This window comes from Pseudophryne corroboree, chromosome 2, assembly GCF_028390025.1.
Source record: "Pseudophryne corroboree isolate aPseCor3 chromosome 2, aPseCor3.hap2, whole genome shotgun sequence".
Classification (NCBI taxonomy): Eukaryota; Metazoa; Chordata; class Amphibia; order Anura; family Myobatrachidae; genus Pseudophryne; species Pseudophryne corroboree.
The window spans coordinates 1,045,225,730-1,045,663,824 of record NC_086445.1 but is presented as its reverse complement, the minus strand read 5'-3'; the positions used below and the strand labels follow the sequence as shown (position 1 = coordinate 1,045,663,824).

At 49.8% G+C, this 438,095-nt stretch overlaps 3 protein-coding genes across 8 annotated transcripts; 1 reads left to right on the top strand and 2 right to left on the bottom strand.

The window, feature by feature from the left end:
• Positions 1-3,034: 3,034 nt before the first annotated feature.
• POPDC2 (popeye domain containing 2) lies at positions 3,035-50,225 on the bottom strand. 5 transcript variants are annotated; one of them, XM_063956868.1, is made up of 5 exons: positions 16,662-16,951; positions 12,440-12,953; positions 10,284-10,392; positions 6,304-6,676; positions 3,035-3,557 (listed from the first exon to the last, which is right to left on the bottom strand). In XM_063956868.1, the coding sequence occupies exons 2-5, from the start codon at positions 12,925-12,927 to the stop codon at positions 3,472-3,474; spliced, it is 1,056 nt and encodes a 351-aa protein (XP_063812938.1). In that variant the 5' UTR covers positions 12,928-12,953; positions 16,662-16,951; the 3' UTR covers positions 3,035-3,471. The 5 variants fall into 5 exon arrangements, with proteins under 5 accessions (XP_063812938.1, XP_063812937.1, XP_063812935.1 ...); XM_063956867.1 differs by lacking the exon at positions 16,662-16,951 and adding an exon at positions 50,165-50,225 and having other exon boundaries at positions 3,468-3,557; positions 6,179-6,676; XM_063956865.1 differs by lacking the exon at positions 16,662-16,951 and adding an exon at positions 25,139-25,240 and having other exon boundaries at positions 3,468-3,557; positions 6,179-6,676.
• Positions 50,226-54,934: 4,709 nt separating this feature from the next.
• On the bottom strand, positions 54,935-124,802 carry LOC135050388 (cytochrome c oxidase copper chaperone). Of its 2 annotated transcripts, none has more exons than XM_063956863.1 (5): positions 124,708-124,802; positions 122,087-122,227; positions 119,436-119,592; positions 57,789-57,898; positions 54,935-55,106 (listed from the first exon to the last, which is right to left on the bottom strand). In XM_063956863.1, the coding sequence occupies exons 2-4, from the start codon at positions 122,196-122,198 to the stop codon at positions 57,814-57,816; spliced, it is 354 nt and encodes a 117-aa protein (XP_063812933.1). In that variant the 5' UTR covers positions 122,199-122,227; positions 124,708-124,802; the 3' UTR covers positions 54,935-55,106; positions 57,789-57,813. The 2 variants fall into 2 exon arrangements, with proteins under 2 accessions (XP_063812933.1, XP_063812932.1); XM_063956862.1 differs by lacking the exon at positions 124,708-124,802 and adding an exon at positions 124,658-124,678.
• A 7-nt stretch (positions 124,803-124,809) lies between these two features.
• CFAP91 (cilia and flagella associated protein 91) lies at positions 124,810-295,707 on the top strand. Its single transcript, XM_063956861.1, has 17 exons — positions 124,810-124,942; positions 140,465-140,541; positions 149,518-149,675; positions 151,638-151,724; positions 230,010-230,066; positions 236,906-237,075; positions 240,828-241,005; positions 244,171-244,328; positions 244,871-245,053; positions 246,608-246,747; positions 246,884-247,000; positions 247,092-247,163; positions 247,477-247,623; positions 256,331-256,552; positions 279,656-279,804; positions 294,066-294,157; positions 295,437-295,707. Exons 1-17 carry the CDS (start codon positions 124,825-124,827, stop codon positions 295,544-295,546), a joined length of 2,235 nt encoding a protein of 744 aa, XP_063812931.1. The 5' UTR covers positions 124,810-124,824; the 3' UTR covers positions 295,547-295,707.
• Positions 295,708-438,095: the final 142,388 nt, after the last annotated feature.

Here is a 438,095-nt window from a genome sequence, read left to right as displayed (position 1 = left end):
AGAGTTGTGGTAAATGGAGTGCATTCACAGGAGGGAAATGTTACCAGTGGAGTACCCCAGGGATCTGTACTTGGACCAGTGCTTTTTAATATCTTTATTGGTGACATTGCAAATGGCATTAAATGGAAAGTATGCCTTTTTGCAGATGACACAAAGGTATGCAACAGGGTAGACACACCAGGTGGGGTAAAACAAATGATTGAGGATCTAGGTAGACTAGAGGAATGGTCAAGAGTCTGGCAATTACAGTTTAATGCCAAAAAATGCAAAATCATGCACTTGGGTCTCAAAAATCCTAAAGCTAAATACAGTATTAATGGCACTATACTGGAAACTACTGAGGAGGAAGGTGACATAAAGGATAAATATAGTATTAATGGCACTATACTGGAAGCTACTGAGGAGGAAAGGGATCTAGGAGTCACTATTTCAGGTGACATAAAGGATAAATATAGTATTAATGGCACTATACTGGAAACTACTGAGGAGGAAAGGGATCTAGGAGTCACTATTTCAGGTGACAAAGGATAAATGTAGTATTAATGGCACTATACTGGAAACTACTGAGGAGGAAAGGGATCTAGGAGTCACTATTACAGGTGACATAAAGGATAAATATAGTATTAATGGCACTATACTGGAAACTACTGAGGAGGAAAGGGATCTAGGAGTCACTATTACAGGTGACATAAAGGATAAATATAGTATTAATGGCACTATACTGGAAACTACTGAGGAGGAAAGGGATCTAGGAGTCACTATCTCAGGTGACATAAAGGATAAATATAGTATTAATGGCACTATACTGGAAACTACTGAGGAGGAAAGGGATCTAGGAGTCACTATTTCAGGTGACATAAAGGATAAATGTAGTATTAATGGCACTATACTGGAAACTACTGAGGAGGAAAGGGATCTAGGAGTCACTATTACAGGTGACATAAAGGATAAATATAGTATTAATGGCACTATACTGGAAACTACTGAGGAGGAAAGGGATCTAGGAGTCACTATTACAGGTGACATAAAGGATAAATATAGTATTAATGGCACTATACTGGAAACTACTGAGGAGGAAAGGGATCTAGGAGTCACTATCTCAGGTGACATAAAGGATAAATATAGTATTAATGGCACTATACTGGAAACTACTGAGGAGGAAAGGGATCTAGGAGTCACTATTTCAGATGACTTAAAGGCAGGTAAGCAATATAACAAGGCAATGAGGAAGGCTAGTCAGATGCTTGGCTGCATTGGGAGAGGAATCAGCAGCAGAAAGAAAGAAGTAATAATGCCACTGTATAGGTCATTGGTACGGCCTCATCTAGAATACTGTATTCAGTTCTGGAGGCCATATCTTCAAAAGGATATTAATACATTAGAAACTGTACAAAGGAGGGCAACTAAAATGGTGCATGGCCTACATCACAAAACATACCCAGAAAGACTAAGAAATCTCAATATCTATAGTTTGGAGCAGAGAAGGGAAAGGGGGGACATGATAGAAACTTTCAAATATATCAAGGGTTTTAACAAAGTCCAGGAGGGAAACATTCTCCAAATGAAGAGAAGCAATAGGACACGAGGACATGCACTGAGACTGGAGGGGGGGAGGTTCAGGGGAAATTTGCGAAAAAATTATTTCACAGAAAGGGTAGTGGACAAGTGGAATAGCCTCCCATCAGAGGTGGCAGAGGCTAAGACAGTAGAGCAATTTAAACATGCATGGGATAGACATAAGGATCCTTACACAGAAATAAGGATCAAATAAGGTTAGAGATAAAAATAATATTTAAAAAAAAAAAAAAATAAGGGGCAGACTAGATGGGCCAAGTGGTTCTTATCTGCCGACAAATTCTATGTTTCTATGTTTCTATAGCACAATATTCATTTACTAAGCGCGGGTTTTGGGTTTTGGGCGGATTTTCAGTCAGTTTTGCAAAGAGCATTTAATGAGGGCAAAACCAAAAAAAGTGTTTCCCCCCCAAAATCCATAACAAGCCCCACACCTCTCAGCCTGGACTGGTATGGGAAAATAGAGGGGAAAAATGGCGTCCAGTTTCCCCTATTATCCTGTTAGCAGGGAGACACAGAGCGTGGGGTCCCTCTGCAATAACAGCAACCAGACCTGGATTTCCATGGAAAGTTGGGCCCCCCAAAAATAGGTTCCTCCCTCCCGAGGAACAACCATCCCTTGATGAAAGCCCGGGGCTATTCCCCACACCCCTAGTGGTGGAGATTGCAGGCTTAATGGTTAAAGAATAGATAGTATTGTATATTACAGGCACACTATAGGTCCCAGCAAGCCTGCCCCGACATGCTGGCACTTGTGGAACAACAAGTGTCAGCATGTCAGGGCATTAAGGGCCAACTGGCACCTGTAGTCCACCTGTAAAGAAAATATTAAAATAACCACAGGTATAGGACACCGGATGGGGTCGTATTTTGATAAAAATAATAAAAAAAAAACAAAATAACACGGTCACTCGCAGGCACTACCCTGGGAATAGACGGGCAATCGCTGATCAGCTGACAGTGTGGGAGTGGTTGCTATGGTAGTGACCGCTCTTAGCCAATCAGAGCTCCCCCGTTCATTTCAAAGACAGTATCCGCGAGTGAGCCGTCATTTCAGTTAGGCGTTGTATACGGTGTACAGTGCTGTCCGCCGGCTCGTTTGTGGTTTGTTGTTTTACCGAGACCATAGGAAGACAACTTGGACTTTTTTTATTTAGTTAAGATACTACACAGCTGACGGACATGTCCTGTGGATATTTTAATATTTTGTTTACCAGTGGACTACCTGTGTAGCATCATGCAGGAGCAGGCTTGCTGAGACCTGTAGTCCACCTGTAACAAACAATATATATTCTTGTGTTGGTGGGTGCGGGCTTGATGGTTAAAGAATAGATTATATTGTTTGTTACAGGTGCGGACCCTCCGTTTCTGACAGCAGCCCCCCTAGTTTGTAATGAGGATTTGATGCAATAAGACTGATAATGTGATTGTGCAAATGACTCTGAGGCATTGACAGGAATAAATGGAATCACACGCCTTTATTTTCCTTATCCAAAGAGGTTTCTTGTATTAATGGTGAACAGAGAACAAAACACTATACATGAACTCGCTGCCCGGTGCGTCCCGCGGTGACGCAGAGACCCTCGTAGCGATGGGATGTTGTGACAAATGTTTAGTATTAGGAAGATGTGCGGAGGTGACAATATGTGACCCTAGGCTGGCACCGCCAACTATACCACAAAATGTTTCTCTAAAGAGTAGACATCCTGAGGGTGCAGAGCATAGGGCGGTGGGATCCCACTGCTGGCAGTGCCGGCGCATGGGGCGGAGCCAGCAGCGACTGAGCTCACGCATCGTCCATCTCTCCCAAGGCCGTGTCACGCCGGCCATTGTGCCCGTGTGAGTGGATTCACACCTAGTGGGGTGGTGCTCGGAGCAGAGGGGTGGCATTGTTCCTTAAAGTTCTGGAGTTTGAGTTGGGGCCAGAGGAGCTCGCCCGTATGACAGGAGCCGCGGGTGACCCTTCTGAAGAACGGTGGAGGCTGGAAGATAAAGCAGAGGGGTCACATTAGTGCACAGATAAACAGGCGGGGGAAGGGCACTTACCTCTCAGTGGACCTATTGCCCCAGTCATGTGATAAGGGCTCATTTATTTTATACACCCCAAAAAGTATTGCATTTTGCAAACGTCTCTGAAGGTGGCAAATTCCTTATGTGGGGAGGAAGATGCCGCCCCCCATACCCCATAGTTCTAAGGGCGCTACTCGCTCATTAAATAATCCCATGATGCCCACTGATTGCCAATTTATGAAATGAAAACTTGCGGTCAACCCTCCATGGGTCTTATTATTCTATAGCCGAGATACCTGCTGTGGATCCCCCCTTACCAGTCACATAGCAGTTTAGGGCATACTGTGGTAATACCCCATCCAGCAAGCTATGAAGGGCTTGGCGTTTTGGAGCTGCCACATGTGTTTGTCCTCAAGCAAGCCTTGTCGGAGCCCAGAATTAAAGGGGTAGTGTTGGCCATACTAAGGGGTCTAGTGGAGAAGTTGCCCATGGCAACCAATCAGCATTGAAGTAATATTTATAATTTGCGTACTATACAATTGTACGGAACAGCTGATTGGTTGCCATGGGCAACTTCTCCACAGGCTCACTTCTCCACTCTTTTCACTGCTTCATGAATGGACCCCTAAATATCCCCCCCCCCCCCATATATAGACTGCCCCCGATCCACCCACCTTCCATCGGCTACAGGCTCAGCACAGACACCCCTATGTGTTTCCCAAAAGCACTCGCACTATGAATGTTACGGGGACACTTCTGACACCCTATTTAGTGGTGCACCCGGCAGCGGGTAACAACTAGACGTCAGTTCCACAACAAGTTACGTGTGACTAGATTCTGCATCATCGCCAGTCAATTACAATCGATGGGAATTGTGACCACCCACGGGATCGCATTGCACAGATCTGGTTGTTCGGGAACCAGATGGAACTGGAATATTTATGGAAAAGTAGAAAATTTTCCATTTCAATAATCAGTATCGTAATTAATGTGATTTTAATGGTACATAGGGGTACAATCACGTTTGGCGCGTGGAACCAACGTGGTCAAGAACTACCCGACCTGATCTGCGCACTGGTGCTGAGTGGTGAAATCTTATTGGCTGCTGATTTCCCCAGGCGCCTTTACTGAGGTCTCTAGCCACAATGGGGCGGATGCAGAGAGGAGCGTGTTTACCGTAGCAGCCGCGCCAGCCCCGACCTTGGTGCAAGAGCTGTGTATAATAAACAGGAGCACCCGTACGTATGTGCGTCACTGCACAGCCCGGTCTTGCGTGGGCACACCCTTGCTAAATTTATCCCATGTGTGAGCGCCCTGTTACACCCTTCAGCCACAAGTGGAGATGCGACCGAGTTACATGCGACTCCCCATCACCCGTAGATGTGTGCGCTCACCCCCGGGACATGCGCAGTGCGAATCCCTGCAAGATCCATCCCCAATACTGGCATGCGTTCAGCTCTGTTCTGCCCCAGTGACTTGAGACCCTGCGGGTGGGGGAAGCTTGTATACTTGTACAGCATTATCAGTATATAGCTACTGTTACTGTACGGGGTTGAGGTCACCGATACAGAACGCTGCTGATGGCGGGAACTGAGGCGGACAGTATTATCTATAGAAGACAATTATATATAATATCCCATGTTACCAGGCACAGAGAAACAATGCAGCGCAAGTCCAAACCAAGCACACCAGCCGCCACCACCCAATAACTACATCTCTGTCTCCCTGCTGGCGACATGCACAATAGCCCCTCATGCCAGGGCAGATACACACAGCCATGCCATCATGCAGCACTGTCACCTGGTGTCCTGGGCGACGCCTCTCACTGGTGCGGACGAACCGTGATCACATGGTATATAGGACTACAGGGCCTCTTACTCTAATACTTTACCCCTATACTCATTACTGCCCCGTATTACCCTTTCCCGCCTTATCTTGCTGTATGTCATCTGCTTCTAATAACGTACATCAGTATATAAGCCGTGACCGTGTCTCCTATCACAAATAATATATATATATATATATATATATATATATATATATATACTGTGTGTGTATATATATATATATATATATATATATAAAGTGCATCTTGCTGGATTCATATAAAACATGTAAAAGATCACATACACTGAAGCAGGCCCGGCCGACCTGCGGCTCAGCAGCTGTTGTCAAACTACAGGTCCCAGCATGCCATACCACAGTTTTGCTACTAGGGAATGCGAACACCGTGTCAGGGCATGCTGGGACTTGTAGTCTCAAAATAGCTGCTGAGCTGCAGGTTGGCCGGGCCCTGCGCTAAGGGAACGGAGATGCCCTGAGTCATATTGATGATGTCATAGTGATGATGTCATATTGATGAGTTGCTGAGCGCTTCAACGGGCAGTCTGGCATGCATAGGGAAAAAATGTTGACCCCCGCAATCAAATGTAAATATAATATATAGTGTTCGATCTCTGGCAATTGTCCCTCGGGGATTCTAGCTGTAAGTAACCTATTGGATGTGTGGTAACGCCAGGCGGATTCCCACTGCATTCTCAGCCACTACAAACACACACGCTGCCCCAGAATGGGCAGGCAGGGTGGTACTTACAGTGTCCTCCCATACCAGTTGCCTGGCCCCCTCTCACTTCATATACTCCCCCTCGCTCACATAATCCATAAAGGAACCAGGAAGCTCAGCAAAGTCGTCTAGTATGAGACTGCTGGAGTCCTCACCCAGATTGCCACTCTCGGGGCGAGAGCCTCTGTTAGCAAAGGACTGGTGAGGGAGGGTCGGAGCTGCCTTCTGCAGGGGTGGAGGATCCAGTGGAAGGAGTGAGGCCAGGGGCTCAGCGACTGGTCCTATGAGGTGCCCTGCGGACTCTGAGGACGGGCCCAGCACGTGGTAGAGGCTGGGGAGACGGATGTCGAAGCGGAGGCCGAACTTGGCAAAGAGCTTGTCGTTGAGGGCGTAGAGCTTCTGGCAGATGTCGTAGCCGAGAAGCGCTGAGAAGAGGCGGGAGATGTACTTCTCCCGTGCCAGGAGGAGGTAGAGCTTCTTCCGGGGCCAGCTGATGTAGGTGCTGTCCGTCTCCGCTGTCAGTGTGACCTGTGGGGAGACAGGATGATAAGGCCAAGAACACACCGGGATGCACTACAACTCTCAGCACCGTGGCAGGCACTGTTACCGGAACTCTTCAAGGGGCATTTGCTGGGTGGGTGGCCACCCTGGCTCACCCCCCTGAGGACCCCAGCTTTGCTCTTCTAAACATATATGGGGTTGTGTACATGCACAATGAGTCCCAAAGGGTCTTCTCTGTACATGAACCCATCCCCTCCCTTCGCACATGCTCAGACAAGCAATGAAGGGTCCTCGGGGGCGTGTACTGGAATTGCCGGCTCGTCCTCATTGGCTGACCCTGTAGGAGCTGCCTGAGTGTATTGATAACTGGCACTCACAGTCACATGTAGGTTTCCTGATACTTGAACATGATTGCAGCCAAGTAATCCCGTCACATACACCCAGAAGGACGCCCTATTGTGGGCCACATATTCATGACAATACAACCCGCCAGTTCACAAGTATCATGAGGCTCCTGGGATGTCACTTGTACCTGAAAGAATCATCCCAACAGTCCCGGCAAGATTGTGAACCCTAAAGAGGGGAGGAGTTAACTTACAAATGGGCTGTTCTTTGCCCAAAATGGTAATATTATATGTGTGGTACATAGGTGCCAACTTTATGGCTCTTGCCTTGGAGAGAGGGTCATTCAGCTGTCAGGTGTGGGGGGGCGTGGAGCAGGCAGGAGAAAGGTGCTTGAGGCATGGCACAGGCAGGAGAGAGGTGCTGGGGGTGTGGCACAGGCAGGAGAGAGGTGCTGAGGGGTGTGGCACAGGCAGGAGAGAGGTGCTGGGGGTGTGGCACAGGCAGGAGAGAGGTGCTGAGGGGTGTGGCACAGGCAGGAGAGAGGTGCTGAGGGGTGTGGCACAGGCAGGAGAGAGGTGCTGGGGGTGTGGCACAGGCAGGAGATAGGTGCTGAGGGGCGTGGCACAGGCAGGAGAGAGGTGCTGAGGGGTGTGGCACAGGCAGGAGAGAGGTGCTGAGGGGTGTGGCACAGGCAGGAGAGAGGTGCTGGGGGTGTGGCACAGGCAGGAGAGAGGTGCTGAGGGGTGTGGCACAGGCAGGAGAGAGGTGCTGGGGGTGTGGCACAGGCAGGAGATAGGTGCTGAGGGGCGTGGCACAGGCAGGAGATAGGTGCTGAGGGGCGTGGCACAGGCAGGAGATAGGTGCTGAGGGGCATGGCACAGGCAGGAGAGAGGTGCGCGGGGTCGTGGCACAGGCAGGAGGAAGGTGCTGGGGGCGTGGCACAGGTAGGAGAGAGGTGCTCGGTGGGCGTGGCACAGGCAGGAGGAAGGTGCTGGGGGCATGGCACAGGTAGGAGAGAGGAGCTGGGGGCATGGCACAGGCTGGTGGAAGGTGCTGGAGGCATGGCACAGCCCTGAGAGAGGTACTGGGGGAATACAGGCAGGAGAGGTGTTGGGAGTAGGGCACAGGCAGGAGAGAGGTGCTGGGGGTGTGGCACAGGCAGGAGAGAGGTGCTGAGCGGCGTGGCACAGGCAGGAGAGAGGTGCTGGGGGTGTGGCACAGGCAGGAGATAGGTGCTGAGGGGCGTGGCACAGGCAGGAGATAGGTGCTGAGGGGCATGGCACAGGTAGGAGAGAGGTGCGCGGGGGCGTGGCACAGGCAGGAGGAAGGTGCTGGGGGCGTGGCACAGGCAGGAGGAAGGTGCTGGGGGCGTGGCACAGATAGGAGAGAGGTGAGCGGCGGGCGTGGCACAGGTAGGAGGAAGGTGCTGGGGGCATGGCACAGGTAGGAGAGAGGAGCTGAGGGGTGTGGCACAGGCAGGAGAGAGGTGCGCGGGGGCGTGGCACAGGCAGGAGAGAGGTGCGCGGGGGCGTGGCACAGGCAGGAGGAAGGTGCTGGGGGCGTGGCACAGGCAGGAGGAAGGTGCTGGGGGCGTGGCACAGGTAGGAGAGAGGTGCGCGGGGGCGTGGCACAGGCAGGAGGAAGGTGCTGGGGGCATGGCACAGGTAGGAGAGAGGAGCTGGGGGCATGGCACAGGCTGGTGGAAGGTGCTGGAGGCATGGCACAGCCCTGAGAGAGGTACTGGGGGCATACAGGCAGGAGAGGTGTTGGGAGTAGGGCACAGGCAGGAGAGAGGTGCTGGGGGCATGGCATAGACAGGAGAGAGGTGCTGGGGGTGTGGCACAGGCAGGAGAGGTGCTGGGAGTGGGGCACAGACAGGAGAGAGGTGCTGGGGGCATGGCACAGGAAGGAGGAAGGTGCTGGGGGCGTGGCACAGGCAGGAGGAAGATACTGGGGGCATGGCACAGGCAGGAGGAAGGTACTAGGGTGGGGCACAGGCAGGAGAGAGGTGCTGGGGGTGTGGCACAGGCAGGACAGAGGTGCTTGGGGCATGGCACAGGCAGGAAGAAGATACTGGGGGCGTGGCACAGGCAGGAGAGAGGTGCTGGGTGCGTGGCACAAGGAGAAGGAAGGTGCTATGGGTGTGGCACAGGCAGGAGGAAGGTGCTAAGGTGGGCACAGGCAGGAGAGCGGTGCTGGGGGTGTGGCACAGGCAGGACAGAGGTGCTTGGGGCATGGCACGTGCAGGAAGAAGATACTGGGGGCGTGGCACAGGCAGGAGAGAGGTGCTGGGGGCGTGGCACAAGGAGGAGGAAGGTGCTGGGGTGGGGCACAGGCAGGAGAGAGGTGCTGGGGACGTGGCACAAGTGGAGGAAGGTGCTGGGGGCGTGGCACAGGCAGGACAGAGGTGCTTGGGGCATGGCACGAGCAGGAAGAAGATACCTGGGGCGTGGCACAGGCAGGAGAGAGGTGCTGGGGGTGTATTTTAAGCAAAAATAGGGACGCTACTTGTTCATTCCTACAATATGGAGATTTATAACTACTAAAGGAGCAAAATATTTTCCAAATAACTGTAATAGGGGCATTACTGTTTTTATTTTTATAGGGGCTTTATTAATTCTTATACAGTAAACGAGATAAATAAGTAGTAATGTACTAATGTATCATTACTCTGTTAAAGTGTGTGGTGTGGTGTGGTGTGGGGTGTGTGTGTGTGTGTGTGTGTGTGTGTGTGTGTGTGTGTGTGTGTGTGTGTGTGTGTGAAGACCCTGTCCTGCCGAGTACTGAAGACCCTGTCCTCCTGTGCCCTGGAGACCCTGTCCTGCCCAGTCCTGGAGACCCTGTCCTGCCCAGTCCTGAAGACCCTGTCCTGCCCAGTCCTGATGAGTCCTCAACACCCTGCCATTGCCTTGTCTGTATCCAGCCTGAATTAAGACTCTGCAGACTGTTTCCTATACTGCAATATTGTCCCTGCTTGTGATGTTACCTGCTTCAGCATTTACCCTGTGGTTGTATCAGCGAGTTACTTGTTGTATGTTACCTGTTATATGTTACTTGTTATATGTTACCAGTTATATGTAGCATGTTGTATATTACCTGTTATATGTTGCATGTTATATGTTACCTGTTATATGTTGCATGTTATATGTTACCTATTATATGTTGCATGTGGAATCTTTGCAATATACAGTGTTATGTGGAATAAAGCATCCTGGTATTGTTCCTGCTACTCCAGTGTATATTCCTGCTTTTCAGCTGCCGGTCATTGTTGTGAAATCATAACACTCACCTGGAAAGTTCCTTCTTCTGAGGGCCGCAGAGATTCCCACTCCGGAGAGTCCAGGAACTGATAGGGAAAAATGTAATGCAGGAACTGGCCGTCCAGACTCACAATCACCCTAATACAGAAACAAAGGCCCAGGTCAGCGGGAACGGAAACTTACCCCTCAGAAATTCCAGAATCAGAAATCTATGCGGTTACTGGGCCTGATACAAGTCTGTTAGCAAAGCCAAAAAGCTGACAACTGGACAAAACCATGTGCACTGCAAGCGGGGCAGATGTAACATGTGCAGAGAGCGTTAGATTTGGGTGGGTTATTTTGTTTCTGTGCAGGGTAAATACTGGCTGCTTTATTTGTACACTGCAATTTAGATTTCAGTTTGAACACACCCCACCCAAATCTAACTCTCTCTGCACATGTTACATCTGCCCCCCCTGCAGTGCAGCATGGCATTGTCCAGTTGTGAGCTAATTTGCTTTACTTACAAACAACATAAATCAGGCCCACTGTTCTACCACAGATATAATGAATATATATATATATATACAGGGTCGGACTGGCCCACAGGGGCAACCCCTGGTGGGCCCCACAGCCTGTGGGACCCACTCCCTCATTTAGGGATCGAGTTCCAGATTATGCACTTGAATTATACATTTTACATATGTTACATTATATTGTTGCACAGGACTATGGTGTATTTTATACAGTGCATTAATCTGGTAAATTTATTATGCAGTGAATATATTTATAAAGGGGCCCAGACCATACACTCTCTAATGGTTAGCCAAGCTTCACTGTTGGCTAGCCACACCCCCTCTGGATGCTGGTCACACCCCTAAGCATGGGCCCCTACTGCTGCAATCCCCCGGTGTGCCTTTTTGCCCCAGTCCGACACTATATATATATATATATATATATATATAGTACATCATACAGTGGATAGAAATGAGGAGTAGATAGAAAGTGGTAGATACTGTAGAACAGAGCAATGATCTGCAGAGCACTAGTGGGGGCCGGTTATGTGATAATCTGCAGAATATATTAATATGTATCTGTCAGGGGGTAGATGTAACAGAGCAATGCTCTGCAGATCACTAGAGAGGTCAGTAATGCAGTAGTCTGCAGAATACAACACTATCCGTCAGGGGGTAGATGGGACAGTGCAATGTTCTGCAGAGCTCTAGAGATGTCAGTAATGTAATAATCTGCAGGATATATCACTATGTATCTGCCAGGGGGTAGATGGGCTGGGGCGGATCTAGATGTTTCTTATAGGGGTGGAGGTTTCAAAATTAACCCTGACCCCTCCCCCTCCTAGTAGTGACTCCTCCCATATATATATATATATATATATATATATATATATATCTATCTCAATCATGTCGGTGTGAGCTTCCGGGCACGGAGGAGGCTGCTACTGCTGCTGCCGGTGATGATCGCAGGCTGAGCCTGGCAGTGTGGACGGTGTGCCCTTTGGCACTGCCGGTGCTGACAATGCAGTGGTGTAGTACCTGTCCCTGGCTGGGAAGCACTACTGGCAGGACACAGATTTATTCTGGCAGTCCACGTACTGCTCGGTCTGCGAATGTGCAGATGAGCCGTGCGATTGGGCGGCCAACAGGCACTTCTCCTGCAAGGACGGGCTGGGACACCGTGATGGAGAAAGAGCTACCGGACAGTCATAATCACTTGGTCCGGGTTAATGTTTATAACTATGTTAGGGGGGCGTTCGCCCCGCTCGCCCCCCACTGAATCCAGCCCTGTAGATGGGATAGAGCAATGTTCTGCAGATCACTAGAGAGGTCAGTAATGTAATAATCTGCAGAATATATCACTATGTCTCTGTCGGGGGTAGATGGGACAGGGCAATGGTCTGCAGATCACTAGAGAGGTCAGTATATAGAAAATAAAGGAAGTAGTGCAACAGTGAAATGTTACATACTATCTCACATATGGACAATTTAGTCAGTATATGATTATGAATACCCCCCACCCTGTGTATCTTTGTGTTCACCATAGAGCCGCCCATACACCGAGATCCGAGGGCCACGTACTCCTATGCAGTGTATCACCCATCCGTGGCGCACTACAAGTGGGCCCAGAATCTTATGCGCTATTGAAAAGAACGCCCCACCAGCCGCCACCCTGTGTAAGCAGCACCCACCTCCCAGAGATGAGCAGAGACAGGCGGTCTATGGGGGTCTTCCCCTCCAGTGCGTAGTTCTGGTCGGCGGTCAGAGCCTGGACCTCCATCCCGCTGCAGTGAGCAATCTCCTTGAAGACATGTAACGGAACCTGTAGAGGTCGGTAGACGGTGCGATACAGAAGGTCGTAGTCCTCGCCGTAAGATTCCCTGCGCAGTCGGCAGAGCAGGTGTGTGACCTGTGCCAGGCAGACCGCCAGCAGCAGCATGTTCCAGGTGACTATGTCCACGCCACAGGCAAACAGCCAGCCCCACAGGGTCATACACAGGAAGGAGAGGGCCATCAGCGCGAAGATGTAGATACAGCCCTTGACACCACTGCCACCCATGTGGGCCAGCAAGAGAACGATACAGGCCAGGTGGTACGGTCCCCGCTCCATGTACGAGTTCCAGTCCGCACATACGGGGGCGTGAAAGAGCTGCTGGATGACTGTCCTGTTACTTGCCATCGCTCCTCCTGGGCCACCTCCGATACCTGCAAAACAAGAGAAGACATCAGGGTGACGGCTCCCGTCTGATGAAGCTCCTGAGTGAGGCTGAAACGTTGGCGGCACTGATGCATGTTTTATTCTCTATATAGTTCCACTAAAGTAAATTTAAAAGCCCAAATCATGCCCTGTAAATGATTGCCACTTTAAAAAACATCCCAGATCATCCAGCATTCCGCAACTCTGGCAAACTCGGACCCTGTTACATATGCCCCCATGGGCCTGACGCACAGGTGGACGCACTGCTGATGCGGCACATACTTGAGCAATTTGTTGCTACTGCACGTGTCCCAATTGTGTCCGCACAGAGTGGCAGCTGCAATTTCATGTGCCAAGAAGTGTTCCTGGGAGGTGACCAGGGCCGACGGCCCATCTGGCAAATGCCAGAAGGGCCCATGGACTGATGGGACAGCCACACAGAGAGACGGCGCTCTGCTCGGCCGCCCAGCATACAGAGATATACGTGGGGTGTGCAGTGAGGCCACGCCCCCATGAGCTGTGACCGCGCCCCCTTTCTACAACATGTGTCTTCACATCAATGCCAGGGCTGTAATACAGCCCTAGTCCATCCCTGGCAGTGGCAGAGAGGGGTCTTAGCACGTGGAGACGGCCCGTCTTTGGGCGTGTCAGTGAAAGTAGCTGCGTACAGACGCTTGGCGCCATACTCAGACGCAGACTCTGCACCTGCCGAAGGACTGGTGCAAGCTCTGAGGGTGCGAGCTATGGCGGCGTCTCAGTTCTTGCACTTTCGGCTGCATGGATGTGCACCAGGGGAGTCTGTAGTAGACGGGCGCCTGTTTGCGTCCTCCCCATAATCAGGCGCTGACTCCTTCCTCGCCATGGGTGAGTTCTGTGCGCTATATGGATGGGGTCTGACACACGGGAATTATAGCCCTGAGCACGTCTGGTACAGGCAGTGTAGGGGGGCGGGGGTTTGCGCTAAGGCTGTCTGTGATATATGACTTAGGGGGATATGTACTAAGTAGTGATAAAAGTGGAGAAGTGAGCCAGTGGAGAAGCTGCTCATGGCAACCACTGTCTGTCACTGACCACAGTTACTGTAGTATTTGTTAATGCTTTCTGCCGGCTGTCCCTAGGCTGCGGTGTGAGTACTGGGACCCTATTCAGTAAGGATTGCAGATTACGCTTTTTAGCAGAATTTGCAATCCTTTTTTTTGCATGCTACCCACCCACTGCGATCACGCTCTAATCACGATTGCGCTGCAATTAGATCTTAATCGCAGAATCTGTGGATGCCTCCTGCCGGCGCAGCGACTAATGATGCGACCTAAATAACCAACTGTGTCTGCAATAGTCTGAGCCACAAATGCAGTCATTATAGTATAAATCAGTAATGAGATGTATAGTAACCCACCCACTCAGCGAGGTCTCTGCCGTCACTCCAGGTATACTGCTGTCTGCACCTCGTGCCTCCTGTAGGTGAGGGGTAACCATAGCGCTCAGTGGTGGAAAAGAAAATACAAAGGCCCAGATTTATCAAGTGATAAATAGCAGGGTGATAAAGTACCAGCCAATCAGCTCCTAACTGTCAAGTTACAGGCTGTGTTTTCAAAATGACAGTTAGAAGCTGATTGGCTGGTGCTTTGTCTCGGCGCAATGTAACGCTCTCCAAGGCTTGATAAATCTGGGCCGTAGTATGTCTGATAATGAGTTGGCTGTAATTACGCTCTAAACAAAGGTGCAAAATAAACAAATTCAGGAAGCTGCAACTGCTGCAGGACGTGCACTGGCCGGCACCAGTAACGTGCGGTTACTCCAGACATACATCATACGCACCCGTATCTCTAACCGTGATTTGCTCGCACAATATGCATTCGCTATTATACATCATTAAAACGTGGAAACACTCTGTGATATCTCTGATAAAGCTCTGTCCTGCGTATAATGGTGGTCATTCCGAGTTGATCGCTCGCTAGCTACTTTTAGCAGCCGTGCAAACGCATAGTCGCCGCCCACAGGAGAGTGTTTTTTCGCTTTGCAGGAGTGCGAACGCCTGTGCAGCCGAGCGCAGCAAAAATATTTTGTGCAGTTTCTGAGTAGCTCTGGAATTACTCAGCCGCTGCGATCACTTCGGCCTGTCCGGGACCGGAATTGACGTCAGACACCCGCCCTGGACACGCCTGCGTTTTCCCTACCACTCCCAGAAACCGGTCAGTTGACACCCACAAACGCCCTCTTCCTGTCAATCTCCTTGCAATCGGCTGTGCGAATGGATTCTTCGCTAAATCCATCACACAGCAACGAACCGCTTTGTACCCGTGCGACGCGCCTGCGCATTGCGGTGCATACACATGCGCAGTTTTGCCATTTTTTTACCTGATCGCTGAGCTGCGAGTGACCCCTAATGACTGAAACACTCACACAGAACCGTCATGCATGAAATGCAGGAAGCACCTGTCAGCGCTGCGTTCACAGCCATCCAATCAGACGCGGGTCACTAGCGCTGGCGACACCATCATGGTATACTGACACCTGCCCTCAGACACCAGCGAGAGACCTGAGCTATACAGGGGTGTATGTGGCAGGGTGCCGGGCTGCATCTGTTTACATTTATGCCAGCACAGCCGTACCGTAGCAGCCTACGGGCCAGGGTAGTGTGGGAAGTCAACATTCAGAATATCGACAGGTTCGGAATATCGACATGGAGATTAGATCGTCATTCGTGATTGCTGACATAGTTGTTTGCATATTTTAGCTTAACTCTAACATAATAATGTACTGTCGGCATCCTGGCGTCAACATGCTAAGTATCGACATTACGAACATGTCAGCATTCTAACCATGACATATTACTTGCCGACTTTATGTCCATGTTGACAGTTTGGCGTTGACATTCTGACAGGATACCCCAGCCTACATTTCCCGCCCCTCCCTTCCTATGCCCCGCCTCTGCAGACACAGGTGGGCGTGTCATATCCATGCAAATCTGCCATGTAGCGCATTTTACACTACGCAATCTAGGTCTGGCGATGCAGGAGGCTCTATAACACTAGACACTCGCTGTGTCCTGCGACAAGTCTTCTGCGCCAGCCCTAACCCCCTCCATTGCCCGAGGAATACTGAGAGATCAGAAACGGGTGCAATCTGCCCCTTTTACACCCACATTCTGCCCATTTCCCATTTACTGCGATGACTGCGCTGTGACCCGTCCAGTTACACCCGCAGGACACCCCACTAAGGCTGGATCCTCCTGTGTACACACCGGTGTTGTCCTATAGTCAGTAAATAACTGTGTGCGTCGCGTGTGCCACATACCGCATGCACAGCGCTTACTACGTGCTCCGTGTCCCAGCGCCGGGAACTACACGTGCAGTGATATGTGCAGGCCGCAGGCACGGTTGTGTACGTGTGGTTGTGTTATCGGTGTGTACGGCAGTGGCTGAATTATGTCTCCGATTTGTAGCTGCGAATTTGTACGCAGCGGCTGTGTGGAAATATGCAAATTACGCTCTGCGAATAAATCCTCACAGCGACCGCCATCGCGGCACATACGCAGTGCGCCTCCGACGCATTCACAGACTGCCGATAACTGCAGAAAAACCTGGTTTGCGTACATATCTGAATCAGGCCCGGCGTCGCACAACTCGCAGTATTAGCACGCAGCGCGGTTCCGCCATTTCTCTCCAGCATTATGACAACGGTGACGGATACAGGTTTGGGTACATAAACCTTACCTCTAATGTACGTGTTGGCTCGGGCCCTTCGTTACTCCAGCCTCAGGGGGAAATGTCCTGAGCCCACTGGTGTCGGATAAGGAAGGCTGGTGACTGTGGCCGGCGTTAGTCCATGGGGGCTCCAGTCTCCAGGTCTTCTCCCCCACCCCTGCCCGGTTATATCATACTATGGGCTGTGTGGCGTGTGGGTCACTCTCTGTGTGTGTCTCATAGTGCGACGCCCTGGGAGCAGTGAGTGACACCACTACACACACACAGGGAACGAGGGCTGAGGAATGTCTGTCCTGCCGACAGCCTGAAGTGAGACCCCAGCTGTATAGCCATGTTTGGAGTTGTAACCCAAGGAGGGTTACGCAGGGAGATAGAGAGCAGCACTGAGCATTGCAGAGCTCCCAGTCACACAGCACAAAGCACGCCACGCAGATCAGGGTGCAGAGAGCTGTCACCCAGCACCCAGACAGGACAGGCCACCGCAGGGGCCCCCATACTAGGAGGGCCACAGTAGCAGATTTCACACACAGTGGGCCTGATACGCAGCGTCCATACTGCATGTCGCTGGCCGATGTTTTATGTCTGAGTCGCAGCGCCATAGAAACATAGAATGTGACGGCAGATAAGAAGCACTCGGCCCATCTAGTCTGCCCCTTTTTTTTAACCATATTTTTTATCTCAAACCTTATTTGATCCTTATTTCTGTGTAAGGATATCCTTATGTCTATCCCATGCATGTTTACATTGCTCTACTGTCTTACCCTCTACCACCTCTGATGGGAGGCTATTCCACTTGTCCACTACCCTTTCTGTGAAGTCATTTTTCCTCATATTCCCCGTGAACCTCCCCCCCTCCAGTCTCAGTGCATGTCCTCGTGTCCTATTGCTTCTTTTCCTGTGAGGAATGTTTCCCTCCTGTACCGTGGTGATACCCCTGATATATGTGACAGTCTCTATCATGACCCCCCTTTCCCTTCTCTGCTCCACACTATACATACTATAGTGAGATTTCTAGGTCTTTCTGGGTAAGTTTTGTGATGTAGGCCATGCACCATTTTAGTTACCCTTCTTTGTACAGTCTCTAATGTATTTATATCCTTCTGGAGATATGGGGGTAATTCTGAGTTGATCGCAGCAGGAATTTTGTTAGCAGTTGGGCAAAACCATGTGCACTGCAGGGGGGGGGGGGGGGGGGCAGATATAACATGTGCAGCATACTTGCCTACCTGCCCCTCTCCATGAGGGAGAAAATGCTCCTGGTAATGTAATGTATGATTGCCATCACCTGTGGTGAAACACCATTCTTATCAATTACCTAGCTCACCACAGGTGATGGCAATCATACATTACCAGGAAAGTCCAGGAACAGAGCATTTTCTCCCTCATGGAGAGGGGCAGGTAGGCACGTATGATGTGCAGAGAGTTAGATTTGGGTGGGGTGTGTTCAATCTGCAATCTAAATTGCAGTGTAGAAATAAAGCAGCCAGTATATTTATCCTGCACAGAAACAAAATAACCCACCCAAATCTACCTCTGCACATGTTACATCTGCCCCACCTGCAGTGCACATGGTTTTGCTCAACTGCTAACAAAGTTCCTGCTGCGATCAACTTAGAATTACCCCCTATGGCCTCCAGAATTGAACAAGTATTCTAGATGAGGCCGCACTAATGACCTATACAGTGACATTATTACTTCTTTCTTTCTGCTGCTGATTCCTCTCCCAATGCACCAAGCATCTGACTAGCCTTCCTCATTGCTTTTTTTCATACCTCCCAACTTTCTGGCCGGCAAGGAGGGACATCTGCGCGTGCCCAAAAAGGAGGCGTGGCATCTCAGGAGGGTCCGCAATCACGAGCCACGCCCCGTTTTCGTCACTGAGGGGGCATGCCCAGCGCTCTGTGGGCTACCGGCATGCCACCTCTCCTTCTATCTCCACTGAATAGACACTGTGCGGCGTGCACACAGCGTCTATTCACCACTGCAGGAGCCTCCCAACTGCCCCCCACCCCCACCCCCACCCCCCCACCACGGACACTGCAACCCGCAGGTGGGACAGCGGGACAGTCCCAAAAAACGGGCCAGTCCTACGAAAATCGGAACAGTTGGGAGGTATGCTTTGTCACACTGCCTACCTGCCTTTATGTCACCTGAAATAGTGACTCCTAGATCCCTTTCCTCCTCAGTAGTTCCCAGTATAGTGCCATTAATACTATATTTATCCTTTATGTCACCTGAAATAGTGACTCCTAGATCCCTTTCCTCCTCAGTAGTTTCCAGTATAGTGTCATTAATACTATATTTATCCTTTATGTCACCTGAAATAGTGACTCCTAGATCCCTTTCCTCCTCAGTAGTTCCAGTATAGTGCCATTAATACTATATTTATCCTTTATATCACCTGAAATAGTGACTCCTAGATCCCTTTCCTCCTCAGTAGTTTCCAGTATAGTGCCATTAATACTATATTTATCCTTTATGTCACCTGAGATAGTGACTCCTAGATCCCTTTCCTCCTCAGTAGTTCCCAGTATAGTGCCATTAATACTATATTTATCCTTTATGTCACCTGTAATAGTGACTCCTAGATCCCTTTCCTCCTCAGTAGTTCCCAGTATAGTGCCATTAATACTATATTTATCCTTTATATCACCTGAGATAGTGACTCCTAGATCCCTTTCCTCCTCAGTAGTTTCCAGTATAGTGTCATTAATACTATATTTATCCTTTATGTCACCTGAAATAGTGACTCCTAGATCCCTTTCCTCCTCAGTAGTTCCAGTATAGCGCCATTAATACTATATTTATCCTTTATGTCACCTGAAATAGTGACTCCTAGATCCCTTTCCTCCTCAGTAGTTTCCAGTATAGTGCCATTAATACTGTATTTATCCTTTATGTCATCTGTAATAGTGACTCCTAGATCCCTTTCCTCCTCAGTAGTTCCCAGTATAGTGCCATTAATACTATATTTATCCTTTATATCACCTGAGATAGTGACTCCTAGATCCCTTTCCTCCTCAGTAGTTTCCAGTATAGTGTCATTAATACTATATTTATCCTTTATGTCACCTGAAATAGTGACTCCTAGATCCCTTTCCTCCTCAGTAGTTCCAGTATAGCGCCATTAATACTATATTTATCCTTTATGTCACCTGAAATAGTGACTCCTAGATCCCTTTCCTCCTCAGTAGTTTCCAGTATAGTGCCATTAATACTGTATTTATCCTTTATGTCATCTGTAATAGTGACTCCTAGATCCCTTTCCTCCTCAGTAGTTCCCAGTATAGTGTCATTAATACTATATTTATCCTTTATGTCACCTGAAATAGTGACTCCTAGATCCCTTTCCTCCTCAGTAGTTTCCAGTATAGTGCCATTAATACTATATTTAGCCTTTATGTCACCTGAAATAGTGACTCCTAGATCTCTTTCCTCCTCAGTAGTTCCCAGTATAGTGCCATTAATACTATATTTATCCTTTATGTCACCTGAAATAGTGACTCCTAGATCCCTTTCCTCCTCAGTAGTTTCCAGTATAGAGCCATTAATACTATATTTATCCTTTATGACACCTGAAATAGTGACTCCTAGATCCCTTTCCTCCTCAGTAGTTTCCAGTATAGTGCCATTAATATTATATTTATCCTTTATGTCACCTGAGATAGTGACTCCTAGATCCCTTTCCTCCTCAGTAGTTCCCAGTATAGTGCCATTATACTATATTTATCCTTTATGTCACCTGAAATAGTGACTCCTAGATCCCTTTCCTCCTCAGTAGTTCCAGTATAGTGCCATTAATATTATATTTATCCTTTATGTCACCTGAGATAGTGACTCCTAGATCCCTTTCCTCCTCAGTAGTTTCCAGTATAGTGCCATTAATACTATATTTATCCTTTATGTCACCTGAGATAGTGACTCCTAGATCCCTTTCCTCCTCAGTAGTTCCCAGTATAGTGCCATTAATACTATATTTATCCTTTATGTCACCTGAAATAGTGACTCCTAGATCCCTTTCCTCCTCAGTAGTTTCCAGTATAGAGCCATTAATACTATATTTATCCTTTATGACACCTGAAATAGTGACTCCTAGATCCCTCTCCTCCTCAGTAGTTTCCAGTATAGTGCCATTAATACTATATTTATCCTTTATGTCACCTGAAATAGTGACTCCTAGATCCCTTTCCTCCTCAGTAGTTTCCAGTATAGTGCCATTATACTATATTTATCCTTTATGTCACCTGAAATAGTGACTCCTAGATCCCTTTCCTCCTCAGTAGTTTCCAGTATAGTGCCATTAATACTATATTTATCCTTTATGTCACCTGAAATAGTGACTCCTAGATCCCTTTCCTCCTCAGTAGTTTCCAGTATAGTGCCATTAATACTATATTTATCCTTTATGTCACCTGAAATAGTGACTCCTAGATCCCTCTCCTCCTCAGTAGTACCCAGTATAGTGCCATTAATACTATAGTTATCCTTTATGTCACCTGAAATAGTGACTCCTAGATCCCTCTCCTCCTCAGTAGTTTCCAGTATAGTGCCATTGATACTATATTTATCCTTTATGTCACCTGAAATAGTGACTCCTAGATCCCTTTCCTCCTCAGTAGTTCCCAGTATAGTGCCATTAATACTATATCCTTTATGTCACCTGAAATAGTGACTCCTAAATCTCTTTCCTCCTCAGTAGTCCCCAGTATAGTGCCATTAATACTATATTTACCCTTTATGTCACCTGAGACTGTGACTCCTAGATCCCTTTCCTCCTCAGTAGTGTCCAGTATAGTGCCATTAATACTATATTTATCCTGTCACCTGAAATAGTGACTCCTAGATCCCTTTCCTCCTCAGTAGTTTCCAGTATAGTGCCATTATTACTATATTTATCCTTTATGTCACCTGAAATAGTGACTCCTAGATCCATTTCCTCCTCAGTAGTTCCCAGTATAGTGTCATTAATACTATATTTATCCTTTATGTCACCTGAAATAGTGGCTCCTAGATCCCTTTCCTCCTCAGTAGTTTCTAGTATAGCGCCATTAATACTATATTTATCCTTTATGTCACCTGAGATAGTGACTCCTAGATCCTTTTCCTTCTTAGTAGTTTCCAGTATAGTGTCATTAATACTATATTTATCCTTTATGTCACCTGAAATAGTGACTCCTAGATCCCTTTCCTCCTCAGTAGTCCCCAGTATAGTGCCATTAATGCTATATTTATCCTTTATGTCACCTGAGATAGTGACTCCTAGATCCCTTTCCTCCTCAGTAGTTCCCAGTATAGTGCCATTAATACTATATTTATCCTTTATGTCACCTGAAATGGTGACTCCTAGATCCCTCTCCTCCTCAGTAGTACCCAGTATAGTGCCATTAATACTATATTTATCCTTTATGTCACCTGAAATAGTGACTCCTAGATCCCTTTCCACCTCAGTAGTTCCAGTATAGTGCCATTAATACTATATTTATCCTTTATGTCACCTGAAATAGTGACTCCTAGATCCCTTTCCTCCTCAGTAGTTCCAGTATAGTGCCATTAATACTATATTTATCCTTTATGTCACCTGAAATAGTGACTCCTAGATCCCTTTCCTCCTCAGTAGTTCCCAGTATAGTGCCATTAATACTATATCCTTTATGTCACCTGAAATAGTGACTCCTAGATCCCTTTCCTCCTCAGTAGTTTCCAGTATAGTGCCATTATTACTATATTTATCCTTTATGTCACCTGAAATAGTGACTCCTAGATCCATTTCCTCCTCAGTAGTTCCCAGTATAGTGTCATTAATACTATATTTATCCTTTATGTCACATGTAATAGTGACTCCTAGATCCCTTTCCTCCTCAGTAGTTTCTAGTATAGCGCCATTAATACTATATTTATCCTTTATGTCACCTGAAATAGTGACTCCTAGATCCCTTTCCTCCTCAGTAGTTTCCAGTATAGTGCCATTAATACTATATTTATCCTTTATGTCACCTGAGATAGTGACTCCTAGATCCCTTTCCACCTCAGTAGTTTCCAGTATAGTGTCATTAATACTATATTTATCCTTTATGTCACCTGAAATAGTGACTCCTAGATCCCTTTCCTCCTCAGTAGTCCCCAGTATAGTGCCATTAATACTATATTTATCCTTTATGTCATCTGAGATAGTGACTCCTAGATCCCTTTCCTCCTCAGTAGTTCCCAGTATAGTGCCATTAATACTATATTTATCCTTTATGTCACCTGAAATAGTGGCTCCTAGATCCCTTTCCTCCTCAGTAGTTCCCAGTATAGTGCCATTAATACTATATCCTTTATGTCACCTGAAATAGTGACTCCTAGATCCCTTTCCTCCTCAGTAGTTTCCAGTATAGTGCCATTATTACTATATTTATCCTTTATGTCACCTGAAATAGTGACTCCTAGATCCATTTCCTCCTCAGTAGTTCCCAGTATAGTGTCATTAATACTATATTTATCCTTTATGTCACATGTAATAGTGACTCCTAGATCCCTTTCCTCCTCAGTAGTTTCTAGTATAGCGCCATTAATACTATATTTATCCTTTATGTCACCTGAGATAGTGACTCCTAGATCCTTTTCCTTCTTAGTAGTTTCCAGTATAGTGTCATTAATACTATATTTATCCTTTATGTCACCTGAAATAGTGACTCCTAGATCCCTTTCCTCCTCAGTAGTCCCCAGTATAGTGCCATTAATCAGTGGCGTAAGTTCGTCCTAGTCGCCCGGAGGCATGATACATTTTGGTGCCCCCCTACACATACACACACATACCATATGTAGCTATCCGGCACCCAGGGTGAACAGTAGCAGCGTGCTCAGGTACCTTTCCCAATAGTAATATAGATACACATAGAAAGTGGACGCACTCCAAGTCAGTCATTACAATAAAACAGACACCAGCATACCATTATAGTACACCTACAGTGCTCCCTCACCCGCCAGGTCTCCATGGAGATGCTTTGGCGCAGCGGTGTGCCAATATAATTAGTGTTCACTGTGGTATTTTTTTTTAGGGCAGGGTGCTGATCACGGGGAGGGCACATTTTTCATTCGGGAGGGCACATTTTTAAGTTAGATGGGCAAACTTAGGTACATACTATAATGCTTGGTGCTCCCATTCCTATGGCCAAAACATGGACAGTGCGCACCGAAGGTGCGCAGCAAAAATCTAGGGGCGTTGTTTCGTGGGGAAGGTAGTGCCCCTAATACACATTGCACCAGTTAGAACCTCCTATACACACTGCGCCAGGTAGAGCACGTTATACATATTGCGCCAGATAGAGCACATTATACACATTGCGTCAGATAGAGCACATTATACACATTGCGTCAGGTAGGGAGCACTGAGGCACATTGCACCAGGTAGAGAGCACTGAGACACATTGCACCAGGTAAAGAGCACTGAGGCACAATGCACCAGGTAGAGAGCACTGAGATACATTGCACCAGGTAGAGAGCACTGAGACACATTGCACCAGGTAGAGAGCACTGAGGCACACTGCACCAGGTAGAGAGCACTGAGGCACACTGCACCAGGTAGAGAGCACTGAGGCACACTGCACCAGGTAAAGAGCACTGAGGCACACTGCACCAGGTAGAGAGCACTGAGGCACACTGCACCAGGTAGAGAGCACTGAGGCACACTGCACCAGGTAGAGAGCACTGAGGCACACTGCACCAGGTAGAGAGCACTGAGGCACACTGCACCAGGCAGAGAGCACTGAGGCACACTGCACCAGGTAAAGAGCACTGAGGCACACTGCACCAGGTAAAGAGCACTGAGGCACACTGCACCAGGTAGAGAGCACTGAGGCACACTGCACCAGGTAGAGAGCACTGAGGCACACTGCACCAGGTAGAGAGCACTGAGGCACACTGCACCAGGTAGGGAGCACTGAGGCACACTGCACCAGGTAGGGAGCACTGAGGCACACTGCACCAGGTAGAGAGCACTGAGGCACACTGCACCAGGTAGAGAGCACTGAGGCACACTACACCAGGTAGAGAGCACTGAGGCACACTGCACCAGGTAGAGAGCACTGAGGCACACTGCACCAGGTAGGGAGCACTGAGGCACACTGCACCAGGTAGGGAGCACTGAGGCACACTGCACCAGGTAGGGAGCACTGAGGCACACTGCACCAGGTAGAGAGCACTGAGGCACACTGCACCAGGTAGAGAGCACTGAGGCACACTACACCAGGTAGAGAGCACTGAGGCACACTACACCAGGTAGGGAGCACTGAGGCACACTGCACCAGGTAGGGAGCACTGAGGCACACTGCACCAGGTAGGGAGCACTGAGGCACACTGCACCAGGTAGAGAGCACTGAGGCACACTGCACCAGGTAGAGAGCACTGAGATACATTGCACCAGGTAGAGAGCACTGAGATTAATGTTTACAGCTGCAAAATACTTACAAGGTTAATTTAGCCCAGGGGGACTCTCATGTACGTACCGGGTCTGGCGGCGCACGGCTGGCCGACGTGGAGGGGTCCGGCAGGCAGCAAACGGCGGAGCGGCAGGGCGCACAAAAACTGGCAGGGCGGGATTCAGCTGTCTAAAAAAGGGGCAGACACCTAGCGTGAACACTAGATATATATTAAAAAAAACACAAACGCCTCATTCACTTAAACACTCACACACGTCTCACTTAAACACACACGCCTCTCACTTACATACACATGCCTCTCACTTACACACACCTCTCACACACGTGCCTCTCACTTACACACACCTCTCACACAAGTGCCTCTCACATACACGTGCCTCTCATATACACATGCCTCTCACTTACATACACATGCGTCTCACTTATAGGCCCTACACACATAGCGATTTCACTGCACGATATGAACGATCTTGTTCATTAATGAACGAGATATCGTTCATATCGTGCAGTGTGGAGTCCCCAGCGATGAACGATGTGCGGCCCCGCGCTCGTTCATCGCTGGGGCCATGTCGGCTGTGCATGCAGGCCAATATGGACGAGATCGTCCATATTTGCCTGCAAGTCTACGGAGCCGAGTGACGGGGGGAGTGAAGAAACTTCACTCCCCCCGTCACTGCCCCCCCGCCGCCGGGTCGCTCGTCGGCCGTATCGGCCGTCGGGCACCTTGGTGGCGCATCGCCTAGTGTGTAGGGCCCCTTACATACACATGCCTCTCACACACACACACACACACACACACACACACATGCCTCTCACTTACATACACATGCCTCCCACTTACATACACATGCCTCACACACACACACACACACACACACACACACACACACACACACACACACACACACACACACATATGCCTCTCACTTACATACACATACATGCCTCTCACACACATGCCACTCTCACACACACATCACACATGCCTCTTTTACTTGAATGTACAACTTTCCTTAAAAACACACACACCTCACTTAAAAACAAGCACACACAAAACACAGTACTTCCCCCCCAAATACACCTCTCCCCCACCCCCCACACAGTGCCTACCTTTGGCTATCATCCAGAGCATGGAGGAGCAGAGAGTTCTGAGCTTCCCTCGGCTGGCTTACTAAGGGCCCGGGAGGAGCTGTGCTCTGGAGCTCCCCCTAGCTGCAGCCAGTGCCATCTCTCTCTACAGGAGGCAGCTTCCGTGTCACTGACACAGCTCCTCCATCTGCAATAGCAGCGCAGTTCTCAGGCTGCGGGAGACAGTGGAGGAGATGCGCCCCCTTGTGGCCAGGAGCCCGGCGGCAGCCGACTCCACTGCCTCCCACAGTTCCGCCCCTGCCATTAATACTATATTTATCCTTTATGTCACCTGAGATAGTGACTCCTAGATCCCTTTCCTCCTCAGTAGTTCCCAGTATAGTGCCATTAATACTATATTTATCCATTATGTCACCTGAAATAGTGACTCCTAGATCCCTCTCCTCCTCGGTAGTACCCAGTATAGTGCCATTAATACTATATTTATCCTTTATGTCACCTGAAATAGTGACTCCTAGATCCCTTTCCACCTCAGTAGTTCCAGTATAGTGCCATTAATACTATATTTATCCTTTATGTCACCTGAAATAGTGACTCCTAGATCCCTTTCCTCCTCAGTAGTTCCAGTATAGTGCCATTAATACTATATTTATCCTTTATGTCACCTGAAATAGTGACTCCTAGATCCCTTTCCTCCTCAGTAGTACCCAGTATAGTGCCATTAATACTATATTTATCCTTTATGTCACCTGAAATAGTGACTCCTAGATCCCTTTCCACCTCAGTAGTTCCAGTATAGTGCCATTAATACTATATTTATCCTTTATGTCACCTGGAATAGTGACTCCTAGATCCCTTTCCTCCTCAGTAGTTCCCAGTATAGTGCCATTAATACTATATTTATCCTTTATGCCACCTGGAATAGTGACTCCTAGATCCCTTTCCTCCTCAGTAGTTCCCAGTATAGTGCCATTAATACTATATTTATCCTTTATGTCACCTGGAATAGTGACTCCTAGATCCCTTTCCTCCTCAGTAGTTCCCAGTATAGCGCCATTAATACTATATTTATCCTTTATGTCACCTGAAATAGTGACTCCTAGATCCCTTTCCTCCTCAGTAGTTTCCAGTATAGTGCCATTAATACTATATTTATCCTTTATGTCACCTGAGATAGTGACTCCTAGATCCCTTTCCACCTCAGTAGTTCCCAGTATAGTGCCATTAATACTATATTTATCCTTTATGTCACCTGGAATAGTGACTCCTAGATCCCTTTCCTCCTCAGTAGTTCCCAGTATAGTGCCATTAATACTATATTTATCCTTTATGTCACCTGGAATAGTGACTCCTAGATCCCTTTCCTCCTCAGTAGTTCCCAGTATAGTGCCATTAATACTATATTTATCCTTTATGTCACCTGGAATAGTGACTCCTAGATCCCTTTCCTCCTCAGTAGTTCCCAGTATAGCGCCATTAATACTATTTTTATCCTTTATGTCACCTGAAATAGTGACTCCTAGATCCCTTTCCTCCTCAGTAGTCCCCAGTATAGTGCCATTAATACTATATTTATCCTTTATGTCACCTGAGATAGTGACTCCTAGATCCCTTTCCTCCTCAGTAGTTCCCAGTATAGTGCCATTAATACTATATTTATCCTTTATGTCACCTGAAATAGTGACTCCTAGATCCCTTTCCACCTCAGTAGTTCCAGTATAGTGCCATTAATACTATATTTATCTTTTATGTCACCTGAAATAGTGACTCCTAGATCCCTTTCCTCCTCAGTAGTTCCAGTATAGTGCCATTAATACTATATTTATCCTTTATGTCACCTGAAATAGTGACTCCTAGATCCCTTTCCTCCTCAGTAGTTCCCAGTATAGTGCCATTAATACTATATTTATCCTTTATGTCACCTGGAATAGTGACTCCTAGATCCCTTTCCTCCTCAGTAGTTCCCAGTATAGCGCCATTAATACTATATTTATCCTTTATGTCACCTGGAATAGTGACTCCTAGATCCCTTTCCTCCTCAGTAGTTCCCAGTATAGTGCCATTAATACTATATTTATCCTTTATGTCACCTGAGATAGTGACTCCTAGATCCCTTTCCTCCTCAGTAGTTCCCAGTATAGTGCCATTAATACTATATTTATCCTTTATGTCACCTGAAATAGTGACTCCTAGATCCCTCTCCTCCTCAGTAGTACCCAGTATAGTGCCATTAATACTATATTTATCCTTTATGTCACCTGAAATAGTGACTCCTAGATCCCTTTCCACCTCAGTAGTTCCAATATAGTGCCATTAATACTATATTTATCCTTTATGTCACCTGAAATAGTGACTCCTAGATCCCTTTCCTCCTCAGTAGTACCCAGTATAGTGCCATTAATACTATACTTATCCTTTATGTCACCTGAAATAGTGACTCCTAGATCCCTTTCCACCTCAGTAGTTCCAGTATAGTGCCATTAATACTATATTTATCCTTTATGTCACCTGGAATAGTGACTCCTAGATCCCTTTCCTCCTCAGTAGTTCCCAGTATAGTGCCATTAATACTATATTTATCCTTTATGTCACCTGGAATAGTGACTCCTAGATCCCTTTCCTCCTCAGTAGTTCCCAGTATAGTGCCATTAATACTATATTTATCCTTTATGTCACCTGGAATAGTGACTCCTAGATCCCTTTCCTCCTCAGTAGTTCCCAGTATAGCGCCATTAATACTATATTTATCCTTTATGTCACCTGGAATAGTGACTCCTAGATCCCTTTCCTCCTCAGTAGTTCCCAGTATAGTGCCATTAATACTATATTTATCCTTTATGTCACCTGGAATAGTGACTCCTAGATCCCTTTCCTCCTCAGTAGTTTCCAGTATAGTGCTATTAATACTATATTTATCCTTTATGTCACCTGAAATAGTGACTCCTAGATCCCTTTCCTCCTCAGTAGTTTCCAGTATAGTGTCATTAATACTATATTTATCCTTTATGTCACCTGAAATAGTGACTCCTAGATCCCTTTCCTCCTCAGTAGTTTCCAGTATAGTACCATTAATACTATATTTATCCTTTATGTCACCTGGAATAGTGACTCCTAGATCCCTTTCCTCCTCAGTAGTTTCCAGTATAGTGCCATTAATACTATATTTAGCCTTTATGTCACCTGAAATAGTGACTCCTAGATCCCTCTCCCCCTCAGTAGTTTCCAGTATAGTGCCATTAATACTATATTTATCCTTTATGTGACCTGGAATAGTGACTCCTAGATCCCTTTCCTCCTCAGTAGTTTCCAGTATAGTGCCATTAATACTATATTTATCCTTTATGTCACCTGGAATAGTGACTCCTAGATCCCTTTCCTCCTCAGTAGTTCCCAGTATAGTGCCATTAATACTATATTTATCCTTTATGTCACCTGGAATAGTGACTCCTAGATCCCTTTCCTCCTCAGTAGTTCCCAGTATAGTGCCATTAATACTATATTTATCCTTTATGTCACCTGGAATAGTGACTCCTAGATCCCTTTCCTCCTCAGTAGTTCCCAGTATAGCGCCATTAATACTATATTTATCCTTTATGTCACCTGGAATAGTGACTCCTAGATCCCTTTCCTCCTCAGTAGTTCCCAGTATAGTGCCATTAATACTATATTTATCCTTTATGTCACCTGAAATAGTGACTCCTAGATCCCTTTCCTCCTCAGTAGTTTCCAGTATAGTGTCATTAATACTATATTTATCCTTTATGTCACCTGAAATAGTGACTCCTAGATCCCTTTCCTCCTCAGTAGTTTCCAGTATAGTACCATTAATACTATATTTATCCTTTATGTCACCTGGAATAGTGACTCCTAGATCCCTTTCCTCCTCAGTAGTTTCCAGCATAGTGCCATTAATACTATATTTAGCCTTTATGTCACCTGAAATAGTGACTCCTAGATCCCTCTCCCCCTCAGTAGTTTCCAGTATAGTGCCATTAATACTATATTTATCCTTTATGTGACCTGGAATAGTGACTCCTAGATCCCTTTCCTCCTCAGTAGTTTCCAGTATAGTGCCATTAATACTATATTTATCCTTTATGTCACCTGGAATAGTGACTCCTAGATCCCTTTCCTCCTCAGTAGTTTCCAGTATAGTGCTATTAATACTATATTTATCCTTTATGTCACCTGAAATAGTGACTCCTAGATCCCTTTCCTCCTCAGTAGTTTCCAGTATAGTGTCATTAATACTATATTTATCCTTTATGTCACCTGAAATAGTGACTCCTAGATCCCTTTCCTCCTCAGTAGTTTCCAGTATAGTACCATTAATACTATATTTATCCTTTATGTCACCTGGAATAGTGACTCCTAGATCCCTTTCCTCCTCAGTAGTTTCCAGTATAGTGCCATTAATACTATATTTAGCCTTTATGTCACCTGAAATAGTGACTCCTAGATCCCTCTCCCCCTCAGTAGTTTCCAGTATAGTGCCATTAATACTATATTTATCCTTTATGTGACCTGGAATAGTGACTCCTAGATCCCTTTCCTCCTCAGTAGTTTCCAGTATAGTGCCATTAATACTATATTTATCCTTTATGTCACCTGGAATAGTGACTCCTAGATCCCTTTCCTCCTCAGTAGTTCCCAGTATAGTGCCATTAATACTATATTTATCCTTTATGTCACCTGGAATAGTGACTCCTAGATCCCTTTCCTCCTCAGTAGTTCCCAGTATAGTGCCATTAATACTATATTTATCCTTTATGTCACCTGGAATAGTGACTCCTAGATCCCTTTCCTCCTCAGTAGTTCCCAGTATAGCGCCATTAATACTATATTTATCCTTTATGTCACCTGGAATAGTGACTCCTAGATCCCTTTCCTCCTCAGTAGTTCCCAGTATAGTGCCATTAATACTATATTTATCCTTTATGTCACCTGAAATAGTGACTCCTAGATCCCTTTCCTCCTCAGTAGTTTCCAGTATAGTGTCATTAATACTATATTTATCCTTTATGTCACCTGAAATAGTGACTCCTAGATCCCTTTCCTCCTCAGTAGTTTCCAGTATAGTACCATTAATACTATATTTATCCTTTATGTCACCTGGAATAGTGACTCCTAGATCCCTTTCCTCCTCAGTAGTTTCCAGCATAGTGCCATTAATACTATATTTAGCCTTTATGTCACCTGAAATAGTGACTCCTAGATCCCTCTCCCCCTCAGTAGTTTCCAGTATAGTGCCATTAATACTATATTTATCCTTTATGTGACCTGGAATAGTGACTCCTAGATCCCTTTCCTCCTCAGTAGTTTCCAGTATAGTGCCATTAATACTATATTTATCCTTTATGTCACCTGGAATAGTGACTCCTAGATCCCTTTCCTCCTCAGTAGTTTCCAGTATAGTGCCATTAATACTATATTTATCCTTTATGTCACCTGAAATAGTGACTCCTAGATCCCTCTCCCCCTCAGTAGTTTCCAGTATAGTGCCATTAATACTATATTTATCCTTTATGTCACCTGAGATAGTGACTCCTAGATCCCTTTCCTCCTCAGTAGTTCCCAGTATATTGCCATTAATACTATATTTATCCTTTATGTCACCTGAAATAGTGACTCCTAGATCCCTTTCCTCCTCAGTAATTCCCAGTATAGTGCCATTAATACTATATTTATCCTTTATGTCACCTGAGATAGTGACTCCTAGATCCCTTTCCTCCTCAGTAGTTCCCAGTATAGCGCCATTAATACTATATTTATCCTTTATGTCATCTGAAATAGTGACTCCTAGATCCCTCTCCTCCTCAGTAGTTCCAGTATATTGCCATTAATACTATATTTATCCTTTATGTCACCTGAAATAGTGACTCCCAGATCCCTTTCCTCCTCAGTAATTCCCAGTATAGCGCCATTAATACTATATTTATCCTTTATGTCACCTGAAATAGTGACTCCTAGATCCCTCTCCCCCTCAGTAGTTTCCAGTATAGCGCCATTAATACTATATTTATCCTTTATGTCACCTGAAATAGTGACTCCTAGATCCCTCTCCCCCTCAGTAGTTTCCAGTATAGTGCCATTAATACTATATTTATCCTTTATGTCACCTGAGATAGTGACTCCTAGATCCCTTTCCTCCTCAGTAGTTCCCAGTATATTGCCATTAATACTATATTTATCCTTTATGTCACCTGAAATAGTGACTCCTAGATCCCTTTCCTCCTCAGTAATTCCCAGTATAGTGCCATTAATACTATATTTATCCTTTATGTCACCTGAGATAGTGACTCCTAGATCCCTTTCCTCCTCAGTAGTTCCCAGTATAGCGCCATTAATACTATATTTATCCTTTATGTCATCTGAAATAGTGACTCCTAGATCCCTTTCCTCCTCAGTAATTCCCAGTATAGTGCCATTAATACTATATTTATCCTTTATGTCATCTGAAATAGTGACTCCTAGATCCCTCTCCTCCTCAGTAGTTCCAGTATAGTGCCATTAATACTATATTTATCCTTTATGTCACCTGAGATAGTGACTCCTAGATCCCTTTCCTCCTCAGTAGTTTCCAGTATAGTGCCATTAATACTATATTTATCCTTTATGTCACCTGAAATAGTGACTCCTAGATCCTTTTCCTCCTCAGTAGTTTCCAGTATAGCGCCATTAATACTATATTTATCCTTTATGTCACCTGAAATAGTGACTCCTAGATCCCTTTCCTCCTCAGTAGTTCCAGTATAGTGCCATTAATACTCTATTTATCCTTTATGTCACCTGAGATAGTGACTCCTAGATCCCTCTCCTCCTCAGTAGTTTCCAGTATAGTGCCATTAATACTATATTTATCCTTTATGTCACCTGAGATAGTGACTCCTAGATCCCTTTCCTCCTCAGTAGTACCCAGTATAGTGCCATTAATACTATATTTATCCTTTATGTCACCTGAAATAGTGACTCCTATATCCCTTTCCTCCTCAGTAGTTTCCAGTATAGTGCCATTAATACTATATTTATCCTTTATGTCACCTGAAATAGCGACTCCTAGATCCTTTTCCTCCTCAGTAGTTTCCAGTATAGCGCCATTAATACTATATTTATCCTTTATGTCACCTGAAATAGTGACTCCTAGATCCCTTTCCTACTCAGTAGTTTCCAGTATAGCGGTATTAATACTATATTTATCCTTTATGTCACCTGAAATAGTGACTCCTAGATCCCTTTCCTCCTCAGTAGTTTCCAGTATATTGCCATTAATACTATATTCATCCTTTATGTCACCTGAGATAGTGACTCCTAGATCCCTTTCCTCCTCAGTAGTTCCCAGTATAGCGCCATTAATACTATATTTATCCTTTATGTCACCTGAAATAGTGACTCCTAGATCCCTTTCCTCCTCAGTAGTTTCCAGTATAGTGCCATTAATACTATATTTATCCTTTATGTCACCTGAAATAGTGACTCCTAGATCCCTTTCCTCCTCAGTAGTTCCCAGTATAGCGCCATTAATACTATATTTATCCTTTATGTCACCTGAAATAGTGACTCCTAGATCCCTCTCCTCCTCAGTAGTTTCCAGTATAGCGCCATTAATACTATATTTAGCCTTTATGTCACCTGAAATAGTGACTCCTAGATCCCTTTCATCCTCAGTAGTTTCCAGTATAGTGCCATTAATACTATATTTATCCTTTATGTCACCTGAGATAGTGACTCCTAGATCCCTTTCCTCATCAGTAGTTTCCAGTATAGTGCCATTAATACTATATTTATCCTTTATGTCATCTGAGATAGTGACTCCTAGATCCCTTTCCTCCTCAGTAGTTCCAGTATAGTGCCATTAATACTATATTTATCCTTTATGTCACCTGAAATAGTGACTCCTAGATCCCTTTCCTCCTCAGTAGTTTCCAGTATAGTGCCATTAATACTATATTTAGCCTTTATGTCACCTGAAATAGTGACTCCTAGATCCCTTTCCTCCTCAGTAGTTTCCAGTATAGTGCCATTAATACTATATCTATCCTTTATGTCACCTGAGATAGTGACTCCTAGATCCCTTTCCTCCTCAGTAGTTTCCAGTATAGCGCCATTAATACTATATTTATCCTTTATGTCATCTGAGATAGTGACTCCTAGATCCCTTTCCTCCTCAGTAGTTTCCAGTATAGTGCCATTAATACTATATTTATCCTTTATGTCATCTGAGATAGTGACTCCTAGATCCCTTTCCTCCTCAGTAGTTTCCAGTATAGTGCCATTAATACTATATTAATCCTTTATGTCACCTGAAATAGTGACTCCTAGATCCTTTTCCTCCTCAGTAGTTTCCAGTATAGCGCCATTAATACTATATTTATCCTTTATGTCATCTGAGATAGTGACTCCTAGATCCCTTTCCTCCTCAGTAGTTTCCAGTATAGTGCCATTAATACTATATTTATCCTTTATGTCATCTGAGATAGTGACTCCTAGATCCCTTTCCTCCTCAGTAGTTTCCAGTATAGTGCCATTAATACTATATTTATCCTTTATGTCACCTGAGATAGTGACTCCTAGATCCCTTTCCTCCTCAGTAGTTTCCAGTATAGCGCCATTAATACTATATTTATCCTTTATGTCATCTGAGATAGTGACTCATAGATCCCTTTCCTCCTCAGTAGTTTCCAATATAGCGCCATTAATACTATATTTATCCTTTATGTCATCTGAGATAGTGACTCCTAGATCCCTTTCCTCCTCAGTAGTTTCCAGTATAGCGCCATTAATACTATATTTATCCTTTATGTCATCTGAGATAGTGACTCCTAGATCCCTTTCCTCCTCAGTAGTTTCCAGTATAGTGCCATTAATACTATATTAATCCTTTATGTCACCTGAAATAGTGACTCCTAGATCCTTTTCCTCCTCAGTAGTTTCCAGTATAGCGCCATTAATACTATATTTATCCTTTATGTCATCTGAGATAGTGACTCCTAGATCCCTTTCCCCCTCAGTAGTTTCCAGTATAGTGCCATTAATACTATATTAATCCTTTATGTCACCTGAAATAGTGACTCCTAGATCCCTCTCCCCCTCAGTAGTTCCAGTATATTGCCATTAATACTATATTTATCCTTTATGTCATCTGAGATAGTGACTCCTAGATCCCTCTCCTCCTCAGTAGTTTCCAGTATAGTGCCATTAATACTATATTTATCCTTTATGTCACCTGAAATAGTGACTCCTAGATCCCTCTCCTCCTCAGTAGGTTCCAGTATAGCGCCATTAAAGGGATCTAGGAGTCACTATTTCAGGTGACATAAAGGATAAATATAGTATTAATGGTGCTATACTGGAAACCTTTAAGCCTTTTGATCTCTGTAATGCCGCGATCACTGGCACTGGAAACCTTTAAGCCTTTTGATCTCTGTAATGCCGCGATCACCGGCATTACAATACAGGGGGCGTGGCTATGATGACGCGATTCCGCAAGAATTGCGTCATCGTCTGCCCGGACCGCCCACTTTACACACAAAGTGGGCGGACGGGCAGGGGGGACCCCGTCAAATCGGGAGACTTGCCTGCTCTTCCGGGGGGCCGGGAGGGTCACCCGATTTTCGGGAGCCTCCCGGCCATTCCGGGAGAGTAGGCAAGTATGGTTGGGAGGTATGAAGAAGGGCAGTGGTAGATGGTATGCAAAATGTGCACCATGCAGGAAGTCAGTGGGAGATGACTTACTGATGAGCCATAGTGAGTGACGTAAGGGAGAACAGTGGTAGATGGCATGCAGGAAGGGCCTTGGTTAGTGACATGTAGGGAGGGCAGTGAGAGGTGCCGTGCAGGCTGGATGATGGTTAGTGCAGGGAAGGCAGTGGTACATGGCATGCAGGAAGGGCCTTGGTTAGTGACATGTAGGGAGGGCAGTGAGAGGTGCCGTGCTGGCTGGATGATGGTTAGTGCAGGGAAAGTAGTGGGAGATGGCATGCAGGGAAGGGCCTTGTTTAGTGACATGTAGGGAGGGCAGTGAGAGGTGCCGTGCAGGCTGGATGATGGTTAGTGCAGGGAAGGCAGTGGTAGATGGCATGCAGGGAAGGGCCTTGTTTAGTGACATGTAGGGAGGACAGTGAGAGGTGCCGTGCAGGATGGATGATTGTTAGTGCAGGGAAAGTAGTGGGAGATGGCATGCAGGAAGAGCCTTGCCTAGAGACATGTAGGGAGGGCAGTGAGAGGTGGCGTGCAGGATGGATGATGGTTAGTGCAGGGATAGTAGTGGTAGATGGCATGCAGGAAGCGCCTTGGTTAGTGACATGTAGGGAGGGCAGTGAGAGGTGCCTTGCAGCCTGGATGATGGTTAGTGCAGGGAAGGCAGTGGGAGATGGCATGCAGGAAGGGCCTTGGTTAGTGACATGTAGGTAGGGCAGTGAGAGGTGCCGTGCAGGATGGATGATGGTTAGTGCAGGGAAGGCAGTGGTAGATGGCATGCAGGAAGGGCCTTGGTTAGTGACATGTAGGGAGGGCAGTGAGAGGTGGCGTGCAGGATGGATGATGGTTAGTGCAGGGAAAGTAGTGGGAGATGGCATGCAGGAAGGACCTTGGTTAGTGACATGTAGGGAGGGCAGTGAGAGGTGACGTGCAGGATGGATGATGGTTAGTGCAGGGAAAGTAGTGGTAGATGGCATGCAGGAAGGACCTTGGTTAGTGACATGTAGGGAGGGCAGTGAGAGGTGCCTTGCAGGATGGATGATGGTTAGTGCAGGGAAGGCAGTGGTAGATGGCCTGCAGGAAGGACCTTGGTTAGTGACATGTAGGGAGGGCAGTGAGAGGTGCCGTGCAGGATGGATGATGGTTAGTGGAGGGAAGGCAATGGTAGATGGCATGCAGGAAAAGCCTTGGTTAGTGACATGTAGGGAGGGCAGAGAGAGGTGCCGTGCAGCCTGGATGATGGTTAGTGCAGGGAAAGTAGTGGGAGATGGCATGCAGGAAGGGCCTTGGTTAGTGACATGTCGGGAGGACAGTGAGAGGTGCTGTGCAGGATGGATGATGGTTAGTGCAGGGAAAGTAGTGGGAGATGGCATGCAGGAAGGACCTTGGTTAGTGACATGTAGGGAGGGCAGTGAGAGGTGCATGCAGGCTGGATAATGGTTAGTGCAGGGAAAGTAGTGGTAGATGCCATGCAGGAAGAGCCTTGGTTAGTGACATGTAGGGAGGGCAGTGAGAGGTGGCATGCAGGCTGGATGATGGTTAGTGCAGGGAAGGCAACGGTAGATGGCATGCAGGAAGCGCCTTGGTTAGTGACATGTAGGGAGGGCAGTGAGAGGTGCCGTGCAGGATGGATGATGGTTAGTGCAGGGAAAGCAGTGGTAGATGGCATGCAGGAAGGGCCTTAGTTAGTGACATGTCGGGAGGACAGTGAGAGGTGCTGTGCAGGATGGATGATGGTTAGTGCAGGGAAAGTAGTGGGAGATGGCATGCAGGAAGGACCTTGGTTAGTGACATGTAGGGAGGGCAGTGAGAGGTGCCGTGCAGGATGGATGATGGTTAGTTCAGGGAAAGTAGTGGTAGATGGTATGCAGGAAGGGCCTTGGTTAGTGACATGTAGGGAGGGCAGTGAGAGGTGCCGTGCAGGATGGATGATGGTTAGTGCAGGGAAACTAGTGGGAGATGGCATGCAGGAAGGGCCTTGATTAGTGACATGTAGGGAGGGCAGTGAGAGGTGGCATGCAGGATGGATGATGGTTAGTGCAGGGAAGGCAGTGGTAGATGGCATGCAGGAAGGGCCTTGGTTAGTAACATGTAGGGAGGATATGCGTTTAAAATACCGCCTGTCAGGATCCCGGCGATCACAATACTGACGCCGCAATCCTGACAGGGGTACAATCCCGTCGGCGGAATACCGGCGATGTAGTTGATTCTCCCCGACACCCATAGAGGGAGAATAGAACCTGTGGAGAGCGAAGCGAGCCACCGTGCCTGCAAGGGGCCTCGATGCGCTCACCCCACTGCTGGCATCCTGGCGGGAGGGCGGGATGCCGCAGTCGGTCTATGCCGGGATCCCATACCGATCCCTGTTGCCCGGCGTACTTTCTACCCAAACCACAACAGACAGGCCCCGGCTCTCTCCCCAGCGGCATCTCCCAACCATTAGGGCACAGGGGATCATCCTGCCTTGTGGTGGTTCTCGGCAAAGACCAGAGGGTCCTGTAGACCCTGCCCGTGCCAATCCTGGTTTGACGACACCTCATAAGCCCTGAATGTGAGAAAGGACAGGACCTGGCCGCACATGAATAGCTGGGATGGGCGTCATGTCAGCTCCAATCCACTGGAGAGGGATCAGAATATCCCCCTCCTGCTGCTTCTTAGAGGTAACAGTATAATGTCATCTGAAGATGGCGTTATCTGACCGATACAACTGTAATAAGGAATTTCCAGATGTTTTAAAGGACAGAATTGATTTGATAGGCTCCTGAAAGTAAATGGCAATACCCAATCTCTGACAGCACCGGGAGCTCGCCCTACCGAGGCAGAGAGGGTCAGTCACAGCAAGTAACCACCATCTCATTACGGTGATCTCGCCCGCCTGACAGTGGTGGGAGTCTAGGTGCAGAGCAGCGGGCAGGCATAGCTGCATCTGTGCTCTGTAAGTAACCTCCAGTGTGTGCTGCGTCCAGCAGGCGACAGAGGGGAAACGTTCTGCAAATAGCCGTCCTATCTGCTGCCGGCCACATCAGGTGTGAGAGACACAGCGCAGAGCTGTCACACACAGAGCAGCCCGATAGGGTAATCTCTTGTGTGACAAGGGCAGCGCTGCAAGGTGTGCGAGCTGCAGGCGCTAAACGTACAACCACCACAAATAAGAGATCATTCCCGGGAAAACAACCCGCAGGCTGCACAGAGAAGTGAGCAGTACGCAGAGGGAGTAGCGTACATAATATATTGCGTGCATCTGGACTGCGCACGCCCAGACTGCGTACATATGTCAGAGTAGGCCTCATTCTGCACGTATCAAACCTACGACCGGAGAGGTGTAACGGCGCTGGGAAGGAGCGCTGTCATCTACTACAGCTATGCAGAGGAATTATGCGCACCTGTCTGTGGGGCTTATTGATCAATTATCAGGTCCTAGACCCCGTCTTTATCATTTCTGAACATCCCGACAGCGGCATCCTGACCGCCAGAATACCGGCAGCGGGACAAGAGCAAAGGGTCCCATAGCGGGACAAGCTGCGCTCGTCACAGGATCTATTCCCACACTTTGGGTGTCGTGGACACTCATGAGTGGGAGTAACCCCTGTGTGCCAGGATTCCGGCTGTCAGCATTTTCAGCGGCCAGGATTCCAGCGTCGGTATCCTGACCGCCAGCAATGAACTGCATCCCCTATTTACAGCAATCAGAAATGAAGATCCGGGAGGATGTATTAATAATCTCATGCAGGGACAGGAAAGTGCAGTAATCGCTACTGCAAGCACTTTACATTTCTTTCAGGAAGTTGCAGCGCTACACCGCACGTGCGGCCACTACAGATCCCTCTCCTGGTATATAAGCTACAGCGCACGTGCGGCCACTACAGATCCCTCTCCCGGTCTATAAGCTACAGCGCACGTGCGGCCACTAAAGATCCCTCTCCCGGTCTATAGGCTACAGCGCACGTGCGGCCACTACAGATCCCTCTCCCGGTCTATAAGCTACAGCGCACGTGCGGCCACTACAGATCCCTCTCCCGGTCTATAGGTTACAGCGCACGTGCGGCCACTACTGATACCTCTCCCGGTCTATAAGCTACAGCGCACGTGCGGCCACTACAGATCCCTCTCCCGGTCTATAGGTTACAGCGCACGTGCGGCCACTACAGATCCCTCTCCCGGTCTATAGGTTACAGCGCACGTGCGGCCACTACAGATCCCTCTCCCGGTCTATAAGCTACAGCGCACGTGCGGCCACTACAGATCCCTCTCCCGGTCTATAGGTTACAGCGCACGTGCGGCCACTACTGATACCTCTCCCGGTCTATAAGCTACAGCGCACGTGCGGCCACTACAGATCCCTCTCCCGGTCTATAAGCTACAGCGCACGTGCGGCCACTACAGATCCCTCTCCCGGTCTATAGGTTACAGCGCACGTGCGGCCACTACTGATACCTCTCCCGGTCTATAAGCTACAGCGCACGTGCGGCCACTACAGATCCCTCTCCCGGTCTATAGGTTACAGCGCACGTGCGGCCACTACAGATCCCTCTCCCGGTCTATAGGTTACAGCGCACGTGCGGCTACTACAGATCCCTCTCCCGGTCTATAAGCTACAGCGCAAGTGCGGCCACTACAGATCCCTCTCCCGGTCTATAAGCTACAGCGCACGTGCGGCCACTACAGATCCCTCTCCCGGTCTATAGGTTACAGCGCACGTGCGGCCACTACTGATACCTCTCCCGGTCTATAAGCTACAGCGCACGTGCGGCCACTACAGATCCCTCTCCCGGTCTATAGGTTACAGCGCACGTGCGGCCACTACAGATCCCTCTCCCGGTCTATAGGTTACAGCGCACGTGCGGCCACTACAGATCCCTCTCCCAGTCTATAAGCTACAGCGCACGTGTGGCCACTACAGATCCCTCTCCCGGTCTATAGGTTACAGCGCACGTGCGGCCACTACAGATCCCTCTCCCGGTCTATAGGTTACAGCGCACGTGCGGCCACTACAGATCCCTCTCCCAGTCTATAAGCTACAGCGCACGTGCGGCCACTACAGATCCCTCTCCCGGTCTATAGGTTACAGCGCACGTGCGGCCACTACAGATACCTCTCCCAGTCTATAAGCTACAGCGCACGTGCGGCCACTACAGATCCCTCTCCCGGTCTACAGGTTACAGCGCACGTGCGGCCACTACAGATCCCTCTCTTGGTCTATAGGCTACAGCGCACGTGCGGCCACTACAGATCCCTCTCCCGGTCTATAGGCTACAGCAGACGTGCGGCCACTACAGATCCATCTCCCGGTCTATAGGTTACAGCGCACGTGCGGCCACTACAGATCCCTCTCCCGGTCTATAGGCTACAGCGCACGTGCGGCCACTACAGATCCCTCTCCCGGTCTATAGGCTACAGCGCACGTGCGGCCACTACAGATCCCTCTCCCGGTCTATAGGTTACAGCGCACGTGCGGCCACTACAGATCCCTCTCCCGGTCTATAGGTTACAGCGCACGTGCGGCCACTACAGATCCCTCTCCCGGTCTATAGGTTACAGCGCACGTGCGGCCACTACAGATCCCTCTCCCGGTCTATAGGCTACACCGCACGTGCAGCCACTACAGATCCCTCTCCAGGTCTATAGGCTACATCACACGTGTGGCCACTACAGATCCCTCTCCCGGTATGTAGGTTACACCGCACGTGCGGCCACTACAGATCCCTCTCCCGGTCTATAACTACAGCGCACGTGTGGCCACTACAGATCCCTCTCCCGGTCTATAGGTTACAGCGCATGTGCGGACACTACAGATCCCTCTCCCAGTCTATAGGTTACTGCACACGATGCGGCTACTACAGATCCCTCTCCTGGTACATAGGTTACAGCGCACGTGCGGCCACTACAGATCCCTCTCCCGGTCTATAGGTTACTGCACACGATGCGGCTACTACAGATCCCTCTCCCGGTCTATAGGTTACAGCGCATGTGCGGCTACTACAGATCCCTCTCCTGGTCTATAGGCTACAGCGCACGTGTGGCCACTACAGATCCCTCTCCCGGTCTATAACTACAGCGCACGTGTGGCCACTACAGATCCCTCTCCCGGTCTATAGGCTACAGCGCACGTGTGGCCACTACAGATCCCTCTCCCGGTCTATAACTACAGCGCACGTGTGGCCACTACAGATCCCTCTCCCGGTCTATAGGCTACAGCGCACGTGTGGCCACTACAGATCCCTCTCCCGGTCTATAACTACAGCGCACGTGTGGCCACTACAGATCCCTCTCCCGGTCTATAGGCTACAGCGCACGTGTGGCCACTACAGATCCCTCTCCCGGTCTATAACTACAGCGCACGTGCGGCCCCTACAGATCCCTCTCCCGGTCTATAGGCTACAGCGCACGTGTGGCCACTACAGATCCCTCTCCCGGTCTATAGGCTACAGCGCACGTGTGGCCACTACAGATCCCTCTCCCGGTCTATAGGCTACAGCGCACGTGTGGCCACTACAGATCCCTCTCCCGGTCTATAACTACAGCGCACGTGCGGCCCCTACAGATCCCTCTCCTGGTATATAGGTTACAGCGCACGTGTGGCCACTACAGATCCCTCTCCCGGTCTATAGGCTACAGCGCACGTGCGGCTACTACAGATCCCTCTCCTGGTCTATAGGCTACAGCGCACGTGCAGCCACTACAGATCCCTCTCCCGGTCTATAACTACAGCGCACGTGCGGCCACTACAGATCCCTCTCCTGGAATATAGGTTACAGCGCACGTGTGGCCACTGCAGATCCCTCTCCCGGTATATAGGTTACAGCGCATGTGCGGACACTACAGATCCCTCTCCCGGTCTATAGGTTACTGCACACGATGCGGCTACTACAGATCCCTCTCCTGGTCTATAGGTTACAGCGCACGTGCGGCTACTACAGATCCCTCTCCCGGTCTATAGGCTACAGCGCACGTGCGGCCACTACAGATCCCTCTCCCGGTCTATAGGCTACAGCGCACGTGCGGCCACTACAGATCCCTCTCCCGGTCTATAAGCTACAGCGCACGTGCGGCCACTACAGATCCCTCTCCCGGTATGTAGGTTAATGCACACGTGCGGCCACTACAGATCCCTCTCCCGGTCTATAAGCTACAGCGCACGTGCGGCCACTACAGATCCCTCTCCCGGTATGTAGGTTAATGCACACGTGCGGCCACTACAGATCCCTCTCCTGGTCTATAGGCTACAGCGCACGTGCGGCCACTACAGATCCTTCTCCTGGTATATAGGCTACAGCGCACGAGCGGCCACTACAGATCCCTCTCCCGGTCTATAGGCTACAGCGCACGTGCGGCCACTACAGATCCCTCTCCCGGTCTATAGGCTACAGCGCACGTGCGGCCACTACAGATCCATCTCCCGGTCTATAGGTTACAGCGCACGTGCGGCCACTACAGATCCCTCTCCCGGTCTATAGGCTACAGCGCACGTGCGACCACTACAGATCCCTCTCCCGGTCTATAGGCTACAGCGCAAGTGTGGCCACTACAGATCCCTCTCCCGGTCTATAGGCTACAGCACACGTGTGGCCACTACAGATCCCTCTCCTGGTCTATAACTACAGCGCACGTGCAACCACTACAGATCCCTCTCCCGGTCTATAGGCTACAACGCATGGGCGGCCACTACAGATCCCTCTCCCGGTCTATAACTACAGCGCACGTGCAGCCACTACAGATCCCTCTCCCGGTCTATAGGCTACAGCGCATGGGTGGCCACTACAGATCCCTCTCCCGGTCTATAACTACAGCGCACGTGCAGCCACTACAGATCCCTCTCCCGGTCTATAGGCTACAATGCATGGGTGGCCACTACAGATCCCTCTCCCGGTCTATAACTACAGCGCACGTGCAGCCACTACAGATCCCTCTCCCGGTATATAGGCTACAGCGCACGTGCGGCCACTACAGATCCCTCTCCTGGTATATAGGTTACAGCGCACGTGTGGCCACTACAGATCCCTCTCCCGGTATATAGGTTACTGCACACGATGCGGCTACTACAGATCCCTCTCCCGGTCTATAGGTTACAGCGCACGTACGGCTACTACAGATCCCTCTCCTGGTCTATAGGCTACAGCGCACGTGCGGCTACTACAGATCCCTCTCCCGGTCTATAGGCTACAGCACACGTGCAGCCACTACAGATCCCTCTCCAGGTCTATAGGCTACATCGCACGTGCGGCCACTACAGATCCCTCTCCCGGTCTATAACTACAGCGCACGTGCGGCCACTACAGATCCCTCTCCCAGTATATAGGCTACAGCGCACGTGCAGCTACTACAGATCCCTCTCCCGGTCTATAACTACAGCGCACGTGCAGCCACTACAGATCCTTCTCCCGGTCTATAAGCTACAGCGCACGTGCGGCCACTACAGATCCCTCTCCCGGTATGTAGGTTAATGCACACGTGCGGCCACTACAGATCCCTCTCCTGGTCTATAGGCTACAGCGCACGTGCGGCCACTACAGATCCCTCTCCCGGTATATAGGCTACAGCGCACGAGCGGCCACTACAGATCCCTCTCCCGGTCTATAGGCTACAGCGCACGTGCGGCCACTACAGATCCCTCTCCCGGTCTATAGGCTACAGCGCACGTGCGGCCACTACAGATCCATCTCCCGGTCTATAGGTTACAGCGCACGTGCGGCCACTACAGATCCCTCTCCCGGTCTATAGGCTACAGCGCACGTGTGGCCACTACAGATCCCTCTCCCGGTCTATAGGCTACAGCGCACGTGTGGCCACTACAGATCCCTCTCCCGGTCTATAGGCTACAGCGCACGTGTGGCCACTACAGATCCCTCTCCCGGTCTATAGGCTACAGCGCACGTGTGGCCACTACAGATCCCTCTCCCGGTCTATAGGCTACAGCACACGTGTGGCCACTACAGATCCCTCTCCTGGTCTATAACTACAGCGCACGTGCAGCCACTACAGATCCCTCTCCCGGTCTATAGGCTACAGCGCATGGGTGACCACTACAGATCCCTCTCCCGGTCTGTAGGCTACAGCGCACGTGCGGCCACTACAGATCCCTCTCCCGGTATATAGGCTACAGCGCACGTGCGGCCACTACAGATCCCTCTCCTGGTATATAGGTTACAGCGCACGTGTGGCCACTACAGATCCCTCTCCCGGTATATAGGTTACTGCACACAATGCGGCTACTACAGATCCCTCTCCCGGTCTATAGGTTACAGCGCACGTACGGCTACTACAGATCCCTCTCCTGGTCTATAGGCTACATCGCACGTGCGGCCACTACAGATCCCTCTCCCGGTCTATAACTACAGCGCACGTGCGGCCACTACAGATCCCTCTTCCGGTCTATAGGCTACAGCACACATGCAGCTACTACAGATCCCTCTCCCGGTCTATAAGCTACAGCGCACGTGCAGCCACTACAGATCCTTCTCCCGGTCTATAGGCTACATTGCACGTGCGACCACTACAGATCCCTCTCCTGGTATATAGGCTACAGCACACATGCAGCTACTACAGATCCCTCTCCCGGTCTATAGGCTACATTGCACGTGCGACCACTACAGATCCCTCTCCTGGTATATAGGCTACAGCACACATGCAGCTACTACAGATCCCTCTTCCGGTCTATAGGCTACAGCACACATGCAGCTACTACAGATCCCTCTCCCGGTCTATAACTACAGCGCACGTGCAGCCACTACAGATCCTTCTCCCGGTCTATAGGCTACATTGCACGTGCGACCACTACAGATCCCTCTCCTGGTATATAGGCTACAGCACACATGCAGCTACTACAGATCCCTCTCCCGGTCTATAGGCTACATTGCACGTGCGACCACTACAGATCCCTCTCCTGGTATATAGGCTACAGCGCACGTGCAGCCACTACAGATCCTTCTCCCGGTCTATAGGCTACATTGCACGTGCGACCACTACAGATCCCTCTCCTGGTATATAGGCTACAGCACACATGCGGCCACTACAGATCCCTCTCCCGGTCTATAGGTTACAGCGCACGTACGGCTACTACAGATCCCTCTCCTGGTCTATAGGCTACAGCGCACGTGCAGCCACTACAGATCCCTCTCCTGGTCTATAGGCTACAGCGCACGTGCGGCTACTACAGATCCCTCTCCCGGTCTATAGGCTACAGCGCACGTGCAGCCACTACAGATCCCTCTCCCGGTCTATAGGCCACAGCACACGTGCAGCCACTACAGATCCCTCTCCAGGTCTATAGGCTACATCGCACGTGCGGCCACTACAGATCCCTCTCCCGGTCTATAACTACAGCGCACGTGCGGCCACTACAGATCCCTCTCCCAGTATATAGGCTACAGCGCACGTGCAGCCACTGCAGATCCCTCTCCCAGTCTATAGGCTACAGCGCATGTGCAGCCACTACAGATCCCTCTCCCGGTCTATAGGCTACAGCACACATGCAGCTACTACAGATCCTTCTCCCGGTCTATAACTACAGCGCACGTGCGGCCACTACAGATCCCTCTCCCGGTATATAGGCTACAGCGCACGTGCAGCTACTACAGATCCCTCTCCCGGTCTATAGGCTACAGCACACATGCAGCTACTACAGATCCCTCTCCCGGTCTATAGGCTACAGCGCACGTGCGGCCCCTACAGATCCTTCTCCCGGTCTATAGGCTACAGCGCACGTGCAGCCACTACAGATCCTTCTCCCGGTCTATAGGCTACATTGCACGTGCGACCACTACAGATCCCTCTCCTGGTATATAGGCTACAGCACACATGCGGCCACTACAGATCCCTCTCCCGGTCTATAGGTTACAGCGCACGTACGGCTACTACAGATCCCTCTCCTGGTCTATAGGCTACAGCGCACGTGCAGCCACTACAGATCCCTCTCCCGGTCTATAGGTTACAGCGCACGTACGGCTACTACAGATCCCTCTCCCGGTCTATAGGCTACAGCGCACGTGCAGCCACTACAGATCCCTCTCCCGGTCTATAGGCCACAGCACACGTGCAGCCACTACAGATCCCTCTCCAGGTCTATAGGCTACATCGCACGTGCGGCCACTACAGATCCCTCTCCCGGTCTATAACTACAGCGCACGTGCGGCCACTACAGATCCCTCTCCCAGTATATAGGCTACAGCGCACGTGCAGCCACTGCAGATCCCTCTCCCAGTCTATAGGCTACAGCGCATGTGCAGCCACTACAGATCCCTCTCCCGGTCTATAGGCTACAGCACACATGCAGCTACTACAGATCCTTCTCCCGGTCTATAACTACAGCGCACGTGCGGCCACTACAGATCCCTCTCCCGGTATATAGGCTACAGCGCACGTGCAGCTACTACAGATCCCTCTCCCGGTCTATAGGCTACAGCACACATGCAGCTACTACAGATCCCTCTCCCGGTCTATAGGCTACAGCGCACGTGCGGCCCCTACAGATCCTTCTCCCGGTCTATAGGCTACATCGCACGTGCGACCACTACAGATCCCTCTCCTGGTATATAGGCTACAGCGCACGTGCGGCCCCTACAGATCCTTCTCCCGGTCTATAGGCTACAGCGCACGTGCGCCCCCTACAGATCCCTCTCCCGCTATATAGGCTACTTTGCACGCGTACTTCCTACGGGTCCCTGGGGGTGATTCAGATCTGATTGCTGGGCTGCTAATTTTGCTGTCCTGCGATCAGATAGTCGCCGCCCCAGGGGGAGTGTCATTTCGCTGTGCAAGTGTGCGATCCTATGTGTACGCTGTGCAAGTGTGCGATCCTATGTGTACGCTGTGCAAGTGTGCGATCCTATGTGTATGCTGTGCAAGTGTGCGATCCTATGTGTATGCTGTGCAAGTGTGCGATCCTATGTGTATGCTGTGCAAGTGTGCGATCCTATGTGTATGCTGTGCAAGTGTGCGATCCTATGTGTATGCTGTGCAAGTGTGCGATCCTATGTGTATGCTGTGCAAGTGTGCGATCCTATGTGTATGCTGTGCAAGTGTGCGATCCTATGTGTATGCTGTGCAAGTGTGCGATCCTATGTGTATGCTGTGCAAGTGTGCGATCCTATGTGTATGCTGTGCTAAAATATACCTCAGTCAGCGGTCAGCTGCAAAACCGTCCGCAACTCACTCACCATCGAATGATGTTTCCAGTGTGTGCGCAGCCCAGGACTTACTCCTACAGTGTGATGAGAACAGGCTCATCGGGGCCGGAGCCGACGTCACACACCCGCCCTGACAACGCCTGGACACGCCTGCGTTGTTCCGGACATTCCCTGAAAACGGTCAGTTACCTCCCCCAAACGCCCGCTTCCTGTCAATCACCTTGCGAACAGACGTGTGATCTAAATTTTCGCACCAGTCCGTCGCTGTTTGGCGACGCGCCTGCGCATTGTGGTGCATGCGCAGTCGTTCGATAATGGCGTGCTGTGTGAAAACGCACAGCAGCGATCAGGTCTGAATCGGTCCCCATATCCTAGTATATTGGCTACTGTGCACGCACGGTTCCTACGGATCACTCTCCCGGTAACCTCCGACCCATAGGCTACAGCGGCTGGCACCATCTGAGGTTGGAGTTCGATGCTGGGGCCGAGCTTCACATTCCGGAAGCTTGGTAAATTCGCCAATGGAGCGGCTGGAAATGGAGGGACTGCAGCCAAAACCTCCGATATCTGCTGCGGCCCCTGGTACATACATGCTGAGGACACATATTAACTGCGGGTACATTACAAATATTAATTGGTAAATAGACCCCTGTATCTATTGCACCTGCCATCGGCAGCTTGATAGATTGCCCCCTATGGGCCTGTTTCGGAGCAGTTGGCCGATGCTAGGCAGACGCAGGCGTGTTACGGACAGCGACTGCATCCCATGACGCACAACCGCACACAGTACGCCGCACTCAGACGGAGAAACTGTACCTGTCACAAGGTGGTGCCCAAAGACTCACAGACATGGATTTGCACCTCCGCAAGACGCTGCAAGTGGACGTCTCACTATTCACTAAATCATCCGCGGCATTAGTATAAAGACGCAGCGGCGGCACAAGACGAAACCACGTGCGACGCAGAATCAGGCCCTATACATGGTGGTTACTGCAAGGAGCCGTCTCATGATCTCAGGAATCCACAGGTGGGACACTGAGAACAAAACACTATTGCTACAATGAATCCTATTTCTCCTTGAATGAATCGCACATCTCACTGCCCTCCCGCAGAATAAATAGATTATATCTACCACTTTATATTTGTTCTTATTTGTGCAATAGGATAATAACTGGCAGCATAGAGCAGCCTTCCAGTGCCACACATGCGCCAGGCCCCGCGCCAAGCAGGGCAGACAGGGGGCCTGCGCAGCAACACCCTGAATAGCTTTCGCCGCTGGGGCAGAATAGCGCTCGCTGCCATGGTGATCACGTGTTGTTAAACGACAGTGAAATGTTCCTTTCACTTCTACTAAGAGTTCCTGTAATAAATAGGCCCCTGGATATATACTGGATATATACTGTATCACACGCAGTACCGCTGGTAGGAAGGGGGGGGGGGGGGGGGAGTCTGATGCTTCAGCATGTAATATATAATACAGGGAGGTGCGATCTGTGCTCCAGCCCCTATCAGTCATTTCCCACACAGGGCGTATAGATGTGGGACAGGAGAGGGGCCGGTGTGGATAATATTTCCTGGGGGTAGCAGCTCCGTGACCCCCATCCTGCCAACAATGAGATTTACACTGGATGCCAGGATCCCTGGCACCCAGCCCACAGCTAATGGAGTAACAGATTAACCGTTTGCTGCCAGGCGTCTTTACCCCAGAGTAGGAAATCAGCCTGGCATTTCCGACACAGTGCAAGGATATTAGATTGTAAGCTCACGGGTCTCAAACCCTATAAAGTTAGACACTGGCTGCCCTGGACGAAGGCTAAAAATACTCGGATATACAAGTGACATCAGCTGCGTCTCACTTACACACATGGCAGCGAGATGACAGACTGTAACCGAGAGTGTTCATCAGCAGAGGGGAACAATAGGTGCCGCCAGCCATTGTGCAGCGTTCTGAGCCGCTCAGTGACTATATAAACACTCGTAGAACACACTATAATAACATGCTCAGGTGCACGGTAAGTCAGCGGCACTCCTGCTGGAGGGGGGGGGCATTGTCCCTGGTGGGGAACGGCGACATCCCCAAGAGCTGAGCTCCAACTTTTCATAACTTTATGCCAACATGGAAATGTTCAGATGCCAAGTGCAGGAGAGAAGACTGCAATTACCCACAGCAGGTCTGACCACTTACCTGGGGAAGGTGGGTGGCCGAGGGGGTCTACAGGCACATTCCGGGGTTCCTCTGCACACTTACTGTCCGTCTCCTGAACATTTTACTCTCTACAGGAGCGGCGGCGAGAGGCGTGTGTATCACTGCCTGAAACACAGGCTGGGGTTTATTTACACTGTGTAATAAATAATTCAAGTGCCCCGTAGGGACACAGACTATAAACAGAGGATCTGTGGGAGGCAGGTGCTGGCTGAAAGCACTCCGAAAGCAGTAATGTGCCATCCGGCAGGTGAGAGGCTCCACAGGAAGGTAGGTGTACTCTATGGGGGGGGGGGGTTCAGTGCCAGGACATGGGAGGAGTACACACTGGTGTCAGGATCAGATTTACTGCAGTTTGAAAATTTCAATGGACGTCATCAACGATATGGCTAGAGAGAGGCTTGTGGGGGCCAATGCAGTATGGCTGAGGTACAGGTGTTATGCTATGGCGGAGGACCAGTGACAGGTGCTGGAATATGGATGATGTAGTGGACCAGTAGCACGTACAGGTAGGTAGGGGTTCAAAGGACTGTAGGTGGGAGTAGTGTGGGAAAACAGGGTATAAGGATGAGCTGTAGGTGGGATCGAGGCAGGTGGGAACCACGAGGTGGTGCAGAGGAAGCAGTGCAGGCAGATGACCCTGAGGAGATGCAGGAGGAACAGGCAGGGGACCACAAAGTGATGCAGGAGGATTCAGTACAGCCAAGGGACCACGAGGTGATGCGGGTGGAAGCAGTACAGATAGGGGACCACAAACTGATGCACAAACTGATGCAGGAGGAACAGGCAGGAGACCACAAAGTTATGCAGTTAGCAGTACATATGCAGGAGGAAGCAGTACAGGCAGAGGACCACAAAGTGACGCCAGAAGCAGTACAGGCAGGAGACCATAAGGTGATGCAGGAGGAAGCAGTACAGGCAGAGGACCGCAAAGTGATGCCAGAAGCAGTACAGGCAGGAGACCATGAGGTGATGCAGGAGGAAGCAGTACAGGCAGAGGACCGCGAAGTGATGCCAGAAGCGGTACAGGCAGGAGACCATAAGGTGATGCAGGAGGAAGCAGTACAGGCAGAGGCCCACGGAGTGATGCCAGAAGCGGTACAGGCAGGAGACCATGAGGTGATGCAGGAGGAAGCAGTACAGGCAGAGGCCCACGGAGTGATGCCAGAAGCGGTACAGGCAGGAGACCATGAGGTGATGCAGGAGGAAGCAGTACAGGCAGAGGACCGCGAAGTGATGCCAGAAGCAGTACAGGCAGGAGACCATGAGGTGATGCAGGAGGAAGCAGTACAGGCAGAGGCCCACGGAGTGATGCCAGAAGCGGTACAGGCAGGAGACCATGAGGTGATGCAGGAGGAAGCAGTACAGGCAGAGGCCCACGGAGTGATGCCAGAAGCGGTACAGGCAGGAGACCATGAGGTGATGCAGGAGGAAGCAGTACAGGCAGAGGCCCACGGAGTGATGCCAGAAGCGGTACAGGCAGGAGACCATGAGGTGATGCAGGAGGAAGCAGTACAGGCAGAGGCCCACGGAGTGATGCCAGAAGCGGTACAGGCAGGAGACCATGAGGTGATGCAGGAGGAAGCAGTACAGGCAGAGGACCACAAAGTGACGCCAGAAGCAGTACAGGCAGGAGACCATAAGGTGATGCAGAAGGAAGCAGTACAGGCAGAGGACCGCAAAGTGATGCCAGAAGCAGTACAGGCAGGAGACCATGAGGTGATGCAGGAGGAAGCAGTACAGGCAGAGGACCGCGAAGTGATGCCAGAAGCGGTACAGGCAGGAGACCATAAGGTGATGCAGGAGGAAGCAGTACAGGCAGAGGCCCACGGAGTGATGCCAGAAGCGGTACAGGCAGGAGACCATGAGGTGATGCAGGAGGAAGCAGTACAGGCAGAGGCCCACGGAGTGATGCCAGAAGCGGTACAGGCAGGAGACCATGAGGTGATGCAGGAGGAAGCAGTACAGGCAGAGGACCGCGAAGTGATGCCAGAAGCAGTACAGGCAGGAGACCATGAGGTGATGCAGGAGGAAGCAGTACAGGCAGAGGCCCACGGAGTGATGCCAGAAGCGGTACAGGCAGGAGACCATGAGGTGATGCAGGAGGAAGCAGTACAGGCAGAGGCCCACGGAGTGATGCCAGAAGCGGTACAGGCAGGAGACCATGAGGTGATGCAGGAGGAAGCAGTACAGGCAGAGGCCCACGGAGTGATGCCAGAAGCGGTACAGGCAGGAGACCATGAGGTGATGCAGGGGGAAGCAGTACAGGCAGAGGCCCACGGAGTGATGCCAGAAGCGTTACAGGCAGGAGACCATGAGGTGATGCAGGAGGAAGCAGTACAGGCAGAGGACCGCGAAGTGATGCCAGAAGCGGTACAGGCAGGAGACCATAAGGTGATGCAGGAGGAAGCAGTACAGGCAGAGGCCCACGGAGTGATGCCAGAAGCGGTACAGGCAGGAGACCATGAGGTGATGCAGGAGGAAGCAGTACAGGCAGAGGACCGCGAAGTGATGCCAGAAGTGGTACAGGCAGGAGACCATGAAGTGATGCAGGAGGAAGCAGTACAGGCAGAGGACCGCGAAGTGATGCCAGAAGCGGTACAGGCAGGAGACCATAAGGTGATGCAGGAGGAAGCAGTACAGGCAGAGGCCCACAGAGTGATGCCAGAAGCGGTACAGGCAGGAGACCATGAGGTGATGCAGGAGGAAGCAGTACAGGCAGAGGACCGCGAAGTGATGCCAGAAGCAGTACAGGCAGGAGACCATGAGGTGATGCAGGAGGAAGCAGTACAGGCAGAGGCCCACGGAGTGATGCCAGAAGCGGTACAGGCAGGAGACCATGAGGTGATGCAGGAGGAAGCAGTACAGGCAGAGGCCCACGGAGTGATGCCAGAAGCGGTACAGGCAGGAGACCATGAGGTGATGCAGGAGGAAGCAGTACAGGCAGAGGCCCACGGAGTGATGCCAGAAGCGGTACAGGCAGGAGACCATGAGGTGATGCAGGAGGAAGCAGTACAGGCAGAGGCCCACGGAGTGATGCCAGAAGCGGTACAGGCAGGAGACCATGAGGTGATGCAGGAGGAAGCAGTACAGGCAGAGGCCCACGGAGTGATGCCAGAAGCGGTACAGGCAGGAGACCATGAGGTGATGCAGGGGGAAGCAGTACAGGCAGAGGCCCACGGAGTGATGCCAGAAGCGTTACAGGCAGGAGACCATGAGGTGATGCAGGAGGAAGCAGTACAGGCAGAGGACCGCGAAGTGATGCCAGAAGCGGTACAGGCAGGAGACCATAAGGTGATGCAGGAGGAAGCAGTACAGGCAGAGGCCCACGGAGTGATGCCAGAAGCGGTACAGGCAGGAGACCATGAGGTGATGCAGGAGGAAGCAGTACAGGCAGAGGACCGCGAAGTGATGCCAGAAGTGGTACAGGCAGGAGACCATGAAGTGATGCAGGAGGAAGCAGTACAGGCAGAGGACCGCGAAGTGATGCCAGAAGCAGTACAGGCAGGAGACCATGAAGTGATGCCGGAGGAAGCAGTACAGGCAGAAGACCACGAAGTGATGCCAGAAGCGGTACAGCAGGAGACAATAAGGTGATGCAGGAAGAGTACAGGCAGGAGACCACAATGTGATGCAGGAGGAATCAGTACAGACAGAGGACCATGAGGTGATGCAGGAGGAAGCAGTACAGGCAGAGGACCATGAGGTGATGCAGGAGGAATCAGTACAGACAGAGGACCATGAGGTGATGCAGGAGGAATCAGTACAGACAGAGGACCATGAGGTGATGCAGGAGGAAGCAGTACAGACAGAGGACCATGAGGTGATGCAGGAGGAAGCAGTACAGGCAGAGGACCATGAGGTGATGCAGGAAGAGTACAGGCAGAGGACCATGAGGTGATGCAGGTGGAAGCAGTACAGGCAAAGGACCAGATGGTGATGCAGGATGAAGCAGTACAGGCAGGAGACCATGAGTGATGCATGAGGAAGCAGTACAGACAGAGAAGCACGAGGTGATGTAGGATGAGTACAGGCAGAGGACCACGAGGTGGTGCAGGATGAAGCAGTACAGATAAAGGACCAGATGGTGATGCAGGATGAAGCAGTACAGGCAGAGGACCACGAGGTGGTGCAGGATGAAGCAGTACAGATAAAGGACCAGATGGTGATGCAGGAGGAAGCAGTACAGGCAGAGGACCACGAGGTGATGCAGGAGGAAGCAGTACAGGCAGAGGACCATGAGGTGATGCAGGAGGAAGCAGTACAGGCAGAGGACCATGAGGTGATGCAGGAAGAGTACAGGCAGAGGACCATGAGGTGATGCAGGTGGAAGCAGTACAGGCAAAGGACCAGATGGTGATGCAGGATGAAGCAGTACAGGCAGGAGACCATGAGTGATGCATGAGGAAGCAGTACAGACAGAGAAGCACGAGGTGATGTAGGATGAGTACAGGCAGAGGACCACGAGGTGGTGCAGGATGAAGCAGTACAGATAAAGGACCAGATGGTGATGCAGGAGGAAGCAGTACAGGCAGAGGACCACGAAGTGATGCAGGATGAAGCAGTACAGGTAAAGGAACAGATGGTGATGCAGGAGGTCAGAGATGCAGAGTTACTATAGGGAACCAGACTCCCAGCAGGGATTCCCAGTGAAGCTCTGCACACAGGAGGTAAAGGGGTCAGTGTTAGGTGCAATTATAAAGTGACCAGTTTCACCTTTTCCCCGACAGTCACAATCTCTAAACAAAACACTTATCTCTTATAGTAGATTTTTATTCTTCAATAAAATTCAAAAAGTACACTTTGTATCGGACAATCGGGGAAGCAGAATCTGATCCTCTTCTCATTTCCTCTTCTCCATCTATAGATCTTGTTCCATTAGAGAAATACGTTATTTCGCCAAAGCAGCGCACAAGTCACATCCCTGAAAGAGATAAAGGAGTTCCTGTCACTTCTGTACACACACAGGGGCTGATACATAGTTACATGCAATCAGTGCTCAGGACACATTACGGCTCTGCACCTGTCTCAGAGTTGGCTGCATCTGCACGTCCGCGCCTCCTCTATCCATGTAGCCGCCATCGCTATCCAGGCGCATTTACACCGGCCCTATGCTTGGTGCGAGAGGTCCTTCTGCAATCAGCTAAATCTCTGTGGAGCTCAGCTCTGAATAGCCGGCAGTGTCATCTACACGACCAGGGGGCACAGGTTCTCACACTCCACCCCACACAGGGCAGGTTTTCCAGGTCTCCTCACAGAATCACAAGTTTAATCATCAGCGCCACCTGTGGGTCTTTTCAAGTGTGTCAGTGGGTAATGACTGCACCTGTGCACCTGCTGGGTGACCTGGGAAACGTGACCTGTTGAGGGTCCTGAGGAGCGAGTGTGTGAACCGCTGTGCTAGAGTCAAACACCTTGTGCCACCCACTTACACCCTTTCAGCCGCAAGTAACTGCGATGTGGGCGACTCTGAATCAGCTGTATTTGCTGCAGGTTCCTACATGTGTGCAGCTGCTAAGACACGTGGCACAAAGCAGATGTATGGGCAATTCTGTACCGAGATCATAGCATACACACAGTCATCAACACACCGCTCCCTGCTGGTCTGTGTCATAGCATACACACAGTCATCAACACACCGCTCCCTGCTGGTCTGTGTGTCGTAGCATACACACAGTCATCAACACACCGCTCCCTGCTGGTCTGTGTCATAGCATACACACAGTCATCAACACACCGCTCCCTGCTGGTCTGTGTGTCGTAGCATACACACAGTCATCAACACACCGCTCCCTGCTGGTCTGTGTCATAGCATACACACAGTCATCAACACACCGCTCCCTGCTGGTCTGTGTGTCATAGCATACACACAGTCATCAACACACCGCTCCCTACTGGTCTGTGTGTCGTAGCATACACACAGTCATCAACACACTGCTCCCTGCTGGTCTGTGTCATAGCATACACACAGTCATCAACACACCACTCCCTGCTGGTCTGTGTGTCATAGCATACACACAGTCATCAACACACCGCTCCCTACTGGTCTGTGTGTCATAGCATACACACAGTCATCAACACACCACTCCCTTCTGGTCTGCGTGTGTCATAGCATACACACAGTCATCAACACACCGCTCCCTACTGGTCTGTGTGTCGTAGCATACACACAGTCATCAACACACCGCTCCCTACTGGTCTGTGTGTCGTAGCATACACACAGTCATCAACACACCGCTCCCTACTGGTCTGTGTGTCGTAGCATACACACAGTCATCAACACACTGCTCCCTGCTGGTCTGTGTCATAGCATACACACAGTCATCAACACACCGCTCCCTGCTGGTCTGTGTGTCATAGCATACACACAGTCATCAACACACCGCTCCCTACTGGTCTGTGTGTCATAGCATACACACAGTCATCAACACACCACTCCCTTCTGGTCTGCGTGTGTCATAGCATACACACAGTCATCAACACACCGCTCCCTACTGGTCTGTGTGTCGAAGCATACACACAGTCATCAACACACCGCTCCCTACTGGTCTGTGTGTCGTAGCATACACACAGTCATCAACACACCGCTCCCTACTGGTCTGTGTGTCGTAGCATACACACAGTCATCAACACACTGCTCCCTGCTGGTCTGTGTCATAGCATACACACAGTCATCAACACACCGCTCCCTGCTGGTCTGTGTCATAGCATACACACAGTCATCAACACACTGCTCCCTGCTGGTCTGTGTGTCATAGCATACACACAGTCATCAACACACCGCTCCCTACTGCTCTGTGTGTCGTAGCATACACACAGTCATCAACACACTGCTCCCTGCTGGTCTGTGTCATAGCATACACACAGTCATCAACACACCGCTCCCTGCTGGTCTGTGTGTCATAGCATACACACAGTCATCAACACACCGCTCCCTACTGGTCTGTGTGTCATAGCATACACACAGTCATCAACACACCACTCCCTTCTGGTCTGCGTGTGTCATAGCATACACACAGTCATCAACACACCGCTCCCTACTGGTCTGTGTGTCGTAGCATACACACAGTCATCAACACACCGCTCCCTACTGGTCTGTGTGTCGTAGCATACACACAGTCATCAACACACCGCTCCCTGCTGGTCTGTGTGTCATAGCATACACACAGTCATCAACACACCACTCCCTTCTGGTCTGTGTGTGTCATAGCATACACACAGTCATCAACACACCGCTCCCTACTGGTCTGTGTGTCATAGCATACACACAGTCATCAACACACCGCTCCCTACTGGTCTGTGTGTCGTAGCATACACACAGTCATCAACACACCGCTCCCTGCTGGTCTGTGTCGTAGCATACACACAGTCATCAACACACCGCTCCCTACTGGTCTGTGTGTCGTAGTATACACACAGTTATCTCAACACACCGCTCCCTACTGGTCTGTGTGTGTCATAGCATACACACAGTCATCAACACACCGCTCCCTACTGGTCTGTGTGTGTCATAGCATACACACAATCATCAACAACTGAACTAGTAATATAAGCTAGTAGACTGTAGCTCTCAGCTTTATCACTAAGTAGAAGAGAGCGTCCTTACCACACACGTCGTCTTGCAGGCGCAGTCACACCTTGAACCCCAGGGATCTCATACATTTCTTATGAGCCTCGATCATCTCCCGGCAGCGCTCCTCGCCCTTCTGAATGATGCTGGGAAGAGAGCGCACGATGAGCAGCGATTACACAGATCACAGCACCCAGTGATCATTACAGGACTAATCACAGAACTATGTAAACAAAAACAAGTGTTTCCGCACCGGTGTATGACCTAATCCCCGTGCAGAATATAAATTCTAAATTCTATATGTATTAATCGGGGATGTGCTACCTGCTACCTGAAGTATCTATGTTGCTATCAAGAAAGAAAAAGAAAAACAAAAAGAGGTAGCATTGTGGTGCACATGGTCAATTAGTTGCGACAATTATTGAATCATCAATTAAAACATAACTTTTATTGAAGTATTATAAACTCCCCACCTATCTAAAAAGCGAAATATTTAAAAACAGTAAAGAATAGTAGGAAATAAGGTATTAAAATCTAGCGCCGAGGCACCTGATATAACTCCTATCGTTGCTCAATTAGTGATCCAAATATCAATAGCAATAATGTGTCGTGATGTGTGAATTGTAACCACTATATAGACTATGTAGTGGTCCACTGGTTAATACCAGCTGTAGCAACAGTGGGGGGCACTCCTCATATGCTTAATCCAAATTATCCTTTCATTTGGGAGTAATTCTTAGGTAGCAGTAGATTTATCAAATATTTATAATTATAAATCCCTAGCTAGTGGAGTAGATTGTATATCTCTCTCAAACACTGTTGCAAATGACTGTCATGTAACAGACTGGGTTATCCCCTATCAGGGACTGATAGACCAAATATCTGTAACTAGTGTAACAAATGTAACAGGTGGGCTGTGTGCTTCGTTTCTCTGTAAGCTGATGTGGTATAGAGCATCACATGCATTTGTAATTATTCCTAATATTTGGATAATTATGTTCATTGATCATCCGGCAGAGTGAACCAATGTGAAGTTCTAATGATTAAATTCATGAACTGGGACACAGAAATAATATAATGATGTTCACAAAGTTAGTGTGTTTCCTTCTTTTTGTACCGTTTGACACAAGTCATGAAATGCTCTTGATTTCTTTCAGAGGTGTGTAGTGAGCTGTCTGATTCATTCACTATTAAGACATGCTTTTATTTCTACTACACATCAATCGTTAAATCGAGTAGGCAGTAATAGCTGTTCCCCTTATACCTGGGGTAAATTAGGTTCACATTAATGCTGGTGGACAAGACTGTCTGATATTCCAAGTACCGGTTTATTCACAGTCAGCAATGGTCTCACAATAAGAATATAAACGCATTAAGAATATAAGCGCATGCACTTGTCCTAAAGCTGTATCTCTTTATAAGTGAGATTGATAGCAGTCAGCTGGATTCACAGAAGCCACACTAAATAAACGGCATTTAATAGTCACGATCTGGTCTAAATCAGTTTCTCCTGCTAGACGAGGTTAAAGAAATCTTATGTCTCGTATTCAGGGAGACAGTATGATTTTTCCTGCACATTTGCCCGGTCATTTAAATATACACAATCACGTATTATTGACACATTAATCGGAGCATATCAATGTCTACAGCGCATTACTCCAATGCGCATTTCGCCCGTGGCTTAATCATGGAGCCATCAGCCCAGGGGAACCGGGGTGCCCACCATCACCACCAGCCCAGGGGAACCAGGGTGCGGTATTATAGATCTACAGGTTCCTGCCATAACCATCAGCCCATGATTAAGCCACGGGCGAAATGCGCATTGGAGTAATGCGCTGTAGACATTGATATGCTCCGATTAATGTGTCAATAATACGTGATTGTGTATATTTAAATGACCGGGCAAATGTGCAGGAAAAATCATACTGTCTCCCTGAATACGAGACATAAGATTTCTTTAACCTCGTCTAGCAGGAGAAACTGATTTAGACCAGATCGTGACTATTAAATGCCGTTTATTTAGTGTGGCTTCTGTGAATCCAGCTGACTGCTATCAATCTCACTTATAAAGAGATACAGCTTTAGGACAAGTGCATGCGCTTATATTCTTAATGCGTTTATATTCTTATTGTGAGACCATTGCTGACTGTGAATAAACCGGTACTTGGAATATCAGACAGTCTTGTCCACCAGCATTAATGTGAACCTAATTTACCCCAGGTATAAGGGGAACAGCTATTACTGCCTACTCGATTTAACGATTGATGTGTAGTAGAAATAAAAGCATGTCTTAATAGTGAATGAATCAGACAGCTCACTACACACCTCTGAAAGAAATCAAGAGCATTTCATGACTTGTGTCAAACGGTACAAAAAGAAGGAAACACACTAACTTTGTGAACATCATTATATTATTTCTGTGTCCCAGTTCATGAATTTAATCATTAGAACTTCACATTGGTTCACTCTGCCGGATGATCAATGAACATAATTATCCAAATATTAGGAATAATTACAAATGCATGTGATGCTCTATACCACATCAGCTTACAGAGAAACGAAGCACACAGCCCACCTGTTACATTTGTTACACTAGTTACAGATATTTGGTCTATCAGTCCCTGATAGGGGATAACCCAGTCTGTTACATGACAGTCATTTGCAACAGTGTTTGAGAGAGATATACAATCTACTCCACTAGCTAGGGATTTATAATTATAAATATTTGATAAATCTACTGCTACCTAAGAATTACTCCCAAATGAAAGGATAATTTGGATTAAGCATATGAGGAGTGCCCCCCACTGTTGCTACAGCTGGTATTAACCAGTGGACCACTACATAGTCTATATAGTGGTTACAATTCACACATCACGACACATTATTGCTATTGATATTTGGATCACTAATTGAGCAACGATAGGAGTTATATCAGGTGCCTCGGCGCTAGATTTTAATACCTTATTTCCTACTATTCTTTACTGTTTTTAAATATTTCGCTTTTTAGATAGGTGGGGAGTTTATAATACTTCAATAAAAGTTATGTTTTAATTGATGATTCAATAATTGTCGCAACTAATTGACCATGTGCACCACAATGCTACCTCTTTTTGTTTTTCTTTTTCTTTCTTGATAGCAACATAATCACAGAACTACACAGGTTCCTGCCATCACCATCAGCCCAGGGGAACCGGGGTGCCCACCATCACCATCAGCCCAGGGGAACCGGGGTGCTATAATAGTTCTACAGGTTCCTGCCATCACCATCAGCCCAGGGGAACCGGGGTGCGGTATTACAGATCTACAGGTTCCTGCCATCATCATCATCCCAGGGGAACCGGGGTGCGGTATTACAGATCTACAGGTTCCTGCCGTCACCATCAGCCCAGGGGAACTGGGGTGCTATAATAGTTCTACAGGTTCCTGCCATCACCATTTGCCCAGGGGAACCGGGGTGCGGTATTACAGATCTACAGGTTCCTGCCATCACCATCAGCCCAGGGGAACCGGGGTGCGGTATTACAGATCTACAGGTTCCTGCCATCACCATCATCCCAGGGGAACCGGGGTGCGGTATTACAGATCTACAGGTTCCTGCCATCACCATCAGCCCAGGGGAACCGGGGTGCCCACCATCACCACCAGCCCAGGGGAACCAGGGTGCGGTATTATAGATCTACAGGTTCCTGCCATAACCATCAGCCCAGGGGAACCGGGGTGCGGTATTACAGATCTACAGGTTCCTGCCATCACCATCATCCCAGGGGAACCGGGGTGCGGTATTACAGATCTACAGGTTCCCGCCATCACCATCAGTCCAGGGGAACCGGGGTGCTATAATAGTTCTACAGGTTCCTGCCATCACCATCAGCCCAGGGGAACCGGGGTGCGGTATTACAGATCTACAAGTTCCTGCCATCACCATCATCCCAGGGGAACCGGGGTGCGGTATTACAGATCTACAGGTTCCTGCCATCACCATCAGCCCAGGGGAACCAGGGTGCTGTATTACAGATCTACAGGTTCCTGCCATCACCATCAGCCCAGGGGAACCGGGGTGCCCACCATCACCACCAGCCCAGGGGAACCAGGGTGCGGTATTATAGATCTACAGGTTCCTGCCATAACCATCAGCCCAGGGGAACCGGGGTGCGGTATTACAGATCTACAGGTTCCTGCCATCACCATCATCCCAGGGGATCCGGGGTGCGGTATTACAGACCTACAGGTTCCTGCCATCACCATCAGTCCAGGGGAACCGGGGTGCTATAATAGTTCTACAGGTTCCTGCCATCACCATCAGCCCAGGGGAACCGGGGTGCGGTATTACAGATCTACAAGTTCCTGCCATCACCATCATCCCAGGGGAACCGGGGTGCGGTATTACAGATCTACAGGTTCCTGCCATCACCATCAGCCCAGGGGAACCAGGGTGCTGTATTACAGATCTACAGGTTCCTGCCATCACCATCAGCCCAGGGGAACCGGGGTGCCCACCATCACCACCAGCCCAGGGGAACCAGGGTGCGGTATTATAGATCTACAGGTTCCTGCCATAACCATCAGCCCAGGGGAAACGGGGTGCGGTATTACAGATCTACATGTTCCTGCCATCACCATCATCCCAGGGGAACCGGGGTGCGGTATTACAGATCTACAGGTTCCTGCCATCACCATCAGTCCAGGGGAACCGGGGTGCTATAATAGTTCTACAGGTTCCTGCCATCACCATCAGCCCAGGGGAACTGGGGTGCGGTATTACAGATCTATAGGTTCCTGTCATCACCATCATCCCAGGGGAACTGGGGTGCGGTATTACAGATCTACAGGTTCCTGCCATCACCATCAGTCCAGGGGAACCGGGGTGCAGTATTACAGATCTACAGGTTCCTGCCATCACCATCAGCCCAGGGGAACCGGGGTGCTATAATAGTTCTACAGGTTCCTGCCATCACCATCAGCCCAGGGGAACCGGGGTGCGGTATTACAGATCTACAGGTTCCTGCCATCACCATCAGCCCAGGGGAACCGGGGTGCGGTATTACAGATCTACAGGTTCCTGCCATCATCATCATCCCAGGGGAACCGGGGTGCGGTATTACAGATCTACAGGTTCCTGCCGTCACCATCAACCCTGGGGAACTGGGGTGCTATAATAGTTCTACAGGTTCCTGCCGTCAGCATCAGCCCAGGGGAACCGGGGTGCTATAATAGTTCTACAGGTTCCTGCCATCACCATTAGTCCAGGGGAACTGGGGGGTGCTATAATAGTTCTACAGGTTCCTGCCATCACCATTTGCCCAGGGGAACCGGGGTGCGGTATTACAGATCTACAGGTTCCTGCCATCACCATCAGCCCAGGGGAACTGGAGTGCGGTATTACAGATCTACAGGTTCCTGCCATCACCATCAACCCAGGGGAACCGGGGTGCGGTATTACAGATCTACAAGTTCCTGCCATCACCATCATCCCAGGGGAACCGGGGTGCAGTATTACAGATCTACAGGTTCATGCCATCACCATCAGCCTAGGGGAACTGGGGTGCCCACCATCACCATAAGCCCAGGGGAACCAGGGTGCGGTATTATAGATCTACAGGTTCCTGCCATCACCATCAGTCCAGGGGAACCGGGGTGCGGTATTACAGATCTACAGGTTCCTGCCATCACCATCAGCCCAGGGGAACCGGGGTGCCCACCATCACCACCAGCCCAGGGGAACCAGGGTGCGGTATTATAGATCTACAGGTTCCTGCCATAACCATCAGCCCAGGGGAACCGGGGTGCGGTATTACAGATCTACAGGTTCCTGCCATCACCATCATCCCAGGGGAACCGGGGTGCTATAATAGTTCTACAGGTTCCTGCCATCACCATCAGCCCAGGGGAACCGGGGTGCGGTATTACAGATCTACAGGTTCCTGCCATCACCATCAGTCCAGGGAAACCGGGGTGCAGTATTACAGATCTACAGGTTCCTGCCATCACCATCAGCCCAGGGGAACCGGGGTGCGGTATTACAGATCTACAGGTTCCTGCCATCACCATCAGCCCAGGGGAACCGGGGTGCGGTATTACAGATCTACAGGTTCCTGCCATCACCATCAGTCCAGGGGAACCGGGGTGCCCACCATCACCATTAGCCCAGGGGAACCAGGGTGCGGTATTACAGATCTACAGGTTCCTGCCATCACCATCAGCCCAGGGGAACCGGGGTGCGGTATTACAGATCTACAGGTTCCTGCCATCACCATCAGTCCAGGGGAACCGGGGTGCAGTATTACAGATCTACAGGTTCCTGCCATCACCATCAGCCCAGGGGAACCGGGGTGCGGTATTACAGATCTACAGGTTCCTGCCATCACCATCAGCCCAGGGGAACCGGGGTGCGGTATTACAGATCTACAGGTTCCTGCCATCACCATCAGCCCAGGGGAACCGGGGTGCGGTATTACAGATCTACAGGTTCCTGCCATCACCATCAGTCCAGGGGAACCGGGGTGCCCACCATCACCATTAGCCCAGGGGAACCGGGGTGAGGTATTACAGATCTACAGGTTCCTGCCATCACCATCAGCCCAGGGGTACCGGGGTGCGGTATTACAGATCTACAGGTTCCTGCCATCACCATCAGCCCAGGGGAACCGGGGTGCGGTATTACAGATCTACAATATGACGATTGCTCTTCGTTCTCTGCAGGTAACCTACACTCATTTGCAGTTTGGATCTGCTCAGAATATACATGCAGCAGTGGTACTGATATTACACTAGGTAACCTACACTGTCAATTTGTATATTATAAGCTATATTGTATTCTAGGATTATACTTTATTGCAACTTTGAAATAGTTGGTAACTCATAGTTGCCTACGCTCCCTCATTCTGCAGGAGACTCCCTGAAATAGCAGCGATCTCCCTCACTCCCTGACTAGACCAGCAATCTCCCTGATTGCACCTTACCCCCATTATGCTGCTATTACATTCTTGGGGGGAAAAAAGAAAAAAAAGAAACACATTCAAATGGGTTCATCAGCACCATTTCCCTGCATTGGTTATAAGGTACAGTGGCCCCTCTGGCAACATTCATTTTAACTACGGTTTCTTGTGGCCACTTACAGTATATTGAAGCTCTTGTAATACACAATACACTAACAAATCCTGCAAAATATCAGCGCCTTTTCGTCAACAAATAGATATTACTGACTTTGGGGCTCATTTACATTTGGATGTCAGTCATTTTCATGACACGCCTCTCAGATGTAGCGGTGTGCGTCCGCGCTGATAGGTGTTACTTTCACAATCTCCCTGAATTGCTTTTTCAAAAGTAGGCAAGTATGTGGTAACTGCTATCTCAGAGTCTGTTTTAGTTGAGTTTTATGGCATTTATTATTATTTATTTATTAGCAGTTTCTTATATAGCGCAGCATATTCCGTTGCGCTTTACAATTAGAACAACAGTAATAGAACAAAACTGGGCAAAGACAGACAGTCATAGAGGTAGGAGGGCCCTGCTCGCAAGCTTACAATCTTTAGGGAAATAGGCATTGATACACAAGGATAGATGCTACCTGTTACATAATGGTTCCCAGATTTCTAGGTTCTTAGTGGGTTGTATGATATGATCACCCAGCAATGTTGGAAGACAAAATGTGAGGTTATGTGGACTGTACAGAGGGGATGTAACTGGATAGGGGAGCATTGAAGGTTATGTGGGTGGGTCTGGAATTTGATTCGCTTGTCTGAAGAGGTGAGTTTTCAGGGAACGTTTAAAGGTTTGGAGACTGGAGGAAAGTCTTATTGTGCGTGGGAGGGCATTCCACAGAGTGGGTGAAGCCCGGGTAAAGTCCTGTAATTTTGAGTAGTAACAGGTAATACATGTGGATGAGAGACGCAGATCTTGTGCAGAGCGGAGAGGTCTGGTAGGGAGATATTTTGAGATGAGTGAGGAGATGTATGATGGTGCAGTTTGGTTAAGAGCCTTGTATGTAAGTAAAAGTATTTTATATTTGACACGGTAGAATACCGGTAACCAATGGAGGGACTGACAGAGTGGATCAGCAGATGAAGAACGTCTGGCGAGGAAGATTAACCTCGCAGCTGCATTTAAAATGGATTGAAGTGGTGAGAGCCTATGTTTGGGAAGACCAGTAAGGAGACTATTACAATAATCAATGCGGGAGATGATGAGTGCATGGATTAGAGTTTTTGTAGTGTCTTGTGTAAGATAAGGGCGTATTTTGGATATGTTTTTAAGGTGCATGTAACATGATTTAGAGACAGATTGAATGTGTGGAACAAAGGACAGTTCAGAGTCAAGGGTGACACCTAGGCAGCGAGCTTGTGGGGTAGGGTGGATAGTTGCATTGTCAACAGTTATGGCGATATCAGGTTGGTAACTACTCTTAGCTGGTGGGAAAATAATTAATTCTGTTTTGGAAATGTTGAGTTTGAGGTGGCGAGAAGACATCCAAGATGAAATGGCAGACAGGCATCCAGTGACATGGTGACAAATCAGGGGAGGATAGGTGGATGTGAGTATCATCAGCGTACAAATGATAATGAAATCCGAAGGAGCTGATTAGTTTACCAAGAGAGGAGGTATAGATTGAGAAAAGCAGAGGACCTAAGACTGAGCCTTGCGGTACTCCAACTGATAGAGGTAGAGAAGAGGAGGTAGAATCAGAGAAGTGAACACTGAAAGATCGATTAGATAGGTAGGATGAGAACCAAGTAAGGGCTGTGTCCTGGAGACCTAGGGACTCTAGTGTTTGTATGAGAAGAGAGTGGTCAACAGTGTCAAAAGCAGCAGAGAGATCTAGAAGAATAAGTAGTGTGTAATGGCCTTTTGATCTAGCAGTGACTAGATCAGTCACTACTTTGGTCAGTGCCGTCTCTGTGGAGTGTTAGGCACGAAAGCCTGACTGAAGTGGGTCCAATAAGTTGTGGGAGTTAAGAAAGTGTGTAAGGCGAGTGTAGGCAAGTCTCTCAAGTAGCTTGGAGGGACTGGGTAGCTGGGAAATGGGACGGTAGTTAGAGAGTGTGTTTGGGTCAGAATTGTGTTTTTTTAGAATGGGAGTAATCACTGCATGTTTAAACAAAGATGGAAAGATGCCAGTAGAGAGAGAGAGATTACAGATTTTAGTTAAGGTTGGGATAAGCACAGGAGACAAAGTTTTACTGACCTGTGAGGGTATAGGATCAAGAGGAGAGGTAGTGGAGTAGGAGGATGAAAAGAGTGTTGATACTTCATCTTCACTTGTGGGATCAAATGAAGAGAAAGTGCCAGAGGGTTCAGGTAGGGAATTGAGCAGGTCACTGGCCGAGTTAGAGCATACCATTTCATCTCGGATTTTATCAATCTTATCCTTGAAGTAGGAAGCAAGTTCTTGTGCACGGATAGTAGCTAGTGGGGGAGGTGAGGGAGGGTAAAGAAGTGATTTAAATGTATTAAAAAGTCGCTTGGGGTTGGTGGCATGATAAGAGAGATTAGAGATTGGAAATATGTTTGTTTGGCAGTGTCCAGGGCCTGACGATAGGAGTGGTAGGTGGTCTTATATGTGAGAAAGTCACTTGGATTCTGAGATTTCCGCCACTGACGTTCTACTTTACGTGACAATTTTTGTAGGTGTCTTGTTGATTTAGAGTGCCATGGTTGGCATCTAAGCCTATGTGGAGTGTGATGGGTAGCTGGAGCAACTTCATGAAGGGCACTCTCTAGGGTCTGGTGCAGATGGGATACAGCAGTGTCAGGTGTGGTGAATGTAGAGATTGGTGTAAGAAATTGTTGCAGAGAAGTGGAAAGTTGTTGAAAATTTATATTGTTAGTATTTCTGCAGGTTAGAGGAGGCTTGCTTGGTTTTAGTGTCCTAGAATTTAAAGTAATAGAAGAGATTGTGAAGGTGATCAGGTTGTGATCAGAGAGAGGGAAAGGAGTGTTAATGAATTGGGAAACTGAGCAGAGCCTGGTGAACACAAGATCAAGGCAGTGGCCCTCCTGGTGAGTAGAGGAGTCGGACCATTGGATTACGCCAAGAGAGGAGGTTAGAGAGAGGAGTTTGGATGCATGAACAGATTGTGGACTGTCAAGAGCTATATTGAAATCGCCCATAATGATGGTGGAGATGTCAGAGGATAAGAAGTGTGGGAGCCAGGCAGAAAAATCTTCTAGAAATTGTTGTTTAGGTTGCCCAGGAGGGCGATAGATAGCTGCAACATGCAGAGAGAAGGGGGTGAAAATCCTGATAGAGTGAACTTCAAATGATGTGAATGTGAGTGATGGAACCTGAGGTAGAACAGTGTATGTGAAAAACTGTGACAGTAAGATTCCAACCCCACCACCTTTACTATTATTAGGCCTGGATGTGTGTGTGAAGTGGAAACTACGGTGTGATAGTGCTGCAGGGGAGGCCGTGTTTGATTGTGTGAGCCATGTTTCTGTTATATCCAGCGGATTAAAGTTGTGAGATATGAAGAGGTCATGGATGGATGTTAATTTGTTGCAAACAGAGCATACATTCAATAAGGCACATTTTAGTGACTTGGAGGGGGATGGGAGACACGTGATATTTATGAGGTTAGATGGATTTCTATGTTGTTTTGAGACAGCAGAGTGTGAGAGGGACCGGTGGTTGGGGCCTGGATTTGGTGATATGTCACCAGCTAATAAAAGCAGAAGAGTGAGATAAATATTGGTGGATGTTTGCGAGTGTTTATTCTGGTGGCCAATTGTGGTTGTCAAAGTACTTGCAGAGAAGTAAGTATAAAGCTCATGAGTGGTTAGAAGAGGGGAGTGGAGAATAGAAGCTGTAATGTGCACAGAGGGGTGAGTTTTAGGGTGAGTGTAGAATGTGTTAAATTTGGTGAGAATTCCATGAATTGAAATAAGAAACAGTAGTTTGATGAACATGCTGAGGTTGTTTGTGTTTTATGGGTTAAGTGGAGTTGGAGTAAGTTGTAAAAGTAAGTTACCTTTCCTTGTTGTTGGTCAATGTTTTTTCAACTGTTTTTTTTAACTGTTCGGATAACACACTTCTTAATTCCACACTTATTAAAGTCCACACAAGCTATCCCCAGCAAGCTGACCCCTCAACTGAATCTAAAGAAATACTGGGGTAAATTTACTAACATTCGTAATTTTCGGAAAAAGGTCAAAGTTCAATCACGAATGACATCGAAAGTGTAAAACTGCAACTTTTTGAATTTATTACGCCTAATTTACTAAGCTGTCGTATTCGGATTTTTTCTAAGTGGGTTTCTTCAGCCAATCAGGGAGCGCCACGTTGTAGCACCCTCCTGATCGGCTGTGTGCTCCTGTAGTGTCTGACAGGCGGCACACGGCAGTGTTACAATGTAGCGCCTATGCGCTCCATTGTAACCAATGGTGGGAACTTTGTAGTCAGCGGTTGACCGAAAGTGACCTCACCGCTGACCTGAAAGTTCCCACCATTGGTTACAATGGAGCGCATAGGCGCTACATTGTAACACTGCCGTGTGCCGCCTGTCAGACAGTACAGGAGCACACAGCCGATCAGGAGGGTGCTACAACGTGGCGCTCCCTGATTGGCTGAAGAAACCCACTTAGACAGAAGTCAGAGTGGGTTTCTGGCATTCGGGGAAAGGAGTCCCATGTGAAAACATGGGGCCCCTTTCAGTTCGTGGCTCGGGTATCCGTTTTGTTATTTTATTCAAGTACCTGGATTACAAATGGTTGCCCCGCGGACCCTGGATCTGGTGAGTAGAATTTATTCAACAGGTACCCCTTGGATTCTACTGGAGAAGAGGACCGACCTGCGTGTGAACATAAGGTAAGTATGTATGTATGTTTGTGTGCATGTATGTAATAAATCTTTACTTTCACTTTGTGTCTTGTCTTTTTTTGGGTATTTTTTTTAGTAATAGTACTACAGGTACCAGCGGGCCCGTTTTTCCGCCGCATGCTGGTACTTGTGGTTCTCCAAGTACCAGCATGCGGGGGAGGCTTGCTGGGCCTTGTAGTACTGCTACTAAAAACAATATCTTTTCATTTTCAAAAAAGGCTATCAGCCCCCCATCCGCAGCCAATTGGATGGGGGGGACAGCCTCGGGCTTCACCCCTGGCCCTTGGGTGGCTGGGGGGGGGGGACCCCTTGATTGAAGGGGTCCCCACTCCCCCAGGGTACCCCGGCCAGGGGTGACTAGTTGGATTTTTGATGCCACGGCCGCAGGGCACTATATAAAAGTGACCCCCGGCTGTGGCATTATCTGTCCAGCTAGTGGAGCCCGGTGCTGGTTTTAAAAATACGGGGGACCCCTACTCTTTTTGTCCCCCGTATTTTTGGAACCAGGACCAGGCGCAGAGCCCGATGCTGGTTGCTTAAATATGGGGGAACCCCTGTCAATTTTTTCCCCATATTTCTGCAACCAGGATCGGCTCAAAGAGCCCGAGGCTGGTTATGCTTAGGAGGGGGGACCCCCCGCAGTTTTTTGTGAGAAAATAATCACTTTCCCACCCCTTCCCACTGATATACATGCACGGATCTCATGGATCCGTGCATGCCTATCCAATCACGGGGAAAAAAAGCAGGTCTGTTTTTTTTAAGCACTTTTTTACGAGTTGTAATTTTTCACAGCAGTGTTTTGTTTTTTTTTGCTTTGCACTTCTTAGTAAATGACCGAGATTCATACTTAAACAGCCGCGTTTTGACCGATGGTGTATTCATTCGTGATTTTTTCCTAGGACTTCCAAATATTACGAATGCCCTCATCACTGCCGTGATTTGAGTTTAGTAAATTACAGAGATGACACTTTGATGAAAAAACGGCATCTCGGTCAAAATCGGGACCTTAGTAAATTTACCCCACTGTCTCTGATTAAGAACAGGCCTACCTCAGAACATTTGGTCACCTGATTGAAATGCTAATTGATCAAAGAACAAATTGCACAGGATGGGTAAACAGACAACTCCTCTACCTATCCAGAAATAAATTCAATCACATACATAGGAAATGGCAAAAAAAACACATCACATACATTCAAATATATTATGTGGATTGCTAGCAGCATGTGTGTCAATCTGAGCCTGGTAGCGTAATAGCAATGATTTGACATACATTCAAATATATGATGTGGATTGCAAGCAGCATGTGTGTCAATCTGAGCCTGGTAGCGTAATAGCAATGATTTGACATACATTCAAATATATGATGTGGATTGCAAGCAGCATGTGTGTCAATCTGCTCTGTAACTGGGGGTGGGGTGTTAGGCCTTGATTGCAATTACCAGACACACATGGATCCTTACCATTCATAAGGAAAGATGCTAGGCTGATCTGGGTTGTATTAGAAGGGTTGTTTTAAGGAGGGGCATGGCCTAGCGGGACATGGTGTAGCAGCTCGGTGCGGGCGCTCTCCACCCTAACCATCCGAACTGCCTATCCTGTGGTGTCCCCCCGAGCCCACTCTACCTCATCTGGTGGGGGAAGGAGCCGAGCCGCCGTGGAGCTGCAGGGGTCCGCCGGACGAGCGCTGGATTCTGTGACACTGGGCGCCGCATCTCCTCACCCCAGGGCAGCCAAGATGGCGCCCTCCAGCGCGCCTTTACAGACAGTGCCACGCGGGACCCGCACTCACGGGGACAGCTTTATCACCCTGCCGGAGCCTGCATATTTCTCTCCTGAGCCAGCTGTGGGCAGTGGTGAGTGCGACCCCCCCCCCCCCCCCTGTGCTGCCTGTGTGCAACAGAGCCTGGGGCAGCCTGGGTGAATTTGCCTGTACTAGGGGTCGTGCCCTTGCCCTTTCAGACCCTGCTTTATAATCTCTTGGGCCTGCTCTGGGCTGATCTATATTACTGTTGGGCGCTGTGATTTTGGGACCCCCTGATTCAAGTGTGTGCGGGTAGAGCTGGGGGGCTGTTTGCCTGAGTGACACTGCATTCCTGGCCTCGTTCTCTCCCCTGCAAGGAGTGTCATCAGTCTCTTTGGATCTTTCTCTGCTCCTGGAGCTATAACCCTGAACCCACCTTATTTTATCCTACCCTCCTCTTCACATTAATATCAGTCTATTGCCCAGCTGTGGATCCTACAAATTCTGTGCTGCTGCCTGCTATTGCTGTGTCTTCTTTCAGCTGCCGAGCCTGATTTGCTTTCATATATCTAAAAATGGTGAGGAACCACCATAAATCTGCTGCAGCCCGGCTTGCACAGTACTCGCATACCCCTGGAAGGCATGCGGCGACGCCGGATGGGGGTGGGGATACCCCCTCCTCCCCCGGTCTCCCCCAGTTCAATCCTCCTCCTCTGGTGAAGCTACTAATGATGTGCTGCAGAAAGTGTTGGAAGCCCTGGCGGCTAGCGAATCCCGTCTCTCTGACAAGATAGGCCAGGTACAGGCTGACCTGACCATACTTCATCACGATATTCAAAAAGTTAGAGAACGGGTTGGGGAAGTAGAGACCCGTACCTCTACGTTGGAGGATAACATCTCACCGCTTAGTTCCCGTGTTACCGATGGTCAGCTGTCCGATATAAAAGGCAAAATGCTAAATATGGAAGGCAGACTAAGGAGGAATAATGTCCGCTTTGTGGGGCTTCCGGAAAAAGAGGAGTCTTGGCTGAAAAATTCCCTTGGTGCTGACTCCTTTACGCCTTTCTTCACAGTTGAACGGGCTCACAGAATCCCTTTCAGATCGCTGCCACCGGGTGCGCACACTGATAGCGAAATTTCTCTATTACCGAGAACGGAACACTGTATTATCTCTGGTGCGCACTAAGGGCCCCCTGTTATGGAACGGTTCCAAAATTTCTGTGTTTCCCGACTTTGCGCTGGAGGTGCAAAAAGACCGTGCACAATTTATTCCGATTAAAAGACGTCTCAGGGAACTTAATCTACAGTATGCAATGCTTTTTCCTTCTAGGCTTAGGGTGGTGGCAGACGGAGAAACAAAATTCTTTGTTACACCTCGAGACGCTGCCCTATGGCTGGACCGCTGGGCCCCGGCTAGACAGGCACTTGCAGCTGATCCATAATGTCTGTTTTGTTCTTTATATATATGATAATGTTTATTGCTGATATCCATGCTGCAGTATGTTACCCGTCTGACGCTACGTTGACTCTGTTACTGTTTATCATCTCACTCCACTGATGTTTCAGTAATTTGTGTTTTCTATATTTAGGGCTCGGGGTAGTGTCTCCACACTTTTCTCATGTGAGGGTGGGAGACCTATGCCTTTGTCTTTAGGTCATTTCATTCATTGCCTTTTTATGTTGGTATAGTTTTCTTTTTCTTTGCTAGGGGGAACAGTTTATTGGGACAAGGTATGCCTCAGTTTGGGTGGGTATACAGGGAGGGGGGGGCAGGATGGGAGGGACTGTATTTTGTTATTTGTTTTCTTTTTTTCTTTTCTTGTCTGTGTTGCAAACGCTGAGGTTCTTTGGATTTTTTTCAATTATGTCTAGTGCTGGTGTTGGTGGCCTGTCGGGGATACGCTGGACCGATCAGATATTTTGTCTTGTCTTGACTTATGGCCTCTACTCAACTTAAAATTCTATCCTGGAACGTCCGGGGGCTGAACGACAAGGTCAAATGTTCGTTAGTGCTCCATCACTTTAAACAATATGGTGCGGACATTATTTGCCTCATGGCGACCCATCTGGTGGGGGCAAAAGCCCTAGTTCTTAAGAAACCGTGGGTGAGCTGGGCTTACCACTCCACTCATACGTCTCATTCGCGGGGTGTGTCAATTTTGGTTCGAAGATGGGTCCCGTTTGTCCATGATCAGGTCCAATTAGACATGTCTTTGCTTGTCCTGGCTGTCTATATACCACCCCCTTACTCTCCAGAGGTTCTCAAGAAGGCAGCCGAGTTTATCACACTATATCCTAATGTTGCTATTGTTTGTCTTGGCGACTTTAATAACGTCCTCGACCATGCTTTGGATAGAACTAGAATATCACCTGATGCTCCTATGGTGCGCAGGAGGGACTTTGCGCTACTGGTGGAAAGTCTGGGTTTAGTCGATGTGTGGAGGGTCCGCCATCCTGGCGCGTGACAGTATTCTTGCTTTTCTCCTACCTACTTATCCTTCTCCAGGATAGACCTGGCCCTCACCTCTAAAGGCTTGCTGCCAAGGCTGGTTGATGTTTAGTATGCTACCAGGGGCATCTCAGATCATTCCCCGGTAATTCTATGTTTGGACATGGGAGACGTTAGGGATACACAGTTTTGGAGGTTTAATTCCTTTTGGCTGACTCAGATGGGCACCGGGGAGGAGTTGGTGGAGATGTGGGAGGCCTTTTTACTGGAAAATCAGGGCTCAGTGTCTGACAGTTTTCTGGGATGCCTTTAAGGCGTATGTCCGTGGTGTCACAATCATGACTGTAATTCTCGTATTTGGTGACTTACCCCTGCCATCTGTCCCGGATCCTGTGTCTTTCTCTCACTGAGTTAAACAGCTCGTCAGCACTATGAGTTTTCCTGAGTTCTCTGCCTGAGAGGTAATGGTTAATTAGCTCCACCTGTGTTGATCTCCTGTGTGAGGCTGAATTCAGTGGTCTGAGGTTTGGGCCTAAAAGCCAGCATCCCATGTTTTGCAGAAGTTCAGGCTTCAGTGTTCTCTCGGCCTGCTAGGTCTCATTCTACATCACAGCCTTGGCTAGAGTAGTCACATGACAGTGACTGTTCACCTGACCCAGAGTTGTCCAATCCTCTGCCAGCCTGAGACTGTCTGCATCACCTAATCCTGCTCACCAATCATCAAGGACCTGGAAGTATAAATCAGGAGGGTGAGTTAGAAACTGGGCCAGTTCCTTCTGTCACACACAGCTATGTGTGAGTATTCTAGCTGAGCTCCCTAAGGTTGTGATCTCCAGAGCTCCCGTATCCCAGTACCTCCGTACCTCAGTGCTTCCAGCACCTCCGTGCCTCCGTGCCTCAGCACCTCCGTGCCTCTGCACCTCCGTGCCTCAGCACCACCGTGCTTCCAGCACCTCCGTGCCTCTGCACCTCCGTGCCTCTGCACCTCCGTGCCTCTGCACCTCCGTGCCTCTGCACCTCCGTGCTTGCACATCCGTGCTTCTGCACCTCCGTGCCTCTGCACCTCCGTGCCTCTGCACCTCCGTGCTTCCAGCACCTCCGTGCCTCCGTGCCTCAGCACATCCGTGCCTCTGCACCTCCGTGCCTCAGCACCTCCGTGCTTCCAGCACCTCCGTGCCTCCGTGCCTCTGCACCTCCGTGCTTCCAGCACCTCCGTGCCTCCATGCCTCAGCACCTCCGTGCCTCTGCACCTCCGTGCCTCAGCACCTCCGTGCTTCCAGCACCTCCGTGCCTCAGCACCTCCGTGCCTCAGTACCTCCGTGCTTCCAGCACCTCCGTGCCTCTGCACCTCAGCATCTCTGTGCTTCCAGCACCTCCGTGCCTCAGCATCTCCGTGCTTTCAGCACCTCCGTGCCTCAGTACCTCCGTGCTTCCAGCACCTCCGTGCCTCAGCATCTCCGTGCTTCCAGCACCTCCGTGCCTCAGCATCTCCGTACTTCCAGCACCTCCGTGCCTCAGCACCCCAGTGTCTCTACGCACCCCAGTGTCTCTACGCACCCCAGTGTCTCTACGCACCCCAGTGTCTCCAATCACCTCAGTGCCTCCACGCACATCAGTGTCTCTACGCCCCTCAGTGTCTCTACGCACCTCAGTGTCTCCACGCACCTCAGTGCCTCCACGCACCTCAGTGCCTCCACGCACCTCAGTGCCTCCAAGCATCTGTGTCTCCAAGCACCTCAGTGTCTCCAAGCACCTCAGTGTCTCCAAGCACCTCAGTGTCTCCAAGCACCTCAGTGTCTCCAAGCATCTCAGTGTCTCCAAGCACCTCAGTGTCTCCAAGCATCTCAGTGTCCCCAAGCACCCCGTGCCCTTTAGCACAGTTGTACCTGTTATTCTTCACTGATTCATCAGCGCCTTTCCAGTTCTGTCTTTCAGGAGACCTTCAGCGCCCACACGTGCTTCCTGTCTGCCGACCTCATCCTGCATGAGGAGAACCTGGATTCGGCCATCTCTGCCGCGGTTCCTCTTCCCAGTCACCGGAAGAGACCCCGAGTCCACAACACTTCCAAACCAGGTCAGTGGTGGTATTCGTGTAGTCCTCCAGTCGCCCGCGCAGACTTCGCTAGCACCGGGTTCACAAAACCTTAGTCATGACAGTAGGAACTGGCCACATGGACCCGGCCGAAAGTGTTTGTCTGACGCAGGACCTCCTAAGCAATATTGCAGGACGCTTGGAAGGTCTGGAGTCGACTCAGCATCAATTGGCACAGTATCTGCAGCGGAATTCTTTCTCCAGAGATTCCCTGACCTTCTGCACTAGGACTCCTGACCAACTGCAGATTTTCTACCAGATGTTACTACAGTTACAAGAACTTTTGTCTAGTATTCTTTCTGTGATGCCTGATCTCTTCAGGAATACTACCAACGTTGTTGATCCTGTTTTGTCCCAACCAGTTAATAGAGTCTCTTCCTCTGTGCAAGGAAAAGTTGTTCATCAGAGCTATCCACGGCCCAAGCTCTCTGAAGCTGAACGTCAGCGGCGTAGGGAGCTACACCTCTGTCTTTACTGTGGTAATTCCAGTCATTTTGTTAAAGACTGCATTCTTCGTAAGCCAGGGAATGGTGACAAATCTCAGTATCACAGTGCTCATGTCTTCAAGTCATCCACAGTAGCCGATCCTGCTACTGCTGACGGGGGTATCAAAATGGCTACTCTGAAAGAGACTCAAATTTATGACTGGGGTCCGGTGATTAAAAGACCTTATCCCAAGTTGGGTGTCCAGAGAAGAATATTCAAGCCATTTAGAGTCACAGAGGAGTCCGAGTGTCCAGCCCCAGGAGGGGCGTCTTTAGAGTGTCCAGCCCCAGGAGGGGCGTCTTCAGAGTGTCCAGCCCCAGGAGGGGCGTCTTCAGAGTGTCCAGCCCCAGGAGAGGCGTCTTCAGAGTGTCCAGCCCCAGGAGGGGCGTCTTCAGAGTATCTAGCCCCAGGATGGGCGTCTTCAGAGTGTCCAGCCCCAGGGAGGGGTTCAGAGCGTCCAGCCCAAGGGAGGGGTTCACAGAGTGCTGCCCAGCCAGAGAGTCTACAAAGTGCTGCCCAGCCAGAGAGTCTACAGAGTGCTGCCCAGCCAGAGAGTCTACAGAGTGCTGCCCAGCCAGAGAGTCTACAGAGTGCTGCCCAGCCCCGAGAAGTGGGGGCTCTTGCCTCAGCCCAGCCCGGTGAAGTGGGGGCTCTTGCCTCAGCCCAGCCCCGTGAAGTGGGGGCTCTTGCCTCAGCCCAGCCCCGTGAAGTGGGGGCTCTTGCCTCAGCCCAGCCCCGTGAAGAGGGGGCTCTTGCCTCAGCCCAGCCCCGTGAAGAGGGGGCTCTTGCCTCAGCCCAGCCCCGTGAAGAGGGGGCTCTTGCCTCAGCCCAGCCCCGTGAAGAGGGGGCTCTTGCCTTAGCCCAGCCCCGTGAAGAGGGGGCTCCTGCCTTAGTTCAGCCCCGTGAAGAAAGGGCTCAGCCTGTCCCGGTTCCAGCCGGTCCAGCAATACTCCAGGCCCAGCCTGGTCAGTCCGTCCCGGTTCCAGCCGGTCCAGCAATACTCCAGGCTCCGCCTGGTCAGTCCGTCCCGGTTCCAGCCGGTCCAGCGATACTCCAGGACCAGCCTGGTCAGTCTCCTTTGGTTCCAGCCAATTCAAGTATCCTCGGATCCAATCCAGTCCTACTCGTCCAGTCAAAGATTTCTCCAGTTTCAGCCTCTAAGCTTTCGTCTGATGGTTTACCACCTATTTACTTCGATGGAGATTTACTGCAATACGCCGCTCTGGTTGAACAATTTCTCTCTCGGATGGAGTCTGATCCTTCAGGTGCAGTAACTCCTTCCAACGTTACTCGATATCTGTTCCTGGCATTCAGAGGAAGAGCTTTGGAGTGGGCCAACATGCTTTTTGAGAGTAATGATCCTGTGTTCCATGACTTACAGACTTTTAGTAATGCTGTGGTTAAAGAATTTGGTCCTAAACCTATGGAATCTGACTCTGTAAAGAAATCATGCTCTAAAGGGAATGCAGAAGGAAGTTTGTGCTGTCCTCCCAGGGATAATCTAAGAATCTCCTTCGGTAAGAAGCCGACCATTAAAATTGCTCATGTTGGAGTCTCTCCTAGCCCAGAGAATTTAAAACTCCAGTGCACCTCCTTTTCATCTGCAAACTGTGTATCTATGGGAGATTCATATCTTCCATTAGACTTGGACTCAGACTCTGGATTTGATCCAGTTCATGATGCTACTCCTTTCTTGGGAGGCCCCATGTTTTCTAAGGAAGGTTTTTCTTTACAGGAGATCCCGCTGTCCTTGGTCAAAACCAAACGTTCCCGTAAGAAGAAGAGGCATCAACGAAGGTCCTAAATTCTTCTGTATGAATTTCTCAAGTTCCTCTAAGATTCAAGATGGGTGTCCGGAGTCCACCCTTGAAGAGGGGGATACTGTCACAATCCTGACTGTAATTCTCGTATTTGGTGACTTACCCCTGCCATCTGTCCCGGATCCTGTGTCTTTCTCTCACTGAGTTAAACAGCTCGTCAGCACTATGAGTTTTCCTGAGTTCTCTGCCTGAGAGGTAATGGTTAATTAGCTCCACCTGTGCTGATCTCCTGTGTGAGGCTGAATTCAGTGGTCTGAGGTTTGGGCCTAAAAGCCAGCATCCTATGTCTTGCAGAAGTTCAGGCTTCAGTGTTCTCTCGGCCTGCTAGGTCTCATTCTACATCACAGCCTTGGCTAGAGTAGTCACATGACAGTGACTGTTCACCTGACCCAGAGTTGTCCAATCCTCTGCCAGCCTGAGACTGTCTGCATCACCTAATCCTGCTCACCAATCATCAAGGACCTGGAAGTATAAATCAGGAGGGTGAGTTAGAAACTGGGCCAGTTCCTTGTGTCACACACAGCTATGTGTGAGCATTCTAGCTGAGCTCCCTAAGGTTGTGATCTCCAGAGCTCCCGTATCCCAGTACCTCCGTACCTCAGTACCTCCGTGCTTCCAGCACCTCCGTGCCTCAGCACCTCCGTGCCTCTGCACCTCCGTGCCTCTGCACCTCCGTGCCTCAGCACCTCCGTGCCTCAGCACCTCCGTGCCTCTGCACCACCGTGCTTCCAGCACCTCCGTGCCTCAGCACCTCCGTGCCTCTGCACCTCCGTGCTTCCAGCACCTCCGTGCCTCAGCACATCCGTGCCTCTGCACCTCCGTGCCTCAGCACATCCGTGCCTCTGCACCTCCGTGCTTCCAGCACCTCCGTGCCTCAGCACCTCCGTGCCTCTGCACCTCCATGCCTCAGCACCTCCGTGCTTCCAGCACCTCCGTGCCTCAGCACCTCCGTGCTTCCTGCACCTCCGTGCCTCAGCATCTCTGTGCTTCCAGCACCTCCGTGCCTCAGCATCTCCGTGCTTTCAGCACCTCCGTGCCTCAGTACCTCCGTGCTTCCAGCACCTCTGTGCCTCAGCATCTCCGTGCTTCCAGCACCTCCGTGCCTCAGCATCTCCGTGCTTCCAGCACCTCCGTGCCTCAGCACCCCAGTGTCTCTACGCACCCCAGTGTCTCTACGCACCCCAGTATCTCTACGCACCCCAGTGTCTCCAATCACCTCAGTGCCTCCACGCACCTCAGTGCCTCCACGCACCTTAGTGTCTCCACGCACCTCAGTGTCTCCACGCACCTCAGTGTCTCTACGCACCTCAGTGCCTCCACGCTCCTCAGTGCCTCCACGCACCTCAGTGCCTCTACGCACCTCAGTGTCTCCAAGCATCTGTGTCTCCAAGCACCTCAGTGTCTCCAAGTACCTCAGTGTCTCCAAGCATCTCAGTGTCTCCAAGCATCTCAGTGTCTCCAAGCACCTCAGTGTCTCGAAGCACCTCAGTGTCTCGAAGCACCTCAGTGTCTCCAAGCATCTCAGTGTCCCCAAGCACCCCGTGCCCTTTAGCACAGTTGTACCTGTTATTCTTCACTGATTCATCAGCGCCTTTCCAGTTCTGTCTTTCAGGAGACCTTCAGCGCCCACACGTGCTTCCTGTCTGCCGACCTCATCCTGCATGAGGAGAACCTGGATTCGGCCATCTCTGCCGCGGTTCCTCTTCCCAGTCACCGGAAGAGACCCCGAGTCCACAACACTTCCAAACCAGGTCAGTGGTGGTATTCGTGTAGTCCTCCAGTCGCCTGCGCAGACTTCGCTAGCACCGGGTTCACAAAACCTTAGTCATGACACGTGGCACCCTGATTAAATCGGTAGCTGTTTTAAAATCTGGTTATGCACAGGGGAAGCGTGACCTAGAGGCAGGATATAGGAGGCTGGAGCTTTAGTATATTGCTGACGGTCTTGACACCACTAGGGAGAGGTGGTTGCTTGCGCAGGCTGAATGGCGCGAGTACTTGGCTGATAAAGCTAAGTACCGTCTACTTTACAACCAACACACGTATTATGCAACGGGTGATAGGCCTGGTAGCTTTATGGCAACATTGGCGGGTGCGGACAGGGCATCTACTACGGTGCCTGCTGTCTGTACTAGTGATAATGTGACTCATTTTAAGACTCCCGATATTGTAGGGGACTTTGTAGATTACTATAGACGGCTGTATAGTTCTAGGCTAACTCACACTGTGACGGAAATAGAGATGTATTTGGCTGATATTACGCTACCCACGTTGTCCCTGGACGCTAAAGAACTTTTAGACTCCCCCTTAACGCTGACTGAGTAGGAATCCGCTGCCAATTCTTTTCCTGGAGGGAAGACCCCAGGTCTAGATGGGATACCCCTGGAACTTTATAAAAAGCACTTACCTTTTATGGCCCTAAACTTCTTGATATATATAATAATTTATTTGTACAAGGAAGGTTGCCTAACTCTATGGCAGAGGCCCTAATCATAGTTCTCCTGAAGCCGGATAAAGACCCAACACGGGTCGAATCTTATCGCCCAATTTCCTTATCAACGACTGACGTTAAAATTCTGGCTAAAATACTGGCGACAAGGCTAAGTGCTGTGATTCTACTATTGATTCATGAGGACCAATCAGGGTTCATGCCGGGCCGGTCCACTTTACCTAATCTACGTAGACTCTAGACGCACCTCCAGGCCCCTCATGAGGGGTTCCGCTCCTCAGTTATAGTTTCTTTGGATGCTGCTAAGGCATTTGATTCAGTGGAGTGGGGCTTCTTGTGGGGGACCTTGGACCGATTTGGTATTGGACCTAACTTTAAAAAGTGGGTCCAGCTGCTTTATTCTGCTCCCACGGCTAGGGTTAGTGTTAACGGCCACATATCCTCCAGTTTTTCTCTACAGAGAGGGACGAGACAGGGTTGTCCGTTGTCCCCGATCCTTTTTGCTCTGGCCATACAGCCTTTGGCCTGTATTGTTAGATCTTCCTCGCGGGTGGCGGGCTTCCGGCTGGGTGGCAGGACAGACAAAATTGCTCTTTATACAGATGATATTCTGTTATTTGTATCTGACTATTTTACCACTATGCCTCATATCTTCGAAATAATTGACACTTTTGGGGGATTCTCTGGTTTGTCCATTAACTGGGACAAATCCTGTGTCCTTCCGCTTAGAGGCCCCTGTCCTGTTTGCCCCCCCGGGGACCTGCCGATTCGCTGGGTGGACTCTTTTAAATACCTGGGGGTATGGATTACCAACCGGTCCTCACAATTCATTGATCTAAATATACGTCCACAAATGGACTATCTACGGTCTCGTATTAGGGTGTGGAGTAAATTGCCACTTACTGTTACAGGTAGGATCAACCTCATTAAAATGATCATATTACCTAAAATGCTGTATGTTCTCCAACATTCCCCTGTCTATCTCCACCAGAGATTATTTGGCATCATAGATGGTCTCTTGTCCTCACTGGTTTGGTCCAACCGTAGAGCTCGGATTAAATTAGACCCTGTGACTCGGGTGGTCTGGCCCTTCCTAAATTTAGATTTTATTACTTAGCGGCTCAGCTATTCCATCTAATCCCTTGGGTCTTCGACTCCTCTGGGGATTTATTAATCTCCAGTGTATTATTAGTATCTAGAATCAATCTGTCACCTCTGCAGCTCCTACTAAGTGATAATGTTGCTCTCCTTACAATGCCGCTGGTTAAACAAGCAATTATGGTATGGAGACAGGTACATTCTATGTTGAGGGGGGAGGGTTGGGACCCTGACACTAGACTGACATACACTCGTGCTCTTCCTCATTTCACTTCCTTACAAATGGGATCGGTATGGGGACGTTGGGGTATTTGTTCCCTCAATCATTTGCACTCCTCGGGCACACTTAAATATTTTGGACAACTACAAATTGAATTTAATATACCCATGTCCTACTATTATAGATATTTCCAGCTTCGTCACGCATGCGCATCTCAGTTTAGTGTGGCTCCACCTCTCCTTCAGACGTCACCAGTTCACCTGCTCTTGGCTGATACTTTAGGCTCCGGGACTGTCTCTGCTCTCTATTCCGCTCTGCTCGGTGGCCATCACTCTGACAGTCTCTCTCACCTTAAATCTAAATGGGAAGTTGATTTGGGACCTGTTTCCTTAGACATATGGGAGGAGGCTTTGGAGACCTCACGTACAGCTACCACTTCGGCTCGCTTTCAACAGATACACTTATTTATACTTCACCGAGTCTACATTACCCCCATCCGTCTCGCTAGCATAGAGGGACGGGGTGACTCTAGGTGCCCAAAGTATGCCTCTCCGGATGGCACCTTCTGGCATCTATTGTGGGCTTGTCAGGTGGTACAGTCCTTCTGGCAAGCGGTGATTCGGATAATAACCTTTATGGGAATCCCCTTTGACGTGTTCACCCCCCTTGTGTGTATCCTTGGAGTCATAGCTGAGGAGATATTGAATGCACATTCTAGAAGATATGTTCTTAATTTATGCGCCTTGGCCAAAGTATTGATAGCACGCTCATGGATGGCGACTACGGGCCCTGATATTAATCAATGGATCCCGTTGGTGAATTCAGTTGTGTCCCATGAAAAATGTGTCTATATTTCTAGGAAAGCCCCAGATAAATTTTACAAGATATGGGATAGGTGGTTATGGTCTCCACTCAATCAGTGTACTCGTGTTTCTGCTTCATACTGACATCTGGTCACCACATGTGGCACTACCTTATTAATGATAAGAATGATAAGAAATTACGCCACTCCTTGTGTATACTCTGTAGCTGTTTGCAATTGTATTTAGTATTGACTGTTTATGCATACATTCGTAGTTCTTAACGTAGAAACATAGTGCATACATTGTTATTGCATGTTATGTTAGTTTGTCTGAAAAATCAATAAAAACATATTGAATAAAAAAAAGAAAAAAAGGGTTGTTTTAAAAGGGTTAAGAAAATAATACAATATAGACTTACCCAAGACTTCCCAGGACGAAAACAGACGGAAACATCCTACCGACGTTGCAGAAAAACAACCACCCTTCCTTTCATTCCCAACTTAAATCATCTGTGCATTTCAGCGTATGTATATATTTTACCAACTATCCTCATGACCTCTAAGAACTAAAATGCAACCAATTTTGTATAAAACCAGTTACATTGTGATTTACATGTGATTGTACATACCTGTTTGTCACTTTGTGCACAGCTAACATACAGCGGAACAACACCAGTAAATAGGCACCTGAACTTTTAACTCTAACAAGTGAAACCGTACACTCTCAGCCTAGATAACTCTGGTTTAATCTCAAACAAACTATGTACCACAAATTGATTTTCTGCATTGCTCTTCATCAGAATCAGAATCAGAATCAGCTTTATTGGCCAGGTATACTTACGTATACTAGGAATTTGTCTTCGGTTTGCTATACAACAGCAAATTGGAGTATTCATGGAGTATTCATAAAGGCCATTACATCATTCAGTCTCCCAGCAATTCCCCCCTGTGTACATGTTGCCCCCTCAATTCTACACTCCCCTCTTATTAGCACTCATGAGCTTTTTACTTCCCTATACTCACTGACAATAACATCTACAACCTCTCACCATAAAAAAACTTTCACAAAACCTCTGACACCCACATTTATCTCTCACTTCTGCTTCTAATAGCTGGTGACATTTCACCAAATCCAGGACCCAGCCACTTGCAGCGCTCACATTCACCTGATTCACAGCAACATAGAAATCCAGCTAACTTAATAAACATCACATGTCTTCCATCACCCTCCAGATCACTAAAATGTGCCTTATGGAATGCATACTCTGTTTGTAACAAATTAACATCCATCCATGACCTCTTCATGTCTAACAACATCAATCTGCTGGCTATAACAGAAACCTGGCTCACACAATCTGACACAGCCTCCCCTGCAGCACTGGCACATGGTGGTCTCCACTTTACACACACCTCCAGGCCTGGTAACCATAAAGGAGGAGGAGTTGGACTTTTACTTTCCCAATCTTTTGCATACACTGTTCTACCACAGGTTCCATCACTCACATTTACATCATTTGAAGTACATTCCATTAGGGTTTACTCTTCTTTCTCTCTCTCTCTCTGCATGTTGCAGCTATCTACCGCCCACCTGGGCATCCCAAACAATTTCTGGAAGACTTTTCTGCCTGGCTCCCTCACTTCCTATCCTCTGACATCTCCACCATTATCATGGGTGATTTCAATATTACTATTGATTGTCCAAAATCTCCTGCTCACACCTCCAAATTACTATCTCTAACCTCCTCTCCTTGGCCTCTCCCAATGGACTGACTCCTCTACTCATCAGGAGGGCCACTGCCTTGATCTAGTATTCACCAGACTATGCTCCATCTCTGAACTAACACTCCTTTCCCCCTCTCAGATCACAACCTTATCACCTGCATGCTCTCCTCCGTTAATTCAAACCCTGTGTTGCTGAAGTCCTCCAATCTTCCTCAAACCCGCAGAAATATTAACACAATTAATCTTCAAGAACTTTCCACTTCACTCCAACGACTGCTTTTACCTATTTCTGCATTCACCTCTCTTGAGATGGCTGCATCACACCTGAACGAGACTCTAGAAGTAGCCCTGATGAAATGGCTCCAGCTACCCATCACACTCCACGTAGGCCTAGATGTCAACCATGGCACTCTAAATTAACAAGACAACTACAAACACACGAAAACTTGAATGTCAGTGGCGTAAATCTCGTATTTCAAGTTACTTCCTCACATATAAGACTGTCTACCATTCTTATAGAAATGACCTGGACACTGCCAAACAAACATATTTCCAAACTCTTATCTCTGCTCAAGCCTCTAACCCCAAACGACTCTTTAATACATTTAAATCGCTTCTGAATCCTCCCTCACCTACCCCACCAGCACAGGATCTTGCTTCCTACTTCAAGGAGAAGATTGATAAGATCCGAGATGAAATGGTATGCTCTTCGGCAGCCAGTGACCTCCTCCGTTCTTTACCTGAACACTCTGGCACTCTCTCTTCATTTGATCCCACAAATGAAGATGAAGTATCATCACTCCTCTCATCCTGCTTCTCTACTAACTCTCCTCTTGATCCTTTACCCTCACAAATAAGTAAAGCTCTGTCTCTGGTGCTCATCTCTACCTTAACTAACATCTGTAATCTCTCTCTCACTACTGGTATTTTTCCTTCACTCTTCAAGCATGCAGTGATTACTCCCATTTTGAAAAAACAAAATTCTGACCCTAACACTCTCTCAAACTACCGTCCTATCTCTCAGCTGCCATGCCTCTCTAAGCTACTTGAGAGACTTGCCTACACTCGACTCACACACTTTCTTAACTCATACACTTTGTTGGACCCACTTCAGTCAGGCTTCCATTCCCAACATTCCACAGACACAGCACTGACTAAAGTGGTTAATGATTTGGTCACTACGAAGTCTAGAGGCCATTATTCACTACTTATTCTTCTAGATCTATCTGCTGCATTTGACACTGTAGACCACTCTCTTCTCATACAGACACTACAATCCCTAGGTCTTCAGGACACAGCCCTTACTTGGTTCTCATCATACCTATCTAATCGCTCCTTCAGTGTTCGCTTCTCTGATTCCACCTCCTCTTCTCTACCTCTTTCAGTTGGAGTACCGCAAGGCTCAGTCTTAGGTCCTCTGCTTTTCTCTATCTATATCACATCTCTTGGTAAACTAATCAGATATTTTGGATTTTAGTATCATCTGTACGCAGATGATACTCAAATCTACCTGTCCTCCCCTGACTTGTCCCTATCTGTACTGGACCGTGTCACTGAATGCCTTTCTGCCATCTCATCCTGGATGACATCTCGCCACCTCAAACTGAATATTTCAAAGACAGAGTTAATTATATTTCCACCTGCCAATAGTAGGTACCAACCTGATATCGCTATCACTGTTGAAAACTCGACTATCTACCCTATCCCACAAGCTCGCTGCCTAGGTGTCATCCTGACCAATGGCGTAAGTTCATCCCAGTTGCCCGGAGGCAAGATAAATATTGGTGCCCCCCCTATTTCCTATATTAAGATAAATAAGTGTGTGTGTGTGTGTGTGTGTGTGTGTGTGTGTGTGTGTGTGTGTGTGTGTGTGTGTGGTGTTCTGAAAAAAATTATATACTGTATTTATACATTTAATTGTCTTTTATTTTAAATCACACAATTCTTAGCAGTCATACCCAGGATTAGAACCCATGACCTGTTACACTAACAGCAGACACTTTACTGATGGAGTTATTTGCTCCTGTAGAGGAAGCATGAGAATTCCAACTATATGAAGTTACATGTAATTGTCAGAGAAGTATCTTCATATAGTTAAAATTCTCATATTTCCTATACAGGAGCAAACAGCTTCATCAGTAAGGTGTCTGCTTCCAGTGTAATAGGTCGTGGTTTCTAATACTGGGTGTGACCCTTGTAAAATGTGTATATTCAGGATAATAAAGAGGGTGTGATTTGTAAGGTGTAGGGACCAGTGAGGAAGTCGGCCACTGAAGAGATAGCGACAAATATCAATTAACTTAATTCAATGGTGTCACAGAATGGGAGGAGAGGTGCCCCCCTTCAGAGCTGGAGCCCGGCGGCAGATGACTCCATTGCCTCCCAGAGTTCTGCCTCTGATCCTGACTCTGATCTGTCCTTTGTTCCCCACATTCAATCTGTCTCTAAATCATGTTACATACATCTGAGAAACATATCCAAAATACGACCATATCTTACACAAGACACAGCTAACACTCTAATCCACGCTCTCATTATCTCCCGCATTGATTATTGTAATAGTCTCCTGACCGGTCTTCCCAAACATAGGCTGCAGATCCGCTCTGTCAGTCCCTCCATTGGTTACCTGTACTCTACCGCATTCAATATAAAATACTTTTACTCACACACAAGGCCATTAACCAAACTACACCAACGTACATCACTTCACTCATCTCATAATATCTCCCAACCCGACCTCTCCGCTCTGCACAAGATCTGCGTCTCTCATCCACACTCATTAATTACTACAGTACGTTGAATCTCCCGTAATTCATCTGTTGGTCGAGCTTTTAGTCATCCGGCTCCGACTCTATGGAACTCACTTCCCCGCACAGTGCGAGAGGCCCCAACTATAGAATCCTTCAAAACTAGTAGACTCAAGACTTTCCTTTTTATTCAAGCATTCCCATAAATGTCCCTTTAGTATCTCCATGCTTCTGTATTTTATGAAAAGCTGTTCTGTACCTCATTGTTTCTTAACTATATTATGCTATGTATCTGTTAAGCGCCTTGAGTCCTATTGGAGAAAATAGGATTTTAATACCTACCGGTAAATCCTTTTCTCTTAGTCCGTAGAGGATGCTGGGGACACCATAAGAACCATGGGGTATAGACGGGATCCGCAGGAGACATGGGCACTTTAAGACTTTGAATGGATGTGAACTGGCTCCTCCTCTATGCCCCTCCTCCAGACTCCAGTTATAGGAACTGTGCCCAGGTAGACGGACATTTTTCGTGGAAAGGAATTATTGTTAAACTAAGGTGAGATACATACCAGCTCACACCACAAACACGCCGTACAACAGGGAATTCAACAGAACTCCAGTCAACGGCATGAACAACGTCAGCAACAGGCTGACTATAACATAACACAACCCGTGTGTAAACATAACTAATAACTGCAGATAGAGTCCGCACTGGGACGGGCGCCCAGCATCCTCTACGGACTAAGAGAAAAGGATTTACCGGTAGGTATTAAAATCCTATTTTCTCATACGTCCTAGAGGATACTGGGGACACCATAAGAACCATGGGGTGTATACCAAAGCTCTAGAACGGGCGGGAGAGTGCGGATGACTCTGCAGCACCGATTGACCAAACATGAGGTCCTCATCAGCCAGGGTATCAAACTTGTAAAATTTTGCAAAAGTGTTTGAACCCGACCAAGTAGCTGCTAGGCAGAGTTGTAATGCCGAGACTCCACGGGCAGCCGCCCAGGATGAGCCCACTTTTCTGGTAGAGTGGGCCTTCACTGATTTCGGTAATGGCAATCCAGCCGTAGAATGAGCATGCTGAATCGTATTACAGATCCAGCGTGCAATAGTCTGCTTGGAAGCAGGCGTTCCAATCTTGTTGGCAGCATACAGGATAAACAGAGCTTCCGTTTTCCTAAATTGAGCCGTTCTGGCGATATAAATCTTCAAGGCCCTGACAACATTGAGAGATTTCGACTCCGCGAAGGCGTCAGTAGCCACTGGTACCACAATAGGCTGGTTCATGTGGAACGATGAAAACACCTTCGGCAGAAATTGTTGATGAGTCCTCAACTCCGCTGTATCTTCAGGGAAGATTAAATAAGGACTCTTGTGAGACAAAGCCGCTAACTCAGACACCCGCCTTGCGGATGCTAAGGCCAATAGCATGACCACTTTCCAAGTGAGAAATTTCAACTCAACCTTCTGTACAGGTTCAAACCAATGTGATTGAAGGAAATGCAACACCACGTTAAGATCCCATGGTGCCACTGGGGGCACAAATGGAGGTTGGATGTGCAAAACTCCTTTCACGAAAGTCTGAACTTCTGGAAAGGAGGCCAATTGTTTTTGAAAGAAAACAGATAAGGCCGAAATTTGTACTTTAATCGAGCCTAACTTTAGGCCCGCATCCACACCTGCCTGCAGGAAATGGAGAAAACGCCCTAGCTGAAATTCTTCCGTAGGAGCCTTCTTGGATTCACACCAAAACACATATTTTCTCCAAATACGGTGATAATGTTTAGACGTTACTCCTTTTCTAGCCTGAAGAAGTGTGGGAATAACTTCACTGGGAATACCCTTTCGGGCTAGGATCCGGCGGTCAACCGCCAAGCCGTCAAATGTAGCTGCGGTAAGTCGTGGTACACGCACGGCCCCTGCTGTAACAGATCCTCTCGTAGAGGAAGAGGCCAGGGATCTCTTATGAGTAATTCCTGAAGATCTGGATACCAAGCCCTCCTTGGCCAGTCCGGAGCAATGAGGATCACCGGAACCTTTGTTCTTCTTATGATCTTTAGCACCTTTGGAATGAGTGGAAGCGGAGGGAACACATACACTGACTCTAAAACACCCATGGTGTTACCAGCGCGTTCACCGCTATTGCTTGAGGGTCCCTCGACCTGGAACAATATCTCTGAAGTTTCTTGTTGAGGGGAGACGCTATCATGTCTATTTGAGGAATTCCCCAAAGACTTGTCACTTCTGTAAAGACCTCTTGATGAAGACCCCACTCTCCTGGATGGAAATCGTGTCTGCTGAGGAAGTCTGCTTCCCAGTTGTCCACTCCTGGAATGAAGATTGCTGACAGAGCGCTTGTATGTCTTTCCGCCCAGCGGAGAACTTTTGTGGCCTCTGCCTTTGTCCGATTGTATTAGGACGGGCAGGTTGCGAAGAAGACGTTCCGCTTGAAGAAGGCCGTTGTAAATGGCCCTTAACTCCAGAATGTTTATGTGTAGACAAACTTCCTGGCTTGACCATTTTCCCTGGAAGGTTTCCCCCTGTGTGACTGCTCCCCAGCCTCGGAGACTCGCATTCGTGGTTACTAGGATCCAGTCCTGGATCCCAAACCTGCATCCCTCTAGGAGGTGAGAGCTGTGCAGGCACCACAGGAGTGAGATTCTGGTCTTGGAGGATAGGATTATTTTACGGTGTATGTGCAGATGGGATCCGGACCACTTGTCCAATAGGTCCCACTGAAACACTCTGGCATGGAATCTGCCAAACTGAATGGCCTCGTAGGCCACCACCATCCTCCCCAGCAACCGAGTGCATTGATGAATTGATACTCTCGCTGGTTTCAGAATTTGTTTGACCAAACTCTGAATTTCCAGAGCCATCTCTTCTGGAAGAAAAACTCTCTGTAATTCCGTGTCCAGAATCATTCCCAAAAACAGCCGCTTCGTCGGATTCAACTGTGACTTTGGCAGGTTTAGGAGCCAACCATGTTGTTGCAGAACTGTCAGGGAGAGCGCAATGTCCTGCTCCAGCTTGTCTTTGGATCTCGCCTTTATCAGGAGATCGTCCAGGTAAGGGATAATTGTGACTCCTTGCTTGCGAAGGAGAACCATCATTTCCGCCATTACCTTGGTGAAAATCCTCGGAGCCGTGGACAGACCGAACGGCAACGTCTGAAATTGGTAATGACAATCCTGAGTAGCAAACCTCAGGTAAGCCTGATGCGGAGGATATATGGGGATGTGTAAGTAGGCTGTGTATTTACATACACAATAGAAGGCCAGAAACCCCTTCTGCCTGGTGGTAGCACCCACGCCCACCTGTCCTATATATTGGTTTTAATTAGGTTCCTGACATTTCTTAGACTGCATGCAGAGCAAGGCGAGTCCTGCACAAATGTATATTGGATTATCAGATGGGGGTGCATTTCCGGGGTGTGGGTCCCCCTGGACTGTTGTGGCTGTTTTGCCACAGGAGCAACACATATTAACACTTATTTTCATATTTACTTTCATCCCTATCGTGTTTTGTTTCAATGTAATTAATTTCCTTCCTTCACTTTTCACTACTTTACCTCTCACTACTTTATCTCTCACTTCATTACCTCTCACTAATTTACCCCTGCTCTTTTCAGCTGCCTCCCTCACTAACCTATTTTCACTTTTTCACTATGTATTTTTTCACTTTTGTGTTGCCCTGTGATCACTCAGCTGCTTCATTTTTGGGGGGTCCGCACCCTAGATTTGTACCCCCCAAAATGTTAGGGACTTACCCGACTAATGAGGTCACCTGGACGCGGTGGGCAAGCCGTTACTTATGGCCATAACTATGCGAAGAACCTCGCTTAAAATGCAAAATTTTATTGCAATGATTATTATTAATAAATTGGTAATGTTTGAATTGTGCACCTGCAACCTTTTTCTTTGTATGCAGTTCTACTGAAAGGTCTCCGCAGGGTCGCACCTCTCAATACCGGTGAGCACCCCAGGACCCCTCCCCTATATGGGGATGTGTAAGTAGGCATCCTTTATGTCGACACACACCATGAAATCCCCTTCCTCCATACTGGAGATCACTGCTCGTAGAGATTCCATCTTGAATTTGAATGTTCTTAGGTAAAGATTGAGGGACTTTAGGTTCAGAATTGGTCTGACCGAGCCGCCCGGCTTCGGGACCACAAACAGGCTTGAATAAAAGCCTTCTCCCTGTTGTGCCGGGGGAACCCTGACAATGACTTGATTCAGACACAACTTTTGTATTGCATCGCATAATACCTCCCTGTTCGGAAGAGAAGCTGGTAAGGCCGATTTGAAAAAACGTAGAGGAGGAACGTCTTGAAACTCCAGTTTGTACCCCTGGGACACTATTTCTAAAATCCATGGGTCTTGGGCCGAACGGGCCCAGAAATGACTGAAGAGCTTGAGACGTGCCCCCACCGGTGCGGACTCCCGCAGAGGAGCCCCAGCGTCATGCGGTGGATTTGGCAGAAGCCGTGGAGGACTTCTGCTCCTGGGAACCTGCCACGGCCGTAGATCTTTTACCTTTTCCTCTTCCTCTATTAGCAAGGAAGGAATAACCTAGGCCTTTTTTGTATTTATTCGGCTGAAAGGACTGCATCTGATAGTGGTGAGCCTTCTTTTGCTGTGGAGGAACATAAGGCAAAAATTACGACTTACCCGCCGTAGCCGTAGATACTGTACCAAATCAGCGAGACCTTCACCAAACAATACACTACCTTTATATGGTAGAGACTCCATAGCTTTCTTAGAGTCAGCATCAGCATTCCATTGATGGATCCATAATGCTCTTCTAGCTGAGACCGCCATGGCATTGGCCCTTGATCCCAAAAGGCCAATATCCCTCTCCGCCTCCTTTAGGTAGGCTGCAGCGTCCCTGATATAACCCAGCGTTAAAAGGATGTTATCCCTATCTAGGGTATCTGTGGCCGGAGAGACTAACCAGCCACACGTGTAATGGCGGCAGCAGCACTGAAGGGGTTAACCCCTAGTGCCTGGCGCCATTAGGAAGACAATGGGCGCTTGGCGACACTTTTAAACTGTGCACTGGTGCTAGTCGCCATCTTTAAATGTTTTGTGGGTGCTAGGCACCAGGTATTTAAAATATGTTTAATACCGTGTCATATGTTATATCGCTGCGCAGTGCGCAGTTGGAGAATGATGGACTGCATGGACAGGGCACTTATGGGGAAAGTACAAGGTATTTTGTTTCTAAAAAGGCCTTGAAAATAGTTTGTGAGACACTTTTTGCATAGGAAGTCGTATGGTAATTGTCCTAGCTCCAGACTTGCTATGTACAAGTAAGTGTCAATTAGCCGGCCTCTTGGTGGCCAAACATCTTTGACATGCAAACGAAGGTGGAAGGAAGACTTTCTGTTGTGTTACAGCCTTTCCTGTTGTAATCCTAAACACTGGGATTGCATGGAGATGTGAATGAGACAGAAACATTTGTATTTTGAAGCTATGTGATAGGAATTGGAGTTTAAATTATACAAAACTTTGTGTGTGCCAGGAAAGAGGAAATTGTTTTATTTATTTATTTGTATTTTGTAAGATTTCCTGATTGGATGGAAATAACTCAGGGGGGGGACATGACCCCCTGTGGTACTGTGTGGAAAATTGACATAAAAAGGAGGCCTGCATGCCTCCAGAGTGTATTGTACCATCTTCATTCTGCTGGAACATCTTGCTGTATTGCTGTTGCCCCTAGCAATAGGGAAGAGTCTTTCTTAAGACTATTATTGAGCAAATAAACATCATCTGCCTCAAGAAGATTGCTTCATCTTGTGACCTACAGGGTTATGCCAAACATAGCCCCGTCCTCCGGCTGTCCAGGGAAGCACCTAACGTCTCCAAGTTCCGTTTTCCGCCAGTTACTGGTAGCGGCCTAGTCAGGTGACTAGTGGGGATTCGTCAACACCACACAGGTGTGGTAAGGCAGTGTGTCGGCACATACAGAGCAGAACCGTGGTTCCAAATGCCACAGCAGGTTAGGAGTTTGGTGGTGGCAGCATAAACCCGCCCACAGCGCAGTGGGTGGAGTCAGTAACAGGCGGTTACTGACGGTAAGCGTGAATCCCCTATGTGGTCAGGTCCCATGTGACCTAACCTTCCATTCTGTGCACTGGGGACGAGCCCGTCGCGAAAGCGGTGAGTGCTTTCGTACGAAAGGCGTCCGGTCACAGTATCTATATCAGATAACAAGTTATCTGCCCACTTTTCGACAGCACTACTCACCCACGCAGATGCAATAGCTGGTCTGAGTAGTGTACCTGTGGTGACGTAAATGGATTTTAACGTATTTTCCTGTCTACGATCCGCAGGACGCTGCCGTGTCAGGAGACGGTAAAGCCACCTTTTTAGACAACCGTGACAGCGCCTTGTCCACAATGGGAGGTGACTCCCACTTTTCTCTATCCCCAGAGGGGCACAGATACGCCATTTGAATCCTTTTGGGAATCAGAAACTTTTTGTCAGGATTTTCCCACATTTTTTCAAAAAGGGTATTCAGTTCATGAGAGGGAGTAAACGTTACCTCAGGCTTCTTTCCCTTATACATACAGACCCTAGTATCAGGAACAGCAGGGTCCTCAGTGATATTTAACACGTCTTTTATTGCAACAATCATGTACTGAATGCTCTTTGCCAATTTTGGGTCTAATCTGGTATCACTATAGTCGACACTGGAGTCAGTGTCCGTGTCGGTATCTGTGTCTGCCAACTGAGCGAACAAACGTTTGTGTGACCCCGAGGGGGTCTGGACCTGAGACAACACATCCTCCACAGACTTCTTCCATACCTGGTTCTGAGGCTCAGATTTATCTAATCTCTTATTTACCCAGTCAGGAGTCGGTGGTGCCGACAGGGTGACTCCCACAGCCGTTTCTGACCCTAACACAGTCTCCTCCTGGGAAGAGCCTCAGACATGCCGACACACGTGTACCGACACCCACAGACACACTGGGCCAACAGGAGACAGACCCACAGTAAAGCCTGTCAGAGAAACACAGAGGGAGTTTGCCAGCTCACAACCCAGCGCTTATCCCGGTTCTGAAACCTTAATAAAATGCTTCAGACCCTACAGCGCTTTTATAATAGCTAATTTCAGCACCAAATTTACTGTGCCCCCCCCCCCGTTTTGCACCCTGTTACTTGTACAGCAGTGCTGAGGAAGGACCAGCGCCTCTGCAGCTCTGTGAACAGAAAATGGCGCTGATGAGAGCTGTGAGGGCTAAGCCCCGTCCCCTTCATGGCACGCTTCAGCCCGCTATATTTCAACCTAATTATACTGGCGGGGGTAAGAATTTAGTGCCTAGGCACTCTAATTGCACTTTGCCAGACTCAAAAGAGGTTTTTAATGCTGCCCAGGGCGCCCCCCCCCCGCGCCCTGAACCCTGTAGTGCCGCTGTGTGTGGGAGCATGGCGCGCAGCGCGATCGCTGTGCGGTACCTCAGAAGCTGTCACTGATGTCTTCTTTTCTTCTTCTACTCACCTGTCTTCTGACTTCTAGCTCTGCAAGGAGGGTGACGGCGGGCTCTGGGAATGAACCCCTAGGCATACCTAGTGATCAAACCCTCAGGAGCTAATGGTGTCCTGTAGCCAAGAAGCAGAGCCTTTAAACTCACTAGAAGTAGGTCTGACTTCTCTCCCCTCAGTCCCACGAAGCAGGGAGACCGTTGCCAGCAGTTCTCCCTGAACATAAAAAACCTAACATAAAGTATTTTCAGAGAAACTCAGTAGAGCTCCCCTGTAGTGCATCCAGTCTGCCTGGGCACAGATTCTAAACTGGAGTCTGGAGGAGGGGCATAGAGGGAGGAGCCAGTTCACACCCAAAGTCTTAAAGTGCCCATGTCTCCTGCGGATCCCGTCTATACCCCATGGTTATTATATTGTCCCCAGCATCCTCTAGGACAGGCATGTCCAAACTGCAGCCCTCCAGCTGTTGTGAAACTACATATCCCAGCATGCCCTGACTCAGTTTTGCTGTCAGAGAATGCTAAAGCTGTGTCAGGGCATGTTGGGATGTGTAGTTTCTCAACAGCTGGAGGGCCACAGTTTGGACATGCCTGCTCTAGGACGTATGAGAAAGAGCACTATACAAATAAAATAATAATAATTATTATTACTCGCTCCCACTCACGATTGCAGGACTTTCATCGGGCTGCACCCACTCTGTGGAATGCCCTACCACGCACAATAAGACTCTCCTCTAGTCTCCAAACTTTCAAGCATTCCCTCAAAACTCACCTCTTTAGGCAGCTTATCACATTCCAGAACCTCCCACATAACTTTCATAAACCTTCCTATCAAATTACATCCACTCTGTACAGTCCACACATATCCTCACATGTCTTCTCATTCTATGCAATAGATAGGCATGTATACACAAGGAAAGGTGCTATTTCCCTATAGATTGTAAGCTTGCGAGCAGGGCCTTCCTACCTCTATGACTGTTTGTTATCACCCAGTTTGTTATTATTATTTGAAATTGTAAAGCGCAACGGAATTTGCTGCGCTATATAAGAAACTGTTAATAAATAAATAATAATAAGATTTTACTCACCGGTAAATCTATTTCTCGTAGTCCGTAGTGGATGCTGGGGACTCCGTAAGGACCATGGGGAATAGACGGGCTCCGCAGGAGACTGGGCACTCTAAGAAAGATTTAGTACTACTGGTGTGCACTGGCTCCTCCCTCTATGCCCCTCCTCCAGACCTCAGTTAAGGAAACTGTGCCCGGAAGAGCAGACATTACAAGGAAAGGATTTTGGAATCCAGGGTAAGACTCATACCAGCCACACCAATCACACCGTATAACTTGTGATAAACTTACCCAGTCAACAGTATGAACAACAACAGAGCATCAAACAATGGATGCCAACATAACATAACCCTTTATTAAGCAATAACTATATACACGTATTGTAGAAAGTCCGCACTTGGGATGGGCGCCCAGCATCCACTACGGACTACGAGAAATAGATTTACCGGTGAGTAAAATCTTATTTTCTCTAACGTCCTAGTGGATGCTGGGAACTCCGTAAGGACCATGGGGATTATACCAAAGCTCCCAAACGGGCGGGAGAGTGCGGATGACTCTGCAGCACCGAATGGGCAAACACAAGGTCCTCCTCAGCCAGGGTATCAAACTTGTAGAACTTAGCAAATGTGTTTGTACCCGACCAAGTAGCTGCTCGACAAAGCTGTAATGTAGAGACCCCTCGGGCAGCCGAGAAGAGCCCACTTTCCTTGTGGAATGGGCTTTCACTGATTTTGGATGCGGCAAACCAGCCGCAGAATGAGCCTGATGAATCGTGTTACAGATCCAGCGAGCAATGGTTTGCTTTGAAGCAGGAGCACCCAGCTTGTTGGATGCATACAGGATAAACAGCGAGTCAGTCTTCCTGACTCCAGCCGTCCTGGCTACATAGATCTTCAAAGCCCTGACTACATCGAGCAACTTGGAATCCTCCAAGTCACGAGTAGACGCAGGCACCACAATAGGTTGGTTCAAATGAAAAGATGACACCACCTTCGGCAGAAATTGCGGACGAATCCGTAATTCTGCCCTGTCCATATGGAAAACCAGATAGGGGCTTTTACATGACAAAGCCGCCAATTCTGACACACGCCTAGCCGAAGCTAAGGCCAATAGCATGACCACCTTCCACGTGAGATACTTTAGCTCCACGGTCTTAAGTGGCTCAAACCAGTGGGATTTCAGGAAACCCAACACCACGTTGAGATCCCAAGGTGCCACTGGTGGCACAAAAGGGGGCTGAATATGCAGCACTCCCTTAACAAACGTCTGAACTTCAGGAAGAGAAGCCAGTTCCTTTTGAAAGAAAATGGATAGGGCCGAAATCTGGACCTTTATGGACCCCAACTTCAGGCCCATAGTCACTCCAGACTGTAGGAAGTGCAGGAACCGGCCCAGCTGGAATTCCTCTGTAGGGGCCTTCCTGGCCTCACACCAGGCAACATATTTTCGCCATATACGGCGATAGTGTCTTGCTGTCACGTCCTTCCTAGCCTTTATCAGCGTAGGAATAACTTCCTCCGGAATGCCTTTTTCCGCTAGGATCCTGCGTTCAACCGCCATGCCGTCAAACGCAGCCGCGGTAAGTCTTGGAACAGACAGGGCCCTTGTTGCAACAGGTCCTGTCTGAGAGGCAGAGGCCATGGGTCCTCTGTGAGCATTTCTTGCAGTTCCGGGTACCAAGTCCTTCTTGGCCAATCCGGAACAATGAGTATTGTTCTCACTCCTCTTTTTCTTACGATTCTCAGCACCTTGGGTATGAGAGGAAGAGGAGGAAACACATAGACCGACTGGAACACCCACGGTGTTACCAGTGCGTCCACAGCTATCGCCTGAGGGTCTCTTGACCTGGCGCAATACCTTTGTAGCTTTTTGTTGAGACGGGACGCCATCATGTTTACCTGTGGCAGTTCCCATCGATTTGTAATCTGAGTGAAGACTTCGTGATAAAGTCCACACTCTCCCGGGTGGAGGTCGTGCCTGCTGAGGAAGTCTGCTTCCCAGTTGTCCACTCCCGGAATGAACACTGCTGACAGTGCTTGCACGTGATTCTCCGCCCAACGAAGAATCCTGGTGGCTTCCGCCATCGCCACTCTGCTTCTTGTGCCGCCCTGGCGGTTTACATGAGCCACTGCGGTGATGTTGTCTGACTGAATCAGCACCGGATGGTTGCGAAGCAGAGGCTCCGCTTGACTCAGGGCGTTGTATATGGCCCTTAGTTCCAGGATATTAATGTGCAGACAAGCCTCCTGACTTGACCACAACCCTTGGAAGTTTCTTCCCTGAGTGACTGCCCCCCACCCTCGGAGGCTCGCATCCGTGGTCACCAGGACCCAGTCCTGTATGCCGAACCTGCGGCCCTCGAGAAGGTGAGCACTCTGTAGCCACCACAGAAGAGACACCCTGGCCCTCGGGGACAGGGTGATCAGCCGATGCATCTGAAGATGCGATCCGGACCACTTGTCCAACAGATCCCACTGAAAGATCCTCGCATGGAACCTGCCGAAGGGAATGGCTTCGTATGATGCCACCATCTTTCCCAGGACTCGCGTGCAGCGATGCACCGACACCTGTTTCGGTTTTAAGAGGTCTCTGACTAGAGTCACGAGCTCCTGAGCCTTCTCTGCCGGGAAAAACACCGTCTTCTGGTCCGTGTCCAGAAACATGCCCAGAAAAGGCAGACGCGTTGTAGGAATCAGCTGCGACTTTGGGATATTCAGAATCCAGCCGTGCTGTTGCAACACTTCCTGAGAGTGTGCTACGCTAATCAGCAACTGCTCTCTGGACCTCGCCTTTATGAGGAGATCGTCCAAGTATGGGATAATTGTGACTCCTTGCTTTCGAAGGAGCACCATCATTTCTGCCATTACCTTGGTAAATATTCTCGGTGCCGTGGAGAGCCCAAACGGCAACGTCTGGAATTGGTAATGACAGTCCTGTACCACAAATCTGAGGTACTCCTGATGAGGTGGATAAATGGGCATTGATGTCCAGAGACACCATAAAATCCCCCTCTTCCAGGCTTGCAATGACCGCTCTGAGCGATTCCATTTTGAACTTGAATCTTTTCAGATAAATGTTCAGGGACTTTAAATTCAATATGGGTCTGACCGAACCGTACGGTTTCGGTACCACAAACATTGTGGAATAGTATCCTCTTCCTTGTTGAAGGAGGGGAACCTTTACCACCACCTGCTGGAGACATAACTTGTGAATTGCCGCTAACACTACTTCCCGTTCCATGGGGGAAGCTGGCAGGGCCGATTTGAGGTAACGGTGAGGGGGCATCACTTCGAATTCCAGCTTGTATCCCTGAGACACAATCTGTATAGCACAGGGATCCACCTGTGAGCGAACCCACTGGTGGCAGAAATTTCGGAGACGCGCCCCCACCTGTGGAGCCCCAGCGTCATGCGGTGGATTTAGTGGAAGCCGGGGAGGACTTCTGTTCCTGGGAACTAGCTGTATGGTGCAGCTTCTTTCCTCTACCCCTGCCTCTGGCAAGAAAGGAAGCACCTCTGACCTTCTTGCTTCTTTGTGATCGAAAGGACTGCATTTGGTAAACGGTGCTTTCTTAGGCTGTGAGGGAATATATGGCAAAAAATTTGACTTCCCAGCCGTAGCTGTGGAAACTAGGTCCGAGAGGCCGTCCCCAAACAATTCCTCACCCTTATAAGGTAACACCTCCATGTGCTTTTTGGAGTCGGCATCACCTGTCCATTGCCGAGTCCACAGGACCCTTCTGGCAGAAATTGACATTGCATTTATTCTAGAGCCCAGTAGGCAAATGTCCCTCTGGGCATCCCTCATATATAGGACAGTGTCTTTTATATGCCCCAGGGTCAGTAAAATGGTATCCTTGTCTAAGGTATCCATTTCCTCAGACAGATTATCTGTCCACGCTGCTACAGCACTACACATCCACGCCGACGCAATTGCCGGCCTCAGTAGAGTCCCTGAATGTGTATAAACAGACCTCAGGATACTTTCCTGCTTCCTATCCGCAGGATCCTTTAGGGAGGCCGTATCCTGTGACGGCAGGGCCACCTTCTTAGATAAGCGTGTCAGAGCTTTATCTACCCTAGGGGAGGATTCCCAGCGCATCCTATCCGTTGGCAGGAAAGGGTACGCCATAAGTAACCTTTTGGAAATCAGCACTTTCCTATCGGGGGAATCCCACGCTCTTTCACATAATTCCTTTAACTCATGTGAAGGGGTAAAAGTCACCTCTTGCTTTTTCTCCCCATACATATAAACCCTCTTGTCAGGGACAGGGTTTCCTCTGTGATGTGCAATATATCCTTCATTGCTATAATCATGTAGCGGATGGCTTTAGCCATTTTAGGCTGCAACTTTGCATCATCGCCATCGACACTGGAGTCAGAATTCGTGTCGATATCTGTGTCAACAATTTTGGATAGTGGGCGCTTCTGAGACCCTGACGGCCTCTGCGCTGTAGGATCAGGCATAGGCTGAGACCCCGACTGTCCCAAGGCATCAGCTTTATCCAACCTTTTATGCAAGGAGTTTACATTATCATTTAACACCTTCCACATATCCATCCAATCAGGTGTCGGCGCCGTCCGCGGAGACACGTCATTCATCTGCACTTGCTCTGCCTCCACATAGCCCTCTTCGTCAAACATGTCGACACACGCGTACCGACACACCACACACACAGGGGATGCTCTATATGAGGACAGGACCCCCACAAGGCCTTTTGGAGAGACAGAGAGAGAGTATGCCAGCACACACCCCAGCGCTATATGACCCAGGAATCACACAGTAACTTAGTGTTTACCCAGTAGCTGCTGTATATATGATTAATGCGCTAAATTTATGTGCCCCCTCTCTCTTTTTACCCTTTCTACCGTGAGTCTGCAGGGGAGAGCCTGGGGAGCTTCCTCTCAGCGGAGCTGTGGAGAGAAAATGGCGTTGGTGAGTGCTGAGGAAGAAGGCCCCGCCTCCTCAGCAGCGGGCTTCTGTCACGCGATTTTGTGTAAACTTAATGGCGGGGGCTCATGCATATAACAGTGACCGGAGTGTGTGGGTTAGTGTGGGCGCAATGGCGCACAGCTGCAGTGCTGTGCGCTACCTCATATGAAGACAGGAGTCTTCTGCCGCCGATTTTGACGTCTTCTTGCTTCTACCCGCCGGCTTCTGTCTTCTGGCTCTGCGAGGGGGACGGCGGCGCGGCTCCGGGAACGGACGACCAAGGTTAGGTTCCTGTGTTCGATCCCTCTGGAGCTAATGGTGTCCAGTAGCCTAAGAAGCGCAACCTAGCCGCAGTTAGTAGGTTTGCTTCTCTCCCCTCAGTCCCACGTAGCAGAGAGTCTGTTGCCAGCAGAAGCTCTCTGAAAATAAAAAAACCTAACTAAAATACTTTCTTATTAGCAAGCTCAGGAGAGCTCACTAAAATGCACCCAGCTCTGTCCGGGCACAGATTCTAACTGAGGTCTGGAGGAGGGGCATAGAGGGAGGAGCCAGTGCACACCAGTAGTACTATATCTTTTGACAATGCTAAATTCCTTTGCCTTATAACAACCCTTTATGAAGCTAAGAACACTGTACGCTGTTTACTTAAGAAGTACCGTAATGGTACGCTAGTTGCGTAACGATCGCTCAGCCGTAGGCGAGACGCTCAAGCGTCACGTTCGCTCACGGCCCAGCGATCACAGGACACGTTATTGGTTATGTCTAGGGTAATGATTCGCTATGGCGTAGCTTACGCTCGAGACCACGAGGAGGTCACCAGCGATGCAGACGCTCACAACACTATACCTTTATGATAAAACCTTATACCAATGAAATACACTGAATACCTTAATGTGAGTACAGGGTGTAAGTGCAACCTTGTGTAACCTGACTAACTACAAAGCTGCTTGAGCGTCACCGACGCTCAAGTGAACACTTAACACTATAGGAAATACACAGATGCTGGTTTAGGTTCCAAGGCCTATTAACTGTATTATATCTAATATACTTGTAAAAGGGGAAAACAGTACAATTGATACACTACAATATAACAGAGACTTCCTAACCACAGAACTAAACAATAAATACAAAAAGACAATACTACACTGACCTAAATGCAATACAATACAATACTATCTAATACAATACAATACTAGCCTAGTCTAGGGGAGATATGAGAGAACAGATCAGAGAGAGAGAGAGAGAGAGAGAGAGAGAGAGAGAGAGAGAGAGAGAGATATTGGCTCACAGAAAGACAATGATAACGGAGAGAAACTTACGCACAAAGGGTATGATCGCCTGCGCCTCGATATCCAGCTCCCGGCTATCAGCAGATAACCGTTGATGAGAGAGTGAGTGCTGGATGTGGTCGGCCTGCCTATTTATGCCCCACACACAATGCAATCTCCTGGTCCTACAATCCCATTGTCCATTGGCCGAAGGAATTCGGCCCTGTATCATAACAAAAGGTCATAGGGTGATTCATACAGGTGGGCTGTGACGATTTCCAACAGCTCAGGTGGGTGGGAAACTGGGTTTCCCGCCGCATACCTGAGTATGTGTAATTAATAGAAATGGACATAAACTTCTTATGTCCATAACTATTCGCACGAGCGATTAATACGCTCCAAACCAACACCGGAATATTGCTAATTAAATACTCTTCCGATGGGTACCAAACACTGCTGTATGATTCCTGTTAGACCCTTCGTACGATATAAAGAGGGATTCCTCAGCTCTGGGACATTGTATTTTAACCAAACTTTCAGAATCTATCAAAGGGACCATGATCTATAAACTACATTAATTGTGAACATTTGTAACGAATGAGTCGCACGCTACGACTACATAAACTCTACCGTAAATACGCATACCGCGCCTGCGAGTGCACGTTATTGCGGGTATGCGAATCCACGGGAGAGCGCATGCACGCGCAGCGCGGACCAGTGTGCGGTGCAAATATGGCAACGTGCATTGAGACATTTTTCTGACTTTGACAGTCCACCCTTTGGCAGTCAATAATAACTGCCACAAAACATGTAAGTCAGGGGTTAATTGATTTCCATGGTTGGGTAGGGGAGGAGAGAGGAGAAGGTGTGAAGAGGGTATGACCTAGTGAGATAGCAGAAGCATGTGTGTATGAATCCATGTTTGGGGGGTCATGTATCATCGTGCCGTACGTGTTGTAAATCAAGCTTCGAGGTATTGCGAAGTATACATTTGAATTCCTTCTTATCCTGTGGTACAGGTCTGTGGATGGGCTGTCAAACTCTACCGAGCTCATTTCGGCTGTGGTTGTAACAAAATGGGGATGCACATTTTAGTTGATGATACATGAATGGGGGAGGTATGTGGTTGCTGATATCTGTGCCTGTATTCCCTATCGTCTATGTGTGTCGTTACCTGAGGGTTGTAGAGATGAAGATAAAGAACACTTACGAAAAATGCAATGATATTCTATGTCAGGGAAATGTACATCTGTTGTTGAAGTTGTGTTCGGTATCTGTTGAGAGTCGTCTTCTTTGCGCTGTTTTGCTCCTTAGGCATGAGCAACAAGCTTTGTCAGTGCCATCAGATTTACAAAAATGTTGGGCTAGCGTGAGTTTAAAAATACTAGGGAAACTGGGGATCCATGGCAAAGTTCATCAAGTGTCCATATTTAAAGTTGTCAAATCTTCTTCTTTGGTGCTTGTCTGTTGTCTGTATACATCTCGTCTCGTCAGCTTCCTCGTCCAAGGGGGTCTTTGTATCTTGGAGAAAAAGCAGAAAAACAGGTGAAAGAAACGGACCGTATAATCGCATTTTCATCACATTCTGGTTTCTATCATTGGGTCATAAATCAAATCCAGGTTAATTACAGTTTCCTCACTCCTCAAGCTCATCACTTTTGTACTTTGTTTGCACCTCATTAAAGCCTGCCCGCATCTAAATATCAATCCAATCGATATAACGACACCCAAGATACATAGTAGAAACTTTCCAACATCCATTATGACTCCTTGAGCCCAGTCTCCTAAACCGGAGAACCAATTTCGCGGGTTCAACCATGACACCCAACCAGTCAGCTCACTACCTACAGCAGCAAGGGTGAGATTGTGTTTTCGACGAAATTCCCACTTCAATTGGAGAATATCGTCCATCTTTTGGTCTATGACCTCTACCGGATCCTCGGTGCTATTTGTGATATACGTGCAACACTTTATGCCGTACTGTGTTGCCAATGTAACACAATATCCGCCTGTTACTGCTGTAAGATAATTAAGAACCATCCTATGCTGAACTAGTTCTGTTTTGTAAGCTTGAAGTTCTCTTCCAGTGTATCTAAACGTGTCATCATACATTTCAGTGATATTATCTAACAAATTGGCGAGTGCGGAAATGTATCTATAATTCATCACTCCTCGAGCGGTACGAGTGAAATCTAACGCTACCAGAACCTGAATCCCGGTGGATTCATGGATAAGATCAGAGGCCGGATGCTCTAACCTTTCTGACAGTTGTCTTTTAACTCGGTGCTCGTAATGAGTGTGAGTATAAGGAGCTTGGGCACCACGGTGTATGTCTTTCATTTTGTCATGTGTAACAGTCATCACTTCAGGCAATACTTTTCCAATATAACACAATCCTTCAGAGTTTGGGGCAAGCCATTTGTACGCCTTTCTCCCGCATATGAAATATGCATCATCGGGGAGAACATAAGGGACGGAGAAGGACATGACCATGTTACAAACCTTCCAGGTGAAATCTCCTGACCCTAATTCTTCCAACTGCTTAATGCACGTATCGCTTTGTACGATATGTGCACAGTATCCTGGTGATACCTCTCCAACTCTAGTAATCCTATTTCCTAAGGTATATCGATACCGGAAAGATTTTCCTCTACTGGCTATGTGGCGTACGAGCTCTGTATCTGTAGGCATTCTATCTGCTCTGTGTGAAAAGGTCATGGTAAGGTTGCTCCATGACACTTCCCAATTTCCCGGTTTTCTGGGATTGGAGATGTTAAAACATAAGAGGGACCTATCCACATGGTATTGGTGGAGCTTCAAACTAGGAGGGCTGGAGATGTTAAACCTCCGGTCCACCGGTCTCCCACCACTTAGCTCAAGTACCTCCCCTAACGTTAAAGGAAATGGTACTAGCCCTGATTTGCTGTGACCCTGAGGTACTTGAGAGCATACCCAACAATCTGTTTGGTTTAACACGTTACCCACTAAGGAGTGATAGTCACTCAATGGATGTCGGTCTATATGGATATTAAAACTAGATTGGCATTTCTTTATGCATCCATCTTCAACCAGATTATCACAGAGCCTACAGATACAATTTTCTTCAGCTAACAATCCATCACAATTTCTTCTATCGGATCGTTTTCTGATACTCGCCTTTGCTTGTTGGTTTGGTTGATCTTGGAAAACTACGCCTCCATCATCATAATCGGAACCCATTCCAGAACCTCTTTCGACCTCTATGGTACTCTCGCCGGAACAGACTGCTCTGGTCAACATCATGGTTAACATCAAAATCCGGATCACAGTCTCTTGGGGCAAGTCCATCTTTGAGGAGGAAATAGAGAAGAATGAGGAGGGGGAAAAAGAAATTTTAAGGGAGAGGGGCTGGGAAGTGGAGAAAAACAATAAAAGGGAGAAGGGAGTCGACAACTGCTTTCGGTCTTCAAGGCTCAGGTGCCGCCTCAATCCTCCTGGAACAGACACTCCAGTGATACAACCTCTACCGTCTGTTCCTTATCACGGGACTTCTCTGGATCAGCAACCTTTTTGCAGTGGGATGAATGGACCCAAGTCTCTCTCTCAGCAACCTTCAATGCTGTGGTGCTAGTCAATAAGACCTGGTATGGTCCTTCCCATCTATCAATAAGACAACCTGAGCGTAGAAAATTTCGTATCATTACATAATCCCCAGGTTCAATGTCATGACAATTACTATCTGGTAAATCAGGAATCACCAACTTCAGATTATCATTTTGATTCCTCAACTGTTTACTCATGTTAATCAAGTACTTTACAGTTACTTCATTGTTACATTTCAAATCATCCTGAGGGTTAATCATGACATGCGGTTGTCGACCAAACAAGATTTCAAAAGGAGACAGATTAAGAGGGGACCTGGGAGTGGTTCTGATGCTATACAAAACAATGGGTAAAGCTTCTGGCCACGTCAATCCTGTCTCTGCCATTACTTTACTCAATTTATTTTTAATAGTGCTGTTCACTCTTTCGACCTTCGCACTCGCCTGTGGACGGTACGGAGTGTGCAGCTTGCTATCAATACCCATCAATTTACACATTCCTTGAAAGACATCACCTGTAAAATGGGTACCCCTATCACTTTCAATGATTCTAGGGATACCATATCTACATACAAATTCCTGCACAATTTTCTTAGCTGTAAACATAGCGGTATTTGTAGCTGCTGGAAAAGCCTCGACCCAATTCGAGAAAACATCTATACAGACAAGTACATATTTCAAATTTCGACATGGGGGTAATTGAATGAAGTCAATTTGTATTACCTGGAAAGGGCCGCCGGCAGGTGGGATATGGGATGGTTCTGTAGGTATTGCTTTTCCAATATTCTTTCTCAGACAGGTAAGGCATGACATTGCTCTTTTACTCGCATGAGAGGAGAATCCTGGGGCGCACCAGTATGCTCTTACCAATTTGCACATCCCCTCCTTGCCTAGATGAGTCAGCCCGTGAGCTGCTTCAGCCAGACATGGAAGGTATGTCCTGGGGGCCACTGGTTTACCATGTCCATCCGTCCAGAGCCCTGAGGACTCCTGGCCATATCCCTTTGCCTTCCAGACTGCTCTTTCCTGTGTGGAACACAAATTCTGCATCTCACACAACTTCTGTGTGTTGATGGTATTAAATACCATCAACTGTGTGGTGTTTGTCCGTGTGGGGGTAGCAGCTGCAAGCTTTGCGGCTTCGTCTGCTCGGCTGTTACCAAGGGATACTGGGTCTTGGCTATATGTATGTGCTTTACATTTGATAACAGCCACTCTGTCGGGTTCCTGTATTGCTGTTAGAAGCCTTTTTATATGAGCTGCATGCGCTATCGGTGTACCAGCCGCCGTCATGAAATTTCTGAGCCGCCATAGCGCTCCGAAATCATGGACTACCCCGAACGCGTATCTGGAATCGGTGTAGATATTGGCTGACTTACCCTTAGCCAATTCACATGCTCTGGTTAGGGCGACCAGTTCAGCAACCTGGGCTGAGTGAGGTGGGCCTAGCGGTTCCGCTTCTATGGTGTCTTGGTCATCTACGACTGCGTATCCAGTACACAAGTCTCCCAAGTCTGACTGTCTGTGACAACTACCGTCCGTGTAGAACGTGAGTTCTGCATCTTCCAGTGGATTGTCACTGATGTCAGGCCTTGCGGTAAAATTTTGGGTCAAATATTCCATACAATCATGTGTATCTTCCTTTGCATTAAATCCTCCTTCCCCATCACTCTCACCTTCCACCCTTTGTGTCTGACCAGGCACGCCTGGGAGAAATGTTGCAGGATTTAATGCGCTGCATCTCCTTATGGTGATGTTTACGGGGGCCATTAATGCCAATTCCCATCTTGTAAACCTTGCAGATGAGACGTGTCTGGTTTGGGCAGAATTCAATAAGGCAGATACCGCATGCGGTGTATGGATTGTGAGGTTGTGGCCTAGCACGACATCTTCGCTTTTTGTCACTAGCAATGCTATTGCCGCAACGCTACGCAAGCATGTGGGGAGGGATCGCGCTACCGTATCTAGCTGGGCGCTGTAGTATGCAATTGGCCTGCTGGCATCACCGTGTTTTTGTGTTAGTACACCTGCTGCGCACCCAGCACTTTCTGTTCCGTATAGTTCAAAGGGTTTCCCATAGTCTGGCATACCTAGTGCTGGTGCCTGCGTTAGGCACTGTTTGAGTCTCTCAAATGCTGTTTCAGATTCGTCTGTATGCGAAATCCGATCAGGTTTGTTTGAAGAGACCATTTCCTGCAAAGGTAGCGCCAATATGGAAAACCCTGGGATCCAATTACGGCAATACCCACACATTCCTAAAAACGTCCTGATCTGTTGCTGGGTTTGTGGCAGTGTCATGTCTCTAATGGCTTGGATTCTATCAGCGGTCAGGTGTCTCAGTCCTTGTGTTAGACAGTGTCCCAAATATTTTACCTTAGTTTGGCATAATTGTAACTTGTCTTTGGAAACCTTGTGACCTGTGTCTGAAAGATGAAACAGGAGCTGTTTCGTATCCTTCAGAGATGCTTCCAGTGAATCTGAACACAGTAATAAATCGTCCACATACTGTATCAATACTGATCCACTGTCTGGTTGGAAAGACTGTAAACAATCATGCAAAGCCTGAGAAAATATACTTGGACTATCTATGAAACCTTGGGGTAACCGAGTCCACGTGTATTGGACTCCTCTGTATGTGAATGCAAACAAATATTGGCTGTCAGGGTGCAGAGGTACCGAAAAGAAAGCGGAGCAGAGGTCAATAACAGTGAAAAATTTGGCAATGGGAGGAATTTGCATTAGGATGACAGCTGGATTAGGCACTACGGGGAACTGACTCTCAACTATTTTGTTAATCCCCCTTAGATCCTGCACTAGCCTGTAACCCCTCCCCCCACTCTTTTTAACAGGGAAGATGGGACTATTTGCGGTGCTGGACGTTCTTACTAGAATGCCCTGTTGTAGCAAGCGCTCTATTACGGGAAAAACTCCTAGCTCCACCTCTGGCTTCAGAGGATACTGTGGGATTTTTGGAGCTATCCTACCATCTTTTACTTGCACAACTACTGGAGCTACGTTTGCCATTAATCCAGTGTCCTGTCCATCTTTTGTCCAAAGTGACTCTGGTATCTGAGATATCATCTCTTCTACTTGGGATGGATTCCTATTTGTCATAATGGAATGTGACATTAATTTTGATGGGGAGTCTAACATGTCTCGTACTTCCTGAGCGTGATTCTCAGGGATGTCCAAGAATACACCTTCAGGAGTACAATAAATGACGCAACCCATTTTACATAGTAAGTCTCTTCCCAGGAGATTAGTTGGTGCAGATGCAGCCAGCAAAAAGGAATGCTTGGTATGCAAAGGCCCTATTGTAATCTCGGCTGGTTTGCTAACAGGGTAGTGCTGGACTACTCCTGTTACTCCCATGGCTGGAATTGTCCTACCAGTGGTTCTCATGCCCACTGTCGAATTTATCACTGACTTGGCCGCCCCTGTGTCTACAAGAAAGTTTAAAGTTTTACCAGCTACATTGATTGCAATTTCTGGTTCGTTTCCAAGACTAGCAATCAACTTAACTGGCTGCAGATTACAGGTATGGCCACACCCCTATTGGGTATGCTGACCTCCCAGAATCCCGCTGGCAGCAACTACTTGTGAGGGAGTTAGCTGGGAACTACCAGAGGCATGCCAATCTCTGTTTGGGGGATATCTTTTTGTTTCCCCTGTATGTGGCTCAAAACTCCGCCTCTGTGGACCCTGCTCCCAATGTCGTGTGTTGTGTTGTTGTCTAGGGGGTTGAAAAGATCTTTGTACATTCTTTGTTCTACATTCTCGTGCAAAGTGTCCCGGTCTGTTACAAGAAAAACATGTTATTACACTTGCCTTACCCACAGGATTCGGTGGTACATACGCAGGCTGCCTTGTGGTCAGCGCCTGTATACTTACGGACATCAACTTATCACTTTGCGATTCCCTGTGCCTAGTGATGTTTCTGTCGTGATCAATAGCAGCCTCTCTCAAGCCGGACACTGACAGACCTCGCCAGCACGGTTGCGTGGTCTGAACCCTAGTCTTTAATGTTTCCTTTAAACCATCCATCAGTACGGATACTGCTACTTCTCGATGGTTTGGGTTGGTCTTAATGTCTTCTATACCAGTGTACTTTGCCATTTCTAATAGTGCCCGGTGAAAATATTCTGTTGCCGTTTCGGACTCCTTTTGCTTAATGGAAAATATTTTATTCCATTTAACAACGGCTGGGAAATACTCCTTTAGCTGTAAATTTATCCTTTTTACATTATCCTTGTTGTACACGTCTGTAAGCGGTACATCTTTATCCAATGCACAATCAGCTAAAAACTGAGTTGCATCAACATTGGAAGGTAAACAAGCTCTTAGCAGTATCTGCCAATCCTTGTTGTTGGGTTCTACAGTGTTACCTAGATCCCTGATGTATTTTTGGCTAGCAACTAAATCCTTCCTGGGGTCAGGAAATTCGGACACTATTGTTCTTAATTCCATTCTGGAAAATGGAGTGTACATGGCAATGTTCCTTATGGGAGTGGCTCCAGACACATCTGTTTTTCCATTGGGAACTGCTATTACCCTTACAGGAGCAATTCTAACAGCCTCTTCCTGTGTAGATTCTACAGCTTGTTGTGGTACAATTGTTTCAGTGTAGTGCATGGTGCCGTACTTACCCGTTGACACGACCTCACCTATCCCTCCGCTAGGGGCTTTCACTAATCTCGTGGGTGTCGCTGTGCCTACTGTGGTCTCTGCTATGGTGGCTGCAAGAGAGAGAGCTGAAATTGTTGCTGAATCGTCTTCTTGATCACACTCCTGAGGAAGGTTCAAAACAGGGTACATCTTGCACGGGTTAATACTTGCATGAGTTATTTGGTTAACATCATTAACATTTACAGGGTTACTAAGAGTTTGTGTTTTACAACCCAGTGCGTTTCTCTCCGCAATCAACTTCTCTCCTGCAATGTATGGTGGAGGAGGAGCTGTGGCAATCAACTTCCTGACTGCCCCAGATCCTGCCGCCAGAGCCAAACCTCTCTGTATCTCACCTTCCTGGTGCCATAACTGTAAACAATCATGATGTTGAATTCGTCTCTTTGTTGATTTTACGAGACATATCCTCCTCCTTAAATTTTGTAACACTTCTGGACTAAAGCTACCTATTCTTGGGAACTTGTCCCTGTCTTGTACAGTCATTCTCTCCCATTCATCACATAAAGATTCGGTGTGAATTCCATATTTTTCACACATTACATATCGTGCCGACCCAACTGGTCGGTTCACAGAATCAACCTGAACCAGGGTTGATCGCCCCCTACCTGAACAAATGGCCCCCATAATCTGCAGGCGTTGCTTATTCCTCCTTGAATATCAAGGCTTTCAGCGAACCCTTACAAACAAACCAAGATGTCCTTGGGCAGGCCGGCGGTGGTGGTTTATCAAGTACCCCACTTACTTCTCGCCCACGTTGGCCTGTGCTGCAATCACTGTAGCCAGAGCTGCTGGACCCAACCTAGGGCCCCTGTGAACCTTTAGTTTACTGGAACATATGAGGGTTACCCGCAGGACACTTACTCTTTCCAGTAAAGTTGGGGTTGTTAGATAGTTCCTGAGTGACCAGCGAACTTCCCTTCCAAAAATAAAAAATTACACAAATCACGTCAGAATGTACAGATAGCGTTTGTGACCACTTTACTCTAATGGTATTAGGTCAGATTACTAACTACTGCACACAATAACGTGCGGTCCAATCGTTCAGTATACGAGCACTACTTGTCATGTACTGAAAGATCAATGGAATCTATGTTTCCGGCTGCGATTCCTTCAGCCAGAGCTTGTATGGCCTATATGGGTTCTGCACCAACACCCCAGGCGTTGTGCCACTGGACTTTTATAGCGGACCTTTTACCTTACGACCTCCTGGTCTTGTTACCTTATGACCTCCTGGTCTTGTTACCTTATGACCTCCTGGTCTCGTTACCTTATGGTCCGCTATACTCTAATGCTCAAATATTATTTAACCAGGGATGCCTCCCTAGCCACCGTATATGTCACTTACACGTATGTCCCTTGACGAGTACCCGGCTTTCCTTTTGGTTCCACCTTAAAGTTATATAAACTTTTGTATACAAAACACACTCACTCAACACATGTACACTTTTGTTTCTATATCTATTTCTGCGCAGAAATTGTCTTTAGGCCAAAAGTGTTACCAATTAGGAGCAGGATCTGTTAAACTAAATTTCCGATTTTCCAAAAATAGATTTGCGTTATTTACCGCTTCGCGTTATTTACCGCTGTGCGTTACTTATCGCCTTGCGCTAATTCAACTTTTTCGTGACTTGAGCTACGTGAGCGTAACCGGACGCTACGTTGCGTAATGAACGCTGCGTGCGTCTGCCTTTTGGATTGCGTACGCTAGTCTTTGTTAGCGACACGTGTACGCAATGCAAAGGATCCACCGTAACACAATATATTTTTATCAATGTAAATGATCCCTGATCATCTACCGCAATCCACACTGACTGCCTTGTATCTCAGACAAACCGTGTGTTTGTTCTATACTTTAACTATCACCTCTACTATTAAATAACAGCAAATCTCTTTTTAGCACTTTCTATCAACTATAAAATTTGGCAAACAGGAATAGTGATATACGAAAAATGAAATACACAAGTGAAAAGAAATGCAGGTATGTATGCGTACGCAAGACAAAAGAAAAATAAACAGTTTTAAAAAGACACAAGCGTTTTGTTCTTACTTCCGGTTACCGGGTTCCTTCAGCACCCTTTATCTAAGCGAAGCAGACGCTTATCCCGTCAGCACTGTGAGACAACCTCCCACCCTTTGCTGGAGGGATAATGTCTGCTGATCTACCTAGTGCAGATGTGAGAAGTATAGGACGAGCCCGCAATTGACAATGCTAAATTCCTTTGCCTTATAACAACCCTTTATGAAGCTAAGAACACTGTACGCTGTTTACTTAAGAAGTACCGTAATGGTACGCTAGTTGCGTAACGATCGCTCAGCCGTAGGCGAGACGCTCAAGCGTCACGTTCGCTCACGGCCCAGCGATCACAGGACACGTTATTGGTTATGTCTAGGGTAATGATTCGCTATGGCGTAGCTTACGCTCGAGACCACGAGGAGGTCACCAGCGATGCAGACGCTCACAACACTATACCTTTATGATAAAACCTTATACCAATGAAATACACTGAATACCTTAATGTGAGTACAGGGTGTAAGTGCAACCTTGTGTAACCTGACTAACTACAAAGCTGCTTGAGCGTCACCGACGCTCAAGTGAACACTTAACACTATAGGAAATACACAGATGCTGGTTTAGGTTCCAAGGCCTATTAACTGTATTATATCTAATATACTTGTAAAAGGGGAAAACAGTACAATTGATACACTACAATATAACAGAGACTTCCTAACCACAGAACTAAACAATAAATACAAAAAGACAATACTACACTGACCTAAATGCAATACAATACAATACTATCTAATACAATACAATACTAGCCTAGTCTAGGGGAGATATGAGAGAACAGATCAGAGAGAGAGAGAGAGAGAGAGAGAGAGAGAGAGAGAGAGAGAGAGAGATATTGGCTCACAGAAAGACAATGATAACGGAGAGAAACTTACGCACAAAGGGTATGATCGCCTGCGCCTCGATATCCAGCTCCCGGCTATCAGCAGATAACCGTTGATGAGAGAGTGAGTGCTGGATGTGGTCGGCCTGCCTATTTATGCCCCACACACAATGCAATCTCCTGGTCCTACAATCCCATTGTCCATTGGCCGAAGGAATTCGGCCCTGTATCATAACAAAAGGTCATAGGGTGATTCATACAGGTGGGCTGTGACGATTTCCAACAGCTCAGGTGGGTGGGAAACTGGGTTTCCCGCCGCATACCTGAGTATGTGTAATTAATAGAAATGGACATAAACTTATGTCCATAACTATTCGCACGAGCGATTAATACGCTCCAAACCAACACCGGAATATTGCTAATTAAATACTCTTCCGATGGGTACCAAACACTGCTGTATGATTCCTGTTAGACCCTTCGTACGATATAAAGAGGGATTCCTCAGCTCTGGGACATTGTATTTTAACCAAACTTTCAGAATCTATCAAAGGGACCATGATCTATAAACTACATTAATTGTGAACATTTGTAACGAATGAGTCGCACGCTACGACTACATAAACTCTACCGTAAATACGCATACCGCGCCTGCGAGTGCACGTTATTGCGGGTATGCGAATCCACGGGAGAGCGCATGCACGCGCAGCGCGGACCAGTGTGCGGTGCAAATATGGCAACGTGCATTGAGACATTTTTCTGACTTTGACACTTTCTTAGAGTGCCCAGTCTCCTGCGGAGCCCGTCTATTCCCCATGGTCCTTACAGAGTCCCCAGCATCCACTAGGACGTTAGAGAAAAATAAATAAATCTGATGGCTTGTGTGTATGGCAGGGCTTCCCATCTGATGGCGGTGTGTATAGTAGGGCTTCCCATCTGATGGCGGTGTGTACAGCAGGGCTTCCCATCTGATGGTGGTGTGTACGGCAGGGCTTCCCATCTGATGGCGGTGTGTATAGCAGGGCTTCCCATCTGATGGCGGTGTGTATGGCAGGGCTTCCCATCTGATGGTGGTGTGTACGGCAGGGCTTCCCATCTGATGGCGGTGTGTATAGCAGGGCTTCCCATCTGATGGCGGTGTGTATGGCAGGGCTTCCCATCTGATGGCGGTGTGTATAGCAGGGCTTCCCATCTGATGGCGGTGTGTATGGCAGGGCTTCCCATCTGATGGCGGTGTGTACAGCAGGGCTTCCCATCTGATGGCGGTGTGTATGGCAGGGCTTCCCATCTGATGGTGGTGTGTATGGCAGGGCTTCCCATCTGATGGTGGTGTGTATGGCAGGGCTTCCCATCTGATGGCGGTGTGTATAGCAGGGCTTCCCATCTGATGGCGGTGTGTATGGCAGGGCTTCCCATCTGATGGCGGTGTGTATGGCAGGGCTTCCCATCTGATGGCGGTGTGTATGGCAGGGCTTCCCATCTGATGGCGGTGTGTATGGCAGGGCTTCCCATCTGATGGCGGTGTGTATGGCAGGGCTTCCCATCTGATGGCCGGTGTGTACGGCAGGGCTTCCCATCTGATGGCGGTGTGTATAGCAGGGCTTCCCATCTGATGGCGGTGTGTACAGCAGAATTAAAAAATGTGTAAAAAGTAACTTGCGCCCTAGCTTCAACTCGGCAGATCACCAAAAAGGAGCACCACTCCTCTTACAGACACAATAGAAACACAGAGGTGATCTCCCAGCGATGCTATAATATGTTCCAAATCCGTGTGTATTCCTGTTCCTCAAACAGAGAACATAATATATGACATGTCCATTAGTAGATATCAAATATTTCCACAGATGACTTTCCAAGGTCACTATCATTCAGTGACTGACCTGTACTAAATGAGATGCATTCCCATAAAGGTTTCTTTCACACTTCATATACCAACAGCCTTCTAGCACACGATCTATTAGTACCAGGCTTACCTTTATGGCATGCCCTATATACACTGAGAGGTATCTTTTTCCAGTCCTGGTTGACGTCTGGACTTCCGTCACCTCCACAGAAATGGCTCCAAATGACAGCAAGTGGTGAAAAAAGTATTTTTATTCCAAAAAAGAATTCTCCCACAACAATGCAGGATTAAAAGAATTAAAAACAACAAATAATAAAATACAAGAGGCACCCAATATTAGGAATAGCAGGGCCACTTCCAATGATACCAGGGGATGGACTGGGCAAAATGTTCCCAAATATGGGAGATTCAAAAAAGGGGGAGAAAAACAGATTACCCACAAAGTGTTGCCAACCACCATGGAAGAATATGGCCCTGGAGTCCTCCTTAAAATACCAACGCGTTTCGGATAAAATCCTTCCTCAGGGTATTTTAAGGAGGACTCCAGGGCCATATTCTTCCATGGTGGTTGGCAACACTTTGTGGGTAATCTGTTTTTCTCCCCCTTTTTTGAATCTCCCATATTTGGGAACATTTTGCCCAGTCCATCCCCTGGTATCATTGGAAGTGGCCCTGCTATTCCTAATATTGGGTGCCTCTTGTATTTTATTATTTGTTGTTTTTAATTCTTTTAATCCTGCATTGTTGTGGGAGAATTCTTTTTTGGAATAAAAATACTTTTTTCACCACTTGCTGTCATTTGGAGCCATTTCTGTGGAGGTGACGGAAGTCCAGACGTCAACCAGGACTGGAAAAAGATACCTCTCAGTGTATATAGGGCATGCCATAAAGGTAAGCCTGGTACTAATAGATCGTGTGCTAGAAGGCTGTTGGTATATGAAGTGTGAAAGAAACCTTTATGGGAATGCATCTCATTTAGTACAGGTCAGTCACTGAATGATAGTGACCTTGGAAAGTCATCTGTGGAAATATTTGATATCTACTAATGGACATGTCATATATTATGTTCTCTGTTTGAGGAACAGGAATACACACGGATTTGGAACATATTATAGCATCGCTGGGAGATCGCCTCGGTGTGTACAGCAGGGCTTCCCATCTGATGGCGGTGTGTATGGCAGGGCTTCCCATCTGATGGCGGTGTGTATAGCAGGGCTTCCCAACTGATGGCGGTGTGTATAGCAGGGCTTCCCATCTGATGGTGGTGTGTATGGCAGGGCTTCCCATCTGATGGCGGTGTGTATGGCAGGGCTTCCCATCTGATGGCGGTTTGTATGGCAGGGCTTCCCATCTGATGGCGGTGTGTATAGCAGAGCTTCCCATCTGATGGCGGTGTGTATAGCAGAGATTCCCATCTGATGGTGGTGTGTACGGCAGGGCTTCCCATCTGATGGCGGTGTGTATAGCAGGGCTTCCCATCTGATGGCCGGTGTGTATGGCAGGCTCCAGGTGTGGTAGCTAGTGCATATGGCAGGCTCCAGGTGTGGTAGCTAGTGCATATGGCAGGGCTCCAGGTGTGGTAACTAGTGCATATGGCAGGGCTCCAGGTGTGGTAGCTAGTGCATATGGCAGGCTCCAGGTGTGGTAGCTAGTGCATATGGCAGGCTCCAGGTGTGGTAGCTAGTGCATATGGCAGGCTCCAGGTGTGGTAGCTAGTGCATATGGCAGGCTCCAGGTGTGGTAGCTAGTGCATATGACAGGCTCCAGGTGTGGTAACTAGTGCATATGGCAGGGCTCCAGGTGTGGTAGCTAGTGCATATGGCAGGCTCCAGGTGTGGTAGCTAGTGCATATGGCAGGCTCCAGGTGTGGTAACTAGTGCATATGGCAGGCTGCAGGTGTGGTAGCTAGTGCATATGGCAGGCTCCAGGTGTGGTAGCTAGTGCATATGGCAGGCTCCAGGTGTGGTAGCTAGTGCATATGGCAGGGCTCCAGGTGTGGTAGCTAGTGCATATGGCAGGGCTCCAGGTGTGGTAGCTAGTGCATATGGCAGGCTCCAGGTGTGGTAGCTAGTGCATATGACAGGCTCCAGGTGTGGTAACTAGTGCATATGGCAGGCTGCAGGTGTGGTAGCTAGTGCATATGGCAGGCTCCAGGTGTGGTAGCTAGTGCATATGGCAGGCTCCAAGGTGTGGTAGCTAGTGCATATGGCAGGCTCCAGGTGCGGTAGCTAGTGCATATGGCAGGCTCCAGGTGCGGTAGCTAGTGCATATGGCAGGCTGTAGGTGCGGTAGCTAGTGCATATGGCAGGCTCCAGGTGCGGTAGCTAGTGCATATGGCAGGCTCCAGGTGCGGTAGCTAGTGCATATGGCAGGCTGTAGGTGCGGTAGCTAGTGCATATGGCAGGCTCCAGGTGTGGTAGCTAGTGCATATGGCAGGCTCCAGGTGTGGTAGCTAGTGTATATGGCAGGCTCCAGGGTGTGGTAGCTAGTGCATATGGCAGGCTCCAGGGTGTGGTAGCTAGTGCATATGGCAGGCTGCAGGTGTGGTAACTAGTGCATATGGCAGGCTCCAGGTGTGGTAGCTAGTGCATATGGCAGGCTCCAGGTGTGGTAGCTAGTGCATATGGCAGGCTGCAGGTGTGGTAGCTAGTGCATATGGCAGGCTCCAGGGTGCGGTAGCTAGTGCATATGGCAGGCTCTAGGTGTGGTAGCTAGTGCATATGGCAGGCTCCAGGTGTGGTAGCTAGTGCATATGGCAGGCTCCAGGGTGTGGTAGCTAGTGCATATGGCAGGCTGCAGGTGTGGTAACTAGTGCATATGGCAGGCTCCAGGTGTGGTAGCTAGTGCATATGGCAGGCTCCAGGTGTGGTAGCTAGTGTATATGGAAGGCTCCAGGTTTGGTAGCTAGTGCATATGGCAGGCTCCAGGTGTGGTAGCTAGTGCATATGACAGGCTGCAGGTGTGGTAGCTAGTGCATATGGCAGGGCTCCAGGTGTGGTAGCTAGTGCATATGGCAGGGCTCCAGGTGTGGTAGCTAGTGCATATGGCAGGCTCCAGGTGTGATAGCTAGTGCATATGGCAGGCTGCAGGTGTGGTAGCTAGTGCATATGGCAAGCTGCAGGTGTGGTAGCTAGTGCATATGGCAGGCTGCAGGTGCGGTAACTAGTGCATATGGCAGGGCTCCAGGGTGTGGTAGCTAGTGCATATGGCAGGCTGCAGGTGTGGTAGCTAGTGCATATGGCAGGGCTCCAGGGTGTGGTAGCTAGTGCATATGGCAGGCTCCAGGGTGTGGTAACTAGTGCATATGGCAGGCTCCAGGTGTGGTAGCTAGTGCATATGGCAGGCTCCAGGTGTGGTAGCTAGTGCATATGGCAGGCTCCAGGTTTGGTAGCTAGTGCATATGGCAGGCTCCAGGTGTGGTAGCTAGTGCATATGGCAGGCTCCAGGTGTGGTAGCTAGTGCATATGGCAGGCTCCAGGGTGTGGTAGCTAGTGCATATGGCAGGCTCCAGGTGTGGTAGCTAGTGCATATGGCAGGGCTCCAGGTGTGGTAGCTAGTGCATATGGCAGGCTCCAGGGTGTGGTAGCTAGTGCATATGGCAAGGCTCCAGGTGTGGTTGCTAGTGCATATGGCAGGCTCCAGGGTGTGGTAGCTACTGTATATGGCAGGCTCCAGGGTGTGGTAGCTAGTGCATATGGCAGGCTCCATCTGTCATGGCTCCAGTACACTACGCTACAACGTTCATTATTTCAGGTTGGTAACTTTACAGTGAAACAATATATATGAATATAATAACAACATGCAGAATCTGGTAAATGTGTTTTTCCTTCTGTAAATGTTTTTCTTCGTTGTGGTCAGAAGACGCAGCCTCCCAGCACTACCCTGCAACACGCAGCTAAGTACAGCAATCAGAACACTTGCACACAAGCAGAGCACACAGGACCACCCTACATTAACCCAGGCCCTGATTCATGATTGAAAGGAATTCACAGCCGCGTCCAATTCCGTGTCATTAAAGAGATAGACACCTCCTATTTGCATCAGCGTCTGAGGTCGCAGTTTCGGATCACCATCGGTCACAATCCGCAATGGTTTTAGGCACTGGCCAGCCTGCGTACGATGAAGCCTAAAGGCTGGCAGCTGAAAGCCGACAGTTGGACCTGGACACCGGGTCCAGGAAGTCTACGTTCAACGCTGGACACATCACACCTTCAAAACTGGGGCGACACCCCCCCCTTCAAAACTATGTCAATCGTGCTGCAGCTGACAAGCGTCAGCGAGTGATATCGCAAGACCGGTGCAGACCCCCGTACTAAATAAAAGCTGGGTTTGTGTTTGTTTACAAACATGGATGAGGCCATTAGAACGAAGCTGGACACACTCTAAGCTGTGAGACGCTCTGCAGGACTGTCCATAGGCACACAGGTCACCGCGGCAGTCCAGGGTCCCAGAGCTACAGCGGTCAGTACACGGACTCACCAGGCATCCCGAGCTTTCTTCGTCTCTGGACACGCGCAGCACGGCCGTAACGGCTTCTTCTCATGGTTCTGTGAGCTCACAGGCGCCGACTCGCAACTGGCAGCCGTCAAAGAGGACATAGTGGGACCGTACGGCTTCCCCGCACACAGGACACGGACTACCTGCAGGACACACAGACCCTTCATATAGAAATGCACAATGTTACTATAGTTCCCGCATCCTAAATGCCCAGGGCCTCAGGGCTGGCTACAAAATGGAGGCCGAACATACGCACATCTATATGGCTGCAAAATCGCGGTTATATGTGGGCAATGTGAGTTACATAGATTTTAATACACGTACAACTTTAAAACTAGTGTATATACACGGTGGAGTCACATTATTACACCGCTAGCTAATGGCCAGAGTAACCGCCGTGTGCAGCACGGACAGCGGCTAGATGGGGTGTACTGTCGTATTAGACACACGTCTGGTGGCCCCCAGGGTCATTGTGACGGTGAGCTGCTCCTCTGTAGTGTGTCGGTCGCCCCTCGCGCAACTTCGTAACCGACGTTCACCTCTCACATCAATGGCACGCGGTGCTGCGCAGTTTCCATGTCGGTTATTGGCAATGGTGCCATTTGTCCAGTCACGATACACCTTCACCGCAGCAGCACGCGGACAGGTCACACACTGCGCTGTGTCAGAAATACCGCCACCCTTGGCCCGAAAGCCGATAATTACCCCTTTCTGCAACTAGGATAAATCACCCCTTTTACCCATGACAGCAACGAGTGATATGTGTGCAGACGGCCTATCACACCCCTTTTATACCCACCAAGCCAGCAACGAGTGATATGTGTGCAGACGGCCTATCACACACCTCATATACCCACCAAGCCAGCAACGTGTGATATGTGTGCAGACGGCCTATCACACCCCTTATATACCCACCAAGCCAGCAACGAGTGATATGTGTGCAGACGGCCTATCACACCCCTTATATACCCACCAAGCCAGCAACGAGTGATATATGTGCAGACGGCCTATCACACACCTTATATACCCACCAAGCCGGCAACGAGTGATATGTGTGCAGACGACCTATCACACACCTTATATACCCACCAAGCCAGCAACGTGTGATATGTGTGCAGACGGCCTATCACACCCCTTATATACCCACCAAGCCAGCAACGAGTGATATGTGTGCAGACGGCCTATCACACACCTTATATACCCACCAAGCCAGCAACGTGTGATATGTGTGCAGACGGCCTATCACACCCCTTATATACCCACCAAGCCAGCAACGAGTGATATGTGTGCAGACGGCCTATCACACACCTTATATACCCACCAAGCCAGCAACGTGTGATATGTGTGCAGACGGCCTATCACACCCCTTATATACCCACCAAGCCAGCAACGAGTGATATGTGTGCAGACGGCCTATCACACACCTTATATACCCACCAAGCCAGCAACGAGTGATATATGTGCAGACGGCCTATCACACACCTTATATACCCACCAAGCCAGCAACGAGTGATATGTGTGCAGACGGCCTATCGCACCCCTTATATACCCACCAAGCCAGCAACGTGTGATATGTGTGCAGACGGCCTATCACACACCTTATATACCCACCAAGCCAGCGCACCACATGACGTACTTCATGGGCTATGCGCTGCCGACGTCACATGTAGGAGGTGGTCATAATAACGTGACTCGACCGTGTATCTGTAAATAGCAACGATGTGGCAGTAGTCATCATCATCATCATGGAACGTTACATGAGGTCTATGGGTCACGTAGAGACTCGCATCCTAAACGGCGTACGGCACGGACACGTGTATGACTAAATCAGTCGTACCGCTAAGGGATGTGGTCAACTCACACGTGCACTCCGTTGTTCTCGATGAACACGTGAATGTGTGACATGTTAAATTACAAGGGGACATATGTCTCACATACAGTCTGCTCCAAGCATGGACGTGGCATGGTACACACATGCAGTGCGGGATTGTCTATGTGTACACGCCACTAATGCACGTATGAATGCACCCACCTTATACACAGACAACAGGAGGCACTGAGCCTATAATACAGGCTGCGGCACAATATATATATATATATATATATATATATATATATATATATATATATATAATATATATATGGGATGCTGCTGTCCCGGCACTCACTCACCCACCCACAAAGCTCTTGCTGCGGTGCCTTCCTAGAGGACCAAGGCTGATCCTCAATAAATACTGTAGAAGGCGGCGGCACTCAAGCAGGCTCACAACTTGTATTGAAAAAGAGCGGTAAGTTTTATTCCGACATGTTTCGGGGAACTCCCCGTCCTCAGGGCTTAACAAGCAAAACTAAACCACTGATGGTTTAGTTTTGCTTGTTAAGCCCTGAGGACGGGGAGTTCCCCGAAACATGTCGGAATAAAACTAACCGCTCTTTTTCAATACAAGTTGTGAGCCTGCTTGAGTGCCGCCGCCTTCTACAGTATATATATATATATATATATATATATATATATATTCCTCACCAGCGGCACACAGGACACAATCACAGAGACATTGGATGAATATCAACGTTTCAAACCTTTACTGGTTTTTCGTCAGGGTACAGATAAAAAACAAACACAGGTGACTTACCTATATACCCGCCACCATACACGTGTGGGTCCCGCTCACCGGCGCCGGATGCAGCTTCCGGGGTCGGGCGCCCGCCCATGACGTCATCGCACGTCCGTGCGTTTGTTGTCATGGCAATACATACACCACTGTGACAATACACTGAAATAAAGCATAGAAATATACATAAACAGACCGAGACATCGATCACTTAATCCAAAGGCACAGATTTATACAAAGCTCCTGAATGGATTCATCATAAAGGCTGAAATGATTATATTAACCTCTATTTTATTCATGAGACAAATATAATATATATATTTATCCTATATTTGACAGGTCAAATTATATGATCATTCGTGTTAACCCCTTCATGTACTGAATATCAAGAATGGATCAAAGCTACATTTACATGATAAATCATTTATAACGATCTTGTATTACAAGTGCATCAATAATGGGATAGATTTTAATTAATCAGATAAAGCAAGACAGCGGGAGCATCTCAGTTAGACCCCTTGGTGCTATTACATCTAGTTTGTTAATCCAAAAGGATTCTCTCCTAAGGAGTAATTTACCACGGTCACCCCCTCTGCGTAGAGGAGGGACATGATCAATCATGCGGTATTTCAGACTAGTCAGGCTATGCTTAGCCTCAACAAAATGCCTCGCCACTGGTTGATCTTTTGTACCGCCTGCCAATGCCGCCCTAATTGCCGACCGATGAAAGGTCATGCGTTCCTTGAATTTTCTTATTGTCTTGCCTATGTATGATAGTCCACAGGGACAAATCAATTGATATATTACATAGGTACTCTCACATGTCAAACGGTGTCTAAAAGTATTTTTTACCGGAATGTGGGTGAAAAAACGAATCACCTGATAACAAGAATCCACATGTAGTGCAGGAGCATTTGAAACAGCCATATTTGGCCTGGGGTAAGAATGTTTTTACAGTGGTTGGAACTAAACCAGGTAGATCTGTTTTAACAAGAATATCCCTAAGGTCAGTGGTTCCCAAACTTTTTTGAATCACGGCGCCCTAGAGTATCAGAATTTTTTTCACGGCACCCCTAGGCCAATAATTTCTTATTGAGAAATTTAGAAAGAAATATTAAATTAAGTAGACTGTGTTTATAGGTCATCCTTAGGGTCAGTTGTGTGGTGAGGGACAAGATTTGCTTCTGTTTGTCCCCATATTTTATGACTGACGGCCACCAGCACTAGTTTTGCCTTTTATATTGACCATAAATAATTTGAATTGGTCCTGGACCACCAACCCAGGGCACCCCTGCAAGTGTCCCGAGGCACCCCAGGGAGCCACGGCACACAGTTTGGGAACCACTGCCTAAGGTTATTGCCACGAGAATAACAATGCATAAGAGAGTGATCAGGGATCCCCACTTCACGATCACTCTTGACTATGGGCCATAATTTTCTAGAGACCTGGTTAGTGATAGATGATCCTACATTACATTTATTAACCCATGTCAACTTATTAGATTTAGTTACGGTCTCTTTCTTTTTAAGAAGATCTTCTCTATTTAACAAGAGGATTTTATTTTTTGTATCTACTAGTTGTTTACGTTTGTACCATCGTGCTGTGAATTTATCAATAAGTAGATCAATCTGAGACATAGCTATCTCAGGGTTAGAGTGAATTCTGTAGATGCGTATCATTTGGGAGTAGGGTAGTCCCATTTTTAATGACCTAGGGTGGCAGCTACTGAAATGTAGCATTGAATTCCGGTCAGTGTCTTTTACATACACTGTGGTGGAAATTTTTCCACCCTGTTTACCAATGGATACATCAAGGAAATTGACACTGGTTTGGCTCATGGTGCAAGTAAATTTTACTGGGGAATCAGAATTATTGTGATCCTCCACAACCCTCATGAACTCATCTCTAGTGCCACTCCAGAAAATCAATTATAGATGATTTGTTTGAAAGCACCGCCAGCTTTCAAAAGTGACCAAAACATCAGCCAGAAAGCATAGGAGCTGGGAAGTGGTCTGTGGTCACCACCTGCAGAACAACTCCTTTATTGGGGGTGTCTTGCTAATTGCCACCTGTTGTCTATTCCATTTGCACAACAGCATGTGAAATTGATTGTCAATCAGTGTTGCTTCCCAAGTGGACAGTTTGATTTCACAGAAGTGTGATTTACTTGGAGTTACATTGTATTGTTTAAGTGTTCCCAATATATATATATATATATATACACACACACACACACACACACAGGGAAACGCAGGAGATCAGGCAGTAACACCCCGAGGCGTCTCAGGGGTAATCTGAGGATGAAGAGGGGACACGCGGAGGTTACCACCAGGTATACACACACTGGGTGCCATATGGAGGGACACGAATGGCAGTCTCTATATACCGTGTGTGGTAACAGGGCTCTCTCAGGCGGTGTCCCCCTCACAGTGTTACAGGAACATGCATGCAAACCTCCACACATGCAACATACATGTAACACACACACATGCCACAGTGATAATACCCCAAACACACCATGCTACAGACATGTGATGACATGACACACTACAGACATGTGATGACACATACTACAGACAGGCTACACACACATAGTCCTATGTCCTCCCTGTGGCCTCCATCACTGTGACACCGCTCTCACCTCTCAGCAGCAGCAGGGACCGGGCGGGCAGTGCGCAGGCGCGGAGCGGGGGATGCCGGGAAATGTAGTCTCTGCGGTAAACTTCCGTCACGTGATGCCGTGTCCGTGGTAACCGGTATGCCGCGGCCGGTCTCCATAGCGACTCATCACTCTGCCAGCATGAGCCGGACTCTGACCCAGCGAGCGGGCCCCGGGGGACACTACCGAGCCGGCCGCAGCTACGACTTCCTCTACGGTACCCGCCTCACCCGACACCCCCGGAGCCTGTGCCCACCTCCTGCCCTGATCCCGGAGCCTGTGCCCACCTCCTGCCCTGACCCCGGAGTCTGTGCCCACCTCCTGCCCTGACCCCGGAGCCTGTGCACACCTCCTGCCCTGATCCCGGAGCCTGTGCCCACCTCCTGCCCTGACCCCGGAGTCTGTGCCCACCTCCTGCCCTGACCCCGGAGCCTGTGCTCACCTCCTGCCCTGACCCCGGAGTCTGTGCCCACCTCCTGCCCAGACCCCGGAGCCTGTGCCCACCTCCTGCCCAGACGACGGAGCCTGTGCCCACATCCTGCGCTGACCCCGGAGCCTGTGCCCACCTCCTGCCCTGATCCCGGAGCCTGTGCCCACCTCCTGCCCTGACCCCGGAGTCTGTGCCCACCTCCTGCCCTGACCCCGGAGCCTGTGCACACCTCCTGCCCTGATCCCGGAGCCTGTGCCCACCTCCTGCCCTGACCCCGGAGCCTGTGCACACCTCCTGCCCTGATCCCGGAGCCTGTGCCCACCTCCTGCCCTGACCCCGGAGTCTGTGCCCACCTCCTGCCCAGACCCCGGAGCCTGTGCCCACCTCCTGCCCAGACGCCGGAGCCTGTGCCCACATCCTGCGCTGACCCCGGAGCCTGTGCTCACCTCCAGCCCTGACCCCGGAGCCTGTGCCCACCTCCTGCCCTGACCCCGGAGCCTGTGCCCACCTCCAGCCCTGACCCCGGAGCCTGTGCCCACCTCCTGTCCTGACCCCGGAGCCTGTGCCCACCTCCTTCCCTGACCCCGGAGCCTGTGCCCACCTCCAGCCCTGACCCCGGAGCCTGTGCTCACCTCCTGCCCTGACCCCGGAGCCTGTGCCCACCTCCTTCCCTGACCCCGGAGCCTGTGCCCACCTCCAGCCCTGACCCCGGAGCCTGTGCTCACCTCCTGCCCTGACCCCGGAGCCTGGACGTTGTGGCCACCTCGTGCTCTGACCCCGGACCGTAGCCTGTGCCCACCTCCTGCCCTGACCCCAGAGCCTGTGCCCACCTCCTGCCCTGACCCCAGAGCCTGTGCCCACCTCCTGCCCTGATCCCGGAGCCTGTGCCCACCTCCTGCCCTGACCCTGGAGCCTGTGCCCACCTCCTGACCTGACCCCGGAGCCTGTGCCCACCTTCTGCTTTGACTTCGGACCGTAGCTTGTGCCCACCTCCTGCCCTGACCCCGGAACCTGTGCCCACCTCCTGCCCTGACCCCGGAGCCTGTGCCCACCTCCTGCCCAGACCCCAGAGTCTGTGCCCACCTCGTGCTCTGACCCCGGACCGTAGCCTGTGCCCACCTCCTGCCCTGACCCCAGAGCCTGTGCCCACCTCCTGCCCAGACCCCAGAGTCTGTGCCCACCTCGTGCTCTGACCCCGGACCGTAGCCTGTGCCCACCTCCTGCCCTGACCCCAGAGCCTGTGCCCACCTCCTGCCCTGATCCCGGAGCCTGTGCCCACCTCCTGCCCTGACCCTGGAGCCTGTGCCCACCTCCTGACCTGACCCCGGAGCCTGTGCCCACCTACTGCTTTGACTTCGGACCGTAGCTTGTGCCCATCTCCTGCCCTGACCCCGAAGCCTGTGCCCACCTCCTGCCCTGACCCCAGAGCCTGTGCCCACCTCCTGCCCTGATCCCGGAGCCTGTGCCCACCTCCTGCCCAGACCCCAGAGCCTGTGACCACCTTCTGCCCTGACTCCGTACCGCAGCCTGTGCCCACCTCCTGCCCAGACCCCGGTGCCTGTGCCCACCACCTGCCCTGACCCCGGAGCCTGTGCCCATCTCCTGCCCTTACCCTGGAGCCTGTGCCCACCTCCTGACCCTGGAGCCTGTGCCCACCCCCTGCCCTGACCCCGGAGCCTGTGCCCACCTCCTGTCCTGACCACGGAGCCTGTGCTCACCTCCAGCCCTGACCCCAGGGCCTGTGCCCACCTCCAGCCCTGACCCCGGAGCCTGTGCCCACCTCCTGCCCTGACCCCGGAGCCTGTGCCCACCCCCTGTCCTGACCCCGGAGCCTGTGCCCACCTCCAGCCCTGACCCCGGAGCCTGTGCTCACCTCCTGCCCTGACCCCGGAGCTTGTGCCCACCTCGTGCTCTGACCCCGGACCGTAGCCTGTGCCCACCTCCTGCCCTGACCCCAGAGCCTGTGCCCACCTCCTGCCCTGACCCTGGAGCCTGTGCCCACCTCCTGACCTGACCCCGGAGCCTGTGCCCACCTTCTGCTTTGACTTCGGACCGTAGCTTGTGCCCACCTCCTGCCCTGACCCCGGAACCTGTGCCCACCTCCTGCCCTGACCCTGGAGCCTGTGCCCACCTCCTGCCCTGACCCCAGAGCCTGTGCCCACCTCCTGCCCTGATCCCGGAGCCTGTGCCCACCTCCTGCCCAGATTCCAGAGTCTGTGCCCACCTCGTGCTCTGACCCCGGACCGTAGCCTGTGCCCACCTCCTGCCCTGACCCCAGAGCCTGTGCCCACCTCCTGCCCTGATCCCGGAGCCTGTGCCCACCTCCTGCCCTGACCCTGGAGCCTGTGCCCACCTTCTGCTTTGACTTCGGACCGTAGCTTGTGCCCATCTCCTGCCCTGACCCCAAAGCCTGTGCCCACCTCCTGCCCTGACCCAGAGCCTGTGCCCACCTCCTGCCCTGATCCCGGAACCTGTGCCCACCTCCTGCCCAGACCCCAGAGCCTGTGACCACCTTCTGCCCTGACTCCGTACCGTAACCTGTGCCCACCTCCTGCCCAGACCCCGGTGCCTGTGCCCACCTCCTGCCCTGACCCCGGAGCCTGTGCCCATCTCCTGCCCTTACCCTGGAGCCTGTGCCCACCTCCTGACCCTGGAGCCTGTGCCCGCCTCCTGTCCTGACCCCGGAGCCTGTGCCCACCTCCTGTCCTGACCCCGGAGCCTGTGCCCACCTCCTGCCCTGACCCCGTAGCCTGTGCCCACCTCCTGCCCTGACCCCGGAGCCTGTGCTCACCTCCTGCCCTGATCCTGGAGCTTGTGCCCACCTCGTGCCCTGACCCCGGACCGTAGCCTGTGCCCACCTCCTGACCTGACTGCAGAGCCTGTGCCCACCTCCTGACCTGACCCCGGAGCCTGTGCCCACCTCCTGCCCTGACCCCGGAGCCTGTGCCCACCGCCTGCCCTGATCCCGGAGCCTGTGCCCACCTCCTGCCCAGACCCCGGAGCCTGTGCCCACCTTCTGCCCTAACTCCGTACCGTAGCCTGTGCCCACCTCCTGCCCTGACCCCTGAGCCTGTGCCCACCTCGTGCCCTGACCCCGGAGCCTGTGCCCACCTCCTGCCCTGATCCCGGAGCCTGTGCCCACCTCCTGCCCAGACCCCGGAGACTGTGCCCACCTCCTGACCTGACCCCGGAGCCTGTGCCCACCTCCTGACCTGACCCCGGACACTGCCAATCTGTGTGCCCTGTACTTGTGCCCAGCACCCGCCCCTAGCCCTGACCCTGGAGCCTGTGCCCACCTCCTGCCCTGACCCCGGAGCCTGTGCCCACCTCCTGCCCTGATCCCGGAGCCTGTGCCCACCTTCTGCCCTGACCCTGGAGCCTGTGCCCACCTCGTGCCCTGACCCCGGAGCCTGTGCCCACCTCCTGCCCTGACCTCAGAGCCTGTGCCCACCTCCTGACCTGACCCTGGAGCCTGTGCCCACCTCCTGACCTGACCCCGGACACTGCCAATCTGTGTGCCCTCTACCTGTGCCCCAGCACCCACCCCCTAGCCCTGACCCCAGAGCCTGTGCCCACCTCCTGCCCTGACCCCGGAGCCTGTGCCCACCTCTTGCCCTGACCGCGGACCCTGACAATCTGTGTGCTCTCTACTTGTGCCCCAACACCCACCTCCTGCCCTGACCCCGGAGCCAGTGCCCGCCTCCTGCCCTGACCTCGGAGCCTGTCCCTCCATATACCCCTCCCCTTGTGCCCCGGCAGTGCGCCCACCTCCAGCCCTGTCCCGGACACTGTCCCAACATGTGCCCTGACCCTGGACCCTGCCAATTTATGTGTCCTCCTCTTGTGCCCCCGCACCCACCTCCAGCCCTGTCCCAGATACATGTGCCGTTCCCATGTGCCCCCCTCCAGCCCTGTCCCGGAGACTGGCCTACATGTACCGTTCCCGTGTCCCCTCCTGTGCCCCCCACCAGCCCTGTCTCAGAGCCTGGCCTACATGTACCGTTCCCATGTCCCCTCCTGTGCCTCCCCTCCAGCCCTGACCCGGAGCCTGTCCTACATGTACCCTTCCCGTGTCCCCCTCCAGCCCTGAACCGGAGCCTGTCCTACATGTACCTTTCCCGTGTCCCCTCCTGGACCCGGAGCCTGTCCTACATGTACCGTTCCTCTGCCCCCCTCCAGCCCTGACCTGGAGCCTGGCCTACATGTACCCTTCCTGTGTCCCCTCTTGTGCCCCCCTTCAGGCCCTGACCCAGAGCCTGTCCTACATGTACCCTTCCCGTGTCCCCCTCCAGCCCTGAACCGGAGCCTGTCCTACATGTACCTTTCCCGTGTCCCCTCCTGGACCCGGAGCCTGTCCTACATGTACCGTTCCTGTGCCCCCCTCCAGCCCTGACCTGGAGCCTGGCCTACATGTACCCTTCCTGTGTCCCCTCCTGTGCCCCCCTCCAGGCCCTGACCCGGAGCCTGTCCTACAAGTACCCTTCCCATGTCCCCTTCTGGATCCGGAGCCTGTCCTACATGTACGCTTCCCGTGTCCCCTCCTGTGCCCCCCTCCAGGCCCTGACCCGGAGCCTGTCCTACAAGTACCCTTCCCATGTCCCCTTCTGGATCCGGAGCCTGTCCTACATGTAGCCTTCCCATGTCCCCTCCTATGCCCCCCTCCAGCCCTGTCACGGAGCCTGTCCTACATGTACCGTTACTGGGTCCCCTCCTGTTCCCCCCTCCAGGCCCTGACTCGGAGCCTGTCCTACATGTCCCCTCCTGTGCCCCCCTCCTGACCCGGAGCCTGTCCTACATGTAGCCTTCCCGTGTCCTCTACTCTGCCCCCCTCCAGCCCTGACCTGGAGCCTGGCCTACATGTACCCTTCCTGTGTCCCCTCCTGTGCCCCCCTCCAGGCCCTGACCCGGAGCCTGTCCTACAAGTACCCTTCCCATGTCCCCTTCTGGATCCGGAGCCTGTCCTACATGTACGCTTCCCGTGTCCCCTCCTGTGCCCCCCTCCAGGCCCTGACCCGGAGCCTGTCCTACATGTACCCTTCCCATGTCCCCTTCTGGATCCGGAGCCTGTCCTACATGTAGCCTTCCCATGTCCCCTCCTATGCCCCCCTCCAGCCCTGTCCCGGAGCCTGTCCTACATGTACCGTTACCGGGTCCCCTCCTGTTCCCCCCTCCAGGCCCTGACTCTGAGCCTGTCCTACATGTCCCCTCCTGTGCCCCCCTCCTGACCCGGAGCCTGTCCTACATGTAGCCTTCCCGTGTCCTCTACTCTGCCCCGCTCTAGCCCTGACCCGGAGCCTGTCCTACATGTAGCCTTCCCGTGTCCTCTACTCTGCCCCGCTCTAGCCCTGACCCGGAGCCTGTCCTACATGTAGCCTTCCCTTGTCCCCTCCTGTGCCCCCCTCCAGCCCTGACCCAGAGCCTGTCCTACATGTATCCTTCCCGTGTCCCCTCCTGTGCCCCCCTCCAGCCCTGACCCAGAGCCTGTCCTACATGTACCCTTCCCGTGTCCCCTCCTGTGCCCCCCTCCAGCCCTGACCCTGAGACTGTCCTACATGTACCCTTCCCGTGTCCCCTCCTGTGCCCCCCTCCATCCCTGACCCGGAGCCTGTCCTATATGTACCCTTCCCATGTCTCCTCCTGTGCCCGCCTCCAGCCCTGACCCCAAACCCTCTTCTTCCCTATACCCCTTCCTGTGCCCCAGATACCCACCTCCAGACCTGACTCTAGTACTCTGTTCCTTTGTGCCCCAGCACCCACCTTCAGCCGTGGCCCGCAGCCTGTCCCGACATGTGCCCTGACCAAAGACCTTTTCAATCTATGTACCCTCCTCTTGTGCCCAGCACCCACCACCAGCCCTAACTCAGACATATGTCGTTCCCGTGTGCCTCCCTCCAGCCATGACCTGGAGCCTGTCCTACATGTACCCTTCCTGTGTCCTCTCCTGTGCCCTCCTCCAGTCCTGACCCCAGAAACTCTACGTCCGTATACCCCTTACTGTGTGTCCCTCCTGTTCCCCAGCACCCACCTCCAGACCTGACCCTGGTCCTCTGTTCCTTTGTTCCCCTTCCCGCCTCCAGCCTGACCCTGGACCCTGTCCATCTGTCTGCTCTTCTGTGCCCAAGCACCCACCTCCAGCCCTGACCCTACTACCCTGTTCCTTAGTTCCCCAGCTCCCTCCATCAACCCTGACTCCAGACCAAGTCCCTCTGTGTGCCCCTCCTGTGCCCCAGCACCTGCCTTCAGCCCAGACCCCGGACCCTGTGTGTGCCCCTCCTGTGCCCCAGTGCTTGCCTCCAGCACTTACCCTGAACCCGGTCCCTCTGTGCCACAGTGCCCACCTTATCCCTCAGTGCCCTCTCTTGTGCCCACCTCGAGCACTGATGCTGGAACCTGTTTCTGTGCCCCAGCGCCTCTCTCCAGCCCTGACCCCTGATCCTGTCCCTCTCTGCCCCAGCGCCTCTCTCCAGCCCTGACCCCCGGATCCTGTCCCTCTCTTGCCCCAACGCCTCTCTCCAGCCCTGATCCCAGACCTTGTCTATATGTGCTCCAGCGCCTCTCTCCAGCCCTGGCCCCTGGATCCTGTCCCTCTCTGCCTCAACACCTCCTCCAGCCCTGACCCCAGACCTTGTCTCTCTGTGCTCCAGCGCCTCTCTCCAGCCCTGACCCCGGATCCTGTCCCTCTCTGCCCCAGCGCCTCTCTCCAGCCCTGGCCCCTGGATCCTGTCCCTCTCTTGCCCCAACGCCTCTCTCCAGCCCTGACCCCAGACCTTGTCTCTCTGTGCTCCAGCGCCTCTCTCCAGCCCTGACCCCGGATCCTGTCCCTCTCTGCCCCAGCGCCTCTCTCCAGCCCTGCCCCCGGATCCTGTCCCTCTCTGCCCCAGTGCCCCTCTCCAGCCCTGACCCCGGATCCTGTCCCTCTCTTGCCCCAACGCCTCTCTCCACCCCTGATCCCAGACCTTGTCTCTCTGTGCTCCAGCGCCTCTCTCCAGCCCTGACCCCGGATCCTGTCCCTCTCTGCCCCAACACCTCTCTCCAGCCCTGACCCCAGACCTTGTCTATCTGTGCTCCAGCGCCTCTCTCCAGCCCTGGCCCCTGGATCCTGTCCCTCTCTGCCCCAACACCTCTCTCCAGCCCTGACCCCAGACCTTGTCTCTCTGTGCTCCAGCACCTCTCTCCAGCCCTGGCCCCTGGATCCTGTCCCTCTCTTGCCCCAACACCTCTCTCCAGCCCTGACCCCAGACCTTGTCTCTCTGTGCTCCAGCGCCTCTCTCCAGCCCTGACCCCGGATCCTGTCCCTCTCTTGCCCCAACGCCTCTCTCCAGCCCTGACCCCAGACCTTGTCTCTCTGTGCTCCAGCGCCTCTCTCCAGCCCTGACCCCAGATCCTGTCCCTCTCTGCCCCAGCGCCTCTCTCCAGCCCTGCCTCCGGATCCTGTCCCTCTCTGCCCCTGTGCCCCTCTCCAGCCCTGACCCCGGATCCTGTCCCTCTCTTGCCCCAACGCCTCTCTCCACCCCTGATCCCAGACCTTGTCTCTCTGTGCTCCAGCGCCTCTCTCCAGCGCTGACCCCGGATCCTGTCCCTCTCTGCCCCAACACCTCTCTCCAGCCCTGACCCCAGACCTTGTCTATCTGTGCTCCAGCGCCTCTCTCCAGCCCTGGCCCCTGGATCCTGTCCCTTTCTGCCCCAACACCTCTCTCCAGCCCTGACCCCAGACCTTGTCTCTCTGTGCTCCAGCACCTCTCTCCAGCCCTGGCCCCTGGATCCTGTCCCTCTCTTGCCCCAACACCTCTCTCCAGCCCTGACCCCAGACCTTGTCTCTCTGTGCTCCAGCGCCTCTCTCCAGCCCTGACCCCGGATCCTGTCCCTCTCTTGCCCCAACGCCTCTCTCCAGCCCTGACCCCAGACCTTGTCTCTCTGTGCTCCAGCGCCTCTCTCCAGCCCTGACCCCGGATCCTGTCCCTCTCTTGCCCCAACGCCTCTCTCCAGCCCTGACCCCAGACCTTGTCTCTCTGTGCTCCAGCGCCTCTCTCCAGCCCTGACCCCGGATCCTGTCCCTCTCTGCCCCAGCGCCTCTCTCCAGCCCTGACCCCAGACCTTGTCTCTCTGTGCTCCAGCGCCTCTCTCCAGCCCTGACCCCGGATCCTGTCCCTCTCTTGCCCCAACACCTCTCTCCAGCCCTGACCCCAGACCTTGTCTCTCTGTGCTCCAGCGCCTCTCTCCAGCCCTGACCCCGGATCCTGTCCCTCTCTTGCCCCAACGCCTCTCTCCAGCCCTGACCCCAGACCTTGTCTCTCTGTGCTCCAGCGCCTCTCTCCAGCCCTGACCCCGGATCCTGTCCCTCTCTGCCCCAGCGCCTCTCTCCAGCCCTGCCCCCGGATCCTGTCCCTCTCTGCCCCAGTGCCCCTCTCCAGCCCTGACCCCGGATCCTGTCCCTCTCTTGCCCCAACGCCTCTCTCCACCCCTGATCCCAGACCTTGTCTCTCTGTGCTCCAGCGCCTCTCTCCAGCCCTGACCCCGGATCCTGTCCCTCTCTGCCCCAGCGCCTCTCTCCAGCCCTGCCCCCGGATCCTGTCCCTCTCTGCCCCAGTGCCCCTCTCCAGCCCTGACCCCGGATCCTGTCCCTCTCTTGCCCCAACGCCTCTCTCCACCCCTGATCCCAGACCTTGTCTCTCTGTGCTCCAGCGCCTCTCTCCAGCCCTGACCCCGGATCCTGTCCCTCTCTGCCCCAGCGCCTCTCTCCAGCCCTGCCCCCGGATCCTGTCCCTCTCTGCCCCAGTGCCCCTCTCCAGCCCTGACCCCGGATCCTGTCCCTCTCTGCCCCAACACCTCTTTCCAGCCCTGACCCCAGACCTTGTCTCTCTGTGCTCCAGCACCTCTCTCCAGCCCTGACCCAGGATCTTGTCCCTCTCTTGCCCCAACGCCTCTCTCCAGCCCTGACCCCAGACCTTGTCTCTCTGTGCTCCAGCGCCTCTCTCCAGCCCTGACCCCGGATCCTGTCCCTCTCTGCCCCAGCGCCTCTCTCCAGCCCTGACCCCCGGATCCTGTCCCTCTCTTGCCCCAACGCCTCTCTCCAGCCCTGATCCCAGACCTTGTCTATATGTGCTCCAGCGCCTCTCTCCAGCCCTGGCCCCTGGATCCTGTCCCTCTCTGCCTCAACACCTCCTCCAGCCCTGACCCCAGACCTTGTCTCTCTGTGCTCCAGCGCCTCTCTCCAGCCCTGACCCCGGATCCTGTCCCTCTCTGCCCCAGCGCCTCTCTCCAGCCCTGGCCCCTGGATCCTGTCCCTCTTTTGCCCCAACGCCTCTCTCCAGCCCTGACCCCAGACCTTGTCTATCTGTGCTCCAGCGCCTCTCTCCAGCCCTGACCCCGGATCCTGTCCCTCACTGCCCTAGCGCCTCTCTCCAGCCCTGCCCCCGGATCCTGTCCCTCTCTGCCCCAGTGCCCCTCTCCAGCCCTGACCCCGAATCCTGTCCCTCTCTTGCCCCAACGCCTCTCTCCACCCCTGATCCCAGACCTTGTCTCTCTGTGCTCCAGCGCCTCTCTCCAGCCCTGACCCCGGATCCTGTCCCTCTCTGCCCCAACACCTCTCTCCAGCCCTGACCCCAGACCTTGTCTATCTGTGCTCCAGCGCCTCTCTCCAGCCCTGGCCCCTGGATCCTGTCCCTCTCTGCCCCAACACCTCTCTCCAGCCCTGACCCCAGACCTTGTCTCTCTGTGCTCCAGCACCTCTCTCCAGCCCTGGCCCCTGGATCCTGTCCCTCTCTTGCCCCAACACCTCTCTCCAGCCCTGACCCCAGACCTTGTCTCTCTGTGCTCCAGCGCCTCTCTCCAGCCCTGACCCCGGATCCTGTCCCTCTCTTGCCCCAACGCCTCTCTCCAGCCCTGACCCCAGACCTTGTCTCTCTGTGCTCCAGCGCCTCTCTCCAGCCCTGACCCCGGATCCTGTCCCTCTCTGCCCCAGCGCCTCTCTCCAGCCCTGCCCCCGGATCCTGTCCCTCTCTGCCCCAGTGCCCCTCTCCAGCCCTGACCCCGGATCCTGTCCCTCTCTTGCCCCAACGCCTCTCTCCACCCCTGATCCCAGACCTTGTCTCTCTGTGCTCCAGCGCCTCTCTCCAGCCCTGACCCCGGATCCTGTCCCTCTCTGCCCCAACACCTCTCTCCAGCCCTGACCCCAGACCTTGTCTATCTGTGCTCCAGCGCCTCTCTCCAGCCCTGGCCCCTGGATCCTGTCCCTTTCTGCCCCAACACCTCTCTCCAGCCCTGACCCCAGACCTTGTCTCTCTGTGCTCCAGCACCTCTCTCCAGCCCTGGCCCCTGGATCCTGTCCCTCTCTTGCCCCAACACCTCTCTCCAGCCCTGACCCCAGACCTTGTCTCTCTGTGCTCCAGCGCCTCTCTCCAGCCCTGACCACGGATCCTGTCCCTCTCTTGCCCCAACGCCTCTCTCCAGCCCTGACCCCAGACCTTGTCTCTCTGTGCTCCAGCGCCTCTCTCCAGCCCTGACCCCGGATCCTGTCCCTCTCTGCCCCAGCGCCTCTCTCCAGCCCTGCCCCCGGATCCTGTCCCTCTCTGCCCCAGTGCCCCTCTCCAGCCCTGACCCCGGATCCTGTCCCTCTCTTGCCCCAACGCCTCTCTCCACCCCTGATCCCAGACCTTGTCTCTCTGTGCTCCAGCGCCTCTCTCCAGCCCTGACCACGGATCCTGTCCCTCTCTTGCCCCAACGCCTCTCTCCAGCCCTGACCCCAGACCTTGTCTCTCTGTGCTCCAGCGCCTCTCTCCAGCCCTGACCACGGATCCTGTCCCTCTCTTGCCCCAACGCCTCTCTCCAGCCCTGACCCCAGACCTTGTCTCTCTGTGCTCCAGCGCCTCTCTCCAGCCCTGACCCCAGATCCTGTCCCTCTCTGCCCCAGCGCCTCTCTCCAGCCCTGCCTCCGGATCCTGTCCCTCTCTGCCCCAGTGCCCCTCTCCAGCCCTGACCCCGGATCCTGTCCCTCTCTTGCCCCAACGCCTCTCTCCACCCCTGATCCCAGACCTTGTCTCTCTGTGCTCCAGCACCTCTCTCCAGCCCTGACCCCGGATCCTGTCCCTCTCTGCCCCAACACCTCTCTCCAGCCCTGACCCCAGACCTTGTCTATCTGTGCTCCAGCACCTCTCTCCAGCCCTGGCCCCTGGATCCTGTCCCTCTCTTGCCCCAACACCTCTCTCCAGCCCTGACCCCAGACCTTGTCTCTCTGTGCTCCAACGCCTCTCTCCAGCCCTGACCCCAGACCTTGTCTCTCTGTGCTCCAACGCCTCTCTTCAGCCCTGACCCCAGACCCTGTGCCCCAGCGCCTCTCTCCAGCCCTGACCCCAGACCTTGTCTCTCTGTGCTCCAACGCCTCTCTCCAGCCCTGACCCCAGACCTTGTCTCTCTGTGCTCCAGCGCCTCTCTCCAGCCCTGACCCCGGATCCTGTCCCTCTCTGCCCCAGCGCCTCTCTCCAGCCCTGACCCCAGACCTTGTCTCTCTGTGCTCCAGCGCCTCTCTCCAGCCCTGACCCCGGATCCTGTCCCTCTCTTGCCCCAACACCTCTCTCCAGCCCTGACCCCAGACCTTGTCTCTCTGTGCTCCAGCGCCTCTCTCCAGCCCTGACCCCGGATCCTGTCCCTCTCTTGCCCCAACGCCTCTCTCCAGCCCTGACCCCAGACCTTGTCTCTCTGTGCTCCAGCGCCTCTCTCCAGCCCTGACCCCGGATCCTGTCCCTCTCTGCCCCAGCGCCTCTCTCCAGCCCTGCCCCCGGATCCTGTCCCTCTCTGCCCCAGTGCCCCTCTCCAGCCCTGACCCCGGATCCTGTCCCTCTCTTGCCCCAACGCCTCTCTCCACCCCTGATCCCAGACCTTGTCTCTCTGTGCTCCAGCGCCTCTCTCCAGCCCTGACCCCGGATCCTGTCCCTCTCTGCCCCAGCGCCTCTCTCCAGCCCTGCCCCCGGATCCTGTCCCTCTCTGCCCCAGTGCCCCTCTCCAGCCCTGACCCCGGATCCTGTCCCTCTCTTGCCCCAACGCCTCTCTCCACCCCTGATCCCAGACCTTGTCTCTCTGTGCTCCAGCGCCTCTCTCCAGCCCTGACCCCGGATCCTGTCCCTCTCTGCCCCAGCGCCTCTCTCCAGCCCTGCCCCCGGATCCTGTCCCTCTCTGCCCCAGTGCCCCTCTCCAGCCCTGACCCCGGATCCTGTCCCTCTCTGCCCCAACACCTCTTTCCAGTACTGACCCCAGACCTTGTCTCTCTGTGCTCCAGCACCTCTCTCCAGCCCTGACCCAGGATCTTGTCCCTCTCTTGCCCCAACGCCTCTCTCCAGCCCTGACCCCAGACCTTGTCTCTCTGTGCTCCAGCGCCTCTCTCCAGCCCTGACCCCGGATCCTGTCCCTCTCTGCCCCAGCGCCTCTCTCCAGCCCTGACCCCCGGATCCTGTCCCTCTCTTGCCCCAACGCCTCTCTCCAGCCCTGATCCCAGACCTTGTCTATATGTGCTCCAGCGCCTCTCTCCAGCCCTGGCCCCTGGATCCTGTCCCTCTCTGCCTCAACACCTCCTCCAGCCCTGACCCCAGACCTTGTCTCTCTGTGCTCCAGCGCCTCTCTCCAGCCCTGACCCCGGATCCTGTCCCTCTCTGCCCCAGCGCCTCTCTCCAGCCCTGGCCCCTGGATCCTGTCCCTCTTTTGCCCCAACGCCTCTCTCCAGCCCTGACCCCAGACCTTGTCTATCTGTGCTCCAGCGCCTCTCTCCAGCCCTGACCCCGGATCCTGTCCCTCACTGCCCTAGCGCCTCTCTCCAGCCCTGCCCCCGGATCCTGTCCCTCTCTGCCCCAGTGCCCCTCTCCAGCCCTGACCCCGGATCCTGTCCCTCTCTTGCCCCAACGCCTCTCTCCACCCCTGATCCCAGACCTTGTCTCTCTGTGCTCCAGCGCCTCTCTCCAGCCCTGACCCCGGATCCTGTCCCTCTCTGCCCCAACACCTCTCTCCAGCCCTGACCCCAGACCTTGTCTATCTGTGCTCCAGCGCCTCTCTCCAGCCCTGGCCCCTGGATCCTGTCCCTTTCTGCCCCAACACCTCTCTCCAGCCCTGACCCCAGACCTTGTCTCTCTGTGCTCCAGCACCTCTCTCCAGCCCTGGCCCCTGGATCCTGTCCCTCTCTTGCCCCAACACCTCTCTCCAGCCCTGACCCCAGACCTTGTCTCTCTGTGCTCCAGCGCCTCTCTCCAGCCCTGACCACGGATCCTGTCCCTCTCTTGCCCCAACGCCTCTCTCCAGCCCTGACCCCAGACCTTGTCTCTCTGTGCTCCAGCGCCTCTCTCCAGCCCTGACCCCGGATCCTGTCCCTCTCTGCCCCAGCGCCTCTCTCCAGCCCTGCCCCCGGATCCTGTCCCTCTCTGCCCCAGTGCCCCTCTCCAGCCCTGACCCCGGATCCTGTCCCTCTCTTGCCCCAACGCCTCTCTCCACCCCTGATCCCAGACCTTGTCTCTCTGTGCTCCAGCGCCTCTCTCCAGCCCTGACCCCGGATCCTGTCCCTCTCTGCCCCAACACCTCTCTCCAGCCCTGACCCCAGACCTTGTCTATCTGTGCTCCAGCGCCTCTCTCCAGCCCTGGCCCCTGGATCCTGTCCCTTTCTGCCCCAACACCTCTCTCCAGCCCTGACCCCAGACCTTGTCTCTCTGTGCTCCAGCACCTCTCTCCAGCCCTGGCCCCTGGATCCTGTCCCTCTCTTGCCCCAACACCTCTCTCCAGCCCTGACCCCAGACCTTGTCTCTCTGTGCTCCAGCGCCTCTCTCCAGCCCTGACCACGGATCCTGTCCCTCTCTTGCCCCAACGCCTCTCTCCAGCCCTGACCCCAGACCTTGTCTCTCTGTGCTCCAGCGCCTCTCTCCAGCCCTGACCCCGGATCCTGTCCCTCTCTGCCCCAGCGCCTCTCTCCAGCCCTGCCCCCGGATCCTGTCCCTCTCTGCCCCAGTGCCCCTCTCCAGCCCTGACCCCGGATCCTGTCCCTCTCTTGCCCCAACGCCTCTCTCCACCCCTGATCCCAGACCTTGTCTCTCTGTGCTCCAGCGCCTCTCTCCAGCCCTGACCACGGATCCTGTCCCTCTCTTGCCCCAACGCCTCTCTCCAGCCCTGACCCCAGACCTTGTCTCTCTGTGCTCCAGCGCCTCTCTCCAGCCCTGACCCCGGATCCTGTCCCTCTCTGCCCCAGCGCCTCTCTCCAGCCCTGCCCCCGGATCCTGTCCCTCTCTGCCCCAGTGCCCCTCTCCAGCCCTGACCCCGGATCCTGTCCCTCTCTTGCCCCAACGCCTCTCTCCACCCCTGATCCCAGACCTTGTCTCTCTGTGCTCCAGCGCCTCTCTCCAGCCCTGACCACGGATCCTGTCCCTCTCTTGCCCCAACGCCTCTCTCCAGCCCTGACCCCAGACCTTGTCTCTCTGTGCTCCAGCGCCTCTCTCCAGCCCTGACCACGGATCCTGTCCCTCTCTTGCCCCAACGCCTCTCTCCAGCCCTGACCCCAGACCTTGTCTCTCTGTGCTCCAGCGCCTCTCTCCAGCCCTGACCCCAGATCCTGTCCCTCTCCAGCCCTGCCTCCGGATCCTGTCCCTCTCTGCCCCAGTGCCCCTCTCCAGCCCTGACCCCGGATCCTGTCCCTCTCTTGCCCCAACGCCTCTCTCCACCCCTGATCCCAGACCTTGTCTCTCTGTGCTCCAGCACCTCTCTCCAGCCCTGACCCCGGATCCTGTCCCTCTCTTGCCCCAACACCTCTCTCCAGCCCTGACCCCAGACCTTGTCTCTCTGTGCTCCAACGCCTCTCTCCAGCCCTGACCCCAGACCTTGTCTCTCTGTGCTCCAACGCCTCTCTTCAGCCCTGACCCCAGACCCTGTGCCCCAGCGCCTCTCTCCAGCCCTGACCCCAGACCCTGTCCTCCTGTGCCCCAGCGCCTCTCTCCAGCCCTGACCCCAGACCCTGTGCCCCAGCGCCCGCCTCCGGCATTAACCCTAAACCCTGTGCCGCAGCGCCCACCTCCTGCATTAACCCCAGACCTTGTCCCTCTGTGTGCCCTTCCTGTGCGCTGAGCTCACTATAGTCAGCCAGGTGTGGGAGGCGATACAGGTGTCGCACTATTCTTTATACTAGTGATCTGGGGACAGTACATTATGCAGAGGCCGGAGGGGTCACAGTCAGCAGATATATGATGAATTACATCTAATAGTAAAATAAAATAATTGCAGATGCTGTGGAAAATGATGAGATATCTGTGAATGGAGAATGTTCCTGATGATGTGTAATGTTTCTTGTAGATCCGGTATACACGTTATCCAGTGAGAGGGATCATGCCCAGGCTACATTCCAGGCCCACATGTGCTATGACAGGGTGGTGAGTATCACTGGCTCATGTAGCTCTGTGTATAGCGCTGTGTATAGCTGTGTATAGCTCTGTGTATAGCTCTGTGTATAGCTCTGTGTATAGCTCTGTGTATAGCGCTGTGTATAGCTCTGTGTATAGCGCTGTGTATAGCTCTGTGTATAGCTGTGTATAGCTCTGTGTATAGCTCTGTGTATAGCTGTGTGTATAGCGCTGTGTATAGCTCTGTGTATAGCGCTGTGTATAGCTCTGTGTATAGCTGTGTGTAGCTCTGTGTATAGCGCTGTGTATAGCTGTGTATAGCTCTGTGTATAGCTCTGTGTATAGCTCTGTGTATAGCTCTGTGTATAGCGCTGTGTATAGCTCTGTGTATAGCTCTGTGTATAGCGCTGTGTATAGCGCTGTGTATAGCTCTGTGTATAGCTGTGTATAGCTCTGTGTATAGCTCTGTGTATAGCTGTGTATAGCTCTGTGTATAGCTTTGTGTATAGCGCTGTGTATAGCTCTGTGTATAGCTCTGTGTATAGCTGTGTGTATAGCTCTGTGTATAGCTGTGTATAGCTCTGTGTATAGCTCTGTGTATAGCTCTGTGTATAGCTGTGTGTATAGCGCTGTGTATAGCTGTGTGTATAGCGCTGTGTATAGCTGTGTATAGCTCTGTGTATAGCTCTGTGTATAGCGCTGTGTATAGCGCTGTGTATAGCTCTGTGTATAGCGCTGTGTATAGCGCTGTGTATAGCTCTGTGTATAGCTCTGTGTATAGCGCTGTGTATAGCTCTGTGTATAGCGCTGTGTATAGCTCTGTGTATAGCGCTGTGTATAGCTGTGTATAGCTCTGTGTATAGCTCTGTGTATAGCGCTGTGTATAGCGCTGTGTATAGCTCTGTGTATAGCGCTGTGTATAGCGCTGTGTATAGCTCTGTGTATAGCTCTGTGTTCTCCAGCCGCGTAGATAGAATTTTATGGGCCCCATAGCAAAATTTTGAAAGGGCCCCCACCCAATGTTGACAGAAACGGTAGGAAAATTGTATTCCGACGGGTATTTCCATTTTTAATCAAAATATCTCCACTATGTACCCACAGTGACCTGTTTTATACGCTCGTCATACAGGTATATCACTGTACAGTTCCCTTTCCCCTATGTAATAATACAACATATAAGTGTGTGCCGGGAGCTGTGTTATTCCCCCTCATATATCACTGTACAGTTCCCTTTCCCCTATGTAATAATACAACATATAAGTGTGTGCCGGGAGCTGTGTTATTCCCCCTCATATATCACTGTACAGTTCCCTTTCCCCTATATAATAATACAACATATAAGTGTGTGTCAGGAGCTGTGTTATTCCCCCTCATATATCACTATACAGTTCCCTTTCCCCTATGTAATAATACAACATATAAGTGTGTGTCGGGAGCTGTGTTATTCCCCCTCATATATCACTGTACGGTCCCCTTTCCCCTATGTAATAATACAACATATAAGTGTGTGTCGGGAGCTGTGTTATTCCCCCTCATATATCACTGTACAGTCCCCTTTCCCCTATGTAATAATACAACATATAAGTGTGTGCCGGGAGCTGTGTTATTCCCCCTCATATATCACTGTACGGTCCCCTTTCCCCTATGTAATAATACAACATATAAGTGTGTGCCGGGAGCTGTGTTATTCCCCCTCATATATCACTGTACAGTCCCCTTTCCCCTATGTAATAATACAACATATAAGTGTGTGCCGGGAGCTGTGTTATTCCCCCTCATATATCACTGTACAGTTCCCTTTCCCCTATGTAATAATACAACATATAAGTGTGTGCCGGGAGCTGTGTTATTCCCCCTCATATATCACTGTACAGTTCCCTTTCCCCTATGTAATAATACAACATATAAGTGTGTGCCGGGAGCTGTGTTATTCCCCCTCATATATCACTGTACAGTTCCCTTTCCCCTATATAATAATACAACATATAAGTGTGTGTCAGGAGCTGTGTTATTCCCCCTCATATATCACTATACAGTTCCCTTTCCCCTATGTAATAATACAACATATAAGTGTGTGTCGGGAGCTGTGTTATTCCCCCTCATATATCACTGTACGGTCCCCTTTCCCCTATGTAATAATACAACATATAAGTGTGTGTCGGGAGCTGTGTTATTCCCCCTCATATATCACTGTACAGTCCCCTTTCCCCTATGTAATAATACAACATATAAGTGTGTGCCGGGAGCTGTGTTATTCCCCCTCATATATCACTGTACGGTCCCCTTTCCCCTATGTAATAATACAACATATAAGTGTGTGCCGGGAGCTGTGTTATTCCCCCTCATATATCACTGTACAGTCCCCTTTCCCCTATGTAATAATACAACATATAAGTGTGTGCCGGGAGCTGTGTTATTCCCCCTCATATATCACTGTACAGTTCCCTTTCCCCTATGTAATAATACAACATATAAGTGTGTGCCGGGAGCTGTGTTATTCCCCCTCATATATCACTGTACAGTTCCCTTTCCCCTATGTAATAATACAACATATAAGTGTGTGTCGGGAGCTGTGTTATTCCCCCTCATATATCACTGTACAGTCCCCTTTCCCCTATGTAATAATACAACATATAAGTGTGTGCCGGGAGCTGTGTTATTACCCTTCTTATATCACTGTACAGTTCCCTTTCCCCTATGTAATAATACAACATATAAGGGTGTGCCGGGAGCGGTGTTATTCCCCCTCATATATCACTGTACGGTCCCTTCTCCACTGTATAATAATAATAATACCACATATCAGCGTGTGCCGGGAGATGTGTTATTCCCCCTCATATATCACTGTACGGTCCCCTCTCCCCTATATAGTAATAATACCACATATCAGTATGTGCCGGGAGCTGTGTTATTCCTCCTCATATATCACTGTACAGTCCCCTCTCCCCTATGTAATAATATAACATATAAGGGTGTGCCGGGAGCGGTGTTATTCCCCCTCATATATCACTGTACGGTCCCCTCTCCCCTATATAATAATAATACCACATATCAGTGTGTGCCGGGAGCTGTATTATTCCCCCTCATATATCACTGTACAGTCCCCTTTCCCCTATGTAATAATTAGTGATGAGCGGGTTCGGTTTTACTCGGTTCTCAAAACGGCATGTTATTGGCTCACGGATGTCACGTGTTTTGGATAGCCAATAAGATGGCGTTTTGAGAATCGAGTAAAAGCGAACCCGCTCATCACTAGTAATAATACAACATATAAGTGTGTGCCGGGAGCTGTGTTATTCCTCCTCATATATCACTGTACGGTCCCCTCTCCCCTATATAATAATAATACCACATATCAGTGTGTGCCGGGAGCTGTGTTATTCCCCCTCATATATCACTGTATGGTCCTCTCTCCCCTATATGATAATAATACCACATATAAGTGTGTGCCGGGAGCTGTGTTATTACCCTTCTTATATCACTGTACAGTTCCCTTTCCCCTATGTAATAATACAACATATAAGGGTGTGCCGGGAGCGGTGTTATTCCCCCTCATATATCACTGTACGGTCCCTTCTCCACTGTATAATAATAATAATACCACATATCAGCGTGTGCCGGGAGATGTGTTATTCCCCCTCATATATCACTGTACGGTCCCCTCTCCCCTATATAGTAATAATACCACATATCAGTATGTGCCGGGAGCTGTGTTATTCCTCCTCATATATCACTGTACAGTCCCCTCTCCCCTATGTAATAATATAACATATAAGGGTGTGCCGGGAGCGGTGTTATTCCCCCTCATATATCACTGTACGGTCCCCTCTCCCCTATATAATAATAATACCACATATCAGTGTGTGCCGGGAGCTGTATTATTCCCCCTCATATATCACTGTACAGTCCCCTTTCCCCTATGTAATAATTAGTGATGAGCGGGTTCGGTTTTACTCGGTTCTAAAAACGGCATGTTATTGGCTCACGGATGTCACGTGTTTTGGATAGCCAATAAGATGGCGTTTTGAGAATCGAGTAAAAGCGAACCCGCTCATCACTAGTAATAATACAACATATAAGTGTGTGCCGGGAGCTGTGTTATTCCTCCTCATATATCACTGTACGGTCCCCTCTCCCCTATATAATAATAATACCACATATCAGTGTGTGCCGGGAGCTGTGTTATTCCCCCTCATATATCACTGTATGGTCCTCTCTCCCCTATATGATAATAATACCACATATCAGTGTGTGCCGGGAGCTGTGTTATTCCCCCTCATATATCACTGTACAGTCCCCTCTCCCCTATATGATAATAATATCACATATCAGTGTGTGCCGGGGGCTGTACTATAACCTCCTCATATATCACTGTACGGTCCCCTCTCCTCTATATAATAATAATACCACACATCAGCATGTGCCGGGAGCTGTGTTATTCTCCCTCATATATCACTGTACGGCCCATTCTCCACTGTATAATAATAATACCACATATCAACGTGTGCCGGGAGCTGTGTTATTCCTCCTCATATATCATTGTACAGTCCCCTCTCCCCTATATAATAATAATACCACATATCAGTGTGTGCCGGGAGCTGTGTTATTCCCCCTCATATATCACTGTACGGTCTCCTCTCCCCTATATAATAATAATAATACCACATATCAGTGTGTGCCGGGAGCTGTGTTATTCCCCCTCATATATCACTGTACGGTCCCCTCTCCTCTATCTCCTATATAATAGCCCTGTGATTCTGTGCCTGGGTCTCTAACGCTGGGCGTGACTAGGAGCTCTCATTGGGTTAGCAGCAGGTCTATCACACCCAGTCCACAGCTGATTGGGTGAGAAACGCCCTCCCACACAGGTTACATCCAATGGGAGGCTTTGCCCTTTGCCTGCTGTGTTTTCACAGAGCAGGATTAGCAATGGGGCTGATGGAGCTGCAGCTCCAGGTCCACACCCCAAAATAGTCCCCCTGCATCTGCAGCAACACACCCTCCAACACTTTACACATAAACATTGATACACATTCGAAAAGGGGGCGTGGTCACGGACACAACGCCGTGGCCACGCCCCTTTTCCTATACTTTCAATGGAAGCTTGGAGAGTCAATAATCGGTACAGACCATAAAAAAAAGGGAATGTACCTGCCAAAAAGGTGCAGCTGGAGGGTATGTCACTGTATCTGCAGCAAGTCTCTGCGCTGTACATAGGGGAAAACATCCTTTTACTGCAGCGTCCTATGGGGGTCATTCTGAGTTGTTCGCTAGCTGCATTCGTTCGCTGAGCAGCGATCAGACAAAAACTCTGCACTTCTGCGCAAGCGTATGCAGCGCAATGCGCACGTGCGGCTTACTATTACTACGAATGATGTCGTTTTACACAGGGTCTAGCGATGCTTTTCAGTCGCATAGGCAGCCGCACAGTGATTGACAGGAAAAGGGCATTTATGGGTGTCAACTGAAAGCAGGGCATGTTCATGACGTCAAATCAGGAACTGAATGGTCTGAAGTGATCGCAAGCACCGAGTAGGTCTGAAGCTACTGTGAAACTGCACAAAATTTTTTTGTACCCGCTCTCCTATCCCTTCGTTCCCACTTCTGCTAAGCTAAAATACACTCCCAGTGGGCGGCGGCATAGCATTTGCACTGCTGCTAAAAACTGCTAGTGAGCGATCAACTCTGAATGACCACCAATGTCTTGCTGCCAGTCCGCCTGCCCCCTCCGGCATCAACAATCCCCACTCCCTAGCCGCGCCGCAGGTGGAACAAAAGTTGCTGCGGCCACCGGCATAGAAGTGTATGAAAGCGGCGCAGCGGAAGGCTTTCATAGCCCTCCCTGCGCCGCATACTCTCTGAGCCCCGGAGCCTGCTCTGCGCGTGATGTCACAGAAGTGCCTCCCCGCCACAGCCACGCCCAGATCCCCAGAGGCCCTGACTCCGCAACACAGCACCTGGGCTGCCGGCCTGGAAGCCTCGGGATGGCTAATGTAACGGATGGAGTGGGTGATATCGCGGAGGGTAATGTATGGACGCTGAATCAATGTAAGAGGTGACAGTGCTGTGCAGTGCAGTGGGTGTGCAGTCAGGGCCGTTGCTAGAGTGTTCGCCGGCCCCCTGCAAACTATAAATTTGCACCCTCGCATACTTTACAAACGCACAGCGCACATAATGACCCCTGTAGTAGAGACACTTACACATGTAATGCCCCCTGTACCAGAGACACTTACACATGTAATGCCCCCTGAACCAATGACGCTTACACATGTCACGCCCCCCCTGTACCAGTGACGCTTACACAAATAACACCCCCTAGAGCAGTGAGGCTTACACAAGTAACACCCCCTGTAGCAGTGACGCTTACACACGTAACGCCCCCTGTACCAGTGCCGCTTAGACACGTAACGCCCCCTGTACCAGTGCCGCTTACACACGTAACACCCCCTGTACCAGTGACACTTACACACGTAATGCCCCCTGTACCAGTGACGCTTACACACGTAACGCCCCCTGTACCAGTGACGATTACACACGTAATGCCCCCCCTGTACCAGTGACGCTTACACACGTAACACCCCTCTGTACCAGTGACACTTACACACGTAATGCCCCCCCTGTACCAGTGACGCTTACACACGTAACGCCCCCCTGTACCAGTGACGCTTACACACGTAACGCCCCCCTGTACCAGTGACGCTTACACACGTAACGCCCCCCTGTACCAGTGACGCTTACACACGTAACGCCCCCCTGTACCAGTGACGCTTACACACGTAACGCCCCCCTGTACCAGTGCCGCTTACACATATAACGCCCTCTGTACCAGTGACGCTTACACACGTAACACCCCTCTGTACCAGTGCCGCTTACACACGTAATGCCCCCCTGTACCAGTGTCGCTTACACACGTAACACCCCCCGTACCAGTGACGCTTACACACATTATGCAGCACTCACACATACACATACACACACAACAGACACATATATATACAAACACACACACATACGTACTGTACATACATTACACACATACACAATCACACATATATACAGTATACACAGACACTGTATATATACACACACTCACTCTCTTTCCAGACACTTATCTAATGAAGTCTGGCTGCCGAAGCTGTAGCAGCTCATCCTCCTGCTGCAGCATGGTCCCGTGTAGCTCCGCCCCTTACTCCCATCTAGCCCCACCCCCTTTGCCTCCCTCCCGGCCACTGAATGTCACACAGGGGAGGGGAGAGGAGGCTTTGTGCTGCCGGCGGCGAGGGGGAGAAAAGGTTTTGTGCTGCCGGCGCCGCTGCATGTGTGACAGCAGCCGGCAGCAGCAGCAGGGATAGCAGCAGCAGCTCAGCACAGGGATGCAGAGCAGGGAGAACGCCTCTCCTTCCTGGTGCCTCCCTTCATTGCATCCCTTTGCTGAGCGGCTAGCGCCGGACCTGTGTGCAGTGTCACTGACGCACTAAATAAACGCACTAAATAAACTACAGCTCCCAGCAGCCCTTAGCACCGAAGCATTCCCGCCCTTAGGGCTGCTGGGAGCTGTAGTTTATTGAGGTCATCTAATTCCCTGTAATGCGGCGCGTTAGGACACCGGCGCTAACAATAGTGACTGGCTGCTGTGCGAGTCTCCGGGAGAGCCACTGCCAAAGGGAGGACAGCAGCTTAGCTGCTGACAGGAGAAGAAGCAGGATAAGCATTACTCACCCCTCCCCGACTCACAGTACCTCTGGCCCTATCCGTGGCACCCCCACACACCCCCTCCAGCACCCGCGGTAGCTCCGGGCCCCCTCCCCCCCCACCTGCAGCAACCCCGCACACGCCCCTCCCGCCGCACCACCGCATCCGCCCCTCCCCCACCCGGGGCACCCCCGCAACTGCTCCTCCCCCACCCGCAGTGGCTCCGGACCACCACCCGTGGCACCCACGCACCAGACCCTCCCCCACCTGCATCACCACCGCAACCGCCCCTCCCGCGGCACTCTAGGGTCCCATCCGCATCTTCCCCGCACCCGCCACTCCCCCAACCACAGCACCTACTAGGTGATTTACCAGACCCTGCGTGCGCTGTTCATGCCGTTGCAAGGGGCTTCGACCCCGTAACCATCACACGCCCTTTGTCTGTGCAATATTTAACCACTCACACAATTATGATTGGATGTAATACTCCATATAATAAAAATATTGCACGCCACAAGGGTGTGCAAGGGTTAAGGGGGCGTAGCCCCTTACGACGGTGTGAAGAGCGCCCGTAGGGCGCGATGAATCACCTAGTATATATATATATATATATATATATATATATATGATATTCATTGCTCTGTTTGATTGTCCAATGCGGGATGGCCCAGTTGGACCCTGGACGGGTTTTAGTGGAGTTAGAGTCCAGGTCGGTCCTCACGGCGGAATGCGCTGGGAAGAACTTTGACCCAGGGAGTCTGTTCTGGGCCTTCCCACTGAATGGATTTGGAAGAAAGCTTCACAGAGTGGTCACATTGGAGTCCAGAAGATATACTAGGGGATTGGGTCCCGGGAGGTCCTCAGGGCTACTGGCAACACGCCAAGAACAAAAACGACACTGGGCAGCCACCACCCGGGTGTATTGGAAGAGCCGCTAAGCTGCTAATTATTTATAATATGTTGCACAAGTGATGCGGTTGCAGACAGGCGGTTCTATGTCTCCGTGTGGGTCTGCACCTTTTCCCAGTGGCTGTCCCTCCACTTCACATCTGCCGGGGGGAAACCTGCGTCTTAATGGGCGTAGCTTGCTTTGTGCACCGTACGAGTCTGCGGGATTTACACTGAGCACACAGGTCTACGTCAGGCTCCGCAGCAGGCACAGTCTGGGGTATAGAGATGTACGTATTATGAGTCAGCGTGGAGGATCCGTGTTTGCTCTGGCTATGAACCATGCGCTATGGAAGGTAGAGTGGTGGAAATATAGCACAGGGGAATTTATCTAACAATATTTACTCTGTGTCCCTCTTCTCTCAGCAAAGAGTTCCCGAATACCCCACAATGTTCAGCGAGTTGGTCCACCAGCCCCGCTTTACTCTGCGTCTGCAACTTAAAGATCCCGTCCCTCAGTTCATCGACCGTCAGTGGAGAGGAAGAGGGGAACAGAGACTGAGCACTCTCAAGCAGACGGCTGTGTAAGTGATATCCCACAGTGACCACTAGAGGGCAGTCCATGCAATCTGACAGGCAGCCAGCGTGTGTTGCATTGTCAGCCCAAGAATAAGTCACCTTCAGGGGCAAATGCAGGAGTTCCAGAGAGGCAGGAGGGTAATTCTTTTTTAGAGCGAGAGTGGACAGCCCATGAAGAGGGCATAATTAGCACTTCACAAGCTAGTTTTAGGACCAGCGATTGTAAGACGTACTGCTATGGTTCCCTGAAGACCGTTGCCCTTATTTATCAACAAGTGATACATTTCACTGTGAGTGATCAATCAGTTCCTAACTTCCATGTCACAGGTTGTGATTGAAAAATGACAGTTAGGAGCTGATTGGCTGGTGCAATTTATCACTCACAGTGAAATTTATCACTCATTAATAAATAAGGGCACAAGTTTGGGAAACGATGTTCAGTCTATAGTATAGGCTGAAGGGAAGAGAGTATAAAAATCTAATTTTCTTTTTGAAACGTACAGTATACAGTTTATCTCATTCAATAACATAAGTAGTCAGTAAAAGTATAGACATCCCATAATATATTTACATACATAACATAATCAGTAGGTCAGAACTGAGCTTTCTGAGCACATATCCCACTACCTCATGGTTAGACGCCTGTCTCTCCTAGCTCAGGGCTGCTCTCTGTTCTCTCTAATTGAGTGCTCAGCTCCGCACACACAGGAGAAGCTGCTGCCACTTGTCATATTCAGCAGCTCTTTTCAGTCCCTTTTAATGCATGTTTTAACCACATCTATAGCATAATGATATTATATACTACTGCTATCATAGTCATGATTCTAGCCACTAGCTGAACTCAGAGGGGGGTTTCCAGGTAACTGGAAACCCCCCTCTACATTTGCCTATGATGTTATTTACATATTTTGACATTACTGATGTATAGTTACACAAATACATAGTTATACAGTATCCGTATAGTACAGGAACTCTTCCTATGCTTTATCCTCAACTAATGACCCCTCTCTGTCTTTTTATTTATTCTCTTTTTGTAATGTAAGTATTGTTCACCTCTAATACTCACAGGTTTTCCTAATTCTCTCTTACAGTGAGGTCAGAACTGTTCCCCATAACTAACTAGTACAAACTCAGTACATAGGCCCTCATTCCGAGTTGATCGCTCGCTAGCTACGTTTTGCAGCCGTGCAAACGCATAGTCGCCTCCCACGGGGGAGTGTATTTTCGCTTTGCAAGTGTGCGATTGCCTGTGCAGCCGAGCGGTACAAAAACATTTTGTGCAAAACAAGACCAGCCCTGTAGTTACTTACCCTGTGCAATGATCCTAGCAACGGAGGTCCCGGAATTGACGTCAGACACCCGCCCTGCAAATGGTTGGACACGCCTGCGTTTTTCCAAACACTCCCAGAAAACGGTCAGTTGACACCCATAAACTCCTTCTTCCTGTCAATCTCGTTGCATTCGGCTGTGTGAATGGAATCGTCGCTAGAAGCATTGCACAGCAACGATGCTGTTTGTACTCGTACGACGCGCGTGCGCTTTGTGGTGCATACGCATGCGCAATTTTGCCATTTTTTTACCTGATCGCAGCGCTGCGAAAATCGCCAGCAAATGATCAACTCGGAATGACCCCCCTTAGTATGCAATTAGGCAGAGGAACGTCACTTGGTACACTCCCCCCTTTTATCCTTCTCATATCCTATGCTGGGCATACACAGTCAGACAATATGCCAGTCACACCCACAGCCTGACACCCAATGTATATAGGATCTCCTCTTATATCACTGTGCGCTGTTGCTATTTGCACGCAGTTTCCCTGTTATCGGACCTATTACAGGACGCGTACTACACATCTTAGCACGCAGTGCAGCTACAGACATCATGTGACTGACGTCCTGCGCCTGTGTGGGGGCGGGGAGTAGGTGGCAATGGGCTGATTACTCATTTTTCATCTGTGTGTGTTTCAGATCTCAGCCTTCATTATCGCTACCCCGGAGCAGCGCTAATGAGAACGCAGACGTGACCGGACGCAACCGATACAAGTACTCAGAGAGGTAATTCTGTATACACAGTGCAGAGTACACTGCAGATAGATCAGGCTGCTGTACACATAGGCCCACGTGCTGCAGATGATGCTATATACACAGTGCAGAGTACACTGCAGATAGATCAGGGTGTTGTACACATAGGCACACGTGCTGCAGATGGTGCTGTATACACAGTACAGAGTACACTGCAGATAGATCAGGGTGCTGTACACATAGGCACACGTGCTGCAGATGGAGCTTTATACACAGTACAGAGTACACTGCAGATAGATCAGGGTGCTGTACACATAGGCACACGTGCTGCAGATGGTGCTGTATACACAGTACAGAGTATACTGCAGATAGATCAGGGTGCTGTACACATAGAGACACGTGCTGCAGATGGTGCTGTATACACAGTGCAGAGTACACTGCAGATAGATCAGGGTGCTGTACACATAGGCACACGTGCTGCAGATGGTGCTGTATACACAGTGCAGAGTACACTGCAGATAGATCAGGGTGCTGTACACATAGGTACACGTGCTGCAGATGGTGCTGTATACACAGTGCAGAGTACACTGCAGATAGATCAGGCTGCTGTACACATAGGCACACGTGCTGCAGATGGTGCTGTATACACAGTGCAGAGTACACTGCAGATAGATCAGGGTGCTGTACACATAGGCACACGTGCTGCAGATGATGCTATATACACAGTACAGAGTACACTGCAGATAGATCAGGCTGCTGTACACATAGGTACACGTGCTGCAGATGATGATATATACACAGTGCAGAGTACACTGCAGATAGATCAGGCTGCTGTACACATAGGTACACGTGCTGCAGATGATGCTATATACACAGTGCAGAGTACACTGCAGATAGATCAGGCTGCTGTACACATAGGCACACGTGCTGCAGATGATGCTGTATACACAGTACAGAGTACACTGCAGATAGATCAGGGTGCTGTACACATAGGCACACGTGCTGCAGATGATGCTATATACACAGTACAGAGTACACTGCAGATAGATCAGGCTGCTGTACACATAGGCACACGTACTGCAGATGATGCTGTATACACAGTGCAGAGTACACTGCAGATAGATCAGGCTGCTGTACACATAGGCACACGTGCTGCAGATGATGCTGTATACACAGTACAGAGTACACTGCAGATAGATCAGGCTGCTGTACACATACGCACACGTGCTGCAGATGGTGCTGTATACACAGTGCAGAGTACACTGCAGATAGATCAGGCTGCTGTACACATAGGTACACGTGCTGCAGATGGTGCTGTATACACAGTGCAGAGTACACTGCAGATAGATCAGGCTGCTGTACACATAGGTACACGTGCTGCAGATGATGCTGTATACACAGTGCAGAGTACACTGCAGATAGATCAGGGTGCTGTACACATAGGCACACGTACTGCAGATGGTGCTGTATACACAGTGCAGAGTATACTGCAGATAGATCAGGGTGCTGTACACATAGGCACACGTGCTGCAGATGGTGCTGTATACACAGTGCAGAGTACACTGCAGATAGATCAGGGTGCTGTACACATAGGTACACGTACTGCAGATGGTGCTATATACACAGTGCAGAGTATACTGCAGATAGATCAGACTGCTGTACACATAGGCACACGTGCTGCAGATGGTGCTGTATACACAGTGCAGAGTACACTGCAGATAGATCAGGCTGCTGTACACATAGGCACACGTGCTGCAGATGGTGCTGTATACACAGTGCAGAGTACACTGCAGATAGATCAGGCTGCTGTATACATAGGCACACGTGCTGCAGATGGTGCTGTATACACAGTGCAGAGTACACTGCAGATAGATCAGGGTGCTGTACACATAGGCACACGTGCTGCAGATGATGCTGTATACACAGTACAGAGTACACTGCAGATAGATCAGGGTGCTGTACACATAGGTACATGTGCTGCAGATGATGCTGTATACACAGTGCAGAGTACACTGCAGATAGATCAGGCTGCTGTACACATAGGTACACGTGCTGCAGATGATGCTGTATACACAGTACAGAGTACACTGCAGATAGATCAGGGTGCTGTACACATAGGCACACGTGCTGCAGATGATGCTGTATACACAGTGCAGAGTACACTGCAGATAGATCAGGCTGCTGTACACATAGGTACACGTGCTGCAGATGATGCTGTATACACAGTGCAGAGTATACTGCAGATAGATCAGGCTGCTGTACACATAGGTACACGTGCTGCAGATGATGCTGTATACACAGTGCAGAGTACACTGCAGATAGATCAGGATGCTGTACACATAGGTACACGTGCTGCAGATGATGCTGTATACACAGTGCAGAGTACACTGCAGATAGATCAGGCTGCTGTACACATAGGTACACGTGCTGCAGATGATGCTGTATACACAGTGCAGAGTATACTGCAGATAGATCAGGCTGCTGTACACATAGGTACACGTGCTGCAGATGATGCTGTATACACAGTGCAGAGTACACTGCAGATAGATCAGGCTGCTGTACACATAGGTACACGTGCTGCAGATGATGCTGTATACACAGTGCAGAGTATACTGCAGATAGATCAGGCTGCTGTACACATAGGTACACGTGCTGCAGATGATGCTGTATACACAGTGCAGAGTACACTGCAGATAGATCAGGCTGCTGTACACATAGGTACACGTGCTGCAGATGATGCTGTATACACAGTGCAGAGTACACTGCAGATAGATCAGGGTGCTGTACACATAGGTACACGTGCTGCAGATGATGCTGTATACACAGTACAGAGTACACTACAGATAGATCAGGCTGCTGTACACATAGGTACACGTGCTGCAGATGATGCTATATACACAGTGCAGAGTACACTGCAGATAGATCAGGCTGCTGTACACATAGGTACACGTGCTGCAGATGATGCTGTATACACAGTGCAGAGTACACTGCAGATAGATCAGGGTGCTGTACACATAGGCACACGTGCTGCAGATGATGCTGTATACACAGTGCAGAGTATACTGCAGATAGATCAGGCTGCTGTACACATAGGCACACGTGCTGCAGATGGTGCTGTATACACAGTGCAGAGTACACTGCAGATAGATCAGGGTGCTGTACACATAGGTACACGTGCTGCAGATGATGCTGTATACACAGTACAGAGTACACTGCAGATAGATCAGGCTGCTGTACACATAGGTACACGTGCTGCAGATGGTGCTGTATACACAGTGCAGAGTACACTGCAGATAGATCAGGCTGCTGTACACATAGGTACACGTACTGCAGATGGTGCTGTATACACAGTACAGAGTACACTGCAGATAGATCAGGGTGCTGTACACATAGGCACACGTGCTGCAGATGATGCTGTATACACAGTGCAGAGTATACTGCAGATAGATCAGGCTGCTGTACACATAGGTACACGTGCTGCAGATGGTGCTGTATACACAGTGCAGAGTACACTGCAGATAGATCAGGGTGCTGTACACATAGGCACACGTGCTGCAGATGGTGCTGTATACACAGTACAGAGTACACTGCAGATAGATCAGGGTGCTGTACACATAGGCACACGTGCTGCAGATGATGCTGTATACACAGTGCAGAGTACACTGCAGATAGATCAGGGTGCTGTACACATAGGCACACGTGCTGCAGATGGTGCTGTATACACAGTGCAGAGTACACTGCAGATAGATCAGGGTGCTGTACACATAGGTACACGTGCTGCAGATGATGCTGTATACACAGTGCAGAGTACACTGCAGATAGATCAGGCTGCTGTACACATAGGCACACGTGCTGCAGATGGTGCTGTATATACAGTGCAGAGTACACTGCAGATAGATCAGGCTGCTGTACACATAGGTACAGGTGCTGCAGATGATGCTGTATACACAGTACAGAGTACACTGCAGATAGATCAGGCTGCTGTACACATAGGCACACGTGCTGCAGATGGTGCTGTATACACAGTACAGAGTACACTGCAGATAGATCAGGCTGCTGTACACATAGACACACGTACTGCAGATGGTGCTGTATACACATTGCAGAGTACACTGCAGATAGATCAGGCTGCTGTACACATAGGCCCACGTGCTGCAGATGGTGCTGTATACACAGTGCAGAGTACACTGCAGATAGATCAGGCTGCTGTACACATAGGCACACGTACTGCAGATGGTGCTGTATACACAGTGCAGAGTACACTGCAGATAGATCAGGGTGCTGTACACATAAGCCCACGTGCTGCAGATGATGCTGTATACACAGTGCAGAGTACACTGCAGATAGATCAGGGTGCTGTACACATAGGCACACGTGATGCAGATGGTGCTGTATACACAGTACAGAGTACACTGCAGATAGATCAGGGTGCTGTACACATAGGCACACGTGCTGCAGATGGTGCTGTATACACAGTGCAGAGAACACTGCAGATAGATCAGGGTGCTGTACACATAGGCACACGTGCTGCAGATGATGCTGTATACACAGTGCAGAGTACACTGCAGATAGATCAGGCTGCTGTACACATAGGCACACGTGCTGCAGATGGTGCTGTATACACACTGCAGAGTACACTGCAGATAGATCAGGCTGCTGTACACATAGGTACACGTACTGCAGATGGTGCTGTATACACAGTGCAGAGTACACTGCAGATAGATCAGGCTGCTGTACACATAGGCACACGTGCTGCAGATGGTGCTGTATACACAGTGCAGAGTACACTGCAGATAGATCAGGGTGCAGTACACATAGGTACATGTGCTACAGATGGTGCTGTATACACAGTACAGGGTACACTGCAGATAGATCAGGGTGCTGTACACATAGGCACACGTGCTGCAGATGGTGCTGTGTACACAGAGCAGAGTACACTGCAGATAGATCAGGCTGCTGTACACATAGGCACACGTGCTGCAGATGGTGCTGTATACACAGTGCAGAGTATACTGCAGATAGATCAGGGTGCTGTACACATAGACACACGTGCTGCAGATGATGCTGTATACACAGTGCAGAGTACACTGCAGATAGATCAGGGTGCTGTACACATAGACACACGTGCTGCAGATGATGCTGTATACACAGTGCAGAGTACACTGCAGATAGATCAGGGTGCTGTACACATAGGTACACGTGCTGCAGATGGTGCTGTATACACAGTACAGAGTACACTGCAGATAGATCAGGCTGCTGTACACATAGGCACACGTGCTGCAGATGGTGCTGTATACACAGTGCAGAGTATACTGCAGATAGATCAGGCTGCTGTACACATAGGCACACGTGCTGCAGATGGTGCTGTATACACAGTGCAGAGTACACTGCAGATAGATCAGGGTGCTGTACACATAGGTACACGTGCTGCAGATGGTGCTGTATACACAGTGCAGAGTACACTGCAGATAGATCAGGCTGCTGTACACATAGACACACGTGCTGCAGATGGTGCTATATACACAGTGCAGAGTACACTGCAGATAGATCAGGGTGCTGTACACATAGGTACACGTACTGCAGATGGTGCTGTATACACAGTGCAGAGTACACTGCAGATAGATCAGGCTGCTGTACACATAGGTACACGTGCTGCAGATGGTGCTGTATACACAGTACAGAGTACACTGCAGATAGATCAGGCTGCTGTACACATAGGTACACGTACTGCAGATGATGCTGTATACACAGTACAGAGTACACTGCAGATAGATCAGGGTGCTGTACACATAGGTACACGTGCTGCAGATGATGCTGTATACACAGTGCAGAGTACACTGCAGATAGATCAGGCTGCTGTACACATAGGTACACGTGCTGCAGATGATGCTGTATACACAGTGCAGAGTACACTGCAGATAGATCAGGATGCTGTACACATAGACACACGTGATGCAGATGGTGCTGTATACACAGAGCAGAGTACACTGCAGATAGATCAGGGTGCTGTGCACATAGGCCCACGTGCTGCAGATGATGCTGTATACACAGTACAGAGTACACTGCAGATAGATCAGGGTGCTGTACACATAGGTACACGTGCTGCAGATGGTGCTGTATACACAGTGCAGAGTACACTGCAGATAGATCAGGCTGCTGTACACATAGGCACACGTGCTGCAGATGATGCTATATACACAGTACAGAGTACACTGCAGATAGATCAGGGTGCTGTACACATAGACACGTGCTGCAGATGGTGCTGTATACACAGTGCAGAGTACACTGCAGATAGATCAGGCTGCTGTACACATAGGTACACGTGCTGCAGATGGTGCTGTATACACAGTGCAGAGTACACTGCAGATAGATCAGGCTGCTGTACACATAGGTACACGTACTGCAGATGATGCTATATACACAGTACAGAGTACACTGCAGATAGATCAGGGTGCTGTACACATAGGTACACGTGCTGCAGATGGTGCTGTATACACAGTGCAGAGTACACTGCAGATAGATCAGGCTGCTGTAAACATAGACACACGTGCTGCAGATGGTGCTATATACACAGTGCAGAGTACACTGCAGATAGATCAGGGTGCTGTACACATAGGTACACGTACTGCAGATGGTGCTGTATACACAGTGCAGAGTACACTGCAGATAGATCAGGCTGCTGTACACATAGGTACACGTGCTGCAGATGGTGCTGTATACACAGTACAGAGTACACTGCAGATAGATCAGGCTGCTGTACACATAGGTACACGTACTGCAGATGATGCTGTATACACAGTACAGAGTACACTGCAGATAGATCAGGGTGCTGTACACATAGGTACACGTGCTGCAGATGATGCTGTATACACAGTGCAGAGTACACTGCAGATAGATCAGGCTGCTGTACACATAGGTACACGTGCTGCAGATGATGCTGTATACACAGTGCAGAGTACACTGCAGATAGATCAGGATGCTGTACACATAGACACACGTGATGCAGATGGTGCTGTATACACAGAGCAGAGTACACTGCAGATAGATCAGGGTGCTGTGCACATAGGCCCACGTGCTGCAGATGATGCTGTATACACAGTACAGAGTACACTGCAGATAGATCAGGGTGCTGTACACATAGGTACACGTGCTGCAGATGGTGCTGTATACACAGTGCAGAGTACACTGCAGATAGATCAGGCTGCTGTACACATAGGCACACGTGCTGCAGATGATGCTATATACACAGTACAGAGTACACTGCAGATAGATCAGGGTGCTGTACACATAGACACACGTGCTGCAGATGGTGCTGTATACACAGTGCAGAGTACACTGCAGATAGATCAGGGTGCTGTACACATAGGTACACGTGCTGCAGATGATGCTGTATACACAGTACAGAGTACACTGCAGATAGATCAGGCTGCTGTACACATAGGTACACGTGCTGCAGATGGTGCTGTATACACAGTGCAGAGTACACTGCAGAAAGATCAGGCTGCTGTACACATAGGTACACGTACTGCAGATGGTGCTGTATACACAGTACAGAGTACACTGCAGATAGATCAGGGTGCTGTACACATAGGCACACGTGCTGCAGATGATGCTGTATACACAGTGCAGAGTATACTGCAGATAGATCAGGCTGCTGTACACATAGGTACACGTGCTGCAGATGGTGCTGTATACACAGTGCAGAGTACACTGCAGATAGATCAGGGTGCTGTACACATAGGCACACGTGCTGCAGATGGTGCTGTATACACAGTACAGAGTACACTGCAGATAGATCAGGGTGCTGTACACATAGGCACACGTGCTGCAGATGATGCTGTATACACAGTGCAGAGTACACTGCAGATAGATCAGGGTGCTGTACACATAGGCACACGTGCTGCAGATGATGCTGTATACACAGTACAGAGTACACTGCAGATAGATCAGGGTGCTGTACACATAGACACACGTGCTGCAGATGATGCTGTATACACAGTGCAGAGTATACTGCAGATAGATCAGGGTGCTGTACACATAGACACACGTGCTGCAGATGGTGCTGTATACACAGTACAGAGTACACTGCAGATAGATCAGGCTGCTGTACTCATAGGTACACGTGCTGCAGATGATGCTGTATACACAGTGCAGAGTACACTGCAGATAGATCAGGCTGCTGTACACATAGGTACACGTGCTGCAGATGATGCTGTATACACAGTGCAGAGTACACTGCAGATAGATCAGGGTGCTGTACACATAGGCCCACGTGCTGCAGATGATGCTATATACACAGTGCAGAGTACACTGCAGATAGATCAGGGTGCTGTACACATAGGCACACGTGCTGCAGATGGTGCTGTATACACAGTGCAGAGTACACTGCAGATAGCTCAGGCTGCTGTACACATAGGCACACGTGCTGCAGATGGTGCTGTATACACAGTACAGAGTACACTGCAGATAGATCAGACTGCTGTACACATAGGTACACGTGCTGCAGATGGTGCTGTATACACAGTGCAGAGTACACTACAGATAGATCAGGGTGCTGTACACATAGGCACATGTGATGCAGATGGTGCTGTATACACAGTACAGAGTACACTGCAGATAGATCAGGGTGCTGTACACATAGGCACACGTGCTGCAGATGGTGCTGTATACACAGTGCAGAGTACACTGCAGATAGATCAGGGTGCTGTACACATAGGTACACGTGCTGCAGATGATGCTGTATACACAGTGCAGAGTACACTGCAGATAGATCAGGCTGCTGTACACATAGGCACACGTGCTGCAGATGGTGCTGTATACACAGTGCAGAGTACACTGCAGATAGATCAGGCTGCTGTACACATAGGTACAGGTGCTGCAGATGATGCTGTATACACAGTACAGAGTACACTGCAGATAGATCAGGCTGCTGTACACATAGGCACACGTGCTGCAGATGGTGCTGTATACACAGTACAGAGTACACTGCAGATAGATCAGGCTGCTGTACACATAGACACACGTACTGCAGATGGTGCTGTATACACAGTGCAGAGTACACTGCAGATAGATCAGGCTGCTGTACACATAGGCCCACGTGCTGCAGATGGTGCTGTATACACAGTGCAGAGTACACTGCAGATAGATCAGGCTGCTGTACACATAGGCACACGTACTGCAGATGGTGCTGTATACACAGTGCAGAGTACACTGCAGATAGATCAGGGTGCTGTACACATAAGCCCACGTACTGCAGATGATGCTGTATACACAGTGCAGAGTACACTGCAGATAGATCAGGGTGCTGTACACATAGGCACACGTGATGCAGATGGTGCTGTATACACAGTACAGAGTACACTGCAGATAGATCAGGGTGCTGTACACATAGGCACACGTGCTGCAGATGGTGCTGTATACACAGTGCAGAGTACACTGCAGATAGATCAGGCTGCTGTACACATAGGCACACGTGCTGCAGATGATGCTGTATACACAGTGCAGAGTACACTGCAGATAGATCAGGCTGCTGTACACATAGGCACACGTGCTGCAGATGGTGCTGTATACACAGTGCAGAGTACACTGCAGATAGATCAGGCTGCTGTACACATAGGCACACGTACTGCAGATGGTGCTGTATACACAGTGCAGAGTACACTGCAGATAGATCAGGGTGCTGTACACATAGGCACACGTGCTGCAGATGGTGCTGTATACACAGTGCAGAGAACACTGCAGATAGATCAGGGTGCTGTACACATAGGCACACGTGCTGCAGATGATGCTGTATACACAGTGCAGAGTACACTGCAGATAGATCAGGCTGCTGTACACATAGGCACACGTGCTGCAGATGGTGCTGTATACACACTGCAGAGTACACTGCAGATAGATCAGGCTGCTGTACACATAGGTACACGTACTGCAGATGGTGCTGTATACACAGTGCAGAGTACACTGCAGATAGATCAGGCTGCTGTACACATAGGCACACGTGCTGCAGATGGTGCTGTATACACAGTGCAGAGTACACTGCAGATAGATCAGGGTGCAGTACACATAGGTACATGTGCTACAGATGGTGCTGTATACACAGTACAGGGTACACTGCAGATAGATCAGGGTGCTGTACACATAGGCACACGTGCTGCAGATGGTGCTGTGTACACAGAGCAGAGTACACTGCAGATAGATCAGGCTGCTGTACACATAGGCACACGTGCTGCAGATGGTGCTGTATACACAGTGCAGAGTATACTGCAGATAGATCAGGGTGCTGTACACATAGACACACGTGCTGCAGATGATGCTGTATACACAGTGCAGAGTACACTGCAGATAGATCAGGGTGCTGTACACATAGACACACGTGCTGCAGATGATGCTGTATACACAGTGCAGAGTACACTGCAGATAGATCAGGGTGCTGTACACATAGGTACACGTGCTGCAGATGGTGCTGTATACACAGTACAGAGTACACTGCAGATAGATCAGGCTGCTGTACACATAGGCACACGTGCTGCAGATGGTGCTGTATACACAGTGCAGAGTATACTGCAGATAGATCAGGCTGCTGTACACATAGGCACACGTGCTGCAGATGGTGCTGTATACACAGTGCAGAGTACACTGCAGATAGATCAGGGTGCTGTACACATAGGTACACGTGCTGCAGATGGTGCTGTATACACAGTGCAGAGTACACTGCAGATAGATCAGGCTGCTGTACACATAGACACACGTGCTGCAGATGGTGCTATATACACAGTGCAGAGTACACTGCAGATAGATCAGGGTGCTGTACACATAGGTACACGTACTGCAGATGGTGCTGTATACACAGTGCAGAGTACACTGCAGATAGATCAGGCTGCTGTACACATAGGTACACGTGCTGCAGATGGTGCTGTATACACAGTGCAGAGTACACTGCAGATAGATCAGGCTGCTGTACACATAGGTACACGTGCTGCAGATGATGCTGTATACACAGTGCAGAGTACACTGCAGATAGATCAGGGTGCTGTACACATAGGCACACGTGCTGCAGATGATGCTGTATACACAGAGCAGAGTACACTGCAGATAGATCAGGCTGCTGTACACATAGGCACACGTGCTGCAGATGGTGCTGTATACACAGTGCAGAGTATACTGCAGATAGATCAGGGTGCTGTACACATAGACACACGTGCTGCAGATGATGCTGTATACACAGTGCAGAGTACACTGCAGATAGATCAGGGTGCTGTACACATAGACACACGTGCTGCAGATGATGCTGTATACACAGTGCAGAGTACACTGCAGATAGATCAGGGTGCTGTACACATAGGTACACGTGCTGCAGATGGTGCTGTATACACAGTACAGAGTACACTGCAGATAGATCAGGCTGCTGTACACATAGGCACACGTGCTGCAGATGGTGCTGTATACACAGTGCAGAGTATACTGCAGATAGATCAGGCTGCTGTACACATAGGCACACGTGCTGCAGATGATGCTGTATACACAGTGCAGAGTACACTGCAGATAGATCAGGATGCTGTACACATAGACACACGTGATGCAGATGGTGCTGTATACACAGAGCAGAGTACACTGCAGATAGATCAGGGTGCTGTGCACATAGGCCCACGTGCTGCAGATGATGCTGTATACACAGTACAGAGTACACTGCAGATAGATCAGGGTGCTGTACACATAGGTACACGTGCTGCAGATGGTGCTGTATACACAGTGCAGAGTATACTGCAGATAGATCAGGCTGCTGTACACATAGGCACACGTGCTGCAGATGATGCTGTATACACAGTGCAGAGTACACTGCAGATAGATCAGGATGCTGTACACATAGACACACGTGATGCAGATGGTGCTGTATACACAGAGCAGAGTACACTGCAGATAGATCAGGGTGCTGTGCACATAGGCCCACGTGCTGCAGATGATGCTGTATACACAGTACAGAGTACACTGCAGATAGATCAGGCTGCTGTACACATAGGCACACGTGCTGCAGATGGTGCTGTATACACAGTGCAGAGTATACTGCAGATAGATCAGGCTGCTGTACACATAGGCACACGTGCTGCAGATGGTGCTGTATACACAGTGCAGAGTACACTGCAGATAGATCAGGCTGCTGTACACATAGGCACACGTACTGCAGATGGTGCTGTATACACAGTGCAGAGTACACTGCAGATAGATCAGGGTGCTGTACACATAAGCCCACGTACTGCAGATGATGCTGTATACACAGTGCAGAGTACACTGCAGATAGATCAGGGTGCTGTACACATAGGCACACGTGATGCAGATGGTGCTGTATACACAGTACAGAGTACACTGCAGATAGATCAGGGTGCTGTACACATAGGCACACGTGCTGCAGATGGTGCTGTATACACAGTGCAGAGTACACTGCAGATAGATCAGGCTGCTGTACACATAGGCACACGTGCTGCAGATGATGCTGTATACACAGTGCAGAGTACACTGCAGATAGATCAGGCTGCTGTACACATAGGCACACGTGCTGCAGATGGTGCTGTATACACAGTGCAGAGTACACTGCAGATAGATCAGGCTGCTGTACACATAGGTACACGTACTGCAGATGGTGCTGTATACACAGTGCAGAGTACACTGCAGATAGATCAGGCTGCTGTACACATAGGCACACGTGCTGCAGATGGTGCTGTATACACAGTGCAGAGTACACTGCAGATAGATCAGGGTGCAGTACACATAGGTACATGTGCTACAGATGGTGCTGTATACACAGTACAGGGTACACTGCAGATAGATCAGGGTGCTGTACACATAGGCACACGTGCTGCAGATGATGCTGTATACACAGAGCAGAGTACACTGCAGATAGATCAGGCTGCTGTACACATAGGCACACGTGCTGCAGATGGTGCTGTATACACAGTGCAGAGTATACTGCAGATAGATCAGGGTGCTGTACACATAGACACACGTGCTGCAGATGATGCTGTATACACAGTGCAGAGTACACTGCAGATAGATCAGGGTGCTGTACACATAGACACACGTGCTGCAGATGATGCTGTATACACAGTGCAGAGTACACTGCAGATAGATCAGGGTGCTGTACACATAGGTACACGTGCTGCAGATGGTGCTGTATACACAGTACAGAGTACACTGCAGATAGATCAGGCTGCTGTACACATAGGCACACGTGCTGCAGATGGTGCTGTATACACAGTGCAGAGTATACTGCAGATAGATCAGGCTGCTGTACACATAGGCACACGTGCTGCAGATGATGCTGTATACACAGTGCAGAGTACACTGCAGATAGATCAGGATGCTGTACACATAGACACACGTGATGCAGATGGTGCTGTATACACAGAGCAGAGTACACTGCAGATAGATCAGGGTGCTGTGCACATAGGCCCACGTGCTGCAGATGATGCTGTATACACAGTACAGAGTACACTGCAGATAGATCAGGGTGCTGTACACATAGGTACACGTGCTGCAGATGGTGCTGTATACACAGTGCAGAGTACACTGCAGATAGATCAGGCTGCTGTACACATAGGCACACGTGCTGCAGATGATGCTATATACACAGTACAGAGTACACTGCAGATAGATCAGGGTGCTGTACACATAGACACACGTGCTGCAGATGGTGCTGTATACACAGTGCAGAGTACACTGCAGATAGATCAGGGTGCTGTACACATAGGTACACGTGCTGCAGATGATGCTGTATACACAGTACAGAGTACACTGCAGATAGATCAGGCTGCTGTACACATAGGTACACGTGCTGCAGATGGTGCTGTATACACAGTGCAGAGTACACTGCAGAAAGATCAGGCTGCTGTACACATAGGTACACGTACTGCAGATGGTGCTGTATACACAGTACAGAGTACACTGCAGATAGATCAGGGTGCTGTACACATAGGCACACGTGCTGCAGATGATGCTGTATACACAGTGCAGAGTATACTGCAGATAGATCAGGCTGCTGTACACATAGGTACACGTGCTGCAGATGGTGCTGTATACACAGTGCAGAGTACACTGCAGATAGATCAGGGTGCTGTACACATAGGCACACGTGCTGCAGATGGTGCTGTATACACAGTACAGAGTACACTGCAGATAGATCAGGGTGCTGTACACATAGGCACACGTGCTGCAGATGATGCTGTATACACAGTGCAGAGTACACTGCAGATAGATCAGGGTGCTGTACACATAGGCACACGTGCTGCAGATGATGCTGTATACACAGTACAGAGTACACTGCAGATAGATCAGGGTGCTGTACACATAGACACACGTGCTGCAGATGATGCTGTATACACAGTGCAGAGTATACTGCAGATAGATCAGGGTGCTGTACACATAGACACACGTGCTGCAGATGGTGCTGTATACACAGTACAGAGTACACTGCAGATAGATCAGGCTGCTGTACTCATAGGTACACGTGCTGCAGATGATGCTGTATACACAGTGCAGAGTACACTGCAGATAGATCAGGCTGCTGTACACATAGGTACACGTGCTGCAGATGATGCTGTATACACAGTGCAGAGTACACTGCAGATAGATCAGGGTGCTGTACACATAGGCCCACGTGCTGCAGATGATGCTGTATACACAGTGCAGAGTACACTGCAGATAGATCAGGGTGCTGTACACATAGGCACACGTGCTGCAGATGGTGCTGTATACACAGTGCAGAGTACACTGCAGATAGCTCAGGCTGCTGTACACATAGGCACACGTGCTGCAGATGGTGCTGTATACACAGTACAGAGTACACTGCAGATAGATCAGACTGCTGTACACATAGGTACACGTGCTGCAGATGGTGCTGTATACACAGTGCAGAGTACACTACAGATAGATCAGGGTGCTGTACACATAGGCACACGTGATGCAGATGGTGCTGTATACACAGTACAGAGTACACTGCAGATAGATCAGGGTGCTGTACACATAGGTACACGTGCTGCAGATGATGCTGTATACACAGTGCAGAGTACACTGCAGATAGATCAGGCTGCTGTACACATAGGCACACGTGCTGCAGATGGTGCTGTATACACAGTGCAGAGTACACTGCAGATAGATCAGGCTGCTGTACACATAGGTACAGGTGCTGCAGATGATGCTGTATACACAGTACAGAGTACACTGCAGATAGATCAGGCTGCTGTACACATAGGCACACGTGCTGCAGATGGTGCTGTATACACAGTACAGAGTACACTGCAGATAGATCAGGCTGCTGTACACATAGACACACGTACTGCAGATGGTGCTGTATACACAGTGCAGAGTACACTGCAGATAGATCAGGCTGCTGTACACATAGGCCCACGTGCTGCAGATGGTGCTGTATACACAGTGCAGAGTACACTGCAGATAGATCAGGCTGCTGTACACATAGGCACACGTACTGCAGATGGTGCTGTATACACAGTGCAGAGTACACTGCAGATAGATCAGGGTGCTGTACACATAAGCCCACGTACTGCAGATGATGCTGTATACACAGTGCAGAGTACACTGCAGATAGATCAGGGTGCTGTACACATAGGCACACGTGATGCAGATGGTGCTGTATACACAGTACAGAGTACACTGCAGATAGATCAGGGTGCTGTACACATAGGCACACGTGCTGCAGATGGTGCTGTATACACAGTGCAGAGTACACTGCAGATAGATCAGGCTGCTGTACACATAGGCACACGTGCTGCAGATGATGCTGTATACACAGTGCAGAGTACACTGCAGATAGATCAGGCTGCTGTACACATAGGCACACGTGCTGCAGATGGTGCTGTATACACAGTGCAGAGTACACTGCAGATAGATCAGGCTGCTGTACACATAGGTACACGTACTGCAGATGGTGCTGTATACACAGTGCAGAGTACACTGCAGATAGATCAGGCTGCTGTACACATAGGCACACGTGCTGCAGATGGTGCTGTATACACAGTGCAGAGTACACTGCAGATAGATCAGGGTGCAGTACACATAGGTACATGTGCTACAGATGGTGCTGTATACACAGTACAGGGTACACTGCAGATAGATCAGGGTGCTGTACACATAGGCACACGTGCTGCAGATGATGCTGTATACACAGAGCAGAGTACACTGCAGATAGATCAGGCTGCTGTACACATAGGCACACGTGCTGCAGATGGTGCTGTATACACAGTGCAGAGTATACTGCAGATAGATCAGGGTGCTGTACACATAGACACACGTGCTGCAGATGATGCTGTATACACAGTGCAGAGTACACTGCAGATAGATCAGGGTGCTGTACACATAGACACACGTGCTGCAGATGATGCTGTATACACAGTGCAGAGTACACTGCAGATAGATCAGGGTGCTGTACACATAGGTACACGTGCTGCAGATGGTGCTGTATACACAGTACAGAGTACACTGCAGATAGATCAGGCTGCTGTACACATAGGCACACGTGCTGCAGATGATGCTGTATACACAGTGCAGAGTACACTGCAGATAGATCAGGCTGCTGTACACATAGACACACGTGCTGCAGATGGTGCTGTATACACAGTGCAGAGTACACTGCAGATAGATCAGGCTGCTGTACACATAGACACACGTGCTGCAGATGGTGCTATATACACAGTGCAGAGTACACTGCAGATAGATCAGGGTGCTGTACACATAGGTACACGTACTGCAGATGGTGCTGTATACACAGTGCAGAGTACACTGCAGATAGATCAGGCTGCTGTACACATAGGTACACGTGCTGCAGATGGTGCTGTATACACAGTACAGAGTACACTGCAGATAGATCAGGCTGCTGTACACATAGGTACACGAACTGCAGATGATGCTGTATACACAGTACAGAGTACACTGCAGATAGATCAGGGTGCTGTACACATAGGTACACGTGCTGCAGATGATGCTGTATACACAGTGCAGAGTACACTGCAGATAGATCAGGATGCTGTACACATAGACACACGTGATGCAGATGGTGCTGTATACACAGAGCAGAGTACACTGCAGATAGATCAGGGTGCTGTGCACATAGGCCCACGAGCTGCAGATGATGCTGTATACACAGTACAGAGTACACTGCAGATAGATCAGGGTGCTGTACACATAGGTACACGTGCTGCAGATGGTGCTGTATACACAGTGCAGAGTACACTGCAGATAGATCAGGCTGCTGTACACATAGGCACACGTGCTGCAGATGATGCTATATACACAGTACAGAGTACACTGCAGATAGATCAGGGTGCTGTACACATAGACACGTGCTGCAGATGGTGCTGTATACACAGTGCAGAGTACACTGCAGATAGATCAGGCTGCTGTACACATAGGTACACGTGCTGCAGATGGTGCTGTATACACAGTGCAGAGTACACTGCAGATAGATCAGGCTGCTGTACACATAGGTACACGTACTGCAGATGATGCTATATACACAGTACAGAGTACACTGCAGATAGATCAGGGTGCTGTACACATAGGTACACGTGCTGCAGATGGTGCTGTATACACAGTGCAGAGTACACTGCAGATAGATCAGGCTGCTGTACACATAGACACACGTGCTGCAGATGGTGCTATATACACAGTGCAGAGTACACTGCAGATAGATCAGGGTGCTGTACACATAGGTACACGTACTGCAGATGGTGCTGTATACACAGTGCAGAGTACACTGCAGATAGATCAGGCTGCTGTACACATAGGTACACGTGCTGCAGATGGTGCTGTATACACAGTGCATACTACACTGCAGATAGATCAGGCTGCTGTACACATAGGTACACGTACTGCAGATGATGCTATATACACAGTACAGAGTACACTGCAGATAGATCAGGGTGCTGTACACATAGGTACACGTACTGCAGATGATGCTATATACACAGTACAGAGTACACTGCAGATAGATCAGGCTGCTGTACACATAGGTACACGTACTGCAGATGATGCTATATACACAGTACAGAGTACACTGCAGATAGATCAGGCTGCTGTACACATAGGTACACGTGCTGCAGATGATGCTATATACACAGTACAGAGTACACTGCAGATAGATCAGGGTGCTGTACACATAGGCACACGTGCTGCAGATGGTGCTGTATACACAGTGCAGAGTACACTGTAGATAGATCAGGCTGCTGTACACATAGGCCCACGTGCTGCAGATGATGCTATATACACAGTGCAGAGTACACTGCAGATAGATCAGGGTGCTGTACACATAGGCACACGTGCTGCAGATGGTGCTATATACACAGTGCAGAGTACACTGCAGATAGATCAGGGTGTTGTACACATAGGCACACGTGCTGCAGATGGTGCTGTATACACAGTGCAGAGTATACTGCAGATAGATCAGGGTGCTGTACACATAGGTACACGTGCTGCAGATGGTGCTGTATACACAGTGCAGAGTACACTGCAGATAGATCAGGCTGCTGTACACATAGGCACACGTGCTGCAGATGGTGCTATATACACAGTGCAGAGTACACTGCAGATAGATCAGGGTGCTGTACACATAGGCACACGTGCTGCAGATGGTGCTGTATACACAGTGCAGAGTACACTGCAGATAGATCAGGCTGCTGTACACATAGGCACACGTGCTGCAGATGATGCTGTATACACAGTGTAGAGTACACTGCAGATAGATCAGGCTGCTGTACACATAGGCACACGTGCTGCAGATGATGCTATATACACAGTGCAGAGTATACTGCAGATAGATCAGGCTGCTGTACACATAGGCACACGTACTGCAGATGATGCTGTATACACAGTGCAGAGTACACTGCAGATAGATCAGGCTGCTGTACACATAGGCACACGTGCTGCAGATGGTGCTGTATACACAGTACAGAGTACACTGCAGATAGATCAGGGTGCTGTACACATAGGCACACGTGCTGCAGATGATGCTGTATACACAGTGCAGAGTACACTGCAGATAGATCAGGGTGCTGTACACATAGGCACACGTGCTGCAGATGATGCTGTATACACAGTGCAGAGTACACTGCAGATAGATCAGGGTGCTGTACACATAGGTACACGTGCTGCAGATGATGCTATATACACAGTACAGAGTACACTGCAGATAGATCAGGCTGCTGTACACATAGGCACACGTGCTGCAGATGGTGCTGTATACACAGTGCAGAGTACACTGCAGATAGATCAGGGTGCTGTACACATAGACACACGTGCTGCAGATGGTGCTGTATACACAGTGCAGAGTACACTGCAGATAGATCAGGGTGCTGTACACATAGGCACACGTGCTGCAGATGGTGCTGTATACACAGTGCAGAGTACACTGCAGATAGATCAGGCTGCTGTACACATAGGCACACGTGCTGCAGATGGTGCTGTATACACAGTGCAGAGTACACTGCAGATAGATCAGGCTGCTGTACACATAGGTACACGTGCTGCAGATGATGCTGTATACACAGTGCAGAGTACACTGCAGATAGATCAGGCTGCTGTACACATAGGTACACGTGCTGCAGATGGTGCTGTATACACAGTACAGAGTACACTGCAGATAGATCAGGCTGCTGTACACATAGGCACACGTACTGCAGATGGTGCTGTATACACAGTGCAGAGTACACTGCAGATAGATCAGGCTGCTGTACACATAGGTACACGTGCTGCAGATGGTGCTGTATACACAGTACAGAGTACACTGCAGATAGATCAGGCTGCTGTACACATAGGCACACGTGCTGCAGATGGTGCTGTATACACAGTGCAGAGTACACTGCAGATAGATCAGGGTGCAGTACACATAGACACACGTGCTGCAGATGGAGCTTTATACACAGTACAGAGTACACTGCAGATAGATCAGGCTGCTGTACACATAGACACACGTGCTGCAGATGGTGCTGTATACACAGTACAGAGTACACTGCAGATAGATCAGGCTGCTGTACACATAGGCACACGTGCTGCAGATGGTGCTGTATACACAGTGCAGAGTATACTGCAGATAGATCAGGCTGCTGTACACATAGGCACACGTGCTGCAGATGGTGCTGTATACACAGTGCAGAGTACACTGCAGATTGATCAGGCTGCTGTACACATAGGCACACGTACTGCAGATGGTGCTGTATACACAGTGCAGAGTACACTGCAGATAGATCAGGGTGCTGTACACATAGGCACACGTGCTGCAGATGGTGCTGTATACACAGTGCAGAGTACACTGCAGATAGATCAGGGTGCTGTACACATAGGCACACGTGCTGCAGATGGTGCTGTATACACAGTGCAGAGTATACTGCAGATAGATCAGACTGCTGTACACATAGGTACAGCTGCTGCAGATGGTGCTGTATACACAGTGCAGAGTACACTGCAGATAGATCAGGCTGCTGTACACATAGGCACACGTGCTGCAGATGATGCTGTATACACAGTGCAGAGTACACTGCAGATAGATCAGACTGCTGTACACATAGGTACAGGTGCTGCAGATGGTGCTGTATACACAGTGCAGAGTACACTGCAGATAGATCAGGCTGCTGTACACATAGGCACACGTGCTGCAGATGATGCTGTATACACAGTGCAGAGTACACTGCAGATAGATCAGGGTGCTGTACACATAGGCACACGTGCTGCAAATGGTGCTGTATACACAGTGCAGAGTACACTGCAAATAGATCAGGCTGCTGTACACATAGGCACACGTGCTGCAGATGGTGCTGTATACACAGTGCAGAGTACACTGCAGATAGATCAGGCTGCTGTACACATAGGTACACGTGCTGCAGATGGTGCTGTATACACAGTGCAGAGTACACTGCAGATAGATCAGGCTGCTGTACACATAGGCACACGTACTGCAGATGGTGCTGTATACACAGTGCAGAGTACACTGCAGATAGATCAGGGTGCTGTACACATAGGCACACGTGCTGCAGATGATGCTGTATACACAGTGCAGAGTACACTGCAGATAGATCAGGCTGCTGTACACATAGGCACACGTGCTGCAGATGGTGCTGTATACACAGTGCAGAGTACACTGCAGATAGATCAGGGTGCTGTACACATAGGCACACGTGCTGCAGATGGTGCTGTATACACAGTGCAGAGTATACTGCAGATAGATCAGGCTGCTGTACACATAGGCACACGTACTGCAGATGATGCTGTATACACAGTGCAGAGTACACTGCAGATAGATCAGGCTGCTGTACACATAGGCACACGTGCTGCAGATGGTGCTGTATACACAGTACAGAGTACACTGCAGATAGATCAGGGTGCTGTACACATAGGCACACGTGCTGCAGATGATGCTGTATACACAGTGCAGAGTACACTGCAGATAGATCAGGGTGCTGTACACATAGGCACACGTGCTGCAGATGATGCTGTATACACAGTGCAGAGTACACTGCAGATAGATCAGGGTGCTGTACACATAGGTACACGTGCTGCAGATGATGCTATATACACAGTACAGAGTACACTGCAGATAGATCAGGCTGCTGTACACATAAGCACACGTGCTGCAGATGGTGCTGTATACACAGTGCAGAGTATACTGCAGATAGATCAGGGTGCTGTACACATAGACACACGTGCTGCAGATGGTGCTGTATACACAGTGCAGAGTACACTGCAGATAGATCAGGGTGCTGTACACATAGGCACACGTGCTGCAGATGGTGCTGTATACACAGTGCAGAGTACACTGCAGATAGATCAGGCTGCTGTACACATAGGCACACGTGCTGCAGATGGTGCTGTATACACAGTGCAGAGTACACTGCAGATAGATCAGGCTGCTGTACACATAGGTACACGTGCTGCAGATGATGCTGTATACACAGTGCAGAGTACACTGCAGATAGATCAGGCTGCTGTACACATAGGTACACGTGCTGCAGATGGTGCTGTATACACAGTACAGAGTACACTGCAGATAGATCAGGCTGCTGTACACATAGACACACGTGCTGCAGATGGTGCTGTATACACCGTGCAGAGTACACTGCAGATAGATCAGGGTGCTGTACACATAGGCACACGTGCTGCAGATAGTGCTGTATACACAGTACAGAGTACACTGCAGATAGATCAGGCTGCTGTACACATAGGCACACGTGCTGCAGATGGTGCTGTATACACAGTGCAGAGTATACTGCAGATAGATCAGGCTGCTGTACACATAGGCACACGTGCTGCAGATGGTGCTGTATACACAGTGCAGAGTACACTGCAGATAGATCAGGCTGCTGTACACATAGGCACACGTACTGCAGATGGTGCTGTATACACAGTGCAGAGTACACTGCAGATAGATCAGGGTGCTGTACACATAGGCACACGTGCTGCAGATGGTGCTGTATACACAGTACAGAGTACACTGCAGACAGATCAGGCTGCTGTACACATAGGCACACGTGCTGCAGATGGTGCTGTATACACAGTGCAGAGTACACTGCAGATAGATCAGGGTGCTGTACACATAGGTACACGTGCTGCAGATGGTGCTGTATACACAGTGCAGAGTACACTGCAGATAGATCAGACTGCTGTACACATAGGTACAGGTGCTGCAGATGGTGCTGTATACACAGTGCAGAGTACACTGCAGATAGATCAGGCTGCTGTACACATAGGCACACGTGCTGCAGATGATGCTGTATACACAGTGCAGAGTACACTGCAGATAGATCAGACTGCTGTACACATAGGTACACGTGCTGCAGATGGTGCTGTATACACAGTGCAGAGTACACTGCAGATAGATCAGGCTGCTGTACACATAGGTACACGTACTGCAGATGATGCTATATACACAGTACAGAGTACACTGCAGATAGATCAGGGTGCTGTACACATAGGTACACGTACTGCAGATGATACTATATACACAGTACAGAGTACACTGCAGATAGATCAGGCTGCTGTACACATAGGTACACGTGCTGCAGATGATGCTATATACACAGTACAGAGTACACTGCAGATAGATCAGGGTGCTGTACACATAGGCACACGTGCTGCAGATGGTGCTGTATACACAGTGCAGAGTACACTGTAGATAGATCAGGCTGCTGTACACATAGGCCCACGTGCTGCAGATGATGCTATATACACAGTGCAGAGTACACTGCAGATAGATCAGGGTGCTGTACACATAGGCACACGTGCTGCAGATGGTGCTATATACACAGTGCAGAGTACACTGCAGATAGATCAGGGTGTTGTACACATAGGCACACGTGCTGCAGATGGTGCTGTATACACAGTGCAGAGTATACTGCAGATAGATCAGGGTGCTGTACACATAGGTACACGTGCTGCAGATGGTGCTGTATACACAGTGCAGAGTACACTGCAGATAGATCAGGCTGCTGTACACATAGGCACACGTGCTGCAGATGGTGCTGTATACACAGAGCAGAGTACACTGCAGATAGATCAGGGTGCTGTGCACATAGGCCCACGTGCTGCAGATGATGCTGTATACACAGTACAGAGTACACTGCAGATAGATCAGGGTGCTGTACACATAGGTACACGTGCTGCAGATGGTGCTGTATACACAGTGCAGAGTACACTGCAGATAGATCAGGCTGCTGTACACATAGGCACACGTGCTGCAGATGATGCTATATACACAGTACAGAGTACACTGCAGATAGATCAGGGTGCTGTACACATAGACACGTGCTGCAGATGGTGCTGTATACACAGTGCAGAGTACACTGCAGATAGATCAGGCTGCTGTACACATAGGTACACGTGCTGCAGATGGTGCTGTATACACAGTGCAGAGTACACTGCAGATAGATCAGGCTGCTGTACACATAGGTACACGTACTGCAGATGATGCTATATACACAGTACAGAGTACACTGCAGATAGATCAGGGTGCTGTACACATAGGTACACGTGCTGCAGATGGTGCTGTATACACAGTGCAGAGTACACTGCAGATAGATCAGGCTGCTGTACACATAGACACACGTGCTGCAGATGGTGCTATATACACAGTGCAGAGTACACTGCAGATAGATCAGGGTGCTGTACACATAGGTACACGTACTGCAGATGGTGCTGTATACACAGTGCAGAGTACACTGCAGATAGATCAGGCTGCTGTACACATAGGTACACGTGCTGCAGATGGTGCTGTATACACAGTACAGAGTACACTGCAGATAGATCAGGCTGCTGTACACATAGGTACACGTACTGCAGATGATGCTGTATACACAGTACAGAGTACACTGCAGATAGATCAGGGTGCTGTACACATAGGTACACGTGCTGCAGATGATGCTGTATACACAGTGCAGAGTACACTGCAGATAGATCAGGCTGCTGTACACATAGGTACACGTGCTGCAGATGATGCTGTATACAGAGTGCAGAGTACACTGCAGATAGATCAGGATGCTGTACACATAGACACACGTGATGCAGATGGTGCTGTATACACAGAGCAGAGTACACTGCAGATAGATCAGGGTGCTGTGCACATAGGCCCACGTGCTGCAGATGATGCTGTATACACAGTACAGAGTACACTGCAGATAGATCAGGGTGCTGTACACATAGGTACACGTGCTGCAGATGGTGCTGTATACACAGTGCAGAGTACACTGCAGATAGATCAGGCTGCTGTACACATAGGCACACGTGCTGCAGATGATGCTATATACACAGTACAGAGTACACTGCAGATAGATCAGGGTGCTGTACACATAGACACACGTGCTGCAGATGGTGCTGTATACACAGTGCAGAGTACACTGCAGATAGATCAGGCTGCAGTACACATAGGTACACGTGCTGCAGATGGTGCTGTATACACAGTGCAGAGTACACTGCAGATAGATCAGGCTGCTGTACACATAGGTACACGTACTGCAGATGATGCTATATACACAGTACAGAGTACACTGCAGATAGATCAGGGTGCTGTACACATAGGTACACGTACTGCAGATGATGCTATATACACAGTACAGAGTACACTGCAGATAGATCAGGCTGCTGTACACATAGGTACACGTACTGCAGATGATGCTATATACACAGTACAGAGTACACTGCAGATAGATCAGGCTGCTGTACACATAGGTACACGTGCTGCAGATGATGCTATATACACAGTACAGAGTACACTGCAGATAGATCAGGGTGCTGTACACATAGGCACACGTGCTGCAGATGGTGCTGTATACACAGTGCAGAGTACACTGTAGATAGATCAGGCTGCTGTACACATAGGCCCACGTGCTGCAGATGATGCTATATACACAGTGCAGAGTACACTGCAGATAGATCAGGGTGCTGTACACATAGGCACACGTGCTGCAGATGGTGCTATATACACAGTGCAGAGTACACTGCAGATAGATCAGGGTGTTGTACACATAGGCACACGTGCTGCAGATGGTGCTGTATACACAGTGCAGAGTATACTGCAGATAGATCAGGGTGCTGTACACATAGGTACACGTGCTGCAGATGGTGCTGTATACACAGTGCAGAGTACACTGCAGATAGATCAGGCTGCTGTACACATAGGCACACGTGCTGCAGATGGTGCTATATACACAGTGCAGAGTACACTGCAGATAGATCAGGGTGCTGTACACATAGGCACACGTGCTGCAGATGGTGCTGTATACACAGTGCAGAGTACACTGCAGATAGATCAGGCTGCTGTACACATAGGCACACGTGCTGCAGATGATGCTGTATACACAGTGTAGAGTACACTGCAGATAGATCAGGCTGCTGTACACATAGGCACACGTGCTGCAGATGATGCTATATACACAGTGCAGAGTATACTGCAGATAGATCAGGCTGCTGTACACATAGGCACACGTACTGCAGATGATGCTGTATACACAGTGCAGAGTACACTGCAGATAGATCAGGCTGCTGTACACATAGGCACACGTGCTGCAGATGGTGCTGTATACACAGTACAGAGTACACTGCAGAAAGATCAGGGTGCTGTACACATAGGCACACGTGCTGCAGATGATGCTGTATACACAGTGCAGAGTACACTGCAGATAGATCAGGGTGCTGTACACATAGGCACACGTGCTGCAGATGATGCTGTATACACAGTGCAGAGTACACTGCAGATAGATCAGGGTGCTGTACACATAGGTACACGTGCTGCAGATGATGCTATATACACAGTACAGAGTACACTGCAGATAGATCAGGCTGCTGTACACATAGGCACACGTGCTGCAGATGGTGCTGTATACACAGTGCAGAGTACACTGCAGATAGATCAGGGTGCTGTACACATAGACACACGTGCTGCAGATGGTGCTGTATACACAGTGCAGAGTACACTGCAGATAGATCAGGGTGCTGTACACATAGGCACACGTGCTGCAGATGGTGCTGTATACACAGTGCAGAGTACACTGCAGATAGATCAGGCTGCTGTACACATAGGCACACGTGCTGCAGATGGTGCTGTATACACAGTGCAGAGTACACTGCAGATAGATCAGGCTGCTGTACACATAGGTACACGTGCTGCAGATGATGCTGTATACACAGTGCAGAGTACACTGCAGATAGATCAGGCTGCTGTACACATAGGTACACGTGCTGCAGATGGTGCTGTATACACAGTACAGAGTACACTGCAGATAGATCAGGCTGCTGTACACATAGGCACACGTACTGCAGATGGTGCTGTATACACAGTGCAGAGTACACTGCAGATAGATCAGGCTGCTGTACACATAGGTACACGTGCTGCAGATGGTGCTGTATACACAGTACAGAGTACACTGCAGATAGATCAGGCTGCTGTACACATAGGCACACGTGCTGCAGATGGTGCTGTATACACAGTGCAGAGTACACTGCAGATAGATCAGGGTGCAGTACACATAGACACACGTGCTGCAGATGGAGCTTTATACACAGTACAGAGTACACTGCAGATAGATCAGGCTGCTGTACACATAGACACACGTGCTGCAGATGGTGCTGTATACACAGTACAGAGTACACTGCAGATAGATCAGGCTGCTGTACACATAGGCACACGTGCTGCAGATGGTGCTGTATACACAGTGCAGAGTATACTGCAGATAGATCAGGCTGCTGTACACATAGGCACACGTGCTGCAGATGGTGCTGTATACACAGTGCAGAGTACACTGCAGATTGATCAGGCTGCTGTACACATAGGCACACGTACTGCAGATGGTGCTGTATACACAGTGCAGAGTACACTGCAGATAGATCAGGGTGCTGTACACATAGGCACACGTGCTGCAGATGGTGCTGTATACACAGTGCAGAGTACACTGCAGATAGATCAGGGTGCTGTACACATAGGCACACGTGCTGCAGATGGTGCTGTATACACAGTGCAGAGTATACTGCAGATAGATCAGACTGCTGTACACATAGGTACAGCTGCTGCAGATGGTGCTGTATACACAGTGCAGAGTACACTGCAGATAGATCAGGCTGCTGTACACATAGGCACACGTGCTGCAGATGATGCTGTATACACAGTGCAGAGTACACTGCAGATAGATCAGACTGCTGTACACATAGGTACAGGTGCTGCAGATGGTGCTGTATACACAGTGCAGAGTACACTGCAGATAGATCAGGCTGCTGTACACATAGGCACACGTGCTGCAGATGATGCTGTATACACAGTGCAGAGTACACTGCAGATAGATCAGGGTGCTGTACACATAGGCACACGTGCTGCAAATGGTGCTGTATACACAGTGCAGAGTACACTGCAGATAGATCAGGCTGCTGTACACATAGGCACACGTGCTGCAGATGGTGCTGTATACACAGTGCAGAGTACACTGCAGATAGATCAGGCTGCTGTACACATAGGTACACGTGCTGCAGATGGTGCTGTATACACAGTGCAGAGTACACTGCAGAAAGATCAGGGTGCTGTACACATAGGCACACGTGCTGCAGATGGTGCTGTATACACAGTGCAGAGTATACTGCAGATAGATCAGGCTGCTGTACACATAGGCACACGTACTGCAGATGATGCTGTATCACAGTGCAGAGTACACTGCAGATAGATCAGGCTGCTGTACACATAGGCACACGTGCTGCAGATGGTGCTGTATACACAGTACAGAATACACTGCAGATAGATCAGGGTGCTGTACACATAGGCACACGTGCTGCAGATGATGCTGTATACACAGTGCAGAGTACACTGCAGATAGATCAGGGTGCTGTACACATAGGCACACGTGCTGCAGATGATGCTGTATACACAGTGCAGAGTACACTGCAGATAGATCAGGGTGCTGTACACATAGGTACACGTGCTGCAGATGATGCTATATACACAGTACAGAGTACACTGCAGATAGATCAGGCTGCTGTACACATAAGCACACGTGCTGCAGATGGTGCTGTATACACAGTGCAGAGTATACTGCAGATAGATCAGGGTGCTGTACACATAGACACACGTGCTGCAGATGGTGCTGTATACACAGTGCAGAGTACACTGCAGATAGATCAGGGTGCTGTACACATAGGTACACGTGCTGCAGATGATGCTGTATACACAGTGCAGAGTACACTGCAGATAGATCAGGCTGCTGTACACATAGGCACACGTGCTGCAGATGATGCTGTATACACAGTGCAGAGTACACTGCAGATAGATCAGGGTGCTGTACACATAGGCACACGTGCTGCAAATGGTGCTGTATACACAGTGCAGAGTACACTGCAGATAGATCAGGCTGCTGTACACATAGGCACACGTGCTGCAGATGGTGCTGTATACACAGTGCAGAGTACACTGCAGATAGATCAGGCTGCTGTACACATAGGTACACGTGCTGCAGATGGTGCTGTATACACAGTGCAGAGTACACTGCAGATAGATCAGGCTGCTGTACACATAGGCACACGTACTGCAGATGGTGCTGTATACACAGTGCAGAGTACACTGCAGATAGATCAGGGTGCTGTACACATAGGCACACGTGCTGCAGATGATGCTGTATACACAGTGCAGAGTACACTGCAGATAGATCAGGCTGCTGTACACATAGGCACACGTGCTGCAGATGGTGCTGTATACACAGTACAGAGTACACTGCAGATAGATCAGGGTGCTGTACACATAGGCACACGTGCTGCAGATGATGCTGTATACACAGTGCAGAGTACACTGCAGATAGATCAGGGTGCTGTACACATAGGCACACGTGCTGCAGATGATGCTGTATACACAGTACAGAGTACACTGCAGATAGATCAGGGTGCTGTACACATAGACACACGTGCTGCAGATGATGCTGTATACACAGTACAGAGTACACTGCAGATAGATCAGGGTGCTGTACACATAGACACACGTGCTGCAGATGATGCTGTATACACAGTGCAGAGTATACTGCAGATAGATCAGGGTGCTGTACACATAGACACACGTGCTGCAGATGGTGCTGTATACACAGTACAGAGTACACTGCAGATAGATCAGGCTGCTGTACTCATAGGTACACGTGCTGCAGATGATGCTGTATACACAGTGCAGAGTACACTGCAGATAGATCAGGCTGCTGTACACATAGGTACACGTGCTGCAGATGATGCTGTATACACAGTGCAGAGTACACTGCAGATAGATCAGGGTGCTGTACACATAGGCCCACGTGCTGCAGATGATGCTGTATACACAGTGCAGAGTACACTGCAGATAGATCAGGGTGCTGTACACATAGGCACACGTGCTGCAGATGGTGCTGTATACACAGTGCAGAGTACACTGCAGATAGCTCAGGCTGCTGTACACATAGGCACACGTGCTGCAGATGGTGCTGTATACACAGTACAGAGTACACTGCAGATAGATCAGACTGCTGTACACATAGGTACACGTGCTGCAGATGGTGCTGTATACACAGTGCAGAGTACACTACAGATAGATCAGGGTGCTGTACACATAGGCACACGTGATGCAGATGGTGCTGTATACACAGTACAGAGTACACTGCAGATAGATCAGGGTGCTGTACACATAGGTACACGTGCTGCAGATGATGCTGTATACACAGTGCAGAGTACACTGCAGATAGATCAGGCTGCTGTACACATAGGCACACGTGCTGCAGATGGTGCTGTATACACAGTGCAGAGTACACTGCAGATAGATCAGGCTGCTGTACACATAGGTACAGGTGCTGCAGATGATGCTGTATACACAGTACAGAGTACACTGCAGATAGATCAGGCTGCTGTACACATAGGCACACGTGCTGCAGATGGTGCTGTATACACAGTACAGAGTACACTGCAGATAGATCAGGCTGCTGTACACATAGACACACGTACTGCAGATGGTGCTGTATACACAGTGCAGAGTACACTGCAGATAGATCAGGCTGCTGTACACATAGGCCCACGTGCTGCAGATGGTGCTGTATACACAGTGCAGAGTACACTGCAGATAGATCAGGCTGCTGTACACATAGGCACACGTACTGCAGATGGTGCTGTATACACAGTGCAGAGTACACTGCAGATAGATCAGGGTGCTGTACACATAAGCCCACGTACTGCAGATGATGCTGTATACACAGTGCAGAGTACACTGCAGATAGATCAGGGTGCTGTACACATAGGCACACGTGATGCAGATGGTGCTGTATACACAGTACAGAGTACACTGCAGATAGATCAGGGTGCTGTACACATAGGCACACGTGCTGCAGATGGTGCTGTATACACAGTGCAGAGTACACTGCAGATAGATCAGGCTGCTGTACACATAGGCACACGTGCTGCAGATGATGCTGTATACACAGTGCAGAGTACACTGCAGATAGATCAGGCTGCTGTACACATAGGCACACGTGCTGCAGATGGTGCTGTATACACAGTGCAGAGTACACTGCAGATAGATCAGGCTGCTGTACACATAGGTACACGTACTGCAGATGGTGCTGTATACACAGTGCAGAGTACACTGCAGATAGATCAGGCTGCTGTACACATAGGCACACGTGCTGCAGATGGTGCTGTATACACAGTGCAGAGTACACTGCAGATAGATCAGGGTGCAGTACACATAGGTACATGTGCTACAGATGGTGCTGTATACACAGTACAGGGTACACTGCAGATAGATCAGGGTGCTGTACACATAGGCACACGTGCTGCAGATGATGCTGTATACACAGAGCAGAGTACACTGCAGATAGATCAGGCTGCTGTACACATAGGCACACGTGCTGCAGATGGTGCTGTATACACAGTGCAGAGTATACTGCAGATAGATCAGGGTGCTGTACACATAGACACACGTGCTGCAGATGATGCTGTATACACAGTGCAGAGTACACTGCAGATAGATCAGGGTGCTGTACACATAGACACACGTGCTGCAGATGATGCTGTATACACAGTGCAGAGTACACTGCAGATAGATCAGGGTGCTGTACACATAGGTACACGTGCTGCAGATGGTGCTGTATACACAGTACAGAGTACACTGCAGATAGATCAGGCTGCTGTACACATAGGCACACGTGCTGCAGATGATGCTGTATACACAGTGCAGAGTACACTGCAGATAGATCAGGCTGCTGTACACATAGACACACGTGCTGCAGATGGTGCTGTATACACAGTGCAGAGTACACTGCAGATAGATCAGGCTGCTGTACACATAGACACACGTGCTGCAGATGGTGCTATATACACAGTGCAGAGTACACTGCAGATAGATCAGGGTGCTGTACACATAGGTACACGTACTGCAGATGGTGCTGTATACACAGTGCAGAGTACACTGCAGATAGATCAGGCTGCTGTACACATAGGTACACGTGCTGCAGATGGTGCTGTATACACAGTACAGAGTACACTGCAGATAGATCAGGCTGCTGTACACATAGGTACACGAACTGCAGATGATGCTGTATACACAGTACAGAGTACACTGCAGATAGATCAGGGTGCTGTACACATAGGTACACGTGCTGCAGATGATGCTGTATACACAGTGCAGAGTACACTGCAGATAGATCAGGATGCTGTACACATAGACACACGTGATGCAGATGGTGCTGTATACACAGAGCAGAGTACACTGCAGATAGATCAGGGTGCTGTGCACATAGGCCCACGAGCTGCAGATGATGCTGTATACACAGTACAGAGTACACTGCAGATAGATCAGGGTGCTGTACACATAGGTACACGTGCTGCAGATGGTGCTGTATACACAGTGCAGAGTACACTGCAGATAGATCAGGCTGCTGTACACATAGGCACACGTGCTGCAGATGATGCTATATACACAGTACAGAGTACACTGCAGATAGATCAGGGTGCTGTACACATAGACACGTGCTGCAGATGGTGCTGTATACACAGTGCAGAGTACACTGCAGATAGATCAGGCTGCTGTACACATAGGTACACGTGCTGCAGATGGTGCTGTATACACAGTGCAGAGTACACTGCAGATAGATCAGGCTGCTGTACACATAGGTACACGTACTGCAGATGATGCTATATACACAGTACAGAGTACACTGCAGATAGATCAGGGTGCTGTACACATAGGTACACGTGCTGCAGATGGTGCTGTATACACAGTGCAGAGTACACTGCAGATAGATCAGGCTGCTGTACACATAGACACACGTGCTGCAGATGGTGCTATATACACAGTGCAGAGTACACTGCAGATAGATCAGGGTGCTGTACACATAGGTACACGTACTGCAGATGGTGCTGTATACACAGTGCAGAGTACACTGCAGATAGATCAGGCTGCTGTACACATAGGTACACGTGCTGCAGATGGTGCTGTATACACAGTGCATACTACACTGCAGATAGATCAGGCTGCTGTACACATAGGTACACGTACTGCAGATGATGCTATATACACAGTACAGAGTACACTGCAGATAGATCAGGGTGCTGTACACATAGGTACACGTACTGCAGATGATGCTATATACACAGTACAGAGTACACTGCAGATAGATCAGGCTGCTGTACACATAGGTACACGTACTGCAGATGATGCTATATACACAGTACAGAGTACACTGCAGATAGATCAGGCTGCTGTACACATAGGTACACGTGCTGCAGATGATGCTATATACACAGTACAGAGTACACTGCAGATAGATCAGGGTGCTGTACACATAGGCACACGTGCTGCAGATGGTGCTGTATACACAGTGCAGAGTACACTGTAGATAGATCAGGCTGCTGTACACATAGGCCCACGTGCTGCAGATGATGCTATATACACAGTGCAGAGTACACTGCAGATAGATCAGGGTGCTGTACACATAGGCACACGTGCTGCAGATGGTGCTATATACACAGTGCAGAGTACACTGCAGATAGATCAGGGTGTTGTACACATAGGCACACGTGCTGCAGATGGTGCTGTATACACAGTGCAGAGTATACTGCAGATAGATCAGGGTGCTGTACACATAGGTACACGTGCTGCAGATGGTGCTGTATACACAGTGCAGAGTACACTGCAGATAGATCAGGCTGCTGTACACATAGGCACACGTGCTGCAGATGGTGCTATATACACAGTGCAGAGTACACTGCAGATAGATCAGGGTGCTGTACACATAGGCACACGTGCTGCAGATGGTGCTGTATACACAGTGCAGAGTACACTGCAGATAGATCAGGCTGCTGTACACATAGGCACACGTGCTGCAGATGATGCTGTATACACAGTGTAGAGTACACTGCAGATAGATCAGGCTGCTGTACACATAGGCACACGTGCTGCAGATGATGCTATATACACAGTGCAGAGTATACTGCAGATAGATCAGGCTGCTGTACACATAGGCACACGTACTGCAGATGATGCTGTATACACAGTGCAGAGTACACTGCAGATAGATCAGGCTGCTGTACACATAGGCACACGTGCTGCAGATGGTGCTGTATACACAGTACAGAGTACACTGCAGATAGATCAGGGTGCTGTACACATAGGCACACGTGCTGCAGATGATGCTGTATACACAGTGCAGAGTACACTGCAGATAGATCAGGGTGCTGTACACATAGGCACACGTGCTGCAGATGATGCTGTATACACAGTGCAGAGTACACTGCAGATAGATCAGGGTGCTGTACACATAGGTACACGTGCTGCAGATGATGCTATATACACAGTACAGAGTACACTGCAGATAGATCAGGCTGCTGTACACATAGGCACACGTGCTGCAGATGGTGCTGTATACACAGTGCAGAGTACACTGCAGATAGATCAGGGTGCTGTACACATAGACACACGTGCTGCAGATGGTGCTGTATACACAGTGCAGAGTACACTGCAGATAGATCAGGGTGCTGTACACATAGGCACACGTGCTGCAGATGGTGCTGTATACACAGTGCAGAGTACACTGCAGATAGATCAGGCTGCTGTACACATAGGCACACGTGCTGCAGATGGTGCTGTATACACAGTGCAGAGTACACTGCAGATAGATCAGGCTGCTGTACACATAGGTACACGTGCTGCAGATGATGCTGTATACACAGTGCAGAGTACACTGCAGATAGATCAGGCTGCTGTACACATAGGTACACGTGCTGCAGATGGTGCTGTATACACAGTACAGAGTACACTGCAGATAGATCAGGCTGCTGTACACATAGGCACACGTACTGCAGATGGTGCTGTATACACAGTGCAGAGTACACTGCAGATAGATCAGGCTGCTGTACACATAGGTACACGTGCTGCAGATGGTGCTGTATACACAGTACAGAGTACACTGCAGATAGATCAGGCTGCTGTACACATAGGCACACGTGCTGCAGATGGTGCTGTATACACAGTGCAGAGTACACTGCAGATAGATCAGGGTGCAGTACACATAGACACACGTGCTGCAGATGGAGCTTTATACACAGTACAGAGTACACTGCAGATAGATCAGGCTGCTGTACACATAGACACACGTGCTGCAGATGGTGCTGTATACACAGTACAGAGTACACTGCAGATAGATCAGGCTGCTGTACACATAGGCACACGTGCTGCAGATGGTGCTGTATACACAGTGCAGAGTATACTGCAGATAGATCAGGCTGCTGTACACATAGGCACACGTGCTGCAGATGGTGCTGTATACACAGTGCAGAGTACACTGCAGATTGATCAGGCTGCTGTACACATAGGCACACGTACTGCAGATGGTGCTGTATACACAGTGCAGAGTACACTGCAGATAGATCAGGGTGCTGTACACATAGGCACACGTGCTGCAGATGGTGCTGTATACACAGTGCAGAGTACACTGCAGATAGATCAGGGTGCTGTACACATAGGCACACGTGCTGCAGATGGTGCTGTATACACAGTGCAGAGTATACTGCAGATAGATCAGACTGCTGTACACATAGGTACAGCTGCTGCAGATGGTGCTGTATACACAGTGCAGAGTACACTGCAGATAGATCAGGCTGCTGTACACATAGGCACACGTGCTGCAGATGATGCTGTATACACAGTGCAGAGTACACTGCAGATAGATCAGACTGCTGTACACATAGGTACAGGTGCTGCAGATGGTGCTGTATACACAGTGCAGAGTACACTGCAGATAGATCAGGCTGCTGTACACATAGGCACACGTGCTGCAGATGATGCTGTATACACAGTGCAGAGTACACTGCAGATAGATCAGGGTGCTGTACACATAGGCACACGTGCTGCAAATGGTGCTGTATACACAGTGCAGAGTACACTGCAAATAGATCAGGCTGCTGTACACATAGGCACACGTGCTGCAGATGGTGCTGTATACACAGTGCAGAGTACACTGCAGATAGATCAGGCTGCTGTACACATAGGTACACGTGCTGCAGATGGTGCTGTATACACAGTGCAGAGTACACTGCAGATAGATCAGGCTGCTGTACACATAGGCACACGTACTGCAGATGGTGCTGTATACACAGTGCAGAGTACACTGCAGATAGATCAGGGTGCTGTACACATAGGCACACGTGCTGCAGATGATGCTGTATACACAGTGCAGAGTACACTGCAGATAGATCAGGCTGCTGTACACATAGGCACACGTGCTGCAGATGGTGCTGTATACACAGTGCAGAGTACACTGCAGATAGATCAGGGTGCTGTACACATAGGCACACGTGCTGCAGATGGTGCTGTATACACAGTGCAGAGTATACTGCAGATAGATCAGGCTGCTGTACACATAGGCACACGTACTGCAGATGATGCTGTATACACAGTGCAGAGTACACTGCAGATAGATCAGGCTGCTGTACACATAGGCACACGTGCTGCAGATGGTGCTGTATACACAGTACAGAGTACACTGCAGATAGATCAGGGTGCTGTACACATAGGCACACGTGCTGCAGATGATGCTGTATACACAGTGCAGAGTACACTGCAGATAGATCAGGGTGCTGTACACATAGGCACACGTGCTGCAGATGATGCTGTATACACAGTGCAGAGTACACTGCAGATAGATCAGGGTGCTGTACACATAGGTACACGTGCTGCAGATGATGCTATATACACAGTACAGAGTACACTGCAGATAGATCAGGCTGCTGTACACATAAGCACACGTGCTGCAGATGGTGCTGTATACACAGTGCAGAGTATACTGCAGATAGATCAGGGTGCTGTACACATAGACACACGTGCTGCAGATGGTGCTGTATACACAGTGCAGAGTACACTGCAGATAGATCAGGGTGCTGTACACATAGGCACACGTGCTGCAGATGGTGCTGTATACACAGTGCAGAGTACACTGCAGATAGATCAGGCTGCTGTACACATAGGCACACGTGCTGCAGATGGTGCTGTATACACAGTGCAGAGTACACTGCAGATAGATCAGGCTGCTGTACACATAGGTACACGTGCTGCAGATGATGCTGTATACACAGTGCAGAGTACACTGCAGATAGATCAGGCTGCTGTACACATAGGTACACGTGCTGCAGATGGTGCTGTATACACAGTACAGAGTACACTGCAGATAGATCAGGCTGCTGTACACATAGACACACGTGCTGCAGATGGTGCTGTATACACCGTGCAGAGTACACTGCAGATAGATCAGGGTGCTGTACACATAGGCACACGTGCTGCAGATAGTGCTGTATACACAGTACAGAGTACACTGCAGATAGATCAGGCTGCTGTACACATAGGCACACGTGCTGCAGATGGTGCTGTATACACAGTGCAGAGTATACTGCAGATAGATCAGGCTGCTGTACACATAGGCACACGTGCTGCAGATGGTGCTGTATACACAGTGCAGAGTACACTGCAGATAGATCAGGCTGCTGTACACATAGGCACACGTACTGCAGATGGTGCTGTATACACAGTGCAGAGTACACTGCAGATAGATCAGGGTGCTGTACACATAGGCACACGTGCTGCAGATGGTGCTGTATACACAGTACAGAGTACACTGCAGACAGATCAGGCTGCTGTACACATAGGCACACGTGCTGCAGATGGTGCTGTATACACAGTGCAGAGTACACTGCAGATAGATCAGGGTGCTGTACACATAGGTACACGTGCTGCAGATGGTGCTGTATACACAGTGCAGAGTACACTGCAGATAGATCAGACTGCTGTACACATAGGTACAGGTGCTGCAGATGGTGCTGTATACACAGTGCAGAGTACACTGCAGATAGATCAGGCTGCTGTACACATAGGCACACGTGCTGCAGATGATGCTGTATACACAGTGCAGAGTACACTGCAGATAGATCAGACTGCTGTACACATAGGTACACGTGCTGCAGATGGTGCTGTATACACAGTGCAGAGTACACTGCAGATAGATCAGGCTGCTGTACACATAGGTACACGTACTGCAGATGATGCTATATACACAGTACAGAGTACACTGCAGATAGATCAGGGTGCTGTACACATAGGTACACGTACTGCAGATGATACTATATACACAGTACAGAGTACACTGCAGATAGATCAGGCTGCTGTACACATAGGTACACGTGCTGCAGATGATGCTATATACACAGTACAGAGTACACTGCAGATAGATCAGGGTGCTGTACACATAGGCACACGTGCTGCAGATGGTGCTGTATACACAGTGCAGAGTACACTGTAGATAGATCAGGCTGCTGTACACATAGGCCCACGTGCTGCAGATGATGCTATATACACAGTGCAGAGTACACTGCAGATAGATCAGGGTGCTGTACACATAGGCACACGTGCTGCAGATGGTGCTATATACACAGTGCAGAGTACACTGCAGATAGATCAGGGTGTTGTACACATAGGCACACGTGCTGCAGATGGTGCTGTATACACAGTGCAGAGTATACTGCAGATAGATCAGGGTGCTGTACACATAGGTACACGTGCTGCAGATGGTGCTGTATACACAGTGCAGAGTACACTGCAGATAGATCAGGCTGCTGTACACATAGGCACACGTGCTGCAGATGGTGCTGTATACACAGAGCAGAGTACACTGCAGATAGATCAGGGTGCTGTGCACATAGGCCCACGTGCTGCAGATGATGCTGTATACACAGTACAGAGTACACTGCAGATAGATCAGGGTGCTGTACACATAGGTACACGTGCTGCAGATGGTGCTGTATACACAGTGCAGAGTACACTGCAGATAGATCAGGCTGCTGTACACATAGGCACACGTGCTGCAGATGATGCTATATACACAGTACAGAGTACACTGCAGATAGATCAGGGTGCTGTACACATAGACACGTGCTGCAGATGGTGCTGTATACACAGTGCAGAGTACACTGCAGATAGATCAGGCTGCTGTACACATAGGTACACGTGCTGCAGATGGTGCTGTATACACAGTGCAGAGTACACTGCAGATAGATCAGGCTGCTGTACACATAGGTACACGTACTGCAGATGATGCTATATACACAGTACAGAGTACACTGCAGATAGATCAGGGTGCTGTACACATAGGTACACGTGCTGCAGATGGTGCTGTATACACAGTGCAGAGTACACTGCAGATAGATCAGGCTGCTGTACACATAGACACACGTGCTGCAGATGGTGCTATATACACAGTGCAGAGTACACTGCAGATAGATCAGGGTGCTGTACACATAGGTACACGTACTGCAGATGGTGCTGTATACACAGTGCAGAGTACACTGCAGATAGATCAGGCTGCTGTACACATAGGTACACGTGCTGCAGATGGTGCTGTATACACAGTACAGAGTACACTGCAGATAGATCAGGCTGCTGTACACATAGGTACACGTACTGCAGATGATGCTGTATACACAGTACAGAGTACACTGCAGATAGATCAGGGTGCTGTACACATAGGTACACGTGCTGCAGATGATGCTGTATACACAGTGCAGAGTACACTGCAGATAGATCAGGCTGCTGTACACATAGGTACACGTGCTGCAGATGATGCTGTATACAGAGTGCAGAGTACACTGCAGATAGATCAGGATGCTGTACACATAGACACACGTGATGCAGATGGTGCTGTATACACAGAGCAGAGTACACTGCAGATAGATCAGGGTGCTGTGCACATAGGCCCACGTGCTGCAGATGATGCTGTATACACAGTACAGAGTACACTGCAGATAGATCAGGGTGCTGTACACATAGGTACACGTGCTGCAGATGGTGCTGTATACACAGTGCAGAGTACACTGCAGATAGATCAGGCTGCTGTACACATAGGCACACGTGCTGCAGATGATGCTATATACACAGTACAGAGTACACTGCAGATAGATCAGGGTGCTGTACACATAGACACACGTGCTGCAGATGGTGCTGTATACACAGTGCAGAGTACACTGCAGATAGATCAGGCTGCAGTACACATAGGTACACGTGCTGCAGATGGTGCTGTATACACAGTGCAGAGTACACTGCAGATAGATCAGGCTGCTGTACACATAGGTACACGTACTGCAGATGATGCTATATACACAGTACAGAGTACACTGCAGATAGATCAGGGTGCTGTACACATAGGTACACGTACTGCAGATGATGCTATATACACAGTACAGAGTACACTGCAGATAGATCAGGCTGCTGTACACATAGGTACACGTACTGCAGATGATGCTATATACACAGTACAGAGTACACTGCAGATAGATCAGGCTGCTGTACACATAGGTACACGTGCTGCAGATGATGCTATATACACAGTACAGAGTACACTGCAGATAGATCAGGGTGCTGTACACATAGGCACACGTGCTGCAGATGGTGCTGTATACACAGTGCAGAGTACACTGTAGATAGATCAGGCTGCTGTACACATAGGCCCACGTGCTGCAGATGATGCTATATACACAGTGCAGAGTACACTGCAGATAGATCAGGGTGCTGTACACATAGGCACACGTGCTGCAGATGGTGCTATATACACAGTGCAGAGTACACTGCAGATAGATCAGGGTGTTGTACACATAGGCACACGTGCTGCAGATGGTGCTGTATACACAGTGCAGAGTATACTGCAGATAGATCAGGGTGCTGTACACATAGGTACACGTGCTGCAGATGGTGCTGTATACACAGTGCAGAGTACACTGCAGATAGATCAGGCTGCTGTACACATAGGCACACGTGCTGCAGATGGTGCTATATACACAGTGCAGAGTACACTGCAGATAGATCAGGGTGCTGTACACATAGGCACACGTGCTGCAGATGGTGCTGTATACACAGTGCAGAGTACACTGCAGATAGATCAGGCTGCTGTACACATAGGCACACGTGCTGCAGATGATGCTGTATACACAGTGTAGAGTACACTGCAGATAGATCAGGCTGCTGTACACATAGGCACACGTGCTGCAGATGATGCTATATACACAGTGCAGAGTATACTGCAGATAGATCAGGCTGCTGTACACATAGGCACACGTACTGCAGATGATGCTGTATACACAGTGCAGAGTACACTGCAGATAGATCAGGCTGCTGTACACATAGGCACACGTGCTGCAGATGGTGCTGTATACACAGTACAGAGTACACTGCAGAAAGATCAGGGTGCTGTACACATAGGCACACGTGCTGCAGATGATGCTGTATACACAGTGCAGAGTACACTGCAGATAGATCAGGGTGCTGTACACATAGGCACACGTGCTGCAGATGATGCTGTATACACAGTGCAGAGTACACTGCAGATAGATCAGGGTGCTGTACACATAGGTACACGTGCTGCAGATGATGCTATATACACAGTACAGAGTACACTGCAGATAGATCAGGCTGCTGTACACATAGGCACACGTGCTGCAGATGGTGCTGTATACACAGTGCAGAGTACACTGCAGATAGATCAGGGTGCTGTACACATAGACACACGTGCTGCAGATGGTGCTGTATACACAGTGCAGAGTACACTGCAGATAGATCAGGGTGCTGTACACATAGGCACACGTGCTGCAGATGGTGCTGTATACACAGTGCAGAGTACACTGCAGATAGATCAGGCTGCTGTACACATAGGCACACGTGCTGCAGATGGTGCTGTATACACAGTGCAGAGTACACTGCAGATAGATCAGGCTGCTGTACACATAGGTACACGTGCTGCAGATGATGCTGTATACACAGTGCAGAGTACACTGCAGATAGATCAGGCTGCTGTACACATAGGTACACGTGCTGCAGATGGTGCTGTATACACAGTACAGAGTACACTGCAGATAGATCAGGCTGCTGTACACATAGGCACACGTACTGCAGATGGTGCTGTATACACAGTGCAGAGTACACTGCAGATAGATCAGGCTGCTGTACACATAGGTACACGTGCTGCAGATGGTGCTGTATACACAGTACAGAGTACACTGCAGATAGATCAGGCTGCTGTACACATAGGCACACGTGCTGCAGATGGTGCTGTATACACAGTGCAGAGTACACTGCAGATAGATCAGGGTGCAGTACACATAGACACACGTGCTGCAGATGGAGCTTTATACACAGTACAGAGTACACTGCAGATAGATCAGGCTGCTGTACACATAGACACACGTGCTGCAGATGGTGCTGTATACACAGTACAGAGTACACTGCAGATAGATCAGGCTGCTGTACACATAGGCACACGTGCTGCAGATGGTGCTGTATACACAGTGCAGAGTATACTGCAGATAGATCAGGCTGCTGTACACATAGGCACACGTGCTGCAGATGGTGCTGTATACACAGTGCAGAGTACACTGCAGATTGATCAGGCTGCTGTACACATAGGCACACGTACTGCAGATGGTGCTGTATACACAGTGCAGAGTACACTGCAGATAGATCAGGGTGCTGTACACATAGGCACACGTGCTGCAGATGGTGCTGTATACACAGTGCAGAGTACACTGCAGATAGATCAGGGTGCTGTACACATAGGCACACGTGCTGCAGATGGTGCTGTATACACAGTGCAGAGTATACTGCAGATAGATCAGACTGCTGTACACATAGGTACAGCTGCTGCAGATGGTGCTGTATACACAGTGCAGAGTACACTGCAGATAGATCAGGCTGCTGTACACATAGGCACACGTGCTGCAGATGATGCTGTATACACAGTGCAGAGTACACTGCAGATAGATCAGACTGCTGTACACATAGGTACAGGTGCTGCAGATGGTGCTGTATACACAGTGCAGAGTACACTGCAGATAGATCAGGCTGCTGTACACATAGGCACACGTGCTGCAGATGATGCTGTATACACAGTGCAGAGTACACTGCAGATAGATCAGGGTGCTGTACACATAGGCACACGTGCTGCAAATGGTGCTGTATACACAGTGCAGAGTACACTGCAGATAGATCAGGCTGCTGTACACATAGGCACACGTGCTGCAGATGGTGCTGTATACACAGTGCAGAGTACACTGCAGATAGATCAGGCTGCTGTACACATAGGTACACGTGCTGCAGATGGTGCTGTATACACAGTGCAGAGTACACTGCAGAAAGATCAGGGTGCTGTACACATAGGCACACGTGCTGCAGATGGTGCTGTATACACAGTGCAGAGTATACTGCAGATAGATCAGGCTGCTGTACACATAGGCACACGTACTGCAGATGATGCTGTATCACAGTGCAGAGTACACTGCAGATAGATCAGGCTGCTGTACACATAGGCACACGTGCTGCAGATGGTGCTGTATACACAGTACAGAATACACTGCAGATAGATCAGGGTGCTGTACACATAGGCACACGTGCTGCAGATGATGCTGTATACACAGTGCAGAGTACACTGCAGATAGATCAGGGTGCTGTACACATAGGCACACGTGCTGCAGATGATGCTGTATACACAGTGCAGAGTACACTGCAGATAGATCAGGGTGCTGTACACATAGGTACACGTGCTGCAGATGATGCTATATACACAGTACAGAGTACACTGCAGATAGATCAGGCTGCTGTACACATAAGCACACGTGCTGCAGATGGTGCTGTATACACAGTGCAGAGTATACTGCAGATAGATCAGGGTGCTGTACACATAGACACACGTGCTGCAGATGGTGCTGTATACACAGTGCAGAGTACACTGCAGATAGATCAGGGTGCTGTACACATAGGTACACGTGCTGCAGATGATGCTGTATACACAGTGCAGAGTACACTGCAGATAGATCAGGCTGCTGTACACATAGGCACACGTGCTGCAGATGATGCTGTATACACAGTGCAGAGTACACTGCAGATAGATCAGGGTGCTGTACACATAGGCACACGTGCTGCAAATGGTGCTGTATACACAGTGCAGAGTACACTGCAGATAGATCAGGCTGCTGTACACATAGGCACACGTGCTGCAGATGGTGCTGTATACACAGTGCAGAGTACACTGCAGATAGATCAGGCTGCTGTACACATAGGTACACGTGCTGCAGATGGTGCTGTATACACAGTGCAGAGTACACTGCAGATAGATCAGGCTGCTGTACACATAGGCACACGTACTGCAGATGGTGCTGTATACACAGTGCAGAGTACACTGCAGATAGATCAGGGTGCTGTACACATAGGCACACGTGCTGCAGATGATGCTGTATACACAGTGCAGAGTACACTGCAGATAGATCAGGCTGCTGTACACATAGGCACAAGTGCTGCAGATGGTGCTGTATACACAGTGCAGAGTACACTGCAGATAGATCAGGGTGCTGTACACATAGGCACACGTGCTGCAGATGGTGCTGTATACACAGTGCAGAGTATACTGCAGATAGATCAGGCTGCTGTACACATAGGCACACGTACTGCAGATGATGCTGTATACACAGTGCAGAGTACACTGCAGATAGATCAGGCTGCTGTACACATAGGCACACGTGCTGCAGATGGTGCTGTATACACAGTACAGAGTACACTGCAGATAGATCAGGGTGCTGTACACATAGGCACACGTGCTGCAGATGATGCTGTATACACAGTGCAGAGTACACTGCAGATAGATCAGGGTGCTGTACACATAGGCACACGTGCTGCAGATGATGCTGTATACACAGTGCAGAGTACACTGCAGATAGATCAGGGTGCTGTACACATAGGTACACGTGCTGCAGATGATGCTATATACACAGTACAGAGTACACTGCAGATAGATCAGGCTGCTGTACACATAGGCACACGTGCTGCAGATGGTGCTGTATACACAGTGCAGAGTATACTGCAGATAGATCAGGGTGCTGTACACATAGACACACGTGCTGCAGATGGTGCTGTATACACAGTGCAGAGTACACTGCAGATAGATCAGGGTGCTGTACACATAGGCACACGTGCTGCAGATGGTGCTGTATACACAGTGCAGAGTACACTGCAGATAGATCAGGCTGCTGTACACATAGGCACACGTGCTGCAGATGGTGCTGTATACACAGTGCAGAGTACAGTGCAGATAGATCAGGCTGCTGTACACATAGGTACACGTGCTGCAGATGATGCTGTATACACAGTGCAGAGTACACTGCAGATAGATCAGGCTGCTGTACACATAGGTACACGTGCTGCAGATGGTGCTGTATACACAGTACAGAGTACACTGCAGATAGATCAGGCTGCTGTACACATAGGCACACGTACTGCAGATGGTGCTGTATACACAGTGCAGAGTACACTGCAGATAGATCAGGCTGCTGTACACATAGGTACACGTGCTGCAGATGGTGCTGTATACACAGTACAGAGTACACTGCAGATAGATCAGGCTGCTGTACACATAGGCACACGTACTGCAGATGGTGCTGTATACACAGTGCAGAGTACACTGCAGATAGATCAGGGTGCTGTACACATAGACACACGTGCTGCAGATGGAGCTTTATACACAGTACAGAGTACACTGCAGATAGATCAGGCTGCTGTACACATAGACACACGTGCTGCAGATGGTGCTGTATACACCGTGCAGAGTACACTGCAGATAGATCAGGGTGCTGTACACATAGGCACACGTGCTGCAGATAGTGCTGTATACACAGTACAGAGTACACTGCAGATAGATCAGGCTGCTGTACACATAGGCACACGTGCTGCAGATGGTGCTGTATACACAGTGCAGAGTATACTGCAGATAGATCAGGCTGCTGTACACATAGGCACACGTGCTGCAGATGGTGCTGTATACACAGTGCAGAGTACACTGCAGATAGATCAGGCTGCTGTACACATAGGCACACGTACTGCAGATGGTGCTGTATACACAGTGCAGAATACACTGCAGATAGATCAGGGTGCTGTACACATAGGCACACGTGCTGCAGATGGTGCTGTATACACAGTACAGAGTACACTGCAGACAGATCAGGCTGCTGTACACATAGGCACACGTGCTGCAGATGGTGCTGTATACACAGTGCAGAGTACACTGCAGATAGATCAGGGTGCTGTACACATAGGTACACGTGCTGCAGATGGTGCTGTATACACAGTGCAGAGTACACTGCAGATAGATCAGACTGCTGTACACATAGGTACAGGTGCTGCAGATGGTGCTGTATACACAGTGCAGAGTACACTGCAGATAGATCAGGCTGCTGTACACATAGGCACACGTGCTGCAGATGATGCTGTATACACAGTGCAGAGTACACTGCAGATAGATCAGACTGCTGTACACATAGGTACAGGTGCTGCAGATGGTGCTGTATACACAGTGCAGAGTACACTGCAGATAGATCAGGCTGCTGTACACATAGGCACACGTACTGCAGATGGTGCTGTATACACAGTGCAGAGTACACTGCAGATAGATCAGGGTGCTGTACACATAGGCACACGTGCTGCAGATGATGCTGTATACACAGTGCAGAGTACACTGCAGATAGATCAGGCTGCTGTACACATAGGCACACGTGCTGCAGATGGTGCTGTATACACAGTGCAGAGTATACTGCAGATAGATCAGGCTGCTGTACACATAGGCCCACGTGCTGCAGATGATGCTATATACACAGTGCAGAGTACACTGCAGATAGATCAGGGTGCTGTACACATAGACACACGTGCTGCAGATGGTGCTATATACACAGTGCAGAGTACACTGCAGATAGATCAGGGTGTTGTACACATAGGCACACGTGCTGCAGATGGTGCTGTATACACAGTGCAGAGTATACTGCAGATAGATCAGGCTGCTGTACACATAGGCACACGTGCTGCAGATGGTGCTATATACACAGTGCAGAGTACACTGCAGATAGATCAGGGTGCTGTACACATAGGTACACGTGCTGCAGATGGTGCTGTATACACAGTGCAGAGTACACTGCAGATAGATCTGGCTGCTGTACACATAGACACACGTGCTGCAGATGGTGCTGTATACACAGTGCAGAGTACACTGCAGATAGATCAGGGTGCTATACACATAGGTACACGTGCTGCAGATGATGCTTTATACACAGTGCAGAGTACACTGCAGATAGATCAGGGTGCTGTACACATAGGCACACGTGCTGCAGATGATGCTGTATACACAGTGTAGAGTACACTGCAGACAGATCAGGCTGCTGTACACATAGGCACACGTGCTGCAGATGATGCTATATACACAGTGCAGAGTATACTGCAGATAGATCAGGCTGCTGTACACATAGGCACACGTACTGCAGATGATGCTGTATACACAGTGCAGAGTACACTGCAGATAGATCAGGCTGCTGTACACATAGGCACACGTGCTGCAGATGGTGCTGTATACACAGTGCAGAGTACACTGCAGATAGATCAGGGTGCTGTACACATAGGTACACGTGCTGCAGATGATGCTATATACACAGTACAGAGTACACTGCAGATAGATCAGGCTGCTGTACACATAGGCACACGTGCTGCAGATGGTGCTGTATACACAGTGCAGAGTATACTGCAGATAGATCAGGGTGCTGTACACATAGACACACGTGCTGCAGATGGTGCTGTATACACAGTGCAGAGTACACTGCAGATAGATCAGGGTGCTGTACACATAGGCACACGTGCTGCAGATGGTGCTGTATACACAGTGCAGAGTACACTGCAGATAGATCAGGCTGCTGTACACATAGGCACACGTGCTGCAGATGGTGCTGTATACACAGTGCAGAGTACACTGCAGATAGATCAGGCTGCTGTACACATAGGTACACGTGCTGCAGATGATGCTGTATACACAGTGCAGAGTACACTGCAGATAGATCAGGATGCTGTACACATAGGTACACGTGCTGCAGATGGTGCTGTATACACAGTACAGAGTACACTGCAGATAGATCAGGCTGCTGTACACATAGGCACACGTACTGCAGATGGTGCTGTATACACAGTGCAGAGTACACTGCAGATAGATCAGGCTGCTGTACACATAGGTACACGTGCTGCAGATGGTGCTGTATACACAGTACAGAGTACACTGCAGATAGATCAGGCTGCTGTACGCATAGGCACACGTACTGCAGATGGTGCTGTATACACAGTGCAGAGTACACTGCAGATAGATCAGGGTGCTGTACACATAGACACACGTGCTGCAGATGGAGCTTTATACACAGTACAGAGTACACTGCAGATAGATCAGGCTGCTGTACACATAGACACACGTGCTGCAGATGGTGCTGTATACACCGTGCAGAGTACACTGCAGATAGATCAGGGTGCTGTACACATAGGCACACGTGCTGCAGATAGTGCTGTATACACAGTACAGAGTACACTGCAGATAGATCAGGCTGCTGTACACATAGGCACACGTGCTGCAGATGGTGCTGTATACACAGTGCAGAGTATACTGCAGATAGATCAGGCTGCTGTACACATAGGCACACGTGCTGCAGATGGTGCTGTATACACAGTGCAGAGTACACTGCAGATAGATCAGGCTGCTGTACACATAGGCACACGTACTGCAGATGGTGCTGTATACACAGTGCAGAGTACACTGCAGATAGATCAGGGTGCTGTACACATAGGCACACGTGCTGCAGATGGTGCTGTATACACAGTACAGAGTACACTGCAGACAGATCAGGCTGCTGTACACATAGGCACACGTGCTGCAGATGGTGCTGTATACACAGTGCAGAGTACACTGCAGATAGATCAGGGTGCTGTACACATAGGTACACGTGCTGCAGATGGTGCTGTATACACAGTGCAGAGTACACTGCAGATAGATCAGACTGCTGTACACATAGGTACAGGTGCTGCAGATGGTGCTGTATACACAGTGCAGAGTACACTGCAGATAGATCAGGCTGCTGTACACATAGGCACACGTGCTGCAGATGATGCTGTATACACAGTGCAGAGTACACTGCAGATAGATCAGACTGCTGTACACATAGGTACAGGTGCTGCAGATGGTGCTGTATACACAGTGCAGAGTACACTGCAGATAGATCAGGCTGCTGTACACATAGGCACACGTACTGCAGATGGTGCTGTATACACAGTGCAGAGTACACTGCAGATAGATCAGGGTGCTGTACACATAGGCACACGTGCTGCAGATGATGCTGTATACACAGTGCAGAGTACACTGCAGATAGATCAGGCTGCTGTACACATAGGCACACGTGCTGCAGATGGTGCTGTATACACAGTGCAGAGTATACTGCAGATAGATCAGGCTGCTGTACACATAGGCCCACGTGCTGCAGATGATGCTATATACACAGTGCAGAGTACACTGCAGATAGATCAGGGTGCTGTACACATAGACACACGTGCTGCAGATGGTGCTATATACACAGTGCAGAGTACACTGCAGATAGATCAGGGTGTTGTACACATAGGCACACGTGCTGCAGATGGTGCTGTATACACAGTGCAGAGTATACTGCAGATAGATCAGGCTGCTGTACACATAGGCACACGTGCTGCAGATGGTGCTATATACACAGTGCAGAGTACACTGCAGATAGATCAGGGTGCTGTACACATAGGTACACGTGCTGCAGATGGTGCTGTATACACAGTGCAGAGTACACTTCAGATAGATCAGGCTGTTGTACACATAGACACACGTGCTGCAGATGGTGCTGTATACACAGTGCATAGTACACTGCAGATAGATCAGGGTGCTATACACATAGGTACACGTGCTGCAGATGATGCTTTATACACAGTGCAGAGTACACTGCAGATAGATCAGGGTGCTGTACACATAGGCACACGTGCTGCAGATGATGCTGTATACACAGTGTAGAGTACACTGCAGATAGATCAGGCTGCTGTACACATAGGCACACGTGCTGCAGATGATGCTATATACACAGTGCAGAGTATACTGCAGATAGATCAGGCTGCTGTACACATAGGCACACGTACTGCAGATGATGCTGTATACACAGTGCAGAGTACACTGCAGATAGATCAGGCTGCTGTACACATAGGCACACGTGCTGCAGATGGTGCTGTATACACAGTACAGAGTACACTGCAGATAGATCAGGGTGCTGTACACATAGGCACACGTGCTGCAGATGGTGCTGTATACACAGTACAGAGTACACTGCAGATAGATCAGGGTGCTGTACACATAGGCACACGTGCTGCAGATGATGCTGTATACACAGTGCAGAGTACACTGCAGATAGATCAGGCTGCTGTACACATAGGCACACGTGCTGCAGATGGTGCTGTATACACAGTGCAGAGTACACTGCAGATAGATCAGGCTGCTGTACACATAGGCACACGTGCTGCAGATGGTGCTGTATACACAGTGCAGAGTACACTGCAGATAGATCAGGGTGCTGTACACATAGGCACACGTGCTGCAGATGATGCTGTATACACAGTGTAGAGTACACTGCAGATAGATCAGGCTGCTTTACACATAGGCACACGTGCTGCAGATGATGCTGTATACACAGTGCAGAGTACACTGCAGATAGATCAGGGTGCTGTACACATAGGCACACGTGCTGCAGATGATGCTGTATACACAGTACAGAGTACACTGCAGATAGATCAGACTGCTGTACACATAGGTACACGTGCTGCAGATGGTGCTGTATACACAGTACAGAGTACACTGCAGATAGATCAGGCTGCTGTACACATAGGCACACGTGCTGCAGATGATGCTGTATACACAGTGCAGAGTACACTGCAGATAGATCAGGGTGCTGTACACATAGGTACACGTGCTGCAGATGATGCTGTATACACAGTACAGAGTATACTGCAGATAGATCAGGCTGCTGTACACATAGGCACACGTGCTGCAGATGGTGCTGTATACACAGTGCAGAGTACACTGCAGATAGATCAGGCTGCTGTACACATAGGCACACGTGCTGCAGATGGTGCTGTATACACAGTACAGAGTACACTGCAGATAGATCAGACTGCTGTACACATAGACACACGTGCTGCAGATGGTGCTGTATACACAGTGCAGAGTACACTGCAGATAGATCAGGGTGCTGTACACATAGGCACACGTGCTGCAGATGATGCTGTATACACAGTGCAGAGTACACTGCAGATAGATCAGGGTGCTGTACACATAGGTACACGTGCTGCAGATGATGCTATATACACAGTACAGAGTACACTGCAGATAGATCAGGCTGCTGTACACATAGGCACACGTGCTGCAGATGGTGCTGTATACACAGTGCAGAGTACACTGCAGATAGATCAGGGTGCTGTACACATAGGCACACGTGCTGCAGATGGTGCTGTATACACAGTGCAGAGTACACTGCAGATAGATCAGGGTGCTGTACACATAGGCACACATACTGCAGATGGTGCTGTATACACAGTGCAGAGCACACTGCAGATAGATCAGGGTGCTGTACACATAGGTACACGTGCTGCAGATGGTGCTGTATACACAGTGCAGAGTACACTGCAGATAGATCAGACTGCTGTACACATAGGTACAGGTGCTGCAGATGGTGCTGTATACACAGTGCAGTGTACACTGCAGATAGATCAGGCTGCTGTACACATAGGCACACGTGCTGCAGATGATGCTGTATACACAGTGCAGAGTACACTGCAGATAGATCAGGCTGCTGTACACATAGGCACACGTGCTGCAGATGGTGCTGTATACACAGTGCAGAGTACACTGCAGATAGATCAGGCTGCTGTACACATAGGCACACGTGCTGCAGATGGTGCTGTATACACAGTGCAGAGTACACTGCAGATAGATAAGGGTGCTGTACACATAGGTACACGTGCTGCAGATGATGCTGTATACACAGTGCAGAGCACACTGCAGATAGATCAGGGTGTTGTACACATAGGCACACGTGCTACAGATGATGCTGTATACACAGTGCAGAGTACACTGCAGATAGATCAGGCTGCTGTACACATAGGCACACGTGCTGCAGATGGTGCTGTATACACAGTGCAGAGTACACTGCAGATAGATCAGGCTGCTGTACACATAGGCACACGTGCTGCAGATGGTGCTGTATACACAGAGCAGAGTACACTGCAGATAGATCAGAGTGCTGTACACATAGGCACACGTACTGCAGATGGTGCTGTATACACAGTGCAGAGTACACTGCAGATAGATCAGGCTGCTGTACACATAGGCACACGTGCTGCAGATGGTGCTGTATACACAGTGCAGAGTACACTGCAGATAGATCAGGCTGCTGTACACATAGGCACACGTGCTGCAGATGGTGCTGTATACACAGTACAGAGTACACTGCAGATAGATCAGACTGCTGTACACATAGACACACGTGCTGCAGATGGTGCTGTATACACAGTGCAGAGTACACTGCAGATAGATCAGGGTGCTGTACACATAGGCACACGTGCTGCAGATGATGCTGTATACACAGTGCAGAGTACACTGCACATAGATCAGGGTGCTGTACACATAGGTACACGTGCTGCAGATGATGCTATATACACAGTACAGAGTACACTGCAGATAGATCAGGCTGCTGTACACATAGGCACACGTGCTGCAGATGGTGCTGTATACACAGTGCAGAGTACACTGCAGATAGATCAGGGTGCTGTACACATAGGCACACGTGCTGCAGATGGTGCTGTATACACAGTGCAGAGTACACTGCAGATAGATCAGGGTGCTGTACACATAGGCACACGTACTGCAGATGGTGCTGTATACACAGTGCAGAGCACACTGCAGATAGATCAGGGTGCTGTACACATAGGCACACGTGCTGCAGATGGTGCTGTATACACAGTGCAGAGTACACTGCAGATAGATCAGACTGCTGTACACATAGGTACAGGTGCTGCAGATGGTGCTGTATACACAGTGCAGTGTACACTGCAGGTAGATCAGGCTGCTGTACACATAGGCACACGTGCTGCAGATGATGCTGTATACACAGTGCAGAGTACACTGCAGATAGATCAGGGTGCTGTACACATAGGTACACGTGCTGCAGATGGTGCTGTATACACAGTGCAGAGTACACTGCAGATAGATCAGGCTGCTGTACACATAGGCACACGTGCTGCAGATGGTGCTGTATACACAGTGCAGAGTACACTGCAGATAGATCAGGCTGCTGTACACATAGGTACACGTGCTGCAGATGGTGCTGTATACACAGTGCAGAGTAAACTGCAGATAGATCAGGCTGCTGTACACATAGGCACACGTGCTGCAGATGATGCTGTATACACAGTGCAGAGTACACTGCAGATAGATCAGGCTGCTGTACACATAGGCACACGTGCTGCAGATGGTGCTGTATACACAGAGCAGAGTACACTGCAGATAGATCAGAGTGCTGTACACATAGGCACACGTACTGCAGATGGTGCTGTATACACAGTGCAGAGTACACTGCAGATAGATCAGGGTGCTGTACACATAGGCACACGTGCTGCAGATGGTGCTGTATACACAGTGCAGAGTACACTGCAGATAGATCAGGGTGCTGTACACATAGGCACACGTGCTGCAGATGGTGCTGTATACACAGTGCAGAGTACACTGCAGATAGATCAGGGTGCTGTACACATAGGCACACGTACTGCAGATGGTGCTGTATACACAGTGCAGAGCACACTGCAGATAGATCAGGGTGCTGTACACATAGGCACACGTGCTGCAGATGATGCTGTATACACAGTGCAGAGTACACTGCAGATAGATCAGGCTGCTGTACACATAGGCACACGTGCTGCAGATGGTGCTGTATACACAGTACAGAGTACACTGCAGATAGATCAGGGTGCTGTACACATAGGCACACGTGCTGCAGATGATGCTGTATACACAGTACAGAGTACACTGCAGATAGATCAGGGTGCTGTACACATAGGCACACGTGCTGCAGATGATGCTGTATACACAGTGCAGAGTACACTGCAGATAGATCAGGGTGCTGTACACATAGGTACATGTACTGCAGATGGTGCTGTATACACAGTGCAGAGTACACTGCAGATAGATCAGGCTGCTGTACACATAGGCACACGTGCTGCAGATGGTGCTGTATACACAGTGCAGAGTACACTGCAGATAGATCAGGGTGCTGTACACATAGGTACACGTGCTGCAGATGATGCTGTATACACAGTGCAGAGCACACTGCAGATAGATCAGGGTGTTGTACACATAGGCACACGTGCTACAGATGATGCTGTATACACAGTGCAGAGTACACTGCAGATAGATCAGGCTGCTGTACACATAGGCACACGTGCTGCAGATGGTGCTGTATACACAGTGCAGAGTACACTGCAGATAGATCAGGGTGCTGTACACATAGGCACACGTGCTGCAGATGGTGCTGTATACACAGTGCAGAGTACACTGCAGATAGATCAGGGTGCTGTACACATAGGTACACGTACTGCAGATGGTGCTGTATACACAGTGCAGAGTACACTGCAGATAGATCAGGGTGCTGTACACATAGGCACACGTACTGCAGATGGTGCTGTATACACAGTGCAGAGCACACTGCAGATAGATCAGGGTGCTGTACACATAGGTGGTCATTCCGAGTTGTTCGCTCGTTGCTATTTCTCTAACGTCCTAGTGGATGCTGGGGACTCCGTCAGGACCATGGGGAATAGCGGCTCCGCAGGAGACAGGGCACAAAAGCAAGCTTTTAGGATCACATGGTGTGTACTGGCTCCTCCCCCTATGACCCTCCTCCAAGCCTCAGTTAGGTTTTTGTGCCCGTACGAGAAGGGTGCAATCTAGGTGGCTCTCTTAAAGAGTTGCTTAGAAAAAGTTTTTAGGTTCTTTATTTTCAGTGAGTCCTGCTGGCAACAGGCTCACTGCATCGAGGGACTTAGGGGAGAGAATTTCAACTCACCTGCGTGCAGGATGGATTGGATTCTTAGGCTACTGGACACCATTAGCTTCAGAGGGAGTCGGAACACAGGTCTCGCCCTGGGGTTCGTCCCGGAGCCGCGCCGCCGACCCCCTTGCAGATGCTGAAGATTGAAGAGATCCGGAACCAGGCGGCAGAAGACTTTTCAGTCTTCCTCAGGTAGCGCACAGCACTGCAGCTGTGCGCCATTGTCTGTCAGCACACTTCCCACAGCGATCACGGAGGGTGCAGGGCGCGGGGGGGGGCGCCCTGGCAGCAATGTAGAATACCTGTATGGCGAAAAATACATCACATATAGCCCTTGAGGCTATATGGATGTATTTAACCCCTGCCAGACTTCACAATCTCCGGAGAAGAAGCCCGCCGAAAAGGGGGCGGGGCCTATTCTCCTCAGCACACAGCGCCATTTTCCCTCACAGAAAGGCTGAGGGGAAGGCTCCCAGGCTCTCCCCTGCACTGCACTACAGAAACAGGGTTAAAACAGAGAGGGGGGGGCACTGATTTGGCGATATACATATATATTAAATGCTATATGGGAGGAACACTTATATAAGGGTTGTCCCTGTATAATTATAGCATTTTGGTGTGTGCTGGCAAACTCTCCCTCTGTCTCCCCAAAGGGCTAGTGGGGTCCTGTCCTCTATCAGAGCATTCCCTGTGTGTGTGCTGTGTGTCGGTACGTGTGTGTCGACATGTATGAGGACGATGTTGGTGAGGAGGCGGAGCAATTGCCTGAAATGGTGATGTCACTCTCTAGGGAGTCGACACCGGAATGGATGGCTTACTTATGGAATTACGTGATAATGTCAACACGCTGCAAGTGGGTTGACGACATGAGACGGCCGGCGAACAAATTAGTACCGGTCCAGGCGTCTCAGACACCGTCAGGGGCTTGTAAAAACGCCCATTTACCTCAGTCGGTCGACATAGACCCAGACACGGACACTGATTTCAGTGTCGACGGTGAAGAAACAAACGTATTTTCCTTTAGGGCCACACGTTAAGGGCAATGAAGGAGGTGTTACATATTTCTGATACTCCAAGTACCACAAAAAAGGGTATTATGTGTGAGGTGAAAAAACTACCTGTAGTTTTTCCTGAATCAGATAAATTAAATGAAGTGTGTGATGATGCGTGGGTTTCCCCCGATAGAAAATTATTGGCGGTATACCCTTTCCCGCCAGAAGTTAAGGCGCATTGGGAAACACCCCTCAGGGTGGATAAGGCGCTCACTGTCACAACTGAGGGCCTGAGCTGACGGGAGGCAGCCTCAGTTGTAGGGGCTGAGATGTACCGGAACCTGGGAGGTTGTATCAGACCCCTGGACATGTAAGTAACATGAATAATAACTGCCCGAAGGCGTGACCACGACAACTTAGATAAAAGTCAATGATGTTTATTATGACAACTCCGCATCACAGCAGCAATAAAAGAAAACGTAAAAGTCAGCAAAGAATAAATACAGTTCCTGAGTACTACAGCATGGCAGGAGCCACAGGGCACTGGTAGTGTGAGATAGTTCTTATGATCTTCTAGATGGAAAGTCCTTACCAGGCCCGGCTGTAGCAATGGAGATAACCCAGGATTATACCAGCTGGTGTTCCAGGAAGAGCTGGGTTGCTGAAGGTAAAACAGCTGCTGTGGATACTGGCTGGAACCAGACTGTTGTTAGCACGGAGTGGATACTGGCTGGAACCAGTTAAATAATAAATGAACTTTGGGAGCGATGAAATGTGAACTGAAATGTAGAACTTGAGAGCGGAGAAATAATAATTCCGGTGGAGAGTGGTAAAGTGTAGAAAGGACACCGGCCCTTTAAGGGAAGCTGTACTCTGCTGGAAGCTGAGGCTGGAAGCAGGTAGTGTTGTAGCTGGAAACAGATGAATCCACAATGGATTGGAGAGTCAGGCTACACCGCAGGTGGAATGCTGGTGCGGGTCTCTATGGTGGAAGTCTTGAGACAGGAGCTGGAACCTGGAAGACAATCATAGAAGAGAGACAAACAGGAACTAGGTTTGACAACCAAAGCACTGACGTCTTCCTTGCTCAGGTACAGCTTACTTATACCTGCAGCAAGGAAGGGGTTGGCTAGGCAATTATGCAAATCAACAACACAGACAGCAGATTGGTGGAAATGATCAGATGACAGAATCCAAGATGGCTGCGCCCATGCAGACACTTGGAGGGAAGTTTGGTTTGTAATCCATGTGGTCTGGGAAACAGTAATGGCGGCGCCGGCCACCGGAGACAGGAGACGCCAGGCTGATAGATGCACATTTAACCACGCGGGCACAGCGGAGGCCGCGGCTGATGAAAAGACCACTCTGTATGTGGAAACTCAGGAACAGCGGAATCCGGTCCTGGAACGCTGAGCCCGCCTTAGGAGGCATCTGAAGGGTAAGTAATGGCGTCCAGATACCCGGATCGTGACAGCACCCCCCCCTTTAGGAGTGGCCCCAGGACACTTCTTAGGCTTTAAAGGAAACTTTGCATGGAAATTTCGGACCAAGGCAGGAGCATGGACGTCAGAGGCATTGGTCCAAGAGCGTTCTTCAGGACCATAGCCCTTCCAGTCAATGAGATACTGAAGTTGACCGTAACGGTGACGTGAGTCCAGGATCTTGGCCACTTCATACTCAACGCCTCGTTGAGTTTGGACTTTCGGAGTTGGTGGAAGTGAGGAATGAAACCGATTCAAGATTAGCGGTTTCAACAGGGAAACATGGAATGTCCTGGGTATTTTTAAGAAGGGAGGTAACTGGAGTCTGTAAGCAACAGGATTGATGACTTGATCAATTTTGAAAGGACCGATGTAGCGAGGTGCAAACTTCATACTGGGAACTCTTAACCTCAAATTCTTCGTGGATAACCATACCCGATCACCCACCTTGAGAGCAGGAACTGCTCGACGCTTCTTATCCGCAAACTTCTTGTACCTGAACGATGCCTTGAGCAGAGCTGATCGTACGCTCTTCCAGATATTGGCAAACTGATGCAAGGTGATATCCACTGCGGGAACAGAAGTTGCTGGAAGAGGTTGGAACTCAGGGACTTTAGGGTGGAATCCAAAGTTGGTGAAGAATGGTGTTGAAGAAGATGAAGAATGATACTGGTTGTTATGACAGAACTCGGCCCAGGGAAGTAATTGAACCCAGTCATCTTGAGAGGAGGACACATAGATGCGGAGGAAGGCCTCCAAGTCCTGATTCACCCTCTCAGTTTGACCATTGGTCTGAGGATGGTAAGCCGTGGAAAACTTTAACTTGACTTGGAGGACTTGACATAAACTTCGCCAGAATTTGGCTGTGAATTGAACTCCTCGATCTGAGATAATTTCTTCTGGAAGACCGTGGAGTCGGAAGATCTCTTGTATGAATACTTGAGCCAACTTGGAAGCTGACGGAAGACCGGTGAGAGGAATGAAGTGTGCCATCTTGGTGAACCGGTCAACTACCACCCAGATGGTATTGAACTTGTTGCACATGGGCAAATCTGTAATAAAATCCATCGACAAATGGGTCCATGGTCGACGGGGAACAGATAGTGGAACCAGTTGCCCCGCAGGCGACTGGCGGGATACTTTATGTTGAGCACACTTTGGGCAAGATGCAATAAACTCCAAAACGTCCTTTTTCAGAGTTGGCCACCAATAGGACCTAGAGATAAACTCCAGGGTTTTTTGGATACCTGTATGTCCGGCAAAACGGGAAGCATGGGCCCAATGCATGAGCTTCTTCCTTAGTGTCGGCTTCACAAAACTTTTCCCTGATGGGGGCGTAGAGTCCATCCCTACCGTGGAGAATGCCAACGGATTTATAATAGGATGCTTGTCTGAAGACTCTGACTCATTTTCTTGCTCCCATGAGCGGGAAAGGGCATCGGCCTTGCGATTCTGAGAGCCCGGACAGAACTGGAGTTTAAAGTCGAACCTGGAAAAGAAAAGTGCCCATCTGGCCTGACGAGGGTTGAGACATTGTGCGCCTTTTAGATATAGAAGGTTCTTGTGGTCTGTAAGGATGGTGATTGAATGAGAAGCTCCCTCCAACAGATATCTCCACTCCTCTAGAGCGAGCTTGATGGCTAGCAACTCCTGGTCGCCAATGGCATAGTTGCGCTCCGCTGGGGAGAACTTCCGTGAGAAGAAACTGCAAGGATGTAAATGACCATCTTTAGCCCTCTGAGATAACACCGCTCCTACTCCAACGGAGGAGGCATCCACCTCTAAGATGAAAGGAGAGTCGATGTCAGGCTGTTTCAGGACAGGTGCAGAGATGAACCTCTGTTTTAAAAGATGAAAAGCTTGCATGGCTTCTTCAGACCACTTGGACGGGTTAGCACCCTTCTTGGTGAAAGCAGTAATAGGCGCCACAATGGTGGAAAAGTCTCGTATAAACTTTCGGTAATAATTGGCGAACCCTAAGAACCTCTGGACCCCTTTGAGGGTTAAGGGTACCGGCCAATTCTGGATTGCTTGTAGTTTCTCAGGATCCATCTCTAGTCCGGAACCGGACACAATGTACCCTAGAAACGGAATGGACTTGACTTCAAAGACGCATTTCTCTAATTTGCAGTAGAGATGATTGACACGGAGACGGGACAGAACCTCCTTTACCCAGAAACGATGTTCCTCTAAATCGTTGGCAAAAATGAGGATATCATCTAGATAGACCACGACATGACGGTATAGAATGTCTCTGAAGATCTCATTGACGAAATGCTGGAAGACAGCTGGAGCATTGCTCAATCCGAAGGGCATGACGAGGTACTCATAATGTCCGTCACGGGTGTTAAATGCGGTCTTCCACTCGTCACCCTCACGGATCCGGATGAGATTGTATGCACCTCTCAGGTCCAGCTTTGTAAAGATGGTAGCTCCGCTAACTCTGTCAAAGAGCTCAGTAATCAGGGGTAAAGGATAGCGGTTCTTGATGGTAATGTCGTTCAAACCTCTGTAGTCGATGCACGGCCGCAGACCACCATCTTTCTTCTTTACAAAAAAGAAGCCTGCGCCGGCTGGAGAAGAAGAAGGTCGAATGAACCCCTTTGCTAGGTTCTCTTTAATGTATTCCTCCATAGAATGTGTCTCGGGGAGAGACAACGGATAAGTTCGGCCTCGAGGTGGAACCTTCCCTGGAACGAGATCAATCGGGCAGTCCCATTCTCTATGAGGAGGAAGGATATCAGCAGAAGCTTTACTGAACACATCCGTGAAATCTTGATATGGAGGAGGTGGAACATCAGACGACCTGGGGGAGGAAGAACAGACAGGCAACACTTTAAACAAACATGTTTTAGTACAGGAGGAACCCCATGCCAGGATTTGCGTAGTCGTCCAATCAATTGTAGGATTGTGAAGACGGAGCCATGGAAGGCCCAGGACCACAGGATGTGTGGCTCTTGGAATCACTAAAAATGAAATAAGTTCGGAATGAAGAACTCCCACTCTCAGACGAACTGGTAGAGTCCTTAGAGAAATAACTGTATCAAAAATTTTACTGCCATCCACAGCAGTTAAGGAAAAGGACGAAGGAAGTCTCTCGGTGGGTAGGGACCACCGTTTAACATAGGCTTCAGTAATAAAGTTCCCAGCTGCTCCGGAATCCAGGAGGGCAATGACGTTCTGATAACGTTGAGCAACTTGAAGCGAGACTGGGAGGTTACAATCTTGAGGAGATGGAGAGGAGATCATTACTCCTAGCCGGCCCTCTCCTTGGCGAGCTAGGATTTGGAGTTTCCCGGACGTTTGGGACAGGCATTAATGGTGTGAGACGGAGCTGCACAATACAGACAGAGAAACTCGGAGAGACGTCTTCGGCGCTCAGCAGGAGTTAAACGGGAACGACCAATTTGCATGGGTTCATCTGTAGTTGGTGACAGTTGGCGAGGAGGAGGAGTAGAAGATTTTGGAGCAGATGATCTTCCACGCTCAGTTGCTCTCTCTCTGAAACGCAAGTCAACTTTCGTACAAAGTGAGATTAGCTCATCTAACTTGGAGGGTAAGTCTCTGGTAGCTAACTCATCTTTAATACGCTCGGATAAACCATGCCAGAATGCAGCATACAGGGCCTCGTCGTTCCATGCCAGTTCGGATGCCAGGATCTGGAACTGTATAAGATATTGTCCTACAGTACGTGATTCCTGGCGTAAACGGAGAATCTCAGACGAAGCTGAAGTTACCCGGCCTGGCTCGTCGAAGATGCGCCTGAATGTTGACACAAATGCAGTGTAAGAAGATAGCAGGGTGTCGGACCTCTCCCATAACGGTGATGCCCAATCAAGGGCTGAGCCACTGAGAAGAGAAATAATGTAGGCAATTTTTGTACGGTCACTGGGAAAATTGCCAGGTTGTAGCTCAAACTGAATCTCACACTGGTTGAGAAATCCCCTGCAGAATCTTGGAGATCCGTCAAATTTTGCTGGCGTTGGAAGATGAAGACGTGGAGCAGAAATGGGTAAGGTGGGTGGGGTTATAGCTGGAGTCACTGTGGTTGACGCACCAGACGCGCCTGATCCACGGAGAGTTGTCTGAATCCCATCCAGCCGAGTAGAGAGATCCTGGAGACAGCGGATGATGTGGCCCTGTGCAGCCTCCTGATGTTCTAGTCGGGCTGCCAGTTCTTGCATCGGCCTGGCCGCTTGATCCTGGTCTCCGGCTGGATTCATTAGGTCAGTGCTTACTGTCACAACTGAGGGCCTGAGCTGACGGGAGGCAGCCTCAGTTGTAGGGGCTGAGATGTACCGGAACCTGGGAGGTTGTATCAGACCCCTGGACATGTAAGTAACATGAATAATAACTGCCCGAAGGCGTGACCACGACAACTTAGATAAAAGTCAATGATGTTTATTATGACAACTCCGCATCACAGCAGCAATAAAAGAAAACGTAAAAGTCAGCAAAGAATAAATACAGTTCCTGAGTACTACAGCATGGCAGGAGCCACAGGGCACTGGTAGTGTGAGATAGTTCTTATGATCTTCTAGATGGAAAGTCCTTACCAGGCCCGGCTGTAGCAATGGAGATAACCCAGGATTATACCAGCTGGTGTTCCAGGAAGAGCTGGGTTGCTGAAGGTAAAACAGCTGCTGTGGATACTGGCTGGAACCAGACTGTTGTTAGCACGGAGTGGATACTGGCTGGAACCAGTTAAATAATAAATGAACTTTGGGAGCGATGAAATGTGAACTGAAATGTAGAACTTGAGAGCGGAGAAATAATAATTCCGGTGGAGAGTGGTAAAGTGTAGAAAGGACACCGGCCCTTTAAGGGAAGCTGTACTCTGCTGGAAGCTGAGGCTGGAAGCAGGTAGTGTTGTAGCTGGAAACAGATGAATCCACAATGGATTGGAGAGTCAGGCTACACCGCAGGTGGAATGCTGGTGCGGGTCTCTATGGTGGAAGTCTTGAGACAGGAGCTGGAACCTGGAAGACAATCATAGAAGAGAGACAAACAGGAACTAGGTTTGACAACCAAAGCACTGACGTCTTCCTTGCTCAGGTACAGCTTACTTATACCTGCAGCAAGGAAGGGGTTGGCTAGGCAATTATGCAAATCAACAACACAGACAGCAGATTGGTGGAAATGATCAGATGACAGAATCCAAGATGGCTGCGCCCATGCAGACACTTGGAGGGAAGTTTGGTTTGTAATCCATGTGGTCTGGGAAACAGTAATGGCGGCGCCGGCCACCGGAGACAGGAGACGCCAGGCTGATAGATGCACATTTAACCACGCGGGCACAGCGGAGGCCGCGGCTGATGAAAAGACCACTCTGTATGTGGAAACTCAGGAACAGCGGAATCCGGTCCTGGAACGCTGAGCCCGCCTTAGGAGGCATCTGAAGGGTAAGTAATGGCGTCCAGATACCCGGATCGTGACACTCACATGCTTATCAGAAAAATATCCTAAAAAGTATACACACACATGCTGGTGTTATACTGTGACCAGCGATCGCCTCAGCCTGGATGTGCAGAGCTGAGGTGGCTTGGTCGGATTCCCTGACTAAAAATATTGATACCCTTGACAGGGACAGTATTTTATTGACTATAGAGCATTTAAAGGATGCATTTCTATATATACGAGATGCGCAGAGGGATATTTGCACTCTGGCATCAAGAGTAAATGCGATGTCCATATCTGCAAGAAGATGTTTATGGACACGACAGTGGTCAGGGGATGCAGATTCCAAACGGCACAAAGATGTATTGCCGTATAAAAGGGGAGGAGTTATTTGGGGTCGGTCCATGGGACCTGGTGGCCACGGCAACTGCTGGAAGATCCACCGTTTTTTACCCTAAGTCACATCTCTGCAGAAAAAGACACCGTCTTTTCAGCCTCAGTCTTTTCGTCCCTATAAGATATCTGCCCAGGGATAGAGGAAAGGGAAGAAGACTGCAGCAGGCAGTCCATTCCCAGTAACAGAAGCCCTCCACCGCTTCTACTAAGTTCTCAGCATGACGCTGGGACCGTACAGGACCCCTGGATCCTACAAGTAGTATCAAAGGGGCACAGATTGGAATGTCGAGGCGTTTCTCCCCTCGCAGGTTCCTGTAGTCTGCTGTACCAATGTCCCCCTCCGACAGGGAGGCAGTATTGAAAACAATTCACAAGCTGTATTCCCAGCAGGTGATAATAAAATTACCCCTCCTACAACAAGGAAAGGGGTATTGTTCCACACTATAGGGTGGTACTGAAGCCAGAAGGCTAGGTGAGACCGATTCTAAATCTGAAAAATTTGAACACTTACAAGGGTTCAAATCCAGATGGAGTCACTCAGAGCAGTGATAGCGAACTGGGAACAAGGGGACTATATGGTGTCCCGGGACATCAGGGATGCTTACCTCCATGTCCCAAAATTTGCTTTTCTCACCAAGGGTACCTCAGGTTCGTGGTACAGAACTGTCACTATCAGTTTCAGACGATGCCGTTGGAGTGTCCAAGGCACCCCGGGTCTTTACCAAGGTAATGACCGAAATGAGGATTCGTCTTCAAAGAAAATGGACGACCTCCTGATAAGAACAAGGTCCAGAGAACAGTTGGAGGTCGGAGTAGCACTATCTCAAGTAGTTCTACGACAGCACGGGTGGATTCTAAATATTCCAAAACCGCAGTTGTTCCGACGACACGTCTGCTGGTCCTAGGGATGATTCTGGACACAGTCCAGGAAAAGGGTGTTTCTCCCAGAGGAGAAAGCCAGGGAGTTATCCGAGCTAATCGGGATCCTCCTAAAACCAGGAAAAATGTCAGTGCATCATTGCACAAGAGTCCTGGTAAAAAATGGTGGCTTATTACGAAGCGCTTCCATTCGGCAGATTTCACGCAAGAACTCTTCAGTGGGATCTGCTGGACAAATGGTCCGGATCGCATCTTCAGATGCATCAGCGGATAACCCTATATCCAAGGACAAGGGTGTCTCTCCTGTGGTGATTACAGAGTGCTCATCTTCTAGAGGGCCGCAGATTCGGCATTCAGGATTGGATGCTGGTAACCACGGAGGCCAGCCTGAGAGGCTGGGGAGCAGTCACACAGGGAAAAAATTTCCAGGGAGTGTGATCAAGTCTGGAGAATTCTCTCCACATAAATATACTGGAGCTAAGAGCAAATTTGTAATGCTATAAGCTTAGCAAGGCCTCTGCTTCAAGGTCAGCCGGTATTGATCCAGTGGGATAACATCACGGCAGTCGCCCACGTAAACAGATAGGGCGGCACAAGAAGCAGGAGGGCAGTGGTCAAAACTGCAAGGATTTTTCGCTAGACGGAAAATCATGTGATAGCACTGTCAGCAGTGTTCATTCCGGGAGTGGACGACTGGGAAGCAGACTTCCTCAGCAGGCACGACCTCCACCCGGGAGAGTGGGAACTTCATCGGGAAGTTTTCCGCATGATTGTGAACCGTTGGGAAAGACCAAAGGTGGAAATGATGGCGTCCCGCCCGAACAAAAAACGGGACAGGTATTGCGCCAGGTCACGAGACCTTCAGGCGATAGCTGTGGACGTCCTGGTAACACCGTGGGTGTAACAGTCGGTGTATGTGTTCCCTCTTCTGCTTCTCATAACCAAGGTATTGAGAATTATAAGACGTAGAGGAGTAAGAACTATACTCGTGGCTCCGGATTGGCCAAGAGGGACTTGGTACCCGGAACTTCAAGAGATGCTCACAGAGGACTAATGGCCTCGGGAGCTAAGATGGGATTTGCTTTCAGCAAGAACCATGTCTGTTCCAAGAGGAACCGTGGCATCTGCCTCTAAGAAAGGACCTGCTCCAGCAGGGACCTTGTCTGTTCCAAGACTTACCGCGACTGCGTTTGACGGCATGGCGGTTGAACACCGGATCCTAAGGGAAAAGGCATTCCGGAAGAGGTCATACCTACCCTGGTCAAAGCCAGGAAGGAGGTGACCGCACAACGTTATCACCACATGTGGTGAAAATATGTTGCGTGGGTGAGGCCAGGAAGGCCCCACGAAAAAATTTCAACTAGGTCGATTTCTGCACTTCCTGAAAACAGGAGTGTCTATGAGCCTCAAATTGGGGTCCATTAAGGTTCAAGTTTCGGCCCTGTAGATTTTCTTCCAGAAAAAATTGGCTTCAATTCCTGAAGTCCAGACGTTTGTCAAGGGAGTATTGCATATACAGCCCCTTGTGTGCCTCCAGTGGCACCGTGGGATCTCAACGTAGTGTTGGGATTCCTCAAATCATATTGGTTTGAACCGATCAAATCTGTGGATTTGAAATATCTCACATGGAAAGGGACCATGTTGTGGCCCTGGCCTCGGCCAGGCGATTGTCAGAATTGGGGGCTTTGTCTTAAAAAAAAAAAAAAAAAAGCTCATATTTGTTTTTCCATTCGGACAGGGCAGAACTGCGGACTCGTCCCCAGTTTCTTCCTAAGGTGGTGTCAGCGTTTCGCCTGAAACAACATATTGTGGTGCCTGCGGCTACTAGGGACTTGGAGGACTCCAAGTTGCTAGACGTTGTCGGGGCCCTAAAAATATATATATATATATATATATATTTCCAGGACGGCTGGAGTCAGAAAGTCTGACTTGCTGTTTATATTGTATGCACCCCAAAAGATGGGTGCTCCTGCTTCTAAGCAGACTATTGCTCGTTGGATTTGTAGTACAATTCAGCTTGCACAGTCTGTGGCAGGCCTGCCACAGCCAAAATCTGTCAATGCCCATTCCACAAGGAAGGTGGGCTCATCTTGGGCGGATGCCCGAGGGGGTCTCGGCTTTAAAATTTTGCCGAGCAGCTACGTGGTCAGGGGGGAACACGTTTGTAAAATTCTACAAATTTGATACCCTGACTGAGGAGGACCTGGAGTTCTCTCATTCGGTGCTGCAGAGTCACCCGCACTCTCCCGCCCGTTTGGGAGCTTTGGTATAATCCCCATGGTCCTGACGGAGTCCCCAGCATCCACTAGGACGTTAGAGAAAATAAGATTTTACTTACCGATAAATCTATTTCTCGTAGTCCGTAGTGGATGCTGGGCGCCCATCCCAAGTGCGGATTGTCTGCATTACTTGTACATAGTTATTGTTACAAAAATCGGGTTATTATTGTTGTGAGCCATCTTTTTTAGAGGCTACTTCATTGTTATCATACTGTTAACTGGGTTCAGATCACAAGTTGTACGGTGTGATTGGTGTGGCTGGTTTGGGTCTTACCCGGGATTCAAGATCCTTCCTTATTGTGTACGCTCGTCCGGGCACAGTACCTAACTGAGGCTTGGAGGAGGGTCATAGGGGGAGGAGCCAGTACACACCATGTGATCCTAAAAGCTTGCTTTTGTGCCCTGTCTCCTGCGGAGCCGCTATTCCCCATGGTCCTGACGGAGTCCCCAGCATCCACTACGGACTACGAGAAATAGATTTATCGGTAAGTAAAATCTTATTTTTTAGCAAAATTGCTAATAGGCTAAAATCCGGCAGTTCTGCGCATGCGTATGCTCAGCAGGGCGCACGTGCTAAACAATTTCACACAAAACTATGCTATTTTACTCACGGGCGAACAAAGCTTTTCAGTCGCTCTGTTGATCGGAGAATGAGTGACAGGAAGTGGGTTTTTCTGGGTGGTAACTGAGCGTTTTCTGGGAGTGTGCTAAAAAACGCAAGCGTGCCAGCAGAAAACGCAGGAGTGGTTGGAGAAACGGGGGAGTGGCTGGCCGGACGCTGGGCGTGTTTGTGACGTCAAACCAGGAACTAAACGGACTGAGGTGATCGCAATCTAGGAGTAGGTCTGGAGCTACTCAGAAACTGCAAGGAAATACTAATAGCAGAATTGCTAATCTTTCGTTAGCAATTCTGCTATGCTAAGATACACTCCCAGAGGGCAGCGGCTTTGTGTTTGCATTTCTGCTAAAAGTAGCTAGTAAGCGAACAACTCGGAATGAGGGCCATAGGCCCATGTGCTGCAGATGATGCTGTATACACAGTACAGAGCAGTGACTCCCTCTGTACGGTATATTATATGGAGCAGTGACTCCCTCTGTACGGTATATTATATGGAGCAGTGACTCCCTCTGTACGGTATATTATATGGAGCACTGACTCCCTCTGTACGGTATAGTATATGGAGCAGTGACTCCCTATGTACGGTATATTATATGGAGCAGTGACTCCCTCTGTACGGTATATTATATGGAGCAGTAACTCCCTCTGTACGGTATATTATATGGAGCAGTGACTCCCTCTGTACGGTATATTATATGGAGCAGTGACTCCCTCTGTACAATATATTATATGGAGCAGTGACTCCCTCTGTACGGTATATTATATGGAGCAGTGACTCCCTCTGTACGGTATATTATATGGAGCAGTAACTCCCTCTGTACGGTAAATTATATGGAGCAAGTACTCCCTCTGTATGGTGTATTATACGGAGCAGTGACTCCTTCTGTACAGTATATTATATGGAGCAGTGACTCCTTCTGTACAGTATATTATATGGAGCAGTGACTCCTTCTGTACGGTATATTATATGGAGCAGGAGTTCCCTCTGTACGGCATATTATATGGAGCAGTAACTCCCTCTGTTCGGTATAGTATACGGAGCAGTGACCCCCACTGTACGGTATATTATACGAAGCAGTGACTCCCTCTGTCTGGTATATTATACGGAGGAGTGACTCCCTCAGTACAGTATATTATACGGAGCAGTGACTCCCTCTGTACAGTATATTATACAGAGCAGTGACTCCCTCTGTAGGGTAAGTTATACAGAGCAGTGCCTCCCACTGTATGGTATATTATACGGAGCAGTGACTACCTCTGTACGGTATATTATACAGAGCAGTGACTCCCTCTGTACGGTATATTACATGGAGCACTAACTCCCTCTGAACGGTATATATACAGAGCAGTGACTCCCTCTGTCCGGTATATTATATGGAGCATTGACTCCCTCTGTACTGTATATATACGGAGCAGTGACTTCCTCTGTACGGTATAGTATAGGGAGCAGTGACTCCCTCTGTCCGGTATATTATACAGAGCAGTGACTCCCTCTGTACAGTATATTATACGGAGCAGTGACTCCTTCTGTATGGTTTATTATATGGAGCAGTGACTCCCTCTGTACGGTATATATACGGAGCAGTGACTCTCTTTGTACGGTATATTATACAGAGCAGTGGCTCCCTCTGTCTGGTATATTATACGGAGCAGTGACTCCCTCTGTCCGGTATATTATATAGAACAGTGATTCCCTCTGTACGATATATATACGGAGCAGTGACTTCCTCTGCACAGTATATATACGGAGCAGTGACTCCTGTACGGTATATAATACGGAGCAGTGACTTCCTCTGTACTGTATATTATACGGAGCAGTGACTTCCTCTGTCCTGTATATTATAGCGAGCAGTGACTCCCTCTTTCCGGTATATTATACGGAGCAGAGACACCCTCTGTCCGGTATATTATACGGAGCAGTGACTCCCGCTGTTCAGTTTATTATACAGAGCAGGAGTTCTCCCTGTACGGTATATTATACGGAGCAGTGACTCCCTCTGTCCAGTATATTATACGGAGCAGTGACTCCCTCTGCCCGGTATATTATACGGAGCAGTGACTCCCTCTGTCTGGTATATTATATGGAGCAGTGACTCCCTCTGTCCAGTATATTGTACAGAGCAGGAGTTCTCTCTGTACGGTATATTATACGGAGTAGTAATTCCCTCTGCCCGGTATATTATACGGAGCAGTGACTTCCTCTGTACGATATATTATACGGAGCAGTGACTCCCTCTGTACGGTATATTATGTAGAGCAGTGACTCCCTCTGTACGGTATATTATACAGAGCAGTGACTCCCTCTGTACGGTATATTATACGGAGCAGTGACTCCCTCTGTACGGTATATTATATGGAGCAGTGACTCCCTCTGTCTGGTATATTATACGGAGCAGTGACTCCCTCTTTAGGGTATATATAATATGGAGCAGTGACTACCTCTGTACAATATATTATATGGAGCAGTGACTCCCTCTGTACGGTATATTATACGGAGCAGTGACTCCCTCTGTCCGGAATATTATATGGAACAGTGACTCCCTCTGTACGGTATATATACGGAGCAGTCACTTCCTCTGTACGGTATATATACGGAGCAGTGACTCCTTCTGTATGGTATATAATATGGAGCAGTGACTTCCTCTGTACTGTATATTATACGGAGCAGTGACTCCTTCTGTACGGTGTATTATATGGAGCAGTGACTCTCTGTGTACGGTATATATAGGGAGCAGTGACTTCCTCTGTCCGGTATATTATAGCGAGCATTGACTCCCTCTTTCCGGTATATTATACGGAGCAGAGACACCCTCTGTCTGGTATATTATATGGAGCAGTGACTCCCACTGTCCAGTATATTGTACAGAGCAGGAGTTCTCTCTGTACAGTATATTATGCGGAGCAGTGACTCCCTCTGTACAGTATATTATATGGAGCAGTAATTCCCTCTGTACGGTATATTATACGGAGCAGTGACTTCCTCAGTACGGTATATTATACGGAGCAGTGACTCCCTCTGGTATATTATACGGAGCAGTGACTCCCTCTGTACAGTATATTACACAGAGCAGTGACTCCCCCTGTACGGTATATTATACGGAGCAGTGACTCCCTGGGTCTGGTATATTATACAGAGCAGTGACTCCCTCTGTACGGTATATTATACGGAGCAGTGACTCCCTCTGTACGGTATATTATGTGGAGCAGTGACTCCCTCTTTAGGGTATATTATAAGGAGCAGTGACTCCCTCTGTACGGTATATTATATGGAGCAGTGACTCCCTCTGTCTGGTATATTATACGGAGCAGTGACTCCCTCTTTAGGGTATATTATACGGAGCAGTGACTCCCTCTGTACAATATATTATATGGAGCAGTGACTCCCTCTGTACGGTATATTATACGGAGCAGTGACTCCCTCTGTCCGGTATATTATATGGAACAGTGACTCCCTCTGTACGGTATATATACGGAGCAGTGACTCCTTCTGTATGGTATATAATACGGAGCAGTGACTTCCTCTGTACTGTATATTATACGGAGCAGTGACTCCTTCTGTGCTGGATATTATATGGAGCAGTGACTTCCTATGTACGGTATATTATACGGAGCAGTGACTCCCTCTGTCTGGTATATTATACAGAGCAGTGACTCCCTCTGGTATATTATACGGAGCAGTGACTCCCTCTGTCTGGTATATTATACGGAGCAGTGACTCCCTCTGTAGGGTATATTATATGGAGCAGTGACTCCCTCTGTCTGGTATATTATACGGAACAGTGACTCCCTCTGTACAGTATATTATACGGAGCAGTGACTCCCTCTGTACGGTATATTATACGGAGCAGTGACTCCCTCTGTACGGTATATTATACGGAGCAGTGACTCCCTCTGTCTGGTATATTATACGGAGCAGTGACTCCCTCTGTATGGTATATTATACGGAGCAGTGACTCCCTCTGTCTGGTATATTATACGAAGCAATGACTCCCTCTATACGGTATATTATATGGAGCAGTGACTCCCTCTGTCTGGTATATTATACGGAGCAGTGACTCCTTTTTTAGGGTATATTATACGGAGCAGTGACTCCCTCTGTACGGTATATTATATGGAGCAGTGACTCCCTCTGTCTGGTATATTATATGGAGCAGTGACTCCCTCTTTAGGGTATATTATACGGAGCAGTGACTCCCTCTGTACAATATATTTTCTCTGACGTCCTAAGTGGATGCTGGGACTCCGTAAGGACCATGGGGAATAGCGGCTCCGCAGGAGACTGGGCACAATTAAAGAAAGCTTTAGGACTACCTGGTGTGCACTGGCTGCTCCCTCTATGACCCTCCTCCAGACCTCAGTTAGAATTTTGTGCCCGGCTGAGCTGGATGCACACTAGGGGCTCTCCTGAGCTCCTAGAAAAAGAAAGTTTATTTTAGGTTTTTTATTTTCAGTGAGATCTGCTGGCAACAGACTCACTGCTACGAGGGACTAAGGGGAGAGAAGCGAACCTACCTGCTTGCAGCTAGCTTGGGCTTCTAAGGCTACTGGACACCATTAGCTCCAGAGGGATCGAACACAGGGCCCGACCTCGATCTTCCGTTCCCGGAGCCGCGCCGCCGTCCCCCTTACAGAGCCAGAAGCAAGAAGAGTCCTGGAAATCGGCGGCAGAAGACTTCGGTCTTCAAACAAGGTAGCGCACAGCACTGCAGCTGTGCGCCATTGCTTCCCATGCACACCTCACACTCCGGTCACTGATGGGTGTGGGGGGGTGGGGGGGCGCCCTGGGCTGCAATATTTAGTACCTTGGCTGGCAAAAAAACACATAATATAGTCATAGAGACTATATATGTGTAAAATACCCCTGCCAGATATACATAGAAAAAAGCGGGAGAAGTCCGCCGAAAAAGGGGCGGGGATATCTCCCTCAGCACACTGGCGCCATTTTCCCTCACAGCTCCGCTGGAAGGATCGCTCCCAGGCTCTCCCCTGCAGTTTCCAGACTACATAGGGTAAAAAAGAGAGGGGGGGCACTAAATTTAGGCGCAATATTGTGTATACAAGCAGCTATTGGGAAAAATCACTCAGTTATAGTGTTAATCCCTGTGTTATATAGCGCTGTTGGTGTGTGCTGGCATACTCTCTCTCTGTCTCCCCAAAGGGCTTTGTGGGGTCCTGTCCTCAGTCAGAGCATTCCCTGTGTGTGTGCGGTGTGTCGGTACGGCTGTGTCGACATGTTTGATGAGGAGGCTTATGTGGAGGCGGAGCAAGTGCCGATAAATGTGATGTCACCCCCTGCGGGGCCGACACCTGAGTGGATGGACTTGTGGAAGGAATTACGTGAAAGTGTCAGCTCCTTACATAAAAGGTTTGACGACATATCAGATGTGGGACAGCCGGCTTCTCAGCTTGTGCCTGCCCAGCTGTCTCAAAAGCCATCAGGGGCTCTTAAACGCCCGCTACCTCAGATGGCAGACACAGATGTCGACACGGATACTGAATCCAGTGTCGACGACGATGAGACAAATGTACATTCCAATAGGGCCACACGTTACATGATTGAGGCAATGAAAAATGTGTTGCACATTTCTGATATTACCCCGGGAACCACAAAAAAGGGTATTATGTTTGGGGAGAAAAAACTACCAGTGGTTTTTCCCCATCTGAGGAATTAAATGAGGTGTGTGAAGAAGCGTGGGCTTCCCCCGATAAGAAACTGGTAATTTCTAAAAGGTTACTAATGGCGTACCCTTTCCCGCCAGAAGATAGGTCACGTTGGGAAACATCCCCTAGGGTGGATAAAGCGCTCACACATCTGTCAAAAAAGGTGGCACTACCGTCTCCGGACACGGCCGCCCTAAAGGAGCCTGCTGATAGGAAGCAGGAGGCTATCCTGAAGTCTGTATATACACACGCAGGTATTATACTGAGACCAGCTATTGCTTCAGCATGGATGTGCAGTGCTGCAGCTGCGTAGTCAGATTCCCTGTCGGAAAATATTGATACTCTAGACAGGGACACTATATTGCTATCCATAGAGCATATAAAAGACGCAGTCTTATACATGAGAGATGCACAGAGGGATATTTGCCGGCTGGCATCTAAAATAAGTGCAATGTCCATTTCTGCCAGGAGAGGATTATGGACTCGGCAGTGGACGGGTGATGCAGATTCTAAAAGGCACATGGAAGTTTTGCCTTATAAGGGTGAGGAGTTGTTCGGGGATGGTCTCTCGGACCTCGTTTCCACAGCAACAGCTGGGAAGTCAGCATTTTTACCCCATGTTCCCTCACAGCCAAAGAAAGCACCGTATTATCAGGTACAGTCCTTTCGGCCCCATAAAGGCAGGCGGGTTAAAGGCGCGTCCTTTCTGCCCAGAGGCAGAGGTAGAGGGAAAAAGCTGCAGCATACAGCCAGTTCCCAGGAGCAAAAGTCCTCCCCCGCTTCCTCCAGGTCCACCGCATGACGCTGGGGCTCCACAGGCGGAGCCAGGTACGGTGGGGGCCCGTCTCAAAAACTTCAGCAATCAGTGGGCTCGCTCACGGGTGGATCCCTGGATCCTTCAAGTAGTATCTCAGGGGTACAAGCTGGAATTCGAGACGTCTCCCCCCCGCCGTTTCCTCAAATCTGCCTTGCCAACAACTCCCTCAGGCAGGGAGGCAGTGCTAGAGGCAATTCACAAGCTGTACTCCCAGCAGGTGATAGTCAAGGTGCCCCTCCTTCAACAAGGACGGGGTTACTATTCCACAATGTTTGTGGTACCGAAACCGGACGGTTCGGTGAGACCCATTTTAAATTTGAAATCCTTGAACACATATATAAAAAAATTCAAGTTCAAGATGGAATCGCTCAGGGCGGTTATTTCAAGCCTGGACGAGGGGGATTACATGGTATCACTGGACATCAAGGATGCTTACCTACATGTCCCCATTTACCATCATCACCAGGAGTACCTCAGATTTGTGGTACAGGATTGTCATTACCAATTCCAGACGTTGCCGTTTGGTCTGTCCACGGCACCGAGGGTATTTACCAAGGTAATGGCCGAAATTATGATACTCCTTCGAAAAAAGGGAGTTTTAATTATCCCGTACTTGGACGATCTCCTGATAAAGGCGAGGTCCAGGGACCAGTTGTTGGTCGGGGTAGCACTATCTCGGGAGGTGCTACAACAGCACGGTTGGATTCTAAATATTCCAAAGTCACAGCTGGTCCCTACGACACGTCTACTGTTCCTGGGGATGGTTCTGGACACAGAACAGAAAAAAGTGTTTCTCCCGGAAGAGAAAGCCAAGGAGCTGTCATCTCTAGTCAGAGGCCTCCTGAAACCAAAACAGGTGTCGGTGCATCACTGCACGCGAGTCCTGGGAAAAATGGTAGCTTCCTACGAAGCAATTCCATTCGGCAGGTTCCATGCAAGGACTTTTCAGTGGGACCTGTTGGACAAGTGGTCCGGATCGCATCTTCAGATGCATCGGCTGATAACCCTGTCTCCAAGGACCAGGGTGTCTCTGCTGTGGTGGCTGCAAAGTGCTCATCTTCAAGAGGGCCGCAGATTCGGCATACAGGACTGGGTCCTGGTGACCACGGATGCAAGCCTTCGAGGCTGGGGGGCAGTCACACAGGGAAGAAACTTCCAAGGACTATGGTCAAGTCAGGAGACTTCCCTACACATAAATATTCTGGAACTGAGGGCCATTTACAATGCCCTGAGTCAGGCAAAACCCCTGCTTCAAAACCTGCCGGTACTGATCCAGTCAGACAACATCACGGCAGTCGCCCATGTAAACCGACAGGGCGGCACAAGAAGCAGGACGGCGATGGCAGAAGCCACAAGGATTCTCCGATGGGCGGAAAATCACGTGTTAGCACTGTCAGCAGTGTTCATTCCGGGAGTGGACAACTGGGAAGCAGACTTCCTCAGCAGGCACGACCTCCACCCGGGAGAGTGGGGACTTCATCCAGAAGTCTTCCAACTGATTGTAAACCGTTGGGAAAGGCCACAGGTGGACATGATGGCGTCCCGCCTAAACAAAAAGCTAGAAAGATATTGCGCCAGGTCAAGAGACCCTCAGGCAATAGCTGTGGACGCTCTAGTGACACCGTGGGTGTACCGGTCGGTTTATGTGTTCCCTCCTCTTCCTCTCATACCCAAGGTACTGAGGATAATAAGGAGAAGAGGAGTAAGAACTATACTCATTGTTCCTGATTGGCCTGTACCCGGAACTTCAAGAAATGATCTCAGAGGACCCATGGCCTCTGCCGCTCAGACAGGACCTGCTGCAGCAGGGGCCCTGTCTGTTCCAAGACTTACCGCGGCTGCGTTTGACGGCATGGCGGTTGAACACCGGATCCTGAAGGAAAAGGGCATTCCGGAGGAAGTCATTCCTACGCTGATTAAAGCTAGGAAAGAAGTGACCGCAAACCATTATCACCGCATTTGGCGAAAATATGTTGCGTGGTGTGAGGCCAGGAAGGCCCCAACGGAGGAATTTCAGCTGGGCCGTTTTCTGCACTTCCTACAGTCAGGGGTGACTATGGGCCTAAAATTGGGTTCCATTAAGGTCCAGATTTCGGCTCTATCGATTTTCTTCCAGAGAGAACTGGCTTCACTACCTGAAGTTCAGACTTTTGTTAAGGGAGTGCTGCATATTCAGCCCCCTTTTGTGCCTCCAGTGGCACCTTGGGATCTCAACGTGGTGTTGGATTTCCTAAAGTCACATTGGTTTGAGCCACTTAAAACCGTGGAATTAAAATATCTCACGTGGAAAGTGGTCATGCTGTTGGCCTTGGCTTCGGCCAGGCGTGTGTCAGAATTGGCGGCTTTGTCATGTAAAAGCCCTTATCTGATTTTCCATATGGATAGGGCAGAATTGAGGACTCGTCCCCAGTTTCTCCCTAAGGTGGTATCAGCCTTTCATTTGAACCAACCTATCGTGATGCCTGCGGCTACTAAAGACTTGGAGGCTTCCAAGTTGTTGGACGTAGTCAGGGCCCTGAGAATTTATGTTTCCAGGACAGCTAGTGTCAGGAAAACTGACTCGTTGTTTATCCTGTATGCACCCAACAAGCTGGGTGCTCCTGCTTCAAAGCAGACTATTGCTCGCTGGATCTGTAGTACGATTCAGCTTGCACATTCTGCGGCTGGACTGCCGCATCCTAAATCAGTGAAAGCCCATTCCACGAGGAAGGTGGGCTCTTCTTGGGCGGCTGCCCGAGGGGTCTCGGCTCTACAACTTTGCCGAGCAGCTACTTGGTCGGGGTCAAACACATTTGCTAAATTCTACAAGTTTGACACCCTGGCTCAGGAGGACCTAGAGTTTGCCCATTCGGTGCTGCAGAGTCATCCGCACTCTCCCGCCCGTTTGGGAGCTTTGGTATAATCCCCATGGTCCTTACGGAGTCCCAGCATCCACTTAGGACGTCAGAGAAAATAAGATTTTACTCACCGGTAAATCTATTTCTCGTAGTCCGTAGTGGATGCTGGGCGCCCGTCCCAAGTGCGGATTGTCTGCAATACTTGTATATAGTTATTGTTTAACTAAAGGGTTATTGTTGAGCCATCTGTTGAGAGGCTCAGTTATTGTTCATACTGTTAACTGGGTATAGTATCACGAGTTATACGGTGTGATTGGTGTGGCTGGTATGAGTCTTACCCGGGATTCAAAATCCTTCCTTATTGTGTCAGCTCTTCCGGGCACAGTATCCTAACTGAGGTCTGGAGGAGGGTCATAGAGGGAGGAGCCAGTGCACACCAGGTAGTCCTAAAGCTTTCTTTAGTTGTGCCCAGTCTCCTGCGGAGCCGCTATTCCCCATGGTCCTTACGGAGTCCCAGCATCCACTACGGACTACGAGAAATAGATTTACCGGTGAGTAAAATCTTATTATATGGAGCAGTGACTCCCTCTGTACGGTATATTATACGGAGCAGTGACTCCCTCTGTCCGGTATATTATATGGAACAGTGACTCCCTCTGTACGGTATATATACGGAGCAGTGACTCCTTCTGTATGGTATATAATATGGAGCAGTGACTCCCTCTGTCCGGTATATTATATGGAACAGTGACTCCCTCTGTACGGTATATATACGGAGCAGTGACTCCTTCTGTATGGTATATTATACGGAGCAGTGACTCCTTCTGTGCGGTATATTATATGGAGCAGTGACTCCCTCTGTACGGTATATTATACGGAGCAGTGACTCCCTCTGTCTGGTATATTATACGGAGCAGTGACTCCCTCTGGTATATTATACGGAGCAGTGACTCCCTCTGTCTGGTATATTATACGGAGCAGTGACTCCCTCTGTAGGGTATATTATATGGAGCAGTGACTCCCTCTGTCTGGTATATTATATGGAGCAGTGACTCCCTCTGTCTGGTATATTATACGGAGCAGTGACTCCCTCTGTCTGGTATATTATATGGAGCAGTGACTCCCTCTGTACGGTATATTATACGGAGCAGTGACTCCCTCTGTCTGGTATATTATACGGAGCAGTGACTCCCTCTGTCTGGTATATTATACGGAGCAGTGACTCCCTCTGTATGGTATATTATACGGAGCAGTGACTCCCTCTGTCTTGTATATTATACGGAGCAATGACTCCCACTGTACGGTATATTATATGGAGCAGTGACTCCCTCTGTCTGGTATATTATATGGAGCAGTGACTCCCTCTTTAGGGTATATTATACGGAGCAGTGACTCCCTTTGTACGGTATATTATACAGAGCAGTGACTCCCTCTGTACGGTATATATACGGAGCAGTGACTCCCTCTGTACGGTATATTATACGGAGCAGTGACTCCCTCTGTACGGTATATTATACGGAGCAGTGACTCCCTCTGTACGGTATATTATACGGAGCAGTGACTCCCCCTGTACGGTATATTATACAGAGCAGTGACTACCTCTGTACGGTATATTATATGGAGCAGTGACTCCCTCTGTACGGTATATTATACGGAGCAGTGACTCCCTCTGTACGGTATATTATACGGAGCAGTGACTCCCTCTGTACTGTATATTATACGGAGCAGTGACTCCCTCTGTACGGTATATTATACGGAGCAGTGACTCCCTCTGTACGGTATATTATATGGAGCAGTGACTCCCTCTGTACGGTATATTATACGGAGCAGTGACTCCCTCTGTACGGTATATAACTGTAAGTCTGCCGATACTGTACAGTAACCACGTGGATTTGATTATGGAGTTTTTCTGTGCTGCACTTAGTCCTTGGATGGATCTGATACAGATTTCTCCTGTGTTTCAGGCCTCTGATCCCGTTCTCTCAGCCAGTTCCACCCAACGTTCTTCTGGCTATCTCCAGGTGCGTATCATGTGTGCCAGCCATTGCTTGTTGTGTATGTGACTACCTTAGGAGCTCTCATTCTAGGAGACACTGAGCTGCAGGAGTAACACTCTCCGACCTGCAGGCGTGTACAGTGCGTCCTCACCGAGTCTGTGATTACCGTCCTCTCACGGTGAGAGTGCATCACTGTGCTGCGTCTGGCATTGCGCCCACCTCTGTATGAGGCCCATAAAGGAGCAGCAGGTGGGACATTGATGTGACATGTAGAGGACCCGGAGGTAAGTTATCAGTAGGTGGGTGACGTGCACAGAGCAGACCTCCCAGACTGTTACAGTGCGCAGACAAGGGCTGATACTGAATTGGGTGTACACCCTTTTGTGACTGTAGGGTACAGAAAGCAGACCCGCACACATATACACCTATCCGTAGCATTGGGGCTGGTGTACACCCTGATGAGGATGTCAGCACTAGCTGATTGGCTGATTGCAGGTTCACCTCTGAAGCTGATAGGCCGTTCTTCATACCCAGTGTCTGGCTACTCTTGTTATTACATGAGAAGGAAGAGTCTACCTGCTATATAGGCATATTGTAGTGAATAAGGTACATTACCACACTGTCCTTGTGCTGGTGACCTGGGTGGGTGTCAGTTTGTGAGGGTGTAATGATGTCACTGGTGCACTGAGAGGTCAAATTATTCCTGCATCCTTTGGTTCAGATTTAGGGCCAAGTGCCCACATCATGACCCGTATGATAACTTACACCCTCCACCCACTTCACTACAGAGCAGGTGTGGGAAGCTGGACTGCCAGGCTGCAGGAATTAGGGTCTAGAGTATCTTGCAGCACCGCCATCTTGTTTAGGGAGTGGCCACTGTACAGTGCCGGCTTCCAGCCACAGACGGCAACAAAATGGCAAGTAGAGGGGTGGGTTTTGTGTCAGGGGGATGTGGGGTATTACTAAAAGTTTAGTGTTTCTCTAACGTCCTAAGTGGATGCTGGGGACTCCGTAAGGACCATGGGGAATAGCGGCTCCGCAGGAGACTGGGCACATCTAAAGAAAGCTTTAGGACTATCTGGTGTGCACTGGCTCCTCCCCCTATGACCCTCCTCCAAGCCTCAGTTAGATCTTTGTGCCCGAACGAGAAGGGTGCACACTAGGGGCTCTCCTGAGCTTCTTAGTGAAAGTTTTAGTTTAGGTTTTTTTATTTTCAGTGAGACCTGCTGGCAACAGGCTCACTGCATCGAGGGACTACGGGGAGAAGAAGCGAACTCACCTGCGTGCAGAGTGGATTGGGCTTCTTAGGCTACTGGACATTAGCTCCAGAGGGACGATCACAGGCCCAGCCTGGATGGGTCCCAGAGCCGCGCCGCCGGCCCCCTTACAGAGCCAGAAGGCAGAAGAGGTCCGGAAAATCGGCGGCAGAAGACGTCCTGTCTTCAACAAGGTAGCGCACAGCACTGCAGCTGTGCGCCATTGCTCTCAGCACACTTCACACTCCGGTCACTGAGGGTGCAGGGCGCTGGGGGGGGGCGCCCTGAGACGCAATAAAAAAACACCTTGGATGGCAAAAAATGCATCACATATAGCTCCTGGGCTATATGGATGCATTTAACCCCTGCCAGAATACATAGAAAAACGGGAGATAAGGCCGCCGATAAGGGGGCGGAGCCTATCTCCTCAGCACACTGGCGCCATTTTCCCTCACAGCTCCGTTGGAGGGAAGCTCCCTGTCTCTCCCCTGCAGTCACTACATTACAGAAAGGGTTAAAAAAGAGAGGGGGGGCACTAATTACGCGCAGTATTAAAAGATACAGCAGCTATAAGGGGAAAAACACTTATATAAGGTTATCCCTGTATATATATAGCGCTCTGGTGTGTGCTGGCAAACTCTCCCTCTGTCTCCCCAAAGGGCTAGTGGGGTCCTGTCCTCTATCAGAGCATTCCCTGTGTGTGTGCTGTATGTCGGTACGTTTGTGTCGACATGTATGAGGAGAAAAATGATGTGGAGACGGAGCATTGCCTGTAATAGTGATGTCACCCCCTAGGGGGTCGACACCTGAGTGGATGAACTGTTGGAAGGAATTACATGACAGTGTCAGCTCTGTATAAAAGACAGTGGTTGACATGAGACAGCCGGCTACTCAGCTTGTGCCTGTCCAGACGTCTCATAGGCCGTCAGGGGCTCTAAAGCGCCCGTTACCTCAGATGGCAGATATAGACGCCGACACGGATACTGACTCCAGTGTCGACGGTGAAGAGACAAATGTGACTTCCAGTAGGGCCACACGTTACATGATTGAGGCAATGAAAAATGTTTTACACATTTCTGATAATACGAGTACCACCAAAAAGGGGTATTATGTTCGGTGAGGAAAAACTACCTGTAGTTTTCCTGAATCTGAGAAATTAAATGAGGTGTGTGATGATGCGTGGTTTTCCCCCGATAACAACTGATAATTTCTAAAATGTTATTGGCATTATATCCTTTCCCGCCAGAGGTTAGGGTGCGTTGGGAAACACCCCCTAGGGTGGATAAAGCGCTCACACGCTTGTAAGGGCTCTACCCTCTCCTGAGATGGCCGCCCTTAAGGATCCTGCTGATAGAAAGCAGGAGGGTATCCTAAAATGTATTTACACACATACTGGTGTTATACTGCGACCAGCAATCGCCTCAGCCTGGATGTGCAGTGCTGGGTTGGCGTGGTCGGATTCCCTGACTGAAAATATTGATACCCTAGATAGGAACAGTATATTTTTGCCTATAGAGCATTTAAAAGATGCATTTCTATATATGCGTGATGCACAGCGGAATATTTGCCGACTGGCATCAAGTCTAAGTGCGTTGTCCATTTCTACCAGTAGAGGGTTATGGACACGTCAGTGGTCAGGTGATGCGTATTCCAAACGGCATTTGGAAGTATTGCCTTATTAAAGGGAGGAGTTATTTGGGGTCGGTCTTTCAGACCTGGTGGCCACGGCAACAGCTGGGAAATCCACGTTTGTACCCCAGGTCGCCTCTCAACATGAGAAGACGCCGTATTATCAGGCGCAGTCTTTTCGTGGACAAGCGGGCAAAAGGTTCCTCATTTCTGCCCCGTGACAGAGGGAGAGGAAAAAGGCTGCAGAAATCAGCCAGTTCCCAGGAACAGAAACCCTCTCCCGCCTCTGCCAAGCCCTCAGTATGACGCTGGGGCTTTACAAGCAGAATCAGGCACGGTGGGGGGCCTGTCTCAGTGAATTTCAGCGCGCAGTGGGCTCACTCGCAAGTAGACCCCTGGATCCTTCAGGTGATATCTCAGGGGTACTAATTAGAATTCGAGACGTCTCCCCCTCGCCGTTTCCTAAAGTCGGCTTTACCGATGTCTCCTTCTGACAGGGAGACTGTTTTGGAAGCCATTCACAAGCTGTATTCCCAGCAGGTGATAACAAGGTACCCCTCCTGCAACAGGGAACGGGGTATTATTCCACACTGTTGTGGTACCGAAGCCGGACGGCTCGGTGAGACCGATTCTAAATCTAAAATCTTTGAACACTTACATACAGAGGTTCAAATTCAAGATTGAGTCACTCAGAGCAGTGATTGCGAACCTGGAAGAAGGGGACTACATGATGTCTCGGGACATCAAGGATGCTTACCTTCATGTCAAAATTTACCCTTCTCATCAAGGGTACCTCAGGTTTATGGTACAGAACTGTCACTATCAGTTCAGACGCTGCCGTATGGATGGTCCACGGCACCCCGGGTCTTTACCAAGGTAATGGCCGAAATTATGATATTCCTTCGAAGGAAGGGAATTTTAGTTATCCTTTACTTGGACGATTCCCTGATAAGGGTAAGATCCAGGGAACAGTTGGAGGTCGGTGTAGCACTATCTCAGGTAGTGTTGCGGCAGCACGATTGGATTCTCAATATTCCAAAATCGCAGCTGGTTCCGACGACTTGTCTTCTGTTCCTAGGGATGATCCTGGACACAGTCCAGACAAACGTTTTTCTCCCGGAGGAAAAAGCCAGGGAGTTATCCGAGCTAGTCAGGAACCTCCTAAAACCGAGCCAAGTCTCAGTGCATCAATGCACAAGGGTTCTGGGTAAAATGGTGGCTTCCTACGAAGCAATCCCATTCGGCAGATTCCACGCAAGAAATTTCCAGTGGGACCTGCTGGACAAATGGTCCGGGTCGCATCTTCAGATGCATCAGTGGATAACCCTGTCACCAAGGACAAGGGTGTCCCTCCTGTGGTGGTTGCAGAGTGCTCATCTTCTAGAGGGCCGCAGATTCGGCATTCAGGACTGGGTCCTGGTGACCACGGATGCCAGCCTGCGAGGCTGGGGAACAGTCACACAGGGAAGGAATATCCAGGGCTTATGGTCAAGTCTGGAGACATCACTTCACATAAATATCCTGAAGCTAAGGGCCATTTACAATGCTCTAAGCTTAGCAAGACCTCTGCTTCAAAGTCAGCCGGTGTTGATCCAGTCGGACAACATCACGGCAGTCACCCACGCAAACAGACAGGGTGGCACAAGAAGCAGGAGGGCAATGGCAGAAGCTGCAAGGATTCTTCGCTGGGCGGAAAATCATGTGATAGCACTGTCAGCAGTATTCATTCCGGGAGTGGACAACTGGGAAGCAGACTTCCTCAGCACGACCTCCACCCGGGAGAGTGGGGACTTCACCCAGAAGTCTTCCACATGATTATAAACCGTTGGGAAAAACTCGACAGGTATTGCGCCAAGTCAAGGGACCCTCAGGCAATAGCTGTAGACGCTCTGGTAACACCGTGGGTGTACCAGTCAGTGTATGTGTTCCCTCCTCTGCCTCTCATACCCAAGGTACTGAGATTGATAAGATGGAGAGGAGTAAGCACTATATTCGTGGCTCCGGATTGGCCAAGAAGGACTTGGTAACCGGAACTTCAAGAGATGCTCACGGAGGATCCGTGGCCTCTACCTCTAAGAAGGGACCTGCTCCAGCAAGGACCCTGTCTGTTCCAAGACTTACCGCGGCTGCGTTTGACGGCATGGCGGTTGAACGCCGGATCCTGAAGGAAAAAAGGCATTCCGGATGAAGTCATCCCTATCCTGATCAAAGCCAGGAAGGATGTAACCGCAAAACATTATCACCGCATTTGGCGAAAATATGTTGCGTGGTGCGAGGCCAGTAAGGCCCGACGGAGGAAATTCAACTGGGTCGATTCCTACATTTCCTGCAAATAGGAGTGTCTATGGGCCTGAAATTGGGGTCCATTAAGGTTCAAATTTCGGCCCTGTCAATTTTCTTCCAAAAAGAACTAGCTTCAGTCCCTGAAGTTCAGACGTTTGTAAAAGGGGTACTGCATATATAGCCTCCTTTTGTGCCTTCAGTGGCACTTTGGGATCTCAATGTAGTTTTTGGGTTCCAAAAGTCACATTGGTTTGAACCACTTAAATCTGTGGAGTTAAAATATCTCACATGGAAAGTGGTCATGCTGTTGGCCCTGGCCTGGGCCAGGCGCGTGTCAGAATTGGCGGCTTTATCCTGTAAAAGCCCTTATCTGATTTTCCATTCGGACAGGGCGGAATTGAGGACTCGTCCTCAGTTTCTCCCTAAGGTGGTTTCAGCGTTTCACCTGAACCAACCTATTGTGGTGCCTGCGGCTACTAGGGACTTGGAGGACTCCAAGTTGCTAGACGTTGTCAGGGCCCTGAAAATATATGTTTCCAGGACGGCTGGAGTCAGGAAAACTGACTCGCTGTTTATCCTGTATGCACCCAACAAGCTGGGTGCTCCTGCTTCTAAGCAGACTATTGCTCGTTGGATTTGTAGTACAATTCAGCTTGCACATTCGGTGGCAGGCCTGCCACAGCCAAAAATCTGTAAATGCCCACTCCACAAGGAAGGTGGGCTCATCTTGGGCGGCTGCCCGAGGGGTCTCGGCTTTACAACTTTGCCGAGCAGCTACTTGGTCAGGAGCAAATACGTTTGTAAAATTCTACAAAATTGATACCCTGGCTGAGGAGGACCTGGAGTTCTCTCATTTGGTGCTGCAGAGTCATCCGCACTCTCCCGCCCGTTTGGGAGCTTTGGTATAATCCCCATGGTCCTTACGGAGTCCCCAGCATCCACTTAGGACGTTAGAGAAAATAAGAATTTACTTACCGATAATTCTATTTCTCGTAGTCCGTAGTGGATGCTGGGCGCCCATCCCAAGTGCGGATTGTCTGCAATACTGGTACATAGTTATTGTTACCAAAAAAAAATCGGGTTATTGCTGTAGTGAGCCATCTTTTCTAGAGGCTCCTCTGTTTATCATGCTGTTAACTGGGTTCAGATCACAAGTTGTACGGTGTGATTGGTGTGGCTGGTATGAGTCTTACCCGGGATTCAAGATCCTTCCTTATTGTGTACGCTCGTCCGGGCACAGTATCCTAACTGAGGCTTGGAGGAGGGTCATAGGGGGAGGAGCCAGTGCACACCAGATAGTCCTAAAGCTTTCTTTAGATGTGCCCAGTCTCCTGCGGAGCCGCTATTCCCCATGGTCCTTACGGAGTCCCCAGCATCCACTACGGACTACGAGAAATAGAATTATCGGTAAGTAAATTCTTATTTTTTGTAGGTAGGTTATGTGGCACAGTGGTTAGCATGTCTACCTTAGCACACTGGGGTCATGAGTTCGCTTCCCAACCCAGCTATGTATGTTTAGAGTTTGTATGTTCTCTCAATGCTTGCTTGGGTATCCGTGTGTGTGTGCGTTAAGGAATTTAGGCTGTAAGCTCCAATGATGTGAATGATGCACTGCAGACCTATGTGTGTAGTTGGTGGCACCATATAAAGTATGTGGGACATATTACTGAGATTCCGGTAATGTTACATTGGCAGAGCGGAGCACAGCCCCCGGCCAGAGAGAGCAGCTACACCTCTGGTGCGCACAGTGGGGATGCAGACAGATTACCGGGACAGCGAAGCACAGACTGACCCCTACAGTCCGGAGTTTGTAGTGCGCCCTGGATCTGTCCCTGAGCTACTGATGCTGGCAAATCTCACCTGGGGTGAGTAATCCCTGAGGGTTCTTTACTAAAATCGCTCTAAGGTGCAAATCTGTGCAAAAATTATACCAGTAAGACAGCTGCACTCTGTTCTGCACCCTGTGCACAATCCTAGTCATCTATCTCTACGTATTCTGTTATTATTAGTGTTTGTTTGGAGACAGAAACTTGGGTCCCTTCCTCCGTTCCCGTGACTCCGGGGTCCCTTCCTCCGTTCCCGTGACTCCGGGGTCCCTTCCTCCGTTCCCGTGACTCCGGGTCCCTTCCTCTGTTCCTGTGACTCCGGGGTCCCTTCCTCCGTTCCCGTAACTCCGGGTCCCTTCCTCTGTTCCCGTGACTCCGGGGTCCCTTCCTCCGTTCCTGTGACTCCGGGGTCCCTTCCTCCGTTCCCGTGACTCCGGGGTCCCTTCCTCCGTTTCCGTGACTCCGGGGTCCCTTCCTCCATTCCTGTGACTCCGGGGTCCCTTCCTCCGTTCCTGTGACTCCGGGGTCCCTTCCTCTGTTCCTGTGACTCCGGGGTCCCTTCCTCTGTTCCTGTATCTTCGTCGTCCCTTCCTCTTTTCCTGTAACTCGGGTCCCTTCCTCTGTTAGTGTGACTCTGATGTTCCTTTCTTTATTCCTGTGACAACAAGGTCCCTTCCTCTGTCCCTGTGACTCCAAGGTCCCTTCCCCTGTCCCTGTAACTCCGAGGTCCCTTCCTCTGTCCCTGTGACTCCGAGGTCCCTTCCTCTGTCCCTGTAACTCCGAGGTCCCTTCCTCTGTCCCTGTGACTCCGAGGTCCCTTCCTCTGTTCCAGTGACTCCGGGGTCCCTTCCTCTGTTCTTGTGACTCCGGGGTCCCTTCCTCTGTTCCTGTGACTCCGGGGTCCCTTCCTCTGTTCCTGTGACTCCGGGGTCCCTTCCTCCGTTCCCGTAACTCCGGGTCCCTTCCTCTGTTCCCGTGACTCCGGGGTCCCTTCCTCCGTTCCTGTGACTCCGGGGTCCCTTCCTCCGTTCCCGTGACTCCGGGGTCCCTTCCTCCGTTTCCGTGACTCCGGGGTCCCTTCCTCCGTTCCTGTGACTCCGGGGTCCCTTCCTCCGTTCCTGTGACTCCGGGGTCCCTTCCTCTGTCCCTGTGACTCCGGGGTCCCTTCCTCTGTTCCTGTATCTTCGTCGTCCCTACCTCTTTTCCTGTAACTCGGGTCCCTTCCTCTGTTAGTGTGACTCTGATGTTCCTTTCTTTATTCCTGTGACAACAAGGTCCCTTCCTCTGTCCCTGTGACTCCAAGGTCCCTTCCCCTGTCCCTGTAACTCCGAGGTCCCTTCCTCTGTCCCTGTGACTCCGAGGTCCCTTCCTCTGTCCCTGTAACTCCGAGGTCCCTTCCTCTGTCCCTGTGACTCCGAGGTCCCTTCCTCTGTCCCTGTGACTCCGAGGTCCCTTCCTCTGTCCCTGTGACTCCGAGGTCCCTTCCTCTGTCCCTGTGACTCCGAGGTCCCTTCCTCTGTCCCTGTGACTCTGAGGTCTCTTCCTCTGTTCCTGTGACTCCGGGGTCCCTTCCTCTGTTTCTGTGACTTCGGGGTCCCATCCTCTGTTCCTGTGACTCTGAGGTCCCTTCCTCTGTTCCAGTGACTCTGAGGTCCCTTCCTCTGTTCCTGTGACTCCAAGGTCCCTTCCTCTGTCCCTGTGACTCCGAGGTCCCTTCCTCTGTCCCTGTGACTCCGAGGTCTCTTCCTCTGTTCCTGTGACTCCGGGGTCCCTTCCTCTGTTTCTGTGACTTCGGGGTCCCATCCTCTGTTCCTGTGACTCCGAGGTCCCTTCCTCTGGTCCAGTGACTCTGAGGTCCCTTCCTCTGTTCCTGTGACTCCAAGGTCCCTTCCTCTGTCCCTGTGACTGAGAGGTCCCTTCCTCTGTTCCTGTGACTCCGAAGTCCCTAACTCTGTTCCTGTGACTCCGAGGTCCCTAACTCTGTTCCTGTGACTCAGGGGTCCCTTCCACTGTTCCTGTGATAACGAGGTCCCTTCCTCTGTTTCTGTGACTTCGGGGTCCCATCCTCTGTTCCTGTGACTCCGAGGTCCCTCCCTCTGTTCCAGTGACTCTGAGGTCCCTTCCTCTGTTCTTGTGACTCTGAGGTCCCTTCCTCTGTTCCTGTAACTCAGAGGTCTCTTCCTCTGTTCCTGTGACTCCGGGGTCCCTTCCTCTGTTCCTGTGACTCCGGGGTCTCTTCCTCTGTTTCTGTGACTTCGGGGTCCCATCCTCTGTTCCTGTGACTCCGGGGTCCCTTTCTCTGTTTCTGTGACTTCGGGGTCCCATCCTCTGTTCCTGTGATTCCGAGGTCCCTTCCTCTGTTCCAGTGACTCTGAGGTCCCTTCCTCTGTTCTTGTGACTCCGAGGTCCCTTCCTCTGTTCCTGTAACTCAGAGGTCTCTTCCTCTGTCCCTGTGATAACAAGGTCCCTTCCTCTGTTCCTGTGACTTCGGGGTCCCATCCTCTGTTCCTGTGACTCCGAGGTCCCTCCCTCTGTTCCAGTGACTCTGAGGTCCCTTCCTCTGTTCTTGTGACTCTGAGGTCCCTTCCTCTGTTCCTGTAACTCAGAGGTCTCTTCCTCTGTTCCTGTGACTCCGGGGTCCCTTCCTCTGTTCCTGTGACTCCGAGGTCCCTTCCTCTGTTCCTGTGACTCCGAGGTCCCTTCCTCTGTTCCTGTGACTGCGGGGTCCCTTCCTCTGTTTCTGTGACTTCGGGGTCCCATCCTCTGTTCCTGTGACTCCGAGGTCCCTTCCTCTGTTCCTGTGACTCTGAGGTCCCTTACTCTGTTCCTGTGACTCCGGGGTCCCTTCCTCTGTTCTTGTGACTCCGGGGTCCCTTCCTCTGTTCCTGTGACTCCGGGGTCCCTTCCTCTGTTCTTGTGACTCTGAGGTCCCTTACTCTGTTCCTGTGACTCCGGGGTCCCTTCCTCTGTTCCTGTGACTCCGGGGTCCCTTCCTCTGTTCCTGTGACTCCGGGGTCCCTTCCTCTGTATTTGTGACTCCGGGGTCCCTTCCTCTGTTCCTGTGACTCCGGGGTCCCTTCCTCTGTTCTTGTGACTCTGAGGTCCCTTACTCTGTTCCTGTGACTCCGGGGTCCCTTCCTCTGTTCCTGTGACTCCAGGGTCCCTTCCTCTGTTCCTGTGACTCCGGGGTCCCTTCCTCTGTTCCTGTGACTCCGGGGTCCCTTCCTCTGTTCCTGTGACTTCGGGGTCCCTTCCTCTGTTCCTGTGACTCCTGGGTCCCTTCCTCTGTTCCTGTGACTCCGGGGTCCCTTCCTCTGTTCCTGTGACTCCGGGGTCCCTTCCTCTGTTCCTGTGACTCCGGGGTCCCTTCCTCTGTTCCTGTGACTCCGGGGTCCCTTCCTCTGTTCCTGTGACTCCGAGATCCCTGTATTGTACCTTATTTGGACCAGTAAAGTCCTTTCTCACCCATGATGTCTCCTCTGTCTCTGTCACCCCTTATGTCTCTTCTTCTCTGCCCTCTCACCAGTGTGTCCTCTCTGCAGCCTCTGTGACCTGTCTCATTATTAGCACAGCGGCTGCACCTCAGTATGTCACATCACTAGCGGACAACCCCATGGAACATATGATAAGAATTCCATCATGTACTTAGAATAGGACACATTGTATTTTGCATTTATGCATGAGGGGAAAAAACTGGTACATTTCCATGAATTACACATGGTAGGGCCAAACCTTAAGAAACTGAGGAGAGTTGGCATCTGTGCATTATGTCCATATTTGCGGGTTCTCAGGCCGCGGCCTCCCAGCTGGGCTGGCAGAAGTGGAGATGATAGAGCGGGCTCGGGAGAAGCGAGCCTGGGAAGCCACGCTGCCGCCCCTGAGCGATCTCTCACAGCTGGAGAAGAGGAGACGGATGATGGATGAACAAGAGAGGAAGGAGTGGGCCTTCCGGGAGCAGGAGATAGAGAAGTACGCTGAGCGTTACTCACATACACGTAATGTTACTCAGATACTGTACACAAATAAGGGTTACTCACACACACGTAATGTTACTCAGATACACGTATGAGTGTTACTCAGATACACGTAATGTTACTCAGATACTGTACACAAATAAGGGTTACTCACATACATGTAATGTTACTCTGATACTCTACACAAATAAGGGTTACTCACATACACGTAATGTTACTCAGATACAAGTATGAGTGTTACTCAGATACACCTAATGTTACTCAGATACTGTACACAAATAAGTGTTACTCACATACACATAATGTTACTCAGATACACATAATGTTACTCAGATACACGTATGAGTGTTACTCAGATACACCTAATGTTACTCAAATACTGTACACAAATAAGGGTTACTCACATGCACGTAATGTTACTTAGATACTCTACAAAAATAAGGGTTACTCACACACACATAATGTTACTCAGATACACATAATGTTACTCAGATACACGTATGAGTGTTACTCAGATACACCTAATGTTACTCCAATACTGTACACAAATAAGGGTTACTCACACACACGTAATGTTACTCAGATACACGTATGAGTGTTACTCAGATACACGTAATGTTACTCAGATACTGTACACAAATAAGGGTTACTCACATACACGTAATGTTACTCAGATACACGTATGAGTGTTACTCAGATACACCTAATGTTACTCAGATACTGTACACAAATAAGGGTTACTCACACACACGTAATGTTACTCAGATACACGTATGAGTGTTACTCAGATACACCTAATGTTACTCAGATACTGTACACAAATAAGGGTTACTCACATACACGTAATGTTACTCAGATACTCTACAAAAATAAGGGTTACTCACACACACGTAATGTTACTCAGATACACGTATGAGTGTTACTCAGATACACTTAATGTTACTCAGATACTGTACATAAATAAGGGTTACTCACATACACGTAATGTTACTCAGATACACGTAATGTTACTCAGATACTGTACATAAATAAGGGTTACTCACATACACGTAATGTTACTCAGATACACGTATGAGTGTTACTCAGATACACCTAATGTTACTCAGATACTGTACACAAATAAGGGTTACTCACATACAAGTAATGTTACTCAGATACACGTAATGTTACTCAGATACTGTACACAAATAAGGGTTACTCACATACAAGTAATGTTACTCAGATACAAGTATGAGTGTTACTCAGATACACCTAATGTTACTCAGATACTGTACACAAATAAGTGTTACTCACATACACATAATGTTACTCAGATACACATAATGTTACTCAGATACACGTATGAGTGTTACTCAGATACACCTAATGTTACTCAAATACTGTACACAAATAAGGGTTACTCACATGCACGTAATGTTACTTAGATACTCTACAAAAATAAGGGTTACTCACACACACATAATGTTACTCAGATACACATAATGTTACTCAGATACACGTATGAGTGTTACTCAGATACACCTAATGTTACTCCAATACTGTACACAAATAAGGGTTACTCACACACACGTAATGTTACTCAGATACACGTATGAGTGTTACTCAGATACACGTAATGTTACTCAGATACTGTACACAAATAAGGGTTACTCACATACACGTAATGTTACTCAGATACTCTACAAAAATAAGGGTTACTCACACACACGTAATGTTACTCAGATACACGTATGAGTGTTACTCAGATACACTTAATGTTACTCAGATACTGTACATAAATAAGGGTTACTCACATACACGTAATGTTACTCAGATACACGTAATGTTACTCAGATACTGTACATAAATAAGGGTTACTCACATACACGTAATGTTACTCAGATACACGTATGAGTGTTACTCAGATACACCTAATGTTACTCAGATACTGTACACAAATAAGGGTTACTCACATACAAGTAATGTTACTCAGATACACGTAATGTTACTCAGATACTGTACACAAATAAGGGTTACTCACATACAAGTAATGTTACTCAGATACACGTAATGTTACTCAGATACTGTACACAAATAAGGGTTACTCACACACACGTAATGTTACTCAGATACATGTATGAGTGTTACTCAGATACACCTAATGTTACTCAGATACTGTACACAAATAAGGGTTACTCACATACACATAATGTTACTCAGATACATGTATGAGTGTTACTCAGATACACCTAATGTTACTCAGATACTGTACACAAATAAGGGTTATTCAGATACACGTAATGAGTGTTACTCAGATACACATATGAGTTTTACTCAGATACACATATGAGTGTTACTTGGACACATGTATGAGCATTACTCACATACATGTAATGTTACTCCTGATGCACGTATAAGTGTTACACAGATACACGTATGAGCGTTACTCAGATACAAGTATGTGTGTTACTCAGAAACACATGTGAACGTTACTCCGATACACGTATGAGCGCTAGTCAGATACATGTATGAGTGTTACTCACATACACGTAATGTTACTCAGATACACATATGAGTGTTACTCAGATACACGTATGAGTTTTCCTCAGATACACATATGAGCATTATTCAGATACACCTATGAGCGTTACTCAGATACACGTATGAGTGTTCCTCAGACACACGTGTGAGCGTTCCTCAGATACACATATGATAGTTACTCAGGTACACGTATGAGCGTTACTCAGAAACACGTGTGAGCATTACTCAAAAACACGTGTGAGTGTTACTCAGATACACGTATGAGCGTTACTCAGATACATATATGAGCGTTACTCAGATACACGTATAAGTTACTCACCTACACGTGTGAGCGTTCCTCAGATACACATATGATAGTTACTCAGAAACACGTATGAGTTACTCAGATACACATGTGAGCGTTCCTCAGATACACATATGATAGTTACTCAGATACACATGTGAGCGTTACTCAGATACACGTATAAGTTACTCAGATACACGTGTGAGCGTTCCTCAGATACACATATGATAGTTACTCAGAAACACGTATGAGTTACTCAGATACACATGTGAGCGTTACTCCGATACATATATGAGCGTTACTCAGATACACGTATGGGCATCACGCCTAGCTCTGTGTCTCGGTGCTGTGTGTTAGGCTGCAGGATGCCCGGCTCCAGGTGCTGAAGAAACTTCTCCTGAAACGCGCTGAGACGCAGAAGGCGCTGGATACGCGGAGACTGGACTCTAAGTGGTCTAAGCTGCAGACAGAGAAAGAAGAGCGCGTTACACAGATGCGGAGAGAGCATATTAAAGGTAGGGACAGCTGTGTGTTCCCCGCCGGAAGCAGAGGTCATGCTAAGCCTTGTACTGGTCCAGCGCTAACATGCAGACAGATCTCGGACGTTTATCTGCGTCAGCTGGGTGTACGCAGGGAAGAGATCTGTGAGATGGGAGTATAGTGGGCGTATGCCAAGGGTACGCCTGTCGCAGTTATGTCTCACCCAGCGCGGGGTAGGTGTACGCACGGAATACAATGATGGGATCATGGGTGGGATGATGTTAGCATTCCCACCTGCAGTAGCTACGCTTAGAATCCTGCCACACAGCTCTGCAGCAGCAACACCAGCCGTCTGGCACCACACAAACTGATCCATTGACTAACGTGTAGATCTCTTCGTGGCTTGAGGAAGGATTATCTGGGTCACATCCATGTAATGTGATGGCGATTCAGTACATCAGCTGTATCTGTGTTTCATGTGATAAGCATCTTTATTATTGCCGGGGTTTAGTGAGGATGAAGTCAGGCGCTCTTACATACTGTACCATGCCTCGCATCTGTCTCCTGTAATCCACAGCAATCCGGAAGCTGATAAAGAAGATGGGGAACGTGGAAGGGAAATTGGAGAAGCGGGATGTTATCCAGGACTACACCGACTACACCTCCCAAACCTACGCACCCCTCACCAGGATCGGTTATTTCCCAGATCGCCCCTCCCAGCAATACGCAGTTAAAAGTCCGTACCTGGACTCGTATCAAGGTGAGGACAGCCATTTTCATCAGGTGGCATCATAGGGCCAGAGATCCTCTATTACTATGTGATCTGATGGTGGTGCACAATCAGGAAAGTCACTGTCATGTCCATCAGGCGGCATCATAGGGCCAGAGATCCTCTATTACTATGTGATCTGATGGGGGTGCACAATCAGGACAGTCACTGTCATGTCCATCAGGCGGCATCATAGGGCCAGAGATACTCTATTACTATGTGATCTGCTGGTGGTGCACAATCAGGACAGTCACTGTCATGTAAATCAGGCGGCATCATAGGGCCGGAGATCCTCTATTACTGTGGGACATAATGGTGGTGCACAATCAGGACAGCCACTGTCATGTCCATCAGACAGTATCATAGGGCCAGAGATCCTCTCTAACTGTGTTATCTGCTGGTGGTGCACAATCAGGACAGTCACTGTCATGTCCATCAGGCAGTATGATATGGCTGGAGATCCTCTTTTACTGTGTGATCTGATGGTGGTGCACAATCAGGACAGTCACTGTCATGTCCATCAGGTGGCATCATAGGGCCGTAGATCCCCTCTTACTGTGTGACATAATGGTGGTGCACAATCAGCACAGCTACGGTCATGTCCATCAGGCGGCATCATAGGGCTGGAGATCTTCTCTAACTGTGTGACATAATGGTGGTGCACAATCAGGACAGCCACTGTCATGGCCATCAGGCGGCATCATAGGGCCAGAGATCTTGTCTAACTGTGTGACATAATGGTGGTGCACAATCAGGACAGCCACTGTCATCTCCATCAGGCAGCATCATAGAGCCAGAGATCTTCTATTACTGTGTGACATAATGGTGGTGCACAATCAGGACAGTTACGGTCACGTCCATCAGGCAGCATCATAGGGCTGGAGATCCTCTCTTACTGTGTTATCTGATGGTGGTGCACAATCAGGACAGTCACTGTCATGTCCATCAGGCGGCATCATAGGGCCGGAGATCCCCTCTTACTGTGTGATCTGATGGTGGTACACAATCAGGACAGTAAGGCGGCATCATAGGGCCGGAGACCCTCTCTTACTGTGTGACATAATGGTGGTGCACAATCAGGACAGCCACTGTCATGTCCATCAGACAGTATCATAGGGCCAGAGATCCTCTCTTACTGTGTTATATGCTGGTGGTGCACAATCAGGACAGTCACTGTCATGTCCATCAGGCAGCATCATAGGGCTGATCCCCTCTTACTGTGTGATCTGATGGTGGTGCACAATCAGGACGGTCACCTTCATGTAACTTAATAAGGTGTCCCCATCTCTGGCACACAGTTGGAGGTAGCCATTGTGGGCTGAACCAGTATTCGACCTATCGATTCATAATGAGGTTATAGTTATCGCTGATTACTATTTACTGGGGAATTGACCAGCTGAATATTGTGCCTCAGGCTGACTGCTGCTTGTGGCTCATGCTACTGTCATGTTCCTGGTTTCACCATTAGTACAGAATGTTGTAGTAGAGCACTAATTCGGTGTCCAGCATACTGTGTGTCTCATTCTGATCTCACTATCTGCTCAGGATTACTGGACCTGGAGGCAAACCTCCCAGACTTTGTAACGCAGCCTCGTATCCAGGCCCCCAAACTGAGGACAACTACTAAGGACGGTTTCCTGAAACGCAAAGCTCTACTGGACCTGGAGATGAAGCAAGTCCATGAGGTGAGAAGAGCACAGGTCACATCCCTTGAAATAAACATTGTGCATTAGTGTTACGTCACTGACCCCTCTCTATGGTAGTCATCTGCTAAGCACCAGGCATTATATACACTATAATAATCATCTCTCTGGACCACAGGCCCTGCAAGAAAAGAAAGACAAATCCCAGCATCTGGAGAAGCCGCTCCGCTTCTTGCAGAAGATAGAGAAGCCCATCCCTCGACCCGCCACCCCAACAGTACAGGGGCACGTGGAGGTCAGACCACCACTGCCTATGGGTTACACTCTGTGACGCATCACACAGGGGAACCATCCCTGTCTTTTATCATTGTTTTATTTCTCTCCAGGGCGATGAAGAGAGAGAGCTGGCCGTCATCTTCTTACAGAAAGTGATCCGTGGGCGAGCGGTGCAGAACATGGTGCGCCATCTGCTTTCTCTGCAGCGTAGGAAAGGTTCCGCTATCTCTGTGCTCTCTAGGTCCTGTATACTCTTTCTGATTTATAGGGGGGGGGGGTGCTCTGCTGGATTACGGTAACAGTGACGTCCATTCATTTCACCTTATTACATTAGTCATGGGGCTTATAGCACAGCCTGGATCTTCTCACTCCTCTGATTATAGACCGTTCTAGGTCATTTATGTGTAGGTGTTATATAGACACTACCAGTGGTAGCTGTGATGGATCAGAGGCCGCTGAGGGCCTGCCGTCTATATTCTCCCCATCTCGTTGCAGATGTTTGAAGGAAAGGAGAAGCGCCTGGAGCTGATCCGGGAGCTGCGCACTACGCACGCGCTGCAGCAGGAGGAGCAGCTACTGAAGAGGGAAGAGAGACAAGTGACGCTGACTCTGCAGCGTCAGCGGGAGATCAGCGAGGAGAAGGTGCGCAGATAAGGGGGGAGATGTATTAAACCTAAAGAGTAGAGAAGTTGCCATAGCAAAAGGGATTCTAGTTAGCGTTTATCTTGTACATTGTATAAAATGACCGTCAGGCTGTGTGTATACGGCGTGTATGACACATAAATATATTCCGTGGTTAGACGCGGGTCACCTAAGTCGCCTCTCCCACCATTGTATCTACAATGGCCCTGAAGACCACTCACACTACACCCATATGTTTAATACTTACCTCACTGGAGTGCCCCGTCGGAACCATCCCTTCTCGGCAGCGCTATAGAGTCTGAACACTAAGGGGAACAGACTCTATTGCGCCTACTGAAAACTCCGTAAACGTGGCACAGCAGCCATTTTTCCGGATATTCGTGTGTGCTTATAATGAAAATCTTCAGGAAAATGGCTGCCGCGCCGCGTTCCCGGAGAATTGCGCATGCGCAATAGAGTCTGTACACAGCGTGTGTGTCTCTGCCTACGACTGCGTTCTCATACGCATAAAAATCGGAGCCAGTATCGCATCCCCCGCGGCCATTCTGCGCAGCGGTGTAGGCACGCAGGGAGTCCGTACTCCGTACATCTGCTTGGTGGATGGGACGGAACACGCAGTTCCTGACCAAGTTGCAGCGGCTTTGCTGGGCGTCTCTGTTCAGTTGTGGGCGGCTGCTTTACTTGCGTCACTAAAAAAGATTGCTACTGTGTCGGCATCGCAACCACATCTGAATCACTCCAACTGTGCTGTGTCAGTGACTCGGGTATTGTGTTAGTGTATAGTAACTGTGTGTTATGCTCCCGGCTGCACTCACACTGTGCTGTGTCAGTGACTGGGGTATTGTGTTAGTGTATAGTAACTGTGTGTTATGCTCCCGGCCGCACTCACACTGTGCTGTGTCAGTGACTCGGGTATTGTGTTAGTGTATAGTAACTGTGTGTTATGCTCCCGGCCCGCACACTGTGCTGTGTCAGTGACTGGGGTATTGTGTTAGTGTATAGTATATGTGTGTTATGCTCCCGGCCACACTCGCACTGTGCTGTGTCAGTGACTCGGGTATTGTGTTAGTGTATAGTAAGTGTGTGTTATGCTCCCGGCCACACTCGCACTGTGCTGTGTCAGTGACTCGGGTATTGTGTTAGTGTACAGTAACTGTGTGTTATGCTCCCGGCCCGCACACTGTGCTGTGTCAGTGACTGGGGTATTGTGTTAGTGTATTGTAACTGTGTGTTATGCTCCCGGCCGCACTCACACTGTGCTGTGTCAGTGACTCGGGTATTGTGTTAGTGTGTAGTAACTGTGTGTTATGCTCCCGGCCCGCACACTGTGCTGTGTCAGTGACTGGGGTATTGTGTTAGTGTATAGTATCTGTGTGTTATGCTCCCGGCCACACTCGCACTGTGCTGTGTCAGTGACTCGGGTATTGTGTTAGTGTATAGTAACTGTGTGTTATGCTCCCGGCCCGCACACTGTGCTGTGTCAGTGACTGGGGTATTGTGTTAGTGTATAGTATCTGTGTGTTATGCTCCCGGCCACACTCACACTGTGCTGTGTCAGTGACTCGGGTATTGTGTTAGTGTATAGTAACTGTGTGTTATGCTCCCGGCCGCACTCACACTGTGCTGTGTCAGTGACTCGGGTATTGTGTTAGTGTATAGTAACTGTGTGTTATGCTCCCGGCCCGCACACTGTGCTGTGTCAGTGACTCGGGTATTGTGTTAGTGTATAGTATCTGTGTATTATGCTCCCGGCCCGCACACTGTGGTGTGTCAGTGACTGGGGTATTGTGTTAGTGTATAGTAACTATGTGTTATGCTCCCGGCCCGCACACTGTGCTGTGTCAGTGACTGGGGTATTGTGTTAGTGTATAGTAACTATGTGTTATGCTCCCGGCCCGCACACTGTGCTGTGTCAGTGACTGGGGTATTGTGTTAGTGTATAGTAACTGTGTGTTATGCTCCCGGCCACACTCGCACTGTGCTGTGTCAGTGACTGGGGTATTGTGTTAGTGTATAGTAACTGTGTGTTATGCTCCCGGCCACACTCGCACTGTGCTGTGTCAGTGACTGGGGTATTGTGTTAGTGTATAGTAACTGTGTGTTATGCACCCGGCCCGTACACTGTGCTGTGTCAGTGACTGGGGTATTGTGTTAGTGTATAGTAACTGTGTGTTATGCTCCCGGCCCGCACACTGTGCTGTGTCAGTGACTCGGGTATTGTGTTAGTGTATAGTAACATAGTAACTGTGTGTTATGCTCCCGGCCACACTGGCACTGTGCTGTGTCAGTGACTCGGGTATTGTGTTAGTGTGTAGTAACTGTGTGTTATGCTCCCGGCCCGCACACTGTGCTGTGTCAGTGACTGGGGTATTGTGTTAGTGTATAGTAACTGTGTGTTATGCTCCCGGCCCGCACACTGTGCTGTGTCAGTGACTGGGGTATTGTGTTAGTGTATAGTATCTGTGTGTTATGCTCCCGGCCACACTCGCACTGTGCTGTGTCAGTGACTCGGGTATTGTGTTAGTGTATAGTAACTGTGTGTTATGCTCCCGGCCCGCACACTGTGCTGTGTCAGTGACTCGGGTATTGTGTTAGTGTATAGTATCTGTGTATTATGCTCCCGGCCCGCACACTGTGGTGTGTCAGTGACTGGGGTATTGTGTTAGTGTATAGTAACTATGTGTTATGCTCCCGGCCCGCACACTGTGCTGTGTCAGTGACTGGGGTATTGTGTTAGTGTATAGTAACTATGTGTTATGCTCCCGGCCCGCACACTGTGCTGTGTCAGTGACTGGGGTATTGTGTTAGTGTATAGTAACTGTGTGTAACGCTCCGGCCACACTCGCACTGTGCTGTGTCAGTGACTCGGGTATTGTGTTAGTGTATAGTAACATAGTAACTGTGTGTTATGCTCCCGGCCCGCACACTGTGCTGTGTCAGTGACTGGGGTATTGTGTTAGTGTATAGTAACTGTGTGTTATGCTCACGGCCCGCACACTGTGCTGTGTCAGTGACTGGGGTATTGTGTTAGTGTGTAGTAACTGTGTGTTATGCTCCCGGCCCGCACACTGTGCTGTGTCAGTGACTGGGGTATTGTGTTAGTGTATAGTATCTGTGTGTTATGCTCCCGGCCACACTCGCACTGTGCTGTGTCAGTGACTCGGGTATTGTGTTAGTGTATAGTAACTGTGTGTTATGCTCCCGGCCCGCACACTGTGCTGTGTCAGTGACTCGGGTATTGTGTTAGTGTATAGTATCTGTGTATTATGCTCCCGGCCCGCACACTGTGGTGTGTCAGTGACTGGGGTATTGTGTTAGTGTATAGTAACTATGTGTTATGCTCCCGGCCCGCACACTGTGCTGTGTCAGTGACTGGGGTATTGTGTTAGTGTATAGTAACTATGTGTTATGCTCCCGGCCCGCACACTGTGCTGTGTCAGAGACTGGGGTATTGTGTTAGTGTATAGTAACTGTGTGTAACGCTCCGGCCACACTCGCACTGTGCTGTGTCAGTGACTCGGGTATTGTGTTAGTGTATAGTAACATAGTAACTGTGTGTTATGCTCCCGGCCCGCACACTGTGCTGTGTCAGTGACTGGGGTATTGTGTTAGTGTATAGTAACTGTGTGTTATGCTCACGGCCACACTCGCACTGTGCTGTGTCAGTGACTGGGGTATTGTGTTAGTGTATAGTATATGTGTGTTATGCTCCTGGCCCGCACACTGTGCTGTGTCAGTGACTCGGGTATTGGGGGTAATTCCAAGTTGATCGCAGCAGGATTTTTGATAGCAATTGGGCAAAACCATGTGCACTGCAGGTGGGGCAGATATAACATGTGCAGAAAGAGTTAGATTTGGGTGGGTTATATTGTTTCTGTGCAGGGTAAATACTGGTTGCTTTATTTTTACACTGCAAATTAGATTGCAGATTGAACACACCCCACCCAAATCTAACTCTCTCTGCACATGTTATATCTGCCTCCCCTGCACTGCACATGGTTTTGCCCAGTTGCTATCAAAAATCCTGCTGCGATCAACTTGGAATTACCCCCATTGTGTTAGTGTATAGTAACTGTGTGTTATGCTCCCGACCCGCACACTGTGCTGTGTCAGTGACTGGGGTATTGTGTTAGTGTGTAGTAACTGTGTGTTATGCTCCCGGCCCGCACACTGTGCTGTGTCAGTGACTGGGGTATTGTGTTAGTGTATAGTAACTGTGTGTTATGCTCCCGGCAGCATTCGCACTGTGCTGTGTCAGTGACTCAGATATTGTGTTAGTGTATAGTAACTGTGTGTTATACTCCCGGCCGCACTCGCACTGTGCTGTGTCAGTGACACGGGTATTGTGTTAGTGTATAGTAACTGTGTGTTATGCTCCCGGCTGCACTCACACTGTGCTGTGTCAGTGACTCGGGTATTGTGTTAGTGTATAGTAACTGTGTGTTATGCTCCCGGCCGCACTCACACTGTGCTGTGTCGGTGACTCAGGTATTGTGTTAGTGTATAGTAACTATGTGTTATGCTCCCGGCTGCACTCACACTGTGCTGTGTCAGTGACTCAGGTATTGTGTTAGTGTATAGTAACTGTGTGTTATGCTCCCGGCCCGCACACTGTGCTGTGTCAGTGACTGGGGTATTGTGTTAGTGTATAGTAATTGTGTGTTATGCTCCCGGCTGCACTCACACTGTGCTGTGTCAGTGACTGGGGTATTGTGTTAGTGTATAGTATCTGCGTGTTATGCTCCCGGCTGCACTCGCACTGTGCTGTGTCAGTGACTCGGGTATTGTGTTAGTGTATAGTAACTGTGTGTTATGCTCCCGGCCGCACGCACACTGTGCTGTGTCAGTGACTCGGGTATTGTGTTAGTGTATAGTAACTGTGTTATGCTCCTGGCCGCTCTCACACTGTGCTGTGTCAGTGACTCGGGTATTGTGTTAGTGTATAGTATCTATGTGTTATGCTCCCAGCAGCACTCACACTGTGCTGTGTCAGTGACTCTGGTATTGTATTAGTGTATAGTATCTGTATGTTATGCTCCTGGCCGCACTCACACTGTGCTGTGTCAGTGACTTGGGTATTGTGTTAGTGTATAGTAACTGTGTTATGCTCCCGGCCCGCACTCACACTGTGCTGTGTCAGTGACTCGGGTATTGTGTTAGTGTATAGTTTCTGTGTGTTATGCTTCCGGCTGCACTCACACTGTGCTGTGTTAGTGACTCGAGTATTGTGTTAGTGTATAGTATCTGTGTGTTATGCTCCCGGCCGCACTCACACTGTGCTGTGTTAGTGACTCTGGTATTGTGTTAGTGTATAGTAACTGTGTGTTGGTGTATAGTAACTTTGTGTTAGTTTATAGTAACTGTGTGTTAGTTTATAGTAACTGTGTGTTAGTGTATAGTAACTGTGTGTTGGGTTATAGTAACTGTGTGTTGGTGTATAGTAACTGTGTTAGTTTATAGTAACTGTGTGTTAGTGTATGGTAACTGTGTGTGTAGTGTATAGTAACTGTGTTAGTGTATAGTAACTGTGTGTTAGTTTATAGTAACTGTGTGTTAGTGTATAGTAACTGTGTGTTAGTGTATAGTAACTGTGTGTTAGTGTATAGTAACTGTTAGTTTATAGTAACTGTGTGTTAGTGTATGGTAACTGGGTGTTAGTGTATAATAACTAGGTGTTAGTGTATAGTAACTGTGTGTTAGTGTATAGTAACTGTGTGTTAGGTTATAGTAACTGTGTGTTAGTGTATAGTAACTGTGTGTTAGGTTATAGTAACTGTGTGTTGGTGTATAGTAACTGTGTTAGTTTATAGTAACTGTGTGTTAGTGTATGGTAACTGTGTGTTAGTGTATAATAACTAGGTGTTAGTGTATAGTAACTGTGTGTTAGTGTATAGTAACTGTGTGTTAGTGTATAATAACTAGGTATTAGTGTATAGTAACTGTGTGTTAGTGTATAGTAACTGTTAGTTTATAGTAACTGTGTGTTAGTGTATGGTAACTGTGTGTTAGTGTATAGTAACTGTGTATTAGTGTATAATAACTAGGTGTTAGTGTATAGTAACTGCGTGTTAGTGTATAGTAACTGTGTGTTAGTGTATAGTAACTAGGTGTTAGTGTATAGTAACTTTGTGTTAGTGTATAGTAACTGTGTGTTAGTGTATAGTAACTGTGTGTTAGGTTATAGTAACTGTGTGTTAGTTTATAGTAACTGTGTGTTGGTGTATAGTAACTGTGTGTTGGTGTATAGTAACTGTGTTAGTTTATAGTAACTGTGTTAGTGTATGGTAACTGTGTTAGTGAATAGTAACTGTGTGTTAGTGTATAATAACTAGGTATTAGTGTATAGTAACTGTGTGTTAGTGTATAGTAACTGTATGTTAGTGTATAATAACTAGGTATTAGTGTATAGTAACTGTGTGTTAGTGTATAGTAACTGTGTGTTAGTGTATAGTAACTGTGTGTTAGGTTATAGTAACTGTGTGTTAGTGTATAGTAACTGTGTGTTAGTGTATAGTAACTGTGTGTTAGGTTATAGTAACTGTGTGTTGGTGTATAGTAACTGTGTTAGTTTATAGTAACTATGTGTTAGTGTATGGTAACTGTGTTAGTGTATAGTAACTGTGTGTTAGTGTATAGTAACTGTGTGTTAGTGTATAATAACTAGGTGTTAGTGTATAATAACTAGATATTAGTGTATAGTAACTGTGTGTTAGTGTATAGTAACTGTGTGTTAGGTTATAGTAACTGTGTGTTAGTGTAAAGTAACTGTGTGTTAATGTATAGTAACTTAGTTTATAGTAACTGTGTTAGTGTATGTTAACTGTGTGTTAGTGTATAATAACTGTGTTAGTGTATAGTAACTGTGTTAGTGTATAGTAACTGTGTGTTAGTGTATGGGTTCTGTGTGTTAGTGTATGGTAACTGTGTGTTAGTGTATAGTAACTGTGTGTTAGTGTATAATAACTGTGTTAGTGTATAGTAACTGTGTTAGTGTATAGTAACTGTGTGTTAGTGTATGGGTTCTGTGTGTTAGTGTATGGTAACTGTGTGTTAGTGTATAGTAATTGTGTGTTAGTGTATAGTAACTGTGTGTTAGTGTATAATAACTGTGTTAGTGTGTAGTAACTGTGTGTTAGTGTATAATAACTGTGTTAGTGTATAGTAACTGTGTTAGTGTGTAGTAAGTGTATAATAACTGTGTGTCAGTGTATAGTAACTGTGTGTCAGTGTATAGTAACTGTGTGTTAGTGTATAGTAACTGTATGTTAGTGTATAGTAACTGTGTGTTAGTGTAGAGTAACTGTGTGTTAGTGTATTGTAACTGTGTTTTAGTGTATAATAACTGTTAGTGTATAATAACTTTGTGTTAGTGTACAGTAACTGTGTTAGTCTATAGGAAATGTGTGTTAGTGTACAGTAACTGTGTGTTAGTGTACAGTAACTGTGTTAGTGTATAGTAACTGTGTGTTAGTGTACAGTAACTGTGTGTTAGTGTATAGTAACTGTGTTAGTGTATAGTAACTGTGTTAGTGTACAGTAACTGTGTGTTAGTGTATAGTAACAGTGTGTTAGTGTATAGTAACAGTGTGTTAGTGTACAGTAACTGTGTGTTAGTGTATAGTAACTGTGCATTAGTGTATAGTAACTGTGTTAGTGTATAGTAACTGTGTGCTAGTGTACAGTAACTGTGTGTTAGTGTACAGTAACTGTGTGTTAGTGTATAGTAACTGTGTTAGTGTATAGTAACTGTTAGTGTACAGTAACTGTGTGTTAGTGTATAGTAACTGTGTGTTAGTGTACAGTAACTGTGTGTCAGTGTATAGTAACTGTGTGTCAGTGTATAGTAACTGTGTGTCAGTGTATAATAACTCTGTGTTAGTGTATAGTAACTGTGTGTTAGTGTATAGTAACTGTGTGTTAGTGTACAGTAACTGTGTTGGTGTATAGTAACTGTGTGTTAGTGTACAGTAACTGGATGTTAGTCTATGGGAACTGTGTGTTAGTGTACAGTAACTGTGTGTGTTGTACAGTAGCTGTGTGTTAGTGTACAGTAACTGTGTGTTAGTGTACAGTAACTGTGTGTTAGTGTATAGTAACTGTGTGTTAGTGTATAGTGACTGTGTTAGTGTATGGTAACTGTGTGTTAGTGTATAGTAACTGTGTGTTAGTGTACAGTATCTGTGTTAGTGTATAGTAACTGTGTGTTAGTGTATAGTAACTGTGTTAGTGTACAGTAACTGTGTGTTAGTGTATAGTAACTGTGTGTTAGTGTACAGTAACTGTGTTAGTGTATAGTAACTGTGTGTTAGTATACAGTAACTGTGTGTTAGTGTATAGTAACTGTGTGTTAGTGTATAGTAACTGTGTGTTAGTGTATAGTAACTGTGTGTTAGTGTACAGTAACTGTGTGTTAGTGTATAGTAACTATGTTAGTGTATAGTAACTGTGTGTTAGTGTATAGTAACTGTGTTAGTGTACAGTAACTGTGTGTTAGTGTATAGTAACCGTGTGTTAGTGTATAGTAACTGTGTGTTAGTGTATAGTAACTGTGTGTTAGTGTATAATAACCATGTGTTAGTGTATAGTAAATGTGTTAGTGTATAGTAACTGTGTTAGTGTACAGTAACTGTGTGTTAGTGTACAGTAACTGTGTGTTAGTGTATAGTAACTGTGTGTTAGTGTATAGTAACTGTGTGTCTGTCTGCAGGCCTCCATTAGAGATGAGCACCTGTCCCGGCTGGAGGGCGGGGTCCTCTCAGACATGTTTGACTTCCTCTCCAAGGAGCTGGTTCGGCTGCAGGAAGAACGCAGGATCCACGCATTCGCCATGCTCGCCGAGCGCCACCGGCGCATCCGAGAAGCAGAAGAGAGTGGAAGGAGACAGGTGGAAGAGAGACGCAGACGGGAGGAGGATGAGATCTTCAGGCAGGTGAGCGGGGTGTGATACCTGGCTGGTGGCGGTGGTCACAGATTGCTGATACAGCGTCACCATACAGCACACACAGTCTGCTGCCATGTACAATCCTGGTGGCCGGCTGTATAGGGATCACATGTAACACATTCAGTGTCAGCCCCTAAACCAGCGCTTCACGGGGCCATAGCGTACCAGTATTTTTATCACGTCTCCCCTAGGCCAAACGTTTCCTAATGAGAAATTCTATATAGAATATTAAATGAAGTAAATGGTGTTACAGGTCATCCTCAGGGTCAGGTGTGGGGTGAGGGACAGGATCTGGTTCTGTGTCCACATATGATATGACTGCAGCCGCCGGCGCTGGTTTTCCTGTTACACTGGCCATAAATCAGCTGGAGGCACACCTAGGCCAGCTACTTATTAGAGCGGTGTGGAGCCGCCCGGCGGGCGACGGTACCCTACATAGAGAAGTGCATACACACCTAGGCCAGCTACTTATCAGAGCGGTGTGGAGCCGCCCGGCGGGCGACGGTACCCTACATAGAGAAGTGCATACACACCTAAGCCAGCTACTTATCAGAGCGGTGTGGAGCCGCCCGGCGGGCGACGGTGCCCTACATAGAGAAGTGCATACACACCTAGGCCAGCTACTTATCAGAGCGGTGTGGAGCCGCCCGGCGGGTGATGGTACCCTACATAGAGAAGTGCATACACACCTAGGCCAGCTACTTATCAGAGCGGTGTGGAGCCGCCCGGCGGGCGATGGTACCCTACATAGAGAAGTGCATACACACCTAGGCCAGCTACTTATCAGAGCGGTGTGGAGCCGCCCGGCGGGCGACGGTACCCTACATAGAGAAGTGCATACACACCTAGGCCAGCTACTTATCAGAGCGGTGTGGAGCCGCCCGGCGGACGACGGTGCCCTACATAGAGAAGTGCATACACACCTAGGCCAGCTACTTATCAGAGCGGTGTGGAGCCGCCCGGCGGGTGATGGTACCCTACATAGAGAAGTGCATACACACCTAGGCCAGCTACTAATCAGAGCGGTGTGGAGCCGCCCGGCGGGCGACGGTGCCCTACATAGAGAAGTGCATACACACCTAGGCCAGCTACTTATCAGAGCGGTGTAGAGCCGCCCGGCGGGCGATGGTACCCTACATAGAGAAGTGCATACACACCTAGGCCAGCTACTTATCAGAGCGGTGTGGAGCCGCCCGGCGGGCGACGGTACCCTACATAGAGAAGTGCATACACACCTAGGCCAGCTACTTATCAGAGCGGTGTAGAGCCGCCCGGCGGGCGATGGTACCCTACATAGAGAAGTGCATACACACCTAGGCCAGCTACTTATCAGAGCGGTGTAGAGCCGCCCGGCGGGCGACGGTGCCCTACATAGAGAAGTGCATACACACCTAGGCCAGCTACTTATCAGAGCGGTGTAGAGCCGCCCGGCGGGCGATGGTACCCTACATAGAGAAGTGCATACACACCTAGGCCAGCTACTTATCAGAGCGGTGTGGAGCCGCCCGGCGGGCGATGGTACCCTACATAGAGAAGTGCATACACACCTAGGCCAGCTACTTATCAGAGCGGTGTGGAGCCGCCCGGCGGGCGATGGTACCCTACATAGAGAAGTGCATACACACCTAGGCCAGCTACTTATCAGAGCGGTGTGGAGCCGCCCGGCGGGCGACGGTACCCTACATAGAGAAGTGCATACACACCTAGGCCAGCTACTTATCAGAGCGGTGTAGAGCCGCCCGGCGGGCGATGGTACCCTACATAGAGAAGTGCATACACACCTAGGCCAGCTACTTATCAGAGCGGTGTAGAGCCGCCCGGCGGGCGACGGTGCCCTACATAGAGAAGTGCATACACACCTAGGCCAGCTACTTATCAGAGCGGTGTAGAGCCGCCCGGCGGGCGATGGTACCCTACATAGAGAAGTGCATACACACCTAGGCCAGCTACTTATCAGAGCGGTGTGGAGCCGCCCGGCGGGCGAAGGTACCCTACATAGAGAAGTGCATACACACCTAGGCCAGCTACTTATCAGAGCGGTGTGGAGCCGCCCGGCGGGCGATGGTACCCTACATAGAGAAGTGCATACACACCTAGGCCAGCTACTTATCAGAGCGGTGTGGAGCCGCCCGGCGGGCGATGGTACCCTACATAGAGAAGTGCATACACACCTAGGCCAGCTACTTATCAGAGCGGTGTAGAGCCGCCCGGCGGGCGATGGTACCCTACATAGAGAAGTGCATACACACCTAGGCCAGCTACTTATCAGAGCGGTGTAGAGCCGCCCGGCGGGCGACAGTACCCTACATAGAGAAGTGCATACACACCTAGGCCAGCTACTTATCAGAGCGGTGTGGAGCCGCCCGGCGGGTGATGGTACCCTACATAGAGAAGTGCATACACACCTAGGCCAGCTACTTATCAGAGCGGTGTGGAGCCGCCCGGCGGGCGATGGTACCCTACATAGAGAAGTGCATACACACCTAGGCCAGCTACTTATCAGAGCGGTGTGGAGCCGCCCGGCGGGCGATGGTACCCTACATAGAGAAGTGCATACACACCTAGGCCAGCTACTTATCAGAGCGGTGTGGAGCCGCCCGGCGGGCGACAGTACCCTACATAGAGAAGTGCATACACACCTAGGCCAGCTACTTATCAGAGCGGTGTGGAGCCGCCCGGCGGGCGAAGGTACCCTACATAGAGAAGTGCATACACACCTAGGCCAGCTACTTATCAGAGCGGTGTAGAGCCGCCCGGCGGGTGATGGTACCCTACATAGAGAAGTGCATACACACCTAGGCCAGCTACTTATCAGAGCGGTGTGGAGCCGCCCGGCGGGCGAAGGTACCCTACATAGAGAAGTGCATACACACCTAGGCCAGCTACTTATCAGAGCGGTGTGGAGCCGCCCGGCGGGTGAAGGTACCCTACATAGAGAAGTGCATACACACCTAGGCCAGCTACTTATCAGAACGGTGTAGAGCCGCCCGGCGGGCGATGGTACCCTACATAGAGAAGTGCATACACACCTAGGCCAGCTACTTATCAGAGCGGTGTGGAGCCGCCCGGCGGGCGACGGTACCCTACATAGAGAAGTGCATACACACCTAGGCCAGCTACTTATCAGAGCGGTGTGGAGCCGCCCGGCGGGTGATGGTACCCTACATAGAGAAGTGCATACACACCTAGGCCAGCTACTTATCAGAGCGGTGTGGAGCCGCCCGGCGGGCGATGGTACCCTACATAGAGAAGTGCATACACACCTAGGCCAGCTACTTATCAGAGCGGTGTAGAGCCGCCCGGCGGGCGATGGTACCCTACATAGAGAAGTGCATACACACCTAGGCCAGCTACTTATCAGAGCGGTGTGGAGCCGCCCGGCGGGCGACGGTACCCTACATAGAGAAGTGCATACACACCTAGGCCAGCTACTTATCAGAGCGGTGTGGAGCCGCCCGGCGGGCGATGGTACCCTACATAGAGAAGTGCATACACACCTAGGCCAGCTACTTATCAGAGCGGTGTAGAGCCGCCCGGCGGGCGATGGTACCCTACATAGAGAAGTGCATACACACCTAGGCCAGCTACTTATCAGAGCGGTGTAGAGCCGCCCGGCGGGCGATGGTACCCTACATAGAGAAGTGCATACACACCTAGGCCAGCTACTTATCAGAGCGGTGTGGAGCCGCCCGGCGGGCGATGGTACCCTACATAGAGAAGTGCATACACACCTAGGCCAGCTACTTATCAGAGCGGTGTGGAGCCGCCCGGCGGGCGATGGTACCCTACATAGAGAAGTGCATACACACCTAGGCCAGCTACTTATCAGAGCGGTGTGGAGCCGCCCGGCGGGCGACGGTGCCCTACATACTGTAGAGAAGTGCATACACACTTAGGCCAGCTACTTATCAGAGCGGTGTAGAGCCGCCCGGCGGGCGATGGTACCCTACATAGAGAAGTGCATACACACCTAGGCCAGCTACTTATCAGAGCGGTGTGGAGCCGCCCGGCGGGCGATGGTACCCTACATAGAGAAGTGCATACACACCTAGGCCAGCTACTTATCAGAGCGGTGTGGAGCCGCCCGGCGGGCGACGGTGCCCTACATAGAGAAGTGCATACACACCTAGGCCAGCTACTTATCAGAGCGGTGTGGAGCCGCCCGGCGGGCGACAGTACCCTACATAGAGAAGTGCATACACACTTGCCGATGTAGGGAGGTGACGGAGCAATGGAGAACGTCATGCTGCATTCGCTATCGTTTTCTGGTTGACCCTGCAGCAGACATCTGTAACGACGGCTGTAGCGCACGCACCGCCTGATCTGTCATTCTGATTTGCCTGAAAACCACAAATGGGGCCGATATTGGTGCAGTATGTACCCGGCCTAAGTCGCTGTTTCCGGCATTTGTAAATGATGTTTTCTGCTCTGACTGATAACTGGAACCTTGTAGGAGCTGATTCGGAGGGGTCTGGGACTCAGGGTCAACACCAATTAGGTCGACACCAATTGGTCGACATGAGTTTTTTATGGGTTTTTTTGTGTCGTTTTGTCCATAATGTGATCGGGAACCCCAATTAGTTTACGGTGTCCCCTCGCTTCGCTCACCATGCTTCTGGCACGGTGCCTCGCTCTGCTACCGCTGCGCTCGGCACAGGTTACCATTCCCAATTGTATTCCACGTGGATCGTAAAGTATGAAAAAGTTCAGAAAATGGAAAAAAAAAGTGAAAAACTCATGTCGACCAAAAGTGTGTTGAGCTAAGTGGTGTCGACCTGGAGTCCGGATACCGTTTCGGAGCTGGATGGTGATTTTGCAGGTGCTGCGTCTTTGCGCTACATGAAGCTAAAGCTACAGTAGGCGCCCGCTGCAGGCTTGTCTGATCCGCTGCTGTGTCCGAAGACGCAACATCGGAACCGCTGCGCGGCCATCAGCCTGTCAGGTGAAATCACACTGCTGCCCAGAACACGGGACGTCCCCCTCCCTTCCCCATTCTCTGTGATACTTCCTGTCACCGCCCCGTATCTGCACAGTGCGGATCCTGGGCACGCAAGACACTTCAATAATGTACATCTCTGATTACAGCCGCAGCTCCTTCCACTGCAGTCACTAGAATTACTCACCATGGCAGCCAGAGATAGCAGGATCAGGTCTGGTACAGAGTCACAGGGTTGGTGCAGGGACAGACACCGGGCAGGGAGGGAGCAGCAGCCAGAGATAGCAGGATCAGGTCTGGTATAGATTCACATGGTGCAGGGACAGACCCCGGGCAGGGAGGGAGCTGAAGCCAGAGATAGCAGGATCAGGTCTGGTACAGAGTCACATGGTGCAGGGACAGGCCCCGGGCAGGGATGGAGCTGCAGCCAGAGATAGCAGGATCAGGTCTGGTACAGAGTCACATGGTGCAGGGACAGACCCCAGGCAGGGAGGGAGCTGCAGCCAGAGATAGCAGGATCAGGTCTGGTATAGATTCACATGGTGCAGGGACAGACCCCGGGCAGGGAGGGAGCTGAAGCCAGAGATAGCAGGATCAGGTCTGGTACAGAGTCACATGGTGCAGGGACAGACCCCGGGCAGGGAGGGAGCTGCAGCCAGAGATAGCAGGATCAGGTCTGGTATAGAGTCACATGGTGCAGGGACAGACCCCGGGCAGGGAGGGAGCTGCAGCCAGAGATAGCAGGATGAGGTCTGGTACAGAGTCACATGGTGCAGGGACAGACCCCGGGCAGGGAGGGAGCTGCAGCCAGAGATAGCAGGATCGGGTCTGGTATAGAGTCACATGGTGCAGGGACAGACCCCGGGCAGGGAGGGAGCTGCAGCCAGAGAATAGTAGGATCAGGTCTGGTACAGAGTCACATGGTGCAGGGACAGACCCCGGGCAGGGAGGGAGCTGCAGCCAGAGATAGCAGGATCAGGTCTGGTACAGAGTCACATGGTGTGTTGGGAAATCTGCTTAGGTCCCCTCGATATGATGGCCCCTTTGGTACCAGTGAGAGCAAGGCTTAACGTAATATGAAACACACGAGTCAATGGTTAAGAATTACTCTGTTTATTATAAAAATTACAGCGTACTATATAGATAAGAAACATGGGTGTATACAATATGTGCAAGCATATGATTGGATAAATAGAAGTAGCATACGACATTACATGCAGGATATTTAGTAACACACAGAAGTAACAGTTTTGATCTGGTATGTAATTGTCCTTGAAGATAAGACACAAACAAGCCTTATATTATATGAACAGACAAGGGCATCTTGTAGAGAGTGCGTACGTGTCTATTCAAGCACATAACAGTTCATATAGCATGTTTAACCCTTCAATCCCCTCTTAGAATCATATATTTATATAACATGATTCTTTACATGGAGCTTTTTATTTCTATATTCAGTTAGGTATTGCTTATAGGCTGCAGGGGAGTTAGGAGGGATTGTAAGGATGGCTTTATACATAAGCGAGTTTTCAATACCTTTTGTGGCGAGTTTTCTGCAGCAGGGTATAATGCAAAAGAAAACAACACAAAAAATTGCTATCACAATCAATATGTAGATTCCTAGTTGAACAAGACCCTGTTTCCAATTTTCAAACCAACCAAAGTATTGGCTCCATGGGTTATCAATACCTGAATTCTTTTTTAGCTCTATGGATAAATCATCTAGTTTTTTTATGGCTAGGGTAACTTTACCATTTGGCCCTGTGTTGTCAGGGATAAAGGTACAACATCCTTCTACCTGTTTTATGTAGACACAAACTCCACCCTTTTCAGCTAGTATCATGTCTAAGGCCATACGGTTTTGGAATGTCATTTGAGAGGTGGCTTCTAATTGTTCAGCTATACCTTTGAGTGCAACTTTGGTATCATTAATGAATCTCTGTTGGTTATAGTAGATATAATTGATCCATGCAACATTTTTATTGGCAGTTATTATAGGAATTAAGGATTCAAATCCTGCAGCTACTTCATCTCTAGCTTTGAATTCGTCTGGCACCCCTCTTGGGACCCCAATTGTGTCAATATAAACATGTGGATCGAAGCTACCTATTGGAGTTTCCCTTTTTCTTCTATGTGTGGGAGCAGTGTTTGAGGTAGGGGAACCTTCATTAGTTGGGAGTATGTGTAATGGCATAATTATTTTGGCTAAGGCACATTGACCTTTCCATGGGATATTTAATCTAGTTCTGAGTTTTAAATCTCCACAGATATAATAAATGTCCCCTAGGGACTTGGTTTGATTAACTAGGATGGTGTTACGTGTTTCTGAGCAGTATCCAGGAGGAAAATTTTTAAAATCCTTGCCAGAGTGGCTAGTGGAGTTGTAGCAGGTGTAGTTACCTGGGTATATGGTTATTGTGTTACCAGGGTTGGGGTTTTTTGAGAGTATGGGGTATTCCTTTTTCCACATTTCACATTGGCTGTCATTGGTTTTGGTGCCGTTGTAAAGGCTGAAAAAACAACTTTCTTGTTCTAGGGGTATATTAAGGGGCACGGTGCCTAGGTGAGGCCTAGATCTGCCACAAACATAGCAGTTACTTTTATTATGTTTATTGGCGCTATATTTCATCCATTCTAACCAGAAATTGATGTCAGAGAAACCAGTTTCAATAGCTAGGGTGTCTTCAAAGGTGGGATTGTTAATGGCTATCATATCCTTGAAGGTAGCTATATGAGGCCTTAGGGGTTTGCCTTGGGGGATAGCCTTAGACTGATACGCTGGATTGTTAAACATGTCCCATAAATGAAAGTTTTGCCTTTCGCTATAGTACCCTGTTCCCCACCATATTCCAACTACATAGGTACCATTATCTGCTCTGCTGGGGCGTTCTATGTTTAATCTGAACCTATATGCACTTAGGCCCTCGTCCATCTTAAAGATAGACATTCTAGAGAGTAGAGGTATTCCATCAGGTTGGCTCCATCTATTTAAAGCGTCTGATGGTCTGTACCCCCAGTCAATTCCTGTGTTCCACCCCACAGATTCCCAGGAATCACAGTTGTATCCCCACCATGAATCAGTAACACAAATATAAACTGTCTCAGATATTCCTGATTTTCTTTTTTTGTGTATAGAGTGTTTTGCTTCAGCAAGCTTGGAGAACATAAAGTAATCTAAGACATAGGTGGCTACGTGTGTGTTGGAGGAGTTATACCATAAGGTGGTCACCCCTTGCTTTTGTGAGATGTCAACCTCAGTTCTACAGGGAAGTGTTAGGACTGTGATGAGGGTTAGGATAACACATGCCCAGCGGGGTCCGTGGTTCACAATCATCTTCTCCATGTGTGAGGTCATCTTGGTTGGAGGTCAGGGCTGTCTGCCCCCGTTAGTACCTCTCCTCGTTGGAGGTCAGGGCTGTCTGCCCCCGTTAGTACCTCTCCTGGACTTGCTTCGCGGTTTGGGCTGGGTATCTTCTTTACTCGGGATGCATGTATCCACGTGGGCCCCTCTTCAGTAAGGACAGCCGTCCTGGTCACTGCTACAACGTCTGTCTCTGGACCATAGGTGAAATCTCCTGGACTCTTATTCCTGGGAAGCACCTTCACCACGACTCTGTCTCCGACCTGGAAAGGGTGTGTTGGTTCCTGTGGGTTAAAAGGATTTTTACAAACAACCTTGTGTTCAATTTCATCTAGTTTTGTTATGAGGGACCTGACGTATTCTTCCCTTATGAGCTCTAAGTCTCCTTCCTGTACTACTAATGGTTTCTTAGCCCAGGGTGTAGGGAAGGGCCTACCCATAAGTATTTCAAAGGGTGAGTAACCTAGGGTCTTTTGTGGGGTCATTCTGATTTCTGCTAAGATAATGGGAAGGACCTGTTTCCATTTGTGGAAGGTACCTCCTGTGGCCTTCCTAAGTTTGTCTTTGAGGGTCCTATTCATCCTCTCTACGACCCCTGAACTCTGCGGGTGATATGGAATATGGAATTTCCATTCAATTTGTAAGGCCTTCACCAGGGCCTGTGTGATTTTTGCTGTAAAGGCTGCGCCTTTATCACTGTTTATCTGTAGTGGGCATCCCCATCTAGGGATGATTTCTTGGGTTAAAATCCTTGCTACAGTCTTAGCATCTTCTGATTTTGTTGGAAATGCTTCTGGCCACCGTGAAAACATATCAACTATGACCAAGGCATATTCCTGTTTTCCTTTACCTGGTATGTGTGTAAAATCAATTTGCAAATGCGTAAAGGGTGTAGTAGGGTATTCAAGATGCTGATGTTTTGCTTTATCAGGATTATTTGGGTTGTTGCGTAGACAGGTAACACATCTACTGACGTAATGATCTACCAGTGTTTTAACATCAGTGATATAAAAGTCTTTGCTTAAAAGTAAGGCTGTGGTGTTCTTGCTATGATGTCCTACCCCATGGTAATGAGCAATGAACAAAGGGGCACTTGTTTGGGGTATACAAGGTTTCCCCTCTTTGCAGATTAATCCTGATTTGGGATTTTTCTGCAATACAGGATATATCCAGTCATCCAAATCCTTGTTGGAGGCTGTGGCCTGTAGCTCCGTGATAAGATATTGATCATTTATGGCAGGGGGGGTCATGACAGCCATATGGGACTGGGCAATGGGTTGTAGAGCTGCTTCTTTGGCAGTTTTGTCAGCAAGGGCATTGCCTTTGGATATGTCGTCCTTGCCACCAGTATGGGCCCTGCAGTGCAAAATTGCAGAGGGCAGTGTGATGGCATGGAGGAGGTTTGTGATAAGCTGTGCATGGGAAATGCCTTTTCCATCGGCTCCTACAAAGCCTCTTCTTGCCCAAATAACTCCATGGTCGTGTACAACGCCATGGGCATATTTGGAGTCTGTGTAAATTGTAACGGGTTTGTTTTGGTACATTTGGCAGGCTCTGGTAAGGGCTATGAGCTCTGCAGCCTGTGCCGACTGGTAAGGTATGGGCTTTGCTTCAAGAATGTCATTGGGCAGGCGCACAACGGCATAACCTGCTTGGTATGTGGAGTCATTTGGTCTGCTACAGGAGCCATCAACAAAGACATTGTCCGAACCGGGTATGGGTACAGGGGACATGTCTAATCTCGGGGAGGTCTCTGATTCTATTGATGCTGAGCAGTCATGGTTGTCAGGTATGTCATCTTGGGGACCCTTTAGTCCTAGGAGTGCATTAAGAATGGGTGCTGGGCCTGATGACGTGTTTGCATATTTGATGATGAGGGATGGGTTGCTTTGCAATAGGACTTCATACCCACTAAGGCGTTGGGCTGACATATGCTGTGTATGCAAGCCGTTAAGTATTGCTACTACATCATGTGTTGTGTGTAGAATTGTTGTGTGACCTAAGGTGAGTGTAGTTGCCATCTCAGCCACCATTGCACAAGCTGCCAGTGCTCTGAGGCAGGCAGGCATACCTTGGACCGGAACAGGCATTACTTTGGAAAAAAATGCCACGGGGCGCAGTTTGCTTCCATGAAATTGAGTCAGTACCCCCGCCATGGTTTTACAGTTGTCCCTTGCATATAAATGAAACGGTAGTACATAGTTTGGGAGGCCCAGTGCCGGACTTTTTACCAACATACATTTTAGACTTTCATATGCAGTTAACATTTCTTGTGACCATTGAATCTGTTTAGGTTTGTCATTGAGAGTGGCTTGTCTCAAGATATTGTCATAGTAGGAACAATCAGATATCCACTGTCTGCAATAATTAATCATGCCCAGAAAGGATAGCATTTCCTTCTGAGTAGTTGGGGTGACCAGGCCCAATACAGACTGAATGCGTTGTGGACTGATTTTCCTTTCTCCCTGTGTGAGCACAAAACCCAAATAGTTAACATGCTTTTTACACCATTGCATTTTTGTTTTAGACACCTTGTGTCCACATTCACAGAGCCAGTTTAACAGTGATATACCATCCTGTCGGCAGGCCTCCTCCGTTTGACTACAGAGAAGCAGATCATCTGCATACTGTAGCAGGACAGAACCATAGGGGGGGTGCCAGGGAGCCAATGTGGCTTGGAGTACAATGCTATACACAACAGGTGAATCAATCCATCCCTGTGGTAATCTGCACCATGTTAACTGCTTGCCCTCAAAAGAAAAGGCAAAAAGTAACTGTGTTTGGGGGTCCACTGGTATGCTGAAAAATGCATTTTTTAAATCAATCACTGAGAAAAATGCAGCATCTACAGGGATGGCTGAGAGGAGTGAGTTTACATCAGGTACAATTGGTGCAATGGGAACAATTAGTTGATTGATTGCTCTGAGATCTTGTACAAATCTCACAGACCCATCTGCTTTTGCTACAGGGTTGACTGGTGTGCAGTATGGGGATACTACATGTCTAAGAATGCCTTGTTCTAAAAATTGCTGTACCATAGGTCTAAGACCTTCTATTTTTTCTTTTGACAAAGGGTATTGTTTGTGGTACACGGGTTGTGAGTCAGGTTTGAGTGTAGCTTTGTATGGTGTACATGATATTAGGCCAGTGTCATAGGGCCCTTCTGACCATACCTGGGGGTTTACAGTTTCTAACTCAGGTGGTGTGTCAAGGTTTACCCACACAGGTAAATGAGGTGATACAACATCCATGCCGCTACTTGAGGCAGAGGGACTAATTGTGATTTCGAGACGGCTGAGAAGATCCCTTCCCAGTAGGTTTATTGGGCATTCAGGTATTACAGTAAAGTTGTGTCTTCCCATATAAACGCCCTTCAAAGTTTCTATACTGATGGCGTCGGTAATATAGGCTTTTGTGGGTATCCCATTAATTCCCATTGAAGGAGCAGTCCTTTCCAGGTGACCATTGTACAGGTCCTTACACAAAACACTGGTAGTAGCACCACTGTCCACTAAGAAGGGGACGGTTTTTCCTCCCACAATTAAAGTGAGCAGCGGTGGGTCCTTCCAATGCTTTGTGATTTGGGCAAAGGCTGAGATACCCTCCTCCGGGCCCCGTCAATGGGTTTGTTCCTGCCAGTCAACTCGAAAACGGGGAAAGTCTTTAATCTGGTCTCTGGGTTGGCTGCGGGGTGGTGCATCGTTGTGCATAGGGTCATGGGCCTGTCGGGGTCTGCTGGGGGGATATGGACAATCCCTTGCCCAGTGGTCATTTTTCCCGCAGTTGTAACATGTATTGGTCTGTCTCCTAGAAATAGGTGGAGGTCCCATAGGGCCCCTCTGGAACCTATTGTCTTGGGGTGGGCGGAAAGGTCTATTCGGCTTTCCCGGGGGGTTCTGGTAGTTATGTGAGGGTATAGTACTGACAGATTTCCTCATTTCAAAACAACCCGCTGCTTCTTTCTCATATAAATGTTTCTCAAATTTTTCTACAGTGTCAGAGGTCCAGCTAGAAACACTCTGTTTTACTGTGAGGCCAATAGAGGGCAGCAGATTATTAACAAATGTGGAAACAAGAAGATTATCATTGTTTACCAGGCTCAACCCTGCTTCCTCGGTCCAACACTTCTTAAATCTTTTCCAGAACTCTGTTACTGATTCACTAGGTTTCTGTTTACATGCTACGGCAATCGGGAGAGATGAACGGGTTTTAAATACCACATTCATGTGATCACTAAGTTCCTTCCACATTTTGTCTATTCCATCCTGCGTATTTAAAGGATAATTAGTGGCAGTTTGATTATCTGCTGTTATGGGGGTGTTAATTGTGGGTACTTTTGTCCAATCCCACCCATTGTAGTGATCTATGACCCCATCTATGATGAGTCTCATGTCTTCTTGTGTGAAACTCCGTCCCTTAGAAGCCTTTTTTAAGTAAGCAATACATCCTAAAGGGGTGATCATTGGTTTAGGACAATTTTTAATTATTCTGTCTAGATCCTCAACTTCAATTGGCTTTTTTAACAATTGGTCTCCCACTGTCATAAAAGGTAGATGTAGGGCTGTTACTTGTTGGCTGCCTTCGGAAAGTGAGATAGGTCTACCGGAACGGGTGTGTGAGGGACTAGTGATTTCGTTGGTGACTATGGTGGAATCTGCTGACTGACGGCTGGTTGTGAAAGGGCGAAGGGGTGATGTTAAAATATTGGATAGAGTATCCCAAGATGATGTGGGTAGTGGGGCGGGTGGTGATTGGGACGGTAATGTCCTGTTAGAGACCGGGGTCACTTGGGTTGTGATGACTGTCTCACGAGGGGCAGTCGGCAGTGGAACATGGGCGGGAGTGGGATTGGAAGCCTGTGGTCGGGTTAAAGCAACGGCTGCCATGATGTCTTCATTAGTTAGTGAAGGATACAGTGGACCATAGGGGGGCGGACAAGTATTTTTAATTATCTTACTTGTTCTGTCTTCTTCTGCCTTATGTAATTGGGTAGTTATATTTTTTAGTTTTCTTTGTTTCTTATTAGTGGAACTATCATACCAATAGGGTGCTATAGTAAGCCACTGTTCCCCTCCTGCTCTCATGTATGTCATATCCCATTGTGGATCATGATCATACCATGGCCAGGCTGTTTTATCTTCTAAACATAGTCCCTTAACCATATCCATATAGAAGGGAAAATTTGTTCCATCCCGTGGGAAAGGTTTGGGACTTCCTACGGCTTCTGTCCAGCCTGCCAGATTATCTACCCATGGGTTAACAAGATAAAAATTTGTAGGAGAAACACGGCCGACATAGTCTTTACATGTTTCTCTGGGGAGGGGCGGGGGATATTCAGTCTTTTTACTCTGACTTGCTCCCATCTCTTAAATAAACTTTCAAAACAAACTAACAACAGATTATACAAGTATATATATGCGATTATATAAAAAAAGTCACTGAGGGGGAATATCAGTTTACGTATGCATTCAGCTGATCTGATCATAGATCATTGGTAACATGTGGGATTACACATTCCTACATAAACCAAAGGGACATTGGGTATACAAAATGTTTTTATGATATCAACCATACGTACACTTACCACCCGTATAATTGATATTTTGCAAATAAAGTACAATTTTCTTGCATAAAATAACTGTAAATAGCAATGTTATATGACATTCAGTGTCCGTACACTTACCACCCGTACACTGAATATCCTAATACAAATAAACAATATAATTTTTACAAATATATGACCATATTCAAACTAACTAGGCGATCAGATCGAGGAGGCGTTGTTATTTGGACCCCTGGTCCATCTATGGTATCCCGGATACCTGTGCCTTTAAAGATTATATGGACCCCTGGTCCTTCTATGGTATCCCTGATACCTTTATGTGGCGCCCGGCGCCTTTAAGAAAACAAGTTTCTTTTCTGCCAAGTCCCGGACTTGGATTGTATTTCTTGTCACGTGTTCCCGGAACACGAAATGAGTTCAGATCTAGTAGTAATCGCAATCCCTGAACGGAAAAGACAGACAATAAAATTCTCTATCTTACCGGGCAGGGGACGATCGCCTAGATCCCGGACTTCGAGCCCCCAAACTGTTGGGAAATCTGCTTAGGTCCCCTCGATATGATGGCCCCTTTGGTACCAGTGAGAGCAAGGCTTAACGTAATATGAAACACACGAGTCAATGGTTAAGAATTACTCTGTTTATGGAGAACGTCATGCTGCATTCGCTATCGTTTTCTGGTTGACCCTGCAGCAGACATCTGTAACGACGGCTGTAGCGCACGCACCGCCTGATCTGTCCTTCTGATTTGCCTGAAAACCACAAATGGGGCCGATATTGGTGCAGTATGTACCCGGCCTAAGTCGCTGTTTCCGGCATTTGTAAATGATGTTTTCTGCTCTGACTGATAACTGGAACCTTGTAGGAGCTGATTCGGAGGGGTCTGGGACTCAGGGTCAACACCAATTAGGTCGACACCAATTGGTCGACATGAATTTTTTATGTTTTTTTTTGTGTCGTTTTGTCCATAATGTGATCGGGAACCCCAATTAGTTTACGGTGTCCCCTCGCTTCGCTCACCATGCTTCTGGCACGGTGCCTCGCTCTGCTACCGCTGCGCTCGGCACAGGTTACCATTCCCAATTGTATTCCACGTGGATCGTAAAGTATGAAAAAGTTCAGAAAATGGAAAAAAAAAGTGAAAAACTCATGTCGACCAAAAGTGTGTTGAGCTAAGTGGTGTCGACCTGGAGTCCGGATACCGTTTCGGAGCTGGATGGTGATTTTGCAGGTGCTGCGTCTTTGCGCTACATGAAGCTAAAGCTACAGTAGGCGCCCGCTGCAGGCTTGTCTGATCCGCTGCTGTGTCCGAAGACGCAACATCGGAACCGCTGCGCGGCCATCAGCCTGTCAGGTGAAATCACACTGCTGCCCAGAACACGGGACGTCCCCCTCCCTTCCCCATTCTCTGTGATACTTCCTGTCACCGCCCCGTATCTGCACAGTGCGGATCCTGGGCACGCAAGACACTTCAATAATGTACATCTCTGATTACAGCCGCAGCTCCTTCCACTGCAGTCACTAGAATTACTCACCATGGCAGCCAGAGATAGCAGGATCAGGTCTGGTACAGAGTCACAGGGTTGGTGCAGGGACAGACACCGGGCAGGGAGGGAGCAGCAGCCAGAGATAGCAGGATCAGGTCTGGTATAGATTCACATGGTGCAGGGACAGACCCCGGGCAGGGAGGGAGCTGAAGCCAGAGATAGCAGGATCAGGTCTGGTACAGAGTCACATGGTGCAGGGACAGGCCCCGGGCAGGGATGGAGCTGCAGCCAGAGATAGCAGGATCAGGTCTGGTACAGAGTCACATGGTGCAGGGACAGACCCCAGGCAGGGAGGGAGCTGCAGCCAGAGATAGCAGGATCAGGTCTGGTATAGATTCACATGGTGCAGGGACAGACCCCGGGCAGGGAGGGAGCTGAAGCCAGAGATAGCAGGATCAGGTCTGGTACAGAGTCACATGGTGCAGGGACAGACCCCGGGCAGGGAGGGAGCTGCAGCCAGAGATAACAGGATCAGGTCTGGTATAGAGTCACATGGTGCAGGGACAGACCCCGGGCAGGGAGGGAGCTGCAGCCAGAGATAGCAGGATGAGGTCTGGTACAGAGTCACATGGTGCAGGGACAGACCCCGGGCAGGGAGGGAGCTGCAGCCAGAGATAGCAGGATCGGGTCTGGTATAGAGTCACATGGTGCAGGGACAGACCCCGGGCAGGGAGGGAGCTGCAGCCAGAGAATAGTAGGATCAGGTCTGGTACAGAGTCACATGGTGCAGGGACAGACCCCGGGCAGGGAGGGAGCTGCAGCCAGAGATAGCAGGATCAGGTCTGGTACAGAGTCACATGGTGCAGGGACAGACCCCGGGCAGGGAGGGAGCTGCAGCCAGAGATAGCAGGATCAGGTCTGGTATAGAGTCACATGGTGCAGGGACAGACCCCGGGCAGGGAGGGAGCTGCAGCCAGAAATAGCAGGATCGGGTCTGGTATAGAGTCACATGGTGCAGGTACAGACCCCGGGCAGGGAGGGAGCTGCAGCCAGAGATCGCAGGATCAGGTCTGGTACAGAGTCACATGGTGCAGGGACAGGCCCCGGGCAGGGAGGGAGCTGCAGCCAGAGATAGCAGGATCAGGTCTGGTACAGAGTCACATGGTGCAGGGACAGACCCCGGGCAGGGAGGGAGCTGCAGCCAGAGATAGCAGGATCAGGTCTGGTATAGAGTCACATGGTGCAGGGACAGACCCCGGGCAGGGAGGGAGCTGCAGCCAGAGATAGCAGGATCAGGTCTGGTATAGAGTCACATGGTGCAGGGACAGACCCCGGGCAGGGAGGGAGCTGCAGCCAGAGATAGCAGGATCAGGTCTGGTACAGAGTCACATGGTGCAGGGACAGACCCCAGGCAGGGAGGGAGCTGCAGCCAGAGATATCAGGAACAGGTCTGGTATAGAGTCACATGGTGCAGGCACAGACCCCAGGCAGGGAGGGAGCTGCAGCCAAAGATAGCAGGATCGGGTCTGGTATAGAGTCACATGATGCAGGGACAGACACCGGGCAGGGAGGGAGCTGCAGCCAGAGATAGCAGGATCAGGTCTGGTACAGAGTCACATGGTGCAGAGACAGACCCCGGGCAGGGAGGGAGCTGCAGCCAGAGATAGCAGGATCAGGTCTGGTATAGAGTCACATGGTGCAGGGACAGACCCCGGGCAGGGAGGGAGCTGCAGCCAGAGATAGCAGAATCAGGTCTGGTACAGAGTCACATGGTGCAGGGACAGACCCCGGGCAGGGAGGGAGCTGCAGCCAGAGATAGCAGGATCAGGTCTGGTATAGAGTCACATGGTGCAGGGACAGACCCCGGGCAGGGAGGGAGCTGCAGCCAGAGATAGCAGGATCAGGTCTGGTATAGAGTCACATGGTGCAGGGACAGACCCCGGGCAGGGAGGGAGCTGCAGCCAGAGATAGCAGGATCAGGTCTGGTATAGAGTCACATGGTGCAGGGACAGACCCCGGGCAGGGAGGGAGCTGCAGCCAGAGATAGCAGGATCAGGTCTGGTACAGAGTCACATGGTGCAGGGACAGACCCCGGGCAGGGAGGGAGCTGCAGCCAGAGATAGCAGGATCAGGTCTGGTACAGAGTCACATGGTGCAGGGACAGACCCCGGGCAGGGAGGGAGCTGCAGCCAGAGATAGCAGGATCAGGTCTGGTACAGAGTCACATGGTGCAGGGACAGGGGCGGGCAGGGAGGGAGCTGCAGCCAGAGATAGCAGGATCAGGTCTGGTATAGAGTCACGTGGTGCAGGGACAGACCCCGGGCAGCGAGGGAGCTGCAGCCAGAGATAGCAGGATCAGGTCTGGTACAGAGTCACATGGTGCAGGGACAGACCCCGGGCAGGGAGGGAGCTGCAGCCAGAGATAGCAGGATCAGGTCTGGTATAGAGTCACATGGTGCAGGGACAGACCCCGGGCAGGGAGGGAGCTGCAGCCAGAGATAGCAGGATCAGGTCTGGTATAGAGTCACATGGTGCAGGGACAGACCCCGGGCAGGGAGGGAGCTGCAGCCAGAGATAGCAGGATCAGGTCTGGTACAGAGTCACATGGTGCAGGGACAGGGGCGGGCAGGGAGGGAGCTGCAGCCAGAGATAGCAGGATCAGGTCTGGTATAGAGTCACATGGTGCAGGGACAGACCCCGGGCAGCGAGGGAGCTGCAGCCAGAGATAGCAGGATCAGGTCTGGTACAGAGTCACATGGTGCAGGGACAGACCCCGGGCAGGGAGGGAGCTGCAGCCAGAGATAGCAGGATCAGGTCTGGTATAGAGTCACATGGTGCAGGGACAGACCCCGGGCAGGGAGGGAGCTGCAGCCAGAGATAGCAGGATCAGGTCTGGTATAGAGTCACATGGTGCAGGGACAGACCCCGGGCAGGGAGGGAGCTGCAGCCAGAGATAGCAGGATCAGGTCTGGTACAGAGTCACATGGTGCAGGGACAGACCCCGGGCAGGGAGGGAGCTGCAGCCAGAGATAGCAGGATCAGGTCTGGTACAGAGTCACATGGTGCAGGGACAGACCCCGGGCAGGGAGGGAGCTGCAGCCAGAGATAGCAGGATCAGGTCTGGTACAGAGTCACATGGTGCAGGGACAGGGGCGGGCAGGGAGGGAGCTGCAGCCAGAGATAGCAGGATCAGGTCTGGTATAGAGTCACGTGGTGCAGGGACAGACCCAGGGCAGCGAGGGAGCTGCAGCCAGAGATAGCAGGATCAGGTCTGGTACAGAGTCACATGGTGCAGGGACAGACCCCGGGCAGGGAGGGAGCTGCAGCCAGAGATAGCAGGATCAGGTCTGGTACAGAGTCACATGGTGCAGGGACAGGCCCCGGGCAGGGAGGGAGCTGCAGCCAGAGAAAGCAGGATCAGGTCTGGTATAGAGTCACGTGGTGCAGGGACAGACCCCGGGCAGGGAGGGAGCTGCAGCCAGAGATAGCAGGATCAGGTCTGGTACAGAGTCACATGGTGCAGGGACAGGCCCCGGGCAGGGAGGGAGCTGCAGCCAGAGATAGCAGGATCAGGTCTGGTATAGAGTCACGTGGTGCAGGGACAGACCCTGGGCAGGGAGGGAGCTGCAGCCAGAGATAGCAGGATCAGGTCTGGTATAGAGTCACATGGTGCAGGGACAGACCCCGGGCAGGGATGGAGCTGCAGCCAGAGATAGCAGGATCAGGTCTGGTACAGAGTCACATGGTGCAGGGACAGGCCCCGGGCAGGGATGGAGCTGCAGCCAGAGATAGCAGGATCAGGTCTGGTACAGAGTCACATGGTGCAGGGACAGACCCCGGGCAGGGAGGGAGCTGCAGCCAGAGATAGCAGGATCAGGTCTGGTATAGAGTCACATGGTGCAGGAACAGACCCCGGGCAGGGAGGGAGCTGCAGCCAGAGATAGCAGGATCAGGTCTGGTACAGAGTCACATGGTGCAGGAACAGACCCCGGGCAGGGAGGGAGCTGCAGCCAGAGATAGCAGGATGAGGTCTGGTACAGAGTCACATGGTGCAGGGACAGACCCCGGGCAGGGAGGGAGCTGCAGCCAGAGATAGCAGGATCAGGTCTGGTATAGAGTCACATGGTGCAGGAACAGACCCCGGGCAGGGAGGGAGCTGCAGCCAGAGATAGCAGGATCAGGTCTGGTATAGAGTCACATGGTGCAGGAACAGACCCCGGGCAGGGAGGGAGCTGCAGCCAGAGATAGCAGGATCAGGTCTGGTATAGAGTCACATGGTGCAGGAACAGACCCCGGGCAGGGAGGGAGCTGCAGCCAGAGATAGTAGGATCAGGTCTGGTATAGAGTCACATGGTGCAGGGACAGACCCCGGGCAGGGAGGGAGCTGCAGCCAGAGATAGCAGGATCAGGTCTGGTATAGAGTCACATGGTGCAGGAACAGACCCCGGGCAGGGAGGGAGCTGCAGCCAGAGATAGTAGGATCAGGTCTGGTATAGAGTCACATGGTGCAGGGACAGACCCCGGGCAGGGAGGGAGCTGCAGCCAGAGATAGCAGGATCAGGTCTGGTATAGAGTCACATGGTGCAGGAACAGACCCCGGGCAGGGAGGGAGCTGCAGCCAGAGATAGCAGGATCAGGTCTGGTATAGAGTCACATGGTGCAGGAACAGACCCCGGGCAGGGAGGGAGCTGCAGCCAGAGATAGCAGGATCAGGTCTGGTATAGAGTCACATGGTGCAGGCACAGACCCCAGGCAGGGAGGGAGCTGCAGCCAGAGATAGTAGGATCAGGTCTGGTATAGAGTCACATGGTGCAGGAACAGACCCCGGGCAGGGAGGGAGCTGCAGCCAGAGATAGCAGGATCAGGTCTGGTACAGAGTCACATGGTGCAGGGACAGACCCCGGGCAGGGAGGGAGCTGCAGCCAGAGATAGCAGGATCAGGTCTGGTACAGAGTCACATGGTGCAGGGACAGACCTCGGGCAGGGAGGGAGCTGCAGCCAGAGATAGCAGGATCAGGTCTGGTATAGAGTCACATGGTGCAGGCACAGACCCCAGGCAGGGAGGGAGCTGCAGCCAGAGATAGCAGGATCAGGTCTGGTACAGAGTCTCATGGTGCAGGGACAGACTCCGGGCAGGGAGGGAGCTGCAGCCTGAGATAGCAGGATCAGGTCTGGTATAGAGTCACATGGTGCAGGGACAGACCCCGGGCAGGGAGGGAGCTGAAGCCAGAGATAGCAGGATCAGGTCTGGTATAGAGTCACATGGTGCAGGGACAGACCCCGGGCAGGGATGGAGCTGCAGCCAGAGATAGCAGGATCAGGTCTGGTATAGAGTCACATGGTGCAGGCACAGACCCCAGGCAGGGAGGGAGCTGCAGCCAGAGATAGCAGGATCAGGTCTGGTACAGAGTCACATGGTGCAGGGACAGACCCCGGGCAGGGAGGGAGCTGCAGCCAGAGATAGCAGGATCAGGTCTGGTACGGAGTCACATGGTGCAGGGACAGGGGCGGGCAGGGAGGGAGCTGCAGCCAGAGATAGCAGGATCAGGTCTGGTATAGAGTCACGTGGTGCAGGGACAGACCCCGGGCAGCGATGGAGCTGCAGCCAGAGATAGCAGGATCAGGTCTGGTACAGAGTCACGTGGTGCAGGGACAGACCCCGGGCAGGGAGGGAGCTGCAGCCAGAGATAGCAGGATCAGGTCTGGTACAGAGTCACATGGTGCAGGGACAGGCCCCGGGCAGGGAGGGAGCTGCAGCCAGAGATAGCAGGATCAGGTCTGGTATAGAGTCACGTGGTGCAGGGACAGACCCCGGGCAGGGAGGGAGCTGCAGCCAGAGATAGCAGGATCAGGTCTGGTACAGAGTCACATGGTGCAGGGACAGGCCCCGGGCAGGGAGGGAGCTGTAGCCAGAGATAGCAGGATCAGGTCTGGTATAGAGTCACATGGTGCAGGGACAGGCCCCGGGCAGGGAGGGAGCTGCAGCCAGAGATAGCAGGATCAGGTCTGTTATAGAGTCACATGGTGCAGGGACAGGCCCCGGGCAGGGATGGAGCTGCAGCCAGAGATAGCAGGATCAGGTCTGGTACAGAGTCACATGGTGCAGGGACAGGCCCCGGGCAGGGAGGGAGCTGCAGCCAGAGATAGCAGGATCAGGTCTGGTACAGAGTCACATGGTGCAGGGACAGACCCCAGGCAGGGAGGGAGCTGCAGCCAGAGATAGCAGGATCAGGTCTGGTATAGATTCACATGGTGCTGGGACAGACCCCAGGCAGGGAGGGAGCTGCAGCCAGAGATAGCAGGATCAGGTCTGGTACAGAGTCACATGATGCAGGGACAGACCCCGGGCAGGGAGGGAGCTGCAGCCAGAGATAGCAGGATCAGGTCTGGTACAGAGTCACATGGTGCAGGGACAGACCCCGGGCAGGGAGGGAGCTGCAGCCAGAGATAGCAGGATCAGGTCTGGTATAGAGTCACATGGTGCAGGGACAGACCCCGGGCAGGGAGGGAGCTGCAGCCAGAGATAGCAGGATCAGGTCTGGTACAGAGTCACATGGTGCAGGAACAGACCCCGGGCAGGGAGGGAGCTGCAGCCACAGATAGCAGGATCAGGTCTGGTATAGAGTCACATGGTGCAGGGACAGACCCCGGGCAGGGAGGGAGCTGCAGCCAGAGATAGCAGGATCAGGTCTGGTATAGAGTCACGTGGTGCAGGGACAGACCCCGGGCAGGGAGGGAGCTGCAGCCAGAGATACCAGGATCAGGTCTGGTACAGAGTCACATGGTGCAGGGATGGAGCTGCAGCCAGCCGGGCCAGTCACATACAGACAGCTAAGTCTTACCCAATCACCCGTGTCTCCTGCCACAGCCATGCTACTAGGCTGATCCACAGTAACTCACAGCCTTCCTAAATACCACGTTATATCCTACACGGGATGCAGTCACGTTACCGGCTGCCGAGATCCCAGCGTTCAGGAAACAGACACCGGAATCCTGACCCCCCGGTAATATACCTACAGCCAGCATCCCGAACCCCGTCCGGTATTCCCACTCGGTTGGTGGGTCCACATGGCGATTCCTCGAGGGGACTCAGAGCCTCGCTGCCGCCATTCCGGCAGACTCGATGGCGCTGTCAGTGTAGTGACAGCCGCCATCCCTTCTCCTACAATATCGTATGTATCCCATCCTACAGAGTTAGGGTGAGGGACACTGTGGAGTAAATGTAATAGGGTCCGCATTGCCGGGGGTCCAGGACTTTGGGCAAGAATGCCGTCTTTTTACAGCGGCAATAATTTTACAAGGCTAATCCAACCTTGTTTTGCCTGGTAAATGATTACCGCTTTCAAAAAACAAAAACGGGCATTCTCACCAAATGCCCCGCACCTCCGGCAACTTGGACCCTGTTTCAAAAAGAATAATTTCTCGTTACAATACTTATTATATGCTAATCAGCATTCAGTAATCCTGTATGTCAAAGTGCAGACATTAGGTCATTTATATGCATATGTGCTATAATGTCTGTCTCTGTGATGTCAGTCTCTGTGATGTCAGTCTCTGTGATGTGTATCTCTGTGATGTCAGTCTCTGTGATGTCAGTCTCTGTGATGTCAGTCTCTGTGATGTCTGTTTCTCTGTGATGTCAGTCTCTGTGATGTCAGTCTCTGTGATGTCAGTCTCTGTGATTTCTGTCTCTGTGATGTCTGTGGGGGTCCCTGCGGTGCCTGAGGCGTGACTTGCTGTTCTGCAGGTGGTCACCATTCATCAGAGCACAGTGGACTCTTACCTGGAGGAAATCATCCTCCGCACCACGGCTCACACAGCGGAAGAGCAGGCCAGAGAGGAGATTGTGAGGAAGGCTCAGGAGATCAATGACATCGCCTACCAGATGGAGAGCAGGTGAGCGGCCATCACACCATTTCACCTGCCGGACAGGTGTTCCGAGACTTCACATGTCAGTCTGGGTGATCACTAGTCACACTGCCACAGATCCAGGCCGGGTGGGTCCGGTACTCCTGTCAGTCTGGGTGATCACTAGTCATACTGCCACAGACCCAGGCCGGGTGGGTCCGATACTCCTGTCAGTCTGGGTCACTAGTCATACTGCCACAGATCCAGGCCGGGTGGGTCCGGTACTCCTATCAGTCTGGGTGATCACGGTCATACTGCCACAGATCCAGGCCGGGTGGGTCCGGTACTCCTGTCAGTCTGGGTGATCACTAGTCATACTGCCACAGACCCAGGCCGGGTGGGTCCGATACTCCTGTCAGTCTGGGTCACTAGTCATACTGCCACAGATCCAGGCCGGGTGGGTCCGGTACTCCTATCAGTCTGGGTGATCACGGTCATACTGCCACAGATCCAGGCCGGGTGGGTCCGGTACTCCTGTCAGTCTGGGTGATCACTAGTCATACTGCCACAGACCCAGGCCGGGTGGGTCCGATACTCCTGTCAGTCTGGGTCACTAGTCATACTGCCACAGATCCAGGCCGGGTGGGTCCGGTACTCCTATCAGTCTGGGTGATCACGGTCATACTGCCACAGATCCAGGCCGGGTGGGTCCGGTACTCCTGTCAGTCTGGGTGATCACTAGTCACACTGCCACAGATCCAGGCCGGGTGGGTCCGGTACTCCTGTCAGTCTGGGTGATCACTAGTCATACTGCCACAGACCCAGGCCGGGTGGGTCCGATACTCCTGTCAGTCTGGGTCACTAGTCATACTGCCACAGATCCAGGCCGGGTGGGTCCGGTACTCCTATCAGTCTGGGTGATCACGGTCATACTGCCACAGATCCAGGCCGGGTGGGTCCGGTACTCCTGTCAGTCTGGGTGATCACTAGTCATACTGCCACAGACCCAGGCCGGGTGGGTCCGATACTCCTGTCAGTCTGGGTCACTAGTCATACTGCCACAGATCCAGGCCGGGTGGGTCCGGTACTCCTATCAGTCTGGGTGATCACGGTCATACTGCCACAGATCCAGGCCGGGTGGGTCCGGTACTCCTATCAGTCTGGGTGATCACGGTCATACTGCCACAGATCCAGGCCGGGTGGGTCCGATACTCCTGTCAGTCTGGGTGATCACTAGTCATACTGCCACAGATCCAGGCCGGGTGGGATCGGTACTCCTGTCAGTCTGGGTGATCACTAGTCATACTGCCACAGATCCAGGCCGGGTGGGTCCAGTACTCCTGTCAGTCTGGGTGATCACTAGTCATACTGCCACAGATCCAGGCCGGGTGGGATCGGTACTCCTGTCAGTCTGGGCGATCACTAGTCATACTGCCACAGATCCAGGCCGGGTGGGATCGATACTCCTGTCAGTCTGGGCGATCACTAGTCATACTGCCACAGATCCAGGCCCGGTGGGATCGGTACTCCTGTCTGTCTGGGTGATCACTAGTCATACTGTCACAGATCCAGGCCGGGTGGGTCCGGTACTCCTGTCTGTCTGGGTGATCACTAGTCATACTGCCACAGATCCAGGCCGGGTGGGTCCGGTACTCCTGTCAGTCTGAGTGATCACTAGTCATACTGCCACAGATCCAGGCCGGGTGGGTCCGGTACTCCTGTCAGTCTGGGCGATCACTAGTCATACTGCCACAGATACTGGCCGGGTGGGATCGGTACTCCTGTCAGTCTGGGTGATCACTAGTTATACTGTCACAAATCCAGGCCGGGTGGGTCTGGTACTCCTGTCAGTCTGGGTGATCACTGTCATACTGTGACAGATCTAGGCCGGGTGGGTCCGGTACTCCTGTCAGTCTGGGTGATCACTAGTCATACTGTCACAGATCCAGGCCGGGTGGGATCGGTACTCCTGTCAGTCTGGGTGATCACTAGTCATACTGACACAGATCCAGGCCGGGTATGTCCGGTACTCCTGTCAGTCTGGGTGATCACTAGTCATACTGCCACAGATCCAGGCCGGGTGGGTCCGGTACTCCTGTCAGTCTGGGCGATCACTAGTCATACTGCCACAGATCCTGGCCGGGTGGGATCGGTACTCCTGTCAGTCTGGGTGATCACTAGTCATACTGTCACAAATCCAGGCCGAGTGGGTCCGGTACTCCTGTCAGTCTGGGTGATCACTAGTCATACTGCCACAGATCCTGGCCGGGTGGGATCGGTACTCCTGTCAGTCTGGGTGATCACTAGTCATACTGTCACAAATCCAGGCCGGGTGGGTCCGGTACTTCTGTCAGTCTGGGTGATCACTAGTCATACTGCCACAGATCCTGGCCGGGTGGGTCCGGTACTCCTGTCAGTCTGGGTGATCACTAGTCATACTGCCACAGATTCTGGCCGGGTGGGTCCGGTACTCCTGTCAGTCTGGGTGATCACTAGTCATACTGTCACAGATCCAGGCCGGGTATGTCCGGTACTCCTGTCAGTCTGGGTGATCACTAGTCATACTGCCACAGATCCAGGCCGGGTGGGTCCGGTACTCCTGTCAGTCTGGGTGATCACTAGTCATACTGCCACAGATCCAGGCCGGGTGGGTCCGGTACTCCTGTCAGTCTGTGTAACGTGGTCTCTCGTCCTCAGCCGCACTCAGTTACAGTCGGAGGAGATTGTTGCCACAGATCCAGGCCGGGTGGGATCGGTACTCCTGTCAGTCTGGGCGATCACTAGTCATACTGTCACAGATCCAGGCCGGGTGGGATCGGTACTCCTGTCAGTCTGGGTGATCACTAGTCATACTGCCACAGATCCAGGCCGGGTGGGTCCGGTACTCCTGTCAGTCTGTGTAACGTGGTCTCTCGTCCTCAGCCGCACTCAGTTACAGTCGGAGGAGATTGTTGCCACAGATCCAGGCCGGGTGGGATCGGTACTCCTGTCAGTCTGGGCGATCACTAGTCATACTGCCACAGATCCAGGCCGGGTGGGATCGGTACTCCTGTCAGTCTGGGTGATCACTAGTCATACTGCCACAGATCCAGGCCGGGTGGGTCCGGTACTCCTGTCAGTCTGTGTAACGTGGTCTCTCGTCCTCAGCCGCACTCAGTTACAGTCGGAGGAGATTGTTGCCACAGATCCAGGCCGGGTGGGATCGGTACTCCTGTCAGTCTGGGCGATCACTAGTCATACTGCCACAGATCCAGGCCGGGTGGGATCGGTACTCCTGTCAGTCTGGGTGATCACTAGTCATACTGCCACAGATCCAGGCCGGGTGGGTCCGATACTCCTGTCAGTCTGGGTCACTAGTCATACTGCCACAGATCCAGGCCGGGTGGGTCCGGTACTCCTATCAGTCTGGGTGATCACGGTCATACTGCCACAGATCCAGGCCGGGTGGGTCCGATACTCCTGTCAGTCTGGGTGATCACTAGTCATACTGCCACAGATCCAGGCCGGGTGGGATCGGTACTCCTGTCAGTCTGGGTGATCACTAGTCATACTGCCACAGATCCAGGCCGGGTGGGTCCGGTACTCCTGTCAGTCTGGGTGATCACTAGTCATACTGCCACAGATCCAGGCCGGGTGGGTCCGATACTCCTGTCAGTCTGGGTCACTAGTCATACTGCCACAGATCCAGGCCGGGTGGGTCCGGTACTCCTATCAGTCTGGGTGATCACGGTCATACTGCCACAGATCCAGGCCAGGTGGGTCCGATACTCCTGTCAGTCTGGGTGATCACTAGTCATACTGCCACAGATCCAGGCCGGGTGGGATCGGTACTCCTGTCAGTCTGGGTGATCACTAGTCATACTGTCACAGATCCAGGCCGGGTATGTCCGGTACTCCTGTCAGTCTGGGTGATCACTAGTCATACTGCCACAGATCCAGGCCGGGTGGGTCCGGTACTCCTGTCAGTCTGGGTGATCACTAGTCATACTGCCACAGATCCAGGCCGGGTGGGTCCGGTACTCCTGTCAGTCTGTGTAACGTGGTCTCTCGTCCTCAGCCGCACTCAGTTACAGTCGGAGGAGATTGTTGCCACAGATCCAGGCCGGGTGGGATCGGTACTCCTGTCAGTCTGGGCGATCACTAGTCATACTGCCACAGATCCAGGCCGGGTGGGATCGGTACTCCTGTCAGTCTGGGTGATCACTAGTCATACTGCCACAGATCCAGGCCGGGTGGGTCCGGTACTCCTGTCAGTCTGTGTAACGTGGTCTCTCGTCCTCAGCCGCACTCAGTTACAGTCGGAGGAGATTGTTGCCACAGATCCAGGCCGGGTGGGATCGGTACTCCTGTCAGTCTGGGCGATCACTAGTCATACTGCCACAGATCCAGGCCGGGTGGGATCGGTACTCCTGTCAGTCTGGGTGATCACTAGTCATACTGCCACAGATCCAGGCCGGGTGGGTCCGGTACTCCTGTCAGTCTGGGTGATCACTAGTCATACTGCCACAGATCCAGGCCGGGTGGGTCCGATACTCCTGTCAGTCTGGGTCACTAGTCATACTGCCACAGATCCAGGCCGGGTGGGTCCGGTACTCCTATCAGTCTGGGTGATCACGGTCATACTGCCACAGATCCAGGCCGGGTGGGTCCGATACTCCTGTCAGTCTGGGTGATCACTAGTCATACTGCCACAGATCCAGGCCGGGTGGGATCGGTACTCCTGTCAGTCTGGGTGATCACTAGTCATACTGCCACAGATCCAGGCCGGGTGGGTCCGGTACTCCTGTCAGTCTGGGTGATCACTAGTCATACTGCCACAGATCCAGGCCGGGTGGGTCCGATACTCCTGTCAGTCTGGGTCACTAGTCATACTGCCACAGATCCAGGCCGGGTGGGTCCGATACTCCTGTCAGTCTGGGTGATCACTAGTCATACTGCCACAGATCCAGGCCGGGTGGGATCGGTACTCCTGTCAGTCTGGGTGATCACTAGTCATACTGCCACAGATCCAGGCCGGGTGGGATCGGTACTCCTGTCAGTCTGGGCGATCACTAGTCATACTGCCACAGATCCAGGCCGGGTGGGATCGATACTCCTGTCAGTCTGGGCGATCACTAGTCATACTGCCACAGATCCAGGCCCGGTGGGATCGGTACTCCTGTCTGTCTGGGTGATCACTAGTCATACTGTCACAGATCCAGGCCGGGTGGGTCCGGTACTCCTGTCTGTCTGGGTGATCACTAGTCATACTGCCACAGATCCAGGCCGGGTGGGTCCGGTACTCCTGTCAGTCTGAGTGATCACTAGTCATACTGCCACAGATCCAGGCCGGGTGGGTCCGGTACTCCTGTCAGTCTGGGCGATCACTAGTCATACTGCCACAGATACTGGCCGGGTGGGATCGGTACTCCTGTCAGTCTGGGTGATCACTAGTTATACTGTCACAAATCCAGGCCGGGTGGGTCTGGTACTCCTGTCAGTCTGGGTGATCACTGTCATACTGTGACAGATCTAGGCCGGGTGGGTCCGGTACTCCTGTCAGTCTGGGTGATCACTAGTCATACTGTCACAGATCCAGGCCGGGTGGGATCGGTACTCCTGTCAGTCTGGGTGATCACTAGTCATACTGTCACAGATCCAGGCCGGGTATGTCCGGTACTCCTGTCAGTCTGGGTGATCACTAGTCATACTGCCACAGATCCAGGCCGGGTGGGTCCGGTACTCCTGTCAGTCTGGGCGATCACTAGTCATACTGCCACAGATCCTGGCCGGGTGGGATCGGTACTCCTGTCAGTCTGGGTGATCACTAGTCATACTGTCACAAATCCAGGCCGGGTGGGTCCGGTACTCCTGTCAGTCTGGGTGATCACTAGTCATACTGCCACAGATCCTGGCCGGGTGGGATCGGTACTCCTGTCAGTCTGGGTGATCACTAGTCATACTGTCACAAATCCAGGCCGGGTGGGTCCGGTACTTCTGTCAGTCTGGGTGATCACTAGTCATACTGCCACAGATCCTGGCCGGGTGGGTCCGGTACTCCTGTCAGTCTGGGTGATCACTAGTCATACTGCCACAGATTCTGGCCGGGTGGGTCCGGTACTCCTGTCAGTCTGGGTGATCACTAGTCATACTGTCACAGATCCAGGCCGGGTATGTCCGGTACTCCTGTCAGTCTGGGTGATCACTAGTCATACTGCCACAGATCCAGGCCGGGTGGGTCCGGTACTCCTGTCAGTCTGGGTGATCACTAGTCATACTGCCACAGATCCAGGCCGGGTGGGTCCGGTACTCCTGTCAGTCTGTGTAACGTGGTCTCTCGTCCTCAGCCGCACTCAGTTACAGTCGGAGGAGATTGTTGCCACAGATCCAGGCCGGGTGGGATCGGTACTCCTGTCAGTCTGGGCGATCACTAGTCATACTGCCACAGATCCAGGCCGGGTGGGATCGGTACTCCTGTCAGTCTGGGTGATCACTAGTCATACTGCCACAGATCCAGGCCGGGTGGGTCCGGTACTCCTGTCAGTCTGTGTAACGTGGTCTCTCGTCCTCAGCCGCACTCAGTTACAGTCGGAGGAGATTGTTGCCACAGATCCAGGCCGGGTGGGATCGGTACTCCTGTCAGTCTGGGCGATCACTAGTCATACTGCCACAGATCCAGGCCGGGTGGGATCGGTACTCCTGTCAGTCTGGGTGATCACTAGTCATACTGCCACAGATCCAGGCCGGGTGGGTCAGATACTCCTGTCAGTCTGGGTCACTAGTCATACTGCCACAGATCCAGGCCGGGTGGGTCCGGTACTCCTATCAGTCTGGGTGATCACGGTCATACTGCCACAGATCCAGGCCGGGTGGGTCCGATACTCCTGTCAGTCTGGGTGATCACTAGTCATACTGCCACAGATCCAGGCCGGGTGGGATCGGTACTCCTGTCAGTCTGGGTGATCACTAGTCATACTGCCACAGATCCAGGCCGGGTGGGTCCGGTACTCCTGTCAGTCTGGGTGATCACTAGTCATACTGCCACAGATCCAGGCCGGGTGGGTCCGATACTCCTGTCAGTCTGGGTCACTAGTCATACTGCCACAGATCCAGGCCGGGTGGGTCCGGTACTCCTATCAGTCTGGGTGATCACGGTCATACTGCCACAGATCCAGGCCAGGTGGGTCCGATACTCCTGTCAGTCTGGGTGATCACTAGTCATACTGCCACAGATCCAGGCCGGGTGGGATCGGTACTCCTGTCAGTCTGGGTGATCACTAGTCATACTGTCACAGATCCAGGCCGGGTATGTCCGGTACTCCTGTCAGTCTGGGTGATCACTAGTCATACTGCCACAGATCCAGGCCGGGTGGGTCCGGTACTCCTGTCAGTCTGGGTGATCACTAGTCATACTGCCACAGATCCAGGCCGGGTGGGTCCGGTACTCCTGTCAGTCTGTGTAACGTGGTCTCTCGTCCTCAGCCGCACTCAGTTACAGTCGGAGGAGATTGTTGCCACAGATCCAGGCCGGGTGGGATCGGTACTCCTGTCAGTCTGGGCGATCACTAGTCCTACTGCCACAGATCCAGGCCGGGTGGGATCGGTACTCCTGTCAGTCTGGGTGATCACTAGTCATACTGCCACAGATCCAGGCCGGGTGGGTCCGGTACTCCTGTCAGTCTGTGTAACGTGGTCTCTCGTCCTCAGCCGCACTCAGTTACAGTCGGAGGAGATTGTTGCCACAGATCCAGGCCGGGTGGGATCGGTACTCCTGTCAGTCTGGGCGATCACTAGTCATACTGCCACAGATCCAGGCCGGGTGGGATCGGTACTCCTGTCAGTCTGGGTGATCACTAGTCATACTGCCACAGATCCAGGCCGGGTGGGTCCGGTACTCCTGTCAGTTTGGGTGATCACTAGTCATACTGCCACAGATCCAGGCCGGGTGGGTCCGATACTCCTGTCAGTCTGGGTCACTAGTCATACTGCCACAGATCCAGGCCGGGTGGGTCCGGTACTCCTATCAGTCTGGGTGATCACGGTCATACTGCCACAGATCCAGGCCGGGTGGGTCCGATACTCCTGTCAGTCTGGGTGATCACTAGTCATACTGCCACAGATCCAGGCCGGGTGGGATCGGTACTCCTGTCAGTCTGGGTGATCACTAGTCATACTGCCACAGATCCAGGCCGGGTGGGTCCGGTACTCCTGTCAGTCTGGGTGATCACTAGTCATACTGCCACAGATCCAGGCCGGGTGGGTCCGATACTCCTGTCAGTCTGGGTCACTAGTCATACTGCCACAGATCCAGGCCGGGTGGGTCCGGTACTCCTATCAGTCTGGGTGATCACGGTCATACTGCCACAGATCCAGGCCGGGTGGGTCCGATACTCCTGTCAGTCTGGGTGATCACTAGTCATACTGCCACAGATCCAGGCCGGGTGGGATCGGTACTCCTGTCAGTCTGGGTGATCACTAGTCATACTGCCACAGATCCAGGCCGGGTGGGATCGGTACTCCTGTCAGTCTGGGCGATCACTAGTCATACTGCCACAGATCCAGGCCGGGTGGGATCGATACTCCTGTCAGTCTGGGCGATCACTAGTCATACTGCCACAGATCCAGGCCCGGTGGGATCGGTACTCCTGTCTGTCTGGGTGATCACTAGTCATACTGTCACAGATCCAGGCCGGGTGGGTCCGGTACTCCTGTCTGTCTGGGTGATCACTAGTCATACTGCCACAGATCCAGGCCGGGTGGGTCCGGTACTCCTGTCAGTCTGAGTGATCACTAGTCATACTGCCACAGATCCAGGCCGGGTGGGTCCGGTACTCCTGTCAGTCTGGGCGATCACTAGTCATACTGCCACAGATACTGGCCGGGTGGGATCGGTACTCCTGTCAGTCTGGGTGATCACTAGTTATACTGTCACAAATCCAGGCCGGGTGGGTCTGGTACTCCTGTCAGTCTGGGTGATCACTGTCATACTGTGACAGATCTAGGCCGGGTGGGTCCGGTACTCCTGTCAGTCTGGGTGATCACTAGTCATACTGTCACAGATCCAGGCCGGTTGGGATCGGTACTCCTGTCAGTCTGGGTGATCACTAGTCATACTGTCACAGATCCAGGCCGGGTATGTCCGGTACTCCTGTCAGTCTGGGTGATCACTAGTCATACTGCCACAGATCCAGGCCGGGTGGGTCCGGTACTCCTGTCAGTCTGGGCGATCACTAGTCATACTGCCACAGATCCAGGCCGGGTGGGATCGGTACTCCTGTCAGTCTGGGTGATCACTAGTCATACTGTCACAAATCCAGGCCGGGTGGGTCCGGTACTCCTGTCAGTCTGGGTGATCACTAGTCATACTGCCACAGATCCTGGCCGGGTGGGATCGGTACTCCTGTCAGTCTGGGTGATCACTAGTCATACTTTCACAAATCCAGGCCGGGTGGGTCCGGTACTTCTGTCAGTCTGGGTGATCACTAGTCATACTGCCACAGATCCTGGCCGGGTGGGTCCGGTACTCCTGTCAGTCTGGGTGATCACTAGTCATACTGCCACAGATTCTGGCCGGGTGGGTCCGGTACTCCTGTCAGTCTGGGTGATCACTAGTCATACTGTCACAGATCCAGGCCGGGTATGTCCGGTACTCCTGTCAGCAGTCTGGGTGATCACTAGTCATACTGCCACAGATCCAGGCCGGGTGGGTCCGGTACTCCTGTCAGTCAGGGTGATCACTAGTCATACTGCCACAGATCCAGGCCGGGTGGGTCCGGGACTCCTGTCAGTCTGGGTGATCACTAGTCATACTGCCACAGATCCAGGCCGGGTGGGTCCGGTACTCCTATCAGTCTGGGTGATCACGGTCATACTGCCACAGATCCAGGCCGGGTGGGTCCGATACTCCTGTCAGTCTGGGTGATCACTAGTCATACTGCCACAGATCCAGGCCGGGTGGGATCGGTACTCCTGTCAGTCTGGGTGATCACTAGTCATACTGCCACAGGTCCAGGCCGGGTGGGATCGGTACTCCTGTCAGTCTGGGCGATCACTAGTCATACTGCCACAGATCCAGGCCGGGTGGGATCGATACTCCTGTCAGTCTGGGCGATCACTAGTCATACTGCCACAGATCCAGGCCCGGTGGGATCGGTACTCCTGTCTGTCTGGGTGATCACTAGTCATACTGTCACAGATCCAGGCCGGGTGGGTCCGGTACTCCTGTCTGTCTGGGTGATCACTAGTCATACTGCCACAGATCCAGGCCGGGTGGGTCCGGTACTCCTGTCAGTCTGAGTGATCACTAGTCATACTGCCACAGATCCAGGCCGGGTGGGTCCGGTACTCCTGTCAGTCTGGGCGATCACTAGTCATACTGCCACAGATACTGGCCGGGTGGGATCAGTACTCCTGTCAGTCTGGGTGATCACTAGTTATACTGTCACAAATCCAGGCCGGGTGGGTCTGGTACTCCTGTCAGTCTGGGTGATCACTGTCATACTGTGACAGATCTAGGCCAGGTGGGTCCGGTACTCCTGTCAGTCTGGGTGATCACTAGTCATACTGTCACAGATCCAGGCCGGGTGGGATCGGTACTCCTGTCAGTCTGGGTGATCACTAGTCATACTGTCACAGATCGAGGCCGGGTATGTCCGGTACTCCTGTCAGTCTGGGTGATCACTAGTCATACTGCCACAGATCCAGGCCGGGTGGGTCCGGTACTCCTGTCAGTCTGGGCGATCACTAGTCATACTGCCACAGATCCTGGCCGGGTGGGATCGGTACTCCTGTCAGTCTGGGTGATCACTAGTCATACTGTCACAAATCCAGGCCGGGTGGGTCCGGTACTCCTGTCAGTCTGGGTGATCACTAGTCATACTGCCACAGATCCTGGCCGGGTGGGATCGGTACTCCTGTCAGTCTGGGTGACCACTAGTCATACTGTCACAAATCCAGGCCGGGTGGGTCCGGTACTTCTGTCAGTCTGGGTGATCACTAGTCATACTGCCACAGATCCTGGCCGGGTGGGTCCGGTACTCCTGTCAGTCTGGGTGATCACTAGTCATACTGCCACAGATTCTGGCCGGGTGGGTCCGGTACTCCTGTCAGTCTGGGTGATCACTAGTCATACTGTCACAGATCCAGGCCGGGTATGTCCGGTACTCCTGTCAGTCTGGGTGATCACTAGTCATACTGCCACAGATCCAGGCCGGGTGGGTCCGGTACTCCTGTCAGTCTGGGTGATCACTAGTCATACTGCCACAGATCCAGGCTGGGTGGGTCCGGTACTCCTGTCAGTCTGTGTAACGTGGTCTCTCGTCCTCAGCCGCACTCAGTTACAGTCGGAGGAGATTGTTGCCACAGATCCAGGCCGGGTGGGATCGGTACTCCTGTCAGTCTGGGCGATCACTAGTCATACTGCCACAGATCCAGGCCGGGTGGGATCGGTACTCCTGTCAGTCTGGGTGATCACTAGTCATACTGCCACAGATCCAGGCCGGGTGGGTCCGGTACTCCTGTCAGTCTGTGTAACGTGGTCTCTCGTCCTCAGCCGCACTCAGTTACAGTCGGAGGAGATTGTTGCCACAGATCCAGGCCGGGTGGGATCGGTACTCCTGTCAGTCTGGGCGATCACTAGTCATACTGCCACAGATCCAGGCCGGGTGGGATCGGTACTCCTGTCAGTCTGGGTGATCACTAGTCATACTGCCACTGATCCAGGCCGTGTGGGTCCGGTACTCCTGTCAGTCTGGGTGATCACTAGTCATACTGCCACAGATCCAGGCCGGGTGGGTCCAGTACTCCTGTCAGTCTGGGTGATCACTAGTCATACTGTCACAGATCCAGGCCGGGTGGGATCGGTACTCCTGTCAGTCTGGGTGATCACTAGTCATACTGCCACAGATCCAGGCCGGGTGGGTCCGGTACTCCTGTCAGTCTGGGCGATCACTAGTCATACTGCCACAGATCCTGGCCGGGTGGGATCGGTACTCCTGTCAGTCTGGGTGATCACTAGTCATACTGTCACAAATCCAGGCCGGGTGGGTCCGGTACTCCTGTCAGTCTGGGTGATCACTAGTCTTACTGCCACAGATCCTGGCCGCGTGGGATCGGTACTCCTGTCAGTCTGGGTGATCACTAGTCATACTGTCACAAATCCAGGCCGGGTGGGTCCGGTACTTCTGTCAGTCTGGGTGATCACTAGTCATACTGCCACAGATCCTGGCCGGGTGGGTCCGGTACTCCTGTCAGTCTGGGTGATCACTAGTCATACTGCCACAGATTCTGGCCGGGTGGGTCCGGTACTCCTGTCAGTCTGGGTGATCACTAGTCATACTGTCACAGATCCAGGCCGGGTATGTCCGGTACTCCTGTCAGTCTGGGTGATCACTAGTCATACTGCCACAGATCCAGGCCGGGTGGGTCCGGTACTCCTGTCAGTCTGGGTGATCACTAGTCATACTGCCACAGATCCAGGCCGGGTGGGTCCGGTACTCCTGTCAGTCTGGGTGATCAATAGTCATACTGCCACAGATCCAGGCCGGGTGGGTCCGGTACTCCTATCAGTCTGGGTGATCACGGTCATACTGCCACAGATCCAGGCCGGGTGGGTCCGATACTCCTGTCAGTCTGGGTGATCACTAGTCATACTGCCACAGATCCAGGCCGGGTGGGATCGGTACTCCTGTCAGTCTGGGTGATCACTAGTCATACTGCCACAGATCCAGGCCGGGTGGGATCGGTACTCCTGTCAGTCTGGGCGATCACTAGTCATACTGCCACAGATCCAGGCCGGGTGGGATCGATACTCCTGTCAGTCTGGGCGATCACTAGTCATACTGCCACAGATCCAGGCCCGGTGGGATCGGTACTCCTGTCTGTCTGGGTGATCACTAGTCATACTGTCACAGATCCAGGCCGGGTGGGTCCGGTACTCCTGTCTGTCTGGGTGATCATTAGTCATACTGCCACAGATCCAGGCCGGGTGGGTCCGGTACTCCTGTCAGTCTGAGTGATCACTAGTCATACTGCCACAGATCCAGGCCGGGTGGGTCCGGTACTCCTGTCAGTCTGGGCGATCACTAGTCATACTGCCCCAGATACTGGCCGGGTGGGATCGGTACTCCTGTCAGTCTGGGTGATCACTAGTTATACTGTCACAACTCCAGGCCGGGTGGGTCTGGTACTCCTGTCAGTCTGGGTGATCACTGTCATACTGTGACAGATCTAGGCCGGGTGGGTCCGGTACTCCTGTCAGTCTGGGTGATCACTAGTCATACTGTCACAGATCCAGGCCGGGTGGGATCGGTACTCCTGTCAGTCTGGGTGATCACTAGTCATACTGCCACAGATCCAGGCCGGGTGGGTCCGGTACTCCTGTCAGTCTGTGTAACGTGGTCTCTCGTCCTCAGCCGCACTCAGTTACAGTCGGAGGAGATTGTTGCCACAGATCCAGGCCGGGTGGGATCGGTACTCCTGTCAGTCTGGGCGATCACTAGTCATACTGCCACAGATCCAGGCCGGGTGGGATCGGTACTCCTGTCAGTCTGGGTGATCACTAGTCATACTGCCACAGATCCAGGCCGGGTGGGTCCGGTACTCCTGTCAGTCTGGGTGATCACTAGTCATACTGCCACAGATCCAGGCCGGGTGGGTCCGGTACTCCTGTCAGTCTGGGTGATCACTAGTCATACTGCCACAGATCCAGGCCGGGTGGGTCCAGTACTCTTGTCAGTCTGGGTGATCACTAGTCATACTGTCACAGATCCAGGCCGGGTGGGATCGGTACTCCTGTCAGTCTGGGTGATCACTAGTCATACTGCCACAGATCCAGGCCGGGTGGGTCCGGTACTCCTGTCAGTCTGGGTGATCACTAGTCATACTGCCACAGATCCAGGCCGGGTGGGTCCGGTACTCCTGTCAGTCTGGGTGATCACTAGTCATACTGCCACAGATCCAGGCCGGGTGGGTCCAGTACTCTTGTCAGTCTGGGTGATCACTAGTCATACTGTCACAGATCCAGGCCGGGTGGGATCGGTACTCCTGTCAGTCTGGGTGATCACTAGTCATACTGCCACAGATCCAGGCCGGGTGGGTCCGGTACTCCTGTCAGTCTGAGTGATCACTAGTCATACTGTCACAGATCCAGGCCGGGTGGGTCCGGTACTCCTGTCAGTCTGGGTGATCACTAGTCATACTGCCACAGATCCAGGCCGGGTGGGTCCGGTACTCCTGTCAGTCTGGGTGATCACTAGTCATACTGCCACAGATCCAGGCCGGGTGGGTCCAGTACTCCTGTCAGTCTGTGTAACGTGGTCTCTCATCCTCAGCCGCACTCAGTTACAGTCGGAGGAGATTGTGGCGGAGCTGGTGTACAGTTTCCTCATTCCTGAGATACAGAAGACCAGTGTCCGGGAGAGAGGTGAGCGGACTACTCAGTATCACATCATAATCCTGTAACTCATACACACGTATAATAACTGAGTATGTATCCTGTAACTCATACACACGTATAATAACTGAGTATGTATCCTGTAACTCATACACACGTATAATAACTGAGTATGTATCCTGTAACTCATACACACGTATAATAAATGAGTATGTATCCTGTAACTCATACACACGTATAATAAATGAGTATGTATCCTGTAACTCATACACACGTATAATAAATGAGTATGTATCCTGTAACTCATACACACGTATAATAAATGAGTATGTATCCTGTAACTCATACACACGTATAATAACTGAGTATGTATCCTGTAACTCATACACACGTATAATAACTGAGTATGTATCCTGTAACTCATACACACGTATAATAAATGAGTATGTATCCTGTAACTCATACACACGTATAATAACTGAGTATGTATCCTGTAACTCATACACACGTATAATAACTGAGTATGTATCCTGTAACTCATACACACGTATAATAACTGAGTATGTATCCTGTAACTCATACACACGTATAATAACTGAGTATGTATAAAATACATATAGGAGTTATGTGGATATTTTTGTATAATATAGGCCAGCTAGTGTGACCATATAAGAGCAGAAGGTGTAGACATCTGAGGTGACTAGTAACATCCATAATAACATGCGGCTGCAGTATCTCATATATGCCAACGAGTGTTACTGAGCACCAGCCATACCTGTATGTGTATATTCATCATTATTATTATTATATAGCTCTAAGGGCAGAGGCAGCACCTACAGAGGATGCACTTTAGCGTGGAACACGCGTGCTCTGATGTGGGTTGGGTTTGTCACATGCAGAAGATCCTCCCACTGGGCGGGGCCACCACAGACCCAGAAACACTAATAATAATAACGGTAGCTGTGGGTTACAGCACAACATTACCTTTCCCGGTCTCTCCTGATTGGCTGGGTGACGCTGGCCGTCACATCAGCTGACTGTTATTTTGCATACAGCCTAATCACTTTGTGTCCCGTTTATGTTATGTCTGGGTAAATGTGTGACACAGACTGATCCTGCTAAGTGACTCTGTGCCCAGGCTAAGCGGCTGGGTAACCGCGACTTCCGCCATCAGCCAGTCTGGGAGCTCCTAGTCATCTGTGCCAGGGATTCTGCTTGTTTTGCTGCCACATCGGCATTAGGCTGAGCCGCTGCGTATTGCACCTCTCGCTATGTACTGTTTTACCCTGTTCTCTCCTCTCCCCCTCAGTGCGGAAATCCCAGCGGAGGCACATCCAGGCGGCTCATCGCGTTATCCACGCCGACACAGAGGCTCTGCTGAGTGAGACACAGCCTCCAGCCGAGGGCGAGGCGGAGTGACGCACAGCGGGTTCAGAGGCTCTACCTGTCCCTCGCCGCGTCCGAGGAGCCGCTGTCAGTTACATGGCAGAGCTTTTTCACTGTCGGCATCATAAAAACCCAGTTACCTCTTACTGTGCGGAACTGATGGAGATTTGCAATAAATAACGTGTAAATAATAAGTTCCGTGTGTAGTGTAAGTGTTTATGTATAGGCAGCCTGGCAGGTCAGCAGCCGTCTAGTGCAGAACATGAGGCCGCGGACAGCACTGGGAGATGTGTACATGGCACATGTGTGCCCTCATACACTGCGGCTCAAATCACAGCTAATGGCTCCGCTTAGTGCGTCACAGCCGCGCCGAGCGCCTTTCCTGCTCAATATTGCATCTTACTCGCACCAATAAAACACCTGGAAGTGACAAGACTACTCTGCTAGATTACACTGATCGGTGTGTGACATCTGCACTTCTGTGTGCGACTGAGTCTGTATAGGAAGTGCTGCCATGCTAAGTTCTGTTGTGCTTCATCTGCAACTTCGTACGTAGGTAACACTAATTCCTGTGCGAGTCAAGTTGCAGCTCAGCATCTGTAACACGCCGTGATGGGTGTTTTGCTGCGAATAAGATGAAAAATGTATAGAAAACATCAGTACTGAAAACCCTCTCGGAATGGCGCAGTCATGCCGGGGCGTCTCGCACCACATGGCATATAGCGATATAGAAGCATCACTTGCGCTATGGATTGCTCCAGCTGGCAATATACTTATCACTGGTGTTCCACATTTTCTAATGGCCCAGTAATACAGTCCAGAGAAATAAAGATAAAAACCCACCTAGAGCGTAATATAGTCGGGAGGGTAATCACCCCACAAGTGTCCACACAGTAATAGGAGGATGGTGTCCTAGTCACTTTCATAGTCCAGATAGTACCAATCCCCTAATCTCAGCCGAATGTGATAGAAAATGCCTGGGCACCTATCCCTAGTGCGCTAATTAGCTTTAATTAGAGCGATACCACAGACGCTTTTTAAACCTCTTGTAGATCTGTTACGTTTTTCTTTAACGTGCAATGTAAAGGGATGCTTGTCATTACCATTGATAATATTACGTGTTCTGCCCATCTGATCTTAATGTGCCTCCTGGTTTTCCCTCTATAGACAGGGCCATGCACGCATTCAGTGGCATAAACCACATACAGTAGCTAGCGTGGCGAGTTATGAGGTCTGTGATTTGCACCTTGTAATTGTTTGTAATGAATTCTGTAATTTTAGAATGAGGGCAACTTCAATACTTGCCCATCTTACAGTCGCAGCATCTAAAGAAACCTTTATAAAAACCGGCGTCCATCATACGTAAGGCACTTGAGACTGCGTTTCTTTTTATGGTAGGGGCCTTCCTATAAATACATTTGGGTTCGGCTGGTAATAATTTCTTTAAAGCTTTATCTTTTAGCAGAATCAGACAATTTTTGTAAAGGTACCTTCAATTTGTCACGCAAGGCGGGTGTTGGGAATCCGACAACTGAGGCTGGGCTTGGTTAGACAGGTGCCTGAGGAGGGAAAGGCGAGGAGGCTGAATGTAGTTCCTTCTCATGTGATGGGAAGTACGAGGAAAGACTCAAGTCGATGAGGAAGATATAATTATGTGGTTTAATGAAATAACGATGATTCACAAAGACTGGGGTTATCCAACAGCAGAACTAAAGAATGGTGTTGATGAGACTGAAGATCACTGATTAAAGAACTGAAGATTGTGGCTGTGACTATAAGACGAGGCTGCAGAATGCTGAGTGAAGAACTGAAGACTGTGGCTGTGACTTTTAGACGAGGCTGCAGAATGCTGAGTGAAGAACTGAAGACTGTGGCTGTGACTTTAAGACGAGGCTGCAGAATGCTGAGTGAAGAACTGAAGACTGTGGCTGTGACTTTAAGACGAGGCTGCAGAATGCTGAGTGAAGAACTGAAGACTGTGGCTGTGACTTTAAGACGAGGCTGCAGAATGCTGAGTGAAGAACTGAAGACTGTGGCTGTGACTTTAAGACGAGGCTGCAGAATGCTGAGTGAAGAACTGAAGACTGAGGCTGTGACTTCCCGAGGTTGCCCCACGAGCGGAAACGGGCTGTTGGCAACAGGCAGCTGCAGCGAAGGGGTAACCACTGGGCAATAGCGGACGAGAACAGGAAACTAGGAGTAACCTGGGAGCTCAGAGCTAAGCACCTTTACCTGTTAAAGTAACTTAAAGCACTGGCACCATCACTCTAAACCAGGCCCCTTTTATAAGGGAAGACTGCCACGGATTGGCTGGACACAGAGAGTGAACACAATTGGCCTGGCTTTGGTCTCCAACATGGCAGCCCCCTGCACTGAGGACACAGCTGCACTCAATAGTCAGCACATTGGGCTCTGGACAATGAGCTCTGGCAACAGAGCACTACACCAGGGACTCACTGCAGCAGCTTCCTGCTGCTGCACTCTGATTACCCAGACCCCGGCCTCCGGCACCTGGAGGCCGCATACTCTACCCGGCAGCCATTGCTGCTGCAGCCCTGCATCGCCGCAGACCCGCCTGCCGCCGAGACAGCGAACCCCACAGCCAAGCTCCGGAGGTAAGACTCCAGAGTGTGACACGACTTACTTGTACCGCTTATTAAATTGTGCGCTAAAAAGCCATTTGGAAATTGGTGTAATTCTTATATTCTACCGACCAAGCAACTGGATTTAATAGATTTTTTTCTATCTACAGCTCCGAACTCTGCCATGGTTGTTTGTAAATAGTTTAATCTCTAACCCTACTTAACAAACTTTATTAACATCTCATCAGCTTTAGGGGGTCATTCTGAGTTGTTCGCTCGCTAGCAGCTTTTAGCAGCCGTGCAAACGCTATGCCGCCGCCCACTGGGCGTGTATTTTAGCTTAGCAGAAGTGCGAACGAAAGGATCGCAGACCGGCAACAATTTTTTTTGGTGCAGTTTCAGAGTAGCTTCAGACCTACTCCTAGCTTGCGATCACCTCAGACTGTTCAGTTCCTGTTTTGACGTCACGAACACGCTCTGCGTTCACCCAGCCACGCCTGCGTTTTTCCGAACGCTCCCTGAAAACGGTCAGTTGCCACCTAGAAACGCCCACTTCATGTCAATCACTCTGCGGCCAGCAGTGTGATTGAAAAGCTTTGCTAGATCCTGTGTGAAACGACATCATTCGTTGTAATAGTATGTCGTGCGTGCGCATTGCGCCGCATACGCATGCGCAGAAGTGCCTTTTTTTGCTTCATCGCTGCACAGCGAACGAATGCAGCTAGCGATCAACTCGGAATGACCACCTTAGTGTCATCGGAACAGTTCCATCTTGACCTAAATACCTGTCCTTTGGGTACATTGGTAGGCCACTGAGGTAGATGGTTACTTGCAATATCTACATATGCAGAGGCGGATTGGCCATAGGGTTTACAGGGAAGTTTCCCGGTGGGCCGATGCACCCGTGGGGCCTGTTTTGTTTGAGGACATGTGGTCCTTTTTATAGACATAATGAATAAGATGCAAAATAATTTGCATATATGAAAATTACTTTGCCACTTAGCCTGTGATTGCAGATGATCTAGTGTGTGCTCTGCCTGCTTGGCTGACATATAAGATTGAGTGAATAGTGATTGGGATACGGTTGGGGTAATAAGCAAGAAAATATATCTTTCTAAAGAATTATATAGTTTCCTAAATTCTGAAGGTGTATCATATAATGTGCTCATAATATTTAATTTTATTTCTTTTTAACTTCCCCCTTGATGCTGGACATGCCCACTATCTGTAAAGTCTTGGCGGAAGGGTGCTGCTGCCATGGCCCATGGCTAGACCTTACACCTCTGGGGCCACTAGTAAAAAAATGTCCAGGGCCGCTTTTTGCTCCCAATCCGCCCCTGTACATATGTCTTGCAGTCGGTGGGTTTACCACAGCTGCTAGTCATAAAATTCCCATTCTTAACCTCAATCTTCAAATCCCCAAATATTGGCCTCTTCTCTATTAATGGAGAAGCTCAATGACAGAATTCCTGAGGACAGGTGGAGAGATTCTGTGGTAGATCCTACACAATGACACGATCACAAGATGAAGAGATGGAGAGAGTGTGAGACAAGTGGATCAGTGGATGGGTGTGAAACGCGCAGTGAGTGATGGCGGCCATCAAATAAATCATTTCACATTGAGGTCGGAGTACACGGAAACCACATTGGGGAGTTACCACTTCTGCGTTCTATGGGGGTCATTCCGACCCATTCGCACGTAGCGGTTCTTCGCTGTGGTGCAAATGGGTCGGGACAGAGGCTGCGTGGCGGCCGCAAAGCGCACGCGTGTCGTTGCCCAGCGCCGGGCAACGACGCCAGGACCGAATAAAGCGATCGCAGGCCCGATCGCAGAAGAATTGACAGCGGGAAGGAGGATCGGGGTGTTTACTCACCGTTTCCCGGGCGTGGTAAGGCGAACGCAGGTTTGTCCAGGCGTTTGGATGGCGGATGTTTGACGTCAATTCCAGGACCTTCGTCTCTGGATCCATCACACAGGATAAGTAGCTGCAGGGCTGGTCTTGTTTTGCAGGAAACTTTTTTAGCATAGCAGGGCTGCACAAGCGATCGCATCCCTGCTATGCTAAAATACACTTCCCCATAGGCGGCGCCAAGGTGATCGCACGAGCAGCAAAAAGTTGCTATGTACGATCAACTCGGAATGACCCCCTATATACTGTGGCTGTACTAAATGAATGATTAAAAATGCATTTCCAAAAGGGCAAGTCAACAAGCGCTCATCTGGCAAAGGCAACGCAAATGAAACAGACCGTAGCTACTATATAAAGCAATACATGAGCATTTGGTGGATCGATATGGAGAAGTGTCTGTGTGAGACACAAAGGCCCTGATTCATGTAAAGGGCCAGACACACTAGACGATTTTTTTGACCAATATGGCCAATACAGACGATTGTGAACGATATATCATTCACATCGTCTACTGTGTATGGTCCTGCAATCAACGATGCGTGCACCCGCGCTCATTGATTGCAGGTTGGCGGTTGGAGGTGCAGCATGCTCAATGTGAGCAATGTCACTTGTGACATCGCTCATTACGGCATGTGTGTACGGAGCCGCAATGAGCGATGTCCACAGTGTGACATTGCTCACCCCCCCGCAGGCGGCTCCCTTCCTGGCAGCGGCTTCATTGTAGCTGAGCCGCTGACAGGAGCCGCTGGAGGGGAGACGCTGACCGCTCAGCGTCTCCATCCACTGCCCGACCAATTATATTTCCACTGTGCCACTAACGTAATTAAAAATAAATTTTTTCATACGTCCTAGAGGATGCTGGGGTCCACTTTAGTACCATGGGGAATTGATGCACCATGGGTACTGTAAGACTTTTTCATAGTGTAAACTGGCTCCTCCCTCTATGCCCCTCCTCCAGACCTCAGTTTAGAAAATGTGCCCAGGCAGATTGGTCGCACTCTAGTGGAGCTCTACTGAGCTCTACTAAAAGACTTTATTTAGGTTTTTTATTTTACAGGGAGACTGCTGGCTGCTGACAGGACACCATTAGCTCCTGAAGGGTACGGAACACTAGCTGCGGCTATGCGCTCACTCCCACAGCACGCCGTCACCCCCCTGACAGCCAGAAGTCAGAAGACTGGTGAGTAGTGTTACCGGAGATCTGCAGAGAGGGACCTCCGGTCATCGTGACGGCTTAAGGAACCGCGCAGCGAGCGGGAATGCTGCACGAGTATGCTATCCATAACACAGAGCCCAGCAGGATGCAGGGCACGGGGGGAAGGGGCGCCCTGGGCAGCATGAAACCTACTCTCACTGGCAAAAGGTAGCATATGATGTTGTGGCACAGTACTACACCCCCGCCAGTATAAAGATTAGAAATTAGCTCTGAGGGGAAACGCGCCATTACAGGGGGCGGAGCTTCTTCCTCAGGCAGCCAGCACACTGTTAAGCGCCATTTTCTTCCACCTGCTGCCAGGGAAGAACCGCTGATCCTCCTCTCCACTTCTAAATCAAGTATCAGGGTTCAAAAGGGGGGGAGGGGGAAGTGTAATTTGGGTGCTCAGTCATATTATTGGCATTATATAAGCGCTTAAGCTCTCTGTGTACAAAGTACATGACAAACGGATTCTTTCCTTGGCGCTGAGTTGTAAGCTGGCAAATCCTGTTCTGTATCTTTCTAACAGATTTTACTGTGGGTCTGTCCCCTATAAGTCCCGGAGTGTCTGTGGGGTGTTTGTGCACGTGAGTGACATGTCTGAGGCAGGGAGCTCTTCCCCTGAGGGAGCCATTTTAGGGACACAGAGTTGTAATGTGGTGGCGCTGCCGGCACACCACGAGCCTGAATGGGTGAAAGAATTACGTGATAGTGTGAATCATATCAGTAAGAGATTGGATAAGTCTGAGTCTCATGCAGAAAACTGGAGAAAATCTGTTGAAGATGTGATTTTTAATAGTTCTGCCTTTTCATCCACAGGGGACCACTTGGGTTCACAAAAAAGATCTTTTGCACAAGTAGTACAAACTGATACAGACACGGACTCTGATTCCTGTGTCGACACTAGTGATTCCAGGGGAATAGATCCAAAGTTAGCAAAAAACATTCAATACAGGATTGTTGCTATAAAGGAGGTGTTAGAAGTTACGGAGGCCCCTCCTTTACCACAGGAGAAGGCTTACTTTTGTAAAGAAAAGAAAATTAATGTAACTTTTCCTCCATCTCATGAACTGAACAGTCTCTTTGAGGGAGTCTGGACTAACCCTGAAAAGAAATGTCAGATTCCCAAAAGAATTCAGGTAGCTTACCCTTTCCCTGCAGAGGACAGGAAAAGGTGGTAGTCACCCCCCATTTTAGGCAGTGCCCTGTCACGGTTAACTAAAAAGGTGATTCTCCCTGCGCCTGGGACAGCTTCACTAAAGGAGCCGGCAGACCGCAAGTTAGAGACTACGTTGAAATCTATTTATGTGACCAATGGTGTCACTGACCTGGGTTGGGGATGTTGTGAACTCGGGGGTTCTTCCGATGGTCGGGAAGAGGAACCACAGCTGGGTCGGAGCAGGGATGGTCGGATATAGGTTTTCCTCATACAAGACTCTGATAGTTAGGATTGGTGAAAAATTCTGAGGAACTTTATTATGGGAAGGGAGCAATACAGCGACACATGAAAGAAAGAGAACTTGTGGGCAATGTCAAAGGCTACTGGAGAATTTGTGAGCAATGTTTAAAGGCACTGATCAATGAAGAACTTGTGAACGATGGTGAAAGACACTGAAGAATTTGTGAGCGATGTTTAAAGACACTGATGAATGAAGAACTTGTGAGCGATGATGAAAGACACTGAAGAATTTGTGAGCGATGTTTAAAGACACTGATGAATGAAGAACTTGTGAGCGATGGTGAAAGACACTGAAGAATTTGTGTGCGATGTTTAAAGACACTGATGAATGTAGAACTTGTGAGCGATGGTGAATGACACTGAATAATTTGTGAGCAATGTTTAAAGACACTGATGAATGAAGAACTTGTGAGCGATGGTGAATGACACTGAAGAATTTGTGAGCGATGTTTAAAGACTGATGAATGAAGAACTTGTGAGCGATGGTGAATGACACTGAAGAATTTGTGAGCGATGTTTAAAGACACTGATGAATGAAGAACTTGTGAGCGATGGTGAAAGACACTGAACGCTGGAAACACTAAAGTTGGTTCAGCCCGCAGGCCATGCTGAATCCAGGGAGCGCTGGCAACTGCGCTGCAGAGGAACACACTAGTTGCTCGGATCACTGGAGACTGTGCTGCAGGAAGGCACCCTGAATGCTAAAAGCACTGGAGTATAGCTGCTGGGGAACACACTGCGTATGGGAGCTCTGGCATCCACTTCAGAAAAGAGACGATACTCAGGCGCCGAGGCTCTGCCCGGCGTCTGGTTTTGAATCTCCCGCCTCTACTGAATTGGTGAAGCGGGTTAGTGACGTCACCTGCTCCCCGCCCACGTGACGCCGGCTGTCATGGTGGCGCCCACGCTTCGGGGAACCGCCGATAGCCGCGCCAGCCAGACGCCGGGACCCGAGGACTGCCGGAGGTGGGGACTGCCAAACGGACCAGCAGCTATGCAGGGGTAAGCGCGGCGGCCGCTGCCCCTGGCATGTGACAGTACCCCCTCCTCCAGGAGTGGCCCCTGGACACTTCCCGGGCTTTGTTGGATGTCTGGAATGGAAGATCCGCACCAGTCGGGGAGCCGTAACTTCAGTAGCTTTGACCCAGCTCCTCTCCTCAGGGCCATAACCTTTTCATTCTACCAAGTACTGCAGATTCTTGTGAAGATAACGGGAGTCAAGAATAGCTTTGATTTCAAATTCCGTTCCGGCTTCAGTCTCTACAGAGGTTGGCCTAGGGGACTCTGAATGGAACCGATTTAAAATAAGGGGACGAAGGAGAGAAACATGGAAGGAATTTGGTACCAGAAAGTGGGAAGGCAAACCCAATTTGCAGACAACCGGGTTCAGAACTTGCAACACGGGGTAAGGACCAATGAACCTCGGGGCAAACTTCATAGCGGGCACTCTTAAACGGAGATTGCGGGTAGAGAGCCATACTCTATCACCAACTTTGTATTGGGGAGCTGCCCGTCGCTTCCTATCCGCAAAGAATTTGTAGTGGCCGGAGATTTTCTTGAGGTTAGCGTGAACCCTACTCCAGATTTGACTGAAGTGCCGAAGAGTAGAGGATGCAGCAGGAACATCTTCCGGAGGACAGACGGGTAATTCTGGAACTTGAGGATGGAATCCATAATTAATGAAGAATGGGGACTCACCAGTGGAAGAGTGGTACAAATGATTATGGGCAAACTCGGCCCAGGGCAACAGTTCCACCCAATCATCTTGCGAAGGAGAGAGATAAACGCGGAGAAAAGTCTCTAAATCTTGATTGACACGTTCAGTTTGTCCATTGGTCTAAGGATGGTAGGCAGATGAAAACTTAAGTTTTATTTGTAAGGCTGAACAGAGGGCCCTCCAGAATCTTGCAGTGAACTGCACCCCCCGATCAGAGACTATTTCCTGAGGTAACCCATGCAGGCGGAAGTGTTCACGGATAAATAATAGAGCCAATTTGGGAGCTGACGGTAACCCGGTCAAAGGAACAAAATGTGCCATCTTAGAAAAACGGTCAATAATCACCCAGATGGTATTGTGAACCTTGGAGAGGGGCAATTCGGTGACAAAGTCCATAGAAATATGGGTCCAAGGCCTCTTAGGAATGGACAGTGGATGAAGCAACCCCGCAGGAGGCAGACGAAGAATTTTGTGCTGAGCAAATTGAGGACATGAGTTGACATAATCTTGTATGTCCTTCTTCATTGTGTCCCACCAGTATGACCTTCGTAGAAACTCCCACATTTTTTGAACTCCAGGATGACCGGAAAACTTGGAGGTATGAGCCCACTGCAGCAACTTCGGTTGAAATTTAGCTGGTACAGACATTCTTCCAGGAGGAGGACCCGAAGCGGTGGGAGCTGCCGAAATAGAAACTGGACTGAGAATCAAAGCCTTTCCAACGGAATTCTCCTCATCCGAGGCCGTTAAGGAACGAGATAGAGCATCAGCCTTAGTGTTAAAAGTCCCAGCCCGGTACTTAATGACGAACGAGAATCGAGTGAAGAAGAGCGCCCATCTAGCTTGACGGGGATTCAAGCACTGGGCTGTCTTGAGATACAGCAAGTTCTTGTGAAAGGTGTAAATCGTAATTAGGTGTTTAGCACCTTCCAATAGATATCTCCATTCTTCCAGGGCAGATTTTATTGCCAAGAGTTCCTGGTCTCCGATGGTGTAGTTTCGTTCAGCAGGAGAGAACTTGCGAGAATGGAAACCACATGGATGTAACTTCCCGCCAGAGGAGTACTGTGAAAGCACGGCACCGATGCCTACTGAGGAAGCATCGACCTCCAAGAAGAATGGTTTTGAAAAATTCAGTTGCTGGAGTACCGGAGCGGACATAAAGGCTGCTTTCAACCGGGCGAACGCTGCTACAGCTTCAGAAGACCAGTGACTTGGGTCAGACCCCTTTTTTGGTTAGGGCAGTAATAGGTGCCACAATGGTAGAGAATCCCTTTATGAATTTCCGGTAGTAATTCGCAAAACCGAGAAATCTTTGTACCGCTTTCAAGGAAAGAGGCTGAGTCCAGTCCCGAATAGCAGTAAGTTTTTCCGGATCCATGCGAAGCTCCGTACCTGAGATGACGTAACCAAGAAATGGAATTGAAGGTACCTCAAAGGTACATTTGGAGATCTTGCCGTAGAGATAATTCCTTCGTAGACGAAGAAGTACCTCCTTGACCTGTACTCTGTGCTCTGTGAGATTCTTAAAAAATATCAGAATGTCATCCAAGTATACTACTACACTTAGGTATAACATATCTCGGAAGATTTCATTCACAAATCCTTGGAAGACGGCAGGGGCATTGCTGAGGCCAAACGGCATTACCAGATATTCGTAATGCCCGTCCCTGGTATTAAAGGCCGTCTTCCATTCGTCCCCCTGTTGAATACGTATCAAATTATAGGCTCCCCTTAAGTCGAGCTTGGTGAAGACATGGGCTCCACGAACCCTATCAAATAGCTCCGTGATGAGCGGCAAAGGATATTTGTTCTTAATGGTGATATCATTTAAGCCGCGGTAGTCAATACATGGTCTCAACCCTCCGTCCTTCTTCTTCACAAAAAAGAAGCCTGCTCCCGCCGGGGAGGTAGAGGGGCGAATGAATCCTTTCTGCAGATTAGACTTAATATAGTCCGACATGGCTTGGGTCTCGGGTAATGATAAGGGATAAGTGCGTCCCCGGGGTGGCATCTTCCCTGGGATGAGCTCAATGGGACAGTCCCAGGGTCTATGGGGTGGTAACTGATCGGCCGCCTGTTCCGAAAACACGTCTGTGAACTCCCGATAGGCCTCCGGAATGAGCTCCTCATCCGACTTGGAAGATACACGGAGCAGGTAGACAGGAGTGAGACAATTAGAATGACAAAATGATCTCCAGGATACTATTTGTGACGACTTCCAGTCGACGTGAGGGTTGTGTACTTTAAGCCAAGGAAGACCAAGAACCAGATCGCGAGGCATCTCCCGAATCACTAGGAACTCCAGATGTTCTTGATGCAGAGCTCCAATCTGCAGCTTGATTGGCACTGTGCGACTTGAAATAAGACCATTAGAAATTTGGGTACCATTGATAGCAGTCAACGTAATAGGTCATTCGACGGTCTGTAACTGTAAACCTAGTTTTTGGACACAAGAAAGAGAAACAAAATTCCCTGCAGCCCCGGAGTCCAGCAGAGCCTTAACAGGTTTGGCTATAGACCCAGAAAACAGAGACACGGAGAGTAAACAGTCCACTGTCGGAGAAGGTTTAGATGTAACCCCTAACTCGACTCCTCCAGAACAAGCTAGGACTGCCCGTTTCCCGGACGGGACTTACAAAACTTGAGAAAGTGATCCGCAGCTCCACAGTAGAGGCAGAGTCTACCCTCACGACGGCGCTGTCGTTCTTCCGGGGACAGCCGAGATCGATTAATTTGCATAGGTTCGTCTGGACTTGGGGTAACCGTTTGCTTAGACGGGAGAGACCGGAATCTGGATCGTTCTGACCGACTACGTTCGCCACCTCGTTCCTGCATACGAAGATCCACCTTTACACAGAGTGAGATCAACTGTTCTAAGGAATCTGGCAGATCCCTAGTGATCAGTTCGTCTTTTAGACGGTCGTAGAGCCCATTCCAGAAAGCGGCCCGGAGAGCATCATTATTCCAGCGCAGTTCTGAGGCTATGGTTTGGAAATGAATTACATACTGTCCCACTGAACGGGAGCCTTGTCGGACTCAGAGCAAGTCCGAAGAAGCAGCGGTCTTTCTGCCGGGCTCATTGAAGATCCTTCGGAATGACGTGATGAAATTGGTGTAACTGGAAACCAACGGGTCAGACCGCTCCCATAACGGAGACACCCAATCCAACGCTGAACCTTCAAGCAAGGAAATAATGTACGCCACCTTGGACCGATCTGTGGGGAAGTTGTGTGAGAGAAGTTCAAAATGTACCTCGCATTGGTTGAGAAAACCACGGCAATTCTTTGGATTCCCATTATAGCGAGAAGGAGTGGGAAGCTGAAGGCGTGACCTGGTTCCAGACAGGGATTGAACATTACTAGGGACAACCACAGGAGCGGGTGCTGGAGCTGGAGCCGGAACTACTGAAGCCAGAGAAGCCTGAATTTGATCCAGCCGGCCGGATAACTCCTGGAGATACTGCATCACCTGGCTCTGTGCCGCCTCCTGACTTTGAACTCGGGAAACCAGGTCCTGGATGGCGCTTGCCTCTGGGTTCCGATCCCCCGGAGTATACTGTCACTGACCTGGGTTGGGGATGTTGTGAACTCGGGGGTTCTTCCGATGGTCGGGAAGAGGAACCACAGCTGGGTCGGAGCAGAGAAGGTCGGATATAGGTTTTCCTCATACAAGACTCTGATAGTTAGGATTGGTGAAAAATACTGAGGAACTTTATTATGGGAAGGGAGCAATACAGCAACACATGAAAGAAAGAGAACTTGTGGGCAATGTCAAAGGCTACTGGAGAATTTGTGAGCAATGTTTAAAGGCACTGATCAATGAAGAACTTGTGAACGATGGTGAATGCCACTGAAGAATTTGTGAGCAATGTTTAAAAACACTGATGAATGAAGAACTTGTGAGCGATGGTGAATGACACTGAAGAATTTGTGAGCGATGTTTAAAGACACTGATGAATGAAGAACTTGTGAGCGATGGTGAATGACACTGAAGAATTTGTGAGCGATGTTTAAAGACACTGATGAATGAAGAACTTGTGAGCGAAGGTGAAAGACACTGAACGCTGGAAACACTAAAGTTGGTTCAGCCCGCAGGCCTAGCTGAATCCAGGGAGCGCTGGCAACTGCGCTGCAGAGGAACACACTAGTTGCTCGGATCACTGGAGACTGTGCTGCAGGAAGGCACCCTGAATGCTAAAAGCACTGGAGTATAGCTGCTGGGGAACACACTGCGTACGGGAGCTCTGGCATCCACTTCAGAAAAGAGACGATACTCAGGCGCCGAGGCTCTGCCCGGCGTCTGGTTTTGAATCTCCCACCTCTACTGGATTGGTGAAGCGGGTTAGTGACGTCACCTGCTCCCCGCCCACGTGACGCCGGCTGTCATGGCGTCGCCCGCGCTCCGGGGAACCGCCGCGCCAGCCAGACGCCGGTACCCAAGGACCGCCGGAGGTGGGGACCGCCAAACGGACCAGCAGCCACGCAGGGGTAAGCGCGGCTGCCGCTGCCCTTGGCGTGTGACAAATGGGACCTACTCAGGTCTACCATTGCCTGTGCGTGGGTGAGTAGTGCTATTGAAAAGTGGTCAGAAAACTTGTCATCAGACATTGACACACTAGATAGAGACGAGATACTCCTAACGTTAGGTCATGATAAAGCTAAATATTTATCTTATATAAAACCCTTTATGAGGTCTAAGAACACTGTACGCTATTTACGTATGGAATACCGTAAGGGTACGCACGTTGCGTAACAATCGCTTAGCCGTAGTCGAGACGCTCAAGCGTCACGTTCGCTCACGGCCAAGAGATCACAGGCAGGCACGCTATTGGCTGCCGACTAACGTAATGATTCGCTATAGCGTAGCGGACGCTCGGGACCACGAGGAGATCACCAGCGGCGCAGACGCTCACAATGTTAAACCTTTATATCTAAACCATAAACAATGTAATATGCAGTAAAACCTTAGTGTAGAGATAGGGTGTAGATGCAACACAGTGTAACCTTATTAACTTAAAAGCTGTTCGAGCGTCACCGACGCTCTGAGAATACTTAACACTAAGAAATACACAGATACCGTGCTTAGGGTCTAACGCCTTATATGAATGTTATTACTTGCAAAAAGAACAATACAATACAAGTCACACACTACAATATAACATAGACTAACTAACCAGATAACTACACAGGAAATACAATATAATACAATTACGTTTGCGGGAAAATTAAGAGAGAAAGGGGAGAAGAGAGAGAGAGAGAAATGGCACACAATAACAAGAAATACAATATGATTGCGGAGAAAAACTTACGCACAAAGGGGAACGATCGCATGCGCCTCTGGACATCCAGCTCCCGATTATCAGCAATGAGAACCGTTGAAGAGTGAGAGCTGGATGTGATCGGCTTGTCTATTTATGCCCCACACACAATACAATTCAATGGTCCCTACAATCTCATTGTTCATTGGACACAGGAATTCCTCCTCGCATTATAACAAAAGGTCATAGGTTGATTCATACAGGTGGGCTGTGACGATTTCCAACTGCTCAGGTGGGTGGGAAACTAGGTTTCCCGCCGCATGGATAAGTAAGTGCAAATAATAGTAAATGGACATAAACTTCTTATGTCCATAACTATTCGCACGAGCGATTAATTCGCTTCAAACCAACACCGGAATATTGCTAATTAAATACTCTTCCGATGGATACTAAACACCACTGTATTACTCCTGTTTGACCCTTCGTATCAAACAAAGAGGGATTTCTCTGTCCATGAACATTCTACATTAACCAAACTTTCAGATTCTATCAAAGGGACCATAATCTACAAAATACATTATATGGTGAAAATATGTAACGAAAGAGTCGCCCGCTAGACGCATACAATCTCTACCGTAAATGCGCATACCGTGCGCCTGCGGGTGCCCGCAACAGCGAGTATGCGCACGCACGGGAGAGCGCACGCATGCGCAGCAGGGACACATATGAGGTGCAAATATGGCAGTGTGCATAGTGATATTTTTCTGACTTTGACAGTCCACCCTTTGGCAGTCAACAATAACTGCCACTTCCTAAAACATTTCAAAAAGAGAAAAATATATGTCAAGTGTAAATACATTTCCATGGTTGGGTAGGGGAGGAGAGGAGAAGGTAGGAAAAAGGGTATGACCTAGTGAGATAGCAGAAGCATGTGTGTATGAATCCGTGTTTGGGGGTCATGTATCATCGTGCCGTACGTGTTTTAAATCAAGCTTCGAGGTATTGCGAAGTATACATTTGAATTCCTTCTTATCCCGTGGTACGGGTCTGTGGATGGGCTGTCAAACTTTACCGAGCTCTTTTCGGATTTTGGTTGCAACAAAATGGGGAGCACATTTTAGTTGATGATACATGAATGGGGGAATATGTGATTGCTGATATCTGTGCCTGTATTCCCTATCGACTATGTGTGTAATTACCTGAAGGTTGTAGAGATGAAGAAAAGACATAATTACGGTAAATGCAGTGGTATTCTATGTCAGGTTAATGAACATTTGTCGGTTGAAGTCTTGTTCGGTGTCTGTTGAATGCAGTCTTCTTTGTGCTTTTGCCAAAAGGCGTGTGGGCAAAAAGCTTTGTCAATGTCCATAGGCTTACAAAAGTGTTGGGCTAGCGTAATTTTAAAATTTCTAGGGAAACTGGGGGTCTATGGCATTGTTCATCAAAATCTGTGTATAAGGTTGTCAAAACTTCTTCTTTAATCCATCAGTTGTCTGTATACAGGATCATCAAATTCCTCGTCAAAAGTGGGTCTTTTTACCTTGGAAAAACCAGAAAAACAGGTGAAAGAAACGGACCGTAGAAATCGCATTTTCATCACATCATTGTTTCTACATTTGGGTCATAAATCAAATCCATTGGAATTACAATTTCCTCACTCCTTAAACTCATCACCCTGGTACTTCGTTTGCACTTCATTAAAGCCTGACCGCATCTAAATATCAAGCCAATCGATATGACAACACCTAAGATACATAGGAGAAACTTCCCTACATCCATTATGACTCCTTGAGCCCATTCTCCTAAACCAGAGAACCAATTTCGCGGGTTCAACCATGACACCCAACCAGTCAGCTTATTACCTACAGCAGCAAGAGTGAGATTGTGTCTCCTGCGAAATTCCCACTTCAATTGGAGAATATCGTCCATCTTTTGGTCTATGACCTCGACCGGGTCCTCGGTGCTATTCGTAATATATGTGCAGCATTTCACGCCGTACTGCGTTGCCAGTGTGACGCAATATCCGCCTGTCACTGCTGTGAGATAATTAAGAACCATTCTATGCTGGACCAGTTCTGTTTTATAAGCTTGAAGTTCTCTTCCAGTATACCTGAACGTGTCATCATACATTTCTGTGATATTGTCTAACAAATTTGCAAGCGCAGATATGTATTTATAATTCAACACTCCTCTGGCGGTGCGAGTGATGTCTAACGCGATTAGAAACTGAATCCCGGTGGATTCATGGATCATGTCAGAGGCCGGATGCTCTGTTCTTTCTATCAGGTGCCGTTTAACTACGTGCTCGTAGTGGGTGTGAGTATAAGGAGCTTGGGCAACACGGTGTATATCTTTCATTTTGGCATGTGATACAGTCATTACCTCAGGCAGTACTTTTCCAATATAACACAATCCTTCAGAGTTTGGGGCAAGCCACTTATACGCCTTCCTCCCGCATATGAAATATGCATCATCGGGGAGAACATATGGGACGGAGTAGGACATAACCATATTACACATCTTCCATGTGAAATCTCCTAACCCTAATTCTCCCATCTGTCTAGTACACGTATCAGTTTGTACGATATGTGCGCAGTATCCTGGTGATACCTCTCCAACTCTCGTAATCCTACTTCCTAGGGTATACCTATATCGGAAAGATTTTTCTCTACTGGCTATGTGGCGTATAAGCTCTGTATCTGTCGGCATTCTATCTGCTCTATATGAAAAGGTCATGGTTTGGTTACTCCATGACACTTCCCAATTTCCCGGCTTTCGGGGATTGGTAATGTTAAAACATATTAGGGATCTATCCACATGATATTGGTGGAGCTTCAAACTAGGAGGACTGGAGATATTAAACCTCCTGTCCACCGGTCTCCCACCCTTTAGCTCAAGTACCTCCCCTATCGTTAAAGGAAATGGTACTAGTCCTGATTTGCTATGATCTTGAGGTACTTGAGAGCATACCCAACAATCTGTTTGATTTAACACACTACCCACTAAGGAGTGATAGTCACTCAATGGATGTCGGTCCATGTGGATAATAAAACTGGATTGGCATTTCTTGATGCACCCATCCTCAACTACGTTGTCACAGAGCCTACAGATACAGTTTTCTTCAGCTAACAATCCTTCACAATTCCTTCTATGGTCTATGTTATCGGATCGTTTTCTGATACTCGCCTTTGCTTGTTGATTATGTTGTTCTCGGAAAACTACGCCTCCATCTCTGTCATCAGAACCCATTCCAGAACCTTTCTCGACCTCCATGGTACTCTCGCCGGAACAGACTGCTCTGGTCAACATCATGGTCAACAGGAAAATCCGGATCACAGTCTCTTGGGGCAAGTCCATCTTATAGGAGGAAACGGAGAAGAATGAGAAGGGGGGAAAAATAATTGAGGGAGAGGGGATGGGAAGTGGAGAAAAACAATAAAAGGGAAACGGGGGATCGACAACTGCTTTTGATCTTGTGATTTTCAATGCTCAGGTGCCGCCTCAGTCCTCCTGGAACAGACACTCCAGTGATACAACTTCCTCTACCGTCTGTTCCTTATCACGGGACCTCTCTGGATCAGCAACCTTCTTACAATGGGACGAATGAACCCAAGTCTCTCTCTCGGCAACCTTCAATGCTGTAGTGCTAGTCAATAAGACTTGGTATGGTCCTTCCCATCTGTCAATAAGGCAACCTGAGCGTAGAAAATTCCGTATCATTACATAATCCCCAGGTTCAATGTCATGACAATTACTATCTGGTAAATCAGGAATCACCAACTTCAAATTATCATTTTGATTCCTTAGCTGTTTACTCATGTTAATCAAGTATTTTACAGTCACTTCATTGTTACACTTCAAATCATCCTGAGGGTTAATCATAACATGCGGTTGTCGACCAAACAAGATTTCAAAGGGAGACAGATTAAGAGGGGACCTGGGAGTGGTTCTGATGCTGTACAGTACAATGGGTAAAGCTTCTGGCCATGTCAATCCTGTCTCTGCCATAACTTTGCTCAGTTTATTTTTAATAGTGCTGTTCACTCTTTCCACCTTCGCACTCGCCTGTGGACGGTATGGAGTGTGCAGCTTACTATCAATTCCCATCAACTTACACATTCCTTGAAAGACATCACCTGTAAAATGGGTACCCCTATCACTTTCGATAATTCTAGGGATACCATATCTACATACAAATTCCTGCACAATTTTCTTAGCAGTAAACATAGCGGTATTTGTGGCCGCAGGAAATGCTTCAACCCAATTTGAAAAAACATCTATACAAACAAGTACATATTTCAAATTTCGACAAGGGGGTAATTGAATAAAGTCAATCTGTATTACCTGAAAAGGACCGCCTGTAGGTGGGATATGAGATGGTTCTGTTGGTATTGCCTTTCCGATATTCTTTCTCAAGCATGTAAGGCATGACATTGCTCTCTTACCTGCATGAGATGAAAATCCTGGGGCGCAGCAATATGCTCTTACCAACTTGCACATTCCTTCCTTGCCCAGATGAGTCAGCCCGTGAGCTGCCTCAGCTAAACATGGAAGATATGCTCTGGGGGCCACTGGTTTACCTTGTCCATCCGTCCAGAGTCCTGAGGACTCCTGGCCATATCCCTTTGCCTTCCAGACTGCCTTTTCCTGTGTGGAACACAAATTTTGCATTTCACACAACTTCTGTGTGTTGATGGTATTAAATACCATCAATTGTGTGGTGTCTGTCTGTCTGGGGGTACCAGCTGCTAACTTAGCTGCTTCGTCTGCTCGGCTGTTACCAAGTGATACTGGGTCTTGGCTATATGTGTGTGCTTTACACTTGATAACAGCCACTCTGTCGGGTTCCTGTATCGCTGTTAGAAGCCTTTTAATGTGAGCTGCATGCGCTACCGGTGTACCAGCTGCCGTCATGAAATTTCTGAGGCGCCATAGGGCTCCGAAATCATGGACTACCCCGAATGCGTATCTAGAGTCGGTGTAGATATTGGCTGATTTGCCCTTAGCCAATTCACATGCTCTGGTTAGGGCGACCAGTTCAGCAACCTGGGCTGAGTGAGGTGGGCCTAGCGGTTCTGCTTCTATGGTGCCTTGGTCATCTACGACTGCGTATCCAGTACACAAGTCTCCCGAGTCTGACTGTCTGTGACAACTACCGTCCGTGTAGAAAGTTAGATCTACATCTTCCAGTGGGTTGTCACTGATGTCAGGCCTTGCGGTAAAATTTTGGGTCAAATATTCCATACAATCATGTGTGTCCTCCTTTGTATTAAATTCTCCTTCCCCACCACTCTCATCCTCCACCCTTTGTGCCTGTCCAGGCACACCTGGGAGATATGTTGCAGGATTTAATGCACTGCATCTCCTTATGGTGATGTTTACGGGGGCCATTAGTGCCAATTCCCATCTTGTAAACCGCGCTGATGAGACGTGCCTGGTTTGGGCAGAATTTAGCAAGGCTGACGCTGCATGTGGTGTATGAATTGTGAGGTTGTGACCTAGCACTACATCTTCGCTTTTTGTTACTAGCAATGCTATCGCAGCAACGCTTCGCAAGCATGTGGGGGGGGATCGCGCTACCGTATCTAGCTGAGCGCTATAGTATGCTACCGGCCTGCTGGCATCACCGTGCTTTTGGGTTAGGACGCCTGCCGCGCAACCAGCGCTTTCTGTTCCGTACAGCTCAAAGGGTTTCCCATAGTCTGGCATACCTAATGCTGGTGCCTGCGTTAGGCACTGTTTAAGTCTCTCAAATGCCATCTCGGACTCGTCTGTATGCGAAATCCGATCAGGTTTGTTTGAGGAGACCATCTCCTGCAAAGGTAACGCCAGAATGGAAAACCCTGGGATCCAGTTACGGCAATACCCACACATTCCTAAAAATGTTCTGATCTGTTGCTGGGTTTGTGGCAGAGTCATGTCTCTAATTGCTTGAATTCTATCAGCGGTCAGGTGTCTCAGTCCTTGTGTTAGACAGTGTCCCAAATATTTTACCTTAGTTTGGCATAATTGTAACTTGTCTTTGGAAACCTTGTGTCCTGTGTCTGAAAGATGAAACAGGAGCTGTTTCGTATCCTTCAGGGATGCTTCCACTGAATCAGAACACAGTAGTAGATCATCCACGTACTGTATTAATACTGATCCACTCTCTGGTTGGAAAGACTGTAAACAATCATGCAAAGCCTGGGAAAATATACTTGGACTGTCTATGAAACCTTATGGTAATCGAGTCCATGTGTATTGGACTCCTCTGTATGTGAATGCAAACAAGTATTGGCTGTCAGGGTGTAGAGGTACCGAAAAGAAAGCGGAGCAGAGGTCAATAACAGTGAAAAATTTCGCAGTGGGAGGGATTTGCATAAGGATGACAGCTGGATTTGGCACTACGGGGAACTGACTCTCAACTATTTTGTTAATCCCCCTTAGATCCTGCACTAGCCGGTAACCCCTCCCCCCACTCTTTTTCACAGGGAAGATGGGACTATTGGCAGTGCTGGACGTTCTTACCAGAATGCCCTGTTGTAGCAAGCGCTCTATTACGGGATACACTCCTAACTCCACCTCTGGCTTCAGAGGGTACTGTGGGATTTTTGGAGCTATCCTACCATCTTTTACTTGTACAACTACCGGAGCTACGTTTGCCATTAATCCAGTGTCCTGTCCATCTTTAGTCCAAAGTGACTCTGGTATCTGGGATGTCATTTCTTCTACTTGGGATGGAGTCCTATTTGTCATAATGGTATGTGACATTAATTTTGATGGAGAGTCTAACATGTCTCGCACTTCCTGAGCGTGATTCTCAGGTATGTCCAAGAATACACCTTCAGGAGTACAATAAATGACGCACCCCATTTTACACAATAAGTCTCTTCCCAGGAGATTAGTCGGTGCCGATGCAGCCAGAAAAAAGGAATGCTTGGTATGTAAAGGCCCTATTGTAATCTCGGCTGGTTTGCTAACAGGGTAGTGCTGGACTACTCCCGTTACTCCTATGGCTGGAATTGTCTTAGCAGTGGTTCTCATGCCCACTGTCGAATTTATCACTGATTTGGCCGCCCCCGTATCTACAAGAAAGTTTAATGTTTTACCAGCTACATTTATTGCAATCTCGGGTTTACTTCCAAGATTTGCAATCAGTTTTACTGGCTGGAGATTACAGGTATGGCCACACCCCTATTGGGTATGGTGACCTCCCTGAATCCCGCTGGCAGCAACTACTTGTGAGGGAGTTAGCTGGGAACTACCAGAGGCGTGCCAGTCTCTGTTCGGGGGGTAACTTTTTGTTTCCCCTGTATGTGGCTCATAACTCCGTCTCTGCGGACCTTGCTCCCAATGTCGTGTGTCGTGTCGTTGTCTAGGGGGTTGGTATGATCTTTGCGAATTTTTCGCTCTACAGTCTCGTGCTATGTGTCCCTGTTTATGACAAAAATAACATGTTACCACATTTGACTTACCCACAGGGTTTGGTGATATAAACACAGGCTGTTTTGTGGTCAGGGCCTGTATACTTACTGACATTAACTTATCACCTTGTGACTCCCTGTGTCTGGTGATATTCCGGTCGTGATCAATAGCAGCCTCTCTCAAAGTAGCCACCGACAGACCTCGCCAACATGGTTGTGTGGTCTGTACCCTGGTCTTTAATGCCTCTTTTAAACCATTCATTAGCACAGATACTGCTACTTCTTGGTGATTTGCATTGGTCCTAATGTCCTCTATGCCAGTGTACTTTGCCATTTCTAATAATGCCCGGTGAAAATAATCAGCAGCTGTTTCTGTCTCTTTTTGTTTAATGGAAAAAATTCTATTCCATTTGGCCACAGCTGGAAAATACTCCTTTAACTGTAAATTTATTCTTTTTACATTGTCTTTGTTGTACACATCTGTAAGAGGTACATCCTGATCCAGTCCACAGTCAGCTAAAAATTGAGCTGCGTCGACATTGGAGGGTAAACAAGCCCTCAGCAATATCTGCCAATCTTTGTTATTGGGCTCTAAAGTGTTTCCTAGGTCTCTGATGTATTTTTGGCTAGCAACTAAATCTTTTCTAGGATCAGGGAATTCAGACACTATGGTTCTTAATTCCATTCGGGAAAACGGGCTGTACATGGCAATGTTCCTGATAGGAGTGACTCCTGTGGTGTCCGTTTTCCCATTTAGGACTGCTATTACCCTCACGGGAGCAAGTTTAACAACATCATTCTGTGTAGATTCTACAGTCTGTGGTGAAATGGTTTCAGCATAGTGTATGGTGCCGTACTTACCCGTTGATACGACCTCACCTGTCCCTCCGCTAGGGGGCTTTGTTACTAATCTTATGGGTTGGGCCGTGCCTACTGTCGTTTCTGATATAGTGGCTGCTAGAGAGAGCGCCGATATTGTTGCCGATTCGTCCTCTTGATCACACTCCTGGGGAAAGTTCAAAACAGGGTACAACTTGCACGGGTTAATATTTGCATGGGTTAACTTATTAACATTATCCTTAACATTTATACAGTTGCTAAGTGCCTGTTTGTTACCCCCTGATGCGTCATTCTCCGCAACCAATTTCTCTCCTGATATGTATGGTGGCGGCGGGGCCGTGGCTATCAGTTTCCTGATAGGGCCAGATCCCGCCGCCTGAGCCAATCCTCTCTGTATTTCACCCTCCTGTTGCCATAACTGCAAATAATCATAATGTTGGATTCGTCTCTTTGCTGATTTAATGAGACATATCCTTCTCCTTAAATTTTGTAACACTTCTGGGCTGAAGCTGCCTACTCTTGGGAATTTCTCCCCGTCATGTACAGTCATTTTCTCCCATTCATCACATAAAATTTCTGTGTGTCTTCCGTATTTTTCACACATTACATACCTTGCCGACCCGACTGGTCGGTTTACAGAATCAACCCGAACCGAGGTTGATCGCCCCCTTCCTGAACAACTGGCCCCCATAATTTGCAGGTGTTGCTTGCTCTACCTCTGACCTCTATATCGGGGTGTTCAGCGAACCCTTACAAAAAACCAAAATATTCAAAGATAGGTTGACGGTGAAGTTTACCGAGCACCTCACTCACTCGCCCACGCCGACCAATATGCCCACACACTGATATAGTGCTGGCGTACTCGACCCAGGGCCCCTATTAACCTTCGTTTACTGGAACATGTGAGTGTGATCCGAAGAGCATTAACCCTTTCCAGTAAAGGTGGGGTTGTCGGATAATTCCTGAGTGACCAGCGAACTTCCCTTTTTGAAAAAATAAAAAATTACACAAATCACGTTAGAATGTACAAATAGCGTTTATGACCGGGTTTGTACACAAATGGTACTGGTCAGGTTACTAACTAATGCACACAATTACGTGCGGTACAATCGTTCAGTACATAAGCAACTAATCTTATGTACGGAGCGACCAGTGGAATCGACATTCAGCAGCTGCGAATTCCTTCAGCCTGAGCTTTATGGCCTATATGGGTGTTGCACCAACCCTTCTTGGTGTTGTGCCTTGTCTCTATAGCGGACTTCTTTGTACCTAGACCTCCTGGTCTGTTATACGACCTCCTGGTCTGACCTCCTGGTCTGCTATACCTCCTGGTCCGCTACACTCTAATGCTCAAATTTTATGTTTAACCAGAGATGCCTCCCTAGCCACCGTGCATGTCACTTACACGTATGTACCTTCACGAGAACTCGATGATTTCTGTGGTTCAATCCCCAAAATTGTAAAAACAAACACTCACTCCCCACATATACACTTTTGTTTCTATTTCTATTTCTGCGCAGAAATTTTCTTTAGACCAGATGTGTTGTAAATTTGGAGAAGGATCTGTTAATTTAAATTTCGAATACTAAAATAAACTTGCGCTATTTATCGCCTGTTGCGCTATTTATCGCCTGTTGCGCTATTTATCGCGTTGCCACCTTTTCGCTTGTTAAAAATCAACACTATCGTGTGACTTGAGTTACGTGGGCGTACCCAGACGCTCCGTTGCGTAATTTACGCTGCGTGCGTCGGCCTTTGCATACGCGAGTCTTAGCCCTTTGTTAGAGACACGTGTACACAAAACCAATGTCCACCGTAACACAATGTACACGTTTATCAATGTAGATGATCCTCGATCCTCTACTGAACCCCACACCAATCTCTCTTTGTACCTTTAGGTAGAGCTGCGTGTGTGCTTTACACTTTATCCCTTAATATTACTTTTACACTTTAACTATGAAATAGCGACAAATCTCTCTTAGCACGTTTTATCAATTTATAAAATGGCAAACAGGAGAGTGATATATGAAAATACACGAAAAAGAAATGCAGATATACGTGTGTGCGTATGCAAGATAGAAAAAAACAGTTTTAAAAGACACTAGCGTGTTGTTCTTACCTCTGGTTCCGGATTCCCTCAGCACCCTTTACTAAGCGAAGCAGACGCTTATCCCGTCAGCACTGCGCAGAATATGATCTCCCGCCCTTTGCTGATGGATAATGTCTGCTGAAATTACCTAGCAGAGATATGTGAAGGACAGGACGAGCCGCCAATTGATAAAGCTAAATATTTATCTTATATAAAACCCTTTATGAGATCTAAGAACACTGTACGCTATTTACGTATGGAATACCGTAAGGGTGCGCACGTTGCGTAACAATCGCTTAGCCGTAGTCGAGACGCTCAAGCGTCACGTTCGCTCACGGCCAAGAGATCACAGGCAGGCACGCTATTGGCTGCCGACTAACGTAATGATTCGCTATAGCATAGCGGATGCTCGGGACCACGAGGAGATCACCAGCGGCGCAGACGCTCACAATGTTAAACCTTTATATCTAAACCATAAACAATGTAATATGCAGTAAAACCTTAGTGTAGAGATAGGGTGTAGATGCAACACAGTGTAACCTTATTAACTTAAAAGCTGTTCGAGCATCACCGACGCTCTGAGAATACTTAACACTATAAGAAATACACAGATACCGTGCTTAGGGTCTAACGCCTTATATGAATGTTATTACTTGCAAAAAGAATAATACAATACAAGTCACACACTACAATATAACATAGACTAACTAACCAGATAACTACACAGGAAATACAATATAATACAATTACGTTTGCGGGAAAATTAAGAGAGAAAGGGGAGAAGAGAGAGAGAGAGAAATGGCACACAATAACAAGAAATACAATATGATTGCGGAGAAAAACTTACGCACAAAGGGGAACGATCGCATGCGCCTCTGGACATCCAGCTCCCGATTATCAGCAATGAGAACCGTTGAAGAGTGAGAGCTGGATGTGATCGGCTTGTCTATTTATGCCCCACACACAATACAATTCAATGGTCCCTACAATCTTATTGTTCATTGGACACATGAATTCCTCCTCGCATTATAACAAAAGGTCATAGGTTGATTCATACAGGTGGGCTGTGACAATTTCCAACTGCTCAGGTGGGTGGGAAACTAGGTTTCCCGCCGCATGGATAAGTAAGTGCAAATAATAGTAAATGGACATAAACTTCTTATGTCCATAACTATTCGCACGAGCGATTAATTCGCTTCAAACCAACACCGGAATATTGCTAATTAAATACTCTTCCGATGGATACTAAACACCACTGTATTACTCCTGTCTGACCCTTCGTATCAAACAAAGAGGGATTTCTCTGTCCATGAACATTCTACATTAACCAAACTTTCAGATTCTATCAAAGGGACCATAATCTACAAAATACATTATATGGTGAAAATATGTAACGAAAGAGTCGCCCGCTAGACGCATACAATCTCTACCGTAAATGCGCATACCGTGCGCCTGCGGGTGCCCGCAACAGCGAGTATGCGCACGCACGGGAGAGCGCACGCATGCGCAGCAGGGACACATATGAGGTGCAAATATGGCAGTGTGCATAGTGATATTTTTCTGACTTTGACAGTCATATCAAGGACGCGGCTGCGTACATGCTAGAAGCCATGAAAGATATTGGTCTCTTTGGATCAAGAGCCGCTACCATGGCGATCTCAGCACGTAAGGTGTTGTGGATTCGCCAATGGAATGCTGACGCAGATTCCAAAAGGAATATGGAGGCTCTCCTGTATAAAGGTGAGGTCTTCTTTGGAGATGGGCTGGATGCCTTCGTTTCTGCGGCTACCACAGGTAAATCGACATTTTTACCTAATGCTCCTGCGCCGGCGATAAAGACACATCACTCTCAGATGCAGTCCTTTCGGCCCAATAAATACAAAAAGGGTAAAGGTTCCCCTTTCTTTGCGGGTAAAGGAAGGGGGAAAAAGTAAAAAATCCACAGCGTCTCCTGGATCACAGGAGCAGAAATCAACCTCTGCTTCTGCCAAATCTTCAGCATGATGCTGGGGCTCCCTTGCGGGAGTGCGCTCAAGTGGGGGCACGTCTGAAACTTTTCAGTCAGATTTGGGTTCAATCTGGCCTGGACCCGTGGGTCTTACATATAGTGTCCCACGGGTACAAGCTGGAGTTTCAAGACATTCCCCCATGCCGTTTTTTCAAATCGGCCTTACCAGTTTCTATCCCAGACAGGGAAGTGGTATCAGCAGCAATACAAAAATTGTGTCAGGATCAAGTGATTGTCCTGGTTCCCTTGTCGCAACATGGAGAAGGGTTTTATTCAAGCCTTTTCGTAGTTCCGAAGCCCGATGGCTTGGTCAGACCGATTCTAAATCTGAAAACACTGAATCTCTACCTGCAAAGGTTCAAATTCAAGATGGAATCTCTGAGGGCAGTGATTTCCAGTCTGGAGGAACGGGACTTCATGGTGTCAGTGGACATAAAAGATGCCTACTTATATGTTCCTATCTATCCTCCACATCAAGCTTTTCTGAGATTTGCAGTGCAGGATTGTCATTACCAGTTTCAGACGTTGCCGTTCGGACTCTCCACGGCACCGAGAGTGTTCACCAAAGTGATGACGGAGATGGAGTCAATATAATTCCTTACCTGGACGATCTCCTGATAAAAGCAAGGTCTAGGGAAAGTTTGGTGCAGAGCATTGCTCTCTCCCTGACAGTACTTCAACAACACGGTTGGATCATAAATTTTCCAAAGTCACAGTTGGAACCGACGACAAAATTATCGTTTCTCGGGATGATACTGGACACAGAAGTACAGAGGGTATTTCTTCCAGTAGAAAAGGCTCTGGAAATCCAGAGAATGGTCAAACAAATTCTGAAACCAACAAGAGTGTTGATTCATCAATGCATTCGGTTGTTGGGGAAGATGGTGGCGGCCTACGAGGCCATACAGTTTGGCTGATTCCATGCCAGAGTATTCCAGTGGGACCTATTGGACAAGTGGTCCGGATCCCATCTACACATGCATCAGAGGATAATCCTGTCATCCAAAGCCAGAATTTCGCTCCTGTGGTGGCTGCACAGTTCTCACCTCCTGGAAGGACGCAGGTTCGGGATTCAGGACTGGGTACTAGTAACCACGGATGCAAGTCTCCGAGGCTGGGGAGCAGTCACACAGGGGAAAAGCTTCCAAGGAAGATGGTCAAGTCAAGAAGCCTGTCTTCACATAAACGTTCTGGAGTTGAGAGCCATTTACAACGGCCTTCTACAAGCGGTGCATCTTCTTCAAGATCAACCCATACAGATCCAGTCGGACAATGTAACAGCAGTAGCGTACATAAACCGTCAGGGCGGAACGAAAAGCAGAGCGGCAATGGCAGAGGTGACAAAGATCCTCCTCTGGGCAGAAAGACATGCAAGAGCTCTGTCGGCAATTTTCATTCCAGGAGTGGACAACTGGGAAGTAGACTTCCTCAGCAGACACGATCTCCATCCAGGAGAATGGGGCCTCCACCAAGAAGTCTTCGCGGAGGTGACAGGTCTTTGGGGAGTTCCTCAAGTAGACATGATGGCATCTCGTCTCAACAAGAAGCTTCAGACATATTGTTCCAGGTTGAGAGACCCTCAAGCAATAGCAGTGGATGCACTAGTGACCCAGTGGGTGTTTCGGTCGGTGTATGTCTTCCCTCCACTTCCACTGATACCAAAAGTTTTCAAAATCATAAGAAGAACAGGGGTTCGAGCGATCCTCATTGTCCCAGACTGGCCAAGGATGGCTTGGTATCCATATCTTCAGGAGTTACTCATAGAAGATCCTCGGCCTCTTCCTCTTCGCGAGGACCTGCTGCAGCAGGGGCCGTGCGTGTATCAAGACTTACCGCGGCTACGTTTGACGGCATGGTTGTTGAGCGCCGGATCCTAGCCTGTAAGGGTATTCCCAAAGAAGTCATTCCCACTCTTATTCAGGACAGGAGTAACGTCTAGACATAACCACCGTATATAGAGAAAATATGTGTCTTGGTGTGAAACCAAGAAGGCTCCAACGGAAAAGTTTCAGTTAGGACGTTTCCTCCATTTTCTTCAGGCGGGTGTGGATGCTGGTCTACGATTGGGTTCAATCAAGGTCCAGATTTCGGCCTTGTCCATTTTCTTTCAGAAACAATTGGCCTCCCTTCCAGAAGTTCAGACGTTCGTGAAAGGGGTTCTGCACATCCAACCTCCATTTGTGCCTTCTACTGCACCGTGGGATCTTAACGTGGTATTGCAGTTCCTTCAATCAGATTGGTTTGAACCTCTCCAGGAGGTAGAGTTGAAGTTTCTCACTTGGAAAGTGGTCATGCTGTTGGCCTTGGCATCCGCAAGGAGGGTGTCTGAGTTAGGGGCCTTGTCTCACAAGAGCCCTTACTTGATATTCCATGAAGATAGGGCTGAGCTAAGAGCTCGTCAGCAATTTCTTCCAAAGGTGGTTTCTACTTTCCATGTAAACCAACCTATTGTGGTGCCAGTGGCTACTGACACCTTCGCTGGTTCGAAGTCTCTGGATGTCGTCAGAGCTTTGAGAATTTATGTCGCAAGAACAGCTCGGATACGGAAAACAGAGGCGCTGTTTGTCCTGTATGCTCCCAACAAGATTGGGTGTCCTGCTTCTAAGCAGACTATTGCGCGCTGGATCAGAGGTACGATTCAGCACGCTCATTCCACGGCAGGATTGCTGATGCCGAATTCGGTGAATGCCCATTCTACAAGAAAGGTGGGCTCATCCTGGGCGGCTGCCCGGGGGGTCTCTGCATTACAAGTTTGCCGAGCAGCTACTTGGTCAGGGACAAACACATTTGCTAAGCTTTACAAGGTTGACACCTTGGCCGCTGATGACCTAAAGTTTGGTCAATCGGTCCTGCAGGGACATCCGCACTCTCCTGCCCGTACTGGAGCTTTGGTATAACCCCATGGTACTAAAGTGGACCCCAGCATCCTCTAGGACGTATTAGAAAACAGGATTTTTATACCTACCGGTAAATCCTTTTCTCCTAGTCTGTAGAGGATGCTGGGTGCCCAACCCGGTACGTACTTTACCTGCAGTAGTTATTTGGTTATAGTTTTTACACAGGTGTTGTGTTAAAATAATTTTCAGCTCGTTGCTGTAATGTTTATGCTGGTTAGTATGTGTTAGGTTGAATGCCATGTTGTGCGGCATGGTTGAAATGTGAACTGGTGTGAATCTCACCATTAACTTAAAAGTAAATCCTTTTCTCGAATTGTCCGTCTCCCTGGGCACAGTTCCTATACTGAGGTCTAGAGGAGGGGCATAGAGGGAGGAGCCAGTTCACACTGTGAAAAAGTCTTAAAGTGCCCATGGTTCCTGCGGATCCGTCTATATCCCATGGTACTAAAGTGGACCCCAGCATCCTCTACGGACTAGGAGAAAAGGATTTACCGGTAGGTATAAAAATCCTGTTATAATGGGCTCTAAATATTAGAATTTTATATATATATATATATATATATATATATATATATATATATATATATACTAGGTGCTTCATCGCGCCCTACGGGCGCTCTTCACACCGTCGCAAGGGGCTACGCCCCCTTAACCCTTGCATGCCTTTCTGGGGTTTAATATTTGTATTATATGGAGTATTACCTGCATTCCTTTGTTAGTGGTTAAATATTGCACAATGAAAGGGCGTGTGATGGTGAAGGAGGCACAGCCCCTTGCGACGGCGTGAACAGCACCTGCAGGGCACGATGTACAGAATGTAGCGGGTGCGGGGGGGACTGCGGATGGTGTATGTAGATGCTGCGGGTGGAGGGGGGGCAGAAGTGGGGGTGGGGCCCGGGAGGTACTGCGGGTGGGGGAGAGGCAGAGGAGTGGGGGATGCAGATGGAGGAGGGGTCCGAGGCACTGCAGATGGGGGAGGGGCAGGGGTGCCACAGGTGGGAGAGGGGCAGGTGTGGGGATGCTGTAGATGGGTGAAGGGTTCCAGAGGTGCTGTGGGAGGGGAAGGGATGGGAGTGCCGGGGGTGGGGTAGGGGACCGCAGGCACCATGGGTAGGGTAGGGGCAGGTACGGGTGGTGCGGTGGATGGGAAAGGAGGTCCGGAGGTGCTGCAGGTGGTGGAGGGGCAGGTGCGGGGGTGCCATTGGTGGGGGAGGGGTGGGTGAGGGGGGGACAGCGGTTGGAGGAGGGTGTCTGCAGATGCTGCGGGTGGAGGGGGGCAGGTGTAGGGGGGAGACATATAAGGGGGGTGAATGGTGGAGGGGGCCTGGAGGTGCTGTGGGTGGTGAAGGGGCGGAGGAGTGGGAGCCGCGGGTGGTGTAGGGGGTCTGGAGGCACAGCATGTGGGGGAGGGGTGGAGTGCCGCATGTGGTGGAGGGGAAGGTGCAGAGGTGTGGTGCATTGGGGAGAGGTCTGGAGGCGCTGCGGGTACTGTACATGCCATAAAAGGTAGTTGGAGGGTATGCAGTAACAGGGCCAGGACAGGGGTGACAGGGTCAGAACAGGGTTGACGGGGCCAGGACAGGGGTGACGGTGCCAGGACAGGGGTGACGGGGCCAGGACAGGGGCGACTGGGCCAGAACAGAAATGACAGGGACAGGATAGGGGTGACAGGGCCAGGGTAGGGGCGGCAGGACCAGGACAGGGGTGACGGGGCCAGTATAGGGTTGACAGGGCAAGCACAGGGGTGACAGGGCCAGGATAGGGGTAACAGGGCCAGGATAAGGGTGACAGGGCCAGGATAAGGGTGAAAGGGCCAGGATAAGGGTGGCAGGGCAAGGCCAGGGGTGACAGGGACATGACAGAACACAGGGCACGGGAGAGATTGGTATTAGGGACAAAACAGTGGTGACAGACAGATGTGTCTTACCGGAGTCACTGCTGCTGGCTGCTGCTGTTCCACTCCAACCTGTTGGGATCTGCTGCTGCTGCTGGAGACTTGGCATGGTTGATTCTCTCAGGCTGGAGTCCTGCTTCCTCTGCCCGTCCGCATCCCTCCCCCCCTCCTCAGTCACACACCGCAGACCTCGCGCAGCTGCCGGGCACTGTGGTAAGGTGAGACTGGAAATGACTGGTTAGCCCCCAGGAGATGCTGCGGCTGGAGGGAGGAGGGGGTCATAGCATGCAGCTTGAATTTCTGCAGCGCTACCCGCCAGCTAAAGTGTGTGAATGAGCTGGGCGCACCTCACTGCGGGTGGCAGCGCTGCAGCTAGCGGTGGGGTTGCCGGGGCTGGAGATAACAGAGGCAGTACGGAACCTGCACAGCGGCAGGTGCCCCACAAAACTGCAGCTAAGAAGCGTGGAGTGTGCTAGAAAGTGACGCTCCTCCGCGCCAGAGAGACCCTGCTGAGTATGCCGATGTGGGGGGTCAAGCACACAGTGAGCCGGTGCCCGTCTGTCTGTATGACATACCCCTCACCCACCCCCATACCTCCCAAATGTCCCGATTTTCGCGGGACAGTCCCATTTTTTGGGGTCTGTCCCGCTGTCCCACCCGCGGGTCGCAGTGTCCCGCGGTGGGGGGGCAGTTGGAAAGCTCCTGTACTCGTTGTTCTGCTTAGCAGAGCAGCGGTGAATAGTGTAGACAGAGGGAGAGGGGGCATCAGGGGGTACGGATTAAGGGGGGGTTCCAGCAGCAGAGCCGGATTAGGGAGGGAGGGGGGGCAGGGGGTACGTACCGTTGGCCCCACAGTTTTAGGGGGCCCCCCGGCTCGAGTAGCTCTGTCCCATCTCAGGAGCTCCCCCGTCCTACCAGCAACAGTGGCAGCATTGTGCTACAGTCAGCACACGCTGCTGTGTATTGGCAGGTCTGTGGTGTTACAGGGAGGCAGCAGTCTCCCTGCTTTCTTCTGCCTGTGCGGGTGTGTAGGGGGGAGCGACCACCCCCTCTGGATTTAGCCCTAGCTGAGGGGCCAAAATCCCATTTAAAAAAAAATAATAAAAATTGGAATTTGCATAAGGGGGCGTGGCCACGCGTCCCGCGATTAGGTCACGCCCCTAACCCCACAGCAGGCACAGCAATGAGATAGGGCTCCACTGTCTCAAGTGCCCTGGGCCCCCCGGACTCATAATCAGCCCCTGGGGGCATGCCAGCAGCTCACAGAACGCTGGGCATGCCCCCTCACTGACGAAAACGGGGCCCTCCCGTGAAGCCACGCCCCCTTTTCGCCGAGTGTGTGAGTGTGTGTGTGTGTGTGTGTGTGTGTGTCCCTCCTTCTGCCTGAAGACAGCTCCTGCAGAAAGCTGGGAGGTATGTACCCCTGCCTGTGCCATGCCCATACTATCTGCTTCTGCTCCTAGTCTCCTGTAGATTTGGCCAGATCTGTGACTCATTTGACTAACTCCGCCCAGTCTTGTGACTCCGCCCAGCGTTAGCAAATGAATCACAAAGTCACAGAATAGGGCTATTATATAGGAGATATATATATATATATATATATATATATAAACGCAGGTCCGGCTCTCCCTGTAATGAATATGCTGCGCCGGGTGCTCACACATAAAAGGATGTATGTAGATAGGCAGGTGTGGCACTCTTGGCGTCTGAGAAACTTAAATGGAGACATGCATGTCTCCATTTAAGTTTCTCAGATGCCAGGAGTGCCACACCTGCATATATATATATATATATAACATTATATTGAACCCATTATAATTATTTTTGAATTACGTTGGTGGCACAGTGGAAATATAATTGGTGGGGCAGTGGGTGATAAAAAACTTCATTGGTTCCCCCTTCTACAGCTCTGCCCACACACCCAGAAATGCCTCCCCAATATTAAGATATGTAAATAAGGCGCCAATTCCAAAGATATCTTTCCTCTTTTAAATAGTTTGAAAAATTGCTTAGTGTGTACACTATGTCAGGACTCCTGGAAGTTCTAGGGAAATTGCTCATCTTTCACATTGGTCACGTCTTCTAGTGTGTAGGGCCCTTAGTCCTTCAGTAGAGAGCGGGATAAATGTATGGATCAGGAGTCAGTGTGGTGGGAGCACAGGAACTGTCAGCGATGTGTTAGCTCTGGAGTCAGCGGTAGGAAATAACCTGCAGCTGATTCTCCCCAGTCCTGTGTGATAAATACCTGCTTCCATGTATCTCTCATGTATGTCCATTGTCTCCACCTCAGCGTGCAGCCACTGGGTTGTAATGTGAGCTTCCCCAGTCATCGGAAGACTTATAACGTTTCTCTGCTCATCAAGCAGTTTCATCAGAGTATAGATATTTATATATCAGAGATGACATGTCTGGATCTCAGGGGTGATAGGTGACAACAATATGGAGGTGAAGAAACATAATGTGGGCATCAAAGAAGGATAGGAAAGGGAAAGCTCCCGGGTTATAACTGGGAATGTGCACCAAGGGAAAGTCCGAGGCACGGACCTGCACCAGGACAGCAAGCCGCAGGCGTACCACAGGAGCCTGTATATATGGTACCCTTGGTGTTGGTGTGGGCACAGAGACGTTAGGTGTAGATGGCACCTTACAGCTGAGACAGCACCCTCAGTGGCTCTTCCATCTTCTCCTGACAGTGACGCCGCAAGCTTTACCCACCTCAGCATGGCAGAGCGGCTAGCCCCATACACAGTGACATTACGTGGCAGTCTTGATAAATTGAATAATCAAGTAGATTTATTGAAGAGGGAGTAAGAGGGCGTAGGTCCTGGAACACCAATATGGAGAGAATAATTATCACCATATAAATCACAATCAATGTGGCAGAAATGAAATATGACAACTATATGATAGTAGTTAGCAATAGGGTAATAAATAGATTTCTTTATCTTAACTGCTGCAGCGCCTCTTTGGCTACAACTATGGAAAATGCAGTTTCTCAATTACTTCAATACATGATGCTCTAAACACAATTACCTCCTCAATATCGCCTCTGTAAAGAAATAGCAAAATATATTATTACTTAGCAGATTAGCAAAACCCCAGACTGATCAATCATTTATGTTAAAGTGAACACAGAGTTATTTTGATCGACATTGTGAACATCTTGACGTGATGCCTGTCCCCTTTCAATGGCATACGCTTTTGCTAGGTGGTCACTGTCCTATTACATTCATGTACTTGTAATCCACCAAATGCAAAGCTAATAGAATTAGTATCTAATGCTGGTCTTTCTTGATTCCAGAGAACAATAGCTTCACTTTCCCGTGAAAAAGCACATAACGTTCCACTCTAGTAACAATTATCTTTAGTACTCAATGGTACTCGTATTTCCATCCCAAGTGTGTTTGTAATCAGCGCTTATCAATCCTTATAATAATCTTCACCACAAAATGGCTTCCTCTCACGTTGCACTAACAAACTCAGTCACTGATAGCTGAGTAAGCACATATATCACAGTGTCAGCAGATATATCTCTATCTCAGGCATTAGAGTCACCTTTTTATTGCAGTATTCATTCAGTAGGGACTCATAGCCTCCATTGTCTCTGCTGCGGCTCTCAGTGCGGATATGCTGCCTCTCCAGATCAATCAGACATAATGCTGGCGCTTCTGCTGTGGTACCCAGCACTCTTTCAGTGGGTATTCAGTGGCACCACCTCAGCGTCACCTGTCCACTCCTCACAGACCTGTGGCTCATCACCCCACTTTCCAGCTCTGCTCCTTGGCGTCTGCTTCACTGTACTGCACATGCGCAACTATAAAAATCCTCTTTCTCTTACCAGCTTGCCTCTCTTGGCACTTTGTGGCTCCACCTGGTGGCAGCCTCCCACATCACAGTATACACTGGCTCCTATTAGAGGCATTAGCACAGCAGCTTGGAGTTTTCTGCTGTATAATGTGTAGGGAGGTCATAACCAAGACACGGGACCCCCATCCCTTTCCCAGCAGCACGGTAGTGTAGTGACTAGCATTACTGCCTTGCAGCCCTGATGTCATGAGTTCATTTCCTGACCAAGGCACGATCTGTGTGAAGTTTGTATGTTCTCTCTGTTCTGCTTAGATTTTCCCCTGGTGCTCCTTTTTACTCATGTGTTACGGACTGAATGAAATATTCTCTGTGTAATATGTGAGCGCTATATAAATATCTGTTTATAAATAATTCAAATGTGCTGCAGCAAAATTTCCTGCCCGTCCAGCTGCTCTGAGGTCTCTGTGTCTAATGAAACCCCACCGCCAGTGGAGAAAGAGGAGGAGCTCCACAGTGGAGCTCATCTGCACCCAATGATCATTACAGCACCCCCACATGAGGAGGGGTCAAAGGAGCCTAAAATGGACTTATTTGGTGATTGCTTATGAAAAGATATTTTCAACCTCTCAGCATGAACTTCAACATAAATAGTTCAGGACCTCTCCTCAGCACCTCCTCTCAGGACCTCTCCTCGGCACCTCTTCTCAGGACCTCTCCTCAGCACCTCTTCTCAGCACCTCTTCTCAGGACCTCTCCTCAGCACCTCTTCTCAGGACCTCTCCTCAGCACCTCTTCTCAGGACCTCTCTTCAGCACCTCTTCTCAGGACCTCTCCTCAGCATCTCTTCTCAGGACCTCTCCTCAGCACCTCTTCTCAGGACCTCTCCTCAGCACCTCTTCTCAGGACCTCTCCTCAGCACCTCTTCTCAGAACCTCTTCCCAGGAACTGTATACTTGACCTATTCTCTGAACTTCTCTTCTGGACCTCTTCCCGTTACCTCTTCTCTTGACCTCTGTTCTGGACCTCTCCTTATGACCTCTGCCCAGAACCACTCTTCTGGCCCTGTTCTGTTGACCTCTCCTCTGGACCTCTGTTCTAAACTGAGACCTGGTGACTGTGGCGGCCATTGGGGTACACTGACCTCACTGTCATGTACGTGGTACCAGAGTGAGATGACGTGGGCTGTAATGAGACCTGGTAACTGTGGCAGCCATTGGAGGACACTGATCTCACTGTCATGTACGTGGTACCAGCGTGAGATGACGTGGGCTGTAATGAGACCTGGTACCTGTGGCAGCCATTGGGGGACACTGACCTCACTGTCATGTACGTGGTACCAGCGTGAGATGACGTGGGCTGTAATGAGACCTGGTAACTGTGGCAGCCATTGGAGGACACTGATCTCACTGTCATGTACGTGGTACCAGCGTGAGGTGACGTGTGCTGTACTGAGACCTGGCGACTGTGGCGGCCATTGGGGTACACTGACCTCGCTGTCATGTACGTGGTACCAGCGTGAGGTGACGTGTACTGTATTGACACCTGGTGACTGTGGCGGCCTTTGGGGTACACTGAGCTCACTGTCATGTACGTGGTACCAGCGTGAGATGACGTGTACTGTACTGTGACCTGGTGACTGTGGCGGCTATTGGGGGACACTGACCTCACTGTCATGTACGTGGTACCAGCGTGAGGTGACGTGTGCTGTACTGAGACCTGGTGACTGTGGCGGCCATTGGGGGACACTGACCTCACTGTCATGTACGTGGTACCAGCGTGAAGTGATGTGTACTGTACTGAGACCTGGTGACTGTGGCGGCCATTGGGGTACACTGACCTCACTGTCATGTACGTGGTTCCAGCGTGAGATGACGTGTGCTGTACTGAGACCTGGTGACTGTGGCTGCCATTGGAGGACACTGACCTCACTGTCATGTACGTGGTACCAGCGTGAGATGATGTGTACTGTACTGAGACCTGGTGACTGTGGCGGCCATTGGGGGACACTGACCTCACTGTCATGTACGTGGTACCAGCGTGAGATGACGTGGGCTGTAATGAGACCTGGTGACTGTGGCAGCCATTGGGGTACACTAACCACACTGTCATGTACGTGGTACCAGCGTGAGGTGATGTGTGCTGTAATGAGACCTGGTGACTGTGGCGGCCATTGGGGTACACTGACCTCACTGTTGTACGTGGTACGAGCGTGAGATGACGTGTACTGTACTGAAACCTGGTGACTGTGGCGGCCATTGGGGTACACTGACCTCACTGTCATGTACGTGGTACCAGCGTGAGATGTAGTGTACTGTACTGAGACCTGGTGACTGTGGCGGCCATTGGGGTACACTGACCTCACTGTCATGTACGTGGTACCAGCGTGAGGCGACGTGTGCTGTACTGACACCTGGTGACTGTGGCGGCCATTGGGGTACACTGACCTCACTGTCATGTACGTGGTACCAGCGTGAGGTGACGTGTGCTGTACTGAGACCTGGTGACTGTGGCAGCCATTGGGGGACACTGACCTCACTGTCATATACGTGGTACCAGCATGAGATGACGTGTACTGTACCGACACCTGGTGACTGTGGCGGCCATTGGGTGACACTGACCTCACTGTCATGTACGTGGGACCAGCGTGAGGTGACGTGTACTATACTGACACCTGGGCCAAAATGTACTAATATTCGTGTTTTAGCCGTTTTTAAGGGTGTTTGAACTCGAATGGTATCGGGTGCATTTTACTGCAACTTTTTGAATCCTGATACGATCACTCACTAAGCTGCCGAGTTTTGCACAATAGTTTTTTCCGATGTCGATGTGATTCGTAATGTTAGGCAGTGTTTTACGGGAGTGATGAGTAAAACACTGCCTGTCAAAACACAAGGAATCCCGGCCGAATCGGTGAGATCCGTGCAGGGCTTCATTGTGCACCTTTTTAAAAAAAATTAAAGAGTTAAAAAACAAGAAAAAAATTGCGTGGGGTACCCCCTCCTAAGCAAAATCAGCCTCGGGCTCTTTGAGCCGGTCCTGGTTGCAAAAATATGTGGGGAAAAATGACAGGGGTTCCCCCATATTTGAACAACCAGCATCGGGCTCTGCGCCTGGTCCTGGTGCAAAAAATACGGGGACAAATTGCATAGGGGTCCCCCGTATTTTTTGAACCAGCACCGGGCTCCACTAGTCAGAGAGATAATGCCACAGCCGGGGGACACTTTTATATAGGTCCCTGCGGCCCTGGCATTAAATCACTAACTAGTCATCCCTGGCCGGGGTACCCTGGAGGAGTGGGGACCCCTTAAATCAAGGGGGTCCCCCCCTCCAGCCACCCAAGGGCCAGGGGTGAAGCCTGAGGCTGTCCCCCCCATCCAAGGGATGTGGATAGGGGGCTGATAGCCTTGTGAAAAAAATAGAATATTGTTTTTTGTAGCAGTACTACAAGTCCCAGCAAGCCTCCCCCGCAAGCTGGTACTTGGAGAACCACAAGTACCAGCATGCGGTGGAAAAACGGGCCCGCTGGTACCTGTAGTACTACTACAAAAAAAAATACCCAAATAAAAACAGAACTCACACACCTTGAAAGTACAACTTTATTACATACATGCACACCTACATTCACACATACTTACCTATGTTCACACGAGGGTCAGTCCACTTCTCCAAGTAGAATCAATGGGGTACCTGAAAATAAAATTATACTCACAAAAAATCCAGTGTAGATCGGTCCTCTTCTGAGCTTGTAATCCACGTACTTGGCAAAAAAACAAACCGAAAAACCCGAACCACGCACTGAAAGGGGTCCCATGTTTACACATGGGACCTCTTTCCCCGACTGCCAGGACCCCCCCTGACTCCTGTCAAAGAGAGTCCCTTCAGCCACTCAGTGAGCGCCACGAGGTGGCACTCTCCTGATTGGCTGTGTACTGTACTGACACTCTCCTGATTGGACGTGTACTGTACTGACACCTGGTGACTGTGGCAGCCATTGGGGTACACTGACCTCACTGTCATGTACGTGGTACCAGCGTGAGATGACATGTACTGCACTGAGACCTGGTGACTGTGGCGGCCATTGGAGTACACTGACCTCACTGTCATGTACGAGGTACCAGCGTGAGATGTAGTTTACTGTACTGAGACCTGGTGACTGTGGCTGCCATTGGGGGACACTGACCTCACTGTCATGTACGTGGTACCAGAGTGAGATGACGTGGGCTGTAATGAGACCCGGTAACTGTGGCAGCCATTGGAGGACACTGATCTCACTGTCATGTACGTGGTACCAGCGTGAGATGACGTGGGCTGTAATGAGACCTGGTACCTGTGGCAGCCATTGGGGGACACTGACCTCACTGTCATGTACGTGGTACCAGCGTGAGATGACGTGGGCTGTAATGAGACCTGGTAACTGTGGCAGCCATTGGAGGACACTGATCTCACTGTCATGTACGTGGTACCAGCGTGAGGTGACGTGTGCTGTACTGAGACCTGGTGACTGTGGCGGCCATTGGGGGACACTGATCTCACTGTCATGTACGTGGTACCAGTGTGAGGTGACGTGTACTATACTGAGACTGGTGACTGTGGCGGCCACTAGGGTACACTGACCTCACTGTCATGTACGTGGTACCAGCGTGAGGTGACGTGTGCTGTACTGAGACCTGGTGACTGTGGCAGCCTTTGGGGGACACTGACCTCACTGTCATGTACGTGGAACCAGCGTGAGGTGACGTTTACTGTACTGAGACCTGGTGACTGTGGTGGCCATTGGGGTACACTGACCTCTCTGTCATGTACGTGGTACCAGCGTGAGGTGACGTGTACTATACTGAGACTGGTGACTGTGGCGGCCATTGGGGTACACTGCCTCATTGCCATGTACGTGGTACCAGCGTAAGGTGATGTGTACTGTACCGAGACCTGGTGACTGTGGCGTCCATTGGGGTACACTGACCTCACTGTCATGTACGTGGTACCAGCGTGAGGTGACGTGTGCTGTACTGAGACCTGGTGACTGTGGCAGCCTTTGGGGGACACTGACCTCACTGTCATGTACGTGGAACCAGCGTGAGGTGACGTTTACTGTACTGAGACCTGGTGACTGTGGTGGCCATTGGGGTACACTGACCTCTCTGTCATGTACGTGGTACCAGCGTGAGGTGACGTGTACTATACTGAGACTGGTGACTGTGGCGGCCATTGGGGTACACTGCCTCATTGCCATGTACGTGGTACCAGCGTAAGGTGATGTGTACTGTACCGAGACCTGGTGACTGTGGCGTCCATTGGGGTACACTGACCTCACTGTCATGTACGTGGTACCAGCGTGAGGTGACGTTTACTGTACTGAGACCTGGTGACTGTGGCGGCCATTGGGGTACACTGACCTCACTGTCATATACGTGGTACCAGCGTGAGGTGACGTATACTGTACTGAGACCTGGTGACTGTGGCGGCCATTGGGGTACACTGACCTCATTGCCATGTACGTGGTACCAGCGTGAGATGATGTGTACTGTACCGAGACCTGGTGACTGTGGCGGCCATTGGGGTACACTGACCTCACTGTCATATACGTGGTACGAGCGTGAGGTGATGTGTGCTGTACTGACACCTGGTGACTGTGGCGGCCATTGGGGTACACTGACCTCTCTGTCATGTACGTGGTACCAGCGTGAAGTGACGTGTACTGTACTGAGACTGGTGACTGTGGCGGCCATTGGGGTACACTGACCTCACTGTCATGTACGTGGTACCAGCGTGAGGTGATCTGTACTGTACTGATACTGGTGACTGTGGCGGCCATTGGGGTACACTGACCTCACTGTTCGCACGGGTGTTCGCAAGGAGATTGACAGGAAGAGGGCGTTTGTGGGTGGCAACTGACCATTTTCTGGGCGTGGTTGGAAAGACGCAGGCGTGTCCAAGCGTTTGCAGGGAGGGTTCCTGACATCAATTCCGGTCCCGGACAGGCTGAAGTGATCGCAGCGGCTGAGTAAGTTCTGGGCAACTCAGAGACTGCACAAGATCTGTTTGTACAGCTCTGCTACACATGCGTTCGCACACTTGCACAGCCCTGTAGGTGGCGACTATCTGATCGCAGCAGTGCAAAAATAGGATTTTAATCCTTTTCTCATAGTCCGTAGAGGATGCTGGGGTTCCATTTAGTACCATGGGGTATAGACGGGTCCACTAGGAGTCATGGGCACTTTAAGAGTTTAATAGTGTAGGCTGGCTCTTCCCTCTATGCCCCTCCTACGAGACTCAGTCTAGAAACTGTGCCCGAGGAGACGACATACTTCGAGAGAAGGAATTTCACAGATAGTGGTGAGATTCACACCAGCTCACACATAACAAAAGGAAAGCCAAGCTAACCAACTTGAAACGATTTAGCAACGACTGAACCACCAATACTTAACCAAGTAACAACTGCAGGAAAACGAAGCACTGGGCCGGCGCCCAGCATCCTCTACGGACTACGAGAAAAGGATTTACCGGTGGGTAATTAAAATCCTATTTTCTCTTATGTCCTAGAGGATGCTGGGGACTCCGTAAGGACCATGGGGGTATAGACGGGCTCCGCAGGAGACATGGGCACTATAAAGAACTTTAGATGGGTGTGCACTGGCTCCTCCCTCTATGCCCCTCCTCCAGACCTCAGTTAGATCTTGTGCCCAGAGAAGACTGGATGCACTGCAGGGGAGCTCTACTGAGTTTCTCTGAAAATACTTTTGTTAGGTTTTTTATTTTCAGGGAGATCTGCTGGCAACAGGCTCCCTGCATCGTGGGACTGAGGGGAGAGAAGCAGCCCTACTTCTGTGATGGGCTCTGCTTCTTAGGCTACTGGACACCATTAGCTCCAGAGGGTCGGAACGCAGGTCTCACCCTCGCAGGCCGTCCCGAAGCCGCGCCACCGTCCTCCTCACATAGCCGGAAGATAGAAGCCGGGTGAGTATAAGAAGAAAGAAGACTTCACAGGTGGCAGAAGACTTCAGATCGTCTCTGAGGTAACGCTGCGCGCCATTGCTCCCACACACAACACACAGCGGGCACTGATGGGTGCAGGGCGCAGGGGGGGGCGCCCTGGGCAGCAATAATAAACCTCTAGGGACTGGCTACCAAGTATATAGGCTGCGGAGGCAGTATATATTATAATCCCCCGCCAGTATTGTCATTTTGAGCGGGACCGAAGCCCATCGCTGAGGGGGTGGAGCTTGATCCTCCAGCACTAACCATCGCCATTTTCCCCACAACACACTGCAGAGATGCTGGATCCCCGGACTCTCCCCTGCTGAACACGGTGACAGAGGGCAAAAAAGAGGGGGGCACATTTAATTGGCAGTGAGTGTATAGAGATATATTTATATAAAAGCGCTGTTTATCTGGGAAGTTGGTTTCCAGTGTCAGTTGGCGCTGGGTGTGTGCTGGCATACTCTCTCTCTGTCTCTCCAAGGGGCCTTATTGGGGAACTGTCTCCATATAGATATATCCCTGAGTGTGTGGGGGTGTCGGTACGCGTGTGTCAACATGTCTGAAACGGAAGGCTCACTAGGGAGGAGGTGGAGCAGATGATTGTGGTGTCTCCGTCGGCAACGCCGACACATGGTTGAATGGATATGCTGAATGTTTTAAATGCAAATGTGGCTTTATTACATAAGAGATTAGACAAAGCAGAGTCCAGGGATAATACAGGGTTGTCAATCAATGGCTTTGACGGTGTCACAGGGCCCTTCAGGGTCTCAAAAACGTTCCCTATTCCAAATAACAGACACTGATACCAACACGGATTCTGACTCCAGTGTCGACTACGATGATGCGAGGTTACACCCAAGGGTGGCCAAGAGTATTCATTATATGATTATTGCAATAAAAGATGTTTTGCATATCACGGATGACCCCTCTGTCCCTGACACATGAGGGTACACATGTTTAAAGAGAAGAAACCTGAGGTAACTTTTCCCCCATCTCATGAGCTGAACGAGTTATTTGAAAAGGCTTGGGAAACTCCAGACAAGAAACTGCAGATTCCCAAGAGAATTCTTATGGAGTATCCTTTCCCTGCGCAGGACAGGTTATGGTGGGAATCCTCACCCAGGGTGGACAAGGCGTTAACGCTCTTGTCCAAAAAGGTGGCGCTACCGTCTCCAGACACAGCAGCCCTCAAGGATCCTGCTGATCGCAGACAGGCAATAGCGTCGGCATGGGTTTGTAGCGCTGTAGCAGCTTGGACTGATACCTTGTCAGCTGACATTGATACCCTAGATAGGGATACCATTTTATTGACCTTAGGTCACATAAAAGACGCAGTCTTGTATATGAGAGACGCTCAGAGAGACGTTGGTCTGCTAGGTTCGAGAGCCAACGCTATGGCGATTTCTGCTAGGCGAGCCCTGTGGACCCGCCAATGGACGGGTGATGCCGACTCAAAGAAACATATGGAAGTTTTACCTTACAAAGGTGAGGATTTATTTGGGGAAGGTCTCGCAGACCTGGTTTCCACAGCTACCGCGGGTAAATCTCCACAGCGAAAGAAAACGCTGCAATATCAGTTGCAGTCCTTTCGGTCCAGAAGGGGTCGGGGCTGTTCCTTCCTCGCCAGAGGTAAGGGTAGAGGGAAAAAACTGCCTGCTACGGCTAGTTCCCAGGAGCAGAAGTCCTCCCTGGCTTCTACTAAATGCACAGCATGACGCTGGGGCTTCACTGAGGGAGTCTGCCCCGGTGGGGGCACGTCTTTGACTCTTCAGCCACGTCTGGGTTCAGTCAGACGTGGATCCTTGGGCAATGGAAATTGTATCCCAAGGCTACAAGCTGGAATTCGAAGACGTGCCTCCTCGCCGGTTTTTCAAATCGGCTTTACCAGCTTCTTCCCCAGAAAGGGAGATAGTTTTAGCTGCAATTCAAAAACTGTGTCAACAGCAAGTGGTCGTCGAGGTTCCCCTAGTTCAACAGGGGAAGGGGTACTATTCAACCCTATTTGTGGTCCCAAAACCGGATGGTTCGGTCAGACCCATTCTAAATTTAAAATCCCTAAACCTATACTTAAAAAAGTTCAAATTCAAGATGGAATCGCTCAGGGCGGTTATCTCCAGCTTGGAAGGGGGGGATTTTATGGTGTCTCTAGACATAAAGGATGCATACCTTCATGTCCCCATATATCCCGCTCATCAGGCGTACCTGAGATTCGCTGTGCAGGACTGTCATTACCAGTTTCAGACGTTGCCGTTTGGGCTTTCCACGGCCCCGAGGATTTTCACCAAGGTAATGGCGGAAATGATGGTGCTCCTGCGTCGGCGGGGAGTCACAATTATCCCGTACTTGGACGATCTCCTGATAAAAGCGAGGTCGAGAGATCAGTTGCTGAAAAGCGTGTCACTCTCCCTGAGTGTGCTGCAGCAACATGGCTGGATTCTAAATCTTCCAAAGTTGCAGTTGGTTCCAACGACTCGGCTATCTTTCTTGGGTATGATTCTAGACACGGAACAAAAGAGGGTTTTTCTCCCAATGGAAAAAGCTCAGGAACTCCAGAACATGGTCAGAGACCTGTTAAAACCGAAAAGAGTGTCAGTCCATCAATGCACTCGAGTTCTGGGGAAAATGGTGGCGACCTACGGGGTCATCCCCTTCGGCAGGTTTCATGCGAGGACGTTTCAGTGGGACCTTCTGGACAAATGGTCCGGGTCCCATCTTCAAATTCATCAGAGAATAAGCCTGTCCCCCAGGGCCAGGGTGTCTCTCCTGTGGTGGCTGCAGAGTGCTCACCTTCTAGAGGGTCGCAGGTTCGGCATTCAAGACTGGGTTCTGGTGACCATGGACGCGAGCCTCCGAGGATGGGGAGCAGTCACACAAGGAAGAAACTTTCAGGGGATATGGTCAAGCCAGGAGGCTTGTCTACACATCAATGTACTGGAATTGAGGGCCATATACAACGGCCTACGTCAAGCGGAGGATCTTCTTCGCGACCTACCGGTTCTGATTCAATCAGACAACGTCACAGCCGTGGCTCATGTAAACTGCCAAGGCGGGACAAGGAGCAGAGTGGCAATGGCGGAAGCCACCAGGATTCTTCGCTGGGCGGAAAATCACGTAAGCGATCTGTCAGCTGTCTTCATTACGGGTGTGGACAACTGGGAAGCAGACTTCCTCAGCAGACACGATCTCCATTCAGGAGAGTGGGGACTTCATCAAGAAGTTTTTGCAGAGATAACAAGTCGTTGGGGACTTCCTCAAATAGACATGATGGCGTCATGCCTCAACAAGAAGCTTTGGAGGTATTGTGCCAGGTCAAGGGACCCTCAGGCAGTAGCAGTGGACGCCATGGTGACACCGTGGGTGTTTCAGTCGGTCTATGTGTTCCCTCCTCTTCCACTGTTATGCACACGAGTGCCTGCAGGAATGTACTGGTGTCAGAACTGTTATGCACTCCAGTGCCTGCAGGAATGTACTGGTGTTTGAACTGTTATGCACACCAGTGCCTGCAGGAATGTACTGGTGTCTGAACGGATAGGTATGCAAAACAAATGAACTCACAGACAGACTGGGGAATATGACATTACGTACACAGAAGGTGATAGGGTAACAAAATACACACAAAGTGAACAGAGAAGCCCAGAGGCTAAGGAACTGGGTGTCTCCCTAGTATTAGTAATGCTCAGATGGGAAAAGCAAGATGTTGTGTTTTAATACGTAGAGAACCCGAAATGCTGTTGCTAAGGGCAACAGCAAAACCCTAAAGGGTTACCAACGGGTGTGGCAGTAAACTCCTTGGTCAGAGATGGAATGATAGACACAAGGAGAGTCTCCACAATCCTAATTCTCACTTGCAGTGCACAGGTTCAGCTTACTGCCACTAAACTGACACCTGACACCTTGCACAGTGAGACAGGATTTAGGCAGGCAAGTCTTAGAATACAGCCGCAAACTTGCTAAGTTCACAGAGTAGTAAAAGAACCCCAGCAAGCCAAACGACTGACTCCAGTCTTACTGCTAGGTCTGGATTGGCAGAGTGTAGTACCAAATCCCCAGGCCTATTTGCAGTAAGCAACAACAAATACAAAGCTACACAGTACTGGCTAACTTTCAGGAACTGACTAACCAACAAAGATTCAGCAGCATCTGCTTAACCTGAGAAGAGGCCTTATAAAGCAGGTGCTGTCCACGCCCCACTCAGACCTCACAGACTGTGAGCACAAAAAGCAGCACCGGATCCCCTGCCGTGCACAGAGCCTGTAACCACTGCACAGCAAAAGACCCGAACCAGAGTATCAGCTGCGCTCAGGTTACTCCGCTAGCACTTGTCTCCCGGTTGCCATGACGACGTGGCAGCACAGGGCAGGAGACCCTAACAGTACCCCCCCTCTGACGAGGGGTCAAAGAACCCCTACCACCGGGTTTATCGGGGAACTGCGAGAAGAAAGAGCGTATCAGTCTGGGGGCATGAAGATCACAACTGCGCACCCACGACCGCTCCTCCGGGCCATACCCCTTCCAGTGCACCAAAAATGACAGCCGACCCCGAACCATCTTGGAGTCAAGAATCCTTTCAACAACAAACTCCCTCTGGCCACGTATCAGAAGAGGGGAAGGTCTTCCACTGGAAGAAGGATTACTAATCGCCCGTTTTAAAAGGGAACAATGAAATGTTTTATTGATACCCAAAGAACGGGGCAGATCTAACTGAAATGCCACCGGATTGATAATCCTGGTGATCTTATAAGGGCCGATGAACCGGGGGCCTAACTTATGAGATGGCTGTCTCAACTTCAAATTCTTGGTAGACAACCAGACGAAGTCTCCTAATTTGAAGCTGCAGGGTCTTTTCCGCTTATCAAAAACCCTTTTGGTCACTAATGACACAGACACAAGGGCTTTCTTCACTTTCCGCCAAATACCTCTAAGGACCGAAACCACAGAGGAACCACCAGGCGTGGAGTCCAGGGGGTCAAAAGAATTGGCCTTAGGATGATGCCCATACACACAAAGGAAGGGAGAGATCCCTGTAGCAGAGTGAGCCGCGTTGTTATAGGCAAACTCCGCCATGGACAGATGAGCAACCCAGTCAGTCTGACACTTGGAGACATAACACCTGAGGAACTGCTCCAAGGACTGGTTCACCCTTTCAGTCTGCCCATTAGACTGCGGATGGTAGCCTGACGACAAGCTGACAGAAATCTGGAGATCGGAACAAAATGCCCTCCAGAATTTGGCCACAAACTGGGATCCGGGGTCAGAGACCACATCAAGTGGCAACCCGTGGAGACGCACAACATGCAGCATAAATAATTCAGACAGGCGTCTGGCCGATGGCAGCCCAACCAGTGGAACGAAGTGCGCCATCTTCGAAAACCTGTCAACGACAACCCAGATGGCTGTCATCCCCGAGGATTTGGGCAAGTCCACCACAAAATCCATTGAAATGTGGGTCCATGGCTTAGATGGGATAGAGAGTGGCTGTAATGGGCCAACAGGAACCCCTCTAGGAGTCTTATTTCGGCACAGATGTCACATGCCCGAACCCACTGATCCACATCCTTAGCCACCGAGGGCCACCACACCGCCCTAGATAGCAACTCCCGAGTTCTGGCAATACCCGGGTGACCTGCCGACTTCTTGGCATGGAATTCCAGGAACACTCGCTGTCTTAACCTAGGAGGCACAAACAAAAGACCTACCGGAAGGTCTGGAGGAGCCTGCTCCTGTGCTCTAAGGACTAATGATAAGAGGTCCTGGGTAATGCCCACTTTAATACATGATGGGGACACAATGGGCAACGGCTCCTCGGTGGTCTCCTGGATTGGAGCAAAACTCAGCGAGAGCGCATCAGCCTTGATGTTTTTTGACCCAGGGTGATATGTTATCAAAAAATTAAAGCGAGCAAAAAACAAAGCCCATCGTGCCTGCCTGGCATTGAGACGCTTCGCTGACTCTAAATATGCCAGATTCTTATGGTCGGTGAGAATTGAGACCACAAACTTAGCCCCCTCAAGCCAGTGTCTCCACTCCTCGAGTGCATCCTTAATAGCCAACAATTCCCGGTTACCCACGTCATAATTCATCTCGGCAGGCGAAAATTTACGGGAAAAGTAAGCACAGGGATGAAGGCGATTATCAGACACTCCCATCTGAGAAAGCACTGCCCCAATACCCATCTCAGAGGCATCCACCTCCACCACAAAAGGACGCTCTGGATCTGGGTGTCGCAGCACCTTGGCCGATACAAATGCCCTTTTGAGACGGGCAAAAGCCGCTTTAGCCTCACAAGACCAGTGAGCAACATCCGCCCCTTTCTTAGTGAGTGCCACCAAGGGCGCCACTATAGACGAAAATCCAGCGATAAATCATCTATAAAAATTTGCAAAGCCCAGAAAACGCTGAAGCGCCTTCAAACTAGTGGGCTGCACCCAATCCAGGACTGCCTGTACCTTGGAACCCTCCATTTGGAAACCTTCTGGGGAGATAATATATCCTAGAAATGCGATTTGCTGAACTTCAAATTCGCACTTCTCCAGCTTCGCCCCAAGCCGGTGGTCTCTGAGTTTCTGGAGGACTAAGCGTACATGCTTCCGATGTTCCTCCAGGGAATGGGAGAAGATTAGGATGTCATCTAAGTATACAACTAAGAATCTATCCAAATATTCCCTGAGCACATCATTCATGAAATCCTGGAAGACTGCCGGTGCATTACAGAGCCCAAAAGGCATCACCAAATATTCATAATGCCCTGAGTGGGTATTAAAGGCAGTCTTCCATTCATCCCCCTCTCTTATTCGGATTAGATTGTACGCACCGCGTAGGTCAATCTTAGAAAAAATGGTGGCAGTACGAAGCTGGTCAAACAAGACCGAAATGAGAGGCAGTGGGTATGAGTTTTTAATCGTGATACGGTTCAATTCCCTGAAGTCGATGCAGGGTCGCAACGAACCGTCCTTTTTACCCACGAAGAAGAACCCCGACCCAACTGGAGACTGTGAAGGTCTGATAAATCCCTTAGCCAAGTTCTCCTGAATGTACTCTGCCATAGCCTGAGTCTCAGGACGTGACAGGGAGTACAACCTGCTCTTGGGAAGCTTAGCATTTGGCAACAAATCAATGGCACAGTCATAGGGGCGATGGGGAGGTAGTACCTCTGCAACTTTTTTGGAGAACACGTCCGCAAAATCTGCATAGCACCCTGGCAATCCTGGCAAACTTAGCTGCGAGAGCCTGACTGGAAGGCTCAAGCAACTCCTGAAACAATCAGTACCCCAACTAAGAATCTCCCCAGAGACCCAGTCAAATTGAGGATTGTGGGCCCTTAACCAGGGTAACCCCAACACCAATGGGGCAAAAGTACAGACAGTCACATAAAAGGACAATTTTTCAGAGTGTGTGGGTCCAATAAACAAAGAAATCTGGCTAGTGCAAGAGGTAATTTTACCTTGGGATAATGGTTCCCCGTTTAACCCACAAATCTCAATTTCCGATGCCAAGGGTACTAAGGGAACAGAGTGTTTCAGGGCGAATTGGCGGTCCATAAAAACCCCGTCGGCCCCACTGTCCACAAAGGCCTCAGTCTTGACAGTTTGACCGAGGATCTTCAAGGTCACCGGAATGATAAAAGTCTTCTTGGGAAATTCTGACTTCTGGCCTGACAGGATATTTCCCATCACCCTCAGGCCCTGAAGTTTTCCGGCTTTTCTGGGCATGATACTACCACATGACCTTTATTCCCACAGTACAAACACAACCCCTGCTGTCTCCTCCGCGTCTTCTCACGCGAGGAGAGGCGGGTAGCCCCAATCTGCATAGGCTCCTCGGAAAATTCCTCAGAGTCTGAGGTTCCCTTGGGAAAGAAGGAAACCTCAGTCTCCCTTTCAAGCCTACGCTCTCTCAGCCGTCTATCCACCCGGATGGATAACTGCATGAGCTGATCCAAGCTATCAGGCAAGGGATATTGTACCAGTTGGTCTTTTATCTGGTTGGAAAGACCTCTTCGGTACTGGTGTCTCAGGGCTGGGTCATTCCACTGGGTATCATGGGCCAACCTCCGAAACTCCGTACAGTAAACCTCAACTGGCCTTCGCCCTTGCTTAAGGATCGAAATCTGAGCCTCGGCTGAGGCCGTCTTGTCAGGGTCATCATACAACATGCCCAGTGCCGTAAAAAAAAAGCATCAACACTTTTAAGCGACGGACAGTTAGGCTGCAACCCATATGCCCAGACCTGTGGGTCTCCTTGTAGCAAGGAAATCACTATGCCCACCCGCTGAATCTCCGACCCAGAAGACTGAGGCCTAAGCCGGAAGTATAGCTTGCAGCTCTCCTTGAAACAAAAGAACTGCGAGCGATCTCCAGAAAAATGATCCGGGAGATTTACTTTCGGCTCCTTAACCCCTGAAGGTGCTGCTGCTGCGGGAGCTCCGCCAGCGGCCTGGGAGGTGTGCATTTTAATGGACAAATCATTAAATTGTCGAGTCAGGACCTGCACCTGATCGACCACCTGTTGCAACTTATTTTGAGGGGTATGCTCCATATTCCCACAAAATTTCAACAGGAGTATTAGGCTGCTGAATATGTTATGCACACCAGTGCCTGCAGGAATGTACTGGTGTCAGAACTGTTATGCACTCCAGTGCCTGCAGGAATGTACTGGTGTTTGAACTGTTATGCACACCAGTGCCTGCAGGAATGTACTGGTGTCTGAACGGATAGGTATGCAAAACAAATGAACTCACAGACAGACTGGGGAATATGACATTACGTACACAGAAGGTGATAGGGTAACAAAATACACACAAAGTGAACAGAGAAGCCCAGAGGCTAAGGAACTGGGTGTCTCCCTAGTATTAGTAATGCTCAGATGGGAAAAGCAAGATGTTGTGTTTTAATACGTAGAGAACCCGAAATGCTGTTGCTAAGGGCAACAGCAAAACCCTAAAGGGTTACCAACGGGTGTGGCAGTAAACTCCTTGGTCAGAGATGGAATGATAGACACAAGGAGAGTCTCCACAATCCTAATTCTCACTTGCAGTGCACAGGTTCAGCTTACTGCCACTAAACTGACACCTGACACCTTGCACAGTGAGACAGGATTTAGGCAGGCAAGTCTTAGAATACAGCCGCAAACTTGCTAAGTTCACAGAGTAGTAAAAGAACCCCAGCAAGCTAAACGACTGACTCCAGTCTTACTGCTAGGTCTGGATTGGCAGAGTGTAGTACCAAATCCCCAGGCCTATTTGCAGTAAGCAACAACAAATACAAAGCTACACAGTACTGGCTAACTTTCAGGAACTGACTAACCAACAAAGATTCAGCAGCATCTGCTTAACCTGAGAAGAGGCCTTATAAAGCAGGTGCTGCCCACGCCCCACTCAGACCTCACAGACTGTGAGCACAAAAACCAGCACTGGATCCCCTGCCGTGCCCAGAGCCTGTAACCACTGCACAGCAAAAGACCCGAACCGGAGTATCAGCTGCGCTCAGGTTACTCCGCTAGCACTTGTCTCCCGGTTGCCATGACGACGTGGCAGCACAGGGCAGGAGACCCTAACATCCACTCATCTCAAAGATATTGAGAATCATAAGACGTAAAAAAGTGCGGACAATACTCATTGTTCCAGACTGGCCTCGAAGGGCCGGGTATTCAGATCTTCAGGAAATGCTCACAGAAGATCCGTGGCCTCTTCCTCTCAGAAAGGACCTGTTGCAACAGGGGCCCTGCGTGTTCCAAGACTTACCGCGGTTACGTTTGATGGCATGGCGGTTGAACACCGAATCCTAGCTGGGAAAGGCATTCCGGAAGAAGTCATCCCTACTCTGATAAAGGCTAGGAAGGAGGTGACGTTGAAACATTATCAACGTATCTGGAGAAAGTATGTATCTTGGTGTGAAGCTAAGAATGCTCCTACGGAAGATTTCCATCTGGGCCGTTTTCTCCACTTTCTGCAGACAGGAGTGGATATGGGCCTTAAATTGGGCTCCATTAAAGTACAGATTTCGGCCCTATCGATTTTCTTTCAGAAGGAATTGGCTTCTATCCCAGAAGTCCAGACTTTGTAAAGGGAGTGCTGCACATACAGCCTCCTTTTGTGCCTCCAGTGGCACCATGGGACCTTAACGTGGTGCTGCAGTTCCTAAATCTCACTGGTTTGAGCCCCTTCAAACAGTGGAATTAAAATTTCTCACTTGGAAGGTGGTCATGTTGTTGGCCTTGGCGTCTGCAAGGCGGGTGTCTGAATTGGCGGCTTTGTCTCACAAAAGCCCCTATCTGATTTTCAATGTGGATAGAGCGGAGTTGAGGGCTCGTCCTCAATTTTTGCCAAAGGTGGTTTCATCGTTTCATATGAACCAACCTATTGTGGTACCGATGGCTACGGGAGACTTGGAGGATTCCAAGTCCCTGGATGTAGTCAGGGCCTTAAAAATGTATGTAGCCAGGACGGCTCGGGTTAGGAAAACAGAGGCACTGTTTGTCCTGTATGCAGCCAACAAGGTTGGCGCTCCTGCTTCTAAGCAGACTATTGCTCGCTGGATATGTAACACGATTCAGCAGGCTCATTCTACGGCTGGATTGCCATTACCAAATTCGGTAAAGGCCCATTCCACTAGGAAGGTGGGCTCTTCTTGGGCGGCTGCCCGAGGCGTCTCGGCATTACAGCTTTGCCGAGCGACGACTTGGTCGGGTTCAAACACTTTTGCAAAATTCTACAAGTTTGATACCTTGGCTGATGAGGACCTCATGTTTGCTCAATCGGTGCTGCAGTCATCCGCACTCTCCCGCCCGGTCTGGAGCTTTGGTATAATCCCCATGGTCCTTATGGAGTCCCCAGCATCCTCTAGGACGTAAGAGAAAATAAGATTTTAAACCTACCGGTAAATATTTTTCTCCTAGTCCGTAGAGGATGCTGGGCACCCGTCCCAGTGCGGACTAAATTCTGCTAGACTTGTATATAGTTACTAGGTGATTCATCGCGCCCTACGGGCGCTCTTCACACCGTCATAAGGGGCTACGCCCCCTTAACCCTTGCACACCCTTGTGGCGTGCAATATTTTTATTATATGGAGTATTACATCCAATCCTAATTGTGTGATTTGTTATATATTGCACGGACAAAGGGCGTGCAATAGTTAAGGGGTGGAAGCCCCTTGCAACGTGGTTGAGGGAGTAGGGGGTGCGGGGAAGAGGCGGATGGGATCCTGGGGTGCCACGGGAGGGGCAGTTGCGGTGGTGCTGCAGGTGGGGGAGGGTGCGTGGGTGCCGCGGGTGGAGGTCCGGAGCTGCTGCAGGTGGGGGAGGAGCAGTTGTGGGGTTGCCCCAGGAGGGGGAGGGGTGGATGCGGTGGTGCGACGGGAGGTACGGGGTCGCTTCGGGTGGGGGAGGGGATCCAGAGCTATCGCGGCGCTGGAGGGGGTGTGTAGGGGTGCCGCGGATGGGGCCCGGAGGTACTTTGAGTGGGGGAGGAGCGGGTAATGCTTATCCTGCTTCTCCTCTTGTCAGCAGCTAAGCTGCTGTCCTCCCTTTGGCAGTGGCTCTCACAGAGACTCGCACAGCAGCCAGTCACTATTGTTCGCGCCGGTGTCTCAATATGCTGCATTACAGGGAAGAAGATGTACGCAATAAACTACAGCTCCCAGCAGCCCTAAGGGGCGGAATGCTTCAGTGCTAAGGGCTGCTGGGAGCTGTAGTTTATGTAGTGCATCTACTTCCCTATAATGCGGCACGTTGGGAGACTGGTGCTAACAATAGTGACTGGCTGTCAGAACTGAGTGACTGGCTGAATCAATGTAAAAGGTGAGAGTGCAGTGTCAGTGTCAGTGTCAGTGACACTGCACACAGGTCCGGCGCTAGCCGCTCAGCAAAGGGATGCAGTGCAGGGAGGCACCTGGAAGGAGAGACGTTCTCCCTGCTCTGCATCCCTGTGCTGAGCTTCTGCTGCTATCCCTGCTGCTGCTGCCGGCTGCTGTCACACATGCAGCGGCGCCGGCAGCACAAAGCCTCCTCTCTCCCCCTCCCCTCCCCTGCGTGACATTCAGTGGCCAGGAGGGAGCCAAAGTGGGCGGGGCTGGATGGGAGTAAGGGGCGGAGCTACACTGGACAATGCTGCAGCAGGAGGATGAGCTGCTACAGCTTCGGCCAGCCAGACTTCATTAGATAAGTGTCTGGAAAGAGAGTGAGTGTGTGTGTGTACATACAGTGTCTGTGTATACTGTATATATGTGTGACTGTGTATGTGTGTAATGTATGTACAGTATGTATGTGTGTGTGTTTGTATATATGTGTCGTGTGTGTGTGTGTGTGTGTGTGTGTGTGTGTGTGTGTGTGTGTGTGTGTGTGTGTGTGACTGTTGCATAATGTGTGTGTTACTGATACAGGGGGCGTTACGTGTGTGAGCGTCACTGGTACAGGGGGCGTTACGTGTGTAAGTGGCACTGGTACAGGGGGCATTACGTGTGTAAGCGGCACTGGTACAGAGGGCGTTATGTGTGTAAACGGTACTGGGAGAGGGGGCATTACGTGTGTAAGCGTCACTGGTACAGGGCATATTACTTGTGTAAGCGTCACTGGTACAGGGGGCGTTATGTGTGTAAGCGGCACTGGTACAGGGGGCATTACGTGTGTAAGCGTCACTGGTACAGGGGGCGTTACGTGTGTAAGTGTCACTGGTACAGGGGGCATTACGTGTGTAAGCGGCACTGGTACAGAGGGCGTTATGTGTGTAAACGGTACTGGGAGAGGGGGAATTACGTGTGTAAGCGTCACTGGTACAGAGGGCGTTATGTGTGTAAACGGTACTGGGAGAGGGGGAATTACGTGTGTAAGCGTCACTGGTACAGGGGGGCGTTACATGTGTAAGCATCACTGGTACAGGGGCGTTATGTGTGTAAGCGGCACTGGTACAGAGGGCGTTACATGTGTAAGCATCACTGGTACAGGGGGCGTTACGTGTGTAAGCGTCACTGGTACAGGGGGCGTTACGTGTGTAAGCGTCACTGGTACAGGGGGTGTTACTTGTGTAAACGTCACTGGTACAGGGGGCATTATGTGTGTAAGCGTCACTGGTACAGGGGGGCGTTACGTGTGTAAGCGTCACTGGTACAGGGGGCGTTACGTGTGTAAGCGTCACTGGTACAGGGGGCGTTACGTGTGTAAGCGTCACTGGTACAGGGGGCGTTACGTGTGTAAGCGTCACTGGTACAGGGGGCGTTACGTGTGTAAGCGGCACTGGTACAGGGGGGTGTTACTTGTGTAAACGTCACTGGTACAGGGGGCGTTACGTGTGTAAGCGTCACTGGTACAGGGGGGCGTTACGTGTGTAAGCGTCACTGATACAGGGGGCGTTACGTGTGTAATTGTCACTGCTACAGGGGGTGTTACTTGTGTAAGCATCACTGGTACAGGGGGGGGCGTGACATGTGTAAGCGTCACTGGTACAGGTGGGCGTGACATGTGTAAGCGTCACTGGTACAGGGGGCATTACATGTGTAAGTGTCTCTGGTACAGGGGGCATTACATGTGTAAGTGTCTCTGGTACAGGGGGGCGTTACATGTGTAAGTGTCTCTACTACAGGGGTCATTATGTGCGCTGTGCGTTTGTAAAGTATGCGAGGGTGCAAATTTATAGTTTGCAGGGGGGCGCCGAACACTCTAGCACCGGGCCAGACTGCACACCCACTGCACTGCACAGCACTGTCACCTTTTACATTGATTCAGCGTCCATACATTACCCTCCGCGATATCACCCTCTCTATCCGCTACATTAACCATCTCGGGGCTTCCAGGCCGGCAGGGCAGGTGCTGTGTTGCGGAGTCAGGGCCTCTGGAGATCTGGGCGTGGCTGTGGCGGGGAGGCACTTCTGTGACATCACCCACAGAGGAGGCTCCGGGGCTCAGAGAGTGTGCGGCGCAGGGAGGCCTATGAAAGTCTTCCGCTGCACCGCTTACATACACATCTATGCCGGTGGCCGCAGCAACTTTTGTTCCACCTGCGGCGCGGCTAGGGAGTGGGGATTGTTGATGCCGGAGGGGGCAGGTGAACTGGCAGCAAGACATTGGTGGTCATTCAGAGTTGATCGCTCACTAGCAGTTTTTAGCAGCCGTACAAATGCTATGCCGCCGCCCACTGGGAGTGTATTTTAGCTTAGCAGAAGTGGGAACGAAGGGATCGGAGAGCGGGTACAAAAAAATTTTGTGCATTTTCAGAGCAGCTTCAGACCTACTCGGCACTTGCGATCACTTCAGACCATTCAGTTCATAAACACGCCCTGCGTTCGGGCAGCCACGCCTGCGTTTTTCCGAACACTCCCTGAAAATGGTCAGTTGACACCCAGAAACGCCCTCTTCCTGTCAATCACTGTGCAGCTGCCTATCCGACTGAAAAGCATCATCGCTAGACCCTGTGTAAAACTACATCGCTCGTTGTAATAGTACGCCACACGTGCGCATTGCGCTGCATACGCATGCACAGAAGTGCCGAGTTTTTGCCTGATCGCTGCACAGCGAACGAATGCAGCTAGCGATCAACTTGGAATGACCCCCATAGGACGCTGCAGTAAAAGGATGTTTTCCCCCTATGTACAGCGCAGAGACTTGCTGCAGATACAGTGACATACCCTCCAGCTGCACCTTTTTGGCAGGTACATTCCCTTTTTTTTATGGTCTGTACCGATTATTGACTCTCCAAGCTTCCATTGAAAGTATAGGAAAAGGGGCGTGGCCACCCGCCTGTACCCGTGACCACGCCCCTTTTTCGAATGTGTATCAATGTTTATGTGTAAAGTGTTGGAGGGTGTGTTGCTGCAGATGCAGGGGGACTATTTTGGGGTGTGGGCCTGGAGCTGCGGCTCCATCAGTCCCATTGCTAATCCTGCTCTGTGAAAACACAGCAGCCAAAGGGCAGAGCCTCCCATTGGATGTAACCTGTGTTGGAGGGCATTTCTCGGCCAATTAGCTGTGGGCTGGGTGTGATAGACCTGCCACTAACCCAATGAGAGCTCCTAGCCACGCCCAGCGTTAGAAACCCAGGCACAGAATCACAGGGCTATTATATAGGAGATTGCTTACATAAGGGTTATGTTACAGTTTTGATCAGTCTCGGGCTGATGCTGTTTTGTTTCATACTGTTAACAGGTTAGTATATTCCATGTTATACGGTGTGGATGGTGTGGGCTGGTATGAATCTTGCCCTTAGATTAACAAAATCCTTTCCTCGTACTGTCCGTCTCCTCTGGGTACAGTTTCTCTAACTGAGGTCTGGAGGAGGGGCATAGAGGGAGGAGCCAGTGCACACCCATTCTACAGTTCTTTATAGTGCCCATGTCTCCTGCGGAGCCCGTCTATACCCCCATGGTCCTTACGGAGTCCCCAGCATCCTCTACGGACTAGGAGAAAAAGATTTACCGGTAGGTTTAAAATATTATTTTCTCTTACGTCCTAGAGGATGCTGGGGTCCACATTAGTACCATGGGGGGTATAGACTGGTCCCTTGGGAACCATGTGCATTTTAAGAGTTTAATAGTGTGGGCTGGCTCCTCCCTCTATGCCCCTCCTACCAGACTCAGTTTAGAAAATGTGCCCGGAAGAGCTGGTCACAGCTAGGAGAGTTCCTAGGAGTTTTCTTAGTTTTATTGTTTTCTAGAGTTTGTTATGTTACAGGCAGGCTAAAATGGTGCATGGCCTACATCACAAAACATATACCCAGAAAGACTGAGAAATCTCAATATGTATAGTGTGGAGCAGAGAAGGGAAAGGGGGGACATGATAGAAACTTTCAAATATATCAAGGGTTTTAACAAAGTCCAGGAGGGAAACATTCTCCAAATGAAGAGAAGCAATAGGACACGAGGACATGCACTGAGACTGGAGGGGGGGAGGTTCAGGGGAAATTTGCGGAAAAATTATTTCCCAGAAAGGGTAGTGGACAAGTGGAATAGCCTCCCATCAGAGGTGGTAGAGCAATTTAAACATGCATGGGATAGACATAAGGATATCCTTACAAAGAAATAAGGATCAAATAAGGTTAGAGATAAAAATAATATTTAAAAAAAAAGGGGCAGACTAGATGGGCCAAGTGGTTCTTATCTGCCGACAAATTCTATGTTTAGGCTGCTGGCAACAGCCTCCCTGCTTCGTGGGACTTAGGGGGGGAGTAGGATCCAACCCTTGAGGTTAATGGCCCCTATCTCCGCTGACAGGACACTGAGCTCTTGAGGGTGATGATCGCAAGCCCCCGAGGTGACTGCTTACTCCCGCAGAACTGCCACCACCCCCTAACAGACCCAGAATATGGAGTGGTGAGTATGGTCACCGGCGGGAATGGCGGCATAAGGGTCGGAGTGCAGCGCTGACAGGCTGCGCTCCGGAGGGCTCAGCGGTACCATAGTGTGCGGCGCTGTGAGGGGTGTCCTGGGCCAGAGCAACACCCTTAGCTGCAGCAAACCTCAGGACAGTATAAACTAATAAGTGCGGGAAGACGCGCCATTACAGGGGGTGGGGCTTCTCCTCAGAGCGGATCCAGCACTCACCAGCCCCGTATTCTCCCTGCAGATCACAGACAGACGCTGACAGGGAGCGCTGCCCAGGGCTGTTTCTAGGCAATTTGGCTCCCAGTGCGAGATGTAAAAATGCGCCCCCCCCCCCCCCCTAAGATCTAAAAACAAAAAATGCGCGCGCCTTCGACAAGGGGGTGTGGCCTTATTAAAATGGGCGTGGTCTCATTAAAATGGCCGTGGCCTCATCTGATATCACGGCCACCACAGGGAAAAAAAGAAAAAAAAAGACCCCATTTTACACACTACGGCAGGCAAGAGTCCCCATTTTACACATTACGCAGGCACATGTCCCCATTTTACACAGTAGGCAGGCAAGAGTCCCCATTTTACACAGTAGGCAGGCAAGAGTCCCCATTTTACACATTACGGCAGGCAAGAGTCCCCATTTTACACAATGCGGCAGGCACGTGTCCCCATTTTACACAGTAGGCAGGCAAGAGTCCCCATTTTACACATTACGGCAGGCAAGAGTCCCCATTTTACACATTGCGGCAGGCACGTGTCCCCATTTTACACAGTAGGCAGGCAAGAGTCCCCATTTTACACATTGCGGCAGGCAAGAGTCCCCATTTTACACATTGCGGCAGGGAAGAGTCCCCATTTTACACATTGCGGCAGGCAAGAGTCCCCATTTTACACATTATGGCAGGCAAGTGTCCCCAATTACACAGTGCAGCAGACAAGTGTCCCCAATTATACAGTGCAGCAGGCAAGTGTCCCCAATTACACAGTGCAGCAGGCAAGTGTCCCCAATTACACAGTGCAGCAGGCAAGTGTCCCCAATTACACAGTGCAGCAGACAAGTGTCCCCAATTACAAAGTGCAGCAGGCAAGAGTCCAAATTTTACACAGTGTGGCAGCTGGCAGGCAAGTGTCAAGTGGGGGGGAGGAAGGGAGAGAGAGAGACAACTTACATATGAAGGATCTTCCCGCTCTTCGGGTTGGCCGTCTCTCCTTCCTCGTCGCGCCTCCTCCTTCCAGCTTCCTCGCGCCTCCTCCTTCCAGCCCTCCTCCGTCTTCTCGAGTACTCCAGTTCGGGGGGCGGAGTTTCGCGGAATGACGCTATTGCGTCGTGACGTCACGACGCAACCGCGTCATTCCGCGAAACTCCGCCCCCCAAGCAAGAGTACTCGGAAAGACGGAGAACAGGGAAACCGGGACCTGCAAAGTGCCGCGGCGGGCGCCCCGTGCGGTTGCACGGCTCGCCCGCCGCAAGAAACGGCACTGGCGCTGCCCTCCACATAACTCCAGCTATCCTGTGCGGTACCAGGGTGTTATAGAAGGGGGGAAAGAGTATTATTAACTGTTTCACCTATTAAGGTTACTCAGTCAGCGCCAGGCATTTATCTTATAACTGCCTACTGGGGCGCTGTGTGTGCTGGCTGGTAATTGAGGAGTCAGTAGTCACTGGCACTACAATAGGTTAGTTGATATGAAAAGCTGACAGAACCTTTGGAAGAAATTGCTGACGCGTTCTGAGCTCAGCTCTATCTTCATGGAAAATCAAGTAGGGGCTCTTGCATGACAATGCCCCCAATTCTGACACACGTCTAGCAGATGACAATGCCAACAGTGTGACCGCCTTCCAAGTAAAAAACTTGACGTCCACCTCCTGTAAAGGCTCGAACCAATCCGATTGCAGGAACTGCAGTACCACATTAAGATCCCAAGGCGCCGTAGGAGGCACAAAGGGTGGTTGGATGTGCAGAACCCCTTTCAAGAATGTCTGAACCTCAGGGAGAGCAGCCATTTGTTTCTGGAAGAAAATGGACAAGGCCGAAATCTGGACCTTTATGGAGCCCAAACGTAGGCCCATATCCACACCTGCTTGCAGAAAGAGGAGAAACCGTCCAAGTTGAAACTCCACCGTAGGAAACTTCTTGGATTCACACCAAGAGACATACTTTTTCTTAATCAGATGGTAATGTTTAGACGTTACTACCTTCCTAGCCTGTATCAGGGTTTTGTTCGGAATGCCCTTCCGAGCTAAGATCTGGCGTTCAACCTCCATGCCGTCAAACGTAACCGCGGTAAGTCTTGATAGGTGAACGGCCCCTGTTGTAGAAGGTGCTCGCGAAGAGGAAGAGGCCTCGGATCCTCCAGCAGTAATTCCAGAAGATCCGTGTGCCAAGCCCTTCTTGGCCAGTCCGGAGCAATGAGGATCGCCTGAACTCTTGTTCTTTTAATTAGTTTGAGAATCCTTGGGATGAGTGGAAGTGGAGGGAACACATACACTGACTGGAACACCCACGGAGTTACCACTGCCACTGCTTGTGGTCTCTCGACCTGGAACAGTACCTCCGAAGTTTCTTGTTGAGGCGAGAGGCCATCATGTCTATCTGAGGTACACCCTATCGGCTTGTCACTTCTGCGAACACCTCCGGGTGGAGGCCCCATTCTCCTGGATGGAAATCGTGTCTGCTGAGGAAGTCCGCTTCCCAGTTGTCCACTCCCGGAATGAAGATTGCCGACAGCGCCACCGCGTGCTTTTCTGCCCAGAGGAGGATTCTTGTTACCTCTGACATTGCTGCTCTGCTCTTCGTTCCGCCCTGTCTGTTAATGTAGGACACTGCCGTTACATTGTCCGACTGAACCTGAATGGCCTGATCTTGCAGAAGATGTGCCGCTTTATATGGCCCTTAGTTCCAGAATGTATATCGGAAGGATGGATTCCAGACTTGGCCACTTTCCTTGGAAGTTTTCCCCTTGGATGACTGCTCCCCAACCTCTGAGACTTGCATCCGTGGTTAGAAGGATCCAATTCTGAATCCTGAACCTGCGGCCCTCTAGAAGGTGAGAAGTTTGCAGCCACCAGAGGAGTGAAATTCTGGCCTTCGGCGACAGGCGTATCCGCTGGTGCATGTGAAGATGTGATCCCGACCACTTGTCCATGGAGATCCAGTTGGAAAAAACGTGCATGGAATCTTCCGTACTGTAGAGCCTCGTAGGAGGCTGCCATCTTCCCCAGAAGGCGAATGCACTGATGAACCGATACCCAGGCTGGCTTCGGGACATCCCGGACCATTGATTGGATCACTAACGCTTTCTCCACTGGTAGAAACACCCTCTGCACTTCCGTGTCGAGTATCATCCCCAGAAAGGGCAGTCTCCTTGTCGGCTCCAAATGTGATTTTGGAAGGTTCAGGATCCACCCATGATCCTGGAGTAGTCGAGTTGAGAGAGCAATACTCTGTAACAGCCTCTCCCTGGAAGATACTTTTATCAGCAGATCGTCCAGATATGGAATTATGTTCACTCCCTGCCTGCGGAGGAGTAGCATCATCTCTGCCATGACCTTGGTGAACACCCTCGGTGCTGTGGAGAGGCCAAATGGCAGTGCCTGGAACTGATAGTGACAGTCCAGCAGCGCAAATCTTAGATAAGCCTGGTGAGACGGCCAGATCGGAATGTGAAGGTACGCATCCTTGATATCCAGGGATTCTAGGAATTCCCCCTCCTCCAGACCTGAGATCACCGTTCTCAGAGACTCCATCTTGAATTTGAATTCCCTCAAGTAGGGGTTCAATGACTTTAGGTTTAATATTGGCCTTACAGAACAATCCGGTTTCGGTACCACAAACAGGTTTGAGTAATAACCCTTGTGTTGTAGGTGAGGTGGAACTGGAATAATGACATTTGTTTGAACCAATTTTTGAATGGCTCCCTGTAGGATAGCACTTTCTGTCAGCGAAACTGGTAAGCCTGATGTGAATAATCTGTGAAGTGGGAGTTCCTGAAACTCCAGTCTGTAGCCCTGGGCAACAATATCTTTTACCCAGGGGTCTAGGCATGAGGACGCCCAGATGTGACTGAAATCTTTTAGTCTCGCTCTCACCTGCCCGATCCCCAGGCTGGGAGGTCCACCGTCATGCTGAAGATTTTGAGGAAGCCGAACCTGGTTTCTGTTCCTGGGAACCTGTTGGTGCAGGTTTTCTGAATTTTTTCCGACTTCCTCTAAAGAAGGTGGAAGGGGGTTTTGATTTTTTTAATTTTGCGGTCCGAAGGACTGCAGTGTAGATGTAGGATAAGATTTCCTAGTCGGTGGTGCTGCTGAGGGAAGAAAAGTTGACTTACCTGCAGTTGCCGTGGAAATCCACGCATCCAATGCGTCCCCAAACAGAGCCTGACCTGTGAAGGGTAGCTTCTCCACACTTTTCTTGGAATCTGCATCCGCAGTCCATTGGCGTATCCAGAGTCCTCTGCGCGCCGAGACTGCCACAGAAGTAGCCCTTGCATTAAGCAGGCCAAGGTCCTTCATGGCCTGCACCATGAAACCTGCAGAATCCTGTATGTGACGTAAAAACAAGTCAATGTCACTCCTATCCATAGTATATAAGTCCTCTAGTAATGTGCCTGACCACTTTACTATGGCTTTAGAAATCCACGCAGAAGCAATAGTGGGCCTTAAAGCCACGCCTGTAGCTGTGTATAGTGATTTGAGCGTAGTCTCAATCTTGCGGTCAGCCGGCTCTTTTAAAGCGGTTGAACCAGGGACAGATAAAACCACCTTTTTAGACAACCTAGACACAGAAGCGTCCACTATAGGTGGGTTTTCCTACTTCTTTCTGTCCTCTTCAGGGAAAGGGAAAGCAATGAGAACTCTTTTGGGGATCTGGAATTTTTTCTCTGGGTTTTCCCAGGCTTTTTCAAACAAGGAGTTTAACTCCTTAGAAGCAGGGAAGGTAAGCGAGGACTTCTTATTTACTGTAAAATAAGATTCCTCCTCCTGCACGGGTATCTTCTCAGTAATATGTAAAATGTCACTAATGGCTTCAATCATTAGTTGCACCCCCTTAGCAAGTGATGCATCCCCCCACCTGCATATACCCATCACCGTCCCCTGTATCAGAGTCGGTATCAGTGTCAGCTCTCATTATCTGGGCAAGTGTACGTTTTTGTGGGTATGTGGGGGGGGGGGGGGGGTTAGACGAAGCAGTGGGGGCTGAGTATGTCAAACCCTCCACAGATTTTCTCAAAAACTGCGTCTCTTTCTCAGTATGTGACATCCTTGTAGAAATCTGAGATATCATTCTCCTTAAAGAATCCACCCATGGAATAGACTCCTCAGGAGAAGATATACACTCTGCAGCACAGGACACAGAGTCCTTAGACATGGTAATGTGGACACACACGCACACACGCACACACACACACACACAGGAAAATGTCAGACACAGTTTCCCCCAGAGCAGTGGCGTAACTAGAAATTTTTCTCCCCCAAGCCAAAAAATTCTTCGGCGCCCCCCCCCCCCCCCCCCTTCATGCTCCATAATTGGGAGCAAGAAAGGGATAAATATGCGCGCGCGCCAAAAAAGGGGCGTGGTTTTGTTGGAGTGGGCGTGGTTTTGCATAAAGGGGCGTGGCATTGCAGGAAAAGACTACCTTATACCCCAGTTTTGCAACCTGCACGCCCATACGTTGGCCACCACAGGAAAGAAAAATAATCCTGATTCATGCCCCTTACATTATTTGTCATTTTTCCTCCTTATAGTAATGCCCAGTATACATTATGCCACATACTGCAATGGCCCTTAGACATTATGCCACACACAATAATGCACGACACAATATGCACACACTGTAATGCCCCCGACACATTATGCCACACACCGTAATGTCTGTGACACATTATGCCACATACCGTAATGCCTGTGACACATTATGACAGGAATCGCAATGCCCGTTATACATTATGCTACACACTGCAATGCCCCTGATACATTATAGCACATACAATGTCTGTGACACATTATGACACACCGCAATGTCCGTGATACATTATGCCACACACTGCAATGCCCGATACATTATAGCACATACAATGCCTGTGACACATTATGCCACACACTGCAATGACCTTGAGACATTATACCACAATGCCCGTGATATAGTATACCATACACCGTAATGCCTGTGACACATACCGCAATGCCCTGCCCGTTATACCCTATGCCACACATCGCAATGCCCGTTATGTATTATGCCACACTGCAATGACCCTGAGACATTATACCACATACCACAATGCCCGTGATATAGTATACCACACACCGTAATGCCTGACACATTATGACACACACCGCAATGTCCGTGATACATTATGCCACACACTGCAATGACCCTGAGACATTATACCACATATCACAATGCCCGCGATATAGTATACCATACACCGTAATGCCTGTGACACATTATGACACACACCGCAATGTCCGTGATACATTATGCCACACACCGTAATGCCCATTACACATTAAGTCCTACAGTAAGGCTTCTAATTACTTTTCAATTACCTGCTCGTTGTCAGGGGTTTCATGCACTGGGTGCCATGCTCGTTGCCAGGGGTTTCATGCTCTTGGTTCCATGCACGGTGCCAGGGGTTTTCATGCTCAGGGTGTCATGCTCGTTGCCAGGGGTTTCATGCACTGGGTGTCATGCTCGTTGCCAGGTGTTTCATGCACTGGGTGTCATGCTCGTTGCTAGGAGGTAGTCCTTGCTGCTAGGGCTGTGCTCCCAGTGCCACATATGTCCCCAGTGCCAGATATTCCCCCACGGTGCCAGGTACTTACATGCCCCAGTGCCAAATATAGTGTCCCCCCCCCATGTGCCAGGTACACATATACCCCCCCAGTGCCACATATGCCCCCAGTGCCAGATATTCCCCCCCAGTGCCACATATGCCCCCAGTGCCAGATATGCCCCCAGTGCCATATATTCCCCCCCAGTGCCAAATATGCCCCCAGTGCCATATATGCCCCCAGTGCCAGATATTCCCCCCGTGCCATATATGCCCCCAGTGCCAGATATTCCCCCCCAGTGCCAGATATTCCCCCCGTGCCAGATATGCCCCCAGTGCCAGATATTCCCCCCAGTGCCATATATGCCCCAGTGCCAGATACCCCCCCCCCCAGTGCCATATATGCCCCCAGTGCCAGATATTCCCCCCCAGTGCCATATATGCCCCCCATGCCATATATGCCCCCAGTGCCAGATATCCCCCCCCCAGTGCCAGATATTCCCCCAGTGCCAGATATTCCCCCGTGCCAGATATGCCCCCAGTGCCAGATATTCCCCCCTGTGCCAGAAATGCCCCAGTGCCAGATATTCCCCCCAGTGCCAGATATTCCCCCCAGTGCCAGATATGCCCCCAGTGCCAGATATTTACCCCCCGTCGCTTTTTGGAGGGACACGGAGGGCACACAGCTCGCCTCTCCTGTGTCCCTCCTGCTGCATCATCTCCGGCGGCCGCGGGTCTATTAGGGGGAAGTGCCGGTTCGTGAGCCAGTTAGAGCTCACGGACGGCACTTCCCCCTATTAGACCCGCGGCCGCCGGAGATGATGCAGCAGGAGGGACACAGGGAGGCGCGCTGTGTGCCCTCCGTGTCCCTCCAACAAGCGGCGGAGGGAAGGAGACTGCAGACTGACATGCGGACGCTCGTCCGCATGTCAGTCTGCTATAAATCAGTGGCGCCCCCGCAGCCCCTCGCCCCCAAGCCACCGCGAGGACTGCGGGGGCAGTAGTTACGCCACTGCCCCAGAGTACCTGCAGAGAGTCGCAGAGTATAGGGAGCCAGCCACACAGCGCCCTTGTGGGCAGTTATTATGATAAAAGCCCGGCGCTGACTAATTAACCTTAATAGGGTAATCAGTACTATAATCCCACTCCCCCCTGTCTATAACACCCTGGTACCGCAGAGGATAGCTGGAGTTATGTGGAGGACAGAGCTCCCTGTAAGCGTCTCTGTCTGTATGAGCTGCAGGGAGTATATGGCGCTGGTGAGAGCTGGATCCGCTCTGAGAGGAAGCCCCGCCCCCTGTAATGGCGCTGGGCTCCCCGCACAAATTGTTTATACTGGCCTGAGGATTTTATTGCTAACAGCGGGATCAGCCCCTGTAAACAATGTGACCAGTGTAGGGTTAACACGCTTGCCCAGGACGCCCCTCCAGCGTCTACATATGTAATGTTGCTGAGCCTTCCAGGAGCGCAGCCTGTCAGAGCTGCGCTCCAACCCTTGTGCCGTCATTCCCGCCGGCGACCCGCTAACAGGGCCGCCGGCGCTATACTCACCACTCTTCTATCTTATGGCTCTGTTAGGGGGTGGCGGCCGTGCTGCGGGAGTGAGCGGTTGCCTCGTGGGCTTGCGATCAGCACCCTCAGGAGCTCAGTGTACTGTCAGCGGAGATAGAGAACCATTAACCTCTAGAGTTGTTTCCTACTCCCCCCCCCCTTCCCCCCTAAGTCCCACGAAGCCAGGAGGATGTTGCCAGCAGCCTGCCTGTACCTAACTAACGCAGAAAAATAATAAAACTAGAAAAACTCCTAGGAGCTCCCCTAGCTGAGACCGGCTCCTCCGGGCACATTTTCTAAACTGAGTCTGGTAGGAGGGGCATAGAGGGAGGAGCCAGCCCACACTCTCAAACTCTTAAAGTGCCCATGGCTCCTAGTGAACCCGTCCCAGCATCCTCTAGGACGTAAGAGAAAATCGCCTGCTAGCGATCAGAGCTGAACTAGCCCCATTGTGCTATGTGAAATCCCAGGAGATCAGCAGCTTCTGAGATACTGAAACCACCCCGCCTCGCACCAACAACCTTCCCCTGCTCAAAGGACCGGATTGAGAGATGATATCCAATGCGCACATCTATGAATCTATCTCTTACAGATGCCCCCTGCTGCATTTGATGTTTAACTACACGGAATTGTGCAGCTGCTTCCCTTCAGTTGTGCGATTCCTTCCAGACATGAGTTAGGCACAGAGGTGCAGCGTTGGTTGCAGATCAGTGGATTATTGAATTTGTCAGTAGCCCGGTGGCCGCACAGCGTGGCTGCAGGTCGCTGGAGACATTGCAGCTGTGTACAGGTTTACAGTCCGAGGCTGAGACATGCCCCAAAAATAGTCATGACACATAACTGCCACTACACGTAACTGCCCCAAACCATACTCTCCCGGAATGGCCGGGAGGCTCCCGAAAATCGGGTGACCCTCCCAGCCCCCCCGGAAGAGCAGGCAAGTCTCCCGATTTCAGGGGTCACCCCTGCCTGGCCGCCCACTTAGTAAAGTGGGCGGTCCGGGCAGACGATGACGCGATTCTTGTTGAATCGCGTCATCATAACCACGCCCCCCCTGCTGTATAATGCTGGTAATAGCGGCATTACACAGCGGGGGCGTGGCTTACATGATGTGATCCCGCAGCCATGCCCCCATTCCGCCTCCACCACGCCCCTGTTTCGCCTCTGCCTTGCCCCCCTCTGCACGCACGTCACTGCCCGCCCCCCTGCTGAGCCGACCTGGCTGCTCTCTCCCGGAGAAAGCAGCCTTAAAGTCGGCAAGTATGCCCCAAACAATCCCTATTAGAGTCACATAGGTCACATTTCTTCCCATGTTGGTGTTTGGTCTGAACAACAACTGAGCCTCTTGACCGAGTCTGCTCGATGTATTTATGCATTGAGCTGATGAGTTATTTGCATTAATGAACAGATGTACAGATATACCTGATAATGCGGGCATTTAGTATGTGTCACGTAAACATGGAATGGGGCCAACATGTAATGTGCTTTAGTGGGATCGGCAAATGGAAACTGGAGGCTATATATGTAATGTTTCCATGGAAGCAGGAGAAACTCCATAGATACAGAGTATACAATATTCCTGACTCTTCTCTCTCTACACTAATGAGATGGAGCCATTAGTGACGTGTCTACGATCCATTTGTGTCACTTATTGTGGAGACGGGGCACACGCTAATAATAAATAACATATGGACTCCAGAGACACGTGCGCAGGCTAGAGAAGCCGGATGACCTGTTAGATAACAGTGTGTTAGATAACAAAGTATAGGTGGTCATTCCGAGTTGTTCGCTCGTTGACGATTTTCGCTATGCTGCGATTTGCTGCTAAATGCGGATGCGCTTAGTTATTTAACAAAACTTTGCAGTTTTGCTGTTGTTCGTGCGGCGCTTTTCAGTCGCACGGCTGATCGGGGAGTGATTGACAGGAAGTGGGCGTTTCTGGGTGGTAACTGAACGTTTTCCGGGTGTGTGCTAAAAAATGCAGGCGTGTCAGGCAAAAATGCAGGAGTGGCTGAAGAAACGGGGGAGTGGCTGGCCGAACGCAGGGCGTGTTTGTGACGTCAAAGCAGGAACTAAACTGACTGAAGTGATCGCAAGGTAGGAGTAGGTCTGGAGCTACTCAGAAACTGCAGGGAATTATTTAGTAGCAGTTATGCTAATCTTTCATTCGCTATTCTGCTAAGCTAAGATACACTCCCAGAGGGCGGTGGCTTAGCGTGTGCAATGCTGCTAAAAGCAGCTAGCGAGCAAACAACTCGGAATGACCACCATAGTGTTATGCTATTTGTAGGACGGTGTTTCCGGGTCACACGTATGGCCGATGTCAGACGCAGTGGAGTAATTTGTAGGAAGCAGTTTCCGGGTCACACGTATGGCCGATGTCAGACGCAGTGGAGTAATTTGTAGGACGCAGTTTCCGGGTCACACGTATGGCCGATGTCAGACGCAGGGGAGTAATTTGTAGGACGCAGTTTCCGGGTCACACGTATGGCCGATGTCAGACACAGTGGAGTAATTTTTATCATCTGCGCATAAGTCTAAGTGGCACTGCGCATGTATCCATAGAGCGTGCATTCCCAGAAATGTCTTGAAAATGTAAGTGGGGTTCCCAGCTGGTGACGGGGAGGTGGCTTCGTGGACGCGCGGAGATGGTAACGTTGGAAAACGTTGCAGAACCGCACAGAGACAGTTGGTATTACAGCGTCTAAAGAAGCTGCGAGTGCGTGTCCCAGTCCAGGCACATTCCGGCACATGGCGGTACACCAGGGAGGGGCTTTGTAGCTGCAATCATATAAACTCGCAGATGGGTGACCGCCAGAAGACACGGACGCTGCCAGCGCAGAATAAGCTCTGCTGTATCAGATAGGGCTTGCAAAAACCATGTAACGGCGTGATGTGAAATTGTAATAATCCTCCCCGGGTGCCGGTGTAATGAGATTATTGCTGTAGCCAGTTACACAAGCTTACATAATTAAAACTTCATATATTCTATATGTGACGCTACGGTGAGGACGCAGGAAATGCATCGGGTGCAAGAGCCCGATAATTCACCTCAGCGCATGCTTCCCGATGGCTGGCTAACAGCCTGGGGCAGGGCGGTGTCAGTGACTGTGACACCAGCGACCATGGCCACTCGGACATAGGGCCTAATGAAGATGTAGTTGCAGTTCCTTGGAGGAGGCAGTGATTGCGCTGTATAGTGATGCGGCAGGAGGCGTCTATTATACGCAGACGCCTCCTGGTGCACTAGTGATCCATCCTGCGTCACAGGATGCAGCTTCGGATCACTCATTCACTATCGGGCAGCTTATGGCACCCATGATGCCGCGCAAAACGCCCGCAGCAGAGGCCAGGTAATCTCCGTCCTACAATGGAGATCCCTGACCTCTTCCCTCCCCATATACAGCGCCGACGCATCTCCATTTTCACAAACGAAGGCCGTCGCCATCCCGGCAATCTGCTACCGCTCTGGTCTTATAATGCAGAATGGGTGGGAGCACCCCTGCCGACGGCGCCGACCAATGACACACGATGCACGTCCAGCCGGCTGAGTGTTTACATATCACCATGGTAACACCATCAAAGGAAAACAACATCTTAAATTCATGGTATAAGTAGCGGCTCACGCAGTGATGGCGATTATTCACAGTGACGCTGCTTTACATTATATACAAAGGAATAAATCCTTATCCTACAGCGGCAGCAATCCTGACACTTACTCTCCGGGGGGATCGGCGGTATATATTATACCATAAATTATATATGTATATCTTACAACAAGGAATACACTAAGCAGTATCATTAGACTTCCATTAGGAATAAGACTGTTCCTGTATAGCATGATCCCGTCACTGCAGATTGCTAATTAACCACATCTAATAGGTAATCAGCATAAATGGAATAAAACAACGATGACATTAGGAATAAATCTATAAATGTCTGTCAGTGAACAACACCGTCAATACCAATTAGTAATTAACCATGTATATTAATCAGCATGATAACGATAAACGATATGCACAAACGCGTACAGATCGTAACGCGGGTGCCAGAGAGAGTTCATCATTCAATGCTCTTGGGGTGATGACATCCACCCGGCCTCTCTCTTCCTCTGTCCCCTCCACGTCTCAAAAGGGGGAATACGATCTATCATACGATATTTCACACGTGACAAATGATGCCGTGCCTCCACAGAGTGGCGTGCCACCGTCTGTTCCCTCTGGCCGATTTCCAGTGCCAGTTTGATGGAGGAGTGGTGTGCCACCACTCGCTCCTTACATTTGCATTGTGTCCCCCTATATATGAGAGTCCGCATGGGCAGACCATCTGATAGGTGACATACGTCCCCTCACACGTCAGGTGGTGTCTGATCACATATTGCTTCCCTCTGTGTGGGCAGTGGAAAGTGTCCCCACTGATAAGGTACCTACAGGTGGTACAAGAACATCCTGCGCAACCTCTGATATTCCATGCTAAACAATGCTTCTGCTCATTCTTATCAACCCGCAATATATCGTTGTATATAAGTGTGTCTTCAGGTTTTTGGATCTGTTGTAACATGGCATGAGATTGGTTTCCTTCAGCTGCAAGTCCTTATCAGAACTCCCCAAAGGTCACAGATATATGGTTTCATTGCTGAAAGTAAGGGGGTACGGGGTGGTACGGAGTACCATTAAGGAATATGGTGGTGGTACCACCAGCCCACTACTAGGGCATAATTTATAAGTACCATTTTTGTGTGTGGACATAACTGTGTGTGGCATAATATGTAATAGGCATTACAGTGTGTGGCATAATGTGTAATGGGTGTTACGGTGTTTGGCATAATATGTAATTGGCATTATGGTGTGGCATTATGTGTAATGGGCATTACGGTATGTGGCATTATGTGTAATGGGCATTACGGTGTGTGGCATAATGTGTAATGGGCATTAGGTTGTGTGGCATGATGTGTAATGGGTGTTACGGTGTCTGGCATAATGTGTAATGGGCATCACGGTGAGTGGCATAATGTGTAATAAGCATTACGGTGTATGGCCTAATGTGTAATGGGTGTTACGGTGTGTGGCATAATGTGTAATGAGCATTACGGTGTGTGGTATAATTTGTAATAAGCATTACAGTGTGTGGCATAATGAGTAATGGGCATTACAGTGTGTGGCATAATGTGTAATGGGTGTTACGGTGTATGGCATAATGTGTAATGGGCATTACGGTGTGTGACATAATGTGTAATGGATGTTACGGTGTGTGGCATAATGTGTAAGGGGCATTATGGTGTGTGTCATAATGTGTAAGGAGCATTACGGTGTGTGGCATAATATGTAATAGGCTTTACGGTGTGTGACATAATGTGTAATAAGCATTACGTGTGTGGCATAATGTGTAAGGGGCATTATGGTGTGTGGTATACTGTGAAAGGGGCACTACGGTGTGTGGCATAATGTGGCCATGCCCCTGTTGTCATGTTGCCACTCCCCTAGTTCCGTGTGACCATGCCCCCTCATGAAACGTGACTACACCAATTTTTACTATCAGTACCACTAAGAAAAAATATCTACTAGCACCACTGTGTGGTTTATCCCTGACGATCTCCCATTTATACTTTAGCTTTGGTAGTTTGTCAAGTAGATCTCTTATCAGGGGCAAACAGATCCCATATACAGTATATATATATATATATATATACACACACACACTGTAAAAAAAAATAAAGGGAACACTTAAACAACACAATGTAACTCCAAGTCAATCACACTTCTGTGAAATCAAACTGTCCACTTAGGAAGCAACACTGAATGACAATCAATTTCACATGCTGTTGTGCAAATGGAATAGACAACAGGTGGAAATTATAGGCAATTAGCAAGACACCCCTAATAAAGGAGTTGTTCTGCAGGTGGTGACCACAGACCACTTCTAAGCTCCTATGCTTTCTGGCTGATGTTTTGGTCACTTTTGAAGGCTGGCGGTGCTTTCACTCTAGTGGTAGCATGAGACGGAGTCTACAACCCACACAAGTGGCTCAGGTAGTGCAGCTCAACCAGGATGGCACATCAATGCGAGCTGTGGCAAGAAGGTTTGCTGTGTCTGTCAGCGTAGTGTCCAGAGCATGGAGGCGCTACCAGGAGACAGGCCAGTACATCAGGAGACGTGGAGGACGCCGTAGGAGGGCAACAACCCAGCAGCAGGACGGCTACCTCCGCCTTTGTGCAAGGAGGAACAGGAGGAGCACTGCCAGAGCCCTGCAAAATGACCTCCAGCAAGCCACAAATGTTTATGTGTCTACTCAAACGATCAGAAACAGACTCCATGAGGGTGGTATGAGGGCCCGACGTCCACAGGTGGGGGTTGTGCTTACAACCCAACACCGTGCAGGATGTTTGGCATTTGCCAGAGAACACCAAGATTAGCAAATTCGCCACTGGCGCCCTGTGCTCTTCACAGATGAAAGCAGGTTCTCACTGAGCACATGTGACAGACGTGACAGAGTCTGGAGACGCCAAGGAGAACGTTCTGCTGCCTGCAACATCCTCCAGCATGACCGGTTTGGCAGTGTGTCAGTAATGGTGTGGGGTGGCATTTCTTTGGGGGGCCGCACAGCCCTCCATGTGCTCGCCAGAGGTAGCCTGACTGTCATTAGGTACCGAGATAAGATCCTCAGACCCCTTGTGAGACCATATGCTGGTGCGTTTGGCCCTGGGTTCCTACTAATGCAAGACAATGCTAGACCTCATGTGGCTGGAGTGTGTCAGCAGTTCCTGCAAGACGAAGGCATTGATGCCATGGACTGGCCCGCCCGTTCCCCAGACCTGAATCCAATTGAGCACATCTGGGACATCATGTCTTGCTCCATCCACCAACGCCACTAATCACAGCTCCGGGAAATATTAGGGACATGAACTTACTTATTAACCACGTTAAAGTGACACACCAATAAATAAATGGAGTGCACTAACGTGTAAAGGGTAAGATGTAATACATAGGGACTCCCAATGGATAAAAACAGAGCCTGTCACACACAGAGGGGGAGATTCTATCTAATAGGCAGGGAAAAAAACAGACACTCATCTGACTTTTCAAACATCTGAATTCCACCCAGAGAGTCTAAATCTAGAAAATACATAATGAAGAAACAAACAAAATTGGTACAGTGTAATGTGCCTAATTCAACCTACATAAATAACATGGCAGATCAAATCTATCAGGTATAAATTAAAGGGCACCGAGGAGGGTTTTAATCTGATGCTTGGCGAACTTAATTCGCTAAACAGTACGGTACGTTTTACAGGACAGTGTAATTGGCAGACCATCAATTTTTTGGATGTCACAGTCACCTGCAAGGGGACAGGATTTAACACTACATTATTCCGAAAAGAAACAGATTGTAGCACTGTTCTTCCTCAGGGCCAGTTCTAGACCTTGTGGCGCCCAGGGCGAAAGTTTCCTTTGCCCCCCCCCCCCCCCCTGAACAGGGCATGGCTTCATAGGAAAGGGGCATGATGGTCAGTTTGCTCCCTGTAGTTTTACCCCCTGTAGAGTTGTGCACCCTGTAGGGCTGTGCCCCCTGTAGCTGTGCCCCCAGTTGCTGTTATGCTCCCTGCAGCTGTGCCCCTAGTAGTTGTGCCCCCTGCAGCTGTGCCCCAAGTAGCTGTTATGCCCCCTGCAGCTGTGCCCCCATTAGTTGTGCCCCCTGCAGCTGTGCCCCCATTAGTTGTGGCCCCAGTAGTTGTGCCCCCCTTAGTGTGCCCACCAGTAGCTGTGCTCCTATTAAGAAAATAAAAGATACTTACCAGCCCCGTTCCTGCTTCCTGACCACTGCACTCCGTCTCCGCCGCCGGCGCCGCTCCTCTGATCTATGGGAGAGACATCATGACATCTCTCCCATAGCGCCGCACAGAAAGGTCCTCTCCGCGAAGGGAAACTAGATGCTGCCTCACTGCGCATCTAGATTTCCTTCGCGGAGAGGACCTTTTCATAACCACGCCATCCTAGTTAGTAGCGGCTCTTGCCACGGCAGCGGCTCCCCGGGCAAAAGTCCTGCTTGCCCGTGGCAAGAGCCACTACTGTTCTTCATGCCTCCAGCAATCATCCTCCCAATTTAAAAAACAGTTTACCAATTTCACAGTTCATGCGGGTCATGAAGAATAATTCGGATCCCACTGTCAGGGAAACACAATTGCTTGAAATGAAACAGCGTTTCCGTGAAAGGGGTTATAAAAATAATCTTATAGAGAAGTGCCTCACCATAAGTTCGCACGCACAGCGAATAAAGAAAAGAAAAGGATGATCTTCGTCACCCAATGTGATAGAATGTCACTGGTTGTGACCAAAGCGATTAAGAAACATTGGTCGATTGTCAGCATGGATCCGGTTGTTGGGAAAACTCTGCACTGAACCACCTATGATGGCGTACAGACGAGGAAGGGATTTGAAACAAATCCTCATGCATCCGAACAGGACTGGAAAGGTGACAGATAAGACCTGGATTTTGGCGCAAAAACCCGGTTGCTTTAAGTGCACTGGCTGTGCTACATGCCAACATATGGTTTCGGGATCAAGTTTTCTGCATCCACAGAATGGTGACCCCATTCAGATCCGTTACAAGCTGCATTGCCTTTCAGACTTTGTTGTCTACCTACTCACCTGTCCGTGTGGGCTTTCATATGTTGGTATGACCACCTGCAAATTTAGGGAGAGGATGGCTAATCATCGGATGTCGATCCGACAAGCACTCTCCTCTGGAGCCACCGATAAGCCGGTAGCATCTCATATTTTGATGTTGGGTCACCAGCTAGCCACCCTTAGATGTCAGATCATTGACTTGGTGCCGCCTCCCGTTTGTGGAGGAGTCGAGCATTGCTTTTAAGGAAGTTAGAGGCGCGTTGGATCCTCCGTCTCGGAACTGTTGCCCCGCATGGACTCAATGAATGCAATCCACTTAACATCTTCTTACGTTAATTTTTTTTATACTACAGTATTAATACCTAAAACTATAAATGGTCTATAGTATCGGCTGTGGTCAGGAAAAGGTTAAACATCTCACGATGAACACACAAACATAATAGAACCAGTAGGAGAAAGAACTGCTCTTTCTAAGCACACAGTCTCCCACCTCATGGTAAGGCACCTGTATCTTCTGCCTGGCAGCTACTCTCTGGTCCAGTGCACTGATTGAGTGCTCATATGCACTCACAGCAAACTTGGTAGATGAAGCTGCATGTTCTGCAGTTCCACTCTGTCTCCTAAACTGCAATTTGTAGCGGCAGTTCTAGCAATCATACTATATACTATTGCTATTGTGTCATAATTTGTGCCGCTGGCCTAGTGGTGGGGGATTTCCGGACAACATAAATTGGCATATGCTGGGGCCACGTATGAGCCCATGGCACAACCCCCAACCTGTAAATAATATCCTTTATCAAATAGAAAATAATTCTTAATAAGCATACATTTTAAGATTCTGCAGAGCACATTTACTTGTTCCTCCGTGCGATTAAAAAAAATGCCGACCGCTGCCAGGCTGTCTTCATGTGGAATAATTGTGTATAGGATTGTCACGTCCATTGACACCAACCACGCTCCTTCAGGAATTTCACCAATTTGCTCAAGTTTGTTAAGCAACGTGGTCGTGTCCAACAAAAACATTTATTTTCTTTGGACAATAGGCTGTAAAATTGAATCCAAAAAGATGGTGGTTGGCTGAAAAAGAGAATTGTGTGCCCAGATTATCGGCCTCCCCAGAGGGGGATTTAACCCCTTATGCACCTTGGGGAGGGTGTACAGGATGGGGGGTCTTTGTAAAATCGGGAAGCAAGATGGTTGATATTTCTTCATTTATTAATATTTACATCAAGTGCTTGGTCCACCAATGACCTCAATTCTTCTTTATATACTTGAGTGGGGTCCCCCTTTAACTTTCTATAGACCCGAACTATTGTCCAATTGACGTAAGATTTCTCGCCTGGAATCCTCCCTGTCCTGTAAAACCACCCTCCACCTTTTTAAGAGCTTCTCTTTCAAGTTTAGGTAATTGAGGACATGCTGATGGAGCATTATTCACATCATCCATTGCGTCTTGAAAAGGCCTGTATTGATGCATTGTTAGACATTGGTTCGAACACAGATGGTGTTTGTAATGCTTTTAATTTTTATGCAATTTGATAATCATAACTGGTGTTAGCTGCATACGTAATTTTATTGAAGAATTATTTTATTTTTATTTCCCCACCTGCCGCTGGATGTTACTGAAAGGAGCTGTAGGCACAAATGACTGTCCCTTGGCCAATAAACTACACTCATCATTGTCACTTAAGTCATAAGAGGACAAATTATGTATCACTTCCTCTTGTTGATTGGTAACTTTTTGTCCGCCCCGTATCTTCTGCCATCTCTTTTGATTGAGTTCTGGTAACTATCCCTAAAGGGACAACCGTGGAATTCTTAGTTCTGTTTTTGCGCCGAGTGCCAACTGCTTCAGATTCATTACTCGTGTCTGGGCCATCTTGTGATGTATCTGACTCCACTGCAACTCTACGACGTCTTGCTCTCCGGAAACAAAGTTTTTTTATGATCCGCTTGATCGCTACCCGTTATTCATTGGTATACCTGTTGGTGTTCGTAGTCCGCTTCTACTTTATGAAGCTTTTCACGCTTAAACTTGATTAGATCCCGTTTATAGGTTGTCAGCTGGTTGTGTAATGTTACTAAGCAATCTGATTCCATGTCTGCCCGCAAGTTTTGAAGATGGATAGACTCAACTGCACAATCTTCTCCACCATTGTAGGTAATTATTTTTTAGTCTGTCCAATAATCAATAATATTACATCAATGGATATCCATCTTTTACAGAATGTCGGGTCAAAGCGTCCAATAATGGGACACTTCCGCACCCTGAGTCCTCTTGGAGTTTTAATAAATCCCGGAACACCACCTCCAGGGGGAGAGTTTCCACTTGATCATCCATTTGTTTATTCAATAACATTTGCTCAGCTTCAGGTTCTGAGTAACTGAACATATCCGTAGGGAAGAGCAGAGGGTTAAATAATTCATTATCTGTAGATGCTGCCATGAACTGCAGACAATTAAGTTAACTAGCACCAATTAGCGCACACAGCTTATTCACGTATATTGCACAGTGCTCTTATGGAAGTTGTCATGATCCTAGGCACGGTGATTCCCCAGATACGCCAATCGGTGAATCCCTGCCACGTGACACCGCTACTGGATACCTGAGTGCATGCGTCAATTTCACCACGGTCACTGCCACCAGCCAAAATACAAACATTTAGGGTATGACCCAAGGCAAACTTATGGCTTTTGCCTGCACCCAGAATTATTAATATTTTGGTAACGCCTCTTTCAGAGAGTTGGGTTGGATACACAACAGAAACCAGATCTAAAACGGATTATTTAATTCAAGTAAAACACTTCAAAGCTTATGTTACAGAAAAAAGAAAGTTACAAGAATATAATGATAAAAAGTAAAAAGTCACAGCAGAAAAGATAATTTCAAGAAAATAAAAATAGGGAGATAAACCCACTGATCCTAGCACACATGCAGAGTAGAACGATGGGGTGAAATGAAGCCTCTTCAGATATATCGGGAAATTACAGAGCCGGAATGTTCTCCTGACTCGCTTCTTTGATAATGCACACTTTGCAGTCTGTGTTTCTCCTATTTAAAACTCAGGCTGCCCCTTCAGCCCCCCTCCCCCTGGAGAGTTAATTTTAACCTTTTCCAGATCAGAGTTAATTGTGTAAACTCAACTGTAACATGGGGTCTCTTGGTCATATACGCAGGGGCTGGCTAATTACTCTTCCCCTTCCTTTTGAAGATGGCCAATCAGATTTATCAATCATACTAAGACACTGTTATAATATATACTGTGGGGTCTCTTATACCCCTTTCACACCAAAAATGCAGGGTCTTACCCGGGAATATGGTCCCGGGATCATGCAGGGACATTCCCGGGTAAGACGCCCTGCATACCGCAGTCAGCAGCCCGGCATATTGCTGGGTTGCTGACATCAGCAGTGACGCGGCGGGGGCAGTGCTAGAGATCGCATGATCTCCAAGCGCCGCCTGTACATAGAGAGTGAACAGGAGCAGGGACGCATTGACCCGGCTCCCGTTCACACCACACAGTGAGCCGGGTTGAACACGGGTTCAACCCTGGTCAAGAGCAGGGTTGAAATACCAGGTCACTGGACCTGGTATTTCAGCCCGGTACCCTTTCATACCGCACAGGAACACGGGTTATGCGTGTTCATGTGCCAATAACCCGTGTTCAGAGGTGCTGGTGTGAAAGGGGTATTGGAAATACTAGCAGGCCAAATTGCCTTATCTTATTTTAATTGCTTGTTTGAAGCTCTGGCCATGGTTATTGTGTAAACAAATGGCTAGTTCTGAGAGAACACAGAGCAGGAAGGGTTTAACACCTCTCTGGCCCTAGCTCTGGTTCTGGGGTAATCAAACTAGCTCTGGTCACAAGGAATTTCACACCTAAACAGTCAGTGTGTCTCTGAGTTCTGTGGCTACAATGAAATGCCAGCAGATCAATCAAACTTCAACCATTTGACATGCAAAGACAGTTATCACATACTGGTACATTGATACATCAATTGGAATAATACAAATTTCAATCATGCCCATTTCGATATAACCCAGATGCATTGGCATCACATCCATTGATGCGTCCCTCGGATATCCTGGTGTCATCTATATTGATATCACACTACTTATTAACAGGCCTATTCCTACTTGAAATAGCCTAGATCATGACACCTCCCCCTTTAAGATCAGCATGGGTGCAGTGGCACGTCAGGCCGAAGTCTCCTATGATCCTTTTCACACAGGATTTCTACATAACCACACACAGGGCATTTGCAGACATTGATCAATACAATATTATTTGCAGTTATGCACAATCTGGCGTCAGAATGGCGTCCAATCATGACAGAAGTGATATAGACAATGATGTATAAATCTCTGGTATTAATGTTACACAGTCATCATGTAGTCTTCCTGGTCCGTAATCCTCCTAGACTATATCATAAAGGGCCAATGTCCTTAATAAATGGAAACATATGACGTAAGGTTTTTTCAGACAGTAACACATTCTACAATTATATAAACCACGTACTTAAGAAAGTGCAAGTGCAATAAATCACAAAGAGTGCCAGTGCGTTACAACTTCAGAAACCAGGGGCGTGCGCTGAGGTAAATGGCTCAGAAGGCACTGGCTAGCACCAGAACTAGATTTATATGCAATATATGAGCCAAAGGGTTCATTTGGGCATTATACACAGGTGCAGCAGTATATACATGTGGTCATTATACACAGGTGCAGCAGTATATACATGTGGGCATTATACACAGGTGCAGCAGTATATACATGTGGGCATTATACACAGGTGCAGCAGTATATACATGTGGGCATTGGGCCTAATTCATCAAGGATCGCAAATCAGCAAAACTAGCAAAAAAAGCGTAAAAACACAAATTCTGCAACTGAAATAGCAAAAACGGAGGAAAAAACAATTTCTGAGACTTAACAAAAACTGCATATGCACTACAAAAAGTAGGCGTGTAGGGGGCGTACTAAAGGGCTGGACTCGCAAAAACTACGATCAGGGGCGTGTTGCGGGGTGTGTTGTGGGCGTATGCTGATTGTCGGTGGGCGGTGCATTCGCAATTTTTACAACAGATCGCACATTTCTGATGTGCAGTTTCTGAGTGATTACAGGTCTACCTTAAAAATTGCACAAGCTGACCTCAGTTGTAGACTGCATGTATACTGCATTCATTGTGTTATTACATCCAGCTGATACACCTCACACCGCTGCCCACAAATCACTTCATTCGGCTGTATTGGAACTTGGGGGGTCATTCCGAGTTGATCGCTAGCTGCATTCGTATGCTGTGCAGCGATGAGGCAAAAAAATGGCACTTCTGCGCATGCAGCGCAATGCGCACACATGTCGTACAATTGCATCAAACGATGTAGTTTCACACAAGGTCTAGCGAAGCTTTTCAGTTGCACTGGTGGCCCCAGCCACAGAGTGATTGACAGACATGAAGTGGGCATTTCTGGGTGTCAACTGACCGTTTTTAGGGAGTGGACAACAAAACAAAAGTTCGGCGCTAGAGCTGATTGCATCTATGGATAGCTTTCAGCCAATGCTCAATAATTACACCAATCTTACAGCAGCTGTTAAAAAAGGGGAATACTCAACCCCTAAATAGACATAAAACAAACAAACCTCAAACAGCGCTAAAAAAGAGGTGTATATATTTTAATAAAAGATAATTACATGAATATATAGATGTGTACAAGTACCGGCAGTGATTGCACTTAGAGCCCTACATGCATAACAGTCCCAGCTTATTTGTTAGTATAACTGATTAGTAATCATGCACAGATGATATGTTAGTCCAAGATAATAAGGGCTTCATGCAGTTAAAAACAGCTGTGATGGTGGCTTTTTCAGTGCACTGAAATTGATGATTCCTCGTCCAGTTTAAAGATGGTATCAATGTTAATATGAAGATGGAACTTGGACAGGAGTTTTAATCAGAGATGTTTTAGAACAGTGAAGCACATCGGTATTTAATATCACCTTTTGCGTCTCTGAAGAAGCCGCTGACGTGACTGAAGGCGGAGAAACGCATAAGACGTCATTTTTGGTGTCCAGTACTGGCATCCGTCACTCGGTAAAGTTATCCTTTGAAAAGCCCTCTGTTTTGGACCCTCCGGATATGGCACCACAAATGTGTTGAAGACACCAGGAGCCAGGAGTCCCCGAAACTGCCCCCTGCTGGGAGCTGGGCGTTACGCAAAAGGTGATATTAAATACCGATGTGCTTCACTGTTCTAAAACATCTCTGATTAAAACTCCTGTCCAAGTTCCATCTTCATAATAACATTGATACCATCTTTAAACTGGACAAGGAATCATCAATTTCAGTGCACTGAAAAAGCCACCATCACAGCTGTTTTAACTGCATGAAGCCCTTATTATCTTGGACTAACATATCATCTGTGCATGATTACTAATCAGTTATACTAACAAATAAGCTGGAACTGTTATGCATGTAGGGCTCTAAGTGCAATCACTGCCGGTACTTGTACACATCTATATATTCATGTAATTATCTTTTATTAAAATATATACACCTCTTTTTTAGCGCTGTTTGATGTTTGTTTGTTTTTAGGGAGTTTTCATAAAAACGCAGGCGTGCCAAGAAAAACGCAGGCGTGGCTGGGTGAATGCAGGGCGTGTTTGTGACATCAAAACAGGAACTGAACAGTGTGAAGTGATCGCAAGCGCTGAGTAGGTATTGAGCTACTCTAAAACTGCACAAGAAAAATTGGCCGCCGCTCTGCGATCCTTTCGTTCGCACTTCTGCTAAGCTAAAATACACTCCCAGGGGGCGGCGGCACAGCGCTTGCATGGCTGCTAAAAACTGCTAGCGAGCGATCAACTCGGAATGACCACCTTAGAAACATGTAAGGTATTGTTTAACTCTGTAACTGTTAGGTTCCTGGTGCTCAAAACAAGGGAGATGTTGCGTAGTGAGTCCAGAGCACCAGAACGTGATGCTGAAATAAGGTGTAGTGTGGAAATAGCCCCTAGCACCCTACCTCCATTGTTTCACCCGTGTGGTCAGTTCACGCCTGAGTGACTATGGTTTCTTGGGCCCACGGCAGCCGCGTTTGAAGGGCGGATTAGGTCTGCCCAACTCCGATGCCCCCAGGTCTTAGAGTGAGAAAAGGCGCGAACCGAGACAGGATAATAACAAGGGGACCTCTAACTAAAGCAAACAGAAGGCTAGGGGCTACTAACAACCCTAAAACTAAATATATGTGCGGCATGCCGCCAAAGGAAAAGAACAACAAAGGAAATGCTGTCCACACGCCGACACAATACTGTTGTGTACCGGCGGTGACAGCATAAGCAGAACCCTCTGCAAAACACCAGTAACAAAATATAACCAAAGAATACTGCGGCCTAGGCCGACGGATGCGGCAAAGCCGCTACTCACGGAACCGGTACAAATACTGGCAAACGGACAGGAACCCCCAATGTAGCCGACACAGACTCTCAGAACCGGAGGACAGGCAGAATCCCAAACGACAGACCGGTGGACACCAAGAAGCCAGATACTCGACCAGGCACAGACAAAGCCACAGGACTTCTGGACAGGAACGCTTCACGGCAGGACACGGGATCAGACACTGGAACCGACACTGGAACCGACACTGGAACCGACACTGGAACCGACACTGGAACCGACACTGCTAGACAGGAGCTCAGGAACTGGCAGGGACTAGCTCAGAACTCAAGAACTCTGGAACTATCACCAGCGTCTGTGTATTGCACTGAGCCAGAATATAACAGAGAGTCCTAATTAATTATGTCGTGCAGCTGCCCTGCTGCACAACTGAGAGGTGCAATTAACAGACAGGTGAGGCTGAACACATGGGAACAAGCTGCAATTACACAGACTCACCACCGGCAGCAAACAAGAGTCTTCTTAAACCAGAGCAATGGGAAATCCTGGCCTGCAAGACAACTATAAACATAAAATAGGAATGAACCACTACCTGTGGTTCATAACAGTACCCTCTCCTTAAGGGTGGGCTCCGAACACCCCATGACACCCACGGGGAACAGAAACAGAAGTATAACTTAAAATACATAACCAAAATGCAAAACAGGAATGAGCCATAGCCGTGGCTCATAACAGTACCCCCCCCCCCCTTGAGGAGGGGTCAGCGGACCCCAAAATTCAGTCTTTCCAAAACAAGGGATACAAAAAAAAACCCTGACACACTGGTCCAACAGGCAAGAAAACAGAAACAAGCTGTGGCAACAGCTTGTAACAGTGCCCCCCCCCCCCCCCCCTTGACGGTGGCCACAGGACACAAGACAAGGAAGAAAAAAAAACTTTTTTTATATATATATATATATATATATATATATATATATATACACCACAAGGCAAGAGTCAGCAATATTTCTTTTTCTTCTTTTTACCCTGTGCTTGCTTGGCGACACCAGGAAAGGAAGAAATCTCTGGCTTAAAAAATTCTTCAAAACATATAGGTCGAGCAATCAGATGCTTCTTCTGTCTCCTACCGGAGTGCCCCGGCATATAAGAAACCTCATCAGTTTCGGAATCTGAGAACAGACCATAGATTGGTTCCATCCCCCTAGGTACTGAAACTTTAGAAGATTTTCTGTAGGGAGAAGACAGGAAAGCACATCCAGTAGCAATGGTAATAGGCTGTGATTTTTGTGCTGACTGGCTGGAGTGCTTCACTGTGACCAAGTCATTACAGACCTTCCTCGAGGCTGTGACTTTCTGAACCCCACCAGGAGCAGTGACTTTCTGAACCCCACCTGGGGCAGTGGCCCTCAGAACCCCACCCGGGGCAGTGGCCTTCGGGAACCCCGATGGGGCAGTGGCCTTCGGGAACCCTGCTGGGGCAGTGGCCTTCGGGAACCCCGCTGGGGCAGTGGCCTTTGGGAACCCCACTGGGGTCAGCACCTCGGATTCTTTTACTGGGACCGGGCCATCGGCCTCCCTCTCTAGGACCGGGCCGTCAGCCTCCCTCTCTGGGACCGGGCCGTCAGCCTCCCTCTCTGGGACCGGGCCGTCAGCCTCCCTCTCTGGGACCGGGCCGTCAGCCTCCCTCTCTGGGACCGGGCCGTCAGCCTCCCTCTCTGAGTCGATAATTATCGCAACTTCTCCCGAGACAATGACTTCCAGGACTTTTGCTGAAGATATAACCTTCAGAACCTCCACTAACGCTATGCCTCTTGAGTCCTTTCCTGGGGTAGCGACTTCTAGACCCTTCTCTGGGGCTGTGTCTCTCGAGACCCCACTTGGGGATATTACTTCAAAGATCCCTTCTGGGGTTTTGCTTCTCGAGTTCCCTTCTAGAACTATGGTTTCAGACACCTTCTCTGGAGTTGCGCTTTTCAAGTCCCTACCTGGGGTAACAGCTTCTGAGACTCCTACTGGTATTGACACCTGAGCTATAATATTCGATGTCCCTCTATGATCAAGGGCATCGGGTACCGCTCTAGGACTCTGGGCATCGGGTACCGCTCCAGGACTCTGAGCATCGGGTACCACTCCAGGACTCTGAGCATCGGGTACCGCTCCAGGACTCTGAGCATCAGGTACCGCTCCAGGACTCTGGGCATCGGGTACCGCTCCAGGACCCTGGGCATCGGGTACCGCTCCAGGACCCTGGGCATCGGGCACCGCTCCAGGACCCTGGGCATCAGGCATCGCTCCAGGACCCTGGGCATCGGGCACCGCTCCAGGACCCTGGGCATCGGGCACCGCTCCAGGACCCTGGGCATCGGGCACCGCTCCAGGACCCTGGGCATCGGGCACCGCTCCAGGGGTTTGCAACTCTGCTTCAACAGGAAAATCAAGAGAGGAGAGAAACATTCTCCTTTGGTTCCTGAATCTATAATGGGGCTCCCTAGCCCAAGGACCCCAATTATAGGACAGAGTGCTTTTTAGTGTGGGTTGTGTGACAAGTACCTCTGCCACAGTAGAGACAGGAGTAGGTCTTGTATCCTGACTCAACTTGGCCAGAGGGCAGGACTTGTCGCCACACTTTGGCTTGCGCAACTTACAGGTCTGCAGATAGTGGCCTAAACCCCCACAATATAGGCATAAATTTAAGTTTCTGCGACGCAGACGCTCCTCTTCTGAGAGCCTGGGCCGCAGAAAACTTTTAAACTTTTTCTCTCCAACTGAACCTGAGGATTCTCTTGTCACCATATTGTGAGCAAGAGTCTCTTTAGAGGTAGATGAACTCTCAACGACTTCTGCCAAGATAAGCAAAATTTTAGTCAGAAGGTTTTGCAGTTGCTTTAAGGATTGCTGCAAAACTTCCAGTCGCTCAGGTTTCAACGCACTGAAAGCAGAGTGCAGGGCTGAGAGAGACGCCTGCAGGGCTTGCATAGTTGGCATAGGAGGATTTTAAACTAGACAAGACTAGACTAGACTAGACAAGACAAGACTGGACTGCATTTCTTTTATTTTTAAAACTAGACAAGACAAGACTGGATTCTGCACACCGGACTGGATTCTGCACACTGAATTCTATACAGGACTGGATTCTGCACAACGGACTGGATTCTGCACACTGAATTCTAGACAGGACTGGATTCTAAACACCGGACTGGATTCTGCACACTGAATTCTAGACAGGACTGGATTCTAAACACCGGACTGGATTCTGCACACTGAATTCTAGACAAGACACTGGACCAAAACAGAAAAAACTACTATTTAGCTTTGTTTCTTTTTTGTTGTATGGCTGGTGATAATGTTAGGTTCCTGGTGCTCAAAACAAGGGAGATGTTGCGTAGTGAGTCCAGAGCACCAGAACGTGATGCTGAAATAAGGTGTGGTGTGGAAATAGCCCCTAGCACCCTACCTCCATTGTTTCACCCGTGTGGTCAGTTCAAGCCTGGGTGACTATGGTTTCTTGGGCCCACGGCAGCCGCGTTTGAAGGGCGGATTAGGTCTGCCCAACTCCGATGCCCCCAGGTCTTAGAGTGAGACAAGGCGTGAACCGAGACAGGATAATAACAAGGGGACCTCTAACTAAAGCAAACAGAAGGCTAGGGGCTACTAACAACCCTAAAACTAAATATATGTGCGGCACGCCGCCAAAGGAAAAGAACAACAAAGGAAATGCTGTCCACACGCCGACACAATACTGTTGTGTACCGGCGGTGACAGCATAAGCAGAACCCTCTGCAAAACACCAGTAACAAAATATAACCAAAGAATACTGCGGCCTAGGCCGACGGATGCGGCAAAGCCGCTACTCACGGAACCGGTACAAATACTGGCAAATGGACAGGAACCCCCAATGTAGCCGACACAGACTCTCAGAACCGGAGGACAGGCAGAATCCCAAACGACAGACCGGTGGACACCAAGAAGCCAGATACTCAACCAGGCACAGACAAAGCCACAGGACTTCTGGACAGGAACGCTTCACGGCAGGACAAGGGATCAGACACTGGAACCGACACTGGAAGCAGCTAGACAGACACTGCTAGACAGGAGCTCAAGAACTGGCAGGGACTAGCTCAGAACTCAAGAACTCTGGAACTATCACCAGCGTCTGTGTATTGCACTGAGCCAGAATATAACAGAGAGTCCTAATTAATTATGTCGTGCAGCTGCCTTGCTGCACAACTGAGAGGTGCAATTAACAGACAGGTCAGGCTGAACACATGGGAACAAGCTGCAATTACACAGACTCACCACCGGCAGCAAACAAGAGTCTTCTTAAACCAGAGCAACGGGAAATCCTGGCCTGCAAGACAACTATAAACATAAAATAGGAATGAACCACTACCTGTGGTTCATAACAGTAACACATGTTGATTGTGAAAATATATGTTACTAACCAATTTGTGTTTACACTTACTAACAATCGAGGTTTGACAACCACACTATTTGATAGAAGCAAATGTAAAATAACCTTTACAAGCATTTTGCTTAGTAGTATTTGCTGAATGACATTTAGCTTCCTAACATTTTTTTGTTAAACAAAACATACCCACATACATTTATTTTATTTTTTACATTTTATTTGTGCGCTACACACATAAACATATGTTGAAGAACAGCAACACCATCTTTTTTATTTTCAAGTTTTGCAAATTCTGCTCCATCTGTATACTTATTGAAACAAATCTTTACACATGGGCCCTCATTCCGAGTTGATCGGTCGCAAGGCGAATTTAGCAGAGTTACACACGCTAAGCCGCCGCCTACTGGGAGTGAATCTTAGCTTCTTAAAATTGCGACCGATGTATTCGCAATATTGCGATTACTAACTACTTAGCAGTTTCAGAGTAGCTTCAGACTTACTCTGCCTGTGCGATCAGTTCAGTGCTTGTCGTTCCTGGTTGACGTCACAAACACACCCAGCGTTCGCCCAGGCACTCCCACCGTTTCTCCGGCCACTCCTGCGTTTTTTCCGGAAACGGTAGCGTTTTCAGCCACACGCCCCTGAAACGCCGTGTTTCCGCCCAGTAACACCCATTTCCTGTCAATCACATTACGATCGCCGGAGCGATGAAAAAGCCGTGAGTAAAATTACTTTCTACATAGTAAAGTTACTTGGCGCAGTCGCAGTGCGAACATTGCGCATGCGTACTAAGCGGATTTTCATTGCGATGCGATGAAAAATACCGAGCGAACAACTCGGAATGAGGGCCATAATTCCTTAAAGTAAGGTATGTAAATAACAGCAAAGAAAAAATAATATGTAATGTTTCACCACTTCACAATCCAAAAAACACAATTTTTTAATTTTTTTTAATAAAAATGTTACGGTTTCCGAATTAAAATATTTTGACTCCAAAAAAAGTGTGTTTGTTAAAACATATCCCAATAATTGTTGTTGTGTAGGGTTTAGAGGTTAGAATTCACACTCTCTCTAGTTGAATATATTTGAACACAGTTATGGGCATTAGTCAATGTTTGAAGAAAAGCACTATGGTGTCTTTAAGATAATAATTGCTAAATTATCACAAGATCATTTGACCAATTAAGTGATGATTGAATTGAATTACAATTGTTGAGTAGTTTCTTTAATTTGGGTGCAGGAAAGTAGGTTGTGCATGTTTTAAGGGAAAAACACTGTTGTTAGCAAAAAATGCAACATCGGAAACGTGAACGCAAAAAACTGCGATTAGGATGGTTTTCGCAATATTTGCACATTTCACAAGGCCACCTTCTTTTTGTTAAATTAAATTAGTGTTGCAGTTTTTCCGTTTGGGCGTGATTTCGCAATTTTGCTTTTGCTCGCAATTTTTGCTAATTTGTAATGTTTGCAATCCTTACTGAATTTGCCCCATTATATACAGGTGCAGCGGTATATACATGTGGGCATTATACACAGGTGCAGCAGTATATACATGTGGGCATTATACACATGTGCAGTGATATATATATGTGAGCATTATACACAGGTGTAGCGGTATATACATGTAGGCATTATACACAGGTGCAGCAGTATATACATATGGGCATTATACACAGGTGCAGCGATATATACATGTGGGCATTATACACAGGTGCAGCGTAGGGGACGTAGGGGCTGTGCATGTTCCTTGCATCACTGTAGAGGGCGTGCTGTTCCTTGTATCACTGTATGGGGCGTGCTGTTCCTTGTATCACTGTATGGGGCGTCTTACCAGCTCCAGCCCTTTTCTGTCTCTCCAGCCCTTCCCCCCCCCCCCCCAGTGTTTTACCAGCTCAAGCCTCTTTCTGTCTCTCCAGCCCCTCCTGTCTCTCCAGCCCCCACCAGTGTCTTACCAGCTCCAGCTTCTTTCTGTCTCTCCAGCCCCCCACCAGTGTCTTACCAGCTCCAGCCCCTTTCTGTCTCTCCAGTCCCCCCCCCCGTGTCTTAACAGCTCCAGCCCCCCCAGTGTCTTACCAGCTCCAGCCTCTTTCTGTCTCTCCAGCCCCCCCCAGTGTTTTTCCAGCTCCAGCCTCTTCCTGTCTCCCCCCCCCAGTGTCTTCCCAGCTCCAGCCTCTTTCTGTCTCTCCAGCCCCCCCCCACCACCACCCCCAGTGTCTTACCAGCTCCAGCTCCTTTCTGCCTCTCCAGCCCCCCAGTGTCTTACCAGCTCCAGCCCCTTTGTCTCTCCAGCCCCCCGGTGTCTTACCAGCTCCAGACTCTTTCTGTCTCTCCAGTCCCCCAGTGTCTTACCAACTCCATCCCCTTTCTGTCTCTCCAGCCCCTCAGTGTCTTACCAACTCCAGCCCCTTTTAGTCTCTCCAGCCCCCAGTGTCTTACCAGCTAGCTCCAGACTCTTTCTGTCTCTCCAGACCCTTCCTGTCTCTCCAGCCCCCCCCCCCAGTATCTTACCAGCTCCATCCCCTTTCTGTCTCTCCAGCCCCCCCCCCCCCCAGTGTCTAACCAACTCCAGCCTCTGTCTCTCCAGGCCCCCCCCCAGTGTCTTCCAAGCTCCAGCCTCTTCCTGTCTCCCCCCCCAGTGTCTTCCTAGCTCCAGCCTCTTTCTGTCTCTCCAGCCCCACCCCTAGTGTCTTACCAGCTCCATCTCCTTTCTGCCTCTCCAGCTCCCCAGTGTCTTACCAGCTCCAGCCCCTTTGTCTCTCCAGCCCCCCAGTGTCTTACCAACTCCAGCCCATTTCTGTCTCCCCAGCCCCCAGTGCCTTTCCAGCTCCAGACTCTTTCTGTCTCTCCAGCCCCCCCAGAGTCTTACCAGCTACAGTCTCTTCCTGTCTCTCCAGCCCCCCAGTGTCTTACCAGCTCCAGACTCTTTCTGTCTCTCCAGTCCCCCAGTGTCTTACCAACTCCAGCCCCTTTCTGTCTCTCCAGCCCCCAGTGTCTTACCAGCTAGCTCCAGACTCTTTCTGTCTCTCCAGACCCTTCCTGTCTCTCCAGCCCCCCAGTATCTTACCAGCTCCAGCCCCTTTCTGTCTCTCCAGCTCCCCCCCCCCAGTGTCTTACCAACTCCAGCCTCTGTCTCTCCAGCCCCCACCAGTGTCTTACCAGCTCCAGCTTCTTTCTGTCTCTCCAGCCCCTTCCTGTCTCTCCAGCCCCCCAATGTCTTAACTCCAGCCCCTTTCTGTCTCTCCAGCCCCCAGTGTCTTTCCAGCTCCAGACTCTTTCTGTCTCTCCAGCCCCCCCCCCCCCCAGTGTCTTACCAGCTACAGCCTCTTCCTGTCTCTCCAGTCCCCCAGTGTCTTACCAGCTCCAGACTCTTTCTGTCTCTCCAGTCCCCCAGTGTCTTACCAACTCCAGCCCCTTTCTGCCTCTCCAGCCCCCCAGTGTCTTACCAACTCCAGCCCCTTTCTGTCTCTCCAGCCCCCCAGTGTCTTACCAACTCCAACCTATTTCAGTCTCTGCAGCCCGCAGTGTTTTGCCAGCTCCAGCTTCTTTCTGTCTCTCCAGCCCATCAGTGTCTTACCAGCTCCAGCTTCTTTCTGTCTCTCCAGCTCCTTCCTCTCTCACCAGCCCCCCCAGTATCTTACCAGCTCCAGCCCCTTTCTGTCTCTCCAGCCCCCCCCCCAGTGTCTTACCAACTCCAGCCTCTGTTTCTCCAGCCCCTCATGTCTCTCCAGCCCCCCCACCAGTGTCTTACCAGCTCCAGCCTCTTTATGTATCTCCAGCCCCCCCCAGTATTTCCCAGCTCCAGCCTCTTCCTGTCTCTCCAGCCCCCCATGTCTTCCCAGCTCCAGCCAATTTCTGTCTCTCCAGCCCCCAGTGTCTTACCAACTCCAGCCCCTTTCTGTCTCTCCAGCCCCCAGTGTCTTACCAACTCAAGCCCCTTTCTGTCTCTCCAGCCCCCAGTGTCTTACCAACTCCAGCCCCTTTCTGTCTCTCCAGCCCCCCAGTGTCTTACCAACTCCAGCCCCTTCCTGTCTCTCCAGCCCCCAGTGTCTTACCAGCTAGCTCCAGACTCTTTCTGTCTCTCCAGCCCCTTTCTGTCTCTCCAGCCCCCCCCCCCCCCCCAGTGTCTTACCAGCTCCAGACCTTTGTTTCTCCATCCTCAACTTTCTGTCTCTCCAGCCCCCAGTGTCTTACCAGCTCCAGACTCTTTCTGTCTCTCCAGCCCCCCCAGTGTCTTACCAACTCCTGCCCCTTCCTGTCTCTCCAGCCCCCCCCCCCCAGTGTCTTACCAGCTCCAGACCCTTTTTGTCTCTCCAGCCCCTTCATGTCTCTCCAGCCCCCACCAGTGTCTTACCAGCTCCAGCCTCTGTCTCTCCAGCCCCTTCCTGTCTCTCCAGCCCCCCACCAGTGTCTTACCAGCTCCAGCTTCTTTCTGTCTCTCCAGCCCCTTCCTGTCTCTCCAGCCCCCTACCAGTGTCTTTCCAGCTCCAGACCCTTCCTGTCTCTCCAGCTCCCCCCCCCCCCAGTGTCTTACCAACCCCAGCCCCTTTCTGTCTCTCCAGCCCCCCAGTGCCTTACCAACTCCAGCCCCTTTCTGTCTCTCCAGCCACCCACCCCCCCAGTGTCTTCACAGCTCCAGCCTTTCTGTCTCTCGAGTCCCCAAATGACTCCTCAATTCCAACCCCCTTTTGACTCTTCAGCCCCCAGTGAATCCCCAGTGCCAGCCCCTTCTGCCTCTCCAGCTGCATGCAGTCCACTGTCACTTACCTCCTTCTGCGTCTTCTGGTTGTTCCTTTATGCACTGTGGAATATCTGCCTTTCAGCGCAGCAGCGAAATGTCATGACGTGACTCACGCTGCACCACAATAAACAAAGACTTTTTTGCAGCAGCGACTGGCGGTTTACCGTGCTGCGGCGGTGGTTAAAGATGTAGTTATCTGAGAGCCCCATGGGACCTCAGGCCCAGTACGACTGAGCTCCTTGTACCCCCTGTCGCCGGGCTTACTTCTAATTAGTGATGTGCACCGGACATTTTTCGGGTTTTGTGTTTTGGTTTTGGATTCGGTTCCGCGGCCGTGTTTTGGATTCGGATGCGTTTTGGCAAAACTTCCCTGAAAATTTTTTGTCGGATTCGGGTGTGTTTTGGATTCGGGTATTTTTTACAAAAACCCCTCAAAAACAGCTTAAATCATAGAATTTGGGGGTCATTTTGATCCCATAGTATTATTAACCTCAATAACCATAATTTCCTCTCATTTTCAGTCTATTCTGAACACCTCACACCTCACAATATTATTTTTAATCCTAAAATTTGCACCAAGGTCGCTGGATGGCTAAGCTAAGCGACACAAGTGGCCGACACAAACACCTGGCCCATCTAGGAGTGGCACTGCAGTGTCAGGCAGGATGGCACTTCAAAAAAAATAGTCCCCAAACAGCACATGACGCAAAGAAAAAAAGAGGCGCAATGAGGTAGCTGTGTGAGTAAGCTAAGCGACCCTAGTGGCCGACACAAACACCTGGCCCATCTAGGAGTGGCACTGCAGTGTCACGCAGGATGGCCCTTCCAAAAAACACTCCCCAAACAGCACATGACGCAAAGAAAAATGAAAGAAAAAAGAGGTGCAAGATGGAATTGTCCTTGGGCCCTCCCACCCACCCTTATGTTGTATAAACAGGACATGCACACTTTAACAAACCCATCATTTCAGCGACAGGGTCTGCCACACAACTGTGACTGAAATGACTGGTTGGTTTGGGCCCCCACCAAAAAAGAATCAATCAATCTCTCCTTGCACAAACTGGCTCTACAGAGGCAAGATGTCCACCTCCTCCTCATCGTCCGATTCCTCGCCCATTTCACTGTGTACATCCCCCTCCTCACAGATTATTAATTCGTCCCCACTGGAATCCACCATCTCAGGTCCCTGTGTACTTTCTGGAGGCAATTGCTGGTGAATTTCTCCACGGAGGAATTGATTATAATTCATTTTGATGAACATCATCTTCTCCACATTTTCTGGAAGTAACCTCGTACGCCGATTGCTGACAAGGTGAGCGGCTGCACTAAACACTCTTTCGGAGTACACACTGGAGGGTGGGCAACTTAGGTAAAATAAAGCCAGTTTCTGCAAGGGCCTTCAAATTGCCTCTTTTTCCTGCCAGTATACGTACGGACTGTCTGACGTGCCTACTTGGATGCGGTCACTCATATAATCCTCCACCATTCTTTCAATGGTGAGAGAATCATATGCAGTGACAGTAGATGACATGTCAGTAATCGTTGGCAGGTCCTTCAGTCCAGACCAGATGTCAGCACTCGCTCCAGACTGCCCTGCATCACCGCCAGCGGGTGGGCTCGGAATTCTTAGCCTTTTCCTCGCACCCCCAGTTGCGGGAGAATGTGAAGGAGGAGCTGTTGACGGGTCACGTTCCGCTTGACTTGACAATTTTCTCACCAGCAGGTCAGAGCCGTCTTAACAGCAGTGTAGGCCCCTGGGCACAGCAATGCACTGGGCCCCCTACCCATCTTCCAGCAGTAGGGGTGGGGGTGCTATCAGCGGCAGCTTTGATGTCCCGCGGGCGGTAGGGGGCGTTCTATCTTCCGCTCAGCATGTAGGACCTGGAGCAGTAATTTCTGCTAATTACTTCTTTACTGCACAGATGGAACTAAACTGTAGAAGGGGGCATTGGGCTGAATGAAGAAGCCCTTGTACATGACTTCCAGGGTGGTAGGGGGTGTTTAATACATAGGGGAGGGGTGGATAGTGGAGTGGGCTTAATATTTATCATTTTCCGGTGGGATGGCACCTTGCTTGACTGCAGATATCTCAAGCTCCTGAAAATATATTTCTTAGCTTTGAATGGGATAAAAAACTAGAGAGTCCCACCTATTAGAAGGTTCTGGGGACTTTGGGATAAGAGTACAGGAGCCAGAGCAATTCACCAATGAAAATATAAAACTGCATACCAGGAGTGTGGAGCTGGAGCAGGGACCAGCTGCTTGAAGGCTGATATCTCTGGTTCTGGGCATAGTAGAGACAAGCTGCCAGTGTCCACCAAAAGGGGAGAGTAACAGCTTTTGGTTTATATCTTCAGAAATATTCTAAGTCAGACAGAACCCGAGATATCAGGCTCGGAAGAGCAATTAACAGGCTTGGATGGGGACCACTGCTTTCAAGTCGGATATCTCCGGTTCCCCAGGGACGATTTTCAAAAATCTGGTACCCCTGGAAAGAGGGGACCCTCAGCTATCAGCCTAGGGCCCTTATACTCCTGGGGCCCTTGGGCAAGAGCCCATTGAGCCCATACGAAAAGACGGCCCTGCAGCAGGTCTTTGAACCTCTGCAGACTTGTGTCTGCCGGAAATAGAGATACAACGTAGGTTTTAAATCTAGGATCAAGCACGGTGGCCAAAATGTAGTGCTCTGATTTCAACAGATTGACCACCCATGAATCCTGGTTAAGCGAATTAAGGGCTCCATCCACAAGTCCCACATGCCTAGCGGAATCGCTCTGTTTTAGCTCCTCCTTCAATGTCTCCAGCTTCTTCTGCAAAAGCCAGATGAGGGGAATGACCTGACTCAGGCTGGCAGTGTCTGAACTGACTTCACGTGTGGCAAGTTCAAAGGGTTGCAGAACCTTGCACAACGTTGAAATCATTCTCCACTGCGCTTTAGTCAGGTGCATTACCCCTCCTTTGCCTATATCGTAGGCAGATGTATAGGCTTGAATGGCCTTTTGCTGCTCCTCCATCCTCTGAAGCATATAGAGGACTGAATTCCACCTCGTTACCACCTCTTGCTTCAGATGATGGCAGGGCAGGTTCAGGAGTGTTTGCTGGTGCTCCAGTCTTCGGCACGCGGTGGCTGAATGCCGAAAGTGGCCCGCAATTCTTCGGGCCACCGACAGCATCTCTTGCACGCCCCTGTCGTTTTTTCAATAATTCTGCACCACCAAATTCAATGTGTGTGCAAAACATGGGACGTGCTGAAATTTGCCCAGATGTAATGCACGCACAATATTGCTGGCGTTGTCCGATGTCACAAATCCCCAGGAGAGTCCATTTGGGGTAAGCCATTCTGCGGTGATGTTCCTCAGTTTCCGTAAGAGGTTGTCAGCTGTGTGCCTCTTCTGGAAAGCGGTGATACAAAGCGTAGCCTGCCTAGGAACGAGTTGGCGTTTGCGAGATGCTGGTACTGGTGCCGTCGCTGCTGTTCTTGCTGCAGGAGGCAATACATCTACCCAGTGGGCTGTCACAGTCATATAGTCCTGAGTCTGCCCTGCTCCACTTGTCCACATGTCCGTGGTTAAGTGGACATTGGGTACAACTGCATTTTTTAGGACACTGGTGACTCTTTTTCTGAGGTCTGTGTACATTTTCGGTATCGCCTGCCTAGAGAAATGGAATCTAGATGGTATTTGGTACCGGGGACACAGTATCTCAATCAAGTCTGAGTTGCCTGTGAATTAACGGTGGATACCGGAAACACGTTTCTCACCGCCCAGGCTGCCAAGGCCTGAGTTATCCGCTTTGCAGCAGGATGACTGCTGTGATATTTCATCTTCCTCGCAAAGGACTGTTGGACAGTCAATTGCTTACTGGAAGTAGTACAAGTGGTCTTCCGACTTCCCCTCTGGGATGACGATCGACTCCCAGCAGCAACAACAGCAGCGCCAGCAGCAGTAGGCGTTACACTCAAGGATGCATCGGAGGAATCCCAGGCAGGAGAGGACTTGTCAGACTTACCAGTGACATGGCCTGCAGGACTATTGGCTTTCCTGTGTAAGGAGGAAATTGACACTGAGGGAGTTGGTGGTGTGGTTTGCAGAAGCTTGGTTACAAGAGGAAGGGATTTAGTGGTCAGTGGACTGCTTCCTCTGTAATCCAAAGTTTTTGAACTTGTCACTGACTTATGATGAATGCGCTGCAGGTGACGTATAAGGGAGGATGTTCCGAGGTGGTTAACGTCCTTACCCCTACTTATTACAGCTTGACAAAGGCAACACACGGCTTGACACCTGTTGTCTGCATTTGTGTTAAAATAATTCCACACCGAAGAGGTGATTTTTTTTTGTAATTTGACCAGGCATGTCAATGGCCATATTCGTCCCACGGACAACAGGCGTCTTCCCAGGTGCCTGACTTAAACAAACCACCTCACCATCAGAATCCTCCTTGTCAATTTCCTCCTCAGCGCCAGCAACACCCATATCCTCCTCATCCTGGTGTACTTCAACAGTGACATCTTCAATTTGACTATCAGGAACTGGACTGCTGTTAGGGTCTCCTGCCCTGTGCTGCCACGTCGTCATGGCAACCGGGAGACAAGTGCTAGTGGAGTAACCTGAGCGCAGCTGATACTCCGGTTCGGGTCTTTTGCTGTGCAGTGGTTATAGGCTCTGTGCACGGCAGGGGATCCGGTGCTGGTTTTTGTGCTCACAGTCTGTGAGGTCTGAGTGGGGCGTGGACAGCACCTGCTTTATAAGGCCTCTTTTCAGGGTAAGCAGATGCTGCTGAATCTTTGTTGGTTAGTCAGTTCATGAAAGTTAGCCAGTACTGTGTAGCTTTGTATTTGTTTGTTGCTTACTGCAAATAGGCCTGGTGATTTGGTATTACACTCTGCCAATCCAGACCTAGCAGTAAGACTGGAGTCAGTCGTTTAGCTTGCTGGGGTTCTGTTACCACTCTGTGAACTTAGCAAGTTTGCGGCTGTATTCTAAGACTTGCCTGTCTAATCCTGTCTCACTGTGCTAGGTGTCAGGGGTCAGTTTAGTGGCAGTAAGCTAAAACCTGTGCACTGCAAGTGAGAAATAGGATTGTGGAGACTCTCCTTGTGTCTATCATTCCATCTCTGACCAAGGAGTTTACTGCCACACCCGTTGGTAACCCTTTAGGGTTTTGCTGTTGCCCTTAGCAACAGCATTTCGGGTTCTCTATGTATTAAAACACAACATCTTGCTTTTTCCATCTGTGCAGTTCTAATACAAAGGAGATACCCAGTTCCTTAGCCTCTGGGCTTCTCTGTTCACTTTGTGTGTATTTTGTTACCCTATTACCTTCTGTGTACGTTATGTCATATTCCCCAGTTTGTCTGTGAGTCCATTTGTTTTGCATAACAGTTCAAACACCAGTACATTCCTGCAGACACTGGAGTGCATAACAGTTCTGACACCAGTACTTTCCTGCAGGCACTGGTGTGCATAACATATTCAGCAGCCTAATACTCCTGTTGAAATTTTGTGGGAATATGGAGCATACCCCTCAAAATACGTTGCAACAGGTGGTCGATCAGGTGCAGGTCCTGACTCGACAATTTAATGATTTGTCCATTAAAATGCACACCTCCCAGGCTGCTGGTGGAGCTCCCGCAGCAGCAGCACCTGCAGGGGTTAAGGAGCCGAAAGTAAATCTCCCGGATCGTTTTTCTGGAGATCGCTCGCAGTTCTTTTGTTTCAAGGAGAGCTGCAAGCTATACTTCCGGCTTAGGCCTCAGTCTTCTGGGTCGGAGATTCAGCGGGTGGGCATAGTGATTTCCTTGCTACAAGGAGACCCACAGGTCTGGGCATATGGGTTGCAGCCTGACTGTCCGTCGCTTAAAAGTGTTGATGCTTTTTTTACGGCACTGGGCATGTTGTATGATGACCCTGACAAGACGGCCTCAGCCGAGGCTCAGATTTCGATCCTTAAGCAAGGGCGAAGGCCAGTTGAGGTTTACTGTACGGAGTTTCGGAGGTTGGCCCATGATACCCAGTGGAATGACCCAGCCCTGAGACACCAGTACCGAAGAGGTCTTTCTAACCAGATAAAGGACCAACTGGTACAATATCCCTTGCCTGATAGCTTGGATCAGCTCATGCAGTTATCCATCCGGGTGGATAGACGGCTGAGAGAGCGTAGGCTTGAAAGGGAGACTGAGATTTCCTTCCTTCCCAAGGGAACCTCAGACTCTGAGGAATTTTCTGAGGAGCCTATGCAGATTGGGGCTACCCGCCTCTCCTCGCGTGAGAAGACGCGGAGGAGACAGCAGGGGTTGTGTTTGTACTGTGGGAATAAAGGTCATGTGGTAGTATCATGCCCAGAAAAGCTGGAAAACTTCAGGGCCTGAGGGTGATGGGAAATATCCTGTCAGGCCAGAAGTCAGAATTTCCCAAGAAGACTTTTATCATTCCGGTGACCTTGAAGATCCTCGGTCAAACTGTCAAGACTGAGGCCTTTGTGGACAGTGGGGCCGACGGGGTTTTTATGGACCGCCAATTCGCCCTGAAACACTCTGTTCCCTTAGTACCCTTGGCATCGGAAATTGAGATTTGTGGGTTAAACGGGGAACCATTATCCCAAGGTAAAATTACCTCTTGCACTAGCCAGATTTCTTTGTTTATTGGAGCCACACACTCTGAAAAATTGTCCTTTTATGTGACTGTCTGTACTTTTGCCCCATTGGTGTTGGGGTTACCCTGGTTAAGGGCCCACAATCCTCAATTTGACTGGGTCTCTCTCTAGGGAGATTCTTAGTTGGGGTACTGATTGTTTCAGGAGTTGCTTGAGCCTTCCAGTCAGGCTCTCGCAGCTAAGTTTGCCAGGATTGCCAGGGTGTTATGCAGATTTTGCGGACGTGTTCTCCAAAAAAGTTGCAGAGGTACTACCTCCCCATCGCCCCTATGACTGTGCCATTGATTTGTTGCCAAATGCTAAGCTTCCCAAGAGCAGGTTGTACTCCCTGTCACGTCCTGAGACTCAGGCTATGGCAGAGTACATTCAGGAGAACTTGGCTAAGGGATTTATCAGACCTTCACAGTCTCCAGTTGGGTCGGGGTTCTTCTTCGTGGGTAAAAAGGACGGTTCGTTGCGACCCTGCATCGACTTCAGGGAATTGAACCGTATCACGATTAAAAACTCATACCCACTGCCTCTCATTTCGGTCTTGTTTGACCAGCTTCGTACTGCCACCATTTTTTCTAAGATTGACCTACGCGGTGCGTACAATCTAATCCGAATAAGAGAGGGGGATGAATGGAAGACTGCCTTTAATACCCACTCAGGGCATTATGAATATTTGGTGATGCCTTTTGGGCTCTGTAATGCCCCGGCAGTCTTCCAGGATTTCATGAATGATGTGCTCAGGGAATATTTGGATAGATTCTTAGTTGTATACTTAGATGACATCCTAATCTTCTCCCATTCCCTGGAGGAACATCGGAAGCATGTACGCTTAGTCCTCCAGAAACTCAGAGACCACCGGCTTGGGGCGAAGCTGGAGAAGTGCGAATTTGAAGTTCAGCAAATCGCATTTCTAGGATATATTATCTCCCCAGAAGGTTTCCAAATGGAGGGTTCCAAGGTACAGGCAGTCCTGGATTGGGTGCAGCCCACTAGTTTGAAGGCGCTTCAGCGTTTCCTGGGCTTTGCGAATTTTTATAGACGATTTATCGCTGGATTTTCGTCTATAGTGGCGCCCTTGGTGGCACTCACTAAGAAAGGGGCGGATGTTGCTCACTGGTCTTGTGAGGCTAAAGCGGCTTTTGCCCGTCTCAAAAGGGCATTTGTTTCGGCCAAGGTGCTGCGACACCCAGATCCAGAGCGTCCTTTTGTGGTGGAGGTGGATGCCTCTGAGATGGGTATTGGGGCAGTGCTTTCTCAGATGGGAGTGTCTGATAATCGCCTTCATCCCTGTGCTTACTTTTCCCATAAATTTTCGCCTGCCGAGATGAATTATGACGTGGGTAACCGGGAATTGTTGGCTATTAAGGATGCACTCGAGGAGTGGAGACACTGGCTTGAGGGGGCTAAGTTTGTGGTCTCAATTCTCACTGACCATAAGAATCTGGCATATTTAGAGTCAGCGAAGCGTCTCAATGCCAGGCAGGCACGATGGGCTTTGTTTTTTGCTCGCTTTAATTTTTTGATAACATATCGCCCTGGGTCAAAAAACATCAAGGCTGATGCGCTCTCGCGGAGTTTTGCTCCAATCCAGGAGACCACCGAGGAGCCGTTGCCCATTGTTTCCCCATCATGTATTAAAGTGGGCATTACCCAGGACCTCTTATCATTAGTCCTTAGAGCACAGGAGCAGGCTCCTCCAGACCTTCCGGTAGGTCTTTTGTTTGTGCCTCCTAGGTTAAGACAGCGAGTGTTCCTGGAATTCCATGCCAAGAAGTCGGCAGGTCACCCGGGTATTGCCAGAACTCGGGAGTTGCTATCTAGGGCGGTGTGGTGGCCCTCGGTGGCTAAGGATGTGGATCAGTGGGTTCGGGCATGTGACATCTGTGCCCGAAATAAGACTCCTAGAGGGGTTCCTGTTGGCCCATTACATCCACTCTCTATCCCATCTAAGCCATGGACCCACATTTCAATGGATTTTGTGGTGGACTTGCCCAAATCCTCGGGGATGACAGCCATCTGGGTTGTCGTTGACAGGTTTTCGAAGATGGCGCACTTCGTTCCACTGGTTGGGCTGCCATCAGCCAGACGCCTGTCTGAATTATTTATGCTGCATGTTGTGCGTCTCCACGGGTTGCCACTTGATGTGGTCTCTGACCGCAGATCCCAGTTTGTGGCCAAATTCTGGAGGGCATTTTGTTCCGATCTCCAGATTTCTGTCAGCTTGTCGTCAGGCTACCATCCGCAGTCTAATGGGCAGACTGAAAGGGTGAACCAGTCCTTGGAGCAGTTCCTCAGGTGTTATGTCTCCAAGTGTCAGACTGACTGGGTTGCTCATCTGTCCATGGCGGAGTTTGCCTATAACAACGCGGCTCACTCTGCTACAGGGATCTCTCCCTTCCTTTGTGTGTATGGGCATCATCCTAAGGCCAATTCTTTTGACCCCCTGGACTCCACGCCTGGTGGTTCCTCTGTGGTTTCGGTCCTTAGAGGTATTTGGCGGAAAGTGAAGAAAGCCCTTGTGTCTGTGTCATTAGTGACCAAAAGGGTTTTTGATAAGCGGAAAAGACCCTGCAGCTTCAAATTAGGAGACTTCGTCTGGTTGTCTACCAAGAATTTGAAGTTGAGACAGCCATCTCATAAGTTAGGGCCCCGGTTCATCGGCCCTTATAAGATCACCAGGGTTATCAATCCGGTGGCATTTCAGTTAGATCTGCCCCGTTCTTTGGGTATCAATAAAACATTTCATTGTTCCCTTTTAAAACGGGCGATTAGTAATCCTTCTTCCAGTGGAAGACCTTCCCCTCTTCTGATACGTGGCCAGAGGGAGTTTGTTGTTGAAAGGATTCTTAACTCCAAGGTGGTTCGGGGTCGGCTGTCATTTTTGGTGCACTGGAAGGGGTATGGCCCGGAGGAGCGGTCGTGGGTGCGCAGTTGTGATCTTCATGCCCCCAGACTGATACGCTCTTTCTTCTCGCAGTTCCCCGATAAACCCGGTGGTAGGGGTTCTTTGACCCCTCGTCAGAGGGGGGGTACTGTTAGGGTCTCCTGCCCTGTGCTGCCACGTCGTCATGGCAACCGGGAGACAAGTGCTAGTGGAGTAACCTGAGCGCAGCTGATACTCCGGTTCGGGTCTTTTGCTGTGCAGTGGTTATAGGCTCTGTGCACGGCAGGGGATCCGGTGCTGGTTTTTGTGCTCACAGTCTGTGAGGTCTGAGTGGGGCGTGGACAGCACCTGCTTTATAAGGCCTCTTTTCAGGGTAAGCAGATGCTGCTGAATCTTTGTTGGTTAGTCAGTTCATGAAAGTTAGCCAGTACTGTGTAGCTTTGTATTTGTTTGTTGCTTACTGCAAATAGGCCTGGTGATTTGGTATTACACTCTGCCAATCCAGACCTAGCAGTAAGTCTGGAGTCAGTCGTTTAGCTTGCTGGGGTTCTGTTACCACTCTGTGAACTTAGCAAGTTTGCGGCTGTATTCTAAGACTTGCCTGTCTAATCCTGTCTCACTGTGCTAGGTGTCAGGGGTCAGTTTAGTGGCAGTAAGCTAAAACCTGTGCACTGCAAGTGAGAAATAGGATTGTGGAGACTCTCCTTGTGTCTATCATTCCATCTCTGACGAAGGAGTTTACTGCCACACCCGTTGGTAACCCTTTAGGGTTTTGCTGTTGCCCTTAGCAACAGCATTTCGGGTTCTCTATGTATTAAAACACAACATCTTGCTTTTTCCATCTGTGCAGTTCTAATACAAAGGAGATACCCAGTTCCTTAGCCTCTGGGCTTCTCTGTTCACTTTGTGTGTATTTTGTTACCCTATTACCTTCTGTGTACGTTATGTCATATTCCCCAGTTTGTCTGTGAGTCCATTTGTTTTGCATAACAGTTCAAACACCAGTACATTCCTGCAGACACTGGAGTGCATAACAGTTCTGACACCAGTACTTTCCTGCAGGCACTGGTGTGCATAACAACTGCGGGTGCTCCTTCCAGCACTTGCAGGGGGCATGCAAATGGTGGAAGGCGCCACCTCTTCCCGTCCAGTATTGGGAAGGTCAGGCATCGCAGCCGACACAATTGGACTCTCCTTGGGGATTTGTGATTTAGAAGAACGCACAGTTCTTTGCTGTGCTTTTGCCAGCTTAAGTCTTTTCATTTTTCTAGCGAGAGGATGAGTGCTTCCATCCTCATGTGAAACTGAACCACTAGCCATGAACATAGGCCAGGGACTCAGCCGTTCCTTGCCACTCCGTGTCGTAAATGGCATATTGGCAAGTTTACGCTTCTCCTCAGACGCTTTTAATTTTGATTTTTGGGTCATTTTACTGAACTTTAGTGTTTTGGATTTTACATGCTCTCTACTATGACATTGGGCATCGACCTTGGCAGACGACGTTGATGGCATTTCATCGTCTCGGCCATGACTAGTGGCAGCAGCTTCAGCACGAGGTGGAAGTGGATCTTGATCTTTCCCTATTTTACACTCCACATTTTTGTTCTCCATTTTTTAATGTGTGGAATTATATGCCAGTATCAATAGCAATGGCCTACTACTATATATACTGCGCACAACTGAAATGCACCACAGGTATGGATGGATAGTATACTTGACGACACAGAGGTAGGTAGAGCAGTGGCCTACTGTACCGTACTGCTATATATTATATACTGGTGGTCAGCAAACTGTGCAAAACTTAAATGCACCACAGGTATGGATGGATAGTATACTTGACGACACAGAGGTAGGTAGAGCAGTGGCCTACTGTACCGTACTGCTATATATTATATACTGGTGGTCAGCAAACTGTGCAAAACTTAAATGCACCACAGGTATGGATGGATAGTATACTTGACGACACAGAGGTAGGTAGAGCAGTGGCCTACTGTACCGTAATGCTATATATTATATACTGGTGGTCAGCAAACTGTGCAAAACTTAAATGCACCACAGGTATGGATGGATAGTATACTTGACGACACAGAGGTAGGTAGAGCAGTGGCCTACTGTACCGTAATGCTATATATTATATACTGGTGGTCAGCAAACTGTGCAAAACTTAAATGCACCACAGGTATGGATGGATAGTATACTTGACGACACAGAGGTAGGTAGAGCAGTGGCCTACTGTACCGTAATGCTATATATTATATACTGGTGGTCAGCAAACTGTGCAAAACTTAAATGCACCACTGGTATGGATGGATATTATACTTGACGACACAGAGGTAGGTAGAGCAGTGGCCTACTGTACCGTACTGCTATATATTATATACTGGTGGTCAGCAAACTGTGCAAAACTTAAATGCACCACAGGTATGGATGGATAGTATACTTGACGACACAGAGGTAGGTAGAGCAGTGGTCTACTGTACTGTACTGCTATATATTATATACTGGTGGTCAGCAAACTGTGCAAAACTTAAAAGCACCACAGGTATGGATGGATAGTATACTTGACGACACAGAGGTAGGTAGAGCAGTGGCCTTCTGTACCGTACTCCTATTTTATTATATACTGGTGGTCAGCAAAATTATGCACTGTACTCCTACTATATACTACAATGCAGCACAGATATGGAGCGTTTTTCAGGCAGAGAACGTATAATACTGGTGGTCACTGGTCAGCAAAACTCTGCACTGTACTCCTCCTATATAATACGGGTGGTCCGTAGTCCCCACAATAAAGCAGTGTGAGCACAGATATATGCAGCACACTGAGCACAGATATGGAGCGTTTTTCAGGCAGAGAACGTATAATACTGGTGGTCACTGGTCAGCAAAACTCTGCACTGTACTCCTCCTATATAATACTGCTGGTCCCCAGTCCCCACAATAAAGCAGTGTGAGCACAGATATATGCAGCACACTGAGCACAGATATGGAGCGTTTTTCAGGCAGACAACGTATAATACTGGTGGTCACTGGTCACTGGTCAGCAAAACTCTGCACTGTACTCCTGCTATATATACAGCTGCTCCCCAGTCCCCACAATAAAGCAGTGTGAGCACAGATATATGCAGCACGCTGAGCACAGATATGGAGCGTTTTTCAGGCAGACAACGTATAATACTGGTGGTCACTGGTCAGCAAAACTCTGCACTGTACTCCTCCTATATAATATACTGCTGGTCCACAGTCCCCACAATAAAGCAGTGAGCACAGATATATGCAGCCCCCTGAAACAAAGTGAGAGGACGCGAGCCACGTCCTCTCACTATCATTTCCAATGCACGAGTGAAAAATGGCGGCGACGCGCGGCTCCTTATATAGAATCCGAATCTCGCAAGAATCCGGCAGCGGGATGATGACGTTCGGGCGCGCTCGGGTTAACCGAGCCATACGGGAGAATCCGAGTATGCCTCGGACCCGTGTAAAATGGGTGAAGTTCGGGGGGGGTTCGGTTTCCGAGGAACCGAACCCGCTCATCTCTACTTCTAATATTAAGTTTCCTCTGTTAATGAGTAATAGTGATGTATTTTTTATTTTGATGTCACTCGCACATTACAGATATTGCTCCACATACATAAACATCTTAGTGATATTTGGTGGACCCCTTTCTTTGAAAGTAAAGCATTCATAACCAAGAACCAGAAATAACGACACTGAGACTTGAATTTTGGCAGAAAATTGCTAGCTATTTATTTGTCCCTAACCATTAGGAAACCTGTAAATAAAGAGATTAATTTAATATGCCGCTCCAGCTGGCATATGGTGGCGGCCCAAAAGAACGGCTCAATTAATCTAAATTAACCTTAAATAACTTAACCCTATAAATTTACTAAAAACTTACCATAAACCGGTAATAGGTGACAACTCAACCCCCACAGTGACTACCCACCGCTCCTGGGTGCCCTGCCGCTGCCTTCCCGGACGGGTGGTCAAGCGGCCATAAGTCGATGGAGATGAGTGCACCTAAACCACAACAAACTGTAAAACACTACAGTTTTCCCTACAATACCAAACTGCCGTTCTTTTCCGCCAATAAATAGCCAACGAAAACAGCCAACAACTTTAAAGCCAAAGCACCACGTGCCAAAATTTCCAACTACCAGGGCGGGAGGGTGGGAAACCAAATCACCAAGAGACTTAAGATGGCTTCACCTTCCCTATATATATCAAGCCCTCCCCCTAAAGAAGGCTGTACTTTCCTCACATCTAGGTCCACCCCTCCCCAGATGTTTAACTCTTTTCTCTCCTATGCAGTCAATACTCTCTCCTTATATTACTATTGTTATCTTTTATTTATGTGCAGTAGTATAGACAGACAATATAATAATAAAACACGTCTACTAGACAGGGACAGAGATCAAACAGCGAGATAAGATAATGAAACAATTAAATGGGTGACAGCAATTAACAAAAGCACTCAATGACCCGGTGCCCTGAGAAGGGCGTCAGATAGTATCATACAGTAGTCGCCGACCGCCAGTGAAGACAGGGGCAGTGCAGGGTGAGAACCAAGAGGGTGGAGGGCCCTGCCTATGACAGCGGGAGTATATTGATAGAAGAAAGTGCAGGTTAATGTCTACTGGGGCTAATTTGATCCTGTATTATCTGTAAGGAAGCCGGTGACTCTGCACAGTGAGTGGACAGGTGCTACATCGCTATCCCACATGATGTCATTGAGGCACGAGAATGTGTAGGAGGCAGGGATGGATTGGCCCACAGGGAAAGTTTCCGCTGGGCCGGTCCAATGCCCCCATCTGCAGGCCGGCCGACACTGGCTGCTGCGATTTCGGAACTTGCGTGCCAAGCTAGAATGCAGACCGGAAGTTGTCCTCTGCTCCAGCTAGCGGGCAATTCCAGTTGCCTTTAGCTTTGAGTGTAAGCCAGGGGCGGATTGGGATGGAAAACCAGCGTGGGAAATTTATGGAAGTAGCCCTAATGGGGGCAGGGGCAGTTGAGGGGGCGGGATTTATCCTCATAGCAACTGATTATGAGTTGGACACAGTTGCGGCCTTCCTTGCGTCTTTTGCTGTAGTTGCGTCTGTGACGTTATGCTTATGACGCTACAATGCAGTTCCCTAGTGAACATCCGTGCATCCACATATGCAAGGGCAGATATGCTCACTGTCCGTGTCTACAGATGCTGCAGTCATGCTTTGTGCGTCTATAGACGTTACCATTGGTCTTATGCTAGAGCGATTCAACGCCTCTATATACAACCACTATCAGCAACACGCCCACACAACGTTACATCTACGTCTGATTACCCTGTAACCACACGGGAATGCCAAACACATTGCTATTAATACACTTCTTGGTGTCTGATTGTGTACCGCAACTCTGTACGCACACCATTGCGATACATGCAAGTGCGGCGCAGCTCAGACGCAAGCGCAAATTAAAAGCATTGCACAAAAAAAAAAAAAAACACATTGGCCCCCACAGGAAAACCACACACACATTGGCCCCCTCAGAAAACAATAAAACTAACTGGCTCCCACAGTGGGGGATTTTTTTAAAATAATATAGCTTTTGGTAAAAGATGCGCAGAAAGGCGCAACTGCGTCCAAGTTAAACAGGCCGTACCCGCCTCCGTTATGCTATATACAAGCCCCTGCTGGCGACAACATTTCAAGGTGTTTTTTGGAGAAGGTTTTGCCAGGTTTTGCACAGGAAGAGAAGTATTAGAACATGAGAACACATGCGGAAACTGGAGGGAGGTAGGTACAGTACAAAGGTAGCTTAAGGAAAAATTACATTACAGAAAGGGTAGTGGACAAGTGGAATAGCCTCCCATCAGAGGTGGTAGAGGCTAGGGGGCTAACCCAGACCTGATCGCTAGGCGGCGTTTTCATAGAAAGGAGATATATACATATTTATATATGTGTAGAAATAAAGAAATATTTATATAGCGCAGCAAATTCCATTGCCATCCCAGCATGCCCTGCCTCAGTTTTAACATATCTTAATAGCAAAACTGTGGCAGGCATGCTGGGATGTGTAGTTGCACAGCAGCTGGAGGGCCGCAGGTTAAAGACCCATGCAGTAGAGCAATTAAAACATGCGTGGGAAAGACCTAAGAATATCCTGTACAAAGAACTAAGGATCAAATAGGATTGCAGTTACCAATAGGTAAAAAAAGAATGCGATCGCATATGGGATAAACATCGCGGCCGCCAACGTTCATCTGCGACGACAGGATAAGTAAGCCCGAGATTACTCAGGCTGGCCGTCATAGGGCGACTTGCGAGGCCAAGGAAACTGGGTCTTGCGATGCAGTCCTTAGCCTCGCCACTCCTGGAAAATGGGGGCAAAACACCCCCCGATTTCCCCAACGCCAGCCACCCCTGTCCCTGTCAGTCAGGCAGAGGCGTTCGCATCCCTTCGCTGAGATCGCAGGACCCATTCTGCACATACGCCATCGGGGAACTACAGTAAGGATGACATAAGTGATCGTTACTGAATCACCCCCTGATTTTTTAACTGCACCAACGTGCACAACAGGCCCTAATTCAGACGCGACTGCTGCAGTGGCCGCGATCATAGTCTGACGCCCTTTCTGGAGTACGCACACGCAGCGGCCGCACTGCACACCCAGTGAGATGTGAAAGCATCAGGCAGAGGCGGTCATGTGGCAGGAGGTGGCGTGCCAACTGCATTAGAATAGAACGCCGTTGGTGGGGCGCGGCCCGGAGAATGCAGGCATGACTTAACCATAGTGGGGGCGGGCCTCACAGCTGCGTGACATCACATGCAGCCAACGCGACCCAGAACGTGGCGGGCAGCTAGGCTGCGCAGGTAGGGAGCTACACCTTTCCATATGTTTCTGTTTCGTGGTTTCATCAGTGCCGCTAATTTTCCAGTTGGTGAAATACTCAGTGGGCTACAGTAAATCAGGGTACACACTACCCCATGGGAGCTGCCAATCCGATAAATGCTCCAATCCGACATGTGATTATCAGATCGGTAAACGCCCGTACACACAATTTCTTGTTCAGTGTGTACTCTCCTTTCATCAGGAATGAGAGGTTGGGAAAGAAATAGCGCGTGCAGCCCACGCAGTCTCATTCCCCGATCTGACCAAGGCAGGAGTCATCCGATAATTGTGTACCCATGCTGCACCGCTGATGTATAGATAATAAATGTTCCCGTGTACCCATGCTGCACCGCTGATGTATAGATAATAAATGTTTCCGTGTACCCATGCTGCACCACTGATGTATAGATAATAAATGTTTCCGTGTACCCATGCTGCACCGCTGATGTATAGATAATAAATGTTCCCGTGTACCCATGCTGCACCGCTGATGTACAGGTGATAATAAATGTTCCCGTGTACCCATGCTGCACCGCTGATGTATAGATAATAAATGTTTCCGTGTACCCATGCTGCACCGCTGATGTATAGATAATAAATGTTCCCGTGTACCCATGCTGCACCGCTGATTTACAGGTGATAATAAATGTTTCCGTGTACCCATGCTGCACCGCTGATGTATAGATAATAAATGTTTCCGTGTACCCATGCTGCACCGCTGATGTATAGATAATAAATGTTTCCGTGTACCCATGCTGCACCGCTGATGTATAGATAATAAATGTTTCCGTGTACCCATGCTGCACCGCTGATGTACAGGTGATAATAAATGTTCCCGTGTACCCATGCTGCACCGCTGATGTACAGGTGATAATAAATGTTCCCGTGTACCCATGCTGCACCGCTGATGTACAGGTGATAATAAATGTTCCCGTGTACCCATGCTGCACCGCTGATGTACAGGTGATAATAAATGTTTCCGTGTACCCATGCTGCACCGCTGATGTATAGATAATAAATGTTCTCGTGTACCCATGCTGCACCGCTGATGTATAGGTGATAATAAATGTTCCTGTGTACCCATGCTGCACCGCTGATGTATAGATAATAAATGTTCCCGTGTACCCATGCTGCACCGCTGATGTATAGATAATAAATGTTCCCGTGTACCCATGCTGCACCGCTGATGTATAGGTGATAATAAATATTCCCGTGTACCCATGCTGCACCGCTGATGTATAGGTGATAATAAATGTTCCCGTGTACCTATGCTGCACCGCTGATGTATAGGTGATAATAAATGTTCCCGTGTACCCATGCTGCACCGCTGATGTATAGGTGATAATAAATGTTTCCGTGTACTCATGCTGCACTGCTGATGTATAGATAATAAATGTTTCCGTGTACCCATGCTGCACCGCTGATGTATAGATAATAAATGTTCCCGTGTACCCATGCTGCACCGCTGATGTATAGATAATAAATGTTCCCGTGTACCCATGCTGCACCGCTGATGTACAGATAATAAATGTTCCCGTGTACCCATGCTGCACCGCTGATGTATAGGTGATAATAAATGTTCCCGTGTACCCATGCTGCACTGCTGATGTATAGGTGATAATAAATGTTCCCGTGTACCCATGCTGCACCGCTGATGTATAGATAATAAATGTTCCCGTGTACCCATGCTGCACCGCTGATGTATAGGTGATAATAAATGTTCCCGTGTACCCATGCTGCACCGCTGATGTATAGGTGATAATAAATGTTCCCGTGTACCCATGCTGCACTGCTGATGTATAGGTGATAATAAATGTTCCCGTGTACCCATGCTGCACCGCTGATGTATAGATAATAAATATTCCCGTGTACCCATGCTGCACCGCTGATGTATAGATAATAAATGTTTCCGTGTACCCATGCTGCACCGCTGATGTATAGATAATAAATATTTCCGTGTACCCATGCTGCACCACTGATGTATAGATAATAAATGTTCCCGTGTACCCATGCTGCACCGCTGATGTATAGGTGATAATAAATGTTCCTGTGTACCCATGCTGCACCGCTGATGTATAGATAATAAATGTTCCCGTGTACCCATGCTGCACCGCTGATGTATAGGTGATAATAAATGTTCCCGTGTACCCATGCTGCACCGCTGATGTATAGATAATAAATATTCCCGTGTACCCATGCTGCACCGCTGATGTATAGATAATAAATGTTCCCGTGTACCCATGCTGCACCGCTGATGTATAGATAATAAATGTTCCCGTGTACCCATGCTGCACCGCTGATGTATAGATAATAAATGTTCCCGTGTACCCATGCTGCACCGCTGATGTATAGGTGATAATAAATGTTCCCGTGTACCCATGCTGCACCGCTGATGTATAGATAATAAATATTCCCGTGTACCCATGCTGCACCGCTGATGTATAGATAATAAATGTTCCCGTGTACCCATGCTGCACCGCTGATGTATAGGTGATAATAAATGTTCCCGTGTACCCATGCTGCACCGCTGATGTATAGATAATAAATATTCCCGTGTACCCATGCTGCACCGCTGATGTATAGATAATAAATGTTCCCGTGTACCCATGCTGCACCGCTGATGTATAGGTGATAATAAATGTTCCCGTGTACCCATGCTGCACCGCTGATGTATAGATAATAAATATTCCCGTGTACCCATGCTGCACCGCTGATGTATAGATAATAAATGTTCCCGTGTACCCATGCTGCGCAGCTGATGTATAGATAATAAATATTCCCGTGTACCCATGCTGCACCGCTGATGTATAGATAATAAATATTCCCGTGTACCCATGCTGCACCGCTGATGTATAGATAATAAATGTTCCCGTGTACCCATGCTGCACCGCTGATGTATAGATAATAAATGTTCCCGTGTACCCATGCTGCACCGCTGATGTATAGATAATAAATGTTCCCGTGTACCCATGCTGCACCGCTGATGTATAGATAATAAATGTTCCCGTGTACCCATGCTGCACCGCTGATGTATAGGTGATAATAAATGTTCCCGTGTACCCATGCTGCACCGCTGATGTATAGATAATAAATATTCCCGTGTACCCATGCTGCACCGCTGATGTATAGATAATAAATGTTTCCGTGTACCCATGCTGCACCGCTGATGTATAGGTGATAATAAATGTTCCCGTGTACCCATGCTGCACCGCTGATGTATAGATAATAAATATTCCCGTGTACCCATGCTGCACCGCTGATGTATAGATAATAAATGTTCCCGTGTACCCATGCTGCGCAGCTGATGTATAGATAATAAATATTCCCGTGTACCCATGCTGCACCGCTGATGTATAGATAATAAATATTCCCGTGTACCCATGCTGCACCGCTGATGTATAGATAATAAATATTCCCGTGTACCCATGCTGCACCGCTGATGTATAGATAATAAATGTTCCCGTGTACCCATGCTGCACCGCTGATGTATAGGTGATAATAAATGTTCCCGTGTACCCATGCTGCGCAGCTGATGTATAGGTGATAATAAATGTTCCCGTGTACCCATGCTGCACCGCTGATGTATAGATGATAATAAATGTTCCCGTGTACCCATGCTGCACCGCTGATGTATAGATAATAAATGTTCCCGTGTACCCATGCTGCACCGCTGATGTATAGGTGATAATAAATGTTCCCGTGTACCCATGCTGCACCGCTGATGTATAGATAATAAATGTTCCCGTGTACCCATGCTGCACCGCTGATGTATAGGTGATAATAAATGTTTCCATGTACCCATGCTGCACCGCTGATGTATAGGTGATAATAAATGTTTCCATGTACCCATGCTGCACCGCTGATGTATAGATAATAAATGTTCCCGTGTACCCATGCTGCACCGCTGATGTACAGGTGGTAATAAATGTTTCTGTGTACCCATGCTGCACCGCTGATGTATAGATAATAAATGTTCCCGTGTACCCATGCTGCACCGCTGATGTATAGATAATAAATGTTCTGTGTACCCATACTGCACCGCTGATGTACAGGTGATAATAAATGTTCCCGTGTACCCATGCTGCACCGCTGATGTATAGATAATAAATGTTCTGTGTACCCATACTGCACCGCTGATGTACAGGTGATAATAAATGTTTCCGTGTACCCATGCTGCACCGCTGATGTACAGGTGATAATAATAAGAATTTACTTACCGATAATTCTATTTCTCGTAGTCCGTAGTGGATGCTGGGGACTCCGTCAGGACCATGGGGAATAGCGGGCTCCGCAGGAGACAGGGCACATCTAAAAAAAAGCTTTTTAGGTCACATGGTGTGTACTGGCTCCTCCCCCCATGACCCTCCTCCAAGCCTCAGTTAGGTACTGTGCCCGGACGAGCGTACACAATAAGGAAGGATCTTGAATCCCGGGTAAGACTCATACCAGCCACACCAATCACACCGTACAACTTGTGATCTGAACCCAGTTAACAGTATGATAACAAAACGAAGTAGCCTCCGAAAAGATGGCTCACAACAATAGTAATAACCCGATTTTTGTAACAATAACTATGTACAAGCATTGCAGACAATCCGCACTTGGGATGGGCGCCCAGCATCCACTACGGACTACGAGAAATAGAATTATCGGTAAGTAAATTCTTATTTTCTCTAACGTCCTAGTGGATGCTGGGGACTCCGTCAGGACCATGGGGATTATACCAAAGCTCCCAAACGGGCGGGAGAGTACGGATGACTCTGCAGCACCGAATGAGAGAACTCCAGGTCCTCCTTAGCCAGAGTATCAAAATTTGTAAAATTTTACAAACGTGTTCTCCCCTGACCACGTAGCTGCTCGGCAAAGTTGTAATGCCGAGACTCCTCGGGCAGCCGCCCAGGATGAGCCCACCTTCCTTGTGGAATGGGCATCTACATATTTCGTCTGTGGCAGGCCTGCCACAGAATGTGCAAGCTGAATTGTACTACAAATCCAGCGTGCAATAGACTGCTTAGAAGCATGAGCACCCAGCTTGTTGGGTGTATACAGTATAAACAGCAAGTCAGACTTTCTGACTCCAGCCGTCCTAACTATATATATATATATATATATTTTTAGGGCCCTGACCACGTCTAGTAACTTGGAGTCCTCCAAGTCCCTAGTAGCCGCAGGCACCACAAGAGGTTGTTTCAGGTGAAAACGCTGACACCCCTTTATGAAGAAACTGGAGACGAGTCCCAGTTCTGTCCTGTTCAAATGGAAAATTTTAATATGGGCTTTTGTAAGACAAAGCCGCCCATTCTGACAATCGCCTGGCCGAGGCCAGGGCTAACAACATGGTCACTTCCCATGTGAGATATTTGTCAACAGCATGGTCACTTTCCATGTGAGATATTTCAAATCCACAGATTTGAGCGGTTCAAACCAATATGATTTTAAGAAATCCCAACACTATGTTGAGATCTCACGGTGCCCCTAGGGGCACAAAAAAGCTGTATATGCAATACATCCTTTACAATCTGGACTTCAGGAACTGAAGTCAATTCTTTCTGGAAGAAAATCTACAGGGCCGAAATTTAAATGTTAATGAACCCCAATTTGAGGTCCAAAACACTCCTGTTTTCAGGAAGTGTAGAAATCGACCTAGTTGAATTTCCGTCGTGGAGCCTTCCTGGCCTCACCCACGCAACATATTTTCACCACATGTGGTGATGACGTTGTGCGGTCACCTCCTTCCTGGCTTTGACCAGGGTAGGTATGACCTCTTATGGAATGCCTTTTCCCCTCAGGATCCGGCATTCAACCGCCATGCCGTCAAACGCAGCCGCGGTAAGTCTTGGAATAGACATGGTACTTGCTGAATCAAGTCCCTTCTTAGCTCCCCAGGCCCTTAGTCCTCTGTGAGCATTTCTTGAAGTTCCGGGTACCAAGTCCCTCTTGGCCAATCCGGAGCCACTAGTATAGTTCATACTCCTCTATGTCTTATAATTCTCAATACCCTGGTTATGAGAAACAGAGGAGGGAACACATACACAGACTGGTACACCCACGGTGTTACCAGAACATCCACAGCTATCGCCTGAAGGTCTCATGACCTGGCGGAATACCTGTCCCGTTTTTTGTTCGGGCGGGACGCCATCATGTCCACCTTTGGTCTTTGCCAACGGTCCACAATCATGTTGAAAAACTTCCCTATGAAGTTTCCACTCTCCCGGGTGGAGGTCATGCCTGCTGAGGAAGTCTGCTTCCCAGTCGTCCACTCCCGGAAAGAACACTGCTGACAGTGCTATCACATGATTTTCCGCCTAGCGAAAAATCCTTGCAGTTTTCACTGCCCTCCTGCTTCTTGTGCCGCCCTTCTGTTTACGTGGGCGACTGCCGTGATGTTATCCCACTGGATCAATACCGGCTGACCTTGAAGCAGAGGTCTAGCTAAGTTTAGAGCATTATAAATTTGCTCTAAGCTTATTTATGCGGAGAGAATTCTCCAGACTTAATCACACTTCCCTGGAAATTTTTTCCTTGTGTGACTGTTCCCCAGCCTCTCAGGCTGGCCTCCGTGGTCACCGGCATCCAATCCTGAATGCCGAATCTGCGGCCCTCTAGAAGATGAGCACTCTGTAATCACCACAGGAGAGACACCCTTTTCCTTGGATATAGGGTTATCCGCTGAAGCATCTGAGGATGCGATCCGGACCATTTGTCCAGCAGATCCCACTGAAGAGTTCTTGCGGGAAATCTGCCGAATGGAATTGCTTCGTAATAAGCCACCATTTTTACCAGGACTCTTGTGCAATGATGCACTGACACTTTTCCTGGTTTTAGGAGGATCCCGATTAGCTCGGATAACTCCCTGGTTTTCTCCACTGGGAGAAACACGTTTTTCTGGACTGTGTCCAGAATCTTCCCTAGGAACAGTAGACGTGTCGTCGGAAAAAGCTGCGATTTTGGAATATTTAGAATCCACTCGTGCTGTCGTAGAACTACTTAAGATAGTGCTACTCCGACCTCCAACTGTTCTCTGGACCTTGCCCTTATCAGGAAAGCGTCCATGTTTCTTTTAAGAAAAATCGTCATTCCGGCCATTACCTTGGTAAAGACCCGGGGCGCCGTGGACAATCCAAACGGCAGCGTCTGAACTGATAGTGACAGTTCTGTACCAGGAACCTGAAGTACCCTTGGTGAGAAGGGCAAATTTGGACCTGTAGGTAAACGTCCCTGATATCCAGTGACATCATATCGTCCCCTTCTTCCTGGTTCGCTATCACTGCTCCGAGTGACTCCATCTTGATTTGAACGCTTGTATGTAAGTGTTCAAATATTTCAGATCTCACCGAGCCGGTTGGCTTCAGTACCACAATATAGTGTGGAATACTACCCCCTTCCTTGTTGTAAGAAGGGTACTTTGATTATCACCTGCTGGGAATACAGCCTGTGAATTGTGTGAGGGGGAGACGTCTCGAATTTCCAATGTACACCTGGGATATTACATGTAGGATCCCGGAGTTCCCTTGCGAGTGTTGCTGAAACTCTTGAGATGACCCCCTACCGCACCTGAGTCCGCTTGTACGGCCCCAGCGTTATGCTGCGGACTTGGCAGAAGCCGTGAGGAGCTTCTGTTCCTGGGAATGAGCTGCTTGCTGCAGTCTTCTTCCCTTTCCTCTCCCCCTGGGCAGATATGACTGGCCTTCGCCCGCCTGCCCGTATGGGGACGAAAGGACTGAGACTGAAAAGACTGTGTCCTTTTCTGCCAATATGTGACTCGGGGTAACAAAAGGTGGATTTTTCAGCTGTTGCCATGGCCACCAGGTCCAATGGACCGCCCCTTTATACGGTAATACTTCCATATGCCGTCTGGAATCTGCCTCACCTGACCACTGTCGTGTCTTCGTCTGGCAGATATGTACATCACATTTACTCTTGATGCCAGAATGCAAATATGCCTCTGCGCATCACACATATATAGAAATGCATCCTTAAAATGCTCTATAGACAATAAAATCCTGTCCCTGTCAAGGGTATCAAAATTTTCAGTCAGGAAATCCGACCAAGCCCCCTCAGCGCTGCACATCCAGGCTGAGGCGATTGCTGGTCGTAGTATAACACCAGTATGTGTGTATATACTGTTATGATATTTTCCAGCTTCCTATCAGCTGGCTCCTTGAGGGCGGCCGTATCTGGAAACGGTAACGCCATGTTTTTTATAAGCGTGTGAGCGCCTTGTCCACCCTAAGGTGTGTTTTCCAACTCGCCCTTACTACTGGCGGGAAAAAGGGTATACCGCCCATAACTTTCTGTCGGAGGAACCCCACGTATCATCACACACTTCATTTAATTTATCTGATTCAGGCAAAACTACAAGTAGTTTATTCCCACCCTACAAATTACCCTTATTTGTGGTACTTGTGGTATCAGAAATACGTAACACCTCCTTCATTGCCCTTAACATGTAACTTGTGGCCCTAAAGGAAAACTACGTTTGTTTCTTCACCGTCGACACTGGGGTCAGTGTCCGTGTCAGTGTCTGTCGACCGACTGAGGTAAATGGGCGTTTTTACAAGCCCCTGACGGTGTCTGAGACGCCTGGACCGATACTAATTTGTCCGCCGGCTGTCTCATGTCGTCAACCGGCTTGCAGCGTGTTGACATTATCACGTAATTCCATAAGTAAGCCATCCATACTGGTGTCGACTCCCTAGAGAGTGACATCACCATTACAGGCAATTTTCTCCGTCTCCTCACCAACATTTTCCTCATACATGTCGACACACACGTACCGACCTACAGCACACACATACAGGGAATGCTCTGATAGAGGACAGGACCCACTAGCCCTTTGGGGAGACAGAGGGAGAGTTTGCCAGCACACACCAAAAGCGCCATAATGTATATAACAACCCTAGAAGGTGTTGTTTCTATATATGGGCTCTTAATATATAATTATATCGCCAATTTATGCCCCCCTTCTCTTTAACCCTGTTTCTGTAGTGCAGGGGAGAGTGGGAGCCTTCCTCACCAGCGGAGCTGGTCAGGAAAATGGCGCTGAGTGCTGAGGAGAATAAGCTCCGCCCCTTTCACGGCGGGCTTTTCTCCCGGTTATTAGGAAAACTGGCCTGGGTTAAATACATACATATAGCCTTAATGGCTATATGTGATGTATTTATTTGCCTCTAAGGTAATCTATATTGTTGCCCAGGGCGCCCCCAGCAGCGCCCTGCACCCTCCGTGACCGAGATCAGTGAGCCGTGTAGCAACAATGGCGCACAGCTGCAGTGCTGTGCGCTACCTTCATGAAGACTGAGGAGTCTTCTGCCGCCTGTTTCCGGACCTCCGTTCTGCCGTTCTTCAGCGTCTGTAAGGGGGATCGGCGGCGCGGCTCCGGGACGAACCCCAGGCTGACCTGTGTTCCGACTCCCTCTGGAGCTCAGTGTCCAGTAGCCTAAAACTTCAATCCTCCTGCACGCAGGTGAGTTGCAAGTCTCTCCCCTAAGTCCCTCGTTGCAGTGATCCTGTCGCCAGCAGGAATCACTGATTAGAAACCTAAAAAAAAACTTTTCTAAACAGCTCTTTAAGAGAGCCACCTAGATTGCACCCTCTCGGACGGGCACAAAAACCTAACTGAGGCTTGGAGGAGGGTCATGGGGGGAGGAGCCAGTACACACCATGTGACCTAAAAAGCTTTTTTTTAGATGTGCCCTGTCTCCTGCGGAGCCCGCTATTCCCCATGGTCCTGACGGAGTCCCCAGCATCCACTAGGACGTTAGAGAAAAATGTTTCCGTGTACCCATGCTGCACCGCTGATGTATAGGTGATAATAAATGTTCCCGTGTACCCATGCTGCGCCGCTGATGTATAGGTGATAATAAATGTTTCCATGTACCCATGCTGCACCGCTGATGTATAGATAATAAATGTTTCCGTGTACCCATGCTGCACCGCTGATGTACAGGTGATAATAAATGTTCCCGTGTACCCATGCTGCACCGCTGATGTACAGGTGATAATAAATGTTCCCGTGTACCCATGCTGCACCGCTGATGTATAGGTGATAATAAATGTTTCTGTGTACCCATGCTGCACCGCTGATGTACAGGTGATAATAAATGTTTCCGTGTACTCATGCTGCACCGCTGATGTATATGTAAGAGTGCAATGTCAGGGCGTATAGGGTCTGCTGCCGTGCAGCTGTACCACTTACCGGACGCCGTACGCTCTCACTCGCAGGTGCTGGAACACTCGAGAGTCCTGGAAGCCCTTCTGGACGACCCGGGCACGAAAACCTAAGAGGAAGAAGTCCGTTGAATATCGTCTCCCCAAACAGTGGATCACAACACCTATGTGGCTGAGGAAAATGCGCCTTCGGGCTAGGTGGGGGTCATCACCGGCGTCCGCCTCAGAGCCCGAATTTCACCTATCGGCACTTTCGCACCAGGTGGAAATTCCGCCTTGCACAGCCGTGCAAGGCTCACCGTTGCCCTGAAGGAAGGGAGATAGAAAGGACACAACCAAACACTCAGACTGTGGTTACTCACCGTCTCACACTCCGGTACTCCGATCTTCTCCAGTACAGGTCCCTGTAAGGAGGCAAGAGAAAGGAAACCGCCGTGCAGGGCCTAACTAGACCTAGTGTCACACCTTATCCTAACTACAACTGCAGAGCCCTCAAACTAACTCTGTGAGTGTGGTGCAACCAAACTAGGCACAAACTTCATAACAGTAACTTGCCCTGCACGGTAACAACACACATCGGAATACCACATAACACGGTGCTGTCCTTGTAAATACCTACCGCCGGATGCAGGGGGTGAGCGCCGCACAGCCTACTCACCTCCTATGCCTTTCCCGGTATGGGCCACTGGCCGATCTACCTTACCCCGAAGAGTGGTCTGGGCCTGGTGCCCAGTACCACCTTATTCACCTTGGGGGGAGTACTTACTCGCTGGGCCTAGCGCCCCCTGACTGCGCCCAGGCCGGAGGCCTGACTTCACCCACGGGCCTAGCGCCCGCCTAACTTGCTGTCCGTTGGGTGACCTGGGCCTTGTGCCCCGGGTCACCTTATATGTATCCCTGGCGGCCAAATTACACTAGGGCCTAATGCCCTCTAATGTTCCCACAGGCCTAGTGCCTGAACGTACCCCCGGGCCTAGTGCCCGCCTACCCTGTGGCGGAGGGTGACTCGGGCCTAACGCCCGAACCCCCGGGTGACAGAGTGGTCGGGTCTGGGCCGGCGGGCCACGGGCCGAGGGGCACCCCGACTACGCGTGGCCTCGGCGCAGACTTGCTGACACTATTGCGCCACGGACCGGAAGGGCCCGACTAAATACCCACAGGCCGGGAGGGCCTGAATGTGCCCACGGGCCTAGTGCCCGATCACCTGGTGGTCTAGGGAGGCGGAATTACAAATAAGTAAAGTAGGCCCAGGGCCTCTTACCAGGACCGGTGGGAGAGGCTGTGGAGGGGAACTTCGTTAGCTCTTTTGCTTCCCGCTCCAAACAGCACTCTCCGCCGATCGTCCGTCTCCGCTGGGCCGCCGCCGCCTCAGTCCCGTCTTCTGCTGATGTCTTCTGCCTCTTCCGGCGCCGCTGTCGTCGTCCGCGCTGGCCTCCTGGCGTCTTCTTCGGGAGTTCCTCTCCGCTCCGTACCCGGCTCACTAATGAGCTCTGCCGCCGCCTAGCGCCTGATATAAGGCGCCGGGAGGAGGCGGGACCATGACGCAGCGGACTCCCATTGGTCCGCCGCGGTGACTCCTCATTGGGCGCCGGGCCGCGAGCAGCGATTGGCTCGCGTCCGGCGCCCTTTTCAAATCCGGGGCCGCCAATTGGAGGAACTTGGATCCTTTCGGATCCTCGTTCCTCCGGACTCCGCCGCGCGGCCGCCCGCCGCCTGACATTTCCCCCCCGTTTGTCCTTTGTAGTCCCGACAAAGGTAGACTGAGACCAAATATACTCCGGGTCGGTACACCGGGGACCAGGCACACCGCGGTTGGAGCGCTGAGATCGCCGAGGCAAAGGAGATAACCCAGGCCGGGGGACCCCAGCATCCAGGGAACTATTGTCACGAGACGGAACCACTGGGGTCCACCAATCTTCCTCCAGGTCAGTCCCTCCGGGCAAGGATGCCAATACAGTATCATTCCCAGGCAACACAGCCGTGTTCCCACCGGGGGCACCTTCAACTTCCACGTCCTCTGGGAACCTACAAGGGCGCAGCATATCCCGGTGAAGGGTTCTCAACCGCCCAGACCCATCTGTTGCTTCCACCTGATACACTGGGCCCTCCTCCGTGAGGCACCTCCGAACAATATAAGGTCGCACCTCCCACTTCTCCGCTAACTTGCCGCCCGGCCGCGTCATGCGGACCAGCACCCGCTGTCCCACGTCGAAAGGCTCCGCTCCTCGAGACCTATGGGGCGTATGAGCGTGGTCGGCTATTCTCTTCCGAGTCACTTCGTGAGCCACTTTTAACCGCTGCTGGTGTTCGGCGACCCAATCGGTTGGCAGCAACCCTCCTTCCTCCCGAAACTCGGTCAAGTGCAAATCCTGTGCTTCCCGCCCGGGACGACCAAACATCAAAAAGAAGGGGGAGTATCCAGTGGTGCTGTGGACCCGGTTGTTATAGGCCCACACCAGCTCGGCTACATGCTCGGGCCACCTCCGTCTTTTGGTGTCTTCCAAGACCCGCAACATCTGGAGCAAAGTCCGATTGAACCGTTCGCAGGCACCATTTCCCTGAGGATGATACGGCGTGGTGCGGGACTTCTGCATCCCGTAAAGTCGACAAAGCTGTTCCATCAGTTTTCCCTGGAAGCAAGCCCCTTGATCGGAGTGAATCCTCTCAGGGCACCCAAACTGCCGGACAAAATGCTCAACAATGGCTTTGGTTGCAGACTCCGCCGTCTGATCCCGGGTGGGGACCACCACCGTGAACTTAGTGAAATGATCAGTCATGACCAGGGCGTACTGATGGCCACTAACGGACTCCCCAATCAGAACGTAATCGATCATTAACAACTCCAGGGGACGACTTGTCTGAATGGTATGTACTGGCGCATGTTGTTCGTTCGGTTTGACCACGCCGCACCTCCGACATTCCCTGCACACCTTCTCCACCAATGTCCATAGCGGAGGGGCGAAAAACTGGCGCTGGATCCACTGAAAGGTCTTGTCTACCCCTAAATGGGCTCCGCCATCGTGCGCCTCCGTCACCAGTGCCTGGAGGGACGCTTCCGGCACCACAACCTGTTCCACCCTCCTGAGTTCGTGTCGGAGATACACTTGTCGACGCAGCGTTCCGCCGCGGACGAGCAATCGATCCCAACTCCGCAGGACCTTCCGGCAGTAGGGAGTCAGTCGACTCCTCTCCCACCGGCTAGGCCAATGTTCCTTCTGCTTCCATCGCCGAATGACATTCAGCCCTGGGTCACTCTGCTGTAGAGAAGCCCACTCTAGCTCAGTATTCTGGAGCAGGGCAGCGCATTCCAGTACTCGTGACCCTTCCAGTGCACCGGGACACTCAATCCTGGTCAAGTCGGGGACCTCCGTATCCTCGTCTTCACTGTACCTCGAATTCGGGGACATTGACACAGGGTGTCGTGACAGCGCATCTGCATTCCCGTTACTCTTCCCTGGGCGATAGTGTATTTTATAGTGGAACTTTGCCAACCGGGCTACCCAACGCTGCTCCAGGGCGCCCAGTTTTGCAGTCTCCAGATAGGCCAGGGGGTTGTTATCCGTGTATATGTCCACATGGGTAGCGGTCAGGTACTCGGCGAACTTCTCAGTCACGGCCCAGACTACAGCCAACAACTCCAACTTGAAGGAACTGTAGTTGTCCGGGTTCCGCTCAGTTTCCCTCAAACTCCGACTCCCATAGGCGATTACTCGTTCTCGGCCATCCTGTATTTGGGAGAGAACTGCTCCCAATCCCTGCAGGCTACCATCGGTATAGAGCAGGAATGGCTTGTCAAAATCCGCATAGCCCAGAACCGGAGCCTCCGTGAGCATTTCCTTCAGGCGGCGAAATGCCTTCTCCTGTGCCTCACCCCAAGCCACCACCTGTGTTTTCTTAGTCGTGGGTAGCCCTCGTAGCAGGGCATGCAGGGGTTCCGCGATTTTTGCGAAGTCCTTGATAAACTGCCGATAGTACCCAACCAACCCCAGGAACGCGCGCAGTTCGGTGGTAGTAGTGGGTGTCCCCCAGTCCTGGACTGCCGAAATCTTGCCCGGCGTCGGGCGGAACCCTTCTCGGGACACCACATGTCCCAGGTACTCCAAACTTGGTTGCAAAAGATGACACTTGCGGGGCTTGAGCTTGAGCCCATATTTCTCCAGGCGTTGCAACACCACATCCAGGCGTGCCAAATGTTCCTCCAGAGTGGGGGCGAATACTATGATATCGTCCAGGTATATCAATAGTGCTTCGAAGTTCAAATCTCCCAGACACCTCTCCATCATCCGTTGGAATGTAGCCGGGGCATTGGTGAGCCCGAAGGGCATGCGCAGGAATTCAAACAGCCCCATAGGAGTTGTGAAGGCGGTCTTCTCCTGATCCGACGGGCTAACCGCCACCTGCCAATACCCACTGGCCAAGTCCAGCGTGGAGAAATACCGGGCATTCCCCAGGGCCGCCAAAGATTCCTCTATCCTGGGCAACGGGTAAGCATCTCTCACGGTACTGCTATTCAACCGCCGATAATCCACGCAGAACCGAATGGAACCATCCTTCTTCCGCACCAACACGATGGGCGCAGCCCATGGACTTTTGCTCTCCCGAATGACCTGATTATCCAACATCTGCCGCAACATTTTCTTGACCTCCTGGTAGAGTTTGGGGGGAATGGGGCGATATCTCTCACGGATAGGAGGGCTCTCCCCTGTGCGTATCTCATGTTTCACATCTTCCGTATATAGGAAATCTTCTTCATAGCGGGAGAACGCCTTCCGTCGTTCCCACAACATCTGCTCCAACTTCAGCACCATACTGGGACTACATTCGTCCAAGCAAACATCCATCTGCTCCCTGATAGTCCGACCGCACCAATCTGCACTGGGTTCTTCTTCCTTATCCAGGCTCACTGCCATGGACCAGGACCCGGGTTCGTCCGCATGCAGCAAGACCTTCCGCCCCCCGGACACTCCGTCCCTGGTGACCGCCGTTATGTTGGCAATTGTTGCTCCCGCCGGGATTTTCTTCCTTTCGTCCAGAAGATTGCACAGCCGTACCAACTACCAACACCCGGCCGTCCCTCACTATGGCCAGGGTTCGGGCCAGGATGACCCCCGAATCCATTCCAAAGTATCCATTGGGTTCCACCATGACCTCTAACCCCTCCAGATGTTGGTGAGTCCGCACCTCGAGGGGGAGGACCATCTCCTGGCGGGGAGGTAACTCAATCTGTTGCCGACCACCGGTCCGAATCGCTCCCAGGGACTCCTCTCGATGTTCAGCTTCACAGATTCTCCCTACCTGCTGAAAGGCTTGTTGTACCGGCCGCTGAATACCCATCTCCTTCCAGTATTGCGGACCCTTCTTCCGAAACAAAAGCTGGTTGAGATCCTGGAGAACGTTCATGCCCACAATCACGGGCCCGTGACTCAAGCCCAAGCTCCCCACAACCAGTATTCCCTTCCTTCCCAACGTCTGTCCGCAGATCGAAATCTCCATCCACACAACTCCGACAACTGGAATAGGAAGGTTGTTGGCCGCCGTGAGGGTGACCCAGCTTTCCAACACGGAATCCTTCAAATGGGAATAATGTTCCAGGAAACAAACCTCGGACATGGTGGTGACCTGCGAGCCAGTATCCAGCAGGCATTTCTGCTCCTTGCCCCCAAGACATCCAATCACCACGGGACACTCCCCCACTATGTCGGCGGAATCCACTATAGTGGTTTCTCCCCCGACCACCTCCCTCGCGGGTGGTCCCGCTACCGCGAGGGACTCTAGTTTAACGGGGGATCTTGCCTGGGCTCGTTACATTCCCGGGCAATGTGTCCAAACCGATTGCAGCGGTAACAACGGGGACCCTACCTTCCCTGGGGCGGACACCTCCTGCATTGGACCGTGATTCCTTGAGCCGCCGATGCGGTGCCCTATCCTCCGACCCCTCCGAACCTCTCTGCCTGTGCACCTCATCCCGCAACTGGGAGATTTCTGCCTTCATTTCCAGAGTGACCTTGGCGAATGCCGCCTCCAGATCCTGGACACAGGCTTCCATGGGACTGGGTTCTTGGCTGGTCCCTGCGGCCACCGGTGCCGACCATTGTGGAGCCATGGCGTAAGGACCGAAATTAGCATTACGGTCTCTGGCGACTGCCTCCACTTGGACCTGACGGAAGGTCATTGTCCTATCACTGGCGATTTTATCCAGCAGGATTTGTCGGATGGGAATACTCCGGAGGCCCAGTGCGAACTGATCCCTCAACATCAGGCTGGGGTTGACCAAGGACCCCAGACCTTCCGGATCACGCCGCGTAATTTCGCTCAGCATGTCCTGTAGCGCGTTAGCAAATTGGGGTATGGTTTCGTCCTCCCTCTGAAACCGATTGAACAGTTGCTGACGCAAGGTTCCTGCCGACGCAGTGTTCCCATAGGTACCCTCGAGGATCGAGAGTACCTCATCTAACGTCTTGCGTTCCTCTTCCGGAACAAGGATCACCGATCGCCAAGCATCTCCATCCAGCGTATTCAACGCCAAGTGTAGCTGCATTTCTGGAGGCACCCCATACAGCTGGATGATTCCCTCCAGCCTCTTCTTCCAGTCTGCCAACGGCATGTTCTGCCCATCATACCGAGGGGTATGCGTCAAGGCTGGTCCAAAATTGAACTTCCTCTCTACTCCCGGAGGGGCGTCGATTCCCGCTCCCGGAGGAGCGACGTTCTCTGCGTTCGACATCCTGCCGACTACGCCAAATGTAAGAGTGCAATGTCAGGGCATATAGGGTCTGCTGCCGTGCAGCTGTACCACTTACCGGACGCCGTACGCTCTCACTCGCAGGTGCTGGAACACTCGAGAGTCCTGGAAGCCCTTCTGGACGACCCGGGCACGAAAACCTAAGAGGAAGAAGTCCGTTGAATATCGTCTCCCCAAACAGTGGATCACAACACCTATGTGGCTGAGGAAAATGCGCCTTCGGGCTAGGTGGGGGTCATCACCGGCGTCCGCCTCAGAGCCCGAATTTCACCTATCGGCACTTTCGCACCAGGTGGAAATTCCGCCTTGCACAGCCGTGCAAGGCTCACCGTTGCCCTGAAGGAAGGGAGATAGAAAGGACACAACCAAACACTCAGACTGTGGTTACTCACCGTCTCACACTCCGGTACTCCGATCTTCTCCAGTACAGGTCCCTGTAAGGAGGCAAGAGAAAGGAAACCGCCGTGCAGGGCCTAACTAGACCTAGTGTCACACCTTATCCTAACTACAACTGCAGAGCCCTCAAACTAACTCTGTGAGTGTGGTGCAACCAAACTAGGCACAAACTTCATAACAGTAACTTGCCCTGCACGGTAACAACACACATCGGAATACCACATAACACGGTGCTGTCCTTGTAAATACCTACCGCCGGATGCAGGGGGTGAGCGCCGCACAGCCTACTCACCTCCTATGCCTTTCCCGGTATGGGCCACTGGCCGATCTACCTTACCCCGAAGAGTGGTCTGGGCCTGGTGCCCAGTACCACCTTATTCACCTTGGGGGGAGTACTTACTCGCTGGGCCTAGCGCCCCCTGACTGCGCCCAGGCCGGAGGCCTGACTTCACCCACGGGCCTAGCGCCCGCCTAACTTGCTGTCCGTTGGGTGACCTGGGCCTTGTGCCCCGGGTCACCTTATATGTATCCCTGGCGGCCAAATTACACTAGGGCCTAATGCCCTCTAATGTTCCCACAGGCCTAGTGCCTGAACGTACCCCCGGGCCCAGTGCCCGCCTACCCTGTGGCGGAGGGTGACTCGGGCCTAACGCCCGAACCCCCGGGTGACAGAGTGGTCGGGTCTGGGCCGGCGGGCCACGGGCCGAGGGGCACCCCGACTACGCGTGGCCTCGGCCCAGACTTGCCGACACTATTGCGCCACGGACCGGAAGGGCCCGACTAAATACCCACAGGCCGGGAGGGCCTGAATGTGCCCACGGGCCTAGTGCCCGATCACCTGGTGGTCTAGGGAGGCGGAATTACAAATAAGTAAAGTAGGCCCAGGGCCTCTTACCAGGACCGGTGGGAGAGGCTGTGGAGGGGAACTTCGTTAGCTCTTTTGCTTCCCGCTCCAAACAGCACTCTCCGCCGATCGTCCGTCTCCGCTGGGCCGCCGCCGCCTCAGTCCCGTCTTCTGCTGATGTCTTCTGCCTCTTCCGGCGCCGCTGTCGTCGTCCGCGCTGGCCTCCTGGCGTCTTCTTCGGGAGTTCCTCTCCGCTCCGTACCCGGCTCACTAATGAGCTCCGCCGCCGCCTAGCGCCTGATATAAGGCGCCGGGAGGAGGCGGGACCATGACGCAGCGGACACCCATTGGTCCGCCGCGGCGACTCCTCATTGGGCGCCGGGCCGCGAGCAGCGATTGGCTCGCGTCCGGCGCCCTTTTCAAATCCGGGGCCGCCGATTGGAGGAACTTGGATCCTTTCGGATCCTCGTTCCTCCGGACTCCGCCGCGCGGCCGCCCGCCGCCTGACATATAGGTGATAATAAATGTTCCCGTGTACCCATGCTGCACCGCTGATGTACAGGTGATAATAAATGTTTCCGTGTACCCATGCTGCACCGCTGATGTACAGGTGATAATAAATGTTTCCGTGTACCCATGCTGCACCGCTGATGTATAGGTGATAATAAATGTTTCCGTGTACCCATGCTGCACCGCTGATGTATAGATAATAAATGTTCCCGTGTACCCATGCTGCACCGCTGATGTACAGGTGATAATAAATGTTTCCGTGTACCCATGCTGCACCGCTGATGTACAGGTGATAATAAATGTTCCCGTGTACCCATGCTGCACCGCTGATGTATAGGTGATAATAAATGTTTCCGTGTACCCATGCTGCACCGCTGATGTATAGATAATAAATGTTCCCGTGTACCCATGCTGCACCGCTGATGTACAGGTGATAATAAATGTTTCCGTGTACCCATGCTGCACCGCTGATGTATAGGTGATAATAAATGTTCCCGTGTACCCATGCTGCACCGCTGATGTATAGATAATAAATGTTCCCGTGTACCCATGCTGCACCGCTGATGTATAGATAATAAATGTTCCCGTGTACCCATGCTGCACCGCTGATGTACAGGTGATAATAAATGTTCCCGTGTACCCATGCTGCACCGCTGATGTACAGGTGATAATAAATGTTTCCGTGTACCCATGCTGCACCGCTGATGTATAGGTGATAATAAATGTTCCCGTGTACCCATGCTGCACCGCTGATGTATAGGTGATAATAAATGTTTCCATGTACCCATGCTGCACCGCTGATGTATAGGTGATAATAAATGTTTCCATGTACCCATGCTGCACCGCTGATGTATAGGTGATAATAAATGTTCCCGTGTACCCATGCTGCACCGCTGATGTATAGATAATAAATGTTCCCGTGTACCCATGCTGCACCGCTGATGTATAGGTGATAATAAATGTTCCCGTGTACCCATGCTGCACCGCTGATGTATAGGTGATAATAAATGTTTCCGTGTACCCATGCTGCACCTCTGATGTACAGATAATAAATGTTCCCGTGTACCCATGCTGCACCGCTGATGTACAGGTGATAATAAATGTTTCCGTGTACCCATGCTGCACCGCTGATGTATAGGTGATAATAAATGTTCCCGTGTACCCATGCTGCACCGCTGATGTATAGGTGATAATAAATGTTCCCGTGTACCCATGCTGCACCGCTGATGTATAGATAATAAATATTCCCGTGTACCCATGCTGCACCGCTGATGTATAGATAATAAATGTTCCCGTGTACCCATGCTGCACTGCTGATGTATAGGTGATAATAAATGTTTCCGTGTACCTATGGTGCGCCGCTGATGTATAGGAGATAATAAATGTTCCCGTGTACCTATGCTGCATCGCTGATGTACAGGTGATAATAAATGTTCCCGTGTACCCATGCTGCACCGCTGATTATAGGTGATAATAAATGTTCCCGTGTACCCATGCTGCACCGCTGATGTATAGATAATAAATGTTCCCGTGTACCCATGCTGCACCGCTGATGTATAGGTGATAATAAATATTCCCGTGTACCCATGCTGCACCGCTGATGTATAGGTGATAATAAATGTTCCCGTGTACCCATGCTGCACCGCTGATTATAGGTGATAATAAATGTTCCCGTGTACCCATGCTGCACCGCTGTTGTATAGGTGATAATAAATGTTCCTGTGTACCCATGCTGCACCGCTGATGTACAGGTGATAATAAATGTTCCCGTGTACCCATGCTGCACCGCTGATGTATAGGTGATAATAAATGTTCCCGTGTACCCATGCTGCACCGCTGATGTACAGGTGATAATAAATGTTCCCGTGTACCCATGCTGCACCGCTGATGTACAGGTGATAATAAATGTTCCCGTGTACCCATGCTGCACCGCTGATGTATAGGTGATAATAAATGTTCCCGTGTACCCATGCTGCACCGCTGATGTATAGGTGATAATAAATGTTCCCGTGTACCCATGCTGCACCGCTGATGTATAGATAATAAATGTTCCCGTGTACCCATGCTGCACCGCTGATGTACAGGTGATAATAAATGTTCCCGTGTACCCATGCTGCACCGCTGATGTACAGGTGATAATAAATGTTTCTCTAACGTCCTTGAGGATGCTGGGACTCCGTAAGGACCATGGGGAATAGACGGGCTCCGCAGGAGATAGGGCACTTTAAGAAAGCTTTGGACTCTGGGTGTGCACTGGCTCCTCCCTCTATGCCCCTCCTCCAGACCTCAGTTTTACACTGTGCCCAGAGCAAGATGGGTGCACTGCTAGAAAGCATTTTTGTTTGGATTTTTTCTACATTTTTACAGGGAGCACTGCTGGCAACAGGCTCCCTGCATCGAGGGACTGAGGAGAGAGGAGCAGACCTTCTTGTCTAAGATAGGCTCTGCTTCCTCGGCTACTGGACACCATTAGCTCCAGAGGGGGTGAACGCAGGTTCTTACTGGGCGTCCACCCCCGGAGCCGCGCCGCCGTTCTCCTCACAGAGCTAGAAGTACAGAAGACAGAAGTCGTCAGGCGGCAGAAGCCTTCAGCTTCACTGAGGTAACGCACAGCACTGCAGCTGTGCGTCATTGCTCCCATACACCTCACATACTCCGGTCACTGTAAGGGTGCAGGGCGCAGGGGGTAGGGGGGGGGGGGACTGGGCAGCAATATAAACCTCTGCATGGCAAAAAGACTATATACATGTACAGGTGGGCTCTGTACATGTATATAAAAGAGCCCCCGCCATATTTTACTAAGTTTGAGAGGGACAGAAGCACGCCGCCGAGGGGGCGGGGCTTCTCCCTCAGCACTCACCAGCGCCATTTTCTCTCCAAAGCACTGCTGAGAGGAAGCTCCCCGGACTCTCCCCTGCTTACTTACACACGGTGAAAGGGTGCTTAAAAGAGAGGGGGGGGGGGCACATATTTGGCGGTTTACATATTACACAGCGCTGCTGGGGGAAAAACATTTTGTGTTGGTCTCCAGGGTTATTGCGCTGGGGTGTGTGCTGGCATACTCTCTCTCTGTCTCTCCAAAGGGCCTGACAGGGATACTGTCTTCAGGAAAGGGGTTCCCTGTGTGTGTGTGTGAAGTGTGTCGGTACGCGTGTGTTGACATGTTTGACGAGGAAGGCTCGCTTAATGTCGAGGGGGAGTGCTTGAATGTCAGGTCGCCATCGGCAACGCCGACACCGGAATGGGTGGATGTGCTGAATGTCCATCCTCATTTGAATTAAGTGACTTGTGCGAAAAGGCTTGGGAATCTCCGGATAGGAGACCACAAGTTCCCAAAAGGATTCTCAGGGCGTATCCTTTTCCACAAACTGATAGGATACGCTGGGAATCTTCGTCAAAAGTGGAAAAGGCGCTGACACGTTTGTCCTAAAAGGTGGCACTGCCTTCTCAGGATACGGCTTCCCTCAAGGAACCTGCTGATCGCAGGCAGGAAATTACCTTAAAGCACATTTACAATCATTCCGGTACTATTGCTCGACCGGCTATGGCGTCGGGCTGGGTTTGTAGTGCGGTTGTGGCATGGGCAGATTCCTTATCTACGGAAATTGACACCTTAGATAGGTATGCCATTCAAATGACCATAGAGCATATCAGAGATGCTGCCTTGTATATCAGGGATGCTCAGAGAGACATTTGTTTATTAAGCTCCAGAATAAATGCTATGTCTATTTCTGCTAGGCGGCTCTTGTGGACCCGACAGTGGACGGGAGATGCCGATTCAAAGCGGCATATGGAGTCCTTGCCGTACAAGGGGGAGGAGTTGTTTGGAGACGGCCTCTCGGATCTTGTCTCTAGGGCTACGGCTGGTAAGTCAAATTTCTTACCTTATGTCCCCCTGCAGCATACAAAAAAGGCACCTCATTATCAAACGCAGTCCTTTCGTTCCAATAAAAACAAGAAGGTACGTGGATCATCCTTTGTTGCCAGAGGAAAAGGCAGGGGAAAGAAGCTGCACACAGCTAGTTCCCAAGAGCAGAAGTCCTCCCCTGCCTCTGCAAAGTCCACCGCATGACGCTGGGGCTTCCCGAGGGGAGGCAGATCTGGTGGGGGCTCGTCTTCGGTTTTTCAGCCACGTCTGGGTTCACTCGCAGGTGGATCCCTGGGCATTAGAGATTGTTTCTCAGGGATACAGGCTGGAATTTGAAGACTTGCCTCCTCGCCGATTTTTCAAATCGGCTCTGCCGGCTTCCCCGTCAGAGATGGAGCTAGTGTTGGCAGCAATCCAAAAATTGTATATTCAACAGGTGATTGTCACAGTTCCTCATCTTCCAGGAGAGGGATATTACTCAACCCTGTTTGTGGTCACGAAACCGGACGGTTCGGTCAGACCCAAATCTCTGAACCTGAAATCTCTGAACCTGTACTTGAAGAGGTTCAAGTTCAAAATGGAATCACTCAGGGCGGTCATCGCCAGCCTGGAGGGGGGGGATTGGATGCTTACCTTCATGTTCCGATATTCCCGCCGCATCAGGCGTTCCTGAGATTTTCAGTGCAGGACTGTCATTACCAATTTCAGACGTTGCCGTTTGGGCTTTCCACGGCGCCGAGAATTTTCACCAAGGTAATGGCGGAAATGATGGAGTTCCTGCGCAGGCAGGGGGTCACAATTATCCCATACTTGGACGATCTCCTCATAAAGGCGAGATCTCGGGAGAGGTTGCTGGACAGCGTGTCTCTGTCCATGAACACGGTGCAGATACACGGCTGGATTCTCAATATACCGGAGTTCAGAAAATGTGGGAATTTCTGCGAAGATCATACTGGTGGGACACTATGAAAAAAGATGTTCAAGAGTATGTCAATTCGTGTCCTCAATGTGCTCAGCACAAAACTCCACGTCTGCCGCCTGCGGGGTTGTTGCATCCTTTATCCATTCCTAAAAGGCCTTGGACTCATATCTCGATGGACTTTGTTACTGAATTACCGCTCTCTAAGGGTCATAACACCATTTGGGTGATTATTGACCGTTTCTCTAAGATGGCACATTTTGTTCCGTTGACCAGATTACCCTCCGCTTCCAAGTTGGCCCTGTTGTTTATCCAAGAGCATTTCCGCCTGCACGGGTTACCTCTGGAAATAGTCTCAGATCGGGGAGTACAGTTTACAGCAAGATTCTGGAGAGCCCTCTGTTCAACTCTACAAATTAAGCTCAAATTCTCTTCTGCTTACCATCCACAGACTAATGGGCAAACTGAACGCGTCAATTTCATCCCCAAGTTCCGGAGTTGCCCATTTGTCCTCCAGAAGAAGTTCCTGCTGCAGCTTCAACTCTCCGACATTTCACTCAAATTTGGAGCCGAGTTCATGCCAATCTTAAGAGGGTTTGCGGTCGCTATAAATTCTTTGCGGATAGGAAACGACGAGCAGCTCCTCAATATAAGGTTGGTGACAAGGTATGGCTCTCTACCCGCAATCTTCGTTTGAAAGTACCCACCATGAAATTTGCCCCAAGATTCATTGGTCCTTTCTCAGTGCGGCAAGTCTTGAACCCGGTCGTTTGCAAATTGGAGTTGCCTTCCCACCTTCGAATTCCAAACTCCTTCCACGTCTCTCTCCTCCGCCCCCTCATTCTAAATCGGTTCCACTCAGCATCTCCTAGGCCAACTACTACAGTGTCTGAAGCTGGGACAGAATTTGAAACCAAAGCTATTCTTGACTCTCGTTATTTTCATAAAAAACTACAGTACTTGGTAGAGTGGAAAGGTTATGGTCCTGAAGAGAGAAGTTGGATCAATGCTACTGAGGTAATGGCTCCCCGACTGGTTCGGATCTTCCATTCCAGACATCCAACTAAACCCGGAAAGTGTCCAGGGGCCACTCCTGGAGGAGGGGGTACTGTCACACCCCGCGGGCAGCGGCGGCCACGCTTACCTCTGCGGGTGTCCTGGATGGCCTGGCATCTCTCTCCTCCGGCGGCCTCGGGGGTCCGGCGTCGGGTCGGCGGGTCTCTCCAGCGGCTCCCGGAGCGAGGGCGCCGCCATGCTGTTCTGGATTAGGTAGGCGGAGCGGGGCTGACGTCATCTGCCCGCTCCGCCAATCAGACTAAGGCGGGAGGTTCAAAGCCAGACGCCGAGCAGGGAGCCGGCGCCTGTGTATCATCATTCTGCCTGTCAGAAGCCGTGATCTCCAGAGCTCCCTTGTTCCTGTTTCCGCTGTGCCTTCCAGCATACCCGTGTCTCCAGTGTCTCAGTGTTTCCTCGCACCTCCACGCCTCCAAGCGCCCGAGCGCCATCACGCACCTCCGTGCCTCCAAGCGCCCGAGCGCCATCAAGCACCTCCGTGCCTCCAAGCGCCCGAGCGCCATCAAGCACCTCCGTGCCTCCGAGCGCCATCACGCACCTCCGTGCCTCCAAGCGCCCGAGCGCCATCAAGCACCTCCGTGCCTCCAAGCGCCCGAGCGCCATCAAGCACCTCCGTGCCTCCAAGCGCCCGAGCGCCATCACGCACCTCCGTGCCTCCAAGCGCCCGAGCGCCATCAAGCACCTCCGTGCCTCCAAGCGCCCGAGCACCATCACGCACCTCCGTGCCACCAAGGCGCCTGAGCGCCATCAGCACCTCAGTGCCTCGGCGCCTCAGAACCTCAGTACCTCAGCGCCTCAGAACCTCAGTACCTCAGTGCCTCATAACCTCTGTACCTCGGTGCCTCAACACCACAGAACCTCAGCACCTCAGTACCTCGGTGCCTCGGCACCTCAGTGCCACAGAACCTCAGTACCTCGGTGCCTCAACACCTCCAGCATCTCAGTGCCTTCAGTACCTCAATAACACCAGCACCTCTGTACCTCAGCACTTAGCACTTTTACTAGTCTTGTTTTTCAGGAGACCTTCAAGCATTCCTCCGTGCTTCCTGCTTACCGTCTTCATCCTGTATGAAGAAAACCTACATCCGGCCATCTCTATTGCGACCCAGTAGCGGTTCCTCTTCCCAGTCACCGGAAGAAGCCCCGAGTCCACAACACCCTTCAACCAGGTCAGTGATAGTATACACAGGCCACATGGACCCGGGGAATCGGAACCCAGAAGCAAGTGCCATCCAAGATCTGGTTTCCCGTGTTCAGAGTCAGGAAGCGGCGCAAAACCAGGTGATGCGGTATCTCCAAGAACTATCCGGCAGGTTGGATCAAATTCAGGTTTCCCTGGCTTCAGTAGTTCCGGTTCCAGCTCCAGTACCCACTCCGGTAGTCGTTCCTGATAATGCTCACGCAGTGTCCGGTACCAAGTCACGCCTTCAGCTTCCCACTCCCTCTCGCTACAACGGCAACCCGAAGAATTGCCGTGGTTTTCTTAACCAGTGCGAGGTGCAGTTTGAACTCCTCGCACACAACTTTCCCACGGATCGATCCAAAGTAGCATACATTATTTCCTTGCTTGAGGGTTCAGCGCTGGAATGGGTGTCTCCTTTATGGGAGCGATCTGATCCTTTGGTTTCCAGCTACACTAATTTCATCTCATCTTTCCGCAGGATCTTTGATGAGCCTGGCAGAACGGCCGCTGCCTCTTCAGATCTTCTCAGAGTTCGACAAGGCTCTCGTTCAGTGGGTCAGTATGTGATTCATTTTCAGACCATAGCTTCCGAATTACGCTGGGATAATGATGCCTTATGGGCCGCTTTCTGGAACGGGCTGTCCGACCGTCTTAAAGACGAATTGATTACAAGAGATTTGCCAAATTCTTTGGAACAGTTGATCTCGCTCTGTGTGAAAGTGGATCTCCGCATGCAGGAACGAGTTGGCGAACGTTCTCGGTCTGATCGGTGCAGATTCCGGGCTCCTCCGTCTAAACCATCGGTTACGACAGCTCCAGACGAACCCATGCAGATTAATCGGTCTCGACTGTCTCCAGAGGAGCGACAGCATCGGCGTGAGAACAGACTTTGCCTCTACTGTAGAGCCGCGGATCACTTCCTCAAGTCTTGCAAAGCTCGCCCGGGAAACGGGCAATCCTAGCCTGTTCCGGGGAAGTCAAGCTGGGTGTGGTTTCTCAATCTTCTCCAGAAGTGGACTGTTTACTCTCAGTATCTTTGTCTACTAAAACAGAAGTCAAAACCGTTATGGCTCTTTTGGATTCAGGTGCTGCGGGGAATTTTATTTCTCTCCCCTGCGCCCAGAGTTTGGGTTTGAAATTACAGTTGGTCGAGCGACCTATTACTATTACAGCCATTAACGGTGTTCAAATTCCTAACGCCTTGATTACGAGTCAGTCTGAGTCAATTCAGCTACAAGTGGGAGCTTTACATCGTGAACAACTGAAGTTTCTAGTTATTCAGGAAATGTCTCATGATCTCGTTTTGGGTCTTCCCTGGCTCAGGCTACACAACCCTCATGTCGACTGAGGTTCGACACAAATAATTTCTTGGAGTCCTTTCTGCCGATTGAATTGTCTTACTCCTGTCGTTCCACTCCGTGCATTGGCCAAGTTGGACGTGGAGTTAGTTCCTGAGGCTTATCGAGAATTTTTAGATGTCTTCTCGGAACAGGCGGCTGATAAATTACCTCCGCATAGGGCTTGGGACTGTCCCATTGAGCTCATTCCTGGGAAAATGCCGCCCCGAGGTCGCACTTATCCTTTGTCGGTTCCAGAGACACAAGCTATGTCAGAGTACATTAAGTCGAATTTGCAGAAGGGGTTCATCCGTCCCTCCACTTCTCCAGCGGGAGCTGGCTTCTTCTTTGTAAAGAAAAAAGATGGAGGGCTGAGACCATGCATTGACTATCGTGGTTTAAATGAAGTCACCATTAAAAACAAGTATCCTCTGCCGCTCATCACAGAGCTTTTCGATAGAGTGCGTGGAGCTCGAGTATTTACTAAGCTTGACTTAAGAGGAGAATACAACTTAATACGTATTCGACAAGGAGATGAGTGGAAGACGGCTTTCAATACTAGAGTACCTGGTAATGCCATTTGGCCTCAGCAACGCCCCCGCTGTCTTTCAAGGATTCATTAATGAAGTCTTTCGGGATATGTTGTATCTGAATGTAGTAGTCTATTTGGATGACATTCTGATTTTTTCAAAGAATCTTTCTGAGCACCGACTACAGGTTAAGGAAGTACTCCTTCGGTTGCGCAAGAATCATCTTTATGGCAAGATCTCCAAGTGCACCTTTGAGGTTCCTTCTATTTCATTTTTGGGCTACATTATTTCTGGAACTGAATTGCGTATGGATCCGGAGAAACTCTCGGCCATCCGGGATTGGACTCAACCTCTTTCCTTAAAAGCAGTGCAACGATTTCTAGGATTCGCAAATTATTATCGGAAATTTATAAGAGGTTTCTCTACCATCATGGCACCTATTACGGCTCTGACTAAGAAAGGGGCTGACCCAAGCAATTGGCCTTCTGAAGCAGTAGCAGCGTTCAAACAGTTGAAGACCGCCTTTATATCTGCTCCCGTACTTCAGCAGCCAGATTTCCTAAAACCATTCTTTTTGGAGGTTGATGCTTCCACGGTAGGCATAGGTGCTGTACTCTCGCAGTACGCTTCAGATGGGAAGTTGCATCCGTGTGGGTTTCATTCTCGCAAGTTCTCCCCTGCTGAACTAAATTACACCATCGGAGACAAAGAGCTACTGGCAATTAAATCTGCGTTGGAAGAATGGAGGTATCTTCTGGAGGGTGCTAAACACTTAATTACAATTTTTACGGACCACAAGAATTTACTGTATCTAAAGACGGCCCAATGTTTGAACCCCCGTCAGGCAAGATGGGCGCTCTTCTTTACCAGATTTTCCTTTATCATCAAGTATCGGGCTGGAACTCTAAATACCAAGGCGGATGCCCTATCCCGTTCAGTGATGGCTTCTGATGAGGAGAATACAATGGGGAAGGCATTAATCCTCAGTCCCATTTCTATTTCTGCAGCTCCCACTAGGTTGGGTCCTCCTCCTGGAAGAATGTCGGTACCAGTTAAATTTCGACCGAAACTGTTGCAGTGGGCACATACTTCTAAGTTTTCTGGTCATCCGGGAGTTCAGAAAATGTGGGAATTTCTGCGAAGATCATACTGGTGGGACACTATGAAAAAAGATGTTCAAGAGTATGTCAATTCGTGTCCTCAATGTGCTCAGCACAAAACTCCACGTCTGCCGCCTGCGGGGTTGTTGCATCCTTTATCCATTCCTAAAAGGCCTTGGACTCATATCTCGATGGACTTTGTTACTGAATTACCGCTCTCTAAGGGTCATAACACCATTTGGGTGATCATTGACCGTTTCTCTAAGATGGCACATTTTGTTCCGTTGACCGGATTACCCTCCGCTTCCAAGTTGGCCCTGTTGTTTATCCAAGAGCATTTCCGCCTGCACGGGTTACCTCTGGAAATAGTCTCAGATCGGGGAGTACAGTTTACAGCAAGATTCTGGAGAGCCCTCTGTTCAACTCTACAAATTAAGCTCAAATTCTCTTCTGCTTACCATCCACAGACTAATGGGCAAACTGAACGCGTCAATCAGGATCTAGAGACTTTTCTCCGTATTTACCTTTCCCCTTCTCAAGATAACTGGGTGGAGTTGTTGCCGTGGGCTGAGTTTGCCCACAACCATCTTTATCATTCTTCTGCTGGTGAGTCTCCATTCTTTATTAATTATGGATTTCATCCCCAAGTTCCGGAGTTGCCCATTTGTCCTCCAGAAGAAGTTCCTGCTGCAGCTTCAACTCTCCGACATTTCACTCAAATTTGGAGCCGAGTTCATGCCAATCTTAAGAGGGTTTCCGGTCGCTATAAATTCTTTGCGGATAGGAAACGACGAGCAGCTCCTCAATATAAGGTTGGTGACAAGGTATGGCTCTCTACCCGCAATCTTCGTTTGAAAGTACCCACCATGAAATTTGCCCCAAGATTCATTGGTCCTTTCTCAGTGCGGCAAGTCTTGAACCCGGTCGTTTGCAAATTGGAGTTGCCTTCCCACCTTCGAATTCCAAACTCCTTCCACGTCTCTCTCCTCCGCCCCCTCATTCTAAATCGGTTCCACTCAGCATCTCCTAGGCCAACTACTACAGTGTCTGAAGCTGGGACAGAATTTGAAATCAAAGCTATTCTTGACTCTCGTTATTTTCATAAAAAAACTACAGTACTTGGTAGAGTGGAAAGGTTATGGTCCTGAAGAGAGAAGTTGGATCAATGCTACTGAGGTAATGGCTCCCCGACTGGTTCGGATCTTCCATTCCAGACATCCAACTAAACCCGGAAAGTGTCCAGGGGCCACTCCTGGAGGAGGGGGTACTGTCACACCCCGCGGGCAGCGGCGGCCACGCTTACCTCTGCGGGTGTCCTGGATGGCCTGGCGTCTCTCTCCTCCGGCGGCCTCGGGGGTCCGGCGTCGGGTCGGCGGGTCTCTCCGGCGGCTCCCGGAGCGAGGGCGCCGCCATGCTGTTCTGGATTAGGTAGGCGGAGCGGGGCTGACGTCATCTGCCCGCTCCGCCAATCAGACTAAGGCGGGAGGTTCAAAGCCAGACGCCGAGCAGGGAGCCGGCGCCTGTGTATCATCATTCTGCCTGTCAGAAGCCGTGATCTCCAGAGCTCCCTTGTTCCTGTTTCCGCTGTGCCTTCCAGCATACCCGTGTCTCCAGTGTCTCAGTGTTTCCTCGCACCTCCACGCCTCCAAGCGCCCGAGCGCCATCACGCACCTCCGTGCCTCCAAGCGCCCGAGCGCCATCAAGCACCTCCGTGCCTCCAAGCGCCCGAGCGCCATCAAGCACCTCCGTGCCACCGAGCGCCATCACGCACCTCCGTGCCTCCAAGCGCCCGAGCGCCATCACGCACCTCCATGCCTCCAAGCGCCCAAGCGCCATCAAGCACCTCCGTGCCTCCAAGCGCCCGAGCGCCATCAAGCACCTCCGTGCCTCCAAGCGCCCGAGCGCCATCACGCACCTCCGTGCCTCCAAGCGCCCGAGCGCCATCACGCACCTCCGTGCCTCCAAGTGCCCGAGCGCCATCAAGCACCTCCGTGCCTCCAAGCGCCCGAGCGCCATCACGCACCTCCGTGCCACCAAGGCGCCTGAGCGCCATCAGCACCTCAGTGCCTCGGCGCCTCAGAACCTCAGTACCTCAGCGCCTCAGAACCTCAGTACCTCAGTGCCTCAGAACCTCTGTACCTCGGTGCCTCAACACCACAGAACCTCAGCACCTCAGTACCTCGGTGCCTCGGCACCTCAGTGCCACAGAACCTCAGTACCTCGGTGCCTCAACACCTCCAGCATCTCAGTGCCTTCAGTACCTCAATAACACCAGCACCTCTGTACCTCAGCACTTAGCACTTTTACTAGTCTTGTTTTTCAGGAGACCTTCAAGCATTCCTCCGTGCTTCCTGCTTACCGTCTTCATCCTGTATGAAGAAGACCTTCATCCGGCCATCTCTATTGCGACCCAGTAGCGGTTCCTCTTCCCAGTCACCGGAAGAAGCCCCGAGTCCACAACACCCTTCGACCAGGTCAGTGATACACCCCCTACAACGCGTCTGACCTTTTTGGGGCTGATTCTAGACACAGACCAGAAAAAGGTTTTTCTTCCGATCGAAAAGGTTCAGGAACTCATAGCCATGGTCAGAAACCTATTAAAACCAAAAAAGGTTTCAGTGCATCATTGCACGCGGGTCCTGGGGAAGATGGTGGCTTCCTACGAGGCCATCCCTTTTGGCAGGTTCCATGCGAGGACTTTTCAATGGGACCTCTTGGACAAGTGGTCCGGGTACTATTTACAAATGCATCAAAGGATCACCCTGTCTCCCAGGACCAGGGTATCTCTCCTGTGGTGGCTGAACAGTGCTCACCTACTAGAAGTTCGCAGGTTCGGCATTCAGGACTGGGTCCTGGTGACCACGGACGCAAGCCTCCGAGGCTGGGGAGCAGTGACACTGGGAAGAAATTTCCAAGGTCTCTGGTCAAGCCTAGAGTCTTGTCTCCACATCAACGTCCTGGAGTTGAGGGCCATATACAACGCCCTGCGTCAAGCGGAGGAATTGCTTCGGAGAAAACCGGTTCTGATTCAGTCAGACAATGTCACGGCAGTGGCTTATATAAACCGCCAAGGCGGAACAAGGAGCAGAATGGCCATGGCAGAAGCGACCAGGATTCTACGCTGGGCGGAAGGCCATGTAAGCGCGCTGTCAGCGGTGTTCATCCCGGGGGTGGACAACTGGGAGGCGGACTTCCTCAGCAGGCACGACCTGCATCCGGGAGAGTGGGGACTTCATCAAGAAGTCTTCGCACAGATCACGGATCGTTGGGGACTGCCTCAAATCGACATGATGGCATCCCGTCTCAACAAAAAGCTAAAGCGGTATTGCGCCAGGTCAAGGGACCCTCAGGCGGTAGCGGTAGACGCTCTGGTGACACCTTGGGTGTTCAGATCGGTCTATGTGTTTCCTCCTCTTCCTCTCATACCCAAGCTGTTGAGAATAATACAAAGAAGCAGGGTCAGAACAATACTCATTGTTCGTTCCGGATTGACCACGGAGGACTTGGTATCCGGAGCTGCAAGAGTTGCTCGCAGGGGATCCGTGGCCTCTTCCTCTAAGGCAGGACCTGCTGCAGCAGGGGCCCTGTCTGTTCCAAGACTTACCGCGGCTGCGTTTGACGGCATGGCGGTTGAACGCCGGATCCTAGCGGAAAAAGGGATTCCGGAGGAAGTCATTCCTACCCTGATCAAGGCTAGGAAAGACGTGACGTTAAAACATTATCACCGTTGATAATGTCGATATTATCTTAAACCATAAAGCTATACCTTTAAACACACTTTTACCATGGAGCCGCTGCGGCCGCTAGACTTAATATGCACTCTACGCACTTTGTACGCTATTTGCGTGGAGTCCTGTGCGTTGTACGGACTTAGCGTACACACGCCGCGCTGGGGGTACAAAGTACGCACAGTGCGTGCACACACTCTTGATAAACTTTAAACCTTATTAGTAATGCAATGCAGTGATGTTATACCTTAAACCTTACGCAGCGCTGACGGTATAAAGTACCCGCAGTGCGTACACACCTTATCAATACACTCTTAAACCTTATACAGTTAAATACACTTTAAACCCTAGCAGGGAAATGAGGACACAACACCGATTTGTAGTTAACCGCTGGGTTCTAACGCCACAGTGGATTATTTCAAAAGGGATAACAGTACAAGTTATACACTACAAGGCTAACAAGATAAATCTACAACAGAATAATGGCTACAGTCAATGTACATACGTGAGAATATTCGCTTGCGCAACCTGGACCAGTCCTCCGCTCATCAGGTAGATAGCGTTCAGAGTCTTCTGACCGGCCAGGCAGCAATAGGCTTTTTATACACAACTTCCATATACAATACAATGGTCACTGTAATCCCTTTGTTCATTGGACACAGAGAGGCATCTCTACATTACAGGAGAGGTCACAGGTTGATTTGAAAAGGTGGGCGATGTCTTTCCCAACTGCTCTTGTGGGTGGTCTCCTCTGGATTCCCGCCGCATACATAATATACAGTAAATACAGTTTATATCTATATTCTACTTCTGCACATAACTATACGCAGGAACATGCGATCTTCCTCTAACCAACACCGGAATGTTACCCTTAAAATATCCTACAGCTGGATACTAGACATCACCTTATAACCTTAGTCTGTCCCTTCCTATCATGCAAAGGTGAATCCCTTAGTCCTGGAATCATTTAAACTGTTGGTACTTGCTGATGTGGTGCAGGGGGGCTATGTGTACAATGTGCACTATTTGGGTTAAATATGTAATGTTTTGATAACCCTCTATGCGCTCACAAACTCCGCCGTAAATACCCACACCACGCGCAGGATCGCGGGAGCGATCATACGCAAATTGCGGATATGTGCACGCACGGCGGAACAAGTGCACGCGCAGCGGGCATGTGTGTGTGGTTAGTACGTGGTGTGTGTATTACAATATTTTTTTCGACTTTGACAGTCCACCCTTTGGCAGTCAACAATAACTGCCACTATCTAAACACTAAACAGAAAAATATACAATACAATATCTACAGATGATTGGATGGTAGGAGGAGAGGTGTAGGTGGGAAATGTATGACCTAGTGGGATAGTAAAAGCATGTATGTATGAATCCATGTCTGAGGGGCATGTATTATCGTGCCGTATATGTTCTAGATAAGCTTTGAGGTATTGCGAAGTGTACATTAAATCCTTCTTAACCCGTATTAAGGGTCTGTAAGTGGGCCAACAAACACTACCGAGCTCTTTTCGGCTTCTTGTTCCAACAAATGGGGTGCACATTTAGTTGATGATACATGGAGGGGGAACATATGTGAGTGCTAATATATGCGGATATCACCTGTCGACTATGTGTGTCACTAACTGAAGGTTTTAGAGATGAAGATAAGACACATATTTAAAAATACAATCACATAACATTTTCATAAACATTCTTGGGTAGGGCTGATGTCTTTTCCGGATCGATGTATCTGGGCAAAGGGGGAGACAAAGGAGAAACGGGTGAAAGAAACAGGCCATGGAATTCATTTGCAATCATGTCTTATCATAACATTGTCTCTATGGATGGGTCGTAAATTAAATCTGCTGCTGTAACAATGCCCCTGCTCCTTAAACTCATCAAATTTGTGCCTTGCTTGCGCCGCATTAGAATTCGAACACACCTAAATATCAAGCCAATAATTATGACG

What these genes read in the sequence shown, in the direction of transcription:
- POPDC2 (XM_063956867.1), bottom strand. Translation starts at nt 12,927, where the DNA reads ATGGCAAGTAACAGGACAGTCATCCAGCAGCTCTTTCACGCCCCCGTA. An exon ending in TCTCTGCTCATCTCTGGGAG is followed by an intron (nt 10,393 to 12,439) that starts GTGGGTGCTGCT and finishes TTTCTGTATTAG; the next exon opens with GGTGATTGTGAGTCTGGACG. An exon ending in CAGAAGAAGGAACTTTCCAG is followed by an intron (nt 6,677 to 10,283) that starts GTGAGTGTTATG and finishes GTCTCCCCACAG; the next exon opens with GTCACACTGACAGCGGAGAC.
- LOC135050388 (XM_063956863.1), bottom strand. Translation starts at nt 122,198, where the DNA reads ATGACAACAAACGCACGGACGTGCGATGACGTCATGGGCGGGCGCCCG. An exon ending in GTATGGTGGCGGGTATATAG is followed by an intron (nt 119,593 to 122,086) that starts GTAAGTCACCTG and finishes TCCTGCAGGTAG; the next exon opens with TCCGTGTCCTGTGTGCGGGG. An exon ending in AAGAAAGCTCGGGATGCCTG is followed by an intron (nt 57,899 to 119,435) that starts GTGAGTCCGTGT and finishes CTCTCTTCCCAG; the next exon opens with CATCATTCAGAAGGGCGAGG.
- CFAP91 (XM_063956861.1), top strand. Translation starts at nt 124,825, where the DNA reads ATGCCGCGGCCGGTCTCCATAGCGACTCATCACTCTGCCAGCATGAGC. An exon ending in CAGCTACGACTTCCTCTACG is followed by an intron (nt 124,943 to 140,464) that starts GTACCCGCCTCA and finishes TGTTTCTTGTAG; the next exon opens with ATCCGGTATACACGTTATCC. An exon ending in CGGGAGCAGGAGATAGAGAA is followed by an intron (nt 241,006 to 244,170) that starts GTACGCTGAGCG and finishes GCTGTGTGTTAG; the next exon opens with GCTGCAGGATGCCCGGCTCC.